Below are 548693 nucleotides of genomic sequence, written 5' to 3' on the forward strand. Positions count from 1 at the left end.
ACCTACCAACCTTGTTGGATGCCTGCAAGGTCAGGTGGTCGCTCGGCCCCGAGCAAAGAGGCACCTCTGGCTTTGGGGTTTAGCAGTCCAAGCTCTGCCTAAGTCCTGTGGCAGGTGACAAAGTCCCCCTCCAGGGCTGGCCCATATGGAAGCCATCCACGTTTCCTCCACGCATTTCTCTCCCCTTAATTTAAGTGCGCCTAATCAGGAAATCTGCCTAATTGGAATATCTCGCTTAAAAATCAGGGATGCTTACTAACAATGACTGCATCTTGATCGGGATGGTAATATCACTTAATTGGGATGCCTTCAGGTATCTTAGTGGTTTGGGTTTTTTATGTCTCAAGCTCAAGCTAGTCTTGTCTGTCTGCTCCTCATAAAACAGCTTTCAGTTCCTCCTTAGTAATGACACAGGCAAACGATGATGTAAGTTACTTCAACATTTTTTGCTTCTGGCTGTTAGTTGGTGTGGGAGGGGCAAATTACCTGTTACTGTGGGTGTTCTTGCCACAGGGACGGTTACAGGAGCTTCGGCCTCCATCCCATGTGAAGCCTCCCTCTGCCTTTGTGGGCCTCCCCGTCGTGCAGGGCGCGGGCTGTGGTGCTCCGGAGGCTTGGTCGATCGGGGAAATGCTGTTCTCTGCTACCTGGCGAGTCAAGGCCACCAAGCAGAGTGTCCTACCACAAGTGTGCTACCCGTGACTTGCTGTTTGCAGCTGCCGTGAGACCGAGAGGAAAAAGGAGTTTGTTAAAAGAAAGCTGTATCTGCCTATCTGCCCAACCAACCACACTTCTACCCCACAGTTATTCACGTGTAATTATTTTAAATATGAGCCTCAGCTAAAAATCACTGGCTCCACTTTAGGGGTTATCAAGTTAAACAAAAAACTTATTTTTGTTTTTAAGTAATCCCTCAAGTGTCTTTTCCTTCATGGCACACCATCTTAGAAGACCTGTATTTGTGTTTAACAAGTGCAGCACTTCTCAAGCAGTCGTCGGGCAACAGATATAGGCTTGCAGCCTCTTCTACTTTGCAAAACAGGGGACTTGACCTTGTTTGGCCTGGCGGGTGCCATCCTCACACACAAACATGAGCCACGCCACTAAGCCCAGTTGGCCAGCTGGCCTCGCCAGGGCAGAAATCAGGGCAGGAGCCGTGCAGCAGGGCTGGCAGCGAGCCAGAGCCACAGGGCCAGCACCACATGGTCACATGAAGGGGGCTGATATCACCTGGGCAAACAAGGATGACCGAAAGCTTTGCTTTCAGTTGGTCTTCGAGAACAAAGAACTCTGAAGGGACATTGCAGTAAACACTGCCAAAGCTCTTTTCTGCTTCAGTGCAAATTTTCTGTTTCAAATCATGCCTACCAGCCTGTTTGTAGATGTGAGGGAATGGTGCTGCACGTGGCCTGGTGGAGGCAGGGAAGAAACAGAGAGCAAGCAGATTGGAAACTGCAGACGGAACTGGCATACTCGGGAACCGCTCGGTGGCTGCTCGTACCTTTAAGCACCACGCTGCTTAGTTTTGAGGACAGAGCCCTACCAGAAAACGGGGCTTGCTTGGGGACCCCTGGAGCTGCAAATTCCCTGTGCTCATTATGCAAGTCCCATTTAAAAATCCCTCTCTTTGGTGCGTTCCCTACATTTCATGGAAAACAGCAGCCACATCTCGAGCGCTCCGCTCTTTAATGATTCCTTCACCTCTTATTATTATCGTACCGTAGCGTTTGCAGAGTGAGCCATTGTTTTCTGCGTGTAAACAACTTTAATGGGCTACTCCTAGCAGTGCGCAAGTAACTGTGCAACGAGAGCGTTTGTGGCTTCGTTAACAGTGCATATGCAGATACCGAAGTTTTATGACCCGCATTACCATAGCTCGTAGGAGCCTTAAAGGAGGCTGGTTCTTTGGTGCGACTGTACTTAACATGCATAAATGCCTCGTAAAAGTGTGAAAGCCATGCGTGCATCTAGCTACGCGTGTATGTGTGACCCTGTGCGTATTTACACATCTCTCCAGCCGTACAAAAGCCGCAAATGCTTCTGCCTCTGGAGTCAGCAGACACTTTTACGAAGCTGTTCTTCGGAGGCCGAGCACGCCTGTAATTAGACAGCGAGGGGGAGGTTAAAAAACAGACCCACTTTTCCTGGAAACCAACACTTTTTCGCTCGCAATTTTTACGGGCCAGCCTGGCAACCCATAAAGACATTCCTTGGCAGAGCGCAAGAAATCACGGCCCCGGCAGAGCTGGCATCGCGCTGGCGCTCACCTCGGGTGCGCTTCGAGGAGGGGGGCCGGGGGTCCCTTTGCAGCCTCCTCCCCGCGCATCGGGAGCCGCATTTGCGCGGCCGGCAGGTGCGCAGGTCCCGCGGGGGGGCGCGGAGCGGCGCAGCAGAGGCGCGCAAGGGCCGGGAGGGGGCGCCCGAGACCCGCGCAGCGCTCGGCGCCGCGCAGGTGGCCGCCGGCAGCGGGTGCGGGCGCTGCGCGGGTGTTGCGCGGGTGCTGCGCGGGTGCTGCGCGGGCCCCCGGGCTCCGGCGCCCCCGCGCAGGGGCTGGGGATGCTAAAGGGCTGCTCGCCCTTCGCATCTATCTCCCTTTTCACCCCCGCGGCCCGGGGGGCTGCGCGCCCTCCCGAAAAAAAAGTCCCCAGCGCTCTGAAAGGAGCGCGCAGGGCGCGGGGAATGTGATGTATCCAGGGGCTGATCGCTATCTGCTGCCTAATGACTTGCCAAGTGCTTATCGCTTCCCCGAGTAGGAGCTGTCGCTTCATTCTAATGTAAATAAAGCCTTCGTACAAATAAGTCTCTCCCCTCCCGGCTTGCTGAGGCAATAGGTGGAGATGGAGCAGGACCGGGCTGCGAGAGGTTCGCGCTCCCAGCGCCGTTGCCCCCTGCGTGTTTTCATTTACACGGTTCCAGAGAATCCGATGGATTCGGCCCCCCTCCACCCTCGCTGCCCCTCCCAGAGAAAGGAAGGAAATAAGGGAGGAAAAGGAACACAAAAGGGACAAGGGACCTTGGAAAGTAAAAGGGGAAAAGAAATCATGTCTGGTTATCTTCTTGCCGTTTCTGTAGAGAGTTTTAACGCCCCTCCAAGCCCCCCAGATGTTGGTATTTCACTGTGAGATGGCAGAGCTAGAGAATCTGCCAAATTAAAGGGGTTTTACTCTGTTGCGGGTTTTTATTCTTTTTTTTTTTTTTTTCTGTCTGTGTTTGCATGTGTGGCACCGCTCTACCTGAACTGCAGCAACAACACGAGTAGTTTCCCACAGCCTGGTTTTTGTTTTTATTCCCGGCGCTGTGACATCTCTGCGATGCAGCCTGTGTCACAGGGACGAATTATAGGTATGACCGCGATAATTATCGTGGGAAGAGGAATCTCGCGGGCTCCAACCTATTTGTGGTCTCGGTTCTCCCTTGTAAATTAAATGCAAAATTCGCTTTTAGATACCAAAAGGTGAAATTAAGGCATTTCGCTTGCGAATCACACGCAGCCCATGACCACTGCCGCATTTACTGCGAAGGGCACTTTATTTCTCGTTCAAGAACGAGAGCCTAGAAGATGCCAGAGGGACAGAGAGCTCGATTTCGTATTGGGTTGTGTTATTTACGCCTTAAGATAAAAGCGTGGACTGGAAGACTACCTGGGCTTATTTATGAAATTGTTAACCCACGTTAATAAAACAACAATCACGCCTGTTTGCTTAACCGAGTGGCAGCGAACAGCCCTTGCGTTTAGCGACCGCCTGAATTGCTGGGGCTGAGGGGGCAGAGGTGCTCCTGCAGGGCAGGGAGGGGCTGTCACCGGTGGCCGGCGGCTGCAAACGGAGAGGGGGCTTCGGTTTCGGATGGCTTTTCAGACGGTGAGGCACGGATTTGTTACCGTCTCCTGCCCCCCGAAAGGATGTTTGTTAAGCGGTTTTCTCCTGCGGTGTCGCCCGCTGCTTCAGGAACGTGGGAAGCTGCATCCTGAGCTGCAAAGAGCCGGGCGGCTGGCTTCAGGAGTCACAGGGATGCTGCTGTGATGTTGGAGCCAAAAGCAGGAGGGAGAAACGAAGCTCTGACTACGTCTAAACATAAACAGCCCGAGGCTGGCAAGCAGCTCACCTCCAGGTCTGGGAGAAGAGAGGAGAGGAGAGGACAACCCCCAGCGAGCAGCGTGGGTCCACCTGGGCTTTGCCCAGGTCAGACGGCAGCCCCTCCGCCTACCGCCCCGATGTCATCTCTCTTTCTGACATCTCCATAAATAAGGCTGCGGATGACCACACACGAGACAAGCCCCGGAGCGCTGCCTGAGCTCTCCCGGCCCGCCGCTGCCGTCGGGGCTCCGGCTCCGCTCCGGCTCCGCTCCGGTCCCGCTCCAGTTCCGCGCCCCTCGCCCATGTAGAGGCCACGACGAGTGCGACAAAGCCAGGGCGCTGCCCAAACCCAGCGCCGGAGAGCAGGCGGGGGATGAAACCCAAGCGCTGAAGGCTCTTTCTGGGTGGCAGCCCAAGGAGGCAGTGGGAAAAGTGAGCCCTCAGCCTCCCCAGCCCCGTTGTTTTCCCCCCAACACACACATACCCAAAATCACAATCCTCACAATGGTGACTTTTGTGCCTCCAGGAGAGAAAGCAGAGTCCTGCTGCCGTGAGGGACGTAACTTAACACACACCAGGCATTGCGTCAGGTCGCAATTAGAGAATCGGAGGGGCTGTTGCAAAACGCATCAGACGCGAAACGCGCCGGATTAATGCCCCCCACCCCTCCTCCCCTGCCCTGCGCTGAAACTTCTCGCCCTTACTGCAGCGTGCTCGGGAGGGCAGCCCCGCTGCCGTGAGCACCGTCCTGCCAAAACGGCAAAGGCAGCGAGGGGCCGGCTGCTGCGCCTCCGGGGCAGCGAGCGGGGAGCGGGAGGAAAGTGTTTCTGACTGCAGGTAACGCCGTGGGAAAACCGGACGACCTGGGCTGCATGGAAACGTGCCGAAGTGCCCCGTTTCTTTTTGCTTTCTTCCTTGATTCTTTTTTTTTTTTTTTTTTTTTTTTTTTGGCTTTTCAGCAAGGCGAGAAAGAGTTTTTGAAAACACAAAGTGTTGGGATCGCCGTGCAGTCCGGTGCTCGCACATTTATGAATTCTGCAGCGGTGGGAGGAAAGGGGAAAACGTGTAATTAGGCAGGAGCAGGTGAAAGATTCCAGACGATGAAATACAACAGGCTAAACGGGATAATGTATTCACCATTAAAGGACTGACATTTATTACCAAAAGGAGACCCGTTATGTTTGAATATGAAAAGGAGCAGATACGGGGCTGTATAAATTACCTCCTTCGCATTACTTGCATCTCGTTTAAAAATAGATACGTCTATATTGAATAACCAACGGATTTGTGTTTGGGAGCAAAGGACGGACCTGTGGAAACACCGCCTAGCAAACCATGCACCTCTAACACGCTCCCCAGACACGCTCCCCAAAGCAATCGATCACAGTAAAAAGCAAGGAAGGGGAGGGGGGTAGAAATCAGGGGAACCAAAAGGGGCTTTTCACGTATCGGTGGTGTCACAAGCTCAGGGTAGGCAATTCGTCTCAGTCACACACACATACACGCGGGCACGTCTTTCCCGTACAAATTCCACCCCTTAAAATAGATTTTATCTCGTTCCCTTCAACTGATCTATTATTAACGCTAATGAAGCTGCAGAGGTACAGGCTGGGAGGTAAGGAAGAGTACCGGCTTGGATTTCAGATATCCGAAGAACTGGTGAAACACGCCGCTGGGCAGACACGTCTATCTACGACTCGCCCCGTGTTTAAAGCGCGAAAATAAAATCTTCTCTGAGACCCAAAAGCAACCGAAAAGGAAATGTTAAAAAAGAAATCACCGAGCCCTCACTCTCCGATCCCTCTGAGCTCCCGTTAAAGTGTTAATCTAAACATCTCATGACAGCCCAAATACGCTTTCAGACATTCAAACAAAGGCAACGACCCCAGAAATCAAGTCTTTACGGCAGATCCGGCCAAACAATTTCAGGAGCATCCATTTTATTGTACCTATTCTTTTTTTTTTTCGCTTGTGACACACCTGACGTGCCACGGAGTCCACTCTGAAAGAGATTAGGAACAAAAGAGCGCTCTCTGCGGCTCCGGTCAATAAATAAAGAAGCCGCTCGCTCCGCCGCATCCCCTAAGGTCTGCAGAGATTTACCTGCACAAGCGAGCTAAAGACCCGGCACAAAGCACAGCGCCCGTGTTTATAAACAGCAGAGGCAGCGGGCGCTTTCTTTGCGGGCCGTCAGAGGAAAGCCCTTCATGGCTGAGTAATAAAAGGGAGCTGTGGAGGGAGGACTCGGCAGAAGCTGGTCAGCTGGAGGAATGCGATCCCTTCGGGAACGTCGGGGCAGGCAGGCGGCCGGCTGGAGGCAGGGCTGGGGCTGGGGCAGGGGCATCCGATCGCCCGCACCCGCACAACCCCCCCGCACTTTCCCCTCCGTCCCCGAGGCCGCGGGGGGTGAGGCTGAGCCTCCCTCGGAGAACAGCGAGCGAGCCGGAGCAGCCCGGGAGGCAGCCGGGAGGGAAGGGGAGGAGAGAGCCCGGCGGGAGGGCGCGGGGAGAGGAGGCGAACGAGCCTGAAGGGGGAAAAAATAAGAGTAAAATGAAAAAAAGAAAAAAAAAAAACATAAAAAGAAATGAAAGAGAAATGAAAAAGAAATTAAAAAAAATAATAAAATGGAAAAAATAAACGAAAAAGTGAAAATGAAAAAATAAAATAAAATAAAATAAAATAAAATAAAATAAAATAAAATAAAATAAAATAAAATAAAATAAAATAAAATAAAAGTAGGGGAGGAACACGCGCGGCGGGGAGCGGGGTGCACGCGTGGGTGGGAAGCGCTCCGGGGGAGCACGTCCATGTGTATTTGCACTGGTTAAATATGGGGCTATGTGGATGCGCGCACGTCCTGCGTGCGCCCGGGGCGGGTTGCGCGGGTGGGGGGCGTGGGGTGGGCGCGCAAAACGCGCGCAGGACCAAGGGGGGGTCCACGCGTGCCCCGGGGATCCGCGTGTGCCGGCGAGCTTGTGTGGCCGGTCCCCGAGAGCTGCGACTCCCAGGGCTGCTGCTGCAGGGATTTTTTTTTTCCCGTCTTTTTTTTTTTTTTTTTTTTCCCTCTCTCTCTCTTTTTTTTTTAAGCTCGCTTTTTTCTTTTTTTTTTTTCTTTTTTTTTTTCCCTCCTCATTCAGAGCCCCGGGTGTCTCCCGGCCCTCATTGGCCGGCCGAGCTCGGCGGGGCGGAGCCGGGCCGCCTGCAAAAGGAGGAAAAGAAAAAAAAAAAAGGAGAGAGAGCGAGAGAGGGGAGAGAGAGAGGGAAAAAAAAAAAAAGGAGAAAACTGTAAGTGCGTAAAAAAGTTCTCGCCGCGGTGACGGATGCTCAAAAGTTCAGGAGTTTTTCCGATGCTTCGCAAAGCAGCCTGCGACTGAAAAAGAGACTGAAAAACGAGCGAGGGAGAGAGAGAGGGCGAGTTTGCACTGGGAGACCGGGAAGGTGGATTTTTTGCCGCTGCTGCCGCTCGCTTAAGAAAAAAAAAAAAAAAAAAAAGCCAACAAAACACATCCCTCTACTTTTGTCCCTCCTTTGCAGACAACTTGTTGCAGATCCCCGTGGAGCGAGGAACCGGGAGCGTGGGAGCCTCTTCGCGAAGGTTTTATTTCCTTACTACTCTTTCTGCGTTGGGAAGCTGCTTTCTCCGCTGCGATTCCTTTTTTCGCCCTCCGCCGGTTTCTTGCGAGAAAACGCTTTCGGCCTCCCCCCCCGGCCCGGGCTCTTTTTCCCCCCCCGGCTCTGACTTTCCCCTCCTCCCCCCCCCGGGGCCGGTGGGCTTTGGCGGCCGAGGACGGAGCGGAGCCTCCCGGCGCCGCCGTCGGGCTCCGTGCCCCGTTTCCCCGCGCTCCGCCGGGGGCTGCCCGGTGCGGCTCGGTCGGCGGAGCGGCGGAGGGGTGGAGGGGAAAGGGCCGAGCTGCTCGGGCCGGCGGGGAGGCAGGGCGAAAGCTGCCGGGGGGACATGCAGGCTCGCTACTCCGTGTCCAGCCCCAACTCCCTGGGAGTGGTGCCGTACCTCGGCGGCGAGCAGAGCTACTACCGAGCCGCCGCCGCGGCGGCCGGCGGGGGCTACGCGGCCATGCCGGCCCCGATGAGCATGTACTCGCACCCGGCCCACGAGCAGTACCCGGGCGGCATGGCCCGAGCCTACGGGCCCTACACGCCGCCGCCGCAGCCCAAGGATATGGTGAAGCCGCCCTACAGCTACATCGCCCTCATCACCATGGCCATCCAGAACGCGCCCGATAAGAAGATCACCTTGAACGGGATCTACCAGTTCATCATGGAGCGGTTCCCTTTCTACCGGGACAACAAGCAGGGCTGGCAGAACAGCATCCGCCACAACCTCTCCCTCAACGAGTGCTTCGTCAAGGTGCCCCGCGACGACAAGAAGCCCGGCAAGGGCTCCTACTGGACCCTCGACCCCGACTCCTACAACATGTTCGAGAACGGCAGCTTCCTCCGCCGCCGCCGCCGCTTCAAGAAGAAGGACGCCGTCAAGGACAAGGAGGACAAGGACCGCCTGCACCTCAAGGACCATGCCCCGCCGCCGCCGCGCCCGCCGCCGCCCGCCGCAGCCTCCGCCGCCGCCGTCGAGCCCGAGGGCGGCCCCGCCGGGGGGGGCAGCGCCCCGCCGCCGCCGCCCCCCGTCCGCATCCAGGACATCAAGACGGAGAACGGCACGGCCTCGCCGCCGCACGCCGGCTCCCCCCCCGGCGCCGCTCCGCCGCTGGGCGCCGTGCCCAAAATCGAGAGCCCCGACAGCAGCAGCAGCCTGTCGAGCGGCGGCAGCCCCCGCAGCGCCCTCCCCTCCGCCCGCTCGCTCAGCCTCGAAGCCCCCGAGCCTCCGCCGCCGCCGCCGCCGCCGCCCCCTCCGCCGCCGCCTCCCCACCACCACCACCACCACCACGGGCCGGGCTTCAGCGTGGACAACATCATGACCTCGCTGCGCGGCTCCCCGCAGGGGGCGGCCGAGCTGGGCTCCGGCCTGCTGCCCCCCGCCGCCGCCGCCGCCGCCCCCCGCAGCGGCATCCCCCCGGCCCTGTCCCTCGGCGGCTACTCGCCGGGCCACAGCTCCGTCTACAGCTCGCCCTGCGGCCAGCCCGCCGCCTCGGCGGCCACCTACCACTGCAACATGCAAGCCATGAGCCTGTACGCGGCGGCGGGCGGCGCGGAGCGGACCCCCGGCCACCTGCCCCCCCCCGCCGCCGCCGCCGCCAGCCCCGCCGAGGAGCCGCTGCCCGACTACGCGCTGCCGTCGGGGGGCGGCGGAGCGGGGGGCGGCGGCGGCGGCGGCGGCGGCGGCGGCGGAGGAGGGGGCGGCGGGGGGGCGCTGGGGCACGGCGGGCTGGGCGGCGCGGCGGGCGGCCACCAGGAGGGGCAGCACCCGCACCCGCACCCGCACCAGGGCCGCCTGGCCTCCTGGTACCTCAACCAGGCGGCGGCGGCGGCGGCGGCGGCGGCGGCGGTGGCGGCGGCGGGGGAGCTGGGCCCGCTGGCGGGCGCGCCGGGCTACGGGGGGGCGCAGCAAGGCTTCGCCGCCGCCCCCAGGGAGGTCTTCGAGGCGCCGCGCCTCGGCCTCAGCGCCTCGCCCGGAGGAGGAGGCAGCGGCGGAGGCCCGGGCGGCGGCGGCGGCGGCGGCGGCGGCGGAGGAGGCGGCGGGGCGGGGGGAGGCAGCTGTCAGATGGCCTTCCCCGGCAGCCAGCCCCTCTACCGCACCTCCGGGGCCTTCGTCTACGACTGCGGCAAGTTCTGAGCGCCCCCCCCGACGTCCCCCCCGCCAACTCCCCCCCCCGACGCCGCTCGGGGGTCCCCGCGGCCGCCCCGAGGGAGAGGAGAGCGCGGGCGAAAAGCCTTTGTACAGAGACAGCTCCAAAGCATGTCTTGGTTTTGTTAAAGGACAGTGTTACTCCGATAACACGTAAGTTTTTTCTGTTGTTGTTGTTGTTTTTTTCCTCCTTGCTTTTGAGAAATACTCCCTCCAACCTCACCCCTCCACCCCGTGCGCCCCGGCCCTTAAGGTATCGCCAGGCCCTGTGTTTAAAAGGGGGCGAAAAACCCAGCGTAGAGTACCGGCTTCTCCCCGCTCCTCCCCGTCCCGGACCCTCCTCTTTTACAAGGACTTGTTTTAAAATGTAAATTGCGACATAGTAATTTATTTTTAATTTGTAGTTGGATGTTGCGGACCAAACGCCAGAAAGTGTTTCCCCCCTTCCCTGAAAATTGACTGAAACGCTGATTTTTTTTTTCACTATATATAAAAAAGGGAAACTGTATTAATCTTATTCTATCAATATTTTTTCTTTTTTTTTTTGTTGAAAATATTCTGAAGGTATTGCATTGTTTGTTTATTAATAAATTACCATTCAGTTGGAATGCTCCTCCACACGTCTGTATATTTTAATACTTTCGTTCAGAGCGAGGGAGAGAGAGGGGAAAGGGATTTCCTAGCTAACTTTGCCGATGGAACAGCTCGTTCCCCTCCGCGCAAATTCCAGAGACCATTTAGGATCTGCCAGGTCGAAAAAAATCCCTTTTCGGTCTCTTCTGCAATATGTTCCACTTAGTCAGCTCGCCTTATCCGCTAGGAAAAAAAAAAGAAAAAAAAATACTTTCCCATGGCAGCTCTGAGCTGGCAAATAAACAAACACGTTTTCTTAGCAATTAATGGGCAAGACCTGGAACCATTTGGCCGTGCGCAGCGGCAGGACAAGCTCACGGCTTTTTAAATAAGGTGCCCGTGTAAGGCTATGGGAAGCGCCAACGCCGAGTGGGCGCCCGTGTGTGGCTGCGAGCCTACATCGGGCTGGCGATCGCTGTGGGTGCATTGCATACGCGTTTATATCCAGGGTTTCCATACGGATCCGTATTGGAAAAAGGATTGCCTATTTATTCACGGCTTCATATACGCGTCGCATGTGTTTCTGAGCTCCACGGTGTATTTTGGATGGCAGCTCTCCTGTAACACGGATATTCGTAAATATAATGTAAGCCTACTTTGTAGAACTGGTGGCAACGCGCGCCATCACACCCGTGAAGCCGCTACTGTAACGTAGAAATATATTTTAAAGTCCTATTTTATGTCAGGAAAAAAATAATAACGAAGTAGTTGGATTAAAAGGGTGCCTGTGCGCTCTAGCCTTACACCTCTGTAGCTCTTACTCCTGTCCTTTAGGGACATTGCCGCTCTGTTGGGAGTGCCCTAATTGCTCTGCCCGAGATTGTTTTAGAAAGAGTTGGCGTGGCAGAATTTTTCTTATATAGTCTTTTTTTTTTTTTTTTTTCGCCTCTTCCCTCCCTCCTTTTTCCTTAAACCTGTAGGAAAAAAAAAAAAAATGTTACCAGGGGAGCAGATGAGTGCTGCTTGTCAGACCGAGAATCTCACCTTCTGGACATTTTGCAATTAAGAACCTACGGGCGATGGGGGGATCACCTCCCCCTTTTGTAAATAACCACCGAAAACGCAATAAATTCATTAACTTAAAAAGAATCTGCCTTGTCAGTCAGACCTGGGAAGAAGATTATTTGATTAGAGATATTTAAGGCCTAAAGTTTGCTTTCAAGATAATACAGTTTCCTATCAGTGCCTCTTATCTAAAGGCAACACTTAGCAGTAATTGCCGCTGCATTGTTAAGGGTTACACTGTAAATAAATACGAAGGTATTTACAGTTAAACCTTATTACCTGGCTTTTGAGCTGCTCTTCCTCTCCAAAGCGATAATCCGCTGTTAGAAAACCCCTTAAGCAGAGCGGCCGAACCGGGCGCTTGCCGCATAAAGCTGGTTTGAAGTGCGTTTGTGGAAATACCTCGCTCCTTTTATTTGATTTTATATATATATGTATATAATTATTTGGCTCTTGCTAAAGAGCTTCTCGGCCTTCTTTATAGCCGTTTGCTGGTTGAATCGGGTCCGACAAAGCGCAGCGCTCCGCCGCCCTGTTATTCTGGGGCCGAAGCGGGGGCAAAGCGGAGCCGAGCGGGTCGGCTGCGGGGTCCTGGGGGGGGGGGGGGGTCCCAGCTCCCCCCGCACCGCTGCCGGCCCCGGCTGGCCGGGGCCTTTGGCCGCCTCCTGCTTTCGCTTCTTTTCCCCGGGAGAAGCGGAGCCCTGGCGGCGGCAGCGGGGGGGCTGCGCGGAAACGCCGTGTCCGCCTCCTCCCCTCCCGGTATCGAAAATCGGGCTGAAAATTAAAGAAATGAGAGGGCAGAGCGGCGACTGCATGTGCTGTTTGCCTAGTTTTTTTGTTCTCATCGGACGCTGGTCTCTTTGCGATTTAGTATTTATTTTTGTTATTTTTTTTCCCAGCGGTGGGGTGATGGGGGGAAAATAAAATAGCAGGGAAAACAGCAGTAAGCTCGGCTCGTCCGGGCTGCGGGGGGATGTATGTGTGTGTGGAGGGGGCAGAAATGGGGGGGTTGAAGCTCCCGAACAAGTGCCGCGGCCGCGCAACTTGCGCTCCCCGCCTGGCTGCAGGAGGGCAGCGAAGGCCCGGGGGGGGGGGGGGGGGGGGGGGGGAGGCTGGAAGCGGGGAGGCCGAGAAACATCCCGGGGATTTTGGGGGCTGGGGAGTCGGTCTGTCCTGCGGAGATCACACGCGGGTTGTATTATTATTACTATTATTATTATTATTATTATTATTATTATTATTATTATTATTGCTATTACTGTTATTGCTATCATTTTATTGTGGTGACGATGATGATGGCGAGCAGGGGGCAAAGCGGAGGGTCCCTCCTGATCTCTGGTTGTCTCCCAGCAGAGCTCCGCGGCGGTGCGAGGGACGTGCGGCCGGCGGCGGCGGGACGGTGCGGCTGCGAGGCCCCGGCGCTGCCTGCGGAGCGGCGCCCTTGGGTGCCAGGTCAGCGCGCAGCTTCGCGGCGTGTCTGTGGCTCGAGGTGGATGTCAGGGCTTTCGACTTGCTCGCCGTCCGGGGGAAAAAAAAAAAAAAAAGGCGCAACATATTTTTAAAAATGATTATTTGAGGGGCCGTTCCGTTCTGGTGGTTTCTAACTCGTATTTGCTCATCTGCCCCCGAAACCGAGGGAAAAATGGAGTGTGAAATTCCCCTCGGTAGAAGGGCAACGTTCGCCCCTCCGCCTAAATCTCCTATGCAAAAAGTTCTTCTAGAAGTGAATGACAGCTCGGGGTTTGTTCCTGAAAGGTCATAACCAAAAATAGCGGGGAAGTGCATGCAAAGAGGACGTTTTAAACCCTTCCCTACCTCCACACACCAGTTTGCGGGGAGACTGTTTGTGTCGCGGACGGAGACCTTCAGGGAACGGTTGCAAACGAGCCTTTCACCGCAGCCGGGGCCCTTTCTGAAAGTCGCGAAATTCGGGGAAAGAGCCTCAAAGTTCACCCGGGACTATTTTCATAGCCCGGCCCAACTTTGTACCGCTCGGCAGCCCTGGGGTCGCACCGCATCGCCCAGCCGGCTGCGCTGCGGTAGCGCGCAGTCCTCTGCCCCCCAAAAAACGGCGCAGCCGGAGCGGGGCGTGCTGGAAATTGCGCTCCAGGGGCTTCGCTTGCGCGCTGCCGCCGCGCAGGCCGGGGCAGGCGCTGATGCGAGGGACAGCGGGGGGCTGAGCACGTCTGGGCGCCCACACGAAGATGAGCGTGAGGTCACAACCAGCTCGCCGTGGTTATGACGTCCTCTTGATTGCGCAGGCAGGAGCCCGGAGCGCCGGGACGCGCGCAGCGGGAGAGGAGCGCTCCTGCGCGCCTCGGAGCGACGCGCCCCCGTCCTGTGCTACAGGGATGGCCGCTAATTGAACATTAGCTCCCAATTAACGCCGTCGTAAAGCCATTGAAACCTCGGGCCGTTTTTCCCCCACTTGCTCGCCTCGGCGTTGGCCGGATGGTTCGGTCGCCTTGGTATGCGCGGGATTTTGGGAGGGCCGCGAGCAGCGCAGCGGCGCGCACGGGGAACTGCTGCGCCGTCGGGGTGCCCGAGGCCGAGCTGGGGCTGCGCGGGGGCGCAGGTGGCGTGCGGGGATTTGCGCGGGGAGCTGCGCAAGAGGCACTGCGCGCCCGCTTATCGGGAGGAACTCGAGCATGAGGGGGCCGTGGGTTGCCCGTGGGCTGCGAACGGTCGGCATCCCGTTGGCCTTTCCCTTTTCTTTATTTTTTTTTTTTCCTATTTCTTTTTCCCTCTTCTCCCTCGCCTCCCCGTCTGCGTCGTGAGTCCGCCCCAAAGGTGGTGCGGTGCCGCGGTGAATGCGGCCCTCCTGCTTTAATTACTCCGGGGCTCATAAAGCCATTCGCTTCTTTCCAAAGTAATAAACAAACGTCGCGTTAGGTCAAGATTGATGGTGTCCATGCAATAAAAACGGGCCAGGTCAGGAAGGAATAAAATTCAATCAGAGCTCGCGGAATCATTTTTCAGGGGACAGAAAGACAGAAAAAGGAGACGGGGGTCAAGGGAGACGATGTCGCCATTCACAACACACCAGCCGGCAGGGAGGAGGGCGAGGGTTAACGAGCGATTGTTTTTTATCAAGCGGAGCCTAATTGAACGAAACAATAGCTGTCCCGGCGGGGGGGGGCCGGCTCCGGGCGGCTCTGCGGGGCCGGGCTGCAGCCTCGCACCCCGGGCACTGCCCGCCGCGGCGCTGCGCCCCCCCGGGGCACAGGGCAGCTCTTGGGGGCTGCGGGATGGTGGATGGGACCCCTGTTTTTCTTGGGGGGGTGTCCCGAAAGGGCTTGAGCCCGACGCTTCCCCTGACGGCTTGCCCGGGTCTCCCCCGGTGGCGTGCGGAGATTTGGGAAGCGGAGCCTCGGAGAGGGTGAAATTTGGGGGGGGGGGGGGGGGGGCGGGATGTGAGGAGGGGAAGGCGGCCCCGGCTACCGGCGAGAGGTCTCCGTCTTGAAGGGGAATTGAGTGGTCGGCAATTTTTGTGTTGCCCCCTAAATAAACACAGCTTGAAGCGACTTGGGTGGGCAGAAGGGAACAATTTGTGGGGCGGGGAGCGAGCGCGCCGGGCGGCCCGCGGCTTACCTGCTGGGGACTTTCACCTGACCTCTAGGTGTCAGGGGGCTCGCTGCTCGGAGCACGGCCCCCCGCTCGGGTCAGCGGCTTCGGGCTGCTCTCGGCAGAACGAAAACAACAGCCGCGAAACCCCCAAACTGGAATCCCCCCTCCTTTTCCAGCCCCCGTCACCTCTGGGGAGGATGCAGGAAAACCAACGCGTTTAGAGCCATTAACTCTTAAAATAGCTGAATTTCCTCCGGTGGAAAGGGGGGAAAAAAAAAAAAGACGCAAATTATTACACTCGGGATATTTAGGTATTAGGAATCGATGAATAAACAGGTCATATCGCCCTCGGAGCACAAGTGCTCCGTTTAGAAGAAACGCCATAGCAATCCCCCCGCCCCCGTTCCTGGAATTTATTTACTTGCCAGAACATTTGAGCGGCCGAGTTTAACATATATATATATATATATACTAAATAAATATTTGAAATAAGGAAAAGAAGAATGTTTTCCATTGACCGATAATGCGAAAGTCCTGATAATACCGTCCGAAGCAGAAAGAGGATTGTTTAAACAACGCCGGGCGCCCGCTGCGGATCCAGTGGCGCTGCCTTGGGGTTTCGGTGGGGGTCTCCGGCGGGGCGTTTGTAGGGTGCGGGGCTCCGGGGGGGCTCCCGGCCCCGACGGCATCGCCCCCCCGGCCCGAGGGGGCCGTGCAGGGGCAGGGGGCGCGCCCGCAGCCCCGGTTTGGGAACGGGAGCGCTCCCGGCCAGCGCCTGCAGCCTGGCCTCCCGGCCACGGGATGGATTCAAAGCCGCATTGCCGCTCGCGCAAAAATGACGGCTTGCTCCCCACGCCCCTCCCCCCCCCCGCCCCCCCAAGCCCTCCGGAGGGGAGTGGGGGGGGGGGGGGGGGGAGACACGGAGCGGGGCGAGCTCATTAGCAAAGCAAAGGTTGCAATTAGCGTCCGCCGCTGCGAAGCGACCTCTCCCCCGCCCGCCTCCCCTAGCCCCCATCGCCGGCTAATTGCGAGGTATCTGTTGATGTTTTTCTTCCACCCGTCAAAACGTTGGAGCTCTGCCTGCTCCGGCGCTGCTCCGGCTTTGTTGTGTCTGCAGGCGACGCTCCGCCGGCGAAGCACCGGGGGTGAAGGGGGGTCACCAAGGGACGCGGGGAGCGCGGCCCCGACAGCCGCCTGGGGGGGCTTCCCTCGCCCCCCACTTCGCCGTCCGAGCCGTCGAGGGGCAACCCGGGCTCCCCTTTACCCGCCGGCCCCGGGTGCAGTTCCCCCCCCCCAAAAAAAAACCCTTCGTTTTCCCTGCAGGCAGCCGGTATGAACCCCCCCCGGGCCCGGGCTGCGTTGGCTGCTGCCCTCTTTAATTAACGGAGCCGTAATGATGCCGGACCAGGCGGCCAAACGCAGCACGGGCAGGCAGGGAATGAGTTTTTTCCGTACCTGCGCGCACAAAACGCTTGACACCCGCATTATAATTAGGGAACGTGCGCCTGAGAGTGGTGTGGTAGTGGCACGGGTGGGTATCACCCGCTTAAATCGCCGCGTGGTTTTTCTTTTTTTTTTTTTTCCTTTTTAATTTTTTTATTTCGTTTTTAAGACGTGATTCCGTGCTCGTTGCGAAGGGCAGTGCTTTCGGCAGAACTGAAAATCCCGCAGGAAGGTGTGTGCTTGTGGGGGGGGGGGGGGGGGGACCGAAAAGCAGCTCGACCCTTTGCCAAATTTTCAAAAAGCAGCGGGACACTGCGCTTTTTGTCCCCGTCGGGATCAGGAGCGGTATTTTTTTTTAACGAAAGAAGCACAAAGGCACCCAACACAAGGTCGCCACGGAGGGACTTGGTCTAGAACCGATTTTGCCTCCTCAGCCCCTTCCTCTTTCGTCCCCCAACACGGAGGCCGAAAAGGGAGCACAAAAATGCTTCTCTTGAACGCGCCACGGCTGGAGGTGCCAGGGAAAAAAAAAAAAAAAAAGAAACAAAAAAAAACCCTAACCCACTGAGGTCGAAGGGAAGCCGGCGGCTTGCGGAAAGGTTCCCAGTCCTCCGCAGAGATGCGCGAACTGGTGCTCAGTGGTAGCGGCAAGCGGCCCGGGAAATCACTGCAAGCACTAAATACTTCCCAGCCGTACAAAAATAACAACAACAAAAAATGGTGAGAAAAGCGCTTTATTCTTTTTTTTTTCTTTTTTTTTTTTCTTTTAAATACGTATGCCACGGGGAGGGGGATATTAAAAAAAAACCCAAGCCGCGGAGTTGCACCCTACCGCATGGAGAAGCACCCCGGCAGGTTTTGCACAGCACAGCCCCAGGGCGCAAACTCGGTGCACCTGTAGGAAGCAGACGGACGGGGCTCTGCGTTTCCCTTTTTCCCGCTTTCTTGCCCCAAACCCTGCCGGGCCAGCCCCGAGGGATGGAAGGAAGGGGCTGCTGCGGCTGCCCGGCCCCGCACCGCACCGCCGTGCCCGTCTGCGGCCAGCTCGCACATTTTCCACCGCACCTCTGGCGACGGCGCACACAGAGCCCTCTCTCCGCGGCAGCCCGCTTCCTCGCAGCCTGCTCCCCAGCCCCGTCCCCTCCCCAGCTCCGCGTCCATCACGAAACTCTGCCCTCGCCCCCCTTGTTGGAGAGGGGGCCCCCCCTTCCCAAAGCGACGCGCTCGGGGAGCCTGCATCGCCCCCCTCTCGCCCCCTCTAAAAAAGGGCTCGCTCTCTGCTCAGCCGTGCCCGGCGAGGCAGCGGCTTCGCTCATTTTCGAGGCATAAAGCTAAAACGATGGGAGTAATTGGTGGGTGGAAGATCCGAAACCAACGGGAAATGTATGGGCTCGACGACCTCTGGATAACCCGGGTACCTTGGCACGAAAAGTGCAAAAATATTTACTCAACTTGAAGTTTCTAATATTTTTTTTAAAGCTTTTTTATTTATTTTGTTTTTATTTCTTAAGCCATCTTTTGAGATCATTCAAGCTCCCGTCCGAGGTTTAATTATAGTAAGCGGGAAGAGGATGATGGGGAATGGGGAAATTCTGGGGGGAAAAAAAGGAAAAAAAAAAAAGAAAAACCCAGACCCCAGGGTCAGGAAGGTGCTGGACAAAAAGACTTTCTGTGACTCACTCACACTCTGAAATGAAGATCTGAAAAATGCTTACAAGTCCCCTCTGACTGGTTTGAAAGCGATTCCAGCAATTAGGAATTAATTCGGCATGGTCAAAAGGCGATTTCACTGCAAGTTAGATCAAGTTATCCAAACTTTTTACAGAGTTCAAGTGGTGGAAATGGGCCGCTGGGGTGGAGGTGAGCTGCAGGAAAGAAAAACAAGGAGTGTTCAGCAAAGGAAGGCTAGGGGAAGCCAGGGCCAGAGGGATGGTGGGCACGCGCTAGCGCCAGAGGGTCGCTGCTGTTGTGGCTGGGGGGCAGTGCAGGAGATGCTTTTGTTTATTTCTGTCATTCAAAATGGGAGAAAGTACTAAAAAGGTGCTGGAGGTCCTAGGTAATAAAAAGACGAGTTTTAATTAAAAAAGGAAATCGGTGGGCTTGCCAGCCGGTGGCTCCTCCAGGTACAGTACTGGGGGGATCCCCTCTGGCTAACAGCGGGAGCCAGAGGCAGCCCGTGCGGAGGAGCAGGGCAGCCCTGGGATGATTCGTGGGGCCAGAGGCACCAGGAGGGTGGGGGGGGGACAAAAACCGGGCTTTTACGCACAGGCAGGCCAGCAATAAGGCCACACTGGGGGGGTGGCCACCCACCCCAGCTCCAGCGGAGTGTGTGGGTGGCTGTGCTGGCCGTGGGGTGCGCCCCCAGCACGGGTCCCGGCGGAGCTCAGGCGTTGGGGTTGTTCCTCATGAGCTCCACGTCGGCGTCCACCATCTCCCTCACGAGCTCCTGCGAGGAGGGAGAGAAGCGGGTGAGGGTCCCTGCGGCAGGACGAGGGGGGGATAAGGAGCACGTTTGTTCGCACGCTTGCCCTGCTGCGCCGCGGGAGTGCCGGGTCTCCCAAAACTCGCTGGGTCAAGTCGCGGCCTGCGCTGCCATGCTGGCACCCGAGCGCGAGGCACGCGCTCCTTCCCAAAATGCTGACGCCCGCTGGGCCCTTTCCAGGGCAGGTTAGCAGAGTCACGGGGGACGCCCTGCGCTGCCGTGGTGGCTGCTGTCTTCCAAGCAAGAACAACAGCCCGGGGTGGCCACCGACAGCGCGGCTTCTCAGTGTGCCCAGGCAAAGCTCCCCCCCACCCCCGTGGATTGCTCTTGGAGGACATGAACCCTTGGTAGGTACAAAGCACACCACTCACATCAAACGTGACTCTGGGCTTCCAGTTCAGCTTTTGCTTGGCTTTGGTACAGTCCCCTTGAAGAAAATCCTGTGGAAAAGAAGAGAAAAACACTGCGAGAACCGTTCCCCTTCCCCGTCTGGCAGCGTGTGGGGCTGACCTCTGTGCTGCTTGTTCCCGGCCCAAAGCCCCCTCCTTTGCCATAACCTGTCCTGAGGAATGAAAGTCGAGCAAAAGCCTCCAGAATGAGGGAAACCTTTGCAGATCATGCTCAGTGGTTGGTGGGCATCAGGCGAGGTGCAGCACGGCCGTGCCCACGCGCGCGTCCCTGCCAGCTGAGCACGGCTGGAAGGGCTCTCGGGCCCGGCCACCTTCCGAGGACAAAATATTTAAGATGCAATTTTAGTGGAAGCTCATATGCCTATAAATCACCAGGAGGCAGCATCCTTTCACCAGGCTGTTTCGGAGCGAAAGAGTTACTCTTTGTTTTTGTGTGTGCGGGGTTTGAGCTCCAGCCTCGCTGCCTTGCAGTGGTGAACGTTTTGTAATAAGTTGTCATATTTCTTAGTCATGCTATTGAACGAGCTGTTCCAAACTTTCCCTCTCCCCCCCTTCTTTAAATAACGTAAATCACAGGACAAATATGACAACTAATCTCTTTCAAATAAAAACGTGATCACAGACAGATGATGCTGAAAGACTTTTGTGAATATGAGTAACCACACGCAATGGTAGTAAACAGCCAGCTTTTGAACGCCTGCATCTTTTTTCTTCAGTACTTTGAGCATCCACATGAAAAGAACAGTCTAAATCTCTCATAAATGAAAGTAAATTATCTTGAAACTGTTACAGAAACCAAGACCTTGTTCATATCCACCTCGCTGTTTAAGTATCCTTAAAAGTGCTACCACACCAAAACAATCCCACAAGTGGTCATCAAAAATAACAAAATTAAGCAAGCAAAACAACTCATTTTTCTGCATCTCTGAAGGAACAAAGGAACTGACCGAATCTTCCTGAAAAACCCAAGTACTTTGTTCAAACAGTTAGCTCTTGCAATTGCATGTGATGGTTTAATAAAATGTCACCTCTCCTTACAAGCTTCACTTCTCTGTAGTAGTAAACACTAAAAATGCATCAGCTTGCGTTTAAAAAAAAAAAAAAAAACACAACAAAACAAGCGTTGTTACAGGACAATAAAGCTAAGGCTCAATCCTGCTCTTGCCTTCGACTTGACGCTAGTAGCACGGCGGGGTTTCCTAAAAGATCCCTGGGCTGTGCTTCTCCCTCCTCGCCCTCTGACCGGCGGCGGGGCTGACGAGCACTTTGTGGCTGCAGGTTTTCCAGCGCGCTGCTGCTGCCGCCGACTCCATTTTTCAGATGCTATCTTTTGTGCGTGTGCGGTTCAGGTCGTGCTAACTTCCAACATCACCTCATCCTGTGCAGTAAAACCTAGGAAATTCTTCTTCGTAATTGTGCTGCAGAAAGCTAGACAGCTCACTTCCAGCAGCAGAGGAAATCCACCAAAGGAAATATTGCACTGCAGAAGGGGATGTGGAACAAACACGTCTGCTGAGGCTGTTCCAGGCAGCATTTGTAATACTTCAGCCTTTATGCCGAAAACATTTCAGTGCGCCTTCAGAAAAGAGTAAACGGACGGGTCGGAACAAAATGATATGAAAATAAAAACGCCGCGATTTCCTTAAATTAGACTAAATGATTTCCTACTGCAGCCCTATAATGGGTTTTTAGAAACTGCAGCAGACATTTGAGGGCAAGGCATGCAAAACCGCATCAGCCTGAGGGATCCCCCTGAGGGTCGTGTGAATATGGATTGCAAATTCTGGGTTGAAATGGGAAAGGCTCCCGCTAACTTTGATAAAATTTGGATCGGGCCCTAATGTACTCACGGGGGCATGCCTTTTATCTGGAGTTCGCTTAAATTCACATTACATCTGTGTATATGTACGTGCCTGGAAACAAGGAAATCCTTCTTAAAATAAATTTCAGCATAAAAACAATTGCCTTTTATTCAGTTCTAATTCGAGCCATTAGCTAGAAGTTGTGTTTTAATACCGCCTCATTTTAAGCCATAAAAGCCCTATCATAAAACTTAGCTTCACTTTTAGAAATGCTGCGTAAGCAATAATTTTACATCCACAATCTCCATATCGAAAACATTCTTTAAAACTGAGCCTATCTAGGATGCTGGTTTCCCATTTGAGAAGTGGACCAGGAGCAAGCGAATGAAGTGCTGTGTCGCCCGCTGTACGTAGCTGCATTCTGCTTTCAAACAGCTTGGGAGCAGTCTTTTAGCTTTCTTGGACAAATGCTTTTTGTTAAAACAGTTTATCTAAAAAAAAAATAATAAAAAAAATAAAAAGCTTTACCTAATTCCAGTCCTTCGTTCAAAAACATAAACACACAGCTGCTGTATGGGCCAAAATAAGGTTGGGGGGAGATTTCAAATCAGTAATAAAGTTATTTGCAGTGCTGGATTATACACAGAGATAACACGAACAACTAGTGTATTAAATCAATTTCTGTATTAAAAATGTTTTTTTTCTTCCTTAAAAAAATCACATGCTTTAACAGTAATGCAGTAAAATGCATTCTGGCATAATTTGTGAGTAAAAGAAAGAAAGAAAAAAAAAGAGATACCAGATTTAATATATATGGTAATACAAATTCCCCATCTGACTCAGGTTAAAAGATTTTTAAGTGGCTCTCCTGAAGAAGTTTATGTACTTTTGCGAAACACTACTTTGTAGTAAGATTTACCTGAAAATAGCATTACGGACAAAATAACTCCTATGCACTTTTTAAAAGGTTCTCTTATGGAAGTTACTAAGTGCAGAGATAAAATGCTGTATAATACCACAGTATTAACACCATATGACATCTAAATTCAAGGTTGAATTGTATTCTTGTTAGGCAAAGTTTCAACACTGAATGGAAATGAAGACTGGAACAAAGCTATTCCTGATTAAAGGATTGTATTGCAGTCATGTTTCCTGTATTTTTCTACAAGTAGCTCATAATATGAAAACAATAAGGTAATTACAATAAAATATTAAAAAAAGCTCCTCTTGGAACAGAATGACTGCTTGTTTATATTATTCAAGTCTTTCACTGAAACCAGAGATGCATCTGTCAGGCTTCCAAAAAAAAGAAAAAGGAAAAAAAAAAAAAAGAAACACACACACCAGAAAACCTCTGGCATGCCGATCCTAAAGTGCATTGGTGCTTCAGTGTCAGGGCTTCACTTTCTGGAGGTACAACCAGATCAGAAAGCAAAGAAAGAAGAGGTAAGCTTCTGCTGGAGAAAATCTGGATTTTTTGGGGGTGGGGGCTGTTCTTGAAAGACAGCTGGCTGCTGCTGAATCCAGGCTGCCTGGGATCCCTGCGTCCAAGGGAACGGCACATGATGAAACGGCACCACTTCGTGTTTGGTATCGCTGCAGGACAACTTCTTTTTCCTTAGCGTTGTGCTTTATGTACTGATAGGAAAACAAAGCCCTTTGACTTCATGAAGGATTTAGATACTGTGCTGAGAGTTTGCAAACCTGAAAACACTGATTAAGGCTTTCTGTTGTTTTTATTGTACTCAGGTCACAAACATAAAATTAAGTCTTTGCTCTTAGTGAACGATTTTGGGAGGAACGATCCCTTATTTTCCATGCAAATACAGTTAACATAAGTGAATACTAACGATGAATTTTGCCTGGAAGCTGAGAGTTGGAAAAAACATCCAGGTAAATATTTAAAGGGAAGGAAGTTGGAAAAGACAGCAGTCAAATTCTCTGTGCCACTGAATACGACAGTAAACTCTCCTACGGCTTTATATCCACTCCACTGTCACTATAACTGTCTCTCAGAGAAAAGAATGAGTTTGTCCAATGTGATTTTATTTTCTCTTCTACCTTTTCTGTGAGTTAGGCTGCTTAGCTGTGTAGAAAATACCCCATTATTATTAAATCTGATTTTATGACGATTCAGTTTCATTGTCCAAATGCACACACACAAATACATACAGGTAAGCAGGGAGAAATTTGTTACACAATGTGATAGGGCATTTTTAAATTAGGTTTTGAAGCCCTGAGACAAAAATGTAGAATATTTTAATGTAAATATCACATTTCCCAAGCTCTTGTTCTGAGTATCATCACTACTTTTATTTTGACTCCTGCAGTGATTGATCTGGTTTCACTGTGCAATGCATCACTGTCTCATTCAATTAACTTTAACTGAAAATGTAAAGCCTCAAGACAATGTGAGAAAAAGGAGATAATGTGGCCTGAAAGAAATCCAAGGTTTCCTTAATTACTACAGCTCAGCTGATTGCCTTTAAAATAGTCCTTCGTTTTAGCCAGCTCCGAGAGCCAGATTTTGCTCGCTGTTACACCAGAATAAAATGCAGACCAAATCCTCAGTAAAACACCTGCGATGGAATCATGCCCAGCTCCATTCGCTGCGGCAGAGACAAGGCTTTACCTCTAAAAATAAACAGACTTGATCTAAGCACACAACAGTTTTACTGCATCTGAAAAGTGGCCAGGGTTACATTCACAATCAGCAAGACTGCTTGGAAGATGATTTGTTACGGCAGAGCTCCCACAAGTAAGGAGCGCAGACCCAGCTCAGCGGAGGCTCTGGCTTACGTGTTTAGTCTTGCACTCTTGCTCAAGGAGTTTTGTCAAGAAGGATTTCAAGAGTCTAGGGGCCAAAGTCTCCTGCAAACCCTGTCTTTTATTTTCCTTGTCTCCTTCTTATGACTCTTGCCTTTAAACTTTAACTTGTCCCGCTAACAGAAAAATTAATAAACATAGCTATTTAATCAGACATTAGCTTACAGCTTTGCATTTCTACCATTATATCTCAATAATTCATATATCAAGCTTTATTTTACCAGTGCCCTCTTTAAAGCACCTTTTGGAGCATTTTTTGTAGGAAATTTTAATGAGGGCTCACATAGCACACCTCAGTAACAACGTCAGTATGTATTCTTGGGTATCTGCTGCAGCTCCTTGCTCAGGAAACAGCCTTGCTGCAGCGTTTGCTGCCAACAAGAGACTGCATGCCCTGCTCCCTACGCAGCTCTGTTGCTGTCACCCTTATCCCCCCCGTCCCCCAGCATCCTCCCGTCCTTGCCACCAGGCCCCGGGACGCTGTGTCCCAAAGCAGATGCAAAGCTGGAGAGCAGTTGCTGTGACTTCAGCTGAGCTATTCCCAGTGCACGCAGGAAAAGTAGCGAGACCTCACTAGACGGGAGCTGTAGAGCCTGTAAACGTGCATCTCGCTGGTGCAAAATCGGATGCAGAGCTCAGCTGAGCAAGCACCGAAACCCAGGAGGAGTCGAGGAGTCCCAGAAACAAGCACTGTGTCTGCTGGGCTGCCGGCCCTGCTCTGCAAGCGCAGAGAACACTGGCTCGACTTCTTTGTGAAGTGTAGTGTTTGGTATAATATCTATAGTAACAGGAAAAAAACAGTAATTATAAAGCAAGTGACTCCTATCACCGCAGTAAATACGAGGAGACTGGAGATAAAACACGTCAATGAGCAAAGCCCGAGTCTAACGAGGAACACAGTAAACATCTTCAGGAATTTCAGAAGAGCCGTAATGTGTCGCTCCGTTTTCATTTTTTCTTTCCTCTGTTCTTAGAAAAGCAAAGTTGTGGAGCAGTCAGGGTACCAAGGGAATAGAGGAATGCCAGTGAATTTGGTTTCTGATCTAAATTTGTTTTAATGCAGCATGAACAGACTGCTTTCCACTCTTGGGTCAGCAGTCTTTAACAGAAAGACAGTATTGTTTGCAAAGAACCACAGGAAAAGGCAAAAGGCAAAAGCAACCAATAGGTTGAAACTCACATATAACAAAATGTCACTTAAAATAAGAGGCATGCTTTTTCCCCAGCGTGTTTTCATGTGCAAACACCCTCCCTATTCAGAAAGCCCCGGTTTTTAATAAAACCATGTCGAAGGGGAAGGGAGGGGAGAGGAGAAAACTGAGGACCAGGCTGACACTGCGAGGCGCTGAGCACCTGCGCGTCTGAGGGACCTCAGCAGGCTGCAAGCACCGGGCACCTTCGGGGTAAGGTCTTACCTCGGGACCCCCTGCGTGCCTGCATAAGGAGCCACCACAAGCAGCACGGCCAACAAAATCCGGGCACAGTCCTTGCTTTTCCACCAGGAATCGCAGGTGTTAGAGCGGCGGCTTTATCTTATCCGTTCGATAATCTTTAATGTGACCAGCGTCCAAAGGGTTAAGGCAAATGAGCTTGGAGCGGCAATAAACATCAGGGCAATAAGAACAGCGGTGGAGATGTCTCCCTCCTCCTCCTCCTCTACGCCCCCTTCCTCCCCTCCCTCCCGCGCCTTTTCCACTTCACCGCTGCCTATCAGCACGAACCACGGAGAAGCCAGACCTCTCTGGCAATGACAGGGGGGCGATAAGAGACGAGAAGAAAACAGCAAGCCGTCTGGCCTGCTCAGGAAGCGGGGAACCGGCGGCATCGTCCCTCGGTGGGGCCGGGAGGCGGCCGGCAGCAACGCCCCGCTCGGCTCCACCAGCTTGAGCTCTGCCAGGGCCACGGCCACCGATAAGGCGTCACACCGAGCCAAGATGGCCCTGGGGCTGAGGCCTCGTGGCCAGGGCCCGGTGGCTTTGATGGCGGTGGGGCCGCGGCAGGCAGGAAGGCAGGCAGGCGGCCCACGGAGAGCACGTGCAGGCCTCGCGCCTCGGTGCGGAGCTGCACGGCCAAAACCCCGAGCAGGGCCGAGTCCTCCTCAAGCCTATCCGTTTGCCAAGTGAAGCCTGAGAAAGCGTCTCGGCCAGTGCTGTCCCTTGAGCCAGATAAAATTCCTCCCGAATTACAGCCTGATATCCCCCACAAGCCAGCGCTGAATTTAACTCGCTTTGAATCGGGAGCGGAGCTCACTTGGCTGGGGATCGGCAGCTCCATGGCATCCCACAAGCCAGGCTCTGGGTGTTTTTCGGGACCAGCCGCATGGGAGAGGTCAGGGGGTGCTCCCCCAGAGCAGAGAAAACCCCGCTGCTGCCAACTGGTGTGCTTTGGGCTAACCTATGGATAAAGAGCTGCCTGAATAACTGGCATTTTGCACGACATGGCTTAGAAACGTTTGCACATTTTCCCTTCCCAGCAGAGGTGTTGGTGAAGTTGCATACGAGCATATTTCTTCAGGCTGCCGGGCCAGAGAGAATGCCAGTCCATGACCTTCATATCAGTGAAAATAAGACCCTGTGAGGGTAGAGATCAGCTGCAGCACAGGAAAAGAATGGCTTCCTTCTCTTTTCCTGGTACCTCTGAGCTCTGATTTTGTTCACTGTTTAACTGTAGTGTGGTGCCTCTTGCTTCACGGCAGCCTGTTCTCAACTCCAACAATGCTTTTGGGAGGAAGAGTAAAATAACCATGCCTTCATCACACATGGTTTTATTGCTACACACAATTCTTATCGTTTAAGCCAAAGCACGGTACCTTTTCAAATAAATGAATGCAACTCTCACAATTTCGTTAATCAACTCTGTTTTCTTCATCACTCCTTACTTTTTGCATTTTCTGCAAACATCACGAAATCACTCTGTGTAGCTGTTAGACTTCGGTGGGGTTTATTGTGCAGTAACGGCTGCATTTCTGACTGGAAATGGAATATGGCCCCTAGGGTTAGCTGTCTTCACTGACAGACATGTCAAGATGAACAGGAAGACTGATAACCCCACAGATTCATGCTGCAAGGCTGCTTAGTTTCTCCTCTGCTTCCAGTAAAAAATACTTCGTTTATAACAAATTACATTGGATATATTAGTAGGTTTAGTGATCACTGCCAGCTGAATACCAAAAGATAAGCAATAAAACAATAAACATTAGGACAGCGGACTTCTATTCTACCTCTAGATATTTATCTATGTACCTTTACAGCATTAAGCAGCAATTTAGTGAATGCAGGTTTATGATTAGCAGGATATCACTACTGCATAGGATGAATTTCTCTATCTTGCAGATGACAAATTGGTGATTTTACGAATCCTAAGAACATTCATATCTCTGAAAAAATCAAGGCCTTTGTTAACATAAAAATTGTAATATTAAGAATGTTGGAAGGGTGTGCCATTATTTTTTCCCCAAATAAAAATATTAATTTCCTCAAAAGGTCATCTTTCATCTACAGAGCATGTCATCGGAAAACTCTAACCCACCTCTAATCTCCAATTGCTTTCTTTGACCTATGTTCAGTGCTCATCTCACCGCTCTCGAGGCTTGGCTGTGACTCAGGGTGGGCAGGAGAGATGACACTTCCTCCCTGGCATGTTGTACTGATGTATGAACCTCTGTCACCCTGACGCCTGTGGTAAGGCTATGGGTGAAAAGGACAGAGAGGGGATGGATACCTCTCTTTTCCTGTCTTCCTCCCCAGTATGGATTAACAAAGACAAAAGAGTTAGTGTGGAGAATGGTTAGTCATTTCTCACTGTTTGAAAACCAGTTGTAAATACTCCCTCCCTTGCAGTAAGAGTGATGAAGAAGGGAGCTGTCACTTCTCTGGGCAAAGCAGCAACATACTGCCCTTTACTGCTGGCTGTTTTTCTAGGAACAGCCTCCCTCTGCATGGTCATAAACCTGACCTAATTTATGGGGCACATCACCTTCCCACCACCCCTCACCACATTCCAATTTCTCACTAAAACCCCCATCAGATTTGAAAACCCTTTTGAAGACACAATATATGGGAAGAATTTAAGCCTCGAAAGGTTTAAAGGCAACTCATGAGCCGAGGCTTTGTTACCAAAGGAAAGAGACGGGATACCATGGGGCTGCTGTCTGCAAAAGTGAAGCTATCTTCGCTCAAGCACCTCTAGTTACAAAGCAAGGACTGATACACAAAAGGGTTAAAATAAAACAAGGTAGGATAATTTCTGATTCAGATTATGTCCCAAATGTATTCTCCAGTGTGCTTGATGGAGAAGGAAGTCCAAGCGGTGGCCTTTCACATGACATCATAAAAGCCTAATTTATCACCAGCCACCAAACATCTAGAAAATCATAACATCCTTTCAGGAAAACCATGTGCAAAATAATCAGATTTACTTTGATGAAAGCTATACTGCCTGAGTCCAAGTAGGACACTACAAAGAATAACCCTTTGCAGGTACTGGCGCACAACAAAGCAGGTCACATTTAATGCTTCAAACTCACTCTTTACCCATTAAACGGCTTATGCAGTTCCCGTCCGTAAACAAATGTATTTCTATGCTGCATGTGTATTCAACCAAGTCTGCTAAGATAAAACACTGGCCACTGGTAAGCCCAAGCAAAGTAGCCAGCTGAATATTTCCTTTACAGATGAAAAATCTGCTATTGCTGCAAATACAGGCACCATGCTCCCCACTGCCCTGTCTCACAGTCCCTTGCAGGTGTGTTAGGGATGCGGGCTGAGTATCAACATAGCATCTCACAGCTTTTGAAAGGATGCTCTGTTAAGTCACAGCAGCCTCTGGCAGCTGGGCGTTCAGAAGCATAAATCTGGTAGAAAGATAGATTTGCTTTCTTTCCTCCTGCACTTTAAGTTCATTCTATGAACCCCCAAGAATTGTTGCTCAGAATGAACTGTTAAGAGTGCCCACTTCATTGTCACTGCAGAGCATCTGAAGCTTTTGGCTATCTATACTAGACTTTCTGCGTACTGCCATTTCTAGTCATGACTAAAGATTGTTGGGGTACTATCACATTGCTATGTAACGAGAGGGCACACAATCAAATTCACCTGGAAATCAAAACCTGAATGTAGCAAAGCCCTCCCAAGACGCTGAGCATCATGGCGACGCTGAAGTGAGGGGTATATTGTACCTGACAGACCCCAAAACACTTTGCCAAAGACACTTGCCTCTGTCTATACAAGGCCCTCACATTTCTGGCTCTTCTACATAGTGGCCAGCGTCACCTGACTATCTTATTGGAAAAATACTGCTCGACTCCAATGAGGGATGTATCTCCATAAAATCAATCGGTCACACACAAATTAAATCAAACTAGTTCACTTTTTGCATTGATTAGATAGACAAAACAGACCATAAAGTGACTAATGAATGGATACAAATATCAGCTACGTGGTGTTCAGTACTGTGTTTTTTTTGTCTGTAGTGTAAGTCAGTCGGTACATATTTGAAGACACGCAGACTCCGATAGCCATTTAGCTCACTGGTCCAGCTGCTTAATAATCTGAGCCTTAGGCTCCTACTGGTCAATGGCCACAGGTTCTTCCGGTCTGACTTGAAAAATAACTGGCTTTTCCACAACATTCTTTGTAGTTTGTTGTTGCATGTTCTCTGATCTTGGTTAATAAAAATAACTTCCTATTACATTTCCTGCACAGGAAAGCCTGGAAAAAAAATCATACCTTTTCCTATTCTATCTTTGACTTTCTCTCAAAACAAACATTCAGCCTATCACAAAATCTTCCAAGAAATCAATAAAATAAATACAGATTTTTTTTTTTAATATTTTAGAGATAAGCCAAGCATTTTGTTCTCTTTTGTCCTTCCCTTTCCTTGGCCATTTAATTTCCCTCATTTTTCTTGTTGTTCATATCTTTCACATTTTGGGCTAATTTATATTTCTGCAAAATCCCATTTTTCTCCTTTCATTTTAAAACATTATTCTATCCTAATTTGGTGTCTCTTACAACTTTTCTCATTCAATCCCCTCCCATTTCTCTCTTGAGGATTATTCTCCTGTTCCTCACAAACAGCTTCTTAAACCTGGCTTTACTTCACCAGCTCTCCTTCACTCTCCAAATACATCACCTCCCAATGAGATTGCAGGATTTGGGAGACAATATATATCACCACTAGCACAGCAGAGGTTTGCTGACAGAGCAGAAACTTTGTTGAAATAAGTTTTAAAAAGCACAAAGATCTCCTAAAGCTTACAGTGCCAGTTTCAGTAGTGGTAAAAAAGTAGATTCGTTTATTGCTATTGCAGTTCACAGTAGTTGCCTATAAACTTCCACAGATTTGGCAGTGCATTCACCATATATACTTGAAAAGCATGCATAATATGCTCTGTTTCTTTCCAAAGCATCACTAAATGCAAATACCACTTCTTTAAATCTGTCCTCTCAATGACCTTCTCAGTTTAAACACCTTCAATTAAACAAGAAAAGAATTTTTGATCTGTTACCAAAAAATTCTTCATTATTTCGCCCCGCAGCAATCAAATATGAGAGAGCATTACAGAAGGGAAAAACATAGCGTTTTCTAGTGGTCCTGCCCTACTTGCCAAATGCCCTTTAGTTCCACTGCTAAAGAACAAGCAGACTACTCAGACACACACAGCAACGGGCATGGGCCTGGAATACTCCAGTGCTTTCACCTGTGTAATGTTTAAAATGTGAGATGCCTCATCCATCACTTGATTCCCTTACAAGGAAAGTGTCTCTTGAGACCGTTCACACAGAAATAGTCTATTGCCAACTTTCAATACGAAAGACAGAGCTGTTCCTCAGACAAGCAATCCTATTTTTCATTCACGTTTTGGCAGCACAGGGACGCCAGGTAAGGGTCCCATTATACGTTGCACAAACACAAAAATGGCAGTCCTTTCTCCGAAAATCTATCAAAGTCAAACACTGCCTCCTTGAATATTCTGTTAGAATTTTTCTGCAGTGCACAGCTCTTTCTCAGTGCAGGTTAAGATAAACCTTGAGGTTTGGTTTACTTTGATATATTCCAACATAACAGGCAATATATATGAACACATAAAGCCAGGAATGACAGTATTGTCATGTATCTATTGAGAATCTAAAAAGCAGCTGAAGAAAGCCAGATAAACATCTTGGCAGCTTCACTCCACTTGTAACCTGAGCAAGACTTCAAGTGGACATAATACCATTAAGACAAAATAGAACTGTTTTACAGCAGCACTACAATGACTACGAAGGACCTCCAGAGAAGAAAGATGCAGATTTTATACAATTAAACAATAGTAATGACATTACAATAGCAAGAAAACACTGCTACCCCCCTTTTACAAAGCTGGGAGGCATTAAGATCTGGGGACTTGACCAACACCTTGGAGCGAGGGAGGAACAAGAAGAGACGCTGGGCTTTATCCCACCACTTCCCTCTAAAAAATGTGAAATTTATTAGAGATAAAACAGTTGAAGTATTCACATCACACTGAATCTGGTGTAATTTGTCCCAAATAAGTCCTTGCTTTTTGTTTTGAGGTGAGCAACTCCCCAGCAGCAAACAGCTCTGAGGGTAAGTGGACATACCACACCTTGATGCAGCAGATGACTTATTCAGCTGCATATTCCTTACCTGTCTGAAGTTTCATTTCTATTTTTGTCCCTGGATTTTCTTTTTTAGCTTCTCTCATTTAAATCAAGTGCTCACCCTAATAATGTTAACAAATGATCATTTGCAGCCCAGCCTTCCCCCTCTAGGCCCCTATTACTGACCTGGGTGTAACAGGACTCAAGAGTTTACTGGTTTACTTGCCTTCTGTGCTCTGAAGACTAAATATTCTGCTTTTCAAAAGATTTTCTCTTCACATACTACATCAGAGCAAAAACTTAACATGTCAAAAAGCTGAGATTTCTGTGCAATCATGGGACACCAGAACTTCCTGTTTTATGAAAACAAACAAAAAAGGGCAATACAAGATTCATGACAGGACTGCAAAGGTTGGCAACAGAGAATAAACATAAATTCATTTCACCTCACTGTCATTCAAAGATTCACTCTGACTTGCAAGGCAGGACCCTTGCAGCACATTGATACTACAGCCTACAGCAGTATTTTTTCCTTTTTTCCTGATTCCATTTTCACTCCAAAAGACATCAGGCCATCAAAACCTTTTAGAAATACATCATCCAATGCAATTTTTGAAAAGGAAGTACAAAAGCCTTCAAACATATCATGGCAGATGCTCAACACTTTACAAACTATTATCAAGATTTACACAAATTAATAACGTGTTCTCTGTGTACTATTAGAACTACCCAAAAAGACTTCACATTCTGATGACATCCTGTTCAGCAGTGCTGCCTCCAGCATCTTGCTGCAGTACCATACAACTGAAACAGGAAACAACTGAAGGCTTTAGTAACCAGAAAATCCCAAACCAAAATGATGCTATGGATTCTAAATGAGATTTGCAATACTCTGGCACACAGCGTTTGTCGGGAAAGCTATTTATTTCTGTGGCCTTGAGGTTTGTTTTGAAAATGTAAAGACTGACATTGTTCACTAATATAAAAAAAAAGGATGATATTGATCTAGATGGGCTGCCTGGCAGTTTCCACTAAGAAGACCCAAATAAACCCATTGTATCTTTTTAAACTAAACATTACGCATTTTAATAGAGTATACTGCAGTAAAGTCCCATGAACTTACTATTCCTTGCAGGCAGCGAACAGAGAGAGCTCTGACTTTTTCTAGAACCTTTTGGCATCGTTTGTATTTAAATAATAACAGTCAGGATCATTTTCATCAACATGAAAAAGAAGTTCAGATCTAATCAAGAGACGGCACCATCTCCTGACACTGCCTGCTCTATGCTTGCTTGAGCACGTAGGCAGCAGCTGGCACTTCCTCGGCTTGATCATTACTATTGCTTTTCAAATTATGCCTGTCACACGGGTTAGGAAAACATGAGTAATTAAACATAAGCAACATCATAAAATAATAGTAAGAAAAAAATTAATAATAATCCAAAAGAGTGTTTGGGGCACCTCCCTAAACCACCTTGGATTTCTGCCCCTCCTGCTCAGACAGTTTTCCTCTGTGTACCTTTTAATTATTTCCTTCATGAGTCCTTTAAGGCAAAGAAGTTTATAGAGGAAGAAGAAAAAAAAGGTAGTAGAACTGATGAGAAAACTGATATGCAAAACAGAGAAACACCAATTAAGTAGTCTCTGAACTACTGCAGCCTGACTTTTAATCGCCTGTGGCAAAGATTTACTCTTCCCTATGACATTGCTAATTCAAGATGTGTGTACTATAAATGCAAAATTTTAGAAGCTGCTTGTTGCTTACTCAGACCACATGCTACAGCTGGTCACTGGGTGCAGTGTTTCTCTTCTGGCACATTAGTTCACTTTATCAAATTCAGTTTTTAAACCATATGCAGGTCAGTGCAAAAATTCTGCAGTCTTGCAGCCCCACCAGTACGTGTGCATGTATACCTGCTCTGGCTTGAAAAGCCAACAAACAGCTCATGCCTACCTCAGTTCTCTTAAAAAAACTGCATAAAACAACACAGCAGAGAAGACTGAGATGTTGGACTATGCTACTAAAAATCCTAACAGTTCTGCTGCAGCCTGTTTTTGTACACATGGAACTGAGCATGGGATTCTTGTAATTGCATAGGGAAAAGATGAGCTACACAAGTTAACGGGGCATTTTCCATCTGTAATTATTATTCTGTAGGATGTGTGAAATGTGTGGTCCTTCATGCCTTCAGCAGGCATGCAAATATTAGGTAAGAAGGGCATCATTTTCAGCTGCTTTGCATCCTGAATAGTTATTTATGTATCTAACCAAAAGGTGCAACCAACTCAATTTACCCTTACTTGGTCTGTTTTGCATGGAAATGAATTAGACACAGTATAATGAATACAATGTAGGGAAGACTCGTGCCTGTCTACGTAAGAAGAAAAATAAGTGCAACATCATACCTAATGTTTAATACATTCAAATCCACATATTAAAGGCACATTTAGACGTGGTTCTTGTTCTCATTGGGTAATTTTTGCTCAGGTGAGTGCCTGTGTTTTCACACAAACTTCAGCACCTCTCTGAAATAAAGGTCTTATCCCATAAATCTAATGCTTCACTTTCTATATTTAAGATAAGAAGTGTTGAGCTTACTGTGTCAGAGATGTACTAAAGATGTACGACCACTGTACCAAAAGCATGCCAGAAGTTCAATACACCTGCTGAAGCTATCTAATACAACACCGTGGCTTGGGATTTCTATTTCTGGTGAGGAGGTACTTCCATGTTCTCAGGCAAACTCCCACTGAAATCAACAGGATCCTGGCCAAGCAGTGGCTGAGTGGGCTAAATACACCCAAGCTTTGTAATGTCCATCATCACTGCTGGTAGCATCCTGACAGGATAAACTCACAAATTCGATAATAGCAAGAAATGAATTTGGCAGTCTGCACCTGCCGTTATTCCTGTTCTTTATAATACCTCCTTTATTCAGTCTTGTTTTCACTAGTTTGATGTAAAGATCATTAAACACAACAGCAGATTCTCTCCTTTATGTCAAGGTTTGGATTAAGCTCTTCTTTCTCAGCATGAACATATAACATGAGAGGCCTATGAAAGTCTATGTTATTATTCCTCCTCGGACTGTTTTCTTGGATATTCTCAGCATCTGCAATTCACGACTCTTTTAATCTTCCCTTTGATTTTTTTCTACTATACCTTTTTCTTTTCTCACCGTTGCTTTCTTCCCCAGCCTTAAAGGCTCCACCCTTGCCTTCCTATTCCCCAGCCCACTGAGATCCTTGTTTTCTGCTGTCTTATGGCTTTTCTACCTTTCTCACACATTAATATACATACTTCAATCTCTGGTCCCATCTCTGGAGAAGGTGTTCAGTTAAGTTGGCTCCTTCCACTCTCAAGCTTTCCAGCATAGTTGGCTTGCCAGAACTGGGGGTAAATTATCCTCAGATTCATTAATTCAGCTATAATAAACTCCATTTACTATTTACCAATATGCCACATGTGGGGAAGAATGTATATGAAAGCAGGAGACCCTCTGGCTGGTTTATGGACCCAAAGTCTTTCTGGGACGGTCAAAGATCTCCAAGATATCTCTGAGCATTAAGTTTTGCACTTGGATTTCTAATTTAGCTGAAAGATGTGTAAAAACACTTGCAGTCAGACAGCTCCTTGGCTATACATCTAAGGAAGCTCAAAGTGTAAGTTATTACTTCCAAAGTCAATTGTAACTTATGCTCACTAAATTGGCTCCAGATTCACACGCTTCAGACAGTAGTATAGGCATAATTTATTATTTTGGTGAAAAGCACCCATTTTAGCTAAACCGCACCCCAGCTGGGAGTCTCACCAGCAGAAGCGCCAAAGGCAGAGCAATTCAGAGATGCACGGAGCTTTTGGTGGCCAGCAGAACCAGGGTGAATAAAGCTCAACATGTAATAGTGTCTGTCAGCACTCTGAAACGTATAACCTCTCCCAAACATAGGGGGTCCGCAACACAAATCCGAGAGGAAAATTTGTTCCCATGGTTCAATCATCACGTTAGGTGAGGAGGTTTCCTTGCTTTTAACATCCATGCAATTCATACAGAAGAAATGTACGGACAGTGGTGAAACCACTGCAGCTTTCTGGGGACCTAATGTTTTGATCTCTGCCCTCAAATGTGTATCTTATTTTCTCCTGTGAAGAAAACGGTGTATATAAATATGGCACTAGGGGTTTGAAAGCTGTAATTTTAGACTTCTAACCCAGACGCCGAGTTAAGAGCCTAACCAAGGCAGAGATACAAAATCTACATAAGCTCGGAGCTCCTCTCTCACTAATTATACTGGAGACCTGCATTATTGTGATGCATTTGAATTCTGCCCCTTCCAATGGCAGCAGTGACTTGAAATACTTTGCTCCACCAGAGAGGTAACGTCCCAGCAAGATTGCTTTACCTGCTGTCTACAGAAATACTGACCTACATACCTTGCAAAGACTTCTTTTTCCCCAGGTGAACTCCTGCATCACCAGATACCCAACGGCAGCCTCCTCATGAGATCTCTAATAGCAGCAGCTGCTGAAGGAAAGGGAACTGCAGAAAAACGCTTGTTGCCAAACTGCACATTTGAATGGAAGGAGGAGAAACAGATGGGGAAATCACTCTTCAGACAGTGTTTACTAGCACAATCAGCACCTGAGGCAGCACTTATTCAGGTGCTGAAATTACAGAGGTAAGTTTTATGATGAGAAATCTATTCCTCATATGACAGCTATATTTCTCATCACAGATCATAAAAAGCAGATGATCCATCAGATAACTACTTGACTGTAACGTGCATCACAATAAAACCATCAACTTTCTATTTTGTTTTACGACCCTGGTTACATCTGGAATGCTTTCAAGAAGGATACTGATGTTTGCTTTGGGTATGAACTGACTCAGGGCACTTTTGGATTGCTATTTATGCAGTGGTAGATACTAATAAGAATGAGAAATGATAGCAGAATTACCTCCAATTTTGCTACCAGGAAGATTACCATACCACCACCAATATGACTTTATTGAATATTTTTCTTGGACTGGACCATAAAGATTCTTAATTGTCTGACACCTTCCTCTTCCTTTTCAGTCAAACTTTTAGTCCTCTTTTTCCTCTAACATTACAGATCTCCACAACTACTAATTCAATAATATCAATAATAATAGCAATAAAACTGGTATTTGTAGTAACTCATATAGCTCCATCTTTCCATAGTAACAACAGTAATTTCTTATCTTTACATAGTATTTGTTGTCAGGCCATTTCTAATTCTTGTCCTCTTAAAGGCAGGCAAAAGGCAGGCAAAAAGTGTTCTTTTTTTTTTTTCCCAAAGTTTTAGAGCAAGACTCAAGTCAAATTCGTGATTTATCTAAGACTATATAATGGAAATATGAGCTTTGTTGTAATTCAACACCCCAAAAAGACACGTTACCCAAATAAAATTTTAAAAAGATCTGTTCTTGAAGATTGTTGTGATCTCAGTAGAGCCCTTCAATTCAAAAAAGTTGTGCTTATTGATGTGTAGTTTGCCTCTTTGTTTGGCAAGGTTACAATCCCATTAAACAAAACAAAACAAACTAACCCTCTGCTCTTGCACAACTCTGCCAGGAGGGCTTGCAAGTTCTCTGGACAATTGAGGTTGCTCCTAAATTGTGGGGTTGATCCATCACATGTTGAAATCAACAACACTGAACCATAGCTCAATATTCAAATCAGTTCTGTGTGGAGGAACAGAATTTCTGTAACCCGCCAGGACATTGAGTTACTTCATTCTTAACCTTAAAGAAATGGGTTAAAGCAATATATAGTTCGCATTGCCCTGGAAAAGCTCAATTGTGCTTGGTACTAGCGAAGACTTTCATTCATTCCAAGCACCAGACTTCAGACATTGTTTTTTAACTGCTCGATAAAATTCAGATGTTTTATAAAGGTCCTTCTTCCCTACATGTGCCCACCCAAGGAGAAGCAGCAGCAGCAGGGTTTCTGCTAAAACCTGACAATGAAATTTGCCTTTGGAGAAAGACCAAGCATGGAAGACTTCAGTGTAAACAACAATTACTTCAGAAAATTATGAGTGGACCAGCCTGGGGAAGGAGAGTTGTGAAGAAATGTATTTTGCCAGCTCAAATTCAGCAGGCCGTGTCAAGCTCCCACCTTCTTAATGCACCACGAGAACAGACAAAAGAAGTATCTTATTTTACATCCAGACCTCCCCCACTGCAGTTACGGCAGTCTGACCAGGCCTTCACCCCAAATCTCACCCTTCCTCCAACTGGCAGCTGAGAAGAACTGCGTAGCCTGCACCTATAATCTTCCTTCTGCCCAGGCTGATGGAGGTCCAGGCTGCCCCTGGATGAGGCTGGTGAACTCACACACCCTTGGCTGAGCACCAAACTCCCACTGCATTTTGCTCAGTTACACAAATGTATTTTTCTTTTCTAATGGTTCTGGTAGATGCAGCCAGATCCTAAGGGTACTCTAGGTGGCAGGTTTCTTGTCTGCAAAGACAATTGTGCCTGTGTGTCTGCTAAATTACCAAACTATTTTGTGCCAACTAGCAAGAAATGGAAACAAAGGGGCTGAAGCCTTTTTCTTTGACATTTTGCCGAGTACAAATATTGGGGAACAGCACAGAGGAAGAGAAAAAAAAATGTAATGATGAAGTGCTGTGGTTTGGGTCCATAATAATAAAATACGCAGGAATAGGGACTGCACTTACAAAACAAATGGGATGGCTCCTTGTTGCCAGATAGGTGTTCTCATTGAAGATCCTTTAGATGCTTGTGTGTCATTAGTGTGATGAAAGGAACTTTAACACCTGCTTGATTGTGTGCAAACACTATCCCCATCATCAAGACCTAGATCATGCTATAAAGTACTTGTTAGATGGAAACAAACACACTAGGGGGATAAAGCAGGGCCTGAACTGCACAATAAAATAGAGATAGCAAGTGAAACATCTTCCTTCCTCTGTTTTGAAAGAAAAAAAAGCAATTAATATCTCACCTGTACCCACAGAAAATAAGCAAAATGCATGCAAGTGTTCCTTCTGTGTTTCTAAAATCTTCAGGTTGTCTAATAGGGCTGCTATTTTGTCCTGTGGATGAGGCATTGCTATTTCAAGTTAAGAAATATTTCCATTTAAAAATTCGTAATTGTAAAGTTAACCTCTGAAAAACAGATCTAAACGTACAAGATCAAGAAACGCATTATATAAGTGGGGGTACTCTCTAACGACCCCCAAGCAAATTGGAATAAATTTGTATCTTTTTAAAATCAGGCAATTACCTGATACCTGCAGCTGGGGAGGGCCACTCATGTTTCTCTTAGCACAATATTCAAAATCTTTTTTCCATGATGGTTAGTTTCAATAAGAAAACATACATTTCAGTACGATGAGATTCTGTGCTAGGGTTTACTCCTACTCTTTCTCCTTGAAGGCCCTCTTCCCACCCCTGCAGCAGTATCTGTCTGCCAAGCCAGCCCAATGTTCTCCTCATATTTTAATTGGAGCTAACTGGATCCATCTGCTGCATGACTCAGGGGTTACTCTGAACCTTGGAGAAAAAATCCATTCTTATGCCAGGTCTCAGGGATTTCAACCCTGTTGTAAGAGAACACTGGTTTCTGTTAAAATTTATATAATGGAAATTTAAAATTTTAGTGCAGATGTTGCACAGCAGTGAAGAGCTGAGTGAGATGCTTGGTGATACATCTCTGCAAAGCAGTTTGAAGTCAAAGGTAATGAATGTATGGCTGCTGACCCCTCTGCTTCACAGCTGGCTTGCTATTATTCATGATGCTGAAAGGTCAGTGTGCGTTTTTATAGCTTACTACACTTTTGTTAAGGCCTGGACCTGAAAAAGCATGCTTTGGCTATCACCAAGATTGTTGCTGTCCTTATGCATTATGACTGATAGTGTTTACAAATGTCTGCAAACATCTGAAATACTTAGGCCAAGGAAGTGTTTGAAATGGGCACCCATGTGAGGAGGCATTTCTACTTTTCACTGCTGGCAGCCAAAAAGAAGGCAGCGTTTAATAAGTAGCACTGATGAGTGGGGGAGTGTGTGTGTGGGAACAATGCTCAAACAAATTGGAGCCTATGATTACTTTTTCACTGGTGACTGAAGAATCACGGTATCATTTTGACATAGCTTGGCCACTGGAATATTTTTAACTGAGGCATAAACATAATATCATATTACTTCAACTGCTATTAGAGCATTGCGTACAATTAACTCCCACTGATTTAACAGTGCTTGAAAAAAAATAATATAGCATTTGTCCCCATGGAATAAGAGTTTTCAAGATCCTGGCAATTGGTTGAATGAAGCAACAGAAGCAACAAAAGTACTGAAAATGCTAAATAACTAATGGGAACCAAATCTGAGCAGCTTTCTCTATGCCAAGAACCATAGGAACCTGATCATAATTTTTGGCAGTTATTCCTTTAAGAGAGCTCCTAGTGGTTTATATTGGTCTAAAAATTAGCATCTGCTTCCCTGAGTTCCTAAAATGCAGTTCGAACCAGCAATGAATCCAAATAAATCATACATTATGGGGGTACAACATAATTGGTTACGAAAAGTGTGGGGAGCTTTTAGTACATCCTGCTAAATGCCTTGGTCTGGACAAATCATGGGTGAAAAATTTTTGAAATGCTGTCAGGTTCTGAACTATTCCACTCAGCACTAGAAATCTGCCTTCCACGCTCTCCAGAAGGCTGAAGTGCAATGACAAAGCATGACAGGCCTCTCCAAATATTTAAGCAATAGAGAACAAAGGTATGAGACAATGCTGCAAGATAGTGTTGCATGCAGGGAGTGTTGCTGGCCTTGAAGTCACCTCTCAAAGTATGGTAACACCCTAGGGTGTCTCCTGCCATTGCATCATTCAAATATGAAATGGAATAAAATAGACACCCAAAACCTTAAGGAAACCTATTTTCAGGGAGGAATTACTAGTAGATGGAAGCTGGTGGAAGAGAGGCTCTGACCACTGAAGCTTTAATTCTCAGTCAAGGTCCATGAATTTTCAAAAAGGTGGCATCTCTTGAAGGAAAGGCAATGTCATTGCTCACCCTACAGTCACTTCATCTTCCTAGTGAGTGTGCCCAGCTTTGGGGGTCATCTGCAGGCAGCTCCCTGAAGCAAAGTGGACTGTGGTCCCTTTTCCCCTTTGTCACTTGCACGATCCGGGTATCTTTGGCTCTGATCTACCACAAGGTTTACACTGGAACTAGTATAAACCCAAAGGTGAATCTAGCCAAGTATTTTAAATGTCTTAATTCCACTGAGCAAATATTTTCAGATATCTTCCTAACTCCAAAGTTTTCCACGTTTGATTCCAAACGAACCTTTTCTGTAACAGTGTTTACATTTGGCTATCTGCCGAATCAAACCAACGGGTTTCTATGGAGCTACACGAGGAAGGAATCTGGCCTATTCTCTTTAAAACTTATTGTGCTTGGAAAGATATGACATGGGATGCCAACTGGCTGTATTTTATCTTGAGTTGTTTTAGATAAATTGGGCCTGTTTTCTACTAGGCTGAAGGATATCCACGGCACCGCTGCTTCACCGTGAAGTGGAAAAGAAACACTTCCCTTTTGATTGAAGCCATTTTATTGTGTTGAAACCCAAACATGCCAAATGGAACTGTGGTCAGAAACAGCAGACGTACAGCTTTAAATTATATGTCAGATTTGAAATAGATGTGCAGTGGATCTCTTTGATTAAGAGAGTCGTATTTCATCTGCTAGCAACTGGGGATTGCGTTCTCCATGCTGGTGCAAGGACAGTTGTGACCGCACCTTACATTTGCTGAAATCATTACAAAGAACACCTACTATGCTAATGGAATATTGCACACAGGCTGGAGAGAAAACTGTGGCTTCATCGTGGGTGTCCACTGCTAAATCCTTGGAAAGGCACAGGGCATGAAGCCCCTGCTGCTGTGAATAGCATTGTTATCTGATACAGCAAGACATGACACAACCAGTCATGGACAGGGAATAAATGTTTCATCAAACACCACAAGTACACCTAATAAAAGTAAATGCTAAGATGTCTGTTTAAGTGCGATTTTAAAATTAGGCTTTTAAGAATGTGAGGACCCAGCTTTGTTTTGCTGACACAACTTGCTTGTAAGAGATGTCTCTTTACATCTTTGACCAAAGTCAAGCACATACAAGACAAGTGGATTTGCTTTGTCACCCTCACACAGCCAGGTGGGCCTGACATGGTGTGCTGCAGACCTGGAGCTGAACAGCATGACTGCAGAAGGTCTGGATGCTGGTGTGATTTCAGATATGAGAATATAATGATTGTAGGACTTCCAGGTGTTGCAGATAAATTGTAGTCTGATCTTACATATTAAACAGTTTCATGAGCTTTAGCAGTTAATCACTGCACCAACTTTCTTCCCTAAAACTGATTCAAAGTTATATATAAAGATACTTTGTGATACGGATTAGCTTTTAAAAGTCCTTAAAATGGTTTATATTGATAAAATTTCTTGCCAGATTAAAAAAATAAAAATAAATCACAGACCAACAGGTCTTCCATTTAGCAGACTACAGATACATTAACATGAGAGAAAGAAGAAATACACCCTCTATCAGAGTCACATGAGGATACAGACATGCACAGAGATATAATCAAAGTAATAAAATGATACAAGCATGTTTTAGCATATTTCTGTTTCACTTTTCAGGTTGACTGAACATTAACTGCATACATAATGAAAATAAATTGCCTGGCTTCTGTCTTCATTAGCTAATGAAATATGCTATGGTGATACAAAGCCATTGGAGTGTGTGAAATGCATATACTCAGAGTATACCAACAAGCCGAAGAGCCACAGTATCACAACGGCAAAAGACAGCAGGCAATACTTAGTAAGTGGTGCCAAGAAAAGATGTTATTGACCAGAAGTTGTAATAATTCAATATTGTTCTGCATAAAAGGACCCTAGGCAGAGTTGAAATGTTACTTATTATTTGCAAGTGTGTACAGTTGATAGAAATTGATTTCTCTTAATAATGACTTTTATTATTCTTCAATTGTCATTTGTTAATAAATAAAAGCTTGCAAAATATAGTTGTCTGCAGACTTTTGCCTATTAACATTTAGTAGATGTAGATGGAGGCATTTCCGTTTACAGAAAAAGTACTTGGAGAAAATGGATGTGAATTATTTAGCCTTCTTTAGCATGAGAAAAAACGATAACCATGAATTCTAACATTTATTTGCAAACATGAGGGCAGTCTTGTATGACTATTATGTGTATGACGTCAGCATGCTTTTAAATTGTAAAAGATATGAATGACTTAGCATATAAAATAACCCCAAGATGTCATTAGGAAGTTATGACAGTCCTTCCCCCTTTAATTTTCCACATAAAACACCAACAGCCAAAATGGTTCTGGAGCAGACAGCTATGAAAACAGAGTTGCAGTGGGAAAGCCCTCCTTTTGAACTCTGTGAGATAAAAGATAATTACACTGGCTGCACTGTTGCTTTGTTTTACCTGCTTGCTTAGCATACAAATAGTGCAGCTGGAATGAGGCTTGCTGTCACATTCACAGGCAGACAGGTACATCGGCTGCAGAAGGCACACAGCTCCTGGCCTGTCTGCTTGGATTAAGATGGCTCACCACATGTTGGGACCTGCATGGTCTTTAGGACTCACCTTTGCGGTAATGCCAAGGGTGGCAATATGCTCCATTTCATGTAAATTTGATACGGCCCTTGGGCTTCTGGCAAACTGTCAGGGCAGCCCACAGCTCTCTTGTGAAGATAACACTGCTATGATATTTTAAAGAAATCCATCAAAATGCTGCAGCCACTTTAGCGTCATCTGCAGCATGTGGGATCCCCTAAACTTGGAGTCCTTAAGTATGATTAAGATTTGTATATTTATTGCAGCCACATGCACATACGCGCAGAAGAGCTGGAACTGTGTCAATATTTTCTCCTGAGTGAAAACTGAAAAAAACGAAAAGATAAATAGAAGGAGCTGGAACTGGATTTTAACTATATTGTGCAACAGGTTAGTGGGACTTCCACCACTGACAAGAGAATCCAAGTCCTGCAAATCTGTCTTGCAAATCTATAGTATGCTGGTAGTCCCAACGTGATATGGTAGGCTAATAATTTCTGTTTGTTTTTCTCCAAGAAAAGCCATAGAGTTCTCTGATATCACAGTGGGTTGTCATGGAAATTAGCATACTACAAAATGAGGATGGCAAATAACTCCATTTCCAAAAGCTATGTTCAGCAGCCAGATGTATTAGCGGATTTGGCAGCATTTGCCAACTTCTTTGCACATGAATAACTCTACTCACGTGGTTTAAACAAATAAAACTAGGATAAGTGAGGTTAATTTGCCAATAGCAAATTACATTCTATTTAAAAATATGAATAGGCCTGTACCAAATCCACATGCTTTTTGACATTTCCCATATAATTTACATGCACGGAAACACTATAGCAGACTAAATACAGAGGGTGCAGGCTGCAGTATGCTCAAGTAGGTGAAAATGAGAGGAGTGTCCTAGAGTAGCGGTACGTCTCCAAGAGCCTGGAGACCATGGAAGGGTATGCAGGGTCCTGGCCCAAGGAGGAAAAGCATCCATCAACCTCTGGCGCACCTCATGCCACTTTGGAAAGAACCATGCTTTAGAGCAGCCTTAGTCAACATGCTGAACTCGGACTGAGGGGAACATAAAGCTGTGTTAACCTACCCTTGTAGATTTTGTTTTGTATCTAGCCATAGCTGGGCATACTTGGCTACTCCATCCAGTGGCAGGCAGAGTCTACTTTAAACAAGATGAAACCTAGATGGATTATTTCCCATATTGTTTCCTTTGTCTATCTGTTTTCAAGCTGGTCCTCCAAACTCCATTTTGTCCTCAATTAGTGCATTCCTCAATTTGCTATATAAAAATCAGTGTAAGTCTGGCATTTCAGCTCTCGCTAATGGATAGTGAACGTTTTTGATTAATGTAGCATTCTATTTCAACAACACAGATACTCTTAAAAATGTTCTTATTCCTTTCCCTAATATCTTCATTTATCTTCCTTTTAAAATTTTGTGACCTCTCCTCATTTTCCCTTGCCTTTTTTTTGTTTCATACATTGCACAGCTTTTTTTCCACTTGCCATATTCCCCTGCAAATCACCTTCTTTCTACCCTCTTTCCCTTCTATGCCTTTCTTTTGCTATCTATTTCATTACTCCTACTGGTACTTGCAGACTTATGCCAATTCTTCCCTTTCCCATTTCTCTGGAGGGTTTCTTCACTTTCCCGTGTCCATTGAGATTTCTCCTCTCACTTTGGCTTTTATCCCATCACCCTTCTACAGGAAGACCATGTGTTAGCTACTGCCTCTCCCAACTGCAAAGCCTTCAAGACAGGGCCTAAAGCCAGTGGAGGCAGAGGGAATATGAAAGCTGCTTTCTCTCCTTGTTTGGTCACCAGGGAAGCACAGAAATAGGAGAAGTGTCAATAAGGTCTCCATACTCAGAGCTGCCAGATTGGGTTAGACCGTCCTTCCTGATGATAGTTGAATGGGACCATCCATCATTGGACCAGTTGTAAAACCATCCATTACAAGCTAAGGAGAAGGGTAACTGAACACACAATGACTCCCTCTAGTGATGAATTCTTCCATGTCTTTCAGGACTGGCAAGATTTGGGCAAGGATGGTGGCTTCTCTTGATTAAGTCAACTAACCTGGGCGACGGGCCAAAGCATCCTTCTCTTAAATCACAATAAAAAAACAACTAGCAGAAAAGTGGTGTCATTTCTGACATTGTCAGTGTGGAAGCCCCCAGTAGGAAGTATTGTAAACCGTTTCCCAATCTACTTTCATACAGACCTAGGAATTAAAAAGAAAACTTTGGTGTTTAATGCTTAAACCAAATGTTTAATTTTGAACATCCCCATAGAGTCACGCTGCAGTGTGGAGATTGCAGTTAAAAGCCCAGATTCCTTCATCTTCCTGACATCGAAACTACAGTATAACAAAAACATTTTGGAACTAATGCAGAAATAGTTCTAACTGGAGCATTAACATAATTTACTTCAGTCATGTTCATCAGGATCATTTATATCTTACACATGTGATTTGTAAATATTCACCCTCCCTATGCATATACAGTTGGATTTTATATATTATATATAAAAACACTCCCTTACAAAGTATGATTCATTGGTGTAACAGTTGGTATTTTAGCTTTTCTAATACATTCAAAAGAAATTTATACATTTAGAAATATGATGTATATGATCACTACTGCTTCAAGTAGGTATCCTGTCTGCATGAGACAACACATTACATGTGCTAAGCTAAGTACCGAAAACTACTGAGACAATTCAAAGCTGTGGAAAAACTGTGAGCCGAGCTCTGGCTAACTGCTTTCTGTGCCATTAGAAACTGTTTTACTACATGATTTATAATTATGCACAGCAACATATACTTACCAAGACAAAAGAGTTTGAAATGTTACCAACTGTTAAGCACAAGAGCTAAACTTACAACGAGGTGTGCCTCAGATCAGGAGCAGGACTATGCTACCTTCTGATTAGAGGGCAGAGCCTGGAGTTGGATCCCACCAGTCTGCCCTGATGTTGATCTGTGGGCAAATCACCCAGTCTGCTTGGGTTTTGGTTCCTCAAAAGCAGTGGTAAACTGTACCAACCTAACATGTATGTTGAAGTTTCTTACTTCATGAAAGTCTCAAAAGCACAGAGATCTTCTGACTGGCAAGAATTATCCTATTTTCATTTGACATGAATGAAAGGCATCCCTTACTGAACACGCATTGAATAGCATCAAAACCAAGATAAATACATCATAAAGAGCATCCTTACACAAACATGAAAACAGTCCACATGCATGTGCTACCTTAAAGAGAAAATGGAAGAATGTATACCCCTAACCAGAGTAAAGCTTGTGCCATATGTGATTGAGACATGTAAAGTGTCCTGGGTATATTTAACATCTGTGTCCCATATTGACTTTTATGGATCTTCTTAATGTTGTTACTCACAGAGAATCCACCTATATGTGCTCTTAGAGACAAAGGAGAGTATACTCCTTTGACATGCAACCGTGAACCTGCTACTCCATTCTGCATGCGAACAAAGAAAATTTTCGCGGGACCTTTTCTGTAAACACTTAGTTCAGATAATCACCAACCTACTAGGCTTTGAGGTCTGTGCTTCTTCAATGTAGGCAATGTACTTGGGAAAAGAGATGGCGCTGATCTTCTGTATCAACTGGTCCATCTAACGACAGAGAACTCCTTGTCTTAGCTCAGACCAATTGAACTCAACCTTACGGTGTTTGCTGGGCGGAGGGAGCATACTTGATCATCAGAAATAACACATCTCTTTTAGCATCCTCAGAAGACTGAATGCGTTCAACAGGAATTAAACATTCTGAGATTTCACCTGGCAAAATTAAAGACTTTTTGCTAAGAGTATATAAACTGTGATTTCTTTTGAAATTTCATAACATGCGGTTATGAAAAACATGCACAGGAAAAGAAAACAATGCATGCCAATGACATATAAGCCACAGCACTGCCAAACTTGGCCTCCCTACCCCCCTCCAAAGCAGGACATTACAGATTAACAATTACTGGAAATGATTTTGGCTGAAATTTCCCAAATTCTTGAGCTGGTGCAGATATCTAACACAACATTTCGGCCAGTGTGGGCCAAAATCTAGAAACTTTCTTGGAAAATAAAATGATACAATGGGAAATTCTGTATAGCACAAACAACAGAAAGGCAATACCTTTCTGCTGACAGTCTGATTTGGCTGGCAAAACCAGACATATTCTGAATGCATAAGCCTTTCTTCAGCCCTGAATCGAGATCAACAGACCAGGCTTGCCTATGACTAAAATCCCTCAGGGCATCTTGGGCACCTACTGTCTTCTAACAAGGGTATATTTTGGGGCCTGCCTGGCAGTAATCTTGAAAATTTAGGTTGCCACACACCAACCTGGATGGTACAAGACAAGAAATGTATGATTAAACATTATGCTTTCTCACACTGGAAGAGCAGCCCAATTCACTATTCTGTCTAGCACATTTCCTCGACAATATCCCAGATCACGTGTTACTCACTGAAAGCAGTACCTGACCAGCACTCAGCTTCACACGTACACGCTAGGAAATCATGCAGCTCTATCCTGGACCTGACATCCTCCCCCTGCCCCCCCCCAAACCCTTGTAATAGAGCGCACTCCTTCATTTGAGGAAGACGTCTCTATCCGGGTTCTGCTGGAGAAAGGCTCTTCATCAAATGAATTGATAATAGGGGTGATCAAAGTCTGGCAGTTGTACCTTATCTATCTGGGATCATAATTCAGGAACGAAGCTGCCCTTCAGTTTGCTCCTCCCCACCATTAAATTACATTCAATCACTGCATGGAGAATGTAGCCCATGCGCTAGCAGCCAGATGTTATCATTACAGGCTTTTTCTTATAAACTGATGCTGAAACCCGAGTGGTTGATGAGACTAGCTAAGCAGTTGTACCTTTGACCTGATTGCATTAAACTTGCCCTATCAATTTAAGCTTAGTATAAACACCATTTCCCAGAGTCCCTCATGACTTCAGTAGTGAGAAGAAGCTGACTAAGCCTAAACATTTTTTAACAGCAATCTTGTCTTACAACACCAAGGGGATTTGCCATGTATCTGGGGCTTTATAAAACCATATGAACATGCTGAAAGAATTAAAGTCCTTTAAAAAAGCAAAATTGATGGTGACAGTCCTTTTAGAAAACCAGTTTGTAGAATGTCAGCACAAGAGGAGTTGGAAACAGAATGAAAATAGTTTTTAAAAATGCAACAGATTTGTGTTTGTTTCACACAGTTGCTCCCAAATACCGAGATTTAGAGTTAAAAGACAAAATAAAGAAAAAATCTCCCCAACTTAATTCACTGCTAACTAAAAAACTTCAGCACTCCATGACTCAAAGCCCTGTCAGCTATAAAACTCATATGAGATTTCCCATAAAACACAGAGCATCTTTACCCTGCCATTTCAGATATATTTTTAATAAAGCTTGGTCTCTTTCATATTCAGAATAATTCAGTTAATCCTATCAAAAGTTACTGTGGAGCAGCACATGAGCATATGGTATAGCATATGGCCAACAAGCCTTGGCTAGTCTGAAGAAAGAGGGACATACTTATATTAACTATAAGCATAAAAATGAAAGTGGTATGCTTTAGAAAGCTGCATTGTCTCCTATAGCATGATAAAATACCAGTTTGGTACTACAAATATTGGTAAAACAACAGGAGATAAAGCAACAGGATCTTGATCTTCACCTTGCCAGGCTGCAAGTGCTCTGATGCAGAAAACCACACTAGAAGTTAAGCAAATGAGTATTCTTGCTAATTCTAGCAGAAGTAGTCAATGCTCTGTAAGATTGAATCCCTGGCCCAGAATTAGAAAACAAGAAAAATTAAAGAAATCATAGAGTCACAGAATCATAGAACAGTTTGGGTCGGAAGGGACCTTAACGATGACCTAGTCCAACCTCCCTGCCATGGGCAGGAACCCCTTCCACTAAACCAGGTTGCTCAAAGCCCCATCCAATCTGATCTCGAACACTTTCAATGATGGGGCATCCACAACTTCTCTACACCCAAGAGAGGCCCTCATTTTAGAACAGAAGCTTCGTGCCCTATGTTGGTTATGCTATCATTAACAGGCCAGCCAACAGAGCTGCTGCTAGAAGGACGAAGAGGAGGTGCATTAAGCAAAATGTAATGATTTCAGACTTATGGATATTCATGCACTACATGACTCAGAGCACTGAAACATAAAGCACATAAAAACAACAAAAAAACCTAACTTGTTTTACTCTTTTGAAACCTAACAAAGCAAGAACATGCATGTAAGAAACAAACAAACAAACAAAACCACACACACACACACAAAAACAACCCATGCAAATACTATAGCTACTTAAATAATGGTAGAGAAATTTTTTCAAGATCTAATTTACCTGAGTTGCTGCCCCGGTTACACTTAGCAGCAACACCATCTTACTTCTGTTAGATTAAACAAATGCCAGTATTCCAGTGTGGGAAGAAAACACGAGTAATAGCAAAACAAATCTGGTGCATAATTTTACACGATACAGAAGAAGTAAGTAATCTAGAACTTGATACTAAGTTCTGCCGTGATTCAAATTAAAGCAGAATCTTTTTTAGCAAGTAAAGCACATGTCTAAATGATGAAAACTAAAACCAATGTTAAAATAAGACTTGCACAAATAGCTTGCCTTGCAGAAAGCATCTCTGTTAGTTTCTTTCCTTTTGGGATCAGATGAGACAGAACAGACCCAGTGACCCTGACTATAAATATCCATCCTGAGAGGGGAAAAATATGAAAAATTATCAGCTTTTCCATCTAAACTTTCTGAAGCTGATTTACATAGCCATGCCTTATCACTACACAAGATACTTCTATCACATAGCTTGCAGCACAATGTGGAAGCATCTGAGCTAACTTTCACACTACATTTGCTATGAGGAGTGATCTAGCTGCGACATGATAAGGCACAACATAGGCTAATTAATCCTTACAGGAACTACAGTAACAGCTGAGCTGGAGACAATGAGGTACAGCAGAGTGATAATAAAATGTATAAAGGGCGTTGACAACAGGTCACAAAAGGGGAAGTCTTAGGCAGGCATGAGGTTACTGGTGGTGTCTGTCATTATCAGTCTTAAGAATCATTACAGGCGCTTTCTATAATGTCAGAAATCCTACAAACAAGCTGAAGAAATTTGGTGAGGGCTAAATTTGAGAAATATCAATATAGGGGTGGCTCTGGTTATCAGGAAGAAAGAACTGTCTCAGTATGAAGGCTGCCATCATAAAAAGGAATTGAGAATCAGGAGAAAAAAGAAAAGCATGAGGTAATTTATGTAGAGACTAGAGACAAAAGGCTCACTGTATTTGGAAATAACTGGTGTAAATAAAAACCTGGAGGTACCAGTTCATCACAGGTGACTGAATCATCAGTGTGATGCAACCATGAAGGGAAACAAAATCTTAGTATGCATAGCATAAGGTGTTTCCAGCTAAAGAAGGGAAGTATTACTGCTAGTGTACGAGGTGCACTGATATGTCTTCTTCAAGGACTGTGTATACTCTTGGTAGTGCTGTTGAAAGAAAACGAACTGGAACTGGAGCAAATACAGAGAAAACTTATAAGGATGGTCATGGGGATGTGTTCTTATACAAACACAGGGAAGAACTTTGTTTGTTTAGTCAACCATACTCAAACTCGAGAGGCAATATGATTGCATGCTATACAGTCACTTGGAAGAAGAAGTTATATCACCCAAGGAAAGAACTATTTAAGTGAAGACCAATGGTACAAGAGCAGATGAATATAAGTTTGCCAAAAGCACCTGTATGGTGGGAGAATAGAAGAAAATTCCTAATTGTAAAATCAGGCAGGTTCTAGACTGCTACACATTTGGATTAGCTGGGATTAAACATCCTCATGACTTTTAATGTGCAATTAATGAAAAGGGTTTCGTGATATACCTGCATCAGTTTAGGACTCTTCCAGCTCTGACTTGCTGTTTGCAGCACGGTCATTACATGAGCATCAGCATCTGGCATTGTTCTTATTCCTCTTAATGATTTAATATCATAAATTTATATCATACTTTTCATCCCAAAGGATCCCAAAGCACTTAAAAATTGCAATTGATGTGCAGTCTGTGAAGAGAGGGCTTCATTCACTGCAGAAATAGAGCTGCAGCACAGGTGAGAGGCAGCAGCTGTTTAAAGTGTGGTTATACCCTATAAAGAAGTGTTTACGTTTTCTGATGGGGAAGACCAAAGTGGTCTTTTGGGGAAGAAATTATTTTCACTGGAAAAATGTAAGCACTCTGTATTTCCTATTTTCTTCTCCAAGCAGGAGTTCTGATGTTGATGTCATGGAGGGACCAAGGTGCAGCAATCCTAGTAGAATGACAGCAAAAATACTTCCCTCATTCACGGTTCTACATCCCACAAAAACAATTTTGCTGTGTGTAATGTTGCAAACCCATCACTAGACTCTTATTTTAGGGACTTCCCTAACTTCTTCAGGGAATGTTATCTCGGGAGAGTCATTAGGACTTGATCAAATGAATCTCTCTAAATTAAAGAGAATAGTGCAGGATCTTTCAAAGGGTGGCACAATGGCAGGTTACCTTCCCCGCAACACAGTATCTTTATGCATGAAAAAACAAAACTGGGAGAGACCTTTGCAGGCCATATAAAAATGGTTGGCTAGCTATCAAATGTAAGCCTTCAAAATTGTGAGCTTGGCTTATGATCAGAATGAGCCTATGCTCCCTTGTCTTTGGGATTGTTTCAAGTTGTTTATATTGATAAAAACTGAGAATTTTTTTTTTCAGTGATGCCATGACATATAGTAGAACTCTGAGTAAAAATCAGACATCAGTCTAAGATTTGTTGTAGGTGGCTGTCTTTCACTAGAAGTGACTGCAAGGAAGGCTGTGAGCTTATAAGAGCAGTAGTTTAAGAGTTAAAAGTTAGCACCATTAGATTCTGCTTGACTTTGGAAAACAGTCAGGACAACACATTGGTCATCCCGTTATCAGATATAAGTAAAAAAAGGTTATTAAAGTCATGTCAGTTCTCTGTAAAAAGAAATCCCAGGACAATTGTGATTCTTTACAGCTACAAAACAGAAGTAACATTTAGAAACTGAAGAGAGAGGACTACCGTTACTGGGAACACCTGAAACAATGGGCAAATGACTATCTGTCATAGGCTCGGGGTCTGTTCTGGAATCTGCAAAATGAGCAGCAAAAAACAACAAAGAAAACTCTTCTTGAAGAGTTTACAGTAAAATCTCAGCATACTTGAATGTTCAGAACAATCTGAAATCACGATAAGAAGGATCCAATGCCATGCAAAACTTGGAAATAACTTACTAAAAATATGCCAAATAAGGAAATTTCCCTTTTAATTGGAAGGAATGAAAGTTTCTCCACAGGACAGCTGAACTAGTCATAGATGATCATTTTATCTGCATCTCTTCCACTGCTTTTTTCTCCCCCCCTCCTTTATTCTGCATTCCATAGCTCCAAATGAAGAAGTCATCCGCAGGTCACACCATTGCCTGAGGTGTTACTCATACAATTTAAAAAAATGTATCTTCACACCGGCTACACACACAACCTGTGTGGGTTGGATTTCCACCAGCGGTTGTTATTCGAGCCCCCCTGCTGCCTCCCCTCTCCCCCTTCCCACTTCCTCCTCATCTCTCCCGCACTCCCAAGACTGACTTTGCTCGACAGCCTGACTGTCACAGCACGGCCGCGGGGCTCTGGGAAACTTTAGACGAGCTCACTCGTTTCCACGAGGCTCTCCTCCCAAGGAACGCACGCTTCTGAGATGACTCCGGGCCATTGGCTCATGCTAAGTATCTGACATGGGCTCCCTTGTAAGCAGCAGCGGTTGGTGCGCGGCTCGTAAGGACAGTACAAACTGGTGTGTCACTCAGCAGATTACGAAGAAGCCCTCTTACAAGAAAAACGTGTGCTCGTTTTGGGCTGGAGGTGGGCTCATCTTATTTTTGGAATGCACAAAGATGACATATTCAGGAATAATTAAGAAAAAAAAAAAAGCAAGAAAATAAACTCTCCATGTTCGTCCCTCTCACATTACACAAAAATTCAGTGTGAAGACACCTAGCAAAGACACTGTGCTCCCTTTTTCAGGCCACCTAACGCTGCCTTGTTGGTCACTGATTACCGTCTCCCATCACGGGGCTGCTAGGCCTCATCCAGCCTCTGGCCAAGGCCACCTACTGGAGGACACATGCCCACCCATGCCTCTTTGGTCTCTTGCTCCCAGGGCACTGGGAGAAAAGCTGTGTCCCACGACCTGTGTCGGAAATGTCCCTCTTGCCCCCTGGCCCCTTTTTGTACCAGCCTGGATGGAGCAGAAGAACAATGGGACCCGCATGTGGCTCTGTCCCAGGGCCCCCAGGCACCTCCCTTGGGGCGGTATTTCTCCGTAAGGCCTCAGCTGCTGCCAGATGAAAGCTGAGGAATGTTTAGAAAGCCCTAACTCTCCCATATTTTGCAGCCAGGACTCAAAATAAAGCAGTGTTTTGGCAGCTTTGCCAGGTGTATGTGTTCTGCCATCCCGGTGAAAGTTCACCCAAGTCTGGCCAACTTATGTGCCTTTGGAAAAAAGGAAATGCATCGGTCTGCACATGTCCCGCAGAGACTCAATAGGGCCTGATAAAACTAAAATTTCTGGACAGTCCAACCTCCCTCAGACATCTCACAGGCTCTGTATATTGCCTAGACAAAGCAATCAGGCCAAATTAATGTCCTGCAATGTCTGCATTACCTAGCTCATAGATAAGTGACTTTTACCTTAATAATGTTCTTCAACTTGTGTGTGGCTTCCATATTTTTTTTTATAGTTTATAATACTATGTGTGCCTAGACAGATTGACAGGCAGGCAGTTTCTCTTTTTTAAAGTGGGAGATTCCTGCATGCTCTGGTCACATTGAAAATAATCCATATTCAAGAATGAACTAGCAGACAATTCAGTTTGTTGGTTCATAATATAACTGACTGATTGCAAGGAAAAGATACGATATCAGTGATTTTGCCTGAAGGAGCAATCGCAGAGAGAAGGAGAGAGGCGAAAACAGACAAAAAAGCCTTTAGAAACTTTAATTTTAGAACATGAAAAAGAAAAGTAGTTCCAAACCATCAATTACTGAAGCGTGCGAATACTACTTATAACACAGCATTTTAAAATTAAAAAAATGAAAATACCTTGGATCTAATTTTAAACAGGTTTTGCATGGTGTAACACCACTGATGTCAGCAGAATAATTTCCAAGTTATAAATTTGTTAACATAATGTTAGTTCAAGGTTGCAGTACAGTGGATGAGAATCACTTTGAAAGTGCAGTAGGAGATGGAAGACTACATGCTAATGCTGAATAATCTGCTAGGAGATGATTTGCTTTCTGCCTACACACCCAAGCTACATATTAATTAATGCTACCGCAGAGACTGCCATCTCCTAAGGCATAAAGCAAAATAATAACATTCTAACATTAATAATAATTAATATTTTCTCTTATGAATATTGTTCAAATAAAAGGATGTTGTATTTTAATATACATGTTTACCAAGACCGGGTGAAATACAAAGCTCTTATTTTACTTGCTGTTCTTTTACCAGATGCAGACAATGATCAGGAAATACCTTTGAGCTGATAAACAAAGATAGGGGGTTACATCTTTAAAAAGCAATAGCAACCTCCTTAGAAACATAATCTGGCTGTAGTTCAAAACCCAAAGTAAGCAGCCTGGACACCCATCTTAAACATGGCATATTCACACTTTCAGCCAACAAGAGCTGATGAAACAGTCTTTAACAGACTGGGTTTGCCTTCTCAGGTGGACACACACACACGCTGCACCAATAGTTAAATAAATAGTCCATCTTCTCAGGTGGACACATGCACACAGCGGCAGCCTTGGAAGAGGCAGGGTCAAGGAAGCATTTCTGTACCACAGGCATCATCTGGGCAGGTGTTTTACAGGCAGCTGGCTTGGCTGCTTCACTGCTTCATGGTACCAGTGAAATGACATCCAAAATAAAACCTCAGCGGCAATACTGAACACTGGGAAAATGCCCGCGAGTCAAGCTGGACCATGATGTGCTGCTTAGCTCCAGAGCCATGAGGTGATGGCTAAACATGGGATGAATACTAGGTCACAGAAACCAAATTAAGAATGGAAAGTGGAACAGAGGCTCAAAGCTCTGTTGTTACCTATGTAAACGAGGGCTGCATTCATTACTTAGGAACGAGGAAGGAGGGCATCTGCATCTGTGCAACAACAAGCAGAACTGGGAACAGTGTGTTGGCCTTGCAGCGTAAATAAAACATGCACAAGAGCACGGAGCAGAGGGCATTCTAGTAGGCAAGTGCTCACAGAAATAATGCTGGAATTAAAAATATACAGCAATCACTTGTTTATGTAAGTGAGAGGGCAAACAAATGAACAAATATCTGACACTGATGCCATTGGACCTAACAGTAAACCCCAGAAAAGTTGCATGACAAGCTAAATTGAAGAAGAGCCAGGCTCAGATGACATTTATTATAATAATTTTTGCATGAAGAAAAGCAGAGCTCACATGACACTTAATTATAATGATTTTCACATGGTAGCAATGACACGTAAAATAAAAGACAGTTGTCGTCACAACAGTACAGGTAAATGTAGCACTTCAAGAAAATCAGAGGACATCTAAACAAAGAACATCTCGAGAACAAAAAAGTAGGCACACCTGATATGCCAATAGTGTTAGAGGCCACGATGCTGAAATATGAAAACTGGAGAAGACATTGCCTGCAAAAAAAATCATTCAGAGGAATATAAAAGATTTTAAGAAATAAGAAAAAGAATTAAGTAATAAAGGAAATGCTAGGAGAAAAAATAACGCTCTCACAGAAGATTTGAAAAAGATGATTTGAAGAAAACAACAGTGATCTTAGGGATACACTAGATACTAAGGAATGAAAAATAAAGGGAGACTCAAGAAGTAGTGGATAAATATGATGAATAATGACATGTAAAACAAAGGCTCAGAGACATACAATGCTACAAATCTGATAGAAGGCAGAAAGCAGTGGCAAGATTTCATTTACACCCACTGCTACCACAAACAGTAATTGAAATAAACAAACAAACAAAACCCCATTCAATTATTCAGACCAGATAATTTAGAGTTGTTTGTTTGTGGCAGAAGACCGAGATCTTTTGTTGATAGAGCTGAATTCATGCCAGTTAAAGGTTAAATCCTGCCTGCTAGACATAGCTTGGGGTATGGGGCATCATGTTACATGTCTCAGAGGAAACCCGGGCCTCCCAACACCCCTCAGAGATCCCAGGGCTGGTTAATTCATACTCACTGCTGCACTCTTCTGCTGAATTCATGCTGCAGCCCCTGCAGCTTCAAGAATGCCACAATCCCAAATCTTTCTGAAGCCTCATGATCTAGTATCCCCTGCAGTACAGGGACTGTAGTTTATCCTAGCACTGAGATGGTTAAAGTACATTAATTTTTGCATGCCCTCCATTGTATTTTAGTGTGGCCCTAAGCTACCGTTCAGACTGTCTCTCTTCCTCATCTCTTCTACAGGTGACAGTACACTGCATAGGCTGCTTGTTGGCCAAAGCTGATGTCAGAATTACATCCAATACTGTCTTTCATTGAAAGACCATGCCCTGCCTTATCAATTAGATCAGATTCCTACTTTGTATTTTCCCATTTCTAGTAATTTCTATGCATATAGACTTCTGATGTATATCTTCTTTTTGCACTGTGAGATATGGCTGGGTGAATACACCTCTGTTTTCTTTCAAGTTGCTAAAAATAGCAAAGCATAGCTGACACTGTCTAGCAGAGTCACCCCATTCTGGTGAGTAGTCCATCTCAGAAGCCTCCTTGAAGACAAAGGGACAACTCCCGTATTTTCACAGTGGACTTGTTTGTGGGTGTGATTCACCCACAAACCACTGTCTTTATGCCAGTGTAATTAAGTCAATGGGGGTTACATTGAGATAAAAGAGTATATTGCAAAGGTGAGTCAGATTCCATGTGCTACAAAATGTAAAAGGACCGTTTCATAGCAGGATGATGAGAGTTTGGAACTTGCTTATCAGAAAATATGTGCTTCAAAGTGATTCCTGATCATTTTGGAATTGCCATTACAAAATCAGCACAGGTTCTATTGTTAGTCAGATGATAATTGGGCAGGAAACATGCCAATGCAAACCTGCTGAAAGATACCTCATATTTGCTATTGAACAATGAATTGGTCTTCCAGACAGAAAAAAAAACAACCAACAAGATTGACAATGGACTACATTGTTCTTTGATGTTGCAGCATGGACAAATCACAGGTGTATTACGTAAATACCTGTCAAACTGACAATTAATATCAATTAGTCTTTAATCTGACATATTACATTGGGTGCAGCAAATGCAAAATCTGTTCAGAGTAGATCATAGATACGAACCCTTCAATTAGACTTGAGGGAGGAGGAAATTCTACTCTCTGGGAAAGCACAGCATTTAACTCCTGAGCTGCTAAGAGTCCATGGATGAAATTCATGCCTGTGAAGGCTGCCAGTCCAAAAGTATTTTGAGTCCTATCGATTTCAAAAGCATAAGGGGCATTTAAGTAGGAAGGACTTTTTCATCCTCTCTCTATGCACATGCATACTCAAGTGCGTACAAAGTTTATCAACGTCTTTCTTTGACACATAAAAAGGCCAGAGTAGAATAAGTAAGAGAGGGAGAACCCTCTTGATTAGGTCTCCCAAAACAATCACTTTGGAGTCAGAGAGTAAGAGAGCACTCACAAAGCTACACAGGAGAGAAAAACAGGCACTTTCATGGCATGTCTTGGAGCTGGAACCTAACTCCTAAAAGTGAGAAACTACAAAAACGACACCAAAATTAACCTAATGGCCTAGCCTAGGATTAATCAGACACCAAAGTAAAACATACATTAGATAGAGTCTTAGCAAGATTCTCAAGCAATGCACAATTGCTGTCATGACAATACCTCACAACTTCAAAAGAAAGCAGGTATGACTACAATATTTTGTGGCATATGAAGAATACATACATGAAGCAAAAAGCACATCATTTGCTCTTCTTCTGGAGCAAGCACCTGATCTGTGCAATAGAATCTCTACTGTTAAAGTAGCTTTCCTTCATGTACGCTGCAACTGCTTCCACATTTTGAATCAACCTTTTCATCTTATTCGCTATCTCACATACTGCTTCCAAAATAGGATCTCATTTCAATTCTTATACAGCACTGTTTTTTTTTTTTTTTTAATGCCATGGGAAGCTTTTCTTATTCATTGACTTTTCAGAGAGCTGTCTGAAAGAAAACACACATATAACTTCTCATTAGTCAAGAAGTATGTAAATGGATTCTCCCTCTTGTCAGCTACCAACATAAACTAAAAATTTCATTGATCTGACATCTCACTATCCATGCCTCAAATTCATATGAGGTTTCTAAATGCAAATATTTATCAGGATATCTTTAAGTCAGCAGATATGCTCTGTGATGGAGATTTGCAAAAGAATTACATTTTTAATTAACTCAACTCTCATTTAATAAACATTAAACATGATGAATATTACTGAAAATCTCTCCTTTCATTTGAGAACATAAACATCTACTCCTCTACCCAGTGATTTCATACTCAGAGATGATGCTTCATGTTGATTACTGAACCCAAAGGTTGGAATGACTTTGCCTCAGTTCAGAAGGAAGAAGAGGGGAAATATTAGAGAAATACACAGTAGCTTTATGTTCAATAAAAAAAAAAAAGAAAGAAAGAAAGAAAAAAGGAATGTGTCTCCTTGCAATTAATTGGTCGTGTTTCTTAGAAAAAAAATAGACTAAAAAAAGAAGTAAAACAAGGACTTCATACTTGATCAAGAAGGCCCCTGTTATTCAAGAATACAGGACTCTCATTTTTAGTTTTGAGTTTCCTCAACAAAAGCCAAATTCTGCTCCGTTTGTTTGTGCAATGAACTATTGACTTTGGTGACCTCCTTATGTGAAGGCAGTAAAGGAGAATTCAACAATTCCCATGGTTGTCTCAGGAGAGGTTCATCTTATGCCATGGATAACTCAAACAATCATTGTTCTGACAGAGATTATGTTAATATTATCTCATAACTCATTGTTCCACTGTGTTAGGTACAGACAGGCTTTCTTTCAAAATTACGGTAAGCCTTCTACCACTGTTGTATGCCACAGAATCTTTGACAAAACATTCAGAAATTAGAAAATCCACCTCCCTTCTTCTACTTGGCCTTCTAACTTCATTGTTGACTTTCATTAAGGTAGTAGTCCTAATGAGAAATGAGTTTTTTTGCCATGTAGGATGCAAGGCTCTGGAATATCTACACAGCTGCCAAGGGAATACGCCTGCACCCCTTGCCCAACTTCAGTAGCGTTAGGGAAATTCTTAGTACCACCTTTTGGAGACATCTATGCTGCAGCATTTGAAAAGCCATGGGAGCAGCTTTTCATTTCATTTTATATTTCCACAAAGCATTTCAAGTTGCTGTCCTGACATGTCCGTGTGAAGCAGGAGGAGGCCTCCTGCCAGAGAGCTACCCCGAGGTATGCAGCCGCCCGCCGCTCCCAGCTCTGGGGCCACGTTTACACAGTCAGATGGCTGGCTGCTACCAACGCTGGGCACGCCTCCCACCCACAGTGTAAAGATCAACGCGAGGACAAGGAAAGAGAAACAGGCCATCATTTGCTTCTGTCATAAATTCGTACATATTAAAAGAAGAAAAAAGAGGAAAAAAAAAGACTTCAGTATGAACAGACATAGGTTAAGAGTCCCTTTTAAATAAAAATCCCACTCAAATCAGCATTGAGCAAACTAACAGACATGTGTACAAATATGGATAATTCTAGTTAATCTGAAGGTCCCAGTCCTGGTCACACTGAAGTTAGTTAACTAGAGTAGTAGCAACTATGTCAGCAGTATTTCCTGAAATCCTTACTTTTCCAAAGACATTATTATTTCTCTCTCTCTGTCCTCTGTCTCTCAGTATAATTTTCCAATATAATGACTATGCTACAACCAAAGTTACATAAAAATGAAACCTAAGCCACATGTACTTTATGATACTTAGACGTTAAATGAAGTTACACGATACTGCACTATGAAAACAGTCTCACTGAAACCAAACTCAAAGTTTTGATACATTTTTTGGAGCAATGTATGGCATCAATATATCTATTAGTACTATGTAGTTCCATGGCCAAAAAGTAACCTGAGGAGGATTCATACCACATAGTTTATGTGAAATATGAGCACAAGTCTAGGTAATATCCAACCTTCTACTCTATGAAGAGTAGAAATGCTGGGATTCCCAAAGGCTTTTGCACTTTTCTTGCAAGCTGGAAGTCCAAAGCAAATGATATTCCCAGGAAACTCCCACAACAAAGGCCAGCCAGTCTGGCCTGATGCCATTCCATCCCAGTTTCAGATATATGGCAGTGTCATGACTGTGGCTGAGCTATGCCATACATCAGCCATCAAGGGTATCACAGAGAGAGAGCAGGCGGCAGGCCTGTCACAAGAAGAAAAGAGGGGATTTGATGAGTTTGGGGAGGAGAAGAAAAGGATTCTTCAGGGCCAAAGAGATCAGGGCCCTCCTATCATAAGTCTGTCAGAAACACTGCCAGCTCCTTGGACCAGCAACGTGATACTGCATGGGCATCATCTGTTGTTATGGCATTAATGGTACATGAATACACAACACAAGGGCATAAGCAACAGTGCACTTGACTGACTTTCTCCTTAGTGCGAATTATTGCAATTATGCTTCTTCTCTTTGGCTGCGGTGGTCTTATTGAGTCCACCAGCTGCTTTGTGTGTCGAGCATGAAATGCATTTTAAAGCAGTTCATTAAAAACACCAACAGCCCAACGTGGTTGTATACTTTTCACTTTTTCATAAGATATGACATACATGTCAACTCAGGTATTTTACAGAGCTCTTTTACTTGGCATTTTTAATCTTTGCTCCACAACCCACTCAATAACTTCATTATTGACTTTCCCAGTTCAATGAGGGAAAAGTGCAAGAACTGCCCTTCTGTATTTTCATCAAGAGATTCTCCTGTTTAACTCAGGATTCCTTTATAGCAGTTGGCGCTGTTTCTGCAGAGACCTGCTGCACCTAAAACAGCAGGCAAGGTGGTCATCTTATTGGAAACAAAGCTACATTTACCTTTGAGGTGTCTTTTCCTTTACAGAACATCAGAGGATGAACTGTAATATTCTTAGCATCCAACACTAAGACTATTGACAATCTTTTAGCTGTCAGAAACTAACCAAGTTATTATGCATTTTTTTACTACAGAGGTCTATAAGGACATGATCCAAAATAATGAATTTACAATAGTTCATGGGCTACCATCCACTAGGCTGAGGAGTGGTTCACAATTCTGCTCATGATCCTAGCCAACATCAATTCCTGAGATAAATTCACATAAACCACTTTCATGTTCAAAAAATAAAAATAAAAAAATAAAGAAAACATAGTTAACGTTGTTATAATTAAGTTCTCCTTTAACATATTTAAAATATACTAGTAGGTAATCTTGAGCTACTTAACTGGTACCACCGGTTCAAACTATCACCTATTCTGTGGTTTAGCATGTATATCCCACATCCCTCCAAAGCTTTTAACCTTTTACTAGTTATTATTTTAGAGGAATGTGATACATAAATTTAAACATGTCAGACACAGTGTTCAACACTTCTAATGATCTATTACCCTCATATTACTGAAGTCCCCGAGGAAGTTTGGCAGACGTCATTCAATCATCAAGCTATCATTACTATGTTTTAGCTTTAATCTAAAGTGCCTAAGAGCTTTGTGCTCTTAATTCATATTCTATCACTGTTAGGGGAAAAAAAAAAAAAGGTGGGGAGGAATGGGTGGAAATAGTTCACCTTAACTGGCCTACAGTTTGTCATGTTTGGGGAACAGATTTTGGTTTTCCAAAATAGATTACTTGTTCTCACAACAGCTATAAATATATTTCCCCTAAAGTTCTAGCAATATCTCAGTAATTTACTTAATATACATCTGGATCATATTATGGGAAAACTAACATACTATGGTAACACAAAACACTTCAAAAAACAGTTGTTGTTGATCCAACTCTTCCTAATATATGAAAAAAAGCACAAAATTAACAGCTTGTGCACGAATACATTATTCTTCATGACTCTGCCTTGCAGTATAACCACATCACTGGTACCTCAGTTTCTGATTACCTCTCACTGGCAATTCAGAAGTACAACATTATTGATTAAGTAACACTATGGCTTTATGATTACCTCATTGTTTGGGTACTTTGCTGCCTCTGTTGAAGACGAGATTCAGATTATTTATTGTTGGCAATAATAACTCAAACAATGATTCAGGATGTCGATTTTCCAGTGTCCTAGATTCAGCCAGGCCAACGTGGGTGGACATGTGCATGGTTGCATTTCTGTGGGCTGGAATGTGGCTAACTCACAATGAAACTCCATCACCATTTAAGATAGGGAGGTGCCTAAACACAAGGGCCTCATGCCTGCGGCTTACACACACCTTGAGCACATGATGACCGACTTGAAACCAGCACAAAGCAATTCCTGAGGCCACAAGAGATAATATTCAGTTTTTGTGCAACAGTTGAGCAGTTACAACATTATAACACAAGAGATGGGAGATCAGGGTTCCCTTAATTTGCCAGACAACCTTGCAGAGGGAAACATCTTTTCATATTTAAGTAAATTGTTTTCTGTGGTGATTTAAGCTGGTGTTTTTGTCCCATTCACAGTGAACCTAGAAAATAGCCTGCACACTTCCTCATTATAGTATCCTACCTGTTCAAAGACTTTTGTCATGCCTCCTCTCTGTAGTAACAAAACCAGTAACCCCTATCTTAAAGTTTTTTTTCCCTCTAAATTTTTAATAATTTTTGCTGATTTTCCCTGATTCAATCAGCCCATGTTCTTCTACAATGTGGTGTGCAAAACTGGACTCCATCTTTCTGTTGGACACCTTGCCAGCACCAAGTGGAAGGATCACTTGACAAGTTTGAGACACAGCAATCCTGTTCATCATATCCCATAGGACATCTGCTTTTCCACGATAGTGCTACAACACTGATAAGTTTTTAGATGGCAATCCCCTATGACGTCCCTAAACCCTTTTCTGGGAAGTGGCTTTTCAGCTTGTTTTTCATCCTATCCTGATTGATTTGATATCTCTTCCTTAAGTAAACTACTCTTTACTTAAGCGCTTGCATGTGTTCTCATTCAATCATACCCTATTCATGTCAGAGCATTTCTGCAATGGTCAAGACCACTTTGAACTGAGAGTCTTTCCTTCCAGCTTGGTATCAGGTGGCTTTCCTGTCTTGAGTGTTAAATTAATCCCATCTAACACACTTCAGATTCAACAAATGTTGCCAGTCCCATCACCATGAAAATACTGAAAACACTTCTGTGAAACCCCATTTGAAACTTGGCTTAGGTTGAAATTCTATAAAAAGGCAGAGTAATGCTTAAATATTTCATTGCATAGATCTGCTTTAAGATAATACAACTTCTTCAGTAAACCTTCTTCGAACCTACACCCTTGCCCCATCACAAATGAGTCAGGATGCCAGTTAGTCAACCAAAAAAACAGATTCTGGCGAAAAGACATGGGATTTATTTTTTCTGGATAGAGAACATTCCTGTGCAGGGTTGAAAGCTAAGTCAACAAAATAGTACAAAAGCGCAGCTCTTGCCCACAACTATCTTTTATATACAGATAATTGACACCAGGGTGTGATTCTCAGGAACAGCCCACTAGATTTGGCTCCTGGCCGAGCCCAGAGACGTACAAACACTGTTCATGCGCCCTATCTTCCAGAGTAGCAAACAAACAAGCAATGCTTCACAGATCCTCTCTTGCCACCATCACTTCTTTTCAAACAACTGTCTCAACTTGAGGCACATACACTGATAACCCCAAAATAATGTGTTTAGCATTAAAGATCTCTTCGCGTGCCCACTGAAGATAATGGTAGGGTTTCCACTGACCTGAGACTGAAGTTCACAGAGCCCTGTAAAGCTACCTTTAATTTTCACATTTCATTCCAAATTGAAAGAACAAGGCTGGCTGTGTGTTAAAGACCAGCTCTAACTCCACCTGCAGCAATTAGAAAGGGTATGTTGCAAGGGAAGGAGAGCAAAATCCAAGTGCAAGCTGCTTTCCAGCAGCAAACTATACAAGTCATGAGGGTCCTTGGGGTCTTATGGTTTCCAGTACTTTTTATAGTCATTTAATTACTTGGAAAGTAAAGATAATAAAGGATTTTTATTTGAATTGCTGAAAAAAAAAAAAAGGAAATTAAGAGAATGTATTGGGTGATTTTTTTTTCTCTTTAGGTTGGTAAGTCTGAGCGAGGCAGTCTTTTAAGTTTGTATTTGACATCCAGCCCTTCCAAGTATTTTTTCTCTTTTAAAGATAAAATATTGCATTTGTATTTTGAAACCAATTAGAATGTATTACAGCATTAGATTATTGGGAGCTGAAATCTATCTGGGGCCACAGAGAACTTATTCACACAGAGTGTAATTTTACTGTAAAGGAAAGTAATTTACGTTTGACTACAATACTTCCTGTATGTCCCTTCATATGTCATGTTACCTTTGTCTGCTTTCATACCGTAAGTTCTTTAGGATGAAGACATTCTTTACTTTTTCCTTGTGTGGTGCCAAATACATTGCCGGTACTTAAAATAAATAGCAGCAATACAGGCTCATTATCATGCAATTTAAGCCCTGGCAATCTATACTTGATCCAGGAAAGCCAGGTTTTTTTTCTGACACTATCTGTGCTATCTGGGGAGGGACTGTGCTAATACCTTCCATGTGTGTTAAAACCGCCTTTGCTAAGAAGGTTTTCATGCTGGCTCTGAATCTGATTTACATGCCCCGTCTCACACTGATGTAAGTGTTGTCTTCAGTACAGTTGCACTTCATATAGAGCCTTCTCCCAGTGACCCTCCACGAGCCAGAGAAAATCTGAACCATTGTTTCTTGAGCCAATGTGTACAAACCTTGTATGACTTTATTTTTATATATATTTTAATAACAGATGCTTCAGTTTTTTTTTTTTTTGATTACTTTCCAAACACTGGCTCCATATTCCCCTTGGGGCCAGAAGAAATTTGTCATTTTCCTATTATTCCACCTCCCACCCAGTACACAGGCAATTCGGGCAAATTTTGCCTCTGTGGTATTTAATTTAAACAACTGGACATGGGTCTATGCTGTGGGGACTCTGCCGGAGCACAAACATGTTTGCAAGGAAACTGGCTTTTGAGTGCTTTGGGTTCCCTGCAGCCACAGACTCCTGATACAGCAAATCACAGAATGAACCTGGCGATCCAGCTACACACATGAGCATCTGTGTGCCACAGGATTCCTGCTATTCTAAGTGAAAGGTAAAGGCAACGAAAACAGATTCAAATATAAAGGTGTGGCAAGCCAGAAGAAATCTGTCTCATGTATCTCCCTCTGTATGTACATATACAGACATACGTATACAAACCTATGCTCTTTCTACATATAGAGATAGGCGACAGAAATGAAACTAGATTTCCAGCTTCCCACAGAAAAAGCACTTTGCAATCTGAAACGACATCTATTACCTTGTGGAGTGGCAAGGCATTATTTACTAGTAGTATAAAATGATACATGCTCGCAAGAAAAGCTTCTTCTGGAGTCAGTTGCATGCATTACATCACTCACGGCCACATGTGAATGTTATTTGTGTATGTACTCTGAAACAAAATAAGGAGGGTAGACAAAGAGATATTCCTCCCACACCCTGCATGCCAGAATCTCGTTTCCTATCCTCAGCTGGTGCTCAAGAGTCTGACTCCAGCAATAACAGTCTCCCACTGAGATTAAAGCACTGGCAAACACAGCTTATCTTGGTTAATGTATACTTAAGTTTTGTGTGTATTATACATACATATATTTACATATATAGGCACACACACATATGTATACATTTATATCTCTCTCTCTCTGCTGATACACATATTGTGTTTATACACATTTATAAATATGATATGTAAGAAATCCTTTTGCAGAGAGGAAATAGTCCCCGGGTGGGAAAAGACTAGTAAATTTGAGCCCAAGCAGATACAGAATTGGACTTCAGCAGCTGCCCCCTGCCTCCTCTGCAACTAGATGGACACAAACACTCTCTGAAATCTCTGGCTCCCTCCCACAGAGGACGCTGGGCTCAGCTCCTGTTGCAGCGCTGCGGCTCCCACCTGGCCGATCCTGGCCACTCTTGCTAGTACTGTTCGTTCCTCTGCCTCGTGTGAACTGTACTGAGACTGTCATAAAGCCCGAAAGGCTCACAGACCTACGGCAGCCAAAGCAACAGACTTCATTTTTTGGGATGACCCATCAGCTGTGTCTGAAGTACGCAGGACAGCCCCTGAAGATGTTGCATGGTGATTTGTCACCACTTCTTGAGGCATTGCAATATTTACCGAATTTCCCTGAGGGGACAATCATATTGGTAAATGGGGTTCACTTAAATTAGTTTGGTCAGACACATTCAGCAAGGGCAAAGAAAAAAGAAAGTGATATGAATTCTGCAGATCATTAAAAAAAACACTTTAGTGGACTGAGACCAGCCCTTACCTAGTGCATGGTAAAGCAATAATAAAGCTCCTGTAAAAAAAGCATAAAACGCCCTTGCTAGGAAATGAGAATTCATTAGCAGGGTGCCTGTATAAAAATAATGCACGTATGCAATCATGCATGTACAGTTGTCAGCTGTGAAGGGGTTGTACTTCAGATTTGTGTGACATCTGCTGATTACCAGAGCAAATTAGTTTCACCTGAAAACTAAATGGATCTCCATACAATGCATGTATGCTGGTGCTTAGAAGACACAAACAAACCAGAAGCCTTCGTACAAGGGAAATCTTAAAACTGCCAATTCTTACTATTGCATCATTTTGGCACAGAAAAAGGGAAGGACGGGATGTACGTAAATAAAAGCTGTTATTTTAAATCTACCAAAAAACTCATGTGTAAATATATACCAGTGAGTCAGAAAAGTGAGAAGTAGGTGGAGTTTGATCACGTCCTGTTTTAGGTGGATACAAACAAGTTGGAAGCAGGGAAGTTAAAGCCTTTAAGTGCCTCAGATTCTAAGACCTATCACGAAGTGAGCCAAAGAAACCATGCGAGCAAACCTGTTGGAAAGAGAAACTTCATATACCAAGAGTAATTCTCTGCTAGGATCAGCAAATGTAGAAAAGCTGTGAAGGAAACAAAAAAAAAAAAAAAGAAAATATCACGGAAAGGTACTGATGAAAGAATGAAGAGGTTATGGTGAACAAATGTTCTTTAATACGAACAAATGCAACGCAAGTCTATAAAACAGCTGAGGTTCCTCTGACTTTGCAATATGCAATGTAACTAGGATTCCTCAGGGGTAAATAGCACATGAAGCATTTCTATGAAAAAAATGGCAATTTTTTTTTGTAGGTCAAATACCTACATATGCATAATAATTTCAGTAGGAGGTAGACATAATCTGAGAGCATGTGAAATGAACAGCATCAAATGCACTGCTATAAAACAACAAAAGCAAAGGAGAGGAGTCCAGCTGCTCAGTGAGACATCGATCTACCCAAACACCTATTTCATCCTGGAACAGTATGCTCACTTCAGTGGATATGTGTTGGCCTGAGCACTGAGACACAGGGCTGCTGCCATATCTGGGAGTGCACCTGTGTTTTCACACTGATCCTCACCACCCGTGAAAATCCCTGATTCTAAAAACTCCTGCCCCTTCATATTTTCAACAGAATTTTTATGTCTATGACCTTGTTTCTGGGGGCCTCTGAAATCTGAACTTGGCCTGGTGCAGATTACTTCCTCACAGTATTTGGGGACAGACTTTCTGAGTTTGTAACCTCAAGCAGCTCCTTGACTAACATGGATTTCGGTGGTGAGCACCAGCAGAGATACCTTCCTTCTGTCCACTGGCTGAATCTGTTTTCTTCTACCTTGTCATACAACAGCTTTTCTCCATTATTCTACACAGGTGAACTACTATGACAAAAACTTCACTGCACATGGTTTCCCAGTTTGTTTATGTTACCACCTCATGCCGCACACAGTGCTGAGGAGAGGGGTCTTTTAGCTATAAATTGCAGTTCTGAGCCACCTCGCCCCTTACAATCCCTGCAGTTCATCCAGAAGAAAGGCCACATTGTTTTTAAAATCCTGGCAAAGATATGGGAGAAATGAACGGCACACATATGCGGAAGATCAGTGGCAAAAATGGCACTCAAAGGCAGGCTGGTTTGGTTGTACCTTCCAAAGGCTGGAGGTGCATTAAACACAACCCTCACTATCTGCCTCAGTCAGATCCGAATTTATCAGCACACCACAATTCAAACAGAGGATGGCCTTAACTTTGATTGCTGAGGTTCTTGCTGACCCCTGCACAGCATGTCACTCGAGGCTGAAAATGTGGATGGATACCTCTCAAATACTGTCATTTTACATTGATGACTTGATTAACTTGTTTCAGTCTGAAAGCTGGAAATCTGACATTATTAGCACATTTAAGGGAATTAATTAAAATTAATATATGAATATTAATTAAATTAATGGATAAAAGCGGCAAGGGCTAGCAGTGATGGAAATGGTCTGCCCTTTTAATAAATCTTAGTGACAAAAGCAGAATGTGTGACAGGCATTTAATGCTGCTCCTTTGGTGTGCACAGCTAATCCATATGAGAGGCAACTTTTAATTTTACGACAGGCTTTGCACCACCAGAGATATGATGGAAGGGAGTGGGAGTGAGAAATGAAGCTTAGCTAACTAATGAGTTGGGGCTATCCGCTGTTTTTGGCTAAAGAGCTGTTGCTTAGTTAAATATAGCAGTTATTCTCCTGGCAGTACAGAGATGAACACCTCATGAAATGAATTAGTGACATTCCTATGGTTTGATTTCTCATGATCTGTAAAATTTTAAAACTGATCCTAATTCCCAGATCTTAGTTTTTGTGCCAGATTCACCAGACAGGAAAATATTAATCTACTGGGATTTTTCAAGGAATTTTCTACATCTAGGGATGCTGAGAATATGTTCCTCTAGAATCAAATAATAGCAATACTGCTCTCCTTCTTGCCTTCAGAAACACTTTTAACCTCTGCAAGTCTCTATCGCCTGTATCACGTACTCTAGGCTGTTGAAGGACAAGAGTGGAGTTAAAGCTATTCCAGCTCTTCCTTTTAACCCAAACAAGCACAAACCCCACTGTTCTCTGTTTTTCTTTCTTCTCTTGACACTGGGGAAGATTTTTGTTGAATCTTCCCTTTTCTGCGAGTTCTTCTTGGTCCTCAACCCAGCATCGGGAGAACCTTATCTCTGCAGAATATGAGCACTGCACCTTCACGGAGAGAGTGCAGCTCAGCATTCATCTGTGCAGGCCAGGAATGAAGGAAGGTACTCCTGGGACATAAAGGGCAAAGGGAATCAGGGACAGACTGATTCCCGTGCTCAGAACCTGCTTCAGAAAGGATGGAAAGTAAAAGTCTCTGCAGCTATGTCAATCTCTGTCATCACACAGCTACTTTGGATCCCAAATACACTAATCTGATTCCCCTGCATCAAATAATAAGGGAAATGATATATTAATATATATGAAAGAAATTGATGTCTAAACTCTTGCAAGGAGAGCCCATCCAATAAAACCAACTGGCACTAACATCGGTGCAACTGAGATGGAGTGTTTCACAACATGGTTCACGAATCTTTCTCAGCCTATGGACATTCTCCAGGAAAAGAAACTCTGAATAGGTTGTAAAAATAAAACTGTATCCCAAATCCTTATGCCTGCCTTTAAAACTGCACTGAAGAACAACAAAAATCAAGGAAAGTACAACAATGAATACCAGCTACAGTTTCAGCTCTCAGACCTCTTCGAAACGTCATTGCACCTTGCGTATTTATGCCTAGATGATATTTAAATGCTTCTGTCCACATAATACTGAGAATTTACACAGAGTGGTAGTTGGGCTGACTTTAGTCAAACACTCTTCTGAAAAGACAAAATAGTACAAAAAACAGCTAAATGCTAATCCTGATAACAACATTTTGCCTCCTCAAGGCAGACATGATGTTATAAATGTAAAATTTCCAAGTTTTGTGGGGTGTGGGGGATTCCTTAAAACTGACGCATCCCTTCCCTTGGGCATTGTCAAATCTTGAACTGAACTGGGAAGCCAACACTACTCTTTCTACACTAGACAGACTCAAAAGAGAGAAGATTCTGCTGGAAACATCAATGTGAAGCTGTGCCAAGAAAGTGTGTTTTCTCAGCAAGAAATGACACCCTCTATTTGCTTTGTCCTGGGATAAAGCAAACAAACAAATTATTAACTTGATTATTTCACATTTTCAACATGGCACCAATCACAGCTTTGATAATGAAACTCCACTGCACTTTGGAGCTTTTAGCTTGAGGTCAAGCTCAGGAGGCCCATGAAATGCATAATAAAATACTCAGGAGCCATAGAGGGAATTCAGCACAACAAATACCTGGAGCAAAGATTTTAATCCATTTCCCCTGCATAGAGTCTAAAAGACTCAAGACTACCCACTTGATTGTGTTCCTTTCCTCAGGGCGAGTCAGAGATGCAATCAAAGCCACTCGCTCGACACAAAACATAAGGGGAAAGAAAAAAATAGCCTGAATTTGCAGTCTGGATGGGTCGTGTCTGGTGGCAGACATGGTGGGCTGCTGGTTTATGGCATTTCTTAACGTCTGACTTTGCAGTGTGTCAAGGCTAAGATCCCAGGGTCTGGACCTCTTTCCTAGCAAGTCAAATTATGCTTAACCACACAGCCACACTGTCCCATCTGTGACCTCTTCTCCTACATCCGGAAGGACCCACCCTCTCTGTAAAGACAGTTAATTGCATCTCCATGATAATTTAGCCTGAAGACTGCTAGTAAGTAGAGGCTATCAATTGTGTTGAAGTATGACTGCTGCTTTTTGTGTTCCAGATTACTATCCACCAAGGATTTCCTAATGCTGTTGGACTCTTGCCCATATATGCAAAGACAATTTGAAGTGTTAAATGAGATGCTTGAATTGAATTGCAGCTCTTGCTACGGCCAATGCAGATTATTTCCACTGAGGAAACCACCTCCTTTCTTAATTGCAGGGAGGTGTTTTACATGCTTATTTTACAGCCAGTGTTTGCATCGCACACAGAGATAGCTGTGAATGCACAAACGTAAAGTAAGAATTAAAATGCTTCCAAGGTTGCAAAGAACATAGTAAATTAAAAAAAAAAAAGTTTAAGAAGCCAAGTGTAATGTATGTGATGTTACATCAATCCTAGATCGAGAGTTTAGGACTGGACACACAGAGAACTTTGAAGGCACTAAAAGCTTCTTGCTTTGAAAATCTGGCTGAAGCAGTAATTATTGTTTTGCTTTCCCAAGGAACACTTTTATTTTGGAGATATAATATCCCTTTTCACCTCAAAATGTAAGTAACTTCAATCCATTTAACTCTGAAGATGTACAATGTCTCCCTTCTGCTTGTTTGCACAGATGTCACATTTCTCCAGCCCAAGGTCAGAATTGTCACGGATTCATTTGTACTTGTACTTTTGCATGTCATCTGTACTTGTACTTCTCCATGTCACGTAAGTAGGATTTGCTATTCTCAGCTCATCGCACCCCTAAATAAAACAGCTGCATTTTATGCAAGGGAAATTGAATAAGGTGATCAACAGAAAACACTTAGTGGCCACCTTAGCCACTTCTGAAGCCAGTCATGCTTGGGCAAGGTTACTTGCAGTAAATCTACTGCTTTCCTTTATCATGTCTACAGTGCCAGCAGTCAGTATTAACTGATTTGGAAAACCAAGGTCACTTCTGACATATTTATATCACGAGCCTCTGAGTAGGGTAAGACTGGTGAAATAAAATACTTATTTTCCCAAGGATGAAGATTTACAGCTAAAGCAAGCCTTCCCTCAGTGTCTCTGTCTTTCCACCAATCCTAGCTGCAGGGGAGTATTTATACCACAACCCCGTTGAACTGCAGACCTTTTCATAGTGCTCCAGCTTTGCTGGCAAGCATTGCAACCCTAAGGGCCAAGACACCAGCCACCCCTTTGCTTCCTCTGCAAGTAACCTCGGAGGGGATGCCTAGCTCATAAATCCCCCCTGAAGCAGCACTCAAGATCCTGGGGATCTGTCCGCAGCTATGTGGCCCAGTGTCCCTCTAAGCATCAACTCTAATATTAGGATGATTACTGCCAGCTCTTCATGTGGGACTGAGCTTGAGAGCAAATTAAATGTGGAATGATTTGCTGTTTTCCATCAAAGTGGACTTCCAGTTGCTCACACAAGTAAGCGAAAGAATCTGAATAGCACTGGGGCTGTAACGCTATTGTAGTCAGACAGAGGGGAAGAGTTTTATAAACTCTCTTTTTTTTCTTTATACCAACACTTCAGAGCAGCTGTACAGTGATACTCATAAGCATTCTAATTACAGCATTTCATTAGAAAAAAGCAGAGGGAAAGACAGTGGCAAAAGTTTACAAATGGACAGGACAGGACAGTGTGTGGGGGCAGTTTTTGAACTTGCCTTAATAAAAGAAAGGAGACTGTAATTCCTATTCCCCTCTGCCTCGCAGTCACCCCGCTGACAACCCTGACTGTGGGGTCTGAAGCCTTCTGCTGAGAGCATTCACTTTCCAGCAGTAGGATTCCTGTCGCAAACTTTGCGACACCACGCAAGTGCGGCCGGGGTTCCCCTGAAGACCGTGCCCACCATTTCAGTCTCAACTGGACTGCAGTCATTTCCATACTTGTCCACTTTGGTCGCTGCATGCTGTACTGCAGCCCATCACATGTGCCAGCACCATAATACATTAAAATCAACTCCATCTCAAGAACCAACGGCCCCATTTGTTTTGTATTTGAAACGTTAAGAGATTTGCTTCACATCCCACAGCTTACAATTGTGTCAGTTCAATGCACTTTCCTAAGAGGACATCCACTATCAGTAAGGCTGCCTCTTCCCATTTTCCATTTCTAAGACTCTCGTTTCACTAACCTTTGAGCTCGCTTCCTTGGCAAATGGCTACTAGCAGGAAGGGGAAATAATGGGGTGTACTTAATTCAAACATACCAAAGCCCAAATATCCTTGTAGCTATGCTGTAACTCAGAGCATCATCAAACATTCCCTACATCTGTTCTGCTACAACACAGTTCCCCATTACTTTGTTATTTTTGAGCAGAACACCAAGGAATCCAGTGCAGGAAGAAACTATGATATATTCACTACATAAAATTATCTATTGTCATTTATCTTCTGTGTTGCTAAAGCTGTAACTGCTTAGCATCTTTTTAGCATTCCACTCATTAACCAATAATGACCAATACTCATAAACACAGGTATTTATTTTTAATAGTGCTCCCTATTAAAATTCTTGTATAAAATTCTATGGTTTTCTATGCTAACAGTCCCTAGCACTTTGTTTTACAGAAGTGTTAGGATAATGCTCTGGGCAACTACTCAATTAGTATCAGAGTACAGGAATGTTAACCTAGAGCTCCGAATCGGCAAAGCTGTAAATGTGTCTTAATACAGTGTTTAATTAGAAGAATGGTAAACTTCCAAACATCTGTGCTGCTTCAGTACCCTTCTGGAAATATAGCCAGACAAGGACTTTAGAGATGGGTAATGGAAACACATATCAGAGAGAGCTAACAAGAAATGTTCACATTGTTGGTGATTCTGGCAGGGGAAAAATACTTCAATAAAGAACAAATTATTTTGATTATCTATCTATGCACTAAACAGCAGTTTTTTACAGGTGCTCTCAGCCCACTCTGAAGCTGTATGCAATAAGTAGTCAAACAAATCTGAGAAAGTACCAATTTGGCTGTGAAGTTCTGTCATTTTCTGTTTCGCAATCTTGCCCCTCACTACGCATAAGAAACTGTACAAGACAGATTTTGTAGCTCATAAGAGAGTGTAACAAATGCTTTCCAAAAGGCATTGGCTGAGTCCTTGTGAACCGCTTTTTCCCTCTTTTATAACTCCTCAGCAACCCAACCGGTTGCAAAGCGTCCTGCAGAGCCGTCCCTCCAGCTGGTGTTTGCCTCCTGACAGAGCTGCACATGGATTACAACTCCCAGAAGTATCTGAGCACTGTTTAAATGGGATTTAAACAGAGAAGAAAGAGAGAGAAAGCACATGTATGCATGCGGCACATGCGTCTTATCAAGAATGAACACCAAAAGAAACTCTGTTTCACTTATCAATATCGGGCCGGGGGGGGGGGGAAGACAAAAAATGTTGGACTCCCTCCTTCTTTTTTGTATGTACAATAATTCCATGCTGAGGTTTTTTTTTTGCTTTTGTTCTTGGTGAGCATGAGTTGGGATTCTTGAGGGTCCTTTTTAAAGGCATTTTCTAGAATAAGACCTATCTATAGTTTTGTTTCTGCAGAAAGACTGAGAAGAAGCTTGTGTGTTCAGCTAGATGGGCAGCACAAGCAGAGAGCAGCAGTAGGTGCTGGGGATCAGTGGGACTCACCCCAGCAGACTCATCAGCGGGGCAGGCAGAAATAGGGAAAGAACAAGGACTGGTCAGGGAAGGATTGAGCAATGCTGGATTTGGGGAATTTGAGTTCTGGGGAAAGGGTCCCAGATTTCTTTAAAAGCAAGCAAGCAAGCAACCAACCCACCGAAACCTGTGTAAAAATGCAGTGACTACATTTCAAAAAGCAGAACTAAGGGACAACAGGCAATTGTGAGGAAAGAAGAAGGAAAATATTGGAGTGCCTAATGGTCATATAGGAAGGTGGTGATGAGATGTTCACAGTACAGAGAGTTAAGGTAGAAAGCTAGGCAAAGAAATCACCATCAAGACAATGTATCTCAACAGAGATGTATACTCACTCTGTGTACAAGCACATGGTGAGTTGAAAGAGGACAGGAGACAAGCCTCAGCCCTGCAAAAAACCTCTACACTGTGCACATGACATGCACCAGAAGCAGAATTAAGCTGATACGTGAGCCTTTGCTCAAGTAGTAACAACCTTCCACTATAAGGCACATTTTGATGTAGAGATGGTACATATAACCAGGTCACAGTGTAAATGAAAATGCGTTCCCAAACTCTCCACACAAAACTTTCTGAATCTTTAGCATCAGAAAGTGTAGATAACTTACCCCAGGGGACGCACCAAATCTGTAACATTAAACTATCTGACCCTTAACTCTGACTTTTTTTTTTTTTAGTAGAAAATAGATGGGACAGATCTATTTCTATTAGATACCAGCTGCATCTTTCTGAAAGAGAAAAAAACAGATGCCATAAAATTCTTGTAAGGGCTAGATGAAACAACATTTACATCCTACAATATTTTTGTTGTTTTGAATATAAAATACACCTTTTAAAAGTATGCCTCCAGGAACACTTGTGAAGATTCTTTGCAACTGCCAAAAATGTACACTGGTTTGACATTTATAGCAACACAGTTACCAGTATAACACTTGTATGATATAGCCAACAAGCCACTATGTCATTTTTTTTTTTTTCCTGATTATATTTGTAAAATTTGTCTAATGAGCTGATAGCGATAGGAGATCATGGCCCTATGTCAGATACTTTCATTTTCTTTGGATCTTCCTTAAACTGCAGGCACATGAGACCTCAATAAAAATGTGTCAGTGCAAATATGTGAGTTTACAGTTGCAGACCATTAATTTGAAACTCCAATGCAAAGAAAGAAGGGCTTAAAATTTCAGAACAGGCTTCCATTGATCCACCAAGGAGTGGAAAGTACTAATAAAAATACTGCAAAACGTTTAAAGATAGTATCCAAGGAGTTTCCAGTAAGACCATGAGCTCCTTGGGTCTAAAGACTCTGAAAAGCTGTCCTGTTACCCAGCCAGTGAACCAGGTTTGCTTACTTCAGCTTTTCATGAAGATGGAAGTCTGCATTTATGGGTCTGAACCTTAATAGGTGTAATAAGCAGGTTCCTGCAGACATTCCTCTCAACTAAGCAAAGAAATCACAGTGATTATTACAGTTTGTCTCTAAAAACCTCTGCCATCAGTAAGGATCTTCCTGCTCTAACTGCTGCAAACGTGGACAAAAACAACTTTTTCTGCACAAAAGCTCATAATCTGAGGTCATGCTGCACATGGCTGAATTAGCCAGCAACATGAAGCCTTACTGCTACTGTGACAAAAACAGGGTTTCACATGAGCTAATTTACCTTGCTTGCTTCCTTTACTCAGCATACCCTCAACATGTGAAATGAGGAACAAAATAAACAGAGATATAGGGTAGTAAGAGGAGACAACACCATAAAACAAAAGTGGTCATCACAATATACAGTACGTCACAGCGTATCAGTAGTATAATGATTTCTGTGGGCATCAAAGAGAAGAATTTTCAGGAGGGATTTGAGGGTACATAGTGAGGAATCTGCTTGCTTTGAATCAGCAATCAATGGGATGCTTTGTGGAGGAGGAAAAAAGAAGCAGCAAAACAGCAGAACACAATTGTAAGCACCCCTCTCTAATGTGTCATCATCTTATTAGGCCAAACTACAATGAATTAGGGGGATGAGAACAGACAATATTTGGGACATGAGCAAATGATTTTATCAGCATGCCTGGAACTCAGCTTTGGAGGAGGCCATCTCCATATCTATGCTTAAGGCCATGTGAATGTGCAAGGTCACTTACCACCATGATCTTCAATGTGACCATTTTAGTTCGGGTCTATGTGAATTCTACAGTTCTATCATGCTCAAGGCTTTATATATTCTTTTTTTTTTTTTTTGAAGCAGCCTAAACGTAAACTTGTGTCTGAAACACATTCAATTTGAAGAAACAAAAGCAACACAGGAAGAGTCTATCAAAAAAAGTATATTAGTTCTTTTCACAGTGCTAGCCTTAACTGTACAAGTGTTTCTGGAAATGTTTAATAGAACAAGAGTCTGTGAAAAAAAAGAAAAAAAGGCACAGCTGATGTAAATGTCTTTTTTCTTTTTTTTTTTTTAATAATCATTTTTATATTGCCTAAATCCCCAAAGTCGGTGTCTGGACTCTGTCTGGAGGCTTCCCAAAAATCACTGCTTGTCAACACCCCTTCCACAGAAATGAGTCTGTTTACCTCCACCAGTGCATTGTCAAGTCATCTCTTCCCATTCGTATTACAGTTCAAATTGGTATCCTTACAGAAAAGTCTAAACCTCCCTTTCCTTTTCCATCTCCCTCTCTAATATATCTACAGCTCACAATAAAATAATTTATAGCAACAGAATGTCTTTTTTCAAGGTGCTGCTCTGCAGAGATCACCATAAATGTTCATACGGTACTGATTTTGAGAAGATCAAAATTTAGCCAGTTGATAACAATGATTGAAAGGGAAACATAAAAAAAAAAACAACAACTGGATATTCATTCACTCTGAATCCTGATCCAAAATTAACATTTTTCTGTATAGAAACTTGATAAAAAGTTCATTCCCCTGTTTCAACAACATCCCCAAGGCTTTTGGAAAAGAGACACAGGTATGATATATTTTCTGGAGCATGCCAATGTCTTGAACTGTCTTTGCTAGGCTACACATGACCCCTGAGAAAGTCTTCACATCACCAAATGTTTGAGGGCACGCTGGCTGTACTATGTCTTGTTAAGTTCTGCTCATAGGCAACTGCTGAGTTCTTGGCAATTAAAAAAACAGCACTGGGAGGCCTGAGGGACAACCCAACTTCCTCAGGCTTTACAGAAGAAAAAAAAAGCAGTCAGCAACGAGGGGAAAGCTGACACACAAATCAAGGATGCATTTACTTCTAACGTATTTAGCTTCTGTCTCCAGCAGTCACTGGCATTCATTGGTGCGTGGAAAATTAGTTGTTGATTAAACTTCTCTGACCACAGGGCATACCCCTGCAGCAAACCCTTTACTCTTACCGCCACAGATGGGACAAGCCTTGACAGACCCTGCCAAAAGCAACGGTGACTCCAACCACTTTGTCACATCCCTCCCAGCTCAAAGCCCTGATAACTTATACCCAGATATATGAATGGCAGCTGCATTCTTCCAGTGCTGTCGCAAAACTTTCCAGTCTATATGTCAAGGTACAAAATACCCATTCGATGAATTCTGGCACATAAATGCTGATCCTGAGAAAAAACTCTGCAAGCACATCAGCTGCCACCTCTCAAAGCTGTGCACATGGATGGTTTCTCCCAGAAGTTCCCTCCTGGCAGTCATGCCTCAACACCTGCTTCTTCTGCCAGCAAATCGCTAGCTGAAGTGGCTGCTGGATGTAGATGCCTGCATTCAGGCTATTCTCAGTCATAGCAAGCTATGCTATCAAGAGTATCAAAGATTATTGTTCCAGGCATTAGTCTGGAGTAGGAAATCCTTCACAAAGCCATATTTAAGAACTTAATAAAATCTTTTTTTAAAAAAAAAAAACTCCATCCAGCAGCTAAGCCAAAGTAGAACTAATTGTGGTCACTAATACTAGGAGACAAAAATAAGAATACTTCTTGTGAGTATTCTGGCACGCAAACTGCCTATCATCCATCACCAACTCCCTTTGGCTGTTCTTCAAGTGCACATAAGTCTTCACTGCCGTGAATCTCCACTGTAGTGAATAATGTGCTTTCCTGTGTTTCTGTTTTCACTCCCATGTCCACCTTTCTCTTGCGTTCACTGTGGCACACAGCTATTGAATTATTACACAGGTGGGTGGCTTACCTTTAGGGCTAGTCAGATTCTAATCATGCCAACTTTTTGTTTACAGTGCCTGAGCTGTCTGGCTCTTCTGGATTCACTACTTCTTCAGTCATGACTAATTTTGTTTTTTATTTGAAGCTTAGAAGCCTTGCAGAAGGCCTCTGACAAATACGTGAAATGCAGAGATAATACCAATAAGCACCTTGGGGAGGAGACAGAGAAGGAAAGGTCAGGAAAAACACCTAAATATTACCTTGGGTACTCATCTGCAAGCCCTTTAAGCCAACTATGTGCGGGATAAAAGATGGTGGTAACCATATAGGATTAGCACTACAGAAGAATTGTTTAGAGTGAGGAGTGAATGTCACAACATGTGATCAGTGGTGACACTGCAGTATAAGAAAAGGCCCCGGTAGGCTTTGTTTCATAGTTAAGAAAACAGTGCACAGAACAAACTTGGTCATATCACTCACCTGCGCTTTTACTAAAACCTCACATTTCTTCTGTTTCCAATTTCACCTTCACAACCAACTTTTTAATCTCCCCCAACACATGGAAACAGAAACTAGGATCAAGGGGGGAAATGCTGCCAAAGATTAGAGGTTTGGGAATTTACAACTGTTATCTAAGGGAAAACTACAGTGGGAGCCAATTGCTTTAGTCAGAAGTCTTTGTTATTGTAAAGAAGCTTTAATATATATGTTTTTGCTTTCTAAATCAGAAGGTGGAAGTGTAGTATTTTATGGGTCAATCAGAAGAAAAAATAAAAACAAAAGCAATTCAACTCCTAGTCACCCAATCTGGAAATTTGTAAAACTAAGGTCTGCAAAGCACTAACTCAGTAACAGATGTAGTGAATTATAAACATGAACTTGTCACAGATTACAGTAAAAAAAAACAGGCAGACGTCCTATTTTAAAACACATTTTTTGTTTTCATTATCGTTAATCCACCTTTCCCCTTACAGCTATTCGATACGAAGCATGACTGCAGAGTAGTACCAGTTCAGCAGTCTGAAGGAATAAAAAAAAAAAAAAAGAGTTTTCCAAAATTACAGAACAATGTTCCAAAAAGAAAATCTGATTTAAAAAGACATTTCTGTTCAGCAGTCAAGTGGTCTGTTTTGAATTTCAATGGCTATCTGCAGCACTGAGGTTTCCGTGTCATTGCATACAGAAAGAGCTGACAAGGAATGGTGCAGTCGTACTCCATTCCTAACCACAGCCCAGTAGATAAATTCTGAAGTCACAAGTCAGCTGAGAGCTCTTATTAAAATGCACTGGCAAGGCTGGAAGGAAGACATTTAAATGAAGCCAGGTTAGATGGTTCAAAGGGATGAGTGACTGATCCTGTTTTATGTCATGCCAGGCAATGCTAATAGTTTAAACACTAGCTCTGTCAAGTGAGGAATAGATGTATTATTGTCTGTGAATTATTAAAATTGACTTCACCTACTCACCTTCAGACTTTCCAGGCTGAAAGGGAAAAAAAAAATCACGAAATAAAGTCTTTCAAGGGAGGCCTACACTCTTAATCTATTACTAATGTCTTCTTGGATCCTGTTAATATTTTTTATATTGTCTGCTTTGGTGAGCTCAGACTCTATATGTGAGGAATGAGCAAAAATTCCAGCTGATCCTAGGCATAAAGCTCTTTAATGTTTAAGTCTCTCCTGCCTTGCAGATAAATACTGTCTCCCCTTTCACCCATCCAGCTGGGACATCAGACAGTTTGGGGAGCTTCCAAGATGGGCACGAAGATCCATTTCCTGGTTCATGATAAGTACAATAGATGCTTGTGCCACAAAGATCATTTTCTATGGTTTTATTCAACAACAAACTTTAAAAAAGTTGCTGAGACCAACAAGGTTCAGTTTCTCCTGCAACTCAGCCACAGAAGCTCTCCTGCAACACTAGGGAAGTATTAAGGATACTAAAAATACTAAAGTAAAATGCTTAAAGTTTTGATAAGGCCAGTATCATCACTACAGGTTTATAGTGGAATACAAAGATGAGACATGAAGATAGGGAAGGTGGTTAAACACTAATCAGCATCATCATCACAGGGTGGAAACAATAACAAAGGTCCCACCTCATTGTACCTCCATCACAAAGTTGTTAATTTACAAATTATGACTCTAAAAGTGGAAGAGGGGAAGGGTGAAGGTTTGTTTATTTTGCAAACAAGCAGTTCCAAACCTCCACTTCCTTTCAACCATTTGCCTCTTCAAAAGAAATTGCTAATAGTGAAGGATAAAGGTATGAGTCTGAACAAAAACTTCTTGTGGATTTTTTTGGGGGAGACAGAGGACCTCTATGATCAATCTGAAAGCAAGCCTGATTACCACCAAAAAAGTACTCCCCTTGCAAATTAGGTTTTCATTAGAAAAAGTGAAAAAACAGTTTTGGTCTCTCTCTCTCTCTCTCTCTCTCTCTCTCTTTTTTTTTTCTTCTGAACAGAATGCTTCTTGAATATTTCTCCGTCTCCAGTGTAAAGTCAAAACTTTCCACACTTTTTAGAGGAATAAACTTGAAATGACTAAAGAAACAGAACAAGAAAGTGAAAGAAACCTACTGTCATTTCTGGACTGTGAAACACTTGAAAAATATGAAATGAAAGCTCTTGGAGAACAACCCCCAAACCCTCCTCCTTCCTCAGAACCGGCTGTGTGTTTATGCATTTCTCCTCGGCTTTGTCGATACGGCCCTTTCTCGCTGCCCTGGGGTGTCCCTCAGAGGGACAACTGCACTCACTCTGATAACAGCATCAGCAACAAGAAAATAACACTTATACATGTACGAGGAGGGACGTGATTTTGAGAATCGGTAGCTTGAAGTACCATCTTTCAAACAGGAAGTATATTAGGTGCCACAGCATATCCAGTCTAGGGACAGCTGTACCCCAGCAAGCCACTGACTCAATATTGAAAAGGCTGATGTCAAGGCATCTGCTGACCCAAACTCAGCAGAAGCTGCTTTTAAAACTGCACTAAAACCATCTTCTGGTTTCTCAGATGAAACACACTAACAGCCTGTGGCTGTCTTCTTCCCTTATGCACCCACTCACCCATAAAATAAAATACAGCAGCAGTCAGGCAAGCTCTTAAAAACACTGGAGAAATTAGAGAGAGAGGAGTTTAATCCAGATTTGCTGAAGAAAACCTCACCTCTGTCTCATATCCTCAGTATTCAAAAGCCACTTTTATTGTCATATAAATCATGTCATTTTTGGTTCTGTGCTGCCACTCTAAAACCATAGCAAATGTTGTGTTGGCACAGCATACTTAAGAGGTTATAACATGGTGGGAACCACAGTCACAATGAACAGTATTATTAACATACTGCTTGACTTTTGCTTTTAAAACTCCACTGTAAAATAAAAGAAACAGCCTCCAAAAGGGAGACAGATCTTCAGAAATGCTCACACTTTTGAACGTGAATAAGCAGTCAGGTCAGTAAGTGACCTCAACCACCTCTGACATCGAGGTCTTTGGAAAGCCCTGGTGGGAACAGCTTCTTGCTGAGCACACCACCAGGTCTCCAGTCTCACCCAAGTCACTGGGCACTCCAAAATGTGGTCTGAACCATAGTTCAGCTCTTTTGAACACCTGATCTCATGCAGGAAATGGAGAAAGGCTGTAGGTAAAAGGCTGTAGGTAGTGGGAACTCTTGGTGGGAAGCAACACTTGGCAGTTGTGATGAATGTGTCTTTGGTGCTGCCTGTGCCTGGACTTCAGTTGTGGCTTTTGCCCATTCCAGGCTTTCTCCCACACTTGTGACCTCCCTGCAGGGGCTTTGCATTTCCCACCACAGCTGCTGGAGCACAAGGAGTGTTTGTGTGGGACAGGCAAGGGACAGGCGGTGATAAGAAAACAAGGCGAGACAACAGACAGAGATAACAGGCGGGAGGAGGAGGCCAAATGGCACGCCAAGGGAAGGGGGAGGCAAAGGGATAAGAGGTGAGATAAAGAGAGGCTTTCTGTGCATGAATAAACATGAATAAGTGAAGAGGTGGCAGTAAGACTTCTTACCGCCAGGAAGGTGGAGAAGAATTACGGACAGGAAATGTCACTACAGGAGCGGCTGATGAAAACTAAAGACTGCATGAACTTGGTCTAATCCCTTCTTGCCTGCAAAACCATCCTAAGACAACCTGGATAAAAAAACTGTATTTCAGCATCTCCTCTCCTGGGTACTGTGCTCACATACAATGGGGCAGGCAAACAAGAATAGTGAGCTGGCACCTCCTGAGTTCCCACGAGAGTTTGGGCTGACCATCTAGTTCCCATCACAGACGAATTGCTTTGCTTCACATTAAGATGCAGCAATGCACGTAAGCATGCCCATAGCTCCGAGTATGGAAACTGTCCCTATTAAGTATTCATGCCCTTGAAGTGAAGCACTTGCTTGGATGCTTGGCTGAATCAGGGCCTAATTACGGAGCTAAACAGCCTTCTGTCCTCATTCACCTCTCCCTCACTCTTAATCCTCCAGTCACCTAAGTTTAATTTAAAAATCTGTTTTCAGGAGTTGAGCATGGGTCTGTCACATCCAAGATTGCCACTAATTGCTACGTGTCAGCATCATTTAGAAAAATGAGCAATGAATTAAAATCACCAACCCTTCTGCTTGGATGACAGCTTTATCTTTACATGATCTTTTCAATGGGCTTTCAATCTCTTTACCTACTCCCAGTGGAAAATAGCTTTGCCCAAAGTTAGTCGTAGATTTCTTCAGCCAGTCCAAAATTTCTGAAGAAAAAAACTACGGATCTTGTAAATGAACATATGGTGCAACAGTCAGGATGCAAAGCCACTCCAACTTACACCCCAGGAGGCTGGGACATCCTCTTCCTCTGGCTACTCTTGTTGGATAGTTGTGGTATTAGGGGATCAGAAAGCAGGCTCAGAGAGACAGGCTGATGTTCTCAGGAAGATCAGTGAAGATGTGAAGGTCACAGATGACACATGGCTGGCTTCAAAACCTCAGGAATGACAGCAGGGAAAGAGGTGGTGAAGGAAGAGGGGGAACAGAGCCAGTTGCAGAAGTTGCCAGAGACATATTTTGTTGGAGGCACAGCAGAGGAGGAGCAGGATGACGCAAAGAGAAGCAACTGAGTAAAGCACAGCATATGAGGACTCCAAACAGCAGTGTCCAGAGGGATTCCTTTACTGGATGCGGCTGTCTAATACCGATGTAATGAGCTAGTTATGAAGCGAAAAGTCAGAAATGTGTGTGGGAGTGTTGGAGGGGTACATATTAGGTAGCTGCTCCCATAAAAAAGGAGGTAAGCTAGGGCTCCTGCCAAGTCTGTGAGGAGGATTAAACAGGACAGTGAGACAGGCTAGACATGAACCTGCTGAAGATTCCCAGGTTTAATGACCTCAAACCTGAGAGGGGAAAACCTGTGAGTAAAAATGGTCTTCCTATCTTTCAAGGAACCGCTAACACAAGCAAAGCCAGCATGAGACAAAAAAGCGGAGTGCTACCTGTGGAGGAACGGTGGCTCCTGCGCAGAGCGCAGTGCCCTCGGCCCTCCTCCTCCTCCTCCTCGCTCCACCACCTCACGGCCTCCCTCACGCAGCGCAGTCCCTCTGCTCTGCCATACACGTGTTTCACGAGCTGAAACGCGCCGACACTGCTTTTTACCTCTTCCACATGCTCGTAGAGAAACGTTTAAAACGCGTTAAGTGCTCAGTGCCTTGTAGATGGCACACAGTGACAAGTTATTATTATTCGTTATTTTACTTGGCTGAATTTGACACGTATGTTTTCAGAGACACTTCTGAAACGCCTGATACGTAAGGCCTGTAACTAAAATGAAAAAAATCTACTGCAGGTTTTACTAGCAGGAGAAACAAAGAAAAGGAAGAGGGTGGCAAAGGAATGCAGAGATAATGTTGAGTCTTAAGCAAGAAATGATATAAATATTTTGGCTGACACAGCAGCAAAGCCAGCTTGGAGGAGAATTAAGGACAACAGAGGCAATCATTTACCAAAGCAGTATTTTTCAGATGTTGACATATGTTTTCAAAACAATAAAAAAATAAAAAAAAAAACAACAACACAGACAGGAGAAGACTGCCAGAGTTAAGACAACTTGCAACTTCTTCACCTGGCTGCCAGTGAGGAAAATAGACAGGAAAACTATCTGAAGATTACTCTTCCTTGAATGCTCTCATTTCATTTTCGTGACTATTAATACAGGTCACATATTGACATTGATGAGCATAAAGATCCTTGAGGAAGGGAAGCACGTGTTTCCTCATACAGACATCTAAACAGTTTACAAGCACAGACTGCTCTGAACTTAAGAGTCGGAAACGAAGCTTGCATGGAAACTAAAGTGGAAGCACAGGGCAGTCAGGCTTTTGTGATCATGGTTTCATTAGAGTCTAAATGGTCTTTACGGCAGGAACACTTAGAGGAATTCACAAATGTTTTTGACTTTAAGAAAGCTGACTTTGGGAGAATGTGATATGCCCCAAGGAATTTTTTACTGGAATCCTATGAAACATGGGAAACATAGAGCTGAATTTTTAAAAAACATCTGAAGAGACTGAAATTTAAAGCCATCCTGCTTAATTCCAAAGAAGAAAAAGGGCAACTGAGGCCACACGCAGTTAAGTAAAGATGTAAAGTTTAGTGTAAGCAACATGTAGAAAACCTGGCAAATTTCTTTTTTCATATATTTCTGTAGATATTTAGATATGACAAGCAATCCTTTGAAAAGTAAGCAAGCTGGTGCAGAGGGATATGGAACTTCTTAGAAGTTAGAGCAACTTGAGAGAAATAATTCCAGGAGGACAAAGTATCCTTGGACACTGTGCTGCTGTGAATTTTTCTGCTAACTATGGCATGGAGTTTCATTTATATCAGTGTTAGAAAGGACTGGGAGAAAAATGCTTAATTGCTTAAGGCATACAACAAAAGGAAGAAGTTAGCATACCCTTTTTTCTTTGAAGAAGAATAGTAAGACGCCATATGTGTGCTTAAACATTAGCATCGCATTGTGACAGAGGTTCTAGGGCTTGCATAAGGGAAGGAAATTTGCATTGATGTATGTACATCCTCAGAGTTACAGCCATGCCAGCCCATAACAAATGCGATGCATGAATTCAACCTGCAGCTCCTACTCTAGGAAAGCTGTAGGACACCTACATAAACAGGTGGGATGAAACAGAAGGATTCCCTGTAACATACACAACACTTCCATATGGTTGAAATGTTTCCCCCCTCCATTTTTTTCTTTAAAAAAAATATTAAGATAGAATTTATTAAATTCTTAACTGAGAAATACACATCTTAAGTTCTCTGGTGACAGGCCAGACCAATGAGACCTGAGGTTGATTTTCATTGTTGCAAGAAAGTGCAATGAAATGATGCAAACACCAATAAGAACTGTTAGCTTAATATCTGCCATGCAAAAATACTAGAAGCAATTTTACTCAAACACCTAAACATATTTAACTTGATTAGAAGCAATGATTGTGGAACTCTTGGAGGGAAACACCTGCTTGACTATCTCACTTGATTTCTTCAGATACCATTGTTCTGTTGTTAATTTTAGGATTATTCCATTTTTTCTAATATATGTAAATAAGATTCAAAAAATGACAGCGAGTTAATATCTTGCTGAAAGATAAGAAAATTAAAGACAGGCCCAAATTCTATAAAAATTACCCCACTTCAGGGTCTGAGAGATGTGGTGGTTCCAATATCCTCTGCTGCAGGGTTGCTTGTTTCCAACTGAATGAGATGGCTCGCATAATTTTGTTTTGAATTCTTAAAATAAATTTAAAATTATTTTTTTTTAAACCAAGTGGATTATTCAAATCCAAGTATAGACTAAAGTGCCTACCTGCAGTTTGAACATTCTGACTGTAGCAATAATAGAAAAGAGTAGTGAGATCATTTCTGAAGGATCTAAATTTTATAGCTGAGTAAACTGCAGTGGAAACTTATCTTTTCATACCTAGAGCAGCAAATGAATGTAACATACAACCTTACCAGCCACGTGCTAAAAAAGACTGCAAAATGCATGAAAACATCTTTATTGCTGTATCAATTTCAGTATAAAAAGCAAGCTTGTGATGAAGCTCTTGTGAAAATTGCTGATTTTAAGAAAGGCAGAAGTAATCATTTTTCTACAATCCATGCAGCAGGTTACAGTCTCCAAACACAATTTAAAAGAAGGGTCAAAAAGGATACTGATAGGATACTAGCCAAAAGAAATGATAGCAATAGGTTTGTTGTTAGCAAGGCACCAGAATTGAAGGAGAGAGACAGGCATTAGAAGCATTAGCAGAAACAATTCCCAAGGCCAGTAAATATCAGGGGGCCCCAAAGCAGTCAAAAAGCAGAGTGAAGAGATTTAGAGTCAAGGCATTCAGAGTCTACTTAGTTTGACCAGCAGACAGTCTCACATTTCAAGGTTTCTTCTTCAGTACAGCTAAGCTTTTCAATGGGAGGCCTTGACCCCAGGGATCACTGACTGAAGAAAACAAATGTGTTTTCAAATGAATGTATTGGCACTGTCAGAACTGACTGTATACAAGATTAAATGTTATTTATTTTCACTTTTCAGAATACCATGTTAAATTTCAGAGAGACAGACAGAAACATTTCCAAGTAAGACACGAGAACCTGAGCACTGGATTTTGTGTGTCAGCCAGGATTCAACAGCAGAATTCCCATTAACCGATCTGGCTAAGCCTCTTGCAAAAATGTCAACCTGAGGCGTCCTTGCCTTCAGCGATCTCAGCGAGGGTAGCAGGAGGGGACACATGCTGTCAGTCCATTTCAGATCTCTCATTGCTTTTCCTTGCTTTCTGGCAATGGATTAGGTTTTGGTCTGGCCTTTTGGAATCGCACAAATGTGATTCCCATTTGGTGCTTCGACCCCTGCTTGTGCTGGAGCGGCTTTCACAGCCTTACAGGCTTCCATGGGAACTGAGTAAGGAGCATGTTAAATGCAAGGCAAGATGGGGGCAGCGGAAGAAAGCCCAAGGGAAAAATAGGTTGCCTAGGGCAGACCAGATAATTTCAGATAAACATCTCTATCGATCTCTATCTGCAGTGCTATTTGAAGGGCACATTGTACTCTGTATTTGATACATCCCTGTTTTCATGTGTGGACTCAACAGCAATTGCATGAGCATTCCTGAAGAACCTCCGTTTACACACCGTCCCAAAATGGACAAGCATATAATGAGCTGAATTTAAAATCCAGAAATCGTGTTCCCAAAACAGACCAACAAAGATGGAGAGAAGACAGTGGACAAAACTATTTCAGCAGAAAATGTCTGGGCACACAAATAAGGTGGAGCTATAGCGAGGGCAACCAGTGGATGCTGAAGAATATGTACTCGTTAGTAAGGAGTATGACAAAGCAGGAAAGCGGGTCTCACAAAGCGCAGACTTGTTGGGTCAAGTGTCCTTTTCCTGTTTGGCAAGTCCTTTTGTCTCTGTGTCCTCCTTATCATCCTGACACCTTACCAAAGCACAGAATGACGGACATCTCTTAATGACTTCCTAGCATTTGATTCTGGTACATGGGCCCAGCCCTTTTTTGCATACCATGAAAGTCTCTTATTCCCCTCTGAACTTCCACTTTAGAACCGATGTTCGCTTACACATACTCAACTCCCCACTTGCACCCTGCAACCTGTGTCAAGACAAACTTGCTTGTCACACCTTGCTCGTATCGGGAAGCTGAAGCCAGCACTTCTGAAAGAGCTGACTGACAACCGATGCTGCGTCAGCATCAGGCAGGGCTGGTGTCACCCTCCCCAGGAGAGGAGAACATCCTCTCCTGGGCACACCCTCTCCGACACTGCACAATAAGGCCTATTGTTCCCTGTGTCCAGAAACCAGGCTCCATCCTGTGCCATCTCCGTGCACTGCCACCATCCTGCCTGACTTGGAAGTATTGTTTTTTTTCTCTAATAGCACGCTCACTAGGTGATTTGAGCACAGGGTTAGAGGTCTGGCCTACCAGCAGCGTGAGCGCCTGTCAGACTTCACTCCTGGGAGCGAAGATGCGCTCTGCAAATGAGCGTTTACTAAATGGGATCTCACAAAGTGTCTGAGGAAAAGAAACCCACAAGCACAATTGCACTTCTAAAATGGGTATTTTGTGATGCTCCCAGCTGCAAAAATCTAAGCTGAACAGGGGATACTCACTGGATGGAGCTGAAACACTGCCACGAAGACACAGAAGGAGGACTTTAAAAATCAAGCCTATTAGTGCCCACCTTCCTCTACTTTCCCTTCTTGCATCTGGAGGAAAGATGACCACAAACCAGTTCAGGACCAGAAGGCACAAGAAGTTGTTTTATACTTCGCTTTGTTACCCACAGGGTTACATTTCACTCCCCCTAGCCTCCCCTCTGCAATTCAGAGAGGGTGACAGAGGCGCAGCAGCATCTCCCCAGCAGGGCGGGCAGATCCCCTCCTCCTGGGCAGTGCTGCTTGCTAGTTCCCAGGTAGCTGGCTGCGAGGGGGCCGGCAAGCAGGCTAATTTAGAGTTCTAAAAGCTGGCAGCAGGACTGCAATTAAGCCGTTTTCACAGACTGCTAGCCAAATGCAGCAATTTATTGGCTGAGTGATTGGATTATTCATTTGCAAAGCTAAGAGAGGGCATTTTCTTACCACTTCAGTTGGCCTGTAGTACTTGTGATTGACTGTCACATGAATCTTGCCAGTCTCTTTGCATCGCCCTACTTCATTTTCATTCTTCCCTTCCCACCTGTAAAGAAGATAAACATTTAATCAACCCATAATTACTTTAGTGCTCTGATCTTACCAACATTTGGCCTGCTTTCATTTACTTGAGGCTGGTGTCAATTCTCCCTGCAGGACAGTATAAACTCATTAGCTATAGGAACAAAGGCAGAGTTCAGACTTGAATGGAGCAACAATGGCTTTTGAAGTCTCTTTGTTTTGGTTTTTGATTCAGTGGAAGGTCTAAAATACAGGACTTCCAAATTAAACACATAATGTGAGGGGAAAATAAAACATCCCGATTTCAGAATGTTTCATGTATCTTCAGATAAATATGACAGTGAGCCTTTTCATTTGTGGATTGGTTCAAAGTTGCTTAAAACGGTTCTTAAAATATTTTTAATTCTTGTATTTTAGCCAATAGTTTCAGGAACACTTTAATCTGTTAATTTTATGGAAGTGAAGCTCTGTTTGAATAGCATTAAGCTGCATAATCTAATTTGTGCTTAACTAGGAAAAACAAAACAAAAACGGCTCTTGAATTTTCAGTCCTAGCTTGACATGGCGCTTCACATACATGTACTGTAAACAATACTCACTACCTGCGAGCTTACAGTCAGCTCCTTTGTCTAAATTAGTTTCATATGTGTTGAACAGCCTGCAATTTGCTGTAATTTATGTGATCTGGTTCTGCCCTGGACTACTTGCTTAGCAACTGTCCTGGTCGAAAATTTTGGGCTCAGTATGGCAGCTGAACAGGCACAGTTTGATGGGTGAGTGGCTCTGCCTTTGGAAAGGGCAGACTGCAGACAGGAACCCTGAGGACAATGCTCCCTCTCAGAACAAATGTTTCGGATGAAACATTTGGGAACATACATTGATGTCGCAAAACTAATTCACCGAACGTACAAAATCCAGAGTTATGATTGAAAACCTATCTGCTCCTTGCTTTTTGCCTCTGAGTATATCATGGGGCTCTGAACCAGCTTGGCACAAAAACATGGTGATGAAATCCTTTACTTTTTTGTGTTCAAGTAAAATCTATGTAATTTAAATCAGCACTGTGATTTAGACTACTTCGCCTCAGTCATCAGCAATGACAGAAAACTGCCCCTTGCCTCCCACTTACTAATTGTACTGCCAGTTCTTGGGATTTTGCCACAGATTTGATTTTTCTTTGCTCCCCTGCCCTCCCCCCCAGGCTCGTAGAAGAATTTAATTCTTTGACAATTTCAGCCTTCATTTTTGGGTTTCTAGCCCCAAGGGCTATGGAGGAAAATTTGAAAATGTGACCTCTGTGTACCCATGAAGGTTAAAACACCAAAAAGCAGAAGGAAATACCAAATATGTATTATTACTAGTTTTTAAATCCCATTTTTTTTTTAAGCAAAACTCATGACTTTTGGATGACTAGCAAAGCCTGTAGGATGCTTGATACTGGGAACACTTTACTTTGAAATAATTTCCAACAGATAATAGCCATGGTGAAGTCAGCTGTAGATAGTCATGACATGATGCTAAAGATGATTTATAACTTAAATTTTCTTCCTTTCTCTTTCACAGTTGCTCTGTTTGAAACTTGCACTGTAAAGTTTCCATTCAGAAGCCAAAACTAACATTAGTCCCTCCCTTTAAAGGGCAGAGGGTAAAAATGTGCAGGACTCAAATGAGCTTAATAGAAAACTAACCATCACCAGTAAAACAACAGGAAGTGCTTAGATCAGGAGACGGCAGTTGTTGTTGGAGGTCACTGAACAGAGAACCCCATTTAACACCCAACAGTCTCCAGAAGGCTCGACCCAGCCAGTAAAGACTCACTTAATGTCACTATCGAAGTTATATAACAATAGAAATAACTTAAGAAGAAAGCTCCACCCGTTCTGTTCAGCCCGGCAATGTGAAAAGTTCACAAGGAAAAAAGTAATTCTCATTGTGAACAAAGCAGAACTTGATAGCAGCACTTTTAATTATTCCTGGCACCTCCGCGCTCTCAGCTGGGGACACCATAGTGCCGATAAAAGGGATTGTGCTGGGGCCAACCCGACACCAGGAGCAAGGCATCCAATTAGCTAACCAACTCCCTCTCCCCTCTTCTTTTAACAACAAAGAAGGGGAAAAAATCCCACCAAAAACACCAACAAACCCCTTAATTTGTAGTCAAACTGCAGTCAGAATTGTTTACTGGAGAATGTAAGGCCAGACTATCCTGAAGCATGAGCGTGGTCAAAGAGGCATGGGGAATCCTCACGTTGTTGTGGTTTTAGATATCTCCAGCCACAAGGACTTCTGGGTTTTCTGCTTCCTACGGCCCAAGTGGGCAAGAAAACAGCCTTGTATACCTTGGGGAAAATGCAATGGGACCCTGGCTAAAGAAAGTTTGGCTAATTGGGGCTGGGCTAAATTCAAGGAGGATGGCGTAGTGTAGGCTTTTGACCAAAGGCTCGTCCTGGAGCCTGCAGGCAATGGGCCTCTACATTGGCCACATGCCAGACTGCTCTGTACCTAGAGGAGGATGCGTGAGACCATGCTCCCTGCTACTGCCAAGGGAGCTTGATGCCTTCTGCATCCACGCTGCCACAGTGAGCACCTCACTGTTGGAGACGGGTACTCTGGGATTGCTTAGGACAAAAAGCAGTGCCAGCTCCAGTAGATACCACTACTATTACCGGCCTCAGAAGTTTCCATAGATCTAAGAAATTCATATTTCAAATACACGCACAAGTTCACTTGTGTAAAAGGTTCTTCACCTCAAGAACTCTCTAGAGGAATGAAATGCATTTAATTCAAAGCTAATTTCATATCTGCAAATCACTACTGTTTTAATACTTATTACCAGCTGTAATGAATGCTCCTTTTCCTCTTTGACTCTGGAGATGTCAATTATTTTCCATTTCCTACAACTATCCCGTAAGACAGCAAGCTTCAAGCTATGAAAACATCAACAGGTACAGAGGACTTTCTGAGGACGAAGAGCTGGGGCACTCGGTGGGATATGAGGAGGGCAGGGAGTGACCTGGGGGAGCCAGGTTAATCAGCGGGTGGCAGGAATAGCACTGCAAAGGACCAAAAGGTCCAAATGGCTGGGACTGAATAGCAAACAAGGCAAAGTGTGTGCATTTTTGAGGTGGCCACGAAATCAACTGCAAATGAAACCTTTCAAAAAGCACAGATATGCAACTCACGTGTGCATCTCATCCTCTCACTTAATCTTTACAGAGAGGCACAACTAAGAGCATTTTACAAAGTATTCAGAATCATTAGCAGCTAAAGACTCCCAGCCTCTATATGGGAAAAAAAAAAAAAGAACAAAAAACCACAACTATCACACCTTAAAAATCAAATATATGCCAATATAAAATATTTTTATATTTGAAACCAAACAATAAATTGCTTAAAAATGACTTCTTAGGAAAGTTTTGCTCATTCTCCATAGCTAATGTCGATACTATTTGTGTGGGCTTTGCATATTTGTGACCTGATGGCCAATATACATGATTACAGAGCAGTTCATCTGTCCTGTTGCTTTATAAACAGCAAAACTGACACCATACAACAGACCGCTGATGTCCCTTACAAATAATCTCTTGTAGAGAAATTTTCAATATGACTCTCTGGAAGTTCCTTTGCTACCAACTCAAGTTCTGATGCGACAAAGCATTGAAGGGCACAGGGATTGCTTAACTGCTATCTCGTGCTTAGATCTAAGAACAAGTATGCTACCATACAGGGACGTACTTAAACATTTGCTCTAATGCTCTCATGATTCTGGTCCTCAGTGGTTGTTCGCTCAAGAAACACAGTTAAAACATTGGTATTAAATTCCCAGCATTGCCAAGCTCAAGTTTCAAAAACCTAAATTGTGAATCCCCACGTTCTGAATCTTTGGGAAAGAATACTTGCTACGTGGCCTATTTTTTGGTTTCTTTTTTTTTTTTTTTCAGTGTGTTGGAAATCTTTTAAAGTTCTTCCCCCTTTGCTGGAAAATGTGAAAGTTGGCGATAACGCTTCATTTTAACAAGGTTTTTGTTCACAAGATTTTTTTTCTCCAAGTAATTAATGCTTCTGTGAAAATCAAAAGGTTTTGGAAAGAAAAGATTTAGTTTCAAGTAAGTTACATTACTGTCAGTTTGCAAGAAAAATATATTAATAAGATCGAGAAATGAAGCTTTGAAATTTTCAGAATGTTTTTCCCTTCGGAATGGCATTAAAAATATTTTAACATTATTCTTTCTTTAATAGGACTTTTGAACAGAAACAAAACATTACAGCTGACCTGAAATCAGATATTTTTCCAAACCGCATTTGTGAGAATTAATTTCATCCCATTTGGGGGAAAAAATATGGAATATGAAACATCGCGCTTAATTTTCACCCTGCCTTCATACAGGAGAAATTCTCGTACCTCACAATGTACAAAATCAGATATAAAATTGTTAGTCTTCAAACTTGAGTTCTGAAACAGTTATTAGATCTGACAAAGATAAAAGCTTAAATCAATAAGAAAGTAAAAGTGTCTTCTCAGATACTAAGAGTTAATTCTCTGGCTGAATTGGGTTAAATGCCTCCTGAAAACAGAGAGTTAACAATGAGAGGAGCGAAAAAAAGGGTCCAGTCTCAAGTGAGGGCTTTGCCTTGTGCATTCTTCACTGGCCTGGCTGGGCTGCTTTCCCCAGTCACTCGTCCAAATATCTCTAATTTACTTATAAGATTCTCTTCCCTTCCTCCTCATTTGAATGCTTCTGATTTTCCTGAGCTGTTAAATACAACGCACAGCACCGCCAGACAGCAATGTTTGGTGGGCAAAAGCCAGACCTGAGTGCAGCAGCTGTTTAGATGATGACTTTTTGATGATGATGATTACTTACAAAAGTCCTTCAAATCTCACGTGTTTCTGTGACCCTGACTTCCATTTTAAGGTAGAAAGAAAAAAAGAAACAAAAACTTATTTTCTGTCAGTTCAACCTTCACTGTCACTGAAGAGGCTACTGCTTTAGTTCTGCTAATATTTCACCCCATTAGACCTTACAGCTTATCTGCAAACTTCTCCTTTTTGGGGTGATCTTTTTTTTAGAAGACCAACTGGCATGCTAGTTAAGATAAAATTTGAGTGTACAGCCAAATGACTGGAGTAAAATATTCATTTTTCCCAAATTAATTCTGATCCTGGAAGCAATGAATATTTCTGTAACAAATGTGCATGTATTTTTATTTTAATAAAAAACACAATAAATCTTTCCAGTGCTAGAACTTTTTTTTTTTTTTTTTTTGACATTGCAGACAGCAGTCTTTGTAGCACTCTGCAAAGAACTCTGAGTGCTGTAGTGGTTTCGGGCTATCTTCGCAATCCTGTTCTAATTTAATAAGATTAATGACAGAAAATTAGTCAAGACAAGCGTTTGCCTGTTTCGTTTACCCTGCTGTAGTTCAAATTATAGGCGGGAAGTGTTTCCCCCAAGTACTACTTAATTAGTAATAAGTAGCAGGGAAAGTAAAAGAAAAAAAAAAGTGTAATCCTTACAGGGGGAAGATATTTGTAGCTCTGAGGCTTTCCTGTTAGTACAAAGGGCTGGATTTGAATGATTCAGAGGATTATATAAATATAATTTCAAATTTCTCCCTCGAAAAAGAAGTGTTAGAGGGAAAAACGTACAGTGTACAGAAACCTCTGTGTACACTTCACAGTCAATTTCAGAGGGGAATCAGTCAGTCTTATTGCAGCTGTACATTTCATTACTTACAAAAATGTAGTAAAGTTTCTCTGTCTTTCATTTTGGCAAGAAGATATAGTCCTGACATGTGCTAATGACTGGCTTTGACAGAGTATTATGTTATCTTTTTGGAAAGACTTTTTAGGCTGCCCTGGAAGTTCAGCTGAAGAAGTTAATGTGAATTGTTTGGAAGAAAAAAGAAAAAAAAAACTTAAAAAAATATATTTTTACTTGGTCGGTGGGGCAATCAGGATTGCTTTTCTTCCCATTTTCTACTGCAATATCAAGATGTGACAGCTAAGATGCTGTTATATTTGCAACATTTCCTGCTAAAGCACAAAGTAGGGTTGGTAAGTCCCTGCACACGTTCCCAGTGTTTGCAGTTGTGTTATGAGCTCTGTCAATTGCTGCTTGCCCTTACATCTTTTCTGGGCATTTTCTCCATCATTCTGTTGATTTTGAAAGGTGTATTGTATTGCCATACTGGGAAGCTGTGCCATCACTTACAAAAGTGGAAAAAACTGCTGGAAATTTCCCAGATAAATTTTTGGGATTACAAAAGTTCTTAATGCCTGCAAAAAAAAGTAACAACCCCAAAACAACACATCCAAACTTTCAGGATGGGAGATAGAAGGAAAGCAGCCATTCTTGCATGAACTCATTTAGCAACTCTGGTGCAATGTCCTTAGGTGCCTCGTCATAAATTGTAAAGAAACAGATCAATGGGACTCCCCAGTGGGGTCCCACAACACTAAAGGGGAGGATTTTGCTGCCAGGCTACTCCCTGAAGAAGATATATCCAAACGGGAGGAGGTGGGAGTAGAAAGCCCTTGGGGATTTCAAGGAATGTGAAAGGTTACCAGCTGCCCAGCCAAGACGACAGTGAGGGTAAGGAGAGTGTGTAAAGCATGGGCTAGGCTGACATCTACAAAAATTATGGAGGTTCTTAACAAAACTTTCCAAATCCTTAAAAATGTTCTACATCTAACGCAATTTGAAAGATGACTGATGGCTATAGGATGGTAGTAGGTCAGTTGTGACACTACCCCCATCCACGGAGCAGGGGAAATAAACAGCCTAAAGTGTCACCTCAGCTGTACAAATACGTACAGCTATTTACACAACACCCATAAATGGCTTAAGAAGTTAATAACATATTCACAGTGAAGAAAAATTTCAAAAGAACCGTGATGATTACCAGCCTAAGCCCTGTTTCTAAAGCGGTTTGGAGACTCAGGCTCCTAAAAATCCATGTCACTAGATGTCATGCGAATTCTTACACAATTTTTGAAAATTACTTTTTTTAATTAAAAAAAACGTGAATATGCCTTTGCACACAGAGAATACCTGCCCTACCTCATCAGCGGGAGTAATACTGTAAAGTTTCCCCAAAAGTGAAACTTGAGTGATTGATTCAGTACAAACACTGAATGCACTAATCGCCACCATGAATGATACACAGTCCACCACATGAAAACATATATGAGTAAAAAAAATTTAAAAAGAGACAAAAAAAATTGTGTATTTGGACCAACTAAATCTAAAATAAGCATTTAGGATCCTATCTATAACCAAAGCTATTCATAAGTACTTCCACTTGTATTTGAGTAATTGTTGTTCTTTTATTTTGGTTTTCTCAAGAGTTTAATTTACTTTCTGAAAAATACATGCTGATTTGTAAGCCTTGGGACACACTGAGATTTCTTTGGCAAATACCAGAGCAGGGAGCTTAATTTTAAGCTAACAGTTAAATGTATTGGTGTCAAAAGAAACTGCAGTGACGAGAACATCTGCAAAAAAAGGCATTCAGCTAGGCACTGACCTATACATCTTGGTTTCTAATTTTATGTAATCAAAGAAAAAAAAACCACACCACAAACTACCACCAACAAATACTCGTTCTTCCTTTTGCAAACAACACTGGACAGGCAAAAAAGTTCTTGATATCACAAGAATTCTTATTTATATGGAACAAGTGCATCCACAGCATATCAATTTCAATGCTTATTAGGAAGAATTAGCTTATAAACATAAGAAGCAAAAATACAGAAAAAGGGGAAGAGCTCCTGCTCCCTCCCTTTTGCCCTGTCCTACCTCACTACTGTTAAGGCATATGGGACAATGAGTGATCATAAAGGGACATCTCACAGTGAAGAGATGTTAAAAATATGGAGAGAAACTTATTCCCAAAATTGAACATTTGGGCTAGAAATTCTATTTATATAGTCTCTCTCTCCCTCTATCATTTTTTTTTCTGGAAGTTGATGCCAAAAATTGAAACCAGACTAAAAACTCATTGAGGAGAAAATGTTATTACCTCCCCAGCCACCCACTGGCTGTTCAAATAATATTGTATATATCTGTGCACTTCTGCATATTTATTGAATTTGTTAAGTTTTTGTTCCCAAGTAAAACTTATTGGCCCTGTCAAAAGTTCACCAGCTGCACTAGTGACTTTGATGGCCTGAGGAACAGCCCTGGCGCTAGCGTCATGGAAGAGCCTGTGGCTTTCCTCTCCCTTTTCCAGCTGAGATCGGTATGTTGATGCATGGGGCCCAGAGAAGATACAGAAGGAGGGAAATTGAAAAAATAATAAACAATAAAAATATAAATTACGGAAAGCGCTCACTAAGCCATCCTGGTTTTATTATATGGCCTTGAGAAGGAATTCTGTATTTTCAATCAAACTATGTGGAATATGCATTGTAAACATTCTGCACCCACTGCTCAACATTTTTATGGCTTGGTAGGAGAAGAGCTAGCAGGAATGCAGAGTGAGTTGCTATATAATCCTTGTGGAATGGCTGATGGGCTGTCATGTGGAAAGAACAGGGTTGGCAGGTGTCATTTCTTGAGACTGCAGAGGATGGGAACAGAACTGCAGGCATATCTGGGATCTGGGGGCACAAAATGGAGAACTGGGTAGAAAACTCCATTTGCAGCAGGGTAATGAAAAGCACCCTGTTACTAACATCTTTGAACAGGCATCTGCCCCCAATAAGGGGAACGAATGGGAGAACAGCAAATGAAGATTTGGAATCAGAAATGAAGATGTACCCTCCTACAACTTTCCCTTATGGTCAACACTGGACATATCCACCGTGGCAATCGTTTATGTCCTAAAACTCTCATGCTACAGAGCAGGAAGTAAGGGCAAAAAAATAGAGGAGTATAGAGAAATAATGTTTCGTGACACAGCAAACGCAAAAGGCTAGAAGTGTTCAAGCTGTGGCTACTGCCTCATGTTCATACTTACACAATGGTTTTCCCAATGTGCTTAAATGACTTCTCCACAAATTCACGGACGCTGTGGACCTCCCCAGTGGCTATGACAAAGTCCTCTGGCTCATCCGTTTGCAGCATCAGCCACATGGCCTGCGGGAAGACAAACAAAGTCAGATTCAGTGCATATGTAAGTGGCCTCTCTGGTACATGATATTATATTGCTGCATTTTAGATTTGGAGATAACACATACACACACACCCCTAGCTAGGGAAGTTAGCACTTTCCTAACATGGTGGCTATTAACCAGTTCAGTGCAACTTTGACAAGAGTTCAATTATTGCTTATTATGGAAAACAATGCTGTATTTGATATTCAATTTGTTTCACAGCAGGGATTTCTGCAGGGGAGACTTCAATATGTTTACTTTTGAACACTGAGACTTGGTTTAGCGCTCAAAAGCATGGATTCACTTACTTAAAACACTGCATGAATTGACATAGATATGGGGAAGAGAACGATATTTTGTAAGGTTTCCATCCAGAGCACTATTGTCTGTTTGTCATTCAATGATGGCAAACACTAAATCATGAAAATATAGGTCTTTTTGTTTTTTTCTTCTGTCATGTTTGTTTTGGCTAAATAGGGATTTTAATTATGAATATGTAATTTAAAAAGTAACTAAGAATAGTTAACAGTGTATTTGACCAAATTAATCTGTTTTTCCTGTTGAATATGCACTGAATATTATGTATTACAGCACTGCAGCAGAAACCTTTTCTTTTGACACAAGAACACAGAAAATACTGATAGAAAAGTGAAACAACCATTAACATTTCTCTTTCAGAGAACCATTTGGGCAGCAGTGACAAAGATCACAACAGGTTTTGAAGCACAACTTCATGGGACTACCAACATTTTCGCATTTCAGGGGGGCACACTTACTTCCCACAGCAGTATCTTTCAGAGTCCCTTCCCACAAACACAGTGACAGATGAGCACCATTATTTAGGTGACCAGCTAAATCAACAAGAAAGCAGGAAAGCAGATGGAAAGAGAGGTGCACAAAGACACATGTGACTTGTCTGAGGTATCATGGCAGGTACATTTCAGTTTTCTGATGCCTAAGACACTGCTCTAGCCACTAGAATACTGCCTAGGAGCTATAGGTGGACAGAATAATTATTACTTTAGATCAATCAAAATGATGTAAACACTTCATTTCCTTTAGAAAGGAAAAGGGAATACCTGTACAGTATGATCCTCATTTAATAAATAACCAGAAAAGGAAAACAAAATAATTCAACTTTCTCTCCATATGGTAAAAAGGACTGTCATCTTCTCACAGTGTAATCCACAGCACTATTTGCATTGACCTTTTCACATCAGCCTTAAAGAAAACAACTTTAGTAGGTCCCTTGATGGTAGTGGATACTCTGCAAATCAGATTAATAAAAGCTTTGGGACAGCTCAGTTTCTCTTGGTACATACCACCTGAAATACTCAATCCCCCCCCCCCCCCCCTTCTTAATAAATCAGTGTCCAGCATAGCAAGGCAATGCATTCTGCTTAAATGGTTCTATTTGCAAGTCATTTTTCTTCCCGGTTATTATTTTATGCATCTTCCAAAGTTTTGACAAGATTTTATTAACATGTTCCTTTTGAACCTTTTTGCTTCTTGAACGTGCATGGCAAGCTGGGTTTTAGGCAACTGCTGTGTAAGTCCTTGACATTAATTGTGCTTTAGGGATACGACCTGCTGGGCAGGACAATGGCAGCAACTTTATTTTTCCTTTCCAGGGTTGAACATCCTAGCCAATGACGCAGAAATATCCAACTGGCTGATGAAACTCTCTTGTGGGGAGGAGATGTCTTAACTCGTATCTCTTGTATTAGCTTTCTTGGAATGCTGGCATTTCCCTGCTGATTTGAGAGGTCGCGGTAAATTGCCGAAGCCTGTTTCTTCATGACTGGACAAACTTGCAGGATTCTCAGTGGTAACAACCTCACGGGAAGGTAAAATTTTAAATAAGTAATTGATAGTTCTGGTTCTCCTAGCCTAATCCCTTATTTCACAGACCATTTTACATTAAGCAGCCCTGAAAACAACAAGCCTCCTCGCATGCAAAGGCACTTTTTGAGTGAAAAAGGGTTTCCAGGATTAGACAACCAGTCAGTTAGTCAGTCAACAATTATAGTGGTTCTCCTCCTGACTTTAGAGGATATTTGCTGTACATAATGAATCCGAGGTCTGCTCCCGTTTTTGTTGGAATTGCATGCAGCACAGCTGGCAGAGATGTAACAACCAAACCTCATTTATTGGCAAAAATTCCCCCTGCCTCAAATGCTACGTAGGTTGACCTTGTATGCTATATTAGCACAAGGATCTGCTATTCACTACGCACTTCTGTAAAGTAGTATTAATATGCCTAAGTAAAATCAGGATCAGACTTATGATATTTTTTTGCCATCCTTCCACTTTTAAACACCTCAATATTGGGACTCATTGACACAATCTTAGTGCAGGCTCTTACGCTGAGACTTTCTACAAGCCAGTGAGTATTTCAAATATTTCTACATTGATTTTGTCTATTGATATAAAAGTGTCAGAACTTCGTCCTTCTTTACTTTAAAACATGTATTACATTGAAGACAACAGCTACAAAATACTAACAAAACCCCAGCCTCTAACAATTGCCCCACCAGGTTTTACACGTTTGGATGTACCGACTCTTGTCTACCATTTCAAACAGCAAGCAATCGCTGTTCTAGAAATACAACTTTAACTACAGTAAATCTCTAGAGGACCAACTTAGCAACAGCCAAACAGTGCAGATACAGTTGCTAAAAGCAATTTTTGCCTCAACTCCTACCAGGAAAGAATGTTTAGATTAATGATTACTTGAGAATCTATCGCTGCTGGTTCTTTTATTTTTTCTGGCATTCACGATTGTTGGAACTTACAATTATCTCAATCAAATCAGGTATGAACAAAATCAACATGCTTAAAATTACAAACAAAGTAAGCGATAGTTGTGTTTTGCTTTGAGGAAGGTGACCAAACGCTCTCGCTTTGAATGGGTCTGCATGAACAGCCCGTAAAAGAATGCAAAGGCAAGCCAGAGGATAGAAAATTTTTGACCACACTCCACTTTTGGATCTTCATTTCCACAGGTAGAGCCTGTGGAACCAATGTGAAATCTGTGCACGCGGTAGCTACACGCTTTCCCTACAGTAAGTGCCAGGAATGTGCTTCCCCCACATCAGACTAATAAAGGCCCTTGACCTATCAATTCCTAGGCATTTCCTCCAAGAGTTCATATTGTACCAGTCTTCAGGCTGAGAACGAGAGGAAAGGGGGAGATACAGCTCCAGGTTTATTTGTCATTACTGAATGGCTTACTGGTTTTAACAGAGGGGAAAAGCTTTGTTTAAATTTCCACTGAAAGTAATTAATGGTTATTGACTGGTAAATGAAGAACAGGTGACACTCTGAATTAGAAGATAAATGATCTCATGTTCTAGCGTGATAATGGGTTAGTAATTGCTACAAAGCCCCAGCCTAGTGCGTCCCATCATAATGCTAGATCATGTCCAGAACACAAAGGCCTCTGTGTGAGAGGTATTCAGCCGTTCACCTCCTTATACAGCTGTGGAGTGATTTGGTCCATTTATTCTCTGATGGACTGCACGACTGAGGCAAAAGTTCACCCATTCTCACCTTCCTGTTCACATGCTGAACCACATGACCCATGACATGGCTGAACTGGGATAAAAACATTGCCCAGCTTTGGCTCGGCTACCTTTTAACCGTCACCAGGTTGTATATATTTTAGGAATTTTTGCGGTGCAGCAACGGAGAATCATGGATTTTCCTATCCTTCTCTGTAAAGGCTGTTGTGGATGGGCTGACAGCAAGTCAAGAAATTACTCCTGCCACCCTCTCCCTAATTTTTAGCTCGATCCCGTTAACAAAATGCGAGCAAATGCTGAAAAGGAGGAGAAAAGTACTATGGAAACAATTCAGTCTTCATCTCTCTTAAAATAACACTGCTCCTTTAATGGCAAATGTAACGAAACATATTTTTCATATTTGAACTCTTTTTGGCTCTGGTCTAGTGACTCACAAAGTCTAAAGGCAATACTATGTCATTTACATTTAAAGACAGAAACCCAACTGGAGAGAGATACGTAGCAAGTCTAGCAAGCGGACACACTTTTATGATTATGTGGACTAGGATATCTATTCTGCATGCCTGAACTACAGCTTCTGCCAAAATCTTTCCTCTTTCATCTTTCCCTCTTCTGTATATAAACCCCTGCCAGCATTAAGCACCATTTTCAATCCAAACATGAACCAGTCTTTTCCCTGTCCAAATTTCTTAGCTTACACAGCATTTGCACCTGGGCTAGAAAAGGGGAAAACCCAATATGGACTAATACAGCCCCCCTATAGATACATTCTGTGCATGCCACTGCCATTATGGTTGCGATGTGTCTGCTTGTCTCGAGCATCTGGAGTATGTTGAAGCTGCGTTTCACCATTAACTTCCAGTCCAGCATCGCAGTGAGAAAACATTTATTAACTGGGCTGTCATCCATGGATAACAAAGACTTGATAGCTGAGGTTATGTTTAACTCTATTTGATACTTTTCTTTCACTGTCCACTCTAATACTGTATATTGTTAAAATGGGATCAGTAATCAGATATCTGTATTTAAGAGAAAAAACAAATACAAATCCAACTTTCTGAGGTTTTAAAGTACAACCAATGATTTCTGCTCTAGAAATAAAAGTTGATTTTTCAAGAGAATGAGTAAAGCTTTTTCTTATGTCTCATCTGATGCCAGACCCAAAACAGATATGACTGAATGTGATACACATTTGGAGACTCACTATGTGATAAATGGAAAATATTCTTGTTGGTACTATTACTATTGCCTCACACTGCTACTGAGCATTTTTTCCAAGTCCTATAATGTCAAAAAAATGTTTCATACGTACTTCTAAGTATTATGCAGAGAGACTTCCTTGTATTTGACACAAACACACACACAAAATTAAACCAAATCAGTAACGTTTACTTTAGGAGACAGAACAGATAGTTGCAGCCTGATGCTGGGTGCATTGTCCGTGTGTTGCAGAGACAAAGGAGCAGCGACTGGTGAATGTCTAGCTCTACTTACTTATCACTTGCAGAGGGCATGGGTTACCTCAAGGCTGTCAACAATTAGGGAGCAATTTCTGACTAAGTCAGAAAACATTACCACCCAGAGAGACCCAAGAGTACATTATCACCATTTATAGAAATTCTCTCTTTACAGTATTCCATACTCTATTGTCTAGAAGTGGGCAGAGGAATTCAGTGGGTTGGACACGGTACTCTCTAGTGATCCCAAACCTAGCTATCCTGCTGGGGTCACCACTGAGAAGGAGAATTGAGCAGTTTGGGCCAAAGCATGATGAGACTTTACATGGACGTGGCAGCAAGGAGAACCTTCTCCCCATATGGCGAGCACAAAGGCCTGGCATGACTGCTGTTCCTGCATGCATCATGAGGGACTACTCCCTTTGCGCCACAAAAGACAAGGCTATTTTATCACCTCCCTCACTGCATTGTCCCAGCTCAGTTGCACTGGCATGGAACGGAGCTGCTCGGCATCTTCCGCGCTGTGCGACATGGGGAGATGTCGTGCCCACACGCTTCCTGCCTGCCTGGATGCGAAGCAGTTCCAGATGCCATTGCCTGGCTCCTCCTGACACAATCCAGCTGACTGGTTGTGGTTTCTCACGCTGCTACAAAAATGGCCACTATTGAGGACTGCGCCTTAGAAAAGTGAGACTGGGGACATCGACTCAGGTCTCTGAACCCTAGCTGACTTCCAGTTTATCTATTTATTTACTTTTGGAGGGGCAGGGAAGGAAGAAGTGGTGCTACACTGGCTGAGTCACCCGTATCTGATTGACTTCTGCAACTGTTAAAAGCATAGGTGTGTACTGGGTGTACCCGGTAGGCATGAGAGTGTGTTATATAAGGAGATTATATAAAGAGACGGTGATACGTACACATAGTACACAACAGACTGAAAAGAATATCCTTACACATATTTGGTACACAATAGTGGAATGGCACGCATGGCTGAAAAACACTAACGAAGCTCAAGTGCAGCAGCAAAAAAAAGTCTTCTGATCAGAGTAAAGTGAAAAGCTTCTGCCTGAAAGCCACTATGATCCCATGGGCATGGGATCCCGTTGGGCATGATCCCATGCTCCCTACCACAATGGGAGTTCAGTCTAAGTAATGACTATTGCTTTAGTACTTGTTTCTGACGATGTTATAAGGCAAGCACGGCAGGGAGACTCCTGCCAAAGAAAACCACAGGGATGTGCTGCCAGGCATGCTGATACTCCCAAGAAGCCAGTGACAGCAGGAAGATGGGAGCATGCATAATCAATGTATTCCTATGCTCCTTTTCCTGAAATACAACCCTTTTCATTCAGTTAATCAAAATATAAAGGTGCACACCCAATAAGAAACTTACTACACTGTTAACAGTTTGCATTTGAAAGAAGAAAGGTCGATGCCCATCATTGCAACAAGGGTGATGCTTTTCATAATCTCAGCACTCTCCAAAAACCCACAGCAGGAGAAATACTGACGAAGAGGCGTGGGATGCATGCCTCTTCCTTTTCCTGAAGAGTAATCATTCTATTTTCTCAGATCGCCAATAATCACAGCATCAGTGCAAGATCTGTGGCTCAGGGAACCTCCATTCATGAAAAAGCCCCTCTGAACACCATTTAAGTATCTATCAGATCTCATCAGGTTAAATACATTTTGATATGCTTCTTCCTTAACAGTGTAATGCTGAACATAAGGACTCCAATGTCTGTGTACAAAGCTTTCCTTCAGTGTTGTCCTTTCTACTCACGAGGAGGAGACATTGAGTGCTTATGACATGGCAGCTGCTTCCATTCAGAAAAGAGATGTTTGCAAACCATAGACAGTTACATCACTGACTAAAAGGTATAAAATGAGAACAGACTCAAGATGAACCCATTTTCCTCTGAGAGCAAAAACACCTCAATTGATAAAAAACAATGAGAAATTTACTTTAATAATCCCAAGACAGTAAACAAACAACAAAAGTCTCTTTTACTGATATACACATTAGAAGTCTCCTAGGCTACAGTCACAGAGATAATACGTTGCAACTCGTTTTATAAACTTTCTCACAGACTTTCAAAGTTGCAATTGATAAATTGCCCCAGAAGCCATCTGAAGCATGCTTGCTGATTTAGTCAAATCATATGGTTTGGCTTTAGAGATGAACTTGTTCAGAGTTGAACTGCGCTCCATTCCATGACTTTTTTTTCTTTCAAGTTAAAAGGGTATGGTTGATATATTTAAAGATAATAATCTAACAATTATAAAGTTACTAAGATAATAAAACACCTGATAATCTTTGTGGAGCATCTTGAATGAAAACAATATCAATGTCTTCTGAAACAAAAGCCCTCACATCTGTAGGAAATACTAGGAAATACTGTCTAACTTTTCTCTTGTAAGCAGATAGCCCAATTGTTTTACAGATCCCAGTAAGGACTCATGAAACTTTAGTAGGCAGTTTTATTAATAAAGACCACAAGAATTATAATCCAGATAAACTTTAAAGGTCTCCCTTCCCTGTTAGCACAACACGATGTTTCTCATAGGCACCTCAGGTGAACAGTTGAACAAAAAGTTCTTACTGTGTTATCAAAAACTAAATTACTGCCTTTTTTTTTTCTTGTGTCACTCAGTGTCAAAATATTGTTCTTTCAATACATGGGAGCATTTGTATACATTTTTATAGCCGAACTTTAGTTGCTAGCTGGAGGCAAAAAGAAACAGTAAAGCTGCTTGTTGGGAAACCTCACCAACAATGAAAATTAATATAGTCTTCTTTTCCTGCCAAAAAATTTTGAACAGATTTTTTAGGTCCACAATGGTTTGTTTATTCTTCAAATGGTTAAATTAAAAGTGACATGCATGACACAAAGTAATTTAAATGAAAAGATACAGAAAGGATGCATATATGCTCTGTTTCTTTCGTTTTACTTTGGGAGGATATTGTCACAATTGCTAACAAAGGGGTGCTTTAAATTCTGTGTAATAAAAAAAGAAAGAAATTCAAAGTAGAAGAGAGAAAAATTAGATGAGTTTAAATTATAGAAAGTATGTGTGAGTTTTAAGCACTCAAGTTTGCATTACCTAGACAAAACCATAGAACAAGTACACGTTTCCCAGGCTCCACCTAGCAGACAATTCTCAAAGATATTTGACCCAGTTCCCCCTCCCTTTTTTCCTTCCAGAATTAATTTTCCCTGCTATTTTTATCTGAATGAAAGACAAAATGCCTCTTCACAAAGGAGCAGACTCCCATTTGACAGGATTACTCACCACTAAAGTAAAGGGTTGTACCCAGGTTGCGGTGAGGGTAGAGAAGTCTTAGGGATCCGTGCCAAGGAGGACCGGTTGGGGCCACGATCCAACCACAAGAAAACAGACTAGGCTTTCAAGTCAAGCACCAGCATGTTTACTGTAGCAAAATGATCAGCCCCAAAATAATGATCACAGTGTAGATATTGATCACAGAATGTTTACAGGGCAACATTGGACTATAAAAAGACCCTCAGGTCATGCTTGTGACACCTGTTTGTGTCCTGTTGCTTTCCTGGATTGCTCAGACACTTACAGCTAGGCATAAGCTGACGTGCTTCCTTTGGTGGAGGTCAGAGGAGCAGCACCATCTGTGGATCTAAGTGCTACTGATCTCTACACACTTGAAAATGCTGTTGACCTGTAGCACAATTCGGGCAATGACTTTCTCTCTCCCAATCTCCATTTCCTTCCCTCTTCAGCTCGATGGCCTCTCCCCTAGAGGCTTGGAGGCCTGCAGGGATCTGCATGGTGCCTATCAGAGCAGGGCCCTGGCGTGGGTGAAACCACTTGAATTATGGTGGAGAAGTGCTAAGAGCCACAGGGAACTGCCAGGGCACGGCCAGATAGGTTTAGAGGTAATAAATTGGTACTTCACAATGTTTACACATATTTGAGGGTATAATTGGGAGGGAAGAAGAACAAGTCTTTATGGCAGCATAAGTAACAAAGCAAGACTAGTGAGATTTAAAAAAGGGCAAAAAAAAAAAGAAATAAAGGGAGATAGAGTGAAAAAGTTAATAAGTTAATAAGAAATTAATAACCTTATTTCTATTTTATAATTTACATTTCCTCCCAATTTCCAGAACTCGCATTTATGCTTTTGAACAGTAACGCATTTTCTCCTCAGGCCCAGTATCCTAATGATGTTACGCTCCTGAATAATACTCTAAAATGGTTACCTTTAAATGCTAATTTACTCATGCTGAGGAAAAAGCTTGCTATTCAATGGGTTCTTATAAAATTAGTTGTCATTGTCTGAATAATCCATGTAAATAAAGAGGGTGCTGCCTTTAACACATCACTGAAATTTTCTACCTTCTGATTTTACTCCAGTTTTCAGTCCACCAGAGTTGGAAGTAGAAATTTTTCATATTTAAATCATCATTAAGCATGAGGCAGTGGTAAAAATATACACACAGCAGTATTTTATTAACTACGAAAAGCACAAAATAAACCTCAAAAAGTGTCAAGATGCTAAAGTAATCTCACTCCCGATTCCGTGGAGTTTTTCTTTTTCTTTACCAGAACATTTCAGGTGACAACATTTTGGAATTTGATGCTAAATTCTCCTGGTTGAATACAGAGTCAAAAGCACAACCTTGATGCCTCAGGGATATGGTAATACAATACAGAGAGACTTCTTTTTATTTTTACCTCATGTCACAAGTTCAATTTTAGGCCAACAGTACCCAAGCCCGCCACCATGTGATTCAGCAGCTTATACAAAGAGTCTGGTGGTTTTAACCCAAACCCTAGGACAGAGAAAGGCGCTTTGCAGATTTTTGGCCACGATGGTACTGTTACCGCTGCTCTCACGAGGACCAGATTGCTCAGTGCAGGGGCTTGGATACTGGCTCATGGTCGATGCCATCTCAAACTGGGGCATGGGAATTTTCAGCTAGAAAAAGTCAACGGTAAAATGATCCCAGAAACCAAGGAATGTATTTTAGAAGTCTGGCTGTGCAGCGCAGATGTGGAAAGACAACAGGAAGTTTTTGTTCGAGCATGCTCAAAATACATTTGCAGGGCACTTCGCATTGACCTTCCCTTGGCTTATTCTGGTCATTTTAATTCCACCATTAGCAGTAATTGCTGCTTCTGCAGCGGCTGTTAATCACACCGAATCCTACGTCAGGCAGCGGAAAGGGTCTGTGTTAAAACTGGAGATATGGCTGCTCTCCGTGGGCCAGTGTCAAAATGGAATAGAAAATTTTATTCAGTTTGTTCCCAGCAATAAATACAGTCCTGGCATCCTGGATAAATCCTCCACATAACAGCATGTGTTCTTTCATGCACCCTGGGAGCGATTCTATTTAAAGCCATGGAATTGTGGGTGTGAGACTGTAAGCACATCCACTTACCCAAAACAAAATTAAAACCTGTCTTATATGAGAGTCAGGAGAGCTGTTACTAAAAATGCAAACCATATGAAGTTTTAAGTATACTTATGTTTTTTATCTGTCTCTGTGTAGCATATACAATTGACTTTCACTGCCTGAGATGAAGTGCTGACAAGTGTTTTACCATATTATTACAGAATACCCCAGTAGCATTATCCCACTTCAGCTTTTGCTTGCAATAAATCTGTGCTAGAGGCACGTCAGAAGTCATCACTCATATCGCATCCAGACAGAGTAAGGGCCCTCCCTCCTCAATGGATGTGAAGGAGACTCCTCGCTAGGTATGCTGCCGTTAAGGCTGGAATAACCTCCGCAGGCCAGACACCAGAAACAACATTCCCACAAGCATTACTTGGCAAGGGCCAGAAGTCTGTTCTTGGGCAAATAACAGTGGCACATGCATGAATCATTACAGAACGCAACAGATTTATCACCACAACGACATTATCATCCGTTATGTGCCTGTTTCCATGGGCAAGTCTCCCTTCGTTCTTTTTTTTTTTTTTCCTCCTCTCTTCTCAGAGATTTATTACTCAACTGATGAAACATATTTCAGGCTGGGGCAGAAAATGAACACTATTTTCTACTCTGAATATATATATGTATTTAATAGCTGCACCACAAGCTATATTCTAAGTGCAAGGGTCCAGCCTGTTAGTTTCAGCTTGGACAAAGCAAATGATGAGCAAGACACCATCTCTAGTGACAACCTAACCTCAGCAGTGACAATGACTAGTTCTTATGGCTCTGACTAAAGTATTTAATCTCACCTCCCAAATCTTGCTGCCTGTGAGGTTAGTGTGATGATATTTATGTGACCAGAGTGCTGTAAGAAAGTTAAGGGTAACACAGGCATTTACAATTAAACGCATTATTTGTTATAGAATTAGATGCCATCCACAGTTCATATTAAGGAAAAAAAAAATAAAATTATTTTTTCCTTCAAAATGTTGGAATCCAAACATCCTTTCTTAATACTGACTAGCTCTGGACTAATTAAAAAGTGAAAAAAAGGAGCAAGGAAACCTAAGGATGAGAAAGCATGGAAATGATTGTTAGATTACACATTCCAAAACTCAATGAAATAGCCATTTCTTGAGATACTGCAAATTTCCATTGTGATGCAAGAGATAAGTGAGGTAACTGCTCAGGAGACTGAGATGCTAATAAGCAAGTTAGTGATTTATTGGTGTCTTTTTCTCTCTTGCCTAACCTTCAGCAATTTTTTTCCCTTTTTTTTCCCTTTTGCACAAAAATTGAGGGAATCCTGAAAATAAACTCTTTGAATCTTTTCCCATAGAAATGAGCTTCATCCTGCCAACTGTGTCTGATTCTGACTTCGCATGAGGATCATTTCATGGATTTCTACAGCCTGGCTGTAGATGGAGAAGAAAGGAAAGTGGGGCCCACAGTATATAGCAATGTAAGGAGCTCTCTGACATCACAGTATTTTCTGGATCAGGCTCAAGTGGTGGCTGTAAACCCAGATACGAAATGAACCGCTGCATCAAACGGTGAAACAATTACTAAACTTCTTATTAAACCTCATCACTTAGCATTCCTCCTCTTTCCAGCACAAAGAAAAAGACAGAAGAACTTGAAGAAACGGGGAGAGAAGGAAATAAAACCATCTAGCTGCACGTCCCATGGGCACATCTAAAGCCCAGGACCACCACAGTCAGACCTCCCTCGAACCCTGCTCTTTCGAGCTGCCACCTCTCCTCAGTCCCCATGCTGACCCCCTGAATCAAGCCAGATGGGACTGGTGGAGACATGTCAAGGAAGTGCTGAAAAGGTGACTTGGGTCTCTGGCAGCTAGTCTGGAGCTAGTTTCTATGCGAAATCTCTAGGGGCTGCTGCTTTGCAATTTCTCAGGAATGTTTAATTCTCCTCATCCCTTTACTGAGTCTCTCTGGAGAGGTCACAGAGGCCTGTGACATCCCTGGAGGGCACTGCCTAACTAAATTAGCATGAGATAACTTTGGACTCTCTTCCAAACAAGAAAATACAAGGGAGAGAATTTCATTAAAAGCAGAAGACTAGGTGATCCAAGTTAATCCCAGCCCAGAGCTGCTGCAGAAATGCTCTCTGTTTATATTTTGACTTTACTCTCTGTTACAGAGTTCACCGACTATAATGGAAGCTGTGTTAAGTGCACAACTTGACCTCAGTTGACCAAATCTTAGTTTCATACTAAAGACAAAAAGTGGGTTTGGCGGCTCTAAAAGGTTTGATTAGTAGCTGTTTTGCCTGTTGATGTGTTACTACGTAGGGCACTAAGTAAATGGTAAAAGATAAACACTGATGTACTTCAGTCTGTATGTGCGTTTTTTTAATCAGGAAACATGAACTCTAGCATGCAACAGAATTATAATTCATACATATACGCATATAGGTTTAGTATTTATTAGCAAAGCAAACACTACCCAGTTCCAAACTTGCATTTTTTCAGACTTCTGTACACAAAGTTTTGTTTAGGTTCCCTCAGAGGAGGAAGGAAAAAAGCTACCTCAGGACATAGAAAAAAAAAAAAGATTTAGAGTGAGAGTGAGCGCTGACATCTGCATACACTTCTGCCATAGCATGTTTCCAATGCAACCCAAGGGCAGGGTAAGACACAAAGGTAGCTCAACACCCAGCAATATCCCACCTCATCTTCCACCAGTGATAGACTTGTAGCAAATACCACAGCAAATACCTCTGAAACAAGGATTCGATGCTCTGTATACAAACAGGATGTGGAGTGAATGAGAAACTTTTTGTTCAGGCTGAGGTTATAATAGCTGACTCTGGGGAAACAGGAGATGAAATAAAAATGTACAGAGAAAACTTGTTGCCTGAGCCAGATCTTTTGGAAAAGCTGGGTTGGTGAGACTCAGAAATTCACACTTCAAAGTATTATTAAATGTACTAGTAGTCATAAACTGAGACCACCTAACAGTGCAATATTAATGAAAACCATCTTATTCATATAAACCTGAACTTAAAAAGTGAAATTGTACTTTATTAAATGCTGTTTATAAGTCAATACAGCATAACAGCATGTTTTAGATATTTTGGGACAAATACTTCTTCTGAGAAGGCAAGAAGAAAAGGCACAAAAGTTCATGCGGTTCACGTTAAGGACAACTCAGTGTGCTCTCCCTTCAGGAAGGAAATATTAGTATGGCCTCTTAGCTACACTCCGAGGGCAACAATCTGTTGGGAAACATGATTTCAAGTCAACAGGTCTTGAGGCACCAACAGGCTCTCCTAGATTTCTTACTCCTGTCATAATTGTCTCCTTCTCAAAGAACGTCTGCTGCTTTGTGGAAGAGAGTTTGTACATGCACAGTCAAAAAATCAATACAATCTTCTCCACTGAGCTTTTCCAGAAGAGCTAGGTGTCTGTGCAGTAGGTGTTTTTTCTAGTCTTCCTCAGAAAGAAGAATAGGTAGACCAAAGGCGTGAGTTATTTCTGCACGGGAGAGAGACTGGAGAAAACGCATGAAGATCAGCTCTTCCTTCCTCAGCGAATACTCCTTACCCCTCCCTAAAGCCTATTTTGTCACTGAAATCATACCCTGAAATCAGGCATGTGGGCCCAAATCCTAGCCCCCTGGAGTCACTCAAATCTTTGCCATAGACTTCTGCGAGGATGGAATTTCATTCCTAGTGCAGGAGCCTGTCACGGCCAAAGGCGAAAAAAAGGGTGTTTTCCATACAGGCTCTGCTTTTCTACTTTTATGCCCCTCGGGAAACTAGTGCAATTAGATCCCTATTATTATATACTGGAAGGGCACATTTGGCACTGCATGTGAGTTTATGTACTTTAAAAAGTTTATGTATTTAAAAAAAAAAAAGAAGGAAATTTTAAATATAAGTTACTTTCTTTCAAACACCAGACTTTATATATAAACAGTTCAGAGCTGCTATAGTCTGGTAAGTGAATAATTAGGAAAAAACATGCATGTGAACTATATGATAAGCTGGCAGAGGAACATCGCTAAATAACATTCTTGCCTCTCTTTAATGCCAAAACAAGAGACAATAATTCATATTTGTGTCCAAAAAATAATCAAGCTAACTTCAAATATTTGAATGAGAACCACAAGGAGGGAGACCTACATTTTCAGCTAAAGGCCCGTCTTTTTTGCAGGGCTTCCTGGAAAGGTGCAAATAGGAAAATTAATTCAAATAAACTAAAGGTGTGATCTCAACAACTCTACTTGTAACTGCATTAAACTCACACATCCTTTGTCAGAATAAGAGTCCTACCTTTTATCTACCTAAATTCAGTACACTTCAGTCTTGAATACAAGCCCGCATCGGTGTTTAATGTAACTGAACTAATTACAACTTAGTTCAGGCTGATTTTCCTGGACCCATGGAAAGACACAGTGTAGTATGCTGATGGCAAAAACAATACAATGTTCATGGTGAATAACACTCAGAGGTCTTACTATGAGCACTGAATTTTCTTGCTTTTGTTTCGGTCTAATGAAAGTTCACCTTGTTTTCTGCTTCAAGAAAAATCTAGCTTCTCCTCCCCAAGTCTTAAGTGGATACACTAATCTTTATTGTCCTAAATGATGAACAACAGTATTTTGAAGTATTTACCGAATCATCTGTTTTGTTTCCTGAGAAAGCAGAAAGTCAGTGGTGAAGAAATTCCTTGAATTTTCAAATACAGCATGAAAGGACACATATGCATGCTATGTATCTATCCTCATATATCATTACATATCCAGATATGTCAATTAGTCTGTAATATGCTTTCAGATATTTCTGGGTAAAGGTACAACATAAACTTGAATTGTTTTCACAATACCCAAGCTTTTGTATGCCTTACCAGAACAAACCCACATAGTGAGAAAGGATTTTGTTGCAGGACAAGAAAGGAAGATGCCTTTTTTCCAGCTCCCCCAGCAATTCAATGCCTGGAGGAGCAACAGGAAAGAAAGCATGGTGACCTCTCTGAACTTATGGAAGCAGCTGCCAGCTCGGCAGCAGAATTGCTGATGGACTGTAGTACCTACTGCTGGAAGAAGCCCTTAAGCCAGTTCTCTCTCTCTGTCTCTCTCTTTTTACACCCTCTACCCCCAAACCATACAAATGGAGGAGGAAGAGAAGGCTTTCAGAAACCTCAGGAGTCAGCTTGTTATTAGAACGGATAGAAAAGTTGCCAAGTTAAAGTTTCCAGTTGTCCACACGAAATCAAAACAATATAATTGCTGTATTGAGCAAGTAAGATATAACTTTGTTTAAGATATGATTTATGTATTACTTCAACCTTATGAAACACTTTGTCTTTTGGCATATTAACATTCTCGCTCTTTGAATTTAAACTTCTTGAATTTAAACTTCTTGAATTTAAAAATATTTAACCTTCTCAAAAAATTAAACTTGGCAGATGTGGGACAAACCTATGTCTCATGCATAGAGAAAAATATCACACAAAAGGAAAACGCTGACTTCTCTAGTACTAGTTCTAAAGGTAGCTCTGAAAGTCTTCCAACCATTTATCAGAATGGAGTTCAGCAAAAGCTTATTCCCTCTACCTTGGAGAAAATAAGTCATTAAAAGAATAGGAAGCAAATTAACCAGACATGGCGAGAGGAATTTTTATTTTTTAAGATTAAAGATGAGAGAATATCAGGGACATGAGAACACAGCTGACATCCCGATCCTGAACAGCTTATACACACATTTAAACTTAGGGGTCTCATGCAGATATATGTGGGTGAAATAGATGTGCTTGTTTTACCAACACCACACGGAGACACCACAGGGCACTGAATCACGACAGCTGATCAGTTAGTTTTTTTTTGGTTTGTCTGTTGTAAAGTCAGTGTAAAAAGGATCATGTTAAAGCCCTGTTAGAGAGCTGTAGTGAAAGCATTTTACCTTGTACTTGTGATGGGTTAAGAGCACACAGAGAATCGGTTGTCCTGGCTCAGCTGCACATGGCAGTTTGCTAAGCCACAATAACTTGCATGTGTAACTCACCACTAAGAGTGCCTGTTCTTCTGCCCTTTTTTTTTTTTTTTTTTAACCCCAGCCAAAACATCTAGGAGAGTCAAGCACAGGCCTTGGTTTTGCAAATACTTTGAAACACTGGGTGTATACCAAATGGGATTACTGGTGAACTGAAGTGCTCTGGCCAGAGGCAAGGCCAGGAGCTTCTGCAAACTCAGATCCTTAATGAGGAAGTTCAGGCTCTGCAGCTAAATAAGAGAGCTGATATGGGGCTCAAAGCAAAAGGCAGAAGAAGAGGGAGGGGGAGGAGAACAGGAGAACGTTTTCTGGCATCTGACCCAGCTTTAAAACTGTGCTTCATTTTCTTAAACAAAAACAAAACACTCCTCCCAACTTTGGGAAATCCCTAGAAAAACAACAGAAAACATTGTTTCAGAACGCAATTACGGTCGCTAAAATGACACATCATTTATGAATGGAATCACTTAGAAGCGAGCAAGCTAATTCTTAAGGTCATTGGCAACCATGCATCAGAACTAAATTTACTCTTTCATTGGCACTGTTTCATTGGCAATTCAATTACTTAAGATTTGCACTACTGTAACAGAAAGCAGAGTCAAACCCATTGTCTGCATCAGTGACAATGAAATACAGATACCCTAACTGTGTAAAAGTCATGATAAAAAACACAAAATGAGCAACTTATTCAGTAAATTAAAATATGGACTAACTGGAAAATTCTTAGTACAAGTAGGGGTAGTAGTAATAATAGCAATAATAATAATAATGTAGCCATACATTACAGGCATGCATTGTTCATCTTCCAAAGGAAGCCTGTGTTTAACAGTTGTACGAATCAAGAATTTTATAGTAATCTTGTTAAATGATATATACAGAAAATATAGAGCTCAACAACTGAAAATGTATTATGGAAAACTCCTGTTGTTAATCAGTAAATTTACAAAGGTTAACGCGTCCTGTTTAGAGGCATCCCAATAGCACTAATGTAGAAATCAAAATAGTAGCTGCTAGAAATAAACCAGCTCACAAGTCACACTTAAGACTGTACGTTGTAATCAAAAAACTCATTCTGTAGCATCTGGTAAAAGTAATCTATTGGTTTATTATCTGGGTCAGATTTAACACTTTCCATGCCATTTGAGCACTCCAATTTTGAAAGCAAGAGGATAAATAACTTCAAACCATGCACTTCCCTGAGTCACCTCTACTGTTCAATCAACCAAGTCTGCAACAGAAAACTTTTCCTCTCCTTTTACATATTAAGTGTAAAACAGACACATCTCACTAGACTTTCAGTCACGTTTACTTCTGGAACAAATCTTATGCACTTTACCTGCACATGTTTGTGTGTCCAATTACTCCTGCTTACCTACTGGCCCATTTCAATCAAAACTTGAGAGAGACACAACAGTGAAAATATAAAATGATTGCAAGTCTTGTTGAAATAGAATCATAAAAACATTAAGGTTGGAAAAGACCCTGAGGTGATCTGGACCAACAGTTCCCCAACCACCAATATCACCCACTAAACCATGTCCCTAAGCACCAGGTCCAACCTTTCCTTGAACACCCCCAGGGACGGTGACTCCACCACCTCCCTGGGCAACCCATTCCAAAGCCTGACTGCTCTTTCTGAGAAGAAAAGTCTCCTCATTTCCAACCTAAACCTCTCCTGGCACAACTTGAGGCCATTCCCTGTTGTGCTATCACTAGTTGTCTGCAAGAAGAGGCCAACCCCCAGCACCCCACAACCTCCTTTCGGGTAGTTGTAGGAGGTGTCAAGGGGAGAGATCAGACCACTGAGGGAAAGGCCAAGCCTGAAGGTTCACCAGGTACCAGAGAATGCACCCAGGAACAGTGCTCCAAATGTATGGAATATTACAAATGCTCATAGCTCATGGGAAACCTCACATGGGGTTTGCAGCTCATTAGATACCAGAGACTCAACCATGTGCTATAGAGCAAATGGTTTGCTTGTCTTCAAAAAAAGTGAAGTTTGGACTTGCTAGCTTTAGTGAGAGATTTATTACACATGAACATAGTCTGTATTTTTGTTTCATTTTAAACACTGTTGGCCTGTGTAACAACTAACACATAATCGTTACAAAGAGACAGGTAGAGGTTTGCTCAATGTACCTGAGCAGCAGTTTGAGGCTTTGTGAGAATTTCCTGACAGCTGCTCCCATCCTACCAAGGCCAGCGCATGGGATGCTGGCAGGGAAACCCTTTGGCCCTGCCAGTCAGCTGGATAAAGCTGCTCTGGTGTCCCAAAGAGATTGGCCTGGCAGGGGCTGGGGGCAGGGTACAGCTAGGCCGGAGGGCCACAACAACAGCAAATTGCTTCCTGCCAGGAGCAAGGGTTAAACTGGGAAACATGCTGCTGGTTTAGCACTGCAGTTCATGCCCAGGTCTGCTGACAGCATCCCTTTGCTCACCCTAATTCAAGGCAGGACTGGACATCAATGGTGTAGCCCCAAATATAACATGACGGCGGCACCCAGTTCTGTGCTTTTCTAAGTACGCTGACACATAGAAGTTAGTTTGATCAGGGACACGGGAACAGGTAAGCAATACAACGTAGACAGTTCAAACTGTTTTTCTTTCCTAGCACTCTCCAATGAAATGGGTTCAGAGAGCCTATTTCCCTTGTACCCCATCCCCACCTCACCCCAGATGCACAGAAAGCCCTCAGTGACAAGACAGTCCTACAGCTTGCACTCGTGGCTCTGACCGTGGCTGCTCTGCTGGACAACGGGAGCCTACCACATTCTTCAACCACAAGGAGAGAAGAAATATCTGCCAAATTCCCAAATAAGCTGTCATCAAGGCACTTGCCTTGGATCAGCCCTGATCTCGCCAGCAGGCATAGCTACTCATCTGGAACATAAATTCTTTGTATGTGTGCTAAGGCATTTCATCTCTTAATTGAAGTAAAAAATGTCCGTATCTGCAAGTCTCTAAAGGAAGCCCTTCTTTCCTGGTGCAATCCCAACACAGCCCTTTCTAAACATGTCTTCGTTCACAGGTCTGATCTGGGAATGCCACTGAGGAAGAGGAAGGATGCAGCGCAGCACAAACACTTGCTAATCCACCCAGATTCCTGTGGGCTATCGAGCGGGCGGTTAGACACAAAGAAACATCTGATGTTACGTCCAGTCCTCATGGCAACATACAGCTGGTAGATCTTTTGTTTTATATCAGTTTGTGGTATCTACCAAAATCCCTTTGATTTTTTTTTTTTACAATTGGACACTATATAATACTATGCTATACATCAACACTGCGAACGTAAAGCATTTATAGCTGTTTGGAGCAGTAAGTTATATTGGTCCTACGAAAATCATTATGCCATCATCCCTACATAACAATTTCACAGATGGGATCACAAGTATTTTTCTTCAGATGTTGTCTGTGTGCATTCAGTTTACAACTCCATGCCAGTAAAAGTATACAGATGTTCTTGCCTCTTGGTAAATACTATGTAAATTTGTTCTTATGATTACAGCACTTGCTGAAATGAGCATAATAATTAGGAGGCAATCCTCGCTTTATGAATTTTCCATAGTAGGTTTGATGCTCCAAGATAAATCTCCAGTTCATCAAAGTAGCTGTGCATGTGCTTATTTTTCAACATATCTTACTCCACCACAATTAAGCAAAAGACTTAAGTACATGCTTGTTGCTTGGAGGGGTTTAAATCTGTTGATTTTAATTAGATTTACATCCAGACTGAAGTTCTTTCCTGAACTGAGGCCTGTGAAGTACAGTGCTTTGAAACAGGAAGCACTGAATGAAAACCTGACAGCCTATTCTGATTATCAAATTAATATGAAATACTACTTTGTATTTTTACATGCTCTGTATGCATTAGGTATTTAAAGCCTACAACATCACCCATAAATATGATACAAAATACTTTTACCTCTATTTTATATTATCCAACTCCAATGTAAAAAATCTCACACTTGTATCAAGCCTGATAACTGGCTATTCAAACTACAAAAAGCAAATTCTTTTCCTTGTGAATTAGTCCTGGGAGAACAGAGAGAAAGACTGTTGTAGATAGTAATATTGTGCTTCTTATGCAGTTACTTGTGACATTCGGGGACACTGTCTTTATGGACCTATGGATATACTTCAAATGGTTTGGTGCTAATTTTACTAAGTACATACTGTATTAGGTTTTCTTAACAATTTTCTTTTAGAAAGAATGACCGGTGAAGCAATCTCCATAGAAGAACAAGATACTAATTGTAATTTCAAATCAGACAGACAGGAAATTGCCACACCCTACATTAGTGAATGCATCCAGGTCCCACGACAGTCTTTATGGTGAGTTTAGATTGTCTATGGGAAATGAAATCATGTGCCAAAGGCCAAGTAAACCCAAAATTAAAATTCAGAGTAATGTCTCCCAGTTGCATTCATAATCCTGCTTATTACCTCTTACATCATTATAAAGTGTTCTCTGGAATAAAACAACCCACTGCTGTGCTATGTGTACCACTGATGTACTTACTATAGGCTGTCCAAGTTCTGCTCCAAAGGCCAAATATCATCTACTCAGTTTTAAAAATTGTGCTCAGGGTCATCATTTATGTCTATCGGGTGGTCAGACTCTTGGATACTGAGTAGCTTGGAATTATCTGCTGCTAATTCCCAAGCTTGTTTTATCACAAGCCCTCTAATTCACTTTTATATACTATATTCTATACAATGACGACAGCAACTTCAATCTACAATGGTGTTATGAAAATAGAGAGTGACTCTTCAATTCCCAGAAAGTTATCACTGCAATTACTTGTTGTGGCATTTCTGGACAGTGTCTTCATAGATACATGAAAATATTTTAAATGGTTTGGTGCTAACTTCTCTTTTACATGGATTTGTAAAACCTACCATCTCTCCAAGGTTCATACTGAGTGGTCTCAATTCCCTTCACTGTTATTTGCAAGAACAGGAATTAGAAACTTTGATGACCTGGTGAAATCACTCACTCAAGAAATTAAACCAAACAATAAAACTAAGCAGCCTAAATATTGTTTAGCAGAAATGTGGCACCTGCAATCCATTACTGAAAGACGAACTCAGTACCATAAAATACAGTGATCAAGTTTTCAGATAGTGCAAAAGATGTTAGTGGAAAATGAAAATAGAATAAGTTTATTTTCTTCTGGTTTCTAACTTCATTTAGATTTTTTAGTTGGCAGCATGTCAGGACCAACAGGCTTCCGGCAGGAGGTCATTATTTTAAAACATTAACTCCCATGTTAATGTTTGATTTTGCTAATGTTTAAATTGGGATATATTTCTAAGCAGGAGAATGGAAGGGAAAAAGGATCACACACCACGTTTTTTCTCTGGTAAAAGTAGCTAGAGGTGGGTTACAGAATGAATAAAAGAAAAAAAAAATCCCCTGAACCTGATTTCTTCCTCTTTTTTTGTAAGAGACATTGACTGTTTAAAATTAATTGCTGACATTACACTTAACCCCACTTTTAAAACACACTTAAAAGACATATTATGTTAGCATAAATAGGTCGCAGACATAATACAAGTCATGTAGGTAACTTAAATTGAGGTTGCAGGAATGATATGAAAATCAAAAGAATGAGTTTAGCAATAACAAAAAACAATTTATGAAGCACAACAACCTTTGCCAGGTTTCTGCTGGGCCACCATACAGGTGAGGGTTCCTGCAGAGTGTCAGGCTTGAAAGAGCATGCCATCAGAGGTACAGCATTCTGGATGAGACCTAAAGCTCGTCCTCTCTCTCTGGGAAGTCATCAGAGATCTCACCATACTTTTCATGAGAAAAAAGGGAGCAGCTCCCGCTCAAGTAGTACCTGGGTTAAATAATTGGCTACTTGGCATTGGGAGAGTGGAACTGCAAAGACAAAGATGAACCACACAAATAGGGCAGATTGTACAAACAAAAATTCTTGCCTCTTGGATTAGCCTCAAGCTTAGCTTCATAAAATAGTTGATGATCTCACATAAATTCACTAACTCACTCTTCAAAGTAAGAGATGGAATATTTAAGGAACCTGCCTTGATTTGAGTGATGACAAGGCACCAAGGGACTCTGAATTATCTGAGCTAACTCTGAGTTGCATATCTCAAGCATTCGAGTACACAGGATCCACTGTGTACAGTTCCCCAATGCGCCATCCACTCCCGGAGCCACACTTGGCCCTGTCCTCTCCGCAGTTCTGACCGCATCGCATGTATTTCACTCTCTATTGATAGTCTTGTGTAATACTACTGTCATGCCTTAAATTTCAGCTCACACTTCATCTAGTTTCCACATTTTTTCATAACAGGAAATGTGATTCATACATATCTTTAATTACATGTATCAATGTAAAACATCAAGCTGTTGCAATAGCAAAGTCTGGGTATCAAAACTTTTCCAAAATTTCAGAGTGGCTTTAAAGAAGAAAGGAGGATTTACTGCCATGATACTCCAGTGACACTCAACGGGCTCTTCTAGAAGAACACGTCTCCAGTATTGACATCCAGCTACCTTACTGATCATGAACTTTTGTTCTCAGCAAGGAAGATTTTCATCAGAATTTCCTACTACTCTTCACATAACAAGGGACTCTGCAGAGATATGTTAAATTTAGATGCAAATGAGGCTTCATTGAGATTTCAGAGGGCTGGTACTGCTGAAGCAGCCTTATGGGCAATCTAATCAACAGAAGAGTGTAAAAAATAGCAAGTTACAAAAAAATGACTTCTGAGATGACACACATCATTCACATTAGTTTAGTCAGCTTGACAGAAAACACAAAAAAAAACTCATATTACATTGAGAAGAAGAGTAAATACAGCAATTTTCTGCTTTAGTATCCGAAAACAAAAATGCATAATTTCATTCCAGTGAAGTACTCACAACATGAGGTGACTGACTGTTTGTTGTACAAAACAGTAGGAAATTACTGAAATAAATTCACAAAACAGAAAACAGATAAATAAGGAGTAGTGTCATTTATGAGGACTTAATTGCCAGAGGTATATCATTAACAAGCTGCCTCTACCATAAAATAATTGATTTGCATAAATGCATTTTGTTAACTAGTCAGTAGCAATTATTACTTTGTTATCTTGGGTTTAAATAATGGAAGTAGAAGTGTAACCTAAAACAAGAAATATCTGTCAAGCAGGAAAACTCAAGATACCTTTTAATAATATACCAGAGAGTTGCTTTACTGTGTTTCTTCTTCTTTTGAACTCCTAGATAGTATCAGCTGAGGAACGTTCTACTGTTGTATGCACATTTCCCTCATCACCATAGTATCTGAAAAGCTTCCAGTAGTTCATTAAGCAACATGACTAACCTCCCTCATTTGTGGTTTCTTCATTCTCTCTCATCCTCTCCCCAAGGGGAGAGCTGTGTGTGCACACAGCAGGGTTTTGGTTTATTGTGTCTTTTTTTTTTTTTTTTAAATTGTAATATGTGCATACTACTCTGCATTTATGACAAAGAGGTACATGGTTTTATCTCAGTTTCTGGCTTTGCTACTCACACATTACTGAACGTAACCTGCACTCCTGCCCTGCTTCTGTGTTCCATTACATACTATCCTGCTGGTTGCCTGTAAGCCTAAAGGACACATGGGCAAGTTGATGCCAAACACAAAAAATCAGCTAAGTCAGAGAAAGACAGAGGAAGGGTGGGATAAAAGTCTCAGATAAATTATGCATCCCATGACTTCACAGATGCTGAAAGGTCTCGTGCTTTGTAAGATGAAGTACTACAAAATCAGTTGCTGTGCTATTGCAGTGGATAGCGAGCAAATGTGAGCCCCCAGTAAGGGTGCGAATGGAGTTGCACAATTTGTTTACTGTGTGTGAGGTGCATATACAGGTTTTTTGATCCCACTGTATAACTGTGTGAATGTAGACGGCTTTACACATATAAAATGGAAAACTTAAAATCCATTAATATAAAATTAATTTAAATTAAATTAAATTAAATTAAATTAAATTAAAATAAAATAAAATAAAATAAAATAAAATAAAATAAAATAAAATAAAATAAAATAAGCCGGCCTCTTTCATTCCATTACACTAGCATATGCAGAGCGTAACTTCACTAGCTTGGTACATGCTTGTATGAAATAAGAAGTGACTACATCTTGGTAGCATACGTGTCATTTAAAAAAAAACAAAACAGACTGAGTATGTTATGATAGGTAAAATATTTAAGTTAGAGATAGACTGTCATAAGTATTGTGGAGAGCTACTTCAGTCTTTCTGCGTTCACCAATTTGGTATCCAAACACAGGGGACGGTCTCGGTTCCCCTAGCCAACATTTCTGGTATTATCACCTCTTTCAATATAAGTTCATATTCATGTCTAGCTGTAATAAGCTATACAAAAATGCCCTCTACTTCTGCAATGCTTTTCACCAGTACATCCCAAAATAGCACAAGAAAATGAAGTATCTATTATTGTTTCATTGATGAGGAAAGTAAGAGAATGGAAAACAAGACAACTCATTCTGAGATAGTCAATGGTTCAGGGCTGCAGCCACAGTGAAACTCCAGCACTTGTAGACCCCAACATACAGGTCTGTTCCCAAGGCAATATTGCCACATGCGTTTGTACTAACCCTTCGAAATGTGCCTTACAATGAAAGGAAAATTACACTAATGCTTGCTTGTGCATATACAAAATTAACTCAATTTCTTTTTTTCCTAAAGACAAACTTCTGTGCATGTTATCAGAGCTCTAGCCCAGCATTATTTATTATATTATTTATTATTAGATAATTGTAATAATAATTATATATTATACTGTTTGATTCCTGTCATTCAGAATAGTTGCAGTCAGGTTGAGACTCTGTGCTCTCAGATAGACACAGACAGTGACTGAGTGACTGAACCGATAATCGTGTGCTGAGGACATTGCTGACATTAATGCATTAATACGGAAAAGACTGGGAATAGCGCTAGGCTTTCTGGCTGACGAGCCGGGTTGTAGGTCCAGCTCCACGCTGAAGGAAATCCTGAAAGGATTCTTCAGGGCTTGCCTGCTGCCTTCCAACAGTGAGCATCCAGAAACGACAGAGCTGTGCTAGGCGTCAGCTGTCACTGCAAGGGTCTCACTGCAAGTTAAAATACTCCGCGAATCCAGCAAATGCGATTTCTGGCATAAAACCAGCCACTCAAGGGCCAGCTCAATTCCCCCTCACCTTATTGCTGCCAGTGCGAGCAGATGGGGAGGAGAAGAGGGGCCAATTGTTTCCCCCCATGGTGGCTTTTTGCTTGAGACTCAGCAAACCGCAGTATTGATGTCAACAAGTGCCACAACAAACTCGAACTTGCTGTTTCCAAAAAGCCAGCAGCGTCATTCTAACAAAGCCTGCTTCAGACAGAAGAACATGCAGAAGCAGCATGTTTCTATACAAGTTACTTAATTGCTTAAAGATTTTTGGCTGAGCCTTCTAATAATTTGGCTTACTTTTCACCTTGAAATATTTTTGCCTCTGAGATACTCTCCTGATCATTGTTTTGTCATTTCTTCTTTTTCTTCTTCTTTTTTTTTAAAAAAAAAAACAAACAAGTTTTCTTGGTAAAAGTCTTTTTTTTTTTTTTTTTAATATAGTTTTAAGCTGCTGCTAATTATCCGAGAACCTAAGCGTGGGTTAAATTTCAGATAACTGCTTCTTAGGACAAATATAGAGTTTGATATAGAGCAGGTATGATACAGACATCCACTGTTTTCTTGGGTCTTTTTTTTTTTTTTAAATATAGAGGCATCGTTGCCTTTCCCACAACACTGATAACATCTCAGCCACTTGTACATTCTTGTGGTCTGTAGACACTGTAGAGGGTAGGCAAGTCCTGTCCTCTTATGCCTGGATCAGGCTTTTGCACCTAATGGAAAATAAAGCATTGCCTCCAACACTGAAGGTGTTGGGAAAGGATGTTACAAAAATGAGAAGCCCAAGTGATTGAGCAGAAAATGTGTGTTACTACAAGGCAATACAAAAACAGATGCAAGAGCAATTGTTTTCCTATACCAGTATGCAAAGAAAGTCCCAAAATATCCTCACTTTTTTTTTTTTATTTATTTAAAGAAATAGCAAGTTAAATATTGCCCAGACATTTGCTGGCTTAAGCTTGAGGGCCTGTGTGCAGAGTATTCACACTGGGACTCCACTCTCTACTCTCAATAACATTATTTCAACTATTGAGTCGTGTTGCCACTGGGAAAATACGCACATTTCAACGAAGAAAAATAAATTGCATTTGTGTTCTCACTTCAACTCCCAGTTTCTCGCTGGAGTAGTGCCAGGCCAGCATTTCAAGGTGCTGACTATCTCCTCCTAGCAAACCAGAACAGATGGAACAGGGAGCGAGGCTGGGACTCGGCAGCTAGATGTAAACACAAGGCCTGCATCAGAGCAAAGCTCGTTTCTCCCCTCACCCTTTCCAGTTTGCCTACCTTGGATTTCAGAATGTGTGCATCCAAACAGAGCAGCTGGAGGGAACCACGGTGTACTTGTTTCGTGCCTTGCACCGTATACTGCATAACCAAGGCTCACTTCCCTCCTTTGCCCCCTGCAACCTCAGGAAGGTCACTCTATCTCTCTTAGATGTAGTTTCCTTCCAATGAGACAGGAGTTATCGCCCTTTCAGTGGTGTACCAAAGGCTCTGAGATGGCCCGGCACCAATCCAATGAGGCCCTATAAATGAGGTGAGCTGCATGCATGCTCTTCACATCAACGCACCCTGCCTCCCTGCCAGCTTTACCAAGACAGACACAAAACTGCATCCGTAAAGGTAACCCTAGTGTGTGTCCACATGAACTAGTCACAGAAGCTAGTGAAATGAAACATTTGGTGGCCGTGAGCAGCAGAGGGAGGGTGTGAAACATGAGCCTAATCGGAACTGGGGAGCTGAGGTGAAGTGGTTACAATTCACATTTGCAGAACAGTTTCTGAATACCGAAAGCTTTCCTCTTTGTAAAACAAAAACTTCGTTCACTTCAGTTCACTCACCGTGAATAATGAACTAGGGAATTAAAAGCTTTAAACCTGTTAAAGAAGTAATATTAACTTAGGTATAAATATAGCTGAAATAATCCAGACAGTTTTATGACCTTACACCCCCAAATGAAGGTGAAATGCAGAATTCTTTCCCCAGGAATAGCGGTAAACACAGCTAACAGATGGAAGAGCTGAATGGAAATTTCAATAAAGTAGGCCACAAAGAAGCGTTTGTAAGTGCAGGGGTGCTCACTTAAAAAAAAAAAAAAAAAAAAAAAAAAAGAGAGAGAGAAGAAGAAGAAAAAAAAGAAGAAGGCTAAAAAATGGAACTTTGTTTTATTTTGATAGAGTGCCAAAACAGTACTGCATTCCTTAAAGAGTAGAATAAAGGATTGAGTTAGACTGGCCTTCTCAACACCTCAGCAAAAGCCCCCATGGGTCTCATTTTGCTAGGATGACTATTTATATGACAGGTAAGGGAATAATTTTGTTGGATTCAGTTACACTAGGCCTCCGTGACCTCTGGGTCAAAAGAGCAAATGCAAAAGTGACAATGTGGATAATTGCCTGTTTAGGATAATGGAATACTGATTGAGGGTCAATTATTATAACACCTGAAAGATAAATGAGCTGATGTGAAAGGTTCAGCAGAGATAGCAAACGAGAACTGTCTGCACGCACCATGCCATGGCTAATAATGCAGAGTACAGACTGCGGCGTTTGATAGCAGGGAAGCATATTTCCTGAACTGAACTACTAAAGCTGAGCAGTTTCCAAGCCCTAAAATATTTTAGTTTGTAAAACATGCCATAAAATAGAAATTCAGCTCAACTGCCCAAAGCTGCAGGATTAAAGTAATATTATTTAACATGCTACCCAATTAATTTCCATTATAGCCCTTGTCTGTGCCTCATGTTCCAGACTCGTTCTTTCTTCTGTCTCTGGAGTGAACTTTCCTCCATTGCTACACAAATAAAGAAAACCAGCCTTGACATTTGTGTTTCTAATTCCAAGCACAGGAGAAACACCAATCAAGCCACTACTGTGGAGGGGCACCGTGGTTCAGAGAATTTTTAAAGAACTGCCTTTTGCCCGTAAAACCTCTTGAATCTTGTGCACATGTGGCTAGCTCAGTTACTTTGCTCTGCGTTTCTTTTGGGTGGTGTGATAATTGGCAGGCTCATTCCTCACCTTGGTTTCTTCCTACTTCTTGTGCCGAGCAAAAGAATGATACCTTTCCTTCCTCCTCCATACACATCATGACAGAATATGGTTTGGGTTGGGAAAAGGCATTTTTAAGAGGAAAGCACAAGTGATCCCTCTTCAGGTTTACAGGCCAGCAAGAGGTCAGCCACTAGTCACTGCATGAAAGCACATCAACATCTACAATGCTTTGAGGGAGCAATATGCTTAGGAATTGTCCTCCACAGAGGCAGACAGCTAGTGTCCCGACACCTACAAAGTCCACCTCTGAAGTGCCAAAAAAGTTTCCATATCGTATGAAAGGTCCATCTTCATGCGGTATCAGACGAATGAGCACTAAGAAACCCTTCTCGATGAACAGCAGAGCACTGCTAAGGTGATCTGGAAATGAATATTCACATCAAAAGTACGCCAAAGCAAAAAATGTTATTAGAAGATCTTCCACTTAAGTGAGATGACAAGGATTCAGGGAATCTTCTGCAAAAAAACACAAAACTAAATGAAAACCTCTCCCCATGCTCTCCCAGAGCAGCATGTGAGGACTTTGCTGGCTCTTTCTCTGCAGTCTCTGTGTGAACACGGATCTTGTAAAGAGAAGGAATAAGGTATGTCCCTGTGATCAACAGAATATGTTATAACGCAACAGGCTGCTAAGGAGATGAAAATATGAAACCACATCACCTTCAAGGGGACCAGAACGCTGTACAAATGTACTGCTAAGGCCTAGCACCCAGTTTGGCTACCACAGTGCATATAGATCATTACTTATTTGGGAGATTAATGTTCACGTAGCTACTGTGGGGAAGGTGGTATCTGGCAAAGATAGTAACCTCATATTTTACCATGAATCTACCACTGTAAAAAGTTCCATCTATAATGATTATAAATGCAGTAGTGCATTTTTTTTTCTTTTCTTCTACTGGCATACCGCAGTGTTCCTATTTATTTGTATTCATTATGTAAGCCAGGGAAAGGTGAACGACCAGACCACAAGAGGAGCTCACGGTTTTCATCTCCAGTTGTTTTGATGGGAACAGTGCTACCTTTTCTGTGCTATTGCCAGCTACAGGAAGAGCAGCCTTGATGCTGATCAGGAGCTTCAAATCCACAACGAAACCCCCTCAGCTGCAAGGTGAAGGCTTAAACTAAATCAAGCTAATAACAACCCAAGTGTCCCACCAGAAGCACCCAAGGTAGGAACAACAAGGAAGGAGAGTAAGTCACATGACTTCGGGTAAGAAAACAAAACAAAAAAATCCCAACCCTGGGCCACTGATTGAACGGTGTCTCACAGTGACTAATTTCTGACTAGAACCCTACTGCTTTGGTTTTCCTTTCCCTCAGACAAGATGAATCACTGTGTGCAGGCCAACAGAGAGAAAGAGGAGGTATCCTTTTCCTGCAGCTGCCAAAACCTTCACGATCCTCCTATATGACAAAAGACCATCCGCCTGTGATGAGAGATTTCTGAAACTCATTGAAGTCTTCAATGCTTAAAAGATTATTGGGATCTCTTCCAGTGTGGGGATAAATTAGCTCTTACTCCAAATATGATGTATTTTCTTTTCCACTGCATTTAGCTTCTGCAGGGAGCATACCTCTGAAATGTTCCACATTTCAGGAATGGCCCTCATTTCAGTCTCAAAGCTATTCATCTTCCTTTAAAATTTGCTACCTCTGCGCTTTTGTTATTGAAAACCCTTCATGGCAAGGGAAAAAAAAAAAAAAACCAAAAAACCACCCAAAAACTTCTACAAGCTGAGCTTAGAGAAAGAGCCACAGACTTAAAGGAATAAATCCCACAGTGTTTTCAGTTCCCATGCAAATGTGTGTTTTCTCTCTCTCTGTCCCACATTTGGGTGCCGGCACTCTGAGAGGGATGCACAAAGGTTTCTAGCAAAGAGACCCAGTGCAAGTTTTGTGGAGGCCCAGAAACTGAAGGCAGGGCCCCCTACACACGAGGGACCCACACTGTTATCTTGGCAAAGCATCCCCAAGCAAAGCTTGTTCCTAAACCCAGCTGTGATGAGAGACGCTGGACATTTCAAATTTGCATAAGCTGTGCTAACTGTTAAACACGGGCCTGAATTCTCATAAATTACAGGAACTGATTACTACTGTAAAACAGCACAGAGCCTTCCGGAAAGTACCATGCAGTTTCATTCTATACAAGTCCCACAGAGGATTCTTGTTCTGAGGCTGCTTGTACAACATAATCGAGCCTTCAAGAGCAGGTCTGTGCACCACGAGTGAGTAACATCCACCAGGTGAGACATGGAAAGTGACAGTTAAGACTGCACAGATCTCTTAAAAGAAATGCCACTGCTGTATGAATAGAAAAACTAGGTATGAAGGCAATTGATTTGTTAGCACGCACGCAAAAACTGCAAACTGAACATTGCTGTACCAGTGAGACAAATACCTCAGCTACAGAAGAGGTGAGCAGGGATTTTGCAAAGGGTGAGAGCTGGCAGTGCTCTGACGTGGTGCAGCTGCCTTTACAACGGCCATCCTACCTCACTGCCTGTTCTGAAGAGGCTACTACTGTCCTGGAGAAACGCGATGTGCAAGAAGCTCGTAAAACCTTGGACTTGGCTGGTTCTCTCAGGACAAATGTAACATCTGCTAGTACTCTTTTTTCCCTCAAAGTCAGATTCTGCCTCCTTACAACCTTAGTTCCTATCCGTACAACTCTAGAGGGTTGCTCCTCATGCTGCAGGCATCTTCTGCAGGGACCCATGGCCACAGGAGCTACCGCTGAGCGTTGCCTTTTTGGCTTGTGTTGGTTCCTGGCTCTACAGTTCCTCTGCATGGCGTGGATGTTGGCAAGGAGCCGCTGGCCCATGCCTGCCTGCCTGCACAGCACAGGTCTCATCGCTCTGAGCAAGCCCTGAACCAGGAGCCTTTTGCTGCTTCTCCACGGAGGAACAGAAGATTCCTTCCAGAGGAGGAAATCTCACGAAGACAGCTCCAAATCACTGTAAATCTTTTATCAGTCTATCAGAAAACAAACAAACAAACAGCTGAAGGGGTCTTTAAAGAGATTCGATAGAGACTGCGGGAAACAAATCTCTGTAGAGTAAGGGGAAGAAAATCTGGAGTAATGGTGAACTAGAAACCTGGGAACTCAGGGTGCATGGATGGGTAAGGAAGAAAATGAACCCTCGAGTGTTTTAAATGGAGAAGAATATCTGCTGTTTAATTAAGAATGAAAGAGGAACATGATCTGTTGTATACAAAATCCAGCTTGAATGGCTAACTTTGGAAGAGGTTGATAGCAAACACATCTGCAGAAACAGCCAATACAACTGAGACAGACCAAGTGCTGAAAGCCAGCAGGAAAAAGGAGACATTCTGCATAATAGAAACCAATTCCTAATGCTATCCCATCTCCAACTAACTTACATAGCTTGAAAGATGGGAATAAACAACAATCAAACAGATCTTTATCAGCGAAGAAGTTGATAAGTCTACTCTGTAAGCTGGCAAAATTCTGAAAATCACTCATGGGGATTTAAGTCACCAGATGTCAACTTAAAATAGCCTCATATTTGAGTGTTTGCTGAGTATGCTGTGAATTGCTTAATGCAGCTCTGAAGGAGATTTTGCAGAACAATGGAAAGGTAAAAGGGGCTTTTGCCTTAGGTAGCAGACTGGGATAATTCTTTCCCAATAATTATTTTAATGCTGTTGGGCTTCGTTTAATACCAACTGTCATGGTGCCAGGAGGCGTGTTTTTTTTTTTTTTTTAATTTGTGTTCTCATTACCATTTACATTTCAGTAAGTGCAAAAAAAAAGGGGGGGGGATATTAAAGCTTAGACGTCAAAAAAGACTTTACAATGATTTGGATGGTAAGTACCTAAAGTCAAAAGTAAACTTATTGCAAGGAACCTAGAACAAGGTGTTCAGAGCTGCTCAGAAGATTTCTCATTTTCTTGTACGTACAACATCATTGAAAAACATGATGTTTTTTTCCTGTACCATTATGTTTTTTTTTCTCCTGGAAAGAATAATTTTGCAGGCTGTAGCTATGTTACTGAACACAAAACTGAAGCTTCACAGCCTGTGTGATTAAAAACAAACTTAGAAGCTGATTCCTAAACTAAAAACATGCTGTATTTATTAAAAATGAAAAAGGATTGAAGACAAAGCAGCATTCAGTTTGTTTTTAGACAGTATGTCAACACTCCACAATTTCTTCCTTTCTCTTTTTTTTTTCCGATGAACCATTTATATGCTGTTTTTATGCTAAACTACTACCATAACTACACAGGGAAAAGATGCATGCCTGACTCAAACGATTCTTAATCCTCACAGCCCTTGCATGAAACCAAAAAGTTAACTTTAGGCTGCAATCACCACAAGACTTCTCAGCCATCATCATCACAAACAACACAGGCACCCTGACACCTCTCCAATGTTTCATCATACAAAAACCAGACATGGGAATAGAGAAACACATCCGGAACGGCATCCCAGCTTAACTTTGGCACGACAGTTTAATACTTGGCATTAGTTCACGTGACACGATAGGTTTCCCTTCTCATTCTGATCCTTAAAACCTTACAGCACATATGCCCTAGAGAGCTTTTTCCCTGTCTGCCTCCTGTGACCCTTACATGAATGGGGAACCCAGAAGCCAGGATACACAAATGCAGCTGTGAAATGAGGGTTTGCTTTGAGAAGGTTTAAAGAAGTCAGGAGAAGAAACGTGAATGGGACATGCAGAAGGGAACATCTGAAGCCAGGTTTTCTGTCAAGTCACTTTGTGGCATCTTATAGGTTTGGGGGCTATGGTGACTGGGAGAAGACGAAGGAAGGAGAGTGAAATGTCACATTTCAGAGAAAGAACCAAAATATACTTACGTCAATAGCTAAACTCTGATTAAAGGGAGGCTTGCAGGGAGAAACATTAATTAGCAGTATAAGTGAGCACTTGAGACTTTCAAGTTTTTAATATACAGATTATAATGAATTCATCTTTCCTGCTGTTCTTCATGAGGTTAATATTCACAGAGCTCAAAAAAATGGCAACCTACCCCTGGCTTGGATATGTCATGTGAATGCTGAGAAAATCTCTGACAGGGGACAAAGTTAATTCCCACCGAAGGAAACAGTGAGAGGAATAGAAAAAACCTCTGACGCATGGACTTAGATTTTCACTGACAAAAACTAAGGGCTGCTGCCTTCTTTCTTTTTCACAACAGTACCTTTAAAGGGCTTCTGAAACAAGTAGAAGACTGTGACATGAGAGATGGGGTTAGTATGCAGTCACTTATTGAAATATCTGAACTGGACAGGAAATTTGAAAACAGAAGGTGCGAGTTACCCAGGCATGTCAAGCAGGAGCAGAGCCACTGGTGGGTAGTGACATGCTAACTTAAACTTCCTGCAGCGCTTATTCTGCGATACCAGAAAAGGGATGCCTAGTTTTCCCCTAAAGAGAAAAAAACATCTATTTTAACAATAGTCATTTACTTCAGCAGGTCTGTATCAGTCCCTTTCCTTATTTACAGAGAAGTAAACTGCTTGCTGTTTAGATAACATTCTCTTAGGGGCAGGCACAGCTTATCGGAGCTGCCTGCTGGGAGCAGAGCGCAGGGTACGAACAATACACTTTCCCCAACTCCACTGCCCTGAAATCCGACAACAACATGAGGTAAAGCACAAATTACCTTCTGAGCCTTTCTTTGGCTTTCCTCAGCATAATCAGCAGAGGCTTGGCCCCATTTATAGAGAGAATGAGAGGGAGAGTATGAGATCGTCAACGGGCTCCTCCAGGGACGTGGGTTGGGCATCCTGTCTAGCAATTTCACCAGCCTTTTACTGTGATGTGACATACTCTTCCAATGGGCTTTTAATCCATTCACTTCATAGCAGACACAGAGATAAAGCCAGAAGAAGCCAGGGGCAAGAAACCAGTATTTTGTGCCACTCTGCTCTTTCATCGCTTGTCATTCACTCACTTATAACTTAACCTCTCCTGCTGACTTGATCACTGTGAGTAAGTTCAAGGCACACTTAACGCAGGTGAATCAGCTTTTCGCAGTTGCTGTGCATTTTTATGCACACACAGAAATGCTGATTTTGTCATTTGCCTGCCTTAGAGGACCTGCCCTCCCCATCAGCGCCTTGACCTGCTGGGAGCCACAGGAAACACGTTGCAGACAAACTCCACGCAAGCAAATGACACTACATGGACTGCCTGATGTGCCAGTCTTTTTTTTTTTCCACTTTCTTTATTTTTCTTTTCTTTTTCATATCATGTTCCAGATCAGGTTGACAGTATTAATTACCATCTTACTTTCCAGTTGTTTTAAATAACCCGAGCTTTGAGACATCCTTCTGGAGAAGTCCCCAGGTTTCACAAGAAGCCTACTTCACTCCATAGCTCACACCTTTGCAAGGTGTCTCATTGAAAACAAACAAGGGGGAGTGTGTCTGAGATCCTCTAAGGGCAATGAAGGAGGGATGGGCCAGGAGATTTCTAGTACCACTGCCATTAAAACTAAAACACAGGGCCTTTTCTGCCAGAGAAGTCCAGCCCTCAACCCCCTGAAGGTCCTGCAGCAAGGGACACTGCTTCAGGGCCATGAGCACCAAGCGAGGTCAGCCACCCTGTAGACTTCTCCTCTCTGCTTTGACAAACTGTCCAGTCTTTGCTGCTCCTGTACAAAACTAATAAACTTTATAAAACACCAAAATTACCATTACCAGGGGATACATCAATAATCCACAGATTTCTCTGTTGGCTGTGTAGTGGCTTGGTGCACTGTGACCCACCACCCTCAAAATTATAATCCCTTCACTGAATGAGAGACAATTAAAAACAATATAATATTTCAAAGGTCTAAGTGCTCCCATATGGAGATCAGATCTTTAAGTGTTGTAATTTGCCAACTATAAATATTAACGGAATTGTTTTAATGAAAAATCCTGTGCTATTATGTAAATACAGTATTGTTTCCATTCACACTTCTGTTCTACAGAAGTATTCCAGATGTTCTACGCACCATCTCTAGATATTCTTTAGGCAAAAAAAAAAATATATATATATACACGCACATACACATTTAAATACAAATCTATATAAACAAATATATATGTGCATAAAAATCAACTTAATAAAATAAAAACTAACATTAAACACTAATGTTTAATAGAGGTTCTCTGGGCATGTCTTAATCTTCTTTTAATGAACTTGCAATCATATAACTCGAACCCTTAAATTATCATGATCCTAAATTGTAATAAAAACAATAATAAAACTTTACTATGAGGTCCAAAACTGTCAAGTGCAAGCAAGAGAAAATACAGAGATGCTAAAGAAACAGAGAGGTCAAGTGCTTCTGAAAACATTCAGGTACTGTACCTTCAACTATATTGCAGCAGGAGGTGACTGGTTACTGCTGTTTTATTTAATAAGACTTCACATAAATTCCAGCTGCTAACCATGTGATAAGTCCATCTCAGAACACAAGGGCTTCTATTCTCCTGCCACAGTGTGATCCTGACTTCTACCCACCTCACCAGGAGTTACAGGCAAACTAAAGTCAGAATAGATCCCGTGGACCATTTTCCTGGGCTCCCATTTGATTATAACGTGTGAGCTGTGTGAATGAACAATCTTTAGATTTAAGGAAAAAAACACCTCATTTTATGTAACCCTGTACAGGGTATGGTACTAATTCTGGGGCTTCACTACACAGCAAGTTTCTGAGTTGCTTTAATGCAGCAATGGCACTTTAAAAAAAAAAAACAAAACACGAAGGAAAAAAAATGCACTCATAAAGAAGATGAAAAGATTAGCAACTCTGACTTGTTCTCTTCTTGCTCCTTCCCACGTTCTCTTTTTTTGCCCTGTATTTCAGTTACTCCAATTTTTTATGTAAAATGTCTTGCATTTGTCTTAAGGGTCCGATCCTTAGCAAAATACTAAGGGCCCTCAACTTTTGTCTTTCTCCAGCAATTTTACACCAAGAAAATGCTGCTCAGTGCAGCTGCTCCATAATTCTTACTACAGCAGGTGGTGGTGGTTCCACAGCACAAACAAGTATTTCCCTGCATGGGGAGGAGGAGGAGGAGGAGAAGTGTAGTTCAGCCCTGGGACCCTATGAACTGGAGTGGGGCAAAAGAAACGGTTTACTCGCTGGTTGATTAGCAAAAAATTGTTACTTACTTTGTCCCCCTCTAAAAAAAATATATATATATTAAAAAAATCATTTATTCTGATATTTTTCATGGAAATATTTCCAAACTTCTGTTGCTGTCTCTCCAATACTGTCTCCTTTCTCACAGTTTTTTGTACTCTTGGGTGGTTCAAAATAAAATTTTTAAAACTGGAGAAATGAGGAGATACTTTCCTCCCAGTTTAAATGGAAGTTTGGTAAAACCTATTCTATTAAATGTGATAAAACTGTGATAAAACCATTTTTGAAAGGGAATATTGACTATTAGTGAGTACCCATTTCAGAACAAAATACAGGTATAAAATAAATAAAAACAACACTTCGTTTTCTCTATACAATTATATGGACAACACCATGTATTAAAGCAGTATGCAGTGGTTTTAGTCTTGAACATTTTTAATCTCTTTGCAATGTTCTTAAAAGAAAACTTAATTATTACTCATAGAGTCTGTAAGCCTTTCTCTGGAGACCTACATCAAGTATCCGTAACACAAGCTGAAACTACTTTTAATAATCGTTCACTGTGCCAGATTTACTCTTTAAAAAGCAAAAGCTTTAAAATCATTACAGCATAAGCATTTAAAAAAAACGTGTACAAATGGCAGACTTTTTAAAACACTAGACTTTGCACACATAAGTAGTCAAGAAAGAATGTGACAGCCTGGGCTGGAGGTGAGTGCACATCTGACTAGGTCCCATGCGGTCACAAAGAAATCCAGACCTGGAGACTCGTCGGGGACATGCAAGGTGAAGCACACTGGATACGCAGGGGTGAATGAACCGGGCAAAAAAAAAAACAAGTCCAGCTATTTGTAGAAATACAAAAAATAAAATAAAAAAAAATTCAGGTGCTGTTCCAAATTCATGTTTCTCAGCCACAACCTGAGACAAGCTACAGCTGCAGCTCTCCTGCCTGTGGAGTTATTTCCAAGGCAGCTCTGCTTTGGCTCGGGAGCAGCCTCCACTTGATGCTCTCAGCATCTACAGGCTGGGGGGGCACGGACATTTTTGCCAGGATGGGGCACAATATTCTTTGCATTTTTCTCAGGGTCTGTATGATGAACAACTGCAGACTGTGCAAAGGAGACGTGGAGGGAAGGGGTGGGAAAACTGAAGGAGGCTCACTGAAAGGGTGACCATGGTAGCTTGGGATGATTAAACAAACGGCTCACATCTTTTGATGTTTCCTTTTTTCTAATAATAAGATGGTCATCTGCATGCTTTGCTTTCTGAGAAATGCCGCTTCATTTCTCTCTCATAAAAATGGCCTGTTTCCTCTTAGCAAACAAATTAGAGGAAGAGAGCTATAATAATTTACAGTATATTAGACAGTTATTACTGTGCAATGATATAAAATAGTGATTATACTAAGTGAGAACTTTGGTAAAATTCATGTACTGGAAACGGAAGAGTAACTTCGAGCCTGGTAGAGCACTTCTGAAGTCAAATCATCTGGGGAAACATCTAAATTCCAAATCCCAATCACCTGACTCATTCCTGTAGTTTCATCATGATTATTCAAGCACTGCCAGTGTGTTCATGTCATAATAAATAATGAGGAGGAGAAATTGCAAGGTTGACTTGTGATAGGCACGATTTGGCCTTCCATGCCAATGTATCATAGCGAGACTCTGGGTCTTGCTATCACAACCTCTGCACATACCGAGCATTTCTTAGTACAACTTAGAACAGGAAAATGAAGAGAGATAACTTGTTAGTAGTTCCTGCTTACCACTCGAGACAGAGAGGCAGAGCTCTTTAAAATGGGACCTATTTCACTGAGCTGATAAAAGTCAATTGTTCAACAATGTCACAGCCTGGCATCCGCATTAAACTTCATTTTTATTAGATAATGTGTGTGCTACGTTTTAATGGATGCTAATGTAAATAGATGTGCTTATTATGACTTTAGTGCACTCATATCAGCTTAATAAAGCATTTTTATTGTTGTTTATTGCCACATTCTTTTCGCACTTAGAGTGGTATAAGTCCAAAATTGCCCCCCAGAACACACTGCTTTACCTAGGTGTAAATCTGTGGTTACTTTAGATGGTTATCAGTCTGAAAAGAGACTCTGGCTCACAGAAACTAAATATCACCTTGATTTAAACACTGCTGAGTTTAAGCAGACCGTAACCAGATCCTGAAGAATCACTCCAGCTCAGAAGGAGAGTAGCAATCATTCCAAGTAGTGGAGAACTCTATTTCACTATATAGCCTTTTTTGGGGGGTGTTTTGTGTTTGTTTGTTTGTTTGTTTGCCTTTTATATACGGTGGCCATTCAGTCTCAGCTTGAAGCTTCTCTGTGCCTTTTACCTACTCTACCCTTGAGAATGCAGTCAGCCACAGTTCCTTTTCTCCTTCTTGTTTCTGAGGCAGATCATCAATGTTGTTAATATCCCAACACTTTAAAGCACTGAGAATTGTTTTGTACACAGGAACGCATAACAAAGGACCACACAAAGCACAGCTGAAACACAAGTGGACCAGAGCGAGCACAGCCAGGTTTAAAAGGGTATGGCGATGTCAGAGAGCACATTATGGCAAGGGAAGAGAAATAACAGGACCTTTCAGATGCATGGGGAAGTCCAGCGAGAAGGATGTAAGGAATGGGAGAACATACATATCTACAGCTGCAGCTGCAGAAACAAAACTGGCCTGACATTTCACAAAAGGTCATCAGATGGCGAGCGGTCAGAAAATGCTATTTATACTTCATAGACAAAAATGACAGCTCTAGGAACGCTGTTCCCTTGACACAAAGCCGGTGTGCTGGTCAAGAAGAACTCAGTACCAGAAGACCAGGTGCTATGAGAGATGCCACCAAGCTGAAAGCAGAACTTTACTGCAATACTTGCTTCTTGGAGGACACAACCCACCAGAGCTGAGCATGAGAGATCTGACAGGAGCTAAGCCCAGACTGGTGAAGTCCTTAGCAGTACGTAGGAAGGGAGACACTGGAACAAATTACTCTGAAGGTAAATGAGGGCATGGCTTCATGGCATGCCAATGGCACCTTGGCAACAGCACATGTGCAGAAAATGTTACAGTGCATAAAATAAAATAAAATAAAATAAAATAAAATAAAATAAAATAAAATAAAATAAAATAAAATAAAATAAAATACATAGAGGCATTTACCAGGGAGCAGCTGAAATGCCTTGGGTATTTTCTGGTAACGCATTCTATATCCAGGACTGGTGTTTTCCCCAAACAGTTTTTCCTTGTGTTAGCAAGCTGAGGCATGCGAATATGCTTTTGCTCTGCCCAGTTACGGATGCTTTGTGCCTTTTTTCCACCCAAGCTCACTCAACTTAATAGTTCTCCCTTCCAGGTCTTCACCGTGACTCAAAATTTATGAGGGAAGTTTTCTAAGGTAAAAGGGCAAGCAGGTGCCTGGTTTCCACTGACTACCAGCTCCTTGCTCCTACATGTGCTGCTGAACATCTCCCCAAACTGGCTCTGTAAGCGCCTGTGAAGAGGAGGCTGAAGAACAAGCAATCCAGCTGGCATCTGCTGCAGCCAATATGCCCACAGAGAGGTGAGAACTTTTTGCAGTGAACTCCCAAATATCCTCTGGATTTCAGCTTCACTACAAATACAAATTTCATGCCAAGTTTGCCAAAAGGTTCACAAAGATCTACCTATCTTTCTGCAAGCTTAGTGCAAATTATGACATCAGGTAGAAGCTAAAAAAAATAAAAGAAGGAAGAAAGGAAGGAAGGAAGGAAGGAAAAGAAAGAAAAGAAAGAAAAAGAAAAAGAAAAAGAAAAAGAAAAAGAAAAAGAAACAGAAAAAGAAAAAAAAGAAAAAGAAACAGAAAAAGAAACAGAAAAAGAAACAGAAAAAGAAACAGAAACAGAAACAGAAAAAGAAAAAGAAAAAGAAAAAGAAAAAGAAAAAGAAAAAGAAAAAGAAAAAGAAAAAGAAAAAGAAAAAGAAAAAGAAAAAGAAAAAGAAAAAGAAAAAGAAAAAGAAAAAGAAAAAGAAAAAGAAAAAGAAAAAGAAAAAGAAAAAGAAAAAGAAAAAGAAAAAGAAAAAGGAAAAGAAAAAGGAAAAGGAAAAGAAAAAGAAAGAAAAAAAAGAAAAAAAAGAAAAGAAAAAAGAAAAGAAAGAAAAGAAAAGAAAAGAAAGAAAGAAAGAAAGAAAGAAAGAAAGAAAGAAAGAAAGAAAGAACAACACCAAACAACAACCAACCCCGCTTGTGTTTCTTCTTGAAGTCGTGCAACTGTTGGCAGTTTGGCACCAAACCTCCGAAATCAAACAAAAAATGCAAGACAGTAACTCAAAGAGTATTTCCTACCAACCTCTGCAGGCGAAAGCTGCATATTGTTACATGCCTAGGAACACCAATTTGGAAGGCAGGGATAATAATGAAATACAAAAGAAAGACAGGAAGCTGGGGTGAGAATCTCCTGATGTGCTAATTAATTCTTGATTCATTCTTCCGCTGTAGGCGTATAAGAAACTATTAGGGAATTGCACAAATGTCTATGCAAGCTGTGGGCTCAAATTCTGGTTTCTGTGAATCTGGCAAAAAACTTTTACGCTGACTGTGGCAGAAAAATTATTTAAAGTGATGTAAACGGGAGCAGTACCTGTGAGGCACAAACGTGCCTTACTCTTGACTGAAAAGAACCTAATAATTTTTAACTATTTTTAAAGTTCAGAATCCTGACTATAAAGTAATGTACAACATTGGGGAATTGAGGGAAAAAAAAAAAAAAAAAAGAGCAGGATCCCAGTAACACCCTCAGTTGAGTGAGCTCAGATTAATCTTTTAAGGAAGTCAGCATTTAAACCAGACTGAAATCAAATTTATTTTTCAGAGGTAGCAGGACTATTGGACAAATGGAGGATGTTGTCAGTGCTTAAGCATGTTCAGTTCCGCAGCTTTGGGAGCTATACCCAGACCTTTTCCTTGTCGGTGGACCGGTGCTGCGCATCTCGTCGATCACAAGGCCTTATCACCGCATTGCAGTCAGCCGTCTGTCAACAGCGCAGAAGGTCACACCTCTTATCTATCAGTAAGCGATGAGCCTGAGAATTTCTTCAAATGAATGATCTGCAGGCCCAAATGGAAGCAGCCACCAAGCGCTGCTTTGACCAGGCCTGCTGTTTTGCTCGCATTCCTCCTCCCAATGGGGACGAAGCTCTGAATTCAGGCATTAGACCTACCCTTGACTTGGAGACCGCGCTAGTCGCGATGCACCCCGTGCCTACACCTGTAAATATTCTCATTGGCACAATACTTAAATGCCACTACCCCACAGCACAATTAACAACTCCCAGGCAAAAATGTTTGTATTGATTCCCAGCTCTCACACCTACACAGCTACTGAGGTTCTGCCTCTTCAAGGAAATACTCTGTGGCTGAAACCAGGGCTGCCTCAGAGGCAGCATTTCACTTCCTCAAAGACCTACCAAGAAGCCAGCTTAGCTATGCCCACACAAAGCTACAAGTGCTCCCAAAGTCCTCGGGAATCCTGGCTTTGGCATGGTTTTATTCTGAGGTTCTCTTCAGAGTCTCAAGGGCCTGAAGAAACACATCTATTGCTGTGCCCTGGGCCCTGGCAGAGCCCTGAAAACATCTCCTACATCTCACAGCACACAAGCATGGCTCTCACTCCACAGAACTGTTTTGCTCACAATATCAAGAGAAAATGTCATTTTTTTTCCACAGATTCTGCCATAATAACTTCCCAGAAGCCTACTTTCTGGCACCGTACTCCCTTCCTGTAAAGAGCCAGTTTTGAGCTGAAGCACCAGAAATGTCTCCTGAAATACCTATTTTGAAAATACTTCCACTGGATGACTACTGTTCGAAAATGTAAACAAGGATTATTTAGGCATCTTCATAACATGAGGTATCCTTTAGCACAGTCACATGTTTTCAAGTCCAATTTTAGGGATGCTTCCTGAGATTAATTTTAGCAGCAAAAGCAGATGGTGTGATGTCCTATATTTTTGAGATAAATAAGAGATGGCCAGATAGGGAAATGTATAACACAGAAGTCTCTTGAATTACATAATTACACAAGCATGCATGTATATGGAATCACATCTAGGTAAAATAATGCTGAAAAAAGGCCTTTTTCATCTCCCATCTATCTCATATATACATTATATATAATGTATTTTTGTTCACATATAACAAACAAACAAAAAACCCCACTGAAACCAAACCATCTACCTTTGAGTATTCTTTGTCCCCAGTGTTCAGCAGCAAGAATTCAACCAAACATTCTGGTTTTCTCCCATGTCTAGGCAACTTTCCAGAACTCCTAAGCTTAACAAGTGAGTTTTAGTCCTGTCTAGTTACACACCTTTTTGTTACTCATCTGTTTCCTTCCTGCCTCACATCTGGGCAAACTACAAAACCGGTTGCAATGAGAGACTCCTCACAAAAATTGTGCTGTAGTGTTGTAAAAACATTGATAAGGTTACCCCAAAACCCTGAGAAATGATAATATTTTAGGGATCTAGAAGACAGACAAAGGAATTTGCAAACTGAGGTGCAGATACACCTTTATTTAACCAACTGATCCCTCATTCCAAATAATTTCTTTGACTCAGACTTTTCTAACACCTCCTCACCTGACCATGTAAGAATGCAAAACACCATTCTATCAAATTTTACCTGCTTGTCCTTTGATTCTTCTGGGATCTGATTAGCTCTTGTGTGGATATACAAAGGGTAGCGTGCATGTAAGCTGACAAAAGACAGAAAGAGGGAACAACCTACATAGCTCAAATGAAGAAAGTATTTCAAATCAGTTCTTCACCTTGGATCAACTCTAGAAATTTGGTGAGAACCAAAATCTACACAGAAACATAGTACAGCTAGGGAGTTTACTTCATCTCATGGCTCATCTAGTTTCTTTCTTCTACTCTTCCAGCTTTCTTATCAGGCTTCCATGTACCTGTTTCACTTTTTGAAAGTACTGTTCCAAGAAAAAGCTTTCTGTTTACAGACCACATGCCTCAAAACTGTTTTTTATGATGAAGAAAAAAAAAACAAACACTGGGAAAAAATACATTTCTCTATATCCATTCGTTTCTAAGATACTTCTTAATCTTTGCGATGGTTCCCTTCTAATCCAAAACCCTTGAGGCATTTTAAAAGGTAAATGAGTGATTAGAGGCATTCCTGATGTAATTTATACACTTTGTAAACCCTAATTGTTCTGAGTCAAAGATTTCATTTTTCCCAAAGTGCCAAGTTTGGGAAGCTTGAAGGCGCACAGCAAGATGTATCCCATTGGTCAGACTGTAACAGATGCTGGCCCACCTTGGTGGGTGTTTTGCTTCATCTTTTAAAATGTAAAGATTTCAGTTTGCCAGGGAATAACTTCAGTTGTTGATATGAAAGCCATCTTTTCGATTACTATCTGAAAAGTGCTTTTTCATCAAAAAGAAAGTTACATTTTGAATTTAAAAAATCTTGTCCAGCTCTAATGTTAGGTCATTGCCTGAAGCCTTTCTAGATGCTTCTAAAACTTGAAATATCTTAAATCAAGGATGAAGAGTGCAAATATTAGCTCAAGTAATTTGCTAATGAATGGTAAAAATCAAAGAAAACCAGCTACATACATAAAATGTACGTCACGGATTCACTGACTGCTTGATGGCATAGCACCGCACTGGATTTTTGGTGGCACTTGCTTGGAATGGCCACAAAGCTCATGTGTGGAGCTCACTCAGGAATAATATGTCCATTCCAAACTCTGAGTGAATAGAAGTCTTCATAGTTTGCCATCACATACTGTATGTATTCACGCACAAATGACTAAGGAGAAATCTTTGCAGGCACAATAAAGCCATGCAAGTCAGCAACACTAGATGGTGGCTGTATAGCAAGAAGAAACTAGCTTGAATGTAAGAAATTTACATTATAATCTATGGACGCTAGCATAGACTAGGTATAGAGAGTTGTAATAGGCATATCTCAAACTAATGCGCAGGAAATGCATACATTTTAAATTTTTGCTTTAGGTGCAGCATACTTTTCTTTCTAACTACTGAGCAGCTGAAATCTTGTTTCCTCAGCCCAATGTAATTTCATGCTTAATTTACAGAAAGAGAATACCCCAAGACTGTCTGAAGGGGGAGAAAATACGGATAGCATAACATCAGTACAGGGACCTGCTACTCTGTTGTTTGGCAAGCAGAGGGGTCTGTGTAGTTTCTACCCTTCAGAGCATCAGAGCAAGATTCCAGCAAAAACACATGTTAAGGAGGGGGGGAGAAGGGAGGGTTGGGTGTTCAGCTGAATGAACTTACTGTTACCTTTTTTTTCTAGCATAAGTCTTCTTTTTTCCTGATACTGTCTGAATTTGAAACATCTAATTTAATCCATTGAAGGGCCCCGTCTTCCTTTTATTTCCTGTCTGTACTGGAGCAGTCGCCTGTTTCAATTATGACTTTCTCCAGCTCCTACATTTTTTGTGCTCCAGCTGGCTCAAAGTGCACTTCCTTGGAAGGTAAAATGCACTAACTGTGCTGATCGGAGACTGATAGCTGGAAAGCCACAATATTTAATAGCTGAGCTGATAAGAGGAGGGGTTAACCGAAAAAAAAAACAAAACAAAACAAAAAAACCCACCAACAAAAAACCTCCGGCCCCTAAACCCACCCAACACAACTTTAAGCCTAAACAAAAGGATATTATATAGCTGCGTGGTCAATTAAGGCCCCATTTAAAAACATGTATATATGTAGGACTGCAGACTGCTTACATAAATTCATACTTTTATGGTAAATTTCATCCACTTCCATGCATGTGTGTTAAATGGTTCTTTCCTGCTTTGCAGTCAGTTAGTGCTGACTGGGGACTAACCCGGCAAAATTATTTCAAGGAGGAGGATTGTGGGATTGATATGGCACTGCTGCAAACCCTGCTCAGCTAAAAATAAGATTGTTTTGTAGTCAAAACGGCAAAAGGAAAAAAGGCTCTGGGCTGTAAACACCAGTGAATGTATTTTTCTCTGCTTTATGAAAACCACAAATCTTTTTTTTCCCCTTTCCTTCTTACTCATAGGGCAGTTTAATTACAGTTTAATCTCTTTCAGTAAGCACCCCTGGAGACCTTATTGTCCAAGCACTGTATTATCAAGGCTACAGCTACAATTTACTGCAGTAGGTGGGGGCTCCCTTTAGGAAGGCCAGAAGGTACCAAAGAAGGCAAAAAAAAAAAAAAAGTAAAAAAAAAAAAAGTAGTAGTTTGGTTACTTTATTACTAACTAACAGTGCAAAGCTTTACTAGACCCTAGAGGTACTAGTTCAATAATTAGAGAAACACTGCAGAGGCGATGGCCAACACTCCCCCTCTCTAGCACTCTTACGTCAGTAAAAATGAAAACTTGGAGGTAACACAGTTGTTCAGTACTACAGTGGCTGCCCCACTTCAGACACGTGGAGGGGGCTGGCAGGGGAAGAAGTTAATGAAGAAGAAAAGCAGCTTGCTAGGTGTGAAATGCAAAGTATAGGTATTTTGTTTTACAGGGTAGGATCGAAAAAATGCAGGAACTAGTCAATTAAAAAAAATCCAGAGACCTTTGCCAGCTTTGTTTTCAAATGAATTTGAAAATATTTCCCAGAGATGAGAGAACAAATTTGGGTGTAGAAAAAAAAATAATAATAATTCAAGCTAGCAATGTGGAGGACATCGTAACAGCTAGCTTTTCCTGCTGCTTATATGGGTGTAAATAGTGAAACAAATGTAGCTGAGAAGAGAATTGATCCACGTATGAAATTACTCAGGCTACTTAAGAAAGCACGGCTACCTGATCTTTCAGGTAGAGGGCTTAACTGTATGTTTGCACAGGCAATCAAATTATATCCCAGGCACACAGCATACAAACACAGCACAGTGAAACCTAAGTGATGCGTTACTAATATCCAGCAATGATACTTTCCCAATTATTTTTGCTCAACACACCGAGCTGTGCCGTCCCGTCTGCACTCTTACAACTGTTTGCTGTGCGCTGCAGGAACTTGTTGCCAAGTGCACAGATATGATACGGTATGTAGACAGTGACCTAAAGGGAATATTTATTTCTGCAGAGCATTGTAGGTTATGGTTACAGCTATCAAGCTGTTTCGGTCGCTGATTTATTCACCCAGAAGGACAGATACAATATTTTTCTAAATCTGTTTCCTATTAACTTGTCCTCCCCCCTGCCATGGCCACCCCCTTCAAGATTCCTAAAATGGATGAAGCCTCTTCTTTTCTCAGCTACGAACCAAGGTATAGCGTACATAAAGTCCCTCATCCTTGAGGCAGTGATCAAGGAACAGGATATCCTGGTTAATACTAATGCGGGAAGAAGGCTTGCTCATTCTCACAGACTCTTCAACCCGCTGGTGCCTTCTGAACCAGGTTAAGGCACTATTTCCTTCCCAAAGGTGTGTGTGGGGATGAGGCAGAAAGGCAGAAAGTAAAGGCAAAAGCTGCCACAAAACGAGGGAGCATGGCATTACAAACTTGCAGTCCCTCACCGGGTGCCCCATGCTGTGCATGTTTCCAAAGCCGTGCTTCCCGAGGCTGCGCGGCCTCCAGGCAGAGCTGCATGCCGAAGCACGTACTACTAAAAGCAGCAACGATGACAAAAAGTATTCCAAAATCTGGTTCCCGAACGTGGAGGAGCTCACAAACAACTGGTCATTGTGGGTGACAGAAAAACAGCAGGCAAACAGGCCACGACAAACCGTGAGGCCTATGCCAGCCCCTCCTCTGCTTCTCTAGTGCAGGGCCAGCCTCTGGAGAACGGAAAGGCGATGGATGCTAAACAACAGCCAGCAGTGCACAGCAATGCAAAGCATCCATTTTAACGCAGACAAACACAGGCCACGCTGTTCTTATATCCCTCACTTTGTCGTCCCTCAGCCTCTGTTAAATTACGGCAGAGTAAGGCAGACGTTGAGGAGATAAGGTTTTTAATAACCGCTTTTATTTCCCAGAGCAAATGTTTATGCAAGCACCGCATCACCTTGTTCTTTTAATTGGTTAAGGCATTATGCAAATAGCAAGATCTAATCAATGGCAAGTACGTTAGCCACATGAATAACAGAACAGCCTTTGCTCTTGCTCCTCTTTAACATGTATGATACAGGTGGGCCTTGGTTACACTCGTTTTATACTGGTGTAATCTCACTAATTGAAGAGGAAATAATCCTGATTTATATCCGTATGTGTCAGGAGAGCAACAAGAACCACAATCATTTAAGCATTAAAAAATAACAAACAGAAAAGCTTTTCCTGTTAGATACAAATCACTGTGAGAGAAATAAAGCCAAATTTATTTACCTACACACACAACTGCGGATTCATGCAATGAGGTTATATTAATTCCCTACAGTGCTTCCTTCTAGTGAGTCAAACAACTTCATTAGGAGCATTTAGTCAGGGAGAGAAAAGAATTAAGCTTCCACAGTCAGTTCTGGAACAGGCCTGAATTTATTCTCTCTTATCGCAGGGTGATTTTGCACTGGTCTTTTTCTTTTCTCTCTCTCCCTCTCTCTCTTTTTTTTTTTTTTTTCCCCTCAGTGCTATTTTCTGAGATTATTTTTAGGCCAGTGTAAACCACTAAGATTTCGGACATTTTCTCCACTGCCTGGACTTACTAAATACTATGCCTCATAAAACAGGGATTTAAATCTTCCCAGAATAAATGCATTTTATTTCTTGTGCTGCCCCCTCCCTCCCCACCCATGGTTTCTGCTATAAATGGCTGCTTACAGCCCAATCAAGAGCATAAAAGCAATTGAATAAATAAAACTATGAAGTAAGTGTAAAATATTAGTGTCCAGACACGCAAGATGTATGCAGGTACTATGAAATGTCCACAGCTGTATGGGCCTGGAACTCATGCAGTGCCACAGGTTTAACAGGGCCCGCTACCAATAAGAGTTTTATTTGCTTAATAAATTACATTCAAAAGCACAATAGTCCGGGCTCTTAGCTGTAAAATTGCCAAATATTGTCAATGGCTGCTCTCTGGTTATAAATAGTAAAATAATGTACAACTCATTAGATTTTTGATTCCCTGTGCAATTCTTTCTAACCATTACTCAGAAACATAAAAAGTGACTCTACATGACATTTTATAGAGGTTATAAATTGCTATGAGGAGATGACATGGGATAAATTTGTAGGCAGGGTGAAAGGGACCCAGCCAAGCCAAATGTGTAAATTAAGAGTTCGGGCAAAGTGTGGGACTACATGAAACAATACTGAAATCATAAAGATAGACGGATAAGGATTAACTACAGCAAAAAGTGGTTTATGCTGATGGAAAAAACACTAATAGACCTCTCCACTGAAGACAGATAAGTTAACTGTGCCTGGTAGTACATAAAAATCTTAAAATCGATTCAATTTCAAGTAACTTTAATGTCCAAAGTAAGATTAATTAAACCTGGAAAAGCACTATAGAATAGCCATTCTCATTTAGATGAGCCAAAGTTGCAGGATTTTCTATTTACTTTTCAAGATGAGTTTTGGCATCTCTACAATAATTTTACTGGACCATAGGGAAGATAAATGTTTCACTGGACAACGTTCCCAGAAAATTAAACAAATTCCTTATTTCTTTTTAAATAAACGAATTGATTTTTTTTTCTTAAAGACACACATAATGATGCTTTTGTACTATGCATTGACTTACTTAATCAGCGTATGAAAAAATATATTGGAACAGCCCAATACAGACTTGCAGGACTCTTCACAGTATTTCCTTTTAGCATTCGGAAATCAGGCAGAGAGGCTTTTCCTTCACTGCATATTTGATTCTCTTAGAGTGACATTAATATCCAGAGGATACCGCACACCAGTTCTACTACATCACTGGATGTAATCTTGTGAAATTCTGGGTACTTTACACAGGCTAGCGTCCTCTCAGCTCCCAAGACAAAGTCCTCAGCCTGTGGTCACTCTCTCATACCTGACCAGATGTCAGTTGGTAGGGTTATTTATATCCATGAAGTTCAACAGGACTGGGATTCTGCCTCAATGGCTGAGGCACTCAGTCACTTGTAGTATCAAGCACTCGGGCTGGTTTATTTGGTTCTCACTAGATATTAAATTGGCTTAGTGAAATGCAAAGCTGCCCAGAGCAGCAACCACGCTGTGTTCCATGCTTCTCACGGAGACGTTCAAAAAAGAGGTTTTGTCTGGTCTGTCTGGACTGCTTTAAATCTGTCTTTGCTCAGGCTGAAGCTTGCAAGTCCTGGACAAATGATTCCACATCCCCAGATATGCAATGAACATGCATCTGAACATCTTGGGGGTTACATTCTGCTGCTGGGGCAGTAACTAATAAACATCTCTCTACTAAGAAATGTGCCAATACTTTGGACAAAAACCATGGTAGAAGATTGTAAGATATTGTCACCACCACATTCACAACAAAAGCCTTCCTTGACTAATGGCATCACAGCTGTAGTGGTGGTACAGGAAGGAAGCAAGGTAAGGTTTTTAGGGAGAAGCTCTAGAAGTTACCAAGCCAAGCACTATAGTTTGGAAAAAAAAAGAAAAAAGAAAGAAAAACAACCTAATACGTTTACACAAGAGCCTTCTTTTAGGTCTTGAACTACTTCAGTACTACCTCTTCCTCACAAACTATACGTCACCTGGAAGGTTTCAAACAATTATACTTTCACTCTCACAAATATGGTCAAGATGCTTCACAACAGTGAACATTTCCCTCAATAAATTAACATGGTGCAGGAAAAGTGCTCCCAGGGCAATAACAACAGCAATGTAGACCAGTGGCAGAATACCAGACTGAGACTTTGTCCTACGTGTAGCCCTGCCATGAGTTGACCTTTGGTATTTTTCTAACTATTCCCTCTTTCATCCTTTATCTGGCCTGTCTATAACAGATTGAAGGTCCTTTGAGACAAAATCCACTCTCTTCCTACATTTTTTTGTGTAGTGCCTAACACAAAGGAATCCCAATCTGCTTTTAGCACTGTGCAAACACACAACTAAAAATGCAGCTTCTTCCTCTGGGACTTTACAATCTCAGGAAAGAGACAACAGAGAGATACATCAAACAGATGGAAACCACGAGTTAACGCAGGGCTCAGAGTGGTCTGTCTGAAAATGAAGAGTCATTAAATGTTGGTTTGCTTCACGAAATACAGCTTTTACCTAATTCTGAAGGCCCCCATTAAAACTCTCTGAACTCTCCAGTGGTCATTTTTCTATCCTGTTAATTGAGAATAAACCAACTTTATGGCAGAATAAATGGGAACCCTTCTCAGGAGACTTTTATTGCTTATAAACTTGCATAGTGGAACTCCAAACTATGAAAATGGGATATGGCCAGTCTATTTGGATTTGAGCAGTTCTGTTCCAGTGTTATCATGTACTCTTTGTTGGCTGCCGTTTCCATCTGTTGTCTCTTAGATCTAATCTTCTGAGAACAGTTTATCCTGCTGTGTGCATGTTGTACCTATAGACCAGAGGTCCTGGTCTGGGAGACAGGCTCCAAAGTATTACCTCAACGTAAAAAGAAACAGAGAACATTTAATAGTCAAATATCAACCACTGTTCTTGCCCATATGCACGTGGTAGAGGAACTAAATCAGCTTTGTCTCATCTGAAAAGTAGACACACAAGCATTTGAATTCCCTGTGAGCTACAACAGTTATCTAAAGAAGCTTAGAAAGCTGGAGATTATCTGACAAGGGAGTTCATGGAGAAAGTACGATAGATTTATTATAAGGAAAAAAAAACTGGCTAAAGATCTGGTGTGAGCTGGGATATTTCCTATGCTTACTCAAATGTCATGAATCCCAACTGAGTCAAGGGCAGCAGCATGATTCAAGGGCATTTCTGAAGAATGAATTTTGCCATCTCCTAGTCAACTAACATTTTTTCCATGTCTGAAGGAATTGTGTCCTGTCACTGTAAGACCTTGAAAAATCAGGACCTTGTAGAGCTTGCTAACTGACATCTCTCTCATTCATGAGAATTGTAATCTACTGGGCCAGTAAATAGCTATAAATATATTTTTTAGCCTGTTCCTTTTTCATATTACTGGCTTCTGGCCACCTGGATTTGAATAAATCCATCACCAGAAGATTCCACATGTTTGCTGTTTGAGCAAACAGCTGTTGGTTAAGCTGCTGTTCCCTTGGGAGTATGGCCTGGCTGCTCCACCAGTCAGTTCGGTGGCTTGGTTTCCCTTGTATGCAAATGCACATTGCTTTTATTAGCTTGCTGCTTTTCTCTCCAGCTATGGCAGAACCCACATTGCGCTCTGACGTAAGCCTGAATGCTTGATGCCATTTTATTGCTCTACATAGCTGAGTCCTATTATCCTTTTGGAAGAATGCTAACTTGCTGATTGTCCTACCAAGGACTTCACTGACAATTATTTTCTGAAGGATTTTTTGTTTGTTTGTTTAAATGTTGGGGAATGGTCTAGACTAGAAATATCAAAGTTTTTCTGTCAAGATGGTCGCTTTTTTAAAATTATGTTTTTAAAATTTTAAAATTACGTTGACCTGGATATGTACCACCTTCAGTCTACTTCCATCGCTGCTCCCACTGAGATCTTTTTCCCTTTTATTTCTCCAGCTTCATTCTTTGTTTGGTTTTGTCAAGGCTTTTCCACCCCGTTATCTTTCGACTTCTTCCTCTGCTTTCCTGATAGCTTAGCCCTCATTAACCATCTCCCATCATCTAAAATATTTGGAATACAATAAATAATAAATGATTAAAAAAATCAGCAGTTGTATAACAAGTCCCATATGAAAGACACACACATGTACATACATATATCTATAGGTCTTTTTGAGCTATAGCTTCAGGCAGTTTGCAGACTCAGGAAGACAGCGTGGAATTGGTTATAGGCTGTGCATGCATGAGTCATAACATATCACTGGTCTAGACACCACTGCATTAAGCTTTCCTCTGAGGACTCAGCTGTCTACCAATGAAGTCAGTCTCTGTGCACAGTGCTTTACCAGGCAAAGATAACATAGATTTGTAACTAGTTCTCTGGTGAAAGATATGGAGTCCAGTGAGAAAGAACCACTAATTTTATTCATCCAACCCATTTTGTCCTCTCTTTTTTTGAATAATCTGTCTATACTGGCAACCTGCATTTACTTCCCCCACCCGTTCTTTTTCAAATATGCTTGTCTGTTCGGGAAAGCCCTCATGCAAAGGACTGCCACCAAACTTTAAAGGATGAAACACCTAGAACGCTGTTTCAGACAACAGATTTTCCATCTCCAATTCCCCAGCAAGTTTTTTGGGTTTAGAAATATGCCAGAATATTTGCATATTAGAACTGTTTTGGAAGTACTAAGGCTGCCTTAAATTAATAGAAATGTTTAAAAATGTGATTTTCCTCTTAACCTGGTACTGCTGGTTATTGTCATTTTGAGGGAGAAAATGATTAGTTCTTCTCACAGCTGCTTCTAATTGATTTTAAAAAAGCAATGAAGATCTCCTTCTGGTGACATCTGCAAAGGTGGAGTCCTCACAACAGTAGTCCCTGTGGGCCCACGGATCAGTCTGCATGGACACAGTGGCAGGATAAAGGCGAGAAGTACTGAATGCAGAATTTGCTTCATCAATCAGTTTATCAAAACAAACTCTTATTTGAGCTTGAGGAGGCCAAAGAGCAGGTTTATCTCTGCCGAAGAACTATTTTTCTGTTTGTTAATTTTTTGTAGCAGAGGAAAATCCGAAGGACAGCAAATCAATTAAGTTCAGTTTCTCTTTTATTTGTCCTTTTCCTTTCAAAAATTAAGCTTCTGGATTTGTCAGGAGGGAGAAGCAAACCAGGGGAAAAAAAATCACCAAGTACTGACTGGGAGTTCGCATTTCCTATAGCTATCAGAAGACATCTGGTAGTAGCCTGGAAAAGAGGGCTCATGCATCTGTGTGAAGACTGAAGCCAGCCCCTCCGGGACACGTGTGTCCCGTTGAGAAGGATGCTTGATTCCTCTGATTCACGGCCCAATCCACTGTTCAGCAGGGAGGGAGCTGTATCCAGCTTCAGCTAATGTCTGCTCATCACAGTTTCGTATGAGGAGCCAACAGCTTTGGCTTTCTGGAGGCACCCCACATTTCCTCTTCTTCATGTTAATTTGCTTTTTGGCAAAAGGTCTTACGACAGAGCAGAAAACTGTGCATTAACCAGACAATTAGCTGAAGTCTAAAGCTGACTGAACAGGCAAAAATGAAATCAGAAGTCCTCACCACCAGCAATGCGTCTTGTGAGCTGACTTGTCCATTAAGCACTGTGGCCACCTGGGCTAAACTGCAATGAGTGCTTACTGCCAGCTGGCCTTGTCATCACTTTCCCTTTGCAGGCCACAGGCCATGCAGTCAGAGGAACAGACAGATGATAAATTGCAAGAAGAATTAGAGGACCTGTTGTCCCAGCAATTGAATTTTTTCAGAGCAAAGAAATGGACATTTTTCTCTTTGAAGGAAGCAAGGCAGCACATCGGCTTCAACCTCAGAGCAAGAATAACTGGGGAAATCTCACACCCTCGCCGTGCATACGTGGTGCGAAGGGAAGGGGGGGCACCCATCAATCAAACACAGCTGTCTCCACCGAGGACGGGAAGCTCCAATGGCTGGCTCAAGGAGCCTTTTTCTAAATCTGCACGACGTCTTACACTATTTTAAATAAGACCACCGTGGCAGCGTGAGTTGTGCAGCTCTAAACCTGTTTAGCAACATCGTCCCCCTCCACCTGTTTAGGGCCCAGCAAAGCATTTGTGCTTGCCCTTCTCTTTAAGGCCTCCCGTTGGTCCTTTGAAGTCAGCAGACTGTTCTTGTGCTTAAATGCTTTGCTGGAACAGCACCAGCTCAGCACTGGTATGACCCTCCGCATGGGCGTAAGTGTACCTTGTGTGCTGGCGTTACATTAGATGGACCCCCAGTCATCCCTACCCACATGAGAAGGCACAAAGACATCAGAAGATGAGCACCTAATTTTAAGGGCTGCAGGTGTATGTGCTTACTTGGTCACTGCTCACACTGCACCTTGCGCTGCACTCAGACTGCTGTTTTTTTCGTTTTTTTTTTTTCTTTTTTTTTTTTTTCTTTTTTTTTTCTCCAGACTTCTTTCTCAGAAAACGCTCTGGCAGAAAAGCGCACAGGATGGAAAGAGACACAGGAGAAGCAGAGCCAAACTCCTCGAATCCAAATTCCTAAAAGGTGTGTTATGGAATGAAATCTTAGAATAACAAATGAGCGGGACTGCTTTGGAGATACTTCCCCACAGCTTGAAACAGAGATGTAGGAATGTCTACGCGTGTACCCAAGCTGTTTGCATGTACATTTAGTAGAACACTAATATTCATCACTCGGCAGAAATTCAGCTGATATTAAAGCAAATATTTCAAGAGAAGATTTATGCCCAAATCTGCTTCTACTTAAATTGTTTCTAAAACAGGAGTTCATTCACCCTGTGCCTAAAGCAAGGACCAAAATGGAACAGCTGGTGCATGGACCAGAGGAGAGAGGCACAGGCTTGAAGAGATGTGCTGCATCCGCGCTTTGTTACCTATGACTCTGCTCTGGCAAGGGCGAGCTTTGTCCTGACACCAGCAGTGTGGATTCAGGTTGGTTCCTGCTGCTCTGGCTGCATTAGAAGGTGAGACCTGGGGCCAGAGAGCAGGGAAGGAAGGTGCCACCGTCAGCCTCGCCTGCCACTGAGGCAAGGTGAAGAGTCCAGGCCAGAAGGATTCACACCTTTTGCTAAACGACAGACTTGCTCACACTTCCAGTTGAAACCGATGGGGATGATTTCATCCCCAACGAGCCTTGTTCACTCCAAACGAGCAGAAATCACCTCATAACTCCCTTGCAGTGGTGAGATTTACAAAAGAGACATAAAAGGCATATGCGGTGCCAGGTTATTTTTCATTTAAGCAGGACTTAACCCGGCAAATGGTGCCAGCAAGCACACAGGCCTGTTTGCACACTGTGGGACAAGGAAGTCATCTCGGTCCTTGCCTTTGAGTGTTTGGCACTGTTTGGTTATGCACAGCACCTTTCCCTCCCCGTGCACACCACTGCTAAGTCACTGGCCGCTTCATGCGATGTGCAGGCCTTTCTACTATCTTTAATAATTATTCCCTTGTCCAAACATCCACCACCAACAAAGATTTTCCAGGTTACAAGTTAACCACCTGCTGAGTGACCAAAACGTTGGCCCAAAACTTCAAACACATTCCATTACTTTCATATGTGAGTAATTTTATGCTCAGGAATAATGTCACATGAGTCATATTATCCTTTGAATTCACTGTCTGAAGGATCAGAGCCCAGAAGTATCCTCAAGTCCAGCAGTTGCCATGTTTTCCTCTCACAGAAAAAAAAAAGAATGCACTGCTTGCCTTTTTCATGAAGATGGCCAGAAATACTGCCTTTTTATTTTTTATTTTTTAATATTTGACTTAAAGACCTATAACTAGAAAAAATTACCTTGTACTTGGAATTTTTCCCCCTTGCTTATATGGATAAAAAGTCTCCACATATAGAAAATTTGATTGCTTTTCTTTAGTAACATTAAACTCAGGTCATTTTCATATATTAACGCAAAATTTTTCAAATGAAATCAGGCAAGCATTTAACTTGTAAGTTATTTTGGCAGTCTAATGGGAAAACTTTTATACCATCATGACAGAAAATACTGGAAAATCAGCACTATTCATGCTTGTTACAATTTTTATTTATTTATTTTTAATTTCCTGTAACTTACTTAACAAGCTGGAATTGATCTTAGTCTATCTAAACTCACAGCAGACGTAGACGGTACTTCCTTCTAAAGAATTCTCTGCCAAAAAGTATCTTCTCTAAACACGTAAATATTCAGTGTTATTTCCAGACCCCTACTTATACAAGTTGCACTGCAAATTTCAGAACCGTAGTGAGAAATTGCAATTAATGAAAATAAATAAATAAGTAACTAGTATTGTTCACGTGAGAAAACCATTCCAGCATGACCTGCCCTGGCTCCGATTCAAGTAAGTCTTCAGACAGGCATTTAAGTACAAGCCCAGATGTTGTTGTAAATAGAAAAGGGGTAAGCTACCCCATGAGAAATGAGTAAACTCTGCATTGCCCCAAATTAGAAGCACACTGACTGCCTTCACCTGCATTTGCCCTGATCTTTACCACTGCAAATGCAGCAGCTGGCTACCTGGGCCTCTGAGCCAGCCAAGCCTCATGAATCAGATGACCAAGCTGGCCAAGAGACCACCGTACAAAAGCTTCAGGGTTTAGCGACCCAGCCACAAGGATGCTCAGTGCTGCAGAAACCACGAGCTATTTGTTGTCACGATGACTACATGTCAGCCATTCCTAGCAAAAGTTACTCTTCTGGTGTAATTGTGCTGCTACTTGGATCAAAAATACGACTTACAAGTTCATTATCCAGTAAGGGTTCACACATTCTTTTCAGTATTTCCTCGACAAGTAGTAATGATAATATTAATAGTTATGATTAAGATCAAAGCCAGTCTCCTAAATCAATCATCTGGAATACACTTCTCTGCTTAGTTCAAATAGGTCTGGATTTCTTCAGAGAGAGATGGGCTGAACAATCCGCTTTTTTGCAATACATAATACTTTGAGCCAAAGCAGCTTAAAAATAAAGATATGTTTTCTCCTCTTTCACCACAAAATACACCGCACAGCTTGACAAAAGGAAGACTCCCCTACCTAGGATAATGACTTGTTATTCCAGTCACCTGAGCCAAGCTGCCATTGCACTTGCCAGGGATGAAAAAATAAGTTGCTAATTTTCATGTCCTTCCTTAAAGCAATCATTTTTGTCATTTCATTTCCAAAGTTACAGTAATTAAATATTCCACAAGACATTTCACTTCTGAGTTCAACACAAAATAGCTGCATTGGGGTAACGCTCCTTGAGTACAGGCTGAAGTCCCTGCAATAGGCAACGAGCTTCACAGAGAAGTTTACTCCTGACACCTGTAATTGAAACATCTAGAACAAACACAGTAATTACAAATGGAAGTTCACTGCAGGCACTTTACTTGTAGTGGGGCAAAATGCATAAATTTTTCTGCTCGGTTTGGGATTAAGGCCCTCTGAGCCAGCATTTACCAATAGCACCAGCAGGCACACCTCATCGACGTTCCTTCTCAGCTGTGCTGTCAGCTTTGTGTCTGAAGGGGATTACGTGCCCGGCCAGGGGATGCTTCCAGCCTTTTACAGCAAGCCAGAGGTTCGAGCCTGGCACCGAGTGATGAAGGACATTTGTCCTACACAGACGCAGTGGAAGATGTTCACTGTGAAGGTAACAAATGCTTGCATGAACGTACATCAGGCTGTAGAGAAGGCACAAGTAAAGAGGTTTAAAGTAATGCCTGCAGTAAAGCTGGAAGAAAGGCAGCATACCAAACACTTCCCCCTTCTCAGGGCGTCTGACTCCAAGTCAGAATCTGCCTTCACGCTCACCAATGTACCCTTAATAGGCTGAATAAAAATGTCGCTATCACGCATTCCAAACGTCAGACAACACTAACATGCCAATTCTCTGATGCAAGCCTGACTGACTTTTAAAGAAATGCTGGAAGGACGGGGATGACTAAATGCCTATATCTAGCATTCTTTCCCTTAAAGCTAAAAACAGGCATAGGTATACCTTGCGAACGGAAATTAACTGCTGATCAAATTTAGTGATAAACTGCAGCCACCCTTTACTGCAGAGATGAACAAAGACGTACTGGCAAATACCATCATTTGTCTGTCTAGATGTAGCATTTCATTTCTGCCAGTTCTCAGGGCTTTCCTGCATCAAATGACTGTTCTACAGTGCTTTCATAAATGTGATAACCTCTGAAGTTTGTGCACATTTTTGGATTCTAATCAGTGCATTGCTGGATCAATGTTATGTTTTAAATACTGCTTACACTCAATGCCACATTTTCCTGTCTTGTAAAACAGACTAATTCTCAAATATAGACAAGGACACAACTTCACAGGCAAATAGTCTGTGAAATTACTAAATTAACATATGAGAGAGAGAAGCAAAACACACTATCACTATCAGCTGATCAAAGTGGTCCAAATTGTATTGCTTTTCCCAAAATGTGGCTTTGCCTAAGAAAGCATTCTCTGACTGCCTCCGCTCCAGGTATTGTATCCTGTGCAGCCTTACTGGTTATGAGTTTCGCCATCAACACCCAAGGTAGAGCTATATCAGTTACTTCTAGCAAATATTCCATGCATAATGCAAACATGCAATTTTAATTCTTTCAACATTATTTGCAAACTGGGTTCATATTGAATTAATAGCTAAATTCAATGTATGTACTTTTTCTTGTTCTGTTGATACTAACAAAACTAAAAGTGGAAGAGAAAATCCTCCCTTTGTGCCCCAAAGTCCAGGCTTAATGTTCTCATGTCACATGATCCATTAATACTTGTAGTAGATATTAATGACCTTAAAAATAAGACATCTTCATACATATGTATATGTGCTATTCTACACAACATTCAACAGAGTTAGGAAGAAAAAGTACCTGTTATTTAAGAATTTAAATTTTAAATACTCTGCATGAGCCGGGGCAGAGATATGCACAGAGGTTGTACAAATAAAAATGTAAGACTCTTGATCTTCATCTTATCAACAAGCAATGGAAGAAGAAAGTCTGTTCAGATGAAATTATTGAACCTTTATTGAAATTATTGAACATTGTGAAATTATGAACCTTTATTTCCTTCCACTTAGGTCTCAGTGGATGAAAAGTGCTCTTTGTAACTATCTAAAAAACTGCCTTATTACTATTCTTTGCAGATATGTTACAAATACTGTTGATGGTAGTCCTGTAACTGCTGTTATGTCCCTGTGTCCTCCTTTTATTGTCTGTCTGCATCTACTTGTATTTTTACTTCTTGCTTGTAAACTTTCTGGAGTGAGTTTATACTTCTGTAGTGTTTAACAGTTCAAATAATTAAATCCTGATCCAGGAACGGGTTCCCAGTACTACTTAGGGAAAAAGAAAGAAAGAAAGAAAGAAAGAAAGAGAGAGAGAGAGAGAAAGAGAGAGAGAAAGAGAAAGAAAGAGAGAGAAAGAGAGAAAGAAAGAAAGAAAGCGAGAGAGAGAGAAAGAGAAAAAGAAAGAGAAAGAGAAAGAGAGAAAGAAAGAGAGAGAGAGAGAGAGAAAGAAAGAAAGAAAGAAAGAAAGAAAGAAAGAAAGCCTATTGACAAGAATAGTGATCTCAAAAACATTATCTCCATGTCCAAGATGCAGCCCATCTCTCAACTGTGTCCTAGAGTTTAAGGATTATTCAGGCTTTGCAGTAAAAAAAATCTATACTAATTACTTTGAAAATTAATAAGTTCACAATTTACAGAAGAATAAAAAATCTGAATAGGAGAATCCTTTTTAAGCACAGCCCCGTTGTTCAAAAATACATATCCCAAGGGACTACCAATATTACATTGCCCCCAATAGAGGCAAAATTTACCCACTGTGAGAATGCAGTACATAAGAGATGACTGTGATGGGGTTGGTAACAGCAGCTGTAGTAGTAGAAACTTCAGTGATCAGGCTAGGAAAATGGATGGGGCAGCAGAGGGAGAAAAGGGGGGCACGGAGAAGATGCAGCAGGGAATGAACTATATATTTTTGATAACAAACAACAAAACCCAGACTTTATAAACTATAAGAGACTTTGTAAGAAAGTAAAAGAGGTAATTGTTCACATTCCAAACATTTTGATATATAAACTGTGCAACCATTGCCCATGAATAGCCCAGCTGTTAACAATTTTTTTTTTTTTCCAAGATAATAATCAAGCTTCATGCCAGCAACTTTTCTCCAAGTGAATGATATTTTGAAAGTCTGGTCAAAACATTGCTGTGACATAATAAATTTTTAAAGAGCGCAAGCGACGCTGAAAAGATCACAGTCTGGGTTTGAAAGAAGACCCAGTTTTATAACCCAATTAGGAAGAAAGCACTCTCAGGCTTTCACTGTAGTGGAATTCTCAGAGAGGCTCCCAAAAAAGCCAGTCCTGCACGCACATCTGTTTCCAGTGCGATGCTGGTATGCAAACTATTGTCTATTGGAAGTGTGTTGTGGTAACGTTTGCCAGGGTTAAAGACTGGGTCAATTTGATCAAGAAGCTAAAATTAGCTTCTGTGTGTTTTCCTGAAAAGAAAAAAATAAATACTGTAAAGCTCTTTGTTTTCCTTCAAGTCTTGTTCTCAGATTTCTGTTCGGCTGCAAGAACTACCATAAAACAGACTGTTCCAAAACCTACTTCTTCCTTGCTTGTTCTTTTTAATTGATACAACAACAACAATGCCAGCCATTAGCTTCTAAGGAACTGAACAGTCCGATTCCATATTTCATTCATCACAGGAGTTTAAAATTCACTAAGGCACTCAAAACCCCTACAGGAATACAGATGTAAGGGAAAACTTCGCCTATTGAAGCTGAAACAGACAGAGTATTTCTAGCTACTAACGGAATTCAGAAAAAAAAACTTTTACTTTTCTGGCAGTGATAAAATCGCACATGTTTCTGGAAATGTTTTATTGCTTTGTCTTTTAATCATATGCACCTTTAACTATTCATCACTTGGATCTGCTGTATTACAGTCATACCCAGGAACATTTTTATGTCTTTATTTTCTTAAGAAACACAACTGTTAATTTATTCTTAAAGCACTTAATTAAAGAACACTTCTTTATATGCAAATGTTTACTAAATTACATGCTACTAGCAGTGTGCCAGTTTTTGAAAGCTTTTAATTAAAATACTTAAATTATTGAAAAGTGGAAAAAAACATTTAAAAATTATATTAAAACTTTGTCATATATCATCGGGTTCAAATATTTACTGCCTCAGAGTTGCAGGTTCAGTTGGGGAAGAGGATCCCATTTTACCAGTAAGTAAAAAAGCACAAAGGAAAAAAAAATCATATTTTCCTTACACACATTTTCTAAGGGAGGAGCCTACACTGGAGGTAGCTGAAATATTTTAAAACATCGTAAAGACAAAGATACAAGGATGAGAATATAAAACAGAATACAAAATGCTGTTAGAAAATGTCAGCAAAGGCCTTGATCCTGCAAATAATACTTTGATGACTGTGAATAATCCCAAGAACTCCAGCATGAACTACTTCACATGTATAAATGTTTGCAAGTTTGGTGCATCAACGTACAGAGAATAACAGTAAAAAGTTACTGTAAACACATATTTATTAATTGGAATTTCTATAAATTAGGAGACAAAACCTTGATTCACTAGGATGTGCCATCTCACAGCAACTGCTCATTAAGCTGGATATAATTTTGTTGAAATTGATAGCCACAGTGGCCTAAAATGTCAGACCTGGACCATCAAAAAAATCAGAGAATTATCCCATTGACTCAGGAAAATACAGAAATTACTGGAAATGTCTTTCATTTCAGCCATAACATACAAAGCAGCCTGGGACCAACACTATTTCTTTGTTATGGATTTTCTTCTATCCACAGAAGTCTCCCTTCTTTTCCTAAAGATGAGCTAATCTTTTATCACTTAAAGCTTGATAAGTTCTCATAGGGCATTTTGGGATGACATGTTTCTTTTTGAATAAGCAGTAATTTTAGAACTCATTTGCTAGCTTAGCAGTAAAACTGCAAAAGTAGAAAAGTGCTAGCTTGATGTTTTCTCAGTGTTCAACAGGCTACCTTCAATTTAGAGAATAATTTTTTCTATCTGTTCAGCTATAGATGCAGGACCAAATTTCAGTTAGCTGAGCAGAACAGAGGTCTTTTGGGTTTTGAAGACTGTATGCTTATTAACAGGTCTTTATTTTTGCATTAACTGCGCACATTGGACCACTTTTGTTGCTCCAAATAACAGGCTTGTCCTCATAGAAAAACAAAATCTCTATAAAGTTTCCTGTAGTTCTTCAAAATTTGCAGGAAGTCTGCAAAAGTCTGTCTTTTCAAGACAGAAAGGTTTAATAGGTAAGAAGTTAATACCTGTGTCTTCTTGCATTTCAAACTGTATATATTTGCCTAATTTTTCATCTTTTACTTTACTTTTCGAATATCTAAATCCAGTGTAGGGATGTGATGCACTACCTATATTACTTTCATCATCCTTGAAGAGAAAATTAAAAAAAAAAAAAAAGACACTGAAGTTTCAGTTCTAATCCTATCAACTGGAGTGAGAAAAGCTTTACTGGTATCAGAGATAAGGACCCTGCATCTGATACTTCATCTGCTATTCCTCCTTCCACCTCCCAGTAGTAAACAGTTTAAGCTAATTTTCAGCACAAGCCTTTTTGCGGTATTTTATGGCGTACCTCCTTCTATTTCCTAAATACGAGTTGTGCTCTCTGGAGCTGATCATGCCAAGTCACAATATTCCTAGTAAAATCAAAGGCCACTTGCTTGCTAAAGGGCTGCGAGCATCTGGCTCTACATGAAAGGCCTGCATGCAGAGTGCTCCCATGGGCTCTCCGGGCCACAGATTGTAGCTCAGGGGAGCTTCTCCTTGGGAAAGGGAAATACAGGCAGTTTTTTGCTTTCCTGGGAATGTTCAATGTCTGTAGTTTGATTTGAGGTAACCCTATGAAACTTAAGAGAGACTGAGGGATTCTGAACTACGCTGAGTTCAGAACTACATGCAAATACCCGGCTGGAAATAGAGCAACACTTTGCAGTTTTCCAGTGAAGCTGCCTGGGCCTGACCCAGGAAAAAAATCCTAAGAAATTATTTTATGTATAACGTCAGCCACCTTTAGAGCTGCTTTTAGGCAAAGAAGAGTCCACCTTTACTGAGATGAAAAGAGGGTATAGCAGCGACGGAAAACAGGAAACCTAAGGCACTCTTTCTCTCATATTTGGGAATGAGTTTGTGTTCATGAATGATATATATTGTGTTTTCCGATACCGTCTCAGTTTATCTCTCTACCTCCTAACAGGGTAAGGAAACCAAGGGACTGGCCATTGATCTCATCACTTCAGATAGATCATCTCAAAAACTTCGATAGTTTCCTGCAGGGACTGAAACCACACTCAGGGAAAGGGACCAGAGACGGCTGCGGGCACCGAGAAGGCTTTCTGGCTGTTCAGTGAGGGCACCACGTCCCCTGGCACAACCCGGGCTCTGCAGCCAAGAACCGCACAGGCCTCACTGGCCTAAATTTGAGGGGGCAGCTCTCAGGTGCTTCTTGGGAAGGATGCTACATCAGTGAGTTTTCAAGACTAACTGTGATCTTCATGGAGACGTTCAGGCCCGGCATTTCTTCTAGCTTCCACAAATCAGCTAGATGAAGATCCAGGACTTACTGTTTGCAACTACCTTCTACAGACCAGGGAAGTAGGAAGAAACCTTAAAACATGAACAAAACCTTTTCTACAGCTTTCATCTCTACAAGGGTGCTTCAAAAATGCTTATCTTTAAATACAAACCTTGTCTAAACTTAGCTGGTCTTTTAGGTTACAAGCTATTCCCTCATGCTTTGTCCTACACACCATTATACATTTGCCTCTTTTGCAGCTTCTGAGGAGCATGCAGCCATTATTTGCTTTGGATAAGATACCTTCTTATTGTGCATTTCTTATTGTGTGCTTCTTATTGTGTGCATTGCCCTGTTATTAAGGTAATTTGAAACAGCCACGTGCAAAGTAACAGGGGAAATCTCCCTCAGTAATGTATCCCATCCTATGGGCACAATTGTGTCCACATTATTTGAGCTGACTATTATGTTATTACAGAAATGTTCTTGTTCAAGTGAAAGTCAGTATATTTTCTTAAAACAAGCAGGTTATTAAAAGGCAATGTTTTAACTGTAGTATTGGCTCTCATATAAGTACTAAAAGGAAGGAGGGGGAAAAAAAGGACTTTGCTAAATTAGATTTTTGTATTTAGCCAAAGTCAAACACAGTAGAGCACCGAAGGGAAAGCTAATGTAAAACCTGCTGAATAGCTTCTGTAATAGAACCGTTTGATGAGCTCCTGAGAAAAAAATAATCTGGAAAAACATTATATGTGGGTAAAAAAAACCAAACCAAGTAAAACCAAAAGACGAGAGGAGTTATTTTCTAAGGAAGAAGAGCTAGCATTTTTGGCCTTCAGAGCCATGGTCAGGACTGCACACTCACACAGCAAGGTGTTATGGCCACACAAGGAAGGAAGTCTTCAGCTACTGAAGATCATTAGCAGCAATGAGGGAGGCCACCAGCAGTCGCTTTGGACTGGTTTCTCTGGATACTCATACAAAGGACGGAAAATTATCGGCGCCACTGGGCCTCTGCCCAGGTCATCCTACAGCTGAACACACGAAACGTTATGCCACGAGAATGAATGCACTGGAAGGAGCCGAGGGGTGGTTTGAGCCCCTGCGTACATTAATCACCCTGAATGGGGTCTCATGCTGGGATTCACAGCCAACGCAGCCAGCAAGGTTGACTCCTCAGAGAAGGGGAGGCGTCAGAATAATATTAGAAGCATCAAATGTCCTCCCTTTCCCTGGTATGGAAAGCTCATCTAGGAGGTGTCAGGATAAAACATGAGAGCTGCAGTTGTACTTAGAGACAAGGAGGAGTGATTCACTGTTTCATGGCACAAGTGGAGGAGGAGACTGCAATAAAAACTTTTACAAGGTGAGATCTAAACCCTGAACACAGCACAGGATTACAAAGCCTTTTTTGTCTTTTCTCAAGTTTTTTTTTTTTCCCCAAGAGAGCTGAGAGTGTTGTAATTAAACTGTAAATTTCTTGAAACGAAAGCACAAATGATTATGTTCCTGACACACCTGCTTTATGAAAGTTACCCATGCACTCACATGTATTTTTGTTGACCTGTACTCTTAAGAAGGAATCCAAAAGACTGAAAGCGGAAAAGTATGCTGCAAACTGCTACCCACGAATGACCTTTTAATTATTAAAGGAATATAACAATAAAGATGGAATGAAACAAACGTGGTAGCATCTGCTGCATGTCTCCTTGGGGGAAAAAGGCAAACCACCAAACCCTGTGTAAATTTACACACTTCTGAGAAAAAAGAAACTATTTTGGTTTTATAAATATGGAAGTATAACTGTGCAGATACATTAACTATCTACAAATATCTGTTAATTAGCATTACTTGTCTGATTAATTTTTGGAATGTACTAATAAAGGTAAGACCTCCAATGGTACTACTCAAAATTTAATGGGTCAAAGCAGAAATATATCTGCCTGACAAGACCTGACGAGCCAATAGCAACACATTAATATTTCACATACACATTCGATTCATTCAGGAATTAAGTCATTTAATGACATCTGAAAATCAGAAGTCGTCATCACAAAATGCCAAATTACACATTTAAAGCACTAAATTTTCACAGAAAAATAGGGAACCACAAATGGAAAAAAGCTTTTCCTGTGCCCTCAACATGCTCACTTCTCCAGCTACAAATTCAGGATTAATTCTTACTTCTGCTGTCCAAGCAATTCCAAATTTCAAACAAGCCTGTCTTGCCCAAATCTAACGGAAATTTAATGTGAAGCCAGATCTAACTCCCACCCACTTAAAAAACCCGAATAATAAAGCATGCTGAGATTCTACTTTAAACACACTAGTAGAGGCAGGAATGTTTTATTGACAAGAAAATACTGCTTTTGAGGCAATGTAGGACTGGGGAGAGTTAAGATTGAATCATACCATTCTGTGGTTCACTGAACTGCAGAAGAGCTTAGGGTGCTCTATGGTGGTCATGACTGTTCAAAAAAAGAATAGCTCATATTCAGCAATTGTTGCGTGTGTGCCATGTTCTCCAAGTTGTGTACTACATCTACTTTCAGCTCTACTGCCATATCACTCCGAGAAATAGAATATCTTATCTGACCCAGTCAGATAATCTTCCAAGATCTTGCCTACAAACAATTATGTCAATGTTTTCAAGTAATCTCACAGAGATTTAGAAATATAATTCCATACGTAAGTGCTGAAACAAAATCAGGCCCTGAAAAATTCACAGGTGTTGAACACCTTACTCATTGTGGAAGCTGGGAAGGATTGCTTGTAATCCCCCCTTGTTTCTATATGCTTTTCCCAAGCTTTTATTATTGGCCAATCACAGTGACAGGGTGTTTAGCAAGATGAAGTTGTGGTTTGAGCCAGCATGGCAGTGCCTATGAATAGTTAATACACTGTTGAAAGTTCAGTATTTTCATACTAATTACTCTCAGTATTTCCTTGTAATCCTCTGTGATGGCACATTTCTCTAATCCTCCTTGCTCCATCTGTAGACCAGCTGGAATTTTAACCTGATATATCCCTGGTCTGATGTTTCTTTAATGTATATATAAACTGACTTGCACAGAAAACTTTTGCTGACTGTTTTGGTTCACCTCTCTCTATTTCCCCTCTGGCTAGGAAAGCATTGGCACTTCACGTCGGTCACTCTGCTGGTCTTCCTTCAAGCACAGGGCTGATGCAGGTTTCCAGAAGAATGCTTCGGAAGCTAAATGTCTTTCTGTGCGCTGAATCTTGCTCCTACCTCTCAGTTTAAAACAAACTGTCTCTGACTCTTTGCATTTCCTTCCTATTTCAACTTCATGTCTTTAGTAAGAACTTTCCAACCTTCCCAGCTGTTGTGGTGCCAGGACCAGGAAGAGATAGCAGGGCAGAGCACAGAAATCTGGCTGATGAGTATAGATTCAGAGTCCTAGCTGAACTCCTCTGGAAACACAGTGCTGCTACGGGCAGTTTAGGGCATCTGCTGTCTCAAAGTCCCAAACCTGTTCCCAGCAATGGTAAGGACCCAAACTCAGCTGACAGGCTCTCCATTCCACCTCTGCAGAGGAATTAAGCACCCTGAAACAACAAAGAGGAGTGGTATGCAAGGAAGGTCTGTGATAAATAGGAATCTTAACAAAATACAGACAATTCAAATAGAGAGATTGAAGTGTTATGGATTGCAGGATTGACATCCTGACAGAAGGAAACAAGCAATTCTAAAATTACATAATTATTTTAAAAATAAGAACAAGACGGACATGCACTGAAACATTTTCAGACTTCAGATTCTCTTTTTGGGTCTGATTGCTCTTTCCTAACTTTCCGTGTTTTGTCCCTGAAGACCTTTAAGGATTGGAGAACTGTCCTCGAATATGTGTCTGAGGTTGAAATGACAAAGAGTTTCAGAAGAGGGTCTTGGCCTCAAGAAATCTGCAGCTGGAGTTTGGCAGCCATCAGACCATAACATATGCTACATCTGTTGAGGAAAGTTTTCAAATGTAAAAATGGTAGTGCGGAAAAAAAAGCAAAGTTAATGCAGTACTGATCATCTGGCCCCTACATGATGACAGTATTATGTATTTTAAGTTTATGAGCTATACAAATGCTATTACATATTTTAAAGCATGTTAAAAAATAAAAGTAATTACGCTATGATGGTGACAGTTTATTGTTTGCAGGCGCACAGGGCTGGAAGGGTAGGCTCTATGGATTACAAAGTGACAGCACTGGCACATACAGACAGCTGTCAATCATCCTGCCTAAGTTAGAGCATTACCCCAGATGCAACAACCAGAAATGAAAAGCACAGGTGTAGATATGAGAAGAGACACAAAAGAGCTTTAGTTGGTGGATGTGTCTTCAAAAAGGTCTTTTTTTTTTTTTTTTACCAACTGCTCTGTCTGGTATTGTTTGGGCTCCTACAGAAGCTGTCAGGTTATGCTGTCAGAAATTACTAGGTAAGCAGAACACATGGGCTGTGCTGTCCCAGCCTAGAAAGGTGTGATTGTCCCACGGCTGATAAGAGAACTCCCTGGAGCATGACTAGCAATTCTCCCTGTAAAGTCCTCTCTCACAACAATTTGAATTAATGATGCCTACCTTCTCACAGATTTCTAGTTTTTATGTCCTTCCCCATCTCACCTGCTCCTGCTGTTCTTATATTCCCTATATCACCTCCCCAGGTAAGACAGAGGCTATGCAAGAGACAGGCAAGTGCATCCGTGTATGCCATCCAACCAGGCAATTCCGGTTAAACAGAATGGACAACAGCAAATTTGTACTCGCCATTCCCTCAGAGGCACATTCATTTCAGTCCCTCTCCCTTCCCAAGCCACTGATTTTCAGACTTACAGAAAATTAATTACCTGTGAGACTCCTATCTGAGATTGTCTAGCAGGTTCAAAAACCCCCAGGGAAGAGGAAGGCACAGAAGAAGTGTGATTGCCTAAGCTTTGTTTCCTTAGGAAACTGGCCTAAACACACATTCAAATGAGAAACACCAACCGTAGGCTTCCTCTGCTCTGTTCCCTTAATCAGCTAACTTAATACTTGCGTGGAAACAGGGGAGTATAAAGAAGTTCACTGCCAGGGAAGGTTTTCCCCTTAAAACATCACTACTGTTCTGAGCCTCTTTGACTAACATCAGTACCTCTGTGTTCTGCAAAAAGGTCTTACTGAGAGCATAGCTACAGTAAGGGAATGCCCTTTCAAAACAGCCGGAAGGTTACGGGCAGATCTGGGTGGGAAATCACTATCTTGCTCCTCATAACCATTTCACAAGGTTTGCAACTTTCCCACTTTACACCGGTATGAACCCAAGCCTTTTGAAATTAAACGAGGGAAGACAAAACAAAACAGCTGTTCCAGGAGAGACCTATCCCATAACCACTTGTGGCTCAACGTGTAGAGAGCGCTTGCCCCTGCCTCAAATCCCTAGTCCAATGGAAACACAATAGGGGCTTGGAATTTAGCACTTCAGATGCATACTTTAAACATCAGAGTGGCTATTTTCAGGTGGTCCCCATGCATCTTTTTTGTTGGAGCTGTGATACCTTTGTATAAATATTTTCCTATTTCTGGACCAACGAGCATATGGCTCTACAGAGCAGACACCAAAAGTTTTAGGTGGCATGTGGGAGACCAGGGTCAAATCACTGCTTGCAAAAAAAATTCCCCCAAAGAGACCTGTAAATATCCATTTTAGAATACCCAGTGATATGGTAAAATGTACTGCTGTAATGTGGGATTGAACTTGAAGGTCATTAGTCTAAAATGGGCAGTGGTGATAGAGGCAATGATGGCTTGAACCTGTGTTTTTGACCTCCAAGGTGAGAAGCTTCTGGCCTTGTAGTTATTGTGAGACAGGTCTATCTTCTCTGTCCTAGAGCTGAACATACATTTCTCAGTAATTTTACTGAAATTGGTATGCTTCTGCAAATATTTTATTTCAACAAAAGTTCTTTTTTTTTTTTTTTTTTTTTTCCTCTGTGATAAAATATTTAATCAGAGAGATCCTAAGCCAATCTAGTCACTGGAAACCATAACAAAAACCTAGAGCCTTTTTGCTCTAGGGGATAAGAGGTAACACTTTTCCAGCACTCTCATGATCTTTAGGGCAGTCTTAGAGGAACAAGTCCAAAATGCAATTTGACTCCCCCAGGGCTGAGTGCTGTACTAGTAGCGGACCACTCTGCTGGCTCCAAATTTAAATTGCTGTTAAAATAAATTAGAGATTTTAAAAATAAACATTAGGAGTTAGAGATTGACCACATTACTTTATCAGGTAATTAACAAGAGTGTGTGCCATTTTTGCTCTATCAGGAATGCACCAATCAGATTATTTAGCTTAAACGCACATAGAAACCAGAAGCAGATTTGCCATTGAACACCCTCGCCAAACCAACCAAAATAATGTTCTGCTTTCACTGATGTGAAATGCCCCCACATGGGAGGCAGGATGACTTGAGGTGGGGGAAGAGAAAGGGTAGTCATTAACATCCTTATATAAGCTCATGTTTTTCCACTGAACTTTGTAAATTTTATCTTTTTCTCCCATAAATTTCTATTGACTCTACTTGTAAACCACTCATTTCCACTGCAGCCATGCTTCAATTCAGAATGGAAGACACCTGAATTACATAAATCTCCAATACAAAGTAACATTTTCTGTGTGAAGTAAAAGCTGTCATGAGAAAGGTAATGAAGAAGAATAGCTTGTGCAGAGGGCTCTAATGCTATCCAGCTGCTGCTATATGGCACTTGCTGATAAGACTTTGTTTTAACTTTACAATAGAGAAAGTTTGGGAAAGGTTAAAAATCAAAATACAGGAAGTAAAACTCTTTATACTTCATCTGTTACATTTCCTCTTAAGTAGCATTTATTTTCTTACATAATGTAGTTTTCCAAAAAGAATGTGTATGTGTGCCTTTTGTTCTTTTTTAATAAGAAGAGAAGCAGCATTTTAAGTTGTGCATTTTAGGTACATGTTTTTAGGCAGCTCTTTTATTTTTGTTGGGAGATTTAAAGGAAGGGATTGTGGAAGAATGAAGTAACTTAAAAACATCGTCAGAATTATAAAAAGCACAGTACAATTTGCAGCTGTGTTTTTGGGATGCTCTAATCATAACACTGTCTGTGACACTGCTACAAGTGTATAGCTTTCATTACAGTTTTTAAAAGGGTCAATTCACTCTAAATTAAAAATGCCAGGAATGTGCAAATAAAGTGCTATCATTACGCTTATTACTTCTCACTGTTTATGCAACGATCACTGGGACTGTGCCACTGAAAGACATTTTACCAAGAACTTCATTGACAATTACGTTCCAAAACTGATTTTTCCACAACACTAGAGAGAAGTTTTAAAAACGTCTGAAAAAGAAGCATAAATGTGATAAGGAGATAAGAAACAAAAACCTGGCTGAGGGTTGCAGTTTCACAACTGAAGTATTTTCTTTTCATGTTAAGGTGAAAATGTGGTAATATGGTACCCTGCCACAAAAACGAGGATGACCTTGATTAGAATCGGACTGGAAACAAAAGCGAAACTGACTACACTACTTTTATTTCCAAGAGGGGAAAACCAGCAAAAACACACAGCAAAAACTGTAGAAGATAGCCCTAGAAAAAACTTGCAGTGTTACTGTTTCAGCAACTGTGTCATGAATAGACAGGACTTTGAAATGTGTTTAAAATAAACCACCTTTTTTTAATGGTTTAACCTGTATTGCAGAGATAAATATATACATCTCCTCCTCCACATCTTTTAATTTATAGCTCCTATAAGACAGGCCAGAAGAGGCAGATATCTATCTTATGGGTCAAAAAACCCGGATGGGCTGCTAGCTATCACTGCGGAGCCACAAGAAGCCCTGTTCTGCTCTTGCAGTATCTCACTCGAGTTCAACATGAAGGCTGAGGGAGAGCAGACCCCCAAGGAACAGAGTAAACCACAGTCCAAAAAGGTTAGCCTGCAAACTCCTTCACACATTGAGACCATTTACTGGTAAGCCAAACTAACCTGCTGATGCTACCCTTTAAAAGCAGTTTTATTAACCTTGATGACAGTCAGATGTATTTCCAAATACTGAAGTCGACATCAATAATCTCTGAATCAGGCACTACTAACATCTCCCTGGGGAGAAGTGGGAAAACGTTCTTGTAAAGACTCTTAATGGCAAACCTCTGCTAGCAATTATTTTGAGAGACAATGAACGTTTGGCAAAAAAATGAGGCGGCTTTGTTGAGGCAGCCTAATGATGTAGGAGCCAAAGAGTTAAAGCGAAGCCGCTAAGTTGTGCAGACCGCCGAAACCTTCCTGTTGGGAGTTCCTCTCAGAAGGAGTGGGAAAGGAACAGTATTAATAGCTATTGCTTTGCTACACTTTCCCACAGGTCTGGACAGGATCTCCACAGCGGCTTTTGCCTTTCTGAAAGGAAGACCTGAAACCGCCGCAGATGCTGGAAACTCCGGGCCTCACGAGGAGGAAACAGGAGGACCTGAAAGACAAACCATGGGCCGTGCCATGCATTATGACTGCCCACGGCCTCACAGGGGAAAAAGGGGGGCAGGGGGAGTGAGAGAAACACCGAGGAAGAGAAGAAGGGAGCAAGAGCAGCGCCGATGTCAACCACAGGTAGCTGCCACTTGGAGGCCGCTCATGCAACCCCGCTCTTCCCCTGAGGAACCTGAGGGAACGTCCCGTCCCAGCAGGAAGCTTGCCGATACAGGAAAGGATTAAAAAACCCAAGAACCCTCAAAACTAACAAAAAGCCCCTAAGCAAATAAACAACATTTCTCAAGTTTGTTACGAATCACCTCATTGTACACACTTGAGTCAAGGTTGTTTTTCCTCAGAGTTTTACCTCTGGGACTCCGAGGCAAGCGATAGCCTGAAAATACGAACTGTGTCCTCTTTATTACACTAAGTGGGAGGATTCTGCCAAAAACTGTGGAGAGACCTGCAAGCACGCTGGGATTTAGTTAAATTTATTCATGCTGACAGTAAGTTGCTTTGTCTTCGCTGCCGCTTACGTTACTGTTCGCATACAGCACTACCACGCCAGTTAAATTAGCCCAGCCCAAGCCAGAGCTGTCCACCTGCACGCAGTGCAAGCTGCCAGAAGGAGCAGGATCAGCAGAAAGACCAACTGCACTCTGCTGTCTTGTAAGCTGGGGTGCTTTTGGGTCACCCCCCTATCCCGGCCGTCACTGGTCAGCTGGCACATGAAGAACAGCCTATGCCTTTTTGCAAAACACTAGGCATAGGTACCTGCGGTTACATTTTTATTCGTGACAATTTCTCACGATCACACAAATTCAGCATAGTTTATGTTCTTCCTTTCAAATCCCAAGTTAATAAATCCTGGTTGGTGCTCATTAAAAATATTACCTTTGTCGTACACGTGAAAAGGCATTCACCTTTCCAGCCAGATCATCCTATGCAAGTTGAACGTGATTACAAGAAACCTTTGGTGACTTAAAACACCAGATTTTCTGAAATGAATGGGACAGCAGGCAGGAGCAGAGAAGTTACTCTTTAAAACTTCTCAAAATAATGGTGTCTTAGCTACAGAAATCACTTGCTGACAGGATGTGAAACAGCTTTGGGGGCTACCATACCACTCAATTAAACATTTCAAATCTTTATTTAATATTGGAAAAAAATGGTGTCCAAATTCAACACCTAAAATGCAAAACAGGAATCTTTCTAATTAATAAACCCTAAAATAGATATATTTCACTTCACTGACAAGAGTGAAATGCATCAGTTACCAGTATGTGAAAATTATTCTAATTATTAATCATGGTTTTAAATGTATATGGAAAATTTTGGCTAAAACATGTTCAGTAAGTTATTAGCAGATTAACAAGCAGCGCTTATTAAGAAAAGATTATTCAGTTATAAAAATCTGCTTGGGAACAGGGACAGGGAAAGAAAGGGATTTGTCACAATCATTAGATGTAGACACATCTATGTTCTGTTGCTTTCTAGATATAATACAACATAGAAAAAGATATTACAAAGCCACTTTTACGTGACATTCAGCGGCAAGAAAGAGGTGAGGACAGTGTATCATGATTACATTCGCTTTTGAGGTTCAAGCAGTAACAGCCTAAGGATGTTTATTTTAAACAGTAAAATGCTGAGTGAAGTAAAATGAAGTCACTCTAATGATTAGCGGGCTCTTTTTCTCTTTAATACACAGAAGATTTAGCTTTGGTTGGTATTGTGATGTCTATGAGTAAGCAATCATTCTACCTATTACTATTATGTTAACAACTGTAAACCACCTACAATTACTAGCATGATCCCTAACCTCTGAGAGGTGGTAATCCAGTATTGGTTGTTAGCTGTCAAATTTATTTCCCTTTGGTGAAATATACCCTGGATTTAATTACCAGTCATTCTTGATACTTTATGGAGTTGAGCTCAAGTACTGTGGCTCTGACATTTAACCCATGACCCTTAAATATTTACCAGCTTTACTGGTTGTGTACAATTATCCCTTCAAGTATATCTCAGATCCATCATCCTGCCCATGACTTACTACTCCAGTCATTCTAAATCAGATACATCTTCTCCTTCCCAATGAAAAGGGAATATTTAATTTCCACTCTAAAAATAAAAAAAAAATATACTGTTGAACTGAATTGTGAGATATGGTCAGCATCTGCTAACTGCACTTTTACTGCATTAGAGGACAACTTATATCAGAGGGACAATAAACTCAGTTGTGTGCAACATTTATTAACAGGAGCATCAAACAAGATTTCTGTTACCGATTATGGGCTCAGCGTTCTTCTCCGGTAACAAGAGTAGAGTGCAGGGTGAAGAACAACAATCTCTGACATGCTTAAGTGATGACGCCGAGCCCACACAAGCTCTTCCGTGAGGTCAAGTTCCCATGGGTGAGAAGATGACAGTACCAGGGAGTAGCCATACTTCAAACAACACAAATAACTTCACAGAGTCAATGCTTCTCTAAGTTGCAATAACTCCTCCAGATGCCTCTCTGTAGCCTATGGGGAAGAGGCAGCTGATGGCCCTCAAAAAGCTTCCCATGCAGGCAGAAGGAGTAACATGCATCCTCCTAGAGTCAAAGTCTGCCTGCAAGGACTCCAGGTTTGGGAGCAGCATTTCAAGCACACACCTAGGGCCTTTCTGTGGCCCCTGAAAACTCCAAGTTCTGTGCAGGGCTGGAGAGAGAAAATTTGGTACAGTAAAATCCTACACAATGGCCTGGTGTGCTGTGCTTCGCCCAAAAGGTTTTTGGGAGCACAACATGACCTTTGCTTTAGCCAAGATGGACAGTTGGTTCCTAGGTAATCTAAAATCTTCCTTCTTAGAGGCAGGCAACCTAGTTTAAGACACACAGACTTGCTCCTCTACTACCAGTGCTGCTATAGCCCAATCTAAATTTAAAGAACCTGGCCAACAGCAGAGGGAAATACTGCTGAGGAGTAAACAGGCATTTTTAAAGTGTAACACATGGCATTTTGCAGTGTTCAGGTATGTACGTGCACATACATAGCTTCACAAACAGGATCTGAGCCTGAAAAGATTTACCATTACCCTTCATTTTACTCAGTGTGAGTTATTACCTCGAGGGAAAGGCTCACATAGCGCAGCATTAAGCATATATACAAGTCTTGGTAGGAGCAGAACCACTGACACGCAAGATGATTTACAAGTAGCATTCAGCAGATGGATGAGCTTCACAATATTCCTTTACCATAGCTGATCAGCAGCTTGGCTCAAAAGAGGGTACAATCAAATCCTGTCGCTTTTCCCACAAAAAAGAAACCACTCCACAAAACACATATTCAGAAGTTTCCAAGTTAAATAATTATTTCAGTGTAGCTATCTTACTTCCAAAAGGGTTTAATTTAAAAAGAATGTTGTAAAGTAATTTGCACTCTGTACAACGTATTTAAAAAAGCGTGCTAGTCTAGGTATTGCATACAAGTAATATGCACTTCTAAAGAGAGCATCTCCTAAATCAAAAACATTTTAATCTAATTTTTCACTTGTCATAAATAAACACACAATGCTCACTGCTAATAGGTAAATGAAATGCCTTGTGGCCTTCAAACACACACATACATGCGCACACACACGCACAAAAGGAAAACAAAAATGATTATTCAACATCACTGGAATGTACCACAGAATTCAAACTCAGAGATTCTCTATTGAGAGCGATTATTCATTCCTCCCTCAAGCTATTTCTGAAATCCAGAGTAAAAACTAAAAAACTGTAGAACAAAATGACTCCTACTCTACCAATTTAGTATTATTTTTCTTTCTTCCTTTGGCTTCAAAGTAAGTCTAATTTATTTGATATCATGTTTTTACCATGCACAAGGAAGTATTAGGACTCTCAACTGACAAAATGTACACTGTATATCTTTTTAGAGGTATTTTAAGGTATTGTTCTGGGATTTGATCCTGCATTCTGTAGTTTGTGAAGTAGAAAAGGACATGCAGGTTTCATGTACATAATTAAGAAATTACAAGTATTTATAGGATCAAATTCTTCACTGTGAACTGGACTTACTGCAAATGCTAACATACGCCTCACTCGGAGCAAGAAGTCATAGGAGGGAGCCCCAGACAAAACCATGAAAATACTAGAGAAAAATACTCAGGGAAGTCCTCAAGCAATTACTTTATTCCACCTCAATGGTAGGTGGGCTAACGAGACCAACAGAAGGAAAAAATAGCAAATTTGGCATGCCACTAGGGTAGCGTAGCGTGGCTTAAGTCAATCTGTCCTCTCTTTTTGCTGTTACAGAGTAACTTCGCTATTAAGACAAGGTTCATTCTAATTACAGTTGCATGGTGTACTTCACAACTTCCCCCCCATAAAAACAACAAAAAGCTTTTGTTACACTTCATTTTCTTTTCACTGTGCAAGAATTCACTATGTGAATGACACTCCTTGTATCTATGGAAAAAACTAAAGTCAAACTAATGAACTTACTTCTTTTAGACTTCTCTGGTTTTAACTGAAAATACATCCTTCTCTCTTCAGATATCAACAAACAAACAAAAAAAACCACGACCCAAACCACCCTAATTCATATTGTGTTTTTCAATCCAATGCATGTTTATAAGTGTGAGTTACAAAGGGAAGGAAAGAGGAAGGAGTTTAATCCTTTATCCCCAGTTTCTAAAATGAATAGTGGGCACCAATACATATGAGATTACTATCTGTGTGGGAGGGTAGAAAAGGTGTACACCTAAAGTGAATATATAACACACTTCTATACTCAAATATTGAGCAAACTAAAAACCATCGAGAAAACTAGCTAAAATCTTTTCCGTGCTGGTACAGAACTTCCTTTTTTAGAGATACAGCCCTATAAGAAGCTGAAAATTAAAATATCTAATACATGGCATTCATCTCTTTTCACGAAAAAGTAACATCCAGCTCATATAATGATCAGGGAATTATAGAATAATCGAGGCAGTCATTGACCTCCAAAACTCATCAAGTCCACATGGATCTAGTCATACTTGCTATTCAAACATTCTTTCTTATATCCTCCTTGCTGCTTGTTCCTGTTGGTTCTCTCGAAACTATCTGAGCTACATGAATTTTCTGAAGTGTATTTTACACCTCTCAGAATAATTTACAATGTGATGATGTTTTTCTGGAAGTCTAAGAGATGCTTCAGATGCAGGAATACAGATTCTGATGAAGTATACTCTGTTTGTCCTGCAGTTTCTGATTTCTCTATATAAATCTATTTATTGAACTGTTCATATTCAAAAACAATGTTTCTTTTCCTTCCCCAATGTGGGCGTAGTCTTATTAATGACTGTAGGAGAATGAATTATTGGCAACCTTCTTGCAGAAGGATAGCTCCCAGAGTACATGACTTTCGTTTGCCAAGATTATAGTGGCTCTCAACGTGCTAAACCACAGATGTTTTAGAGATAGCTTAGCTGTTCGGTGAACAGTCTCCATCCCAGTATTGTTCTGCAAGAGAATTATGCAGCAGTTTGAGGAACAAAACCTAATGACATGCAGAGGATCTGAGCCTGAAAAAAAAATTATCATTACCCTCAATTTTACTCAGCATGAGTTATTACCTAGAGGAGAACGCTCACATGGCCTAAGCCATTGCAATACTTAAGCAATGAGCCACTACTGAAAGCATGCAGTGTATCAGACCCCCTATCTAAGGGAACAGAAACTGCCATCAGCTTTGATTTACCTTGTTTCACCTTACCCTTGCTTCTAACACAGGTAAAATTCACCAGTTCTGCAAAGTGTTTTGCATTTCTACAGTAAGATAGTTTATAAATAGGTATAACCTAAGTAAATCTCCAGGGTATGAGAGAAATATCTTGATGAGTTAAAAAAAATTAAAAAATCTCTCAAATACATATCAGTTTGTCCATAAATTCTTGTAAATAATGTTCCTAAATCCCCATAGCTATAGCTGTGCATTCAAACTTCAATTATAAAAATGTAAACCATACCATGTTTTGTTCTTTACAGATGGAAGAAATTCTTGACTGAGAGCAAAAGTAAACATTATAGCAAGGCCTGAGTCTGGATAGTACACAGAGCAATAGCTCTGCAACTGAAAAGTGTCCATGTTAATTTCAGTGATATATTAATTAACCTTTCTGACATCTAAATGAATTACTTCATGGTGATCAAAAGCATGAACAAAGTCATGGGGTCTCCAACAGAGATACTCTTTGAATAGGATTTCATTCTAGCATTTAGGAGACTGGCAATTGAGAGGCTCTTACCTCTTAATGCTTATCTCAAAGATGAAGCCAACTCTGAAGCAATCACAGTCCTATACAGCATCTTGAATGACATAAGGATGCCAAGAGAAACACACTGATCTACTCAAACTTCATTAAGAACAAGAGTATTAACGACAAACCAAGGTCTGCAAACCTTGGAAACGTGCAGCTGTGTTGTAAAAACTGCAGAACTAGTAACTTGAAGAGAGAAACAGTCTCTTATGCCAGCACTCTGAAAATTTGTGCCATTGGAAGAATACCACATCCTTCCCTCCAGTCTGAGCTGATCTGTAAGGAAAAATATTGTTCCAGCCTTCATAAATACACCTGGACCTCTCTGTCATTGCTCACCTATCTTAATGAGTTAATCAAGTCTGAGCAAGCGTCTGGTCTTCTCTGATCATGCCCACCACCTAAGCTACAAAATTTGAACAGAGGAAGCCCTTCTTTGTGTAGTTTTTTTCTTTTCCTCTTCTTTTAGTAGGAATGTTGTGGGCCCCTCACATTATCTCTGAACAGTCTAAACAGGAGTTAAACCAATGGAAGTTTTATTAAAGGTGCAAAACTTAGAGGAAATGAGGCCACATAAAAGACAACGTTATGTGAGAAACCTGTCAATGGGGGTATAAGGAGTGGAGAAATCATGAGTGAGGACATGTCCCGTTCATCTTCAGCCAACCTAAAACAGCTTGTTCTCCCGCAAGTTTCAGCGCAACCTGTGTTGCCACAGGATCCTGCAGGGAAACATGGGTCTCAAAATCAGCTCAGACCTGCAAGGATTAGCCCAGAGAGAGGAATGGGGAAGAGGAGAGGGTGTCCTCAGCTGCTCTGGTGTGCTGTTTGTCTTGTGAAATGTGGGTTCTCCCCGTGTAGGCTCTGAATTCACCCGATGTATTAAAGGTAGGAAAGGTCAGGGGACAATGTCCACAACCACTTCTTCTAATGATTAGTTTTAGAAACCCACTCTGACACCTGGAACACCTAACTGCCTTGAGGAAGAGATCATCAGGCAGAGTGCAGGTGTGGGGATCAAGGCTGCATGCTAAATACAGCATATTGCACCGCTCAGCACTTCACCATAGAGGCATCACCATCATCTGAGTGTTCCAGTCATCCACACTGCAAATGACTCCAGAGTTTTAGATACCAGAGGGCAATCCTACCCATTCCCCCCTGCAAAACAAAAACCCAGTCAACGAACACTAGCAAAGAAAAACAGTTTTTGGAATTGGTGCTGCTGTTACACGCTGAGCATTTTATAATTCTTTGCAAAATTTGTTGTCTCCAAGACATCATAAGGAAATACCCCCAAAATTCTTGCATCTTCCAACATATCCTATCTGCCAAACAGACCAGGAATTATGTTCTGATCTTACTGATTTCAGTTTTCTAAATGACTACTAAAATGATCCGATGCCACAGAATCTAACTGAAATGACAGATTATTACAAGGTCACTAAACAGCTCATCGTGAACTTCCTGGTATTTTACAAACTAGGCTGCCTTCACATATTGTGACACATACATGATTGCAAAACTCCTTTCAACAAAGAACTTTTCAAAGCCTTTTGTCTTTAGTACTAGAAGTGCTTGGAGGGAGACAGCATTCTCCAAAAAAACAGGAGGTTTAGTTTTCACAATGAGGAAGCTGAATCTTAAAGAGCTTTTGTCCCTACTGCAAAGCCTCTGAATATAAAGTGGAGCTGGCTAGAATCTCCTGTAAGCGATCTCTGGATGAAGCCATAACGCATATTATAATGCATTTCTTCTTAACCCTTCCATCCTCTCTGTGCATTGGAGTATTGCTGAATTCTTCCAAATCAGGCAAGTGGCAGCAAATGCACTTTTATGCCCTTTCAACTGCATCATAAATGAAGAACGTCTGTAAAAAATCAGTATATACAGTGGTAAGGATATTCCTGTGTTAAGAGTGTTCTCCATTTTAAATAAGGGAGGAACCACTCTAAAGCTGAAATGTCTTCCCTGAGTGTTATATCGTCAGCTACACTGATAATGGCTCAAAATGCTCTGACTCACAAAAAAGTTATGCTGTTTGTGGTATTTATTTTTTTTTAGTAGCACCCCTCCATCAAATCTGGATGGAAAGTCACTCGTTTTCTGTCTTCACCATTGAGAGTTAGACCCTGACATGATGAAATGCCCCCTTTTTATCGTCCCTCTGTTATTATAAAAATCAAAAAATAAAATAAAATGTCAGTACTATGCCTATGTGTCAAGTGATACTTTCATCTTGGTCAGTTTTCAATTAATTTACAATACTGTTTTGTTTATCAGAGCTGGAGCTGAGCCAAGCCCCCAGTGCATCTGATGAGCCTTACAATAACCCCGAATGCACCTGTTAATTTTGCCTCTGGGTAAACAGTTGAAAACTCCTCAGCTATTTCCTCAGGTTGGGTGGAAACAAAGAAACATGAGATTAAGAAAAAAAAAAAGAAAGAGAAGTCTAGATTAGGGAATTGGAGATGCATTAATTTAAGAAAGGAACAGGGTCAAACTAGGGGCTAGGAGGCTAATAAGCACAGAGCACACAGCAAGAAAGCTCACAGCAGGGTAAGAGTTCACTTAATTTATTCAAGCGATCTATTCCAGACGCAGTAAATGATACATTATTGGATCCAGACCTGCAACTGCTTACTAAGACCAACCTCACTTAAGTGTCATTACCCTCCCCTTTAGAAATATTGCTATTACCCAAACCTGTTCACAGTGAGGGCTTTACTCAGCTGGCAATCCACTAACTTTTGTTCTTTATGATGCTCCCCCTAATTCCCCCGCTCTGCTGTGGGAATTAGGCATAACAACCACCATGCTAACCGCAGAACACCCAAGTTGATCCAACTCTATGAGATTTTTAGTACTTTATTACACCGAAAACCAATCCCATGGATAGCAGACTATAAACAACAGCAAATGCTATATCAAGCAAGCGGTAAGTGGTTAAGGGCTTTGAGATTTACTAGGGGGTTTCAATCAATCAAAGTCTCATTCATGCAAATTAGAGAAACTAGAAAAAGAAAGCATAGAAACACATATCATGGAAAAATTTAAAGGAACTTCAAGCTTACGTCTTCTTCTTTGAACAAAAGAAATAAAGGGCAGATGGCTTTACTGTAATTGATTGGCTTTTTCTCCCTACTGAATTATGATTAATGTATTTATTGAGCAAAATCAGAAAGGAGCACTTTTATGATGGCAAACCTTTTCAGTAGCTGGCTATTGATGTCATTAAGAATATCATCTCATCCAGAGATCAGGTTACGCAAGACTTCAGAATATATTAGAACTGTATGGCTAAAGACAGAAAGCGCAGGGACTGTGAAACACATGGAAGGCATAACCCTCTTCTTAACTCCTTGGAAGCCTTGTAGGGTCACCCATTCAAGACTACTTCTACCTACCTGTCTTCCCATCCCAATAAAACAGCTGACCCTTTCTGCATGGCTAATTCATCCTCAAAAAGATAACTGCTGCAAAGCTGACGAAGTTCCTCCTGCCCTCCCCAGGGCCAAAATTAAGTTACACTGAGCTTGATACCAAACACACAACAGCTGGAATAGATGGGAACTACTGAAGGTTTTGTTTGGTAAAAAGTTAATTGGCTGAAACTCATCTATTTATCAGCCATTTGCTTCCCATGTTTGTTAATTTTCTACCCCTAATAGCTTTTGCAAGCTCCTTTGCATTTCTCACTAGGAGCAATCAGCTCTTTATCTCTGGAAATTAGCACCTCTGGAAAGAAAATATTGACCGGCTGCTCAACAGAAGCCTTTACAGGAGAGTGTTATGGATCTTTCTGACTCCTCCCAGAACTGATTGTAATGCTAATGGCAAGGCAGTGTCAGCTGCTGTGCTACTTTATCTGTAGCAGATGACGACTGGTGGCACCACTTTTTTCTGTTCTCTTCATAATGCTTAAAAGATCATACTAAAAATAAAAACAACATAAACATCACCAAAAATACCTTTTTAGCTATTTTCCTCCATTTTCCCCTACTATAAGGGTTTTATAAATTACCCTTAAATGTCTTTTTGAAATAAATTAACAAAAAACAAAGTTTGGGTCATGGTCTGAACTTTCAAGATGGTCCTGATCTAAGCTTTTAGGTTGGGACAATCTAGAGAAGATAAATCCCAAAGCAGCATTCCTATCCATCTTGGAGTGTAAAACTCAGGAATAATTAGGCATAGGACTCTGCTTTGAACACCTCTAGGTGACAGCACTAACAACTGAAGTGCTGGAGGTAATTTCCATTCCAAGCAGTTTTATTCAAATTGATTACATTCAAAGTATTGCCACCACAAGGCTTTAAAAAACAAGTTCTCTGCAAAAGTCATAAAAACATTCAAAACTGCAGTTTCTAGATTCTTTTTGTTTGCTTGTTACTTTTGATCTTTTAACGTTCAGATTTTTGGTCTTTTCTGGGAAATCTCAAGGGCTACAAAGCAAAAAAGCTGAGATCTCGAGGTAATCATCTAGTTCCAGGAGCTGGGGCTTTAAGAAAACACTAGATATTACAAGACTCACACTAAAATCAGGAGAGCTGGAAACGCTGTGTGAGGCTTTGGTTTCTCTTTACATGGAGTACTAAGGAAAAACAACACATAAAAAAGGCGATTAGATCTACCAGTCAGATTTATAAATGTAAGGGGGCTTAAAATACTCAAAATATATTAGATGTAGTAAATATTCTTTATCAATCTGATTTATCTGCAGAGTACAAAAAATTAGAGTATCATATACATAGATCCAACTAAAGCTGTTCATTTAAAAATCCTCCAAGTTTCTATGACTCACGTAAGGTGAATTTTTAATTTTAAATTATTTTTCCCTTCTGATATCAAGTGCCAGTTCTCCCCGACCCCTTAACACGATTAGCAGCAGACAATGCCACCACTGTTCCCAGAGCAAGGACATAAGCTAGGAACAAGTAATATAACAAAGCTGTTCATGGCTCTACAGTTAAAGGTTATGTCAGCATTTTCATGATAGAAACCCTGTTTCAGAGGTCAGTAACTGCTGGAAAAGCTCACTCCATTTAGAAACTCAGCACAGAGGGTTCCAGCCATTAAGACACATTCTTTCAGGAAAACTTAACAACGCACATGTAAGTCAATATATCTATTAAGGGTAAGCTGTAATGAGACCGTAATTAAGGGTGCAGGATGGTTCCAGCTTAAAGTGGAATTCTGTCTCCTCTATAACATTCAGACACACAGTGTGATTTGAAAATTGTTAGGTCAGGTCCAGGCTTGGGACAGTTCGTGGCAATGTGAACTTGATCAAAGGGTTCCTACTGTAAAACTTTGCCTTTTGTTTCCCATGATCTGGTTTTCTAAAACACATAGTTTACAGAACTTTTAAAAATTCACAAACAGGGCTATGAGCCAACACTGCATGACACCCATGCCACTGATAACTATCTTTATCAGTGACCTGGAAGAAGAGGTGGGGTGCTCCCTCATCAAATTTGAAGATGACATCAAGCTGGGGGCAATAATTTATACGTTCTGCCAATCAGAGGGATCTGGACAGGCTGGAGGAAAATCAGCAAGGACAGATGCTAATGGGACAGGCTAATCAACTGCTGAAGTAAAGCATGGGTGCCAGCTCTGCTGAAACAGACCCCGGGTCCTGGTAGTCAGTAGGCTGAACATTAGCCAGCAATGCGCCCTGGCAGCATTAAGGCTAACAACATCCTTGGCTATTTTAAGAGTCCTACAGCCAGTCAGTAGGCTGTAGGGTCCTACAGATCAAAGGAAGTGACAATTCCCCTTTACTCAGCACTCATCATACTGCATCTGTAATGCTATGTCCAGTTTTGGGGCCAACAGCACAATAAAGATGTTGAAAAACTGGAATAAGTCCAGTGAAGGGCTGCCAAGATGGTCAGCTGGAGCTGGCAAAAATTTTCATGATGAGGCAAGACAAGCAGTGGAACAGGTTACCCAGGGGGGTTTTGCAATCTCTGCCCTTGGAGTGAAAACCTCTCAGCTGGACAGAGCACTCAGCAACTGGGACTGAAGTCAGTGCTGACCCTGCCCTGAGCTTGAGGTTGGGCTGAGACCTCCTGAGGTCCCTTTCAACATGAATGACCCGATGGGAGGGGGAATGCACCATCCCGACACACCAGTCAGAACTGCGGTCTTTGGGTCGTGGACACAACTTTCTTGTTCTCTATTTACCCTCCTCCACAGGCTTTCTGATCCTGCTCTCTAATATGCCACGAGGTGGAGGATGAAGTAGTGCACAAGTGCTAGAGCCATCATGGCATGTCCCTGTTTATTAACCTATACTCCTGACTTGGAAATACCACGCTCAGTACTAAGGACGGAAGGTTATTCATACTTCCCAACTTTAAACACCTCAGTTTCATGTCTCCAACGTTCGTCTACATTCAAGTGGATGAATCAGATCAGGTGTCTGATTCAATGTTTAAAGTCACTTTGTGGATTGATAGTCACTGTTTTTCCATGAAGCGGGGTGGGAAAATAGGGAAATAACTGATGAGCCTTGCCAGTTAGACTGGTTGTTGTGAATAATGTGCAGGTCTTTATCCTCTGTGTCCCACAGGCCAGTGCTGTAACAGTTTGGTAACAGTTCCATGCTTGAGTATGTGTCTCTCCTATCTTTTCTGTCTGACTAGGGACAAATATGTGAGGCTCCTCAACCCTGAGAGTCCAGCAGGCAGCGTTGACATGCAGACAGTTTCATGAGGAACCTTTGGGCTGGCATCAGGCAACAGTCAATGAGGCAACAGGCCCATTAGCCAATAGGCTAATTAGACTGATAGGAGTAATTGGTGTAGCCATTCTTGATATTGAGACTGAACCCCTAATGCAAACCCAGAATTATTTATTGCATTATTATTATACCACAACATAGCCTGGGCAGGCTACTACCTTTGCCAAAGTAGTTCACATTGCAGTAGCACACACATAAAACAAAAGGTCTCAGAGAGATGATATGGACAGTGCTTCCTTCAAACGGCAATGCTGGAAGGACATAAAAAAAGCTTGACTGTCATGACAGGCAACAGTTGCAGTACATCAGGTGTGTAACCATTCAGAAGATTCCTCTTGGTTTCACAGAACAAAGGTTTTAGGCAGAGATTTAAAGGACAGTGATAAAATAAATCTGATAGTATTCACAGCAGGTTCCTCCCAAGCTTGAGCAGTAGCATGGGAGAAGGAGAGAGGTGCTGGTCTGAAAATTAAAGAAGTGGGTGCTGAATACAGGTGTCAGAAGCTGGCTGCAGGCAGGAGTTGGCCAGCTGATAGTGAATGAGAGATGACAGATAGCGTGAATACAGGACATGAAAGGCATGTGAAGTGAAGACAAGTAACGCTGGCTTGATGTGATAAAGGAAAATGAGCCAACAGAGACACATGTGACATGTTGAAAGCAGCAAGTGAGGGAAACATCTTCCCAGAAATGTTCTGAGCAAATGTAAGCAATTTTGTGCATCACATTCACCAAGCCCAGGGAAAAGGATGCTGCCTCACTTAAGATGTGAAATGATGACTGCCTGAATGAGAAAAGTAGAGGGGCATCTCTTTAAGACACTAAGCACAGAGACTCAGCAAAACATAGACTTAACCCAGTGCATCTCGCTGTGTGCATTTCTTAGGCTTGAAAGCTTCTTAGGAACTCAAAGACTGTATTTCTCTTCCTCCAGTACCAGGGAGAGGATTGTAGCCTGGCCTGACTTTTGCACACCAACCTTCACAGCATTTTTGCTTCAAAACACCCCTGTGATAGATCCATGTAGTTAGGTATGGTAAAGGTTTGACATTCACATTTATTTTCTTGTCAGATTTTCAGCTTCCTCCTTCAGTTGTGGACCTTAACTTATTATTGATGAATTGCCAGTTCTGTTCGCTGCCATTCATGCTTGTGTGCATGTGCATATTTTTGTTATAACTCACCTGACCACTGAAAAGCATCATGTGCATTGCCTCTGTATCCACCCTGCTGCCTGCGCACTGAGAACAAATTACATTAGGTCTGCAGAGATACACCCTGAGACTGTAAATCCTGGATATATGCCAGAGGGTGCAGTAGGATAAACGGCTCTGGCTGTTGCTGATCTGAATGCTCAATGCTCATCATTTCTCCCCTTCCTTTTCTGCCCAGGCCAAAAGTTTCCTTCAGATCCACCGGTTTAATTGTTTGTTTCCTAAACAGGATTCTGTTGCATTCTGAGATTTCAAAAGAAAATAAAAAAAAAAAAAAAGAAAAGAAAAAGGTTGTTCCAATTATTTCAAGAGAACTACTCACATCAGTTAAGACAAGTGTTTGTCTAAACTTCTGCAGTTTATGCCAAATACAGCAAAACACTAGGCTCTGTCTGTGTTCATTTCAGCTACCAGTGATCAGGAAAACAGAAAAAAACACTCCATAGTTAAATTCAAATTGCTTGGGTATTCCATATAATTAGAACAATTTTTAAAAAGTTACTCAATAAACTCTTTGTTTGCACCAAATGTCATTAGGTAGATTATAATCCTTATCGCATACCAGCAATGCTGCAACGTTTTTCAGACAAATTATTTGTTATGCTTGTAACATTACAAGATCTTTCCCCGAAAAGAAGCTATAAACAATGCAGTGTCATCCAAAACTTGATCCTGCTTTACCTGAAGTCTAGGACTATAATCATGTTTTATGGTACACAGTCAAGATACTGATGTGCATATACAATAAATGTATATTTTTATTTTCTTACCATCCACATGGAGCAGAATTTATATTTCTTCTTTTTAAGCAGACAGCTTTAGGAACTGACATCCCAATCCTCAGCTGATAACAACCAGTCAAAAACAAAACCAAGGATTGTTACTTCAATAAATTACGCACTACCCATTCAAACCAGCTTTGAACTGTAAATGTAAAATACACATAATGTGCCTGTATATATATATATATATATACACACATATATATATTTTATACATACATTATATATGCAAGGAACTCCAGCATGATTTCAATTCCATCTGAAAGAGGGACAACGGAAACTGATATAGCGGGAGGAGAGAATTTATTCATGGCCCAAAAAGATAAATATGTCTTTTAGAAATCTGCTTCTTAACATGGTGAAATGGAAGAGCAAGGAAACTGAAATGGAGGCAATGACTGAACCCTGGAAACAGCACCAGGAGCACCTCTTGCTGGGGGCTGACTGGAACCACGCCGGCGAGAAGCCCCCTTTCTGCCAGCACTACACAGAAGAGTGCAATGTAACGTGGGAGTCCAGCCAGATCTTGCACACCCACAATGCTCCCAATTTCTAGCAATAACTGATTTATTTTTTTCAAAGCTCAATTCCAGTGCACAAGACTCTTCATTTTCATAAACAAACAATCAGTGAGGTTTCCTATTTGCAGAAAAATGTTTGATGCTATGAACCCTAAAGGCTTATGAACCAGCAAGAAGAAGACCCTAAGTGTTATTAATCATCTTTGAGCCATTATAATGATTTTTTTGATTCTGACTCATGGCTTTCCAAACTTGAGTGTTTCCCATTGCAAAGTTGAAAGATAGCCCAGCATTCAGAAATATGCTTTTCTACATGGGACCTCATTTTAATATCCTGCAGTCTACTTCAGCCTATAAGGCAATGGTAATTCTTTTCAGCACACAACAATTTCTCGCGTGCCTTTCAATACTTTTCGGTCTTATTTTGGCTGCCAATCTGAGACACCAGTGCTTCAAAAAGAGTTTTTGCCTCTTGTGAAAATCACCAGATACCACACACGTACTGTACTTACTACTAACGTCAAAGTCATACACAACTGCCATTTTATCATAGACTGGTTACTTTTGAATATCTGTGCATAACTATAAAAGAAGGTATTTCTAATCCAGCAGTGGGATTGCCATCCTTACTGAGACCACGGATTTGAATATCCCTGTTGAGTACAAAATGCAAAAACAGACAAAATGCAGCTATAAAGCAATGTAAGCCCTTAAGCAATAATAAAACACAAAGAAAAGTACTTGAGACGTTACCGCTCATTTCTTGCAAAGTAAGCTCATATTTAAGTTCAGATGGACCAGGTTAACAATCACTATTTTTAATGTTAAAATGCCCTGGGGAAGTTATAAACTCACCAAATATGCTGTTAAACTTACTTTATATTGTGTGCAGCTGTATGGCTTCATACCAGTGACCAAACTTCCTAAATGGGCCAGTGAAGTAAAAGACGGTCTCCCTTCCCCCCTCACACCCTCCCCCCGTAACAGTGACTTACTTGTCACGGGAATTTAATTTATTTTTGTAGTATGTCAGGCTACTATTCACTTCTGATTTTCCTTACCTCTCTTACCCTACGTTTTCGCATCTGTCAAGATCAGGCCGAAGAAACAGATACGGAAGGAGAAGAATTAAATATGAATGACACTTGCTGCCTTAGAGCAGTCATTGCTATTACACATAAAAGTCAGATTCCAATTTATTTTGAATTACACTTTATGTACTACTCAGTATGGATTTTATATTCATGTTAGAAGCCTCTTTCTAGATCTACCCGGCATAATCAATTCCACTCAGCTAATTATCAGGGTTACCCCACATTTTGCATCTCTCCATTTCCCCCTTCCCCCAAATTCCACCCTATAAGCCTGCAACATTCATTTCTTGCAGTAAATGTATTTCCCTGCAAACATTTCTGTAGCCTGTATTGGAGGTCTTAGAGGAGGAGGTCTGGCTTGCGGATTTAGATTTTGTGAACTTAACAAGGAGGCCGTTATGAAATGGAGCTTTGGCACGCCATGGCTCATTGGCAGTGATTAATTGACCGACATAGTTTCACATGATCCATTCTGACATCTAGACACAGACCTCACCTAGGAAATCGCAAGTGGATATTGATACTGCATCACAAAGCTCAGCATCACGAACTCTTTAAGGCTATTTTAAGCTCTGGTGGCAGAAATGGCTTCTCCTGAAGCCTCAGCTAGGATAAATGGGTGTCAATTAAATAATTACTTTAAAATAGATTTCAAGCTGGATAATAAAAAATAAATCTGCGTAGTCAGAACAATAAGGAAAAATTGTGTCAGGCTGAAATGTCTCTAAGAAAATCAGGCTCTTCAGTAAAATAAAAGACTAAGTAGAAACTAGCAAGACAGCTGCTATCAACGGTGCAGCAAAGGGAAAATGCTCTCCCCATTATGGTTTGAAATTTTTTATTTCCTTTGCCCAGTAACAAAACATAATTGTCTATATATTTTTGTTCAGAATTCGTATATTTCTGAAGCTCTCAAGACACATCCAAAGCACAAAGACAAATACAGTCAACTAGCTTCTACACAGGTTCAAAAGAAGTGCTTTTTAGACCACTGGTCAACTGTTATACTTCAGTTTAAGCATATAAGAAACGTTTTATTTTGCTACACTATTCTATGGCCATTTCTCATTATAAAGAGATAGCTGTCTTATTCAAGAAGAACCCTGATTAAAACCAGATGTTTCTTTAAAAAAAAGCCAACAAGTTTAAATACATTATTAGTGCTTTAACTTGATTGGATTAGAAGTCTATAAAAATCTTCCCGTAATATATACATATTTGTTATAAAAATAATTCCCTAGATTTCTGGTACAAGGTCCATCAGCTGCCCTGCTCCTTTGGGTACCAAATCTGCTCCACAGCAACGTTGTTGGCAGAGAAGTGAAGGAGCTGGGCAACGTCAAGTCACAACACAGCATCCTGTCATTAAGTACAGTGTTGTACCATGACATCGGAGGAAATGAAGGAGCGATAAAATAAAAGGTGGCAAAACAGTGCAACTCTTCCAAGTTTGCCTTGTTTTCCAAGTGAAAACTAGCAGTAGGAAAAGCTACCATCACGTTCAGTGCCAAGAGCTGTTCGTCAGCCTGGGGGTTGAGGTAGGACTTCCACTCCAATTAGCAAACAGGTACTAGTGCACAGGGGATACGTCCCAGATCCATGCTGACTTGATTAGCAGTATACAGGTAAAAAAGGAGAATAACATTTGTATTAGGATTAACATGGAACAGTTTGTTTAGCTCAGGGCTGCTAGCAATGCAAAATGCAACGTTTCGTGTGCTGAGACTTATATTGTAAGCCTTCCATGATGGCTCTGTGAAATATTTATTTAGTATCGTTTATTTATTTTTAAGGTTAGCAAAGCTTACACAGTGACAAACATACCACAGATCTCAGATATTATTGAGAAGGACTTCTGGCAAGACTGATCATCATCCTTTGCCCTGGGTTTCAACTGACTTGGCATTGCTGGAGATGGAATCCTTCATTCCCACTTACACACTGTTCAGTGCTGTAGTCATACAAAAATATATTCCTATGGTCCAGAAACCATTTCAGCTTACAGTTTTTGCTTAATAAAAGTCTACACATAGAGGAGATTAAAAAAAAAAAAAAAAAACTTGAAGAAACTTTTTTCTTTAGAATACCTTTTCTTTTAAACAGCAATATTTCATGGAAATGTATCTGTTTCAGTGAAAATATTCAGGCTGGAATTTGTAGTGGGTGTGAGAAAGAGTTCAGCATCAAAATGAACACAAGTCCCAAAGCTCCTCTCCCCTCCCTTGAAATGAGATTGTTGCTCTCTGACTAGCCTTGACTCTGGTGGAGTTCTAATGGGATAATTGCACATTTGGAAAGCTAAAAGCACAGAAACCAGTCCATTAAATTAGATTTAAACTGTCTCTCAGAAGAAAAGATGTGGCTATCCCAAGCTCTAGTCACTATTTCCATGAATCAAAACCAAAAATCCCTACACCACACAAAAATGATGCAAATTCTCATTGTTTCAAACTAGAAACCAATAAGGAAAGTAAAGATGAAAGCAGGCTCTTACTCAGCCATGCCTTACCCACAAATGAATGATGTCTATCACAGAAAGTCTCAATCCATAAGCAGGCATTGAGGTCAGTGGAGTGGGAGCTTATGGAGCATAGATTGAGGCAAAAAACAAAGTTGAGAAGTCTGTTCTAAGGAGAATATTACAAGCGCTGCTTCTAATCAACTTTGCAAAGCCAAAAATAATTTGTGTAGTTTGATGACACATACTGTTTCTCAGATAAAATGTCTTCATGTCGTCTGTTGCTGTTGGAACTTTAAAATATTCAGAAACCAAACTGTGATCAAAAGACATTGGACAAAATTTAAACATGAAGCGCAATATTCCCTAGACACTGAAATCCCTACTAGGGCTACTGTGCAGGCACACAAACACATGAGAACTCTGTAACGTGCCCAGGCTTTAGCTCAACAACAAAATCATTTATGGAAATTTTTGCCTGTTGTAAATAGCTCTTGCATGTTGCAACTTGTTATAATTTGGGGATTTTGCTGGCTATCCCCCAACTTATTCAGGCAGAGGGTGAAAAGCAGCATGCAGAAAGTGACGAGGTCCTTTAGAAAGTAACAGGCATTTTTTCCATTTTCCAATGAGTAACAACTAAGTAGTCTTACTTTGTCAGCACTGAACGTAGTGAACAGTAATGAATAACCTAGTCTGGTTTTAGTTTGACCGATACTGTCCTCCTCAATCTCCCTGGTGTTACACCACCCCTGCACATTGCTACTAAGAATGACAAAGGAAGATGTTACTGAGGACCATGGTGGGGATGGATCCCACCATCTCCACAATAAAAGTAACCCCCGAATCCAACCTATACATGGTAAACTAACAGGCGTCCAGGGTGTGAATGAATCAACTGAGTCTCTAGTACAAGTGGTTGGTTTGGCTGAAGACGTATTCCCTACATTTGGCCAGGGAAGTGGCAGGCTCATTTCGCCATATACAGAGAGGCACACAAACACAGCAAAGGTCAGTATATTTTTCCAAGCTGTTTTCCTCTGCCTACCTGTTCCTAGAGGTACGATTTTTCCATAGGGGATAAAAATGTAGTTACATTTGGAAAGTTTAAACCTATTTCACCTTAGGCAATGTGCAGCAGAAAATTTTCAATATACAGCCTAAAGTTTCCAACTGATTTCAACAGGAGCTGCGTCAGGACTTCACAGAATAACTGAGGAGGAAAAAGACAGTGATGACAAGATGAAAGACAAATCTTAAGAAATATTCACTCTCTGTAAGTCAAACCAGTGAAAACAGTGTTCCATTTGATGATTGAAAGTACATCCATTCATTGAACAAGCTCCACCTTACGTGACAGTATTGCTATGACTGTAATGTGTTAAGAGAGTGAAAAAAGAAATGTGTAGTTCAGTGGCTCCTTCACTATATCAAAAAGTAATAGGAAGAGATACAGCAAACAATTTCAGTATAGACTTTAGACATGCATAATGCATTTTAAAGCTTAGCTCATCTTAACCGTGAAATCACTTTCATAGAATCATAGACTGGTTTGGGCTGGAAGGGACCTTAAAGAGCATCTGGTTCCACCCCCCTGCCATGGGCAGGGACACCTCCCACCAGACCAGCCTGCCCAAAGCCCCATCCAACCTGGCCTTGAGCACCTCCAGGGATGGGGCATCCACAGCTTCTCTGGGCAACCTATGCCAGTGCTTCACCCTCCTCTGAATAAAGAATTTTTTCCAAATGCCTAACCTAAATCTACCCTTTTTTACTTTCAAAGCCATTCCCCCTTGTCCGATCACTACACTCCCTGATAAGGAGTCCCTCTCCAGCTTTCCTGTAGGCCCCCTTGAGGTATTGGGAAGTCAGTATAAGGTCTTAAGTCCCAAGTTCACTTGGGACTTAGTAAACCTAATTTTAACTTACGATTAGCAGAGCTTGATCACTACTTCTGCTTGCATAACATTAGCCCCAAGCAAAGAAAAGTGAATCTGTTAATTGTGTATGTCTAATATGCTTTGAACAGAAAAATTGACTGGGATAGATTCTGATAGGGTGGCATTTGCCTATAGCAGAACACAGTGGCTGTGACATAAAATGATAGACTGATCTACAATTTGAATGCTTCTAAGTGGACCGGACTTTGCTAGAGAGACTAGTACACAACACTTAAACCAATACAATCCACACAAAAAAAGGCCTATTCCAGATTTTAAAATTCATCAATATAGTAGAGAACACATTCAAACACAGTTCTGCAAAATAATGAACTGTATCTAGACAGAGAATAATACAAAATACTCCTAGATGAACCAAATAAATTAATATAAATATCTATTCCTTGAAAAAGATAAACCACAACGTAGTATTAACTTGACAGTGTGAATAACATAAAACCAAGGAATTACTACTTCACACAGTAGAAAGAAAAATGAGGAAACACTGATTTTAGACACTAAACTTAACAACTTCTAATTCTTATCTCTAAGTCTTGATAACCTTTGTTACCTTTATAGCTTTCAACTATGTGTACCTAAGACCTGGAAAATGAATTAGAGTGGCCCATTAGTCATTTTTTGGTCTCTGGATGTTAAATCATACTTTTGTTTATTCTACCCTTCACATGAAAACCCTCCGTTAGAAACGTACAGCCCAGTGTTTTACTCTTAACAGGGAAAATGAAAAAAAAGTGACAGGTAAAATTAAATGTTTCAGATGTTTTCTTTGGAAAGTTACATCTCAACTATTTTGTGGGGGAGGATAAATGAGGCGAGATCATTTTAACATACTACCTCAATAATATATGCAGAGTGCCTCAGGAAATGTAAAAACTGTTGGCCCTATAAATGAAAAATTAAGAGGAAGACAACTATTTATTTCATTAGTCATCTATATTTCTACTCAGAATTGTTGAATAACCTGAAGGCTCCAGCTGGCTAAAAATTCCTTGTGATCTCAGAAATCAAGCATACTTAACCCAGCTTTTAAGATAGCGTTCACTTTATTTTTCCCTCAAGTCACAGTTGTATAAGTTTTCTGGAATTTTAGAACACATTAAGGTACAGCTGAATTGCCATTATTTTGATTTGCAAAAATGCATAGTAGTAGCCTTATGGGCTAGAAAAATGTATTCCCCACCCCTGCTTTCAGCGTCCTGCCATTTCTAGCATAATATTCTCAAGAGAAATTCTGGAAAGCAATCTCTGTTTTTTCTCAAGTTCTAATAATTTCTCATTTCCCCCTCCCATTTTTTTGTACACTTATCACTGTAAAACATAGTGTCTTATGTGCGTGCATCCCCTATTAAAACTTGCTGGGCTCCTTCACAGGACAAGCTGCAACTGCAACCTCTCCTCGCATAAATGGTTACCGTGATTTGCAAACACCTTCAACATCTGTTCATGTTCTTTAATTTGTCACTTTCTTTATGAAATTACTGGTCAAAATACAGTTCACCTTTACTAAATGTCAAAGAAACAGGCTGTGATAACTGTTTTTGCAATCAGGAATTTCAAATGGTCATTGCAGGCATTTTGTTTTTAAGGAGATATATTTAGGTCTGAAAACACAGACCAAATGTTGCCATGTCTCTCTGATTTTTCTGGTCGTACGAATATGTGAGTCAATAATGAAACCATCTGAATTAAGTCATATTTGGAGGAGTCCAACATTCTGATGAGTTCTCAAAAGGAAAAAAGATACCTTTCAGAGCTTTTAAAAACAGTAATAATGATAAAAAAAAATCCATTTGGAATAATCAAATCTTGTAAGAAAAATGTGCTCGACTTGGAACTCAAAAAACAAAGTGAAATCATATCACCACGCTGAATGAGCTTTGTCCTTACATTTGTCTTTTACAGGTATGTTTATTCCAAAGCACTATTAAAAAAAATGGAATGAGTAAATGTTGATGTTTACAACCCATATTCAGAATATTTTTCACAATTATAAAAAAAAATAAGACAGATCATAGTATACTTATTTGTGGCAGCAATCATTTAGATTTCCTTTTTAACTGCTGTATTGTTCACCACAGAGAGCCTCACGAAATCTTAATCGCGAGACATCGGACACATCCATACACAGCAAAATTCAGCACCAGATGTCTTGTATGAAAAAGGTTAACGGGGCTTCAGAGCAAAGAGCGAAAACAAACCTGATGTTGTATTATAAGCAGTAAACATAATACTCTGTAACACACTCAAAATAAATCATACAGATTTGCAGGATCTGGCCCTGCAAATCTCTATTTCTACTTCAGGCATTTTCACCCACAGTCCCACTGGAGTTATGAACCCTGTTTTTGAGCATAAAACAGTTCTCAGTAATGAGAACTATGGGATTGGGCAGCTGTTTTATTTAATACATATAAGTGGTGCTGTTTAAATAATAACAACAAACAAACTCTTCACTATACTTTTTTTTAGAATATCTAGTATGTACCAGATCTGAAGGTGTCTGCTTCTGAAAGCTCACTTACACTTCAACCTGGATACAACACACGACTCCAATAAGGAAGGAAAAACAAAAGGCAAAACATATATACATTATAATGCATTACACAATCACAACTATAAAAAATTAAAATGAGTGAAAGTCACAAAGCAGAACAAAAAACTGGTGATGATCTTATTATGAAAAAAGGGGAAGAGCAAATCTTAGGATTTTTAGCACCTCCTTTAAGATAAGAAGAGGACTTATAAACCAGAACCCCTGGACCCACTGATCTAATCAACTGGAAATTTCATCTCTACCTGCACTGTAATGTCTGTAAAAGAGATTCTTGTCAAGACCCAGGGAGAGAATCTCCTGTTGTCTTTTCCAGCACGATGTTGTTTGACTAGACAAAGAGAACAGAGATACCTATACACTGGAAATTCAGATGATCTTTCTTTCACCCCTCTCTTCCCTCTCCCCCATTTTTTATTTTAAATGCGGTTATTCATATGCAGCATCTTTGTGTTCTCACATCATATTTTTGATCTTGAGTCTTTGGTACTAAATAACGTTTTTAGCTCCTACTTCAAAGATGTTCATATTAACTGTGCAGTATGGAGGAATTGGAAAGATCTGAAACATTTTGTATAAACTTTCAAAGCTTTGAAGCAATTTTTCTTTTAGGAACTTGAGATCAGCTATTGTACTCTTCACAGCTTTAATGCTAAGTGGTGATTTTAACAGACTTTTGAGATTGGTTGAGATTGTGGCTGCTACCTGAGTAACACCTACATTTGGGAATCAGGTTTTTAGATTTTAAAAATCTAATCAAATTGTGTCAGCACTTAATTGTTACTGTTATTAAAACACAGCCAATATTTTAGCTACAGTTTTGTGCACCTCCCTACCCTTTCACTCCATCTCTGTTTTTTGTTTTTTTTTCTACTTCATCTATGTCTTCTTTGCATCTTTTCTTGCTTCTTTTTGGATTCTGTTACTCTCATACTGGTCAGCATTGGGAAAACTGACAGCGAAAGAATGAAAGTGTTGTGAATTGTACCTAAAAACACCTGGTAAAGGTTTATTTTATGGCATCAAATAAAAATGCTGAAAAATACCTGTCAAATGATATATTTTTTAAAAAAATACAGAAAACCAGAAGCTTGAAATACAGCTATGCAAAAAAAAAAAAAAAAAAAGAGGTGTAAATTTACAAGAAGCTAGGCAACGGTGATAAAAAGCAATTTTGCACAAGTTTAAAAAAAAAAAAAGAAAAAAGATTAAATGACATTAAAAAATATCCAAGCCTTCATTTGATTATCTTTAATCTAATTATAAAAAGGAGCTGCTTAGTTCCCTGCAAAACAAGGAGACCTTAGATAGTTTAAGCAGAAAAAACAGAGGCTAGAGAAGCAAAAATAGTGCTAAATTAAAGCACTTGGAGGCCAAGGGCTTTGAACCTGGGTTTAAGCAGTCATTCCAACCTTGTGAGGCAGGGGCTACAGAAGTTTGGGCTGGTGCTAACAGAGCCTCCATTGTTTTCCCCGGCAGCGAGAAAAATGCTGCTTTATATCTCCTCACACCACAGGCCCTGCGCTGAGGAGGAGAAGGAGTCCGAGGGTGTGCTCCCCATTGAAAAGCCATTTTTCCGCTATAAACTACCCCGCGCTCCAGTCCCGGCTCGCCGGCTGCGCTAACGGGATGTTATGATGGAGCATAATTTATAACTGGAAATTTCTGATTTATGTGGGATTTGGGGCGTTCGCGTGGCCTCCCTCCCGGCCTCCCTCCCGCCTTCGCTCAGGCCTGGGCACCGCGAGGTGAAACCTCTCTGCCGGCGGAGCCGACGGATCCACCGCGTTAGCGGGTAAACACTGCGCAGTTGAAAGTGCAGTTATTACACACCTGTTTAATATGTTTATTCAGTAATTAAAGATTAATGCTTATTCCAGACCAGATAAATACGTACTGTACACATGCACGCATTCTGGGAGGAACAAAGATTTTACTGTAGCGGGCTACCTAAGAGTACTGAAACGTACAGTTTTAAGAAGCCTCAGCCACATCACATTTAGGCTTTGCTATAAATAACATTACACACATTTGTAAAAGATGCTAGCAGTAGGTCAGTAGGAAGAATTACTGAAGATAATTTAGAGCCAGGTCACTTGTATGGCCTATAATTAATGTCTGTTGGCAGAGACAGCTATGGTCCATCGCTATTCTATAGTAGGCACACGTGATGACGCTTGCATGATTTAGACTTGCTGAACCTGTAATAAAATGTATTAGGCTGGAGTGCACCATGGTGTTTATATATATACACTTTATGTATATACACCTTTGTACATATAACTACACAAAAATATTATTTGTATGTTTATACACACAAAAATTATATATATAGGTACACGTATATACACACAAATAAATGAAGAACTCTTTATAGCTGAAATTTTCCTTATGCAAAAATATACACAAAATAAAAAGGCCAGACCCACTGCAATAATAAGAGGCTAAAAAGAAGCCCTAGTCAAGAAAATCGAGACAGACCGTCTTTTCCTTAACATCTGTCCAGTTTAAAAATATGTTTGCCCAGGTTAATAAATAGCTTAATGAATTTGGGCTAACTTTTTTTTTTTTTTTTAATGTATAAGGAAGCTCTGCTTGCATTCTGTTACACTTCAAATGAAGCTCTACCGGTACCTCCTGTAAGGTTCTTTTAAAAGATGTTTTCCTGCCTGTCAACTTGTGGCACACTGTACCATGGAGGTTGGAAGCAACATCTTTACAGCCATAATGAGCCATAGGAATAGCTGAATCATGTCTGTCTACCGAATTCACACCAATTATGCTAATTATATAATTTCATTTATTTGAAGTAATCAAATACAATTCAATTAACTTTGCTTCATATAAGGTTCATAGTTTTATAATCAGAAGCATCTGAACAGTAAAAGACTTTTTTAATTGTGTCATTTGGGATGTTACAGTGCTCAACCAAACCTAGAAAGCTGGTAAACCAGTAGGATTGCCGTGCTGGAACTAAACCGCTGCTAAGGAGCACACCCTTAGATGTGTTTTAGGAGGTTTTATTATTTGTAGCTCCAAATCAGAACAGCAGCTAACAATGTTCTTAAGTTTAAATCAATAGCCCGTATGCAAGACTGAAAACATATGCTTCAGTGAACCAAATCATCAGCCTATTTAACCCATGCTCGGAGGCAGGCTCTTTTGCATTGGTAGCACTCCCAGTCTCTTTAAAGAAGGAGGCTTCAGCCAGTACTGTTTTTTTTGTTGTTGTTGTTGTTGTTTTTTTGAAGCTGCTACCTGCTGCATGGCTTGACCTTGCTCCTGATTTAGTAAGGGCAAAAAGCTCCATAAACCCTGCATGGGATGAAGAGCAATCTCCAGCAATGTGCTCTCAGCCCACTCACCACCTAGCAGAACAGGAAAGGACCAGGACAAATCACATGTAGCAAAGATCTTCAAAGCTTGTTTCTTAATTATTTTTGGATATAATTGCTGGTGCTGAACACCCTACAGTGACTCTCACAGAAGCAGTATACATCTTGCACTGTCTAGCACTTTCCAGATGGCACATTAAACTACTCAGAGGACAGCATGTGTGAGTACTCATGTTCAAAAAGAACAGGTTTGCTAAAGGATTACTGTAAATTCCTAATCTGACTCCTGTGTGCAACAGTACACAGTCACAAACCAGTCCTGGCCGCTTGCTCAGAGAAACAGGAGAATTGTTCTTGTTTTTAAGACAATGGAGCCCACCTTGCAGTGGCATGCACTTTGTATACACGTGAAGTACATATGCATTTGTAGCAGAGTGTGTGCAATTGAGCGTAGTGGTCCTTCTCAGGGCCATAATTATATATGTAAGAATTAAAAAACACTAAATCAAAGCCACAAAATTGTAAATTAAAATGCAAGTAGCAGAATTACTTCCTATTTCAAATTTTGAGAAGAGCAAACATCATTCCATCCCTTCCACAATGCAGTGAGCAGAAAAGGAGGCAAGCAGAAAGGAATTGCACATCACAATAGTCCTGACCCACTTTTGGCTTTCACAGTGCCCTCAGAACTGCAGAGAACATCAGAAACTGGATCCAAGGAAAAGGTGCTGCAGATCAAAGCCTCAAATCAGTGTTACAGTGCACAGAATCACAGATTAAGACAGAAGGGAACCTACTGAGGTCATCTGGTCCAAAATCCTGTTCAAAGCAGAACAGCTTCAAAGTCAATCCAATGTCCTGATTGAATAACTAATCTAGAATAATCCAGCTATTCAAATGTTCTGGTCATGCAGCAATGTGCATCTTTGCAGAAAGCACAACTGTAGAAGAGTAGTGTACTATGCATCCACTTAGAATAGCAGAGAAATGTAGTTTATTTTAGCAAAAAATGAAACTTGCTACCACTTTGTACAGTCTTTTTCAACTAAAGGGCAAAAGTGAAGCATTATTGTTATTCTTCAATGAAGTAAACTGCTAGTCTGTATTATCACTGTAATAAAGATTTTCTTCATATAAATATCTTCCACAGAATTAGAGGAAGGATCTTGTTGTTTTTCCTTTACCTGTGCCTCTCACACTAATAGGACTGTGAAGAAAAAAAAAGCCTAAATAAAGAATGAGTTCTAGTGAGCTTATCACTACAGAACATCATACTATTAGGTGTGGATTAGAGGCAGACGTAAACAGGACAAGCACATGCAAAGATCTCCTGAGATCTTGAATTTTGCATACACTCAGGTGCAATATCTGAGCTTTTCTTATTGAACAAGATCTCTAATTTTAATTCTTCTGCCTGAAAGCCATTTTATTTTAGCAAATAGTGTAGCAAATTAAACTTTTAGGTATTTTGTCGAAGACATACAGATGAAATCTACACACGTGTGTGTTGAGGTAGGATATATGACTGGCAACCAGCGTCAAATTTATAAGCTTTGTGTAAGCACAAAAAATTCAGCTGTAGAATATGTAGTTCAGAACTGAAACATTATTTAGTATTAATTGAGTGCCATAAACATGCCTCTACCTATCAAACTACTGAGGTTTAATAAAAAGGGGACACAGCACAGAAGGACACTCAAATCGACCCTGTGCTAAATTCCCTAAGAATGCACTTGGTGCTGTTTCCCAGGTCAGAGAGCAGGAAGGGACTAACCTAGTCCTGTTAAGCTAACAAATATGACAGAACTCATTAAAGCAAATGCAGACCTCTGGATTAATAGGTATACTCCTCTTCTCCACCCTGGGCAAATGCCTCCTATCTCGCCTCATCTGCAGTCAGCTCCACTGGATTAAGTACAATCCTGAGGTTTAAACGGAGAAATCACTCTTCACACAAGAGAGGTAATTTGAACAGGCACTTAATTACTGCAGCCATCCAAACTGTAGTGAGGTAAGAGTGCAGTCCTGAGGGGTGGGAGAACCACCAAAAAAAAAAAGAAAGCCAAACTTATGAACAAGTCAAGTCCATAGCAGCTGGGAGCTGTTTGTGACTTCTCTGTTTCACTCCTTTAGACTTTCTGGCATTTTTATTGCCTGTTATCCCAGTGATAATATGTAAGCATGCAGATATATTAAACTGAGGGGTGGGGGTGGGGGAGTAAGAGCCACATAAAAAGCAGCAGATTGAAGTAACTGATACACATCAGTCATTTTCTAATAAACTAGAAGGTTTTAGAAGTTAGTAAATAAGCTACTAATATAATATTTCTGGAAAGCCTAAAGGGAAGGTTAATATTTGTAAGAGCAAGCATTCAAAGAAATCAGTGCTTTAAGCTTTTCTAGCCCACCCTGGTCATTTGAAAAAGTGAATATATATTATGCTTTTTTGTTTGTTTGTGGGTTCTCCCCTCCCTTTTCTTCCCTTTTTCCTCTCATTTTTGTGCTCTCAGGATTCGCTCGATAACCCTGAGTATGCCAGCAGCTCTCCCCTCTCTTTTTTTCCACATGGCAACTGGGATTTTCATGAAATCGCTCAACTCCAGTGCTAACGCTTTAAGAAAAACAAGGAAAGCGCACACGCTCCTAACTAATGAGAATAATAACGAAACCTGGAAATGTTAGGGTTTGGTTAAAATGTCTCTCATTTAGAGCCAGATGTTGCCGTAGATCTCACAGAAGTCTATGGAAGAAGAATAGAAAGATTTTTGTCAAAATTACAGAATTTGGACATAGTGCTTTGCAAATATGAACGAGCTAGAATATTAACTATGGTTATATTTGTTTACTTGCTCAACTAATGAAATTATGGAAAATTCTTTCACAAACATAAACAAGTTTGGAATGCTTGAAAGTGGGCTTCTTGCCAAACTAAAAGAAGATAAAATGAAAGCAAAGCCTGAAATAAACCCAGGCCACATAGGAAGAAATTCTGATCTCACTGACTTCAGGGGCCCTAGCGTTTCACTCCTATATAATGAGTCTGTCTATTAACGATGTGAAGAAACATATTTTCATTATTCTGTTCACTGCAAAATTAAAAATGCAGCCTCAATTTCTTTGCTCGAGTGGAGATGATTAGAAGTGTCTTTACTGAGAAGAAGGCATGAATATATATCTCTTATTCAAGCTTTGTAAGTTCCCAAGGAAAAAAACATGAGTAAGGCTGTCACTGGAAAAGACTAACCCATTAGTTGTCATCAGGGCTGCTTGGAGCCTTATCTCAAAATAGCATCATGCACTCAAAGCCCTGAAAAATTAGATAAAATCCTGGCCTAGCAGAAAGGATCCCACAGAAAATTCTCAGATTAATTCTCCAAGGCCTTGCGCATCAAAACAAACAAAACACCTTTCCCAGTTTTCCATGGGAAAGAGATAAAAGGCAAAGAGAAATAGCCAGCAGCTCTGTGGGCTCAGAGGCTCCCTGGGAATGCCAAAGACAGAGGTGCAAGTCCCTAGAGGCTCCAACCTACCTCTACATATGTAGCACAAACATCACCTCATTAATTAAGCCTGAGGATGGTAAACATTGGCCCCTTTTACACATTGACCACCATTCCTTATCCTTGCCAAAACTGATAGACACAATCCATCACCAACTTGCCCTCTTTTGATGAAACAACACATCTGAGTAACTTCTCACCAAACCGGTCAGAAAACACCTACACGGTGGGAGAGGCAAAAGGATATTAAAAAAAAAAAAAAAAAAAAAAAAAAAAAGCTGTAAGCAAGCCCCTAGCTTGGAGATCTTTTGCTGGTGGCCTTTGAGAAATTAGACTTTCAGAAAGACCTGTGGGACCACTGAGCTGCTCAGCAGGGACAGCTGGAGGGGACTCTTCTCCCATGTGGAACAACTGCAAGTGGGCTCTGCTGAATCAACATGACGGAAAACAAAGTGACTGCCAAACTGGGAACCAGTTTAACAGCACGAGCACCTCAAAGTTCAAGAGGAATGCAATAGCAGGGGTCACTGCAGGAACAGGCTTGTAAGGAACTGGTAAGGTTTACTAAACACCACTCATCACTCCTCTTTTGGCACAATGGTGGGAAAAGAAGGTTTTATAGCCCAGTGATCCAGTCTACACCAGGAGTCAAGTGTGCATGACAAGTCCCGTCGCTTGGGAAGAAATCACCCTTTAGCTGTGAGAGAAACCACATTTGCTTCTTGGGCAAAATTTTAGGGACTCTCCTCCCACATAGAAGCCAGGCAAAACTCCTGTTTAACTGAAGATGCCAAGAGCACATTAATGCACACATCACTGCTCTACCACATTCTTTCTAAGGGCATCTCTAGCATTACGTGTGCACAATTGCTTGCAATAGTACCATGTTTGCGCTCACAAATTAAGCAGCACGGCTCCCAGCAGGCATGGGTATGGAGCAAGCGACCAGGACCAAGGCTGATGCTCAGAAAAAAAAACATCTAGATAAGCTGCTGAGAAAGTGGTAAGATTTATTAAGAAAACAAACAAATGAACAAAACCAACATATTTCAGAAACTACTCAGAGTTTGCAGAGAGGAGACTCACTGCAGACTTCATCAGAGGATGCAGGGCATTTTCAGTAACCAGGAAAAGAGCTACCCCCTTTTCTTTCACAGTCCTTCCTACATAAATCAAAAGAAAGATATTCTGCTATAAAATTCTACTTGCTTTTAATTGGCTAGTAGAAAGTAAAATGATAATCATGTTATACTGAAAACCTGAGGAAGAAATCCACACAGTTTTCATTGTATCTCAGGAGGCATTTTGTTTTAGACCTGCTACCCTATCAGGCCTTATTATTTTCACAAAGTTCTGACAATCGAGGGGTCATATTTGTTAGCTGCTTGTGACAACATTCAAAAAGGGCACTATATATCACCAAAACAGCTCACAAACTGGCTAGTCACATTATTTATTATGAGCCACACATGTGACAAATTATTTAACTCAGTGACTCCTAATAAGTCAAAGAGCAAGCAATTAGCTAACGCAGTATGAGGGCTGTTTGTGGCAATTTATAGATGCTCTCAAGCTGTCACAGCACTTCAAAGTACCATTAGGGGGGAACCTCTTAATGACTCACTTGAGATGACAAGCATTACACAGCACACATGGCAGCGGTGAATTTGGCAGCCTATTCTGTTACACGAGGCTTCCTCCCCTTCACCCAACAGCTGTTTACATGTTTGCAGTTTGCATTTCTCCTGCAAGTTGCACGTCGCTGGAAGCATGGAGAGCGAGGCCCTTGCATGGCTTTGCAACAGGGCAAGTGCAGTTCAAGGCTGCTCTGTGGGTAAGTGCTCTGGCCTACAAGAAGCTCGGAGAGCCGTGTGATTGTTAGCTGGCAGAGACACCACAGCTAAAATCTGCTGGTTGCATACACTACTGCTGCTCCCAGCTTACAACTGGAAATGAGCTGAGCCTCATATGAGGAAGCTGCAATCCTTTTCCGCTTTGCTTCCAGATTATTCTTTGTAACAGTTATTCTGATTATTCTTCATAGAAAACCAAGCAATAAAATTATCACTTTGAGTTCACTCAGGATCTGGGAAAGTTCAGGACCAGACGCAAGCTTTGGGGTTCTGACCAGCTTCTAGCACTCAGCCCCTGGCTTTCTGTAACAAATTACCGCAGCTGGGGGCTATTTGCATTTTCTTCTTTGCACCCCATTGAAAAGTAAATGTATTCCTGTCTCCTCGTGAGTCCGCTTCTACATTTCTAGTGACATTCGGTTAAACAACTTCCCAGCTGTACCAAATCTAGGTACCTCTGTCAATCATGGGCCAATGCAGAAGTGACAATCGCGTGGAGTAGAAGTGAAGACCGCCTAGGTGTTCCCATCCAAGTGAACACGGTGATGGTGTATGATCAGAGCAGGAATAAAACATAACGTGGTAGCATCAGGTTAAAAAACCTGGTGATGATTAGCAGAAACGTTATACTGGAGAGCGGGGAGGGTAGGAGAGGTGAAAGAGGGAACTCGGGGAAGGGATGATTAAACCATTACTTTGCAGAACTGCCAGGCGATAAAACTAAGGTCAAACAGACGAGGAGAGGGGTACCTCCTACTTAAGGACCAGCCATTATCCTCACGGCTGTACCTGCAGCTCTGAGGGCACCGAATAGCTCTGCCTGCTGAAAGACAGAATTGATCAATGGGAATGAATGGGTGACGCTGAGAAAACACAACATGCTGCCACAATCTGCCGTGACTGCACTATTTCAGGAGGGGAGAAGAGGGTGAAAAAGCAGATGTCAGACTCACAGTCAAAGGCAGTCACTCTGAGCTATCCAAGCAAAGGCTCCCCCACACCAGAAGACGCGTAACAGGAGCAATTAAACCTCTCACTGCCACACACATTCTTCTTTAAAATACAGCAAGTCTCTGACCGTGCTTCAGCATTCCTCAGCAGCCACAGCTGTATTTTAGCAACTCTGTTATTGCAGATAGCTTGAGGGGAAGGTACCTGCGCAGAGGAGTGCTAACCTCTGCCTTTAATTGCACGGTGACGTCATCCACGAGATTTAACTTGTGCTTTTGACACAACATCAGACTTTCGATGGAAAAGCTTAATTTAGTGCACTGTGCTAAAGTGCTGGACTCCTCTTCGGTGTAAAATCAATACAAACCAAGTATAGAAGCGTAAAGAAACATTTCATCTGTAAGGAAAGGCCTCTGTTTCCAAGCCTGAATTTGCATATAGACATTGCTTTAAAACGTGGGAAATACGAGTTCGAAATTATTTTAAGGTGTGGAGTTTGAACGACATAAATACCTTTACAAATCGCTGTAGCATAACAATGTGTTTTCCAGAAGTGTTTTATAGGTACTTTCCAGTTACTTGGGAAATAAAAGGCAACACATTCAAGCCTCCATATAATAATACAGCAATCTTCCAGTAATATGTTTTTTGTTGTTGTTGTTGCTGGCTTTTTTTTTTTTCTTTGCCTATTTTCACTGTATTCCTTAACAACCTGATATTTCATCAATCTTTGGGCACCTTGTCCTTTTTTTTTCCTTTTTTTTTTTTTTTTCTTCTGGTATCACTTCATCTTTGTCAAGGTTTGCTTTTCTTCCCATGTGTTTATGCCATGCTGCTTAGCATTTCAGAAGCTACAAAGTGGAACTATCCGAACACTGTGCTGAAGATCATTTTACTGCATTAATGTAATAACTCATCAATCAAATTGTGGATGCCTATGAATGACTTATGCTGCTGTTCTAACTTATAAAAACAGCTATCCTCTGAAGGGAAAGGATTTCTAGACAAGCTAGGTTGGGGTCGGGGAACGCTCCAGCTCACGTTAGGGAGAAGAATGGCTAAGTAGAAAAGAGAAGTGGTCAGGGAGTTTTTCTTAAAGTGGTACTTCTAAAACTAACCAGTTACAAGTTCAACCGTTTGACAAGAAGCCACCGATGGCAGGAAACAGACTTCATGTTCTGCAGCATAAACACAGAGCTGTGATTTTTGTTGCTCGCACTCTTTGGTGCTTTCCTTAGAGCTCTTCCTCCCAGTGATGTAAGACTGCAGAGGCTTCATAGCTTTCTTTTTTAAAAGAATTGAAAACAAAACCAAAGAAAAGTAAAGTCTCTCTAGTTTCAAGGGAAAGTTTAAAAGCAAAACTCAAGTATTCCCTGGAAGTTCAGAAAACCAAAAAGGCAAACAGCTTGATACTTACTCTTTTTAGGTTAAATAAATCATGAGCTTTTTTAATCTCTTCATTTTCAGGATCCACTTCACTTTATTTATTTATTTTAACACTGGGAAGGAATCCACCACGAATGTAACAGGTCATAATATCTTGGGTAACCTCATATTCCTTACAGGTACTTTTCATCAGGATAATTATTTCCAGTGAGACTCATAAAATTTAGTCATATTTTTAAACACCTTTTCTTGAATCATCATGACTGCTTTTTCCCAACATCCAATCTCATAGTAATCAAGGAAAACAAAACAGACTTCTTTTGTGATCCTTGTCTGATCTGGGGGAAAAAAGGACTAATGGTACAATGGTGCCTATTCAGTAACAGCCAAAATATTATTTGAATACTACTCGCTAGTGCAGAAATCCTTCAGGCTCTCCTATTTTCTGACAAACAGCCACAACTTAGACAAATGCATAAAAAATGCATTTCAGAAGTGAGCAAAACTAATCTCTGAACTTTAATTTTGAGCTTACTTTGAAAGCAGAACTTAAAAATTATTCACAGAAAAGTGAGCTGAAGAAAGCAGGGCTTTGGGGGAAGGGCAGATGGCCATGCCTTTGATGAAAGGAATGGTAATTTAAATAGATGATTACACTATTCTGAATTTACACTTTGTATTTTGCCACCTCTATTTTGCAGGTGTTTGATTGTGTCCACAGCTATTTATTAGAAACTGTAGGAGCCAGTAACCAACTATTACCCTCTGAACTAAGATGTAATACATAGATTAAAAGCTGCCACAGAACAAGACTGTGGTTGCAAGGGGCAAGTTTTCAGAGATGATAGCCCAAACTGTAGGATTTACAGTTAGCAGCAGAAAACAATCGAAAATACACAAAATTGTTCCTTAAGTTCACTGGAGTCCTAGTCTTCTGAAATAAGCCTTAGCTATTCCAAACCACCAGTCAAGATATTATAAGGCCACAATTCCCAATGAGCAGATGAACAGGAATAGAATAAAGCCTTTCCCTTGTGATTAAGGTGTCCCTCCTTGCCAGTAGTCCGAGGAGAAGCACTGGCTGTAGTCAGCAGGCTATTCCTCATGGTCCTGAAGAATAGCCTGTCTTCTGCCTTTCTCTCCATCCTATCAAAACCAGTTGTCTTTATCTGAATGCAATTAGATTTTCATTACTTGTATCTTACAATTCCTTTCTGACCATTTTTAAGTGACTTTCTTCCTTCCCCCACTCCACTTTCCTTTATTCAATTTCCTTTTGAACTTTTTTTTAAAAAAAAGGTCAGTCCAGACTGTGAACATCTCATGCACCCATATCTGTTCCTTCCCAGCTGCATTATTCTGATCAAAGTGAGTCTTCATCTTTCAGTAACCCTTTAGCTATTTTGTTCGCTCCACATGTTCCTGAAGTGCAATGTCTTTATCTAATGCCTACTGATCTCCCTTACACTCTGCTGCTTTTCCTAGCCTGCCTGTCTCAAATTACTGGACCGGCACGTTCAGTGGATAACTATCATAGGAAGATGTTATGTGCATATATAACATGCATACCTTGAAGATCAGGGTAAGAAGACACAACAATTATTTGGAAAGCATTGTTAAATGATGTTAAGGACAGTATCTAGTCAAAGCATACCCCTGTGAGAGAATTCTGAGAACCTGAAAATCCTCAGGACGGTGTGAACAGCGTTTCTCCTGGCACTGCTGTGACAGAAAGCGATTCAGCAAACTGAAAGGGCAAAATATTAGTCACTCTGCTCAACACAGACAGTATTTAGACCAAACAAAGTCTCTGGTTAGCCACCTGGCTCATGTTTGAATGGGTCAGCTACCTTCTAGCTAGATGCATCATAGAGCTGCGTTCCCTTCTTTCTCCCATCAGATATGGCTGCCTTCTACCTCTACTGCCTTCTTCCAAATATTTCAGGACAGTCAGCCACAGAAAACATCAGCTTCCCTGCCTAAATGCTGTGCAGAAACCAGTCAGGTGACAAAACTACAGCAGTGAGATGTACAGGGGCTGAACAGGAGTTTGCTTCCTGCCTTACATGGCCCGGATAGGGCAGGGTCTGCATCTCTCTTGTGAGCACAACTCTTGCTGAAGGCAGCTGTCAGTCAACAGAAGGAAACCACGCTTACCAGGAGTTGGTGCTCAAATGAAATGCTATACACAGTAATCTCATGTTCAAACGGGCAGAGAATAGATGGCAGAGAACATTACAAAACGTCGCTGAAGAAACTTCCACAGGTTTTGAACATGGCTCAGCAGTCAGTGCACAGTCTGAATTTTGAGAATTACTGAGGTGAAGCATCCTAGCTACAGCAGTGACCCTCTGAAGTCATAACACACTGAAATCAGTGACAGAAACTTACAAACCTAACACAAACCCATATGCAATGCTTCTGTGGTGTTAGTTGGTTTTTTTTTTTTCTTTTTTTTTTTTTTCTTTAACAGTTCTGGGTATTATATAGACAGTCTTCATAAGAAATCCTGCCAGGTCAAACTGAAATCTGAGGATTCAGATTACACCATATGATCAAGGGCATCTGCTTTCATCTCAGGCACAGCAGGGACAAGGCAAGAGTCATCATTCATGATCTGAAAAGTGAATCAGCAGCTAGCGTGGCACAGTGAGCACTCTAGTGGGAATGGAGGCAGAACAGCATCAGCTCCTTTGGTTTTGCTTCTCTGCTCTCCTGCTTGCTTTTTTAATGAAAGACTCTGCAGTGTATACGTGTATGTGTGTACACAAAAGCACACAAAGCATATTCCAGCTCTATACATGGAAGAAAGTGTAAGACAAAAAAAATAAAGAAATCAAATCAGCGTTGATTTATTTTAACTGTAACTTTAACTGTAAAAATCTCACAGAAATGCAAGATTGTTTGCAACGCCATTAAATGGAAGAACTGCTTTAAAAAAAATTACTTGGGGACTTTATGGTCTGGCAGCACACTGTGCCCAGCTGCACAACTACTGGGCTAAGTCCTGAATTACTCAATTTTCTTTTGAACAGTTTTTCATACCCTTACTTGTGTTTTAAAGTACGGAGGTCCACTGACAGGTGGAGAGCATAAACGTAGCAAACACCCCCAAATGTACCCCAACCAGAAGAAAGCAACTTCAGCTACTGACCAGTACACTATTGGAAAACAAATGTGAAAAATTTCCATTTGCCAGAAAATCACTGGATTCATTTTGCTACAATACGACACTCCTCTTTTAACACATGTATGCTGCTATTGCATTGGCCCTTTGGAGGTTAATGGTAACCTTTTTGGTCTCACTGTGAATATTAAGGTATCACTCCCTGCACAGTGATCCAACAAATGGCTCCAACAAGGGCACGTGATATCTTTCAGGGGATGAGAGTTGTGACTTTCTTGCAGGATCTCTGCAGCAGCAGCAAGGAGTCAGACACCATTTGCGTGGGGATTCAATTCTTAACAAAGTAAAAAAGGAAATGGGTTATTTCAAGACCTTTCAAAAATAATTTCCATTGGGTTTCCAATCCTGAAGACTTGTATACATTTAACCAGACCTCTGGGTTGACGTGGAATAACCACAGGAATGGCAGTTTTCCACCTGATGTCTGCAAGTGCAGCAATACAGGGCTACATTCTCAAATCTTCTTAAACAGTGGATTTACAGTTCTGCTTGTACACATGAAACCCAATTCCTTAAATTTTTTAAAGAAAAAGAGATTTAGGTTATTTTACTCTATCATGTCAACACTATTCAAACCTAGACGTTCTATATTTATTTTTTTAAATGTATGTTACTTGTGTAAACACAGAACAGCCAATACCCCTTATAATGACTGATCAACACTAGCTGTATTTAAAAACTCACAATTAAAAGAAATCCACAAGAACTTGGGTTGGAATCCTTATGCTTCAGGGCATAAATGCAACTCTAAAAGAGTGAAAGATGAAGAAGTTTCCCCCATGACGCATTTATTCCACAACTGCCCGCTCCAAGTTTCTCGTCCTTTCTTGGTAGGCGCGATGAGCTGGCGGCCGTCAGAGACAGAACTGGACTGAACTACGGCTGGGCTGGTACAGCGTATCCTATATTTAAACGTACAGGAATTTGTCCCTTCAAACGTCTGGGTCAGACCTGCTGCACTCAGCAATGCAAAGGAACTTTTAATTTTGCTCTGTTCTTAAAGAGTGTTAGCACACACATGCAGGTCAGAAGGATTTGTACGACAATTTACAACAGTTTGCAGAGCAGATTAACTGGATTCTTTACTGCTGAAAGGATTATATAAAGATTAAAACATTCAAAGTAGGCAAAAGCATATAATACATGAGAGTAATTTACATTAAACCCATTATTAAGGAGTTGAATGCATTTAATTAAAAAAAAAAAAGAGAAAACCTGAGTCATGAAAAGAGAGATGATACCCCTTTAAATGAGGACAGCCTTCAAATAAAGCTGTGGTAGAAGTTATTTCTTCACCAAAGTGGCATTTTTGCCAACAAGACTCTTGGCAGCCTCCAAGGGTCGACACTAGCACAATTTACCAAATATGGTTGGGAATTTGAAAACATTGAAGATATTAGCATTTGTTCCTGAGTCTAACATAACACAGCCCAGCCTTGCCACCAGAGCCTATAACTATTAAGTGATAACTTAAGCACTGGAATGCAAATAATCCATTGGTTCACATTAGCGTCATTTCCATTTGTTGATGTCCCCTCCGAATCGTGGCAGTACCTTACTTGACTTCTGAGGGGCACAATCTACAGGAAATGTACTAAAAAAAAAGTTAACTTCTGAGAGCAGAAGCCAGCAGTGGTTTACTTGCAAAGAAAGAAAAGGAAAAAAAGATGATACATTACACTACACTGTCCAGAGTTACTTGACCTCACACTGATTGCTGTTAAATTGCTTGAATTGAAGTTAGTCATTTACCTACTGGCAGCTACTCAAGATTTATCTTTACAGGCTGCAAGGTTTTATCATTCATCCATAAACTCCCCACCAAATGTTAACTTTCAAAATACTGACCTAACTGAGAAGTGTGGGGAAACTTTGCCGATGTCAACAAAAAACGAACATAACTGCATGATGAAAACATTAAATACTTAAATAATTTGGCACCTCTCCTCCGAGAAGTTAAAAGGATGCTCTGGATACCTAATGGGTAAAGTAGAACCAGCACAGTAATTTTTAAAGAACAGTCTGAGATCTGAAGTCATCTGACCTAGAAATGTCATGACGGGCATCTGTGTTGGAAAAATAATAAGGGTCTATAATTTATTAGAATACACCAGACAAAAATTAAATTATGGTGGAGATAAGCTTTATGCTACAGAGATAAGTGCAATTACTTCTCATTTTAAAGACAAAAAAGAAGAGTTACCCTGGGAAAAATGAAGTCCTCCCGCACGTTTAACTACACCTTTATCTAGCACATATATCAGCTTAATGTGTCCACACATCCCAGTAAAGAGCTACAATTTTTAATTTAAACCTGCATTCAAAAAGATATAAGAAACAGGAAGATTAAAAAAAAAAAAAAAAAAAAAAAAAGAAGAAGCTATAAACAAAACCCAAAACCTGGATTTCAACAAACTCTGTCGTTGACATCAGGATATTTTTAGGAAGTACATAAAAAAATAAATAAATACAAAAGACAAAGAAAGAATGTAAAAAATGACAGTGACCTTACAGAAAACCTGTTGTGCTTTCTTAAACACTGCTTTTTTATGGAGAGAGCAGCTGCAGGAGGACTCCAGCACTTTGCTGGACTGGATCCTAAAGCAATGCCGTAGAGACCGTCAAATTATTCCCCTAATGCTCTTCACAACTGACTTTGTTCCTTTCTTACTGAGGCTGAACAGTGATGTAGGCAAGGGTAAAATGCAAGTAAAAAGAAAGACACAACTCCGAAGAAAGACCTATGCACCAGTGCAAACTCTCCATCCTAAAACCTGGCCAAATGAGGCACTAGCTGGAGGGGGAGCATTACAGACCAGTCCGTGGCAGACAACTGCAGCTGAACTAGCAAAGCTCAGCCCCAGTGCCTGAAGAGCCCGAAGATATTAATATCTTCATAGTTTGATATATTTCACGAGCCAGTGCTCCCTCCATACCCAGGTCGGACAAAACTCCACACCTGAAAGAGGTCTGAGCACATATTTCTCAGGCCCAACACAAAATATCCTCATAAATCAGCAAAATCCAGTTTTTCTAGCTATGTACCACACTGCTAGACCCAATTAATTATGCCACTCACCGGAGCACCAGAACCAAAGAAAGCTTAACAGCAAATCCCGAAGCCAACAATTAAGTCACCAGCTACATCAGCCCCTTCATTGCATGTTAGAAGCCCAGTGTCTGACTGGAACTTTCCTCTTATTTTTTAAATTTTATTTAAAAGCAGAAAGGTAAAGCAGCAAACATCAGCTCTGCATCTTCCAAAGCAGCCTATTACTCTAGGCACCTCAGCTCCTGAACGCTCAACTTCAAATACCATAAAGGAATTTGATTTCCTGAACTGAATGGTCCTCACTTTTTCAATAGGTAGACTGAGTCCACACACCAAAATGGAAGCGTTCAAGCTCTACAGCACTAGTCTCTTTGAAAATAAAAATAAATTGTAAAAGTTTGTTTAATTCATGTTCTCAATAGAGTCGAATAACTATATTCCATCTATGCCTTCATAAGACCACTGAAAGTCAGCATGCACGTTTCCGAGATGCAATCTGTTCCAAGCCCAGGAAAGGGATTTTCACAACTTCTATGGACAACCAGTGACTTAAAAAAAAAAAAAAGTCTGGATGTCTGTAGAGACAACAGAACTCTTCATGCCTCAACTATGTTGTTCCTATAAGTCAGGAAGAGGTGCACTTTCCTGCTGTCTCTACGAGTATATGATTCACTTCTGACCATCAATAACAATAACCTCAGTGAATGAGACGTTCAATAGAAAACGAAAAAAAATGAAAAACACCCTGAAATTACAGTTACTGCATCTTCCTGAAAGCAGCATTTTATCTAATTTCAGTGGAGTTTCCAAACAAGCTGGGAATGCCTGCAAAGACTGGATTCATCCATATCAGATAGTTCTATCACATGGCACTATGCAGATAAAACAGTAACTGTCAGCATAGAATTATTTTTGCAATGTGAAGTCTAGATATTTCAAGAAGCATTAAAAATTATTAAAAAAATGAGTTGGGTACACATTCACATGAAAATAACATCTTGAAAAACAGAGATCACTGTAAAACTGGAATTTCAGAAAAAAAAAATCTAATCATTCTCAGATTAAATCAATAGTTTCTTGGATCTAATAGGAGAAAAATGCTTCCATTCTGTCATACACTTCCAGCTTTGCTCAATTTAATCAAGAAGTACTTATTCAGGAGTCATTGCTACCTTTCTCTCCTTTCTCATCTCACCCCCAAATTCCTAGTATTTATTTTAATATGCAATCAACACATTCAACTAAAAAGCAGAGAACAACATTCCCATGGAAAAGGTAACTGCCTGATTTCTTAAGTGAGAGAGTAGACTTGAATGCTTCAATAGTCTGTAAAATTTAGTTGTGACAGTCTGAACCAGGCTTTGATTTTAATAAATAATTACTAGCACAACATCCCTCTTTCTCTCTGGAATAAAAAAGTATATGAATTGGTTTCCCATCAAATATGCCAATTGGCTTTTTCATAGTTACCTTCTTAATCTATGTTAGCAATTGTATTTAAGAAAGTTTGCTTAATGCTTAAGAAATTAAATCAAATGATCACGTACATTCTGTATACAGACTTGTAAATTGCTTTTCTCATTTCTTTTTGGCTCCACTCACTATCCAAAACATTTCTAGAATAACATAACCATATATCATAGATAACAAAAAAGGGTATGTGTGCCTAAGGAGAGGGGAAAAAAAAAAGTATAGCACTGCTTTGAAGTCAGTGTTTTGACGTTTTCTAAGGAAGATAGGAAAGGGCATTTGTCCACAAAATTCAGTGATTCTTGCATTTCCTCTTCCCCCATTTTCCCATCACATATCACAGCTAACTTTGAAGAAAGAAGGCAAATGGGAAAACAGATATGAACCTCAACAACTGGAATAGAAAACCCAAACTCTCTTTCATTGTGGTGTGCTTAAACAGAAAAAAAGTCCAGAGCTTTATGCACTTTTAAAATGCAGGTCTTGAAGAGAGAGAGGGGGAGAGAGAGAGAGAAAGAAAGAAAAAGAAAGAAAAAAGAAAGAAAGAAAGAAAGAAAGAAAAAGAAAGAAAGAAAGAAAAAGAAAAAAAGAAAGAAAGAAAGAAAGAAAGAAAAGAAAGGAGGCATTTCAGCAGTATTCTGTATAGAATTTCTCAAATATGTATATTCATTCAGCACCTTTTGGCACAAGCAGTTTTAAGGACCTGCAATCAAAACTACAAGGCATTCAAGAGCAAGAGCATTATGAGTATTTTTTTATTAACAAAACTAAGACAGCATTCAAAAGCAAACAAGGCTGTGGCAAAGTATATAAAGCCAAGAACATGTAATTCTTAAATAAAATATATAGCTATACCTTTGCTCTAAACATTTTTTTCAGAAAAAAAAAACAGTTCAGAAGCCTCCTTTTACAGCTAGATTTTAAAATTTTCATAACTGAACATGATTTTATCCTATCCTCACAGTCTCTTTCAGAATAACGTTTTGCAGTGTGTAGCTACCTATCTTGAATTTTAAAAAAAAAGAAAAGAAAAAAAGGAAAAAAAAAAAAAACAAAACCCATAATGGTTTGTTTCTGCATCAAAACATCACTAATATTCAATGAAACATTACACAATGTGTCTTATACTGAGACAAGTTCACTGGATATCCCATTTCAGAAGCATCACAGGTGAAGCAGCCTCCTCGTTTCCTTTGGCCATGTGAACATGAGGAAGAAAAGCTGCTGAGAGAAAAAAGCCAAAAATCGAGCTGGCAAGACCCATGACAAGCAGCTGAAAGAGGGACCTTGGGACAACAATGTCGTCATCAGTGTCCAACTTTTTTCTTCTTTAAAAAAAGAAGAAAAAAAGCAAAGCAACCAGCAAACCAGCTCTCACATTCTTTCCCCATGATGAATAGCTGTTTCCAGAGGTCCCCTCCCACTCCTCCCTCAGCATCTACACAGCAGCCTTATTCCACGTTTGCCATTTTCTACTTTTTCACGTTGGATTTTCTTACCCTCCTCTCTTTGCACTCCCTCCCATTTCCCACATCCAGTTAAATGCCTCATGATGTTCATGCTGCTCAGCCTGGCTGTGTAAAAGTGCAAACCCCTTCCAGACAGGGCTTGCCACAATCTCCTTGAGGAGTACCTGCTGGACTGGGGCTCTGATCTCGGTCTGGGCAGCCCATAAAATAAACAATCTATTTCGTGATCTAAAGCATTTGCACAATCAGTAATTGCTTCCCACACGCAGTCATACTTCAGTAGTAGGTAGCTTGCACCGAGAGCCTGGTGAGTGATGAGGAGATCTCTACAACTTCTGGGGACACAATGGGATGATGAGCACTTCTGAAAACCTGTCCACAGTGCTTCTCCCTCCCTGAAAAAGTGCAGACTATCTGCAAGTAATTTTAAAGACGTCAGTTCCCACAGAGGAGCTGCGTGGGTCAGCTTCACAAAGATGACACCGAAGTTAACAACCAACATGAGTCAGCTGCTCCAGAGTGTCAGTTGCCCCAGCACTTTTGCAACTAAGTAGTAGATGTCCATATAACCGAGATTACATGGAAAACAACTCTTGTGATCACTGTAGTAGACGTTTTTGCAAAATCACATTTCTTCACTGTATGGGGAAATGATCAAAATCCTTCAAACTATAATAAAAATAAAAATCCACACAACACAACAGCTAGAGGCTCTTCTCCCCAGGTGCTATAACCAGTGTAAGTATTGTTTGCCTACATAATAGTTCCATACATAATTCCAAGGAAATAAAACTCCAGAAATATTTAAGATTGTCTTGCTGTAGCATATCATACATTCCCAGGTTAATTTGTTAAAACCTAAACATGGTGGACAAGGAATTTTATTTTTTGCCCTGCTTTATTTTAGAAATCGCAATTTAAGCCACCGCCATCATCCTTTACCATGAAGTTCTATACTTCTAAAAAGTCTTTTTATTTTTTTTTGATTGAGGAAAAAAACGTTAAGCATGTGCTTAATGTTAGGCAAAGGTATAAATTCATTTCACTGGTATTGTTCATCTACTTAATACTACCAGGTGGTCATATTTTTAATCCCCTCCCTCCCCATATATAGATACCAACACGTAATTGTTATGACCCTGAACTTCAGTTTGTGCAGCCAGGACCTCCTAAAATGATGGTATCCAAGATTTGAGAGGGAACTTAAGCTTTAGAAGACAGAGAAGGACAAAAATATGTATGTGGTAAAGGTAGTGATGCATGCAGACATACATTTGAAGCTGTTAGTTAAACCATCATTAGCAGGCATTTCCCTTCCTTTAGAAATCAAATAACAGTTCCTACCTAAAAATATCCAATGGACCAGATTTTCCTTTCAGAACTTTCTAATCCTACCAAGATCTGCAAAGTGTCGGTGAAAAAATTCCACACCTAAAAACCTACGAATGCATCTGAGGATGCTTGTATGGAAAGCTGTGCTTTTCTCCCCCTCCCTCCTGACGGCTTCCTTTTTGACTTCCCTGAGACTCAAAAGATGTATGCCTCTCCTTACCTCCGCTAAGTTGTTTGTAAACGAGTTACTTACAACTAATAACAGATCTGAAAAGACCATTTTTTTTTTTTAAAGGATTCTACTAGATCTATCAGGAAAGAACCCCTTGGTCTTAAATACAGAGATGGTCTGTGGGTCAAAGTGTTTCACGGGCAAGTAAGTCTTGCATTCTGCCCCCTAATTATGATGATCTATACACAGGATCAAAAAGTATTTACATAATCACAGTGTATACGCATACTTTTCTTCTTAGCTGCAAGACCAGACTTTCTGCGTATTGCCTATTTTGGAATTCTAGGTTTGCCAAAGGGTTTCATTAACATGTCTGTCTCTAGAAACTGCAAGACATGCTAAGGTTTTCTGTAAAAGCGCAACAATAAATCCACGCTTAATCAACCCTTTGTTGAGCTGCGCACACATGGACACCGTAAAATACAGCTCAAATCTAATGGCAGGACCTCTGCTCACAGCTTCGAGTTCAACGGTGTTTAAGAAATGGAAGTGTTACTATTTTTTCCCCTTAGCCATGTAAATATGAACATCTGATGCCCTGGACTTCTCTGATTAGACATGCATTCTCACCACACAGCTGCAAACCTTTTTTCCCTTCCTGCTATTGCTCCCAGATAAAACCAAGCTATTTTGCCTCCATACTAAACTCAATCCTGGTCTTCACTGCCAGTTCACCTCCAGCTGCCTGTACAGAGTTTCACACTAAGCCCCTTGTTTATATCAGTGCTGCAATTAAGCCCAGGCCAAGAAGAGAAGTCCCTCAGAGGGTAGCAGAAGTGCAAGGCTATGAATTGATTTTCAACTTCTGCTCCCTCACCCCTATACATCCTTTTGCCCTACGAAAAAATCCCCAAGCGGACATCCTTACACCCCACCTTTCTTTGCATGTGTTTTTTGTTGTTTTGTTTTATTTTGCTTTCAGTGGCCATTTTGGGACATTTTTCACAAGTTGAATCCCCTTTCCAAATTGGCCAGTGAAAAGTTTCAGCCATGCTGAAATCATTTCCAGGGCTAAATTGGGAAACCTGAGGCAGCTGGGCAATCTTACAGCTGGCTGAACTGTGGCTTGCAATAAAAGGCAGTGTGAATAAGGTATATTGAAGCTAAATTGGATTCGTGTGAAGGGCCGTTTATTCTGAAGGGGGGCGTGGGGGGAGGAATTAATGAACAGAAATTAAATTAGCTCAACCACGCTTTTAAAAATATACTGAAAAATACCTGACCTGCTCTGAACCTTTTAACAAAGCAGGAACTTTGGGCTAGCAGGACCAGCTCAGCTCAGTTTCATTTCCCTGCCAAAGGTACAGATTTCAGAGGATGCTCACGAGTACTCGACCTGATAAGAAAACCAGGCTGACAATGGATGGGGCAGACCTTATTTCTATAACCCGAAGGCAATGCAGCACAAAGGCTCTGCTATGGGAAATCTAGTGTAAACCAATACGCAGTCCAAATACAGAGGTCATTGTGCCTGATGAAAATATTTAATTAACTAATCAGCAGATACCTAGAGAAAAAGCATACATGCCCTTTCATCCTAGTTGCCAAAATTCTCTTCACTGAAATAAAAAGAAATCACAGTGTAGCCTGTTTTGGAAAGACTACTGATTAACCTTGTAAATATTAATATCATAATTATTTAGAATAATATTTTACTCACACTCTCTAATCTAGGACCTGTTCCAATGAAAGAAATGCTATATGACTATATGAAGGACCTTTAAGTGGCTGAATGCAGAAGTGGAAGCTAAAATTACCTTGAAAGGATTTGTTTTCTTTTTTTTTGTTTTGCACCCCCCCCCCCCTTTTTTCTTTCTTACAGCACAATGAAATAGTCAAATTGCATGCTTCTGAAGAGCTGGAGCCACTACACCGATATAGATAAATCCACAACAAAAGCCACTTGGTTGTCACAAAGTTTCCCTCGGGACCACAACCAATACTGTATTTCTTGTATCTACTACAAGAGCAAGTACTTTTTCTGAAGTCTTACAGACTACTATGTACAACCAGAATAACAATACTGAGAAATACCTTTAATAATACCTACTGATATGACAATGTACAGCTAAACTACAGTTCTTATTGAACTTGGCTTTATAGCTATATAGCTGTGAGGCATCCAGACTGCGCTCATGTTACAGGTGTAAAAACCGAGAAAGATGATTCAAGGAAACCTTGCTCGTCCATTTCTGACACCTTATCTGCACAGCACTGCCTTTGGTGCCCACGGCATCTCAAAAATACAAAACCTTTACTGAAAAACATGCTCAGGGGTCAGATATACCTAGTCATGTTTGTTGAGGAAAACTTCCAGAGATACCGGTATTTTGTGCCATTTTTTCCCAAGTGTGAGAGTTTTTCAGGGTGGGGTGATGGTTTGCCTGTTTCTGCTCTCTTCTTGCCAAGAGGTGCCACCTTCCCCCCACCACCTCCTTCCAGCTATGAGTCATATTATTATGAGCTCGATGATGGGAGAAATCAGATTTTCCATCACTCCACTGTAATCTTGACCTTGGTATTATTCATCATTCTCCCAGCCCCAATTCTAGCCACAGGAGAGTCAGTTCCTCCAAAGCCAGTCACAACAGAGGTACCTACAGTACATCTGAAAATAACAATATACTTTCTGTGCCTGTGTAGTGACATCTTTCCGGCTATACCAGCTGAAGATTTGCTAGGGGCACAGGGAATTGAGGGAGTTGCAGGCATCCTGAGTCCCATCAGCAGCCAGCCAGCCTCTCTGCATATGATCACATCAGGTCTTAAAATGTTTAAAGGAATGTATACTTCACAGATGTTATGATTCCAGGTTTCAGTCTGCAAAAATCTAATCAAATAAATTGGCTCATACTGCACGTGTAAAACACACTGTAAATAAGAATGTGTAAAACTTGAAATATCTTAATTTCCTTGCCTCTTAGTTAGAGATGTGTTCTTTGTACACGAAATTACTGCTTGGGTTTTAACGGTGGATAGGAAGGAAAAAGAAGATGGTTTCTAAGGGACTTGGATACTAACTTGTATTTACCCTATTGACTGGCTCCTACAGACTCTATTACCCAGCTCTTGCAGGCAACAAATACTTCTAAACGTTACCTTCTTCCCTGCCTCAAATTCAGTTTCAGTGTTTTCATTCAAATTTCCTAGAACAATGGAGAATTCCTGGCAGGCATTGGCGTATCTGAGGATGCCCTGATGTAATCTCTTGTATAGCTGGTACCCCCTCTGTCTAGGAGGATGCTGAGATAGGCAGGCAGTTTACTTTGCCTCCTGAAGGCCGCAGATCCTGATCCTGAGATGAGAAGGAAGCAGATCAGGACAAAGCTTGGGGCCCGTTCAGCTCACCATCGTGATCCAGAATTTGTGGCTGGAGTCCTAAGAGAATCCCTACCCACTTCAAATACACCCCAACGTGGAGAGCCCAAAGGGACCCACTGCACATTTCTTTCAATTAGGCTTTCAGCATACATTATGTGTTGTGGGCGCTGCGGGACTGAAATCAGTTGAGCTGTTTTGCAGGGCTGTATAAATTAGCATTGGGAGCTTGTGCTAACCACAGCTGAAGTTCCTCAATGTTTTCATGTTGTGAATTTCAATTTTCCTTCCCCTGAGTAAATTGCAGCTAAAAGAAATGGAGTTCATAATATCCTGAGCCAAAAGCAAAATTTTCCAAAACTGCAACAAACGTATGCTTGGCCCTCAGCAATGTGTACCACCAGCATGCGTGCCATGGCCCAAAGAGCACTGCACAAATGTTCAGCTTGGCCTGCCCCTATGGTTTTTTGGAAAGGGCCATGCTACTTTCCAAGGGAGCTGCTTAGCTTTTATCCAGTGAGGAACCCCTATCTGGTTGCTCATTGACAGACTAGCTACCAGGCCTTCTGTGCCAACAGTAAATTGGTATTTAACTTAAGCTACTTTTATCAGATTATAAAAAATGACCACATGACAAGCATATACGGGGGTCATCTTCCACAGTGTTGCATACCTGGCAGAAAAACTGCTAAGCTGACCTGAAAACAGAAAAAAGGAAGCCTGCCAGCATCACAGAGACCCTTGAGCAGCATCAATGTCCTCACCAGCTCCTGGAAGAGGCATGGTGCCTGGCCGGGAGGGAGGTGCACACAAGCCATGCCTGATTTCCTCTATCATCTTGCTACCGGAATGAGCCCTGAAGGGCTCAAGCAGCTTGCGGTGTGATGGTGGTGCAGTCCTTAGCCAGCCCAAAGGTACTGCTGCCAAGAATAGAATGATGCTTGTGCCACCTCCTGAAAAAAACTGAGCAAATTCTGGGCACGGCAGAGGATCTTGACTGTATATTGAACAATAAGTACTTGTAATAATAATAAACATGGTGGAAAACTGCACTGCACATTGCAAACGTAATACGAACACAAATCAAATTCAGTATAAAACCTTATGCCTGTGCTCAGATGTTGCATATCAAAAAATGACCCGGGGATTTTTTTTTCCCCTGTTTTAAATGTTAGGTTAAAAAAAAAATCAAGAAAACATTCTCTTGTAATGGAAATACCAAGAGACCCCTAATTATAATGACACGAACAGGCAGCACTGTGTAAAATTTCTGAAACAAGTTTAAAAAGCCCAGTTACTAAGTCTAAACAAAGTTAACAGATCTGCTTGTGTATTTTTCTAATCCCTACATTTCATTATTTCACCCATTATGATTTTCGTTATTAATTCTCTATTCTGAAAGAGATTTTTTAAAAATAAAATGCAATTATAATCAAATGAAAAGCATTGACATGTTCTTTCCTTTTCCAACTCAGTTACCTTCCTTAAACTGTTGCAAAATTTCTATTTGTAAAAACATTATTACAAGGAAGGGACTCCTCACCACCCACTCAGCTCCCAGAAGCCAAGAAAACTCAAAGACATTGTTTTTCTAATTTTACACTGATACTCTTTGGCCCTAAAAAAATGTTCCAAGTCTAGTGTGCATTTTAAAGGGATTTATGAAGAATTAGCTCAAGAGATGCCAAGAGTAAACTTCAAGCTTATATTAATTTTTTAAAACACAGCATATAAGACAAATAATTCACTAACTATATTTTTCCTCCAACTTTCATGTTGAAAGTACTATGTCTTTTCTTTAGGACAGAAACATTCTGAGAGTGCAGAGTAACCTCATTTCTACAAATATTAATACGTATCATCCATACTATGGAATTCTAATGTTAGAATTATGAACAATCAACCAAAAGACCTTTGTCAACTAGATCTGAAGTAGGAATGTACTGGTGTTTTTTACTACTTCTCCCCTCTAGCTAATGATGAATTAGTATATTAAAAATGTATATTCTAACTTCAAAGAAAAGTTAGGTTGTTAGAAAATGCAGGCGTTCAGAATTAAGTTTGAAAAGATTTGACCTTTTGCACACAAAAACTAACACCTACATGAATGAAGTACTGTAGTAAGTGATGATATATGATGGATCATTTAAAATGTGTGTATGGAACCATGCACATTTTTTAAGGCAGGGGCAGATGGTGGTTACAGCAGATCCAACATTTTCCAATTACTTTGTTTTTTCAAAATATATCCAGCCCATAAAAACATTAGTAGAATCCTTGTACTTTCATGGAAGTAATACTTTTCAAATATAAAAACTGTAAATTACATTTAAGTTCAAATTTAAGTTCAAAAAATACCTTCAGACAATCCCCTTCTCCCATTCCTTCCCTTTCACAGTTTAATCTGTTTCAACGGAAGAGAAAATTATGAGGTGCCAGACTCAGCTTTCTTAACTAGAAATTTACCCCGTCTTCTTCAACAGGAGATAAAAACTAACTACAAAGATCTGATCCAGCCTGAACTGCTTTGAAGATGGGCTGGTTGATGCAGGAGTTTGGTTTTGTCCAAACTTCAACAAAAAAGGAAGTAACTTGAGATTGAGGATACATGAAATCTTCTACCTGGACGAAGAGATTAAATGAAAATGGGGAAAATAAACACAACACTATTAATATTTTAATCTAATAAAATCAATATTCCTTCCAGTCTGTATTCTGTTAGATAAAACCCTAGGACGAGATTTCAGCAAAAACATACATTGGGTTGACAATGGAGCACAAATATTTTCAAAACAAAATTGAGTATGTTGGAATTGGACCTCAGTGTGAAGGGAAACAAAAGTTCACAAACACAGTTCCCTTCCAAGTTAGGCTGTAAACCAGGAACACATGGAGAGAAGAAAAGGCTATTTGTATCGTTCCAGGAAACTGGACCAAGGATTATTCCATAATTGCATTACGCAAATACAGTACAACATCTTACATAGTGAAAAGTTCAGAGGCATCACAGGCCAGGTGATTGAACACGATATGCTAAAGTCCTTTAAGTTGTTAATTCCTTAATCACACCACAGTTACAAGCATTTGACAGCAGTATCGTGTTCTATAGCAATCAAATTGGGGAATAGTCTTCTTAGAGATTTTCAAATACATTCATTTTAAGTTAAGCGAAAGAAAGGGAAAGTTATGTTGAAGATGCTTATGAATTGATGAGTTCTACACAGCAAAGTTCTGAAGCAAAGATAAAAATAGTCTCCAAAAACTGTTACTGAGCTGATGGAGCCGAGACTCATGTTATTTCTAGGTGAGTGTGATTTACTAAACCCAACAACTTCCACAATATAGGCATTACTTACGCCTTCCAAAGATCACATTCTTACTATCCTTACTGACAAGATGACTCAGGTAATGCCTTTCAGTAGGTTTTCAAGTCAACAGGAACTGCTGGGCAAGATGTCATTGAGACCCTGAAGAGAGACTGAAGAGAATTTATTTCTTCTTCCAGCACTGCAAAATGCTTCCTTGGTGAACAAAGTCAATAATGCATCTCCTGAGGAGTCTGGCCTCCATACACACAGGACTAGATCTGCTATCATACCTTTCACACAAACCTAACTGCCTCCAAGCTGAAGGGATGAAATACTGTACTACTGTAATTAATCCGATTAAGTGATGCAGCTCTCTAGAGTAGAAACAGCTTGATCCAAGCTCCAGTTGCTTTCAGAGACCCACCATTAAGATCAATCCGCTTGCACTGTACATGGTGCTTCCCTGTCTCTCTGCTCTCAGCCTGTCTCAGGGAGACATGGTCCAGACTAATAAACTTCTTATCACCCAAAAAGCATAGGAAAAATGTCCACCCATAACTTAATGGTTCTGTGTCCGTGGAATTACACCTTACCCTAGAGAGCTACCCAGCCATTATAAATTAGCATAATACTGCTCTTTTGATTGGGATCTGCTGACTTGCATCAGATGAATAGTTGATTCTCTAAGGAAGGGAGGAAACATTTTTTTCAAGTACTGCCCAGGAAAAATCACCCGGCACCCCTGACAGCCAGGATGCACTCCTTGTGCTATTCATCTGGGCCCAGATTCGGGAGTACCAAGATTCAGCTTTATTTCCTCCACTAGAAAACTGTCTTCTTATCTTCTGTACCACTCGTCTCTCTTTGGTTCCACAAGTATAAAACAAAGACCATCACTGGCTGGATCCCAGAGGGCTCCCAGCAGGAAGGACGGTGACTGGGAGAGGGCCTCCTTTACAGGGAGAGCAAAGAAGAGGAGAAGAGGGGGGTCTTAGAAGAACTGACAGGGATGTTAGGGACCACCCAGGAGATAAAGAAAACATGAGTTGAAGGGAAAGCTGGGGAAGCTCCTAAGCCTGTACAGTAGCTAATTGTTAAATTTTAACCACTTAGCCTTTTAAATCTTTTTTTTTTCCTTACACACACACACAGCAAAGGCATAGTTCACATTCAGAAGTAACAGCTTGCAAAGACATTTAAAACTAAAGCAGGTTTTTAAATTTAGCACAGCCTTCTCAGTGTTTTCTAATCCTGGCTCAAAGGCTGAACTTTGTTAAAATTTCTTACAAACAAAAATGTTAAGAAGTTCCCAGACTTTGATGGGCTTTGCTAAATTTAAACCCATGGCAAAATTTTTATAGGAAATTATAGACTGAAAACGATACAGTTGTAAAGAAGGACCACAGCGGTGCTTCTTGTACATGCTTCCCTGTCACAAAGCTCTGCAGTATTGGTGTCACAACACCTAGGTCCCTGCTCAAACACTAAGTGTCTCTCCTCCAGTGCTCTCTGGTCCAGGCTTTCCCCGGCACAGTTACATATTCCCAAACATGTACAGCAGCCTCTGTAAGAGGCGAGTTGGCCAGCCAGCTGCCTGAAAGCCACCTATTGTTTCCAGAGGCGAGTTACACTGCAGCCACGCAAGGAGCACAGGCTCCACATCTCCAGGGGGAACGCTTGCATGGGGCTTATTCTCCACTGCCCAATATTCTGGGGCACAGAAACACTGTAATTTGGTGTTAACTAGGTAAACTCCCCACTTTAATTAAAAAGAAACTCCAGACTCTTCCCGTTCTAACTCCAATTACATTTTATTATGATTTAACTGAAATAAATTTACTCTGATGGTGGTTCTTTCCCTTTTCTGCACAAGTGCTCCCCAGGAAGTCTCCTCTTCACCCTTCTTGCACCTGTTAGAGCTCGCTCTACCCATAGTTCCAATTCTATCCAGCCCTGGACACTCAGACCTTGTCTTAGCTGTGTTGTAGGTTTATCTTGGCCCAGGGCTGTCACCTGCTGTCCTGGCTAGCTCACTGGTTCTGCTGGAAGGTCTCCAGCACTGCCTCCAGCCCTCCTATTGCTCATGAACGGATGGACCCCAGATTAGATTCATCACCTCACCTTGGCTGGGGCTGTTGATGGGACCCTGTTACTCACACCTAGTTCTATCCATCCAGCTCAGATGCTGCAGGACTGTGCTCTGGCTGGTGAGGGCACGGCCTGGGTCACCCAGCTCCTCCCCCTCACAGAGCAGCCCCACTTCTGCTTTGCCCTGATGCCAGCAACCATTGTAATGTGACAGGGACCTTCTCTTCAGCACTCTCCAGCACCCGAGAAGAGGCCAGTTAAAAGTCTTTCCTGGACATATGGTCTTGTAACACCTCTAATTAGTGGCAATAGTAGGAGCAACAGCAGTGAAATGCATGAAGAGTCTGCCATCTAAAACAGGCTAAACACGCAGAAGATATGAAGTGACATTCAGCTAGGAGCATGGAAGAAACCAGAATTAAAAATAAGGAAATGTTATTGAAAGTAAGATATGAAGAAGACAGTGTTGGGGAAGTCTGATTGAGGAAATGGAGAACATCTCACTATCAAGACTGTGTAGAAAACAAAGAGACTGCCAAAAGTCTGAGACACAAGGAGGGAGCTTACAGGTGGCTACAATAATTTTGAAGTGCTCCTTTGGAGACAGGGCCATGTGTGAGGCAACCTAACACAAGCTGCCTTTTGGTGAGCTAAGGGGCTGGCAGTAGCCTAGCGGTTGCACCGTTCACCTCCCACCTCACTGCACGCCGGCGTCGCAGGTTTGAGCTACGTCCTGGGATGCTTTGTGGGCTTCTTTTAGGACCAGGGACGTGATCGTCTCCCTGTACTCTGCTCTGGTGAGGCCACACCTCGAGTACTTTGTTCAGTTTTGGGCCCCTCACTAGAAGAAGGACATCGAGGCCCTGAAGTGTGTCCAGAGAAGGACTACAAAGCTGGTGAAGGGCCTGGAACACAAGTCCTGTGAGGAGCGGCTGAGGGAACTGGGGTTGTTTAGTCTGCAGAAGAGGAGGCTCAGGGGACACCTTATTGCTCTCTACAGCTACCTGAAAGGAAGGTGTGGGGAGCTGGGGGTCAGCCTCTTCTCACAGGTAACTAAGGATAGGGCTAGAGAGAATGGCCTCAAGTTGTGCCAGGGGAGGTTCAGGTTGGAAACTAGGAGACATTTCTTCTCAGAAAGCAGAAAGAGTGCTTAGGCATTGGAACGGATTACTCCGGGAATTGGTGGAGTCGCCGTCCCTGGGGGTGTTCAAGGAAAGGTTGGATGTGGTGCTTAGGGAAATGGGTTACTGGGTGACATTGGTGGTAGGGGGATGGTTGGACCAGATGATTTTGGAGGTCTTTTCCAACCTTAATGATTCTATGACTGTATGAGTGTCACAAGTTTCTGAAACACCCTGACTCTCAAGAGGAAAGTATCAGGATCACAGGCTTTCCCCTCATTGCATAGGAGAACAGACTGCTGAAGAGCAAAGCCTATTACTTCCTAGCTGTCTGACATACACGCTATAGCCAGGACTTGTCACAAACCACTTTGCCAAGCTGGCACAAATGTACATCTACCATGTGCAACAAGGACACACCACAGAGACAGCAGGACTTTGAGACCTCGCACTGAATGACTCTCACACCCCAGCTTCCATCAGTCTTCCTTGGGTCCTTAACTAAGTACTGCGTACTCTTGGCTCACATTTTACAGAAATAAGGCCTTTATCTACCACTCTCCTCCAGCTCCTTACTTCCTCCTTTTCTGCCAGCTTTGTAAAATGGTGGCTCTCATTTATTCTGGATGGAGGAGAGATGTGTCAGGTTATCATGTCTCAAACAGGATACCACTGAGTTGTTAGTGACTTACAGATTGGTCTTGCTGAAAAGCTATATGTAGATACATATGAATACATAAGCATATACATAGGAACATCCCATGCATAGGAATATCTAGAGTATCACAGCTGACTGCCATATACACAGTGGCCCAGACTGAACAGGCCAGGACAGCCCTGTAAATCATTCCCACCATCCCAGAACCACTCATTCAGTTTTAGGAAATTTTAACACCACATCTCATCAGAGCATGTATGCATACTCATGACTTACATACAATAAAATCAAAGAAACTGAAAACAGTTAGGACAATTATTATTGAATGAATCTTATTCAAGGAAAGCATTTCATTTTGATCTAAACAGATACTGTTATTTCGAAAAATTTCTTTTTGCAAAAACTCATAATTCTGTGCCTGTAAAAGAAAGTGAGGGAACCCATACACGAGGTGTCAAAACCAAGCTGCAGCACTCTCAGTGCTTGCCACTTTTTAAAAAAGAGTTAATCTGTGCACACTGTTAATTTAACTATTGAAAAAAGGTTCTACGAAGGCAGTAAGGCTAGCAAGACGTCATTTAAAGGTATTTCATATACTTACATATAAATATATTGAATTTAGATACATGCACACTTTCATATCTGTCCCTGTCAGAGCCTCAGGAATCTTCAGCTAAATTATTTTAGTCGAGATGACTTTCAGGACTTTAATGTAAAACAGGTATTGAGCAAATTCAAGTCACTGGGCATGCCACATATATATATATTTTAAACACAAAAAGTGCAAAAGTTCACTTGCTGTGTTAGTTTTCTCCCACTCCCGATTAATGTTGAACATTTTAACAATTATGTTCTTCACTGCTGTTGGAAATATACACACGTCTGCTTTGTATTTTTTCAGAGGTGTTCTAGCATAGAGCTTGTCTTGTTTTCTGCCAACATAGATGCTATAAAATCATGCTTGATTCAGTTTACTTCTTCCCTCCCCTCCCTTCTTCCTTTTCCTCAGCCTTATCCTCCTCCATATTCTTGGGTGGGCAGATTCATGGGGAGACTTGGTTTTTAGTGCAGCCACCACCAGGCAGTTTGCTACTCTCCTGAAGCACATCTGGGCTTTATATCAGGCCTTTAATTAATCCTCAGTGAAAGCCAAGCTATGACATTTTGACTGGGCAGGCTCCAGTTTTGGACAGGTCTTGATTTATTGCGACTGAGTCTCAACCTACTTTGATTTATTTCAGCTTTGGGGAGGAGGGCAAGCACTGAACAGAAAAAGCACTGTTGGATGCAGAAACATGTGATGCATGTAAAGGACCTCCAGACTTCTGCGGCCCAAATGACAAACAGCTCAGACAATTTGCAATAAAAATAAAAAAGCCCAAGTGATGAAAAGATTTTGGTGGAAGAAATCACTTAAAGCAACAACCACCACTACCAAAAAAAGCAACAACAAATAATAAAAGGCTTAGTGGACTAGGATCAAACTATTTGGCAGAAAGTGCCAACGAAGGAAGCCCATGCCTTATCTCTAAGTAAACAATAAATCCCCGGACACTCATTAGTGTTAATCATGCCTCTCATCTGCATTCAGCTAAATACAGGGAGGCAGGACCAATGCTTTCCTGATGAGTTGCTTTCAATGAAAAGGATGTTCTGCTATTGTCTGCCAATCCGCCTCGGGTGGATGTCCTTTTGCAGGTCTCCCTCTCTAACAGTACCATGCACAGTATGCAATGTGCCAAGTCTTCTGTGTGCTGAGAACAAAGGCATCCAGAGCCAAACTGTTCATCTAAATAAAGCAACAAACATCATAACAACACAAGCTACTGAAAAACAAATCCAGTCTGCCCAAGTATAAAGGTTTAATGTTTCTATGGGCAAGCTTACTCTCTTACTCAGGCCCTCTTCACTTTCTTGTTTTGTTTTAATCCAAATTCTGTTGGACAGATGACTTGGCGAGCTTATTCTGAATACTACTGTAGATACTTCTGGTTAATAACCTTGTGTGCACAGGTAAATAAACTCAATCACTTAGGAACTCTAAAGAAAACAAGTAACTTTATTGTTTTCCTTTACATATTTTTAATTACTAATTCAAATAGTCTGATTTCTCCCTCCCTTGTACTTGTTTTTTACCAACAGAAACTCAGTTTTTATTATTTTTTCCTTCCAACTGCGTGAACTAGAGAATTTATGGCAAAAGAAAGGAAAGGGTGAGGTTTCAGCAACTGAAAAGCAAAACGCTTTTAGCCTAAACAAAGCCTGGCACTTTTTATTTGTTGACACCTGTCAGGCTCTACTGCCTACTGGACCTCTAGCAAAAAGGATGTTTTTGTTAAAGACTTGGCACCCACTCCTATTAAAATTTCAGTAACACCTCAGATCCTACCTCTGCAGTCCCCATGCAAGGCCAGGGAGGACAAATCTATGCACTCTTGTCATTCTCCACAACACAAGGCGGAAAAAACAGCAACATCAGCACGCAGGCTTGCACCTCTAAGGTACCTGCAAGTGCTATAGAGCAGAAGAGGACACATAAGGAAGAAATATGTATGTACATCATCTTTAAAAGCATTAAAACATTAAAATGTCTGTGTGCTCATTTTTAAGTTTCACGGTGATATCTGGTAGAAATGTCTGTCGTACTTGGTAAGATACATGTGCAAGTGAAAGCCACGGGCCAGGTGCGGCCTTTACCACCACACAGGTAAGAAGCAGGATCGAGATGGCCGTCTGGCTGACCATTACTCATAGCTTCTGCTAACTGAGAAGCAATTATCTTGTGTTCTCAGTCTGATCCATGCCGCATCGGCTAGTTTTATTATCTGTAAAAAAAAGATGCCTTTGTTTTTTACAGTGGTAGCTGGTAGGCCTATTTTTGCTGGTGGGCTACACAGGAAACTTGTGTTCTTTGTCTTGTTCCCCTACTGGGTGAGTACCACAGAGAACGTCTCGGCTCTCCATGACCAATACAAAATCAGTAGTTTTGCAGAAATGCAGAATATTCCCGTGTTACTAAAGGACCTCCTGCGGAGCCAGTCCCTTTGAGCTTCAGAAGTCAAATTACTGTTAAAGGAAATTCTCAAGTCAAAGCGTTCTGCTGAACACACCCTTCTCTCACATCTCATGACTTCTTAAGAAAATAAATTGTCAAAACAATGTAAATATTTGCTGTTTTTTGTGTGTTCTCATTGTGTGTCCCACTTAGTTTGGAGAATGTTGGCCTCCTTTCACAGGCAGAATCAAGCCCAATAGCAGGTGATGGTTCCCTCTTCCCCACAGGAGTATAAGAGCAGGTGACAAGACCGCTTACCAACTAGGGTCTTAAACCTCATCCTGTATTTTCTCCTGAGACAAGTGTCAGCTATGCTTCTCCTGAGTGTAAATTTTCTTTGCTCTGCCAGCCAAGTGCTCCTTCTAGCTGCTACAGAGCTGGTTCTGGGTGGGATTCCAGATGCAAGTTTTCATCCTGTGCCTGAACACTCCTGTTTACAGGCAGTTTTATTTTCCAGCTTTTATCTGCCTTCACGAAATATAAAAGTTTGTGTTATTCTTCCCTCCAAGAAAGTGTAATAACACTGTAAGGTCCAGAAGTACTTTCTAATACTAACACAGCCAAAATTTGTAGTGACAAGTTAGTGGACTATTTCAGTGAAACAGACTTTATATGAACCAGCATCCCAGTGAAAACCCCCATCTAGGCAAAAAGGATCACTTTAAGATACTACTAATAAAACTATCAACTTAGGTTGGAGTCAGCTGTTTTACAAGCCACTACAGAGCATAAACAACTATTCAAGACAATGTTAAAATAGTGTTTCAGAATTTGGATTTTTTCCCCAGCTTGAAATATTTATGACACATTGTATTTAAATGATCTGACTGCTACAAATCAGTGCAACTAAATGCCTATCGTCAGTATGCAATTTCATTACACAATTTGTTTAGAAACCTCATATGAATAAATTCAGCCGAGGTAACTGAGGCTTTTCTTTCCCCACCATATAGTGTATTTTAAAAGCAAATGACATGTGTGTGATTCTATTATTATTTAACACTATTTTCTGTAATCATCCCCAAAATGAATGTGGTAACAATGATTAATTTAATTTACTTTTGGTTGGACTTTTTACTCAGACCTGTTCTTCAGCCAGCTACACTTTTACACATGTGCCTGTTGTTTTTACGCTGCCCTTCTTTAGATGTGACCTTATGAAAATCAGCAACAAAAAAGCTTTCTTTGAGGAAAGTATAATTTGCTTAATTACAAGGAGTGGGCAGTTGTGCACCAATTTCATCATTCTGTCATACTTGAGGCTGAAAACTGGCAGAGAACAGGCCAGGTGAAAACTCTTTATTGCGCTTCCTGTTTACACTGGTAACACATTACATGGAATTTTAATGTCTCCTGAGGTCACTTTTAGAGCCAAATACTGGCTGTCCCTATCACAGGTGTACTGAGTAACCCAGTGCGGGCACAGAGCCTCTTTCTCTTCTGCCAGCCTCCGCCTCCCCACGTATAAATGTAAGACGCAGGGGATGAAGTCAATCCCACTGAAGTCAATAATCATATTATTAGCACAAGATTTCATTCCAGACCAGTTCCAGCAGTCGGCTTGCAGTACACTCGGTCCTCAGGCTTGCCAGGAGGGCAGGGAACGGACGCACAGCCCTACAATCCTCATGAGACTCACGGCTGGTGAACCCGTCTCCCCGATGGCAAACCAGCACTTCAAGGGTGTGCTCTCACCCTTTATCGCTGTCTAGATCCAATAGCCTGATTTTGAAAATGTTTTCTTAGCACCCCAATTTGTAAAACTCCACTAAAATGCTACACATTGCATGAAGTATTTTGTTAAGTGTGCTCAGACCATCAAAACTTGCACAAACCTCTGACCAACAATGGTTTTTAATCGATACTCATCTAGTCCTGAATTGCTTTAGAAAGAAAAAAAGACTCTCCTAGAGATGGAGACACCAGATAGTGCAGTGAGTCTGGGAAAGTGTCTCATAAGGCAAACCCCAAGCTCCATGTTTGCATCCCGGGATGAGCGCAGGGCCAGGCCTGCTCCGTGGCAGACTGGTCCTTGCAGATCATGGTGATTTCTGCTACCAGCACGACCGATTCAGAAGGCCCCTCTCCACTGTTATGGCACAGAAGTCACTGGAAAGGTTTACGAGGTATCATGGGCCAAAATAAAACATTACAAATGCATTCATGGAACGCACATGGATAGGAGCAGTGGCAATTCCCCAGCTGTGGTCCGAATTAAAACCCGACCTGCTCTCAGCAGCTGCCAGAAACCAGAGGATTATGCTGTTACAAGGCATGGTGCCCAGCACTTTTTGAGCCTTCCCTTGTTGGAAGACAGACCTGTCACACCTGCACGCACACTTGTCACATAATGACCACCCTCTCCCATGCCTCTTGCCACCTTGCCAACAACCTGGGATTCACTTATAACCGGAGAGATGAACAGTTTTCAACTGGTAGTATTTTTAATATACATCTGCCCTGGATATCAATAATAATATTGGCAATGAAATGAAAAGGGAACTTGCATATTTTTCCCTTGTCAATTTTTTCTCCATTAGCATGAATATGATCTATTAAAAGCCTTATGCTTGTTGAATTTAAAACACCTCAGAGGAAGAGAGAAATTGCCACCAGATACAGAAAAGTAAGGTTTGTCTGGAATAAGTGCAGCAAAATAAATTAATGGTGAGGTGGAAAATATGCCTGTATTACATAAGGAGAAAATACTGCATTAGCAACACAAAGCATCACTTTTTCTTGCAAAATAACACACAGCACAGCATGATTATATGATTTGTAACAACTTTTCCTTATGTCAAAAGCAACATGCTTGGTATTACAGCATTAACGTTGCCTGGACAAACGGAGTGTAGAGTACATCTCACATGTTAGAGGCTAAGGCAGAAGGAAGAAATAATGCTCTACTAATGCAATTGCCATGGCTTAAAGAAATCTGTAAAGTGTGCATGGAAGAAACAAAACCTCTTTTGGTATTAAAAAAAAAACAACAATACTTGCAGATCAAGAAAGAACAGCACGACTTGTGCTAGAAAGATCAGCTTCTAAAAAGTACAAAGCTTGCTATTAAGAGCAAAGTTTGAGAGGGAACATATCTTCCATTATGGTGCCTGTTCTTTTTATAGGAGAATTGCATGAATGCAAGTAACGTCAGTGCAGTGAGAAGTTTTTTCAATGCTCCCATTGCCATCCAATGGCACAGTAGTCTCTGCCATCACTTACATGCTTGTGATATGTTACTTATAGGTAACCAATTAGGGGTTCCTAATTGGAGGTCCTGGTTCTTTGAGGTGTCAAATGATTGAATTTGCACTGCCATTTAAGCACACAAAAAGAAAAAGAAAGAAAAAAAAAACAGAAAACGTGCCAAGTGCATTCAACTCTGTAAAACAAACAAACAAACAAAACACATTTATCTACATTTATCCTTGCAGACACGGGTAACATTTCATATCAGCTGATGGGGTTCCCCCCTAAATTTTGCTTCCTCAAATCCAGCACTGGAGACCCTTTAATCCCACTGCACAGCAGAGAATGCAGAAAACAGATACCCAGGCCACCAACTTTGGTATCGCTAAGAAACACCACCAATTTTGCTAAAAGCAATGAAATTGCGAGCAAGTTTGCTGGCCACAGGTGGTGTTCTTCTGGCAAGGGGCAGCTGCTGGGCTCCACGGCACCAGCGAGCCTCCACGTGCAGGAAGGAGGAAGCACCGAGAGCACTTGAGGGATGCACCAGCTGTTTTATACACAGCTCTCCTGTAAGCTGCGGGCCCAGGACAACTTTGGGGATCACTGTCTACTTAATTCTCCTCTTCCAGGGCTGCAGGCAATCCATCCCGGCCACGCTGCTGAGCTGACTGGGGAGAGGGAAAAAGAAAATGCTAAGGCTGCTCATCTGCTTTGCAAAGGCACCATTCTTCATATTCCCGAGGAAGCCAACAATTGGTTTTGTTGTAGAAATCGCATGGGTTTTCAGAGGAAGAGAGGAGTCACGCACATGACAGCAATAAGCTTTCTTCGCATGCTTAACCTGGTAACTAAGTTAGCCCTCCCCAGGGAAAGCCTAATGTCAACCACAGAAGGCCAAGGGGAACGTTCAGCTGCTCTATCTTTGGGCCATTAATGCTGGTCGTTAGGTCAAGGCTTCATCCGAAAACACCTACAGCTAAAACTCAAGCGTTTCTGCTAAAACTAAAAGTGGCATATTAAGTGCACCCTGTGGGTTTGGGGAATGTTTCCCAGTCAAACGACAACAAAAAAAAATCCTATTTTTTTCCTTACCGAGACAAGGAAAGAGCAGTCACTCTGTTGATAACCAACCATCTTCTTAATAATATACAGAATATTAACAGCTAGAGTACAATAAAAGTGAGCCCTGACATTTTAATTTATCCTCTGAAATATTTCTTCTTTCAGTGGAATGACCCAATATTATTGGAGGGCTGAAATCTCTGGTTCTGGGAATGCACTGCCCACAATGTTTTACTGGCTTGATTTCAAATGAAAACAATTATAGTGTAGCGAGGATGTTACCACACAGACATAACACCATTAACTATTTTTGACTTCCAGTGTAAATTCAACCATTATGGGGTTTTAAAAATGTCCTCATTAAATTTTAATGATCTGTTTTAAGGGATTTTTTCCCCCCTATTAAAATTAAAACCAACTACGCTACATAGCTTTCTCAGTGTGGTGCATTACTCTAAGATTCAAATAAATCTGCAAATTGCAGATCAGTTAATAAAGAGAAACTATCTGGATTATTATAGGTGGGGCTGGTAGCAGTACCTGTTATTAATGTTGCCAAGCATTTCCCAGTAAAAGATGATGCTTTCAGTTCTTTAGAATGTTGCCAAATACCATCTGAATCAATTAAAAAAGTAAAGTTCAAAGGTAGACACACCTGGTTGCTTTTTTAAAAAAAATTTTCCCCACTCATGATAGGAGAAAGAGCAAAGAAAGAAAGGAAAAATCTCAGCTGAAGTGACTCAGCTGATTAAAGGATATGTTTCATTTGTATTAACTCCCCCATAAACCTCAATAATTTATTTTTCCATGAATTCAGGATTTCCTTACTTTACAGCGAGCACTTGAAATTCTGCATGCAGAGGACTAGGGATGTTTATGTGAACATTTCCATGAAATTTGCCCCAAACTTGCCCAATTCATAAACTTTATGTAGATTAAAAAAGGGGAAAAAAATACCCATGATTTACATATACTCAGGAGAGACTTGTGAGACTTTTGCTGCTAAAGCTTGTGAAAACCAACTTCACACAAGCATGCTCCATCCAGTGATGGGGCAGTGGTTTCCCTCCAGGTGCAGCCGCAACCTCAAGCTGGCTGCCTGGTATCCTTGCTCCCCAGCCCAGGCAATCCCACCTGCCTCGTGAGATTCACCTCTTTCCCACAGTCTCATCCACAGCTGCCCCAAGTGAAAACCACTATGAGACTGTCTGGAAGGAGGAACACAACATTTTTGAACTTTTTGTTTTCATCCCGGTGTTCTACTGCCACTGCTAATGAGTAAACACCGTCCTGCAGCATGCAGGTGCTGCAATGACAGTATATATACTGTATATTACATAGTCTCCCTGCCAGTGTCCGTATGTTTTTCTTCCAGTCCTGCCATTAAATAGGAAAACTTGTTCTTTCACAGATTGCCAACCAGAGCGGAAAACTAAAATCATGGTAACACAGCATGCATTTAAAGTTACCTTTGAAAAGTGCCTTAATTTGGTAGTCTAAGAGAAGAACATGCTGCAAAAGCAGAATTTGTCCGGAGGACTACGTTAGTTGTGTTACTTAAAGAGATGCTGCACTCAAGCTAACAATGGCATAACAGGTCAGCCTCAAAAATATGACAACAATACATAATTTATCAATCTGGAAACCTTATACTTGAAAGAAGCCTTAGTCTAACCTTTCCATCACTCCAATTGAATTGTAAGACCACCACTGTAACAAGACCACTTAGAAAACCACAGGGGTGGCCTTGATAATAATACACATATCATTGTTGAGGCACAGGAAACTAAACCAGATGGTTTTGCTGAAGAAAGCTCTTTTTTTGGCTTTGTAAAGCCTAAAAACACTAATAGGTCAAACACAAAAGTGGTGAAAAAGAAAGTTAAAGGAAAATTTATGTAAATAAGAAAAAAAAAATCTTTTTACAATTATATTCCCCTCACATAAAGAATGGCCGCAAGAAAGTAAAAAGGGGAAAATGGTGTTGGAGTTCTGAAACAGATCAGGATAGTTTTCTGAAAGGAAAAGGTCTAGCAGCAACACTTACAGTAGGCACTGCTGCTGGAAATCAACACCATATGACGTGCGTTAGACAGAACACCTACGTACTGTAATTAAAACCCTCTCCTCATTTTTATTCTTTAAATATGGAGACCATTCACGTCTACTGTAGTAAACTATGTTCTTTCTTGTTTAAACTCTTACGAGCAATCATACCAACCGAAAGAGAAAAATATCACAACCATGCACCTCTTAAAATACATGGATGGAAACGTTTCCACAAAATACATTTGTGGAAATTGAAAATAATTTCCTTTAACATGGAGATTTGAATTTGTCTGATTCCAAAATCACCCATACGCAGAAACATACACGTATGCACACATTCACACACATACATATAGGTTGTGCGTGCGTGTTTGTGTGTGAAGCATGTTTGAATTTTCTCGCTTATGCTGTAGTTATTTAAAATCACATTATTTTTACAGACATCAGTACTTCAGAAGGCTTATAACCAAACCCCATAAAGGACATGTTTTGGTTTTGTTTTTCTGTAGAGCAGACATCCTCTACATAACTGAAATTAAGCTGATAGTGCGTTACTCTGCTGGGAATTGCAACTATTTCCAAGTCAAGAAGTCAAATCTAAACTACATGTGCTGAAAGAAATGTATTATACGCTCTTTTGTTGTGCATCCTTAGTTACCAAAATGTAAGCCTTTATTTGTCACTAAAAAAGCAAACACTTTCACTATCAGTTGTTCTAAAACATACTTTCTCTTCATAAGAGAAGCTTTGCCCATATTTGCAAAATCTGAAAGGAGATGTTTGAGAGTTATATCTACATTTTGCTGGTATCCAATCATGCTCTAACTGAAAACAAATCACCATTTAAATATCAACTCTTTCTCTATTTGCATGGGACAATGGAGAAGAAATGTACACAGAGGAGAAGTTCACTATCAGCTAATCATTTGTGACAGTTCATTTTGGTACTGCTCAGCAATAGCCTTTGAGAAAATATTTCAAGTCTTGAGTTTGCCGAGTTCATAACTAGATCCAGAGAACTAAAAAAGTGGCAGGAAAAAAACAGGCTGGGTTTGTCATTGTCTCTGATACATACACCTCTAGAAAAGATGATGCTTCAGCAACTATCTGTCAAGAATTTTATGAATGTTGAATAGTTGTTCCAGACAAAGGAGCACAATCTATCAAGCTTTTCTACTAAATGTTCATACAAGCCCCGCTCTCACAATTACTTCATCTAGATGGCAGTGATAAGATAATCAGTGCAGTGGATCGTCACATCAATCAGAGCAGACTGGATATCTTTTTAAGATCGATTTGGCTTAATTGAGCTATTAATTACCCCAGCTCAACCAAGCTGATGGAAAGAAAACATTCTCATTATGACACACACGAAATACTCTAAACTACTTGGATGGCTCAAAAGTCTTTACCCCTCATACTCAGAAAAGTCCAGCATTGAAAAACAAAGGAGATTTTAAAATTATTTAAACTATTTAGAATTTTACTTTACTCTTGTGCATAAATTTTTATCTTTAAATGTACTTACAAACATACAAGGAATTCCCTACAACAGAAATGGTAACAGCTGCCTACAAGGGTCAACCTCTATGTATTAGAATAATGAAGAAGAACAATCATGAAAGAGCAACCAGTTGATGCAAATTGGAGATCTGAACACAGATGACATCACAGTGCAGGTGATTAGATTTTACTGTCTCAATCTGAACATGCACAAATGGCTTAAGCAGTAAAAATGACTATGCAGTATCTTGTGCATTTTGATCATAAATAAAAGTACCAACCAGCACCAGTACCAATAAAAAATATAAATAGGATGGAAGGGCTCTGTTTGAACATTTTCTTAATGTTCTTGGTTGGACAGTACAGAAATAACTTACTACCTTATTTATAAACTATTCTCTGAATGGTATTTTTAATGATTTAAATATAAATTAATGAAAGCTGATTGCCATGTACTTGGAATATCAAATGGCTCCCGACTTCACAATGAATTTAAGCCCATGCTTAATTTTAAGCATTTGAGTAGACCGCTAAGTAAATGAACTAGAGCCAATTATGAGCCAATTATGAGTCCTCTTTAATTATTGCTTGAAACAGTGCCAAATTTCTATTGAAGGAAAAAGAAAATATTTCTGATCTGTACCAATGCTTAAAGGCTATTAAAACTATTACCTTTGCCTTCTTTTTTTAAATACTTTTGTGAAATGTATATTGATAGATATACCTATAGTATTCATCAGTGCTACATCTATGACATCCTGCAATAATTAACAAGTATATACTATGCCAATATACTGGTGATTTGTTGGGATCAGACACAGCTAAAACTGCAGTGGGACAGCAGTTCTCTTCATAGTATTTCTGCTCACTGGACAACATGGAGGTGTGGGCAATGCAGTGGCAGATGACAACCTGAGCATCAGCAGATGATAAAATGAGGAGACTGAAGAAAAAAAGGCCTCACCTGTTGAACTCTAATGAAGATGAACATGCTCTTCTCCCCAAACCACTTTCCAATGTAGCTATGTCCTGGTTTGTGGCTATTCCCTTACAATCTTGCAAATAAATGCACCTACTGCTTCCCCAACAACAACATTTTAGGGTTGCAGTTGCAGATATACTTTCAGGACCGTAGCAATTACAGTACTTAGCATGTAGGAAATAAAACACAAACAATCAGTGATGGACTAATGCACATTTTTTTAATGATCCAAGTTAAATGTTTGTGAGTACCTACACCTATATGAAAGACTCCTGGGTGAGTATCTGAGGAAAAGAGTATGTTGCCTTGTGTTTTGTAAATGCCACAGAAATGAGTCAGACTGTTAAGGCTTGCTGTTGTACTAGCATTTGAAAATACCTAGCAGATGGTTTACTAGAACTTTCTGCAACAAATAAAAGGTATAAATTACCCTCACCAAACAAAACAGCACTCAGAAGATTCATATATATTAAGTGCTGATACATTGTTTTTCCTCTTCCAATTCAGTGGCATTGATCGTCATCTATAACACCATCCCATGGGACTTGTGCTGGATCACATTTAAGTAAAAATGGAGAAAGGGGAAGTTAAGAGGCAGCAGCAATTTCTTCAGATATGTTAGCAGCTACTAACAGAATTTTAGGATAAAACCAATAAGCTGCCCAAAAGTTTGCTGTCTACTCGGTTCTGTTTTGCTCTTTTCAAACGCTGAATGGAAACCTTCTTTGAGTGTTCTATAAAAAACACCGGTTTTTATTCAGCAGCACAATGCCACTGTACCTGATTCTCAGTTACTGAATATGGCAGTTTAAGTACCAGTTCATAAACCTAATCAAACCCAACTCTTCTCCCCTAATATGAACCTACTTTTAACTCCGAACTTTTGCTTCTGCTTTTTAATCACCAGACTTTCTCTACACCAATGCATACAGGATATGATCTCTGCACGACGTTAATGAGAGTTTGGTCATCAGCTTTCATGGGATCAGGAATTGACCCATAATGTTTTATAAAACAACAAAAAGGAATGTATTTATGGTTTTATTATTATCCCAACTAAGAAAATACAGAGAAAGGAAAGACAGTATATGGTCTAGTCTATATGCACATGTGTTACTTGTATTAATATCAATGGGATTTAAAAATACATATGGAGAGGATAAGATATATCCCTATGTGTTCAGCCATATGCTTAAGGAAGCTCCCCAAATGCTTGTAAATATGATCATGCTTTCTAACATACTATGTATTTATTTGAACAACGTTAAATCTCTAAGCCCTACTCTCCAGCCCATTAAAGCCTCAAATAATTGTTTATTTCCAGTTTAAAGTTACTCTCTTTTTTAGCCATTAGAAGGATGTCTGTAAGCACATTTCCATGATATTTGGGGAATTAGAGAATTGATAGTAACTCTCCCATTATCCGAAGGGGTATCTCTCTGGGAAGAGGAATAGTCAAGATGAACTATATTTTAGTGAGGAATTATTTCCAGAAGGTTTTGGGACAGGCCCAAAACATGTTAACTGAAAGGTCTGGAATGCTACTTACACAACAAACATGTGTTCGCGTTGTAGACCTCGGACAACTACATTCCTTATGGAGGCCAAAGACTTCGAAAGCTAGTCATTTTTCTTGATAGACTTGTTCTTATTTTCTCTGTTTTTAAAGTTTTGGACACAGGACAAGGGTCTGACCCACTACGCACAAGAGTGTTATATTCTGAGTTTCCCATATGAAAGAGGTCACTAGATTTCATCTCACGATTTATGATTTGGTGCATGCCATCTTTAAATGAGATAGCTTGAGATAGATTATGGAATATCCTATTCATTTTAGGAAGTTATGTTGATGTGGTTGCAACTGATCATTGTGTTTGGCTCATCTGTAGCTTCCTTTCAGCTGAACCTTGGTAAATGACTTTGTGAACACTCAGTTATAGTTTTATCAATTAAAAGATGATTGGGATGGTTTACTGGATTAACTACTTCAAATAATGTTGAATCCACAAATACAAAGCAATTTTCATGGAGATGTAGTCAGGACATTTGTGTTTCTCTTGGTACATATAGTACCAATATGTACCATCTTTCATGTAAATGCAGCGCAGAACCAAAAGCCAAGTTTACAGCCAGCTACTGAAAATCACCTGCTTAGCTTACTTGGCACATTTCTTTTGATGCAAAGGCAATATGGCTACTTAGTGTTTTTTTTTTAATATCACAGAACAAAAATTTATGTTGTGGTATCCCCATTTCATTTTCTTGCTATTTCTTTTTGACCATAAACAAGATTTGGAAATTCAGCTTTTACTTGACCTTTTAAATCTCAAATTATGATAAAACTCAAAATCAGACTTTTCTTCCTTCTATAGTACTTCATACTTTGTAAAACAGAAAAACAAAACAAACAGTCGTCGTCTTTTTAAACTACATCAATGAATGTTGAAGCCAGATCCGGTTTCCCAGCAAGGAATTATTAAAAGACAGAAATAGTCTAATGACCACAGGAAATCTTTAAGCACCAAAATGGGGACAAAAGTCTCCTGGGGAAAAGACAATATTTCCTACATGGTCATTCATGTCTCCTTGTAATACAATACAGGGGTATTGTCTGTTTGTCTGCTTAAGCAGATGCACAGAATAAAATTAGAAACAACTCCTGACTACAAAAACATTTCAAATGCTAGATGCAGGTATGCAGGTACATGCATGGCAATACTGACATCACTAGTATGCTGTGATGCTTTTTTTTTTTTTTTAAATGCATAATAAGCTAGACCTTTGATCATTAATATAAACATCATTCTTGCCCCATGATAATAAAAGGCCACCAACCTCCAGCAGGATCTTTGACTTCAGGTCATATTGCATCTTGCTGCAATCTTAATATTGGTTATACAAATTGTCAAAACAATAGGAGAAATACTCTAAAATAGATACAGTTTATAGTCAGTCCCCTCCCCCAAGGAATTCAGTACAGGAATGTAAACCTAAAGATTTATTTTTCTGTTCAGGTCATGCCTGGGGTAGACTGCTATGTAACTAAGCCCCCTAGACTGAAGTCAAGAGTTACACAAAATTAACAGGCCTTTGTAGGCAAAAAAATCCTGAGATAGCTCTCCGTGGATCATGAACTGAGGTTACAGCATTATCCCCACCACAAAGATGATTCAGAACAAGGCATGTGGCCCACAGCTTACCTCAACGTAGTCCCTGGCATGGCCCCAGTCTCTCTTAGCATCTAGATTACCCAGGCTGAAACAATCCAGCTGTCCAAGGTGAATCTTTGCCACCGATCGGCTAATTTTTCGAGTAACGAAGTTAGCTCCTGGCATAGAAATAAAAGATAGCATCAGTATAATTGCACTTTGAAAAACTGGCCACAAGAAACACCTTGTTGCTCTGCCCATCACATTTTCTTTCAGTCTTCTTCATTCCCCTCATACTACCTAGACCCATGCCATCATTTATTGTTTGAGCGGGCTAAGACGCTTCCAGTGCAAGTGTCAAATTAGCTTCACTTTCACAGCAAACATCTTTCTTTGTGTGACTTCTAAGCATTCCTAATTTGCTGCCTCAGTGTTCAGTCCAGGCATAAAGCCAAAGAAAATCATTTGGAATGTCAGTTCTTAAACACAAAATGCAAAAGGTTACATAAAGAAGACAGACATCTTAGACCACCCTCACGTTGTTGTTGTTGTTGTTGTTGCCATTTCTTTTTTCCATTTTATTTTAAGGAATGCATACTTCCAAATACATTAGTTTAATAATTAAAAAAGAGAGTCTATCCAAAAAATTGTTCTATTCATGCTCTACTTTTCCAGTTATTTGGGGTTCTTCATCCACTGATTTCAATAAGATTATGAAACTGTGATTTTACCTTTATCAAAGGCAGTGTATTATTTTTGTTATTATTATTTTAATAATAATTTTTATTATTTATTTGTTCACTATATTTCATTGGAAATTTGTGCACCCATTTCTGCTCCCTCTAGAATTGTTTTAAATAATACTTGCTTTTAGTTATTTTCATAACCTGAATTTTAGATTATGACTGCTCTTTTTCTAAAATGTGGTCAACAGTTTCCTCAAAAGCAGAAGGATTTAAATTTAGACCGTGAGTGCAGGCTAAACAAGCCCAATGGCATTTGCACACTAATGGGCCACAAAAATTAAAATTACATGCCTTTTTAATAGCTAAAAAATATGATTGAGTGGTGACAGATGATACCTCATCCAAATGGAAAGCAGGAAAGTTAGTGAAAATGACTGCACTTGTAAAATGCTCTTAGCAAATTTAAAAAGACCCAAGTAGTGCAGCTTGTACATTCAATGCATGTGTGTGTTTTTTTTTTTTTTTTTCCTTATGGAACTCTGCTCTTGAAATATTCACCTGAATATTTTGTTTCCTGTCAAAGAAATGCAAGCTGCTACAAAATTACTAAATAATGTGAAGTGTGTGTTTCAGACTCTAAGTTTTGCTGTAAAGTCATAACTATTACAGTACGTTTTTGCATCATTTGACCCTGTCAAATGTAAAAAAAAAAAAAGAAGAGTATAGTATACCTATCAACATCATATTAAATGAAGCAATTAATAAATTCAGAACTTATCACAGGATTAAGATAGAATTTTATTTTTCTGTCAACTGCTGAACTAATTGGGCATTTAGAATACATCATCGTTTTGTGCTTGTTTTTTAAAGGATGAAAATAAAAATAATTCATATTCCCTGAAAAAGTGTTTATATAAAAGGAAGTTTACAAAATAGAGTGATTTGCACAAGTTCATAAATAAAAATATTCTCGGGAGTCTTTTTTAAATCAATGTTTCTCAATAATTAGACAAATGAGAGTCATCTGGCAGGATAAAAGCCCAAGGCATTCTTTCAGACTGCATTCTGCATACTCAGTAGGAGAAATATAATTATCCCAGAGATAAACCAGTGTAAACCACAGGACCAATACTACGATTCTGCTATTGCAATCCCTGAAAGAAAGTTCCCCTGTTCCTGGCTGGACAAGCTTGCAGCAGGAGTGGAATTCTGGTTGAAGAGCAACCAGTGAAAGAATCTCTTTGGTTAGTCTGGCTGGCACTTCTCCAAGGATTTTTTCCTCAATTTTTTTTTATGTTATCAAAGTGTTTTAAGGTCTTCATACAGATGATTACTAATTAATTTAAAATAGATTCAACCTATTACACAAACTGATTCACAGTAGCTCTGAAGTTTCTTAATCTTCTGCACTGAAATAATTTCAGTTATTATTAATATTCGTTAAACAATTGGAGAAGCTTTTTTTTTTTTTATGGATAAAGTATGTGGCTTTATGTTCCAGACTGCAACCGAGTAACAAGCAAACCTATCAGCTTTCAACGCTACATTCCCATTTGCAGTAAAAGCAGTGAGAGTTCTAATCATCATCTGCATTAAAGCAAGTTTTTTACTGTCAACCTCCACAAATAATGAACATCAGCTTCCATTTTGGAGCAGTCACTTGCTGAACACAAAAAAGAAGTATATTAGGTAATGTGTGAGAGAACTATGAAATCAACTTAACTTGAAACGTATAAAAGTAAGAATGATGCTGTGCATGGAAAAAGAGACTCGTCTGGCACAATGCAACAAATACTAATAACTGCTGTCTTCTCGCAGAGTCACTGATAACTGGAGAGAAACTATCTTTAAAGATCTTCTCCAAGCAAAATCAGGATACACCTTAAAATGCAGAAATTAAGACAGGGCATCAAGAGTGAAAAAATGAAAACCCTTATTTTCCAGAAATGTTCCAGTAACGGTTCTTGGAAGTGCTTTAGCATCAAAGCTGTGGAAGAAAACTCTACTACTGTTCATTTTGAAACATGTGATTTTTTCTTGCAACCAAGGACTGAATGGCACATTTCAAAAAACATTTAAATTTTATGGTTCATAAATAAAGTTTAAATACTGATTCTCTTCAAACACAGTATCTTAAAATATCTTATTACACTTCATGTTTGATCCCATGCCATTAAATGAACATCATGACTAGAACTTAAGCTGATGCCCACTGGAGTCATACAAAATAGTTAAGGCTGTGTCAGCATTTCCATTATAAAGCCCTCTCCTAGGGGTTTGCAATCAGGCTATAAAATCTTGCTTTGGCCTGAAACTTGGCAGACGTAATGTCTCTATCCTCGGGAATGACTATCAGAAGATCTATGTGGATTTCTACAGATACCCTCATATTACTGAAAACAAAGTACCTTTTGAGACACTGAAATTGTTATCTTCCTTCTTCTCAGGAGGTATCGAAGACTTAATTTAAATGTTGAACCTCCATGAGCATTTTCCTCCACAGAACGGCAAGTTGGTAACAGTAAGAGTATCAAGAGAGCTGCTGCTGTGTGAATCACTTCATCCTTCAGGTTCATTTTCATCAGCTCTGGATGACATATCAGCTAAAATGCAGTTACAGCTCCGTAAGGTCTACATTCTTATGCTGCTACCACCATCACTTAGTGACAAAACTAACTTCTACTGCTGGTGAAGAGAGAGATCAGAGTCCCACATTTGTCCCCTGGCTTTGTACCACTTCCTCAATTCAGAGAGGCTTTTTATTCACCGCTCACACCTCACAGGAATAAACTTTCACATCTGTATTAAACGCATGATGCATTTTGACTTGTTCAAACACTTCCCCAAAGTGTGTGAAGCTGCCACTGCTCTGGGAGTTCGCTATCCTACAGTAACCAAGACAAGAGTCATTCTTGTTCCCTCAGTAGGGCTAAGCTGCCTTGCATAGCTATCCTCGTTACCTAGGCAGAAAATACATCCAAACCGCGATGGGCCAAATTGCGTTGCGTCTCACTGCTGCTGACAGCACTGGAATTACTGGAGTGCCGCGGCACAGGTCTGGCCAGGCACGGCAAAGGTCTCTTCGGTATGTCCTCACATTTTGGCAGCTCCTCAGTTGAAGACTGCCTTACATGATTTTACATTTTAAAGAGGCCTTAAATATGAGTTTTCATGATATTAACAGCTTTTCAAGAACCTTGGGCATTAGCTTAGGTTTGTTTTCAAAACCCGAGCCCTCCCTCTGAGACCATTAGCATCCCAATAGGAAGCATAAGGTCTGGTTTACAAACTTCATTTATCCTAGGCATGATTCTAAGCAAAGATTCCTCATTAAGCAGACCTGATCTGTAAAACACATACCCTGTCAGCAAACCATTATAAGAACAATACTGCAATAAGAAGAAATAGCAGAGGTATAAAGCAATAGCTTGGGCTCTCCAGCTCATGCCTGTCACCTGTCTGGCTCAGGGTTGCTCATCCCTCTAAGATGGATGCTGATTACACCTTGCAAAGACACAGCTTTGAAAGCTGGGCACACATTTAAAACCAATGCCTTAGGAAGCACAATCTCAGCGCACCTACAGTTCCAAAGCTGGGTGCCCCAAGAGAAAATAAAATCCATCTCCCTCCACCAGTACACCTCATTCCCTTTATCAGCACTGGTATTTCACCCTTCCTGTATTTATCAGGGAACTGATGTTTTCCTCAAGATTCAGGGGTTTATAAGAAGCAGGCAAATGGATGAATCAGCTTGAAGAGCTGCTGTTACAGTAACTGTTGCTGTTTTGTTTGTTTCTCCAACAACCATAACTTTCCCATCTCTCAAAGCTTAACACAAAATTCAACAGATGACAAACTACTGTCTAAGAAAGACTGCTGTGTATAACGCTGGTTATACCATGTTTAAGCAATATCCATAATTAATCCATGTCATGGAATAACAATCTAATAACATTTAATAGCAATATTTATCAGCTGAGACGCAGTACTAGAACAGTTTATCAAGTTTCCATAACATCTTTTTCTTCATTTTGCATAAAATGTTAAAGTTTTCTGTCTCTAAAGTGCTGGCACAAGAAAAAGGGGATTTTTTTTCCTCTCCTAGTTTCTACAGTTCTGGCATAGACTCTAGTGGGAGCCCAACATGTTCAAACACATTGTGTACCTGGTGCTTCTACTAACCCAGAGGAACATATTTCTTTTAGCATATATGTTGTAAATGATACATTTAATGAGATCATTAAAATGTTTTGATTGCCTGAAAATCCACACTGCTCATAATTTCCATTCTATTAGAAGCTTTTCCATTTTTTGTGGCAAGCTGAAATTAAAAAGCAAAGTAGCACCCAGTTTTTCTCAGAAAAGAAGTCCAGAGACTCCTTTAGTTTGTACTGATGAAAATCAGCATGAACTATTCTGAAATTAATGGAGCTACGTTAATGTAAACCAGACGAAAAATCAAATTACATATCTTTAAATTAACCTTCTAGTTTTGAGGTTTAAATGGAATTTTCAACTGTATCTTAATTGAAACAACTGATAGAGTAAAGCAGCTGCTTAGTAGATGTTAAACACAAACTAAAGCATTTGAATTGTCAATCCACTCTCAATTTACAATAGCAAATTGTTCATCTCCCAACAAAAACTATACTAAGTTAAAAATCACTGTTTGGAAACAAAGGAAATATCAATGTTAATGGTGATTTTTTCCTTCCCAGCTAATATCCTACTAATTCTACACAGAAAATTTGCCTACATTTGGATGAGCTTGCCAGAAAGTCTGCAATCAGATTTTTGCAAAATGAAATATATATGAAATGAGGGCAAAATGATTCATAAGCAACTCATTGTAAAGTCATGCACTGCATGGGAAACATCTTCCTGATCTGAGTGATAAATCATTTTTTTTCCTGAAACATGAGATATAGAGCTCTAATCCTAACATTTTAATCCTGTATAGCATAGCTGGAAATATGCTTCATCATAACTTTTCTAATCTCCTTCTCTGTCCTTTAAAATTGTAATATCTTCTTATGATAGTGCATTTCTCAGATTTTAAATACATATATAAAAAGTAGCATATCTCACACATTTTCAGTATACATACCCCTAACTATTTTTCAATGGACACACGGGATCTCTAAATACAGAAAAAAAGTTACTGATAATAGGCTTGTTTTTACAAGTTATTCTTTATCTATCCTCCTAGGAATAATCATGTAACAATAAAATTCACAGATCACAGACTGAAAACAGCTGTACAATAACAAAATTGTTCCTCCTTATCAAGAGATTCTCATTTGGTGTTACTTTAGTATGTGTGATTTCAAGAAAATGAAGTGGCACTCATTCTAGTAAATTTGGGAACAAAGACATTCTTTAATATATTGACAGACATTTTTAACTTTCCAATGCCAAAAGTAAAATGTGTTAATATAGGAAAGAGAGTTCGTTTGTCCCTACTTCCCATTTGCACCATCCTTTTTCAATTGGAATTCCTTGCACAATGGCAAATGTCCTACCATTATTTGAAAAAATGGGAGACTGAGGCAGAAAGGTAAAGGTGTGCACAGGTAGGAAGCATCATCAGCAGGAGTGCAACACGCAGGAAAGCCCTGCTCTTCCAACCCAAGAGCACACTCAGGACATTTGGACTGATGAGGGCAACAGAGGGTCATATGAACTTGCCATAGAGGCAACAGAAATTAATGGCTTTCATAATCAGAGGAGAAAATAAGAGTCATTTATCTTGTGAGGAAGGACAAAGTACAGAAACTGGGAGGGAACGCAGAAAGAAGGGAAGACTTTCCTTTTTCCCAGAGGGCAGAAAGATAGCGTGAAGCCTACCTGGAGGGGACAACTAGCAGGCACTATAACAGAGGGGCATGGACGTGGGGCAAGACATGTAGCGATGGCCATGAAAGGATGAGAGTCAGACATGACGTTTGTCACTAGGTCTCCCCACAGCAAAAGCTACATTCCTCAGTGATTTAGTACAGCCAACCGTCCATGCTGGGATCTGTCAGCAGAGCTTTAAAGTCTCCACAACTGTTTTGCATACAAACAGATATATGTTTCCACCTCTGCACAGAACAATGACAGGATGATTCCTATGACTTCACAGCAGTTTTCTGAAGTGACTATGAAAAAATGACATTTAATTAGCAGTAAATTTGCATGTGTAATGTGGAACACAAAGCTATTAGATTTCACATTAAAAGGGACCTTATTCAGGGATTAAATACATGCATCAGATCTATCACATGGGCTTGTTAAAAGGATATGGTGACAAACCAGCAATAATAGCTGGGCACAGAAGTGTTATTTTAGTATATTTCCTCCATATAATTTTTCTTAAATTAAAATATTTTCCCCTCAGGAACTGTACACTGAACAGGAAAAGGTGAGGCATCAAAGATTCTTATAAAGGAAAAACCAAACATTAATACTGAAAACAATATGTAAAAGTGTTATTTCTGTTCCCAAGTTTATGCTCCTAATGGCACTTACATAAACAGAGCAGCGTTTTGCTTACAGAAAACTTAACCTTTTGCTCCAAACTATTCACTTTGATTTCTTAATCACAGTTCATACGCACTACATCTTAAAACAAAGGTATTTAGCCATTCTGATTTGTTCACTCGTTTGAGATGTATCTTTTAAATTGTACAGCTAATATTTTTGAATTAACCCATTCATTTAAGTTGTCAAAGAATTCGACAAGCCCTTGCATGTATGAGCTATGGGCATGCATGAGTGTGCTTGCCCATCAGCACGGTCTATTATGTTGTTTAGGCGTGTGTAAACAATTGGAGTTAACCAAATTCTTTGCTGATCTGGGGCTACAATAGCTAGAAATGGTTTCAACCAAAAGGAAAATCCAGCCTTTGTACAAAGCTGGAATATCATGCAGTCTAAGGCAGCTTGCACAAAAACCTGATTTTAACTCAGCTTGTTAAATAGCCAAAGTTTGGACATCTGTGCCCTCTAAATTTAACACCCTTTCTCTTCCTTTCTCTCTTTCCCCTCCTCCATGCTCCCAGCAACCAGTAGCACATCAAAAAAGGTGTTGTTCGATGGCTCAAGCTGAGACATTCAGCCTTTACCCTAGCACTCCCTTGAGAAGAAGCAGGCAAGGCTTTTAATCTTACCTGGTGACACATGACTGACTAATACGGTTTCTTGGACCTTCTGACCTTTGAGGGACTAAGTCTGGTTGGTCCCTCAGCCTCTCCAGGTGGCTGGGACATTAGCTTATGGTGGGTTACTGTATAATCAAGGTTTTGCACAGGTCTTGTGTGTCTCTCTGTACACCCACATTAGTGCCAGCTTTTAATGTGCAAATTCCCAAGTGTAAAATGTGTCGTTTCACCTCAAGTCAAGGGTAAAAAAAAAAACTTTCATGTTCTTCTACAAAAGATAAAAGAGACTGTAATAAGAGCTAGCTTTAAAACAAATCACAGTGTCATATAACTTTGCTGAGTCAGTGCTTATGTATTTTTGTGGAGAGAGAAAAATGGGCTAGCTACAGACAAATAACTTAGTTGAAACTTTGCTTCCCACACAAACTAATATACAGTCCTGGACAGGTTGGACACTTGGACAAACTTGAGATATTCTAAAATCCAAGTACTCCCCTTCTGAGCTTTGTTGCTCAACCTTTTTTTTCTTTTTTTTTCTTAGGGCTTTCTTCTGAATAGCTTTGTGACAGTGGTAGTCCTCAAGGCACCCTGTAGAAAGCCCTTAGTGCATTATTTGGTAAATATGTCTCAATTGTCATAAACCACCCTTTGCTACAGGTGTCCTGGAGCAGCCAAGAGGGGGTCCTGAAACACTGTCAAACTGTACTGGCAGGGAGCTGTGAAGAGCCATGGGCAAAGAGCTCACCCAGAAGTAACAAGGGACTAGGGAGAGCTGGAGGGGAGGAGAGAAAGAAATCTAAGCTCCTGCAAATGCAGGAAATATATTTTTTTTTCTAGTACTTGAAGAGTACACGTAAAATACAAGACACTACATTTCCTTCCATTTTCTGTGTTATGAATAATTGGACACTCAGCTAGGGTGCAGTGAGAAGTACATCTCTAACACCACTGATGATCCCAAGAATTCAATGCATAAATCAATTACCATTACAAGGATGAGTTGTTGTTCCAGCTACAGATACCCCTTCGGACTCACAACAGATGTGTTACCAGCAATGCTGGCATGACTCTCTCAGTGCTTTCAGCTCACCCTGCCTGCCCCAGCCACCCCGTTTTCCTCAGCTCTGCTTCTGCACAGGGACAAGTGGGGTGCTGAGAACAGAGCAGGACAGCACTGGAAGACATGATCTTGGACAAAACCAAAGCAACACTCCTCAAAAGCAGGATTTTAACAATGAAACTCCTTGAAATGCACTTCAAAGTAGTTGTGCAGAGAAAACACCCACATCTTAAAGTAACCCCCAAACCTATCAGGGTAAGAAGAGAGTGGGAAGGAAGTGCAGAGACAAGCTGACGAGATATCAGGCAGAGTGAAAGCCAACAAAACAGCATGGTCCTTCTGCTCCTGAAAAACCTGGATATGTGTGGCCAAGCTGTATTGACCTCCTGCATTCAGAGAGCCAATGAAAACATCATTTCACCTAGCTGCAGCTGCTGCCAGTTTCCTAAACTTACCATAAAAAGTTTTGTCCTTATTTCAGAGCAGGCCACGATCACTCTCAGGGGACTGTGGAGTTAAGCAAGGGCCCACAGCTTCCACATCCAAAACCTGAATGGAAAACGTGACTAGGCAGAAGGGCAGCTCTCCCACATGAGAAGATACGTCAGGAGGTTGCATAAAAGCCATTGTTGCAAGCGAACCCACACTCTGGGACAAATCCCAGGAATAAAGTTAATTTTCGTTTTTAATTGAAAAAGACACTGAGGTGAATAAATAAGATACCTTTTAACTGAGAAAGTTACTTGAATGTAGGAAAACAGTACCATTAGAGCAGCTGTTTAAAATGTACATGCATTTCAATGAATATTCGCTTTTTCTGACTTTTTCACTGAAATAGAATCCCACTCTTGCACATTCTTTCCATGTGGGAATAATGTATTTTTAGTGTAATTAATTCTTAAATTAAAGATAAATATGCAGCTATATACATAGAGAACCCAGTTTCCTACTAAGATGAAGTAAATGCAGGAGATGCACTTCTACTAAGTGCAATTTCACTGAGATTAGATTACTGAAGTTTACAAACAGGAACCCAAACTTATATATTCTACCATTAACACGTCCAATTACCACGATAATTTTGCATAAGAAACCAGAAAACAGAGCAGAAATCAGCTGTACAAAACATTTGGAAAGCAATTAAATAACAAGAGTGTCTAAACAAAATGTCCATTTTCCAAAGTTCAACTTTTTATACTCACTGCTCTTTTAATATCAGTATTTTAAGAACACGTCTTCCTTTGTGGACTCCTGAAATTCACTGTTATCCTGTTTTTGTGATATTTCCCATTTAAGTTAGTTTACGCTTCCTCTAGGAACAGAAGAGGCAGTCGGATCACCTGCTGTTCTGAGATGCCTACAATACTTAAGCACAATGGGGTGAAACCAGGACAGAAAGTTAGCCCAATTCTAGATTTCCTGGCTTTGTATTTTTAGTGGGACCTTTCACATAATTTTAGCAACCCCATAGGTAGCTGTGCATGCTCTCTGAAACTCTCACATGCACATACAAAAACTCTGTGCCTGTTCAGGAAGAAAGCCGTAAATTCTAGCACTAAATATTCTAGCACTACGTGCGTCAGTGTTGTTTTTGAATGTACAATAATACAGTTTCACGAAATACCTCTGGATTAATTATATATATATATACTTTTTTCCTAATAAGATTGTGCCCTGTGCAGGATTTGCTCTGGTAGCAGAAACTACTGTCTTGTGAGGAATGAAGCAGGAGTCCTATGGAGTCTGAAGCTCAGAAAAGTAAAGAACTGCACCCTTTACTCACTCACTACACAATTTTTGAGCTAAGCAAGTTTGGAATATTCCCTTCTCCCCCTTCATAGTCCTCAGGATGTGTTCATATTTACCTCATTGCTTATGCTCACACAAATGTCTTTGGATGGTGAAAAAAACTAACTTCTGTGGTCACAGACACAGCCTTCTTAGATTTCCAGCTGCAGTCTAGAACCCAGTTTCAAAACTATACAAAAATGAATTTTAAAATAGTTCCCAAGTGTACACAGAGAAGTTTGTCTCTCAAAGGACAGTTTATAGAGGGCCTCGAGGAGCAGGGAGGGAAATTGCTGAAATTTAACCCTGAACCCCATGTGAACCCAGGGATCGGGACTGCATATTTTCCACTGTCCTGCCATCTGCTGCTTCACTGCACATGGTAATCTTTGGCAACCCCACTGAGAGCTGCCTGGGCTATGGCTCTGTTCAGACAGGGTGTAGAAAGAAAAGACACTGAGAATGTCATGGCTGGCTGACCAGACTACTGAGATCAGAGAGATTATGCCTCATTTGCTCACCAAGCCCTGCCAAAAGCAACACCATTTAACTGCAGGTACTCAAAACCCAACAGGCATGTTTAAAGGAATTCTAGGCTTAAAAAGAGGACCATTCATAACGTACATTTGTTGGGGATACTGTAGCTACCACCTTTTGGCAATTATTCATGAGAGTTTTTTTAAAGAACGTTTACAATGCCCAGCGTTTCAGGTAAGAGGTATATGGTAGAAAGTATCATATCTTACTTACAGGACAGATGGACCTGGAAGATGACTCAGGCTTAATAGCCCAGCAAACAGAGAGAAAACATAGCTGTTATTTTAAAACAGCTACAGTCTGTTTATCTCCAGGCTGTGAAATGCTGCACAGTATGGGAGTGTGAGGGTCTGGTACTTCTATGCATAACCCTCATATGTCATCTCATGACAAGGGACCTCCCTTGAGCCAGAGCCAAATCTACATTTGTTCCCCAGAGCACCCCCATATGCTCTGAATGAAGCAGGCAAAGAATCAGCTTTCAGAAACTGGCTTCCCCTGACCACATACTTCTGGACACGGGCCTCAACCCTCTCGGTGACAAAGTACCTAATGCTTACCCATGGAATTTACTGACTATTTCAAAATGATGACTGTAAAAGCTACGGAATATTCAGTGTCTCAATAGTAGCGTCTCAAAACTGCTATGCAATAGTGTAGTGTCTCAAAACTGCTAAGGAATATTTCTAAAAGAGTCTTAGACCTGCAGGAAAGTTACTGTAGGATACAGAATTCCTGCAGGAGGTAGAATCAAATAATGCCGACACCAACCGCATGTTATTAAGGTATCTTGCCCCATCCCCTCTGCTCCTGCCAGAAGCACTAGAAATGAAGATGTAATTATGTATGTGTCTACAGCAACATCCCGCCCTATTTCTTCACTCAAATGCTGATTTTGGAAATGGCAGTGCCTTCTCTCATCTCTGCTTGGGAAAACAGTCAAAAGCACTTCAGTAAGATAAGCTTCTCTTGGGGCTGCAGAGCTATGGTTGGCAGATGTCAGGGTTGACAAATGTTCTTCTAATTGCAAAGGGACACTACAAAATTGTCCTCTGACTTGGAATAGACAGCCGCTGTCACCCTTTCTTCTTCCCTGCTGCTCTACTGCCTCCACTCTGTCTGCCTCACAGGGAGATCGGAAAAGAGACAGAAAAAGCCACATAAGAGAGGAGGAACAGACATCTCTTTCCCAGCTCCAGCTGTGTTGGAGCCAACAGGCTCCGTTGTTTTGATGATTCCGGGACCTGTAAGTCTCTTTTCATCCCTGCTTGACAGAAGTGCAAAGCCGAGGTGAAAACGGCTTGCAGGCTTACCGGGGGAACTTCTGATCCTGAAGCCGTTCCCCTCCTAGAAATGGCCCTTTTCTCTCAGACCTGGAATCAAATAATCTCCACCCCAACCTCATGGTAGTAGGCTCTGCGCCTGTGTAACCTTCACGGGTCACAAGGGAATTTTGCTAGCACTAAGCTTTGTAAACAAAAGGCAAGGCAGAAGCAATTTGTTAAAATCGGTAAGGCAAAGAGATCAAACTTGCTTTTTGCAGTGTTTTTCTTTTGATACGAATGCATACCTTGAAAAGAAAATGTTTGAAGTAGAAAGCTTCCCATTAATATTCGCAGCTTAAACTGCTTCTTTGCTGGGCTCCACTGAATCAGAGCTCCACTCCTGCTCTCTTTCTTGACTCATAGCCTCGGTGACAGTCAAGAAGCCAGGCAGAGCCACTTCATAAAATGTACTAAATGAAGCAACTTCTAATAACAACACGGGCTGGCAGGTAGCCATGTTAAAGAAGGAAAGACCTAGTAAGAATGTCCTGCAGCACTGAAGTCTCTGTTGTTCTCATTACTGTAAAGGAAGAAAATCTCTTTAAATGCTTTTGATTCAAATGATCACTTGACAGAAACGACGGACAAGACAAATGGCTGTAAAACAAGGCAATTGGATTTCCTACTGCTACAATATCTTACTTGGCTCCCATGACACAATTTCTCTGTTATTCTCCCTTGCCATGGTAAAGTAAACTTACAGGCTACCCAGAAAACAGATTAGTATAATCAGTCCTTTATAAATTATATCCCTTCACTCAAGGAAAGCAAATAACTTTGCCTCCTCTATAATAACTGTTTCTAATACTTCATTTATTCTTTAAATTGTTTATAAAACACTTCAACAAAGGTCAAGACGAGAGGGCAACAATAACCGTAGATTAAGGAGACTCTCTAAGTATTTTGCGCCTGTGAGTAAACACTTTGGCAATTGTTATGATACAAGATAGATCTACTAAAAAAAATCGGTTCTATTTATGATTTTCTGGACCATACATATTATGCCATCAGAGAGAGATTCCTCATCTTTTCCACAGCTAATTTAAATTCAAATTTTAGCAGCTGCATAGTTGTTTCATGTCACATGCCCCAGGCAAATAATAGATTTAATCATGGTGTCCCCCCCAGAAGAAATCTAGAGGAATAGTGAAGATCTTCTCATGAAGTTTTCCCCAAATCTTGAAGAAGTAGAGGCTTTCCTCCTCGATGACGAGCATGTTTACATTAAAGCCCATGGAGTCAGTAAGGGGCAGAACTAGGCCATAACAGCAGGGCCACAAAGGACAGGCATGTTTTCAGAACTGCATCCAAAAGCATCACCAGCAGGTTGAAGGAAGCGATTCCTCCTCCTCCTCTTTGACATTGGTGAGACCACATCTCACCAGCACTGGAATACAGGGTCAAGTTTGGGTGTAGCCACTACAAGACAAATTTGAAAATACTGGAGAGAGCCTTTGGGGAGGACCACCAGCGGGGTCAGGGGCTGGAGCGCAGGGCACGCAGGAGAGGCTGAAGGAAAGGGACTCAATCAACCTTAAAGAGCCCAGGATTGCCACCTGTAGGTGCCTAATAGGAGGCTGTAGAGAAGATGGAGCCAGTCTCCTCTGAGGTAGCTACTGCACATCTGTGCTAGAGGCAACGGACACAGCTTGCAACACAGGAAATTCTCTTCAGATATGAAGCAACTTGTATTTTCTATAGTGAAGATGGCTAAGCATTGGAATGGGATGGGTGAACAACAGGCTGGGGATCTCCATCCTTGAAGTTATTTGAAACTCGACTAGACAAGGCCTTGAGCAACCTCATTCAACTCTGAAGCTAACCCTGCTTTGAGTAGGGGTTGCTGAACCAGACAAACTCAGAGGTCCTTTCCAACCTAAATTACTTAACGATTCTTGATGCCATGTACCCAAAGGACATCAGCATCCTCAGTGACAATTAAGTCACAACTGTTGCTCCTTTCTCAGGAGGAAAGTTAGTACAATGACCTCTTACCCTGCTTAGAAAACTATGTTCTCGCTCTTTCAAAGATTTAAGTAAAGAGGAAATACAATTAAGATTGGAAAACAAAGGACTTATTTTCATGGCAAATATTAAACATTTCCTAGTTATTAAAGGGGGGAGGGAAGGGGCAGGCAAGCAAAGGGGAAACTAGGATAAAAATCTAATTTTAGTAACACAGAAATAGCTAAAAAAAAATAAATATGACAGATGGCACTAAATCAGAAAAGATTTATCAGAAGGTAAAGATATATCAGAAAAGCCCAAATCATATGTTCTCTATTATTTAAAACGATGGAGCAAAAAAATGATTAAGAGTAAAATTTTACCTCATCATTTCATTTTCTTAAAAATGTATGCAAGAACAACAAAAACAGCTTCAGCGAGGATGACAAAAGTCCATGTCTGGTACCTTCTCTCAAAAACTGGCAACACCAAATTCTTAAGAAATATACATACAAAATCCCCAAGCTCTGTAGAGAAACCATTTATTGCTATTCTCTTCTGGCTTTTAGGGATTTTAGTATGTTTTTTGTCACATTTCCTCAAATTTCAATTGCTTTTTAAAGCCATAAAAATTTTTGACACCTACAAAATTCTGCGGCAACAAATTGTTAACATCACAAACACACCATGAAGTCAAATTCTTTATTTGCTTTGAACCTGTCACTTGGCAAGATGAGAACCAGGGACTATCAAATGAACTGATGAGAGGGAGCATCATTTCCCATCCAGCTTCTCCCAGCCACTTTACATTGGTCATATTTTTAACACCTCCTACCCCATGGCTGAAGTGTCCTAGTTATGTTTAAGGGCATTCCTCACAATGAAACCTCTTCCGTCAAGCTGGTGGCCTTGCTTCACATCTTTTTATTTTCATATTAGGCTCTGTGGACATAAAAGCCTGACCTTGTAAATCACTGAGGATACTGGTCTAACACTGAAATTTTGAAGGCCCTATTTCTTAATAGAAGTACTTAGAGATGACTGCAAACATCTTTGTATCACCATACTTCAGATTTATCTCAGACTTCAAACGTACTCTGAAACATACCCACTGGTGTCATACAGACCACTCTTAAACAAAATCTCAAATATTTTGTTAGAACATGTAAAGTTTGTTCATGTCTTTCAGGACTGAGCCCTGCAATAACTGCATTCAGTGCTGTGAACTCACATGCAAGTTTGATGTCTTTGAGTGGGATTCCAAAAAGGGGTTGCAGACAGAAAGGGCAACGGTGTCCTTTTGCCAGTGCTGTGGCATGGTTCTGCCCTCTCTCATCTGTTCTTCCTATGCCCACACACAGTACTAACAGTGACCGTGCCATTGTTCTGGAAAAGGGCACTGTATACGCTCTCTGCACCATAACCTTTTGAGCTGCTGAGTGTCATGATTCTGCAGATTCTTAATGAAGCTGAACTGTGCCACATCAGCTAACACCAATCAGTTTTATACCACCTTTAGAAGTACACAGGAATAAAATTATATTAAATCTTTAATCCTCTTTTTTTTTGTTTCCTTTTAAAATAGTTAAATTGTAACATGACAGAAAAAAAGTGCTTCTTGGTCACGTTTCTGCATAGCCCCTAACAGGCTGCTGAAGAAACCAGTCATGTCCCCTAACATCTCACCCACCAATAGAAAACAAACAAAAAAAACCAACCCTAAATTACTAAAAAAGAAAAAACAATCAAATTGTGAGCAATTATACAGAAATAATAAACTTAAACACGACAAAAATATTTGCAGAGGGATTTAAAAGTAGCCAGCACTATAGGCATATCAGCTTACTAAAACGAAGTTAAATTCTTAAGTTATTCTCAAGAGTTTCAATGGAATTCAGTAAACAGTATTTTATTCATGACGAAGTATTCTCTTTACACAGCCTATATGATGACAAGGTTATAAAAACGCAGGTTCAAGATTCAGGTTTGAGGTTCAGATTTTCATATCATCCCTCTTTTTTTTAACGTCCATGTTTCCCTGATCTTCTCATAGGCACATCATCATGTGGATTTAAACACAAACACAAACATTCTTCAAACCACTTCAGCTCAATACCAAATCTTTACAGATTATTCCCACGTTTTAATCCCAGTAAGATATTTCCCCTCGAACCAACACATCCCCCCCATTTTGCTCGTTAGTCAGACACTGCAGCACTGTACTCTTGCACGCCAGCCAGGAGGTATGCTACAGCCCAATAAAGCAGCTTACCCAAGCAGAGTGAAGTGTGCAATGTAGCTAAGTAGCGCCCAACTATGAGAACGCTATTTTTTTTTGTTTCCCTCAGAGTCAAACCGAACTGAAATATAAAATTGTTCTAAACTATTTTTTCTAAAATGGGAAGCGAACCTGCACCGTCACCTGAAGTCTTTGCTGAACTAATTCAGAACTGAACCAAACCCAAAATACTTCTGATTACAGATCAGAATAATTGTTTAGCAGAAAATTTGCCAGAGGAAGTTCCGTTATCATACGTACTTTACATTTCAAAAGTTTACATTTTCCAGCTTGAACTGATACAGACATACCAATCATTATCGATCTGAAGAAACTGAACTGACTTGAGTCACACTCAAATACAAATCAGATCTGAACCAAACCATTTACCTGTTCTTCACTCTTTTACTTTTTTTTTGTTTGCCTTTTTTTTGTGTGTGTGTGTATTTTTCTTTCTTTTTCAATTATTGATATTTTTCAAATATAACAAGTCCATGTTCTTGCGCTTCAGGAAACACAATGTCTCTTTCATTTTTAAGTGAAATATATTAAAATTAGCAGTTTTCCCCACAAACATTATTTTAGAGTAAAAGGGAAATGAGGCTAAGCAAACACTTCCAGGTAACCACTGCCTACATCATTCATCATTACACAGTTGACTTGTTCTGCTTTTAGAAGCATGGAATTATCATGTCCTCTGAAAAATATTTCTTACCATTATGGTTCTGTCTTGCAACGACTCTCTAAAGCACCCATCCTTTCAATATGTACGCCTCAAAGCCCTTTGAAAAATCTGAATGCTTGTTATTAAATAGCAGGTTTGAAAATCTGACCAGTATTATTCACTTCATGGCAACAACTTTCTTTTTAAAAACAACAGAACCAGACTTAGGAGTCAGAGCCCGTAAGCACCAAGATGTCTCTATAAGTTTTTGGAGGATCACAGCTATAAAACTCTCTGTTTTATAAGGCAAAAACATTCAAAAGAACTTACTGCATCATGTGGCTGCATAAGCGTTTCTTTCCGGATAGGCTACAGAACAGTAAGAGGCAATGCCTTAATCCAATTCAAGCAGGGGATAATGGGGGAAAAAAAAAGAAAAAACCTGGAAGTGAAGGTGTTGCAGAAACCATGGGATATGGCAGTTTCACAGAGGAATACTGGATTTAGAGAAGCCTGGTTCAAACACTGTCAAGAAACAGAAACTTTGGATTCTTGGGGCAAGTGCATTTGGAAAACAAACCTTTGTTTTAACCTGGATTACTCTGAAGAAGCAGCAAACTAAATAAAATGACAGTCCATCAAATGACAAAAACTTATTCTTGACTGCCAAAAAAAATTAGGGGTAGAGATCTGGTACTCCGGACAGACAAGCAGATATTCATGAAAGCTTTTCTTGACAGAAAGGCATATTGCAGGAAAGTTCACATAAATGTTAAAAGACATAAATCTGATCTACAAATGTGAATCTGAATTTTTTACAGTTCTTATTCAGTGTATGTTTAGATTCAGGATTTTATAATTAAATGAAATTTACATGGAATAATGGAGCAATGCCTCAGATTTTCTGAAAAAAGGATTTGTTCATAACTTGGTTAGATGGGGAACTGTTCCCTGACTTTTTCAATAACCAAGACCCAAAAAAGATATCAGGATAAAACAAACAAACAAACAAAACCACCACAACAGGAAAACACAACCACTATATACTATGCCAAGCCAGAAAAGTAAACCGTACAAAAGGTGCAGTTAAAGAAAAAATTCAATATTCCAAATTATTTCTACTTTTACAATAAAGATTAAATAAACAGTGTCCAAGCTGATGTTTTCCCTAAATACTCTACAGAAAAAGCATATTTTAAAATGTGTTAAGTCTTTCAGATTTTTTTCTTCAATACCAAATCTTTTGTATTAAATATTAAGCCACCTGACTTTAACTTGTAAAAACAACTAAGTTTGAATGAATCCTCATGTACGTGATCACACTGGACAATGAATACAACTTTATTCTTTTTATTATTCTACTTATTCTGCTTTTACAGCAAATTCTACTTAACATACTAATTCTTTCATCAGACTTTCAAGTACAGGCAACCATTTGCAAGCATCATCCACATACTCACACACATAGATAATTTTGGAAAAAATGAACGTTCCCTGATGACTCTGTGGGTTCCTCCATGAGTGTTGATGCCTGGTTATCATTGTCTATAAATGTGACGGTAAACCAGATGATGTCACCCCACCACCAAACCCACAAGGAACCTGTAGAACTGAAGTGACAGCAGACACTTCACTTACTTGCAAGTAGACCAAAGTTGTGCAATAACTGCAGCACCCTAATGAACTCAAACCCAGAATTGCTTAATCCCATGATTTCAAAACAAAGAGACTATTTTTCATTTAAGTATAGTTTAAGATTTTTTTTTTTTTTAAGAAAAGCATCATTACAAGACAAGTAAAAATTTAATAAAGACCTGTTATTCACTGGTTAGTTTTCTTACACTATGTTGGCAATTCATCTCGGTTTCACCAACATGACAAAAACTACTGCCACTTCTTTAGTAACACAAGCACAAGTAGAACTAGGCAGCAAAGGTAGCATTTGCCTACTGTTATTGTTAGATGAAATCAAACTTTCAAGTTCACAGCCTGAGTTACTGTTACACCAATCTTCCTTTAAATGTTTTTATTAAATACTGCATGGTCTGTGGGGACAAAAAATCTTGTCATTAAATCTCCTAACACTAGAAGAATTGTAATAACATATGCTATGCTACACCTTTTTGTGTGTGTGTGGATTCAAACAGGTGTAAAGAAAAATGCATATTATTTGTACTACATGCTCATTTTACTAGTTAATGGAATCAGTCACAGTAGCATCTTCACCTGAAGATGCACTGAGTAAGATTTAAAGAAATGGACTTGAGACTATGAGAACATAAAAACTTTTTCAGAAAAGGAAAGCTTTTAGAGCATCGTAAGTGGAGACCGTGAACCAAGGCTGTGGTGCTAGGCCACACCAAGCTGACGAGAGAAAGACTCTCACTAGCATTTCTGTGAGGACACACCAGCTACAAAGGAGACCCATGGAGCCACCTTCTACCCCAGATGCATGACAGCCATTTGATTTTCAACAAGTCAGAGCGATTTTTGCTTCTAACTCCTTTTGAAATTCATAACAGATGTGTTCAGGATTCAAGCACTCACTACTGTCGTATGTTTAGGAGGAAAATAGGAGATTACATTAATTTTAATTAAGTAATAAAACCTCACCTTCCTCAGGATGGGGTGAATCATACCACTACCTGGAAATAATATCTGAACAGGATTACAGTCCAGGATACATAGCTGCACACCTTCCTGCTGAACAGAAAAGTACAAGCATACTCTCTAGTTTCTCAGAAAGGGCAGACTTTTGTCCATGATACCTCAATGACTACTCCAATAGAACATGACAGCAAAACACACTCCCAGCACCAGTCTATCCCATTTCCCAATCCAACAGGTGACAGAAAACCTCCGTTATCTCCCACCTTCCCTACAATACATCTAGAGGATATCAAAATGAATGGAAAAACCTGAGAAAAGACAGACCCATTCCTACTGAAAAACATGTTAAAATTAGCCATTAATGGCCTATTTTGCAATTACAGATGTATGCAATAACTTACACCTAATTTATGCAACCGAGCAGAGCAGAAGGAGCATTTACAAACTCAAATGCCTACTATGGTTGCTCAATTGGCTTGGCTCAAGATTCAATGGCACTTCAGTATAAATACATAAAATGAAGCGTATCACTGGTACCATCCCTAATCAACAAAACGCTTACATCGAGGAATTATTTTCAATTCACTCCATTTTCAAGAATTATGTAGAATTTGGGAGGTATAAGGACTGTTCCTGATCTTTGAAGGCATGCAGTATTTTCATTTATGTTTAGAAAGTGCAATAAAGGTAACAGAAGACCTCGTATTCTTTTTTAAAGTCTATAGCAAATAGAAACTGAATGTAAGTTAGAGTACATAGCATGCCAGACAACTCAAGTATCCCTAATAGATATACACATGCCTACCAATAGCTGAGAATATGGGCAAGATGTGGGGTGGCAAAGAGAAAAGTGTTAAAACAACAAACACAGAGTGTTAAAATTTTAAATCAAATGTTGCAAGAGATTTTAAAAGAAAGGTGAAGTAAAACGTTTGTGTGTGGCTAATACTTTTCTCATTTCATCTGGATTTCTTTTAAGTCTAAAATGAGCTCTGAATTTTCCAGATTCATCCTGCTTAGACTTGGGATTATCGCAGGATTTTTGTTTTATTTAATTTTATTTTTTAAGTTTCTTGTAAATCTTCTCAAGCTGCCTATTGATTAATATCGATGCAAGTAATAAACACCTTTAATCTCTCTTAATGGAAGGTTTTTAATATGAATGAGAAAAAAAGGATGTCAATGGGAGGTCTGAGTTATTTAGCTGGCCGATTCTTTAGTTACATGTGCAATCTATTCACATTTGATGTCATGAAATTAAGTTCTTTCCATCAAAAATAAAAATCTTGCAGCGTTTCTATAGCAGTGGTTCCCACACTCACATGTCCTACGGCAAAAGTTATGAGAAAGTAGAGGGAACACAGTACTGTATTTTCTGTTGTTTCTCTTGTTTTCCCATACCAAAGAGCAACCCCGAAGGGTTTTGTGGGAAACCTGTTAACTGTGACCCACAACCCTGTGTTTTAGCAGCTATCATTCTATAGGGATGAGATAGAACACAGTGAAATATACTGTTACAGTAGCATCTACTTACATATGGTAACAGTTTTAATTACAATAAATACTTGCAAACTGTTGGAAAAAAAGAAAAACAGAGAAACAGGCATGTAATCCATATTAATAACCTTGCCACAAGTTTGTGCATTAATGAAGCCACAAGAACACTACAGATAAGGTACATGCTCTGACCACTCCATTTCCCATTGCTGACTTCCATATCTTCCACATTTTATTTTGAGTTGATATTTCATTAGATGAAAAAAAAAGTCCACAATCACACAGTTTAAGAAAGTAACCCTGCTATCAGCTAATATAACTTGAGAAATGAAACATGGCAAGGTTTTCTAGATTGGGTGGGTGCTTTTTTTGTTTTTGTTTTGAGATTACAAGAAAAAGTTAAATCAATCATGGGAAACAGCAAAAAGTGTAATCTACTTTCTTCTCAACATGGAATAAGCCACAAGGGAGCACATGATTTAATGACAAGAAGATGTATCTGATAAGATAATAATTTGCTTAAGGAGAGATCTGGGTTGCGAATGCAGCTGTTCCAAAAGTCTAAACCCACAGGCAAGAAATTACTTAGACTTTGTAAGAGCTATATCCATAACTATTTAGATAAACTGGTGACAGACCCCAGAAAAGTACATCAGATAGAGAAGTATAGAACCAGGGATACGCTATAGTATTGGACAAGAAAAAAAATAATTAAGAAATCAGAAAGACTTCCACAAACTACTGTTCATAAGACTTATTCAAAAAGATTTCAATAAATGTCCAGCTCAACACAGCATTTTCCTTTATCAGTGACTCACTTGAGAAAAATATATGTTTATATCTGGATTCAGTTCATTTACATGATTGTTTAGTTCCTATTTCAAACAAGTTCCATGGTCTGACCTGGACAACCTGGATGCCCAAAGCCAAGCACATGCAGGAATGTTCATAGCCTTCATTTCTCATATCAGAAGTCTGGCACTGCTTCCAAAACCCAAGCTCACAGAGGGAAGCCTGCTCATATTTTGGTGTGATTACATTGCCTTCATATATGAGTATTGCCTAGAACTCAAGATGAAGATGACTTATTAGCCACACAAAAATTAGACAGACCCACAATGATCCCTGCATATTGTTATGTGCTCCTATCAGTACTATCTAGTCAGTCAGTATCAGGTTCAAAATCAGAATTAACTGCATTCACTTATCCTGGAAGGTCAGCTCTTTCTCATAGGAAAACACAAGCAACTAGCTAAAATAGCAGAGAGGTATTACCTGGCAATTTTCTCTTATTATGGTCAATATTACCACAAATCCATCTGTACAAGTAGACCCTAATGCCCATATTTATCCCCACTGACGTTTGACTGCATGTGTAGATAAGAAAACACCTGCATGGATCACTTAGCAGGATCAGCCTCACAGCAGGGAGAAAAAGCCAGTAAGAATGCATGTCTTCAGGACACTGCATGCTTTCTCTGTTGAAACATGCAAACTAAAAAGCATGAAATGATCTTGGCTGCGACGCAGTACACAACTGTCTGAGTAACTCCTCTTACATTGGCCATGGTACCTTGACACCAAGTTTTCAATATGCTAGGCAGACGATCCCTGACAATAACTAGCCAGTTTGCATTCTTCTCATCTAGCAAGGAGTCGGCAAGGCACAAGCAACGCTCTGTTGACTTTTGCTATACAGATGTACTTGTCAGTTTAGAAGTTTGTATAGTAAATAAAAGATAAATAGCTCTGCACTGAAAATTCTATATACTTGCATCTTTCACTAAACTTATAAAAAGAGGGCCCTTAGTACTTCCAGTGGTGTTGGGTTGACAAGTCCCTCTTGCACAGAATATTTGTAAGGACACCAGCAAATTAGTCACCTCAGTCACAGAACTGAGAAAGGGAAATCTGACAGATGTTGGCTACATCTCTTTATAGGAGATGCAGAAGAGCAGCTGTTACTGTCAGGATTGGAGGGATTTCTTGTGAAATTCAGTAGCAGATGTCACCATCTGCTACTGCCCTCTCTATGAAATAGAGGCAAAAGGGAGACTGAAAGCTTGTAAAAAAATAATTAAAAAAAAAAAGGTAATAACAAGAAAATTCAAGACATCCAAGCACATTTACAGCAAGCAAAGAAACCCCTTACCCCCTCCTTCCTGGCAAAAGCGTGATCCAGTTGCACAACAAAAGCAAGGAACACTCCCCATTCTCTTCCAATCATGATTTCTTTTCATTTTAATCTTGCTACATGTACTTTGACAACCTTCAGCCTGCAATCTAACACCTAGCCATTTCCTTCCTGGCTGAAAGAGATCATAGAAATGAGCAGTTGTATCCTTTCCCTCTGGCTATACAGCAATGGTCTGATGACAACTGCTTTACCAGAGCTGGTATCAGACAAACAAAAATTCCCTACTGAATGATCTACACAATGATGTCATGTGTGGAGGCAAAGTATTTATTACTTGGAGAGAAAAAAAAACACACAACAAAAAAACAAAACTTCTGTTGCATTGTGTCAGGAAACATGCAGTACATGTTTGTACATCTTGCCAGATAAAGATCAGATGAGGCAAGCAATGAAGTGGTTAACCAAATCGGAGAGTTATCTCAGACATCCAAAGGCACATGTTGTAAACCTGAGAAAACTCTGTGGAGAACCAAGGAGCAAAAAAAGTAAGAGCTTGTGTGGGAAGAAACAAATGATACTGTCAACAAGTAGTTTGCTTTCTTACTCAGAAAAAAAAAAAAAAAAGGTATTAGTGAGATCCAGAGCCCAACAAAAGAACAGGAACCTTTCCAATGGTGTAAAAAAGGCTTGGATCGAGCCCCAGCTTTCCTGAAAACTAGACTTGCTAATTGCCTCACTCTTCCACTGTCAAAACCGTCATCTCACTGAACCGAAATACCTTTCCAATATTGCTACAGGGCAGATATTTCCACGCTGGTAATACTGGGAGCCACATTCAACCACCAACAGAAACTTGCTGGGCACCAGCTTCCCCATTTGGTATTCCATAATTTTGTTGAAAAAACAAACAAAACCCCCACAATATCGTGTGTCCAGCTTTCTGACAGTGTGTGTACAAGCATTCTGTACAAGATCACCCACTGGAGCCTGGCAGGTCATGACTTCGGAGCTGGCTCTCTGAAGCACGATAGAAAAAACACCCTGTTACAGTAGGTTACGACATCTGGCTGCACAAGAGAACTACGGAGGCATAGTTCAGCTCTATCCTAATGTACACCTCCCTGATTTTTCTGGGAAGACCTTTTTAGGGTTTCTTTTGTATGCTTGATTTTGGAAACAGAGATCATCTTGTAGCATACTAGCACTGTAGAGAGCATTTTGCTTTTCAGATAACGTTTAGACAGTAAATAAACTTCAGAAATGGAAAATCCCACTATCCCTTGGCATGGCCATAAATCAGGAAACAATTGAATTACACTCAAGTAAAAAGTGATAACAGCAACCAAGAAACCAGTTTTAGCAAGGTGTATTGTCAATACTGGTCTTTTCCCCAAAATAGGCAGATTATGCTCATCTGACGTTACCAGACCATCACTTGAAATACTATGCTCAGCCAGAACAAATCAACATGACCCTGTTCACTTCAGTGCAGCAATGTTGATTTGTGTGAGCTGAAAAACATGTATTAGTTAAAAAAAAAAAAAGTGACTGATATTATACATATTATTAGGTATTATACCTATTATATGAGGTAATTATACCTCATTTCTTAAGTAGAAAATTTGAAAGGGAAGTACTACATTGCCACTTATTCTACTCCATATGAGATTTTAGATAACGTCCTCTGTTGCTACGTATGTATGCATCTCTTGAGCATGGATCCAAGTATTTCTGCAATTTGATAATGGTGTACTATTCCCAATTTAAGATGCAAGGCTCAGGTAGCAGGTTCAAGCTATCTGGAATTTATCACTGGTGATTTTTTTTATTTATTTTTTATTTTTTAAGTCACGGGGGATATCAGAACAAGAAACACCAGACTTAAAAGCAAGCCCACACAACAAGCTTAAGTGTTCAGATTTGCAGTATAGTGTCACATCTTAAGAGCTACTCCAGATATTGTATTCTTCTTATATGGTATAAGAGCAAGGTAAAAGTCGAAAATCAAACAAGCTCCTCAAGGCCAGCACTTCTCTCAAGTCTTCATAATTTCAAAAATAAGAAACCTCTTACAGTAGACTTAAGCACTCTGTACCCTTATGAACTCTGCACAGACTTGCCTACATTATACAGGACACATGAGATTAACTACTGGAGATCCTTTCCAAATTAAAATTGGGAAGGTTAAAGAGAAGGATCAGTATTCTGAAGTAAGATGTGTTGTTTGTTTGATTTTTCCTATACTGTCCTTAGAAGAATATGGGTTCAACAGAAGTGTTTCCCCTATAAATCTGTAAGGCAGAAAATCTATTTTTTTTCCAAGTTTCCCATTGTATTGCACCAGGTTGACATGTTGTAGTTATGCTTCTATTTTTCAAACCTTTTACATGTTATTTGAAGGGAAACATACCAGTGAAGAATTATGCGGATGCAGTGATAAACCGTGATATGAAGATAAAAAATACTATTTGTGTATTTCCCTTGCACTAACTGAAGGCTCAAAGATGATGTAAGAAGAGCTTTGTTTTCCTGTTTAGGTTCATATGCAGCAACTTACACAAGCCTAACAAGAGAAATATTTAATTATCTTGCTAGGTAGAGGCATTTATCCAAAGGTAATGCTTGAATTTCTTAAGCTAGAATGCAAAAAAGAAGAGTATTTCTGCAAAAAAAAAATACAATCTCACATCTTCCCACCTGCTCCCAATCTCTTTCACTTAACTCGTTAAGTTAAAGATGGAACCAATATAACTAAACTGTGTATTGATGAAGCAGTTTGTGCTCAGGTAAGTTTAGTGCATTCAGTGTTCATATCAATTATGTTGCAGACTGAGATGCGATATTAAGGAAAAATAAAATTCATCGATCTGCTGATTATGTATATTGCTACATTCCAGTCTCAAGGAAGCAGTTCTTTGATTAGACAGTTCTCATTTTTACTAGGCTCTTGCGCTGCCCCAGAAGTAAAATACTTGAATGTTATACGAAGAGAAGACAAATCAAACTCTAGAGTCGTCTTTTCAGCTCAGACTCAGTGACTATCTGCTTCAGTTCAGCATCCTTCACCATGAATATTGGTTTATCAAATACAAATACCTCTGTATTTGATCACAGTCCACACTTAGGCTACCAGTACCAAAAACGCATTCTGTTAATCTTTGCCATTGCCTTGCAATATAATATACCTTATGGATGCCTGCCTACAAGAAACACTAGGATTTATTTCTCTTCTCAGGATTTCCCTATAAATACATTCACTGTAGGAAGCTTTTAGTGATTTTCATAGGTATGATTTACCCTTCAGGTATGGGGAAAAATCGTGTACTGTCTGCCTGAACAGTGCAACTCTACAACTGAGCAAGTGGCGCTGCTACACACCTCTGCTCTTTGCTGATTTCCTGGATGTTATGGCTTGAGTGCAAAAGTATCACCATCAAAAGGGAGTTGTATTTGATCGAAGCAATGTAACATTAAATCAACTGGAATAACAGTCTAAAATATTGGAACAAATACATATTGTTTCATTTATGTATTTCCAACCTCTGAAGTCAGTAGAATAAAAAAGAAGACTAAACCATAAGATATATTAAAATTTCCACGTATATTATAATTTTTGCATAGGAATTAGGTAACCCAATTAAATCCCCTTTTCCTCCCAAAGCACCTTTGCAGTCTTTAAAAACATTAGGAAAGCGATGAATGGCTGTTAAGAAACAACCTCAAAACTACCTTCTCTTTATAATTTTCAGACATTCTCACATAAAAACACTAAGCAAATGGCAGCAGGCCATAGCTACAGGTTGCTTTCACTGCTTGTGCTCCTGCTAAGGCTAATGGTGTCAGCTGAAACTATTTCTAAGGCAAGATGGCAGATGGGGCTTAAAACTTCCTCTAGCACATACAAACAACTAAAAGTACAGCCTGAGAGTTCAAAGCACAGACTCAGGTTTTCCACAGGGATATTAAATGTGTTGAAATGAAATTTCGGATTGGAAACTCCATTGCAGCAGTATCAAAGCTGGAACAAACGTCAAAAGGATCAAAACAGCAATGAACGCTGAAGTTTTTCTCCTTCAAAATGGCACAAATCATATATGCTCCTGTAATTTCCATCTCATCCTATAGCTCTTTAATATTACAAGAAATCATGCCAGATTAGTATTTGCCATTGCATTTCCCCCCATTTTTTATGTTGTTCAGGTGGTTTTTATTGCATCGTTATAACTCAGCAATTTGGACATCAGTTTATATGGTGCACCACGAATATACTGCAGTGAACTGTTTAAAAGAAAGCAAAGTATTAGGGTTTCTCAATGAAACAATTTAGTGAATTTGATTCTCTTTTAATTTTAAACTCATACTGACATCTGCTCCAGCGAGAAGTGCTGCACCAACTTTTGCCACCGAAGATTTGATGCATCACTTACTGTAAATGCTGTCTACCCAGCATACTATAAGGTTTTACAGCTGTGACTCACAAACACTAAAATCCCTATTTAAATCCTATTGACATTGACTATTTTTCCTTTTTCTTTTTTTTCAAACAGTTGCAATTATGGTCCATTTTACACTTGTAAGTATGAGTAAAATTATTATATTTTGTGCCAGGCTATAATTTACATGATTACATTCCTGTAAAATTTGAATTTATTTTTCATTTAAAAACAGACCACAATAAAAGGCTTCTGCACTGAGAATCCAGTTGTGTGTGTTAATTTAAAGTTTAATCTTAGAGTGTTTTTTAAGTCACAGTATTTTAAGGGCTAAGGAAAGCTGTCATTGTACAAGAGACTTTTAATCAACTGTGGACTTTTTCGCAAACTAAGTAGCAGTATTAATTGTTCATAAACTACTGCAAGAGGAAAAAGGATGATAAAGTGGAGTTTAAAATGTGTTGCTATTAAGGACTAAACAGAAAGGCATTTTAAAGCTGTGTGTTGAAAGCCATCTTGTCAGAAGGTAAGGGTAATAATCCACAAGTTTCCAAAATATACCGGGCTGTACTCGTTATTCTAATGAATTTAGAGGGTCAACTATTTATGCTCCTTAATTTGGTGTTTATATACAAATAAAAATCTTGAGTACAAGTCACACTTGAGATTGCATCTGTTATGCAGTTGCCCACCTAAATGCTCTGGAGAGCACTGATACACAAAATCAGCTACCCCAGCCTCCCTTCAGAGCCAGAGGGCTACAAAATGGAATATGGTGCTTGAAAGTGAAAACTGTTATACTGCAGACTCTGAGACTGCCACGAGTGCCACGTTAAACACAGTGTGCTGGCTACCTCAAGTCAAACACCCTCACTACAGCATTTTGGCAAGTTTAAATGAAACCTGCGGATGCATTGCTTCATTTTTCCTGTCAGATGCACACAAATTCAGGAACAGTTTTTACATGGATTTTCTAACCTCTCCTGGGACTTTCATGATTGAAGAGAATGCCATTCACAGCAAAGAGATTGTAGGCCTCTCGGAAGTTCACCACAATCCAGTAGGCATACAGTTTTGCTGCCCCTACAAAAATAATTTAAGACGTTACATACATCTGCTCCACTTGTGCACAGCTCAGACACATATACAGACAGACACAGACACATATGCACATCTCTCTTACATGCAGGGTGAAGGCCATGTTTCAACAACGGAGTGTGCTAGAATTCGATTAATTCCCTAGATGTGTCACATTTCATATGGAAAGAATATCCAGCCCAATAAAGAGCAGCTGAAGAGGAAAATACTCCTTTTCTGCACACCCCCAGAACCAGTCAGGAAGTGTTAGCGCACTCTCTCACTTGTTTTCTTATGTACACTCAAGCATAGCACTTTTTCTTTTACAATATAATTAACACAGCCAGAACGTGTGAAATACACCACTGTGGTGACCTCTGCTAATAAAAGAAATGACTTCGGAGAAATAAAAGTGAAAATCTGGTGCCTTAACTCTCAAATTGATTTGAAACTTTATCACCAAAGTCTTCCATGCGCATTGCTTTAATAAGTGTTTCAAATTTAATGCAAGTTCATGACGGAAGAAACGAGCTCTTGGGAGTTTTTTCATTTAGGCAACAAAAATCATGAAACCTTATCACTTCAGTGGTATCTTACAATCCTTTGTGAGGGAAGAGCCACCCTTCCCCCTCCTCCGTACAAGAACTCTCAACTTCTGATCTGAATGAAGAGAGTCTTGTGAAGTGAGATGGTAATTTCCAACCCCCAGGCAATGGCAGCAAATACTTTTTATATAGTAATTCATAAAGGCATGCCTCTCAACATGTCTAGTCACTTTAGCTCTATCGTCATTCTAATCTCACACCCAAATGACTTCAGCCCTGAGACACGAGAAGGGAGAACAGACAGACAGACACTACTGACACACGCATCAGCGAGCTCTTACCATAAGGCGATCTTGGGTAAAAAGGGGTGGTCTCCTTCTGCGGGATTTCTTGCACTTTTCCAAAAAGTTCACTAGTGGAGGCTTGGTAGAACTTCACAGAGTTGATAAGGCCACAGGTCTTAATAGCATCCAGGAGCCGTAAAGTGCCAACTCCATCAACGTCAGCAGTATATTCTGCTAGGTCAAATGAAATCTTGGGGGAGAGAAAGAAAAAAACACCAATTATACTAGGAGAACCAGAACATGCAGTGATCATGTACAACCAAACAAAGCAATACATCACTTGTCACAAACCATCTAGACACTTTTGTACAGAGTAGATGCTCAGTTTACAGAAGTACCCTCAAAGGATTTCTAAGAATAAACAAGTGGCTCCATAAATAGCAGAATCAAAAGACTGGTGTTCCCTGATCTCTCTCTCAGGATCATTTTCCCATGTGAAGTAAGGGGTAAGCCTCCCCTACAGTGGGAACGTTATCAGGTGCTCTGTCATTTCCACAGCTGCCAATTTGCACAATATTCACTTGGGCTTAATATCTTTGACATATTTGAAATTGGTTAAAATTGGCCAAAAGTATGTAAGATAGCATGAACATTTATTAAAAAAATCCTTGTTTATACCACCATCAAAAAAAAAAAAAACGCAAAAGGGAATGGACATTTAGAGCGATCTTCTCCATGGCCCCGTCAAAAGGAAGAATTAATTTACGTGTACCTCTCTGGCTGATGAATGATAGACTTTCATGAAACAAGCTCTACAGCAATGGCAATGTTACAGCCTCGTTATATGATCTAGTCCAGAGCTTAGCGAGACACTACCAAAAGCAGAGTACAAACCTACCATGCCCTCTTCTTCAGTGTTCAGTGACAGGGCAGCTATGGGTGGAGAAGGTGGTAAATGACCCTCACCCAACAAGCTGAGCTATCACAGAGAAATCAATGGGAAATTTTACACTTGCCAGGTATTTTTTCAGGCTCTCTGAAGATTCAGACAGATAGCCCAGTATTCACTTCTCCTCTTAAGCTGCTTTCTCTGCTCAGTAATCACGAGAGGTTTGAGGCTTATTTACACAGCAGATGAAATCAAAGTAATTAAATTATTTTTCATTTGCACTTATGGTTATTTTAATACAAGTATGAAATAATCTAAATTGTATTACTGTTATCCAAAATAAAAATGTTCTCACATAGCTTTGATCTGAAATAGCTATTGGTATGAAAACAAATTTAACTCTCTTTTTTTAACCAAAAAAAAAAAATGAAACTTGATACTTTCTGTGTTAACCTAGTATGACACAGCTAAAACTACACACTGATCTTCTAAAGAAGTGCTGAGCATTTTTGTTTTGTTTAGTTTTAATTCATTTGCCACAAAGATGACAGTCAATTAAGGCCTCTCAGCTTCGCTGTTAGAGTAACTCTTCTGGAAACATCTTAATGAATGGGTCATACAGTCAGTCTTGCACTAATTAACATAAATTAGCATATTCACCACATGGCTAGCCTAGCACCTTCACATATTTACAGTGGCATCCCAGCCCTCTAAGAAAAGGCAAAACACTAATTGTAGAAGAACCAGGAATTTACTTATATTAACATATTTTTCCCCCCAAAATAACCTGCTAAAAACATCTCCTCAAAATGCAAGCTTTGTTTGCATATTCTACTACGTGAGTAAATGGTACACATACATCTCAGGTGGTCTTAAATGAGCGATCCCACATTATAAAGCCTCGTCACCGAGGCGAACAAAGAGCCTGTAGTAGCAGTACCAGGGGTTGCCCTCGCTGGCTGCTGCAGAGACCAGTTTCACAAGATCCGCTTTTCCCTATTGCCTTAAGAATGACCTCAATCTTCACCTAGAAAAATCACTCCCTAGGGTGTGAGGTAATTCTGCCTTCACACTGGCTGGGTCTGAGTGTTCCCGAGCAGAAACCGACAGCTTTGTGCGGGTTTGGTGTTTTTGTAATGTGGACTATTGTTCACCAGGGACAGGACTCAGACCGCTAAACTCATTTCATTTTGGAGTGCAGGTTAGACTAGAATGGCATTCAAGAAAATGAAAAATGGTTTTATCCACTAAAAGCTCCAGCTCCAAAAACACAGGACTGTTAAGACATTTTGTGCAGTGTAACTTCACGCTGGGTTTTAATTTGATTCTAATCCAAAGTTAAGAATGTAAAAGTTTTATAAAACACCAGATCAACTAAATAGTTACAAATGAAGCAGGGCAGATCATGAAAAAGTGCTAAGTTATCCATTACCCCATTATTTCTCTTTCTGAACATGTTATTTTGTGCAAGACCAGCAGGAAGACTGAAGTTATAAAATAAAATACGCAAGGATCTCATTAAGAGAAATGTGCAAAAGTGTACAAAATACAAAAGGACAGGGGTTGTCTTACAGAAACCGACTGTAGAATCACATTCTTTGCTTGTGCACTTAGTTCAGTGAGATTTATTTAAGAGTAAAAACTTCATGGAAACGACAGTTCGTAAGAGCAGGTGCAGAAAGGTTAAAAATCAAGCCTTACTTTCTGAAAGGTTAAACATTTGTCCAGTGGAGAAGAGTTTAGGTAATACTAACAGAGTAGAGCTTTCACGCAGCCTAACTTATGACAACTATCTTAAAGGCCTGACTTAGGAAGCTTGTCTCTATGTACACCACTGAAGACAGTGGCAAATCAGCAGAAAACCTAAAAGAGATGCTCTTGATCATGCTTTGGAGAAACCATATACACACTGTTTTTCACTTACCTCCTTAAGAGAGATGCTCCATCCTAGCCTCAGAAATCCCAAACTAACAGTTACTGTCAACTGCATAAAGAAAGCAGTGTACCTAACAACTTTAAGGACAACTCTGTGAGTTTCTGTAAGGACTGGAGTAGGGAACCGAAGCTTCTTTTCCTGTAATAAACTTCCAAACTGAAAGTTTTCTCAAAAAGAAAAGCATGTACCCAAAACTCATTTGCCCTCTTTGGACAGACTTTGTGACAAAGGGAAAGTGGCATACCAACAAAACAGAAATTGTCTACTTGGAACGTCGGAGTGAACTTGGAAGTGCCTTCCCATGTACAATGAGAACGCGGTGCTTTTGGAGCTATCATAGCTGATCTGTGGAGGTGCTGTGAATATATACACTTATGACGTGCCTCTCCTTATTCCATTCACTAAGCAGTTATTCCATTCAATAAACAGTGATTACACTATCATTAGAAGTGAACAGAACAAAATGGAGACACTTAAATTTTTGGTTAAAAGTGCTTCATTGCAGGTTTTCAGGTTCTGAAAACCCTGCAGAATTGGCTCAGAAAATTGAAAACTAATCAGGAGTTTTATACACTGAGTATCTTCAGTTCGTATAGGTTTTACTGCAAGACTAATCCCTAATTGCTTTACAATTTAAATACATTGTTAGGCAAGTATAAATTTCCACAGCAAGGCTTACCCATACGATGATAAAATATTCGAGAAAAGGATAGACTCATTAGTTACAATGCTTCTGGAATCACAGGACACAATATGAATACACTGAATACCACATCGTGTTTCTTCAATCACACAGCTTCGAGAAGGACAATGAGTTTTGAATATATTTTGAATCTGAACTCCTTTTTTTTTCCCCATTTCTTTACAATTGCCAGATTCGATCTCTACACAAGATTTGAATTTAATAGAGCAATGTTTTAAATATGATGTTTCCCAACTGATCATTCAAAACTAAGCTTAGCAAGGTCTTTAACAAGATTTAAAAGCTTACTGAAAACTATCTAAATGAAAACATATGGGGCTTACCCTCCACAAGAACACATTCCTATCATGTCTATGAGTACTATATGCAAGCCTGCAGACTTTATAGTACATGCTTCTGACCAATGCATTGTCAACAATGGTGATATTATGAAAATAAATATAAATTTAGCATGCACATAGGTTCAGCTTTGAGATACTTCATCTCTTTTTGTCATTTAAAACAATCCAAAGGATGGGCGACAATCATACTACCTATTTGCTTTATACAAAAAAATAGTGCGCGCTAGCAGAATATGATCTAATGTTCTAACTAAGGAATATAAATAACAATTTGAAATTTCATCTCCTTACTGCCTTCCCAGCTTGAGAAAATGGGATTTCTAGAAGGCCTGTCTTATAAGAGGGAAGCTTATGAGAAGCCCCAGGAGGAAATAGGATAATATAAATGTAAATTGTTATTCTTTCACTGTAAAAGCAAAGGTGGCTAACCTAAATATAACATCAGATGAAGCATCTTTGCTCTCTTGAAAAAACTTACAGTAGTTTTCTTTAGATTTATCAGAGTAGATGATAGATATCAGGTATCTTTACACACAGAGAAAGGTTTACACCTGAAAAGCAAATCATAAAGAAAAAACGCTCAGAAATGTTCAGGCCTTACAAGTTTCACAGCAGTTACTTTTTGTATTCTTTAAAATCAATCCTGTTTGCTTTGAATATTCAATGTGCCTTCCACTGCCAATAAAAACCACTGGGATCACTTATATCATCTCAGTAAACAAACTCCTCTACCCCTAGGAACAGGCATTTAAAGCATAACATTCCAGTTGCTAAATCTAACACAGAGTATGGGCCAAGCATTCCTGTAAAGTCCTAATACCACAGAAAAAGTCCTAGGGATTTTAGGAAATCTAAAGAATTTGGGGAGAAGTGGAGGGTGTCAACGAGGATGGGGATCAGCCTATACACCTACAACAACATTAGGTAAGCTTCTAGGAGAACACAACAATTCCTCTTGCCTCCAACCCCTTAACTCAGAATGAGTGCTTAACTCATTGCCCTCTCACTCAATAAAAGTAGTAGTTGAAAGATACCAAAATCCCCCAAACTACTATATATATTTTTTTGTTCTACAGAAAAATGGCCAATTCAATAGCTCTGCTTTGCTTATTGTTAGGTTACATTCCTAATATATTAAAGCCCTATTCAACTTCTTAGCAAAATAGACATGGACTGAAAAATGACTGAAAACTTTGATAAAATGAATGTTTTTTGTAGATATATCTTCTTTCCTATCTCCTTCCCCATTCTCTTATTAATAAAACAGAAATAATAAAGTGATCTGCATAAAATTAGAGCAACAACTATAAGCAAAGAATTAGCAAGGAATAAGTTCTACAAATGCAAGCAGAAGTCAACATTTCTTCCTAAATTTCATGCTAGCCAAAGCTATTCACAATATTGTTGCAGCAAATGAGTGAAGAAAGAACAAGAGTTACCAGTATTTCTTAAACAGTTCATACCCTGCAGGAAAACAGGGATTCTCATACTTTGTGTGTGTGTTTGTTTTAATGAAACTTTGGATCTGGCAAACTCTAATTTTCAAGTTACTGGTGAGGTAAAGGAATAACCAGTGGTACTGATAGAAGACCAGCTTCTCTGCCATTCCCAGTGCACTGGTTCTGTTCTACTGCAGCTACATCATACTCTGGACTGCAGGCTGCATGACCAGAAAGACTTCTTGAAGTGGCTAGAGGTTTGGTTTTTACATCAGTGGGACAGTATTTCACTTTCGCTCCTAAATGAGAAGACCCAAACCAAGGTGCAAAACTCTGCTTATTCACTGCGTAGCGACCTTAAATCATGGTCTTCATGTTCGATACGCGGTCAAACTGCAACAGACTCTGCCCTCAGAAACCAGTTCAGTCTTCATCACGTAACCCCAAAGTGGTTTTCATCACATGAAAAAAGAGGAGCTTGAATGTAAACTTGTTCATCGCACCAAACGCAAACATGCTTTTGCACCCACAAAAAGGCACAGACGAGGAGTCCAGGTCATCCATGGCTCCCCATCCATGGCTCCCCACCATCCATGGCTCCCCACCATTCATTTCTCCAAGGATATGGAGATCAACTGATATGTAAAAGCGTGGGGAGAAAAGGGTGAGAGGAAGCAGAAACCTCACAGCAACAGTGTGCTTCTAAGTCTGAAAAAAAACCTCACTCAGGATAACCGCAGCAAAAGCATTTATCATCTTTCATTATGTCCCAAAGGGTCAGGCACTGTAGAACCCAAAAGCAGCAATCACCTTCCAGCTCCGTAAGCACTAAAAAGTTCCATGCAGCTGAGCTATACTGCTGTTGCCCCCCATGAAATGCAATGAGACTGCCTGAAGCCCCCAGCTACCTTGCAGTTGAAATACCCTGCAGCACACTTTTCCCAAAGGGGCAACAGCCTTCCCTGTGCAACTGAAATACTCAAGGATTTTAGCAAGAGGCCCCTAGCATGCTCCACAATGCATGCCCATATGGCAGCTCCTGATGGTTTGAATTGGGAAAGTTCTCCTTAGAACTTCCCTCCTGATTAATTTCATGTTTTGATGCAAACTCTCTGAAATAATCTCTAAAGAGAAATATCCTGGCATTATTATAACACGTTTCATTTTTCCTTCTTAAAAAACTACTACTTTTTGTTGGGGAAAGAAAGAGAAAATATTCAACCCAAAGCAGTGAAAAAGCAAGGAGAAACACTCCCTGAGTAGTTAAAATTTTATTTATTGAACCAGTATATGAGTTGATAGCTGGATTCATTATTCAGCTTCTATAATAAGAGGCTCCTCAGCGTTCCCTGGCAGCCTGCAGGTGCAGTTGTAAATCCAGCTCACGAGGTCACCACGTTCACCTTTGCGTTTCAAGCAGCCTACCGATAGCTGCCTGACCACTGAAGAGGTACTGAAGAACCACCAGTTGCCTATTATTTTTAGGTTTCAATCCTACAGTCCTTAACTAGAATTATCCACTCCCTCTGAGGTCTATTATAGTAAAACAAGGTCTCCTACAGACCATACAGTTGTTTTGGCCACTGACTATGGACTGAAGGGTGTGTTTTGGAACAGATCTCTGAATAGATGTAATTTGTAAAATTGTTTATTCTTCTACTCTTTGATGGGCTAATTTACTGCATTAAGAAAATTTAACAGACTGGATTAAAAGAGATTTGCCCAGAGAGAGGTCAAGAGGCAATGGACAGAAGTTGTAACACAAAAAAAATTAGAATTAGATATTTGGAAAAAAACAATTCACAGTATGAGTAGTCTAACACTGAAAGTGGATGTCCAGAGAGGTTGTGGCATCTCCACCCTTGGAGATGCTCAAAACTCAACCAGACATGGCCCTAAGCCACATGCTGTAAAAGCTTGCTCTGCTTTACGGAAAGAGTTGGTCCGCATGACATTCAGAAGTTGCTCCTATATAAATTATTCCACAATTTTAACGAAACAGGGAGATTGCATTACATCAGCGTGTTTCGATGTTCAGATACATAGCACCAAATGAGTAAAACCGGATGCACAATGTGCAAGGACGAGGCCTGGTCGTGTAGAAAATCAGCCATTTCTACTGGGGGTGCAGAGAGCTGTTCACAGAAACTTTTAGGAGTCACACAGTCCAACTCGATATTCATCTTTTCCACAGAAGAGCTTCAGATACAGGAATGCTCAGATCTGATAATAATAAAAAAAATCCAACACCAACGTGGAGGAGGAGAAGGAGGAGGGATATTGCAGAACATGAGATTCAGTATGGCCATAAACCTTTGTCACAAAAATGTAACCTCACCATTAGTTCTGCTTATCTTCTCATCCATTTGTTATTAATTTGATGGAACTGGGGAGTTGTCAGGGTTATGTGATGCAAGGAATTTATCTTGCAGAACAATCTCCAACCCACTGTTCAAAGTCTTTAGTTTCAAATTACAGAGATTAGAAAAGAAGCTTTTAAAAAGAAGCGTTGATTCTTTCTTTCTTTTCAGCACCGTTTTTTTCAGGGATACTTTCAACAATATACATGTTTACCCAAGTTTTTAAGCACAAGGAGCATGCAGCAAAGTCAGGATGGGTTTGGATGTTTGAAATTTTGCAACTTCAATGGCTAGTGACATTATAATACCCTAAAAGCTTTCTTACATACTGAAGTCCAGCTGTGCCAGAAGCTTTAAATGCTATTTAGTAGAAAGACAAAAAGGGGCAACTTGCAGAGTTACTAGAGAACATTCAAAGGGAGATGTAAAAAGATAGCCAATTCATTTTGCTTTATATGTACCAAGGGAATTGAGAGCTATGAATAAAATGTGTGCAGGGAACACAGTCATTTTGGAAGAAATATCACCATTTTTTATTCCCTTTCACATATAAAGAAATGAATTTAAAGAATACAGGTTATTTTAAAATTCTAACGTGACAAGTAGGTTATACTATTATTAAAATACATATATTTTACTTCTGATTTTTTTTTAAAAAACTTCCATCCTCGCTTCCTTGATGTTTTCAAAATACATAGACGTTGTGCACAGTGGTGATAAAAAACATCACCACATGCAAAAACAAAAAAGCACACTACAAAACAAACTTTCAAAATCTATCTTCTATATGATTTTGATAGACTTTCAGTGGGTGGCAAGACAGATACTGAATTAAAACAGTAATCTAATATGTTACAGCCTTGCTGACAACAATCTCACCTCTCTTTTTATTCCTATCCAGCAGAACCGCAAAACATGAGCTAATACAATGGACCCTCTTAAATGTTGGTAAAACTCCCATATTGCCTAGAAGCTAGAACTACCCCAAATAATTTGCAATTTCATTGCCTGAAACTCTTTTAACTCCTACTGATGCATCAGGTAAAATCTCACAGGTTTATGGACACTGCCAGAATTCTTGCCTTTCAACCAAAGAAAAATTCTACCTTTTCTGCATTTATTATTTATCACTTAAGAAAATTATTTCCTAGTCTGCCTAGTCTGCAATTCCTCATGCCAAGTAACATTGTTTTAGAAAGCTTAAAAAAAGTTCAAACAATTGTTTCTCCGGTACACCCAAAGTGTCAAAAATGTTTCTCCCTCCATGACAAAATAAACTTAAAATCATATTTCGTATATGATTTGGATAGAGACGAGGACCTTTCTTTCTTTTAAGGGTATTTAACATGGAAATAAAAGGTACTGAACAAATTTAGAACTTTTGTAAAATTGTTCTTCAAATTTTTCAAATTCAATTAAGTACAAACTTAAAACCTGCTAGAAAATTGAAAACATTTTTACAAAATGATATTTGGTTCCTTCCAAACACAACAAGTTACTGCGGAACAGAGGTAACACTGCCTGGGGAACACTCTTAAACCACAGCAAGTGCAAGATAAAAGCAACTTATCTTAGCTCTCTCTTTCTGTCAGCTATTCTAAAAATCAAATCACTTAATTCGTCACAGTCTAGGAGCAGACAGTACCTCCGTTCTGACCACACGGTGCAGCTTGTTGCCTGGTGGTGCTTTGCTTGTGGCTGAGCTTTCCAAACAGGCAGGACTTCAGGGAGACAAATGAGAACATGAAATCTTGAGGAAATAAGTAAGTGCATGCATGCATGCAGAGAAAAAATGGTAACTTTTTGTCTTGGGCAGAGCTGTCTAAGGAACATCCTCTGCCCTGAAGTACCTGGGAGGGTTGAGAGCTCTGAGTCCAGTGCTTGCATGAGGGCGGCAGAGACACTGAGTACTCCACCTCAGCAGGCACACAACATGCCTCCACTCATGCACCCAGTTTATTCTTAAAGTACTGAAGTTCTTCACAAAGATACCACCCTTGGAGAAAAAGGACTATAAAAACACATCTAGAAAAGATGAGTGCCATTACTTCAAACTTATTCTTAGCCCACTCACCAGTGCCAATCGCTTACTCTTCATGTTACACCTCTGTGGACCTAGGTCTACTTTGTTTTGCCATAAAGCAACCAAAAACAAAACCAACTCCTCTTTAGCTAGCACATTATCAGCATAGCACAGACTTCTGTGTAATTAATTTGAGACTTTTATTCATTTTTACTGTGTGCATGAGGAATTAAACTCTGATGGCTAATTGCATGGGGCAAATTTGGATGTACCTGTATGTACTGACAAAAGGCACGCTCTCACAGTTGCCATCTGCAGTTCCTGCTCCAGTACTGCAGCAGAAACAATGAAAAATGCATAAACACACAACAGCAGGTCAAAAAAAAAGTTTTCTTTTTGTTTGTTTGCTTTCTTTTTGGAACAGGGCAAGTCATTGTCTTTTCTTCCAATGCATAAGGTCATCTTCTGCCAAACGTTACTCCAAAATCTTACTCCAAATTTTACTCAGAAAAGGACAACGGTTCAAAATCAATATTTTTTTTTTTCATAAAACCAACAGCATTCCTTTTCCTTTACTTGTTCTTAAAAACAGCTGACATTTAAAAACATTTTAAAAATAAGTACAACAGGCTGATATTTATACTTGCTATGAAAAAAAAAAATGACTGAAATCTTTTAAATTTAAAGTACAACCAGTGAACCAGAAAAAAGACACCCCACCTTGAAATGCTAAAACCAGTGAACTCTAGCACATAAGCACTGACACCCTCACCTGTAATGCATGTACAGGCACTACATATGATTAATTTTAAAACCAGAGTATTAATAGCATCCATGAGTGCAGTAGCTGATGATGGCTTTGTTGAGAATGATGTAATAAACCTGTAGAAACCGCTTTCAGTAAACTCACTGTTTAGTAACAGTGTAGTAACACCTAATTTTAACTTTCCTTTTCAGGCAAGGTGTGGATAGCAGTAATTACATACCTCAAAGTGGACTGTGATTAATTCTTCATCCTGTTTAGGAAGCTACAGGAGAGGAACACACTTTTGTCACCACTGCAAGCACTCAGATTTTAACGTGTTTATACTTAAACACCGTAAGCCTTACTTCTTCAGTCGCATCCTTTCAGGTAGAAGACTGTTGTTTTCTATGTGAAAGTGAGCCCTCTGAACTCAAAGTCGATCCCTTCATAGAAAGTTCTACTTAATCAACCCATCTGCTTCAAAAGGATGTGGGTGGCTAGCTAGAAACTTGTGGGATGAGTCAGAAAAAAACATGTGTCTTGACAGGTATGTGGGGGTTGTGGGGAGAAGGCTAAGGGGCAGAGAGCTTAAAGGGATGAGAACCATGGGTTAAACTTTTAAAATTATTCTTCCCTTTCCCGAATAAGCAGGACGCTTCTCTCAGGAAACAAATCACAATCTGACAGATTTTCTGCTGGCATCCCTTTTGTCTTTAATTTTTATGTTTATTATTGACCACTAAAGCCTGTTCATTCCAATTATTAAAAAATAATGTGGAAACATTGATTTTAAGAGGCAACTTTGACACTCACGAGGCATAGTGTTAATAAATCAAAGAAGAACATTGGAATTGATTTGTGTATTGTAAGCCACAACACTAACATTAGCCTTGTTTTTCATCTTTTTGGAGCCACCAAGAAAAGGAATAGGAATAGCAGCTGCTCTTCTCTTGAACATAGGAGTAAACCATTCAGGAAACAGGGAAGTGGTAGTCAACTAATTTCATAAATCAAGTTTGGGAGTTTCCCCCTCTTGCCCACGTCAACAAATATTATACTACCTTCATCCACTTGACTGTGCCCTGGGAGCGCATTGAGATTTTTTTGTCCCTTGCAGTGCTAGAAGTGAAACAAGACCATATTAACACATACAAAACAGTATTCCTTCTATATTAGAGAACGATATTCAATGTGCCAGTAAATACACACTTTGAGAAAGACTTGCCTGACATTAAAAACTGGTGGAGCTTTTTCTAAGTAAATTTTGCAGCCTCAGGATGAGGCATATGTTGGAAAGGCAATGCAGACAAGACCAAGTTGCCAAAATGCAGTGAATGAAACATTGGACACTGTCAGTGGGAACATCAAATTTCACAAATCAGGTGAAGTCTATAAAACTGTGTATGGTTGCATTTAATTTAAAAAAAATGTACAGCTCAGGCAGTTGCCATGTCTCTATTGTATGCAAATATTTTATTTCAATTAGCACTTTTCAATCACGCTTTTCTTTTCTGAATGACTCATGGATCTCTCAGTCAAGAAGTGGCAGGATCACAATCACATGCCAACAGGGTGCATTTATCTCGCAGGGAGATAAATGTGGAAGGAAACACGTAAATCTATCTCAGGAGTTTTTCAACCTGTCTTCCTTTCCAAACACGTTCTCTCTGAATGCCTGCAAGCCTCCATATCACAGCGAACTCAGTTTTGCATGTCCTTCCAAGCAAGCAGTGTTCACCGGAATTCAGCTGAAGCTAAGGAAATGGTATTTCTGGAGCCTGTCAGTCAGGAACAAGAAAAAGTCCAGTTCAGCCCACAAGATTTGTTATACCATATTAAGCCCAAGCACAAATGAAGGGGGTCATAATACTAACTTGCCAGCAAACATGCATTCAAAAAGGGGGAATCTTTACAAGTCGTAGGCAGCACTGAAATAGTCGTGCTGCACAGGTCATTATGAGAGGTGATTGTCCATGAGGGAGACGCGCTGAATAGCTGTGAAGTACGGCTGGATGAAAAAATAACGCAAGTTGAGACCCACGGTTCCACACAGCACTGACATAAGCTAAGAACATTACATCTCACGGCTGCAGTAATAGTTTTAGCTAATTTCCAGCGTGCTGACCCCAAGCTGCCTTGGGGCTCTGAGCATCCTCACCTGGGATACAAGAAGCTCTGTCAGGAACTGCAAAGAACAAGGGGAGAAACATACTGGTGCTGTCTGTTAGCCAGAGAAGCAGAGGAAATTGCAAAAGTGTCATTTGGGAGTTTGGAAATGTTAATTTTCGATCCTGCATGACTAGTATATACTAAAGAAGTTGTGCTGGGAAAGCTGAGAAATGTAAATATTCAATGTTGATGAAGAATTCTGTAATTGGTAAAAGATTAAAAAGTTCTGGCATGAGAACAAAACCTCAGCAAGTGTTTCACTTTCCACTCCTATAGATTTTAACACCTCTCATGTTGCAAGAGAGCTCTCTCCACACACAAATTTAAGCTGATGTTAACTACAGTTGCATCTGAAAATATGTATTTTTAATACTGGTTAGGTTCTAGGCAGTAATCCCTTTCTCAGAAACTGAAGGATTTAAATGAAGTCATGGTTGCTAAGTGCACTATTCAGCCGTATATCATGTTCTCAGAAGTACAAAGAGTACTCAGGGGTGAAGGGTTTTTAGGGTAATGTACGATTTCTGCATTAAATACAGAACTGCCTTTATATAATTTTAGAGTCTTGCCAACTTTTTTTTTTTTTTTTTTTTGAACAGGAGAAGGAGGGAGAAATAAGGGGTTGAATGAAACTAGAACAGTACTGTTTGTACCCTGGTGAGTATTAGGGAAATGATAAATGATCCCTAAGCACATAGACTGATTTATGCAATAAAAAATAAAATACAGTGGGGTGGAGCCTTCGTGTGAAAATCTCATCCTTGGACAGCTACAAGGTATGAAATGCACCCGAGTGTCTCAAATCCCTCAGGGTTGCAATTATCTCATGATAACCACACCCTTGAGAACTGTCTCTTTTGCTCCTCTGTTGGGTGGGGGGAAAAGGAAAGGGAAAGAGGTGGATTTCTGATAATGAAAAACAGAAGATTGATAGTTTATGTTAGTGAACCCATTTAAGCTCAAACTGTTGAGTTCTCATTTTTTCCTAATTAGCACAGTGAAAAAAAAAAAAGAAAAAAAAAAAGTCATGTCTCCCATCTGTAACATACAGGCAAAAGCAGAGATAAAGAAAATCTACTAAAGCAAATACCAGTTGATAAAGCAAACCACACATATGCTTAAATCAAATGTCTCACTAGCTCTCAGTTAATACAGTCATGGGATTAATAAATGCAACAAAATCCCATTAAACCTTATTCTGCAAAGGCTATTACCCTCAGAAAATTCAGATAAACTGTGCTATCCTCGAATCTGCAATATCATTTGAAAATCCTGCCTACAAACAACAATTACACCTTTTATTCCTGTGTGTAGTTGTAAAAGATACAATTAGGGAGCACTAAAGTTTTATTCTGACTCTTTTTTTAGGAAGACTTTTACAAAATTAAGTGGATAATGCTAGGAAGTGGTATATAAAAAAGTGAAAATTAATCAGTTTTAAATATCTGAGCTACACCAGCTATTAATCCAGCCACGGTCTACAGAGAGTTCTCCTTTCCAGGTAAACAGACTTAGCTAATATACATCCCATTCAAGTTACTGGTATCCATTTAAATCTTCAGTGTATGGAAATGCAGATGATCATTTTCTCTTGCCAAATTTATGGAGAAAACAGCTACTACTCTTGTAAAGTATAAGGCTGTGTCAGCCTAATAGTATATTTACATGGAATTTTTATTCCCTAGAACAGCAAAATAAACAACGTTTTCTTCCTCAGGCGAAAGAATGCATAGCTACTTGATTCACTTTACTGAACCGATAATATTCACTATCTGCCAGCAGACAGTAACACTGTGAAACACCTTAAAACACGAACTTATGAACATCATATGCAGGTATGAGATCTAATTAGATATCATGCCAAAATTACATAGCAATCTGATCCCAGGAGTCTTGTTTTCTCCAACACTACCCCAAGACATTAGTTCTCATCAACATTTAACAACTGCTCACACTGTTTTGAAATTATAAGTTTCTACAAAATTCTAAATGCAAACACCCACTCAATTAATGTATTTATATGATACTCGGTATTCGAAAAACTGGTATGCTCACAAAATTTCATGTTAAGACACTGCAGCACAATGTAGAGCAAATACAGGTACCCTGCATCTGAGAAGTGTCTTATAAACATTTATTTTCTTCAGATCCACTAGAAGTGGTGAAATTGAAGAAATTTTAAGACTAGATGCAACAGTTGTTCTGAAATGACGTCTCACACAGTACAAGGTTTAGTTCAGATTAATCTTTGTCTCTCTTTAAAAAAATCAGCAAGTTCATCCTTGAAATCCTCTCAGCTGAAAATAATTCTGTCTGCATTGGGAATTCTTACCTACCATTAAATATATAGGAAAATTTGCAGTTTAAGACAGTGAAAGAGGGGATAACAAAAAGATTTTAGCTGTCATGCTATTTTGCTTACTTTTCCCTCTGCTATTCATCAAACCCTTGAATGAAGTCTTTCACTGGAGCTGAACTATGACTTCACGATGTTTCTTCTATTGTTACAAGAGGGAATGACTGCCCTGTCAAGAAGGGACTTAGCTTTTAAAATGAAAAAGGTATTTCTAACACAATGAGTCTACAGTTCATCCATCATCTGTTCATAGCTCTGTCTAAAAAAAAAGGAAAAAAAAGTAACATGCTGCATGGCAAAGATGAACTAAAAATTTCACAGCTGGCAAGTATGAGGAACTGTTTTCTCGGTAAAGAATAGGGCCACATACAGAGAAAGTGATTGACTATTCACCGGATTTTTTCCTCCCTTCCCCCCCACTTTATTGTTTTGGTCTTGGACTTTACAGAAAACTCTAAGTCCAGGAATTTGATTTTTATGAAGTGATTTCTACAGGATTATGATTTGAATTCTAAAGGACTACTTTTCTTCAAAGCTATCACGATATTCATAAATTATAAATTGTAGTATTGAATTTCCTAATGATGTTCCAGTATTTTTTTCACAAAATCAGTTAACTTATTAGAAAACTCTATTTATGATGGATAAAAATACACCTCAGCTCCCTTTCTTCGCAATCTGAAGTAACATCAACTTTTGGAACAAAGGACTGCGGATATAATCTTTGATAACTAGCTCCAGATCTGTTCAGAGTGTTGTCCAAACTGTGATTCTTCTTTAAAAGTTTACATTCATATGTAATATGCTACAGAACAATAGATAACAGGCTCAAATTCCTCAAAAATGTCGTCTCTTACTCTGCATGTGTCAGTATCAGCAGGGTTTTTACTGAAAAACAAATACATGATATAAATATGCGCACCCTCAGCTTAACCAGAGCTGATTTTAAACCTTAAGCTCATGCATATATTCAGCAAAGTCAAGAAGGTCCACACAGACAGAGGGATTTATCTTGGTGGAGCTGTTGGTTGTACTGGGGTCAACGTTTAGGAGAGTTCACCTTTTTAAGAAGGAGGAATGTGATCACCAAATATGTGGTACCATCACAGATGCTATGGTGATATCCCCTAGGATCAAAAAAGCATAAGCAAACATTTGGGGTGGTTCTGTACTTTTAAACTAGCACTGTGATCTACCCTCCCAAACCTATCACCCTCCCCTCAGCCAGTCAGAAAAATTAGTAAATCTGGATCCAAAGCTTGGAGCCATTAGATCATGGTTTGGCAGACCTTGATGTTCACATAGCTTGTTGGGCACACAACCAGCACCGTGCATTGACTGAACACTGCCAACAGCTTTTTAGAAACGCAGACCTTCTCAGTAGTAAGAGTAAAAATCCTACACGTTAAATAAACCTTACTGAAAACTTGCAAAGCTATATGCACAGCAGGAGTACTTTCTGGAATGTTTGCAACCTCCTGATATCAATGCACGCACTGAGAAAACATAATTGCATGCTGATTAAGCAACTCCCCAACACTAGGCTAAGGAGAACCATCAGCTGCTCAAAATTGCAGCATAAACCCCAGAGAGGTTGAAAATAGAACTATAGCAAGGGTTTTATTAATAGGCACGAAAGGGGCAAGCTAGGCAGGACTTTACCCATCCATGCCTCACAGAGCAGCCCTTGCTATTGCTTCATTCAAATCCCGAGAAGAAAAAGCATAACAGTGTATTGTTTCACACTAGTCCATCTTGGCAGCCTATTGCATTCTGACTGTAGAAGTGTCTGCTTTCAAATTTTAAGCCCTCAAGGCAATTATCCTGCTCTTAGACTAAACCTACAAAGCATATTTCAAAAGAACTTATATCTAAACAGAGGGAATTCAGCGGTGATCAATGTTCAGCAGGCCTCGGTGGCAATAAACTATTTACTGCCCTAACCTTTTAAGTTTGCACAAGTGAAGTGCTCGAGAGTCCTGTGATGAATTAGCTGAAGTGTTTGGTTGTGACTCGAGCAGGCACTGGTTCAAATCATCTATCCAGCTACACCGCCCGCCTCACAGCCCATAGCTGAAGCCATTGCCTTTGCATTGTTTCGAAGCTCCATTGTCCAGGCGCACTTTCTGCTTGCTTTTCCTATGTCTGCTACCCCTAATGCAGTCCTTTTGGAAAGGGAAGGTGTCAAAAGCTGGGCATGATGCTCATCGCTTTATTGCCAGCCTGATTACTACCATACAGAAGACTTAACATACATCAAAGTGCATTCAGCACACAATGCTACAGTAGCTGATTTAGATTTACTACCCTCCTCCTGCAAGATTGCCAAAATAAATTAAAAGGGAAAAAAAGAATCACGCCTACTGCATTAGCATCATTGTCACCAACGCTTTCCCACCACCCCTCTGCTGAAGTGCAGGAAGAGGAAATAATCTACTACAGATGGCTGTAGTACGACTTGGAAAACTACTTCTGGAAAGTCTGTCTTTAAAGAAGACAGTTTTTAAAATTTCAAACTGGACTACTTTGTAACTAATTCTGAGATTATTAGAACAGGTTTTGAAAACTGGTGAGACACCTGTAGGCTTTCTGTTTTTATAGTTTCAGAAGAATTTGACATTATTCTCATTGATTTCTATCACCATTGCATGGAAATACACCAGGTAATCTTGTGCTTTATCTGAAAGGATGAGATATAGATGTGTTTGCCTCTGTGTAGATACATGTGAAATCCATGGGCTAAGATATCAAATATACACACCACAGTCAAGTCAATGCAGACTTTCAAAATATTTTAAGGAAATAGAGAATAAGTTTTGATTTGATTTTCCATATAAAACGTGGAGATATTTGCATTTTTCTTTTAATTTTAAAAAGATGAGAGACTATTTTTTCCTTTTTTTTTTGCTAAACATTGAAATAATGTTTATAATAATTAAAATGTTGTAGTACATAGCACGCTAGTTTAAGAATCTGGAAGCAAAACCAAAAACAGCATTAACTACTTAGTTTCACCTAGATTAAAACAAAAAAACGTAGTTGGTATTACAAGAGACAATCAAGACGCACACCTTTTCTTGAAATAAACTGTTACACCCATTGCAGCAGTCTGATGATACCAAGTGAAGGGGTTGGAAGGGATCTCAAGAGAACACCAGGTCCAAACCCCCTGCCAAAGCAGGTTCTCTAGAGCAGGTTGCCCAGGTAGGCGTCCAGACGGGCCTTCAATATCTCCAGAGAAGGAGACTCCACAGCCTCCCTGGGCTGTTCCAGTGCTCCGTCACCCTCACTGTGAAGAAGTTCTTTCGCATGTTGGTGCGGAACTTCCTGTGATCCATTTTGTGGCCATTGCCCCTTGTCCTGTCCCCACAGACCACCAAAAAGAGCGTGGACATATCCCTTTGTCTCCCACACTTCAGGTATTTATAAGCATTGATAAGATCCCCCCTCAGTCTTCTTTTCTCTGCGCTGAACAGACCCAGGTCTCTCAGCCTTTCCTCATAGGAAAGATGCTCCAGGCCCTGTATCATCTTTGTCCATCTCTGCTGGACTCTTTCCAGGAGTTCTCTGTCTTTCTTTCTACCGGGGAGCCCAGAACTGGACACGGCACTCCAGGTGAGGCCTGACCAGGGCAGAGTAGAGGGGGAGGATCACCTCCCTTGACCTGCTGGCCACACTCCTTTTAACGCACGCCAGGATCCCATTGGCCCTCTTGGCCACCAGGGCACACTGCTGGCTCATGGCCAACCTGTCGTCCACCAGGACCCCCAGGTCCTTCTCCTCAGAGCTCCTCTCCAGCAGGTCATCCCCCAGCCTGTACTGATACATCCGGTTGTTCCTTCCCAGGTGCAGGACTCTACACTTGCTTTTGTTAAGCCTCATTTTGTTTCTTCCTGCCCAGCTCTCCAGCCTGTCCAGGTCTCTCTGTATGGCTGCACAGCCTTCTGGCGTGTCAGCCACTCCTCCCAGCTTTGTATCATCAGCGTACTTGCTGAGGGTGGACACTATTCCCTCTCCAAGACTGTTGATGAAGATGTTGAACAAGATCGGACCCAGCACCGACCGCTGGGGAACACCGCTAGTCACAGGTCTCCAACCAGACTTTGCGCTGCCTATCACCACTCTCTGAGCTCAGCCAGTCAGCCAGTTCTCAACCCACCTTACTGTCCACTCCTCTATCCCACACTTTCTCAGCTTGGTTAGCCGGATGTTGTGGGAGACAGTATCGAAAGCCTTGCTAAAGTCAAGGTAGATGACACCCACTGCTCTCCCCCCATCTACCCAGATGGTGATGTCATCAAAGAAGGCAATGAGGTTGGTCGAGCACGATTTCCCCTTGGTGAATGCATGCTGACTACTCCTCATAACGTTCTTCTCTTCCAATTGCTTGGAGATGGCATCCAGATCAAGCTATTCCATCACCTTTCCAGGGGCAGAGGTGAGACTGGCTGGCCTGTAGTTTCCCAGATCCTCCTTCTTGCCCTCTTGCCCTTTTTAAAGACCGGAGGGACACTGGCTATACTCCAGTCTTCAGGCACCTCTCCTGTCCTCCAAGACCTGTCAAAGATGATGGAGAGAGGTTCTGCAAACATCTCTGCCAGCTCCCTCAGCACACATGGATGCATCCCATCAGGGCCCATGGATTTGTATGCGTAGATCTCACTCAGAGGCTCCCGAACTACCCCGCCTAATCCAGAGGGGAGATTTCCATTTCCCAGACTCTTTCTCCTTCCTTCAGGGTCCAGGAGTCCTTGAGGGGGAGTCTTTGAAGCAAAGACCAAAGCAAAGAAGGCATTCAGTATCTCCACCTTCTCAGCATCCCCCGTTAGCAAGACACATCCCTTGTTCAGCCGGGAACCTACATTATCCCTAGTCTTCCTTTTACTGTTTACATACTTAAAAAAAACTTATTATCCTTTATCTCCTTTGCCAGCTTCATCTCCAGGTGGGCTTTAGCCTTCTTCATCGCATCCCTGCAGGCCCTCACAACACTTCTACACTCCTCCCAAGGGGGCACGCCCTTTTTCCACATTTCATAGACCTTCTTCTTCCTTTTGATCTTGTTGATGAGCTCCTTGCTCACCCACGCAGGTCTCCTGCCTCCCTTCCCCTGTTTCCTACTCTTTGGGATGCACCGATCCTGAGCTTGGAAGAAGTGCTGTTTAAATGTTGCCCATCAGGATCTTTTCTCTACAGGGGAGACCAGAACAGGACGCCGGAGCCCAGGGGCAGTTGCAACATGACACCAGAGAAGAGAGGAAAGTGCTTTCACTGGTTGTTATTTATTCTTATTGTGGTTGTTGTTGCAACATCTTTCTTTCTTTCCTATTTTTATTAGGATTATTCTACCAGCTTGCTGTCTGGTCTTGGGAAAAACCGGAACCCTAGCATCTTGAATGGACTTTACGCTGCACTCCTGCACTTCTTCCTGGCAGAGCTGAAGACTTGCGCTTCTTCAGAGGAACAGCTGTCTGCGTCACCATTTTGAGGGATCTGCTGCTCTTCTCTGTGCACCGCCATGCAGGGCACAGCTTCGGCTTCAAGCATCTCTTAGGCAGCCTTCTCGTCCTTAGACCGAGACACCCCGTGCCCAGCGTGGCCTTCAGAGGGCTTCTCCTGTCGCCCTGGTGCAGCAGCCCAAAGGAAGCCAAGTGCGCTCTTGTCCACTGCTTGGGACTCCATGCAGAAGAGATGACACCTCCACACGAGAGGAGGGGATGGGGGCAGGGGATAGGGGAGGAGGCCATCGTGCAGGCAGTCCTGCCAGATGGTAAACGGATGGCCTCTCCCCCCTAGTTGTGGAGGCGCAGGCAGGGCCGGGAGTAAGGAGCAGACCAGACGGTTCTGCGATGACGGTGATGATGTCTCGCAGGTGGGAGCCCTAGCACGATGATACTGTGCCACATCAGAGGGCTTGGAGATGGATCTACCTCCATCAGCTCTTCTTCTGCAGGTGGATCCACCTCCATGGGCTCCACACCGTCCACCGTGGCTGCTCCACCTCCACTCTCTGTCCTCCGCCTCCACTTCTTCTTGGGTTCAGTCACCCAGCTCGCATTGGTCCCACGAAGGCGTGGGCAGCTGTCACCCCAGGAGCTCTTAAGGACAACCATGGCTGCCATTCGCTAGAGGGCCTGGGAGATCAGCGAGTGGTGGGCCAGGCACAGGGGCTTTTATAGGCCCCAGGACACAGCGGGGGGCAGATGCCACAGTGACATCAGGAAGCCTCTGTGATGCCCCTGTGATGGCGCACCACGCACCAGGCCCAATGTGGCCGTGTTGGGAGGGGGCTTGTGCGGCCTGAAAGAGGCCCTCATGTGGAAGGAGGAGGAGGGTCATGGGGGCTGAGGGCCCCTTCCCTGGTGGTGACTCTCCTGGGCTGTTCTGCTTGCCAGAGAGACAGGCTGCCCCTTGGGCACCAGGACTGTCCTCCACCTCCCCTTCTGCTTGGCTTCCATGAACCGCTCAGTCCCATGGAGCTTTGGGCTGCTGTTCCCCCAGGACCTCTCAGCTCCGCGGTGGCACTGTCTTACTCCCACAGGAATCATGTTTTTTTTCTCTCCTCATCAGATTGAACTTGCTGTGTTGCAGTTTGCGCCCGTTGCTTCTCGCCTTGTCACTGGGCACCACCAAAAAGAGTCCAGAGGATAAGAGGAGTCTTATCAATACAGAGGGAGAAGATCCCCTCTCAGCCTTCTCTTCTCCAGGCTAAACAAAGCTCAGCTCCCTCAGCCTTGCATCCTAACAGAGATGCTTGGCTCTCCTAATCATCTTTGTAGCCCTCTGCTGGACTCTCTGCAGGAGCTCCAGGTCTCTCTTGTACCGGGAGCCCAGCACCGGACACGGCCCTCCACACGTGGCCTCAGCAGGGCTGAGTGGATGGGCAGGATCATGACGTGCTGGCAACACTCGTCCCAGCACACCCCAGGATCCCACTGGCCTTCTTGGCCACAGGGGCCCTTTGCTGGCTCACGCTTAACCTGTTGTCTGCCAGGACTCCCTGGTCCTCCTCCACAGGGCTGCTTTCCAGCAGGCCAGCCCCCAACCTGCCCTGGTGCATGGTTATTATTATTTTATTATAATAATAATAAAATTATTATTTTATTGTTATCATTTTAATTATTATTATTTTAATCATTATTTATTGTTGTTATTTTTTATTATTATTTAAATTATTATTATCCTTTATCTCCTTTGCCAGCTTCATCTCCAGGTAGGCTTTAGCCTTCTTTGTTGCATCCCTGCAGGCCCTCACAACGCTCCTACACTCCTCCCAAGGGGACACGCCCTTTTTCCACATTTCATAGACCTTCTTCTTCCTTTTGATCTTGTTGACAAGCTCCTTGTTCATCCACACAGGTCTCCTGCCCCCTTCCCCGATTTCCTACTCTTCGGGATGCACCGACCCTGAGCTTGGAAGAAGTGTTGTTTAAATGTTGCCCAGCTCTCACAAGCACCCTTGCCTTCTAGCAATCTAGCCCATGAAATACCCCCAAGTAGGTCCGAAGTAATCACTCTTCCCCCATGCAAATATTACCTTTCCAACAAAAATAGATGTGTTTCTATGGGATAGGACACTAACCGCTTACAGAAAGGGAGAGGAGATTCACAAAGCCCTTCAAAACAATTAAATGAGCCAGACAAAAATATGTACAAGAAGGGTGAAGGAGTGAATTCATATACAGTTATCCTGAGAATGCACAAATCACTTTTAAACTCCATGGCTAGCTTTAGCAAAGCCTGTTTTTTAGTTTTATTTTCTTTGTAGGTGTGATGCCTTGGGCAAGATCTGCAAGTAAAAAAGACAGCATTTTTGAACTCCAGTTCTGCTCACCTGCTAGCTCTTCCTAAAACATATGGGGAATGGGTAGTAATTTCAAAGCATTGTCTTAGTTAAAAATTATGCTCATCCTATCAGAACAGAGATATAGTCCCATATGATCCTGTCAGAAGTAGCAGCTTAAAATGTCAAGTACTTTATTCCCACATGGGTACTTAGGAACATCTATTTAAGTCTGCAGGTGAGAAAATTGAAGCATCAGCTATTCAAACTGATACATAGATAAACCCCCAAAAAATATGATTACTAAAACAGAAGGAGACCTTTTTTTGTCACAATTATGGACATCATAAGGAACAATTATACACATATAACCAATATTATTTAAAATTTTCCTTTTTCTTTCCTAAAAAAATCCTGCATAACAGAGGCCATATGACTTTACTCAGTGATTCTTATATCAAGCTGTGTAAATAGCTAGTAGTTATTTATCTCTCTTAGGCAGGCATCCAATCTTGATTTAAGGACTGCAAGTAATAGAGAATCTTTCACATCCTTTGGTAAGCTCTCAAGTGGTAATTGTCCTCACTTTTAAAAATTTGCACCTCTTCTCCAGTTTGAGTTTGTTTAACTTTAGTTTTCAGCACTGGATCTCTGTATAATTGCCTGCTAGTTTAAGGACCCTGTAATACCAAACATCTTATTCCCTGTGTTAACAGGATCAAATAGCTCCTTTGCATTCACTTTAATGAGCTAACTCTAGTGGTCTCCTAATGCCTTTTATGGGGAATCTGTTTTCCAGTCCCCCAAAAAATCATTTTTATCTTTTCTCCAAGTCATTTCCAATTGTCAACACACTCTGAAAATTAGAAGAGCTGCAGTGTTTTAGCATTATGAGTTTACACAGGCAACATTGACTATAGAGCCTGCATTGGCAAGCGCTGTGCCGCGGAGGCAACAGCCCCTATTCCACAGGGCAACCACCTGGCTGCCGAACTTCTCCGACATTCAGCCCAGCCACTCGTTTGCAGCATTGATTTCTCAGGGGTCTCTGTATTTATATTTTGCCTGATAACGTGAACATAAAGACATAAAACCAGAGAACATGAGAAGAAATAGGAAATGCCTCAATACTATGCTGGAATTCTGCCTCGATTCCTAAAACACAGCAGTTTTGATGACATCAAGAAACCATCAGACAGATAGCTAATGATTCCTCAGGATTCACCTTTTAAAAAGATTTTATAACGCTCTTTGGTTATGGGTCTGGGAAGTGTGAAGGTCTGGTTAAAGAAACTTCTGCTGTGGTTTCTCTGGGGTTTCCATAAGAAAAACTACCTAACTGGAAGCAGTGTTTTCTTGTGGTTTTTAAGTTAAATGGTATGTTGGGAAACTTGTCTTTTAAATTTGTGTACAGAGCTGATCCATTTAAAAGACAGTTCCTACATAGTAACTCTGTATTAAAGACAGGTTTTTATACCGGTACCTAGAAAGTTTCAGCATATTGGTCTTGTGCTCAGGGCGTCAGGAACGTGCAACGTGGCAGCAGTGACAGACACAGCTGCAGACAGGGGGCCCAGTGGAGTAGGCCTTGAGCAGAAGTTGAAGGCATGTTACTGTGGGCACCGGAGCTTTCCTTGCTGCCGTGCCACACAAAAGCTGCGGGACATAGCTTTACCCCTGCTGTGCCTCCCAAAAAGGCAAAATGGACAGGAATAAAACTTAAAGACAGCTGCGTCAGACTAACCTCTCCTTCTGACTGCTGGCATCAACTAATCACCCCTTCACAAGCAGATGCGCTTTCTAACCTCTGGAGCTCATTTGCCAGATTAAACTGTAACGATGAACACAGTTTACCTCTGTCAGCATCTTTATTAAATTAGAGACCTCACTAGGTCTGATCCAAAATGAAAACAGGAAAAAAAAACCTAGATCGAGCAGACAAGACGACCCTCCCTCCCACTCTTGTGGCAGTTGTCCTCCTGCATTTACCTTCTGAGTCACATTGTGAAAAGCAATCACCTACAAGCAGGAAGAAAAAGCAGGTGAACAAGACAAAAGCTCCTGAAATTCAAGAAATTTGTCAGGGTGCCTTATAAGACCTTGGCATTCCCTCAGTGTGCCCCACCAAATCCTGTTTAAGCAAGTAAGAACTTTACTGGAGTTCAGATCAATGCCGCTGGATCTATTCTGATTTCATCTGCAGAAAAGATGACAAAGGAAATAGTTTTCTAATGAAGTGCTTTCATAGTGCAAAAAGCTAACAATATTTTGAAAGCAAATGAAAGGTTTTCCCAAGTATAAAACACTTTCCCTTGTACTGATAAGTTCCTCCTTTCATTTGCATTAGTTTTGTTATAACCACATCTCTGCCAGCATCACAGAATATACTTTTGATAAACTTCAAAACAAAAAAAATCATAAAATACCCACAGACAAAAAAGGTATTTGAAAGTATGACAAGATGCACTTGTTTTCTGAGTAACTTGAGGGGGAGGGGGGAAAACAGAAAGGCCCCCCAAAATCCAGAGACAGACATCTGGGTTTTCTGGGAAAAGGAAAGTACGCCATAAGAAACATTCCTTTGGCTCATTTTGGGACCAGGCATTGTAGGAGTGAAATCATAAAATATTTGTTTTTTCCTTGTTGGCTTTATCTCTCTGGCATGAAGGGATTTGGAGAACACAAATGAAGTAAACTTTGGAATGTTTGTAATGCAGCCAAAAAGCATTAAAGTTATTATTTTATATATATATGACTATAGAAGGCCTTCACTCTCATTTGTTGAACACAACAGCACAACACCTTTGGGGTATATAATAGAATAAGCCCTAGGGAGGATGTATACATGCACACACCCCCATATTTGCATATACATGTGCACACTAGCACCACTCAAACATTCACTTGTCATATTCCGACAGCTGCATAAGTGAAAGAATTGTGTGAATCTGTTAACTATTATTCTCAGGATTTTAAAATAGTATTATCCATTAATTTTTCAAAATCTTTTCCCAAGTTAAACAGGAATACAAATTTGTTGATAACAGTACTGTTTCCAAGCCATAATTTGCGTTGCAAAGACAGAATATCTACCAAACCATTTAAAGAACATAATCTAATGGAAAACTTCAATATGCTTATTCACAGATTTTGCACATCTTTCTTGAAAAATACAATTTCAATGAAGGGCAATTAACCTCTAACTTCTAGAGCATTTTCTTCTGAAAGCAATCTCTTTTCACAAATGAACCGAAGGGGGAAAAAAATTAGACTTGACATACAAGTTTCCACAAGTTGTCTCAACATCCAACATCTGTTCTCAACATCCCACATCTGCTTTGGGCTTTAAATATAGATACATCTAAGAATACATAATGGTTTTGTGTTCCAAAATAGCAGCAGGCAAGTTCCATTAGCTCGGAGAAAATTAGTGCATCTCTCAATGCTTTCGAGCACCTTTTTTTGGCACTACAAGACAGGAAAAGCACATTATGTGATGAGTGGGAGTTTAATTGCTCCAATATTTTAACTTTACCTATATAAATAAATCTTGTTGCATTGTTGTGTGTAACATGAACAATAATTTATAAAGAGTTTCTTTTGCTATATTAGGAAAGCCCATTACATATTAATAGGCAAGCTAGGCTATACACACACTATCAAAGGAAAAAAGTCATTGGTTGCTTTCTAACAGGTGCTAAAAGCAATAAACAACAGAACGATACTTGCTAAACACTGAAACATGTCTGCTTTTCTAAAGCAATGCCCATTTGCTCAAAGAGCCCACCTCACCTCCCCCAGCAGGCAAGACCCTCCAGTTCCACAGAAGATAATGCAGCATAGCGCACGGATCTGGGCAGACGTCTGTTCAATGGTTGTTTGTTTTTTTTTTCCCCTTGAAATACGACGTGAATGAAGTGAAGGTCAGCCTAGCTTCAGTCAAAAACCTGCATCCCAAAGCCAGTCAAAAGAGGATCATAAAGTACCTGAGGTTTCTATTTTACAGCACAAGTTTATGGAAGTATCCTTTTGTTCTCTCAGCAGCCACATAGCCTCTTGGCTTTCCAACTGTTTATGCAAGTATCACTTTGCTTTGCTTGATGTAAAGACAGACTGTTTTGGTTGAAGTGTATTAAGATCTTAAATACCCAGCTCTGGAGGTCATAAAATTTGGCTGCGTCTATTCTCACCATGCCATGACAAACCAGCAGCAGTCCCAATGCTCCTTCCTATGTCAGGCAAACTGATTCCAATTCTCACAACAGTTCTCACAAAATGGTACCAACATTAACTTGAAAAGAAAAACAGGAGTCATGGAAAAGGAGTTAAGAGTCTGGCAAGTTTCAGTGAGGAGAGAGGAAAAGGGGGTGCAGACAGACTTTGTGATTTACTTTGGGAACATTTTCCTTTGTTTCAAGATGCGAGAAAAGTGTTTCAGGAACATCTTTTAAAAAAAAAACCCTTGTCTGAATTGTGTGCTTCTCTGAAGCATAACAGTGACGGTCGTTACTCTGATCCCCTGGCAGCACTGATGTTGAGAGCGAAAAGAGCTGAGTGACGGATGCCACCATACTGAGCGCTAGCAGCAGGAGGCCTGATCCAAAGCCGAGGGAAGCCAAGAGGAGCCTTTTGCTCCTGACCTGACCGCGTGTTGGATCAGACCCAGGGACTGCATGAGCAAACAGTCTGTGCTATTGACATAAGGTACAGAAAGGAAGCTGCGCGTGTATAAAGTAGCTTTGTGATATGAATGCAAAAGGCCGGTGTCATGGGGATAATCACATAAGTTACTTCATGAAATGTTAAAGAAGGAGCTTTGTCTTATGGGCTGTGGAACATTTTTGACAGTAAAGTAACTGCTGTATTTTAAGCAGTATTCCACTGTCACTGTATCTACAGCACATACCACAAGACACTTATTTTTTTGTGCACGTCTGTATTCTACAACGCATTCTGCAGCTGCACAGGGAAAAATAACTGCTTAACACTTATCTGAGGGCACGCATGTACTCTAAAGGTTTGAGAAGCTGTATCTTTCATGGTTTCCTAGAATACAGGAAGAAACAACTGAAACATTTAATGTTTTTTCTGCTTTTCTATAAAAAAAGGTAAGAGAAGCACGTACACTGAGGGCTCTGCCTGAGCACGCAGCAGTGAAAACTACGACAGTGATCCAGACGGAGAATGCATCTCGGTCTCCACACTACTCCTAGCTCTTGACTTGTTGAAGGTCAGTGGGCAGAACTCGGAGAATTTGGCACCTGCATGATCAGAGTCTGTAGAGTCAGCAATTTAGCCAAACTACGGTGATGAGGAGTGTTGTATAACGTTGTGACCAAAATTAATTCTGCCTAGGCCAGGCACATACACGCGTAGCATTTTCCTATCGTCTACACATTGTACGTGGTTTCTAAGGACTCCAAATGCCAGAGGAAATAAGTGCTTATCTGTCAAAGAGTCAGGAAAGCAGAACAACAAAGGTGGAAGGGATTTAAAAAAATTCTTTTGCTGTCCTACCCCCAACTGAGAAGAGCTTGGCGCTTCCTCTTATTCCCAGCTGTTTCTAGTGCATTTGGCTTTAATCAGGTGCAGGGCAGGAACTCAACATCCTGTTGCCTTGCTCTGATTAGGAGGAGTCAAATTCTACAAATTGGCAGATTTCTTCTTTTAGTGTTCCTTATTTGATGAATCATTTGTTTTAAAGTATTTGGAAAGGGCCATTACAGCGGCAGTGGACCCAGCTTGTTGCTATTTCCAAGTCTATTTATAACCACTGCTCTGAAGAGTTTCAGCAGAACGCAGTTTCTTCTCATTTAGCATACAGAAAGAGCCATCCTGTTACAGCAGTGGCACGGGAGAACAGAAGTAGTGATAAAAGGCCTGAGGCATATATAACCAGCAAGATGCTAATAAATATATATAGAAATGTGTTTTAAGTCATACCTGTGAGGTTAATGATTTTCTCTTTAATATCTATTCTAAATCTCAGCTTGAACATTTGAGTGATTTAACCTCACAAACCTCACTTAAAATCGTAAAGCCTTGCTCTGTCTTCTCATTTTGCTGCTTTCTTATAAAGGCTGTGCAGTCATAATGTAACTGAATCAGCACAGCCTGCTTTCCCACACTGTTAGCAGTAACAAACCTGTAATTCTAAACATTTAACTTTACTAAATCAGCCAATATAGTTAGAAGATAGCAAAAGAGCCATTAAAAATACTCTCTCTTTGTCCTTGGCAAGATAATTGCTTCTCTAACTGAAAGTGCAGTCATAAAACACACTTAGAAAAAGGTCTACAGGAAAAATAATATGACCATCCAGAATATTTTCCTTCTTTCAGCACTAGAAAATAGCAAGTACACAGAAGGAACATGTATTTTACGTGTTCTTTTCACTTTTTCTTTTCCCTTGAGAGAAGCAAGCCACAGAAGGGATGACACTCCACCCTACCCATGTACAGGATATCCTCTTCCTTCTTTCTGCCTTCTATTCTCTCACTTTAAAAATACAGAAATATAAGACGCTGACCAGGCCAGAAGTGTATTAGATTTAGGAGTAAGCCTCCAAAATCATCATTTATAAAAAACTTCCTCCTCAGGGAGGACTCACACTCATTAAGGGAAGTCTCAATATTACATACCACCTAGTTTGACTTGGATACTAATCAAGCTGGGTTTACTACAAAACAAGAATTTGCTGGAAAGATCTCCTTTATACGTTACTCAGATTTATTGCAGCATAGAAAGTCTACTATACGGTACATTGTTTTCAGTGTTTATCCACTCCCAGGTACAAGCTGATGCCCAGTTATATCATAAATCATACCTATACCATCATCTGCTACAGTCTAGCGCTTATGTTCATGAATGGCATCTCAACGATGAAATGCAATTTCGTATAACAAAAGGTAAACAAAAGGATTACATCGACCCCTCACCAAACCAACAATATCTCATAAGACAGCTCCCAAGAAATGGATTTGCCTGGTGTTGCTGAGACCAGCAGCTAGAAACCCTTGGAAGTTAAAAGATTAAGATTTCTTAGCTGCGATACTCTTCTGTTGAAAAGCTGTTGCAGTACAGAAAGACAACAATGACCAGTCCAAAAGCTGGAAAGCTCCCCAGTTCCCGGCCAGCTCAGCTGGGTCCTTTGTGCTTAGAAAGGTTCCAAGTACACCGTGGGGCAAAGAGGAAAGCAGCATGGTGCAGCCTTTCACTGAAGAGATGCTCAAGTGGGTTTCAGTACCTGGATCGTGTCTGCCCACATTTCACATGCACGAACAAATGAGGTACAGAAAAGTCTTCTTCCAGTGCTTTATCCACAACATACTGGTAATTCAGGGCTGAAGAAAACAGTTTTTAGAAGCACTGTGGACCACAACCATAAATTAATACATGAAAAAGAGAAAGATAACACATAGTTGATGCTTCCAACTCCTCCTGTCTTTTAAGAAATCAGTATTAGAAGGAAGATTGGTTCCTGATTCTGTCAAGTGGTCAATCGAGAATGAAATAAAAAAATATATATATTTTACCAAACTCCAGTGCAGGCCACCTGTAAATAACCATTAAAAGTCACCTTCAAAGAATCTGAGAGTAACAATTGAAAAATAAAATACCAGGTGTTTTTGTTTTTTTTTTGCCCATCTCTACTTCACTGAAAGCCAAACAGCCACTCACTGCTGTTTTTAAAAAAATAACTATTTATTCAGTTCAAACATAGTGCTGTTCAGCAGCAGAACACCAGATTCATTTTATGTAAGTTGGATTTGAGCTTACTTGTTTATGTAACATTTTTATTACATAAAGTAGGTTATTTCATTTTGGCACTTTTAGCTTTCTCCAAGAGTAACGTTTCCTCCTCTCAAAATCTGCAACCAATTTCAGTCCACTGATAGAAAAACAATATCCAGATTATATTTAAAAGTAATTCCTGGGACTAAGAGCTTTTGTCCTGTTGCACCTATTAAAACAAAGCTTAAATACAAATCATTTCCCCATTCACTTTCAAAATGTGTCTGATAGGCTTCACAGGACAGGCTTTTGGCATTCTGAAGCTCCGAGTAAAAATTGAGAAAAATATGACTTCTTAATTTCAATACAGTAGGGGAGGGAAGGCTTCAGTTTTTTGATTGTTTGTTAGTTTTGTTGTTGTTGTTTTTTTTTTTTTTTTGGGGGGGGGGGGGGGGGGTTGAGCCTTAAGAATGGGAGGAAGGCAGTAATGGGCTTAGCAATTCCATGAAGGCTGAAACAAAGTAGAAGATTTGGGAAGATGTTGCTACTTCACATTTTTAACACAGCAATACAAATTGCAATTAAGATGAAGTATTGGTCTTACTATTCCAAGTTTTGAGTTTTTACTCAGTTTCTTTCCCACCCTAGAAGGTATATTAGAAGAGGTCTGGGTGTTTTTTGCTTTGTTTTGTTTATTGGTTTTAAACAAACACATAATTTAACCATCAAAGCAGGTAAAAATATCTCCCCAAGCCTTTGCATGATTAAATGAACCATTAAAATATTTTCTGACATATATCAAAGGCAATATATCCTGCAGAGCCAGTACAATCCACTTGGTAAATAAATACTTAATTCCATAAATGTACTATTTTTTAGAAATCTGTTTTGCCAAACTGTATGGCCTCTGCAAGCCAAGACAGTCATCTGACTGCGTTTTTACTTCCCAGAGCATTAAACTAATTGCTTACAAGGACTCTGAAAACATTTAGAACTAAAAGTAATGATTTTTGTAGGTCTAGGTCAAGTTCAAGTCTCATGTATGGGTGCAACTCCACATACATTCTCCAGCAGGGTTCCTATGGTTCTGTAAACGTGTTCCTTAAGCAGCGGCAAGAACAACTACTCTGCTATCTCGATCTAAATGGGAAAAGCTGTCTTGTATTCTAATTCACTGAAATAAAACACTGAGTGCCAAGCAACACTTCTCAGTCACAGAACAAGTCTCTAAGAACTCAAACGTATAATTCAAGGACTAGCAGTCTTAGCTACACAAGCCCAAGTAACATTTTTTTAAGGAAGGATATGTACTCTGAAAACACTCATGTTATCTTTAAATCTGTGAACTGTCCCTCCAAAACCTTCATTTGCTTACAGCTAAGTGCATATGGTAACGTTGCATTGTTCACAAATCAACATTACTTTTATAAATATACACAACAAAAGATCCAAGTACCTCATCATTCTATGCCCTAGCTTTTTCCATACAGAACAAACTGCCTGCAATAAGGACTAAGTCAGATTTAATAGTCTTTACTCATGCAAGCTAGCAGCTGGTCTGAGTTGACTCCTTCCTCCTATAACAAAGCAAAAAGTAAAAATGCTATACATTAGATCTAAAAGGCAAAATTATTAGCATACAGCTTCAGAAATCACAGCAACTTGTTTGATTAAAATATTTTTTAAAATCCCTCTGAACATATGATAGAAGACATGAATTCCTCTTAATGGAATTCTAAAGAACTTTAAGAAAAAAAGTGACCCCACTTGACAGCCTTTAGAATAGAAAAAAAAAAAAAAATCTTCCCCTCCCCTCTTTTCCTCTTCCCCTTTTCTACCAGAGCAAAGGACACCAGAAGTGTTAAGGTCATTAGCCACTTGGTTTTTGCCTCACACACATACGCTCGTTAGTCAAACAGGATCTAATAAGATAGCTGTCTCAACATCTTTCTTCAAGGTGAAGAAAGGACAGAAGGGCACATGAATTTCCTTTGCTGCTAGCATCTTAATTAACTCCAGAACAAACACTCACTCAAACTCGTTAAAAAAACAGCCCTGTTTCTGCAAAAAGCAAATCTGCACTACCTGCAAGCAAGCAAGGATCTCACCCTCAACTTAATCACAGCAAGCACCCGGTCATAAAGGTCCCCTCCAAACTCAGCACATAGGTGTCTGATCTTTTTTTTTCTTTTTTTTTTTTCCCAGCTCTTCTTTCCTCTGCAGGTTTGATCGAAATAATACTGTTATTTCATTTTCTTCTTGTTTATACTCTCATCCTTCGCGCTTGTAGCATCTTGGTCACTGCAACAAACATCCTGAATTGTTGGCTGCTGGATGGCACACACTGGAGAGAGTGGGTCGCATCTTGGTATACCCTCACATATAGGGAGTTTCCTGCGAAGGATGGGCAATGTGGGTTTGAAGACCTCTAGGATGAAGAAGCTTTAACATCAAGGTACCCACTTCTGGAGCAAGTGGTTTAAGCACAAGGCTTTATACAGAAAAGCAGAAGACTACTTCAACCAGGTTTTTGAAGGAAGTGGCTATATAGTCAATAAAATAAGCTGTGGAAGGAGGGGGTTGAGCTCTTCCTATGATTCACCCTCTAGGGCAAACTCCCTCTCTTCAGAGGTAACTGAGACTTCAGAGGTAACTAAGAAGGTACCTATGGAGATCCCACTGTCTGGGGTGAAATCAGTAAGATATTTACCAATTCATGTTAATCACCTTCTGATGTTTCACAGGTGTGAAGTCCCCCTGGAAATTAACAGTACCATTCATGATAAACAAATGCACGTATCCCAACAAATATGGGACAGGAAGGATCATCATCTCATAGAGGAAACCTCTGCAAGTCCCAGGCAACTCCACAAGACTTGGCCTTAGTACAGATGCCAATGTTAGCTGACTCAGTTCAAGAGAGACCCTTTTAAAAGCCTTTTAAGGGAAGAATTTACCAGTTGCCTACAGATACACTCCATAGGATTAACAGAGGATAGAAACCTTAAACAACAACGGAAAAGAAAAAAACACAAAGCAATAGAAGCTACAAAATACCAGTGGCAGTCCAGTAAATTTATGGAAAATGGATGAATGGAGATAAGTTTGTCAATGTAATTATTATTTAAAGGAGAAGAGAACTAGAAAGGCAACTGACCATAGATTACGAGTGTTTTTTAATTATGAATGTTATCCTGGCTGTTTCTTGGGCGGGTAAATGGAGGACACGGAGGAGACAATGAAGAAAGGCTTCTGAAACTCATACAGTCAAATCAAATAGGCAGTACAGAAAACACCATTCCCTTTTAAGTTACCTTTTGTTATTGTAAAAACAGGAGACAGCAACTGACCTCATACCTTGTTATAATGTTTGAAGTATTCAAGAGCAAAATTTTTCATGTTTCTTCTTTCTCCTCATCTCTGATTAGTGAATACTGTATCTTCCATTAAATTGCCTAAAACCTAGCTTTCCCTATCCAGTTAATCTAATGTCATATAACCCAGCACCTGCAATTAATATCTGTTCCACAGCAACTGATCTGTGACACTGTCAGGAAAATCAAGCACAGAAAGAACACTATTTTGAAGTAAAATCTAATAAAAAGCAGTAAGTACAGAAAAAGAAAACCTAGACAAATAAGCGTGTACTGGAAGATACATTTGAACTTTCAAGAGAAGTGTTGTAGTGCTGGTACCTCGCTATATGTTGCTGCTCATATATAGGAAAGGTATCTAGACCTGTAATTTTGTATGTAGTTACCCATATACTTGGACAACTTTTGGTCACACATATCTAAAGAAAATACGTACAGTATTTTATTTGTATGAAGATTTTAGAGAACCATAAGGCAAAGTTCTGCCCAAATGTAGCAACTATCCTCAGAGCTCAATGAATAAACCCCACCGAGTTACTCCGTGGAATTTGGTTCCACAACAGACTGCCAAAAGGCACAACACAGGCTCGTGAGCTTTCATTTGTGCTTTATAATCGGAAAATGACGTGTTTCCAAATTTAATTAGTCCACCGTTTTTTATTTTATTTTTTTTCTCATTTCCAAAGACATCTTATGTAGCTACACCGAACATGGAGCCGACTAAACAATGCAGCTTACTAGCACAGGACAAAAGGTCATTTGGAAGGGATGTGCCTTTAAGGACTTACAAAGGCTTCATCCTCACTCCTGTATTGAAAGAGGAAGCCTATCTCAGTAAAGGAAGGATGCCCACTTTAAATAAGGAAATGAGTTTGCAGGATGTACACATGCTGCTTTCTATTAATGATAAGCAAAGTCTACAGAAAAAGCAATAGACTTCTTCAGCTTTGGCAGAAGTCGTCTTCTTGTGAATTACCTGTAAAAAAATTTAAAATAAACAGACTGCAAATAATTGTCCTCTTTTTTTTTTTTTTTTAAACTGATTTATGTATGAATAATGGGAATTAACAGACACTGATTACTATACTCTACCGTAAGAGATATAATTACTGACTGATGATTTTGCATGTAGGTCAGAGATGACAGCAGTGGTATGGGGCAGCAAAAACAACTGGTTGTAGTTCTCAACATCTTCTTGTTCAAGTTAAATTTCCTAACTAAAGAAACTAGCCAGACTTAAGGTCTTCTAAGGATTTGTAAATTTCTCTCTTTAAGCTTAATAAACCGTCACGAAGTGATTATTTTACTTAAAAAAAATATTGGTCATTCATTTATAGATGTAAAAAAATGGATTCCGCTTTGCAGCAAGGATTGAGTATCTGAAAAATTTTAAATAAAAAGGCATAGACTGTTTTGTTATAGTCTCATTTCCCTCCTCTGTGAGTACATATTTGACCACTGAAGATCAAGTGAATGCGTATCATACGTAGTCCCAGAGAAACTGATTTAAGACTGGATAGGGAACTGAAGTAACAATGTACAGAAATCCGTAATAATTATGTAATCAGTTTAAAATATACATACAGATGCACACATACATTCTTTAAATAAATATGCAAATCTATTTATGTGCACATTCCGATTCAGATACAAGGGTAAGCTCAAAAGGCATTCATTGCCTAAAAAATCATGATTAATGCACACAATCAAGTTTCCCCACTGCCCTTCAACCATTCCAGGATTCAGTGTTCCCTTACATTATTATTATTACTCCATAAAACATTTTGGGTTTCAAAGACGGATTTTTTTCCTCCCCCTAGAGTATTTAAGACGACCACAAATTCTGGCTGGCCTAAAACACTGAACAGACATTGCACTGTATTGGCTTACAACTGATTGAAAGAAGCAGGCACACTAGTTCACCGCAGCTTGGACCATCACATCCAGCTGGGCTGCATTCTTGGTGGTGCTCACTTTCTTGTCTGCAAGGTACTCAGTACACCCAAGCTCAGAGCCAAGTAAGATCCTTAACAAATGCCACGCGCTGTTTCCAAGTTGAACATCAATGGACCTCGTTAAAACAGAAATTTCTCTCTGCATGATTGGCTAGAACGAGGCTGACCTTCCACACACCACAAAAAGCCAGCTCTTTTCTTTCTTTGTTTGCCTTTGTTATGCTTTTAGAGCAATATCCCCAGCCAGTCTTCCAAGCAATAATAAGCTGCACAAGGAAATTGTTGTGGCATGGAGTTAGGAACAACTGCATACCAAAGTGGCTGTAATCCTTATTTATCCTCTTCTACCATGCTGCAGAAACAAGTGTAAGAAATGTGTAGACAGAGAAGCACCCAATACTGCTAGCTTTTGCTCAGGTGCTAGAGCCTGACTGTTCTGCAACACCCTTCCTTGGATCACACGCAGCATGTATGCAATCTGAAAGGGTTTTGGCTTTCAGGAAATGATTTGAAGAAAACTTCGGAATATCTAACTCTAAAAAGCAGAAGTCTCATTACACAAGAATTATTTGTTCAAATAACCTTGGAGGTGTCAACGTTTCCATTAAACAGTGATGTGTTCAATGTTTATTATTCTGCTGTAAAGAAAATTGCTGTTAACCTGAAACTTGGCATAAAAACATTTTTTTTAAATTCATCGAAAGTCAGACTGTTTATTATATTACATAAGTGCACCTTTAAAAAAAAAAGAAAAAAAAAGAAATAATTACTGGGATAAAGCTCTTCTGGGTGCTTGTGCAATTCCAAAACAAACAATCTTCCTCAAAAGTGTCTCTAGGTATTTATGGGAAAGAAGGAAAGAGGGAAATTAAAACCAACCAATTTCATTTATAACTTTCTGTATATATTTTTTTCAATCAAGCATTTGTAAGGATTTTCAGCAAGCAGACTTTACGCACGTGTATGGTAACCAAATGAATATGGATAGACCACAACAGGTCCCAAGAGCTGTTACTGTCTATTGGGTCAATAATATGCAAACTGAGAAGGATTTACAAGCTGGACCATAATGGCTCCTTAGGACCCATTACTTTCTGATGGGTAAATAATACATGTTTTCTAAACTACTGCCATGCCAAAATATGTGTTTGCCCTTCAGGCTGTAAAGGTTCCAAATAAACCAACAGGATTTATCAGATAAATAATAGATTTACAAAGCAAAATACATGTTTAACTAAACAAATAATGCACTTAAATGCTGACTGAAAGATGTATAGAGATAACCTTAAATATTGTACATATTTGGAAGATTACTACAAGTCATTGAACAACAAAAAAGGGCTTACAGAAGTTAAAAACAAAATGCAAAATGCTAAGTTAGTAGGGATAAGTCGTCTTCCCCCTTTTCTGAACATAATTTGTCAGCTGTCTGAAATACCTGTCAAAAATCAAACGCTGTATTCAGACAATCAAAGCAGTATCACAGTTTCAGCAGCTGCAAGAAGTAACTGCAGATGTTACAACCTTTTGGGGCTCTAAAAGCTGTCACATTTCTCAAGTGTACTGCGTTTCATGGGACATCCTGTTATTAAGCCATTTTCCTGACCACGTCCCAGGACGCTGCTCTCACATCACGCGTCTGTTGTCTCTGGACTGTCTGATCTCCTCACACTTTCCTCCCGGCTCTGCCTGAAGCATGTGAGCAAAGGAGGAAAGCACCGATCAAAAGCGTAAGAATTAACCTGGTGATGTTGGGAAACGATGAACAGTGATCCCAATGCTTGGGAAGGGGAGATAACAGAGATGGTGCAGACAGCACCAAGGAGGAAGGAACAACAACAACAAAAACTGAAGGGAAAGAAGCTAATGGCAAAGACAAAAGGCAAGGGAGGAAGGGAAAGATGAAAGGACCACGTATACAAAAAAAAAGACAGATGGGGAAGAGACGTCCCACATTTCAGAATCAGAGATTCTACAGAATAATCTTTGTCTCTACTAGAAGCCTCACAAACCGTGAAACATGGCTGAACAACAAGCACACTGAGTCCAAGTGTAACACCAAAATCAACTTAAAGAAGTACTCCAATGTATCAGCTCTATTTTGAACATGCATTTTTTGGGGAGCATTTTAAACTCAAGAGGTAATTTTGCTTATTTTAAATTATGTTATCCAATGACCTGAATGTCACCTGATGACACAAATGAAGCACCATGAAACATCTCTTGTTTTCACATAGGGACAAATACAATCTAGTCATGACATTACTGGGAAATACGATTTAAAATTAACCAAGTCACAAAATAATTGCTTTGGGACTGACAGGATGAATCAGTCGAGTAAATTTAAGAAGAACTGAAATAGCACTAATGATCAAGAGACGGACTATATCAGGGACAGGTGATGTGCTTGAAGACTATATGTAAAGAGCACAGGTGATCAAGCCTCAGAGCCTCCACTTCAAGGAGAGCTCTAATTTTAATCAAAAGTAGGTAGTTAAAAGAAAGGTTGCAGTAGTTGGCAAGAAATTATGTTATTTTTGTCCTGCAGCCCAGGTAAACCTTCACAATTGGGTGAGGAGGGGATAGATACCAAAGCAAGCCAAACACTTGAACAAGACCTACATTTAGTCACAGCAGCAAAAACGTTCTTCTGTTTCCCTTTGACTGTTTGGAGACCACTTCCTAAAGGGAAGGTGGCAAAGTTTGTATCATTACCATTTTCAAAAAGGTAATGAATGAAGAATTTCTTTCATATCTGCAGGAATGATAAAATGAACAAGATTCTCTAAAGGGCACATGGCAACCCTTTGTTTCTGAAGTTTACAATAATTCTTGAAACAATAGGCCCAGACAAATCATCGTTTGTTCGCTGCTCTAGATAGAAAGGAAATTCTGTATTCAATCTTGACTTCCTTCAGCAGCATTCAAATCTCACCTTTGACATCCAACAGAATATAACAGAATTTTGTCTCTACTTGCACATCAAAAAAAAAAGTTAACAATTTCTTTACACAGTAGGGCAATGTTTCTGCAGCTAAAATCAGTCATTTTATAATAAACTGCAACAGGTGATGTGCATTGGGGATTACACAAGGTTGGGGTTTTTTCATGCATTTGTCCTGCAAAAATAAAGATTAGACTGTTCTATTTTGACAAGCTTTTTAAAAGAAATCTAATGGGCATGTTCTTGGGTGTAAAACATTTCAGTTCAGCCTCCATATCTCAACAAGTTGCCAATAATAAAATTCAGCAGAACAAAATTAAACATAGTTTCCTTTCTAAAAAAAAAAAGCAACACACACACACACAAAAAAAACTTTTCTGTGCAGCTCTGATAACAAGGTGTTAATAAACCACTAGATAAACTCAGAGTTTACCAAGTCGCATTGCTGTATTTTTTGAAGTGGCCAAGGCTCAAGGTGTACCTGTACCTCCTACCACATAGTTTCCTCCCCAAGGTTGGCCTTTGGCCATCTCTAAATACTCAAGACCCCTGAACACTGGGAATTGTTGCTATCCCTTAAGGCTTAACAACCGAAAGCACGTTTGCCTTTCTGACACAGTCTCCATTTCTCCAAAATACCTGATGGGTCTATGCCAATCTGATCCTCAGAAGAAAAGTCTTGCTTGATTTCTTTTGCTGAAAGAAAACTACTGTTTTCTCACATTATTAAACAGTAATAGTTGTTAGTCAAACAACTAATTTAAAAAACAAATTGGTACTCCAGAGGCAAGTCCTGGTCTATAACCTCTTTTTCCTTGCTCCTCTTGCTTCTGATTTCCTGACTCACTACAAGGAGTAAAGACTGTTAGGAATATTCAGGTGAGTCCCATCTTAATATCTTTTATCTGGGCCACCCCAGACTCCCCATTTGGTGACCAACTACGAAATTTTCATTTATGGTTCTATTTCAAAGTTTGGAGTATCTGTCAGTTGGTGTGTTTGTTTGGTTTTATGTACAAACTGAACGTACTAAATTTTTATTAAGACCAAAAACTAGACTTTGCCTATCAGAAGCTCATCAAATGCACTGACCATCAAAACAGACATTGTATATGAAGTAATTTTGGGAAGTGCAGTGGTGAAAGAACACCAGCAAAATCCAACTTCAGCATCAAACCACGTGAATTAGAAAAAGTACCAAAAAAATTATGTTCTGCCTATTTTTTGCTAACCTCTGAAATTCACTTACACTCTGCTCCTCAGAACGAATGATACTTACATGCCTCACGTTTATTTCCTCCTACCTTTGAGGCATGATTCACATTAGCAAAATATTTTGAGAATCCAAAATAAAGAACAGTATATCAATCCACAGAAAGTGGCCTCCATTCTTTGTGAGGCCTGCTAACGTTTCATCCTGGGTAACTGTTTCTCTTGGACTTGAAACAAGGTCCATGTCATTTATAGGAATTAAATCTAGCACCTCCATCAGAAATATAAAAGCATCCTAAATTAGTATGATCACCAACAGCACTCATCAAGTCCTTTAAATCAGCCATGGAGATAGCAAAAAAAGTTCTACAGCACAACTGCTTTCTAACGCTTCTCAGGCCACTTCCTTGCAAAGGCTGTTTAATCTCATCTGCTACAACAGTTATGCCAACCCAGTAGCTGGATGGGGAACGATGGGAGGATTTTTTCCATAAACATTGTAATGGGCAAAATAATCAGTACTAAAGGAAATCTCTAGGTAGCAATTTGTCAGCAGAAATAACATCTTTCAGGTAGGAGGTATGATGATAGATGCCAGGGCCCTTTTTGGGGTACAGGTTGCATAGCACTGTATCCTCAGTAAAGCTCTAGCAGAGTATTTCGATTGTAAGCTGTGTAAGTTCAACCTGTCTGGATTTAATTCACTGCGGATATCCTCAATCTCTTTTTCAAGCTGTTGTAAGCATATTTGCACATTCTTCCACATTCTGTAGAATATAACTTCTATAAAGAGTCAGATTAAATCATTCTGATAAGCTGCCTGAATGAATCTAAAATGAATACTGTAGAACGTTTTTTGAGAGTCTTCTGGATCCATGATGTTAAAAGAATGTTATTTATTATGCGTATAAGGAAGTGGATTAAATAAGCAATACCATAAAGTTCTTCATTCTTCCACATTTCTTACTCATTTGTTATGTTCAAGGAAAGGAATGAAATCATGGTCTGGTTACAGAACTCATTTGCCCAAGTTCAAAGACTGATATATAACTCATTAACAGGACTTGTCATAGTTCCGTCAAAGTAAACAAGGTAAACTGTTTCTAGACTTCACTTGTATCCCATGCAAATGCTGAAATTCAGAACAAGATGAATATTTAACACCTCCTCCTCTTACTCTATCCCTAGGTAAGGCCTTCTGATGACAAATACTCCTCATATAGAAAGGCAATTGCAGAAAGTCATTGTAAAACTGCTCCAGGAAGAACAGTGAACCATAGCCTGAGGATGGTTTTACAACCAAGACGACCAAAGAGAAGGCGTTCAGAAGACTGCAGCACCGTGAGGTTCAACACGTTCACAGTGGTGCAGGGACAACCTTCCCTTAAGGCACCTGTGGTCTGCAAGGTGAAGCATTAATGCTGTAGGCTGCCAAAAATCAGCAGATTATCAGTGTATGGCACCCAGCTGAGAGACGTAAAAGCCTGATGAGTTTCAGAGTCTCCAGTGTCCACTGGAGCCCAAGCTGGCCGCACCAGTGCTCCAGTAGGATTTGTGCTGGCAGGATGTCATTCCTTTCCAGCCACTTGCTTGCTTCAGTTATTAACATTTATGTTAATATAACATCTATGAGCTAGAGGCCAGCACATAAGGTAAGGGGGAAGGAGGGGGCACAGAGCAGCAGGTGCCCAGGCAACACCCACATCTTTATTATAGTGAAGATCCCAGGTGCTGTAGACACCTGCTGGGAATGAAGAAGGTATTTTTGGTGAGCTATATGAACTTTGCTCAGAAACAGCTCTTCTGTATTCATTTCTGGCTAATATGGGAGGTGATTAATAACTATTCAGTGCCCAAATCCATCCCACATACCTCCCTCTGGCACAGAAGTGGGGAAAAAAACCAACAACTTGCCATTCCTCTGTTTTTAAAACCACCCTAGACTCTCTAAACTACTGGGTGGTCTGTTATTCTACTTTGCCACCCCACAGCCACTGCAGTGGATGGGGCTTGGGTTTGCTCTGCTAATCTCCTCCCTTCCCCACACTCAACCTCTGTTTTTTGGGTTCTCCAGGCCCAGGAACAGTTACAAGTGTCAACCCATGACACTGCCCATGGCTCACCAGTTTCAGTCACGTCTGGACCCTGAAGAGCAGACGTGGTGGTGTTAACCTTTTCTCCATTGCTTGCCTTAAACCTCATTAAATCTCTTCGTTTTCAGAGGGTTAGGTTCACCCTCATGAAGGCTGGATATATAACTTGTGTTTGTTTTTTACGTATAAAAGCAAACACTGAAGAACTGGTGAATTATTTCCCCCACTCTAAACATGCTCTGAACCTGCCCTTCTAAAGTTATTCAAACTCCGTCTACCTTTAAATCTATTTTTATTTTTTTATATATACAGAGAAAAAATAGAATGGAAATAAATATAATTATAGGCACACATTTGCACCCTGTATCTATATTAAGGACATAACACTCCACAGATGTAGTGATTGATCTGGTCTGCTACATTAGCACTCAAAATAGATATGCTGACACCTTCCAGAAAGCTGAAATGGCAAGGAATGGGGGTTTACCAGAAAGCAAAAAATCCCCATACCAGTGCTCGGAGATCCGCAGTTTGGTCTTTGCATATTTTAAATATATACACATACACTTATATTTAACTGTGTTGAAGAGAATACCTTTTAAAAATAATAAAGTAAAAACTTGGAGCTGCGCTTGAATTCTTTACCCTTAAAGATTATAGGAAACTAACCCCAAACTCGAACAAGCCCCGTAATACAATGCTGTTCTTGTCATGAGCTCTGAACCAGCTCTGCAGCACATAGTGTACATATTGAAAAACAGCTGTTGGGTGACAGACTGCTAGCTGGGAAGTTAAAGTTGAGTGAAGTGGTTAACCCACATCCCTTCCCCACTGATAAAGTGCTTTGATAAGCAGGCCATACTGGTGAAAGCTAGCAAAAGAGCCAGGGCTGAGATTTTCAGGAATGAATGTAAGACTTGTTTGGTAGAAGCAACCTGAATCTCTTGCACAGCGCTCTCCAGTTGTTGTTTTTTACCCACCCATCCTCGGTTACTTTTAGTACATGCTTGTTCTTTCTGTTTGCAGCAGAACTGATTCTTTGATATGTCAAAGCAATATCCTGTACATATGGGAAATAAAAACAGAAAACTCTAAAAAGTCTCCCTCACTGCAACATTTTTATAAAAGTGTTTTCCACAATTCAGAATGTTACTAGTGGTATAGCATTAAAGAAAGGTCTATATTGGAAAAAGCAAGTCTGGGCTAACCACAAGCAAGAAACACATGGGATTTTTTTTTTCTTTTTTCTCTTTTATATTAACAAAAAGTAATTCAAAGAAAAAAGATTTCTTGGGATTAATATCTGAGCTTCAACTAAGCACTTTTGGAAATAAACTTGTTAATCAAATACAGATGTCACATAGACATGTATGAAAAACCTATACCTCTTTTCAGAAATCTTACAGTTTAGAAATATGTCCACAAGTTGTACTTACTTTAAAACTACTAATACAAAGATAATTTTTTGTCTTAGCATGTAACCTAAGTTGTTTAAAACGTTCGTGTGCATACAAAATTATATAAGAGTTTCCATCCTTCCAAAACCATATGGTAAAATTTCAGTTCAGTGGGACACAGGTGTACTAAAAACCTATCCAAAACCAAACCAAAAAAACAATAACAAAATAAACACACCACCACCAAAAAACAGCAAAACCATTACTTGTATTTAAGTCTACTGCACTGGAGATATATACCAATACACTGAGTATTCACCTTCCACAATGTTTTGGTCTTGATGTCTCTGTACTACTTTCTACCCACCTCTTTGAAAGTGGAAGAAAAGCTACCTAGCTATTGTTGCTTGACCCCAAGAGAGCCATGCTATTGCTGTAACTTAACATGCAGTTACTGGCTTCATGTCTACTTGCACAATAGCCTAGAGGTGGAATAAGACACATTTGTAGATTAAAAAAAGGTTTCTCCAGATGCATGCTCCAAAAGAACCTTAATATACGTTAGATTTTCTGCTGCTAATACTGACTGAAGTCTTGTTCACCAGAACGTTACTATCTTTTTAAAGTGCAATAAATAATTCATTGCAAACTCCCAAGGTTTAAATGAATGATTTGAAAAACGGAGGAAGACTCAAAGCTTGTTGTTTGTTGTGGAAACACAAAGAAAGGACAGAAAACTAATGTCAAAACCAAACTTTTTTCTGTAGGGACTGCTCTCTGGCCCCTATGAGCCAATTTTGCCTGCAGCCTCCTGAATTACTCACATCAAACTACTGTTGACAGTGGAAATTTTTTGTTTTTAACATAACTATTGCAGGACCAAAACCAGAAAACAGACCGTTTCCATTTCTTATGAATGCAAAGATGTTAAGTGCCCACAAAAGTGCCAGAAGATCCAAATTAGATCTCCCTTGATGAGGTCACCGTACAAAGGCATACATTCACCAAGACATCGGAGTGGGCTTCAATGTATTGATTAGTCACAGCACATTATGATTTGGGGGAATATTTTAGTACTTAACTTGCAAATTAGTGGCAGGAAGTTGCCTGGGCACTTTAAGAGAAGCAGACTAAGCATGCACTTACATCTTCAAGGATTATATTGTATGACAAACATGGCCCTACATTTACACTACAACAAGTAGAGGACACTTACAGATTAAAAAGGCAGCACTCATGGAGCATTGCTCAGGGTAACCAGCAACACATTTGCCTGGCATTAGGTGTTTTCCTTATTAGACAGCTTTGTTGTGAAGTCTCATCTGGTCTATTTGCTATCAAACAGATTCAGCTCCTTCCACAGAGCTGCGTGGTGGAAGAAAACAAATGAGCTAGCCAATATAAGCTTAGTTTTCCTTTAACAGAAAATGCAAGTGATCGCTTCATTATTAAAAAAAGGTATTAACTCAGAACTAGAAGAGTACAGATAATTCTTTAATTGCTATGTCATCAGAGAAGATTTTAAAAAATTAACTGCAATGTGTTTTTTTTCTTCTCAACATAACTCCTAACACAAACGGTAACTGGTTGGGGAAAATATGAAGGAGAAAGTGCATCTTTAAACATTTTTCTGTCTCAGTATCTAATAAATTTTGAGAGACAAACCAACCAACCAAGCGAAGTTTCATCTTTCAGAGGCAAAATACCTCTGTAAAAATATATTATGATAGTTATCTCAACCTATATTGTGTTATAAAAAAAAGTAAGGCATACTACAAAGCAGGTTTTCCATTACGCTACTGAAGTACTCATCTTTCAGCTGCTAGTTCTGAAGTTACAAGACAAGTTTTCATCGATGACAGTATTACAGTATTATGCTTGGGTGTGAAACCTGCCCTCTCCACATCATTTTGAAAAACAAGCCTCTCTACCACCAACCTCACCTTTCTTTTCCAACAGCGAGGGCAACAGAAAAGCTACTTGCCTACTTATTCTGGCAAGAAAAGGTTTTGGTGTTGCAATATTTACAGGAGATGTATTAAAATCCAAATGTGCTAAAAGTATTTCAGTCCATTTTATCACAGCAACTTTGTGACAGGAAATTGTCACAGCTTTACACATATTCAGATGGAAACAGAAACCCTTTCTTTTAAGAACAGTGTGCACAGATTGTCTAAAAGCTATAAGGATCTAACCAGAAACACTTTAAACAAATTCTGTGCCAGGATCAGGACATAACTGTCAGGATGTCTGCAGGGCTTTCCAGAATTAAGACAGAGGAAAAAAATCACATGCTCTTAATCAACATAAAAACAGTCAGGTTACTTGTAAAATGCAGCCTCAAATATACATGTACTACATATAATATAGCCTCAAATATATATATTCTACATTATACTACGTATTATCACAGTAAAATGAAATGTCTGAAAATCTTACTTTGAAAAATGACCTTGTTATCTCTTCTGGATCTTATACAGAAGGGAGCACACAATGTGAAAGGAGCAATAGAAAGCTCATTCAGTCCATAAAACACAATGTAGACTGAATATCCAAGGAATGTATGTCAAAATGATGATATTAAACGATTTCCTAACTTCACAGTAGTGTATTATTTCTGTTTCTGACCAACTTTAAACTCATTCACTTAAATTTTTATTTTTATTTATTTTTACAAATTTGTCCTTTTTAAGCTTATTTAGAAAAAATGAGGAGACCAGCAGAACCAAGATCTCCTCATTTCAAGCATGTTTGATCCACTGCAGTACACTACAGAGTAAGCTCACTGCCCACACTTTTACTATTTCTTAATCCAGCTAATGATTAAGCTCTTTGTAACACTCTTAATCCTTTGTGCAGAACTATGGGCACATGCATGTTGATGTATAAAATCTCAGCTGGCCTTGTCCAGTTGAGTTCTGAATATCTACAGAGATAGAGCATCGGTGTAATGGAGATACATCTTTATAAGAACTGGAGAAAGATTTGGAGAAAGATACAAATGGAGAAATACATGCCTATAAAACACAAAAGCAAGGCTATGTGCAGTGCTGCCAGGTTAGTTCCAAGATACTCAATACCAACTTTGCAGTCTGATGAATATCAGCACATTGTCCCCCAACGTGCCTGTCAGAAACTCCCCTGAAGCTTCAGAATTGTGGGTCTAATAAACATAGTGTCCTACACACTGAACCCAAAACAAGCAGAAAATGCTACCAAGGCAATGGTTTTACATCACTTCCCACAGGGATAAATGGGAGCCAAAAAACAGGAGGAAAAAGAAATCTTAAACTTATTACTTGCCAGAAAAAGATTGAAGATTAAGAAAAAAAATACTCTTTCATCTCAAATAATGCTGTTACATCCTATCATAATTACCGACTTCATTATTCAAATGTCTAGATCCAGATCCTACATTCGCCACAGGACTCATACATCTATGGAAATACAGTTATGATATTTCCACAAATGTGGCCCCAAGGAAAAGCACTTCCAACTGAAACTGAGTCTTAGCTGCTAAAATTCAGAAACTAGCTTGAGATCACACCTTCTCATATCATACCACCAGTGTGCTCTCATTCATTTAGAGGGACAGGCATGCCCTGTCTCAAGATTGCCCAGTGTGCTCCACTGTAAGGTTTTGTTTTCAGCTGGTCTTTGCCAGAACATTAACTATTTATGAAGCCACTATTTTCCATATTTGCATTCTGCCTAAGGCTGTAGTTGTTTTCTTATTGTTTCTTTTTTTCCAACTTCACCCAAAAATACAATTTAGGATTTTTTGCAAAATCAAAGCTAGGAAAACGTGTTTTTTTGTTGTTGTTGTTTTTTGCCAATGTTTTTAAAAATCTAAAATACAGCCATTTCACAGAAGAGCTACCCCTGCTTACTAGATTTCAGGTAGGAGTGCAAGTTATGACTAGGTGGGATATAGGTCAGAAATGTGGATTGGCTATGAAAATATGTTCAGATGTTGCAGAGTTGTCAATCTTCCATAATACTATCACCTGCTTACAACTAGCAAAACTCAAGTATTTCATTGGCCCAGAAGAATACTGTTTCCAAAACCCTGAGTCCAAACTCAAGCAACAGACCTAAGTTGCAGGTGACAGCACACTCCAACCAGCGCCGATGTTGAGATGTTGAAGCCGATAGAATAATCAAAGTAGAAAGACCTGCTGACAGTATAACTTGTCAGAACCAGTCTAGCTTCTTTATACCTCTCCTCACATAAAAGATGACTGAGATCCCATTCTTCCTATCCCTATTTCAAACTATTTGAGTGGCAGTCCCTGAAACATTCAAACCTCAGAGATAGAAACACTTCCCTAGGATTATGGAAAAACAAATTTTATAAGAAGTGATGCTTTGAGCAGAACCTTAGCAGGAGTAACTTACCTAGCTTATATCCTTAGCCCATCACACATGACTATGCGGGATCAGCTGAAGATATCCAGAGCACAGCACATAACATCACAACATCTTTGCACATATACTCTTCCCTAGCCCCTATTGCTGACCAGCTAACTACACAGGGATCTTCCACAGAGCACAGCATACCTGCACCCAATTTCTGCTGCCTCCATGTCAAAGCAGCCACTTCCTTCCCATGGTCCATTAAAGTCTACATTCAACCTTTAGCTTTCCAAAAGCTGGATGCCACTGCTCTGAAGGAATTCCAGCATCACCACCATCTCCTGTGCTCCCACCTTCCTCTGGTGATAGCACACAGAGTGAAGGAGAGAAATGTGAACATTATTTATTGCCCTGTACTGGAAGAGAGGAACACAGTAGGAATGTAGATACTATAAGGGACTGACTTATGATTGCTAGGAAAGAAGTCTGGTCTGCTTTTGCCAGCTTTTTATTATGTGTCATCACAATATAAAGGTTCTTTTGCCTCTTCTTTTATCATATATACAGGAGCTGATTTAAACTTCCCCAATCAATTGGTATTACACAGAAAACAGCACCATGGAGAAGAATGGAGCACCTTTCACAAGGCTTAAAGTTAGTGAAAAGAATAACATTTCTGCTTACAGTCTACTAGTCTATACTTTTCAGTACTTAAAACCTTGCAGTTTTATTAAATGGCTGTAAAAACTGGAATCCTGTAATTTCAGAAAAGGAGCATGGGTAATTATCTCAGTTAAGATAACAGAATTTCCTGTTGGAAAAATAAATGCAAATGGGTCACAGCCCTGAAATTATCATTTTCAGCCTTGAAAAGAAAGCATCTGCTGGGTATAATGGTATTAGACTGCCACTTTACAGTGACCTTTAGCTCTTCTGCAGTTTAAAACTAATTGTTGTTCACTGCAAGGAGATGCTTTTCCAACAAACACCAATATGGATTGTCTGTACTATTTCCAAAGTATTAAATATATTTCCCCTGTCTTTCAGAGGGAAATCCCAGACAATTTTTTAATTTTTTTTTTGGGGGGGTTGTCAGGTTTATACCAGCCTTTTAATTCGGATACATACATGCCTCAGTTACTGGTAAGGCATGCTATAGAAAGAGTATGAATTACTTGGTTTTGTTACATTTGGAAAAATTCCAAAGATTAAAAAAAAAAAGAAATTCAGAAGTAGTTTGAATGTGTAACAAAACTGATACCCAAGTCACGCCCCAGATTGCTGCCCTTATGCAATTGACATTGGCCAGTGTCCATAAAAAAAACATCTCCTGGCTCCATGCTCTAAAATTTGCTCTGTTCAATTTGAAAACTATGCCTTTATTCTTACAGGCAGAACAACGTTCTGCATACCAACGTGAGAACACCTCTGCAGATAATCAGTATAGCAGTATTTTCAACCCCCCTTTTTCACACACAGGATATTATGAAATATACTGTAGGGCTAGTGAAATGGTTACTATATATATATATATTTAGAAGGTAGAAAGAAGAACAACAGCAGACTTCTTTAATGCACCATTTGCACAAAACAATACCTTAAGAGTAAGCGTGACTTTAAAATGTGGTATTTTTTTTTTTACTAGTACTAAACTAAGAAACCATTCTAATTAAACACAGAGTAGTAAATGGAAGATTCAGTTCCTTTGAAGTCTGCACATCTGCTCACTGATTTTCCTCCAGTGAGAGATTATTACCAAAACTGAAATATACAAATTATGCTGACAATAATATATGGAATTTTTATACTGTATCTCACAGACTTTTTTGACAGCTATGGAATGTATTTGCAAGATATCTGCCCTGTTGTTTTAAATACAACTCTGCAACATGAAAAAAAAAAGAAAAAAAGACTACCTACAGTATAATCAAGCCATCAAAAAACTATCTATTGCATTTCATTTTACATGATTTCTGAATCATATTGCCGAAGATGAAATTTTACTGTCAACAGCAGTACATACAATTAATTTCCATTATTTCAGATAAGTCTATATATATGACTACTGTTTTAAAAGTTACTTTGTTATGCTGAAAAAATTAGACACTTCCATAGAATAAAACAACATGATTTGATAGCGTGATTTGATGCAAAAGGCATCATCCACTAACACTGTTAGTATTCCAAAAAATTATATTAATGGGAACCACGATTTTTATTGGAAAGTAAAAATTTGCTTCATGTGGGTTTACTTGGAGAAAAACAGATTTTTGCAAGCTTCCTCAGGAAATATAAACATACTTAAAGGCCCAGAGTTTTAGACGTGTGAACCGCCATGTCAAGCTTTAAAGACACAACAGGCATTTTTAGCATTTCTCTTTCTGCTCCTCCAGGATAGAGAACACCAAGAAAAGAGAAAATCACAACTTGGGATATTCACGGTGATATCCATATTTTTGGTTGTACCCAGCTAATTAAAAACATGGTAGTCATACAATAAAACATTGACATAGGCATATGCCAAAAGCATATCAAAACAAACACAGAGATAAAAGAGAGGTCACCAGCTGATGGGGAATCTTCTTCTTGGCAGGAGGCCAGCTATATTTTTACATATCAAAACAACTCCAACTTGTAATATCAAGCAGATATCCAATTTCCAAGCTATACAGCAGAATGACTTTATGCAAAGGGTAAAAAAAAAAAAAATTGTTGAAAATTGTTTCAAGCCACACAGTATTTAAAAGTAATCCTTTGGAAGAAAAGGTCCTAGCAAGCTAAAGCATCTCCACTCTGCTCTCTATGTACCTTTGAGCAAGAATAAGGAATTAAAAGGAAAAAAAAAGGTGTTATTTTCTGGCTGGTTAATTTAAATATGGGAATGGCTCATTTCAGCTGAATGCTTGTTTCATTCACACGTCTACAGTTGACCTATAAATCATAGCATGGCTTCTCAAATACTCACCTTATAATTAACTAGATAATCCTTACCACACGTTGGTCAGAGTGAAAAAAATTGGTTACGTTAATACATTTTTAGCATTAATGACTCCTACAACATTAATGTATTGTAAAAGATAGCTCTTCTGAAGAAAACATTTTTGATGCATTGGTACTGATAATTCTACAGCTTCTTTATAAAAATGCTAAAGTAAAAAGAACGGTATGGAATCAGCAGCACTGACAGATTAGTGCAATTTTAGTGAAAAAATGTCATTTAGAATTTAGTCACTGGAATTATGCTGAAGTAGCTGAAATCAGAAATGACCCCATACACAAGAATAACACACAGGCTTACCAAAACAACAGACTATGCTCTCTTAAAGCCAGTCACGATCCTTGCTACCAAACCCAAGTGGTATCATATGTCAGAAAGGCCACATCTAGTGAACAAAGACTCATTTTGCTCATAAAGTGTCTTGATGCAATTAGTAGTACCTTCAGTAGTACCACAAAGTAGGACCATTCAGTTAAAGAAATAACCAATCAAGTTAAACTACTTAATTTCAGGCAAAATGTATTTTGAGTTTTGGAACATATGTGCATATGTTTAGTCAGAACTGTGTACAAGCATGACTTGCGGAGTTTGATTTAAGCAGGACAGACTTCTTTTCAAGGACAATCAGCATAAAGTTTTTATTAGGAATTATAGATGTATAATATTTCTATAGGAAATTCATAATCCCAAGTGTCATATCATACAATCTAGAAAAAAAAAGTGAAACATGCTGTTTCCTGTCATCCTCTGCATATTATGAACTTTAAAATTCAGTAATTACCCAACAGCTGACAACTTCTTCCCCTTCCCAATTTGCTTCCCTTTAAAGGTCAAGATTTCCTCTAACACCAGTTTATACAAGCCTCCACCTATAGACACGTACAGGCTAACAGCAAATCCACATTGCATGTGGTACCAGAGAAGGACATCCAATTCAAAACCAGCAGCTACAAAACTAAAGACCCACCCTAGTTGAAATTCTGGAAGATGATGACCAACATGGACAGCAGGGAAATTCAGCTCATGTGCAGTGCCAAAAAGGACACAGAGAGCAATAAGCCTCCACTCTGACACGTTGGCAAAAAAAAAAAATCACAGCACTTAGTGTAATAACCTATAATCTAGTACATAATGTTGCCTTTATGCGTGCCTCTTTCACAAGCAATTTTTGTAGGTATTAAGCACAAGAAGTCCGTTCCTTAGTTTCTCAGTGTACAACAATTACCTTATTGTCACGCAGTCCACTGTGCATTGTACGTCTGATTTCATGTAACGATCTTGCTGCATGCTGTCATGTCTGGGTATAGTGACTGTGGTATTTGCACTGTTCAAAATCCTGCCTCCAGGATGACAGATTCCCCCCCTCCTTCCTCTCTCCCCTCGACCGGAGGACATTTTAATCCAGGCACCTCCACGGCAGAGTGACGACATCGTGACCTCTGGTTACAGCCCCTGCCTGAGCTGCAGGACCGGGCTAGTTGTTGGAGGTGTTGAAAGGTATCGTTGGTTCACTTGGATACAGGTGTTTCAGAACTGATCTATCACATTTGCAAGGCCAGACTTCATGAAAAGCCAGTCACTTAAAATATTAAAATACACTTTTAGTCATCATTTCTAAAATGTTTTCCTCAAATTCTACTGGGAATCATTTGAAAGGTATGGTTTTATGCTTAGAAGCAACAGGCCACTATGTGTGATTTCGACTTTTACTGATTGGTTCGTCTTCTATTCACACTTTGTTTCTCCATTGGCTTAAGCTCCACAGTTAAACAGTTTAATGACAAGGCAAGTCAGCCAAGGAAATTAAACACACAAGAAAGAGGGGGAAAAGCAATTTTTTTTTTTTCATAAAGAAAAATACATAGACATACAGAAAAATAGCTAACATTTTAGGGTTTTAGTATGAAACAATATTCATTTTAACTCTAGCATCAAAGAAAATAGATTTTTTATCCAAGAGCAACAGAAAAGATCTTCAAGCACAATGATCTTGTCAAAAAAAATATGCTGGAAAACCTAAGAGCCTTTTATGAGCAAGTTCATGGTCCCAATTCACATTTAGCCAAAACACTGCTACAGAGGTGGAGGCGCAGACTAGACTAGTATTAGACCAGTATTACTGGACCAAAATAGAAGAAAGTTTTAGATTTTAACTAATTTTCAACTAATGAGTAAATTATTGCTTTATATATTTTTACAAAATAGGAAGATTTCATAAGAACGTTTCGAAGCTCAAATCAGCTTCCAGTGATATCCTTCAAGAGATTTCGTGAAAACCCGTGAAAAAGAAAGTATTGAGCACTCAAAGCAATCCTTTCAAATATTTTGTCCTAAAGCCTCAAGGACTGCAAGACATGGACATCTCTATTAGTACTCGGTCTGTTCCAGAGGGGGAGAAGCCTAATCAGAAGAAAAAGAGAAAAAGGAAAAGATGCAATTAACTCCAAGTATTGACTTCTAACATAAAAGACATTTAAGACAAATTCCAAGTTACCCTCACCATAGAGAGTACACTACTTCATCTATCCCACAACATGGTAGTTTGTTTTTCCACAAAGGAACATGGATCAAGGCAAAAAGTACAGGTAATAAAATGAGACAACTGTCTTTTCTGGCAAATGACAAGAAAAAAGACGAGGCTGACAGAAGTCTGAGCATTTTGAATCCATGCTTACTCCCAACTGATATTAATCTGTTCCTTTCTTTCAAGAAGATAGCCAATTCATAGTTAAACTTCCCAAAGTTATATCTCCTTTGGAAATTAATCTATTTACTAGATTACTGACGATGAGGAACAGTTATAAATTAAAGAACCAAAAGTTCCAGAACCAAATATAGTCAAACCATGCTGCATACCAAGAAATGGTTCTCCCTCAGAAAAAAAATAGATAAAAATCAGTGGAAAGGATGTCAGCAGGGTAGGCTGAAGTTCTCCAGAAACGGTGGTTCCACCACCGAGATGGCACTGCCTCAGCCTTTTAAGTGTGGCACCCCAAATTCTCTCTAGTTTCCTGACAGCTATTTTTCCTTCTTCACTGGATATACATTGCGCTTGGGTCCCCAGTGTGCATCTTTTGATTTCCTCTCAAGTTAGATGTCTAAAATAACGTGGCTACTCCCCACTCTGCAATTAATTCTCAAGAAACCATTGCAATGCAACTCCAAGAAAAAACACTTTGAGCAGATTTTTTTTAAAATGTAAACATCTGAAAGATTTAAGGCTGGTTTTGAAAGCAATGCCCCTTGAGAGTTGTTCTATTGAACTAATTGAGTGGGATTTTTTTTTTTTTAATTAAAATCTATTTTAACAGGAACACTTCAAATATCCAAAGAGATATTAGTTTTAATTTTTCAACCGGACATATAATTCAGTGTTTACTGCTTGCAGTTATCACTGCTTAAATTCATTTCAGACTACTTAAATCACAAAGGCAGTAATACAGATACAGTTTCAATTCCAGCTACTCTGTTGTCCAGGATTTAGAATTGCAATTGTTTTGTTAAGCTGCATAGTGCTCTTACTCAATGTTGCAAAGGCCTCTATGGCTGACTGCCTCTGCTTCTAAACCATGGCCACGAAGTTTTGAAATGTCAAATTTCTAAAACTAGTCATTTTGACACTGCTTTGGTCTGGAAGCTGCGTTTTCATAACTATTTAATGAAATCATGAAAATAACTGCGTTCCTCTCGCCCTCACATCGATATTCTCAAGAAGTATAGATGACGTATTAGACATTCTTTAAAAAGCCCACTGCAATGAAAAGAATCATGTTAAAAGTGCTACAGGCATATTAAACAATATCTGGGATCTTAGCTTGAAGAAATTCACCAATTTAATAGGAAAATTGACACTGGGCACAATTGAATAAAATTTCATTTTCTTTGCTCATTTGCCTCATAATGGTATTTGCAATCTATTTCTACTGATTCACAAAACACTTTCACACTCACTGAGATGATGTAAGAGCAGTTCTAATATTTTTAATACCTGTCATTTTCTTGTTTTTAACATATTAAAATACATAAATATTTCTCCTCAACAGCTACTTCCACCTACTCAGTTATTATGATGGCCTTTCCAAGTCACTTTTCCTGCCCCAAATAGGCTGCCAAAATTAAATACGTAGTTATCATTGAAATAATCTGTAAAACAAATGTTAGAAGACATTTCCTAATTGTTTTTAGGGAAAGCTTTCAGACCTGTTTTTCACATTTTACTCTAGGTATAAGTCAGTCTATCTTTTCTTGCATTTAACCGAATTGTGAAGTCTTGTATGTTTGCCAACATGAAGGTTAAATTTCTATCCCTTGTGATTGGCATGTACTTTTACATTCCAATTTATTATTTACCACTGTTTCATGCATCGTGTAGAATCAGACACATTTGCTGACGCAGGGAAATAATTTATTTCTTCAGATTTATATGATCATCTTTGTATGTTTCTCTTTTTGCTGTGTGATTTTCATATTAGTATGATAACTGAGTGCTCTTTTGATTGCTAGCATATATACCGCATATGTAAGCATACAGTATACGTACTATACCCTTGCCACAGATTGCATCAAAGAGCAAACTGAGACACCCCAGCTGCTTTATTCCACTACTGTACTTGTAATAATTTTGTCTAAAATTCAGCTTCATTGGCCAATTTTTCCACTAGATTCTATATTTCACTTCAGGTTATAATTAACTATTTCTTTTATTGAATTTATTTCAATGAAAGCCAGAAAAGACTTCTCTGCCAGCCAGTGGAGTAGCAATATGCCAGGATCTTTACCCAGCTTACAAAGAACGCAAGCAAGTTACAGTGGTACAAACCAAGCACAAATTCCTACTGCATCAGGTCCTTCATAGTTCCCTGTATGCACCTACAGCTCATTTCCAGTTCATTCCATGCCACACCAGTTCAAGCAACTCACACACAGGGCACATACAGCACTTAATAAATGCATCTTAAGTTCAAGCACTGGCTTATTACATGATACTTCATTCATCTGCCTGCATCTTTGTAAGAAAGATTTACAAAAGAACACAACGTAAAAGTGAAGGTAATCAAGAATGAAGACGAACAGATGTAGTTTATGACTATTTGCTGTAATCATCCTGAAAAGCATTTATAGTGTTCTGTGGATTTTCAGAACAGTAAGTGGGAATAGCAATGGGTTAGAACAAAGTGTTCAGCAGAGAAAGAGTGAAACAAATCCACCTTTTAAACATTATGGCAGATTTCAGCTTTAGGTGAAGCTTGTTTTGCTTTTTTTTCCATTCACTATAACAAGATTAGGACCATTAAATTATAAAGGTTGCATTACTACTAACGGATTACAGAAGTTACTTTGAATACTTGAAATATACTTTGATATACTTTGAAAAACTATATAGTTTTGAATAACTTTATAGTAAACCTCTGAATGTTAATTTTTGGGATTTTTTTTTTTAAACATTTATCTTGAAAGGAGAACACTAACACATACAAACTGCTAACATCCAGATATTTAAAGATATTTACAAACTTAGCAATTGAAACTCCATAACTAAAATGTCTAAATTTAGTCTGAAATCTTACAGAAACAGGATTTATTAAATGGTTCACAGAACGACCACGCTAAAACTAAAGTATAACAAAGCCAACACAAGATGTATCCTAGCCTGCAAGTGTTGAAAATAAACTATACAAGGGATATGTGAGACAACAGTAGAAATAGATTGAAAAGGGATTAGACAACTTCAAAGAAGACAAATTTGTCAGCAGCAATTCAAATAAAGATTCTTGACACCACACTAGGCTTGGGAAGTCACTAGTTCACTCACTGCCAATTCCTTTTTAATTCAGGGACCCACCTGGCCTGGGACTTCTTTCTGATTCCTTGCTAAATCAGTGATGTATTTATTAATTTACTTCATGTTGCAGATACAGCAATGAATTCCAAACCCTGGATTAAGTCTGCAGTATTAATATTACACAGTATTTGGTCCTGACATTCTCAGATTCAGAAGAGACCTGGTTTCCTGTTTCTGTATTAGTGTCTGCTTCCTGTGTGGCAAATCAAGAAGCTTCTAGACAGCCCTACCTGCTCCAGCCTTTTCCTTAACTCACTGACAACTGGGGTCTTGCTGACAAATTTCAAGCTTTACCTTCTTTCTGCTTATAAGCTGACACACTGAAAAAGCTAAGTTTACCAAGAAGTCTTCTATAGTCTAGGGGTTTAATATCCACCTGACTCCTCAGGCTGCTCCTCCTCACTCCTTCTGGTCCAGCATCTGAGAACATCTTTATTTTTTTCCAATGTTTTTTAAGGTTATAACATTACAACACAGCCTAAAATGACTTAAATATAAGGCAGCCTAAGTTATTTACACCTCTGTATATCGCTGAATTTAAAACTTCATTTTCTTTTTCATTTTAACAGAAAACTAGGTTCTAATTTTCATCCCTTTCTGTCCCCAGTTATCTTGTGGGTTTCAATATACCCACAATTATCCAGATAATTTTCTTTGCTTTATGCTACATATTCTACCTGCCTGAGAACTTGAGGCTACTAAAAAAAAAATCAAAGGCAGTGCTTAATGCAAAGCTAAGACAAAGGAATGGAAGAGCCCAGCCTTAGTACAAATTTTAATTTAAGCAAAACTAAGGTTGAGAAGAAGTTCCTAGAGTGCTACAGCCAGACTTGCTATAGCACCACGGCATGCCAGACATCTGGGCAAGCCCAAAGGTACCTCAGCCAGTCGGCTCACAGCATGCTGAGGTCCTGTGGAGCTGCGGTCCCAGCCCTCAGGAAAAACTAAGTAACCCAGTCCCTTAAATTTGGCATTACTGACTTGCAGAAGACCATCCCTTCAATATATTTTTCCAACTGTTACATGCAAAAGAGAACCCACTACAACAATACACACAGCCTAAATAAACACATAATGCATAAAAATGGCATATTTGCGTAATATCCTGATGTAAGCGTGACATCATAGCTTGTTTCCTGCTGAGATATTCTGGCACAGAGGTAACAAACATGCACTCTGCCAGTACCAAACCCCACCCCTACAAAAAGAGAAGATTTCTCCAAACACATGACAACCAGAAGTGGAAGTTGCATAATTCCATCTCTCCTCCCTACTGTTGGACAGCAGTTTTAAGAGATGTTGCTGAAGAAAACAGAATTTAAATAATTTATTTATGAGCATAGTCCAACCTCAGCATGAAATGTAAAAAAAAAAAAAAGCACGTCTAAATCTAACAAGTCATTTACTATGGAAAAATATACAAAAGAAAAAACTTTTTACTCCTATTGTACAATTTGTTTCAGAAACACGTTAACAATTCAGGAAAAAAACTTGATGCCATTTATAAGGCTAACTCTTGCAGGCATGTTCCAAGTCCAATAAAGAAGGTTAATGCTACAATGGCAGTCAGAAACATGCAAGTCAAAACACAATCTAGGAGGAACAAAGCACCCATACAACCCAAATTTCAGCAGCACTAAATAATATCCCACCTGTCATTATGTCAAACAGCTTGGCATGTTTCCATTACAAGACAAAAGTCACTTTTGTTTGTGTGTCAAATGTGCTGTGAGCAAAAGGGAAAAAAAAAGAGAAAAGCTTATGGAGAGTAGAGACAGTTCTGAGAGGTTAAAAACCCAACCAATAAATAACAGTCATGCTTACCACCTTTGTGTTTATGTTCAAAAATAGCGTTTTTGTTAGCCAGATGTTACAAATATAGTTACAAACACATGTAATGAACAAATTTAGACATCATTGATGCAGGGAAGATAACAGGGTGGAACATACCCCACAACTTGAAAAATTATCTGCAATTTACAAATGGGATCTAAAGATAAATATCTGCATTTTAATACCTCATGTTTTCCATTTCTCTAGGACTTGTGTGCTGATTTATATTTTTCTATTTCTTTCTATGGCAGGAGAGGAGGGAGGCAGAGAAAGAAGGCGGACAACATGATTTAGTGTTGCCTCTTGGTTACCTGATAAAATTTCACAAAAACAGATTTTTTTAAAGATTTTATTTTATTTAAGTCATCTGTTCCATTTATTTTAAACAGAAATGTTGAACTTGGACAAAAAGTGATCTAAGAGATCACTTCTGTCTCAATACAAGATGAGGTGCCTTACTAAGGAAACAGGCAATCTGTCATTGGTTTTAAAATCCTTGGTTTTGTACAGTCTCTAGCAATGACAATAATTACTTTATTCCTGAGTGCTTAGGCTGTCAGACTACTTGGTTTGGTGGACAAGAAAAATCAGAGTTGGAAAACATAAATGGAAAGATAGACGGTAATACATTACCATTCTGTCTCTGGATGTCAAAACACTTTACGGATCTAAAATAAGCCTCATTGTGGAAGACAAGCAATATTTAATGATGATGGTCACTACTAGTAAGAAAATAAAAGCAATCCGCTTCCCAAATTCATTGCATTAATTTACAATACGGGAAAAAATAATTGGAAAATATAAAAGAATATTTAGTTACAAGAACACATTTAAAATTACCTAAGGTTTACTCTGTTGAGGTTATCCCCAGAGATCTCAGCACATATGGCCTGCAAGCATCCTGCAGTTGCTCTTCTTTATCTCAAGTGTAAATTCCGAGATCAGCCTAAGGAGATTTTCAGCTTCAGCTGAGCCTGAAGCCCCTCTGTCAGAGGAGCCAGAAGCAGCACTAACAGCTCTCTGTCCAAGAAGCCCTCTGCAAGACCAGGCAGAGGAGCCACCTGCACAGCTACAGAGGTCCTGCATCACGCTGGTGCATGTAAGGCTGCAAAAATGTGCAGTGTAAGCAGGTTCTCTGAGCAGCTTAAGTCATGCACGAGGAACCTCTCTCGTCTTTGAAGCAGCTATCTTAAACTATTCTTCATCTGGTTTACTACTTCTGTAAATTTATCACGGAAATGTAATCTACAGTCTCTGAAAGGTCTCAAGGCATTAAGCACCTTTGTAATAGGCTAACTCAATCAGACTCATAACCTCTCCAGTCTCCTCCTTGAGTTCTTAGATTCACTTCCTTCTCCAGAAGGCTACTCTAAGAATTTTATTTTAGTTCTTTCTGCTGCTGTACCTGTCACTTTTGGGTGTCTTTCAATACTGGGAACAAGATTCAGAGTATGAGATTCAGAGGAAGTCAGAGAAAGATGTAATCTTTTTGTAGAAATCAAAAAATACAAGAATAACTACTCAAATGAACTTGGGAATACTGACTTTACTCAACAGAAAACTGAGAAGTAAAACCTACTATAGCATTTAACATTACCTCAGATTGCCTATTTAAGGTGTTAGAGAAAATAAAAATGCCATAAAAAGGACAGAATCATAGATCGCTAAGTAAGAAGACAGCCATGCACAGAAAAGTGTCAATTTGAGAAGAAAAAATCTTTACTTCAGTAACTGAGCACAGACTAGGCACACTCTTAAAGCAGCTACACCTGGACACTGGAGAGTAAAATACGATGTGAAATACACTATGTAATATTATACAAGAAAGCATACATTCAATAATACTGCTAAGTAATGAACTAAATCCTTTAACCTTTTTAGCTGGATGTTTTGCCTAGAATATTTTCAGAACATTGGAAACCAGCAGAAAGCTTCTGGAAACAACTCGGCGACGAATACTTGATCCAATGACTTCACCTCCTGTGAAAGGGAGGCATGTGGAAGTCAACAGGACAGCTACACTCAGTGGGAGGCACAAAACAGCTATTCAAGATGCTTTCACCTATTTGAAAAAAAAACTAAAAAAAAAGTTCTGAATATGAATTAATGTAGGAGCTGGATTCAAAACCAAAACCAGAAGTCACTGATCCCCCAACTGCTGCGCAGGAGCTAAATTTGTGGTTGTTTTACTTAATCATTGTTTAAGATCAGTAGGAAGCTAACTGATATTGCTAACCTAGGTATTAGGAAATGAAAGCTAGTAGGAATGAACGAAATCATCAAGTATCTCATAAGGGAAGTCAAAGCATTCACCCCATTCAAAAAGAAAATTGCAAAGATTTAGAAGATCTTGACAGACTGATACAAAGAGTAATTCCTATCCAGGGCAGGGCAGCCTTTGTGGAATTCATCTCATGGGGGTCTCAACGAAAAGGAAAGTTCAGTCATTCAGGTATTGGGACTTCAAATCAGTAGAAATTCCTATGGAAAGATGAATTATACTTTTTTAATACTTTTTTTTTTTTAAATTAAACTGTCACATGTATATTTGCATACTTATTTAAGCATGTGGTCTTTAATTAGAAGGGTCATAAACCCAACAGCAATCCAGTGTTGTGGTCATTGCAGGAGACCACATTTTTCAAAAAAAAAAAAAGGAATAACATACAGATACCCTACTTAAGTCAGGAGACAGTAGTCAGCAACAAGAGTTTAAAAGCATTTTAATACTATTTTATGAAACATATTAGTCTTGATGTCTATATCAAGCTATACATTCTCATTTTTTTACATGTAGTGAAAGTGAAATCTTTGGTCCTACAAAAGTCACTGCAAACGTGTGTGTGTCGGGGGGGGTGAATCTGAGGAAAAAGGGGAGAGCTCATAAAATGTAAGGTTTCAGGAATGATACTGGAACACATCCAAGATCAATCTCCACTCAATTTCATAATTTCTGGGACAAGCAGCAGGTCCTTCACACTGCATGGAGTAAGATCACGAAATGCCAAGATCAACAGGCATAACTCTTTCAAGATCATTCCATCAGGATTTTGCAAATGAAAACAGATTGAAATATCTGAAAAAAAAAGTTGCTGAAGAGAGTAAAATTTTCACTTTGCTCTTCTCTCACCAAGTTAAATCTACTTCCCCCCACCTCACAAAGACCTTTTACAAGAAAAGGAAAGAACGTGGCAAGTGAACACCTACCTATCTCAGCTAGGTGAAAATTTGAAGTGTTCCTTGGTCTTTTTAATATTTTATATGAGCCTTCCCAAAATTTTGTTGGTTTTCAAAAGGTATTTTTAGTTTCAGAGGCTCACTGACCCTTACATTGAAATATTAGCTAACAGCTTTGATTTTACACTGCAATGTTTGTATTAGTCTGTCAGTGCAGAGAGAAAATTAATACAACTCCCACCTGCAGTCAGTGATGTTAATTTATGCACATGCCACCTGCATGCTGGATTCACAAGAACAGCTCTGGACTCTCCCAGGAGGCCTCTCTCCAAACATCTCCAGTTACATTTGGTCTCCGCAGCATCCCAGTGGGGCAAAACCATGGCTGGTTTTACACACATGCAAAAGCAGCAGTAGTCTAGAGGTGCAGATTGCTGGGGAGCAGCAAAACAATCCCAAGTGAGGGTGTCCATGCCCATAAGCTGTGAAAGTCAGAGGGGTGTAGAGCCCAGTTGGCTGCTGCAGCCCCAAAAGGAGAGGTCAGAACGAGGCAGCAGCTTTTCCCAGCTCCGACAGGAGACGCAGGCATTTCCCACTCTCGTTTGCTGTGACAAAACCGATTTCTGGCTGCAGCACATCAAAACTTTGCACTGCCTCTGGTAGAACCATACACTGGTAAATGGTCAAAGAAACAAAGGACAACAGGACCCCCAAAACATTAAGGAATGTGTACGTCATAACAGGGTCTGAAATCTTACCTGATTTCAGAACATCATTCTGTTTATTTCTAGGAAGACTTACAGGTTAGCAAAGCCCCAGGGTTTATGCCTGCCCTTAAAATTCCAGGTCATGGCAAAAAGATGCTCAAAATTACTCGAAAAAAATGTTTCTAATGAAAGTCTTCAAAGTTTCATTCAGTCATAGTTATAACGTTTTCCCCAATAATTTATAAGTGTGATTTGCAGTTTCCCTTTCCTCTGTCAGCTTCATGATGCTCTAGAGCATGGAACTGTCCATTCTAAAACAACTGTTAAAGACTAAAATATGAGAAATCAGAAAATGGAAGCTGCAAACCTGTTTTATGCCACAAACTCTAATGGTGTAAGTTTTTTACTCAATTTCTGCCTTGAAAGTGAATTAAGAAAAAGGAAATGTAGTTTTAAGTTACAGACCTATTCTGGCATTGAAGATGTCAAGAAATGTACTTTCACTAAAGAATTACCATGACTTGCCTATGACTGACAAAACAAGTACCTTTCTCTTTCCTGTTTCTTAGTCTAGATAGGCTAACTCTCCTTTTCTCAGCATTCTGAGCCCATATGCCATGTGCTTCTGTAATTAAATGTATAACCAGAAAATACAAATAAAATAACTTCAGCAAACTAATGGATATCAGATGAAAATTAGATGCTAAAACAGACAAAAGATTTTTTTCTTTTTTTTTTTATTATTTCGGTTGTAATACAAATTGCTCAATAAAGTTTAATTAGGACCAGAGCTGCGGACAGTTAGTTTTTTCATCTGACAATAAAAGCTCTCAGTATTTTTCTGTCAAAGACAAACTTTCATGACTGGTCTCCAGTCAGCTGTTCGTGAGAATCAGGTGAAAGCTCAACAGGTGTTTTTGCATAGAAGAGTAAGGTAAAATACATTTCAACAAATTAAAATTTCATTCTTAGCATTTTTGTCAAACAAAACAATCATCGTGTATCTGTGAACACAGTTCTTTTTAAAGATGCCATGATATACGGAAAAAAGGTGTTCCGGCAGTGGAAAACGAAATTAGACTATACATAGGACATCTGTTAAGAGTTTAGCAGTCTTCATAAAAGATTAATTCCTTTTAACATTACAGTGAATGGAACATCACCTCAGTTTGACAAAATTTAGGGTTTTATCTGATAGTCTGCAGAAGAGCACTACTGAAACATCTCAAAACGAGAAGACAATTGGTCTTCCCTACCAAATTTTCATGCAAGGTCACCACCACTGAATTCTTTTGCGTGAATGAGGGGATAAGTGCGAGAGAATGGGGAGACAGCCTATTGCTTTATAAATGCCCCAGCTCCTGCATTGCTATAATAAAAAAAAAAAGGGAAATGCTTCATTACAAGAAAAATATGACTACTCCTTAAGACTGCAGAGAAGCTTTTTTTGGGAAAGAACACAATACACTAAGGTCTTAAATACAAGACAAAATACAACTATGGCTAAAACCACATGATTTTGAGTAGCTGTATTGGTGATACCAGGAAAACTATACATAGGCTAAATTCTAGCAGCCCCTGCAGGAGTACTCACAAAGCAGAAAAGGTACTCACTCACATGAGCACTGGGTTGCCAGAATGGTTGAATTCTGTTTTACATATATATCAACAGGAAAATATGGTACAAGGAGAAAAGTCTAGCACAGTCAGCAGTTCCACTTGAGTAAGGCAGAGGCAAGGTGACAAGCTGCACGAGTATGTATGTGCACATATATACAAAAAATACATCTAAAACAAGGAAACATTTTAAATAATATTGAAATTTTGACCGATTTTCTCTAGGAAAAAAACCTTTTTGCCTCATTGGGCAGAATACCTCCTGCAAACGCATTTCTGAATCCTCTCTCTAGCGCTGTCCAAGCCCTCCCAAGAGGAGCATGATTTTGCTCCTGCCTGCATCTGTTCTGCAGATGTGGCACTGCCGCCTTTTACCCATCCTTGAGGGAACAGCCTATGGATACCACACTGTGAAATCGATCTTGTCCCACACGTTTTACTACCAGCTAAATATGCACTCCAACATTCTCATTTTATCTCAGTGAGGCGTGAACTTCAGTGACTGGCTAGGACGATTTAAAAGCTACAAAAACACTGTTTTTCTCTTCATTGTGCCCTTTCCCCTTTCCCACACCTCCATCCCCTGAAAACAAAAGGAAGGGAAAAGGAAGAAAACTATTACTAACATAAGTTACTGTTTAAAGAAAAAAGCAATGAAAGACAAGGAAATATAAAAAATAACTCACATATACTGTGAACGGATAATATCAGGTATAACACCGTTTACCTATTTAGATAAGTATTAATTGCACTTGTATGACAGAGTTACAGTTACTTCCAAGCAGAATTAAGAAACTTTTGTTATATGGCAAACTAACTGTTTTACACGTTAAAATGAAAGCCTCTATACAAAATCTTTGAGCATCAGTAACTTTTACTTTGCATGTTAAATAAAGGGAAGCTTTAGTGCAGCATTCCATCTGCTGTGTTAATAGTAAAATCATACTTGTCTAAACACAACAGTTTTGGCTGATGCCTCAGTATCATTCTGTCCTGTTAAGAAGCTTATATGTTCTTGTTCTTCTGCCATGAACCAAAATATCTGCCAGATACTCTTCTAGTCCTCTTGGCCATATTTCTTAATGAATGAACTCACCAGTACATCTCAAGGTGATGTTTTGTTTTTAAATCACAAGCATAAAATTGTTTTAAATTTCCCACATCTCCCTTTACATACACAGAGGTTCTCTTCATTCCCTCTTCCCATACATATAATTTGGCAGCAGAGGGAGGGGAGTGTTTGTTTGGGGGCTTTTTTGGTTGGCTGGTTGGTTTTTACTTTTCCCATGCATCTGTTGTGGTTTCACTCAAAGTGCCAAACACTTAAGTAAATTGTGAAGCACATCATTAGTAGTACTATAACCTTACTCCTTATTTGTAGAGAAAAAATGTATCCCGACGATCAGTGTAATAGCCGAAGATCTAAAAATGCTTTTTTTTCTCCTAATGAAAGGAAGGTGTATGTGCTCATCTAATCCTAGAGAAGTATTTTACTCATACCAGACTGCTCCTTGAACAGAAAACAATGCTGTTTTGATTTTTGCAGCTGAGTGAACTGTACTAACATCTTCGGCCAATATAGAAAAGCTCAGGGGAAGAACTGTAGTCTTAATATCATAATTAATTGGTACTCTAATTTGCATCTTAAGGGATTATAACAGGTCATTATATTTGATGAAAGACAAAGGAAAATATACAGAAATTTTTAATGAAGCTTTCATATTTGCTGGTGAAAAGCTGTAAATGACTTTTGATGTTTTACAGTTTAGGATAACTGTAGAAAATCTGTGCCTTAGAGTTAAAAGAAGAGTCAGCACTGGGGCGCAGAAAGTTTTTAGTAATTACATCTTCAAGAAATGAAGCTGAGACACAAAGCTGTTACTGCTGCTTATTAAATATAGCTGTTCAGCTACATTAAGTTAATTCCTCAGCATACTGTTTTCCATACCCTGTCTCTGACGGTCCACAAGCTCAAAGCAAACAGTCTGATCTACAGAACCATATCTCCTTTAAATGTTCTTAATTAAAAACTCTGCAGAAACACCCACAGTCCTCCATGAAAAAATGCAAAGGGTAAACAGTAGCCCATCGGTACAGAAACTGTGAGAATCACTGTCCCAGCATGACGGCAAAGGATACCATGAAAAAATAAATGCCAGTATATATTTCACCTGGTAGACTGACATCAGGTTCTTAGTCACTTCATTTTTAAGAATGGACTTGGCATTATATCAGACATCCAGGAGTAGCTTTTCCAAACCACCTTAGTAATACATGAATGTTTCTTGTACAGCAGACTAATGGTTGGATACCACTAAAGTCTCTTTTCTTCAGTTCCACCTGAGTTCCACCTGAATATCTGACTCATAATAACCAGTGAAAGGTGTGAAGAGTTGTGCTGCTCTTTATTGGCCACCGCAAAAAAAAAAAAGTCACAAGATTAACAAGACCTAGCCTTGTGTTAGCTATGCACCAACTAAACCAAGCATGTTAGCCTTCTGCCAGAGAACAGTGAGTCAACAGGAAGCCTGAATCAATTCAGCAAGACATAGCTGTCAGTCTATCATAAAACTCTGGAGTGATCACATTGTACCCAAGAGACTTGGGGCATTATTTTTAAAATGGACTCTAGTTTGCCCACTCAAGTAATGGGAAAATGCTTGCACATCATTTCACTAAAGCCAGGAGGTATTACTAAGAGAGTGTTTTGCCTGCTACATTCATAAACCTTTATTTTGGCGTCACAGCCTGGGAAAATCTATAATCTATAAGCTTTCTTACTCGTGAGGACACAAACTTTGTTCCTCTAGAAGTCAACAAAAGGATGGAATTGTCATTGGAGAAGACAAAGAGGCAGGCCATTTTCCAAGAATAGCTAATACAAAGGTATATAGCGCTAATCAGGAGTGATGACTTTTTGCAGTAGTTCTTATCTCTGTGTTACCACTTAAAAACAAACAAAAAAACAAAACAGTATGCTCAAAATGGCAATGCAACTCTGAAGTCCTACAATGCAACTTCCTATTGCTCAGTTAAAATCTGTCTTTAGATTTAAGAATTATTTGAGTTTTCTTCCTTAAAGCTCTATGCAATAAGAAGTGTGTGAATTCACATGTGGAAGCTTGATGTTACACCAGCTCTTCCGCAAGGTAGGAGAACAGAAGCCAGAGTTCATTACCCAGCTCAGTGGCTCCTCTTGTAGGACACGTACATCTACTCGTGTTGATTTGTTGAATCCCACTTGTGACAACACGCAGCTACTCATTCCAAACCTCATGCTGCAGTCACACCATTCCACATATTCTCCCCCTAAAGTGATAACATTAGCAGCCAGAGCAGGCAGCACTCTCTCAGGAAAATACGAGAGCTAAATCCTAGACGGACTGAGACTGAGAAGCAGCTAACAGATTTTTACTCTAGTGATTTCAGAGCTCCATCTGGGAGGACAAAAGCAGTTTTGGTGACAATGGCACAATAGGAAACACCAAGTGGGATCTTGTTAAAGACATATTTATTCTTTGCCAGATCAGTAGCTTGTACAGAAGTGGGGAAGTGCTGGCACAGCTTCTGCCTCTGGTACATCTCCTATGCCCAAACAGAACTAGCTGCTGAAAATCTCCAGGAGCTTCAGAACCACGTGTTGCAGCCCAACATGGCACAGACTGGACTCACGAGGTTAGAAAACACAGCTTTTTTTAAACTTCAGTTTTAGAGCATGACATGGCTGCTTAAAGATGTGTACACGGCACTTTTTTTTTTTTTAACTACAAATGCAGATCTTTAATAAATATCAGTTTTTCCAACTCTGTAAACAACTGTGTTGTTTTTCCTCTCCAAGTTACTCAGAATACTAAGATCCTCTATTATTTGTGAGGGAGTTCTCCTCCTCCCCCCTTTTCTCTGGTAACAATTCAACCATCTCCAATACATTTTAAGCTTCAAGTAAATATATTAACATTAAGGTAAAAACATATCAGGTCTAGTAACTCAATAACTGCATATATGTTGTTCCAGTGCACCTTTTGTTCAGTTTCGTGAACAGCTTGACATCTGTACTTTACCGTAACATTGCTACTGATGAACAACAATAGAAGTAATACTCAAAGATTCTCCAAAAGAGAAAAGTAAAAGAACAGAGGCTCTGTCCTTCAAAGCCTGAAGAAGTTTTTACAGATGAAAACAATTTTCGGTGTATATGTTTGCATCATAAATCTTCAAAACAAATCATCTGTCTAAATAAATCGCAATAGCAATATACAGGACTTCACACAATGAATTGCAAAGATTGTAACAAGTGAGCATCACACCACTCCACATATTAGAACTTAAGGCTCCCTTCACTTCCCTACAGTCATTGGTGAGAGAAGAGTTAAAACCCTGGACTCCTACTTTTAGCCTAGTACTTTAACCGTTAGAATATGTGCCCTTCTAATCTCCCTTTTGCTCTTAATTTTTTTTTTCAATAACATTGATTATTTCACGGCTCCTATCTGCAGAACTCTAATGCAACTACAAGAAGTATTTAAGCTTAAGATTATCAAGTATTTTCAGGATATAGAAAGCAGGAAACAGCAACACATTATGTAATTCAACCATTTTATACTGCCATAATAAATATTTAGAAATTCCAAGACTCTAAAGAAGCCCTTCGTGCACAGTATCAGCATTCATCCCTTCAGGGTGTAACATGCAGACTGCTTCTCCATAGGGAGTTTTATCTTATTTCATTTTCGTACTGCATTCCAACTCTATGTCGCCAACCAAATTGTTTCCTGTTTTATTGTACAAAAGACCAAGAAAAAGCTTAGCAATCACTATCTACTTTTAATGCATACTGATGAAATTACATACGGTATCTAATATACCTACTGTTATTTAACTGTAAGAAATCAACAGGGTCACAGAAGGTCTAGAGAACTGCGTTATTGCACACATGCCTAATACTTAAAAATACTTAGACGTGTACTGTAATTACTTCATTTCCATAGTAAAAATTTTTGCATTTATAAGCTTATAGGTATAAAATGCTTAGCTCATTGAAGAAGGGAGAGTGTCACTTAATTCAGAAACTACTTTTTATTTTTTCTTTCAAGAATATCACAACCTTGGATACACTATAACAATGAATAACTACTACAGGCACTGTCAAAATCCTGCTCTTCTGAAAAGTTTCAGTCTAACTGGCTATCACGATGAGCAAGATGGGAAAACATACCTCTTCCAATTTTTAAAATAAAGTTATCCAAGCAATAATTTTGTTTTAAAATGTCGCTATCATCACTTATTTAAAATACTTCAAGTCTGAAATAAAAACATATCTACAAAAAACATCCTGAAATAAATTGTGATAAGCTGAGTTACAGAACTGTCCTACGTCCTAACAGTTCACTAGACCAAAGGGAGAACTGAAGAACTGGAAGTGAAACGCACTAGCTCCTGAAATCTGCAATATCAATGTTACACAAAGCTTTGCTGGTCATTGCTTCTAACAGCAGTAATTCATGGGCTTGATAGGATTCTTTGATAGGATTCACATATAGGCAAACATTGTATAATTAAAACACAGGGACCAGCAGCTCTTTCTAAAGACCATACTAGTTAGCACATTAGTCAAAGATACACAGTGCAAACATCTAAAGCAACATCTGCATTCGAGATGTTTACAGCTGTAACCATTACCCTTGTGCCTATGCTTCTGATCCTGAGAGAACTACTATTATCTTGACTACCTGAATTAACAATTACTATTGGTACACTGAACAAAACAGTGTGAACATTCACTGTTTAATAAAACTACTGCCTTGCTTCCTATTCTAGCAACATATTTCAGTTTTCCTACAGACACTGCAGGGAGAGGAGATGGGAGAAATCATGTTTTCTTACTCCTATCAAAGGATCAGGCTCTGGCTATGATAAGAAACATTAAGTGGAGTGCTGATTTAACTGGATACATCAAGTGCTGTATGCACCTGCAACAGAAATGAAAAAGTACCCTGCTGTCTTAGGCAAAAAGAAGGTCAACATAAAAGAACAACTAAAAAATATCCAATGTGTGTTTTTCAAACAACAACAAAAAAAATCAGCCATCTCCATTAGCTTAGCTTACAATCATGTCATGTCTGGAGCATGCTAATAATAGTGCCTGACAAAGTAAAAACAGTTACCACATTGCAAAGTCTGAATTATTCCCACAGAACACAACACTTAAAAACAAAACTAAAGAATTTATTTTTCCAAAGCAATTTTATAAACATAACCTAGTCATTAGAATATGCAAGTATGAAGTGACCCACGCAATACTACTACTAAATGACTACAACATATACATTCTGCTAGGGAAACGTAAGCAGTTCTGAGAATTGCTTATCTTTGAACCGCTATGTTGCAGCTCTTTGCTTTGAAGTAGGAAGCCAGAAGATGAAAGTTTTTTCTTTCTTCACTTCATGTAGAACACCCATGGCCATGCACGTCAGGTGCCACAATGGCAGACCTTGCAGGAAAGGCAGTAACATCGAGGAGCTATAGTCCTTGCTGCATCGAACTTAAAATCTATATTATTGAAATCTGTATTAGCAGCACAGTTCAAATGGACAGCCAGCGCGTCCTCCTACTTGTCGATGCAGTTATGCTCTGTTATTTTGCACTGTGGAAATAAAAACAATTCTTACAGAAGCAGATGGATACTCTGCAAACAAATTGTTTTAAATGAGCTAGCTCAAGGAACAGCAGCATCTTAGGCACAGCAGTTAGAATAGGCCTTGAAAGTGTGCCTCCCTAGAGGAAGAATTTGAAAAAAATAGTTAAACATTTATATTAGTAGGGAGGACTTTTTTTTTTTTTTTTTTTTTTTTTAAGATTACACTCCAAGACAATCATGGTATGGCAGTAAAAGGGCAGAGGCAGTTTGGTATCCACTCTCAGCTGCTCTCTAAAGCCCTTAAGTCAGAGGCGAAGCATGACAATGATGTGAAGGTGGTAGAGCAACCTGAGGACACAATTGGTTTGCAGCCAGCTTCGTTTTCCGCTTTACATGTAGCATATGAAAAACAGCAAAATACTATTCCTAAATCACTCCACAATAGTACTTTTTTTTTTTTTTAATGTGAAGACAAAATAGCAGGAGTAGTATTAGGGCGTACAGGCTATGTTACAAGTCCTAGATGGGACTGAAACAATCTAGTCAGGTACCAACACCAGTTCCACAGCACACATTTCTGTATGCTTGGGATCTCCCTTTTCCGAACAACACCTCACGAACATACAGTAAAATAATTCCATTGTCTTCTATCACAATGTTAATATGCTTTAAAAAAAAAAAAAAGATTTCTCTGTGGCGCCTATAGTATGCGAAGTATTTAATATACAGCAAACAAACAGCCTCTCTTCCCTGCTTTCCCTCCATGTAGGCACCTACGTAGGTACAATTTCTTTGACTTTCTTGATCAGGGGGCCACACTAGCCAACAGCTACCTTTCTTCAGGTTTGACAGGGATACACAGTATCATTTATTTTCCAGAAGTTTAATACAGAAATTTGGTTCTGAAAGTTGGCTAGAGAGCTTTTCTTCCAGGAGGAAATACAATAGCCTAAGATCTGACTCCTGCTAAGACCTGCATTTGGAAATCATAACCCTCTGAACTGATGCTGTGGGTACACAGCTGTTGCAGAGCTCATGTTGTGAAAGGTGAGGATCATGTCTCCAGCACCTGGGATAAAGCCCAGATATGCCATTAGTAAACAACATATTCTCAGAGTGGACTTCATACAAAGAGAGAGATCTCAGGGTGAATGTATTCACTGCATAACTGCATTTATTGGTGAGAATGAGGCCAGCTTCAGCTTTTGCATACTACGTGGATGTGTATTTATAATGAGTCACAAATCACTGTGCATCCATTAATTTTATTTTATTAATTTTAAAAGGTGAGGTTCAGACTCACTTTTAGTCCTAAAAAGAAAAATGGAACATTTTTCCGGGACAAGGCAACACAGTTTGAGGGCAGAGAGTATATAGAAAATCAGTTCCTCTGTCAAAGTGGAAACGTGTGCACGTAGTAGGCAGGCAAGGTGATGATGTTTCTTTTTCAAGTTTCATTGTGCTAGTATCATACTGTTTAACATGGAGACAAATAGGTGGCTTCCCCCTTTTCCCCATATGTATCCTATATTCCCCTTCCCACCTAAGAAAGCCAGAACTGCAAAAAAGTACCCAGAAGTAAGAGTAGGTTGCTACAGATCATTGAGCTTTTGGTATCTGTGTATTTTGGATTTTTGCATCTTATTATTGTTGAAGATAGTTGTATCCACTGGACCCCCTGGGATAAGGTTTGGCCTATTTTTCAAGAGCTTGAAGATTAGAAGGTGGGAACAGATGGTTCTAGTCAAAGTCTTTTAAATCAGTTCCAAAGTGTAACATTTTCACATACTCTCAGTGCTTACCACCCATCTAACAAAAAAGAAAAGAAAACTTAAATCAAAAAGTGACAGAAGAAGAGGAAAAAAAAGATGAAAGACTAATTCATTCAGTCTGGCTTTTGTACTTTTAACTTGGTAAGTTTTAATAGTAATGCAACACCCAATCTACTACACTTGTACTATTATCATTACATTTAGCTCATGACATGACAAATACTTGAAATATTTAGCATTATTAGTACGTAGAAAATAGCTTTGATGGCATTCCAAGTAATTCATGTGTGCCACACAATGCAACTAAACATTATAGCAATGCAGTTGAACATGCATAGTACAGTAACTAAATTTAATAAACAGTTACAGCACTTTTTTCTGCTCTGTCAGTAAGTCAGTAATTCCATGCATCTATTAGTTTCCCACACAGTGTTATAAAAAACAGGGAGAATGAAAATAAAAATTCAGATAAAATATATCTAATAGTCATAAAAACAACAATGCAAATAGTACACCCTCCAGATTTCACTGTCTGTCAGGAAAGCAATTTATCACTTTACAACACTATTTTAATCCTAATTGCAATATGTTTCTATGTTAAGAGAAATACAATGACTAGAACTCTACAGATCTTTCATTTTACAAAGATCCTTTAAATTAGTCATTTACAAAATAACTATTTCCTGATTGCCATCTCATTTTCAATCACAATTTCTTAAGCAAAAAAAAAAACTGGTTCTAAATGTTATATGACAATGTACAAGTATGTTATTACATGTACTAATAAATATTTTACTAAAGATACAAAGTACAGATGGGCCAGTACAGACTGTCAGAAAGATCTATGCTGTTTAGATTTGTATTTAGAGGTTGTACCCAAGTACACGTTTGCATTTACAGGCTATGCCTACAAATAAATTGTGCTTCATTTTATAAATACACCCACCTACATTTATATCAAACATTTAACTACAATTTTATAGCATAAGAAAATTATATTAATTTAACAAGTATAGTTTGATTTTATGCAAATCTAATCACGTTGTACAAAATGGTTTACATAGGCTGAAAGCTAAGCAAAAAAAGCACTTAGTCATGTTCAAGGACATACAATAAACATGCTGTACAAACAGCAGTCCAAATAAAACCAAAAATCATGTTAGAAAGCTTAGTCTGAAGTAAGGTATCTAACAGTACACTAGTGGAAGTAGACCAAAAATATTGTTATCAACTGCTTCATTTGAAGCACTCTCTATCATCACGTACTGCAGTCCAAAAGAGATGCTATAAGCCACACCAGAGCCCTCCCAGAGCTTAGAAGACACATTAAGAAATATCTTCTGTGTTGGAAGTCTTGCAGCGTAATCTACACAACAGGTAGAGATGAGCACACAAATGAACTGAATGGCACACCTAAGCAAATTTCTAGTGACAGCCAGGTTTCTACACATGCACATATACCTCGGGAAGTTCTTTACAAACTCATAGATATAGTGAATGAAAGCCACTTGAAAAAACGTGTAAACTTTTTATTCATAACATTTAATTACAATATGGAAAAAGTTCTTTAGGAATTTAATGTTAAGTGTTCATCCTTCCACATCCCACAGAAGTGCCTGTCTTCTTTAAAAAAACCAACCATAAATTAAAACTTAAGCTACATCTAAATTAAGGTTCAATTACTTGTTTGCCTTAAAACATAATTATGTTTTCAAGATATTGTTCTAGTGATGTTTAAGTCTTCAAATTATCTATACTCCATGGCATTAGAAAGCCACATGTTTTACTTTATTAACAGTGCACATTGTGAACACGTTAACATCTAACAGTAAATATGCATGTGTAACATGTCATTAAGAAAGATAGCCCCCCCCCAAAAAAAAAAAAGTTAACATTTGCTTACAGAAGCAAAGTCAACTTTAATCTATACTTGCTGACAGAAAGGATAATATATAGCAGACAACTCTGTTTTTTTTTTTGTTTTGTTTTCCATGGGTCTCACCATATTAAACTTTCTTTGCTTCCCCTCCCATCTACTCTTTTGTTTTAAAGCAAAGCATTCTTGGATTTAAAAAAATATATTTCAACTTTAGTATGGAACCTCAGAATCAATGGCAAAATTGCCCTCTGAATGAGGACAGGTTTTCATGTTAGATAGTGTTACATGCGTTTTCAACCATTAAATTGCAAAAGTATTACTGTTCTTAGATTACTAAATCTACATTGACACTATCATAAGTTATTTATATTGATAAGTTGCATGTCATTATTGTGAAATTTTGTCTTCAACATGACTTGATGCTAATCATCAGATTTCCAATTATTTAAATTGAAGCACTGAAAAGAACGTTCAAGTCATTTGCTTTGATTTTTTTAGTATAAATAAAGAATACCGTACACCAATATTTATAGAGGAATTCCAGTTCGGTACCTTAACCACAAATATAAGACAACGAATTCTAAGTAATAGAGTACTACTTACACAATTTAAACAAGGTTAACAGTATGCAATTCTCAAAAACTACCTGAAGTTTTGGTCTTCATCTGACTTGTATGGCATTCTTTTAAATCTTACTTAGCATCCAGTGTTTAGTCCAACTTCCTAATACGTATTTCTCATCACTAAACTATTTAATAAAAATATTGCAGCAAATATAGTAACACTGTAGAATGTAAATACTTGCTAATTTCATACATTCAATAACAATACTGAAGCATCTAAATTTGACAAGAGAAAAATTCACACTATCTAGAATACTAGAATACGAACAAAACCAAAGTATTAGGCACAGAACAGAGCAGTAACAAAAAAAAACACCACAAGTTAGAAATACTCCCAAGCACTGTACACAGAGTCCCCTCCATTGACTTCAGTGGCCTTTGGATCAGACCTCATGACAAATCAATCAACTCTATTCTCTTTCAGTAGAATTACTGCCACCACCTTCAGAAAAAATCTAGTTTTCCAAAAGACCTGAAAGGTGGTGGTTTGTTTTTTTTTTTGTTGTTGTTGTTGTTGTTGTTACAGAATTGTGTAGTACATTTGAAAAGAATTCTCGTTTATCGGCTATTTACATACCATATTGTTTCAATTAAGTTGTACCTTTTGAAATCAGCAGGAAGAATTATATACCATTTTATTTCAGATAAAACTGACAAGAACTGCTACTATAATTGAAGTTCATACATTGAAGAGATTACAGTGTAGAAGAGATCAGTATCATAAATAATTAGCATCTTATATTATCCTCTACTCAATGCAATTCTTAGTCTATTTTTAGTGGAATTGGTATTTTAGATAACATGGTTTTAGTAAACAATCTTTTACTAGCTCCATACACTCAAGTGTGCTGAATGCATACAGTGTTTTCAGGAGCTTTTTTTTTTTCCTTCAAGCTTTGCAATTAAATTTTACTACCCAGCTAACTAAATACATAGGTCGCATATATATGCCTTGTAATTAAAATACATCATTTCTAGAGGATGTTCTTTGCCACAATGCAGTTTTAGAGACAAGTCAAAGAAAGAAAGTATTACACCAACATAAAATTAGAAATGCTCCACAGAACTTACTTATTACATAAACACAGAAAAAGCTTTTAAAAATCTAGAATATTAAGCATATTAAAATCTTTAAAGCAGCGCTTCAAACTTCTAGCATCCTTTAATTTGTTTTTATATTCCTGTTTGATGCTGTGTTCTTTGTTCTGATGCTATGCCAGTGAAATTGCATCACCACAAAGCAACATTATGCAAGAATGTCTGGCTAAAATTAAAATGCTATTTCTTTGCATCACAGTTATAGCAAAAATGCAGTTTAGGCATTCACAATGCAATTATTCAAGCCAATATATTCAGTAAATGCTTAATGAAAAAATAAAGTAATGGAAAGCTAGTATGGATAGCTGTATAGTGAGAAAAGCCACCAGGCTGCTCCTCCTTGTGCTAATTACACTCTGGAGTCTGAGTCTATTGCCAAAGATGCTTGATACAGCTACACATCAAAAAATGTCAAAGAAAAAACTAAAAGAAGTTGAAGAGCTCTTAACACAATGGAAAGAGCTGAGTTTAAAGAAGTATTTTGCATAACAGCTTATTGTTCAGAAAAACACCTAACTCCTCTGCAAAACAAGCTGCACATTAGGGCACAAACATTGATCAAGATTTTCCCCAGACCCAAGTGTTCCTAATACCTAGTTCCTCACTTCTGAGGAGAACCAATCCATTTCCTGAATAATGTTTTTCCGTCTGCTAAAGCGTAATACAGCGGCAACAGAATAAAATATAACTGTAGCAACACTAAACAATCTGATTCCTGATTTGGACAGACTATGAATAAATACCAAGTGGACACTGTTTACAAAGTAAACACACATGAAGTAAACAGTTATCCAATTTATGGAAGAAAAACAGTTAAAAAGCAAGGACCTTGAGGGAATCTGTATAGAATATTGCTAAAAACTGGAGAATGTAAATGATCCTAAACATCCCAAAACGACAACTTACTTTTTGCCTTTTTCTTTAAAACATCACTATGTTGAACAACGATGTCTATTCTTAACATTCCCAAAATTTGTTGAAACTCATGAAGCAACAAGAAGTTTCATTATAGTTAAAGGATCTAAATTGTTTCATCTTCAATTTCCAAAATGTGAAAGGAAAAACAGAAACTTGTGTCCACAGACTGTAGTAACAGTGAAATTAATCCCTCCTAATATAAATGCATGCTGTCATTACTGACCACACAGAATTTCTTAATCATAGGTTCTATGATTTTAAGTGTGTACATCTCACTGCAACAATTCTTTAGCAAAAACAGTGTGCTTTACGTTCTCTGTGCTGCTTTATGCTGTAAAAAAGCAAAACCATTTTTACAACAAAATAGTTTATTTCATTTTGCATGCCCATAAAACGTACCAAGTAGCTTTAAGATGCACATTGCATTTCTTCCACTGATGAGGGAAGTTGAGAGGATGAACATAGGTTTTTAAAACTGCATAAACCACAAAGCCAAGCTTACACAGAACAAAGAACAAATCTAGCATTACTCAGCAAGAAGAACAGAAACATGCACGCACACATACACACCAGCAGTACTAATGATCCTAAAGGGAAAAAATACTGCTTTGTTATGCAAATACACCATTTCAAAAATTGAGAAAATTAAATGATGTCATTCTAGCTAACATCCTTACCTCAATGGAAAAGAGGCAAGAGACACCAACCCCCCCACAAGCACTCATTTCAACGGTGTTTTGCTTAAATAGGATCCTGCAGCACTTAGCCCCAAGAAGAACTGGGGAACAAACTTCCGAACTGCTTATTTTAAAAATATAACATCTGTTTTTCCAACCTAGTTTATCTGAATAACCAATGCAATGCATGTACTATCATGTATTCACAGGTATTTCACAGAATTTCATTTATACTGCAACTTAGTTAATGGTTTCTAAATATATAAGAACAAGTATATTTTTAATTCCAATAATTTAATGTACAACAATTGAAGTGTGCTAAGAGGCACAATAAGAATTTTAAAATGTGATATAACAAATTAATTTGATACTTAACAAGAGTAAATGCATTAAGGTAGCTTCATGTTATTACTCATCTTAAAAAAAATCACATTCTCTTGCCGCAGTGCTTAACATTCAAATAACAGGTATTGCATATAATTGCATATAATCAACAGTTTCTTAGAATTGTCAAAGCACTTCAATTTTAAAGGAAAAACCCAAAACACATGCAGACTTACTCTACAGCCGCATGAACAACAATTTAATCATAATGAGTAAACTCCAGAAATCAAAGCTATTCTACCAGCATTCTCCATAGTTTCATGAACGATACCGAAAGTCACCTACACTTCTGTAAACCTGCATTACCCTCTGATCTCAGTATGCTGTAGCAGCTAGCTTTAGCTGATACACTTCAAAGTGAATTAAATGCTTTTCTTCCAACTTCTTAGAAATAAATTATGCTATAGGTTGTTTTTTCTTATTAGCCTGCAGAAGTGGGTGAATGGATCACTAAAACACCAAGTATGACAAAAAAGAAACATTAGTTATCAATAGAAACCTGCCGGGTATCACCAAGCTGTTGTTATAACAGCTTTTCAGTCAATTTGGTTACAAAAGCATCTGCTTATAGAAAGTAAAACTCTAATGAGGTACATCAGGAAAATAAACACTGAAGCTATGCTTACACAGGATGGTAGCACTCACACAGCCATATCAGAAATAAAGTGTTTTATGACTAAGACAGCACCCTATCTTGGCTTTTCCAGCCTTGACATAATCTCTAGACTACTTTAGTCACACTATAATATTCATTTTTAAGGCTTCTATTCTTCTACAAGATCTTAAAATCCCAGGTCTTGAACAATCACTGACATCAAAGTCAAAGCCTTCAATATAGACAATTCTACCTTTATCTTGAGAAAGCCCTGCTACAAAATTTTAGAAGCAGACGAGCATACAAAAGCCTCTTTAAATGCCTAGATGACCGTGTTTTGCAGCCATTTATTTCGTACATAACAAATACTAAGTCAAGCATTGTACAGCTATTATTAATCAAACACTTCTAGAGACAGATCTGCACCTTGGCTCATTTTAACAGCAAATCTAATTTGGGGGATCAGGGCATAACAGACTGCAGCTCTTTCTTTTAAAAAAAAAAAAAGGTGACATTTGAGCAAACCTTACCAAAGAATGCTTGCCTGACTGAGGACTGACATTTCCTTTCTCTAACTTGCTTAACTAAAAAATAGGCATTCTGGCCAATTCCTACAGTACCCCAAGGCAGCTGTATATTACTTTCAGTTGCAACTTGTGAATACTTTCTTTTTCTTTCTGTCTCTTTATTTTGACATGCATATTATGTTAGCTGATTTCAATCATGTTGCATGAGTGGACGACATACCTTAAAAGATTAAGTTTTGCCACCTGGGACTATTCCAGAAATTCAGTACTTTATAGCATCTCATACCCTTCTTCATCCTCTTTGCGCTTGCATTATCAATAATAGCTTTCTTTCCTATTTTATGCCTAACTACAAGTGGTTCAAGGCTGCAGTTGATACAAGTCAGCTTGAAGTGTCATTCCTCTTTCATTCCCATTACCCGATGTGGCTGCTCTATTGTATACAACACTCTGCTGCCATCTATTTGACAGAAAAAATACAACTGCATGAATGCCACAAGTGTTTGCCTTCCCTTTCCACCAGCTTTTTCTTCCCCTACAGCAGCTGTTAGAAGGAAAACTACCAAGGACCTTTTCATCACTTCCCTCTGCTCATCCCCAGACTTAGAAATCAGTTCAGCAATTATTTTTGCACTTAAAAAGTGCTACAATTCAAGTAGAGATGCACAAATTATATGAAAATATATCTATTAACCATTCAGTTTAACATCGTTTATGCCCTCAAACAAGATTCCAATTCTGAAATTTGTTTTGAAGCATATTTTTTTTTATGTTTACTTATGTAGCAGCAGAGCTAATTGAGGGCTTGATTTCAACAACAGCTACCTAGACCTAACGAGGGCCACAGCACTGAATGAACATGGATTCCACTGCAGCCCCCTACTACTACAACAGATTCAAAATTCAGAAGTCAGTCAGGAAGTCAAATTACGGAGCCTTAAAGCAGAAACCACACACAAAGCAGGAGATGAAGGAGTTGGTACTTTATCCGTCATCAGGGTCACAAAGATAAACACCACTTCATTCATCACAGGGCTCAGCCTGCTTTGTATGCAACTGCACAACACAGGAACAGCAGTTTTAAAATGTCCCGTACTTGCATTTGCAAGAGACACCCACTGAAGCCACAAAGAAACCTGAAAGAAATCTATAATCTTCAGTTGTAGAGCCATGACATTTTGCTATTTAATTTCCAAGCCATGTGGAAAAGTCCTGAGTCTGGTCCTTTTGACATCTGACTAAAATCTGAAATACTTTTTAGTTTTTTCAAAAACATGATTATTTACATGTATCATGTAAAAAAAAAAAATGAAAGCAACTTATTAGTAAAAATGTGCTTTGCATTTATCCTGGAAGTGATCCGTAAGAAAAAATGAAGGCAGAGATCAAAAAAGCAAAACCCTAACAAGTTATCATAGAAACCACAAATAAAGGTTACTGGAATCCAAAAAGCATACAAACTCGTGCTGTTTTCTAGAGAAGGGGGGGAAGGGGGGGGGAAATTCCCTGGGAGCATGGGCAGGGAGAAGATTTTTGTTGAGGGAAGGGGGCAGGTAAGGAGAAAGTGAGAGAGGTGGAATAGCAGGGCACAGAGACAATACTAGCACACAACAGTCATGAGATATTCTGTGGTGTTAAAACATGCCCATAAACCTAACACCCTAATTTTCTCATTGGTATTGACATAAAGAGTACTTGGTTTGAGAGCTATTTGTTAATGCTTATATTTGCTAATAACTCTAATACATACTAGTAACACCGAGCGTGTTATTCCATTGTTCTTTTCATGTATTCACAGCCATAATACCTGTATTTAGCTATTAAAGTTAATCTGCTTAATAAAATTAATAGTCGCGCTAAGCTACTAAACATTTTGGTTTAGATCTATTTAGTCTGACCATACAGGCCACAATTACAAAGACTGTGTGAAGTGCCATAAATATTTAGTGGGTCAAATGAAGAACCATACAAAATGGCAATTGTTACTTATTACTGGAATTGCCTTTCTTTCTAGGCCACACACAAAATCTGTTTGAACAGGTAATATAAGTATTACATTAAAAAAAAAAAACACGCAGAATAATCCAAGTGTAAAACTAGCTAAAATTTGATTGCTTAAAAGGAGTCAGATTGCTTAAGGAGTTTGTAAACTACACACAGAAGAACACTGTATGCAGGCGTTAGAAAGCAGCACTCAGGAGGCTTATTCTGCCCTCTGGTGCACTACAACTTCATCCCACAAGGACACAGCATCCTGGACAGAACTCAGGAAAACACCCGAGTAATTCTAACAGCCTGAAATTAAAGTGGTTATAGAGTGTGCTGAGCTACATTAAGACTGTTCAGCACTTCACAGGATCGTATCCTTAGTACCTACCCAGTACCAGCAAAAGCAATAAAGCATTCTGGGGGACAGAAAGTAGCCCAGCCAACTCTTATGCCTCTGTGTTTACAGCAGAGAGACTAATTGCCCTGGCTAATAACCAAATCACCATCACATGAGGCAGTGTAAAAGCACTGAATTTGCTGTTTCACATAACAATTTTCTTGCAAGGCTGTGTTTGTGAGGCTGGTGTTACAAGCTGCCACGACCAACAAACAGATGACAGGAGATGGACAGGTACCCAAGCATGCCACAGAGCATATTACTAGAGGGCTGCACAGGGAGACCCTAAGCAGAAGTACCCAGGGGCCAAAGGTTCTATATTTATAGCCTTGTTACAGCACAAATCAGGTTGGGGAACTAACTTCTTGGCTAATAACGCGAATGGCCATACATGCTAAATTAGGAGCAATTTGATATCATCTTGAGACAATAAAATATTCTATAAAGCATAACTATAAAATTCTTCAACTCCATAAAATTAAGGTACACTAGGCCTACTTTTGCCTATGATTAAGTATTACATCTCTACAAAAGAGTGCTCCTAATATTCTTTTCAATTAGGTAGACTGGATCTTGTTACACAAAACAGCCAAACTACTTGTTTTATAAAATGCAAAAACTTCGTTTGTTTTCCAAGCAGCTGTGAGCTTCTGCGACATTTATAACAAAACCTACGCAATAAAGCTACAGCAGAACACGGTATACTGAACAATAAGATCCATGAGGTACAGTATACAGACCATTCATTCTGCAAGATGTAATGCACAATTTAAGCCTTGTTACTAATGCAGTATTTTAGAAAAAATCCAATCAATTCCTTGAGTTACCTAGCCTGCAATTTCATACAGGTGAGACTGCAAACTAAAAAACAACTTTTGCCACAAGTCAGCACTGCAGAACTGGAACTATCTGCGTAAATATACAGTTAGAATACGAGCACAGAAGTGGCACTAAGATTACTGATTGGTATTTATTTGTGATAAAAATCCACCCTACAAAGTAGCGGGAAACATTTCTGTTTAACATGGACTACGATACTAAAACATCTCCAGCACAAAAAAAGAAGAACTATTTTAAGAACTAATATACCAAATAGGCAATGCCTAAGTTAAAGTTACTTCAGTGCAATGTGACTGAGATGGTTAAAGCTAAACCAAACCAAGCTTAAGGATTTTCAAAATGAGGGTTCTAGCAAAGAGCTGCTTTGTCCAGAATGCATGTTCCCCCAGCCTAGCTAAAAGACTTTGAAACTATCGCAGAACTGAATCAGGAGACTTTGGTTCTCAGTTCTGCCTTACTTCTGGGTTATGCTATTTAAGGTTGTGCCTTGACCTTCTTCATAGCTAAGTACTCACCAGACGCACTATGGAAGCAGCTTCTTCATGAGACCACCTCAGGGTGACATTCTCTCCTACACTGATTTTTATCAAATTTTCAACTATTTAACTATATGAATTATAAAGCGGGTGAGGAAAGCGAACTGTCCCTCTAGTATCTCTGATAAAACCTGCAAGAGAGAGACAGCAATATTTCTAAGTATTTGATACACTTGTACCCTGAACAGAAGGACGCTAGCTTCGAGTGTCCCAAACACTGCCTTCCTCACCATAAAGTAACACAGCACCACATGTCCCCAGCAGTGTTCAAAAGCACTGTTACAACTGCAGGAAAATGGAACCTATAAGAGCATGGTGGGAAGTAAGGAGGAAGCCCTGTCTTCCATAAGGTTCTGGACTCCTCAAGCCAGGAGCAGTCCAGGTACGCAAGCAGGCTTTACAACATGTAGTAGGAAGGCTTTCTTCAGCGAACTACAAGAAACTTTACATTTATAGGCTTTGGCCCTCATGGAGGACTTTCACCATCCTCATATCTGTTGTAGGAACAACACAGCAGGGCACAAGCAATCCAGAAGGTTTCCTGAGCACATTAATGATAAGCTCCTGACATACGTGACTGAATAACCAACAAGGGGAAATGCTATAAAGACCTGATTCTTACAGACATGGAAGAACTAGTTAGGGCATCCTTGGCTGCAGTGTCTGAGACTGTGGAGTTCATTGATCCTGAGAGGAGGGTTCACGACATGAAGCAGGACGACAATCCTGAACCTTAAAAGAGCAAATTTTGGACTGTTCAGGGATCTGCTTGGTACCGTACTATTGGATACAGCCCTCAAAAGATGAGGGATCTAGAAGAACTCACTGATTTTCTAAGATCTCCTCTTGATCTTGATTCTAAGATCTCCTCTAAGATCTCCTCCATGCTCAAGAACAGTCCATCCCAATGCCACCACTACCATTCCATCCAACCCCACTACTGTGAGCTGAAAATTAATTCCTGCACATCTCCTAACACCCATATGTTTACAAGGAATTAAAACTAATTAAAACTGAGCAGAACGTAAACTAAAGATGAAGAAAAGAAACTTGTACACATCTTGCCAGGTAAAGAACAGAGCATTTACTGACTTTTTAAACATAGTTATATGCAAGTAAGATACTGCCCTTCAATGTTGCATGTGTAAGGAACACCCATCACAGAAAAGCCAACTTGTTTTCATCTCATAAAACACATTTGCTATAAAATTTCTACCAACAAACCGCAACATTAAGTAGGCAAAATCCAGGTTGCTAACTCAATGCAATTTAAAGAAGTAAATGGAACACTTGTGGCTATCTGCACTACAGACCCATGGGACTAGACTATTTAATACATGGCTACTAGGATAACAACAGCACCAAAACTGGAGTCGTTTCTTCAGTCCTATATGTAACTGCTCAGTGCAGTTTAAAGTGCTGAAAGCAAAAGACCATCAATACAACACGACTCAAAGTATAAATCTTACAGCATAGTCAACAGTGGCAGAATCCTTGTCCTTTAGAGAAAAATAGTTCCAAGTTTACATCTGTGTGCATCTACTGAAACACTATGAAGAAGGGACTCTTTAGCCAACCTAGCATTTGGATAATTGAACTTGAAGGCATTTAACAGATGGATACAAGCAGAGTTTTGGTAACTATTTAGATTAAGCCATCTGCATGCTACCTATGCACAATAATCTGTTATTATTTAGAGTCAATACACTGTAAACAATTACTCCAACAAAACTTCAATGAAAACAAATCATGATTAGCACAGTGGATTCCCAAAGCACCAAAAGCAAGAGCAGCAAGACATACAAAGACTGGATGGAGAACATGAGGCTAAGTTGCCTATTTAGTTGCTACAAAGTGAATGTGCTACTGTTTTCTGAACACCCAGTGCGGAAGTTACTGTAGGGATAGCTAATCCCCATTCCTCATCAAAACAGACAGGAATGCACACTGGATAATTTGTTCCTACTGATGATATCATTCTGTTAAGTTTAGTGTTTTTAATCATGAGTAAGTTTCAGCCTTCTCTCACTTTCTCCCATGCACAAGATCAGATCAGCCTCTCAGTGACCTACTTTATGAGTCATAATCCTCACTATTTATGATTCAGAAAAACGTCTTCTCTGACAGTATTTCCCAGACTACCGTGGGTTCATTCCAAGAACCAATTTCATCTTCATTGGTTTCCTACAGGAAACCAGACCAACTTCCTATTATTTTGTTTTCCTTCATTTCAGCATGGGCTCACATAAAACTGACTGGAAGTGAGAGCACTAGAAAAAAAAACTTTATCCTACATAAACACAAGCCAACATAAACACCACCGAAAAAATACTGAAGACGTCACTGGTTGAAAGTGACCTGAATGTGAAGCAAACTATGATTAGAAGACTTTTTCTTCCTTCCCCAAACACGATGAATGCAGGTAGAAGGGGTAAATTTACATAAGCAAAGTTTAAGGGCAAGAAATGTTCAGTTTGGAGTGAAGACATTCACTTCTAACAGGTTTTCAAGTTCTCACCCCTCTCCTCTTCTAACACTGGGAATTGTTTTAAAACTGTAAAGACTGTTGAACAGCTCTGTCAGGCTTGGGGTACCTAGGTTCTTCCCCCAGCTGCAACAGCAGAAGCGTTACTGGAGATGTTAGGAAGCACAATAAGCACCCCCTAAAGAAGCCCCTGCCTAGACTTCACCTACGTGCAGCAGAGCTTCTTAGCATTGTTTAAGTATTGGTCTGCTGCATTCAAGCTAGCTTCTGAAAAAGCTGTTTCAATGTCTCTTCACTGTGCTCCAAAGCATTTTGGATCTCTAAAAACCAAGACTCAACGCCAGATCCACACTGGCTCAGAAAGTTCATCCAGTGAAATACTTGAGGAATCAACTTTCCCAGAGCCCATGGCAGCGTTATGCAAGAACCTACTGCTGCATAACCACCACCACCCCTTTACTACCCCCCAGTGCTGTGATTTGAGCTGCTGGCAGATGCAGCAACCATATGGATATAGTTTGGGTCTAGAACATCAGAACCATGTTAACGATCCCTAGGGGCACGAGCCAATTCCACAGAGATTGTTAACCAACGCACTGGTTTAAGAAGCAAAGTGCTGGAACACCCAACCATAGGCTGCAAATAACTTGCAAGGTTTGCTGGTTCAGGTTTCATTCTGCAAAGCAGCAGATAAACTGCCTTCTGGACCGGAGCTGCCCTTGGAGTCATGTAGCCTTGTTCCTCCGATGCTGTACCCAAGCTAATAAACCTAACCAGACCCATGTGTAGCACAGAGCAAACTGGATAATTCACTCATGCAAGCAATTTGAAAGCAAGATTATTCCCATTTCATCTCTATATTCTGCTGTATGCCTTGTCAATAGCTGGAGTCTTTCAGCATGATTTCCTCATGGGTTTCAAGACTTGTGGGTTGACAGGAGCGACACACTGCTTTTTGCAGGAAGGCTGACTTACAAAACCGAAGCCAAACTCATTTTCATAAAGCTAAATGCTCCTTCAGTTTTCCCCTCAAGAAAGGCTAGGGAATTTTACGGCTTAAGAATACATTTTGTTGTGGTTTAACCCAACAGGCAGCTAAGCACCACACAGCCATTCACTCACTTCCCCCAGGTGGGATGGGTGAGAGAATCTGCAAAAAGGTAAAACTTGTCAGTTGAGATAAAGACAGTTTAATAGGACAGAAAAGGAAGGGAAATTAATAATAATAATAAAATACACAAAGCAAGAGATGCACAATGCACATGCCCATCACCTGTTGACCAACGCCCAGCCAGTCCCCAAGCAGTAGCAGCCTCCTGCCCATCCAACTCCCCCCAGTTTTATTGCTCATCATAACACCAAATGGTACAGGGCATCCCTTTGGCCAGTTTGGGTCATCTGAACTGGTTCCCTTCTCTCACAGCTTCTAGTGCAGCCCCAGCCTCCTCCTGGCAGGGCAGTGTGAGAAGCTGGAAAGTACTTTACTCAGTGTAAGCCCCACTCAGAAACAACTAAAACATTGGTTGTTATCAGCATTATTCTTATCCCAAATCCAAAACACAGCACCATACCAGCTACTAGGAAGAAAATTAACTCTATCCCAGCTGAAACCAGGACACTTTCCTATTGCACACATTTAGGAAGGATGTAAGCATAACAATTTGCTACTTGGCCATCAGTTTTAGTTTGTAATCACAACATGGAGTCTGAATGAGGTTTTGCAAGTTTACCCATTAGTGAACTGAGTTGAAAATAAAGCAATATAGCATATTGCTAACATATGCAACATGCAAATGAAAGTTGTCTGCTCTACTGTTCATACTCCATTGTGATACAGCAGTATTTGCCCTGGTCGAGTTGTTTCAGTTTACATAACTTGACTTTCCAACCAAAAGTAGTAATAACGCCATAAGTGGTAGCAAAGATGTTTTCTCTCTATATAGGTCAGTCTTTCAAAAAATACTATGTGTATGAAAACTGGTATACGTGAAGCATTTCTGCAAATGACAGATATATGCATCAATTTTAATGCAAATAGAATAATGTGGTTCTAACCATAGTCTGACCTAGCTATATATTGCACAGATTTTCCACAAGGGTTGATCCGTGGAATGCTATGCAGCAGAAGTTGTTTCAAATAGTAGAAAAATTAGACTTCTAAACCTAGAGATTTTGTTGATAGTGGTAATTTAACCCGACCAATTCTGATATCTTATTATATATTCAGTACCAAAACTCATGCAATAATTCAGCACCAGAGAAAACACAACTATCTTGATTTAAGGCAATATTTAAAATGTTAAAGTGTTATTAAAATTGCTATAAATGCTGCAGGCCAAAACAATCAAAGCAGTATGCCACCAGCAATGAACATTCTTCATTCTCAGTGCTAGACATTACTTACTTTAACATGGCTCTGAGCTCCCAGGTTGTATATCTCAGTGGGTTTGACTTCGTTAATGATCTTCACCAGGCAGGTGCTGTCCGTGAGGTCACCATAGTGCAGCTTCATGTCTTCAGAGTTTAAGAACACACCATTAATACACTTTAATGCCAAAACAATACAGCATTCTTGGTCCAGACCCTATTCCAAGTTCAAAAGTCCAAATAAACACTTATTGGTAAAAGTTAAGAGAACATTGGATAAGTAAAATTTTGCTTTTCTTCTTCTTTAGGCACAGTAATTATATCCCTGCAGGAGTAATAAATATCATTTTAGATTATCGTTTGAATAATATGATTTACCTAGCAACATTTACATCATCTCTTCAATAGCTTACACTTCATTAACCCAAGTTATATAAATTTGATCAATGTCATACTGAATTTCAACAACACACAAAAAAAGAGCATTTTAGTTTGGGGCTTCCAATCTTTCTTTTGCAGACATTTTCATGAACTTAAGCATACATGACAGCTTTCTCCTCCTTTTCAAAATGATACCCATGTTTAAGCCCCTCAACGAAAATAATTTCATAACACAGCTAACAAAAAACGGTACAAAAATGCCTAGGCTTCCTGTAAGGTGAACATTTAGGTGACATTAGTGTACAATTCAGTGCATTACAACTGATTTTGTATTTTACAGATCTAGATACACAATGGAAAGTCATTTCAGAGAAAATTATAACTATCAATAAAACATTCTTCATAGCTTTACACACAAGTCTCAAATGTGGTTAGTCAGGCAGCCATTGTTTAGATCTCAGTGTTTAGATCTTTCCTGATTGAGTTTCTAATTTGTGTGTGAAAAAGTGGGTAAGAACTAGTCCAGCTCCTGTAACAATCAATACAGCAGGTTGCGATGGCTTATTAATTTGTTCATGGTTTCAGACTAACCTGTTAAGATCTCATCCAAAAGTGAAATTCGCTCTGATAAAAACAGGTCTTACTTTTCTCTTTAAAAACAAGCAAATAAATTATATCAACACACTGCTACTCATATATTTATTCAAAAAAAGAAAAATGTTGCAACTATAGATGAATTAGCCTTTACATTTAGATGCCATATTTACATTTATTTTCATTTGATAATGTTTTTGACTGTATTCAATTTGTGTTTACATTTCCTTTTTATCTTGGAGATAAGGCCATCATATTTCAGTACAATTCAGCTATCTTCTCACTTGACTGATCACTTTTTTGGGGGCAGTATCATCCATAGATGTAACCATCTTTCAACCCCCAACCTAAAACACAAGGTTTATTACGAGAGACCACCATTTTTAAAACACTGTTCAGATATGCCAGTTGCATTTTTAAGCTGGCGCTTTTTCTTTTAAATAGCTTAAGAAGGCAAGTAACAGGTCACAGTTCTCAGATGTTCAGTTTTGCACATTCTTCCTGTTTCAACAGGTGATTAAGGCTCTTCAAGTTGATAAAGTCATAGAGTCCAACAGGCCACAATATATTCCTGAAATCTGCTTGTACGTATGCATTGCTTGAAAAAAGATAGTTCTGAAAAAGACTTCAGACCCAGCTGAAGCTGTGGCTAACAAGTAAGACACATTATCATTCTCTCAAAAAAATAACTGACTAAATTTGAGGGATGGAAAGAAGCTCTCTGCATACACATCTATTAACCACAATGTGAACTACCTTCATAACTGCCACAAATTCTACATGAAAGATCCCCACCATATTTCCACTTGCAGGGAATTCAACTCTTCTGCTTCCAAAATGAAATTCAAGTTCTGCCCATGGACTGCAGCATTCACAACATCCCAAACAGTTGTTAAACAAAAACATTTGGATTTGATGTTAATCTGTAATCCTCAAAACTGCTGGCGTTCAGATCACCGTCAGGACTGCTGCATTTTTCCGACAACACTGAATAGAGATCACTAGCAAGCATTACTTAAGTGTTTTCTCTGATGGCAGTTGCTACTTCTTTCAAGACAACTCCATGGGCTGGTGGGAGCAGTGAAGAATTGAAATGCACCAGAAAAGAAAGCTGCCCCTAGGCAACAGGGGCAGTCCTGTTCTTCCTCTTCTTACTTCATCTGGGAGTTAAATGCAATCTCCCTGAGTGCCGGGCCATCCTTCTGGAGAGAAGGTTTTGGAGAAAGATGCCATTACAAGAAGAGGCTCCAGATCTGAAAGAACGGCTTTCTCCCCTGGCTCAGCAGCAGCAGAGCAAAAAAGAGGTGCCACAGAAGAGCTCCCTCTTCATATGCCAAGGACATCCACTTCTGCCATCATCCCCAGGCCAGAGAGCAGTCTTGGAGCTTCCCAAAGGGAAGGGAGGCTGCCAGCTGGGTTGAGCTAAGCAGAGATGCTCTCCCATGATTAATTTATATTTAAAGCTCTCACTGTGTGCCTATTTTGGTCTACCATCATCCTCAAAGTTTCTTTGTTGAATGCCTTTTTTGAAGGGTAGGTCTTGTTCATTTTCTGACCCATGAGAAAAAGAGGTCTTTCAAGAGTAATATGCTAAGTGGGAAGGCCTACTAGAAACGGGGTTTATTTGGTGCAAAAACTTATAAATACAGATTAAATGTCAACACCTTTGGGTAAGCACTGGTAGATATTAATAAAGTTGTTAACAAAGTTGTCCAATCTAAAAGCCTCCTCATCAAGCAGTAGCTGCAGGGCTTGCTTCAGGGAACCTTGTTTTCCTTCCTGTTTTTCCTGCTTTTTTGGGATGAAGAGAATCACTGTCTATGAAGATCATCTACCCCCTGCAATGTGTAATCAGTTCTTCATGGGAAGAACACGCGGCAAGCAAGTTTAGAGTTTGTTCACATCAACTACTATTGCTTCTTTGCTTCCTCTAGTACTGCCTGGAAACTCATTGTTTCAAACCAGTTGCCATGGAGCAGCCTTTCCTGAGATTCCAAATGCAATTCCTCCTCTTTCAATTCACATGGCTACATTCTTCAGTTAAAGGAAAATGAGATAAGTGGGGTGAAACACTCCAGGTCTGCTTTCTTTGTTCCCTTCTATCCCTTTCCTTAAATGTTTGTAGGCATACTATTTGTGATATACATTTTCCTCTCAAATCACTTTTCATATTCACAAGATGGTCCTCACAACATATCGTCCCTTTTATTTATTTATTTATTTAGCCTGATTTTACCTTGTAAGCCATAAATTTAAGTCATGGGATACAGTTCTTATGTTTCCCTTGCTGGAAACACAGGGTTCAGTATTCTTCATGAAGATATTTTAAGCAGCAACGTACAGTAAGTAGTAACTATTCACAGTGAATTCCACTGAAGTCATGTCCAAAACATTTTTTTAAAGAGACATGCAAAGAATCAAGTCAAATCTAAAAGATGCATTATTTGTTACAATTTGTTAAATTATGTTCTGTTGGACCATCGTGGGAAGCAGACTTCAAAAGACATGAGATTTGCTTATGGCACAGAGATATTTAGAGATAACACCTCAAATGGGAAGGCTTTCTTTAAGGCAGTGTCAGCATGCACAACTTTACAAAATGCGCATAGCATGTAGAACTACATTTTCATTCAAAAGCTCAGTCCTCTAAACGTCTGCTGAACCGGAACCATCAAATAATTCTTCTCCTCATTAAACAAAGAGTTAACTTCTCCTTACAGTAAGATACCTTGAAACAACTGAGTGTGCACTAAAGTGTAATCATTTCTGATCTCCAAATCATCAGCAAAGTACACAGTAAATTATTTTCAGCACATTTCCAAGAGTAATGCTTTTCCTTCAGGAAAAATGGGTACTTGTTTCCATGGATGGGGATATTTTGAAGGTTTGAGCATTCATTCTTCCTGTCATCAGGAAGAACTGATCACATTTTATTTATGTTACATAAGGCTGTCCTCAGACCTCCATCAGGTACTAAGAAGCTCATGATGAAACAGAAGTGGGGTGAAGAACATCACTAACATTTTACCCCTCCAAGAAGGTTCATGCAATAAATAGGAGGTTGCTGGGTGAACTGAAGAACCAAATAAATACATCTTCTTGATACAAGTTCTCTGAGGAGAGCCCACTAACATATCACGTTATTCTCTTACTGTATCTCTTACTGTACAATATTTTGTACAGTGTAAGCAGGACTAGCTCCATTGTGAAGAATCTGTCAAAATATGGCTCAGAAACTATTAAAGGAGACCACAAAACTAAAAGAAAACTAGCAATTAGACAAACACCTATTTAAACATGAGATTTCATGCTGTCAGTGATGTAAAAGCCTATTTAGCTGCATAAATAACATATTGGTAAATAATTTTTAGGTAAAATGTTTAAGATACCTGCCTCAAACATTTCAGTGTTCTAATATCTCAATGTTTTCAAACTTTTATAGCTCTTTGGAGGGCCAGCCACTTTGTAATTGCTACAACTTATGCAAGAACCACATCAGTATTTCTGCCTAACAAAAAGTGTCTTCCTGTGCCCTTCATGTTTTCCCCTCTTGGTAACACACCCACACAAATGTATATACTTTGTCACATTTTGATCATAGAAAAATAATTACTTTCCTGAGATAGAAGCCAACATAACGGGAGGCTTAGCTATTAAGTGGTTTTTTTTGTTTTTTTTTTTGTTTTGTTTTGTTTTGTTTTTTTGTTTTGTTTTTAAATAACAAATCCTATATGAAGCATGGCTTAAAAATAACTACTAGTTAATACAATTCAGTCAGAGGAAACTGGGATTCCCTTCCTGCGTCTGGGAACCTTTCTTCACCAAACAAATAGACTAAAAAACCATTAAATATAAAAACAAAGTCTTACTTCCTTCAGTGTGAGCCTGCGGATTCTTATAGAGATGTTCAATCCGGCCTGTATTAAAGGAACTGGATCGACGAACGATTCCATGCACCTGGGGGTTAAACAAGGAAAAATATAAAAGGAAATAGTAAACATAAGAGGGGTAAATGATTTAAACTTTAAAACTTCTATGTTTACATTTTTGTGGTATTTTAAGAACAGGAGACCTATCATGCCTCCGTTCAGACACATGTACCTTGTCTTTCTATCAGGTAATCAGTTCTCCTCCATTCCTAAAGGCAGACCTGTAGGGTCCAAATCCTAACAAAATACTTTGAGATGTGTTACAATGTCATTTATTTTAGTACCCTTGAGTGGTTTCACCTTCTCCCTTGTTGACACCACTAGCAGCCCAAGCATCACACACAGTACAGAAAACCCACTGAATTGCCCAGGAGCACCGTATCTCCTAGTGAGCTGAACTCACCAGTATCACTAGAGTTGGAGAAGCAATGCGTGGATCCCAAGATAACTACTTCTACCTGGTTACAGAGAAGCCTTTCTGGAGCCAAAGGTGACAAGCATGGAAAAACTAGGAGTTGTGACTAGGGAAAGGAAAGAGGTGGGCAGAGAAGAGAGAAGGGAGGAAAATAAGGAAGAAAAAGCAGCAGCAACAAGGCCCAAATATATTTTAGAAAACAGCTGTTATTCACTCTCTGGTGTCTTGGAAGAACAGACAGAACACTCAGTCCCTTTTTTTTTTTTTTAACCTCATGAGTCAGTGTTCTCAGATGGGTTACAAGACACACAGGCAAGTCTAAGACTGAAACACAGGTTGGGAATTTCCTTTAACCAGCCACGATAAATAAGTTGGTAAAAAAGCAGCAGTTCTGACTAATGTTAAAAGAAAAGTCTGTTTGTGCCTAATACATTAGAGAAATTGTTCTAACACTGATGCTGTTTCTCCTTATGTAAGATAGCCCCATGCTTGCTGCCAAATTCACGTTAGCTTAAGTTACCTGATGCAGGACTTGTGTTTGCACAAGTGAAATCAAGCTTCAACATCTGACTGTTCTCCACTTCTCACTGTCCTGCATTTCTGAAGGTGATCCTTTACAATTTGAAGCATCCAATGCTTGGTTAAGTTGGTCCATCACTTCACACTCACTCCATGCTAACTTTACCTTCCTGCCGGTGAGAATACACCAGCAGGAAGAGCTGGTGGGCTGTTTTGGTTTTGTGTTTTGTTTTACACATGGCACAAGCTACAGTTATTTACACAGAGAACACTTTATTCCATCTTAAGTCTGAAATTTAACTGGAAAAAAAAAAGGTATTTACAACCTTAGAGCGAGACCAGCTTGCTGCTTTGTGAATGACGTTTTGGTGACAAGGTCTGTAATTATAGCTGAACAGATTCATCTTTACAACGTGCACATCAATTCTATGATGCAATTTCCTTGCATAAAATTTCTATTGCCCAGCTACACCACAGCCTCATAATATAGCTTGTTCTAGCATTCAAATGCTAAACATCCTGCAACCAAGTAGAATACCTACTTCTTGAAGATCAACAGGGAACTTAGACACATAGCCACAAAAAAAAAATAAAATTGCTTCCCAAACAATGAATGTATCAATGTAAGTTTTAAGTTCTGTAGTTAAAAACCCCATCAAGATAATTTATGGAATGTGTGAACAATTTATAGAGACATATGGTTTATAAAGAAATATTTTCAAACATGACACCTCCATAAGAACTTCACTTTTGCAAAAGATGCTGGTAATACTTTGATTACTGAAATGAACATCTGTTTTGCTCAGCAAAACAAGACTTCACCATTTTAAAGTATCAAGTTATTCAAAAGGAAGTTAACCGAAATACTTCAACTGTCCTAGCAAAATCAGACATTTTAGCCTAAAATCCAGATGAGGCCTCTGATCTCTCAATTCTCTCTGAATGAAATCATGCTGAAAATCAAGTTCACACAAATGATTGACCAATAAGTCAAACCTTGCCAGCTCAAAGCTTGATGAAAGATTGCACTTGCAAGAGCTTTGAGTCAGCTGAATGACTGCGATACCATCATTTGACCAATGAGATGTGTTAAATGCAATCACCCCAGGACTTCAAAATGCTTCGAACAAATCCAGGGAGCCTCTTGCATCCAGCAATTACAAAAAAACAACCCCAGCTTTTTTTTTTTTTTTTAAACCTCCCACTCCTTTTTCTGGTATGCACATACAAGAGAAAGAAAGCCTGCCAAATGCTTAATCCATGACAGCAATATTACTGTAAAAAATGATGAAAGGTACCTTTGTCTGCATGGGACAGGTGAAATGCAAACTTTGTGACAAGCCAAAATGTGTGCAAACAGGTTAATCTAGTTAAGAATGTAAGATTGGTGGATTTTCCCTCAATAGGGCTTGATCTTTAGATAGATCACAATTTTAAAAAAATGAACAGTAAAACAAATGACCTTGGTTAGGGAGGCAATCAATCAGTTATCACATTTACCCCGGCACTGAGTTATTCAGGAACTGAGGTTTCCAGCTAGGAACACAATAAAGAATTTCAACAAATAGATGGAGATTGGAGGAACAAAGAGGAAAAACCCTCTACCCTCTTATTGTAATATTGCTACTATGAAAAAGATCCATATATTTCCATATGGGGTCAATTAATATTTCATTTTAGTTGCAGTTAGCAGTTCTCATTTCATCATGGACTAAGAAAAGAGCACATGCTTTTACCTGTAAGACAGCAGAAGCAACCACAACAATACTTCTCATCTCCAAGGGGAATGGAGAAATAGTAAAAAATACTCTATTTACAACACTGAAAAAACAGTAATTGGATCAATCAACAAAAGCAGCAGAAAGAATGTAATGAGCAAGGCAAGAGTAACCATGTGCCAAAGCACTCAAAGTGCTAACCTGCTGAGATGAGTCTTCTTACTAAGCAACAAAGCAATGTTACAACAGACATAATTAGCCAATATTAGTGAGCATTAAACTTTTACTGACCTAGAAAATACTCCATTGTGAAGAGATTAATTCGACCATCCCTTTTCTTCCTTTTTCTTCTACTATCATACCTCTGGAAGCATCTTTCATGACTGATATGGCTAGTGTTCTCAGACATATGTCCACAACAGTTCAAACCCACTGAATCATTCCATAATTATGTGATTCTTACACTGGTGGTCCACAGAAAAAAAGAAAGTGTGATTGGCAGGTTAAGTTACACGGTAGGAAAGAATCTGATTCCCTTTATTTTGAGGAAAAGGTCAATAAAATCATTTGCTAAGCAAGAATATAGTGAAAGCAAAATGCAAGGTTTTCATTAAAGTACAACTGCTGAAATTAGAGGGCCACTAGTGTCGAGAGAGACAAAAAGAACAAGAGATCCTTATTCCTTTATGCGGTACATTGCATCATAAATTATTCCCTAATTCCTTACAGTTTTGGCTCGCACAGGTTACTGTTTATCTGAGTTGGCGGGAAACATGCAAAGCAGCTATACCCTGAGGAGAAGAGGGAATCCACCAGTGGACATTAGATGATAAATAGTACAATAAGCTGGCATGATTACAGGCCGTGTTGCACATTCCTCTCTGGAGTTTTGATTTGTTATCTAGGGTTGAGTGGAAAACATACACAGAGGACAGAAGCAAAGGAAGCTAGAGCAGCGGCATCCAAGTGATTCCATCAGCCTGCAGTTGGTCACCAAGTCACTCACCTCGTAGCCTTTTTCCAGCAGGAACTCAGCCAAGTACGATCCATCCTGGGAAGAGAAAGATACAGGAAAGTGTTAGAAACACAGTGAATGGGCCTGGGAGATTTGGACTGGTTACTCTCTCAAAAAAGGGAAGAAAAATTTTGCAATGAGTTGACTGAACAGCAAGCATATACTTTGACTTCCCTAGATTTATGCACTGACCTAGAATGCTACAGATGCTTTTTGGTTAATTTTAGATTAAGAAGCAGTATATTTTAAAATAACTTGCTTACAAATGCTGGTTGAGAACTCCTGTCTCTTGAATCTCTTCCCAAGTTCCATTATAAAGTGTCTGGGGACATCTTTCCAAAATATCCTAACCGCAGCAGTTACTGAATTTGAACTATTTTGGAGATAGGGAAGGAAAAACATTTTAAAGAAATTCGTGCAAGCTTAGTGCACTGACAACGCACCAATAGACTTCTGTAACACCATGTCACACACATCTCTGGGCTCACACTCCTTCCATAAGCAGTCTAAAGAGCAATCATTCTGCCTGACCTACTGAGTTTTTCAAAAAACATCCCTAGCACACCCTATATTTATACTACCGAATACAGGTAGTGGTAATCCACAGTTTGTATATCATTGAGGGTAGAGAGGTGTTCCCCCCTCCTCTCCTCCTTTTGAATGTCTATCAAAAAAATTACAAAATTCCCCAAAAGCAAATGCTTCAAAGCACGTGTTTTCCTGAAAGAAAATGGTTTTCCTGGCATCACTATTGCCAGGATTTCAAAATACAGAAAGTCACATTATCCTCAAATTTCTATGTACCATCACAAATCCAGCAAAGTTCACCCCTCTGGAATGAGCGCTAACCAATGCAGTGAGTATCAGTCGTGCCCAAAGACTCTGTTTCTTTTGCTTTCTTGAGTTAATTGCTTCCTTTAATAATGTGAGAGCATTCCAGAGTCAATTGCCTTGCCTCAGGAATACCACAAAAACATGGGCTATCACCTTTGCTTACATGCTTAAGCTCTGTTATGTGTGTCTGCCCTGACATGATCCTGGCCAGAGACACCAAAGTACAAAACAGAACACACAGCTTTTTGGTCCTTTTTTTTAAGCCATGCTTCCAGAGAGCAACCTCTCACCTAACATTAAATGAACTTTTCTCATCTCAGACTGCCTAAGGAGAATAACATAGTAAAGAAAGAAATTTGAGAAGCACCAGGAGGCCCTAAAGCAGCAGGATGGCCTGTGGAGGGTAGCACATTGATGGCAAAATCATGCTTAAATCTACTCGCAATGGCAGGGTGCAGGGTACTACCGTATGTTTAAAACTCCAGCATTGCTGAAACACTGGAGCCTTGATGGTGCAAATGTTTCAGTCTTACACAGTCTAGAAGAGCCCGAAACCACAGAAGTCTCAGCTTACACATACTGCTCCCAATGTACGTACAATGTGCATGTGCTCACAACTTCCTACTCACAACTTCCCAGTGCCTGTAACCAGAACAGACCATGACACTGGTTGATCTGGAACAAAACAAGCCATGTGTGCCATGGAATCAGTGGAACAGTATGTGCTCCTGGACGTCACACAGAACAAGATCCCATCGAAGGGAGAAGCAAAGAATAGGCAATGAAAACTAGAGAAATACATGGTTGGGCCCCAAAGTCTTTAAAGTAGTTGTCTCTCTTAGTAATTACCCCAGGATTTAGCAGAGGTGGATCGGGGAAAACTCCCTAAGACCCCTTGGTTACACATTTGACCAAACTAAACAAAAAGGAGGTGAAAGTGGGAAACCCAGAGAGTGCAAAGGAGATGAAGAAAGAAAGGCTGTGATTGCTTAGGAAGTTGACGTGAAACAGACTTGACTAGGATTGAACCCTGTCAATAAGGTCTTGTTCTTCTCACCCAGGCCATTGCTCAAACTTTCCAATCGCACTGGAACATTTTGAACCAGCAGTGGCATTTGCTTCCTCTGTGCTTCCTTTCCAGGTCTATCAAGTGATAGGGCAGGGCTTCACAATGAGTGGGAAACAGGCAGCAAGTGTGAAAGCTACGGGTTTCTGGCTGTAGCACGGCACAGCTGATTTACTGTCTGCTAATCACACACAATGCAGATTCGAGCTGTCCTGCACTATGACACATTATCACAGAAAGCCCCCAACTTTCACATTTCCCTTCCTTTTCTTTTCAGTACAGCAGCTGTCAGTAAGAATGGTAATCAGAACAGCAAAGTGCCTAAGAGTTTGCAGCTTGTAAGGACAGCAGCTTCAATCTTTTCCTGACAGGATCAAAGAGCTACAAATAATTAAGCAGGATCTGTTAAGTGGTTTAAACCTACATTATGCATATAAATTCTGGTATTGAAGCTATGTATTTTCATTTATACTACAGAGCTTTCAGCGTTCCAGGATCACTAAACCAGGAAAGGAACATTAAAGGAACGTGGTAATTAGCAAGAAAGTTCAATTTTTGTTACAGGTAGCAGCTTTTGCTTCGAGTCACAAAGCCTCAGAGGACAGAAGTACTTTCCTTTGTGGAAAAAAACATCCATTTTAATAAAAGAAAATAGGCTATAAACTACTTTAGGTAGAATCGTAGAGAGACCTGGCTCCAGACCATTTTGAACAGTCAAAACAGTTTGACAAGACTGGTTACATAAACCACCTCAGTTAAAACAGTTCTTCATCAGCACGCTGACATATCAGACTTGAAGAATCACTTCACCACCTTCAGCCAAAGAAGCTTGAAAGCATATGCAAAGAATGATACTTAGCTGGTTTCCAATACACAGCAGCAGGCTTCCAACTGCAGCTGTCTTACAACACGTCTGTAAAATTCCCAGACAAAAGAAAACAGTCATATAAACTAGAGTGAGACAACCTTAGGATGCAATATTTTATATTTAATACAGTAGTTAATGTCAAGAACTTCAATAAACTTTGACGTGCTATCAAAGAAAACCCCTTCTAACAGAGCAAAGAAATTGAGACATATACAAGAGTTAGAGCCTTACCACAAACATCTAAAATAAAAGTAACGTTTGACTTGATCTATGAGCAAAGAATAGGATCATTTATAAAGAAAACTGAAAGTAAGGGGAATTAAATAGCCTGTTTAACCATCCAAGTCTCCTTTATTTTGTACTGTTCTACACAGGGAAATCACATTTGTACCCATGGACTAATTTCAAACATACTGACGCATTCAGATAAGGCTGTAAAAGCAATCCCAAACGCAAGACATCTTCCTTTGATGTGACCAGTTCCAATATCCTCCCACCAGAGTTCCTGGAATCAAGAACTAAGTTACACACCCTACCTGAACATTTGTAATCTAGAGAAGAATCCTCCTTCCCCACAGCTCCTTTCTACTAAAGAAAGACAAGCAAAAGAAAGCACCAGGCAGACAAACAAATGAAGAGAGATCAGGAGTAGGATGAACAGAGTTCTCATTACAATTCCTTGAATTCCGGGGGAAAGAATACAGTGGTGGTTTTTTTTGTTTGTTTTTTTTGTGTTGTTTGTTTGTTTTTACATAAGGAGGATAAGGAATTAAAAACCTAACACAAGCGATGCAAGTGTACCATAACCATCACACAGAGAAGAAAGGACTCTCATAGAAGAGGATTGGGGTGGGGGTATGAACATTTTAGAGGAAACATCTCCACAGTATTGTGGTGAAGATGACATCCCACACAAACATGCAATTTTATAACAACGCCATACAAATCACTGAGAAATCTTGCTGAATCCTAATGAAACTGTCCAACAGCCCAGATCTCTACTTGTTTCTGAAACAGAGCAGGTATCAACCAGAACCTACAAAACCTGGCTCCAGCCCAGAAGAGAGACAGCCACAGAGAAAGCATCATATCATTGGGTAACATAGCAGGGGAGAGAGCCTGAGTACTGCACTGTCTTCCTTGCTCTTAATGCCTACCCATCTGCAAATACATTGGTAGTAAAGCCTGAGAACATAAAACACAACAACTTCAGTCAGATGCAGTGTTTAAGGAAGGTTTATATCTTTTTAATAATTTTTGTATTTTTAAGTTGGGTATGATGAAATATCGGTCCATGTCATAAGCTTATAGACCTGCTCTGTACTTTTCCGCAGCTCCTATACCAGGTTTGTAGACTTTGTTATTCCTTTTGGAAAAAAAATGCCATGATTTTCCACAAAGACGAAAGATGGTTATACTTACAAAGTTCACAACTGAAAAAGGCTAATGACATACCCTTACAAGTAACACTACAAAGGTGAGTTCATGGCAGTTCAAAATATAGACGGTGTCAATTATCAAAGTCATTCATAACAGTCCTAAACTCCTTTTAAATTACAAGGTATAGCTGTGCTCTGAAGTCAAATTTTGATAGGTTTAATTAGGCTGTTCAGGGGAAGGAACATGAAGAGAAGAAGTACAAATTCAGTCATAGGACATGGGTTTTTATTTCTTAAAGGATTTTTTCCACCAGCTTTGCACCATCACAATATTCCTTTATCCTGATTTAAAGGAATAATATATACTTCCATTAAGATACATAGAACTGGTGGCACTAGTAGCCTTCCACAATAAATAGTTGCTTCATCAAGTTTTAAACTTTCTCATAGCTATAGACTAATGCTATTTCAGTGACTTAAGTTGGACTGCGGTGACAGATTCTTTGGAGCAGCGAGCATATACCATTCTAAAGCAACATCTAAATGATTTTAATAACAATCCATAAAAAAAATCTATTCATTTATTTACAGCATGACATAACGGCCTTCTTTCAAAAAAAGAAATCTGAAAGAGTAATACAGTGTAATGTTATTTTTGCTGAAAAATGCATACTTCTAATCGTTTTCAATGATTTATGGAGGAAATAAGTATTTTTTGTAGCTACTATAAACAGAACAGTGCTGGACTTTGTCTCAAGTCTTCAAGGCAGTATTTGAGGTAAAACATTAAAGCATGCATTAAAAAAATCCTCCATACTGAAAAAAGGAAGAATTATGAACTCTGAAGTTTTTAACTGATTTATTAAAGCTGCCACCCTACAAATGCAGTAGCTATTTTGCTATTCAGATTTGTATTCTGGCCAAGTAAGAACAGGAAAACAAGTGTCCTTTTGTTCTCGCAAAAGAAAAAGTCAAAAGGTAATAAATGTTAAAAATCTTATTTTTTTTGAACATTCCTCATAATTGAAGGTTTTTGTAATGCATTAAATGCAGCACAACAAAAAACTAGGCATGAGGAAGAATTATTAGCAACAACAGAAGCGTTCTAATTACATTACTCTGTCCTTTTTCAATTAAGAGTTATTTAAAAGAAAAGCGAAGTTGCTTTGGAAAAGTGAATCACCATGTTATTTCCGAGTCTGAGTTCCTTCTGACTTCATATACTATTCCACTGGCAAACTATTAAGTTATATTAAGAATTGCAAGTGCTATTACATACAACACCAAAAAGTTTTTCTTCCTTCCTCCAGTCGCAGTTATCTTTATCCAGAACAATGTTACCCACATCATCAATATTTATAGCTATTTTACTGCGAATCCGGGCATAGACACTTGTCTAAAAAAATGTACTGTGCCTTTCTAAAGCCAATACAAACAGAATAACCTTGTGTAATTAGAAATGCGCCTTACAGTTAGGAGAGGCAACCAGTTAAGAGTTTTGGCTTAGATTAAGCCAACAACAGAAACAAATGAAAGCGCAATGCTGCTTAAGTGATTTGATATTTTTGAATATCAAATCAGTCCAAACCAGATTCTATAATATCCAACAGCCTGCAAAAAACTTGGTTTGGGTCAAATGAATTACACCAAACTGATTACACTAAGGTGTGTGCATATGTGTTTTTTTTTTTTTAATGATTGTAAGAAAATCCGATACCTAATTTGTTATTTCCAAATATGCTTACCACAAATTTCCCAGTGAACAGTCAGATGCTTGACAGGCTTTTTTTTTTTTTTTTTAAAAATAAGGCCCCTAAACACTCAAACATTCAGGTACCCAAAAATAACTGCTAGTTTTCAGATGTGTCCAAAGAACTATTTTTATAAAGAGGAAAAGTATCAGTAAAGCAGCTTTAAAGATTTTGAAGAACAAGCCTTTCCCAAATTCTTGTAATAAGCCATAATACATTACATCTTTCTTCAGATATGAATGTGGGCAGTATACTAAAGTAAACCAATTATGAACTCTAAATTTGAGAAAAACCTAGCTATATTTTTCTGTCTCACAAGTGAAACCACAGGGATTGTAAGAATGTGTCAAACAGCTCTATAAACATGGCAACACAAATCATATGGATGACAGTCCACGAGAAAATTAAAACTTGCACGTAGTGTTTGTAATGGAAACCTGCAACACTTAACAGCCACAAGATGATGGTTTTGTCCATCCTCATGTCCTCCTGCTTTCAAAGAACTACTGGTATCACATGGTCCTTTACCTTTCCAAAGCAGTAGCAGCAATTCCCACTAGCAGCAGCCAAGAGCTTTCTGGATATGCCCATCCTCTAGCACCCAGACTAATCCACCAGACCATACTGCTGAAACCTCCCAACCTGCAAACAAATGCAAAATAACTAAGACCAAACACTGCTTGGTGGAAACTCAGACAAGCAGACCTGGTTGCACAGAGCAAAGAAACCAGTGAACCCAGAACCAAGCTGCAGGGCACCTTCTCAAAAGAAGGATTTTAACTTCGCGTTTTGAAAGAGTCAGGATTTGTTGCTGTAATGATAAAAAGCCATAAAGTCCAGAAAGAGTTTTGGAAGAAACACGGCATCTGTTATGATCACAGCATGTAAGTAATTTTGTGAACTGACACAAGGAGGAAAAGACGAAGTCTTAGCCATAATCTTCACATGGCATCTTTACCATCAACAACCTGGAAATGCCAAAGCAAAAGCAATTAACATTGCTATTACTGCAACTGGGGAGGCCACCTGAACCTATGACCATAGCTCAACACGTGTCATACCAGATGAGAACCCACTTCATTCCCAGATGGAGCTTTTTTCCTTTTTGCTACAGCAGCCTACTACAGCTGCCGAGGTTAGAGCTGCTTTCAGCATCATATCACCAGCCTCCCGTGCTGATAATCCAGTAGGCTTTCTGGCACCAATGTTCACTGCCTGAGCGTATATTACTTTAACTTTATCCCAAGACCTCTTCTCCTCTGACTGTCCCCCCATGTTGTTTTTTTTTTTTGTTTAAAAAAAGGATTGCAAGGTCTGTTATTTCAGACAAACAAAACAAACATCACACTTGCTATCTCACTTGCATGAGACCAAACTTAACGAGGGAGATGTAAATGAATGTACATAGGAGAAAAAGGGTTCAAATTCATTCTTCTGTACTCAACAGCTTTAAATATGAACATAGGAGTTTAGTCTGAAACTTCATTTATTTACAGACAAACAAGAACAGAAAGAAAACACATTACAGTTGCAATAGAGAAGCAATGTGCAGTAAGCCAACTTCATTTTTCTTCAGTATTTCCATGGTTTTAAGTTTGAAAATGCAGTCAGGAATGCTCAGCTGGTATTTCTGAGTTTAACAGATCTCAGTCTCGCAGTATTTGCCTGGGTTGAGTGAAAGCTCTGATACACGCAGCACCGAACTGATACAGCAGTATTATTGGGGTGGTCTGGCAGAGCAGTGATACAGTCTGCAAGTCATAGGAGCGACCAGTGTTTCCTGGACATCTGAAACCCTAGGATAAGACCCCTTGTGCTGCAGCTGATCATCCGCTCTCAGGCATTACTTCTCCCATTCAGCATGGTGGAAGCCCAGCATTCACTGGTCTGACATCCATTGAAGCACAAACAGTTTTTCAGGAACTCTGCTGTTTCATGTAATTTCTCTCTCTTCATTTCAACATTGTTAGTGAAGATCAGAAAGTGCGAGAGAGATGTTTAAAAGGTGACACCCAACACTATCCACACTGTTGTGAATATTTAGTGACAAAGATTAGCAGTTGTTCCTTAATCTCTACTCTACACGTGTTCGTTACCTGAAACAGGGGCACACTAAGTATTTTGAGTCTTAAATACCTAAAGCTATGCTTCAAAACAATGAAAAAGACACAAACGACAGGACTCTTGAGATGACAAGCCCTTCCTATGCCTTCTGAAAGATCATCCTCACAAAATCTTGGAAAACAATTAGGCAAGTCAAAGGAACACAATCTACAAATACTCTAATAGAATGCTTTGAAACAGTTTTTCCAGACAACACTCTGAAATCCATGTTTTGCCAAACATTTTTATTATGCTCAGAATCTGCACTGTCAGATATTTTTGGACAAGAGGCTGAATATGCTTCAGAAGTTTTGTTGTTTGCTTTTATATAGTCTAGGATTTTTTATTTTTTTTTTTAATTATTTTTGCAGTTATGTTCTATAGTCCAATTGTAAATAAAAGAAATACATGGCTAGTACATCTTGATTTGGTACATAATTTACCAATGAATGCAACTACCGATTCTGACAGTGCATGCCTTCCTCCGGAAGCGCTGACAGCCATTAATGAAGATGCCTAATTACATAATAAGAGCACTGATATTTATTAAAATAGATTGATTGAAAGTGGACATTAGACCTGACACCTCTCTTCCACAGGGCCACGTGGACTAGCTCTTGTTAATCAAGTGCTCAGATTCCACATGAACTGAGCTTCCTGGTGGCAAGGAGCCAGGCAGGCCGAGCAGGATAAGAATTATCTAGGCGATAGACTGCAAAGGGATGCAATGTTTTTTCAGAGAAGGTTGGCGAGGGTCATCTTTTATTTACAGATCCTGTACAATGCCTTGTGTACCCAGCTTCAGTTTTCCCCTGTCAACTTAGAAAGGGGAAAAAAACCATGCAGTTCCATCAATTGCCAAGGTTTTTGTCTAAGGGGAACTAGAAAAGGAAAGTGAGCAATCGTGTTTGTTTATCCTATCTGTCATGAGCAGGATCTGGAATAGGCAACTACAACATTGCCAACAAAATACCTATTCAATTCATAAAATACTAAAAGTCACCTGTAGTCTGAGTTAGCACATCGCCCCCTAGTATCAGGTTCAAGTACAATTATCAGCAGAATTTTCAGCTAGCTGGTCTGCAGCTGCTTTATGAATGGCTTCCTAATTATGATTAGGGCAGAGCTATAATCAGGGTAAAGCAACTGTAAAGTCTAAGTATTTCCAGTTTGGTTTTATTCCGATGAATTATGCAATTTCACACAGATCTCTGAAAACAGAAGAACTATTTAAAACTTCTACAAAGAAGTCTTTAAGAAGCATCAAAACAAATTGCTTTAAAGAGCTTGTCACAAACATTTCTTTAACTTCTTTCATTTGCTGTTCCACAAAACCTGAAACTAGTTAAATTTAACTGACTTTACAAGCTGTGGAGAGACTGAGTACATAGGACACATTTTAGTCATTTTTGTCTGTATTCATAGTAATTTCCTCTAATCTCAAGGTTTCTTAGCAGTTCGTTTGAATCACTTTGCGCCCTAGAAACTACAGGAAATACTACGGAAACCTCCCTGTCTAACTTTCTTTGTAAGCTGTTCTGTTACATTTATTCCTGGTTGAGTTCATAACAGCATACCAAAGCCAAGCAATTCAGCATCACAATGTTACCAGCTTAAATCTTAAAAAAAATTCCTTAGTTTAGTTGCCAAGTGACATGAGGGCACACTAACTGAACAAATAAAGCAGTTTGCAAAGAAGTAAAGCATGAAGAAAATTGTGTCTAGTTTATTACTAAGTTGTTTTTTCTTTCTTTTTTTTTTTTAAGAAATTTAGAATTTCCATATCATTCACAGGAAACAAACTCCACTAGTTTTGTTAAATATCACATGCACATAAAGCAAAGTACAAGAAATGTTCCCAAGATTTTCAGAAACGGGGATTCAATATGACAATTTCCTCTGAAAAATATACTAAGCACCTCAGGAGAATGTAATTATATATATATATATATGTATATATATACACAAAAGAAGTTCCTAAAATAAAGTACCAGGGTCATCCTTTTAACAGTATTAAAAATTACAGATTAACACCACCATGCAAATGGCTATTTAGATTAGTTTTTACGCTTCATGTTTGCAGATTCAGCTGCTACCTGGCTTTTGCCTGTGCTAAGACAACACCTCCAGCAGTTCAAGACAACAGATTATCAAGAAATTGCATCTTGTACCTTACAAAGCTCCTTGAATGCTCATTCATCAAATCAAAACATGCTAAAAGTAGTCAGAAAAAGGAAGTTTTCACTGAACTAGATCACACATGGAAAACTAATTTAAGTAGCCTTTTAAAGGTTTGTTATCACCACATCAACTAGGCTACTCTGCATCAAGCATTTGTCTTCTCCTTCTACCTTATTCCAAGAGAAAGGGCATGATCCATTTTCCTCCCATCCCTCCCCTTGAGGGCTATCCATTACTTGGAATGCTTCAAGAGGCATTGTAACAGGATTGTGACTTAAACACCAGATTACATCACCTGTGCCCTCAAACTGTGCTACCTGGGACTGCCTAGATGAGCATCCTTACTCTTTAGGGGCTGACTGCATCTAATTTGGGCATCTGGAAATACACTGAAGGATTTGTCTCAGCAGAAACATCAGCAAATATGCTGACAACTAATAGGTGTATACAAGCAGCCAGCTAGGTTTAACTCTACTCCACCCTCAAAGAAAATGAGGGTTAACACCAGCAGGATTTTTGGAGGAAGTTACTTGATTTATTACAACGCAGAAAGAACCCTACAACAAACTGCTCTGAGATAGTGGTTAGAAAAAAAAATCAGCCTTCAGGATCTAAGGCACCACAGCTACCTCCCTTTCTCCCCCCACTGAGGCTGATCACACCGCCCATCTCACAACACTGCCTCATTCATTCACCAAAGTTGTGATTAGCACTGCAACCATCTGTGCGATCTGCTGTGTGCAGACCATCCACAAACACAGGCAGCCATCCAGCTTTCCATTCTGCTCCTGTGGCAGAAATCCAAACAAAAACCACGGCTTCAGGTTTTTGGATGTCTTGTTTGTCAATATGGTTTTGCTTCTTCAAGAGAAGCTCAACGAGTTGAAGGACTAGAACAGCATTAGCTGGTGCAAAATTCCCAGAATCTCCTTTCAGCTGGATGCCTACACAACATTTAGGTCAAGCACTCTGCATATCTGCGTGGCTTGTGACAGGAATATGAACTCTTCTAGTTCTGAGAAAATTAGAAGTGACAACAGTCCTAGACCCACAGGGTGAATATTCAGTTTTTCCAGGTATTTCTACTTTACTCATGACAGAGGTTTACATGAAAACAGGTTCAGATCCAAACTTGAAAAGTGTTTCCAGGTATTCACATGTACTTCTGTAGTGCAATCTGAGCCTGGCAAACTAATTTAACCATCAGGTGACTGAAGTTTGCATCAGAAAGTAACCAGCATTGGTCCCAGGGAGAGGGCTAATTACCACCTGGATGCACAGGCAAAAAAGGAGGGGTGCTCATCATGCTGAAATGCAACATGAGAATTTCTCCAAAGTTACTGGCACAGGACCAGCAAAGGTTGAGCTCATTGCATGCCTGTTGACATGCAGGAGAGGTAAACTTGTTGGTTTCTGTGAAAGTTTTTGTACATCTGTTCATGTGAGGAATACCACGTTACAACTATTGTCACCATTTTCATTTTTCTCTGCTACTTTCCATAGAAAATAAGTATTTCATATGTGGTTTCAGATATTTCCTTGTACTTAATGCATTTTTCTCCATATACCCACACATACATCCCGATTACGAGGCCCATATCTAGTCAGTAAAAAGCATTTCACGTTGCTACAAAAAAGACACCACTCTTATAAAATAGTTTATTTATTCATGCTCACCCAAGCGTCTTAGATGCTAATAACAAGGTTAGTAACACTTTCATAATATTTCATTTTGCTTGTGTTCATTTACAGATTGACACAAACAAAAATGCATCGTACAGCGCAACTTGCTAGACATGTAGTGCAAGATCCTAAAAGGAATCTAACCCCCTTTTAACACATAGTGTGTCTAAGTAAAACAAATTTGTCTTGCTTATGCCATGCAGTTAAAGTACAAATTACAACGTAATTTCGTGAGGTTTTTGTGTCATTCTGCTGAAAAGAAGTAAAGCTCTGAAGATGTCATAACAAAAGGCAAAGACTTAGCTGTACTGACATTCTTAGTATAAAACATGCAAAGAACAGCCTCATGTGCCTTGACTTTTGCCTCTGGCATGACTTGATCTCCTCCAAGCAGGAGGATTTTGTTTTTAAGCTTTTTTCCCCCTGTAAGTATAAAATTATAGGATTGGTTATTAAACTCCCCCACATACTATAGCAATGTATGCAAACAGTCCAGAAAACACATCAGGAATTAAAATTCATTAACATTTGTACACAAGTGTTTGTTTCAGAAGAAACTCAGGCAAACTCACCATCAGAATGAAAGGAGGGAAGACTTTTTTTTTCCTGCATGAAACATTAAATGACATATTCAAATCTATTGTTACAGAACAAGAATGAACTGATGTTAAGATTAGTGGAAGCAACAGGCACTGCACCAAGTCATTTCAAATTGCACAGGATTTGACTGAAATTCAGAAGAAAAGCTTCACTGAAAAATGGAAAGACTATTAAGGTAATATAAATGTCACCAGCCTCTATGGGATCCACTGACTGACTCATTCGAAGACTGCTAACTGACCCTTGACAGCGTTTTATGTGAAGAGTTTTAATTAACTCACAGTCTTAATGGATTATTCTACTGACAATAGTAATACTTTACAGATAGAGCATGAAAACAAAGACAGACCTGTGGGTAACCTAGACAGAGAGCAGTACTAAATCAACTGAAAGGCTCAGAAAGAAGACTTCAGCTTCCCTGTCAACAACCATTGAGTACGTTGTAGAGTAGTTGGCAAGAAGTTCTATTGCATCTCATCGCTTCTTTCTCTGGCCTTCTCTTTATAAAATTATTTCCTCCTGATATCACCAGACGCACAATAACTAGGCTAAAAAATTAAGCTTGCTGTCTAAAGCAATCCTCCCACATCTTTTTTCCATATGAAATTCAAGCCTATACAGGAAATATTGCAACATTTCTCTAGGCTTTTCATCTTTATTTCTTACAAGAAGATTCTTTTTAACTTTTTTTTTTTGCTTATGAGCAATTTGTCAATACACATGAATTGGCAATATTTTATTAAAGCTTACCAGCTACTATTTATATAGCTCTTCTGCTACATATGCCACTGTACATATTGTTCCCAAGAAAATGAGGCCCTTAATGAGTTTATTTTATCATGCAAAAAAAATGCTACAAGTTATTACAAAAGGGGAAAGAGTACAGAAGTTCAAGTACACTAGATGCTAAACTGCAATGCCTTATTCTTAGAATTGTTTTAACTTCCTAAACTTCAGTGTATCATTTGGTGTTCACAGAAAGTTTTGTAGTATTTTATAGTTAATTATGGAAAAAAATGTTACGGTATGAACTATTGATTTCTTCTATAATTTCTTTACACTATATAATTTACAAGAAAAAACAACACAAGTAATTAGAGATTTTAGAATGCATGTTAAATGAATGATACTTGTTTCTTTAATAAAAATATCCTAAACTGACTTAAAAAATTCTAGAAACCCGGATCCATGGATGTCCTTTGCATGGCTTTCAGAAAAGGAAGGCTATATAGCCCAGTCACAGTTACCTTTCCCAAAGTGGGAGAACTATCTCAGGTGCTTTATTTCAGTTATGCCTCCTGAAGATGGCATTTGCTGAAGGGTAGAAGATAACTCTAGAATCCTATAGCATTACTATAGTATTACCAAATTCTAGAACCACACCAAGTTTACTGATCTGTGAACTGCAGATGAATAAATCTGATCTCTACTACTTAAAATTATTTGAGTAAAATAGGTATGCAGAACATCTGCACTACTGAAAAATATACTCAGATTGCTTGAAGCAGGAGGTTTGTGTACATATTAGATAGCCATTCTAAGACTAATGTATACATTTCCATGAACTAAGTGCAAGTATTTTAACCTTCCCAATTGCTGTTACACAAATAACAGTTTGAAATGTAAACTGGTTAACAGTATTCCAAAACGGTGAAAATCAGTGGGCTGTCTGAAGGTTACTACCCTCCTATTCATGAAAAGCACAAGCTGAGAAAAAACTAACAGAGCAGGGGAAAAAGGAAGTGGAGCTTGTGCTTTGTTTTTAATAGCACAAACACTCTGAACTAATAGGCACACTATTTAAGGATCATGCAATGTAGCACAGATACAACTCTTCTTCAGATCAAGTACCAGCAATTTTCCAAAGCTCTACAGCAATATTAGCTAATATCAGTACATTACTTCATAATCCCCTAGAAGCATTTTAGTCCAGGTTAGTTAAGATGTATCTATTAACGCCTAGCTCAAAGTGAATAAATTCCCTCAGATTATAGGGAAAATCTTAAGCAGGCAGACCAACAACTAAGATAAAACACTCACAGCAAGTTAGTACTCCAAGCAGAACAAACTCATTCAGATAAAGTAATTGAATCTTTCCTTCGTGTTTCAAAGTATAGGGCAATTCTAAGATAACGCTGAACCCTTCAATACTATGTTAGGCTGAATTATTTATACAGATGTAGGGTTCCACCTCCAAAATAATCTAGAATTAAAACACCAGCACCACTTCTCGCAGCTTGCAGCTGGGTAGTAGAGTACAGCCTTGGATATCACAGACATCCTGAAGACCCAGTGATGGAATTACAGATCACAGCACAGCTTAACAGGTCTGTAACAGAGGCTGCAAGTATCTTCCTGCAAGGCTTTCATCAAGACATCTGAAGCTGTTAGCCTATTTTAAAACTTGAACAGACTTGACAACAGATTATCTCACATACCAGGGAGACTAATACAGATTTTAGAACCAATGTCAGTTCACAGACCCCTAAAAACACTTCCCAGATTATCCACTGCATTAAATAAAGATGTTCTCATGTAAAAGATACAAATGAAGGCCATATCGCATCATTCTGATACAAGAGAAACTTTGAGATCCAGCCTTAACAAGTCAACCCCTATACTGTTATACACTTCTACCTCTGTACTTGGGATTAATGGAATAATCGCCAACATGATGATTCAACTGGAAATAATCAGTCCACTGTATCTTCCCTCATCTCATGTGAGAAGCGTTTGGGATTTTAAGCTTCTTCATCTGTGGTAGAGTAGGGGCCGAATGAGGTATCACTCCATCACGAGAAACAGCAATTCTTCACTCGTGTCCCCAGAGCAGAAACTGCATGGCTACAGCTTGATGTGACACCTTCGGTTTTGGTGCAACACAACATTTTCAGTCATCATTTGAAATCACAGAAAACCAATGCACAGGTCAAAGTTTAGCTATAAATTAATAGTCACTTTAATAAAAAATATTTTAAAAAGTGACACCATCTAATCTACTCTTTTGCAGACATCATCTCACAGCTGCAAATATACCAACACAGATGTTGGAGAAAAGACAAACTTTTTCCCTTACCCACAGACTGAGATACCACTTTTGCACAGGAAAACTTACATACTGTCACTGCACTGGAAACTGATTGTGCTCTTAAACCTTTCGTACATGTTTGGTTGTGTTGACATGTATATAAATATAAAGAAATCAAACTTGTGTAACAAAATATGGCTGAAAGCTTTGATGCTGTTCTGCTCCAACTACATTATGACACAGGAAAAGTGGAGGAACTAAGGAACTCTAACCTGGTGTGAAACCTTTTCACTAATTTGGCAATTGATCAAGGAAATCAAAATACTGGATTGGTTCCAAAGAGAACTGAACTTCCACATTTTGTAGCCGAGAGTAATTAAATGCTGGGTGGATGTCCTGTTAGAAAACAGTGACAAGGAGTCCACAGCCCCTTCTGGACATTCCTCAGAAACAACTCCCTCAGCAGCTAAGAGGAAGCCTCTTATTTCCTCAATTCCAACAGAAGACTGAGTGATATTTCAACCTACCTGAATCCAAACTGACAGCAGAGACTGGTCTCACAGCAATTATTATTTTTTTTTTTTAATTAAGAAAACCCTATGCAATACCACTGTTTTTTCAATTAACATACCACCTCAGGGACAATCCGTCTTTAAGAAAAATGAGGTGTTAATGGATTACATGTCATACCAAATGCTCCCTTTAACCTTAATAGTGCAAATTATTTTCAGTTCTTGTAAATAAGCAGTTTCACTTAGCTATTATTTTTACTATGTTAAGAATAACCTTCTGGTTATTGTAATTCAATCTGCATTGCATGGGGACTTTTTTTGTACCCTACCCCTGAATGAAGCATCAGCAGAACTTAAGACAAGCATTCCCTTTCCACAGAGGGAAACGAAAGGGCAATGAAAAATTGCTCAGGTTTCTGTCGCTGGCATTCACTAGAAGAATGTGTTTTCAAAATCTTCTTCAATTCCTAGATTTAAAGATTTAAAGATTTAAGGAAGACAAATTCCAAAGGAAACAAGTCATTTTTAAAGACAAAGGTTCACAGCCTCTAAGTCAATAGTGTCTTCCTTTTCTTTCCAAGACCTTAGATCGTTCTGCATGCCATGGATCTCTGCTGCTAATCTCTAAAAGACTAAAACACAAGGAAACTCGTACAATTTTGAACTTCCACTCTACTGCATGGTTCAATGCACGTTCACACAGTGCAGAAGAACAGGGTATTAGTCCCAAATCATTAATTACAAAAATCATACAAATAGGAAAGAGTACCAACCATATTAAAGCAGTTTTTATATTATTATTATTCCAGAGACACCAGAAGTATTCAAAAACTTCTAGTTATCTCTAGAAGAGGGTCACAGCAGCTCAGAGGATTTCTGCATTTCCACATTCCTTATTTTACTTTCAGCGTCTTCCCCAAACTAAAAGCTCACATACATGTCTCTTCTCACTCTCACATGCAGCAATTGCAGAATTAGATTTATCAGGTTCAGTAGTGCCCTGATGACTCCTAGTTACAAAAGTGACAGCCATGTTAGTCTCACAAAGCTGTCATGCCTCAGAAAGCTATAAGTCAGTAGCAGAACAAAAATTGTCTCTGGCCACAAACTTCAGATAGCATCATTATAGCCTTCCTCATTTTGGGATTTTGTTTCCAAGAAAAAGCAAATCTCAATTGCACTAGTGTCCAATGAGTTGCTGTAAATGAGACTAAAACGTTAACAAACTAAAGCCATCAAATATATCACCTCTCAACAAGAGTTGCTGGACTTCAGCAAACTAGGGGTGCCAGATCAGTTTTAAGCATTCAACTTAGCCTATTGATCAGGATTACCCAACTAGAACATCCTCTTAACTAAACTTTCTTGCAGAAACTGTATTTCAACTGTCCAGGCCATCCTCTTTAGGGTATGGTTTACATCCATAGTATATACAGCATATCATTGGTATTTTCAAATAAAACTCAGGTTTCTTCAGAAGACAAGCCACCTCGTGTTCTTGCAACGCACTTGAACTCTGAAAGTTCCACAGATAACTAAAGCGCAGGAAAAAAAAACAGACTTAATATCCAGTTGCAATAGGGAAATAAAAGGCAGGGACAAATGGAGAGATGGGGAGACAACAAAAATACTACAATCGAAAAAAAAATCTAAGCAGTAATGCCAAACTAATGATATAAAATGCTAACTAGAATTAAGAAAGAAATAATTCTTATAAAATAGGCCCACTATAGCAACCGCTTTGTTACAAGCAAAGTATGAAGAAAAACATTAGTTGCCAAATGGGTAAATTTCTTAGCGTATACTATACGCTATATATATGCCCATTTGGCAATTAATGCTTTTCTTCATACACTGTTTAAAAAAACAAGACAAGACTGAAATCACTTGCTCTAGTGCTTAGCCACACACCAGTGTAGCATGCTTAATAAACTGATGCATCAATTATTCTTACAGTATTAAACAAATCCTTTTGAAGGGAAGTTAGTATTTACAAATCTGCCCTTGGCTAACATTAACAGCAGTCTAGGGAATAAGATTTAGTAAAGAAATGTGAAGAACAATACTGATCCCTCAAAAGTAGTTTACCACAAAGTAGAAGATTGCCAATTTCCGCAGTATTCCTTAAATCTTTAGTCTGATTGCTGAGCATGAAAATTTAAGTAAAAACACAGAGTTGAGTACTCAAAGTTTGATCAACTGATTTGACATTGGTTCTACCTGAAATTAAGCCATCACTCCCCTCCAACTCTTTCAGAAAAGTTTTTTTTCCCCAATACTCCTCTGAAGTATTCCTTCCAGTACCTAAAGGGAGCCTCTCCAAGAAAGAGAGGGAAAGTATCAGGGAGTGTAGTGATAGGACAAGGGGTAATTATTTTAAACTAAAAAAGGGTAGGTAGATATAAGGAAGAAATCCTTTACTCAGAGGATGGTGAGGCACTGGAATGGGTTGCCCAGAGGAGCTGTTCAAGGCCAGGTCAGATGGGGCTTTTGACAACCTGGTCTGGTGGGAGGTGTCCCTGCCTGTGTTGGAACTGAATGGTCTTTAAGGTCCTTCCAAGACTGGCAAGTCACATCACACTGTCACGTTTCTCCTGTTCCAAACAAGCAACCAGGACATGCTTTACATGCGAGATTCAGACAGCGTGCCTTACTGACTACTGTGCCTTTTATGGGTTAGTTTGCAGAAAACATTGGCACACTTTTTTGCCTATGTTGTAAGTAAACATCAAATTTTCTTAGTGAATGGCAGCTTAAAACATCTTACCGTGTATTAACAAACACTGCTCAAAGCACTTGACTTCCAGCAAGAACAAACAGCAAATTATTCCGTGCTTATTAATCACCATGACAGAGAGTGGCATAAGTATGCGTTTAATAGCTTCTAAGGTAAAGAAAACCCACTCTCTCCCTCCTACAGAAGGAATAAGATCAAAGAAGAGTAACAGGAACTTACTACCAAAAATCAAGTACTACTATAAAGACTGGAGAGCTTTGGTGTCCTAAACAAAGTGTGTTAATCCATCTTCAAAGACTTCAAAGATACTGAAATAGGAACTGAAATTGTGTGTATATACATATATATGCAGATAGACCATTCAAGAGCAATCCAACATGACAGAGAAATAAGTATAAAGTTTTTTGACCATGCATCACACACGAAGTTCAGCTTCCTTCTTCCATGTCTTCTCTGATGCCAAACAAAAACACCAGGAGTGCTCTGATCCTCTGTGCTTTAAGGCTGCAGAAAGAGCAAGGCAATTCCAGGCCTGATGCTTAGAAAGTTACAATGAACAAGAGAGGCAGAAGGTTAAAAAAACTGGCAACAGCTGGGCAGAAGCTAAGAGCTTCCTAAAAGCCCAGGTTTAGTTCCTTCAAAGCAAAATAGAGATTCCTGAGAATAAGCCAGAAGCCAAACAGACTAGATTTCAGCTTTCATACTGGACTAGATGGAAAGGATATGGTTGCATTTAAATGCAAAGTCACTACGGCAGACAAATTTAGATTTAGAAACACTAATGTGGCATATGCTACATACTTCTTGGCAACCACAGATGTCAGACAAAGTAATGCCAGTCAGAAGATACTCTATTACAGTTCAACCCAACTCTTTTTACTGGTGGTATACACCTGTATTCCTCAACTACTTTTCCTAGAATCATTCTGTGGACCGGTCTGCTTATCAGAAGTCAGAACAGTACATTTCTGACTCACAAGCATAACACAAATTGTTATCCTGCTCAGATGAAATGCTACATGTAAGAATTGTAAGCAACGGCTATCACTTAGCATCATTACTCACTTGCTAACTGACCTGATTTGAGATGAATAATTTCGAGATTTGTAACAACAGTTTTAAGAAAAAGGCAATTTTCCACTGATATCATTAAGAGTAGTTTGCAGGCATCACTTTGTTAATGATGCAAATACAGTTTATCAACTTCACCGTTTCATTTGAATATATGCTAAAGATGCGTTTTTTTCCAGTAGGTAATTATATAGTATCCTAAAGTACCTAAGGTCATCATTCTCTTCTTCTGTCATTAAAGAAGCCAAGCCAAAAAGAATAACTTAATTCAAGTCTAACACACAAGACAGATTTAGGTTCCAGTATAAACTACACCCATAATATTTCATTACATTAACCAGCCTTTCAATAAATTTAAGAATAGAGAACCAGTCGCAATCCCTGTTAAGTCCATTTTCATCTCACATCTTTTAGATAGGTGAGGATTCAGTGAGGTGAAAGAGTTTGGAAGGAAACAAAAGATTACACCTGATATTGTTTAAAGGTTTCAAGCACACAAGAACATCCATCCTAGCAAAAAGTCCACATGGAAAAAAGCAGAAGACTCTCTCTCCAAGATCCACGGTACTCCACGGAGCAGTGTCACATGTCAGACTTGTCAAGGTCTGAGCTGATGTCCACAGCCTGATACAAAGCTTAAGAAAATTGGCAGCTACAGAATATGAGTTTTCCATGGGATTCCAATGAATAAAAGTTAAACATTTCATTAAAAAAATACATCCTTGTCAAAACTGAAGTCTGGTTACTTAAAGTTCTTGGCAGAGAAATTTGTACTTAACGTATATTTTACTTTTTTTAGTAGCTTTAAATAGCCAATCCTCCTTGCAAACAGAAGCAGTAAAGCAAAAATGTTTTGCTTGCAAGGTTAACTGCTTCATATCTATAGTGTTATTCTGAAACAAGAAAGGATGCTTAGTTTACCTTTAGAGACAGATTAGACAGAGCCACCAAATCCCTGCAACACTTCTGTGTATTTTTTTTTTTTTTTACACACACTAATAGAAGAACACTATTTCACAGGACTAGCCAGAAAAAGATATAACAAGTCATTGCTGTATCAAAACATACAAATATTTACCCAGTAATAGATACTCTTCAGGGAACGTGGAAACAAGATAGTTTTTAATAAGACTGTATTCTAGGCAATGAACTTGTACTTGTCTTAACTTCTTCTCTTCATCCCACCTCTCAGGAAGGCACAATGACTACTGACATTTCTTACTTGGCAATGGGCACATCCCAGTAATGATACAAGTTAATATTGTATAAAACAATACAACACTTCAGTGTGAAAGGGGAATTTTATTCTGATAGTATCCCCCTAACAGAGCACAATGGCCAACCTGCTTATTCAAAATGAGAGGGACCTCCATTACTGAACAGCAATAATTTCATTGTAGGAGGGGAAGGAAGGAACCTCATTTCCTCCCTCACTTCAGCTTTTTCTACAGATTTCTTTCAAGTACCATGATTTTAATATTGGCTCTTTTCAATTAAAGTTTTTCCTTTCTCTTTTTGCCAAAAGGCTTCTCCTCCTTTAGCAGACAGTAGAGGCTGGAAAAATATTCCTTCCTACATACATAAGTGCAAGTATGCGTACTTACCACACTTGTATTAGCTTTTAGCCCATCAGAATTGTTTAGGGCATCAAAACAAAACAAATCTAACACAACTGGAGTAAACTAAAAAACAAAGGGGACAACATTTGTTTTGGAATACTTTCCAACCATGCCTGCCGTTATTTTTGGTCTTTAATCTATGACAACAGAGAACAGCACAGGACACCCACACTTAGAGGGTAAGAAATGACTCATGAAAATCTTCAGGTATCCTTAACAAGGCAGGAAGGCACGATTAAGCAGTTGCCTGTGCATGAGAAGGAATTTATTTTTTCTCTTCATAATTGACAGAGGAAACGTAGTTTTTCTATTATAATATAGAACACAAGTGTAAGGCTGTGGTTACACAAGAAGCTGAAGTCATTTAAAAATAGCTTCTCCAGAAGACTTCAAGCATTTCCTTTCCAGTTCCAGGAGCCAGTACACAAACTAGGCACTCCTTGCTAACACCACTTGCCCTCAAACTTAAGTTTTTGATTCAGAAGAACAGCAAAATAGTGCACGTATTTATATGCCTAAACATTTGCACACATACACAACTCATCCGAAAAAAGCCTGACAGTACTACTAATAATAGATGTATGCCTTGCTTAAGTGTGAGAATAAAAGTATTTAGAATAAAAGTGTTTCCACTTGTTACAAAAGCACAATGAGTAAGGTGCAAGTATTTACAGAAGGCACCAAAGGAAATAGATGCTCTGTAATCACTGAACAAAGGCTATTCTGCATAAATGGCATAAAAACAAAATATCAGTCTATTTACTGGAGTATTATCTTCTGTCCATCCCACTTACAACCTAGGAAGGGGTTGTATCTAACTGCAGTTCTGAGATATGCTGCCTGCAACACAGGAGATGTTTGCATGTTACCCAGTAAGGGGCTGGGGAGGGACACCTCGCAAGAAAACACCATCACAGCACTGCTGCCTTTTACCTGGAGATATCAGTGGCCTACAGCTGAATTCTCTGGTGTGCTCAGAAGTTCGGGATCTTGAAATTCTATTTGCTGTTCCAAGCTCAGGATTTCATTCTTAGAGAAAGCGGTACGCTTTAAAACAAATAGAAGTCTCCTCGTTGCTATCAAAGGCCCAAATCTGTTCCAAATCCAAAATCCCCAAGTAATGATTAAGTTAAATTGATACTATAACATCATTAACACTTTCATCCAACCCTGTGACAGATTTCAAGTAGTTTGCCTAGCACGAATCTGTTCAAGGACTGTACAGAGACCAGAGTGGCTATTAGCCAAGAAAAAAATGGGAGGGAGGGAAAAGAGAAGGATGACTTGAGTTTAAATTACATGGAATAAAGCCATATTAGAATTTGCTCTTATGTATTCTAATAGGAAGAAATAGCGATTTGTGGCTTTGTTGGATGTTTAACTGTTAGTATTGCCAAGCAACATTCAGCTGAAGAGAATGAATCCTCTCCCCCACGATCATACGAGACGAGTGGGGAAAGGAAACACTTTCTACCATATCAGATTCAAAAAAATCAAACAATTTTTCAGCTGAAACTTCTTGCCAACTTTGTAAACTTATGATGAGAGACCACTTCCATTTACCTCCATTAGAATCTATATTTTGCTCTTGCCTGGGCAGGTAACACAAGACCTACTCATTTGTGGGACAAGCACATGATTACACAGGAGCAAGTACAAGACTTGTCTGGCCTTGCCTGCATCCTGAGCGAGCATCTAAAATAGCCTGAGCCTTCACCCATCTCGCCAGTCCCTCCATTACAAACTTGGGTTGGGTAGAACTAGCCACGTCAGAGGGAGAAGAGCTGTGGTTTAGTCTAGACACAGCATTTCCCCTTTCCTTTAGCATGGTCCTGCTTCCAGCAAAGATCCTTTAGTGAGCACGCTACGCAGAGGAGATTCCAGAGCACAGGGCTGTGAAGGGAAAAGTTTGCTAGCTTTTGGGGAAATCTGTCCTCAGAACAAACCTACAAGCAAATAAGTTATGGTACAGTTTGGTGTTGACCAGATTTCCCTTCGAGGTTTTGTCTATGCTTGGAAAGGTAGAACTAAGCATCCTGAATCCACCTACTCCAACAGGGACCTGCTACTTCAGATCACTGTTAACCTAAACAAGTTTCCACCTCAGGAACTTCACCTCTGTCCCCAGCTTCAGTTTCCTACAAGGCCCACCTTCTTGGCCGTTCAAACTTCACATGTGCCAAAGTAGTTTTTGTATTCTGCAATTGGCCGAGGCACCACAATCATTCTTCAAATGCTGACAATGTGCCGGACAAAACCTTAGTGGCACGAGGAATACCTGCTAGAGACTGCTGTCAAGAATTATTCTGGATTTCCAAGCTGCACGTACTTCAACTACCTGTCAACAAGCTGGTACAGGGCTATGGAAGCTCTGCCTTTTTCTGCGCAGTCCTCCCTGTATTTGTAAACTTCTCAGAGTTCAACAACTGTTATTTATTTCCAGGTACAAAACTGAACTAGAAGTACTAGGTGAACCCTACATTACTTAAGTTTTGACTACATCAGGAAGACTTGTATTTAAAAATATTCCTCACAACCACTGGATGAACTCCAGATATACACTATGCTCGCATTTAGTACCACAAGTTAAAACAGATTAGTAAGCACTTGCTTCTGAGTCAACTCCTAGCATGCCATGTCAGCATGATATCAGTGAAACATGTTAATCATCACTACATTATTAGAATAACAGCACAACACTTTCAGTATTCAAGACCCCGTTTTCTTCTCGATTTTAATCATATGGTTTTAGCCCTTAATATGGTAATTGATACAAGATACAATCACTTGATTACACTGGCCATTATCCATTGCTACAGGAAAAAAATGTTAGTTTCATTTTTTACCAGCTGTGAAGACTAAAAGAGCTGACTACAACTCAGAATAGTTCCAGATTTAGTGGTTAATTGTATAATATCAGCCTCCTCCAGCCAGGCTTGTTCTGGCATGTCTTTTTAGTCCCAAGAAGAACAGCAGCTGGTGACAGTCAGATCGTCATACTTACTCATGCACTGACAGGAGGTGACTAGACATCCTAGACAAACAGTAGACATAAGGGAATCCAGGACTTCCCAGTATAAGGCTGTATTTTCACACTATCTATAAGATCTGCACCTTAATATGAAAACATTCAGTTTTGCCTGAATCTTCAGCATCCTCTCTTCCCTACCTCAGTGGAAAACCTCACTACCCCACCTCCATGCATTAGCTTCCTGCATATTCTAGCTCAAGCACCCCAATTTCTGTTTTAAAATTCCTATTGGTATCCAAGCTAGAATGAAAAAAACAAAAAAATACCAAGTCAAACTAGAAATGGGACAGACAGAAAACCTGTTCTCTGAGAACTTCCCATTTTTGTTTAAAAACCAGATGATGCTTTTACAGTAAGTTTTTAGTCCCAAGCATACTGAGAAAATTAGGATCCCAAATATATATATAGTAGCTCTATGGTCATTTTTATTTAAACTTCTTTGGAAAGAAGTTTAACCTGCACATTTCAGCATCATAAAAATACCGGTACTTCCTTTTTCTCTCCCCCTACGAACAGTAACCCAAACCCCACTCACTCATTTCAAAAAGTGACTAAAATACAAATCTGCTGTAATACCACACTATAGGAGTACATACAGGAACACCTTGCTCTCTGCACTTGTACAACAATGTGCAGTGATGCACTGAACTGTGAATTCCTTGAAACTTGATAGCAGGTTGCAGCACTATGCAGAACAAGTGTTTTTACATTAGTGCTGAGCTGCAGTGAAATACTGTGGCGCGAAGTGAACCAAAAACATTTAAGAAATGCTTAAGGCACTATATTGTTGAGCCACCTTGTGGCATATTTGTTGCATTACAATGCTACTTCACAAGTCACAGTGTTGTTGCACTCGTCTGATTAAATTCAGGCAACAAAACCCATAGAAAGAATGTAGAAAGCTGAAATGCAGCGGGTTCATGAAGCAACACTCCTTTGGTAAGGAAAACATGAGTTTTGGAAGTTAAACTACATAAGACCATTCCACTCCTACTCTCAGTCATTATTTAAATACTTGGTAATTCCAGCCAAATGCATACCAGATTACTGTGTGAGAAGCGAGTTCTCAACAACATAACTTCAGCTGTACATACAGAACTCCTTATGGATGAGACAACTAGTATCTTGGTCATATGGGAAAACACAGATTAATAAATTCTTCCCCAAAAGAATTAAGAAGAGGCATTCTTACAATTTTTGAAGACCAAGTGATTTTCACATGCAAGAGTTTTCATTCTCTCACACACTATCTTTGAAATTAAGTCCTGTGATTGAAGGTTAGCTGTGAAATCATTGGCTTAACAGAATGTGACAAAAAGCAAAGACAATAAAAAATAGTAAGAGTAGCATTGCTACTACAGAGAACCACTAGCCACTAGTGAATCTGTGGAATACACACATACAAACTCTCCAAACTCTGCAAACATGGGGCTACTAACTGGTTTATTACTAGGGCAGGCAAAGTATTGGTTATTGCAGGTGAGCCATCACATGATTACCTATTATTCCAGTGACTGGTTTTCCACCTCTAAACTCTAAGACAGTACCAAAAGACAAAGCTGTTTCTATACAAAATGGACACTGTAGAAATAGCGAGAGTGTAATCTTCTCACCACTCCACTGTAACCATTACTTCAACAGATCCTTTTTGGAATGGTTTTAGCTTGTTGTTGTCCCCTCCAATATCACAAACATCCAGCAGCTATTTAAAAAAAAATGCCTCACACATAAAGACATTTAGATCCTCGCTTATCTCTGTATACTACACATACTGATCATGAATTTATTCTGTATGTATATAACATGAGGTAGATGGAAATATCAACATGCTAACTACAAACCATGCCAGACATTCTAAAATGAGTTCCAAGCCTCAAAACACAGGAAAAACTCAGATCTGCCAGGCAAGATCCTGGAAGGACACACACAACTTCTAGACAAACGAAATAGACAGCTTCCACACGTTACCAGCAAGCCATATGCTTTTCATCAACCCCAAAAGTTTTGGAGTAATGAAGATTTACAATGCCTTACCTGGTTTTATAGCCTTTTCACAGAAATTCAAAGTACTAATAAATATCATCATTAGGATAAGACACTTCAAATCCCTCCCTGGAATACCTATACTACAGTTGACAGAACAACAAAAATTACTGCTTTATTTTCCACACTATCTTTATGAAACCTCAAGATGTAATCCTGACTCTAGTTCCCACATAGCCTTGAGAAAGGCTGAAGATAGATAACATCACCTTCCATCCCCAAAATCTGAATTAGAAAGAAAATCTGAATTAGAAAGAAAAATACAGGATGAATACAGAGCAATACTGACACAGGCTCCCATCCATTTCCTACAACCACCTCCCCTCCCTCCCTCACCAGGAATCTCCCCAGACCCTTTACAGTTTCAGCCTTCCTGACTCTGGCAGAGCAGCATCAGCCGAAAGCCAAAGCGCACATTTGCTCAAAGCACACAACTGAAATGAACAGAATAACTAGCTCAATCAAAAAAAGTTCTTCTCTCATGAGATTGTTTGAAAGCTTTGAAGTGAACAATAGGTAAAAAAAAAAAATAGGGGCAAGTCTTTAGGTGGGCTTGAGAAGTCCCTGACACCCCTCAGTCTCAATCTTATCCAGATACTGCCTCCATGATTCCAAAAGCCTTTCATAAACTCAATTTACAGCAGTGAAATTCTTCAAAGCATCCTTACTTAGGTCAACCAGTTTGGGAAAAAAAAAAATACTCCCCCCTCTACTGATAAACTTGTCTAAGTTCAGGATGAAACCACTAGGGAAAAAATCTACCAAGAGAGTTTAAAATGTTATGCTGTTTCAATAAGAGGAGAGGATCTGTAGCATTTTTGTGGACTAAGGCTTTAACTGTAATATCAAAAAATTGCTTTTTCCTAATGCTAGAAAATGCATGCTCCTACATTTTCAACCTGTACCATGCTGATTATTTTCAATATCTTTTATCAGTGTGGTTTTAACGATAATAAATGCCACAGGCATTGCCATTCATATATTCACTAACAGATGCACTACTTCCTCTTAGTTTATATGCCAAGTATCCACAGCAATACCCACATAATTACAACTTTAACAAAAAGTTTCCTTAAGAAGATAACTTTGCACCTTACCTTCTCTCAAAGGTTCTGCAGGTGGGGAGGTAGAAGGTGTTACGTGGAAGTCATGGACATTTTACATCCCAATCACCTGGCTTGGACAATTTGCCCTGAGGAAACTTGGCAAAATGCAAACTAGTGGGGGGAGAAAAATCTCACCTTTTGGCTTTTGATTTACGTAAAATGATAAAGTAATTGATAAAAATAAAATAATTTGAGTAGTGACGTACTGCATAAATTAGATGCAAATAATAAATCACAATAACAATAAATCTTACCTTGGGTAGCTGTGTGCTGTATTTCATGAAACATCATATATGCTTATATGGATTCTGGGTAAAGACTACCCTTAATTCTAATGCAATCATTTCAAATTTAATAAAAACGAAATGCCTCAGTGCCAACAACGTAAGCTTTGAACAAGCAGGATCCTGTATAGTGTAAGCAGTGAACAAGTTTAGAGATGGTGTTAAATACTCAAGGTTTGCAAAGCTGCAGTGACATTACAATAGTTAAGCATTAAAACCTGAAGTTAGCTAAGTTAAAGCTGAAGCTGCTAACTCTTAGACGAACAGAAAGCTTTAAAAACTTTAGGCTGGTATTTAAGAGTGAGTCTAAATTATCACGTCATGAATGTTTCAAAAACAGCAATGAATGTTATGTAAACACTGCATAATGTATCAGCATGGGATTCTGTACTGGTCTTGCTCCAAAAATAATAAAAAAATCAATTAATACTGAAGGAAGGTACATATAGAATAAAAAGAGTCTAATGTTCTAATGCTAATATCACTCACTATTTTCAAAGCACTCCTATCCTTCAGTTAACTACTAAATTAATTGTATGAATTGCATAGAATGATGTCTGTCAAAAGGCGCTAGAAAGATTCAGTAGTAATACAGAAAAAGAAAACCCTGAAATGCTGGTAGACTGCCCTAAATTAAAACTTTGGAAGACATTTTGAATACCATACCAGGATTCAAAGTACACTCATCTATACAAACCCAATCTGATTTTGTGGTGATGGTTCTTCCAGTCATATCAACACTTCCCATCACCAAAAACAGAGGCAGACATTGTGAAGGCTGCTTTCAGGCAAAGCAAGAAATTTGCCTTTAAATCTGTAATTCAGATAGTATTAGCACTCAGGAAAGGGCTTATATATACAGGGTCTCTATACACAAGTAATTAGGCAGCACAAAAACTCCTGTTAACTTTTCTGAAACAGCTGATTCGCATCTGATCTGCTTGTAAAGTCTCTAATCTAGATTCAGAGAATATTCAGCTCTCTTCAGCAAAAGGAAATGCATCTCCCATGTCTAGACATCCAATTTAAAAAGAGCACAACACTTTTTCAATTTCAATTAAAGAACACGTGTACCAGTAATTTCTTTTATCTAAGGTTTTTTGAAACTCATACAGTAGTTTTATTCATGAAAGCAAACCAGTAAATACAAGCCAACTATTTATTTTCTCCCTCACTGTGACAGTTTGGTAAATTTAATGACTTGTTTCATGTAAAAGTGACACAATACCATATTGTAGCCTTTTGCTTTTCACGGTTATATAAATATTTATCCTGTTTAGTATACCGTGATGTTAAGTATTTTACACAGTACCTAGAATTATTACTTTTGTTCTATAATTGAGATTTTCCTAGAACCTGTTTGTTGGAAATTTATGATTTTATGAAGATCATTTCGAACTTAAATTCCCTGCAAGACTACTTGCATACACATACAGTTCTGGATATTAACCCTCTGCTGTCAGTAGTATGGATTTCCACAAGTCTCACGTGCTAGTACTATAATGCATTTGTACTTCAGTTGAAAAATACAAACACGCAGCACTGAAGGGTTAATATTGAAAGAAGTATATATTGCAAAGGGACTAGCCAAAAACCAGCAATTCCTTTGGCTGCATTCTCTTAACTGTGACTTTGCTGTAGCTGTGGAAAAAAAAAAAAACACAAGCAACACATGGTTGGCATATAGAAGCTATGAGACTTTTCAGATGATCTTCGATTTGTTTATTTGTTTTTACAGAAAGGAACAAACCAAAAAATCTATAGTCTGAAACTATTCTGGACTATGTATTCCCATGCCGATGAAAGTCTATTTGATAATAATATTCATTAAAGTTCAGCAATTTGATCAAGATTATGATTCAATCATTGAACTCAGAGGAACGGGGGAAGCTAGGCATGTGCAGGCATTTTTTTAAAGCACAGAAATAAGGATGTGACATATCAGCAAACACAGACATTAGAAAAGTAACACTAATAACTGAGCCAAAGTAATACACTGATTTTTAAGTCAACTGAGATAATCCAGTGTGCTAGACTGTACGCATAGAATTTTACAGAAGATTCCAGCATCAGATTTAAGCTTTTAATATTCCACTGCCACTTTTCGTTTTAACATAACTACTGAATTAATGCAAAGTTAAAAGTATTTCCAATTTCTTCTTTCAAGTGTAATTTGAGAGCCATCTAGGCTGGCAATACAGATTTACTTTTAATTTAAGTGTTTTAACAAGGAAAGGTATTTTTATTCTGTAGTAAAGAATACAGAAATCTAGAAACAAGTTTTCCCTTTGACATACTATCCAAAGACAACTCAGTGATGGAGCATTGGTATAGTCCCAAGTCAGAGAATTTGAGAACAACTCATCGAGTACGTTTATTACAACAACTGTACTCATAAAAGTTCTTTGCCAAAAAATCTGATAGAGACAGCTCAAATCAGAGATAAGCTGTTTTATAAAATGTAGGGTACTTTTTAGCAAAGTGAAATCTGCACACAAGGGACCTGTCAAACATGCAATATTTTTTAAAGCATCTTAGCTGTATCTGAATTTATACATGGCATTTTAAACCAGCCATTTTATTATTAAGACCATGTTTGGGCTCCACATTATATAGTGTCTGATGCACTGCTGAAACACTGAAACAGAATGCTTACCTGGTAAACATCTTCAAGACATAACAGCTAACTTGTTAACAGCTCACAGACCATTAAAAATGACAATTTAGTAGTGTCTGTTGTAAGAATGAAAGGTAGCAATTCAAGACTAATATTCTGGCCACAGATCTGGATATCTTCAGCATTGCCTAAGATTTAAGGTATTCTCTGCTGCTATAAATACAGAAAACTAGTAACATGAGGAAAGTCACAGCCATCACATCATAGAGCAAATGTTAGAACAATTGTTCTATCTCCTTATTTGCTGGACCTTTCACTCACGTATCAAATATCTGGAAGTGCTTGTATCATCTTTTTGGAGTCTGACTCAGATGTTTTAGTAGTGTATACTTCTAAAAAAACAAAAGGTTTAGAAAATTTGGTTGTAAGAGGTGTTTTGGTTGTAAGAGATGTCCAGCCTCTTCCTATATTTAATAGCTGTATATATATTTAATAGCTATATAAAGCAACAATACTGAGCAGTCACATTTATTGGCAGAGAACTACATAGAAAAAGCAGCTTTTCTTAACTGAAATTGTCTACAGCTTACAGCCTTGATATAATTTAGCTTGATAGGTTATTCTATTCAGTTAGAGAAATTCAGGTATTTTTAAAGTGGCAAAAGTGATCTTCTGCTTCTATGGACAAGTACCATTTATCACAGTCACTCTATTACTACTAGGATTATTATCCGGCAGAGAAACAACTCCACTCTTGAGCTAATTAGGAGTTCTTTGACAAAGCAGAAGGGTTTTTTTTTTTTTTCTTCTTTTTTTACAAGGAAAATTACAACCTAGTTTTCATGGGAGAACTAGAACTAGAAGAACTAGAACTAGAGAACTTTCACCGGAAAAAATATTGTGGGTTTTTGAGCACAGGGGTCTTAGTTTCAGGATTCAAGGCAGTGCTCAGATCTGAACCTTTAGCAGGTAACAACCAGTCACAGGTTATCTGCTGTGCTAGAGTAAGTTTCACAACTTCTGTTCTCCTATTAGTTGGAATCACTGAAGTGTACATACATAATCTGAATTAATAGAAACTATCACCCATAACAGTCTAGTTAAGTACTTCAATCAGCAAATGAAAATTATTTCCCCCCCAACTCAGAATACATATATAGACTTAGTTCATACAAATAACACTAGTTTACTCCCAAAAACCTAAATACAGTTTTCCGATAAAGTTTTTCAATTTGAAGGCTCCATACAGGCTACATCAAGACATGAGCAAGGCCATGTGTTACTTTAATTGTGACAAAAAATCCACAATCCAGTGTACGACATGCAAGTTTGTGAGGTGTTCCATATTTTTTGGCCCATTAGTTTGACTTCAGTGCCAGGGAAGCTCATGGAGCAGATTAAGTGTCATCACTCGGCACTTGCAGGGCAAGCAGGTGATCAGACCCAGCCACCATGGGTTTATGAAAGGCAGGTCCTGCTTGACGAACCTGATCTCTCCTTCTATGACAAAGCGATGCACTTGGTGGATGAGGGAAAGGCTATAGACGTGGTCTACCTTGACTTCAGTAAGGCTTTTGACACCATTTCCCACAGTATTCTCCTGAAGAAAGTGGCTGCTCATGGCTTGGACTGGCGCACACTTCGTTGGGTTAAAAACTGGCTGGGTAGCCAGGCCCAGAGAGTCATGGTGAATGGAGTTAAATCCAGTTGGAGGCCGGTCACTAGACTAGTGGTGTCCCCCAGGGCTCAGTATTAGGGGCCAGTTCTCTTCAATATCTTTATCGATGATCTGGATGAGGGGATCGAGTGCACCCTCAGTAAGTTTGCAGATGACACCAAGTTAGGTGCGTGTGTCCATCTGCTCGAGGGCAGGAAGGCTCTGCAGGAGGATCTGGATAGACTGGACCAATAGGCTGAAGCCAACTGCATGAAGTTCAACAAGGCCAAGTGCCAGGTCCTGCGTCTGGGGCACAACCACCCCAAGCAGCGCTACAGGCTGGGAGGTGAGTGGTTAGAAAGCTGCCTGGCAGAGAAGGACCTGGGAGAATTGGTTGATAGTCGGCTGAATATGAGCCAGCAGTGTGCTCAGGTGGCCAAGAAGGCCAACAGCATCCTGGCTTGCATAAGAAGCAGTGTGGCCAGCAGGGCTAGGGAAGTGATTGTCCCCCTGTACTCGGCTTTGGTGAGGACACACCTCGAGTACTGTGTTCAGTTTTGGACCCCTCGCTACAAGAAGGACATGGAGGTGCTCGAGAGAGTCCAGAGAAGGGCAACAAAGCCAGTAAGGAGTCTGGAGAATAAGTCACCGAATTACAGAATCACCTAGGTTGGAAGAGACCTCCAAGATCACCTAGTCCAACCCCTGACCTAACACTAACAAATCCTCCACTAAACCATATCACTAAGCTCTACATCTGAATGTCTCTTAAAGACCTCCAGGGATGGCGACTCAACCACCTCCCTGGGCAGCCCATTCCGATGCCTAACAACCCTTTCAGTAAAGAAGTTCCTCCTAACATCCAACCTAAACCTCCCCTGGCGCAACTTTAGCCCATTCCCCCTCGTCCTGTCACCAGGCACATGGGAGAATAGACCAACCCCCACCTCACTACAGCCTCCTTTAAGGTACCTAAAGTCTTACAAGAAGCAGCTGAGGGAGCTGGGATTGTCTAGCCTGGAGAAGGGGAAGCCCAGGGGTGACCTTATCGCTCTCTATAGGTACCTTAAAGGAGGCTGTAGCGTTACTCTGTGTTACTCTGAGTTACTCTGTGAATATCTGCCTGCCCATATCTTCCTCTCCTGTTTGTGCACACAAGTTTGGACAGAAATCAAACTGACTCCTCATGCCACAGCAGCACCCTGTTAAGTTCAAGGCCCTGCTCTCAGCTCACAACAGAAAGCCAGTCTGCACAGCTAGTGTTTCCAGAGAACACAGGTCTCCCGTTTCTTAAAGGGGGAACCATCTAGATACAATTTACAAGTATTTATGATCCACCCAAATGACACATTTTGTTATTTCATTATATTTGAATAGTTTCAGTAAAGTAAAAAGTCTTACAACACTAAATACTAGAAGGACAAAGTCCTCAAATCCCCCTTCACAATGTCAAGAGCAGAGACTGTTAGATGGTTTGAAGAATGATTGTGACCAATCTCACAAATAAAATCTCTTGTGCCAGATAAAGATGCAAGGGACGCCTGGACTTCTTGAAGGAAGATATAAAAATCTATTTCCAAGAAAAAATAGGGTGAGATGGAATGTTTAGTAACTGTAGAGAAGTTTGTAACTGCATTGTTTTGAGGATCTAACTTCTAAGATGAACTTGCTTGAGTACCAGATTTGCCTGAATTCCTGCAGGAGATCCCACACCCATTGTTACAGTGCAAGGAGCAGAAAACAGGAAAAGAAAATGCGGAGTTTGAATGCGGTAATGTGGTAGGTTAACTGCTCTGTACAGCTGAGGGTAAAACCAGCCATTTACTGATGTAATTCCACCCCCCACCCCCCTCAATGCACATACCTTTTCTAATAAAGAATTTTTCTGAAAACTAACAAGTGTGCTAGATTTCACTTTTTATCCAAGGTGGACTTTTTTTTTAAACTGGATTTTGATATAATTTAAATACAAATGCCTAATTGTTTCTAAACAATTATACAATTCAAGACAACTGAAGCTCTTAAAAATTAGCTTAATTACAGCAGACTTAAGTTTGCAAATAACAGACTAGTGATTGCTACGTATTTGAAAGGTGGTAAGTTCCTCGAACTCAAGGAAGCTGGCAGCTCAATACCTAGGACAGCTTTATTGAATTCTCTCCCAACAGCAGCCTCTTCAGCAGGTGCACAGAGAATATTTTCTTCACCTGAATGTGACTTGTTAAATTCAATAACAAGTTCTTTAAGAGCTCAGGGTGACTCTGGAAAACTTGTTTTTCTTCCAGGTTTTCTGTTCAATCTAAAATATGAATAAAGAGACCTGCAGTCACTTTCTGGCAGGAACATTTCCACTTGGAGCGCTATAAGGCCACCGCTGATGTAGACAACGAAGCAGGCTATGGAAGAAGCCCCCCTGCCCACCACACTTAAAAACACTGGTGACACTGGTGATCACCTGATAGGCAGTACCTTTCCTTTCTGCTTTCAGTTGGAGCTCAGCTCCTGAGCTGGAAACTGCATTTTCACTCCTCTCCCCCCAGGAGAGTTAAAATTGCTCTAAGTAAAAGGACTTCCAATTGTTTTTTTGATTGGAATATAGTCCAGGTTGGCCCAAGTCACAGGAAAATATTATAATGGAGTAAACAAGCAGAAAACTACTAGTTCACAGCACTGTATAAATACACATACACAAACCACATACATACACAGGTTTTTGTATAGGCTTTGCTAATTAACTCATTTTCTTAAAAAGTATGGGAATACAAAAAAATCAAGGTTAAGTATTTGACAAAAATCAAGAGCCTTTCATTGTATGATTGAAACTGGTTTGGCTCAACAGGCACCCTAGTTTTTAAGAAGCAGAGATTCTGATTTCCCTAAAACATCTACCATTCACATAAGGAGAAAATGTACAGACAGAACAGGATCTCTACACATTTATTTGTAAGAAAGTACATCCACAAACAAAGCTACTTTTGCCCAATAATAGGAACCCTCATTCACTACAACTAAATTATTTTCGCATGGAAAATCTTTGAAGGAAAGAAACATTTAGGTCACTCAGGAACAAATTCAGTTCTAAGGGATTTCAGCATAGTACTCAAATGAAAAAATTGAACTCTTTGCACATAATGAGCTACATAACACCCAATAAAGATAAAACTACACTAAGCCAGAATTAATGCTATATTGTGGGAAAGTATTAAAATGAAGGAAGCCTTCAACACTTTCTGGAACGCCACAGATTGTCTTGAAAATTAAAATAAATGTACTTTCACTGATTCACGAATTTATGTTTAAATGATTACTGTATAACAAATGTAACAAAGCTGTAGCAAACATACTTTGCATTTCTATTTTCTATTCTTTTCATTACACTGCAGATTAGTTTTTTTAAGCCACTACTTCAAAAACCCCACAATAAGCAATTCATCTGAAACATTCACCTTCAGCGTTAAAGTACCAAAAAAAATGAGAGCTCAAATAATTGCAAAAAGATTTGCTGATGCTTTTCTAGCTCCATTTACCCAGGTCAGCTAACACATTGTTTTAAGGTTGGTCATTTTTGCTTGACAAACTTACAAATCTGGAATAAAACTATAAAGAAAATAACCCTGGAAATAGAAAAATAAAAATGCCAGTCTGAAAATGTCAAAGCAGCATAGCACAAGTCTCCCACAGTGGCCCTACTGTACTATGTCTAGTGGAATTTGGCATTTCTCTAGAGCAAGTCAATAACAGGAACTCAATCATAAATGCCCTGGTTTCCGGTGAGTACAGTAGTCTCAGCTGCACAGCCTAATGAGGCAGGAGCACAGGAGTTTAAATAACAGCTGGTGGAGAAGTCCCGAGAAGGTTAAAAGTTTGTGTTTGTGTGTTTTTAGTAAAAAACTATTATTTCTTTGTTAAAGACAAAAACTCTCTCAACATTAACTTACTGAAGATGCAGCTCTACAACAAATTCTCATAGTTGGAGCACCATGTACCTAGTACAAGTTACCACACTACCTTGAATATATTTAACTAATGTTGAAAATTGCTAGTTTTTCAAGTTAGAAACTGAAAAGAGTCAGTTTTTCATTAACCTAAAGAGGTTGTTTCTTTTTAAGGTTATTTCTTAACATTTTATCTCTATAATACTCCCTTTTAACTCTTAACTGCATTTTCACATGGTTCATAAGGTTGTTTCGTCATAGGATTTCTCTCAGAAGCAATCAGCTAACATTCACAGAATAAGTATTGTTGAGGGAACACTAATACAAAAATCACTGTTTGTGCACTGTATGTGTAAGAATCACTTAAGACTTAAATTAAGAAAGTCTTTACATGAATTTGTTTGTACAAAAAAGTTTGCTATGAATCTAAATACATAGGTTTGATTCCTACTAAAAGTGAAAAATATTTTTATAAACAGAAATTTGGGATTTTAAGATGTCATCTTTTAATTACAGTTAAAGTACTGAGATCATTTCCTACAAACAGGCTGCTGAAGTTTTAGTTTAGTGGAGAGTTTTCAATCTCAAATTGAGAATCAAGATTTAGAGTGAAGGTCTTTTCTGTGGTTAAACAAAGTCTTATTCATATCCAACATACTGCAGTCACTTGATTCAACATTATAAATCTACAGGCAGTTTCTGAACACCATCAAAACTGATTAGACACCTATATGCACACTTCATTTCATTTAGTGTAGAAATGCCTGTAGCAGTTCAGAGCTCTCGAGCATTTCTGGCTAAAATCTGCACTTAAAGCAAAGCTTTTGACTGACATCATTCTGATTAGAGTACGAGATCTCTGGTGCACATTTGTCAATCTGCAACTATCACAGAGAAGGGCTCAAATCTCAGCCTCCATCTACACACTAATGGTGAAATAACCAACCACATATGCCAAATTTAATCTATAAAAGTAAGACTTCATTTTATCACTACGCTTACAAATTGTCACTTGAACCAGATGTTGGTATCACCAGTAAGGACACCAAGGTCTGTACCTCCCCCAGCCTCACTTTACATTGGTAGAGTAGCCAAAATGGAGCAACGCATATACTTGTCATGGAAAGTTTTTTGACAAGCTTTTGCAGTGGACATTTGTCTCTTCAGTGCGCTGGAGCAAGTCATCATCTCTTTAGTCCAACACCACTGCGTTCTACAACCCCAAGGGGAAGAGATACCCGAAGACGACATTCCAAGGAGAAAACTTTCAGATCATCCCCAAAAATCAGGACTGTTTCTCTGACTAGAGCTCTCCAGACATCTTAAAGAAAAGTTTGCCAGAAGCTAATATTTATTCCCCAGAAAATGAATGAGAGGAAAGCACATGCACCAAGACACATTAAATGCCTGCCTCATTGCTGACAGAAAGAAGAACAAAGGAACCAGCAAGCTGAGGGAAAGAGCCTCAGCTGGATTCAATATCCACCTTATTGAGAAAGCCCTTCCTTCCTCTTTCCCTTTCTTTCCTTTCTAGCTCAACTGCAGGCAGTCAGAAAAGGTCCTCAACCTCTGGAAACAGATAAAGAAAGGGAATTGCAGCATCTTTCTACTCACTTTCTATTCATTACATTGCTCACATTTCTTCCCAAAGAGCTCCTGCTGAGCTACTCACCCACAATCAGTACCAAGTATAGCAGTTCCAGCACCCCTGCAGTGTTCCTGCTGCTTCACACTCTGACCCAGTTCTTCCATGTTTCCTTCTCTCAGGGAGGAATAGGATGGACAGAAGTTAGAGAACTGAATCTGGCCCACACACCAGATGAAATGCAGCAGCCCGTTAAACACAGTACGTAGGTACGTTATTTTGCACGGAGTTTTTTTTAATTATGTACAAACGACTTTGAAGAATAGCACCTGATTGCCTGTTCAGCAAATAATTTATTTTTCAAGGGTCACTTCCAGATTGAGTTACATCTAAACTGAAGACTATGCTCCATGCTGACAATATGCAATAGTTGATTTTGTATTCTCCAAGTTGAAAAATATTTACAGAGGACCCACAGGAACAGTAGCACACACATAAGGCACTTGGGAGGAATCCAACATTTCCAGCACTTTTCTGTTCAAAACTGAAAAGGTCACTACTAAGAACCCCAAAACATAAGAGGACTGTCATTGTACTGCAGCACAAAGACCATATTTGGCATAATACACTGACACAAAACAGAAGGTTATCATCATAGCATGTGGCATTTACAGAGCTTGTGTACTTCAACTGTGACAAACAATCCCTGTTTCTTTTTTAAGTACAGAAATAGCAGTCATTGTTTTTAGCAATTAAAATAATGTCAAAAGCTGTTACTCAGAAATCAGCGAGTCCTATGAACAGCCTACCCCAGACAGCTTTGATTGCAAGCCTGTTGCTCCATTTTTAACTTGGTCAACACAGAGCATTTAATAGCTGCAGTCAGTCATGGCAGGTCAAGAGCAAAATGCAGCCCAACTTCCCTCACCAACATCCACAGCTCTACTGACATCTCATGCTCTGGGACCTCGGATCAACAGCAGCAAAACAGGCAGTTAAAACAAATAAAAGGACCATCTATTGTGCTATTTAGCACTGGACAACAGATTTATCAGGCGTACTGTATAAACCACTCAAGGATGAATTAAGAGAACAGATTACTTCTGCATAAGTGTTGTAGGAAGTTTGCATTTAAGGACAAGGTGCTTTAAAACATTTCAATAAAAATGGCTATAGTTTTGCCCAACTGTTTTCCCCCTACAGGAATGTACAAAACTGAAGCATTAGCTGCTAAGGACCTGGGTGGGAAATGCAGGGAAATATCGCATCCTTTCCAACAAGGAGTCCTCATCTCTGCCATGGCATTTCTGTGCTGGACACATCACATATAAGACTTGGACAGTCATTAATGATGCCTTCCTCATTTTCCAAAGGCATTAGGTGAGATCTTCAGGGACACCCCTAACTCATTAACATTCTGAACACGCCAAAGCAACAGCTACAGGAACCTTGCTCTTAGTGTATTAAGCATCTTCAAAAAAAACATGAAGAAACTAACTTTTGTTAACTGAGGTTCAAAAACCTCAGTATAGAGCCACACTTCTGACACAAAAGGGCTGCCCTCTGCATCCCATGCAAGAAGGCATGTGACTACAAGGCAAGTCAGATCAGCTCAACAACCCAGTGAAAACCCTTTCTCTCCACTAGCTTTTTGTCAGTTTGCTGATCTGACTTCCCTCTACAAGACTCCAGGCCCTCCCATCACAGCTTCCTCCCTATCCAGACCCCCTCTTACTGCTTACCTAAATCTCAGCTGCAGGATGTTCCCCAATTCCAAACCAGTACCCAGTCTCCCAGGCTTACTTCCTTCACATGCCCTTTCCCAGTTTCTCTTTACAAGCCCTTCACCCACCTCTGACACCCCACCCATCCCTTTCCCAAACTCTTGCTGCAGCCCCATTGCTCAGCCCAAATCAGCCGTACTGCCCCTCATCACAGCTCTCCTGAATGCCCCTGCTCCATTTCACCGGCACCCAGTGCCAAGCTTCTTGCCCAGCTGCTTGTTCAGCATGATTTTATCCACCAATCATCCACCTCTAGCGGATGACCCCTGCCTCAGTTCTATTTCAAAGCTTCCAGTCCCCATTTCTCTTCTCCTGTACAATGCTGACCCACTCCTAACAGTCCTCATTTAGGATTACAGCACAGTTCTTCTGCCTCTTGATCCAAACTACCTATAACACAAACCAAAAGAGGTCAAAAGAGAGGTACCATCAGATTTCATTTTGGTTCCCCAGCCTCATCCTAGCTCACTGAAGAAGAAAAGCCCTGTCAAGCCTCAAATACAACAGTCTGGAAAATACCTCACAAGCCCACAGGGATGCTAAGTCTAGCAAAAGAAAAAGCTGTAAGGACTGGAACATGGCCAGCATGAAGAAAAACCTCAGAAGTCAGACAGGCAACACCATGAAGTCCCTATTTGACTCCAAGAAGAGTCATTTTCAAAAGAGTTTATTAACATAGCCCAGAGACAAAAGCCCTTATCTCAAAAAAGAACTTGAGACTGTGTTCCAAACTACTGACCCTACCCCAAAGTGGTAAGATCATGCGACCCTTTAAAACTTCTCCCTCCTTCTCACACTTGATTTTTCATTACAGTTGGCTCGTTTGGACTGAAAAGTTATGGAACAGATGGCTGTAGGAAATTTTAGGATCAACCGGAGAAGCCTGGCAAGAGACAAAGGCGGCAAAACACAAGTCTTCAGGAGAAAGTTTCTGCAAGCCTAAGAAGCAGTGCTACCAAGCTCACCCGTTTCAGCAGTAGCAGAACTCTACAGAAGACAATTCATGTTCTACGGACACCGCATGTTGTCTGGTCATAGAAACTGTATTAACTTACTTGCAGCTTTCTTCCCTGAAGGACTGATCGAGCCATCAGCAATTCAAGATGATTTAGTGATGGATGGTAAGAAAAATCCCCACACAATAGCAATAATTAACTTAAAAGTAACTTAGCAAATATCACGTACTCTCCAGCAGTTTCCTCTAGATCTGCTAAACTGACGTACTACTTTACCTTGTTTTCCCTATCCTTGATTGTCCTGCCAGTTACCCATAAGCAAACTTTTCTCACTGACATTGGAACAGAAAACCAGCTCAGTTTATATAGGGAATCTGAAAGTATATATGCTACTACTACAAAACTTGAAATAAATCAAATGCTTAAGAAAGGTAAAAACACTCCCAGACGTGTAAAAACACAAGGATTCCATCCTATTCCTATTAAAGTTGATTTCCTCCTCAAAAAAGAAATTAAACCAAGATCTTTGTCAAGACAACAGAACAAGAATCTTTAACATATATTTTCCACAGGAACCAAAGTGAATATTTTTTTTTGCCAAAAAACAGAAACACATACTTGTATTCTCCATCAGCATCCAAGATTCTTAAAAAAGGCTGCCAGTAAGGCAAAGCAATACATTCCTTCTGCAGCAACTTATTTTGTATCCCAGTGAACACGCTTATGCATAAAGTTTTCAAAGGTAACATTGAGAAAATGACTTTAAATATTCTTTCAAGATAATTTTGATTGGATAAAAATATTAGCACCTCCTGAAGTTACCTTTTGATGCAACAGTTCTACAGTTTCTTCTGCATGGAAGAAGTATGTAAATCTCTACACATCTGGACAACACTAAGTCCCAAATAAAAAATAATGAAACTGTTGTTTGCCAACTTTGTGGCTTTTTTCAGGCATATGAAAAACTTAAGTCTGGGAATAAACTGGCAATTTCTCAAGTCCCTGAGAAGGACAGATAGAAGTATCATGAATTACTTTGCTCATTACCCAGCACTACATCACAGCATAGCATGCCAGCTGTGACACAGTGAAACACTGTTTAGAAAGACATGCTTCATAATTCTGTATCTGGACAGAACACTGCTCATTGAGGAATTTTTCTCCCTTCCCACTCAAATTTGGGAAATTAAGGTGCTGACATCAGCTCTAAAGTCAGCCATCAGTTTGAAAGCTTGAAAAGGGTGGGGGGAAAAACAGTGGCAGCTGTAGCTGCCAGTGACAGCAATTCTGAGAGGGATTTTCCTAATGATCTAAAACCAACAGCACAGGAGGTAGGCAGCTAATGGTCATGTAACAAAGCTCAAAATAGAAAAGACCCAACGGGAAAAGAGACCCAAGAATAAGGTCGAGGAAGTTAAGATACCAGAAAGACAATTTCTTACTGCTTACACATGCACCCTTCTACCTATGATAAAAACTTCAGGTTTAGGCATGACCAATACCATTCTGCAAGCGCAGCCGTGCATCCAGAGAGCACGTTGGGAAACGCATTTATCAGAGTACTGCCTTCAGCCAGGGTAAGGAGCACAGCTGCTCTTTAGAAGCCCACTCTCAAATCAAGGAGCAGACAAAAGAATATCACTTCGAGCAAACAATTTCTTTCCAAGCATATTATATTATTTCTCACTGACTAGGGCTTTGGTTTTTGGTGGCTGAAACCAACTACTAAACAAGAAAGTTAATAGCTACTTGATTCTCTTTTATTATTAAACCACCATGCCACTCTTTCCCTTAGGCAAAGCGCAGATCTTCCAAGTCGGTCAGCCTTGCTCTGGTGACTGTGGGAAGGCAGTCTCTGCCTCTAGGTGGAGAGCTTTCCTCTGCCACTACTGCACAGCCCCGCACGCTGCAGCCGGGATAGGAGGGAGAGAACTACCACTTTGGCGACAGTCTGTCAGGGTACAATTCTCTATTAAATATCCACGTTGGTCCACGCAGCACAGTAAAACCACCATACATGAGCGGAGGTAACACCAGCATAGAATGAAATTCTGCAGAGCAGAACAGCCTTTACGGGATTTCTAGGTCACAAGCCTCCTGATCCATTCAGGGAAAAGAGGGAAGCAGCACCATGTCCTGTTCAGAACAGCGCTGTTTTCAGGTTTTGAATTTGGACTTTCTTCATTTCCCTGGACCATTCTGCTTTCCCCCACCTCAGCAACAATTTATCTCCTTGCTCATATCACCACGCACGCACACCGTTTCTTCACTAATCGCAAAGATCAGACAAAGCAGACAAATTTCTATGCCCATCTTAAACTTCAATGTTTGGCAGCAATTTTAACTAATAGAAAAAGTAGTATAGGGCTGACTTAGTCCTCTCCAAATTTTCTCCAAGAGGCCTGGACACCTTTCCCAGATGTCCAGAAGAGCAGCACTCCTTGATAATGCTTAGGATACCTGAAGCACTTTCTGTCTACGTAAGGTCCCGTTACTTAACTAAAGCAATAACATTAATCACTAGACTTTTCACCTAATGTTTGTATCTTGTCATGAGGAATTCACAGGAAATAGTTGAAAGGTAGAAGCTTAAGGAGAAGTCAGGTACAGTTGAAGTACTGAGAATGACAACCAAATCAACTAAAACAATCAAGAATCATGTCAGAATTTGTTTCAACAGCCACTGATAACTTTAAGCAATCTGTCATTTTTCACCTTTAACCATTATTTCAAGATCAGTAAGTTTACTCATACACACACACCCCCACTGCCTAGGCAAAGAAATTCATTTATTTAAACTCAGGAGCAAGCTTGCTTGAAAAAATAAAATCTTTGTGAAGTGCATAGTTTCACTCTCCCATTGCAATGGGCCATCCCAACTTTAAACTCCAATCTTCTGTCTTGACAGCAGAGGAGTTGGTCTTTGCTGGGCTAAGCAGCAGTAATGCGAACTGGAAGGCAGCAAGACCAGAAACCTCACCTTTACAGTTTTCCCTTCTCTTTCTCTTCTGTTGTTCCCTCCCCAACATCATTTTTCCATTGAATTAGTCAGCCTTTTTCCATGTAATTAATGAACTAAGTGTGGTTAAATGTATTAACAAAGATGGCAGTATGCTAAGAGTGTTAATTCTGCTAGTCTGGTCTCCACACTAATTAAGCCATTCCTCCTATAAAGTCTCTTAAAAATCTAAGAACTTTCGGCTAGATGGAGTTCGAGTAATTCATTACCCAAACTGTTTAAAGGTGCAACTATATACCCATGCATGCTACAGTATCCAACACATCTTTGAAATCTACAGTAAAGCATTATCATTTGCAATTAAGTCTCACATGTGTTTTACAGATGTCAACAAGCTCAGGTACAGACTGAGGAGAAAAGGAAATGTATTGGTACCACACCACTTCTGCTAGCCATGTTTCAACAGCAGTCCCTAGGAGGTTATAACTAGAGTTGAACAAAGATTTGTTTGCTTTATAGGTGCCAGGAGCCACACAGAAAGTTGCTCAGTGCTGAAACAAGTAACTTACTTCAGTTTCTCCAGAGGTCAAGATAGCTATGTATTATTGCATTAATCAGCACTACCTGAAAGAGGCAATGCACCAACGCTCAATTAATTTAAATTCAGGCTCATTGATAACCATAGGAGTAAGCACAGTTTTCTAGTTCATTTTATAGAGAGTGTTTCACCAAGCTGTCTGAGGAGTGACTATACCCACCTAAATTATTCCAAATTCAAGCTACATACACAGTCACTCCTTTGTTCTCCCAACACCACTACATAAACCAGAACCAAGAGGGAGCAATAGAAAGTCTTGCAACAGGAACTCTGCTTTTGCATTCAGTCATCCATTCTGTTAAAAGCGCATGACATTGTCAGTATATATGCCCAGCAATAGCTGAGAAAAATCTTTACTACTGTACTCTGTTCAGTTTTCCTTGATGGTGTTAGAAGCATATAGGCTTTTTTCCTCAGAGATCTGCTGTTCCCTCAATGCTGGTAATACTGTAGCTAACTCTCAAGATCTCCTGCCAACTGAATATCAATGGCACACCAGTGAAACTAGAGAAATCAGTATTTTTCCAAGGAGACTGACAATGGAAACATCAGATCGAGTGAGGCTGCCCATTATCACAAGCAAGCCAGGTTTTCTGCTTTTCCCTACCAGAACGCTGCACTTCAAGAATTAAAAGTAATGAAGATTTTCAACATATGGATTTTTATGACTAAAAACCTCAAAAGGAAAAAAAGAGTCAAAAGGTCTCTCTGCAAAAATTAATCCTGGAATTAACATGATTCATTTGAAAACTTACCAAGTGTTGTCTTCTAAGAGTTATTATACGTGAACACCTGTAAGGAGCCAACTATTAATAGCACCAATGAAACTGTCATACAAAAACAAAGAAGTGCTACTTGTGGCACTATGATTCAGGTTGTGTCAGCAGTTTGATTTTCATGACTTTAACACCCAGCTGTGAAAACTGCCTTCAGTAGAACCAAGCATATTATGCCTCTGTCCATGGGGAGCAACATTTCTGTTTTCACTGGGTAAAAATGCAAGAGTCAATTTTAATACATAATCTCTGGATAATAAGATCCAAAATTTGCAAGTTGCTTTTGGATATGATCATTGCCAAACAGGACTATACCTTAAAAAGACAGTTTGGTAAATACTGCAAGGCAAACACGGTGGAGTGCAAGAAATGGGGAAATAAGAATGTGTGATTTCCTATTTTGGCATATGTACTTCGAGAATTAGAGGTATACCAAAGAAACCGCATGCTAATAAAGAATTCACAGCTATGAATCTTTGTAACTTGGACACCGTGTGTGCTTTAACACAAAATAGCAGTAACATTTTTGAGAAGACATCACTTGAGATTCTTCAAGCAAGAAAATGTATAAGTACTAAGCACTGAGTGACTAGTCCTGTACAAAGTCAGAAGGACCACTCAGGCTGCCACTGGACTTGTGTCTGTTGTACACAAGAATGAACAAGTGGAGCTTTTCAATTAACCACATCAGGGATATATTGCTGGAGAGATCCTGCAATGAAAGAGCACCTTCTTTTAAATAAAACAGTACTGAGAAACTCACAACAGAATGAAACTGGACTCCATAAAGACTCTTCCTAGTATAGTTTGATGCATTGGGCATATTACAAGAATTTGGGATTTTATTCTACTTAATAGCCAAGTTTAATTACGATGAACACTACATACTAGCTTAGAAGGTTAGCACCGCTAACTGTGAGGAACAGCAGTAATGTCTTAGCTATGTTCAGTAACATATGGCAATTTACTTAATTAAACACTGAATTTTAATAGTGTGATTTCCTACCTGCCTCTCATTGTGTCTAAATAGAGACCACAGCTATGTTTTAAGCTTAAATACGTAATGCCAAAGAGAGTACAGCCTTACTGTAAAGGTAGGAAAAATAGAGTAGCTTTTCCTCCAGGGCTTTTGTATATCTCTTTCCTTTCCCCATATTAAAATGAAGCTTTTTTCTCAGAGGAAGACGGGTAACTAGAGAGATTTAAAGGCAATGCACTTTATTCCATAGATTTACAAACCTTTCTCTCATCCATCTGTCCCTCAGAGTCCCAGACATACTACAGGGAAAGCTGAAGGTACTAAATACTAAACTAAATAAAAACTTTCTGAACTACTAGACTAATCTCAAACCTCTCTCTAAGCCATATTGAGAGGCAAGTGTTGATAACTAGCCAACTACACTCCTATAAGATCAAATCCTTTTAATGAGAGCAATTAGAAATCCATCAAAACCACTTTCATTGAAACTCAAGAACTGGTCAGGATCAAGCCACTATTATTTTGCTCAGCATATTGAAATCACTCAAAAGATTTTAGACCTTCCTTAAGGAGGTGGGCTTGTACTTCCTTCAGAAGGAATCTCTAATTGATTTTTGGCCACCCTTTCCCTTTTCCTACCATCTAGAGCTATAAATTGGCCCCATCCTGTCCTTCAACACACACAGGCCATATGGTAGATGCCAATATTTGTAAGTAGTTATAGGAACATTTTATGAGGGGAATATGGACAGACTTTAGCTTACATTGAAATGCCACAGCCTCAGTAATCCAATAGACAGAAATGCCTGAATTCTCCAGAGGGTTTTGGAAGCAAAACCATTACATTTTTGGCTAAGTGCATGGTTTAAGACAAAAGTTACGGTACACACAATAGAGTAACATGAGACATCAATGAGGCCAGGTAAGGTGGAAGTCAAACACACCGGATGGTTTCTTAAACAGAAAGACTAGAGGGTCAGTCTTCAAACAGAAAAATCGGAGGGTCAGGGATGGAGAGAAGGTCGGCAGTGGCAGAGTTGCAGTGGTATGTGGAGAGTGCTTAGGAAACTGCCAGTAACTTGGGAGCACCGTCCCTCTCCTGATCAACTCCAAAGCAGCAGTCCCACAAGAACAGTATCTTTAAAAAAGGGACCGAGTGTTTTTACACTGTGTATACACACATTCACTGTATAAGCTCTCCTTACGACAAGAATTACGACAAGAAACAAGACTACAAGTGAAACTCATTTGCTTATCTTATAGAGTGCTTCAAATAAAATAAATGCTTCCTCATTACAGAACGAAGTGCTACGTGGGGCAATACAAGCATAAACTCCATCAGGTGCTCACCCTGAGCACCTTTCACAGTCAGTAGAGCAAACATCCGTATAGCCAATACAAGTTACAGCACAACTCTCCTTATCCTGAGGTAGGAACATGCACTTGATAAAACAAGCCTGCACTCTGAACTTAATCAGCTAGATGACTCTCACTCACCTAAACAGCTACCTGGAAACTTGCTGAGATGTAGACATGTAAGCAAGGAGGTTCCCACTTGAAGTGACAGAACCCATCTACTAGTAACACAAGCTCGTACAAAGGAAACGAAACAGCTTCAATTAATTAGTGCAACTTCACCAACACATTTCTGTAAATCACACAAAGTATTTCCAACAGAAACTCAGCCTACTTAACCGGTGTCAAAATTAAGCTGTACGTCCACCTCCGCAAATGCCAGCTACAACATTTAATGATTGGGAGGTTGTCTATTATTTCAAATGCATGTGGACTCTCTCATATTTCACTCTTTAGACACCATGTTAAGAAAAATATTTATGAATCAGCAATAACTTAAACCATTATTTTACAGTTTTCAGTTTTATCAAAATAAATACAGTATTACTGCTCAGGGAATTTTAGTACTGTAAAGGCTCCGGATGCTTTCTATTTGCCAAGTCCGTGTTATGCTTCCCATTAACTGATCAAGGTAACAGATAGCTGTGATATACTGGAGGTGATAAGGACTGTCAGCATGCATGTGGCAAAGCTAAACTGGACTGCACGAGGAATAAGCAGTCAGCATCTTCCCATCTAAGTGTTACCTCCCAATTTAAAGAAAGTCCAGTTTTTCATACTGTTTAAAGAGCAGCACAATAGACAGTGTAATGATTTGAAATTCTATCCACACTTCCTAAATTAAAAAAAAGTCATACAATAATGTTTCTGCAATGTTTTTTTCTACACCATGACATTCTGCAAAAGTACAAGAATATTAATAAAAACACAGCAAATATTAGAGACAGTAGTAAGACTCCTATTTCATTCTTTAATAATGAAAAATTTGCAAATTAGTGAAAAAATTCCTCTCTCATTCTAATCGTAAGTTTCCTTAAGTTTCAAAATGGAAAAAAGGATTGGAACAGTTGCACTGTGTTTTATAACAGAAAAGGCTGCAATAAGAACATGGGAATGTAAACTTCTTAAATTTCCTACAATGACCTGATATGCATTAAATAGAAATCAAATACATGAAGCAAAACCACATAGCCACAGATCCACAGATGCAGGAACAGCTATGAGTATGACTATTTCCCTAAAATGGGCTGGAAAGAGCATAAACTGAAGTTTAGCTCTTAGTCTTTGTGACTTCCTTGCCTTCCCATCTTCAAGAAGAGTTCTGCAACTATTTCAGCTTCAATAATGAAAGGATATATGCTACTGAGTCTGCAGATCTACAACAGCAGAGCCTCTGCGGCTGTTCAAAGGCCAGTCATTCTGAAACTGCTCTTTCCCTCTCTAGTATTGCTGCAAGCACAGTGGGAGGAGGTGAGGACATGATAAAAAAACATCAACTTGTAAGCAATAGAGACTGCCAAGTTCCACCAGTGCAGACCAGGCTTGGGGCTCTGCAGAACAACACTTGATCAGGAACAGCCAGTTCAGCTTCAGTAAAGAGGCTCCTTGGCTGTGTCTTCTTAACCATTCCCATGAAACATCTCACAAAGCTACTGGTATGGGCATACCATCTATGAGATGAAAGAATACAGATTTCTGTACGCAAACCTGAAGTCTTCTGTGTCCCTTTTATACTGCGCATCTTATAGAGTTGTAATGATATTCTAGTTTCAGAAGCAAACAGCATGCTAAGTTTTGGCATGAATATTTTGACAGACTACTACCTTATAATCATGGGAAAAATTACACTGACATGAAAACCACAATTATTTAGTCGTACGAAATCCAGAAGGCTTTGCCAGAAATTTCAGCATCTGAAAAAACAGCCTTCTCCACATCAATGTTTATGCTTTTAGAGAGCTGTATCTATGACAAAGGTAGCAAGTACACCAGCAAAAGAAAGAGTAGCTGTTCATCCATCTAAAAAAGAAATGGCAACTAAAATGATGTTATAGGTCACCACCAGCATCACTGATGAAGCCTGACATTGCTAATGCATCTGAGGAGATCCCGCATGCATGAAGTGTTTAGAAAGAGGCACACCCACTTCCTACCATAGGATGCCTGCAATTTGACAAGTAGCAGCCTAAACAGCCAGATGGTGTGTCCCAGTTCCAGAATAGCACCAGCCACTTACAGAGAGGGACTACAGGAGCAGTCAGAAGGGATTGCAATGTATCAGACTAGAAACAAAAAAGTCATTAACAGTGTGCATACATAGGAACAGTCAGAAGCATTCCCTGCCTGATTTGGGGCTCTCTTCTCTTCTACACATACATATTGTTCTATACACCTTAGGAAAGGCTCATTTACTGTTTCATGAGTGGGAAATATGTTCAAACTACTTCTGGCATAGGTCCATACATTAAGTCTGAGTAATAATCTATTTTCAAGTTGCTAGGTTTTGGTTTTTTTTTTTTTGATTTGGGGCTTTTTTTTGTGTGTTGTTTTTGTGTTTGTTTTGGCTATGTTTTTAAGACTTCCCATACAGTTTGGTGAAATACCACCTCAAAATACTTTCAAATACATAAGAACAGAAGAACAGACAGTAGACCTGGCAGTGCAAAAGCATGCGGCTGAGAGATGCACCATCCTGAAAGGTGGAAGTTTACAGATCGAGCATTATGTATATCACATACAAAAGGTTATTTCCTCTAACATGAAGGATGAAAAAGCCAAGAGGCACGTCTTTAATAGCTATGTACGTGTCAGATACAAAGCAGAGACACAGTATCTTGTCATTACAGCAAAAGCACCTGAATAGAGTTTCAAAAAGACAATTCCCCCTGCAAACCCACATTAGATTTTATGACAGACTGTAGGAATTCCCCTTAGAGAGGAATTCTCAAGCAGCAATAAGTGGGTCAGATGACAGCTAAAACCAGAAAGCTTTCATAGAAAGGTGACTATCTTACCACATTCAAGACTCGGCTTTTTCCAGAGCAAGCATATTTTCTTCCTATTATTTCAAATGTGTTCAATTATAGTAATCATAGTACCAACTAGTTTATCTTCTAGGAAACTTTCCAAAAAACAAAGATCTGCAGCATCCCACACCCAAGGCAAGTAATTTTTGTAGCTGACATACCTGTTGGATCACTGTATTTTACTGATCATCAGTACTAAGCTGTTGCGATACCATCAACTTTTATCCGATTGATTTGACTGTCTGATGCAAGCTGTACCATTACTCAATGCAATAGAGTTGTCTCCTGGTAGTGAGAAATGCTATTCAGCGAAACCTGTCACTGAACAGATTCCAACTAGATAAGTCAGACACATCCTTAGACAATTTGCTTCCTGTCAGATGACATTTGATTTGCAAAGCAAAACTGTTTCCCATTCTGTTTTTTTCGCTGTCTTAAAATAATGGACAAAAACTCTTGAAGAAAGCCTGACTTAGGTATCCTACTTGTGTGCATTTGTGAACAAACAAGAGTTGTTACAACATTTATATTGCATGTGAAGAAGTTTAATTGCTTAAGAACACATAAAAGGCATAGGTGACAAGAGACTATACAGCTTACATCAAGTTGTTTGTCAGGCTTTACAAAAGCTTCAGTATGGATTTAGATTGTGAAAACTACACACACTAGAAACAAAAAAAAGCACAGTAAGAACTTTCTAATAACAGTTAGAAGGCAGACGGGAGAATTCCACTCTTCTTTCTCACCATCCTATAACTTTCCTTTGTTGAGTATTTTAGACAGAATGGGCTCATACACAATAAGAACCCAAAGGAATTCCTTAACTGAGGTACTGAAAAAAATAAAAATTGGTGCATTCATACGAGAGGAGGTGAGAAACATTAAGAAAAAGCTTTTATTTTGCTCATTTGGCTAAAAAGCGACCAAAGTAGCAAGAAGAGATTTAGAGCAAGATAATATGCATTTGTGAGAAAAAATTAGACACCTACCATTATGTCAACATTCATCATTGTTCACCTTCTGGTTTAAGGGAATGATGCTTTCTACAACAAGCCTGAGTTATAATGCAACAGCATAGAAAGGGAAGCCGAGCTGACAAGTTTGTAAGAACAGATAACTTAATCAGGATTCATGTCCAGACTCAAACGCCTAAAGAAGCTGGGATAAAGGTGTGAGAAATTGTCAAGAGAGAAAGTACTTCATGTCTCACCGACGGAGCATTATAACAAAGAATAAATAAAAGCACAGGTAAGCGTAAAGAAACTCAGACTCAGTCACAGCACTCTTCAGAGAAATAAGATGGGGAAAACAGAATTAACGCTAGGATGAATACCAGTGTCATAACTGCACTGAAAAACCTTTTGCGAAGCTTTCTTGGATCACAGGAATCAGATCGGTAACCTTTCTGTTCTTCACACAGTCCACCACAGCAGGCAGTACTCCATTTCCCTTGTCCTCCTGCATAGCTACCTGTTTTCTAGGAAATAGACTCCCTTCTGCAGAAAGCTCAACAGCTAAAATAATGTGAAAGAGGCAATCAGAGGAGAAACAAGACCAAAGCTTAGCGGGAGAGCATTATATCACAGGAAGAAGGGAATTATCTCTTCACTTTGTATTGGCTGTAGGTATATAGAGAAAGATGCTTGAACCCTAAAATTTTAGAAAATACAGAAATACAGGAACTGTTTACATTAATGGTCACCAGTCTTTATTTAAAAAAATGAAATAAAGAAACTAAGAAATCCATATGCTGCTGGTAATGGGATACACTGCTCTCCTCGTCAGTCTGGGCAGCAGTGGCAATAGCTCCCCATGGCTATCCACATCATAAACCTTCATGAGAAACACTGCTTAGCACAAGTCAGCTTCCCAAACACAGATGGGGTACTATGCCTCTATCTTTTTCATATCTTCGCACAGTTAGAGTATACTTTAACACTGTAAAATACTGAATACATTCCAGAAAATTTATCTACTTTTCTATCAGGTACATATTACTGTATGCAGTAACTTATAATTCACTTGCTGTTGACAATGCTTTACAGTCCATGTCCTGTGCACATGCTGTTCAAACACAAGGAATTGGATTGCCTCCACTGGTCCTTGAGTCAACACCTGTGATCGGTGCTGCTTCACCAGGACTTTCATCTCCAGTAGCCAGCCAGAGAATAGACTTTATAGCAGCCATAAACACTGAGCAAAGCTGCACAAAGATGAAAAGAAAAAAAGTTAACACCTCAAAACAGGTGTATGAACTAACCCTCTATCAGCTATGCTTTATCATGAAAGTGTTGTAGCTCACCTGTCTCAAACACCCCCCCCACCAACTGCATTACACATTGTTGCAGGTAATGGTATACAGCTGGGCTCCTCTGAGCAGGCACAGACAGCACCTGCTGGACTCTCAGCTCTTGGAGAAGATAAAAGCCCTGCCAGTCTGCATAGAGTTGTGGAGCATGAAACAGCTGAAAGGTAGTAAAGCAGAAGACTGTTTAATTGTAATTGCCTTGGATAACAAGTCAATGCATTAGGTGAATTACAGCAACTGGTAGTCCTCCTCCCTTCAAAGGAAGGGCTGAGAGAAAGAAATTCTGGCATATTTTCTAAAATAGGGCCCGTGCTTTCAGATAGTATTCTAGCCTCCTGTTTCACTGTTTGACATTTTCCAAGACCATTTCTTCTAGAGTTTTGGGTGAAACATAATGGCAACACTTTATATAATTCCAGGTATTTCATTTTAATTTAAGTAAGCTTGGGTTTCACCCCACAGACATTCATGTGCTGCAAAACTTCACTAGGCACTTGTAACACCTTCTTGTCAGATTGTGGGTGTTCAGCTTCTGATACTATGGTGGTTTTACAGAATCACTTAAGTTGGCATCAGAAGGGACAGACCTCTAGATCATAGTCCTAGATCCATGAGCAAGCCAGGATGAACTAGAGCAGGTTGCTCAGGGCCATATCCAATTTCATTTTGGATATTTCCATGGATAGACACGCTACATCCTCTCTAGGCCATCTATTTCAAGGCTTGACCACCCTCACTATTTAAAATATAAGCACACACACAGGCATCTGTCTCAAGTTCAATTTATGTTTCTTCTATTTCAATTTGAGCCCGAATTAGTGTGCCTCCTTCTTTAAGACACGGATGTTCAACACCTCTGAAAGCCTCACTCAAGACAACTCCTGGCTATTCAAAGACTGACACTGAAATCAAGAGCACCCAGTTTCAACCAAGACAGTGCCTGTTTTAACAGAGGCAGCACTGCTTACCCATACCTTTACATGTAGCCTATGCAGTTTCAGCGAAATCTAGCCTGCTATTTCTATGGAGAAAAGCAATCCTTCAGACCCTAACCTTCACCTGACAAAAGGTGTCCTCCCTGGTACAGCATGCTGTAATGGTTCTCTGCATTTGCTTTCCAGGTACACACAAACTTCCTAATGACAAGGAGTCCTACCTCACCACTTGATCACAATACTTTTAAAAGAACAGCTTCTTCAAGTGTTTCTTAACTGTTTAAAAAAAAACTGAGAAAAAGTTGCTTTACCCATAGCATATCAAAGTTTTATAGTCACCCTCTGTACGAGGCATTTGCTGCTTCATTTTATATATATATATATATATACACACACACAGATAAAAAACAAATTGAGTCATTTTCTTAGCACCAGTAGTTTACCTCGCAGTCTGTCTTGTTTGTTTCATTCTTAAGAGCCAGATTTTAAAACTTCCTTCAATTCACAACAGTAAATTCTGCATGCTCTGTGATTCTTGTCCCTGTCAATACAGTTCACCTTTCTCCAACTATGAACCGTAACACCTGTATGGAGTCTGCAGTGCATATGGGTTTGGTGTGCAACTTGTCCTTGTAGTGCACAAAGTTGAATCATAGGCAGGACCTATTTTCTCCCTACATCAAGCAATTAAAGAAAATGTTATGGCACTTATGCACACACTTGCTTTTCAATTATATTTACGCTTATGGCAGCATCTTCAAGAAGGCTCAACCAAACCCTGAGTTTCACCAAAGCAGGTGAATTTGACAGAAATGCAGGCAACTGCACAAAAGCTGGTGCTAGCAGGGCTGCTAAAAGCGCTCTTATTTACAAAGCAGAAACAACTATTTCACTGTATACAATTTGAAAAAAGCCTCTGGCCTCGTATTGACATGAGTTCTAGTGTATTGCTTCATTCATAGCCTAGCTTTACAAGTTAAATGATCATCCTATTGGTCTACAAACTCTTATCTTACCATCTCTCCAGGTAAAGCAGAGCAGGACAGCACCAGATACAAGATAAATGTTATTCACAGCTCACAATCCAGCAACAGAAGGGGAAAAAAGAAACATCAATATAACCTAGTTGCTGGACTCAGCCAGAATATTTTTTGGTATTTCTCCAATAAATCAAACATCTAAATATTCTTACAAGCATCCGTGTACAGAAAGACAATCAGACTGATTGCAGTGGAATCAGACTTCCCAGAATTATTTAAATGCAACTTTAACAGATATTTAGTCATAGAGCCTAGAAAACAAAGCTGTCAAAAAGCACTGCTTCAGCAGCTTCCCCAAACAGGAGACAAGACAGGAGGTAAAGATCTGGATATTCAGTAGTAAATGTTAGTTAGGCTGGTATTTGACTCAAAAGAAAATTATTTTCATATAATAGCTCTTCAAAGTACCAAAGTTTGAGAAGTCCAGTATTTTTCCACATTTTGCATTGTGGAAAAATCCATCTAAAAAAATCACAATTTGTTAAAAAATATTTTAATACACACAAGAGGCATGTGTTTCAACAAAAATAATTTTTTCCTTCAATGAAAAAAGAGTGCTACACATTACTCTCAGAAGTAACCTACCAGCAGGCCAGTATCTACGTGAAACTTCAGAAGCATTTTATCCATCCAAATACAGCAGTTACTCAGACCAGAGGTCACTTTAGCAAAACAGCAAAGTGCAGTTTGCCCCACTGCTGTGGTGTGAGAAGGCAGATAAGGGAAATCTCAGTGCTGCAACAGGAGTATGTAACACCACTGGTTACATGCTAGTGTCTCTTATCAGTAATGCAAGTGGTAGAATGACACCAATTTCACCCCAACCCCACTGGTAAACACAGGATTTGTAGAGATTCATTTATATACTATAATTTCACAGAGACTATGGTCCAGCTCTTGGCACCAGAATGTCTTTTAACTCCTGACCATGCAACTATGGAATTGATTTTCACTTATGGCTTTACCATCCATGTTGCAACCTCATTTTACTATTTGGCCAAAGGTCACAACCTCCTTCCTATCAGTTAGGAATTGAACCCTGCAGAGCCAGTACTTCTTTTAGATACAAGATGAAGGAAGTAATCCACATGAACCGTTTTTAACCAACTGGTGCAGGTAAGCGGGCACATGACAAACTTCCATTCACTATACAGAGGAAGTTGTTGCAACCTCATTTTGTTATCTGGCCCAAGGTCACAGCCTCTTTCCTATCAGTTACACATTGAACCCTGCAGAGCCTGTACTTCCTTTAGATACAAGATGAAGAAAGCAAGCTGCATGAACCATTTTTAACCGACTGGTGCAGGTAAGCAGGCACATGCCATAAGCTTCCATTCACTATACAGAGGAAGATGTGCGGATAGTCCATCCTATTCTGTCATCCTCCACAGCCTTGTGAGTCCCATTAGAAGTTGGTAACTCATAAGATGCAGCTATACCATCTCTTCATGGCATACTTCAGTTAAAAGCTGCACCATAGGACAATTCCTGTATCACGAAAATACAGTCCTACCTGGGCTCAATTCCTTCATCATAACAGGATGAAACTCCCCTCTTTCGTCAGCGGAAGAGAAGGATAATTGAGATGTTCACGACTACTTGGAAGTTCTCAGAAACGTAATGAGGTGTTTGATCTCAATGTTTATGATCAAGCATGCCTGCTGTGGCATCATCTTGAGTCAGGAGGTGCCACTGCAGTTCAAGCAGCACTTCATTCAACTTCTTAACACAAAAGCACAACTCTACATTTGCCTAGAACTGTCACGGTCCACTTGGCTCAGTATTTATCTCCCACCAACCCTCGTTCCAGGAACCAGGCTCTATGGGGCCTTAGATCAGCAAGCAGTCTCGGAGTACACTGGCCACACGCAAACAAAAGCCGGGCTCCTTACATAACGCAACTGTGCCAACTCACTTCTCAAAAGAAAAAAATCCTGCAGGAGAAGGGCCTCAGTTTGAATAAGATTAGTTTACTATCCAATGCTGTTCTGTGCTTTCCTCAGCCTGAAGGGATCCAGGCCTTTATTTCTCCACTCTGAAAGAGTTCCAATTCCAAGCAAGAATGCAAAGAGAGACCAACTCTGTTTAGCCCAGTAATTAAAAGGACTGTCTAGAAAAGACAAAGCCTGAGCTCGTTTCCACTTTAACATGTTTGTGCATTCTATGCACGATAATTAAGCTTAAAAACGTTCTCCTGGAAGGTAGGACACACAAACTTTGCCCATTCTCAGATAAGGAAGAAACAGAATCCAGGTCTCCCATTTCCGGGTAAGGCCTCTCCAACAAAGAAGTCATTAAGTGAAAATAATGACAGGTAATAAAAAGGGCAAGGAACAAATACTACAGCAACTATCCTTTAAACTTCAACTAAGAACAGATGACAGACCATTATTCCTAGTAGTAGATCTCAAAATAATGGAAAACTACAGGACCCAGAAAGAGGTTGCTCCCAGCATAAAGCTTTCATCCTAGGCCAAGAGTTGGCACTGTCTCATCACTAAGGCACCCAACCTCTTTGGCTTACTTTTAGGTATTCTAGGCCTTTCCCAGCTCTGAATCCCTGCATGTTTCAACACTGAAAAAATACGCCTGACAAAGGTTAAACTAAGATGGAAGAGCTGCACTGAAAATAAGGAAAGGTAGCACACAGAACACTGCACTAAAAAAAAAAAAATAATACCTCTATGGCTAGAGTCCTCTAACTTTTTAGATAAAAGAAACACTTCTGTCAATGAACCAGAAGACTATTCATCTAAGTAGTCCTTTGGAAAGCTCTGTCTGTGCTCTTGCTAAAAATAATCACCAAGTAAAGATGTTAGTATATACAGATTAGCTTTTTTTCCTCCTTCTCAGACTCAGTTGTATCTCCTTGTCAGACAGCCATTTGGTAGGATTTCTTAACCCGCTCTTGGCAGACAGTCACTCACCTATCGGAAAAGGTGACACCGAGACATGTTTTAAGAACACACGAGAATAGATATAACAAGCTAAAACAAAAACAGCTAATGAAATTCAAAGCACAGTCCAGGTTCTTTTTGATAAGAGACAAAAATTGCTATGACACCGTACTGTCGCTTGATTTATTCCCTCAAAGGTCACGTGGCTCTTCCGTTACAAAAGACAGAAGCATTGACTAACATCATTACAGAGTACAGGATTAACATGCTTGTTTTCACATACACTTTTCCACAGTCCAAACAATTCACACCAGTACCTCACAGACGGATCTGCAAGCATTCCAGGACAAGTCACCATTGAAGGGGAAGAAATTCTTCCACGTATGAAGGTGTCATTGGTTAAATGCAAACCATAAGGGAAAGAAAGCTGATCCACTGATTCTAAGACAAGTAACTATGTTTGCTGTCCCATGTTACCTACTTAACAGGTTCTAACCATCACAAAAGATACATCCTACAAGCAAATGTCACTCAGCATGTTCTAAGAAATAGTGTGCACGCAGAGCAGTTTTTCCAGGCAGTGGGCAACATCTACATTGCGAAGTAAGGTTGATTAAGGAAGTCCAGGGCAACTTTCATTTAGCACCCACTTGGCAGCAAAGATGCAGCAGTGTCGAGCTCTGCGTGGACAAACAGTCCAACCAAACATCCAAGCTGCCTGATGGTAGTGAGAGCTGCAGATGCTGTACATGAATACTCCTGCAGGTCTCACAAGGTTAAAACTCACCACTGGTGCATCCTTTTTGACAGAGCAGGAAATGCTGCAAGGCAAACACTTTTATTTTCGTGCCACCTTTCTCCCACACCTTCTGCTGAGCGCATTGCTATCCCTATGATTAACGCAACCAAAAATAAAACGGGGACTGCAATGAACCTGCAGGAATACAAAACAAGTAGCCTCGGGAGCTGCTTGCATCATGCACCCTGGGCAGGAAGCAGATGCTGACTGCAAGGATGCCCGGGATGCAGAGGGACAGGTGCTAGCGGGAAACATGCCTGCAAAGGACAAACCTACAAGGCAGGCTGCCCTGCACCACCACGTTGGCACCTCCAGGTGGAAGGGCTCCACCAGCACTACCTCCAGCCCCTCGCGTTGCCTCTAACAGGTGCAGCTGCCTTGTGCTGAAGCTCAGCGCGCACCTGGGCTGACGATTCCCTAGCAACTCCGGGCGCAGGATCCACAGGGACCCCCCTCACACCCACCTGCAGGACGGGGCACCCCGAGCCCGTGCTGCCCGCAGGGGGCTGCGTGCCTCCGACCACCCGACCGGGGGGGGCAAACACCCCCGGCTCCCATCCGTACCTGCCCGGTGATGCCGGTGATGAGAGCCACCTTCCTGCCGGACCCCTCCTCGCCTCCCTGCGCCATGCCGCCGCCGGGGAAAGGTGCAGCGGCAGCCCCGGGGCGGAGGCGCGGCCGCACATGGGCTGTGGCTACCGGCCGGGGCTACCAGCTCGCCCGCCTCCGCGCCGCCATTTCGCGGCTCCCGCCCCGCCCCGCCCGCAGGTGCAGCCCCGCCGCCGGCACAGCCCCCGCCAAGCGCGCTCCCGGGCGCGGTGTGCGTGGGGGGGGGGGGTGGTAGCGGCTGCGGGAGCGCGCCCCGCTTTTCTCTCCCGCTCGCCTGGCCCCGCCCCGCTCGGCCCCGCAGCCAATCGGCGGCCACCGGCGCTTCCTTAAAGGGACAGCGGAGGGGCCGCCGACTTCCTGACCGCGTGTCGGGGAGGGGCGGGGCTGTCCTGCGGGGGGGGGGCGGCTGCGCAACAGCGCCCCCTGCGGCGCGGAGGAGCGGGCGGCCGCGGTGGGGTAGCGGCGGTTTTTAACGTTTGGTCGCTCGCCCCGTCCGCCTCCCTGACTTTCAGTCAGCCACGTAATCTAAAAAGTAATAAACGATAAAAAAGAGGCCTGTTGATATTTCACTGTTAATCTCCGAAGGCTGTCAGAACGGGATTTCCATATTACATGGTTGGATGGCAGGACCTCTACACATCCAAATAATTGGGGTTTTGTGTGTTATTATCATTTTACTATTTTATTATGGCTCATTAGTGTGCATGGTCAAACATTACTCTTCAAGGGGAACTATACTCTGAAATCCTCAAAGCTTTTTTGCACATTGTCACTACATACTCCCAGTTTAAATCTCCTCGTTACTTCAGTCTCAACTAAGTAATAATCTAGGGTAGTGTGAAGTAACTGCAACTACAGGTTGCCCTGTATGGTTAATCAGTTGCAAGATTTCATCCCAACAGTGTCATTCCAGCATCTTGTTTCCAAAGCTTTCTGGGGTGAGGCAAGACCTAACAGTTTTAAATTCAGGACTAACATACTAGTAGATCTTTAGATTGATAGCACATCCCATGTTCATCGCATCTTTGCCATTCCCAGAATTGGGAACAAAGTTTTGAGTAACTCAACAGTGACACCATTTCTGCAGCATCAGGAAATTTTACGAGAAACCCTTCATTTTAAGAGGATTGGCCAACTTAGATGATATAACACTATCTAGCCATGTCAAGCATTATTTGCTATCCTTGCCAGTGTCTGGTGAGAAGGGGAGTTGGCTGCCACGATCTCTATGAAAGAGCAGAAAGTGAAGCTTGGTGCTTGCTGCCTCAGGTGATGTTCAGACAGGATTTTGTGGAGGTGGTGGAAGAGTGCAGTAGAACGAGAGATCAGACTTAAGCATGTAGTTTTATGCTGTTTGTTTCTTCTCTAGCCTACCAACTTAGCTGATAAAGTCCCTTTGCAGACATGAAAACCAACTTCTTGTAGCACACTTCTGCCTGGTTAACTTACAAGATTTCCCTAGAGCGTTTATCCAAATAAACTGAGACCAAATTGGACTCTTGTCACTGAGACACAGTGTTCACTTGCCAGAAAATGTCTTTGTTATACCTCATGTGAAGCAGAACAGCACTGATCTTACTTGTGACAAGAAAGAAAAAGAGTAAAGAAGAATATTAAAAAGGCTACTGAGAGAATTCTGCAATAAACCCAAAATCAGACTGTTGTCTCTTCCGCCTATTATGCTGGCTGTTCTCAGGAGTTACATGGTCATAATATCTGTTCAGGAGAAGAATTTTCCTAGACACAGGCAGTTTTATAAAGTTGACAATATTGCCTACTACTTCTGCAAACTGTTTTCATTCCAGTAATGATTGCTGAATATAGGTGTACAACCTCAGATCTGAAAGACAAGGAACACGTCAAATGATATGAATTCTGTCTTCTCAGCTTTAAAATAACACTGGAGACATAAAAAGACACACAATTCTGAGAACTGAAGGATTCCTTGTGCTAGGAATGAGGCACAAAACTTATTTTTATTTAAAAAATGAAGATTTAGCACTGGAGAAAATGAAGAACGGGCTTTCTTTATTTACTTGTTTATATAGAACATTCACTCTCCTGCTAGATCAGAGCTGCATAAAGCGATGCATGAAGAAATATCCTTTTTTCTGGCAAGAAAAGCTCATAATTTCTAGCTTTTGCTGGCAGTCTCTTAAATGTACTCCAAAGTAAAGCTGGCCTTCTTTCTGTGTTCTGCTCAAGAAAGCAAAGAGAGGTGCTGACAGTGCAAGGCCTGAAGCTGGACTAGATCAAGAGCCCCCATCATTGGGCTTTCATGTGCAATTAAGAGGCTTTTTTTGGTCACCCTCCAAACAGAATTTTGTGTGCCCCTGTTTGTCCAATAACCCACTGGAACTCTTTTTCAAATATAGCATTTTTCTTGACTAACTCTCCAAAGCATTTCTCCAAAGGAGGGAGCCTGCTCACACCTTTCCTAACTCAGATGATTAATCAATTATATCAACTGAAAGACTGCCTTGTCCTATGACTGTACTCTCTCAGGTGACAAGTACCGTGGGCTCTCCCTAGATTCAGAGCAATTGCCTTCCTTTCTACTCAGCATCTGCACTCCCCACTGAGTGGGGAGATTCAGAACAAAAGACTGCAATCTATGTCACTTATGCAAGGAGAACATCTCAGTCAGACTCTGCTGAGATCACTTTTGCAGGGCTTATACTGGTATTTTTAGTCAATGCTAATACTAGAAACAGGCAGATGAAGCCAGACAGGATGTAGCTCAGTTCAGGTTCCAGCTGACTGAAGCAAAAAATGTCTTGAACCTGTTTAAATTTCTGTTCCATTTATAAGTCTGGCACTGGTAGTTACAGATACTGTTAGCCAGCTACCATAATCCTGTTAAATCTGCCCCTGGCATGCACTGGGGCACATTCCAGGTTTAATGCACAAAGACCGTTCTGTCACCAAAGTCTTCCAAGGTACATTGTTTACAGAAGAGACTGAAGGCTCGATTGTGGCACAGGTACTAGGTTTTACCTAAGTTGCTCTGGTGTTGACAGCAATTTATGACAGACTGCAGCATTTTTCAGGATAGGCTGAAAACTGGACTACCCCAGGGATCTGGGGGTTAATACGTACTCTGGGCGCTAGCCTGCACTGATGTCTTTCTTGCTGTCTCCAGCACCTGTACCATTACATGTGCTACCTAACTTAAAGCTATGTCTGCCCACACCATAATCACTTTTTCATGCGTCTGTGGACCTGGCTCTGGCCTCTAAAATTGGCTAGGCCCTCACTGAAGAGGAGACAGCAGATAGACATACACACGCACCCTCAGTCCCCTTGAATCCCTGTAAGAGGAGAAGATTGCGTCGAGTAAATTTTAAGCCCAGAGAATAAACAGAAAATCTCTGAAAAAAAAAAAAAAAAAAAAAAAAAAAAGCATGTGCCATAGCCTGTATGGTGTTAACCTGAAAAACCTGAAAGCTGCCACCCCAGGAACTGGGGAGAAAGAGAGAGAACAGATGCAGATAAATTTGCTTTTTGGTTGTGGATAAAATTATATATCACAGAGAAAGAAGGATGGAAAGCACTGCTGATTGATGTCAAGTTGGCCAAAGTAGGAAATAATGGAAAATGAGCTAAAAGGAAGCAGGGAAGGAAAATTAAAGAGAATATAAATGTTGCTGAGAATAAGGAAGAAAGGAATAATAGGAGGAAAAGCCTGAAGTATATTAGATTGCAAAAAAACACCATCTTAAGTATTAAGGGAAAGGGAAAAGGAGGGAGAACATAGACACACTGAAATTTTGTTATGCTTGAATACCACATACATTGCAATCCTGAGGACCTCGCTGTTTGTATGGGGATTTAGCCATATTGCTGACTGGGATTTGAAAAGGTAGTTATGTGAGGTTTAAGAATCTCTTATGAATCCCTTGTTAGTACTTAGAGAAATAAAGTAACCATGCTTTAACTCCAGAAGTAGAAATTACCGGTTTAAAACAAACTTTTCATTCATTGTGGAACGAAAGCATCCCTAGTATTATTTCATTAATTGTGTTATTCATACTAGAAATGCTTTTTCCACATTACTTTGATATATTCTGCTGTGCTGAGAGTTGACATGTTAACAGTATATCCTGCTCCATACAGGAGTTAGAAGATGTCATCAGACCAAGCGTAGTCCTCTTCCTCTGCATCACTCAGTGCGATATAGGGAAAAACTGGCAGCTTGTCTCTTTTTGAGCTTCTTCGGAATGACTCACATCAAACAATTTAAGCAACTTCTACATCAAGACACTGTGAACTCTATCATAGCTGTATCCAAAGAAGAGCTCTAGCTCAGTGAAGAAGAGATCTAGCACAATGTGAAAGAAGGTGCAGGTGTTAGAGAGTAACCAGTCACAGAGGAAAGAGAGACAGATCTCGTGGGAAATAAAAAACGAAGAGTGGGAAGTTAAGAGAAGTCAGTTCCCATAAATATTTTTTTTGACTGTTGGCTTGAATATTTGAGGGCACATGGAGTGACCTACTCTCAGTGCTCTGATATGGCAATGGCAGCTGGAGCAGAAACATGAGGACTCAGGAGATCATACTGGGCTGCGAGCCCTGAGACCAAGGCCTGGAGATGAGCAGTGCTGTGGCCACCTTTGCCTCTCAGGTAATTCTTATGCTTCTGACACATCTGGCATTGCAGACCTCTCCCCACAGGCTGTCGTATTTCTTTCCAGTGGGACCTTCTAAATAGCAGAGCCATGAGAAGCTGAGAGATCTATGCTGCAACTCAGCATTACAAAGCTGGGAGCTGGGAGGAATCCTGGCACTACTGTCTCCCAGCTGGAGCTCCTTGTGTTCAGCATTTGTTGCCTGTGCCCAGCCCACAAAGAACTTGCAGCCTTCTTTTCCTCTCTGCAAACACTTGCCTGCTTATTTTTGAAGGGGTGGTTAATATTGGCTGTGTTTGCCCCTTGGCAGACATTCATCCTTTGAAAGGCAGAGTCCAAGTTCCTGTTACTGGTGGTGTGATGTGATTTCAGCGCTCTGTGTAGCGTGGTGTCTCAAAGGCAAAGACAGTGCCAATACCCCATTCTACCCTCACATGTATCCCCAGCACTACAGTGAAATGATGCTACGCTGCAGTAAAACTGAGGCAAGAGCAGGATCCAGGCTGATCTTTTTTTTTTTTTTTTTTTTTTTTTGCCACTGTTTCTTTCTATCCTACAGGCTTGCTTCTGGAAATTTTACTCAACAGGACTTTCGATCCTTCTCTCACTTGGTGCAGATTGGTGGAGCAGATTGGGTGTGAAAACATGGGGATATTGGCAAAACTGTTCCTATGCAGGCTTGGTGCCTCTAGACTTCCAAAAAAGCCACGTTCCAGCTCAGCACATGGGAAGGAGCTTGCCTGTGTTCACCGTTTTGTGAAAGAAGGTTGGGGAAGACCTCCTTTCAGTTTTGCTTACATTTTCTGTGGTCAAGAGGAGCTTTAAAATAGCCTTGCAGCCTCAGATACACACACTGCATTGCAGGAGTGTGAGCTGGCCTGACAGCTGTCACCACACCAGATTTTGCATTCAAAGTTGTGTAATCTGAAAACAGTTCACAGAGGAAAAAAGGTCCCTACAAAAAAAACAGCCATTACATTAGATTTCCCCCTTGCCTCCCATGGGTTTTAGTACTTTGGGTGGGAATGAATGTTCCCCTTTCCACAAAAACATATCCCTTAGCTTCCTCTGGCATCTGAAATGTCACGTTACTCCATGAACCTGATGAGATGCAACCTGCCTGTCTGTGCTGGCACCGTGGGGACTTGTGGTGCCTCTTACTGCCGAGGTATCGTTGCCTGATACCTCAGCGTGCCTTTACAGTGGGCAAATCACAGCTGCCATGCTGGGGCCCATGTCCAGGCAGGACTGGGCAGGGAGGATCTGGAGCCCGGCCCTGCTGTGGCTTCCATGGGGCAGGGGCTGACAGCCCCAGGGCTGATGTGGAGGCCTGGCCTGTGGGGGAGCCCCAGGGGTGGGCGGCAAAAATGAGGCCTATGGGTGTCCTCAGGGCTTGGACACAGCAGCCAGGATCACAAGCCAAGCCCTGGCTCAAAAAGAAAAACTGTTTAGTTAAAAAAGAGTGTGGTAGTGATAGTCTAGTGTTGCACTGTTTGTGAGCTAACCCTCATTGTAACATGTTCCTGCAGCACACAGAAATAATTAACAATTGCTCCTTTGTACCTCAGCCTGAACTGGAAGTACCTAATTATTGGTATTGTTTCTGTCAGAAACATGAGATAGGTGTCTCTTCTCATTCGCAGGAGAGGGTTAAGAGCCATGACCACAAAATGGGTCAGGCCCAGCAGCTTGTGAGCATGTACGGTTGTCCCTCACAGCCTGGTGCCAGCTGGGATAGAGCCAATGGAGCTAAACACCTGAGGGAAGACACAGGTTCCTGGCTGGAAGAGAAGGAGAAATCTCCCTGCGTGACTGACTAGAAGCATTCAGCTGGCATTATTATTTCAGTATGTACAAGGAGTAACAGGACTTTCAGGGGACATTTTGGAAGTTCTTTGAGAAGTCCAGTGGTCAAAGTTGAGAAAACTGTAAAAGCATAATATTGTTAGCACTGACAAGCATCTTTGTGTGTTTCAAAGGATGTTCCCAACCGTGAAGACGATTAACAAACATCTACCTCCACATGTGGGTCTGTAGATCCAATGCTTCCAGCAGGATAGCAGAGATATAAAAATATACCTCATACAACAAATGCTGTGAAAATGAAATAAATACATTTGGAAAGCATAAAAATGTGTCTGGTTAAAATCTTATTTTTAAAGAGGATATCAGAGAATGAACTAAAAGTTGCTATGCTGTAAACCTTAAAAGTCTACCCAAAGAGAGAAATGAGTATCTGCTGGAAGGCCAGCTTTTTCACAAATGCCACCATTTCCATTATATGTACACAGATCCACTTGTGTATCTCCATCTGTAGCCCTGATGCCAAAAGTCATCTTTTTATCACTGACATTTTTCCTTACGGGGAGTAAGTTTGAACAAGCCAGGGTTTACACACACTGTTAATCCCAAGTAAGGCTATTTCAGAAAACTATTTATTCTGCTCACTAACAAGAATGAGGACATCAAAGCCTGTTTGTCTGGAAAGTCATCAAAATATAGTACAGGGGTTCTCTTCTTTCATCTGGCATTGCACAACTGTAGTCCAGTACACACACAAGTCCTTGTGTAAATCTTGTCCAAAATACTTCTAATCAGAAAAGAAAACAACAACACTGTATTTCTCACACTATAAAAAAGACCACCTTGGGAAAAGAACAATGCAGTCACAGAGTGGTGTGGTGTCTGTTAAGAAAGTTTGCATTAAGCAAGCGTTAGCTATTCAAAGAATTAACTGCAACGAAGCAGTAAGGGAGCGTCTGTTCCTTGTCACTTAACTCAGCACCATAACAGAGGGCAGGGCAAGAAGAAAGTTATAAAAAATTCTAGCAGAGAAATGAAAAAATCACTTTGCTGTCCCCCAGTCTGGATTATTCTCTTAGAAGGTGGTTCAAAATGCCAGTGGTTGCTTTTCCAAGTTGTCTCTACAGTCACTGAACGAATCAGTAGCAGAATGTAAGAGAAACCAAAGATATGGACCAGAGGGGACTCTTAACATTGCTGAAACTAAGTTTTTTGTAACAACACATGCATTTGGCTAGATACATGCTATTCACACTCTTTATATATTCCTTTACATTTATTTGTGGCAAAGCGGTAAGGTAAGAATTAATGCTGTTATTTTTAACATGCATATTTCAAGTGGGTGAAAGCTCTCTCCCAGGCTTGTGTGCCTGGGATAAAGCATTCTGTGATTAGTTGTGACCAAAACCAGAAGAACGATACATAAAATTACTTCTTTATTACCCCTATTACAATGCATTAACTGTTTGCTAGGTGCTGACAGAGTCAGACCCCTGCAGCCTTTCTTTTGGTTTGCCACAGAGGAGTGCTGGATTCAAACCAACAAACAGAGGCGCATAGTGGGGCTGGTCAAAGAGTAACTTGGGTGCCAATGATGGGGAAATGACAGAATTCACATCTCCTTGGGACTGGAAAGAGGCAACACTGCAGTAAAAGCAACAGGATTTCAGGAGGACAGATTTCAGTTATCCAGAGGGTTGTTAGGTAAGATTTCCTGGAAGGCTGATCCAAAGTAAAGAAAGAAATCAAATGAAATTATATAACTCTAAATAAATGTTATTAAAGGTGCAACTTCAAACTTTCCAGTTGCAGAAGATGGGCAGGAAGTAGAGTAAATGATCAGCTTGTTTAGGTCACTTTGATCCCAAACATTAGAGGAAATTATACAGGAAGTAGAAACTATATTGGAGTACTAAAGACAGATTTTCAGCAGCACGCAGAAACAACATCAGAGAGGCCAAAGCAGAAAATGAGATGTTATTCCTAGAAACCCTGGCTACCAAAAGCATTCTAACAATGCATTAATAATAGGAAAAATAGGGTTAGTCAACTTGTAAATTGAAGGGGAAGGCTACTGGCAAATGACGTTGGTAGGCAACATATTTAATGCTTTTTTAATCAACATTCCCTAAAAAGTGGATTCCACAATTAAGATCAATAGCAAAGGGAATAATCTGACCCTCACACAGAGAAAGAACAGGTTAGAGAGCACTTTGATTTGCTTCGTATTTTCAAATTGGTTGAGTCCAAAGAATTAACTTTAATCCTAGAGTACTCCAGGAACAGTGTGATCTACTCTCATGGCCATTGATGGTGGTCTTCAGGAACATATGATTTATGGGTGAGGTACTCACAAGCAGATAAAAACAAACATGACATGCCCTGAAAAGGAGGATGACAAAACCAAAGAATTATTGACTAAACAATTTAACTCAGTTATTCAGAGTTTAGGAGAAAATAGTAAAACATGATTATTTGTGACAATTTGTAAGCATCACAAGAGAAGAAAAAGAGCGCACATTGATTTTGACTAAATCCATTGACTTGTCAATATCTAATCTGATTTCTTTATTTGGCTGTTAATGGACCTGTGAATCAGAAGAAAACCAGTAACTGTTATATGCCACGTTCTCACACTGGATACAAGATCTTGTCTGCTTTTGAGTAACACACTTAAAAGTTGCATGTTCTCAAACCTGTTGACACAGACTCTCTGAAATTAACAAACCAAAGAAACTAAGTCTGAATGAATCTAATAACAGATGGATGCAAAATCAACTGGAAAGTCATACTGAGACAGCATGAGGTCACTATCAAAGTGGAAGGACAAATATTGTCAAGTGTTCAGAGTCCATAGTGTGTATGGACAAGGAAGTGTTTTCTTTAACAAATTAGAAAATGGAATAGAGATCTCCATGAAGCCGAGGGGGAATGCAAATAAGCTAGCTTAGAAATGAAAATGATCACCAGAGATGATCTGGGTAAAATAAATAAATGATCTGGGGGGAAAATCAGATGAAATTAGCAGGGACAAATGCAAAATACTGCACTTGTGGGGGACTTAGCAGTTTCGAATGAACAGGGTAAGGAACACTGTTATAGAAAGGAGTATAAAGCTTGTAATGGAGTCAACAACAGCATATTGTTGTTGAAATAGGCAAGTGCAGTGTAGATACATATATATGATCTGTGAACGCATCAAGTACTCCTGATTATTTGCTGTTAGGGTCTCAATAGTGGCCCTGTTTTTGGTGCTGGATGTTGAGAGACTGAGGAAGAGCCATGAAAATTACCAGAATTTTCAAAAATGTGACATGGAAGGAAAGGTGGGAAAAAAGTGGGATCTTTTAGCATGAGAAAGGGTGATATCGTCCAGAAAGAAAGAACCAGGACAGCCTTCCAATACATAAAAGGCTGCTATGAAGAATTAGAGAGTGATCTATTCTGTGTGTGCCTTATGGATAGTGCATGACACAGTAGCTTTAAACACAAGGAAAATCATTTTAATGATAGGGATTTACAGCACTGGAACAGATTTGCATAGGCAGGTTGTGGCATATCTTAGTTCTCTGATTTATAGACTAGATAATATGATTTATGATTTATAGACTACGTTGTTCCATCAGGAACAACCTGCTACAGCTCACCATGCCCTGGATAAGCAGTGTCATACCTGATGCTTCAAGATTGCCTCCAGCCCTACAGTATTTTGATAGGAGTGGGATCTTGACCTCCCCAAAGTCAATGCTGAAGAGTCCCATTGACTTCCTGCAACTCTTCAAGTGCCAGACAAGCTCTCATAAACAGCAGTAGCTAATCCTACTGCAACCAAAACTTTCTTTCACCTTTAGACAAGTCTTTTTAATTTGGGTAAATATATTACATGTAGGTAGCAGAGCTGTAATCAGAGAATAGGAGGCAGGGTCTCATAGATTGCTCTTGCTTCACCCATTTTGCCACATCTGTACTGCTTGAGACTACATTGTTTTTTCAGCTATAAATTTGACAGCTGGACAAACACTTGTGACAATCCCAGTTTCAGGGTGCAGCTGGGGTGAGGGTGGGAGATGAGGATGACAGCCAGGCTGGCAGGGCCTCACTGGCAAGGAAGGCATCCAATACTACAGTAGCCAAAAACAAAGAGGAGAGCAGATCCTGTGACAGTAACTAGGGTTAGCCAAGTCCAGATCACCAGAGAAGTCTGCTGCAGTGAGGCAGAACTGAGATCAAGCCAGGATGTCAAGTTTGCAAGTCAGAGCCACTGTCAATGAGGCACATGGCCAGGCATAGGCATATCTGCACTGTAGCTCAGGGAAGGACCAAGGGTGAATGCCTTAGCTTGAACAGAGCACCTAAGCAAAGGGGACCAGGCCCTTGCTTCTCACGGCTTTTTCTCACCCATCTCTTTCCACAGCAGTGATCTAAGATCCTGCAATGGCTCCAAATCCAAGCTAGCCAAACCCCTGGGGAGGGCAGTGCAGGGCCTTCACAATCCAGATAAAAGCATCTGCTGCTCATTTGCCACAGCACCCAAAGAACAAATTCCTGAGTACTCCCTGAGAATCACAGACCCATACTGGATTTTAAAGGATAGCCATGTGCTGATGTAAGAAAGACTACTGATAAGCCACAGCCTTAGGAAAAAAATCCCAAATACATATTTCCAACCTCACTGACTGGTTTTAACTAGCTAATAATCTCAAAGCTATGACCATAAGAAATGACGGTTTGTTGGGTTTTGTTTTAAAGGACAGATTAGCTGTGAGATTTTTGATACCCTCATTTCTAGCATCTGTAGGCTCCAGAGACCAGATTTCCTAACCACAACTCTATTTCTGACATGTTTTCTCTATTGTAGGCTCCAGTGCTACACCCATAATCTCCCTGAGTACAACCAAGACTGTACCACCTTTTGTAGCAGCCCCTTGCCCTTCATTAGGCTGTCCATCAGCAGTGGACCACCAGAGAATCTGGCCCAAAATGTTCAGTATTTTAATCTGTGTTTTATAATCTCTACATGACTATTGAAACCAACATTTTTTTGTAGTTAACTGTGAGGAAAGATGTGTTCGGCAGCACTTGAGCCGTCATGCTGAAGTGTTTGACTATAGCCTTGGTGACACAATTGGCCCATGTGTGCAAGGAAGTGACAGCATCAGCTAAGCCTGTCACACCACTGACCCTACCAGCAAATCTGACATTTCTGGAGACTATAATTACTTGATCATCTTTGTCAGATGCTCTCACTGACTCATGCGTTATAAACTATGAGGTAGTGTCTCTGCTTTCTGGATCAGTTTGTCCATTGGGGTGGCTAAGCCAGATGGTTAGCAGAAGCATCTGCCTAATTCTGGTGGTTAATCTCTTTGAATCCCACCCTGCTCATAGTCCAGCCTCTTTTCCTTTCCTTCAAGAATGTTTCTGAAGAGCTGTCTCTTCTGGGCAAGCAAATGGCAGTGGTCAGTTTGTACAGAAATCCTTATGGCTCACATATAAGAAAATGCATTTGCAATCGTGCCTTGCCTTTCAAACAAGGATACTAAATGAGTCAATCAGGGAAATATATTTCATCAGACTCACAGAAGGTTCCTGCCACCACTCTGGTATGAGCACTATTTTGGCCATTGGGAGAATAAGAACTGAGGGACAGAAAGAACAAAAAGAAAGCAGATATACAGGAGAAAATGGATTAAGCAAGGTGGGTTTTCTGTGTCACTCATGCAGGGGTCTCACCCAAAATGGTACACACACTTTATTCTCCCTGATGGCAGCTGAATTAACATTCATTTAGATGCATACCTGTATCAGGCCATGTACTGGCTTTGTGCAGAATCCTGCAGGGGCTCCCAGGACAAAGTCTCTGGAGTGGCCTCAAGCTACTTGGGATAAAGTTTGCCTTTTTCCATTCCCGACATCACCTCTGCTTTGAATACCTGGGGATGTTTCTGGTTGCCTGCTGGCAAAAAGGCACTGGAAAGAAATTTGTTAAATTAGCACTTCTTGCTGCCAGAAAACTTTTCGACTGCAAGGTGGAAATGTGAGAAACCTCCCACTCTGCACACAGGGCTAGCACATTCGGCTGCTATGCTTCACTGGAAAAAATCTGCTGTAATTTTAAACAGAAACCACAGAGGTCTGACAAAAGCCCATAGGAGACTCCTGGAACTTTTAACCAAATTGTTATTGTATTTCAAAACTGTTGGACTTTTACTGTTAGCTTGCATTATTCTTCTAGTAAAGGCCTGATCCTGACACCCAACAAAACTTCCCACTGACTAGGATGGGATGGCCAGCAATGTACAGTGCACAGGACAGGATCTTTACAAAAAAGGGGTATATAGAAATTTTGGGGGTCCCCGTTTTTGCAGGACTTTGCACCCTCATTTTAACCATGTTTTTTTTCTGGCAAATTTCTGGCAGGTGCAAACTTCACCCAGGGAAACATTTAAATATCAGGAATTACATCTCTGTCTATAAATAACTACATTATGGCTATAATAACTGCATCTCTGGCTATAAATTACTTATTTATCTCTATTGCCCTTTTCATAAGAGAGAAAGGTCGGTATATTCCTTTAAATTCATTCTCTAGGTGTCTCAGTCCTCAGCACAACTGGCATGAACAGGCTTGCTCTTCAGGTTTGTAGAATTGGAGGCACCTGTACATGCTTAAGAAGGGATTTCAGCCCTGGACTCCACTCTTGGTGCAGCAAACACAATGGTCCAGAATTAACCCTTCGTGAGCCCCATGATCTTTGAAGGAGACTGTCTGTTGAGTTCATCAGAGAAATAATCAACAAAAGTTACAGTAAAAAAAACAATGCTTGGCACACTGAATAAAAAGAAATAAATATCATAGGCACCTAGTTTCACCAACCAAAACTTCAGCGTAGTCATTTAAACAGTGAGCCTGTGAACCATGAGGTTGGAAGCAAACTACTTCAGTCAATGGAAAGACTTTCATTAAGCTAAATGGCTTTGTATCAAGCTTTTACTGGATGGAGCTCTAAAAAGTTTCCTCCAGAAGTTCTGGAGACTATTTTGGTCTACTCAAGCTGTAGGGAAGGAACCTAGAAGACAATAGCTGGCCAAATCAGCAGAGGATTCATAAATATGGGCAACTGAAATACAGTATGAGTTAAGAATTTGTTGGTATATAGCTGAAGTATGACCAGTATGCTTAACTGTAGCTTTAAGACTGCACTTCAGTGGCTGTTCAACTGCACTTATTCATAATGCTCTGCATGGAAGTTCTGCATGCTTCATAAGGTGTACCAAAGCCTAGGTGAGGTATTAACAAAACAGCAAATTATAGCTGGATTTCTAAAAATATTTGACGTATAAGGTATAAAGCACAAGGCATCCCACTTCTGATAAAAGCTTTGTTTTTAGATCTTTTTAAATAGTCCATTGGCTTGCCAAAAAGATATTGTTTGTACTTTTGAATCTAGATATCAGCACTTATACCTTATTTTTAGCTAATTTATTAATTGGCATGCACTTATGTTAATAAAAAACAAAACATCCAAATCAACTTATGCAATTTGTGTGAGTGATTCACTCTAGTGAATGTCTGTTGCTTTTGAATCTCATTTTAACACCAGCCACGTCTTTTTTTTTTTTTTTTTCTTTTTCAGCTAGAACAGCAGTGATTGATATTGCTAGGTTAATTATGTGAACCTTTAAACTGTGGTTTGGAAAACATTACACATCTGAGGTATTTGTACAAATTCCTCAGATGGGATTAATAGGGGGATTAATAACAAGACCCGTTATTTTGTTTTGTTTTGTTTTTAATGGAAACCTTGAAAGGAGCATGTGTGCGTGAGACAGATCTGAACTAGGACTGGTGTGTGTTTGCATGCATTCCTACCCCTCATCTTTTCCCTACTTTTCTCTGCGGCAGGACACTGATCTTGTTGTGAGTCTTGTCAACTGTATGGTGGGTTACACCTACTCGCTTGCAGGACTGTATCCTCCAAGCTAAAACCCAGTTCTCAGATAATAAAATAGAGCATACATGTACCAACATATGCATTCAGTCACATAAATATAATAACAGTTTTCTGCCTCTTTATCATTCAAACAAGGATCGTTTGCCTTACTGGAAGCCAAAACACAAACTGTGCTTTAGTCAAATAAAAATTATTGAGCTCAACAGGGCAAGTGAGTAAAATTTAATGGCCTGTAACTTACAGGTTACACCATACAATCTAGTCCCTTTTGGCCTCCAATTCTACAATCCTAAATGGAATTTAAGCCCTGCATGTTTTTTTTAATTAGAACATTGGTGAGACTGGAGGGGCCTATCTAACTTCAGCCGTGCGTAGGTGTGGATGGACGGATGGCTATATTTTCCTTGGGTGAAAGACTGCCCTTCTGCATTGTATTTGGCTTCGTTTTTGAAGTGGCTGAACATCCCGTCCAAATACAAATTGGCCCAGGATTAGTTTCCACTTCCTTTCCTTCCTTCTGCTGAAACAAATAAAAACTGGGATTCGACTTAAGAACTCCTGGCTTCGTGGGCAGGGTCTGCAAGGCCCTTCACTAACCAAAGAGCACAGTACTTAAGGAGCATGCAAGATACATCCAAAAACTCTTTGGGATGTTAATCTAACTCAATACCTCCAGTCAAGAAAGTTAATAAGTATTTTCAGGTAGCTGTTGCTTAATTTCTCACATGCTGACTCAGGAGTGAGAGGCATTTCAGAGAAGATCCCCGCAGAGAAGAACATGAAAATAGATCAAAACAGATATTGAAATACAGACTATGTTAGTTCCAAATGTAACTTCCAGGTCCAACTGACACAGCAAAAACCCTGGCAATAATGGACTTGGCCTTTTAAGTAGCTGTCAGAACTCAGCTTCTTACCTTAGAATAAGGTATAAATAAGCTCTTGAAATCTCGTTTCCAATTCTTTGCTCAGAGATTGAGAACTATTTGACAGTCATTAAGTGTGTCTAATTTGGCCAAAAGGCAGACTTTGCATGATGAAAAGCCTGCTCAAAAGTTATTGGGATACCATATTTATGGGTCAGTTCATTTGTGACAGATCCAATGTTTAAAGACTATTGTTGCTCCAGATGATACATGTCCTCTACCGAATACTTTGTTCTGAAAACTTCTGTGTTAGAATCACAGAATCACAGAATCGTCTAGGTTGGAAGAGACCTCCAAGATCACCCAGTCCAGCCTCTGACCTAACCCTAACAAGTCCTCCGCTAAACCATATCACTAAGCTAAGAACTAGAACTACCATCGTGTCATACTGAGGCTGTCATAAACAACACCTAACGCTTGCTTCAGGGTGGACTTCATCCTAAAATCAGTGTCAGGTCCTATTTTCCTCCCTTCAGGACTGAGTCCTGTGATACAAACAGAATATATTTCATTTATTCTGCCTTTTTTTTTTTTCAGGTGGAAAAAAAGAGTAATTGTAAAACATACAAGACCTGTCAGAGAGATAAGGCAGCTGCAATTTTTAGCATTGACAAAGCACCAAAGCTTTCAGCATCCTGAGTAATATTATAAAGTCCCATTATTTAAGTCATATTATGATATTATAAAGAAAAAAGCTGGAAGCCATGGCATAAAAAAGTTACAGTTTTGGAAGCTTAGAAATTTCTACCGCTGGGGAAAATTAGTAGAGTGGGTATGTGTTTCCATTCTGGTTGTAGCATACCATTTGGTGAATTATCTTGAAATTATCTTGAATCTTTGGTGAATTATTAGCACGTAAAGTTGGGTGCAAGCCAGTCTGTTATCTCCTTTACTGCTATCCCTGAATAGCAGCAAGTAGGTAACATCCTTCCATTCCCTGATCTTCACCTCCAGGCTTCCTTCTTGCACTGATATCTCCTTCTATTCAAGCAACTGGCAGTCCTGCATCCCTCCACTCTTCCTCCCATGTCATGAATGGCACCTAACTTGTCCTGCAGCCTTCTGAGTTGTGACACCCATATTTGCAGTTCCTCTGGGAAGTGACTACAAATTCCTATTCTCTGTGAGAAAATCTGATTTACAGTACTGCTTGGGATGGGCATTTAATACTGCTTGGGATGGGCATGGTTCATTAAATCCATTCTTCATTGCCAGGGCAGATACGTAATTCCTGCTGTGACTGTCTCGCCTGTTTGTAGATGAAGGATCCTTTTTGTGCTGTGGTCTGTTGTGCTACACTACCACTGTCGAAAGAGAAGATTTTCTGTCTAACCTTAATGCTCCTTGCTGCTGTTTAAGCATGGTGCTTCCCGTGCTAATCTACAAAGATGGAGGGAACAGATTATTCCCTTCTTCATTACAGAAACCTGTTGTGTTCTGATTGTTATTGTGTTTTCCTTATTTTAGACTTAACAACCCCAATTCTTTCAAGCTTTTCTTACAGGTCATATTTTATACTCCCTTGAAGATTTTCACTAGCGATAGTTCAGGAAACTGGCGAAAACCACATTGTACTAACACTTCCAAAACTCTCACCAGGCTTTCCTAATGGTGGGCAGAGCAAAGGATTACTCTGTGTATATTACAAATTGTACCAGTATTTCTGCAACCCATCACCATGTTTTTCTGCTTAACAACACCATGAAATACTGATTTTCACATGGTTTATCATGAACAGGTAGTCTCTATCCATTTTCTACAGAAATGTCCCTTGTCAGTTGCTGTTTGTCCTGCATTTGTGTCTGATGAATTCTCCCTGAATACCACACCTTGCACGTGCTCCACTGAATATCATCCCATTTTTTTCTAGACCAATTCTGGATTTTGTTGAAATTGCTTTGAATTTTTAACCTCCCCAGTGGTGAACATCTCCTACTCTCACCCTGTACCCTGCTTTCACTTGAACAGATACTTTTCAACCTTGCAAATTGATTGGGATTATATTGAACAGTTCTGGTTCCAGGGCTGATCCTTGTCAGAACCCAGGCAGCACAGTGTTCTAGTTTTGACAGTCAGCCACTGAAAACTACTCTCCAAGAGTAGTTTTGTATTAGTGAACTTCCTGTGCTAGACTTGCAAAGATTAGTAGTCTAGAGTTAAGAAAACTGTGATTTTACTTTTACTCCAAAAGCAAAACTTGTCTCTAATTTCAAGAAAGTGCCAAGATTGACCAGGCTTCAAAGCTAACTGAAAATACATTAAAAAATTAAATGAATACTAATTTAACTTCAGTAGCTATTTGGTCAAGCTGTTGTGAAGCTTCAAAGGTTCACTGAGGTTTGTGGGTTGCTCAGAGGATAACCTGGAGATCTGATTTTCAAGATTACAACTAACTCAGACTGAAAAATATGTGAATATATGAAAGACCTGTATTCTGCTAAAAGTCTAACTCACTGCATAGTTAGTCATGAATAGACAAGTAACTATAACATTTAGAAGAAATATGTAGCAGCTTCTATGTGTGTTACAAAATAGCTCTTGGTATATGTACAGAAATGCATTTTATCCTTAATTTAAAAAACACATGTTGTTGTTCATAATCCCTTCTATTCACCCCTGCAAATATTACTGAGGTAAAATATTCTGTTTGAATTGGGATTTCATTACAAAACAACGTGTCAAACTTAAAATCTCAGTAAGTAGTTTTTTTTGTTTTGTTTTGTTTTTGTTTTTTTCTTCCCTTCAGAATATGACTTGCCTATTAAGACTATTTTAGAGGAATATCAGCCCTTACGATTTTCCAATTTTTCATCCACAGACAGTTTGAAAAGCACTAAATGAATGATGTAGGAAAGTGAAAGAATAATATTGCAGATGCAGGCATGAAATCTGGAATTAATATTTTTTTGGGAGTCAAAGAAGTAAGCTGCACTGGAAAGACTGAAAGCAAACAAACAAACAAAAAAACAGATGGTCCATCTGGACTGAACAGGAGATTTTCACCTGAAGACTCCACCAGTCCTCTTTCTATTAAGTGGGCTAATGGGGAAGTATTGAGATGCAGTGGTGACCAGTGTGTAGTAAAGCCTTAACCTAGACAGAGAGATTCAGTACAAGCATCTTCTGAATGGTGTAAGTGAATTAGGAGCATATGTTCAATTTCCTACAGTAAAATAGCCCCCTGTGAGGCGAGCAGCTGTAAGGTTAGTGGTCTTAGAGTCCAAAGTGACTTTGCAAATGGAAATAACTTAGAAACTTTAAAAAAGTACTCCACACTTATTTGAAACATAAATAGACTTGAGCCTAAACAAATGCTTAAGGAAAGATAGACAAGAAGTACCAGACCTATTTTCTTTTTGGAACAAGAGCAGTTTTTCTTACATACTGAAATATTTCTACTTCATGTTTTATCTAAAAGGCTTACTGTGAAATACATAATGTTTTCCCTCGGGTGATTTGTAGCAAAGATATAAACCGTTTTATACAGAGAACATTGGCTGATTTCTGTTACTGTAACTCTTGTCCTAAGTCTTAATGAAGAATAAATCTTTAACCACGGACAAAAATGTTACCAGCTCCCAGCTTGCTTAAAATTGCAGTGGGAGCTGGGCATCTAACACACAGGCTCTTCAGGAAACTCTGCACTGATGAATGCCTGTGGAAATGCTGAGGTCTGCTTCTTTGAAGGGGTAGAGGGGTTAGATTTCAACAAGCAGCTGGATTGTCCTTGCTAGTTGGAGGCCTCCAGAGGAAGAAGATAGGCCTTTGAAGACTCATGTTGTTTACTGTACAAAAGTACCACCACGGGTCATTGCGTGTGGAACTTCTCACTTCTATTCTCTGCTTTTCCTGCCCCACAAATCTTCATATTTCTTTCTTTCCATGCCTTAAGTGCAAATGCAAATGTTATGCTCTAAATCATGTTATTTCAAGATTTCTGCTACAGCAATGCCAAAGATGAGACTGAAATTGCAGTGTAACCAGAATATTCCTCTTTCTGCTCTTCAGGAATTCTGGTTTTTCGCTCCGTGGCACCGCTCCCTGCAGGCACTGCACCCATCAGGCGTGCCAGGGGAAGCTGCAAAGCACAATTGCCAAGGAAGAGCTTGTCCCCCTCAGCAAACAGGAGACAAAGAGGTTTGTGAGCTCATTACTGCCATCATGCTAAACTTTGCTCTCAGAAGTAGACCCATTATAATTACCCATTACCCATTGTAATTACCTATTACAGAAGGTAATACCTGAATTGCTCTGAAGTTAGGAAAAGGTTTTCTCGTATTTTGGTGTGACACTTTTATTCCTCTTGGGGTGGCAAAACCCTTCTCTCTCTCAGCAGTATAAATTACCATTTTATAGTTTCTTTCAGTTCTCATTTGTGGCACTAGTATCTTAAGTATGTCTCCTCTGTACTGTTGAGCAACTTCAAAGAAAAAAAAAAAGAATTTAGCTAAAGCCAGAGCTATTGAAACATCTGCTAATGTGGAGTTATTTAAGGTGGTATTTCAAGCTCAATTTTTGTATTTCTTTTTTACATTTTGGTTGCTGAACAAAGATTTGGTCTCACTGCCTATATCTGACCTGGGAGCTCCCATGATTCAGAAGAGAAACATTTTGGTGGAGATCCACTGCCTCTTCCTGCTTTATCTCTGATACTCCAGCCCCTCATTGCTGACAGAGACCCCAGCAGTGTGGAGGTCACCTTTCGTTTGCCACAACAACTGAGCTGGGTCAGCAGAGCTGGCTGCTGGAAACAAGAGTCCATCAACAACATTCCCAGCAAGGTGATGGATCAGATCTTGGGTCCATCCATGGGGAGAAGTCTGTCCATCCAGTCAGAAGCAGCAGGAGACAGGACCAGAGACAGAGCTAGAGATGAGCTACAGTGCATGCCTGAAAGGTCCGTGCGGAAGGTAAGGTGCCTACAGCAAAAGACCGAGGTCCAGCCTGGAGGCAGCCAGAGGCAGGACTGGAGACAGACACACCTGTGATGCTGCTCAGGCAGGATATGGGTGCCCAGTCCTGAGGTGGAACAGGGTGCCTGTGCCATGGGCAAGGTACAGGGGGAGGCCCCAGGTGAGGCTGGTCAGGGCTTTTGGTGCCCTCGGGGCCCTGCAGGGATACAGAGCTCAGATATGCTCAGTGATGCCGTGTTTTGCAACATAAGGTAGTGGCTAAATTCCAGCTCGCAGGATCACAGCAGGATGGATTCAATTGTTATGTGATCCCACCACAGCTCACACTCACAGCTAGATAAACACGGGCATCCCAAACACAGGTATTCCAAATTAATAGCACAGTGGAGAACCTTGATGCTAGGTGTCTTCTTGCCCAAAGGAAGGGTGAGCTAGAGGCACTGACATTACAGATTACTCAGCCCCACTTTTCCATTCTAGCGCAGAAATAGCTCTCCTTCCCTTATTTCTTCACTTATTTCCCTTTCTGCCATTTCAAATGAACCTGATCTTCCAAAAAATATATCCAAGTCTCAAAACCAATACTAACATCGTTACTTATAAAGCTGCCATTTCTCTCTGCCGCCAAATTCCTCTCTGTAAATGTTTTCATGTTTTTCTCCTTTCTCCCACTGTTCTGATTTCTTGTGAAATAGTATATTTTCCAGGGTGAACAGTAGTTTCCCAGTCACCTATGGGAGTGGTGAGTATCGAACTTGGGTTAACAAGAACTTGACAAATCAGAATTTCCTTTATCTCCCAAACAAGACATGGTGCCAAAAACAATAGATGAACAATGCAGTACTTTTGAAAGAGGACTCACTTCGGTATGTGATACAAAGGAAAATATCTTTAAAAGTAGCAAAACACAGATAAGATTAATTTGCTCATTTCTTGGGAATTGCACTTTCACAGAAAAGGAAAGTTCATGTTAAGGTTTTGAATGCTCTGGGACAAAGTCAATACTCCCACCTACTGGTCTCACAGCAGAAAGTTTTTTTTTCTTTTTTTTCTTCTTTTTCTTTTTCTTTTTCTTTTTCTTTTTCTTTTTCTTTTTCTTTTTCTTTTTCTTTTTCTTTTTCTTTTTCTTTTTCTTTTTCTTTTTCTTTTTCTTTTTCTTTTTCTTTTTCTTTTTCTTTTTCTTTTTCTTTTTCTTTTTCTTTTTCTTTTTCTTTTTCTTTTTCTTTTTCTTTTTCTTTTTCTTTTTCTTTTTCTTTCTTTTTCTTTTTCTTTTTCTTTTTCTTTTTCTTTTTCTTTTTCTTTTTCTTTTTCTTTTTCTTTTTCTTTTTCTTTTTCTTTTTCTTTTTCTTTCCCTTTCCCTTTCCCTTTCCCTTTCCCTTTCCCTTTCCCTTTCCCTTTCCCTTTCCCTTTCCCTTTCCCTTTCCCTTTCCCTTTCCTTTTCCTTTTCCTTTTCCTTTTCCTTTTCCTTTTCCTTTTCCTTTTCCTTTTCCTTTTCCTTTTCCTTTTCCTTTTCCTTTTCCTTTTCCTTTTCCTTTTCCTTTTCCTTTTCCTTTTCCTTTTCCTTTTCCTTTTCCATTTTATTTCTTTTTATTTTTCTCTTTTCACTTCTCTTTTCTCTTTCTCTTTCTTTTTTCATTTGTCTTTTTTTTTTCTTTCTGTTTTCCTTTGCTCTTTTCCCTTGCTCTTTCCCTTTCACTTTTCCTGTTTCTTTTTCTTTTCCTGTTTCTTGTTTTCTCTTTTTCATTTTATTTTCCTTTCCCTTTTTTTCTTTCTCTTTTGAGGTTGAAGTTCCTATTTTCCTTCAGAGGTTCTACAGATTCATAGAAGTAAAAGTAATTGCTCCAGCAAAAAACATAGTATTATAAAATGCACATCCTCACAATCATGTATTTTTTCTTTTCTGACAACAGTGAGAACAGTGAGTTTTCTCATTGTGAGTGGAACAACTTTTATCCAATCAATGCATTCTGACAAAAACAAGTAATAACACAGAACTGATAATGTCTTCAGAATAAGATACATCATCCTCTGGCTTGTTTTTTCAAAATTGCTCATTATACTGAAAATCCTGCTTGCTATTCACTGTAGGAAAGGTAAACAATATAATTTGAGGAATATATTTATTATTTGTTCAGTGACAGTCAGGATCTCCCATGCTTTCTAGTTCATGGTGGCTCTCATTCACTGTGGCTCTCATTCATTCCTAAGGATCATTTGCAAATTTGAGTAACCCACTCTGCCTGAGAAAGGCTGGCAGAGCACAGACCTCAAGCAATCTTATTTACTTATTTGACCCCTTAGTTGACCCCAGTGACTTTGTTTTCTCTTGCAAGTAGATACATCCCGTGTAAACATGGACTATAAAGAATGCAAGACCCCTCATAAATTATTTGCTTTAATTACCTCAAAATCATCTGTTATGAATAGGTGCACATTCGTGATGTTGCTGGTTGTCCCTGCTGAAAGACAATGAGTAATTCTTACTACGAAGCTCAGCTCAGCAGAAATCCATTTTGTTAACTAATACTTGCATATGCAGGATATCTCTCACACACCTTCTTAGGTACAGTTCTTATTTTTTTGCATACAGTATTCTTCTATGTTTTTATTTTTTTAATTTTTGTTCTGAAAGCCAGTAAAAATACTGAGATTCTCTTTACAAGAGAGAAAAACAGTATTTTACCTCTAAGCATTTAAACTATTTTCACTCTTTTATTCCCCATTTTTGTAACTCTTACAACATAACAGATTATTTTTAGAGAAGTGAGAGGAAAAATAGAAACAAGGTTTAAAAAAAAAAAAACAAAACTAATCATTTGTTTATAATATAATAGTAACTACTATAAATGGCTCCCTATTATTATTCATGTTACATTAGTGCCTATGGGCTCCAACCAGGAAGCACAAGGGGATGAAATGACTTGCCCAGATTTGCACTGCAGCCAGAGCCAAACCAGAAGCAGAACCCGCAGCTCCGTCTCAGACTCCTGGCCTAACCCTTAGACCATTCTGCTCCCCTCCCAGCCAAGAAGCACATTTCCATGTATTTACCATAGGCCTTAATAGCTGCTTGCATGAAACCAGCCATGTTTTGGTTAACGAACACGTTCAGAGCTTAGTGCTGATGCCTAATAAACTGTTTCATTTTGAATACTTACCTGCCTGGTGAAGGTGGCGTAATCCCCTAAAAGCCAGATTTCCACTGTCCTTTAAGCCTCCACATGCACAAAAGACCATTGACTGGGATTTTCAGAAGTACCTCCCTGTTTCACCCCTCTGGGATTTTCATTCTGCAGGTTTGAGCAGCTTGGTACTTTTCACAGTCTGTGCCTTATGCAGGGACTGGAGTTTTTGCAGGGAAAAGACACGAAAAGGGGATCTCTGTACTGCAAGTGTGCTTCACATCCTGTGCCAGAGGATGGTGGGGCCACTGTGCCCCTGCATACCTCCCCATCTCCTTTACCTCATGGCTGCCCTCAATGTTAGCTTTGATTCTGCTAGAGTTGCGAGGATCCCTATTTTGGCAAGGTTATGTCATCTACATTTTGCTGTGTGTGGGCTGTTATGATGTGCTTTGAAATCCTGTTACACGCTGACTTGTTGGGTGGATCAGGCAGACTGCTCTGCTCCTATCTCCACCAAAAGTCCTTGTCTGGCTTTTAAAAGCCTGAACAAATATTGCATGTAGGATATGGTGTCCTTGTTTCACATTGCCAGCCGTGGGAGCTGAAGACATGCACGCCACAAGAAGTGCTCAGCAGTTCATAGGCTCCAGTGCTTCTTGTCTAAATGCAAAGTGCGTTTGGTGACAATGCTTGTGCATGTACAATGTCACACACTCACATGGACTTACCCTCTAGTTCCTACTTCTACAATAAAAGAGATTTCAGCCCACCATTGCATATGCTGTGATATTCTGGCTTCTTGCTGAAGTAAGTGCTAGTTTTGTTTTGATGCAACAGTGACATGAGTTGTTCTTTAATATCCCTGCTGCTTTTAATAACCGTTTGGATGCCAGTCTTTCAAAGACCAATAGAAAGTTCAACTGTCCCCCCCCCCACCCCCCCAATCCAATCCCTAAACTGGGTAAACATTAAAATTACCAGCAAAATAAAAGTCTTCAACCTTGTCAACAAACAAAACTTTCCTTACCTCTGTTGCTGGCTCTAACTCCACTGGTGCATATGCATCAGGTATAACTGCATCCCAACCAGGAGCTGTGGGTTCAGTCTGCTGAGCACACCCAAGAACAGGAAAGTTGTAGAAATAACATATGGGTTGTAAAGCTCTCCAGTAAGAAAGGTATCTTAAAGGCAAAATATTTTGTTTTATTGGATAGTCCTCCAGCTGTATTAATAAAATACTGGTTAGAAATGTTTATACATATAAGATTTATCATGGTGAGATTGATTCCAAACCTAGGTTTATTGTGCAAGATGAAGAGAAATCAGTCATGCTGTCAATCCAAATTCATCTCCGAGCACTTTTTTTGAACCAGACAGCCCCCTAAAATAAACATTTCTTAAATAGAAACTTCCTTCATAACAATTTGAAGCCCAACATCATCACATTATTATAATTATTATCATTATTTATTTATTTATTTATTTAATGCTGTGAAAAACTCCAATCTTTCTGGCCTATCTCGTGTAGTTCATCTACTATCTCTGGTAGTTCAACTGAAAGGGAACCTCTGGCACTTTTCAACAGAAAGACACTTGTCCAGCAATGTTCCCTCATTCAAGGAAACAATAAAAGTCCTTAGCATGGACTATTGCTGTACTCTTGGCCTCCCTACTCCTCTGCTGTACAACAAGCTTTTAGTTCAATACTTTGAAAAAGAAATATATGTTGAGATGTGTATATTCCACCGCAAACCTTTCTTTGTGAAACCACAAGGTTTTTTTGCATTTAACTGCCAAAACCCAGAAAAAAGTTTCCTGGTTCAAGGAAATCCAGACTTTACAGTACAAGCATGCACAGATATGGGTCACAAACAACTTTAACTTAGTCTTTCATTGATTTTTTGGAATAATTGATGCTCTACCATATTTGTGGTTCTAGATGAAATATAACCATTTTTAAAGACTAACATTTTTTTCATAACCCTCCCGGTTTCAGTGAATTTAAATTACTATGTTTTTTCTTATAGACTTCAGAGAAAACTACTGGGGTTATCTTGAGATAGCAAGTCGGTTATCATTTAAATGCTAAAACAACCTGGAGGAAAAAAAAAAAAAGACAAACAAAAAACATTTTAAATATTATTCTTTTTTAAAATCTGCCCAGATCTGAAAACAGTGTCTTTGATTGCATATATTTTAGAAATGTTAAGTAGGAAAGACTAGAGCCAGTGACATTAATTGGTGGAACTGACACATATGAAATTGTTTAGTCTTGAATCTGACAAGGATGTCCATCAGTTTTCAGTAAACAAACATGGTGGGTATTATTTCTAGACAGGATATGTCAAGTTTTATGCATGCGGGCGTCTGCGAGGGCTCATTCGTCAAATTGACTAAGGTGTAAAAGGCTTTAATGACCTCCTAAATCTCCTTCTCTGGCTGTCGTGGCGGGATGCCTTCCAAGGTCAGTCACCCAAGTAAGCAGGTTCACTTGTATTGTAAACAATCAGAGATCAGACTGAATAATAATCGACGGTGGACCCTGGAGCAGAGCTATATTTATCACAACACTTTCTTGTCACGGCAGTACAGGTCAGATGTCTTTGCTCATGGACTTATTAAACTTGAGTTTTCCTGAGTCTCTGCATCTTTTACAGTGGTCTTGTTTTCCCATTGTATTTGCTGTCTGGACAGGATGTTCTACCAAAGGAAGTGCTCCTTGTGGAAAAGGCATCAATTAGTTAGCCAAATGACCCTCTTTGCTACTACTAACTACCTGGCAGGCACAAGGTTGATTTATTTATTTAGATATGAGCTTGCATTTGTTTTATTGCCTAGCCACATAAGTAAACCAGTAAGGCTTAAAAGTTGCTGACTAAAGCAAACAATAATACAAATTTCCATTTGCACAACATATTATCAGCTATTCATTTTATGTATAGTTTTTGAATGGAGGAAATATTTAAAAGGGCATGGCTGTTCAACAAGGTTAATTAATTGCTGTGCTGGCAGACAGCTTTGTTTGAGAAGGTCGGGATGCTGTAATCATCTGAGACTTTCAAGGTTTTGCTGAGGAAACAGGTCATTGAAAAAATGCAGGATTTTTAATAAAGCGTCTGATAAATAGAAGGGGCAAGGGGAGCAGAATCTTCTTGGAAATCTAGTGTAAATACCAGTAATCAGGAATACGATACATGAAAACATATACATGTTTGGGGTTCATTTCCTCAGAATAATCTATTCCAATGTGCATGAAAGCAAACATTAGAATACCACAGGCAGCTTTTAAAAGACCTCTTGGTCCCTGGGCAGAGTTCTGGCAAGTGAGGGGAAGCTCTGCTTGATCACACAGCATGTGTTATGAACTGCATTTGATTTTATGGCTTTCCAAAAAGCTGTCCAAAAAGGAGGTGTGTGGGTTTTTTTTTTCTCCTTCTGCAAAGGGGTCTCAGCCATCTTAGCGTATGTTTTTCCTCGCCCAGTTGACCCAGGCCAGGGAGATATTTGCCAAGAGGGTAAGCGGCTCCCAGAGGCAGTGACTAGAGTGCAGAGCTGGCTGGTCCAATTTGGAATAGTTGGGCTTTTGCTCACCTCTTTCTTCTGGGATCCTCATTTTTTTTTCCCTGTGTAAAATTCTCTTTCACCCTTCTTTTTCCTTTAATACTGTAGCAGCTGGATTTGTCCCTCTACCAAGGTACTAGCAATGCAGAAAAGTTTCTTCTAACATGGCAGGTCTACAGACATCTGTCAAGCATTTGGGAAAATAAACAAGTGAAAACATGATATGCAGGCAATGCTATTTGAAACTGCAACTGCTCTGAGACGTGAGATCATTTCGTCATGTGATAACCAAGATCCATAAAAATGGAACGGGATCTTCTACCCAAGTGAGTCTCTGTGGAGGGGTGTTATTAAGTGGTCCTACAAAAGTCACCCATGCCTTTGACTGTGTAGAAAGAGAGATTTCACCTGTTACAGAAAACTCGGTAGCAGCTTATTTCAGCTGCTGAAATGCTCGGTGACTTGAATGACGGTATTCTTTCATGGTTGCCTACATGTCATCTCTCATTACCACATCCCAGGGATGCCAGTGGATTCTTATCCTCACATCACCTCTCCCACATTGAGGGGTTCCCATTTTATGGGCAGGGCACCGAGGTGCTGGGTACAGCCACATGCGTGCGCATCCCATCATCACAGTGCCTGTGGTCACCCAGGAGTGAACACAGACCTCTTGGTACTCACAAGGTTGCATGTGAATCAGACCTTCCTCTCCGGTATAACACAAGTGTGGTAAGGCAACCTCAAGCACCATTCCTGGAATGTGTGGAAAAAACAGGCCCACACTACCACAAATAAAAGTGATTTTGCTTTCAGAAGGAATGCCAAATGGAAATATTTTAGAGGACAGTTCTTTGATATGGCTTCCATTACTCATTTTTTGTTTGTTCTTTTTAAGCAGAGTACATTTAGGAGTTTGTGCAAATAATTTAATGCGGCTGGAAATTAGGAAAATAAAATGCAATTATTTGTTGTTTGGCTTTACATCTCACATGGCAGTTGAAATTTTATCAATGCTTAGTCTTGTTAGAGAACCCCAAATGAAACAAAACTGCTGAGAGTTTTCTGACAGAGGGCAAAGGCTGCCCTTACTACAGGCAGTAAAGAGCGTGCAATTTGGTACACGCGCTAAAGACATGGCATTTCCTGCAACATGGTGTGTCTGCTAGGTATTTATAACATATCAGTGCTGGTTTCCTGAGACAACTTTTGAATAGCTCTGGTGTTTACTTGGTTCTGTTATGTTTATTAAAGTTACACTGGTTTAATAATTGGAACCAAAGCGAACTTCTTCCCACACAGCTACACTCAAAAAAAAAAATGTGCCAGCAAGTGTGGAACATAGCAGTCCTTCGTTGCCACAAAATGTCAGCTTCATCAGCACACACCGTCAAATCATTTTATTATAGTTCTGCGGCGTGGGCGTGTTGTTTGTCATTTTGTCATTGTTTCATTGCAAAGCATTTTCCCTCAAGCCCTATTTGCACCATCTGTGGTTTCTGCAAGTTCTGGACTGTTCGACAGAAATTTTGTATTCATACCAAGATTTAAATGAAAGTAAGTAATTCTATTTGTCTTGCATTGTTGTATCCCAAATACTTTCAGATGCCTCATGTAATGATACGAACTGCTCAAAGGCAATACAGGTTGCTTCCCAAAGATTTATGATGTTGTTAGAGACTATGTGTTTTTGATGTTTTTATTTTTTAATTTTTAGTTAAAGTACATTTGGCTCAGGTCTTAGAGAGTAGTGACTTTCAGGTAACCGGCCAAACAACATAACAAGGTTCAGTTTTAAGAGACCAGTCGGTCTCCATACTCTGAAGGTCAAGTCACTTGGAGGACACACAAATTCACTAGACGTTGCCCTCCATGGTACATTTATAATGCAGAATCTAAATTAAAAAAGCTTTGTAAATCTGGATTGTTTCATTAGTTTCTTACCAGATTTAATTAAATATTAATTTGAATTATATATGAATTATATTATATTATATTACCTGTCTAATTACAAAGCCCTATACCTCACAATAAGATAAAATCCCATTTTATAGTATAAAATCAGAACGGGAGTAGTCCTCCTGCTGTTAAAGTCACTTCAAAAAATTCCTGCTGGTGTTGGTGGTGCAAATTTAGATCCCCAAACACTCTTCAGAGTCACCTGAAACAGCTCAGTCGTGCTATTGAGAATGACACCATTTATGGAAATAGTCCAGAGACTCCTACACAAAATGTCATGGCTTAGGAATGAAAGTTCAATAAATCGAGCTCAACTAGGGAGCTGGGACCATGAATTTGGGCACCCAATAAAGCCAGTCCTGGTTAACAGATAAATAAAATGAAATAAAATGAAATGAAATGAAAGGAAAGGAAATAAAATAAAATAAATAAAATAAAATAAAATAAAATAAAATAAAATAAAATAAAATAAAATAAAATAAAATAAAATAAAATAAAATAAAATAAAATAAAATAAAATAAAATAATATAAAATAAAATAAAATAAAATAAAATAAAATAAAATAAAATAAAATAAAATAAAATAAAATAAAATAAATAAACACATCCTGCTTCAGCTAGGTATACAGACCGTAAATCTTCAGGCTGTGACTTTCTGGATATCTATGTCTGTTGCTCTCTAAGAGTACAGGCATAGGAAACCAAATGCAGAACACTAGTCTTCCTCTTCTGGATCTATCGATCTTATGCACTAGTATTGCAACTTGATATTAAATTATGTACATTATTTAAACTGGAACAGGCTCCCCAGGGACGTAGTCATGGCACCAAGCCTGTCACAGTTTAAGAAGAGTTTGGACTGCTCTTAGTCATATGGTCTGAATTTTTGGGTAGACCTGTGTGGGGCCAGGAGTTGGACTCAATGATCCTTGTGGGTCCTTTCCAACTTGGGATATTCTATGGTTCTATGATTCTAAAATGCCCAAGAGGAAAACAGTTTCCTAATGGCTTATTCTGAAAAGGAAGAAAACAGATCTGTCACCCAGTGCCTGACAAGCTGACGTTTTGTTCTGGAACTATTTATTGAATAGACAGTGCTCTACAACTATAATTTCTCATAGCAAGAAGTATAACACATACAGACTCTTCTCTGTCTGCACTTCTCAAACACAACCACAAATGCACACATCCTGCTCCCTGGAGGCTGGGTAACAACTATTGGACTCTGGGCTCTTTCAAAAACCTGGCAGAAAACAGGCAGCACATGTGTGCTCGTATATGCGTGCACATGTGTAGGACACAAAAGTATCTCAACTTCCATTGTTTGCTTCCACTTCATTATATGTCTTTGCCTTTCTGCCTACTTGCATTTTCTACACTTGCTTTGTACCTGCTATATGCTCAAGTAAACAGGGTAGACAAAAAGCACACTGTGGTGGCTAATGATGCCTAGAATAGTGAAAAATAACTAGGTTGCATTTCAGTATATAGGACCGATGTCCCAAGTCTTCTTAGGTAGTTTCCCAAAAATAGCTCAGGGAACTATGAACCATTACAAGATACTGGAAAAAAAATTACATAGCGGTTTGTGATGCCAGCAAAACTGAAAGCATGTCATCAGTGTATACTTAGTAGATATTTATAAAATCCGGGAATTTCCACTTTCCTTATTTCATAACATATTTGTCTTTCTGAGTACCTCATGACTGAATGTTAAACACCACGGCTTGCTGAAGAGTATTTAGTGAAAGAAAGTTCAGTCCCAGCCTGCCATTGCTCACAGATGATTGCCAACTTGGTGCATGACACGGCAGCAGGTAGAGTGTACCTGAGGTGTTCTGTTGCAGGTTGGGGTCCCCTCATTCACAGATGTGTAGGTCCTTTTCATCTTCTCTTCCAGTTCCAGCCTGCTGGTAGGCTGAAGCAATTATGGATGTAGAACCTTGCTGGGGAAAAAAATTACTCTATTGAACGGTCAATTGAAATTTCCCCCAATCGTTGGTCAGTATATTTAAAGAATTACTACAGTAATTATGTTTTATGAGCATGAGTCATTTTTCTGTTTTTAAAAAAGTACTTCACTTTACCCATCTCTTTTAGTACATTTCCATTTGGTGTGGTTTGGCTGCACGGAGAAATGCGGCAGCTGGTTACTTGAAAATATTTAACAAAGCGCCAGATTCCTCGGCTCTGGCATACCTGTGGACCACATATATGGACATAATTGCAAACATCTGTCCACCCACCCATGTAACAGCTAAGAGGAGTCATTTAAGAAAAAGAAGGCTAAAATAGTCAGCGTTGAGGGTGAGGAACTGCAGAACTGCCTATTTGTATGTTTATTTATTCGTAATGTATTACCAACCAATGGTCTTCAGAGACAAATTCCCCTGCTGTTTTCACCAGAGGACCATGACAATACAATGCATTGCAGTACCACAATACATACTCACTAAACCAAACAGTGACAGGTTACAACAAAAGCATGACAATTTTAGGAGCCTTGTAATCGGTCAAGGAAGGACTTTCTACGGTGTGTGTGAAATCAAAAAGAGGAAACTAAAAAAGCCTTGGGGATAAATTGGGAAATGTTCCCTGGAGCTAGTTGCACGAAGAAGAATTCAGCTAAAATTTTGTGAGACAATTCAATTACTTAAGCAGTCAAAACTGAGACTCTGGATCCAAACTGCTCTCCTCCCCTGCAGTGAATGGTGCATCAGGAACATCAATGAGTCCTGGCCAGTCCTGGGTTGATCTGAACCTCTATACAAGATCACCCTGACCTCAGACCTCCTGAAATCAGTGGGTGGCATCAAATTCAACAATGGCAAGAGTTAGACCAGTATATTTTCCACCCTCCAAAAGTGGTTATATTTATGATCTCTATTCAGATCCCCTTATGGAAAGGAGTCTTTCACAGTAGCTTGAATGATCAGAACTAAAGGCCTTGGCTCGTGTCCTTTGAGCTTTGGGATGCCCAGAATCTAGATCCACAACATTTGCGTATTTGTATTATACTTGCATCACTTATACTCACTGGCTGTCAAACAGAAACCACCCCTTTCCTCTAAGCCACCCCCCACCCCGCCTTCTGCTAGCTATTCAAACAGGGGAATGGTGGATTGGCAAGATCTGGGAGACCCTCAGAGCTAGTAAAGACAACAGGACCAGTACCATCATTCCTTGAACCACGCAAATGGGATGTTTGGAAGTGAGACAATTCTAGGCAGAAGACTTGCTCATGAAGGAGCAAGAGGATGCTGTTACTTCCTCTAGTCTTTCAGCTCTGGGTTCTGTAAACAGGACACAGAATGGGTAGCTTAGAACAGCCTCACGGCTGCTTTAAATCTCCTCTGAATTGTATTAGGATACAAGGTGACCCTAAGACACTTTCTATCATTGGAGCAGAAGTCCTCCTTGCCCGGTTCATTTTATATATTCTGCATATAAATACTGCATATAAACTTTGTACGAGTTAAGAAGATGCTGCTTGCATTTATTTATTCCAGCAGAAGACTCCTCCTTGTACAGCAGTGCTGCCTTATGGATCCAACAGGCAAGAATTCATGTTAATGGTCCTAAGGCAATTTAAGACCCCACAACGTCCAGCCACCAGCCTTGCCCCACTGCCAGGCACTTCTGCCCCCACCAAGGAGGCAGCGGAGTGGAAATCCCCAGCCATGTCATAGCGAGATATTCAAGCCCCTTCAACGTGAGACTTGATCCATATGCAAATATTTTAAGGTTACAACTGAGTGCTCAGTTTACTACATATGCAACCAATCCACAATGAATTACTAAACTAAATACTAAGTTTTTCCTGCCCATTTATTTTCTCCTTCTCTTGTTGTTAGACTCCAGGTTCTGAAAGGAAAGGGACATCTGTCTGAAGAAATTTAGCCTGGGCAGAAAAGAGGCTGAGCACATGGCTTTCCCTGCTATGTCTCAAGGCTCTGTGAAAAACCATACAGGTGAAAAAAGATCTGTCAGTGCAGTGTTACAAGAAGCAGAACATACATTCACAGCCTGAACAAAAGTTAAATTGAGGATGTGGTGTGGTACAGTATTTGCTCGGACTGATAATTTCTGGCTGGTCAAGGTCTGAACACTTTGAATGGACTTCTTTTGGCATTTGGATGTACCTCACGGTGATTTACAATTGATGTGACACTGTGATACCATTACTCACTGTACAGTTCCACAGGCACGTAATATATAAAATCTGCACCATGTTAAAAGGCAAATTGAAAATCAGCTCCAAGCATTATTTTGTGGCACAAATTCTAGCTTTTTTTTCCCAAAGCCAAAATGCTGTCTCCCATCATAAATGCTACACATAAATACTGTATAATGGGAACAAGGTGTCAGCTGGAGGCTTGCAGGCTCTACTTAGTTTTTGATGTTTTTTTCCCCGTGTCTTGACATATAGTGTTGCAGTTGTGCTACCATTACTCTGACTGAAATGTTATTTTCCAAACAGATGCTGTGAGACCTAGATCTATATCAGATAAGGCGTAAGATCTGAGAAAGCACATGGAAGCCAGGCACAGATTGGTTTTGATCTGATAGTCTGTTTCTCTGCAGAACTGAGCTTCCAGGATTGTCATTTCTATTTGTAGAGAGCGGCAGAACAAAATTTCAACATCTCACTCCTGGAGAAGTATTGGTAGAACAAATCCTGGAGAGCAATAATTGCACTTCTGGATAGATACTGATGCCTCTAGCAAGGGTCACGTCCAGAGTATAGACTGGAGCTGTTCTCTTCCCCCCTCAGCATTGTTTCAGTTATCTCAGATGCTCGCAATTAATGAAGCAATGAAATCACTGGTCAATGATATGATGTCAACCATGATTTAATTGTTAGTAACCATTTCATTAATAGATAGATCAGGAACAGAGTCTGTATAATTAACTGTAAACTCTGACATCCAGCTATTGTCTGAAGTCTGTGCCAACTCTCCTAGCATGTGTTGCCCTTTGGAAACTAAACTATAAAGTCACGGCATGAGAAAATAACTGGGTATGAAAAAGTCTGTGTTCAGTTAGTAGCTCCTAGTGGTTTCACCACAGATGGAATATGAAGAAAGCATCTTGCCACACAGAACAGTGTAATCCAAACATACAGACAACAGAAAACCCTTTCTCGGTGGTGAAGGGTAGTCCTATAGGAGGTGTCAGCACAGGACATGGATGCCTTTTACAGAATCACAAAATGCTTCAGAGCTAGCCTACTTTTTGTCCACCAAGATTATTAGATAGTCCTCCTATAAAAGAGGGGCAAGGTCCTCCTGGCCAAGAGGGACAGGAATAACAACAGCACCATCACCTGGCAGAAGAAGCACCCAGGAGAGAGGCACCTGCAACAGGACAGTGTGGGCACTATGATATCATACATGCTCTTTTGCAGTCTCTCCAATTTACCAAGCAGTCTAAATGTCTAGGAAGGTTTTTATTTTATTTTGTTTTGTTTTGTTTTGTTTTGTTGTTTTTCCCTCTGTTACTCTAGTATCTGACTGTCCTGGTTGTTAGAAATCTTATTTCAGCCTAAATTCATGGATATCATATCCATATTATTTCCACTGTCTCTCGTGACATACCTCTTCAGCCTAACTAGTTCTCTACTCACTTGCACATGAAGAAGCAACATAACTGCTTCTAGTACATCAGTTACTGGAGTTAACAGATCAGCTTCATTTGGGCTGTGTGGCCTCTAGGGAGCAGAGCCACACCATGCCACCACTAGCTGGAGCCCTGGAAGAAATAAAGCTGCATTTCACTCTAGCAATTGAGTCCAGCTGTGCCACCTTTCTGTTGATGTGACTGCACAGCTTTCAGTTCTTGGACTAGGCCACCCTGGGCATTTCTGCCACATTTTTTGTTTGTGTCTAAAATTCTTCTTTTGAAATAGGTTCTCTACCTCCTTGTCTCTCTACCTTCTCCTTTGTAAACCTGTGCCAGCTTAAATACATCTTCCCTGAACACAGGAAATTGGAACCATATATTGCACTTCAGGTGAAGCCTTGAAATTGTCTTACACCTGTCACAGAAATATTTCACCAGCTGCATCCTAAGATCCCAATCACACCCAGCTTGGAGATCACAGTCATTCTACAACTGACTGGTATATCCGGGTATACCTCCTTCTCCTCCATTGTTTCCAGATGTGTTTCTCAAGCACAAATTCTTGTTATCCGTCCTGAAGGGATGGATTTTGCACTTTGTGCTATTCGCTTTCATTCCATTTCCATTACTTCTGTCCTCAGGGCCATCCAATTCTCTCTGCATGGTATTCTAGTCCTCCTCTGAATTGACAGGGCCTTCCAACTTTGTGTCATCAACACATTTCATAAGCCCACTCCTACTTTTTGAGCCAAAACCAGTCCTTGAGGAACTCCATTAATAGCCTATCTCCAGCCCAATACTTCCTCTCTCAACAGTCTGCTGTCATCTCTGCTTTAACCAGTTTTCTACCCATCTTACAGTTTCTCTACTAATCCTCTTTTTCCTTAGCTAAGCAGACATTTTGTCACATGGCACCAAACCAACTGTTTCGCTGAAGTCCAGAACACTGTATTTCCTTTGTCTAGAGAAAACAGTCATGTTAAAGAAAACTATTATGTTAGTCTGGCATGACCAGACTATGACCAAACCAGACTGAAAATGGCATTTTACATTTTCCTGCTTATCTTTATTTTTTTCCTACAAAATTTGTTCTGCAGACTTACATGTTGTTGCAAACTAAATGACCCCAAGATATCCAGAGAACGTTCTTCCTTGTTATCCCATTTTGAAAGATGGATATGATGTTTTCTCTTCTTCAGTCATCTCCTCTGTCTTGAGTGTCCAGGAGAGGGCATTTGTAATGAACTGGTGATTTCATCTGCCACTACCCCAGGATTTCTGGTGTGGAGATTAACCTCCAAAATAAGCTTGACATAGCACTTCTGAGTTCTGCTTTTATCACCATAAGATTCTTGCCATATTGTCTGTATCTCTCTCCATTGTCAATGTCTTTGTGCATAAAAAAAAATAAATAAAAAAAAAAAAACAAAGCATGGTATGTCAGTTTTAGGAAAGTAGGAAAGTCATAATCTCCACCCTGGACTACTGCATTGCAGTTCCCTTTTCTTCTTTTGTGCTCAATTCCTACATACATGGCTGATTTTTTTTTTTTTCTTTTGGTATTAGCTTTATTTCCTTTGGAAGATCTAACACAGTTTGACTTTTGGCTATTCTTACTTTATTTCTGCACTTTGACCTCCACAATGCTGCTTTCTTTGCTGATTTGTCTTTCTTCTCATTCCTTTTAGGCTCTGTTATTACCAATGTGATTTCTGAGGTAGATTTTTATTCAGTTCCTTCCTACAAGGTCTCCTCCTACTTGTACCCTTACTTAGGAAATAAGTTTTCTGGACCTCTGACTCCAAGGAATTTCAATTTTAAGTAGCTGTTGTTTTTCAGCCTATATCAAGATGTGAATAATTCCTTTCTGACATAACTCATCTTCACATCTTTCACAACTCTATCATTCTGTCTCCCTATCAGTTTATTCCTGACTTTTCCTTATTGGTGTGGATCTTGAAACACATTCTGTGCCTGTACAGAATGACAAACTCTGGAAATATGGAACAAAGACACAAGTAGTAAATATCGTAATAATAATCTTTAAAAAGCATATATTTTTCTGTCTGTATACATATTTATTCACATATTTTTATAGAGAGAGAGAACACATGCATGCTAATGAAAGACTAAAAATGATCTGTCCAACTTAATTATTTAAGTGGCATTAACCATACCAAAGTATGGTGATGGATCTTAGCAAATCATTCTATCAATGAAAAAACAAAAGGAGAAGTGTCCACAGCTCTCACAGCTCACCCAGAAAAAAAAAAAAAGAAATAACATTACCAAGTTGGCCAGATAGGACTGAAAATTCACCTTGAGCAGACCACTGGGTTATGAAGAATCATTTTTACACAGCTATGCTTGAGAACAAGACCATACATGAAAAATATCTCTGACATAGCTCTGATATCTCTGATTGAGACATAATATCAAGTCTCAATCTTTAGCTTCTATTCTGCCAAAAAAAGTGAAAAAGTGATTGAAATTTTTATTTCTTCTGCTTATCTTGCTGCTACTCAGAAGTTGAAGGAAAGGGTATTGGACAACACTGAGCATAAAACTGTCTGAGTACTTAACAAGGACCCCTGTTTATGAGTGATAACTAAATGATAGCAACAAGAATGATTATTTTTAATCTTTGGTGTGTATGCCTAGACCTAATCCAAATTAGAGTGATGGAGAAGGTCTGAAATGTTCTTCTGAAGAGAACTAGTACAGGCTGGCATGAGGAATGCCAAGGCCCTAACAAATATGTGCTATTTTAATTAGTCAATTTTAGGTAGAAATATCTGAAGTGAAACACTGAGCCTTGTCATGCAGGGCTAAAGTCTGCCTGCCCCTCATGAGGTACAGGGAGATAACCTTTAGCACAGCTGATGTCAGGACAGGGCAGAGCTGCATTTCTGATGCTCATCAGAATGCATGGGCTACACCTCTTGAGCTGTGCGATAGAGAGGAAGGAGGAATGTTGTGTTGCTTCCTTCCAGGCATGCTGTCCAGCTGAGATGCTTGAGTCTTTTCCAAGAACTATACTCAAGGGACCACTAGGAGACATCCTTCCTCTCTCAGCATCACTACTGAATCATTTCGTGTGCCACAGCACGGAAGAGGAGCTTTGGGACAACATTGTGCATAGAATGAGATGTCTACTCCCAGCTAACCTATGCATTTGCCTGAATCATTGTTTTGGGAAGACTGTTATAAGTCATAACTCATAATCTAGTGAATTATGAGTTCCAGATTCCTATCAGTAGCTGCTTTATAGCACCCCATGTCATCATGACTGTTATGTCACAAAATTCCCCCTTAGTTAAGCAAAACATTATCTTATCTGAAAGGATGTAAAACAGGCTTTACTAAAAATGGATACTGACTAGAGGGCAGGGGTTTTTCAGACAAATTTTATAAGCACAGATAGAAGTTCAGCTGTTGAACCTATGACAATTTGATGCTTCCCTACCCCGACTGTGGTTTTTTTTCTTCTTTTTTTCCTCCTGAACAAATGCTCTTTTTTTTTTTTTTTTAACTTCTCTGGATGTGGAGAGAGAAACAGCACAGACAGTACAATATTGTCATATTATTATGCGGAAATATATATATATTTAATTGTAACCACAGTATGAAAAAAAATGCCTCGGAGGTCTGACATTAACAGCTATATAAAATTCAGAGAGGCTGCTCCCTTGGATCGCTCTATGGAGAAGTATGCTTGAGTGTGTGTTTTGGGTTTTCTCTCTCTTTGTCCCTCTCTCTCTCTTGACTACACAGGGAATCGGAGTAGAGAGATCCCAAAATTAAGACATTAAAAATATTTACAGATGTGCCCACCACCCACTGAAATTAGTCAGAGAAACTTTAGTGCCTCCTTAGTCAGAGAGAAATTAAGTGTGCTTATAATTTAAGCATGTTAATTCAGATCTATGGCAGGAAGAGTTTGTGTTGATTCTGCTCCCAGGCAACCTCCTACAAAAATGCAAACTAACTGCTTTGGCTGGGTCCTGGGATAATGATTTGGACTCAGGAAGTCAGTTCTGTGGTAACAAGAAAACACCAGATCCTGCACAGTTTGAAGCTATCTGCATGCATCCAGCCGACCTGTGTATCACAGATGTTTTCTGGCTGCGGAAAGCCAGCACTGAGCTGCCACGCAGTGTGGATGGCATGGAGCAGCTCAGTGACAGGTGCCTCTTACGTCTGATGCAACTGGAGCAGAACATGTGCCCTTTTCATGTAGCCGGGGACCGGTTTATGCATTTTCTCTCAGATGATGTCTGTAAGCAGGGCAAAGAAGCCTGACCATTACTCATCTATCCGTATTTCTGATTTTATTCCTCTAAGCTTTTGATCACTTTCAAAACACTTGGCTTCAAAACACTGCCAGAGTAATTCCTTTAAATTTTAGGTAACATGCTGGAAGAAAGCAATGTCTGTTAAATATTTTTAATTTGTCAGCGATCATCCACATCCCAGGAAGCAGGACCTCAATAGACGTAGCAGTTGCTTGGGAGGACAGATGTTTTCATAACCAGATCCCCCCTTCTCCTTGCCATTTCCCACCTTTTCCTGCTGAATGTGACACCACACAGTATGGAATATCCCTTTTGTTGGTTTAGGTCAGCTGCCCTGGTGATGTCCCCTCCCCACCTCCTGCCCACCCCCGGCCTGCTGGCTCTGGGGGGGTCTGGAGGGAGTCCTGATGCGGTGACAGCACCGCTCAGTGGCAGACACAACACTGGTGTGATACCAGTGCTGTTGTAGCTACAAGTGCAGAGCACAGCACTCTATGGGCTGCTGCAGGGAAAGTTAGCTCCATCCCAGCCAGACCCAGCACACTCCCAAGCACCTCTGATGCTCAAAAGGTTTCAGCGCCCATTTTTACTCACCTAAAGGGTGGAATAAATTTTGCCTCTCATCTGGCTTTAATTTCAGGCGGTGTTAGGACAAGCAGAATCTCCAGTAGTGTAGTGAAGAATTGGCTAGAAATATCCCCGTCGCGGCCAGGACACTGCCCTCCCGGAGATCGCTTTGCCACAGCACAGACAGTGTGCAGCCGATGCAAAGCGCTCTTTGAAATATGGAAACATCCAGCATTTTTGCATGGCAGCCAAGATAAGCCTTTGCCTCTGCCACTTTGCTGGAATCCACCCTGTGGAACTGGTGAAGGCTTTAGCTCGAGTGAAATGAGTCCACAGAGGCCAAATGCTGGTCTGGGATGTACCCACATAACTCTACTGAGACGATGTGCCTGAACAGGTGTAAGCCTGAGAAGGATTGAAAACCAGCGTTAAACCAATGCTTCGAACCCAAGGCTTTATTTTATCCCATGTTTTCCTTTTATGGCCCCATTCTGCAAGACGCACAGACACTGTAGTTGTGATCAGATTAAGTCACTGTGCACAGAGCCCAGTGCAGCACAGGGACTTCAGTTAGGACCTTGTACTCCTGGGCCCTAAGGCTGTCCAAAAAAATCCTCAGGGAAAGCTTTGTAAATGCTTAGTATTCAGCTTAGGTGCCAGAGTTTTACAGAGTGCTTATTATAAATCTTGTGGAAAATCTGACAGTGTTGAAAAGTGTCTGAACTGGAGCGGATCTTTTCTAGAAGGTGGATTTTCAGTATGCGATGCACTGCTCTGTTTTCAAGTCCCTATTTTAGGATACCAGATTTTTATCAGTTAGTTGGTAGCCAATTAACAGTTTTTGAAAAAACATATACCCCCACCCCACCCCGCCCTTCCAGCTAACTGATCATCTGAGAGAAACAGCATCAAATTATTTTCCTTCATATGACATGTCAAGTGGACAGCATCTTGCAAGCCAAAGATATAAACACTAACTCACCCACATAATTTTATTAGTCTAAAATAAAACCATATGATGTTTCTGTATCAGTGCCTGAAAAATTAGTTCACTAGATTCTGGCAATATAATGTGTCCCTAACACTTTTGTTCTTACACATATAAAGTCCAATGAAAAATGGGGAAAACTATTTTCAAGGAATAGCTGGAAAGCAGTTCCCCCAGAACAGAAGTTACCTCAGCTGTTTGCCATTACTGCCACTGACGATAACTCAGAATATGTTCAAAACGTACTGTATACAATAAACTACATTTTATAGGTGTTATTCAATAGCCGGTGAAGTAAACGAAAGGACTCAGATTAAGTTCAGTGGATTTTGGAGCTGTCTCTCTGCTTCACACCTCACGTTACAGTCGTACACTCGAACACTACCAACATTGTGTATCACACACAAATTCAGAAATGGTGTTACCTAGTTTTAGGAATAGCTGTACAGTCAAGGTAGCATCTACCCAGAAGACAATTGCTTCCATCTGTTTAAAAGAACGACATTCTTAGTTGTAGTCACATACTTTTAAAAGAAGAATAGCAGCAGAAATACATGAGTTCTGGCTTCACTGCTATTTCACTAAACTACTGTTTTGCAGCAGAGTTTGATTTTTCCAGGCAACAGAGCAAAATATAAATTACCTACAAAACCTGCTGTCCAAACCAGCACATTTGAAAATAAAATATAGTGATTTATGTAGTATCTTGTCATCGAGGGACTTCAAAATATTTTATAAATGAGAGTGACCCTGAAGTATCCTCTGTCGTTGCCTCCATTCCATGGAGGGGGCGTGCAGTGCTTGCTCTGCTGAGCGACTTGCCACGTCTGACGAGCAGAGCCAGGAGCTGGGGCCGTCAATGGTGTTGTCTTATTGACTTTTTCTTCCATGGTATTGCTTATCGCTCTCAGCAGGGTCTGTTAATGCTTGGAGCCACCTATAGTGAGGCCAGCAGGCAACATTTCTTAGTATAGACCCTACCTACTATAGTTAGAAACAGCTACTTGTGAACAACACCGTAAAATTAAAATAATCAGAAAACTCAATGAGACTGACAGGGCTGGAACAAAAGCCTTCAGTGCCCGAGCTTAGGAAATGCCTTGTAAATGTCAAGACCTATATCCCGTAGGTGAGGCACTGGAGAGCAGCATCACACACACCTGCCACACGGGACAAGGAAGGCAGGGCAGGATTTCAACCTGTAAGACTTGGCATTGCAGGAAGGAGTTGGAATAAGCCAGGTCTACTGCACATGGGCACGTTGGTACGAAAGCTGAGTGCCCCAGCTCTGATGTTTGGGTAGTTGTGGAGGCTGTTGTATGTCCCCACAGCATCCTCTGAGTCTCCTCAGCTCTGCCCTTGGCAAAGCACCTACTGTGTGGTGACTGACCGGAGTTGTCCCACCTAAGTAGCAGAGAGGATGAGAGATGTCCTATTGCTCTCCCCACATGTAGCCATGCCACCAAGCAGCAGGCCCAGGTGTTTTCTAAAGTAAAAATCTATTCTCGGCTCTCTATATTTAGCTCATGGAACGCCGGTGGGTTTTGTTTAGAGAGTATTTGGGATTGTAGCACATCGATAAGCCTGCAATTTGCAGTTAAAGAATTGCTGGTGTGATCTGCACACAGTGCTTCACGCTGGCTCTGAGGACATCTCTGTGCATCTGTTTTGCCTACTCATTCTCAGACACCACTGGCCTCCAAGTGAAACGGGTGATGTGATGTTTAAGTATGTATGAGAAAGCCATCAGAGTTACAGTTTCAAAATGCATCTGAGAAAAATAGTAAGTCAAAGAATTCAGGAGAATTTATTGGCTATAAAATGGAATATATCTGGATATTTTCTGAGCTAAGGAGATACAAGACAGATGATATTGACAAGAAACAACTATTTAGGATTATCATTCATAAAAAAAAAAAAATCAGTAAAATAATCACAGCCAAAAGAAACCTACACATTTTTTCACTGCAATTATTTTCAATAAAGTGTGTCATTTTTCTTAGTCTGATATTTGGCACCAAGATGGAATTGTACTTGAAATGAAGCAGTAAAACACAATTAGCCATTTTATGTAGCAATGGTAGTTTCAAATCCATTCAGCTCTAATAAAAAAATGTAGAGTTTTTGAATCAACAATAAATCACAGATTAAGATGCCTACCAGAAACAAATACCAGCTCTATATTTTAACAAGTAACATTTGGTATTGTAGCCTCTCTGCCTGTTCTTTGTTCTCTTCCTTACCCCTTTACTCCATCAAAAGAGTTGATTTATGCCACCATGGTCAAAACTTCATTACCTGCTATTTAACCCAGTGGAAATAAACCCTGTCTTGAGCAATCTGGAATATGTGAAAAATCAGAAGTTTGCTTTTTGATCTTTTACTTTTGGATATTGAACAGAAACGCCTTTTCTTTTCCCTCATAACCAACTACCTTGATTTTTTTTTTTTCATTTCTTTCAGCAACAAGGAATGGAAGATTAAAGAAACGGGATATGGTTTATAAAACTTTTTTCCACAGGCGTGCCCTATATGACAGACTGTGTCCCTGGAACACCTTGGCTCAAATGTAGTAGCTGTGGGTGTGGTGATTATTTCCTGGCACAAGGAGGGATTTCAGGAAAGCACTGACTCTGCCTTCTCCACCCAGGCAGGTTCCTGACCTCTACTTACAAGCGACAAGAGCCCTCGTGTGTATAAATCCTACAGGATCCTTAAGGCAAAACCACTCACAGTGTTTGCATTGTGGGACTGTTCCCTTGAAAATATAAATGTATGCGCAGCGTGCCTGAGGGTACCCAGTTTTGAATTATAGAGTGCCTTGTGAGCAGCTGTGGCATTTGGTTTGAAGATACTCCCCCTGCCTCCCTCCCCACTTCCCACTTCTTATTTTAAATTCTGCTTTTCAAAAGCTTGTTACTGAAAATACTCTGATAGATTCGTGGTGGTGCTGACAGGCAATAGCTTTGCAAAAGAGAATGAAAGATCACTTTATGGACTTCAGCTTCTTCCTGGAATTGCTGCTTTTTTCCTTTCACTTTTTTCTTTCTTGGCAGATATATTTTAAAAAGGAAAAAAAAAAAAAGTGTATGAACTTACTGCTATGGGGGCTGTTAGATGGGTAGCCACAGAGATCAAAGTGCTCTCTCCACTGAACAGGTATGGCACGGAAAGTGCCAATTCTCTCTTTTCTAAGTCTAAGCCCTGCTCCGAAGGATTACATTTATTAGGCAAGACCTTACACAGCTGAGGCTGAACGGAGCCTGAATAGGAAAAAGTCGTGCTGAATAGGGAGAAAGGACACAGGAGCTCTGTGTCCAGATTGGGTTTATACATAAGATTTATAAGGAGCTCATTCTACCTCCATTCTTTTCCACACATCTTCTGGCTTCTCCTGGAAGCTTCTCAAGGCAACTGTGAAGATCGTGAGGAGATCATTGCTGGGCCAGTGATCTGACTCTTGTGCTATGGCAGTAGAGGGTAGGACTAGGAGCTTTTTTGTATTAGACACAGACTTTTTGCTTTCTTTTTCTAAAGAAGAGTGACAGATCAGTAAATGTGGTCAATGCCAAGCACAAAACAATGTATTTTGTCAATAAATTACCCTTCTCTCTTTTTTGAAGAGGAAGATCCAAGTATTCTGATTAAGCTTGTTAAGGAGAGAGTGGTGGGGAACAGGAGCCAAGGAGCCAAGGAGTAAAAGGAAGATGGACTGCAAAACAACAGACCATGTTTTAGGCATATACCAGAGCAAACCTACCTAGGGGGTACAGCTTCTATTGTCTACACATTGCAAATGAGTCATAATTTGACCTGAGGCAGTGGAAGTGTTGCCAAGAGTTTTGCAGACTTAGGAGGAGCCTGTGAGACATCTTTGCCAAGAAGAGGACAGATAGGGTCAACACAGGGGACTCATCCAGGGACAAAGTTGCCATGTAGCAAGCCTGGTCTTTGGAAGCATTGAAACTTAGATGAGCTTGAATAGAGCCCTATCTTTGTTTAACCAAGTTAAAGGGAAATGAAATGAAAGGGGAAATGACAAGGAGAATGATGTGCAGAAATGGGCTATGCAATCTACAGCATCCCAAGAATGGGCTGCATCCCAAGATTCCTGGTAATTTCTCCACTTGTTAGCAAATTTTAATGAAACCCACAAGAAAAAAGAAAAAAAAAAAGGTGTTTGATTCTCCTTGAGTGAAGATCTGTGCCACTATCCCTGCCATATATCACACTAACACACTAATTTAGAAGGTGAGATGTTTCTAGAATATGCCATTGCATTTACTCAGTCCAGTCCTGAAGGTAAATAAAAGGTCATCCTCAATTTTCAGAGGGGAATAGAAACACAGGAAATAGGTCAACAGTAAGTAATGTAGCACTGTGTGAGGGTTCCCACATATATTTGCATTGTAAAATAGCTGCACAATGATTGCCTAGTTCTAGTGAGGCAGTCCTCTTCCTTTATCCCCTTTCTTCTCAAGGTATAAACCCTCTATCTTCTTCAGAAAACAAAGCTGCCATTCAACAGCCTTGTTTGTGCACAGTTAGTATTTATTTGCTTGCAGGGGTTATCTTGTACAATAAATCCAGGAAAGAAAAATCTGCATGCAAGTAGCTCATTAAAGACAACCTGTTTGTTGATGTACATGTGCAGTGTCTGATGAAGACTGCTCAAAACTGACTTAGTGTTTTGAATCTGGAAGTCTCTTCAGAACAAAGAATACAGACCAAGAAGGCATGTTTTCTCAAATGGTGCATGACAGGGACAGCAGCTTGCACAAAAATTTTGTCTTCTGCAGTGGCAAGAGCACCTGAGCTATGAACCCCTTCATTAAAAGGGATTGGGAATACAAGTCGAGCATTCACACTTCCCAATTTTGTCTCAGTGTCCAAAAATTTTTTAAAAATGTGTGCATTTTCCTCGAGGGCTTGAGCTTGGCTGAAAAGTTCCTTTTTATTTTTTTTTTTTCCCCACCACATGGACTTTTTCTGTTATGGAGCATAAACAGAAAGCATCCAACAAAGTACCTAAACACATACTTAACTTCAGGCTTCAGTGGAACTGCTCACGTGTTTACAATTAATGATGCTTACATTACGTGGGTGGAATAGTCAAAGGAGCGTGATGGAGAAGGGCTGAAAACCCTGCTTGCTTTGTGGGCATCTGACTCCCCAAAAACTTTTTAAAACTCTCTTTAAAAAAAAGCAAGCAACCAACCAACCAAAAAACAATGCTGTATTGAGACCCTCGAGAGAATTGTCAATTCCATGCCAATACACTATGATTCAGTGGTCAGATCTGATGCTGTTAAGTGAATGAGGCAGCCATGAAATATTTCTTTGCCATGACCTATAAGAACAGAAAAAAATATTATTTGTTGAAGTGCATTCAGCACTCACTTGGTCATGAATTGACTGTTCAGTAAGTGGGTGCCTTTGTGTTTGTCACACTTACCTGGTATACACCTAGACTGAACATCCAGCTGTTACCACCACCTTGTCTCTCTTCTTTGCACAATGTTATCTGTACAAGGAACACATAACACTGCTATTTAGAGCATAGGAGATTATTGTTAATTAGCTTAGAAATAAATGGAGAGAACACCAAGCAAAGAAATAGGAAGCTAGTTTTGGTTACTGGTCGTGTGCCTCAGTTTCTTTGTTTGAAGAAACAGAAATGATGATTCCAGATGCCTCCGACTGTTTTCAGAACAATGTTGGAAGACACCTTTCTGTTTTACAGACTGTCCCCAGCCAAATAACAGATTTTTATCTGAAAAGGTTTGGCCGTTATATCTGTTCCAAATATTTGGGGGAAATGGTGGGAAAAGTGTATTTCTGTTAAGTTTTGTTTTTACTTGATTCTTGCTTAAACTTTCCAAAAATAGTCACTTTTGGAAAGAGAACAGCAATGGAATAAGTTCAGCCAAAAAGGCTAAAGTTTATGAAAATAATAACTAACTAAAACTGGGCTTTTCGAATGGAAACGTTTAAGATGAAGTTAATATTAGTGCTTCAACACACAGGTGCTTCACTGGATTTTTGAGTCAGAAGTATGGAAGACAGGAAATGAGTGGGAGAAAAAAAATTGTGATTTTTCTTCTCCTGATATATTTTTTAATTAAAAGAGGAAGAAAATAGAAGATGTCATGTACAGTATGTGATAGTGATAGAGTTGGCCTAAAGTACTGACGCATTCTTGTGCTTCCAGTGACTCATCTTTGGTGGGTAATGTGAATTGCAATTGAAAGTGGAAAAGTTTTGTGCAATTTATAGCAAATGTTGCAAAAACTAAGGCTCCAAAATCAACAGATCAGTTAAGTTCAAATAAGCATGAGATTGGGTCCTATCAAAGGCAATGACATTTAACATCATACTTTAGAGAATTAGCACATAGTAGTCTCACAATGAGGTACCTTCCATAGTTGTGCAATTGTGGAAATGAAAAAGAAAAAAAAAAAGGGAGAAAATAAATAATGAAATCATGTTAGTATTTTAGTTTACTGAGAGTTAGAGACTGACAATATTAACAACATTAGCACCAGTAAACTTTGGAGACAAATGAGAAATAATAGTAAAATTAGAGCTCAAAATACTTTTGAGAAATTGATTGATGTGCTACTACTGTATTTTAGTGCAAGTTCCTGCTTATTTTTGATGAACACTGCTTGGAAATTCCTGTTAGTATGACTTTTTTGGTTGTCTCATTTTCATAGAAATGTTTGGGCCCTCAGTTAATCAACTCTTAAAGCTAACAAACCCAGAGCTTTCAAAATGGACATCTAAAAGCGTCTGATGTGGCTCAGATAAATCATGTGAGCTTCCTCCTATCAAATTTCTACTGACAAATATATTCACAAATGTTTATTTAAAAGCAAACAGAAAAGAAGTTCTATTTATCTTATTTTCCTGAATTTTACTGATGTGGATGCTCATGCATATTATTTGCAATATTTGCCTTCTCTTCAGCAATCCTGTTTGGATTTCCACAGCAATCCATGTTCCATGCATTCCTTTCAGAATCCATGCATAATTCCTTCAAAAAGAAAGACTTTGGGGTCAACAATGGATAAAAATGGCTGAGCTTTATGTTCTTCTCTGTCTAAATTAGTGTATTAATATTGAATAAAACACGCATGTTTTGTGCATGTTTTTTGTTTTGCAGCCAGTTCTCTGAGCTCTCTCTCTCTCTTGATTTTCACCCCTGGAAGGAGGAGAGGATAAGTCTGTGTGGCACTTCACACAAGCTCAGGAGCTGCCTGGACACAGCAGATCCTAGTATGAAACCTCAGTCACTGATAAACACCATCTTGACTCCAGTAACACAACAGGAATATGCAACAGGATAGATAACAACAGTTATCTATCTACCAATTCAGTGCATGCAGCTAGGACCATGAAGCATTATTAGCTCAGTTTGCTCTTTCATGGGATTTGGAGACAATTTTTACCTGTCTATACTGAAACCATGAATTTCTCATGAGTCACCTCTTCGGTTTCCACAGTGGTAATCTCCACAGAAATTAACACTTTTTGTGAATCGTTCTCATCACCTTTGGCAACAAGTGGAACTCCAGGCTTCACTCAGTGGCCTTCAAGCTGGACCCTAGACTTACCTCTGCTCCTTTTGCACTAACCTCAGAAAAAAAAAACAAAAAGAAAGAAAAAATCAGACTTGCAAAATATGAGATCAAAATCTGCTCTTACCATTAGCATTGTCAATGGTCTAAAACAAGAATAACTGCCCTTCCAGAAATGTCTGAAGGCCTTTGAACCTGGGGCCAAAATGGCAGAGTTGGAGGTCTGGCGGGATATATGCATCCATGCATAACCAGGGAGTGGACTAAAAGCTCTGGCAGACATCAGGAGTGCTCCTGGGCTCCAAGAGCCATGAGTTGCTGATGAGTTAACAACTGGCATGGGAGTCCAATTAATACAATTCAGCTTTGGACTGATTTTTCTAGCTCCACTATGAGTTGTATTTTTTTTTTTTTTAACAGATTTCTGGCAATGTCTTTCAACATTTAGGATACCTTTCCTCTGAAAAAGAGATAACTGTTTCTATTAGTTACTATATTGTTGTTGACTTAACTGAGAGTGCAGTTCATAGCTCAAGAAATGTGAATATGGAGCATTCGGGTCAATCATCCTTCTTGAATGAGGAGGAGATGAAATCAAAACAACAAAAGGCAAACATTACAACAGGAAAAGTGCCACAGTATTGAGAAGAGAATAAACTCTCTCAAGAGAGAGGAAGAGAAAATAAAGAGAATAAAGAGAATAAAATTAGGAAATTTCAATCTAGTAAACTAAGTTAGTGAGGCCAGGAGAGGGGAAAATTTGAATCTCAGGCCAGTACTGGCATACATTCATCTAATGCTTATACTGCAGAACATCACACATGAAAGTTGCGATTTTTGAAGCTTCTTAAGTGATGTGCATGCACATTCCTGGGACTTTTTTTGGAGCTGAATGTTTGAATTTCCCCCAATGGAGTTGAAAAAAGAAAAGTACAGAAAAGTACTGCAGAAAGTACCCTGACAGGCCAAGCAGCTCACATTGTAGTATAATGCGATGTATATGCAGTCAGTAAGAAAGAGGAGTATCAGAAACACTACTTTTTTTTCTTCTTCTAAATATCATAGACATACAAATTATTCTTTCACCTCAAATACTATACTGGTCAGTCCAGGATTAATATAGAATTAGGCAATCAGAAGTTAAATGTTGATATATACACAGAACTGGCATATATTTTCTTCCCATTTACCATTTCTTTCTGACTGTGTAGACCAACAAGCCAATGAAAACATCACTTCTGATCTGATTTTAAACTACAGCAAGCTACTGCAGAGTACAGAAAATTCAGTCCCAAGAATGAATCCCTGTTACAGTGGCAAGACTGCTCATATGCGTGTCTGACCAAGCAATTCTAACTTTTGCCCAGATTAATAGCTGTTTCCTTATCTGCTTGTGAAATTTTTTTGCCTATACTCTATGCATGTACTATATAGGCTGCCAGTCACTGTGCTTACATACATGTATATGCCTGAATTGACCATTTCTGGTTGTGCACACACTGCCCAGGAGAAGGAAGAAGATACCAACTCCTGTGAATGAATAACAGCATGCTCTTTTCCCTGCTACCTTTGAGATTTTATAAGGTCCAATCCTATTTCATGTCATTTTTCTTCCAAGAGATATAGCTTAGCAGGGGCCTATTGCTTTCCCATCAGCTTTTCTACATTTACAAAACATAAATTAATGCAGACCACATTAACATATAGTTCTGCTAGATCCATTACAAAACCTGGAATTCCTTCCAAGCCAAGCACTAGTGCTTTATTTCAGATTACTCTAAATCATGACTGGTCCTTTCTGCCTTTTGACTAATGGGATGTGATACAGGAGATGACCTTTGATTGGGCATGACCAGATCTTTGTTTTGACTTTTGCTGTTGTTGGCTCTGTTTGCAGCAAGAATCAACATTGCTGCTAGCTTCTGCAGAAAACGCTCTCCTCTGATGCTTCTATGGGTTGTTTCCACTGCAGAGCAAAGAGGAGACACCGTGCAAAAGGTTATGGTTTCAGGTGGTAAAAGTGGAAGAAGTAGCTCTCAGAGAAGAGTAAGAAAAGCTGATACACAAGAAAGACTCAAGCCCTTAAACGTGAACACCTGATTTTCAGCTGTGCCTGATTTCCATCTTCCAGAAGCCCTTGGAGATAAAGGTGCTCAAGATCTCTGGAAAGAACTGCAGCATTTCAATTTTCTTCTATAGGGTCATATTCCAATTGCTGTAGCATGGGGTAAGTCCAAAACAATCCTGTAAAACTACAGAGTCTGTAGTTAGAGACAGAGGTCTTAGCTGTTTCTTAGAGTCCAATAACACCTAAACTCTGGTTCTCCCACTGCCGTAAGTCTCATTGTCCAAAGCCCTAGCATAAACAAAATACGGAAAACAGCATTTTTACTAACCCTGGCAGGCCACTATGTTAGACATCTGCCAATTTTGAAGATTTCCAAAAGTGATACTGGTAATGTGAAGTCCTTTTTTGGTGATATTTACTTCCCAGTGACTTAATTTTCACATACAGAGATAAGGTACCCAATTTCCTGGGAGGTAAATCAAGTTCTGTTTGCTTTCTCAATGCCTTTACAGGTTCAATGTACAAAAGAGCTCTCCAGTTGAAGACCATGACCTACCAAGGACCCAGTGCTGTGAAATCAAGTGGAAGAAATGGATTTAGAGTGAAAGAAAAAAAAAGTGGGGTGTGGGTTATGACTTGGGGGGCAGGGGTCCTGCGCAAAACCAGTAAACCAGTCTGTAATTTTTGTGGCAGCAAGTAGTTTCCACTTGTTCAGTTGGTGTTAAACTTGTGGCCATGAAGTGCCCTTAATTTCTCAGGCATACATGAGACCTGGTGCCCTGAAGAAACTCTGACTCAAGTACTTACTTTTGTTCCTCCTACCTACTCTCCCAAGCCATTTTGGTTGGCTATATTACCCTTTGCTTCCTCTGCTAAAAACAGTCTTGCTGGCAGTGCTGCTTTTCCTCTCTAGAAGTAGCCACATTTCAGTGACAGGTGACATGAGTTCTGCAAATACAGAGCCAAATTTCACTGTAGCGCAGCAGCATGTATGTGATACCAATGGATTTATGCCTCATTGCACTATGGCGCTATGAGGCAGGCAGATGATAAAATCATCTGAGGTGAAAAGCATTATAAAGCATTACTAAAATAGCTATGATAGGTAAATTTTATCACAAGTCTAAATGTCTCATGCAGAGTCTTGCAAAATACTAGGTATTTACACAAATATCTCAGGATTTATTGTTAAGCTGTTTGCCTCCCTTCTTTCCTTCCTTCTTTTCACAAAACTCTTCGTTCATTTTTAAAACACTGCCTGCTTTATTTAAAGCTATGGAAAACTGATCATCAGAGGAGTACCTCAACAACTAGCGTTTGGTTTGGAGACTGAAGGTCCATACCTGCAGCATCAGCAGCCCTGGCTGGGAGCTATACTGCTATGAGCCATGGCCTCATGAGCCATGTGTATTTGTGTACAATGACCCAAATGGAAAAGGAATTTCTGACATGTAAACAAGTATTTGTCTCCTGCAGTCTTGAACACGGACCCATTATCTTATCGTTCATTAGCAGACTATTGAATTCACATAATCGGTAATAGTTTCTGGAAGCTGTTTGGCAAGCAGATATGGAAATTACTAACTCACAGCTGGGTAAGAAAAAATGGCAAATACACACGTTGTGCTTGCTCTCTTCCCTCGCCCCTCCCCTCCCCCCTGCACTCTCTTCCTTGGACACTGTAGATTTATTGCCTCACAGTATTCACAGATGATGTTTTCATAGTCACTAATGAGGTCCCAGCAGTTTTTTAACAATAACAGGACATTACTGCCCTGAAGATATATTATGTGTTTTCCCCATTTTTCTCCATTTTGGTTGAATACTCAGAAGTGTACTAGCTTAAAAATCTCCTGTTTTATTATTATTATGATTGATAGTCTGGTCATGTGATATAAACAACTGCTGAGCTGTAATTTTTTAAATGATTAATTTGTATACAAACTTAAAATATAATCTTTTAACACACAGTTCATGGATTTGTACATACGAATGCCAAAATGCTTTTTTTTTTCTTTTTTTTTTTTTTTCCTACAGACAAAAGGGCAAGACAACAGAGATCACTTTTCTGTACTGCTGTGTATTCATTTTCCTCTCTGCAAGAATCTGGCTTCAGCCCATCATAGCTGGCAGTGATACACAAGGTAAAATGAAAATATTTACTGGTAATAGTTCCAGTTAGTTGTTTAGAGACCTATGGCCCTTCAGTGCTTATTCAGCAAAATTATTCCTTTAGACCCTCATTCAGGAAAGTATTTAAGTATTTGCTTTATTTTAGACGACTTTAAGTTACACTAACTCTGCAATAAGGTAGAGTTTGAAGGCTTACTTTTTCTTGAATTTAAGCTTTTATACATAAACTTCTATAATAGAAAAGTAAGTTTTATTTCAGATAGTGAGTAGCATGCTGCTTTCTTAAGTCAGATCTAGAACTTGCTGTCAGTTACAATCATAATGTTTAGAAGCTGTTAAAGATGAAGTCATGTTTAATATAGGATAATTTAATATGCTATAGTGTGTTCATTTAAACAAAGCAGAGTTTAGGAGATCGGCCTCTTGTTCAGCTGGTTCTCTGAAGTACCAATTTCCTATCCTTTACTTTGCCCATGACTTAAAATCTTTGCTCTGGAGTCATACTAAAGGGTGTTCTGCTAGATAGATAATTGCAATGAGCACCATCCATAATACTGAAACTGTCCAAGGTCCCAACCATTCCAACATCTACACGCTTTTAGCCTTGAACAAATGAATATTCACACTGACTTCATGGATATGGGACTACACACGCCCTTAACATTAACCACGTGTGCAGCCTCTTGCAGGTTTAGGACCAAAGAAGTTACTGGGTGGGAATGAGTAAAGCTGTGGTCAGAAAAACTCCCAGAGCTACTATTTTCTCAATTAGATCACACACCTTACTTAACAACTTCCAAGTCCCTTAGGTCTGCATGCAGACTGGCTACACTCTTCAGAGAGTATCTAAAGCAGAGGACAAAATCCACACCCACTAAAATCAACAGGAGTTTTGCCAACAGGGTCTGTGTGACCAGAATCCCTCCTCACAGAATGTGCATTGATTTTGGAGGTTGTTTATGATGAATACAATATGGACTTTTTTTTTTTTTTTAATTATTCTCCTTTCTCTCCTTCCTGTGCAGATGAGTTGACAGAGAAGGCAGAAGGCACAACAGATGAAAGAGGCTGCAAGAAAGAGGAGAAATTCCACAATTTGGTCCAAAGAAACAAAGATTTTATTTGGTCTAATGGCTGTTCCTTTTGTTGTCAGCTGGATTGTGCCAGGGATTTTGGTGAATTGAAAATACCTTGTGCTGTATTTTTTGTTCCTGACAGATACAGGGATAATGGGCTATATTTTGTTTAGCAAACCTTGATCCTGAGTCTGTAGGGAGACCCTCATGGTCAGGAACTTCTTTCTGTTCAGGTTGGATTAGGAGACATCTTGTTAGCTTTTAATGCTGCAATTTGTAAGCATAGACACTTTGGTTCTGCACTCATTTTTAACCAATTGCCATATTTAGCCAACACATGGTTCCAATTTTACCCCACCTCAAATTCTTATGATGTAAATTTTCATGGAAAAGTGTCGCTTTGAAAACCAGAAAGCTCTATCAAGCAACTTAAAATTTCATCAGCAAATATATTTGCAACCATTATCAGCAGCTTGCTCTTGGCAATACCCCAGTGCACTCTCCTAGACAGTGGATTTCTGCCTCCTGTTAGCTGCTAAAGCTGTAATATTTTCCTTGAAATTTACTTGCAAGACTCTTATCCCCAAGTCCCTAGTATCTCCTACTTTCTTTGAACTGCTTAAGCCATTTCCAGCCACTGAAAAAGAGCCAGTCCTTTAGAGCAGATGACTGAAGTCTTGGAAAGGGAGAAGAGAGTCAGAAACACACAGGAAAATGATTTTTTTTTATTTTTTATATTTTTTCCCTTGGAATGATAACGTCTCCATCTAAGTTCTTCTGTTTTCCCTTGTTATTATATTCTTACAGCTCTTGATTATCTCACCTGCCTGACAGTGCTCAAACACACCAGATGGACCGAGTTTTCCATTCCCATTTCGCAATAGCTTTTCTTTTCCATGAGACTCGACTACACAACCAAAGAGAAAAACAGAACATTGGTCATACTCAAAATTAAGAAAATGCCAAGTTATCCCTTGAATGATAGAATGAATGAAGCCTGGCCTCCCACAGGACTGTCCTTGTTCTTCTTCCTATCACCTCCAAAGCTTGCTCATATTCCCTATGACTGCCAGATCAGAAATAAACAGCATTTACTGTGGCCAGCTCATAGTAATGCATGTTGTGAATCACCAGCTGGCTGCAACCAAAGAAAATAGATAATGGCTAAGTAGAAAATGCTTTTCCTTTGGGTGTCTGGGGTGGGAGCAGGGGACCACTCTTCCCCATCCAGCTGCCAGTTTTCCTGAACTTCCTGTCTGTGAAATTCCTACCCCTCTGCTACATCGGTTAGGAAATGTGCAATGGATTTGAAAGCAATTTAGATTGGGAAGAACGGGCAAATACTGTGATTATAAAATCCTAACCTCTGTACCAATCTGTCCAAAACATAGGGATACATATCTCAGGGCATCAAGTGGCCCTGCCCCTTGCAGAGGATTGGAGCTATCTTGCTCCTGGTAGAGGTTAGAGACTTCTTCCTGCTGAAGTCTGAGCTCTGAGAAGATGTTGCTTCTGACTCTTGCCAAACTGCTCACCGCACAGATGGTGAGGGCAGGGCTTCCTCTGGTTATGAGTTTTTTTGAGAGAAGTGGAGACATGCTGACATTTCAAACACGGAGTGGCAGTGTGGCAGTCATACCTCATAGCATCTGACTTGAAGCACAGAACAAAGTGCCAGGAAAAGAAGGGCAAGGCAAAAACATGGATGCATTTCCCTGTAACTTCTTCATATGTGCCAGAAGAGTAAAATCCCCGGCTTCTTTTTCTCAAAAAGAAATCTCCAAGTCTCTATGCACAAGATTAGGGAAGGGCTTTGAAGAGCTACTTTGGGAGGCAGGGTGAAATGTGGTGGGCTGGGCACTTGCAGAGGGTCTTGTAAGAGAAGAACCTGGACCTGAGGAGCTTTGTTGGAACAAGAACTTCCAGAGCTGGGTATCATTGCCACAAAGGGATGTTTGGACGGAAGGCGCCTGACCAGATCAGATCTGGCAGGAAGACGTTGTACCACTGCTCTGCATTTTAAATATGAAGGCTGTTTGGCAGCATTGCAGGTACCGTGCCAACGATGAGAGCAGGCGGTGCATGGCGTGAGGGCCTCAGGACTGGCCTCAATCCCTCCTTCAACATCGCTGCTCCTGCAGCACTCGGTGCACCAGCTGCCTCTGGCACCTCGCCTGTCTCGTCCCAGCACGCTCGAGCAGAGCGTTTGCTGGCGAGGAGGAAACTGCAGCCATTTTTAAAGAGCAGGCCCCTCTTCCCTCCACAGCTTATTAAAGAACAGCTGGCGAGGCGTGCTGGCAGATAAGTGCTTTTCTGTTGTAATCTCGTCATAGATTAGGACAGTTTTCCAAATAAAGAAAGAAAAAAAGATTAGTTAGTCAGTGATGAGGTGGCCACAGCGCTGGAGACCCACCCTCTCTTCTGTTTGCCTCCTTTCTGCCCTCCGGCTCCTATCAGCCGTGTCCAGAGGCAGAGGAGTGATAGCAGCCCCAGGTTCGCTGGGCTGGCACGCACTTACCTACGCAGCGTATTCACTTGTTGATTGCTTAACGCATCCAGAAACCCTGTCTGCTCAAAATCCTGCCACGAAACCTGCCACTGGCCTCCGAGCCAGTTCTCACCCAGAGACACATCAGCCGTGAAAGTGGCGTCTCACCAGGCAGAGGCAGTATTTCAGCCAAAGGCAGGCAGGCTTTACCCTAAAGGCCAAGGGCGATCGTTTTTCATGTAAGCACCTAAAAGCATGTTTCCCTGGGCCAAGTGCCCAGGGCTGGGCTGGTCCGCGTGGATCCTGTTGGTCTCGGCTGGAGCACGGAGTCCCTCCGGAGCAGATCCCAGCTGAGGGCTGGGGCCTGCTTTTGGTAGAGGTGGGGCTGTGTGGCTCACCCCTCGCTTGCTCCTTTGTGAACATCAGCCTTATCTGACTGCTGGGGAAACTGAAGCCAAGAAATAAAGTCTGGCTTTTCAGAGTGTGCTTTAGACTTAAATGCCCTGATTTGGAAAGGCATGAAGACACCAGCTCTTCCTCTTGACTCTGGCTGGCAGTGTAGACCCTTCACACATCATATCACTTATTTAGAGCCCTAAATTTAGAACCTGAACTTTCAGCAAGGCGAGGTTTTGTCAAGCCATGGGTTTGTCACTACTATGTGTACCCTGCTTCCAGTTGCCTTTCAGGCAGTTTGTCCCTTTTTTGTCCTTTCAGGCAAGTTTAATCCTTTCAGGATATTTCTTGTCCTTGATTGATAGCAAGAGATGCCTATAATATGATTTCTGCTGTCAGACAGCCTGGTGTTTTAAAAAGAATCCTAAACAAAACTACACTTTTCCATTCAGAAGTACATGTTCATCTCCAGAGTACAAACCTGTTCTGATGAAAGCTAGGAAAACCATCCTAATTTTTAGAGCTACAGAACAAGAAAAGGCCGCTCTCAGATTTAAAGATTCACTGAATCATGCTTTTGCTGTTACAGAGTCAATCTGCCTCTGCTGCTCTTGCTTTTGTTTTAACTGGAACAGAGGAAAAAAAGATTAATAAGATTAAAATAGAAGAATAATTTTCTCAGTTCATTTCAATCCTCCCTTTAGTTCATTGTAGTGATGGAGAACAAGGCAGTTAACTTGTTCTTACCAACACAAGAGTACTGAGTACAATAAAGTACTACCAAAGGTAAAATCTTTCATTTCAACCACTCAATTATTTTCTGATTATGTCCAGCTTAAAAGAAAAGGCGAGAATGACTTGGCTCAGTTTGAAGTACTGGATGTGGATTGATAATTTGCAGCTTCGAGCACCTCCTCCCCTCCCACACACAAATTCATAAATATAGGGATAATATGATAAATATATCCATGGGTCATTTGAAATTTCAGATAATTTACTACTAGTAGATTTCTGGTTGGGGACTTTCTTTCCCCAGCTGATTCAGTATGTGCTGTTACCTAAAATCAAAATCAGCCTCATACAAAGCTGCTGAAAGCTTTATGTGCTCTGAGAACACACCACACCTAAACGCAGTCAGACATTGTTTCCTCGCTGTAGGAGAGATTGCAGAGAGTTACAAATAATAGCTCGGTTGCCCAATGTATTTTTAATGGATTAGCAAAGTTAACAAATGGTATCTTATTTCTGGCTCCTTCTGATGTAATGTAATGCTTCCAAAAGCATACTAGATGTTCCAGCTCAATGACCCTTCCTCTTTTTGGGGAACAAATATACACCTCCCTGTTGCTCAGTCCTTCACGCCAACCTTCCAAAAAATAGTTGGAGACAGGACAGCATTTGCCCTAACTGGATTAAAAATACTTGGGTCCAGTTTTACTTTGTGATGAGAGGAGTTTTGACAACCAGTGGACAGCTTTAAGCAAATTGGATTTGGTGGGAAGGATGTCAGGGCACCTTCCCAGAGCAAACCACAAGCCTGTCAGGGACTACCCCTCCTCTCACAGTGGTATCAGCTTATCAACACCATCCGATGTGCTTCTGGCAAGGGTCGCTGGTGTCTGTTTGCAGGTTACACCCAGCCATGATGATCCTAATGGATTGGGAGGAGGGAACACCTTTTGTCTTTTTTTTAATTTATCTTTTTCCTCTTTTTAATGTGACCTTCTTCCATCTAAGCGACTGCTTTAGGCTCCTGCTTCTGGTTGGAAGGGCGGGGTGAATGATTTCCTCTTCCTCTCCCTTCCCTTCCCTGTTCTGAGCTCTGCTGCACACATCACTTGGCTGGGAGAGGCAGAGGGGAAGGGTGTTTCTAATGCCAAGAGCTTGGAAAAGACTGTGAGGATATTTTGCATGATTCCTGTTTCAGGCAGAAATACACGCAACTGCACAGTGCAAGGCAAGAAAGAGCAAAATGAAAAAATCCCCATCCCCAGTCCCAGGGGAGTGCTGTGCAGATGAGACACTGAATCAACTCATCTGCCTAAAATGGCTGATTGCCCTGTAGCAACAGGCAGGAGAAGAAGAAAACAAAACCAACAAATTTAAAGGAAAAAATCAATCCAATTAAAGACCTTGTAAGACCTATGTAGTCAAGTGTTCCTTTTAAAGATTGTCTCTTTAAATTCTCTCTCTTGTTGCATTGCTCCAGAGAGATGCTGAAGCCACAGAAAGGTCCAGCAGAGATCCAGGTACCTGTGAAAAACCTCAGCAACAACATTGCTCATTTCTCCCATCAGCTGCCCCAGATGAAGTCTAGGGCCTGTCTCCCAGTTAGGAGATGCCAAATCCTCCCCAGCTTCACTGCTGGGCTGTCCTAACCAAGCAGGCACCTGGGTGTAGGCAGCTTTATTTTGGTGACGTTTTGCTGGCACATTTCAAACCATTCAGAACTGTTTGCCTTATAACCCCCAGACCAAAAGGGACTGGAGCTGAGATACAAGCACAGTGGTCTATGCTTAGCAGTGTGAAGCATTTTGAGGACAAAGGACCGCAAGAACACCTTAATTAGGAGGAGGAAGCCATCTCCTTTTTTTCATTTTTCATTTTTTTTTTATTCAGCTAATATGAATGAAGCTTAGGGAACCCAGGTGGCTACTTTTGCTGGCAGTATGAAGGCTGTATGACAGTGGGGAAACTGCCTGAATCTCACCATCTCTCAGTTCCTGGGTAGCTTCCCTCCACAGTCAAACAAAACCAGTTTTGTCTTAGACCTAAATCACAGCTCCCCATTCTTTTTCAGGTCAGCCTCTTGCAGTCTGATGCAATCGCAGCAACGCTTCCTGGCTGCTGCAGCTCACGCAGTCAAAAGCATGCTGTTTTCAACCTCCAGGATCAAAAATACCACGCTTCCCAACACACGCTACCTGCCCACTTCCAGGAACACCACTGAGTGCTACACACCCTGAGGGCGATGACGGGACGGTCACATCCGAGACAAGGAGTGACGGCCTTTGGGGACTGGTGAAGTGCAGCAGAAACGCGGTCGCTGTCTCTGCCCTACTCCCGGAGGCTGGCGGCAGGTCATGCCAAGGGGAAATCTGCTCTCTCGGCAAAGCCAGCACAGCCTGCTCTCTTTCTGAGCACGGTGGAAAAGGCACTTCTTTGTTCAGCGTTTTTACTAAGTGTAAAAGCGTAAAACCCTTGATGGCTTGCCATCTGGATGGAAAGTGCTCCCTGTTCAGGGGCAGGCAGGTAAAAGGCAGAGCATGTGGGTGCAGCCCTTTTTTTTTTTTTTCTCCAAGTTTTGAAGTGGAAAGCATTTAGTCTCTCGGGTGATTACTGCCATATTTATGTGTAATAACAGTAAATATTTTTGAAAGAACAACAGTAATCTGACAAGCACCAGCAGCGAGCGGTGCTCTGAGACCGAAGCGAGTCCACAACTCTGGGAAGGAGGAGGCTGAGAAGGGTACTGCATGCAAGGTGCAAAGCAACTTTGGAAATGTGTGTCTCCGGAAGGAAAAAAATGGGGCATGTGCTTGTTTGTGGAGACTGGATGGGGGGCAGGACAGAAAGGTGGTGCTGGAGACCTCGTGGGGAGGAGGGCAAGCAAAGCGGGAGGATGTAAAAAAGAGCAAAGGGCTTTTGTGAGCCGTTTGGCAGATGCTTGAGCAGGTGGAATGCGGAGTGTTTACACAGTTCATATTTCAATATACTAAGAAAACACGGGGAGTCAAGCTCTAAGCTGTTATTAAGCTCCCCCTCCTCCTGTCCCAACCACTTCTTTAAAATCTGCCTTCAGATCTCGAATGAAACTGCTCTCTGCTGGACCGATGGCGCTGGGGCAGCGACTGTGCCACCAGCTGAGAAAACAAATTTGAGAAAGAGAGTGTGCGCTCAGGTTAACAAGCCTTGGGCGAGCGGGTCGTCCCCCCCCACCCCCCACCCCCCCCCGTTCCCTGTTCTCACCTCCAATTCCCCAAAGCCCCTGGAAATAGTGCGCTTTGGTAGGAGAAGCTGTCAGGCATCGAATGGCGGCCGGGTTTCAGAGCAGGGAGCGGGGAGGAGAGGGGAGATTTACAATGTTCCAGTTTTGACTTTTTGCGTAATGAAAACCAGAGGTCTAATAAAATACAGCAGCAGTGACATTGGGGGGGGGGGGGGGGAGGAGGGGGGGAGAGAAAAAGGAAAACAAACTTTTAGGATAAAATAAACATTGTGCACTCAAGTAAGGAGTCTATCTCTATTTCCATCTATGGATACAGACATAAACACACTCTCCTCTACTAATTCAAACTAAGAAGATTAAATCCAGGTAAACTGAACACAGGATAGGTAGGAACATTTCCCATTAGCAAATCAGTCCTCAGCAATCTAGACCAGAAAGGAACCTTATCCAGAGGACTGTATGAGTGGCCCAGAGGCATTTCATGCTTAGTTGCCACTCATCCGTATTCAGAAAGGGACCAAGAATATATTCTTTTCAAGCTCTCGGTTCATTCATTTGGGTCTAAGTGGTGAGGAGGTTGCATTTACACTTTTATTACTTTTTAGGGAGAATTTTTTCTTCACAGGGCTGCAGCAGAGGAAGTAATAGAGTACAAATGAATACCTCAGTGGGCTGCTTTACATCCTGTGGGATGAAAATCATGTTGTGAAATAACTTCAGTCTCTGGTAGACATAGTGCTTCTCATCTTTAAAGCAATGTGGGAACATTATGTTCAGGATATATTGGCCAGTTACAAAAGCTGATGGACCTGTGCAGTGCACAATGCAGGGTGCATCCTCCAGAGCTCCTGCATAGGACACACACTTCAGGATACAGAACCAGAATTGCTACACGGTGGAAGAAAGGGGTCACGGGTTGCATCCTCTGCCCCTTCCAGTTGTTCAGGGAAGTTCAGCTTCTGAGCTTAATTCACACAGGTTGGTTTCGTTCTCAGTTGCTGATTCTGGGAAAATCATTTAACTTCTTTGACTTCTCCAGTTACTCATCCATAAAACAGATAGTTTTATTTTAGCTGGGAAGCTCGAGTAGAATTTCTACTTGAAATTTTTACAGGAAAAGTAGTATAGAGGGAAAATAAATGCCTAAATGGCAGTAGCAGCAAGACATACTTGCAATTCACAAAGGGCTTCTTTGAAATGCATTTGTTAATTCTCTACTATTTGCTTGGGCTTGGGAACGACACATCCTTTGACCACATGCCATATTATTGGTGATATATTCACTAATAAAGTCACAGTATCCTGACGACAATGAAATACAGCATTTGAAATTCAATAACCACATCCTGTATCCTGTTCAAGGACCAAGAGCAGACAGGCTGACTGGCTTGCTGAGCTCCCGCTCTTAGATCACGTTTGGCTAATGCAAACTCAGCTGAAGAGCAATGGCCCTGACTTTGGGTGTCCTAATACAATCTCCAAGTTTGGGAGCAAGGTTTGTCGTCCATGCATTTATCGTGGCTTCAAGTCTTCTTGCCAGCACATTGAAGAAGATGTACTGCACTCTGCCTAATTCAGAACATACTTTGGAAAAGCAGGGAGTGCTTCGTGGACAGACTCAGACCTCCTCTGGCAGAGAACCAGATTCCCCTGATTCCTCCTCTCCTCCCCCTCCTCTCCTCAAGAAATTTAATGCAAAATATCATCTCTGGACAAGAGGCAATAAAGCTATTATGAAACACACAGCCAGACAGTCAAAATCCAAACCTGTATTACTACATTTAATTCCTCGTTCACCCGCCTGGAGAAATAAGTGAGCTGAAGCCTCACTGTCCTGAGCTATGCATGGGTCCTGGCCCTTTACTGGCACTCCCGGTCATACCAGTAAAGCACAACCCAAAAGCCTGTATCTGCAAAGTCTATCTAGGAAGCTAGGAAATGAACTCTGGGCAGTTCTCTATGGGAACAGCGTAGCGCGCCGATCCGATCCCACTTCACCTTTTTGCAACATCAAATCCAACAGCACCCTCCACTGTCTGCGGGAGGGAAACAGAAGTCTGCCTGGGTAATTTCCTCTGACAAGATGATAAAAGCCAGCCAGCGGAGATCATTCTAATTACGACAGATTATCCAGCTGTTTGAAGAACACAAATTAATATAGATGATTGTAAGTAAGTGATTGGAATGTGGCCATTGGTTTGAGAAAATAAAAAAGAATGACACTTCAAAAAAAGGCAACCAACTTTGGAGTAAAATTAAAGATGAAATCATAATTAGTCTACTGTGTATGTCTGCTATGATATCATTCCAAAGAATGCAAAATTCTTTATGGTTAGTACTTTTCCTTTATGCTGTTATTTTAAGATATTTCTTCAGACTCTAGAAAATACAAGTCAGATGTTCTTTCTCACAGTAAACCTCAGCCATTTTAAGTTTGAGCGACTTATAGGCAGAGCACCGTACACATAAGTGAGTCATGGCTCCTTTCAGTCACAAATGCAGGTCACTAAACATGACCACCAGCTACTATTTCTAGGATAGAAGGCCTTTCTGGAACAACAGTAGCGGGAATATTTCATGAAATGGATCTATAAAAATAGATTGGTTTGCCCAGTTTTTTCTTTCTTTCCCATACATTTTTTCCTACTCTTCCTCCTGTTTCATGTATGCTTCCCCTCCATAAAACATCCATGACTGAACTAAGTTTTCCACTAGCATTCACAGGCATAAACTAATGGAACAGAACTGCCACTGGGAGAGCCACCTGGTAGTCAGGGAACGAGGTGCATGTACCAAAAATGTCTGCAGAGGGAAGGAGAGCGCAGGAGAGTAACAGGCAACCAAAACTGCAGAAAGAAGAGGGAAACGATGAAGAAAGAGGATACAGTGAGGAAAAAAGCCAGGTTCCTCCTCCAGCTCTGTGTACAGAGTCTCTTATCTCCTCCTGTCAGAGCTGAATGCGCTTCTGGTTGTGATTTGTTCTGCACTGTATCCATATACTCCAAAGTCTTGTGCCATTCTTGTTGCAAACACGCAATAGCTCAGCATTTTCTCAGTCTGTGTGTCCAAAGAGTGGGAGCATAACAAAGATATTACAGATCTGCCCAAGTAACCTCAGAAGTCCCCTAATTTCCAGCACGGAGCATCAGTTCCCAGCAAGGCAGACATGTCTCACTGGGGAGACTTCACAGTACTGACGGCAGGAAAACACAGGGAAAAGTCTCTGTACTGGCTCAGATGAACAAATGGTGTAGAGCCCAAGTTGGAAAAAATCTTCCTGATTTACTAGTGTTTTGCTTGTTTGTTTGTTTTGGAATTAGCACTGCTAGAATTGGTGACAGGAGGCTGATAAGGTAAAAGCAGGGATTTAGGTGGAGGTAGGGGAGGAGACAAAAGAAAGGGTCCAGTGGGCAAAAAGAAAAGGAGGAGAAAGATGAAGCAGCAGTCACAAGGCTTCTCCAAGAGTCATGCTTGACCTTTGCTGCAGCTGACCCTGTACCAGAGCATGATGCTGAGACCCTGGGGCTGCCTTAACTCTTTAGCTGCAGCAACATATGGCTTGGTGTGTCTGCTTGTGCCAGACTCATCAGAGGAGACAGGGACTGAGCTCATGCCTCCGTTTTCAGGACTGTTGCTTAAATACTTATTGTATACTCTATTTGTAATTAGAATTGGAATTATCAACGGGAGTCCAACTCCCATGGAAAGCAATGTTGGGAACACATTTACCCTAAACTCCTTCCAAAAATGTGATTAAAAAAAAAAAAAAGTTTCTCATTTAATATTTCAGAAGCTTTTAAAAAAAACATACACAGTGAATCTAAAACTTACTTCCTGCCACACAAAAAAAGAAAATATGCACCCAAGAAAACCCCAGACTCAGCCTGAATATTCATAATGCTGTTGCACAAGGCTTTGGCAAGACTTTATCCAGAATAATCTGTACAGCTCAGGTCACCCACACTCAAGAATGAATTTATTGAGACTGGGACAGTTGTGGGAGACTTCAGGCTCAGGGAAAGAAAAGCCTGTCTTTCTGGGTGAGCCCAAAAGAGCCTGTCTTGTTTAGTCTAGCCAAAAGAAGGTGGAAACGTGTTCACTTTTTATAAATATATCTAGGCAGTAGACACCAGAAGGGCTGACGAGCTATTTAAGCTAAAGAATGATGTTGTCAGAAGAACAAATAGTAATAGGCTGCCCTGAATACATTCCCACTGGAAACTGTGACAGTTTTCTAGCAGAAAGGGCAGCAAATTTCTGGTAAAACATCAGTAGTAGTTGAACTGTGAAGAGCGATCAGTTTACGAGAGGGATTATGTAACATAATTGCCTGCCTTAACGAGGGACTGAGTCAAAGATGACTACTCAGGAGGTCCTTCCCAGCCCTGTCTCCTCAGCTGGCTGGTGACTTGGATGCCTTCCCCGTTGGGTTCCCACACTCAGAGCTGCTGAAGGGGCATGGTTTCAGAAAACATGGAGCCTCTCTGAACATTTTGCCTGGGTCATCCTTAAAAAAGATACACTGGAAAAAAAAAAAGTCATGACTTACAAACACCTCATTTCCACCCCCCGCTCCCCCCCCACCCTTTTTTTTCTTTTTTTTTGGATTGCAGATTTAGGATCAACGTTCTCAGACATTGGCTTGAAAGGGGATTACCTGATACACTGTTAGATAGATGTTAACCTGTTAACAGCAATGAGTTCTGGTGCTCATGCCCTGTGGCTAATTTAATTGTTAATCATTGTTTAACAACACCTATGGCTATCATATACTATCAGTTGGAAATGGTAGTAATGAAACACTCTATTACCTTGAAGAATCTGAGTGGAGTCATTCAACTAGACAAAGCAAGTGCCTGTATTACAGAAGTATATTTGTAGATTGCAATAGTTTACATCAAATCCATGTTTCCTCTGGTCTATAACACCCAAAACCTGAAAGAAGACAGCAAGTTTCATAAATATTAACAGACCTTTCGAGTGTGTGTATCTGTCATTGTGACACAGATTATTACAAAAAGCAAGACAGGTAATCTTGGCAGCAGAAATTCAGTTGGTGTTCCATTAGCATCTGCTGCCCTATACTACTGAATTACTTTCCATTTTTATAGCAATTTTGAAACAGTTTCATTATAAAACTGCATACACAAAAAACTGCCTCCAAGCCACCTCATTCTTCTGACTTTTTTTGTGGTTCATCATGCAGATTCTGTCAATAATTTAAGTTACTAAATGATGGGATCCATTTTTGGCAATGCTTAAGAAAGGTACAGCTGTGAGTTCTGGTTTAGAAATGCAGAGCTTATATTATGAAACAACTGTTTGTAGCGAGGCAAGAAAGCAGAGAGAAGAATGCATGAACTACTCCTGGCATTTAGACATCCTGGTGATGAAGACTGCCTTTATGCAAAAACACATATATGCAGTATCTTAACACATATGTCAAGGTGAGTAAAAAGGACTGCTTTCCTTGATAACCTATGTAAAATCTGTTATGAAAACCAGAAAAAAGAGATATGCAACAAATTTCTAGAAGCTGAGGCTGGAATTGCATAAAGATTTATTGAATTTCTAGAATTTCTAGAAGCTGAGACTGGCATTGCATAATGATTTAATGAATCACTTATTTTGTAAAACCAAGGCCATTCGTAGCTGCTGTAGAAATGTCAATGAAACATCACCTGACTGTGGTTTTCATTCTGCTATCAGCAAATGTAAGCTGTTGGATACACTGCAACGTGGCTGTCTTATTTTATACTCAAGTCAAAAATAGCTCTACAGGCTAATCATATGGAAGGGAAAAGTACACAACGGGTTAAAGTACACTAGGGAACAGTATTTCTTTCAGACAGGTTTTCAGTCATTGCTGCTCCTGCTTGTTTTATGTCTACACTGAGGTCAAACTAGTGTGGACTAGTATTGAGCACTGTTTACAAGAATGCCTGAAAAAGACACAAAGCTTCAAACCTGGCAATTTCACACACTGAATTTCTACACATGGAATTTGAGAGAACTTTGCAACATAGGTCACCAGTTGATAGGATGATACTTTATTTTCTTGCTAAAGCCAAGAAGTTTGACATAGCTTTCTGAACACCATCATGATTTTTATATTTTCTCCCCAAGACAGCATTCATCAGCTTTCTATATTTGAGAGATCTTTGCATTCAAGAAGGAAGATCACCCCTTAAGAACATTCATCTTTCAACTGGTTGCAGGATTAATTTAGACAGGAAAGCAACTGATGAAGGTTGCCTATTAACTGCAGGCAGTCTGGCTGTTACAAGGCACTGGAGAGTTTTGGAAGATTATAAGGCCCTGCAGTCAACTGTTATAGTATAGATGTGTTTCTAATCAGCACAGTGCAGCTGATTTGTTCACTAAGAAGCACATATGCAAAAATAGCATTCATTTTCAGTTATCACTTAGCAGCAACAACAGTTTGGAATAAAGCAAGCCATAAAAGCATTTCCCACTGGAACACATAAATATTTAGGGGAAAGGGGGGAGTTATTTTCTTTTTATAATATTGCTTTTGAAATTGAATTAGGATCCAGCTTATAGGGTAATTAAATAAAAACACTTGTATCTGCCTAAAAGCTCTTTGGGCAGGTGATATGCCTTAGGGGAGATGTTTAGATGGCTTTTATAACTTCTGGAAAAGCAAACAGCTATCTCTCAAGCGATGGCTGTATGGTTTCACCAAGTTTTTGCCCTAATGACTTAAGGTACAATAACTTCGTGGTTTGCCCATGTGGAGACACTGTGTTATCTTTTTGTTATTGTTGTTGTTTTATGGCATACCTTTAAAAACTAAAAGTGAATCCAAGCAGAAGACTGGTGTGTTTCTTTCCCATGGATGGGAAAACACAGACAAAAAAAATAAATTATATGCACAGTAAGAAAAGCAAACAAACACACAAACAAAACCGCACCATATGCAGCATGTGTAAATGAGCCATAGCTTCAACTAGTCATTTCAAAGGCCTTTTTCCATGGTCTATGTTTAAAGTACCAGTCATTCTCCAGTAAAGATTGCTGAATCAAGAGAACTGCTAAAATGCATCCCATCTGGGTCCCATGGCATGCCTGTTCATTACATTTAGAAGGCAAGGTAAAATGTCCCATCTTTCCAAAGAATGGACATGCTGTCAAATCATCATTTATGCCCATGGAAGTACTGAGGAAATGGTCCCAGCTAATGTTTCTGAAGTGTTCATATTTTTATTAACTCTGTCCTCTCCATCCTTCTACTCATCAGGTCCGCCTTCACCTGCCAAAATATGCAAGCATTAAGCAGTACAATAAATTCTCATTTTTCAGTCTCAAGAAATATTCCCTAAGTCCAACACTGGATCATTCACCTGGAAAAATATAATCAAAGAAAAGTTTGCATCCAGAAGCAAAAATCAGATCACTGTAAAACCTAAACTATGTCTGAAGTTTTATGGACAGAGAGCTTGGATTTGCTCAGGTTCATGCTATGCTTGCTTGAGACAGTGAAACTCCACTTCCATGTAAAAAAAGATTTGGCAAGTCTCTGCTAAAACTGACTTCATTATATATATATATCATGTTCATTCCCTCATGATGGGGGCTCAAACCAGATCAAAGCACAAAACAAGGTAGTCGGCAACCCAGGCTATATTCCAGATATAATTTCTCTTGGCTGTTTTGCCTGACTGTGGACTTGTACCTTCTTTTCAGGTACCTAGCACATCTCAGAGTTAACACGAGCAAGGCAGTGAGATGTGTTTCCTGCTGTCTGCAGACTTATATCAGGCATCAACTCCATTTTCTTCAAGTTTAATTTATTGCTTTCCTTGGTTATGGCTTCACTAAGATTCAGAAAGAGAAAATAGGTTTTAAAGTATATATATAAGAGGTTTTCTGATTTCAGCTCTGCCCCAGGTGTGGGTATGTGGACTCAGAGCACCTGGAGCTTCACAGAGTGCAAGACCTGAGGCTATCTTTACTCTCTGATGGTGGTTTTCATTCTTTCAGTTCAATAAAAGATACTGACTAAACAATGATCATAATCCTCAGTTTGTGTAATCTGAGGAAGTTCATGCTCCTTCCAATCTCCCTTGTGGAAAATATGGGACCACACACTCAGTTTTACCTTTTTTACTAGGTCATTTCTTCCCCCCGTGGTCTTTTATGGCCCTTTTAGCTGACCGTATAAAGACAAGGGGTCGTGGCAGAGTTCTCATAGTTGAAACTACTGTGGAGCAGATTTAAAGCTGCCTGGTGATGGAAAGGGGTGCAGCCTCGCAGCTGGAGGCCAGTCAGAGCCAGCATCAGTGCAGGGGTTTGCCCTGACCACTTTAGAGCTGCGCTTGCTTTCCGAATTTGGCCCAGAGTCTCCTTGGCTAGGGAGTCAAACAATGAGTGAAAAAAACAGTGGTTACAAAACTGAGCAGTTATTACAGCCTCTAAGAACTCAGCTTGTTTGACAGCTGATTCCCATTAAGGGTTTGTATGGATCATGCCAGTAATCTTGATAAACCTGTGATAAGGTGTCCAGATGTCCTGGTTTTGCCAGTTTCTAATTAGCAGTCCTGGGGTCCTGTCAGTTTAAGTTGGTGTTTGCTGCCCAGGGCCATAAAGTGAAAAGTTCTCCGCATCTGATGTCAATTCTTCAAAGGAGGACCCCCTCCTTGCCATTGGATATTGAGTCCTGGTTGGAGAGACTGCAAATTTGATCAGCCTAACAGAAATTACAGGCAAGCCTGGAAACAATATTCTCATATGCATGTCCTATTCTTCCTACACACCTCTCCTGTGCCTATGGCCATGAGTGCTCCTAGGGAGAGTCAGAGCTTCTTGTACCTCTTGGTGTGTCTGTGTAGACAAAACCTGGTGCCACTTCTCCCTGCACATTGCCAAAGTTTGTGTCTCAAACATGACCAGCGGAAAAAAAATAAAATTACCCAAGCTGGACAGTGCTCTCACCTGAGGAGAAAAACTCCTCGGCTATCTCCAGTGAAAGAAACTGCTGGCTGATTTCCTGTCCCTTCCTGAGCACTATTTCAGCAACAATGTATGTTGTAAAGGCATCTATGAACACACACTAAAGGGACAAAAACATCCCAGGTTTTTCTCTTGCTGAAAGACAGCCACTCGGAGGAGGTAGTGGTTGAGCACTTAAAAAATGAAAACCTGAAGGGCAGGAAGAACAAAAACTGTGTAGATGGAGTTAACTTTACTAGTCCTTCAATTCTGCGAGTTACAGCAATTTGCTCTCTGCCTGAAATATCATTCATTTATAGCAGGCAGGCAGAAGCAGCACTAGCCACTTCCCTGCCCACAGGGATCTCAAGATGACAACCCCTAAAAACCAATACCATTTAAATTTAAAAGTCCAAGCAGGCTAGATCCACTTTAAAATTTCAAACAAAGAGTGCAGGTCATTTACCATCTTTCCATCAAGTGCTGGGAAAGGGAATTATGTGTGAGGCAAATTCAGCCAGACCCTTCTTTGCTGTAAATGCCCTGAGATCCTATAAAACCCTCAGCCATTTCTTCCATAGCTCTGGAGGAAAACTTTTCAAGAACAAGCAAACTATGAATAACTGGAGTGGAAGGCAATCTAAATGTTGTCACAACAGTTAAAAACTTAGGAGTTTAGCAGAAGATACTGAGATTTCTCATGTTTTCTGTAATAAGAGTGGTAGAAAAGCAGTAGATGCAAATTTTTTCTTGAGGCACAAGTGTAACACTCTTTTAGAGTCACCATTTGCTCATCCTTTAAAGCCTTTAGTTTTTGTCTCTTTTCTCCCGCCATGTACGTACATCAGAGTTGCAAATTACGGGGCCATAAGAGTCTTCAGAAGTGAAAAAAGCAGACACAGAATCCTAAAAATATCATCTCAGGTGCTGCCTTTCCATCCCTATTCAGGCAGAGAGCACTTGCTGACAGCCCCCCTGTGTTTTCCGTGTTACAAGAAGGCAGGACCCCAGGAATCTGCCAACATGGCTCCACTGCCACCTTCTCCTCCCTCTTTCCACGTCCCTCACAGCCACAAAATAAAAGCAGATGTGTTAAGAGAGCGCGGCATCATTGCTAAGATCACCCAGGGCCAACCAACAGGAGACTTCTTGGCCAAGGGTACTGAACCCTCACGGCGAGAGGTGAAAGCGGGCGCCCAGACGCTCTGCCTTGCTTCCCAGCCAGCAAGAGGCAAGCAGTGGCCTTGGCGTCCTGCAGGCATCAGCCTCTGCCGAAAGCACAGACACAGCACTAGATACAGACAGGCGCAGCTCAGGGCTTTGGTATGCTTCCCCAGGCAGACGGGAATCGTCCCTGTTTAGTTTCAGCGAGAACTCATCCAACCGATCCGCGGAGGAGAACCTCCAGTACGAGCTGCAGCGTGCCAGGAAAGTTAGCTGGTCATGTGAAATCTCAGAAGGAAAATGAGGAACCCCATTTGTCAGAGTTATAAACTGATAAAGTTGGAACCTTGCCTCTCAAATAATATTAATGATAAATAAAATTCAGCTTTTCAACGAGCAGGCAGGCTAAGCAAAAAAATACAATTAAAGTCAAATTTCTGGATGTCAGTCCCATTGCTGGCTCTACTAAACACATTGATGCAGGAAGCAGAAGCTCTGCTTCGTAGAGATGCATTTTTATGCTATACACCCATTAGGCTACATTAAGTTGTTTATATGCACTGTATGCAACGCAGGGACCTCACTGAGCGATTTCTACTCACACTGCCCCTGCCCTGTATCATGCTTGCTGCAAGCTTTGCATTCTTTTTTTTTTTTTTTTCAATAAGTGCGGTGAACTACGGTAGTTTGGACCACAAAAGACTATTGTTGGCTGCTTTAGAAAAAGGATTTATAGGCTGTGCCTTTTTTTTCTTTCAACAGATAAACGCTAACACCAAAATTATGGCACAAGCTCTTAAAGACCGATAATTAAAAACAAAGGTTAGTCCCTATGGAAAGAGGTACGGAGGTCTGTAAGATGTCCCTCAAATTGAAACCGACTGCATAACTCCCAAATAATGAGGATACAAATTAGCTATATGTGATCATCCGCTTCTGTTTATCCAGAGCATGTTCTTTTCTTGTGGTTTTTGCATATGTTGCATTTACAGTGTGAATGAGCCACACACAGCTAGTGTTCACCATCCAGTATTTCACGTGGGGAAGATGGCAATTAACATTTTGGCTTCAATTCGAGAAAATTTACCTCCTTTCCATGACCCGGTGCCTGACTTGCCTCTTAGAATGACAGCTAGGACTTGTATACCTTAGAGCAAAACAGAAAGAAACTTCTATAAAGCACAGCACTTCTCTCCGGAAAATACAATACCCACTGAAGAGGAGCTATGAAAATTCATTAATGCAGTGCTGGGAGAAAAAATAAAAAATAAAAAAATCCTGAGAGAACAAAAAGAGGTATTCCAAAATTTATCCTGTGAACTAACTCCTTTTGATGTACAAACTAGCCTACACATCAAACAAACCCTTGAGAAAATGTCTTGCAGTTCCTGATGTCAGTGATGTGTGAAATATTTTTTTTTCTGGCCATTTCTGAAGACATAATTTGTAATTTTAACAAAATGTTAAGGACCAGCCTAGCCCCTGGATAGGCTTACTTTATTATGCTTTTGACTTTGAATAAACAAAAGATGAGTTGCTCCCATGGTACATTAATATTTTTACATCAGCCCCTTGATGGAATCAGGGAATGGAGAGCTGCAGCAGTTACCAAGAAAAGCTAAACAAAACCCAAGCAGCAGCATCAAGCCTTTTGCAGAGCTCAGGAACATCTGAATTTGGACTCGGCTGCACTCAGGAGGGAAGATTCTTGTTGATTTTTGTCTTGGCTGAGCCCTTCTCAGTGTCTCGAGACTGCAGTGCAGCGTGGCGTGCACACCACAAGTCCAGCACCTTGGCCGAGGTTTCCACCGCCGGCGACTGGAGCTCAAACCCTGGCCAAGGTCCAAAGGGAAGCATGACAGTGGTGGTCTAGACTCGCTCCCCTGAGAGGCTTCATCCACATCGTCTGCACACACGCAGGGAGGCACGCACAGCCCAAATACGCCACGTGTCTGCGTATTTGGAGGTCAGGGCTAGGAAGAGTCTCCGACTGCTCCCCGCAGTGCTGGAGCAACAGATCAGGATGGAGTAACATCAGCAGAGCTGTGTGGGAGGCTGGCACAGTCACCGATGACGCTCTGCCTGGTTCCAGGCAAGCCTGCAAGTCCCTCCTTTCCACTAGCATTACTAGGATGGGGAGGATTTCACCATAACGGAATATTTCGGCAAAGCCCCCCAAAAAGGTCCCCACTCCTTTAGCAATGATAGAGAAATTGTGTGGGCTAGGTTTGTGCCCAAGCAGCCAGAGCTAAGTGGCAAAGCTTGGGGGAAGCTCTTTCCACCGAACACCAGGCTGAGGAAATTGTCCCATCCACCCACACTTCTGGCTGGTCCAACTCATTCCCAAGGAGTCTTTCCCAGGGAAACACGTTTAACACACTCGTACATACGCACGTAAGTGCTTCACAAATCTTTGTCCTCTAACAGGAAAATAAACATGGCTGGGTTGCAAGGAGCGCCTCCTGCAGAAGCTCGTGTCCCACTGCTGAGGGACTCAGTCCCCAGCTCATATCCTTAACTCCCCCTCGCCCACTTCTTTCCCACCCCATCCTCTTCCCCCTCTCCTCCACATTTTAGTGTCTTTACTGACCCTTTTCTTTAAATACCCAAGGCTCTTTCTTTGGTCTGACTTCCCCCATGAGTGCGACCAGCTCGGTCTCCTTTATGAACTACTCGACCTTGGCATCCCTCCAGCACCAGTGTGTTAAGAAAGACATTTTCTATTCAGCAGCTCTGACTCCATCACATGTGTCTCTGTAGAGTAGGTCAGAAGGCAAAGCCTGCAGAGTGTAATAATATTTGTACTGCTGTCTAATCCTAGAGGGAAATTCGTAGGAGGAAAGAAGCACAGGGAAGTAGAACCAGCTAAGAGGATGCCAAGTACCTCCAAATGGCAGGGCTCTTCAATAAAAAGGGGAACAAAGAGAGACGGCTCCAACAATATCCACGTTGTTTCTTAATCTAATTATATTATTACTCTAAAGTCTGTCATCTCAAGAAATACCCCTCATAGGCTTTTGTTATCTTTTCCTTTTCCATAGGTAAAGTTGCTCACCTGGTTAAATAGAAAGCTGCTGGTTAAACAGTCCAAATATATAGCAGATGCACAAGGATACCTTGAGAAATGATTGCTAGAGACAAAATCTGATTATTTTCCCCCATAGTTCCTTTCTCTATTTCCTCATGTGGTGCAAATACACCTCTGTTAGAAATGTCCCTGTTTTCTTTTGGACCAAGGCATGATGGTCCTTTTTCAGCCTTTAATTATGGCATCCAGAAATAATTTAAACTTACATTTCTAAGAGACAAACACACTATAAAGAAGAGCTTTTCCTTGCTCCATGGAAGAAGCTTTATTCTTTCCAGCATTCAGGGTGAGGACACGTAACAACACAGCTCACTTATCTATTAGAAATATCTCACTTGACAAACTTTAATCTATTAAAGTTTTAATGTAGAGGAATGAGCATCAATCATCAACAACACCTCTATCTGTGGCTTTCTGTCCTTCCATATGAAACTTAAAAAAAAAAAAAAAAACAAACACAAAAAGCCTTCCTAATTCTTTCTGTAAAGACAAAAGTATTTTTTCTAAGTAATACAGATCCCAAAGTAAAACCATCACTTTAATTATGTTGCTTTAAGAGAAAAGAAACCTGCAAGAAAGAGATAATATAAAACAATCTCTGTTGTGAGAGATTTCTATAATTACTGTAGAAATGTTTGCAGCATGGTATTAAGGGCTAGTGTAAACTCAATAAGAGAATCCATAAGTATACATGACCTTGACTGCTGTCCTTGCACTGGTCTTCCTTGGAAAAAGTAGTACAAAATGCTGAGAATAAATCACAGGCTTTAATGTTACTAGTCTCTTGAAACAGTCACACAGATAATGCATTTTTCCTTGACACTTCCTAATTCTTCTTGTTTCCTCTGTAGAGTTTTTCTTTCAGTTGATCTGGATAAGATTTTTCAGTCTTGAAAAGTTACCTTCTCTCAAACCCTGTGCATAGTTTCCCATTTTTGCTGGTTTTGGTAAAGTGAAATATCCTGGGCTCAGCTCAGCTACCCAGAAGTCTGCCATTTGAGATGCCGTTGAGAATCCTGCTTGGCTCCCTGCTGCTGGAGGTCTTGGTCACACTTTGGAGCTGTGCAGTTGCATAGAGTCTCTAATCCTCAGCGTAATCCTCACTGAGTAATCACCAAAAACATCTGGGAGAGATCACCAGTCCTGATCTACTGAAAATAGATTCCCACCAAAGTGTCCCAGAATCACACAACACTGTGCAAGAAAGGACAGCCTTGACATAGCTGGAGATCTGTTGGTGTTTGCAGACAAAGTGGTTTAAATACTTGTGTACTTAATCTCTGCCTTTATAATGGCAGGAGGAAAATAAGTATTACACTTGGGTTACCTTTTGGTTATTTGTTCGACATACATGGCATTGTGGAACAAGTTTTCAAGGTGGACACTGAAAATTTATTCTAAAAATATCAAGAATCATGAAAGTAATCATTTGGAGAAACAGCTCAACCCCTTCCAGAGAAGATAACTATTTCTGAAATGAGGAGAGGACCCTCATTCTGGGTCATTTCAAGTATGTCTTGAGACACACAAAATAATGGCAGGCAGAAGAACACTAAATATAATCAAGGCATCTTTTCCCCTTTTCTCCCTGCTATGTCTTTAATCAAATGTCTGGTCTCAAAATTTCTAAGAAATGTTCTACCATCCCCAGCCTGTCATTAAAAAAGCTTGCTGTTCTACAGAGAAAAGGTACCGAAGCATGAACGGTATGAGGGGTAAGAATATCCAATGAAAGTGGGAGTAAGAAGTGTCACAATCTCTTAATTAAAGAGATGAGGGTGCAAGAGCAGACTTTTCATCTGCGTATTGAGGTTGAAAAGCTGTATAAGTTGATCTGAGACTGTATTAGATTAATGCCTGTGTAAGTATGGGATACTGAGCTAGATGACCCATTAGGATGCAACATGGGAAAAAAAATGATTAGTCTGAGGCTGATATGCAAAATACAGCTGTGGTTAAAGAGAGAATAAAGTTTTCTTGGGGATGGAGGTGAAAAGTTATCATATCCTAAAAGAAATAAAACACCTATAGCTAATTAATTTGCTTAGTTTTTTCAAAAGAATCTATGAAAACTAGATTTAAACTTTACACTCCTGCCACTTATTGGAAAGTTTGAATTACAAGGGGATAAAAAAAAAGAAAAGAGCACAGTAGATATCATTCTCCATGAGAGATGGGGATCAGGATGTTGTATGTTAACAACCATTTGTAAAATTATTTGCATTCAAATGTAGGTTTAGTTTTTTATAAATCGCATTCTACTTTTATTGGTGCTGGCAGATCGTGTGATAAGAGATGTGCTGCCCCAGCTTGACAGATGGAGCTGAAAAGCTTTATACTGCTTGAAAATAAATCCAAATAATGTGTGTAAAAGTTGTGGTGGACAGAAGAAAAGATTTGCTTGTGGCTAGACACAGATCCAAGGCAGGTATCATACCTGTCCCACTGCACGGTTTGTTCCTCAGAAGCGTTCACGCTCTTCAGGATTCCCCTTCCCTTTTGCACATTGGCAGTTTGAGCAGAAGCATTTAAGGGGAAAACTGACCACTCAGACCTACTTCAGTCTTGGTCAGATCTCCCCCAACAAGGGGAGACATCTGCTGTTCTCCTCCAGTGAGATAGAGAAGGTTGCTCCCTGCAGCCTCACTGACGTGGACCGGGAAAGCCTATTGCAGGTACCACCTCTGAAGCAGCTTTCCACAAAGCTCACAGGACATCAGCACAGCCGACATAGCATGCAGAATATATCAGAAAACACAAATGTATGTGGGGGAAGAGGGAAGCTGTTTCAGTGTGGTAACCCATGTAAGAGAGCTCTACCCTTCTATTCTGCCTTGGATCGAGTCAGACTTTGAGGCCTGCAGTCTGCTCCACTACGACTACACAGAGAATTCCAGCTTCAGTTTTTGGCCTGGTTCCAGGCAAGATGAATGAGACCATAATTATTGACAGGCTTTTGCAATGCTTTTAGGATTCAAGTACACATTTATGTCACAGGTCACCAAGGTCTTCTTAACTGATTTGATTTTCATGATGTTCTGATTAAACATTAAGAAGGTCTGTTGGATATATTTGGTTTTGGTTTTCTAAGATGCTTTGTTTCTGACAAAACAATTGCACACAAATCTGGAATAAATGCAGAAGGAATAGCAGGCAAGAGAAAAGAGGCATCTTTGAGCAGGGCATTACAAAGCACAGCAATCAAACACAGCATGGGATGATTTAACGACGTTTTCAGATGTGTTAGCGTGGCTGCACTTTGGGAAGCCCTAACTATTTCCAGGGACCTGCTGGAACATCACAATATAGGCTAACATTTTTCTTCTAAGAATCAGCTTGTTCCTTACAGGTCTCAGTAAGCTCTTCCCATCCTGAGTGCTCCATCTCATGAGGGCTTGTGGTTATTTACCAGCTCTGCAATGGGATGTCAAGCAATTGTACTTTGCTGAGTCACTTCAGAGGGCTGCACGGGAGCACTCAGCTCTGCTCTGCAGACTTCTGTGATCTCATTAGCTCTTTCCCCTCACGAGCATCTAGTTCACCCACAGAAATATGTATGCAGTCTAGTCATTACCCCATCCCAGTTGCCTGGATTTTAATCACTGCTCCATCCCCAGTTGTTCTGTGATGGGATCAGGCATAAAACAAATCTGCTCCTGATTCTTCCTGTCAACAAATGAACTAAAGGCCATAAACTATCCTCTTCTTAATCTACTATTTCAGCGTATTAGCTAACATAAACCTGTTCCAGTGACCCATGTAATAGCCATACTGACATTTTATGGTTGGTTTCTCAATCCCATATGTAAATGATTAAAAACTACAAGGGATTTGTTTATACAAATCTATTAATAGCTTAGGGATTTTTTTGTTTAGTTTTAGGGTAACGTATTCTGAGTCTGAAGTGCAGAGCGCATAGCAGTGGCTGGCGTCAGAAGCCACTGTAATATACATTTCAGTTTCCTCCAGCCAGCCACAGGAAGAAAATTGATGGCCAGTTCTCTGGGGCTCGTGTGTTCCTCCTTGGCTGCTGTCTCCCACGCTGCTGGTGTATTACTCTGCTTTCACTGCCAAAGAATGCAGGACATTCAAGCTATTCCAAGCAGCATCCTTGATGTCTGGATTTCATGGGAATGTTTCACACCGCAGTTATTGCTAACTGTTAACTTTCATACCTCGGACTGTTTTTTTTGGCAGCTTCCTCTGTTTTGCTAGCCGGACAGATGTAAGCCAAAGCAGCCTTTGCTGCAAACACGAGATGTGTTGCCATCTATCATGCTGCTGCCAACAGGGAGACCCAGCTGATGGCACCCTGCTATGTGGAAAAAAAGAGGGGAAAAAAAGAGAGAAAGGAAGAGAAATAGAAAAGGTTTTTGAAAAAAAAATAGTAATCCATCTTTTCTGTGATCTCCAAGAAAGGCTTTCAACTCATTCCATGGAATAGGTTGGAATTTCAGCATCTTAGTGCTGTTAACAGGCATTTCGGCAATAGTGTGTGCATATCAGGAGCAAGGAGACAGTGGTTGTGTCTAAGAAATTCTGGCATTCTTTACAGTCTTCTCCGTATTATACAAAAGCTTTTTAAAGCAGTTACTCTCTGAGGAATGACTGGAAAGGCTTGGAAGAGACAGAGGGGGATATAATGCCATCTTTACTACTTGTACATCTCCTCTGCCACTAGAGCTGTATGCTGTTAGGTCACAAGCACAAGGCCGGGTTAACCATCCTGTACAGTTTTAGAGCTGGCAGCATGTCAAATATCCTCAACACTGGCTTGACATTGTAGGAATGAAGAAGGGGCATGGGAAGAGACGGATTATGTTTGAAGCTGTTCCTATGGTTGATTCGGCTGATACCAGAGAGATAAAACCAAGATGCAAAGCTTGGACTCAGACCCAGAGTTTGTTGAGTTTGTCAGAGTTCATGGGTCTTCAGATGCGGCACTTGGTTCAACTCCTCAAATTAGGGGCTAGAAAAAGTTCATATGGAGATATGGTTTGCAATTTTCCTCTTGTAGAGCACGAAAAATTAGGGGTTTGGACTGGGTTCACATACCACACAGAGAATAAGCTATTGTTTATGTCACAATGAAAAAGAAAAAAAGATAATTATTATTAGGAAGCAGGGTCTACTTTCTATTCAAAACTCTGAAAATCCCACAGACTTTTTGGTGAGTAGAAAAAACAGAGCAGACAGCAATCTTTCAGCAGATTATTTAACAGGCTTTTCACACTGTTTTTCTTTTCATGCAGAGTGCTCCTATGTAGAGAGCTGGTTGCAAAGCGTCATAGAAAAAAATGCTGAGCACAACGTGCTCCCTTGAAATATTGAGAATTCTACAGCAGCATTGGAAGAGGAGGCTTGCCTCCATCCCTGGCAGATCCATCGTGGCCACAAGCCACTTGCCTGTCTTCCTCCTCACATTGAAGTTATCATCCTAACCTCCCTCTGCAGTCACTGGAGAAAGAAGTGCACAACTCCAGAAGGTAAACTGGATGTTCAGATCTTCTGCGGAGTGGTTTGGCACATGGCATTAACCATCGAATTCAGAGAGTGTTCCTTGTAAACTCGGTAAAAACACCCCAAAGAAGTGCCATCGTTCTGCTGTAAACACTGAATTGATTAGACATCTTTGTCAGCCAGCTATTAGTACAAAACCAAAGAATATCAAGCTGTAAAGAAACTACAGATCTGAGAAGAAAAAAAAAAAAAAAAAAAAACGAAGAAAGAGAGAAAAAAAAAGAATTGGGTTCAGTCCAGTTCAGAGCTTTCCTGCTAGTATAATTATCATCTTACTGACAGGGAAGAAAAACACAAAAGCATTAATGGTTTGTTTGAGGCCACACAGGAAGCCTGAGAGAGGACTGGAATCTAAGACCATATCTTCAGCATCCAACTCCTTAACCACAAGGCCATCCTCCTTTTCATAGATGTCTGTTTTGGGGAAGAGAAATAGAGTAATTCTGAATCCCATGGGCCAATAAATCATATTACAATGACAAGCAGAATCAGTGCTTTATGCTGGCGTATTCTTTGCTGCATGCAATTACCTTACCAGGGATCACTGGGCTGCATTTATTGGAAGCCCAGTACATAATTTGGTGGAGATAATGTTTTGCTGTTTCGTTAGATCTATCAGTGAGCTCGGTGGTCTCTAAATCTATTGTCCACTGAGTAATGGCCCCTATTGCAAAATCCTCCCAACATTTTATCATCATCTGCAATATGTTTTGAAATGACTTCTGAATGGAAAAGCAAAGGCTGCTGCAGATGAGGATGAACAATGCATCTGGCTAGAGATAGCTTGGACATACTGCCAATATGTCTATCTGGCAATACTTCCTCCTGTTTCTTATCACTCTTCTGCCTTGAAAGATTGTGATGGGGGAAGAAAGAAAAAAGGTTTTAGTAACTTCTTTTATACATAGTAGTCTAAGGATCAAAGGTGAGGTGAGACAAGGCTGGTAGGGAGAGGTAATGCCTTATTTTAAGCTCATAAAATAAAAACATCTGGCCTAATAAAAGATACTAGCTCTACCCTGTAGTTTGGCTGGAGGTCAGGGACAGAGAACTGCTCTGGTATTGCCTTCACTAGCTGTTGTTATAGTCATGCACATGCTGGTTCTTCAAAATGCTGACCCTTGCAGCACTCAGAGATGGAAAAAAATAGCTTACCATTTCTTTCAACTCTGAACAGCAACTATTGAGCATTCCCCTGTAAGATATCTGAAATATTAAAGTGAATCAGTGTGCTGTGAATGGAGGATAAAGATCAAAGAAGTCATGTGTCTTACTCCAGACTTTCAAGTGGTAGAGATTTGGGAATTACTCTTCATGAGAAAGAGCAGGAATGACCATTTAAAACTTCTCTATCTTTCAAAGGTAGTAGACATAAGAAAAGATGGGAGGAGAATATCAGAGTAATTTGTTTTTAAGAGTAGAGCTATGGTGAGTTTTACTCTGTATCTTTCCTTTCTGGAGGACAAATGACTGGGTTATCTGCACTTTTCTGAAGGGAGTGTGTGGGGAGAAAAGTGATGACCCCCTCATTTAGACATGCCCCTTCCATCTTTTCCACAAGTGTGGGATGAACCAGGTGAGGCAGCTGCAACTGGGCTTCTCATGCTGATTGTGCTACAAGAGCTGCTCACAAGCAGCAGGGAGTCTGAGACCATTTCTTTTCACAGGTGCTAATCCCACCAAGACATTGTTAACTAAGCCTGGTATTGCTGTCCTGCCAAGCTGCTTCTCACAATCCAACAAATCATAGTACAAATAATAAAGGAAAGAAGTCAACCTCAGAAGCAATTCAGAATACCAAAAAAAGGGTTAATGGCCTTGCTACCCTGAGTCAATCTTTCTCCTGTGGCTCCCATGGAGATCCTATGGCATTTTGGTAAGCAGTACTGTGGCTAAGTGGATATTCTTAGGAGAGGTAGGATGAAGCCTGACATGCACATCTCAACACTTCAACCAGGAGTTGGAATTTCATCAGCTCACACTGAACACTAAGTATGTGAGCACAGCTTTTGAAAAAAAAGGTCTCTTACTCAACACTCACGTGTGGATTTAGAGGTCTTGCTAAGCACGGTCCTCCAATTCTAGACAGAGATACATATTGACAAGGTGCTGACCAGGTCCCCCTTCCTCTTAGCTCATATCCCTGTCCTACAGGAATTTATAGGCATTTCAGGACCTTTTGAAAACTGTAGATGTGCTCTGACTACACTTCACGCAAATACATGAGATTATCAGAGGCCATGTGTGGTATTGGGCTAGCTGATAACTTACGACTGTTTCTGCTCGACAGTGAGAGAGACTAAACAATTTAACACTGTCATAACCCATTTCTGTGTTTGAAGTACTAAGAGAAACCATATGAAATGCAATGAGAGAGACAGTGTCAAACCTTACGCATAGAAAGCACCTTATACTCATTTTAGAGTGAAATAGCTGACCTCCACATCTTCTGAGACATGCAGGGGGTGTACCCTACTTTTGTAGCCTTCACCTTTCCAGTCTTGTGACTGTTTCAGGCTCAGGCTTCAAAGCTGCCCAAGAAAGACCTGGCCAGATGCAGAGATTATTTGCTAAACATCCTGAAAATATGCAGGTTTGTGAAAGTTGTGCCTGGCAGCAACTTTTACGCTCCCTCGCCAATGGAAAACAAACCTAAGTGCCAGAGGCTGTTCAGTAAAAGTTCACTAATAAACTTTGAACTGTTAAAGACTGTGTGTTATAGGTATTCTTGTTAGCAGTGTGTGTTATGTTTGGCTTTGAAAATACCCCAGCTTTCGTTTTATGCAAATGAACCAGTCAGAGACATCTGACAAAATTTTGGAAGGCCTGGCAGTATGGTTTTTTGGACCCTGCTGCACTTTGGAGAGAGGGAGCATGCATATATATGCAAACTAAATTAACCAGAGGTTGTTTTCTCTGCTGACATGAGCTCCATAGAAACGGACTGCTCCTCCATGCAGGCTTATAGTAAAGGAACATGCTGACACCTGCTCTGATCCCAGGTTAAGAGTATTTCATGCTCAGGAGAAGCCACCTCACTGCAAGCCTACTACAAGTTCAGCATTCATATTTCCCATTAACTGTGGGATACCAAGGAAAACCTAATAAATACGAAGCAATCTATAAAGGGACAGTGCCTTAAATTGTTGTAAAATTTACATCAACATAAAAAACTTAATCCAGATGTTTGTGACTGGATTAATTACTTGTAAGTGTTCAGGTACTGCTAGTCAACAATTTCTTGCTTGTAAGTTGTTCACCAGGGAACTACTTTCTCCACGCACCATTTCTGCTGTGTAATTCATCACTTAGGTCCCATAATATTGTTTCTGATTCCTGGCTGAGTAACTAAACACTTTTAGTCCTGTGTGTGGACACATTTAAACAGGAGCGTAAGGAAGAAACAAGTGAGAAAATAGTGAAAAGACAAGAAACATTTTTCAAACATGCTAACAATAATTTAAAGCAGTCATAGCCCAAATATTTAAGGCAAATCAAGTCTTTGTGCAATCATTCACATCTGAATCATCAGTTAAACTCAAAGTTTGGTAAAGCTAGCCATTTAAACAAAGAATTTGGTTACAGATGCCACTCTCACTAAAATCAACATGTCCTGTTGTCAGACCTCTTCTACTTCAGTGCAGGATGGTCAATATGGACATCTTTAGGCAAAGGGAGAGAAGCAAATCATTACCTTTCTCCTGTGTAATTCTCTTTCCCATTAGAGTGAGGCAGGTTTTGCTACACTGATTGAAAAGTATACTTAAGAAAGGTACTGCTTAGGTTTTGTTTCACTATGAAAACTCCCCGCCATAAGGCTAGCTATAACTCTTCTAAACTATCCATTTTGAATGACTGTCATTAGGAAAGAATTTAGTGGCTTTGCATTTCATATAAGGTAATGTTTCCAGAGGATTTTTGGGCAGCAAATAGTAACTTTAAACAGTCCCAGGGGAAGTCTGAATGACGTATAGCATTCAAAGCACCTGAAAGAGTCTGTCTTTTACCATCAAGTTTAAAGCATCTGTTACCTTCTTTTTCTCGTCTACACCCATTCTTCCAACACAGATAGGAGCAATTCCATCAGATTTCTTTACCATTGCCCTCTCCATTACAATTCTTACTAATCCTACCCAATCCTATCCTACTACCTTACTAAGTAGTAACCCTAGTTACTACCTAAGAGATGTAGGAACCGCAGAGCAATAGAGTGGACAATCCTGTAGAAGCCCTAGGGATATTTTGAGAGAAAACCATTTTCCTTTAAATATTGTATCTTCAATGCCCAATAGTTGGCATGGTGAAGAGAGGGAATGCTGTTAAAAGATTTGAACCCAACTTCTGTCCTGATATAAGTCTACATATTACCCATTTACAGAGCCTGCAGGTTTGTCCCATAGTGTCCTGTTGAGGAGAAAAAATACCTCACATGGTATGCTGCTTAATGGAAGTGCTGTGTAGCTTTACTGCACACTACCTTTCAGCATCTTTTGAGATAATATAGAAGCATCCAGTGCTCCACATGCATGGGCATATGGGGTTTTCTTTGTACTGACGGAAATCATATATAGATGAAAGTTCCTGGGAATAATATCTTGTCTGCTCCAGGTTTGAGGAAAGCTGAGTTTTCCAGCTGAGTTCAACTGTTTTTTCTTGAAACTGAAAGAAAGGGGAGGGGAGCAGACAGGTTTAAGGGGCCAAGTTCTATAACGTTCAAATCCAGCAAGTTTGAACAGGTTGAAAGTGAGGATAGAATTTGTTACATGGATGAAATTATGGCAGTACTTCCATCATCTCACAGCTCTGGCCACTCTGAAGCCAGTAGGAAGCAATGTGGACCTTTCTTGCTGAAATTATTTTTGTTTTGGAAAACGCATGGTAAGACAGCAAATTTTTAGTGTTCCCAGGATGGATAAGCAGGTTTCTTGTATGGGACAGAGGGAAAAAAAAAAGAAAAAAGAAAAAAAAAAAGCTTATATTCAAAATCTCCTTACTGAATAAAACACATAATCTTAGTTGTACTTGGAAGACAGATAAAAATAAGGCAGAAAATAACTGGTTTTGGAAGTGCTAACACGTTATTTTACTAGTTTTCAAATATTTTAACTAACATAACTGGATTCCAAGGGCACTCCAGTGCAGGCTGCAAAAACAGGGCAGGCTACACACAATTTCTAGGTAGAGATAGATAAATAGATCCTACTACAGCACACATTAGAATTTGGATGAAAACAGTATCTACCCCTCAGTCCAACATGAGAGTCATAGCCAGAATATACGCCTTTTCATTCTATCTTTCTATGATTCATTCAAATCCTCATATAATCTGGCACAGTTTCATCAGGACAAGACAAGAAAGCCACTTTGGAATTCACTATAACATTTCTCAAGGAAGAATCTCTGCACTGAATTGGGTAAAGATGTGATATGAACTTTGCACCTCTTACTTCCCTGATGAGTAACCACAGCCCACAGTTTAGAACACAGATAGCAACTTAAGTTTTTACTTTCTGTTTTGCCAACAATTCCAAAAATGTACAGAAATTTTTAGGTCAGTCCAAGATAATTTATTTCTTTTTCTCCACTTGGCCAGCACACCAAAACCTCCAAACCTCAAATTAATCATATTCTTCTTGTCTCCAATACTGTATCCCACCAGAGTGACCAATACATGTCTTGGGATTGCACTGTTGTAGTGAACTGATCTTCATCCATGCTTCATCTAGTAATGGTCAGGAGAAGAATTTACAAATTTAAGGTCCTACCAAATTATTTTAAAAGAAAACTCGAATGTAAAAATATTTATTATACCCAAGACTGTAACCAGAGTTCCAAAATAACCAGCATCACTTTAAATATGGCTGTTTCATCTATTGCATTTTTTATTAAGTTGAGTCATAAACATGAAACAAAAGGAGTAAACAGTGAAGTTATCACTGAGGGTGAGGAAGCATTCCACTAATGATAATATCTGTGTTTGCAGTGCCTACAAAGAAGGTTTTTAAATAGAAGGAAGATGTGTAGGGGAAGAGGAGAGAAACATATGACAGAAACAGTTGTGGATAGCAAATATTTTGGCCACTTTTTCCTTCTCATTCTTGGCCACAGAATTCTCAGGTAGCTTAAGACAGCACTCAGTCTCCGAGTGGTAATATGCTTTTGTACATGGATGAACATTTACATGTTCATGTATGGACGAACAAACAGTTTCTTATCTTTTGAGCTGTTCTACTCCATTACCCTTCAGCTAAAGTTTTCTCTATCTTGTTTTGAAATGCAGAATGTGGTTTAGAAATTTGATTGGAGCTTATGTGTTTTTGGTTTTGCACTTACTCCAAAATCTTCAGCTTACTGCCTGTTCCAGGCTCTACTTTAACAAAAAGCAGAAGCACATATTTCAGTACAGCTGAGATAAAATAAAACTATTTAAAGACTTATAGCCACTTAAGAGCTTTATAGATTGAGGCCTAACAGAATTGTGCCTTAAAAGCGTGGTTCAAGAAGGAGCAAGCAAGATTAAAAAATAAAGTAAAATAAAATTAAAAATAAAATAAAAAATAAAAAATAAAAAATAAGCTGTGTTTCTTCTAAGCAATTGTACCTCAGGGCAGAAGGCTGCATTTATAGTGGCACAGCAGAAGACAGATTTTCACACCGGTGCTGTGTGCCTGAAGCTCTCCATCAGTAATTGTGCATCTGCCCTCCAGAGGAGATTCCTTTCTAAAATGACCCACAGTCCCCACCTGCTGTCTTTTCCACCACTGTCCTACATGACAGAACTAATACTCCTAAAACATAATAGAGGATTTTCACACTTTAAGGTGTCTCCCCATAATTGTTCTCATGTTGTACAACTCTCAGGGTTCATGTACAATCTCTGCACCAATTTTTCAACCAGATGGTTGTCCCCAAATATAGCTGCTGAATGACACATTAAAGAGTTTGCAACAGGATATAGATTGCATGTATAAACATGACATGAAGAATGGCTAGGGATGAAGCCAGAATGAAGTAATACTGCAACTGAAAGAGATGGTCCCACTTCAAAACCTCACTTCTTCTCCCTCCCTCCATTTCAAGGGGTGAGAAACAACCTTAAGTATCGAGACAGAATGTTAATCTTTATATGTAACATTTATTATTTTTTATTATTACTTTAATGCTCAAACCTTAGACTGTAGCCAACTCTTGTTAATTTTTATTTGCAACAAAATTCATATATGACAAATAAAAAAAAAAGAAAAGAAACGTATGAAGATGTGGATAATTACAACTGAGTCTTACTGACATCATAAATCATGAAAGACCCTAGAAGTACTTGTAACTATGTCACTCTAAATTTCCCTTTGGGTATTCTGTGTATTATTACACACACTCTCTCTATAAATGCAGATTTAAAAACCCCATGAGTTTCAAATAGCACTTTATTACAGAGCATTTAAATCATTTTTGAGAGCAAGATCAATTTAAGCATGCAGAATTTTTATTAGTAGCACAAAAGAGGAGTCCAGCTGTTCCTATGGAGCAAATGTGTGTGAACCAGGCTTCAGAGCAATTTCTGCTGTGCCAGCCACAGTGTTAAATGTTGGCCAAGAGGGACTTGCACAGAACAGAGTGAACTGAGTCTGCAGCACAGCTGAGGCAACACTGCCCCACATTTTGCATTTCTTATTAGAATGACCTAGTCCCTGAATCACCCAAACAAGCCTGTCAGAGACCTTGATCTCACAGCAGCAGGCACTGTGCAAAACACAGTGTCAGAAGCTCCTCTGGCTCTCAGAATACTAGAGGTGTTTGGGGTGGAGGGTGGGAGGGAAGGTGTCAAGTCTAAGGACAGCATCTATGTCTTGGCAACCAATTACTTTGATCAATGTAACTATATTATAGACTGGCACATTAGTTGTTTTACCCAAATATGTGAACAATGGATTTTCTCAAAGTCAGGAGCTCACTATTAACTGCCAGGAATATACCTCCTATTTTGGGAATCACTGCTGCACTGAAGGTAGCTAAGTAAGTCACCATAGGGCACCCACTGGAGCTACCAGAGTTTACACCAGTTATGAATTTATCTGCTTCCAGATGCACTTTTATTTCCAACAAAGGGCTCTTCCAATGAAATATGTGCTTTTCTAAGCAAATGAGGTACATTTACCAGAATAGCCGATCTTTTTCTCTGAATGCCCTAAAAAATCCGACAGAAAAATGAACTAGGTCTGCCCTAGTTGGCCCCTGATGGCAATTGCAGAGTGAAAAGTTTTAATTGCCAAAAAAAGTCCCTTTGCCAAATTCATGCCTTTATGGAGATTGTCAGCAATTTTCGGTTTCCGTCCAAAAAGCTGCCAGAGTGAAATCCAATCACTAATGACAGCAGGATAAAAAGTGCACAGACTGGCTGTCTGAATAGCAGTTTATAATAGAACAAAAATGTTGTGGATTCTACATAGTTGATTCATGGCAAGATTTTTAATAGAACATACATTTTAATATCAAATGCCCATCATTTTATCCCCTGGCATTTCTTGAATGCATGGAAAATGTTGGCCTGGAACACGGAAAAATAAAAGTATTGCTCACAGTACATTTCCCTTTCTCTAGTGACAACTGAACAGTTAATAAATGGATTAGAAGTGGGTACTACTGGAAATGCAAGCATGTTTGAATCCTTCCCAGTCTAGAACACTGGTTTTGACTCATGCATTTACCAAGGCTTCTTTATACTTTAAATGTCTTTCTCTGCAATAGGAGAATAATGCAAAGAGACTATGGCAGTCCTTTGTCATGTTTTAGCTCATGTCTCCCATCATGGGACTGATCTGCATTAGCAACTCAATGTAATGAACTAGGAATTGCATTATATTAGCTTACAGAGTTTTAAAGTGAAATGCACTGTATGAAGGGATCCATAAATATGATTTAAATTGGCAGGTGGTAAGGAGGGAAAGCAGGACCTTAGTCTTTTGCACCTTTAAACACAGGCATTTCTGACCAGCAGAACAACTGCGATTTTGAGCATATGAAAGAAGTTTACACTTATACAAAGTATTAAGTCCTCTTCCTCTGTTTTTGATAATTAGATTAGTTTGAGTTAGATGAAACATAGATGAAAGATAGAGGTACACCTGTCTTTGCAGCATTTATATTCATTGAGCTGCACGTGCATGTACATGCACATGCATTCACTCAAACATTCAGAGCATTATCTTGATGTTTTATAAACTTACTGCTTAGTGTAAGCTAGAATTTAAAGATACAAGAATATAATACAAGAACATAAATCACACGTCTCCTTCATTCACATATTGATCTATAATGTCACTATATATTTACCTGCATGTGCACTGAAGCCAAGTATATGACTCTAATACAAGTTTAACTATCATTTTAATTCTTGTTGCAATATGCAATTCCGGCATAAGACTTTACTGAAGAGAGAAATATATGCTGTGGTGTTAGTGCATCATAGAGATTGGAAACTGAAACGTCTGTTCTTGGTCTGTTTTAATGAAATCATTTGATGCTTACCTTGTCTCAGTCAAATCAGAGCTAACACCTATGGATTTTATTAAATTTATTTCTCTCGTGAATTTTCATCACATCTTTAGGATGTCTCATCATATATAACAAGACACAGGGAATACTATTTTGCATTTATGCCCAAAAGCTCTTGACATAGCTACACTCTCCCTTAACACTCAGGATTGTTGATATGTATTCTTGTTTGGTATTCCTCTAGATTAAACACAAGTACTGTTTGGACAAACGCGGTGGTTCTTTTGCCACAGAAGTATTAAAACCTGAGAAACCAAATGAAAAATAATGTAATTCTTACTTTTGGAACATGTTATGTCTGTATTTATTAAATATTTTGTTTTGGATGAAACATTAACAGAGCAGACTGGCAGGAATTTTCCCCCCTGATGATGTGGATAATAAAATAATTAAGATCAGAAATAAGATCCATTCAGCAAGAACAGCAGGACAGCCACTAAACCCTAGAATATTAATAAAGACTTATCTGTACATCTTCAAAAACAACCAACGGGGGTGAAAAAAACAAGCAAACAAACAAAAAAAACACATGAGCTCCTTTTCCTCAGAAGCAGATTTTGGAGAGATAACATTGATTAGTGTGGGAAATAATCACATAAGTTGATGAAAGCTCTATATAAACATAAGATGTCCTTTGGGCTCCATTAAGAAGAATCTCAGCTGTTACAGGGAAAAAAAAAAAAGAAAAAAAAAAAAGCCAAAGCCCTGGTTCACTTCAAGTCAATTGGAATGGACTCATGGTATAAAAAGCTATGATGCACTATGCCTTGGGGACACAAAACGTTTGGGCCCTAGAATTTAAAGCACTGAAGAAGACAAGGCAAAATATACTTACAGAAGGCTGAAAAAATCTATTATTTTAAACCAATGAAGGGATGGAAGGTAGCTTTTAAGTCTCTCCAAGAGAGTTCAGCAACAACATAAAAACCCTTTGCAATACTTCAGCTCTTTTGGAGTTCTTGTTCAACAGCTGAGCTGTTCTCAAGCTGGTAGGCAGTTTCATCTCTCTGTGTTCATTACTGTGATTACTGTCTGTTCTTTCCCAGAGCTCCTTTTTTTTTCTTTTTGTTGTTTGTTTGTTTGTTTGTTTTTGTTTTAAATGGAGAAAAGAGTCATCACAAAGCCTTTGTGTAAGAACCTGGAGGACCTTAAGACCTGGAGTGGTTGTAAGTAAATAACTGACACTAAACAGAAATATTTTAAACTATGTTAAAATGAGGAAAACTCACAAACAAATATATAATCCAGTAAATTAAATTTCCTTGTGCTATACAAATAACTTTTTAAAAATATGTCTCTCTAAACTAACAGCATATACTTCCAGTTAGGGATTCTAGTTTTCCCCTCACTACTCCCCGTACTTTGTCTTAATGACAGTAATACACCTTCCACCTCAATGCAAGCCTTTGCTAATGACAATTTTGCTTAACAGTGCCATAACGCCAACCTGCTGTACTGTTTGGTTGATGGTTGCTGTTACTTCTTGTTATTTTACATTACACTTTTCAAAATAATTTGGCCATTGTACACCTTCTTGTTCAGGCTTGTTCAGTCTAATAATACTAGATGAATAATAGATGTCAAGAGATTTATTCTTTTTCTAGGCCTGTCAAACTAATCAGTTGATAGTTGTTGGGAGTTGCCAAATTCACATTTTATGTTCCTTAGCTTCGGGAAAAGTGGTTAAAACAGTGACAGACCAATCCAGATACTTTGTTATTAGAAAAGTCCAAGTAATAATAATTCTTCACAGAATTTGCTCCCAGCCATCCTGTTCAAGTGAAACATTTTCTATGCATCTCCTCACAGCAATACCATGAAAGAATAATGTGACACATGAAAGCCATCATGGGAAAACAGCACTGCACTTCTACATGTCTTTAGATTGTTAATATCTCAGCTCCACTACTTTTCCATGGAAAATACTTTCCTTCTCCCATCTGCCAGCGTCCACCTCTCAAGGATGTGTACTAGAAATGAAGACCAAATTGTACCTAAAGTTTTTAAAAAACATATGAAAGCCTGTCAACACAAAATTATAAACATTTGCCAAAGACCTATTTGGATAAAACCAAATGTGCAGGGCAGCACAAAAAACATCATTGTTTTGATTCAGCAAACAAGCTAACTATTTTCTTATATTTAAGTGGCTGGCTATCTTAATCATTATTAGCCATAAACTTACCCATTATTAGATGATTAATATCTTACAACTCCTCTCTTTCAAAACTATTCAGAATTGTTTGGTAAAAAATCTCATTTTATACATCTAGATTGCTCTAAATTTACTCATAGAAACAGGAAAAACTATTCCTGGAAGAGTCTGGTTAAAAGTATTTCTGCTCCCACTCCCCTTTCCCCATCCCCTCTTCTGAGGAGAATTTGAGTCCCACTTTAGTCAACACTAGCTTCAGCATTGACCTTGGTGGAGCTGGAATTTCACCCCTAGAGTGACAGGAAAGGAAACTGAAGAAGCATTAACCTCGTAAGTCTCAGACTAAAAGACAGACAGGAAAATAGACTAATGGAGCCTCAGCTTGAAATGTACCAAGATAACATACTAAGCAAAGGAAGAGACCATTACATGCATAGCACTTTACATTACTACTGAAAAGATGGACCACCCTAGGAAAATACTTGCAGGCATGGGAAAAAAAAAAAAAAAAGTAAAGAAGAAGAAGAACATTAAATTGAATTGAGTTATTCTGCTTTATTCATCAAGGAAAGGACTCAATATGTTGTTTATTTTAGTCTGGGCTGTTCCATGGCCTCTCAGTTTTCCTTAACACAGGGCTCATCCTTACAGTTGCAAATGATACATCAGGCAGAAACAGTTCATAGTGATCTTACTGAACCTTATTTCTTTGATTTTTCACATCTTATTCAACTCTCTAGTCTGCTGGGTCCCAATCTATACTGTACTTTTGTGTATTTCCTCCCTGCATATTTGAAGATGAAAGCAAAAGGAAAGGCATTGTTCTTTACTCTGTCAAGCCCTCCGGCGTATACAGGAGATCATCTTTGCTAGCTACAGATTTAGATATTTCCTTATCTAGGGAAAATCCTCAAGCAAATTCTCAGAATGTTTCTAAAAGGATTTAGAAATAAGCATAATAAGCATAAAAGACTAATTGGCATTTCTCTTGCAGAATAGCAATGCACTATAGACCCAATCCTACAAAAGCCTCACTGATATAAAAATAATACCTTTTATTCAAATTTGCAAAGAAAGCCTCTTCCAAGACTGCAACCTTTGCTAAGGCTTAAAAATAAATAAATAAAAAAATAAAAATTGATTTTCACACTCTGCTATACTTAATGGCAATTAAAAAGACCAATCAGTCTCTAGTCCCTCAGTGATTGATCCTTTGCAGACACCAAACATTCTTCAGCTCTTTGCAACATTTTCAGGGGACTCGTCAAGGTAAAGGGAAATGACTGTTTATATTACAGATAGGAAGCCTTTTATAACTCCAGAGAATAAACAAATCCACTAAAGAAAAATGGTAATAGGAACAATGTGAATTTTAGAAGGGAATGCATCAGTCTCCACTTATTTTCCATGACTGTGAAAACAATAGCAGGGATATGCAACCGTATCTGACACTTCATTATATCAAGACCAAATGAACTTTTTTTCTAAGGACATAAATCCAACTCCCAGTACTCCAGTCAAATGCAAGTCATGTAGTTCATCACAAGTAAGAAGTTTCTGCTACCACTGCCAACGCACAACTTCTTCTTCTGCAGGCTCTACCACAGACATGTAGTTTAACACGGGGTTCTTTCCAATGGCAAATATCTCAGTTACTCATCAGTGCAACTGTGCACTGATGTCTTACTACACAAGTTACTACAGCTGAGGAACACATTATTTCTCCTTTTTTCGTTATTTGAAGAGTATGATATAATCCTTTTAAATTCAAGGCACTTCAAGTGAACTATAGTAGTATTGATGCAGTGTTGGTTAATACCTTTTTTTAAAGTGTTTCAACATGAAAATTACAATCAACAGAGCCACAAGAACTCTTCAGAAGACTAAAAAAGGTGTCTGCCTCAGGGTGAACCAGTTCTTTTGCTACGCTTCACTGACTGTATTAATGAGCTCTCCATTAATTATGACAGGAGCATAGATATTAGCTCACATTTACACAATTGCATGCAGAAACTTTAATTTGTGTCTTAACTTGGAACTGAATCCCATGCATTGTTTCCATCCTGAAACAGTTCAGCACCACTTCAGTTGTGCCCTGCAGTAACTGAATCACTTTACTGCCTCCTCACAAACGCCAGGTCCTCAGCACATCCCTCCTATACCTTTCCAGGAAACAGCTGGCACCATGCCTGGAGGTGTATCAAACTCAAGCTCTTCTTGAGCAAGTGTCACTTCCAGCCCTTGGGGGTTTTAAGAGTACAGTGGCAGTTATTTCCAATTGCAGTAGCATTGCACAAGGGTAAGGATAATTACTTGCAGGCAGTCTGGTTGAAAGCCAGACATACCTCCCTCCTGCAAACACTTGAGCAATCTCTAAGGCATTGAGCAGTAATTCAGTAGGCCCTCAAAATGATCTAATGTTCAGTAAACATGTTGCCACCTTCTTCACAATGATCTCAACACCTCACCATTGTGAGAAGCCGGTTCTCTCTGTAACACTCAAGTTAGATCTTTCCAGAGCCACTTGTCAACGCTATATCCAACAGAAGATATTTCAGGACACCTTTTGAGATGATAATCCCTCTGGGCACTACCATTTGAAAGAACAGGACTGTTCAAGAGAGAGACTGGTCAGTACAGCAAGGAGACAAAAACTTGCTCTGCATGATAAACAGCCTCATGATGCCAGGGCAAAAAAGATGACTATGCTAAGTCCTAATAGACCTAAGCACCAATGTGTAACAGCCTAAGGGACTGGTCATTCTTCATACCCCAAGCCTTACAATGAGCAAAGGCCTGCTGTCACGACCATGATGCAGCCTGCATGGAGCAATGGATCTGAAATCACTTGGTTCATATTTCATTGGGTGCAATATACAGTCATCTAGCTTGCTCTGTCACACCACTCATCATACTCTGAAACAGGGTCCCTGTTGAACTTTTTTGGATTCAGCTGTTGCATGGCAATAATATGACCTTATGAGACATCTAAAAAACGTTTTCATATATGAACCATATTTTTTAATTTCTGCTCTCAATCTCCAAACAAAGAATAGTTATTCTGTAACATAATAAGAGCTATTTACTGGTATTGAAACCACAGGCTTACCGTAAGTATTACAGCATTCAAAATGCAATGTAATTCTTCTCTTTTTCTTGTTAGCCCATAATAATTTATTTCCATAATCACCTCAGCACTGTCTCACAGTTTAAGAAAAAAAAAGGGGGGAGGGGTTGAAAAGCAGACTGTGGAATACTTGCATGTTGCTATTTAAATTGCTGTTTAATAGATCAACAACAAGCTTGTGGGTAAAAGCAACTTAAGTCTGACTGGCATTTAATTCTCCTTTTCTTTTTTACTTCTCTCTCCAACTTATTTTTTTCCAGCTTTGTTCCCCCTAACACACGTACACATACATTCTCACTAGCTCACATAATGATACTGACCACTGAAGATCAAAATATCGGCTCTGTACCTTGACTGCAGCAAGAGACACAGTCTTTCTTTTTCCCCGATGTCTTGTTTGGAGAGTCTACCCACCTGGCTTTTCCTCGTGCAGTAATGTAAAGCTTGAGAAGGAAACACACACACAAAACCCAACCCCTCTCCCCTGCCCCCAAGAAAACCCAGGCCTCAAAATCCAAACCCTTTAATTCCTAAGCATATTGGAGGCATGCTTATTGTCTGGGCATGTTATTCTCTTGTTAGGACTTAGAAGACTAACTTTATTTACCGTACATGCCTGAAGCCTGATCCAAGGCTCTTTAATATCCAAGGGTTCACTCCCACTGCCACTCTCCCTAGGCTTTGAATCAAAGTTGAGCTGTGCTTCTCAAGCCAATGGTGCACAAATCTTGCCAACTCAAAACCCAGACCTGTACAGATTAGTCAATCCTCCCCTGCCCTGTAGGTGTCACTGGGGCAGCCTGACCCCTGCCTAACCAAATCTGTCTAACTTCTTGAAATCCCAATCTGAACTCATAATTTTTTTCTGACTGATACATCTCCAAACTGCCCATTTGCTGTAGGCTCTACATTGCTCCCTGTGCTGCTTGTTGAGGAGCAACAGAGGATTATGGAAACCTGTTTATACCACTCAAGTTACACACCACTCCCACACCAAAAGTCCCTGCATTAAAAAGCAAGTAGCATCCAAAGCTGTCTGTTGGTCTAAGAAGCCTTCTTGTCTGGCACAAATGACTGTCCTTTGATTATGATGCAGGACACTGGCTGATGTTTAACAATTTAACCATTATAGAAGTCAGCACTGGTCATAAAAGGGATTAGCAATTTCAACAAAATAATCTGGGTATAACAATGAACCAACAGGACTGAGGAATTTACTCTGAGTGGCTATCTATATACTTTATTTTGCTTTAAATTTACCTGGCCTTACTGCTGAGCTCATGACTTTTGCTCACATTGTGTGACAGGATCAGTGGAGAGGAATGCGTTTTTTATTTATTTTACACTACAAAGAGAGCATCCTTTGTATGTCCATCAGTCCAACCTCTTCATTGCACACACAGCTATCCTAAGGAAAATAGAATTTCCAGAAGAGAATGGAGTCTCTCAAAGCAGACTTACTGACAGAGTATGCTTTCAGTAAGTTAATAATGTATTTTAGAGTTTCTTTTTCTCCAACCATTTATCCCAGCTTCTTTTCTCCCTTCTTATTTTACTCCATCTTCTACTCCTGCTCCCACAAAGTTCCCATCCTCTCAGTTGCAGCAAATGATAGGCCAATTATTTGAATGACTGCATAATAAGGGAGGAGAAAATGTCTAGGAAAGGTTGATATAAGGGTGAAGGGATGCTAGTAGAAGTGGAAAAAAAAAAGAGATGAGAACTTCTAAATGTAATTCTAAAGGGTTACATTTATTGTCTATAAAATGATCTATGAAATGTTTTCACAGATCTGCATAACATAATCAAACAAACTGAGCTTAACTTAATTGGTCAGGGTGCAGGAACATATGACAGTACATTTGTATTTACTACACTTGGATTTTCAAGAAATGTCTCTGTTTGATCTCTGATCTTGCTATATTCTGAAGGCATGGCAGGGACAGCCTGTTATAGTTTGTTGTTGTGCAATCAGAAAAGTTTCCAGTTATCCTTCAGACCAACACTACAGAACATAAAGACCTTAATCCTTTATTTTTTTCCACCACCTAACATCTTGGAGAGCATTCTACATTTTCTTGAAAGCTATTTCCTTTCTTAAGCATTCAACCTAAATTTAGTAGAAGCTGGGATGCTGATGACCTCTACTCTTATTTATCCACAATTAGGTAATTCCACAATCGCTCTCAGGGCTCTTTCACCAAGTTATTTGTCATTGTGTCACTGTGTTAAACACTCAGAAAGAACTGTTGTCTGCTTGAATACTGAGATTCCATTTGGAAGAACAGACCTATCAGACCTTTTAACACCAACATTATTCAATCCTCAGGCAGATAAGTTGACTATTAGGAAGAGGCCTTACAACATTTTAGCTTTGTAACATGTGAGCAGAGTTCTATTTTGAGATGGTTCAAACTTTTGTCCCACTCAACTCTCTCTTTCCCTGAAGCATAAAACCAGGTCTCAGAATCTGGCACTAAAGTGCTCAACCAAAAGGCAGAAAGATTTTGCTAAACCTATTGCTGTGGTTACATCATCATAGTCATAGTGGGTATGTATGGGAGAAGTAAAAGAAAACAAGAAAAAAAAAAAAGAAAGAAATCAAAATAGGAGTAAGTCTGTTCTTTATAATGTATATGGATTTATTGTTTCATTCCTTTTCTCAACTTAAGCACGGGGAACTTTCATCGTAATCCTTCCTTTCTCTGATTTTCAGGCTTACAGGAAAAAGTTTTTTTTCTGGAGGACAGCACCTTTAATTCTTTCCTTATGATGAGTCAGTCTGACAGCCTTACCTATGGTTTTGCATTGGTGGCAAAGCCTTGCCACCTCCATAGAACAGTTGGGGGCAGAGATACTTATTTCAAAGCCTCAGCCCTTTCCCAGCCTGAATTAATCAACATAAGAAATTTTATCTTAGCCCACACATAGCGTGTCATGTAACTCCTACTAGCATTGCATGTCTGTTGCTGTAGGAGATACATAATAGCATTTTAAAACTCTCCTCCTCAGTTTTGAGGCAGCTCTTTGGCATTTCCACTGGAGCAGGATCACCAGGGTGGCAGCTGAGAGAGCCATAGATGAAGAGCAAAAAAGAAAAAGGAAAAACACTTAGAAGCATATAAACACATACACAGAGCACCTACCCTCAGAAGAGGATGGGCAGAGCCACTGCCAGCTCAGCCTTTTTTGCAAGGAAAGCGCAGCAGGGAAAGCTGAAAGAGCAAACAGAGGAAGAAATGTAAACGGGTCTTTCCTGAAACAGGCTCTCTTCTGAGAGGACTCTCAGTCTTCCAGCATGTGCAGACTTAGAATTCTTTGACTCTAATAAAATTTTGTCCAAGAGGACTACAGGAATTTACTCTACAGTCTGAGAGCAGAGATGTCAAAGGGAGAACTTAGAATTATATTCAAGTCTCACAAATATGATGGAGATGCACATACTACCCTAATATTACAGTGGTCAAATATGCATCATGTAGGACTGATGTGTTCTACAAGAGCTGTTTTCATGTGTTTGGTAATACAAAGCTATCAAAATGCACCTGTTACACAACTGTTAATTTCCTTCAAGGATTTCTACCACATCTAAAGATTATACTCCTGACAAGTTGTTTAGGACAAGAAAAACTTATTTTAAGCTCTGAAGACACTGTTAAGTTACCATCCATATCAAATAGCACAGCAGACAATGTAAGCTGTATTTGTGTAAATTTTATAATCAATTGATCTCAGTGCCCAGAAAGACCAGAAAAGGGGGGAAGGAATCTGATTCTCCAGGGAACACAGAGAAGAGCTCCCATTTAGATTTTCTGGACGAAAACATGGTAATTAAAATTAATCATTTTGTATTTATCATACTGATATTTTAGCAAATTTGCTATGTTTTCTGGTTAGCTGAGAAATAGTTCTCAGTCTACCTAGATACACACAACCCTTCCCCTTTTGGAAGGACTCCAGGTTCTGAATGAATTCAAAGGTATGTTTTATTTACCCTGCAGGACATATAAGCAATAAAATAAATTACATCAATCCTTCATTTCCAAATCCAACTTGAAGCCAGTGGAGTCTTTGACTTCATGTCAACAGCTTCTGCTGTTCTTTCTTCTGAGCTTTCCTAGCCCAATAGGACATTATATGCTGTTCTCCGTAGGGCCTTCAGGGATCACAATCTTTATCAGAGGCTCACAACTCCATCACATGGCAAGTGACAGAGATGAAAGTTTGTGCCCAGTGTAGTGGCATGTGAAAACAGAAAGGTTGTTTCAGAAAAAAAGGGAATTATTTCAGCAGTGGAAGATGACGCACAAAAGTAGACAGACTTAAAAAGCAGCCCAGATGGGAAAATCCCCAAACACCAAGCCTTTCTTCTGAAGCAGTTGTACTTACAAGCAACAAGTACATGTCCACACTAGCCACCTAAAGCTGAAGTGTCAAATATTAAGTCTGAATTAACCTTCGCCCATCTGGAGTGGAGGCACAAGTAGCCCAACAGCAGTTGCTTCTTCCCAGTGCTTCATTTTAGTGATTTCAAGAAAACTGCTCACGTCTCTCTCCGAAGTCCCCAGCAGCCAAAGCATGGGGGGGCTGCTCCCTGCCTACAGGGAAACAGAGGACCCTCCAACCTGCTTATGACAGACACCGCTCGGCAGTTCCCATCCCCACTGACTGTTTGAAGGGCACCAACTCCCCGGGAGGGCCAAAGACTCAGCATGCTAAGTGATGAGAAAAGCCAAGATGCAGCAGACTCTGCCTGCTTGCTGAGTGCAAGGGCTTATGGCAGGAGGAATAGAAACGGTTCCCTGTAAGAGAATGCCTTTAATAGGGGGATGTTGAGAAATAGCACTTGGGTGTATTTCTATTCAATTCCTGGAGCCGGGCTCCCCATGAAAGTTCCCACACTTAAAGTGTCCTAAACTCTGAATCTGTGGCCACTCTAAAGCTCACTGTAAGTTTTGTAAGCACAACAGACAATGTGAGAGGTATGCATCATCTTACACAAGCTGCATTTCCAAAAGCAATCAATACCCAAAGCTCTCATACGACACCTCCTTACTAAAGCACCTCAGTACCAAACAAAACAAAACAAAAATTTATATAACTGTATAATGCCATACGTGCTATTGCTGAGTGGTGAGGAGAAACACAGAGAGATTAAGGAGAAAATCAGAGTCTGAGAGGAAATTTCACCACATTAAGAATATAACTGCCCTGCTTGCAAAGAAAGGCTGATGGTGCCTACCTCAGGAGAAAGCTCAGAGCTGAAGCAGATCAAGGTACTTCCCAGCACCCAAGGAGGAAGGAGTAGGGTTGAAGGCTGGCCCTGCTCCATCCCAGATCCTATTGCCAGGTGCAGGTATTTCCCGGTGCTCAGGGGGCAGGAGGAAGGGGTAATTAACTCCTTTTGGAAGTGCCAGGTTCTTCCCACATGCTGGATTGGGAGCACTGGGTCTTAATATACTGTTCTGGACTCCACTTCTGCCAAAAGCTAAGCTTTTCAGCACCTAACGTTCAGACACTTAGGTAGTTTTTGGACCTATCTTTACAAGGTTTGCCAAAGATTGCTTAGGAAGGCTGCAATAGTCTGAGGTCTTGAACCTCTGGTCTCCCGCTGTCTATATTGAAGTGTTAATCACAGTGTCATTCTTCTTCCCCAACAGGTTCTTTTTAAGAGTTATAATCACCAAAAGACAGAAGGGTTATATCCCGTTATAAAATAGACAACCATTCATATAGCTCAAATTTAATGCACAGCAACCACTGACATCAGCCTGCCAGCAACCTTGTGACAAAGAATTAGTCACAAAATGACAACTGACCCGAACTGGCAAATGCCTTTGAAAACAGAAGCTGTAATTACATACAGCTTTGGTTTGGGATAATTAGCTAAATACTGGTCTCTTCTTGGAGAGAGGTACTTTCCAGTGTATTTGACCTAAACAACAGCTATAAAACACAGTCGAGCACAGAAAACTGTGGCCTCTCCTTCTCCTTTTCCTGTGCCTAGTTTTTAACTTCGGCCCTCATCCTGCTCCTCTGAGCAGGACAGCAGCACGTCCATGTGGCTCCATACATACATTGCCATCCTGTGGACAGATTCTGCCAGCACATGCGGCTGTGAGTAGGCTGCAATAAAAACTCCTGTGAAGTTACTGCTACTTTTTCTTGAGGAGTACGGTATTACATGGCACAGAGAAAACGGGACTTTATAATGGACATGGGCTCGAGCTAGAGAATGCAAATCCAGCTGCATTTTTGAAGCTTTGCAGTTCAAGAGCAGTTGAATTAATGATTCAGCTGGCTTGAAAAATATTTGAATAATTCTGAGATGCAGGTAAGGAAAAAGGGAACTTGAGGGAGAAGGGAAGTGAACATGAGGCTTTGAAATCTTCAGGAAAAGCAGAAGTGGCCATTGACTTGAGGCCTACGTGGGGCATCAGGGAGCAAAAATTGACTGGGGAAGTGTAAACACAAAGGAAAAGCTTCGGCATGACAGATGACCCAAAAGCCTGTGGAAACTTGACTCTCCTACCAAGAGGCAGTCGGAAGGAGGGCATGACATGATTAGGGTGAGTGACAGGAGAAAGAAAGCAGAATCTGGGTGGGAGTCTGAGGGTTGCTGGCACATTTCAGAAAGTTGCCCTGGGTGTTACGTCCAGCCCTCCATGGCCGCAGCGAGAGAGATGTGCAAATCTAGCAAGGCTGTTTTGGTTGCCTAACTCTTTTGGCCTCCACGGAGGAGGCAATAACTGTAACTGCTTAGGAAGGCAAAAAGGAAAATGTTGATTAGCACTTAGCAGAGGAAGTGGCTTATTTGGCCTGATTATAATCATGGGAACTTTGTTCCCTCTGCTCCAGTAACCACATTGGTAGCATTAACTGGAAAGCCAAGTAACTGGTAAAGAAACCACTGAATCAAACGTAATCTCATACTGCTTGCATAATTTGCCTTGAATGGACATACAAAGAACCTTAACCTTCTTCACACATTAGGCCGTTGGTAGTTCTCCCTCAAATGCCATTTCTCATCTCCTTTTCAGATCATAATCTGCCTCTTTTTCCCTTGGGTGGCTGTTAGGACAGCGCACAGCTTTACACAAGGGTGCCTCAGAGCACAGTCTGGGCCTGTGATGTACAGTGGCTACCACCATTAAATAGGCTGAATTAGTTAATTATGTCTTGAGAGCCTTTTCCAGGCAAAGGCTTTTGTGTGTGTTTAAAACAAAAATTTACAGTGCCTTAGACATTAATTTCAGTTCAGGGTCATGCAGGCTATAAGCAATAATGAAATGGTATTTTCATAATTGACATGGGATTGTATTATTAAATGTTGGAAAGCTGAAGTGAGATTCTCCTTTGTTCTATTTAATTAACAGCTTAAGTCATTATACTTCTCAATTAATAGGTATTTATTTCAGCACGGGCTGGAAATCTTTCAATGCAGGCAGCAAGAACTTTTCCAGGCCATGCTTATATGCCAGTGTAGAGCAGCCCAAGGACTGCTTTAGCTCATACTTCATATTTCATGATATTGGTGCATTTTAGCCATGCTGCCTCCCATCCTTATCGTGTTCCATGTCCCCCAGGCTAGCACACGCTCTGTGTAGCACCTTGACATTGGGTTTCTGCTAGCCATAGAGGACATCTAGTATGGGCATTTCCACACTTTCTGAGATCGTTTCGGTTTTCAGATTATTAGCTGGAAAATAGTTTCATATATTAACTGGAAATCAGGCTCACCAGATCTGAAAACAAAAGCAAAAACCAGGAGAATGACTGGATTTCCCTGGCTTTCCCCTTCATAGTAGACCATTGCTTTTATCTTGCAAGACTGCAGAGCAGGTTTCTTTTCCTCTGTTGTCCTCAAAGGCAAAACAACAAGAGAAAAGGTAGTAATTTGGCAGCTTTCAGATTAAAAACAAAGAAGAAATCTTGCAATGTACTTGTCAAGCCCTGTTGTGCATAGTGGAAACTATGGAAGCTTATTAGAAGACCACGTGGGAAAAAGATTTTGTTTGGAAAATGCAAATAGAAAAGAATAATTAAAAGGTAACAGAAGACTGGTCCTTTTAGTGCTGAAACAGACACCCTTGGCTTAGGAGCACCAAATAAAATTACCCTGAAAAACATCCACGTAATCCTCCCATCTTCTCTTTCTCTTTAGATAAGAGCAGGGCAGAATATTCCAGGGATTTAAGACATCATTTGTTTACACGGTCATATTTTAATCATCTCTAGGAAGCTAAGGTTACACAACCCCAGCGTTCAAGCGATCCCCTACCTTGCTGTTTATAAGAAGTGGGGCCTGACATTCATAATGTTCCCAGGCTGCTCCAAGGGGACAGGAGGAGAGGGCTGGGGAGGGAGGGAGGGAGGGAGGAGGAGGAGGAGGAGGGAGGCAAGGAGAGAAAGGTCAGCTCCCTTTTTAAGCATTTCTGAGCTAGCTGGAAGCTTTCAGCGTGTGGGTGGTAGGTGTATCGGCTGACACGGGGAAGTGTAAGCGTGAAGCTGGCCACCCAAGACCTCAGGGTCACTGCTGACACTCCAGATCTCTGCGCTGGGGAAGGCACCTGCTCCCTTGCCAAAACAAACCATCTCCTGCTATGGGCATACTTGAAAAGACCTGCTTTTGTCAGCCCGGGGGAAGAGGGAAGGGGAGGGGGCGAGGGGGGAGGAATTAGAGGGATGTGGGGGCTTTTGGTTTTACTTAAACAGTCTCAAATAACCAGTTTACAATGCAGCGATGTTCTTCAGAATTTATTAAAGGGGAAAAAAAAAAAGGAGCCGAGGAGATTCGACTCCAGATCTGGTGAGCATTAATATGCATCGTGCTAGAATTTCATGAGGCAAGCGAGTTTTGTAGCCCTTGCTCTGGTGGTCCTCTGCTGACAGGATCTCAAGCCGCTATTTGTTATCTTTAGGCCTGATAAATACATCTGGTTTTGATTCAGGTGGCCGCGAGCTTGTCTCAGAGTTGAAAAGGGTGCTTTGCTCAAATTGAATTTTCTCACAAATTTCAAACTGGGATGAGAACCAGAAGAAGCTGGGCCCTGTCACACAAAACTCCCGTTTTGCTTGCTTGGCCCTTGGGCTCGTAAAAACCTGGCACAAATCAGTTTCACCTGTTTGGCTAAGTGAGTACATGCTAAAAGTAATAAAGCTATTAGTGCAATCAGATATTTCCCCGCATGTGTTCTGATGTAAAAAGAAAAAAAGAGAGAGCGAGGGAAAGAAAGTGGGGAGGTGAACTCTTCTCAACCCTGCCTGTCACATATCTTCCTGTGTCCCTGTAAATTGGTTGCAGAGATGCTGCTGGTTCTCCACAACTTTGTGTTGGGCACTGTGGGCTAGCAAGGAGACCTGGCTGCAAAGACCTGCTAGAATCCATAACCCTCCTCAGAAAAGCAACTTAAGTTGCTGCCTGAGGTGAAGAGGGGAAGGCGCTTTTTTGTTGATCACTGTCTCTTACTTTCAGACTCTCTTTGTATGAACACCAGACTTATCCCAAAGTTCCACCTGGCCCTCTGCTGCCTGAGCAACCTGGGTCCTCCTGACTCCAGCTACAGTCACCTCCAGTGGCAGGACAGGCCCTGGGATGGGGCTAGCTCCTGGGCAGTGAGTAGCTCCTGGGATGCTATAGAGTTTGAAATAACACACACTTCTGATACCATTGCCTGGTGCATGCATATAATTATGTCCTCACAGATGGTGTCTTTCATGGCTTAGGAGAAAGGCTCTTGGGGAAGCTTAGAGATGAAAGAGTTTAAGAGGCTTCTGGCCCCAAATGAAGGCCAATGACACCTCTCATTAAATCTATAATGGCAACACAGTTTATTGCTCATAAATTCATGGCATTATAGCAGAAGATCCTGCCCATGTGAGGAGATGCTCTGTCAAACGCTCTAGAAACCTGCTGGATGGAAGGTACCATAAGTATTCTCTGTAGACTTTCATCCTGTCATTTATACATGCTCCACTTGAGAAACGTTTAGGATGAAACATGGGGCATTGATCTAGTGGGTGTTTTCCACATCCCTTTTCCCCATTTCATTATGCTTTGCTTTGTTGTGTATTTTTTCTTGCAGTGGCTTCTCTTATATCTCTTCTTATAGAATAGAATCTTCACCTGACATGGAGATTAAGAAATTACATTCATCTTGTCATCCAAATATAGATAGGCTCACCTTAACAAAATGTATAAAATAAATGCCTTCAAATAAAATGATAACCCTCATGCAGATATTTTAAAACTGTGTCAAGGAGATTCTGTAACCCAGATCTGACTGAAGGAAAAAAAAGAATGACACTGTTGGCATTTTTCGTATTTCTCCATATTTTCCAAAACTAAAATTCTATAAAGATATTAACATTCTGTATAGATTATTGCAGAGAAGGGTGTCATTCTTTAGGAAAAAGGTTACCAAGTTTTCCTTAGGATGTTTTAGGTGTTAATGTCTTTTAAAAATGTATAAAATTGACCAGCTGTACCACTTCCTTCTCCAAAACCTATGGAGGAAGAAAACCAGCTGCCTTCTGATATGAAAGGCTGACAAAAGTGCAAAGAGCCATGTGACACTCTACTGCACCAATATTTAAAGTCCAATATTTAACACAGGTATTTCAGGTACTCTTTGGGGTTCTCAAGGAAGGTACGTCATTTCCATGCTCTGTCTGCATACCTGAGGTCCGAGAGGGTTTTGGCTTTTGATAGCCTTCTTGTAATTTATCACTCTGTTTAAAGTGCTATTTATTGAAGATGTCATAACTTGCTCTTGCAGGTTCTCCTACGGAATGAGCATTTCTGCACAGCATATAAAATGGCCCAGTGCCCAGTTCCATAACTGAGCTCTGAACAAATAAAGAATGTTGAGATTTGAAGGACAGTGAGAGGACCTCTGACTATAAACCAAAGGGGGAACTGAGAGCCAGAGTCAAAGTATTTCTGTCCATTAAGACCCACCTTGTCTGGGGACAATTAATGTGAGTGTCACATTCTTAGTCAGGTCAATGGAGACAGAAAACCACAGAGTATTTGGATGGCTCTTTCAGCTGGATCCAGGCCCCTCTGGTACTTGAACAAGTGCTTGAACATCTGAGGGACCTCTCCTTCAGAGTGAGGCAAAGCTCACCATAATGACAAGAGTCATAACAGCAGCCTTTGTGACTGGGTGGTACAAAATTGGTCAACGATTTTCACATTTACTGCCCTAAATACCTCTGCCCCATTGTTCCTCAAACTGCCAATCCTACTTTACCAAACTCTAAACAAATGTAACTTCTTATCTTTCCTTCACTTCTGACATCCTGCCCTGCCTTTGCACCTGACCTGCAGAAATTCTCCTCATTCTTGAGTTGTTTCTCTAGGCTGCGAATCGCAGAAAAGAATTGGAACAATCAAAAAGGAAAACACGCTTAATTTCTGCTGGTGGGATGCTTCCCTCCACCCGCACTGGCCTTATACAAGAGGCTGGCAGTGGTGCCTTCTCTGTGCCATGCACACTGCGTGGCTGACAAAGTTCACCTGGGGCAGCAAAACCAGGTCACCTCAAGGTCATCATCAAATTAATATCTGCAGTGTTTTGTGGCCCCTCCGAATGTTCTTTAGGGAAGAGACAGGTCAAAGGTAAGGCTATAGAGTTTGGAGAGTTTTGTCTTTTAAGTCACAGGCACATCCCCAGTTGAAGAGCAGCACTGGGAGCATCAGAGCGTCATTCACCATGGGCAGGCAGAGCAGAGAAAGAAAGGACAAAGCTCTGGAAACTAGCCAGTGCCTCTATCCCTGCAGGAGCTGGGGATCACAGTAGTAGAACAGTATGGGGTGTCTCTTTTGGTCTTTGTGCTACAGCTGACACAACTCCACAAACTACGGTTTGTCATCTGGCCTCTATCAGAACCCACCCTAATGCTCACACGCAATTCAAAATAATTTCTCCTAACTCCTTTCTATTCTCCCAGCTAAAACATAAAAAGGCAGAATTCACTTGAAAACCAAAATTTCAGTACTTCTTTGTTTTTTCAGTAACCTATTTTACAATGATGTATACTTTTCCTCTTTTACCTTTCTCATCTTTCTTTCCACCAAACATTTTCCAACAGACACAGGCTAACAATAAAAGCAAAATATTTAAAGTACCAGAAAGAAAAATCAGATTTATACTGGTTGTAATAGATCACAGCCACAGAAAACACACAGAAGCAGCAAGAATGCCAAAACTTCAGAAGAAGCACATTTAACAACTGAAGGAATTGACCAAAACAGATTGGATTGAGTGAAGCTTTCTTTTAGAGGTATTGGTTTCTAGATTTTCTGTCTGCAAAATCTTATGCTGTTTGACTTACGCTCTTTGTATATCACAGGGTTCTTATCTGAACTTCTGTTCATTCATAGCTATAAATACAATATTTTTAGCTTAATTAAATTTAAAATAGGTAAAGAGAAAAAAACTTTGAATTTCATATGTCACAAAGATGCTGTAAATGGTAGGATACAGGATAACTGTAGAAAAACGGCAAATGTAGATACTTAAACTATGAAGAGATGCATGCGGTCCATAGTACTATCCGATGCTTTTTGAATAGCTTGAATTCCAGGAATTCCTTAGAAATTTTACTTCATTTTTCCCCAAAAAATATACATAGTTTTTTTTTTCTCCATTTAAAAAATAGATCCTTAAAGTTGACTACAAGCATGATTACATTTGAAATAGGATTAGCGTTCTAGTGAGTTATAATATTTAAAAAGTGTATAGTAAATCATAAGTGATTTTCAGAAGAAATCATCCATTTGTACAGATTAAATACGCAGAAAGTCAGAATGAAATTAATCTTTGTTTGCCATATGTCTCTTTCTGTACCAAAAGGGCAACAGTTAATTTAATATTTCTAAGTTAGCAAACAGTCAAATTCCAAAATATTATAACAGAAAATACTCTTGCAATGATTACAAACTTTATATTCTGAAAGAGAAGAAAAGGTGCAAAGAAATGGATTTCAAAAAGTATTTTGTTTCTTTAAATATGGATATTTTCGTGCAATCCTGTAGACAGGATTTTTGTGATTTATCTTTCAGTTTATTTCATTTCCTATTTCCCTTCTCTCAGCCAACAAATACTTAATACAAAGACTGTGATTCGGCGTGGATTTTGTTTACTGATTACATTGAAAATACTACCTTATCAGTTCTGAAGACCTTTGTTATAGTGTAGATCCTTCTTGCCTCAAAATCAGTTGATCTTAGCGAATGTTTGATTTTCTTTACTGACTTGGATAAGCTGTGCCAGGGACACAAGCAAACAGCAACCTCAGTCTCTGTTATGTGGGAATATGTGCAGAAGCAATTATTTTGCTGGAGAGCTCTGTGAAACAATTCTGCAGACTAGCCAAGAATTGAGCTGCTTTATTGATGCGAATAAACGAAATCCCACTTATGTTTGGGTGTGGTACTGAGCTATTTCCGTTTTAAAGAAAAGGAAGGAGTGTCATCTACAACCACATAAGATGTGCAAGTGTGAGTGGAACCAAATCATCCCAAACTCACCTACATTCTTTGTGAAAGGCTCAGAAAATATGTGCAATGGATGTACGAATTTTGTTTGATTCCTAATTCTTACTCACACTTCAGTCCATTATTCTTGGTGTTTTGGCTTAAAAATATGCGTATATGCATATATTTTTTTCTAAGCCTTTTCTTTGTATCCCCGCTCTTCTACCAGTGCTGAAGTTTTACATGAAAGCAACCAAAAATACGGGCTTTCTTTTTGAATACTTCTAGGTTACGTGGAGTTACCTGCTACTGGATATTTGGTAAGAGATTTTTTTTTTCCACATACAGGTATGTGAATCCTTCAGAGAAGCTGTCAGGTGACACTTAGATATTTACAATTCAAGCTACACCTGAAAGTGTCATTAGTTAGCCCTGGGGCTCTGATTCGTGAATGGCTGGCGCAGCTGTTGCAGCAGAGAAGAAAATAGTCCCTGCATGTATTCCCTGTCCCATATGTGGGGATAGCTAATGTTCATGTGAGCAAACCACCGACTTGCTGCAATTTCTAGTCAAAATGCTACAAAAATTAAGCATAGACAGACCTATAATGAAAATACTCAAGGTATGTAATTTGAAGCAATAAAAAGCTCCTTAAACTTAGTGGGAGTCATGGCCTGAGTGTGCCCACAGGTACAGCATTTTGGAGGGTAAGGTTGAAAAAGTGGATAATAAGAAGATTTGGAAGATTTTAAATCCAAACCAGTTCCAGCCAGATACCCACTGACTTTTTTTTTTTCTTTTTTTTTTTTTTCAAGAGGTGTACAAGAACCTGATCATCATTTTGAGGCAGCCAGAAGGAAAGTTGTGGGATAGTACGACTTGTGCACTATAAACCTGTCTGGCTATTTTTTGGCATTATTGTTAAATTAAAATTATATTAAAATGAAACACTTCACTATTTAGCTTTCTGTCTGCCTGGCAGGTTTTGCTACATAAATCTAGTAGGAGAAAATTGGCCCACTTCAATTGGATGTTGGATATGGCATTTTTGCACCATCAAGAAAATGGCTGCACATTTTTTTAATTGTTTCCCTCACATATAATTTTTAAACAGTCTTATAAAAATGTTTTCCTTGTTTCACTCCCCACTGAATTAAGAATGCACATGAATAGTTGCCAGTTGGCCTATGCAATACTCATTCCAGCAGACAGCAATGAGAAAGTATGAAGTGGTTTTTGGAAGAACTACCTTTCTTTGCAGAACACAGTAGACTTTGCATAGCTTGAAAGAGATGCCTTTTATTCCCTGCAGACCACTTCCTTCAGCTCAAGAAGAAGAATTTCCTAATTGGTGAACATACAGAATAAATGTAAGGAGTCTTACGTGCACTACTTATGATCTGCTTTGCAAGTAAACAAACTTTTGCTATTTTCTTGAAATTTACGTGACATATATTCTCCAAAGATCTTGCTTGTGTATTAAGAGAGAAGTCTCTTGTTGCTGTAGGCACGTATGGCATTTAATTCTCTCCCCATTCCCTCTGAACTCTGCCTTTCACACAAACATACACATACCCATTAACAGATATAGTTGCTCAGCTATGGTTCATAAAGACATTATTTAGGGTTTGGGGAGGGAATTAGGAGGGGGACTCTCACTCTGGAAAGTCACAATTTCCTGGAAAAACATCATCATGCCAAAACACAAAATGACATTTAAGATGTGTGGAAGTCAGGACAACAACCAAAATATTTTGTGCTGCTGGCCCATTGGACAAAAGCAGTGTGAAAAGGCGCAAGTGGTGCTTTTATTCTGTTTTGTTTCATTTTATTAAAAATAAAGGTCAGTCAACTTTCAGAAAATAAATAGGGAAAAAAGGTGACACAGCTCAGATGGGGAAAAAAAAAAAAAAAGGAGGATAAGGAGAAGGGACTGCAGGCAGGATGGGTACATGGTGTGAACGAAGCACAGGCATTAGAGGGGGCTGTAGGGGCTCCCTGCCACGCTCCACCGACCCCTGCCTGGGGGGCACAGGGGCTCCCTGGGGCCCCCGGCCACCGAACAATTGCTCACTTGTTGCAGGGACCGGCCGCCCAGCTGGAACAACACTCCCTGCTCCCAGACTGGCCTGGGGACCTCCTCTGCCGGGCAACTCCAGGCAAACATACAGGAAGTGTGAATAATTGAAGGCTTTTAGGAAAGAAAAAAAAAAAAGAAAGAAAGAAAAAAAAAAAAAAGAAAAGAAAAAAAGAAAGAAAGCCTCACAACTAATTTTCTGTTCTGGTGCTCGCCTGCCCGACTAGTGAAGGTGATTTATTTGGGAGCACTGTTGCAGGGGAGCGCAGTGCCCACCAGGGACACGTGCCTCTCCCTGTGGAGATGACAGTCCTGGGGCAGTGTCTTGAGCAAATCCTGGATGCTCCCTGCCACCTAGCAGACACCGACTATTTACTCCTTCCATGCAGCTCCATCTAGAGAAATGCCAGGGAAACTTTGAAAAGACATCTTTTGTAATGATCTTTTCTCCTTTCTGTTTTCGAGGGTTTGGTTTCTTTCAGCGTGCTCTGGACTGTGTCATATGGCGAAATCTGGCTCTATCTAGATCTAATTGTTTTCACAATTAAGCCTAGAGAGAGAGATTTTCCCTCTTGGATTACCAGGCTCATTTTAAGGAGGTAATTTAGTGGCTTAATTTAGTGACATTAAAATTAAATTTTAACTTCATTTTTTCTCCCCATGCTGAGGCATGTAATGAATAAGTTGCCTCCTGGGAGGGGTAAATTTTCCTCCTGTTTCTCCTTAGTGGAGAAGACACTAGGGAGGAAGTAAGCAAGAGGTGAGCTGAAAAAAAAAAAATTAATCCTTTCACATTTGGACCCTAAGTCAGAGAATTAAGACTAGGCTAAGAAAAATACAGGTTGATCCTGACACCCCCAACATGTAATCAGAAGATCTTCCTCCTGCTGCCAGGATTCTTCTACCCAGACCAAGTTGTGAGGAATAGAACAAGCAGTGAAGATGTCTTTTTTTGGGGGGGGGTTGGAAATATAGCACCATGTGCTCCCCTTTAAATTAGGCAGACCAAGGCATGGGCATCTTGATCCACTCCTTCCTGATGGCAACTGTGATATGCCTGGAGGAGCAAGCAAAGAGAGAAGAGCATTTCAACCACTGCTTCCTCACAGAAGGACTGGAGTTTTAAGGGGGTTTATACACTTACAGGTTGCTTTTCTGGATCCTATTCAGGTCCCTTTGTTTATGCTTTGCCCAGACAAATCTCTTGACTTCTTGAGGTCAGTGTGAGCTTTGTCTGACAAGGATGTAAGGAATATTGAATAGGGCTTCTTGTTCCTGTATTCAATTTAATTTTCCAAAACATACAGTGACACACATGACAACATGGCTTTATAAAAAGACGAGGAAGGATTCATGTGCCAAAGAATCTGTAAAAGAATGTCAATTACATTAAGAAAACTGCCATCTGAGAGTCGACATATAGTGATGTGTTTCTACTAGTACTGCTATCAAAGGAATGGAAAACACTTAAGTGGCAGCTATATTGTAAAGCACAAACATTGTTCTCCAAATTTGTCATCTTGAAGATGTATGCTTGTTGGGCTATGATATTTTCTTTTTGTAATGCAATTCACAATGCATAGATGATGTGTTATTCCTTACCTGAATTTTTACACAAACTTTCAAAACACTAGGACTACTAATTATGCCTGCCTTACAAAATTATTAGTAATTTTGTCTTCCTGACAAAATTTGACTTTTAAACATTCGCCTCAACACTTACCCATTTATTTCTCTCTCCCTGTCATACACAAAAGTTCCTTTTCACACCTCTCCCTTCCCACACATGATCCCTCACTCATACCTCACGCATCTGTGCAACAGAGAAATAACAAGAAAAATAGCAAAGCAGGCTTTTTTCCTGATGTCAAGAGTAAAAAGCATCTTAAAAATTCTCACTGAGAAAGAAAATTCACTGTAATCAATTTGATCTTTTAAATATCCTAGCATTTTAGATTTTTTTTTCACTTTTAAACACAAACTTCGTTTCACATTCATGTACTTCCTAAAATTATGGATGCTTTCTAGAGATTTTTTTTTCTGAAAAGGCAAATAGTTCACTATTAAACCTTTCAGTAGATGATAATTTTTTGACTAAGAAAAAAATAAATGACTGTTTCAAGAAAAGTCTGTAAATGTGTTTTGTTTTTTTTTTTTAAATATCATTCTGTTTGTCAGTCTTGACTGATCCTCCTGAGTACCAATTGTATTTTATTTCTAGGCATGCTTCTAGAAACGAGTCCCATAAACATAAAAATTAGAGTTTGAGATTGAAAGTCTATTGCTCTGTGCTAATTTCAGACTTCAGTTTAATGCTCTAGGCTAATTTCAAACTTCATTGTATAGGCTGAGCTCCGTTTCACGTGGAGTGCTGCACAGAAAAAGGCAGGCAGGCAGAAATTCGCCTCTGCTGTAACTCTTCAAAGCAGCCCCAGAGATGACTCTGCTTTGTTAGTACGGCAGTTGAGACGGTAGTAGCTAATTCAAAGGTGCAATGAGGCCTCTGAAATGCTTTTCAAATATTTTTACAAGAAATTGAGAGATTCAGCCTTGAGAATTCAATGTGCCTTGCAGAGGGCTCATAAATAAACAGCTTTCAGGATAATGTTTCACACTTCAGCTAGCTCAAGAAAAGAGAGTATGTTACTCTGAAGATTTCTATGGAAAAGAGTTCCTCACAGAGCCTTGTAAAATACAGAAGTGCTTTCTGTCAGGCTTCACTTCCACATGACTGCCTTTTCTTCAATGTGAATTAATTACCTGTATTCTTTTGGTCTCATACGTAACTATGATTTTATGACAGAGTTTTCAGTGGCACTGGTTACACCCTTGCAACCCCCCTAGCTGTTTCTCAAAATCATCACCACTTCTTTTCTGCTTGTGTTGTTGTTGTTTGGTTTTGGTTGGGGCTTTTTCTGTTTTTCTGGGTTATGATTTTAAAAATGTTTCCTGTTTCTCTTCAGTTGTGAATTCATAGCTCCATCAGAATAGCAGAAAATGCCCCATAGTCACAAATCGCACATAAATCTGATCCCACATGGCAAGAACAAGAATATACCAACCAAAAAAGTCCTTTCTCATTAGCTAACTGTTTAAGCAGCATTTACAGGGAGCACTGCAGAATATGCCTACTGCAAAAATAATAATAATAAAAAAATGACAATAGCCTGTTTAAGTTTTAATTTTGTTCAAACTATTTGATCTATACTGTTACAAGAGAAAAAGGGTTTATGCCTCACCTTGGTATATCATTTAAGAAACCTCTGTGCCGTGTGTGACGATCCGTTTCATTACACTGTGGATCTCTGCTCAGGGGTCTGAGCAACAGCTTCGGAGTTACTTCTATCGACTTTATCAGATGCTAAATCAGTCTTAAGTTATGAGTACTGTGTTTTTCTTTGCTCCACGCTGTTGCTTCTAGTGGGGTTTCTTGACAGCTTCTCAGCTCCTAATTCAGGTACCTGTGAAATGCACAGAAATGTGCTGTAGAAATCAACTGCCTGCTCTTATTCTCAAATAAGAGGACTAAAAAAAACCATGAATATTTCTGTTCAAAACCAGAAGTTTAATCTATGAATGAGAAAAGTCCACAGCAAATAAATGTCATATTTTATCTTGCTCCCTTCTTTTCTACTGCTTCCAGTTTCACTTTTCCAAATTTAAAATCTATTCAGACAGTGTTGTCCTATTCCTGTGAATGGGATGTAGGATAATAACTGCATAGTAAAAACAGCTTCTCACTTCTTTACACTAAGGTATAAATTCTTGACTCGTTTCTATGTTAGTGCAGACACAGCAACCTGAGTCAATGTGCAATCATAAAGCTGATCATCTATTTGATTTTTCAGGTCATTGGTAAAAAGACAGTATTTCTTATATTTATTTTCACCTTATCCTGAAAATAATATTTTTCCACCCTACCAAAAATAAAAATTTCATTGTGAACCAAATATTTTGTGAAAGGCATTCATTTCCTGGAACATTTGTCAACTACATTTTAATTTTTGTAAACTGTATATTGAAATATTTTTATTTTCAGAATGAAAAACAAGCTATTTTAGTTTGAGAGTGCCAAATCCATATTGTGAAGTTCTCCCACATTCTTTGCAGGGACTTTTTTTTTCCAGTCAGAATTATCCACCTTAATGAGGAAGTACATCAAGCACCGAAGATCTGGAAGGTGGCCAGAGCAAGTCCTTTTGAAGTGATTAAACCTTGTGATTAAACTTTCCTTCAGGATTTTTCGCACTGTGCCCTGCCCTTATAATCTTGACTGCAGGTGAATTGACAGAGGGATACTTGATAGAAAAAGCCTATGGAATTTAAAAGCAAAAAAGGTGAAACTAGTGGAGTTTCATAGAGATGGTTCAGGGTTTCACACTTACAACCCCAATGGCAGTGAAGTTTAAAAGAGAAAAGTAATTTTCAGTAATTTGTCAGCTTGTCCAGCTGTTTTCTAAATAATGGATGTATCCTTACACTGTTTTACAGTGGGGATAAGTTTACTTACAAACACAAGCCTGCAGTAAAATTCGGAAAACCCATCTAAAGCTTATTTTCTCCGCTAAAGTGTGACTGGGATGCCGAGACAGGGAGCAGAGTGGGGTGGCCAGGGCGTCAAGACCTGCCGTCTCGTCACCCACCGTGGTGTGAAGGACCGCTGGTGGCCTCTCCTGGCTGGCTGACCTCCCCCTGACTTGGGGCAGGGAGAAACAGAAAGATTTTGTGCTCTGGCAGAGCTGCGCCTTCCCGTGACCCGGGCGAAAACCTCCAGCCCCTTTCCCACAACGCCGCGCCGAAGCCTTGCTGCAGCTCTCCGTTTATTTTTTCAGGTGAGTAAAGGCTGTATCAAGTGCTGGTTTCTCAGTTGCTTTTAATTAGGCTTCTGGAAGCCACTCTTTCATCTCGGGCGAAGCCTGCGTCACTTCGCTCCAGCTATTTTCAGTCCTAAAGCTGCGGGTTCACTTTCATGAGGCTAATTGAAGGCACACGGGAAAGCAGAAAAGGACTAATCCCAATGATTTGAGATATTTTATGGTTTGGGTGAAACCACACGTTTTTTAGTTGCAGAGAACCAGTTTCTAAATTTTAACCACACAACCACTTCCCTTTGGGGGAGGAGGGGGCATGGGAGAAAGCAGTTGCAAAGGACACGAGACCCCAACAGAGTCGTGCTCTGTGCGGGGAAGGTCGAGCAGGTGATGGAGACCTGATGTGATATAATAGGCTGGTTTGGGTTTTAAGGTCCTGCCTGTCTGGTCAGCTCCTCCTCATCTCCCGGGTAAGCAGGTGAAGAAAGCTGAGGGAAGTCCACCAGATCACCAACCAAAGCGCCATGCGAGGATGCATAAGGTGTGTGACTGCCATTAACGTTAGTTGGACTCCTGCAGTGGGAATTACCTTCCTGGGCTGGAAAATAAAGAAATAAAAGGCATTTCACCAGCTCTCGCAAATGGGAGCCTTTCATAGTCACCATCCAAGTTTTCAGCTCTAACAACTGTGCTGCAATTGGCCAAGGCATGTCACCCCATGATACAGCCACCAATTTTCTCAGTAGTGCCACTGAAGTGAGTAGGAGATTTTGGTAAGTATTTCTCCTATAACATCAATATCTAACACTGTCTGGCATTTCTTATTTAATTCTGAGGCGGATAACCCACAACAATACTTATGTGTTGATTTCTAAACATACATATATAAACAGATACAGATATAAACATATACAACAGTTTGCAATTGTCTGTTCATGAAAATACAGCAGTATGTTTTGCATAGTGGTTGAATGAATAACACATGCAGTTAGGATCAAAAATCTCTCCACCCGAAAACCTGTTAGTGCTATGAATTGCCAGAGAATGTTTAAACACAAAATATTTAAGAAACAGCCATTTTCTGCCCTGGTTGTTCCACAGGCTTTTGATAGATCTTGTCCTTCATGCTGTTGGATTCATATTTTTTTTTCTGACTAGCTGGTGTATTGTGCAACACGTCAAGCATGTGAGCAGCACTAAGAAAGAACGAAAAACCAGAGAGCAGGGACATCACCAACATGGTGGTCTGTGGCTCCAAGTACAGGCACTCTTTTTCCTTTGACAGAGGAAGACTAAGAGATATTCAAGAAAGAACCAATTTTATGCTCACTGCACCTTGATTAAGTTATCTGGATGAATGGACAAAGTTTTGCTGCTGTTAATTCCTCCCTGCAACATGGGTGCAACCTCTTTACTGATGGTGATGTTGCTTGATGATGCTTGTACCTGGGGGGAAAACATAGTTCTCTGCTCAGGCATTGGTGGTAGAGATGGCTGTGTTCTAGGCCAACAAAATCAGCATAATCCCAAAGGTTTGGGATCCAAAGTATGCAAATGGATGGGTAGTGTAGGGTAGACAGAGCAAGGAGACAGAGAATTCAGGGCAATAACAGTCAGAAGCAAACACAATACAATATTTTTGGTCTTTTATTCTTTTGAACAATAAATCAGTAGAAAAAATATTTTTTTCTAAGGGTGGGACAAGGCTTTTTACAAATCAGAATCATAACTTTTGAGAAAATATTATGCATTTATGGGAGGAATTGGAATTGTTGAAGCAGCTTGTCCTGATAATCTTCCAGGGCGATAAGTTTAGCGTAGCCAAACCTCTCCGAAGTCTGATGGGACACCAGGACTTTCACTCTGAAATGACATTTTTCACTTCACAGGCACTCTAGAGCTTCTAAAGCATTTTAAAAGGATTAAGTAATTTAAAACTGAAAATAAATAATTCCAGTCTTTTTGCATTTCAAGAAAATTTGAAAAATTCTGCGTTGGTTTAAACCAAATGTTTTTTTCCTCTGATAGTTCTGCTCAGTAACTGAACTGAAAACCCACTATTCATCCAGTCCCTACATAGGTAATTGCAGTTTGAAAATGGGAAAGGTTACATAAATTACGCTCAATGGTCCTTCTACTTAAATATTTGCTGGCTATTTTCTTGTAGCTTCAAAGCACAAGTGGCTCTCAAAGCAAGGTTTGAATGATGTGAAGGTATTGGGCTAGCTTGCAGTGGTTATGGGTTCATATTTTGCATATGGAGCCATTATTCCAACTAATAGATCACCACCAAGAGAAGCCATTTAAAATATCTTTATGGCCTATATCCTGACAGGGAAGAAGTTGTAAAAAGGTCATAAACTGTGCCAAGAAGCATAAAAAGAAGTTGGTGTTCTGCATTACAAGAAACGCAAGATAAGGTACTTGCACGTTCCAGGCATGGTGGGTGGGTGGGCAGGGGGCCTAACAATATCCAGATGGGCCCAGAGCACGGGTTGGAGGTAGACTCTGCAGAGCCGACCCTTTTTCTCTGCTGCTTCTTACTCACGCCATTACCTCCTTGACCCTAAATTTCAGCCTTCTCCTTTTGCAACCTATGGTCCTTGCTGGGCTTGCTGCCTGGTGTCTCTGTGACTTCTTTCCTTCAAAGCCTGGGCTTCTCTTTGCTTTTCCCAACTAGCCAGAGGCCAGGCCCTCCTGGGCTTTGTCCCAGTCCTCAGGCCATGCTATACTGCCCTCTCCTCTGCCCTTGCCAGAGCAGGTGCCAGCTGTCCCACAGGCTGCTTCAGGGATGGCGTAGGGGTGGAAGAAGCCAAAGGGGTGGTCTGGCTCTGCAGGAGTTTGCAGTTTCTGGTCTTGTCCCCTGACAGCTGTGAGGTTGGGGATTCGGTAACTCTGTCTGACTCCTGCGCCTACATCCTCTTCCAGTTTCCCCAGGGAGCTTTTAATCAAAACACTGTGGTGGCTGGTGGCTGACCGGGGTTTGTCTGCATTTGCACTACCACAGATTGCCAGGCAGGACACACTTAAGTCCCCAACAGATTTTAACCCTTAGTCTTTATGCCCTTATGCATAATGCCTTATGCACTCCTGCTCTGAATTTTGTTTCAAGCAGAATCTTCATTTTTTGTTTCTAAGCTGAATAATATTTGGATGTGTTGAGACAGCTTCAATGCCCTTAAAATATATATATATGTATTTTTTTTTTCCCTGAAGGAATGTTGTTTTTTTTTCCAGACTTGTTAACGAAATCTATCAACAGAAACCAGAAAGGGACAGATCCACATTTGTGCTGTGCCTTTTTTACCTTATTATGACCATTTAGATGGATTGTATGCTGGGTAAGTTGGGTGCCAAGCTCTTTTCAGATATCACAACTGTCCAGAAGAACATTAGTGTAAATAAGAAACAGGCTGTAATGGCAAAATGTTTGGGTATTAATTCAGTCTTTACTTTGGCAAAAGCCTTCTACTGTCTTCAATGAGAATTTCCATACGTGAGAATGAGGCAAATGCTATAAGCCAGTTTTCACAACCTTTGTACATGCTTGCATGCACTTATGCAGAAATTTAGTCACACTGGGATGAATTCTCTGGGGAACTGCTTGCCTATCCTGCTATTGGTTTGCACAGTCCGCTTCTGAGTAAAACCCAAGAAGACCTTTGACTCACAAAAAACAACATATCCTTGCATGGGACACTCAGGGCTTCCCTGTCACATTTGGTCTTCTATAGATAGTAACAGCAGCCCTCTATTTACAGCTGTGCTTGCATAACTCCTGCAGCTGAGATCCACTGAAGCCAAAGTGGCAGTGTCAGCGTTATGCCATGATTTGCTGGCATATCACACATTAATCCCTCTGCTGCAGAGACTCACAAACCTGCTGGTGCTAAATAATCACTCCTTTTCAGCCTCTTCACTTGCACCAGTCCTTGCCAGACCCCAGTAGAGACGACTTAGCCAGTACCAAACTCTGCAGGAGAGCATGGGTCTCAATGCCTGCATTTGTTTCTGACAGACCTCCAGCCAACCTGCTTCTCTCTTTTTTTTTTCTTTTTTTTTCCCAGCAGGATGGAAAAACACACTTTACCGTTTCTAGCTCTGCTCCCTGCTATGCGGTCTTATGAGCTCTTTGTCTCACCTATGTATTATGTAGCTCTCATACTTATGTAATGGCTCTACAAAAGCCAAAGCCCAGAGGAAGCTAATCCAGGGATTTAGGTTCATTATGGTATGGGATCCCCTGGAGTGTCTCCTTCCACTTGCAGTAGACAAGGCCAGAAAATTCCCTTGTTTCCATAAAGGTGGGTGTTGTAGCCAATAACACCCTTGCCCCAAATGCACCAAGCACCAAGGGAGTGTATGTGGGACTGGAGATGAGAATGGGCTCATTTTGTATGCTACTTGAATTGTAGATAGCACTGAGGATGTAGCTTTGCATGGCAAAGCCCCTGATGAAGTTTGGGAGCTCTGATTCTGAGGGCTCTGCCTGAGGAAAACACACTGGTATCAGTTTCAAAAGGCTTGAGAGGCTTAAATACTGCACCTGAGAGTGCCTAAAGCCCTTGCTCAGCTACCACCTAGTTGTGTGAAGTCCCTTGTCACTTGCGTTTCTACCACTGCCATCTTCTAGCCACCCAAAGCTCAGGCTCTTAGTCTCAACATTGTTTACCTCTCATTTACCATGCTAGGTTGCAAAGCAAGTACTTCAAACCTGGGTTTTGCCACAATCCACAAAAACTTGTTTTGTGCCTGTTTCACTTGTGAAGCCAATCTTGGACATGCCAGCTGGACGTGTGCCTACGGAAGGCACAGCCAAAGAAGGTGGTCCCCTCTCACCGTCTTCTCCCAGAGGCTGAAAGGTTACAGCACTCACTGAGGATCTGGGAGACCCTGGTTCAGATCTTTCCGCCCTCTGCAGTAATTTGAACCTGCAAAAATAGCCAGTATGCCAGGGAGAAAGTGAGTGATAGTGTCTCACACAAAGGCCACACACAAAGGCTTCCCTTGGGATGAATGACGCAGATCTCCTTCTTCCCGCATAAATGCCCTGACCTCTAGACCTCACCTTCTCCAGTCCAGTGAAGAGTTATTACCAACAAATGAATCAGCTTAGTGGTGGGAAAGGCCTGGCCTGGAATGCCATATACAGCCTGATCATGGCTCACATACACCTACCCTGGAGGTAAAAGATGTGCATTCAAATTCCCTCAAACAGAAGCGAGAATTAAGCTAAGAGAGGACTCAACTCGGAGTGATTTTCAGTGATCCCAGCTGTGCCTTAGGGCTGTGGCTGGGAGACTGATTACACCATCTAGTGCTAAGGTTGCCCGTAAAAGCCCTGTAACACCCTACAGAAAAGTGTCCTTACCAGCCACTGGCTACCCAACAAGCAGGTAGAGGCTGCCACACTTACGGCTCTAAGACAGGTATGTAAAGGTGGTTATGGCCAGAGCTGCAAATCTCAGACTAATGCATATGATTTTCTAAGAGTGCCGGAAACTTCAACAGTCCAGGTCACTGTCCTGAATACTATGGCAAGGAAATCTTTTCAAGGATCCTTTGGGCATGCTGAGATAATAGAGGCAAAAACAGTTTCTGCAGTGTCTTCCTCTGGGAGAGAGATAATGAAGCAGAAATTTGGGTCCATACACATTTCTGCTTCTCTTCAAATTTTCCTCTTTGTGGCTGTGATGCTGGAGTCACCCTTACCACAGTCTTAGCCTATGCACAAGCTCTTTATATCCCATGCAGTACCGTCTAGCTCTAGCCATTTTGCATGAGCATCCAGCATCTCCATGTCAGGGTCAGATATAAATTTATCTAGAATCCTTCCCAACTATGAGGAAAATCCTGTAGCTCAAGGGTTGTTGGTTTTTTGTTTGGCTGGTATGTTTGTTTGTTCTTTACTTGTATGCTTGTTTATTTATTTTTATTAGTGAATAATATTTATGTGTGTGTACACAAATTCTTATAAAAGTATGATCATTTTGCAGTTGGAAACTTTACCACCAGCCTGCAAGTGTGTCATGAGGACAGACAGTGCTCAAGTGATACTAAAGACCATCTCACGTTCGTTTTCAGATCATGGCGGGTGATAGATTTCAACATCCTTAATGTGTAATATTTGGAGCGTTTTTTGTTTTGGTTTGTGGTTTTTTTTTTTTGGTTCTTTTTTTCAGTATGACATCATTTCACAGATTAATGCAGAATGACAACCAAATTCCCATGGAAGAAAAGGCAAACGGGTGATCTTCACCAAACTGAAGTCCAAAGGCTTGTTTTTATACATGTAATGTTGCTCCTGAAGAGCTTTTCTGTCTTCAGTATTCACTACTCTGGCAAACTACGTACATTGCAGCAGACAGGAAGTGTTCGTCACTTCCCTGGACTAGCCATGAGCGTGACATTGAAGCTCATAATCCTTTATTTTCTTCTTAATTTAACCATGGTATCTTCAGTGCAAGAAGGCTGTGTAAGCAAGGGAGGAACCGAGACTTCATTTTTCACCCACCATCTACATACCCAACCTCCTAAAGAACTGATTTTTATGCAAGGTTCCCTGAAACACAGTCCCAAAGACTGCAGTCAATGAAACAAACAAACAAACAAAAAACAGATAGGCATCAAGCAAACACTGAGAATAGCCCTCAGGGTTGATTTACTAAGTGACAAGACACGGTTGTATCAGTGACTATATTTGCGCTTTGCGCTTTCCAGATGGAAAGGCGTTCCTTTGTAGAAGATGCAGGAGGGAGCAAAGGAGATAAACCTTTGTCCCTGCCTTCATGAATGACTCCTTCATAAGGAAGCTGTGACTGAGGGAGGTCTTTAATGTATTCTACGTGTTGTCCCAGTGTGGGCAGAGGCTGTCAGCAACAGCAGGTAAAATACTGCTCAGATGTAAATCCTGGCCAACTTGTCCCGCTCCTGAAGTCTGAGAAAGGACAATGTCTGGGAGAATTCAGGGAAGAATTCCACTCTCTGGCCTATAACCAGTAAAAGCACTGTACAATTTGGTATGGGAACATAGCCATGGTAGGAAATTTAGGAGGAAAGAGGACAGAACAATACAAAAGCCTTTCACATGATGTTTGAAGAGGGTTCTTGTGTCCAATATATATGTAAAACAGCACCCCAATATACACCATTGCCAAGGAAATGCAATCAGAGATCCTGTGAAGTTAGCTTCTGCATGAGCAGTAAGAGTTATGTTAAATTGCTTGGACATGGAGAGTTTATCTAATGTCTCAGCTGGGACTGCTTTCAACTCCTGATATTACTTCCAAGATACCATGCAGCTTGAGAAGGATTTCCTATGGTCTCTTCTGGTTCTTACGTAGAATTATAGAATGGTTTG

The 548693-nt window shown here is 40.3% G+C and overlaps 3 protein-coding genes and 4 long non-coding RNA genes across 10 annotated transcripts; 3 read left to right on the forward strand and 4 right to left on the reverse strand.

Moving 5' to 3' along the window:
* The first annotated feature begins 7888 nt into the window (after nt 1-7888).
* Nucleotides 7889-9970, forward strand: FOXC1 (forkhead box C1). The gene has a single exon (XM_083824036.1). It carries the CDS (start codon nt 8032-8034, stop codon nt 9823-9825), a length of 1794 nt encoding a protein of 597 aa, XP_083680162.1. The 5' UTR covers nt 7889-8031; the 3' UTR covers nt 9826-9970.
* Nucleotides 9971-17952: 7982 nt separating this feature from the next.
* Nucleotides 17953-427603, reverse strand: GMDS (GDP-mannose 4,6-dehydratase). Of its 2 annotated transcripts, XM_083824037.1 has the most exons (11): nt 427328-427539; nt 368652-368696; nt 364934-365021; nt 360127-360236; nt 272440-272632; nt 271455-271559; nt 242424-242551; nt 98803-98921; nt 89767-89863; nt 19339-19407; nt 17953-18931 (listed from the first exon to the last, which is right to left on the reverse strand). In XM_083824037.1, the coding sequence occupies exons 1-11, from the start codon at nt 427391-427393 to the stop codon at nt 18869-18871; spliced, it is 1083 nt and encodes a 360-aa protein (XP_083680163.1). In that variant the 5' UTR covers nt 427394-427539; the 3' UTR covers nt 17953-18868. The 2 variants fall into 2 exon arrangements, with proteins under 2 accessions (XP_083680163.1, XP_083680164.1); XM_083824038.1 differs by lacking the exon at nt 360127-360236 and having other exon boundaries at nt 427328-427603.
* A 19680-nt stretch (nt 427604-447283) lies between these two features.
* LOC310894889 (uncharacterized protein) lies at nt 447284-482673 on the forward strand. The gene is made up of 4 exons (XM_083825548.1): nt 447284-447581; nt 479400-479506; nt 480521-480670; nt 481379-482673. Exons 1-4 carry the CDS (start codon nt 447469-447471, stop codon nt 481453-481455), a joined length of 447 nt encoding a protein of 148 aa, XP_083681674.1. The 5' UTR covers nt 447284-447468; the 3' UTR covers nt 481456-482673.
* LOC310894891 lies at nt 452941-468193 on the reverse strand. 2 transcript variants are annotated; one of them, XR_014580260.1, is made up of 5 exons: nt 468140-468193; nt 466754-467131; nt 462968-463253; nt 458071-458188; nt 452941-454466 (listed from the first exon to the last, which is right to left on the reverse strand). It is a non-coding gene; the product is annotated as an uncharacterized lncRNA (long non-coding RNA). The 2 variants fall into 2 exon arrangements; XR_014580261.1 differs by having other exon boundaries at nt 466754-468173.
* LOC310894890 lies at nt 471575-477821 on the reverse strand. Its single transcript, XR_014580259.1, has 4 exons — nt 477391-477821; nt 475166-475346; nt 473170-473238; nt 471575-473064 (listed from the first exon to the last, which is right to left on the reverse strand). It is a non-coding gene; the product is annotated as an uncharacterized lncRNA (long non-coding RNA).
* Nucleotides 482674-490514: 7841 nt separating the features above from the next.
* Nucleotides 490515-526976, reverse strand: LOC310894892. 2 transcript variants are annotated; one of them, XR_014580262.1, is made up of 3 exons: nt 526205-526976; nt 492216-492339; nt 490515-491926 (listed from the first exon to the last, which is right to left on the reverse strand). It is a non-coding gene; the product is annotated as an uncharacterized lncRNA (long non-coding RNA). The 2 variants fall into 2 exon arrangements; XR_014580263.1 differs by lacking the exon at nt 526205-526976 and adding an exon at nt 521312-521946.
* Nucleotides 526977-533032: 6056 nt separating this feature from the next.
* Nucleotides 533033-537016, forward strand: LOC310895741. The gene is made up of 3 exons (XR_014580921.1): nt 533033-533250; nt 534734-534765; nt 535261-537016. It is a non-coding gene; the product is annotated as an uncharacterized lncRNA (long non-coding RNA).
* Nucleotides 537017-548693: the final 11677 nt, after the last annotated feature.

Source organism: Anser anser (assembly GCF_964211835.1).
Source record: "Anser anser genome assembly, chromosome: 2".
NCBI lineage: Eukaryota > Metazoa > Chordata > Aves > Anseriformes > Anatidae > Anser > Anser anser.

Coding starts and splice junctions, on each gene's coding strand:
- FOXC1 (XM_083824036.1), top strand. CDS start 8,032: ATGCAGGCTCGCTACTCCGTGTCCAGCCCCAACTCCCTGGGAGTGGTG.
- GMDS (XM_083824037.1), bottom strand. CDS start 427,393: ATGGCGCAGGGAGGCGAGGAGGGGTCCGGCAGGAAGGTGGCTCTCATC. Junction 242,552..271,454: donor TCATGAAAGTCCCAGGAGAG/GTTAGAAAATCC, acceptor TTTCTATGCCAG/GAGCTAACTTCGTTACTCGA. Junction 19,408..89,766: donor ACTACAGGCCAACTGAAGTG/GTAAGAAAATGC, acceptor TCTTTTCCACAG/GATTTTCTTCAAGGGGACTG.
- LOC310894889 (XM_083825548.1), top strand. CDS start 447,469: ATGGATCAGATCTTGGGTCCATCCATGGGGAGAAGTCTGTCCATCCAG. Junction 447,582..479,399: donor CTACAGTGCATGCCTGAAAG/GTCCGTGCGGAA, acceptor TTTTTCCTACAG/ACAAAAGGGCAAGACAACAG. Junction 480,671..481,378: donor GGATTGTGCCAGGGATTTTG/GTGAATTGAAAA, acceptor ATATTCTTACAG/CTCTTGATTATCTCACCTGC.